We start from the raw sequence: 576,716 nt of genomic DNA, 5'->3' as shown, positions 1-576,716 counted from the left end.
GGAACCATAAAGTTGTCCTGATGGCCATAGTTCCCCAGAGATAAAAGGCCTACTATGAATGAGTCTCACATTTCCAAATGCAACACATTTTTTAAAAGAGGGGTAGTTCCAAGTCTCACTTCCCCAACCTTTGCAGAGACCTGTGAGGATAGGCAGACATCACCTTGCCGTGGCTGGTCCTCACACACACTTCTGTTCCCCTCCCATGGCTGTTTCTCAGCTTTCAGGCTCAAAGGGGTCCCCAGTCCCCCTTCCTAAAGATGGACCCTCACCTCCTTTGACTCGTTCCTTACCATATCCCTGGTTTTTTCCTTCACAGCACTTCTTCACAACCACAATTTACCTATTTATTTTTTAGCTTAAAAATGGCAGCTCTTGCCGGGCATCGTGGTACAGGCCTGCAATCCCAGTATCTGGGAGGCTGAGACAGGAGGACCACAGGTTTCAGGCCAGTCTCTGAAACTTAGCAAAAGCCTCAGCAACTCAGCAAGACCCTATTTCAAAAAAATAAATGCATAAAATAAGATAAAAATAAGCCAGGCGTGGTGGCACCCGGTTGTAATCCTGGTACTTGGGAGGCTGAGACAGGAGAATCACAGGTTTGAGGGCAGCCTCAGCAAATAGTGAGACTCTCATCAACCTAATAAGACCCTGTTTCAAAAGAAAAATTAAAAAAAAAAACTAAGAGCTAATGAATATTTAATAAACACAGCTTGTAATCCCAGGTGGCTGAGACGAGAGGATCACGGTTCACAGACAGCCTCAGCTACTTAGTGAGGCCCTCTACAACTTAGTGAGACCATGTTTCAAAATAAAGAATAAAAAATAGGACAGGGGGTGTAGTTCAGAGGTCAAGTGCCCCTGTGTTCCATCCCCAGACACCCCCCACCAAAAAAACAAAACAAACAAACAAAAAAAAAACTAGGGCTGAAGGTGTAGCTTAGAGGTAGAATGCTCCTGGCTTCAATCCCCAGTACAAAATAAATAAATAAATAATAAATAAAAATTTAAAATGAAATATAAAAAAAGATTGGGGTATCCTTTTATAAAAGATTTTTATTTTAAAAAAAAAAAGCTTTGAGTAGAGTGCCCCTAGATTCAATCTCTAGCAAAAAAGAAAGAAAAGAAAGAAAGAAAGAAAGAAAGAAAGAAAGAAAGAAAGAAGAAATGCTCTCTAAAGATAGGGACTGGGGCTACCATATCCACTGTGATCACTGTCATGGCACCCAGCCCCCAGAAGGCCCTCCATCAATATGGTGGATGACAGAAAGGAATGCCTGGCCAGTAAGGGAGGCGTCCCAGTCCAGTATATATATATATATATATATATATATATATATATATATATATATATATATATATATTTACCCTAATGATATGAGAAATTCATGTTGACTGCAGTAAAATTTGAAAATAAGTATGAGCAAAAGGAAGAAAATATAAATACTCATGCTCCAACCACCCACACCATGTGGCTACCCTTCCAAATGTTTTTCTACTTATCTATATAAAGATAACATGTATTTTTATTTTTAAAAAAATGACTCCTGCATCTGAACAGTCTCTGCTGTGTCCCATTTCACAGTGTATCTTAGTCACCCTGCCTTAGTGAAGGTACTTGAGCCCCACAATTAATTATTAAGGGCTATCTAATACCCCAGCGGGCATTCATACCATCAGGCACTTGACAAATGGAGTTCAAGTTAAGCTCAAGGGGAGGTTTCTTCAAGGTCAACAAAGGTAACATATTTTACCGCAGCGCTTCTCTCTTGACAAGCTTTCCGTCTCTCCCCTCTGTTTGTATTGCCTCCGCACAGGATTTCCACAGAACTGTACCCTCCGCCGCCCATTCGCCACCTGGAGTTATTAGATCCCCGTCAACTAGAGAAGCAAAATTGTTTGCAGCCGGCAAAGCTGGAGTAAGACGGAGCGAGGACAATGCCTCCAGTTCAGACTGGGATCTACGGGAAGGACAAGCTTGCTTTCTTGCCAAGGTTTTCATTAGAAAAGGAAGAAAAGGCTTTCTGTACATGCCTTCGCTCCTCCCTCCCAAACCCTACTCCAAGGCAAGGTTCTTCCCAAGAGGGATGGGCTGGTCCCGGGGTTACTGATGTTGTAAGCAGTTTGCAGTCCAAAGCCCCAGTGCCCATGTGCTGCAGACACATCCAAGAGGGTAGGAGAAGGGGAGCCACCCTTTCCACAAGCAGGTCCTTGTGTGACCGCCCGCTCGGCATTTGTGGCTCTGACAATCAAGTTCCCTCCATCAGCAAGGGCACAGGTGTAGGGGGGAAGGAGGGATGTCACCTGAAGGAGGGGAACACATGCCACCCATTCAAGGATGGCTCCAAAGCAACAGAAAAGAGAAGGCTATCTGGACCGGCCACTTGAGCTTCACCCCACTGTGGCTCCCAAACCCAAACAGAAGCTCATCTCTGCTGTTGCGCCCACCTTACCCAGCACACCATCAGAGTCACATGAAGCATTGACTTGGAATAGAGAGAAGCCCTAATCATGTTCAGACTCATCAATGTATCAATGCCATCTTAAGATTGTGTGTGTGTGTGTGTGTGTGTGTGTGTGTGTGTGTGTGTGTGTTACAGAAACATCACGGTTACAAGAGAAAAGAAATTGGTTTGTAATATAAAGGCAGTAGGAATGACTGCCACCAACACGCCTGATCAATCATTTAGTTTCTGCTGGTATTGTACAAAATGATTCCTATCCATGCATAATTCAAACCTTCCGGTACCTTTATGAAAGAGATTTGTATTAGTCCCTGTTTCCAGATGAGAAAATTGAGGGACAAAGAGTTCAAGTACCTGGTAGCATCCACAAAGCTATGAGGAGGCAGGCAGGGGCCTAACCCCGGGGTTAGCAGTTGCTGATGTTGCACAAACCACTCAGCCTTCCTGCCTTTCCCCCTCTCTTCCTCCCTTTCTATCAGTCAGCATTAACTACATCCCTTGGTGTCTGAGCTTCAGCTAAATACTACACCGCTCGCCTCTAAGACAGGCACAAGAACCACCAAATCATAATCACGGTGCTACTGTAAGGAATGACTGAAATAATACAACTCCATCTTCGGCCGTAAAAAACAGCAATTACATAGAGTCAAGCCTACTATATAAAAGTTCAGTGAAGCTTTAAATGGTTGGTAAACCCCTAGGTAAGTGTATACTGCTGGTTATTATGGGTTTTAACATTTGCTGTTTTACTATTCAAACCTGAAAAGTTGTAGATTATAAAAGCTGAGAGTCGAACTGGGCTTGGCCAGGCCTCTGTTTGAATCCCTTGATTTTCTCATTTGTAAAAAAAAGAAATATAATGGTCCTTACATTGTCAGAATTAAATATTTCATGGAAAGAACTTAGCATATTACCTGGCAAACGAAAGTGCTCAATAACTTTTAATTTTTCTATTATTTTTATTATTAATACAGACTACTTCATTAATTAGTATTTCTATACGCTGCTCATTGTAGCATCATTTACAATGAAAACCAGAAACAAATGTCCCACAGTAGAGAAACAGCATAGTAGGGGCTCTGAAAGACCTGTCTTTGGAATTAAGGGAAAACGTTTTAAATAAAATTTAAAAGTCCATGCTTCGCTACTGGAAAGACTGTATGATCTAAAGCAGGTCATTTCTTTTCTCTGACCTGTTTCCTCATTTCAGAAACAAAGAGTTTATGCTCAGTGACTCTCAAGTTCTCTCCAGATTTAAAGTTTCCCAACGCTAAGGTTCTAAGTCAATTACCATCCACTGACACCAAGCACAGTAAACAACTAGCAAGTACAAAAAAGAGGTCAAAACATGAGAAAACATAGACATCAGTGTTTATATACATAATTAATATTTCCAGTCTTCTTTAGCCCTACTGTTTTTTCTTTTTCAGAAGTTATCACCTCCCAACATAGTCCATATGGCTTATCATCCCTCTCCATGAACTAGACCTAAGTTCAGGACAGCAGGGATTTATGTCTGGCTCATTCTCTGGCGTGCACGTGTGTGTGAGTGTGTGTGTGTGTGTGTGTGTGTGTGTGCGCATGCGCACGCACGCATGTGTGTGCGCAGCCTCTAGGGGCACAGAGCATCTCAGTTGACATCTGTTAATTGGAAAATTGTGATTACTAAAAGAGCAAAGTACAAAACTATCTATATAACAGAACACTTTTTGTATAAACTATGTACTCCCATGGGAAATGGTAGAAAGCATCACAGAAATTAAAACTCAATAATAACAGGGAGAGAATATGGACCAAATGATATTCTTTTTTTATTTTCCTTGAATGTTCTGGACAATTTTGTTCAAAAGGATGGCAACTCAAAAGGGAAGAGTTGAGACAGGAGAAAAGGCAACAGAAGTGGCCAAGAAAGATGGAGAGAACGGGCCGGAAAGCCTAAGGGAGAAAAGGAAGGGCCCGAGCAGAGAGAAGACTCATGACAAGGGATGGAGCCACCACCTGACCCAGCTGAAGCACTCCCGGCATCTGTCCCAAAGAACTAGAGCTACGTGGACACGTGCGTACCCACGTGTATGGCAGCATGATTCACAACAGCCAAATTATGGAACCACGCGCGGTGCCTGTCAATGGATGAATGGATAAAGAAAATGAGGTATGCATGCACAATGGAGTTTTACGCAACCATAAAGAATGGAATTGTGTCATTTACAGGAAAATGAATGAAACTGGAGAATACTATGGTAAGCCAAATAAACCAGACTCAGAAAGCCAAGAGTCCTATGTTTTCTCTCATATGTGGAAGATAAAGAGAAAAAAAAAGTAAAGGCAGGCCTTCACGAGAATAGAAGGGAGACCAGTGGGACATAAGATGGGGATAAGGGAAAAGAGGAGGAGAGGGAAATAGGAGGTGCCGGGCAATGAAATTGACCAAATGTTATGTGTATGTACAGGCATATCACAATGAACCCCACTATTTTGTATAATTATAATACATCAATAAAAAAGAAAATTCATGACTAGTAGTATTCAGAGCTGATTCTACTAATGAAAATAGAATCACAAAGGCAGAAGGAAACTAATGTAATATGATGCCAATAAAAAAGCCAATTTGAACCTTGAACTTTTAAATACAAGCTAATCACTAATATACTGTTCCCAGGTAGATAGAATTTCCCCCATTAATTATCTCAATCAACAGATGCTTTGCTGAAATGGAGCTCACAGGGGCACTTGGGGATGTTACATGTTACTGTTCTCACCAGTCCCTGCTGTCTTTTGATCTACTGCTATAGATGCTAAAGTAACTGATATGCTACAGATGCTTTCATTAACCAACTGGTCAACCACTCCATCCTGTGTCATATTCTGGGGAAAGATGAGGGACACTGGAAGGATAGGAAATAGCTCTCTCTTTCAAGGGATGTGTTAATCTAATACAAAGCAATACAACTGCCAGAGAGATAAGACGGATGATGCATCCTGTAAAATTAAAAGGCAAGAATTGCTCCTTTCTTGGCTGGGCATGATGGAGCACACTTGTAATCCCAGCATTCGGGAGACCGAGAAAGGAGGATCACAGCTCGTGGACAGCCTCAGCTACTTAGTGAGGCCCTTTGCAAATCAGTGAGACCCTGTTTCAAATAAAGAATAAAAAATAGGGCTGGGGTGTATCTCAGACGTAGAATGCCCCTGGGTTCCATCCCCAGTACAAATAATAATAATAATAATAATAATAATAATAATAATAATAATAGTAGTAGTAGTAGTAGTAACAATAATTGCTCCTTCTGGCTTTGGAAGCCAGGGGAGAGTAGGCAGGGGAAAGCTGTCCAGGCAAGACCTTCCCCTGTACTTCACCAAATCACAAGGACTTTTCGTGGACTGAAGCTTGGCCCCTTCCTCTGGTCCCACCTCCCACTCGGGGTCACACGCTGCTCTCAGTGCCTCCAGCCACCACCTGCCTGCCTGGGCCTATCATTATATTCACCAAGTTGCCACTTTGAGCAAACCAGGTCAGACACCGGTGTACTCGCATTGCCGGTGCTTCTTGTTTATAGGACACATCACCGCTGAAGCCACATGGTTAGTCGTGCAGTCCCTTGAACACCTAGAGCACCTCCAGGGCAAAAGCCACCGCGGGATCCCCAGTGCGAGTGCTGAGCCTGGCCCAGCGCCTGACACACGGCGCACACTCAACGGGCAGGTGCAGCCAGTCAGGGAGGTGGCATGGGTCCGTCGGCCCCGAGTTAGTGCCGTCCTATGGTGGTAGCCCTGCTCCCAATCCCAGTAAGTCTACGGTCCTGGAACCAGGGAATCAGAGGAGCCGCATAGGGAGGGAGGGGAGCGTTGAGCAGCCCTGAAAAGCGGCGGGCGTCACCGATGGACTCACCAGCTGTGTGATCTGGTATCTGAAATAGAGAGCTATGGACAGAACAACAGGGATAAGTCTAACATAAGTCAGAAGTGTGAAAGAGCTCACAGTGCCTTCTTAGCGAGAAGGAAAGACAATGCAGAAGATTAAGAAAAGAAGAAGCAATATAATCCATGTTAAGAAGGACCAATAACATGATCCATGTTAAGAAATAGTTCTACTGGTTTAGCGGGCTTCCTCTCTAAGGTCCTGGTGCTGGTTTCATGTTAGAACACAGGTTTTTGTTGTTTATTTTTGTTGATGTGGAACTGGGGATTGTACCCCAGCCCTTTTTATTTATGTACTTATTTTTCTTTTCTTTCTTTTTTTTTTTTTTTTTTTTTTTTTGGTGGTACTGGGGTTCCTGGAAGCCCTTCTACCTCTGGGCTACACTCCCAGACCTATTTATATACTTTTTTAATTTGGAAACAGGGTCTCTTAAGTCAGGGCGGCTGGCTTCGAACATGAACGATCCTCCTGTCTCCACCTCCCAAGCACAGGGATTACAAGCGTGTGCCACCACGCCCGGCTTATTTTTCTTTTGAAACAGAGTCTGGCTAAGTTACCAAGCACTGGCTGCAACACTGAGATCCTCCTGTCTCAACCTCCCAAGTATTTGGATTCCAGGTGTGCGCCACCAAGCCCAGTTCTAGAACACAGGCCTAATGAGCATCCCTTTCCCCAGAAGAAGGCAAAGAGAAGAATGTTACCTTGCCCAAGCTCTGGTCTTAACCCACAGACTTGGAGAGACTGTCCCGTCCATATCGATATTTATTTAGTATGTTTATGATAGGCCACTTGTATTTATGAGTGCCTGCATCATAATTTCTAAAAGAATAACCTAATTTTAGAAGCAGAAAGAACTTACCTTCAATCCAACATACTACCCTTAAAACAATGGAGGGCCAAGTCAGGTGTAGTGGTGTACATCCCAGTATTTGGGAGGCTAAGGCAGGAGGATCACAGGTTTGAGAGCAGCCTCCGCAACTTAGGCCCTCAGCAAATTAGTGAGACCTCAGCAACTTAGTGAGACCCACTATCAACATAAATACAAATGAAAAGGTCTAGGGGTTTACCCCAGAGATAGAATGCCCCCAGGTTCAATCCCTAGTACCAAAAATAAATTAATTAATAACCAGAGAACTCAAGTGGTTAAGGAAGTTGTCCAGGAGCCCAGACGGGGTTCCCAGGAGCACAATCAATCCCCCAGGCCTGGACTCCACGTCTTAAGTCACATCTACGCTGTCAGAGAACTGCTGAGTTTTCTCCCAAAGGTCAGTCCGGGTCACAGAAGCATCAACAGAGAGCTGGGGGAAAAAATCTCTACTAATAAGCAATGTGCAACATTTGGTATGGTGTCTAGTATGACTTTTCAGGATAATGGGAGGGGGGCAACTAAATTATTACCTTTGTTGAGCCCTTCATTATACACAAATCTCTCCCATCACTGAAAAAAAATGTTAGAAAATGTGTGTACGTCATGTTGGAAAACTAGTAGAGATGAAGACTGATGGCATCTGCAATCGCCCACAACAGTAGGGACGGGTTTCTTTGTGGTCATATTAAACTGCTTACAGGGTTCTTGTAAAAGCTGTTTCTTTTCCATTTCCAAAGTTGCTTGCTCTTGCCCCACAGCCCTACACTTCCCAGTCCAACTCCTATCCACACCCCAAGGCTCAGGTCAGAAACCTCCAGGGACACTGGGTAAACATTTCAACATAACTCCATTTGTCTTTGCTCGTTATATAATGTACAACCTTGTTGATGTCTCACAATTCTTCTAGGTGTCAAACATACTAGCAACTGCATGGACACCATATGCTCCTTTGAGAAAAGTACTACAAAAACACAAGGTAACATTTTATTAATTTATTTCACCTGATTCCTTGAGAAACACATACAGAGTGCTTTTGATAGATGAATCAACCAAACCAAGATTAATAGCCTGGTTGACTGTACTCTTTTCCCTTTCCAAGCCACAAGTCAAAATAAACTCTCCCTCGATTTATAGCTTCATAAAATGCACTTTTGAATCTGCTGTGGTTATTAAAAGGGTGATTGTTTCCATCAGGATGAGACAGGTTATGCTGTGTTGACCAAGAACCCCTAACTCTCAGCCTAAAGATAACCACTGTGGTCCCTCTGGGGTCAACAACATAAACCCAGAAACCTCATCTTTCTGGTCTTTACCTGACAATGTGTGTCAGTCAACTCTGGGCTGACATCAGTTTTGAAAGGTCTGACCCCCTTCGTCAACCACCTGCTGAGCTGTTCTTGCAGAGCATGGAATGCAGAAAGATATGAGGATGTTCATAAAACACTCAGACAACTGCCTGGCAGAGAGCAGGAGCCAGTAAAAGATAACAATGGTCACTGCCACTGTTATTACCACACTCTGCCTCCTCTTCAAACAATTAATAATAATAATAATAATAATAATAATAATGCCGTTATTAGAATTTCCATACAGCAGTAGTTCCTGGACTTGCCTGCAACTGAAATCATGCAAAGCGCTTAAAAGCTACTAATGCTTGTGCCCATCCTACCCCCAGAATTTGTGAACTAATTTGTCTAGTTGTATACTCTTGGTTGTATACCTGGTGATTAGAATCACCAGGTGATTCTAATGGGTAGACAAGTTTGGGAACTACAGTAAGGCAGCAAGATTCGTGTGTGTGTGTGTGTGTGTGTGTGTGTGTGTGTGTGTGTCTGTGTGTGTACACACACACAGACACACATACACAGAGCCTCTCTCAGGTCCATGAATCTTGTTGTCTTTATGATAATAGTGGTTACATCAGTTAGGATGAGCTAGATTCTGCTGTGTGACAAAGAACCCCAAATCTCAAACCTGATGGCAATAACAGTGGTTAGTCTCTAGAATGAAAATGAGCCCAGCAACCCTGTCTTTCTTGTCTTTACCTGACATTTAATCCTAAACCTTTTATACTTAGGTCTGTCTCACATCCTATTTAGCTTTTCCTGGGCCAGTTAAACAATTTTCCCGGCCAAGAATAAATCAAAATCCCACCCCAAAATTATACTGTTGTGGACAAATAGTGGGGTCTGGTTAGAGAAGGACCCCTAAAGGGCATTAATGATGAAGACTATGCTGAACTCTCAAGCTTCATGACCCAAAGCATAGCAGATAACTTAATAACAATTTGGATAGGTAAATCATCATCAGTAATAATTGGGGGGGGGATGGGAAACAGACACACAAAACTCAAAAAACATAAAATCTAAATTAAGAACCTTATTTGTCAACTGATCCCTGATCATGATCTGGATTCCCCCACTTTGTTTAAGTTCTCCCAGGATGAAAGCATGCTTGCTGGGGAAGAAGAGAGTGAGATGATCGTGAGACCGTGAGCAGACGAATGAGCGTCCTTTCACGGGCAGCAGCAAAAACGCTCTGACACCAGCACACGCAGGATCTGCAGCAATCATCTTTCTGCCCTGAGGGATTTTTTTCTCTGTAGCGTAAGGAGATGATGACCAAAAAAAAAAAAAAAAACCTGTTTGCCCTCATTTTGGCAGTTAAATTTAAGAATCATACTATCTTTATGTAAACTCTTTAAAAAGAAAGAGAGAGGGGAGAAAGGGAAGAGAAGAAGAAAGGAAGGAAGGGAAGGAGGGAAGGCGGGAAAGAGGGAGGAGAAAAGATGAGAAAAAAATAGAAAAGAAAAGGTAGTCTGCCTCTCCAAGGCCCAGGTTAACTCTGGCCCAGGGGAAAGAAGCTATGTATACAATTACATAATAGTTACTCTATTACTTTAAAAGCTAAGGGCAGCCTCCAGGCAGAACAGTCAAAGGGAGAGAGAAGCCATTTCTGTAGAAGTATCTGGTGCAACCCTCTCTTCGGAGACATTGTTATAGTTGAAAATGGTTCTGGTTTTTTCAGAAGCTCATTCAATTATCCCGTTGTTTCCCTAAACCTGGGAGGAAAGTTTCCCTCCCATCTATAGCTGGTTAGAGGGAAAAAAAATTAAGAGGGTGGGATTCCCCAAATAAAAGCTTAAATGAAAAGTATCAAGACCACTTTGTAAGGCATCTAGCAATGATCTATTTCTCTGCAGTCCTGGCTTCCTGGGGTGCGTCTGCCAGCAGCATCCTAACCTCTTTAAACTTGTTTCCTCGTCTGTCAGATGGAAATGCCAACCTGTCAGGGATATTACGACAACAAACTCTGGAGACATGTAAAGTGCCTAGCATTCAAGGAATGCAAATGTCCATTCACCAGAAGGTGAGTTTCTGATGAGAGGAGACAACGCCTTACTGCTCTTTGAATGCGGATCCCAACACACAGGAGCACTTAAGAGATTGTCACTTTCTCTTTGTCATCATCTGTCTCCTCTGCTTCTCCTGGTCAGGGAGGACCCCTCAGGCCTGCAGACCTCATCTCCAACTCAGGGGGTGGGTCCTGAACAGTCTAAGCCAATCAGCACTATTCTAATTCCTGTGCCACCATGATTGGCTGGGGTTATAGATGCATGTCTTAGAATGATCCAATCAGAGGGAAGCTCAGATCTGGGGAGAGGTACTAGCTCTCTTTCTATTGCTACTGATGAATGGATAAGAAAGGCAATAGGCAAAAGCAAAGAGCCCAGAGAATTAAAAAAACAAACAATCCCAAAGCCAGAGCCCTGATCAACGTGTGTCTGAAACCTACTTTACGTCTCCAATCTGTTTATGTGAATCACAGAATGAATCTCTGAACAAGGGATTAGACAGTGCTTAATGGTTTAACTCACACTTCAAGTTCCCAAGGAGCAGAAGCCCTTGTAGGCCTCGGTCAGCCAGGGCTTAGCAGAGTTTCTGTTCACAGGCTCTCAATACACTTTTTAAAAATGAATCAATGGAAAGAAACTTACTAAATCACTGGAATTCAGAAGCTGTTAAAGCCCTATTCCCCAGATGCATCGGGATCAAAGAAGCAATAACAAGCAGCTCATGAGACCTGGAGCCACCATACAGACCCGGGCTCAGATCCTGGCTCCACCAAGGCCTCACCTTCTTCCCCTGAAAAACAGAGGTAATAATAATACCTATCTCCCTGGACAATGAGCCATGTCAAAGCACCAGGGAAGGCTACAGTCAAAAGAAACACATTTCCAGCCAAGCGTCATGGTGCACGCGCTGGTAATTCCAATACAGGGGAGGCTGAGACAGGAGGATCGCAGGTTCACGGCCAGTCTCAGCAACTTAGTGAGGCCCTCCACAACTTAGTGAGAGCCTGTTTCAAAATAAAACAGGACTGGGGTGTCACTTGGAGGTAAAATGCTCCTGGGTTCAATTCCCAGTATGAGAGAAAGAGAGAGACAGAGACAGAGAGACAGAGACAGAAAAGATAAAGATGAAGATGAAGATGAAGATGAAGAAGAAGAAGAAGAAGAAGAAGAAGAAGAAGAAGAAGAAGAAGAGAGAGAGAGAGAGAGAGAGAGAGAGAGAGAGAGAGAGAGAGAGAGAGAGAGAGAGAGAGAGAGATATGCATGTCCCTCTTCTGGTTCAGCTAACCCTCCTCAGATTGTGGGTTCTGCTATGAGACTTAGAGATCAGGGTCATCATATGTACAAAGAGGTTAGATGCGCTCTGCATCACCCAGCTGAGCCAGCCCTGGGAGGGGAGACCAGGTAAGACCCACCCTGAGCCTCCCCTCCCTCAACATACTCCCTGCCCTTTAGGAGAAGGCCCTGGCAGCCTCCTGACAGGGATGTGGGCCTAGTGCACTGGCAACGTCACAGACCTGCACGTCCCTCCAGGCTGCTGATTAACCATTCAGAAGAACACTGTGTGTGTGTGTGTGTGTGTGTGTGTGTGTGTGAGAGAGAGAGAGAGAGAGAGAGAGAGAGAGAGAGAGAGAGAGAGAGACTGGAGATGGGACCCAGGGCCCAGGGGCATTCTACCTCCGAGCTACACCCCCAGCCCTATTTTTATTCTTTATTTTGAAACAGAGACCCTCACTAAGTAGCTGAGGCTGTCCGCAAACCGCGATCCTCCTGTCTCAGCCTCCCAAATGCTGGGATTACAAGCATGCACCCTCACGCCCGGCTCAGAAGAACATTTTAAATGCAACTATAAATAGGGAAGGAAGGTCAAAAGGCGAGGTATCAATATATTAATAGCAATTAGCGCCGAGTGGTAAAATTATTATGAGGACTTTCATTTGTTCTATTTCCTGTACTTTTTTATATTCTGTAATCAACACAAACTGGTTGTCTAATAAAAAAAAGTGAGGTGCTCTCAAACGAGATATGTAGCCCAACACCTCTGACATCAAGTAGGAAGACAGCACGGTTCCTTCCCAATGAAAGCCCTGCAGATATCTGCAAACCGCTACCACATGCCTCTCTGTCTCCCGTTTCTTGTTAAATATTTTAGCTACTTGATGACTTGATTTCAGGGCTCTCTTCTATCCCTCCTCTCTGCAAAGGCTCCATCTGTTAAAATCCTACTCTGTCTATTGTGTAACCAGCTTACAGAGGCTCACTCTCTTTTGCTCATTCTTCTGCTAATTCATTCATTGAGTAAACACTGATTAAAATGCTACTATTGCCAGGCATGGTGGCGCACACTTGTAATCCCAGTACTTGGGAGGCTGAGACAGGAAGACCGTGGCTCATGAACAGCCTCAGCTACTTAGTGAGGCCTTTGCAACTCAGTGAGACCCTGTTGCAACATAAAGAAAAGAAAATAGGGCTGGGCATAGCTCAGAGGTAGAATGCCACTGTGTTCCATCCCTAGTACTGCTCCCACCCCCCAAAAAAGCTATTATATTAACCAGGAATGGTGGCTCAGATTTGTAATCCGAGTACTTGGGAGACTAAGACAGGAGGATCACAGGTTTGTGGCCAGCCTCAGCTACTTAGTGAGGCCCTCTGCAACTTAGCAAGACCTTGTTTCAAAATAAAAATTAAAAAGAAAAAATAGGGCTGGAGTATAGCTCAAAGGTAGAATGCCCCTGGGTTCCATCCCCAGTATCACAAAGAGAGTGGGGAGGACCAGGAGCAGAAAAAGGAGCAAAAAGTAGGAAGCCCTAAGGATGGTGAAAACCTCTGAGCCTTGGCTATACATGTTAAGCCTTGGGTTCCCTGTGCCTTCAATTCCATCCCCAGGTTTTTCAATTGAATAAACCAACAACTCCCCTTTCTACAGAAGCCAGTTCAAGCTGGAGTTTTGTTTAAGAATCCTGATGAATGAAATCTCCAGCACTGTGCAAACGCTGCATACTGCTTACACACAGATGAAGCAAGATAATCCACACATCTTTCCAAGCCCTCTCAGGCTGAGGAAGAGACAGCCACACACAACTGCAATTACGTAAAGCCAATAAGACAATTGCTCTAATTAAATTCTGCACAGTGCAACAGGAGCCCAGAGAGGGGCGTTGGGGACCGTCTCCCAGGGCAATAGCATTTAAACCTACTCTCTCTCTCTCTACACGCAGGCAGTGAAGACAGAATTACTGTTTCGGGGAGTCAGATAACACAGTTGATTCACATTCATCTTCCAGTAAACTAAAACCACGACATCCCACGCGGTGGAGTGGGCAGGAATACTTAAAGAGCTGAACAGCGCTCTTGGAACGAGCCCACAAAATATGGTCTCAAGAGACCCGCGAAGGGCCCAGGTCACAGCCTTCCCTTTCATGAATGCGTAAGACCGTTGCAGATGATGTGACCCTCTTAACTCACGGCGGGTCAGTTTATGTGATGTTGATTCTATTAGCTTTTCCCATTTTCTTGCCCAACTTGGACGACTGTTGCTCAAACCACAACAGCATCGTAAAAGCAGCCCTTTCAAGACGAATCACCCACTTACTGAGTTTATTTCCAAATGATAACAAGCGAGAGGAAACAGAGAAAGCCTCTGGTTCTATAAAACGTTTCACGATGGGTTAGACACGTGGCCCACCACCAAGCACAACAATACGGGCTCCTCTGGGGACATCTGTTTGGCTAAGGAAGGCCAGAAAGGTCACTCTTTTTCAGCACACAGAACCTGGTGTCTGTGGGACTTTTGGCGATGCAGCCTCGGATGCAGAGCGAGTTGGGAAGTCTAAAAGGAGGACACCACGGGGCAAATTCTCCTTGCCTTTGCTGTTTTCCAAACCCATCGGGGATTCATTTGGTCCAGAGACACAGCTCCAGCTTTCCAGGGCAAGGAACCGTACAGTCAGAACACTTGATACCGACAGAATACTTCCATGTGGTCCCCAGAGAGGTGCCAGGGATCCGTGGCAGGAGCCAGCGCCGCCTGAGAGGCCTTCTGTGTGCAGTGCATTGCTAAGGAGCAGCTGCATTAACCTGGTTTCTAAAACTTCTCTAAGACTGCCCCCACACTTCCAACTACACCCTGTTACTTGTGTATCAAGACTGTGTGCAGTGACTTTCCTTCTTTCTTGAAAATGGGACTCACATTTACTGCCCATCTCCTGGGCAGCTGCAGGGTTCTGGCACAGCCAGGCAACGCGAGCCCACAGCATTATGGATGGGTGAGGACCACGCCAGGTACCGCAGGTAAGGGCCTGGAGTTCAGCACTGGCTCAGTAGATGTTGGCTTCCCATGGGGGGTTAGCAGTCCCCCAAGAAGACCTGCAACCCTCTCCAATAAGGAAGGGGTTTTCAGTTATAAGTGGTTTGTTTGTTTGTTTGTTTGTGGCACTGGGGTAGAAGCCAGGGGCATTCTACCTCTGAGCTACACCCCCAGCCCTATTTTTAAATCTTTATTTTTATTTTTAGAGTACTAGGGATGGAACCCAGGGGCATTCTACCTCCAAGCTATAGCCCCAGCCCTATTTTTATTCTTTATTTTGAAACAGGGTCTCATTGAGTTGCAAAGGGCCTCACTAAGTAGCCGAGGCTGTCTGCGAACTGTGATCCTCCTGTCTCAGCCTCCCAAATGCTGGGATGACAAGCGTGCGCCACCATGCCCAGCTCCATCCTTTATTTTGAAATGGGGTCTCACTCCTTTGCGGAGGGCCTCAGTAAATCACTGAGGCTGGCTGCAAGCCTGCGATCCTCCTGTCTCAGCCTCCCAAGTACTGGGATTACAAGCATGCACCACCACATGGTGGTATTGTTTTTGTGGTACTGATGATTGAGCCCATGGACATTCTACCTCTGAGCTACACCTCCAGCCTTATTTTATTTTTTATTTTTTATTTTTTGCAGGTCTGGAGATGGAACCCAGAGGCATTTGACCCCGGAGCTACATCCCCTGCCCTACTTTTTTATTCTTTATTTTGAAACAGGGTTTCACTAAGTTGCAAAGAGCCTCACTAAGTAGCTGAGGCTGTCCATGAACCTCCGGTCTCATGCTCCGTTTATAAGATAACATCTTTGAGACAGAGCTGCAGGATCAGAGGGTACGTGCCCTTACAATGTGGGTCTATAGTGTCAAATTGCTCATTAAAGAGGTTGCACTGATTTTCACTCTCACCTGCTATTTAAAAAGTATATGCCAGAGCCAGGCGTGGTGGCGCACGCTTGTTATCCCTGCGCTTGGGAGGCTGAGACAGGAGGATCGCACAGGTTCAAAGCCAGCCTCAGCTATTTAGTGAGGCTCTCAGCAACTTAGTGAGACCCTGTGTCCAAACAAAGTATAAAATAGGTCTGGGAGTGTAGCCCAGAGGTAGAAAAGCCCCTAGGTTCCACTCCCAGTACCACACACACAAAAAAGTATATGCCAGTTTCTCTGCCCATATTCACAAAAGATTAGTTTTTTGTTTTGTTTTGTTTTTAAATACGGGGGGAATCGAGAGCAGACCTCCTCTACTCTTGTCCCATTGCCTCTTCCTGTCTCTGAATCTATCATGACATTACTACTTCCTGAAAACTCTACCCCTGGACCCGTAACCCAGAGATCAGGGCTTAACATGTTTAACCCAGAAAGCATGTTCAAGCCAGTGGAAAACTGGATCCGGCTCACACTGCTCAGGGGACCTCAGTGCTTCCCAACTTCAAGTTCAGTGGCATTACACTGGAAGCATGACATTGCTCCCTGTAGAAGTATTTATATTCTAGGAATCGGCAAATACCACAGATCTGGCTTGGAACTTGGGATGGAACTCAGGGAACTTCTATCTCTGGGGTATACCCCCAGACCTATTTTACTTTTTATTTGAAAAGTAAGTTGCTGAGAGCCTCAGAGTTGCTGAGGCGGCTTCAAACCTGCAATCCTCCTGTCTCAGCCTCCCAAGTACTGGGATTACAAACATGTACCACCATGCCCAGCAAAAACTTTTTAAAGCAGGACTGTGCTCAGCATGACTGTAATCCCAATTACTTGGGAGACTGAGGCAGGAGGATGACAAGTTTGAAGTCAGTTTGGGTAATTTACTGAGACCCTATCTCAAAATAAAAATAAAATCCAGGGCATATCTATAATCCTAGTACCTCGGGATTACAGAAGGATCACAAGTTTGAGGCCAGCTTCAACGTGTGTGTGTGTGTGTGTGTGTGTGTGTGTGTGTGTGTGTGTGTGTGTGTTGGTGTGTAATACTGGGGATTGAGCCCAGGGACATTTTACCTCTAAGATATAACCCGAGACCTATTTTTTTTATTTACTTTGAAACAAAGTCTCACTAAGTTGCAGAGGGCCTCATTAGGTCTCTGAAGCTGGCTGTGAACCTGCAATCCTCCTGTCTCAGCCTCCCAAGTACTGGGATTACATACATACACCACCATGCCCGTCTGCCAGCTTCAGCAATTTAGTGAGACCCTCGGCAACTTAGCAAGGTCCTGTTTCAATAAAAAATAAATAATACATTAAAAATAGAAAATAGAAATGTAGCTCAGTGGTAGAGTGTCCTGAGTTCAATCTTCAATACTGTAAAAGGGGCGGGGTGGACACTGAAAGAAATCTGAAACCTGAAAGACCATCTGATCCTTGTTTTCTAACACCATCTGTCCTCCCCCTATGTAGACGTAAGTGGTACCCTCTATGCTTCGTTACTATTCTTTCCTATTTCCATTTCTTCATCACTTAGTGCTTATTCCTGTGTAACTATATGCACAGACTCGAAACTACACTAGACAGCCTTGGATTAACTCCCAGTGTTGTCATTTACCCGGGTAAGCGTGTGACCATGGGAAAGTAGCTTAAATGCCTGAGTTTCCTCATCCACAAAACACAGAGGGCAATAATAAAATCCTTTCATAATTTTGTTCTACAGATTGAGTAAAGTACACAGAACAGTGCCTAGCACTTAGCATAGACTTAGCAAGTATTAACTGTCATTACTGTCTTCCAAATCACTAATTTCATCTTCAGCTATATCTAATATTTAACTCAACCCTTTTGTTCAGTTGTAAATATCATTCTTCATTTGAATTTGTCTTTGAACTACTTTTTCCTATCTCTTTGATATCATTATTAGTTCTTGCTTTTCTTTTATCTTTTTTTCTTTTTTTTTTTTTTGGCAGTGCTAAAGATTGAACACAGGGCCTTATGCATGCTAAATTAGTGCTCCATCAATGAGGCACATCCTCAGGCCTTTTTATTTATTTATTTATTTATTTCTGAAACAGTCTCTCACTAAGTTGTGCAGATTGACCTCCAGCCTTAACCTTTGGAGTAGCTGGGATTACTTAATAGGTGTGCACAACCAAGCCTGGCTCACTGTTAGTTCTTAACCATTTTTAAAAAAATGTTTTAGCCAGGCATGGTGGTGAATGTTTGCAATCCCAGTGTTTGAGAGGCTAAGTCAGGAGGATCACAGATTCACAGCCTGCCTCAGCTACCTAAAACTTAGTGAGACCCTGTTTGAAAATAAAGAATAAAAAATAGGACTCGGGGTATAGCTCAGAGATAGAATGAACCTGGGTTTCATCCCCAGTGGCTCTCCCCAAAAATACTGCCTTATAATCTCTTTTAGAAGGTTCTGTTCCTTGCAAATTAGAGTGTTTCGTTTCCTGAGTAGTTTATAGTTATTAATTGTGAATTTGTCTTCAGAAGAGGTAGTAGTTCTTTCCTCCTGGCATGGTGGTGCGTGACTGTAATCCCAGTACTTGGTAGGGTAAGACAGGATGATCACAAGTTCAAGGCCAGCCTGGGAACTTAGTGAAACTCAATCTCAAAATAAAATAAAAAGGGCTAGAGATGTAGATCAGTAAGAGAGTACTTGCTATCATATGTGCAAGTGTGAAATCTTAGGTTCAGTTTCCAGGAGTAAAAATTCATACACACACACACACACACACACACACACACACTCCATAATTGTATACATGTATACAGTACAGTACTGGGCTTTTAATTTCCAGTGGTAACATTTTTTTACTCAAGGCAGTATCCAGAGAATGGCATTTTCTAGCCCCTTTTCAGAAAGTGGTGAGACCTTCGAGGTTCCCCGGTACTCAATTCTGGTTTTTTTTGTTTTTGTTTTTGTTTTTTGTGGTACTGGGGATGGAACCCAGGGGCATTCTACCTCCCGTGCTACATCTCTACCCCTGTTTAATTTTTATTTTTTGAAACAGGTCTTGCTAAGTTTATGATGGCCTTGATAAGTAGCTGAAGCTGTCCTCACACCTTCAAGTCTCCTGTCTCAGCCTCCCAAGTACTGGGATTACAGGCATGTGCTGCCACGCCTGGCTTATACATTCTGTAGTATGTATAATTTCATTAAAATAAGTTAAAAGCATGCCCAAGCAAAGAGTGCTGTGAGGCGAGGCAGGCTGCCAAGGGCCTCCATTTGACAGTGAAGCCTGGCCAGAGGCCGACCAGTCAAATGGAGTACAGTGCAGAGACCAGGCAGCCTAGGGAAAGAAGGAGCAGAAGACAGAAGTGAGTGTCCAGGCACCCAAGCTCAGAGTGGGCGGCTTCCCACGAAGGCCTCTAGGGTGACAAGTTCACAGAGGTTCAGAGCACCAGCTTCCAAGCCAGCCCTGGTGTGAATACTGACTCTGCTCCTTACTACTAAAATGCCCTGGGGCCAGGGACTTTCTTTTTTCTTTTCTTTCTACCTCCAAGTGACACCCCCAGCCCTATTTTTGGCTCTTTATTTTGAAACAGGGTCTCACTGAGTTGCAGAGGGCCTCGCTAAGTAGCTGAGGCTGGCTGCAAACCACGATCCTCCTGTCTCAGTCTCCCGAATGCCGGATGACAAGCGTGTACCTCCACACCCGGTAGGACTTCCTTTCCTTGATTATCAACTTTAGAGGGCTGTTGCGAGATTCGGTTCCAGTATAGCACTTAGCATGAAGTTTACACACGCAAAAAAATAATTATGAAAAAAATCCACAGTTACTAGCTATTACTATTGCTCCTGATTATGAGAAGCATGGATGTGTTATCTTCCCTCCAAAATGACAGTTATTTAAATTAATAAGGTGACCTGATAACCTCAGAGGTTCTCAACAGACATTCGCAGTGGGAATGAGAGTGCACACGTGTTCTGATTTCAACAGAGGCTAAGGTTCTTCCCCCCTCTGAACGCAGCCCATCCCCTGGCAGGGGCCACCCTCTTCAGTGTTCCCACAGAGGCATGAGGTAGGAGCGCAGGCTCCGGCGCCAGATGGCCAGTCACACCCCAGCTCTGCCACTTACCAACTTGTAACCTTGAATGAACTGCTCAAACCGCAGGCCTCAGTGTCTCCTCCTGAAAAACAGGAACAGCCAGGGTTAAACACGTTACCGTGGTCCTTGGCCCACACAAAGCTCCTGGTGAGTCCTAGCCACCATGCTTTTCCCCCAACTCCCAGCGGCATTTGTATAGACCATTACCGTTTATAGGGTTGTTTCACAAACACTTTCCTCACTTAATACTCACAACAGCATAATAAAGCAGTGATTCAGAGAAATCAAGTAACTTGTTGAAGGTTGTACAGCAAGAACAAAAACCGTACCTGAACTCCTAAAACTGAGAGAGAGAGAGAGAGAGTTTGGCTGGACTATGTTTTTCCAGAGCCAGAGAGTGGGACCAGACTGTCCTTTGAGATTCCACATTCTAAGATAAAGGATGCTGTTGGCTTAGTGACGCGTGTTTATGATACCAGTTCTTGGGAGGCTGAGACAGGAGGATCACAGATTCAAAGCCAGCCTTGGCAACTTAGCCAGACCCTCAGCAACCTAGTGGGATCTTGTTTCCAAATAAAAAATAAAACTGGGCTGGGGGTGTAGCTTGGAGGTAGAATGTCTCTGGGTTCAAATCCCAGCACCATAGATAGATAGATAGGTAGATAGATAGATAGATAGATAGATAGATAGATAGATAGATAGATATAAAGGATGCTGGAAGTCTAGGCTTCAGCAGCAAGTTCTGGTTTCAGTAAAAATGCTCAGCTTGACTCTGAACTGGTCTGGGCCATTTTGTCTCTGAATCACTTCCTGTTTTAGGTTTCTACTTTGCAGAGAAAGGAAAGCAAACACGTCCATTACACCAGCCTTGTCACCCTCGACGATCTCTCACAGCAACAAGAGCTTATGAGTCAAAGAGAGTCTTCAGAAACCCAAAGTTACTCGACATCCTACTTCATGCAGCCACCAACATTTCGTGTGAAAAATAAAGCCAAGGCCGCAGTGTCTAGACGCCCCTATTATTGGGTGGAAGTGAAACAGAATGCCTTTTTCTGGCCTCTACTTTGATTAAATCTTTTGCTGCCGAAGAGTTTTCACTTTGCTTTTCATTGTGTGCTGAAACTACCGGAAGCCGCTTAACCAGCCTCTTTCTATTCACAAAGGGCTCGGGGGCCGGGTCTCCCTGTCCCTGTCCTGGGAGACCACGATCTGCTGACCATTTCTACCCCTTCTGCTGCTCTGCCAGCTCCCCTTCCGCCAGAACAAGTTTTGTGTTTGTTGTTGTTCTGATTGTCACGGGACTGTGGCTTAACATTCCCTTTGAAACACAATTCCAGGATACCTCAAAGGCCAAGGCAAGAGAGGATTCAATTGAAAAACTCTCTAGGCATGCTCACAAGCTGTGTCCGGAATATGTACACATAACACGTGTACACACACACCGTGAACACATGTCATTATATATCTATACCACATCCATGAACACGTGCCACATGTGTACCCACATCACGCACACACGCACACACATGGCCAGACTCCTCAGGACAGTTCTCCAGATCCCTCTTGCTGCACCTTCCTGTTACAGGTAAGGATGCTCTTTCCTTCTCTCCGATTCTTTGCCCAGATTTACAAGACGGAAAATAGCAACAAGTTGTTTACTTGGGAAAGATTTTAGAGCCTTGGGCAAAAGCTCTAGAAGTTAGAAAAAGCACGCAACTTCACAACTCACCATATCCCTGCCTTGCTTGGTATTTATTTATTTATTTATTTATTTATTTATTGGTGGTACTGGGATGGAACTCAGGGGCTTTCTACCTCTGGAATACACTCCCAGACCTATTTTATATTTTATTTGGAAACAGGGTCTAAGTTGCTGAGAGCCTCACTAAGTAGTTGAGGCTGGCTTCGAACCTGCGTGATCCTCCTGTCTCAGCCTCCCAAGTACTGGAATTACAAGTGTGCACCACCACGCCCAGCTGTCTTGGTTGGTTTTGAAGAACACTAAGAAGAAGCCGAACCTCATACATCACTTGGGGATGAGCCCAGGACGCAGGGAATGGCTCTGGCAGAGAGGAAGTAGGCATTTCCATAGGGGAGCCCGGTTCTCCTTACAAGAGGTGGCAGAGAAGCCCTGGAGTGCAGACCCAGAAAGCAGCTCTTGTCTCCTCTGCAGACTCACATCAAGCCACCTGACCTCAGAGTCCCAGTAGCCTTTGCTATAAGGTGAGGACACATATCCATTCAACATACAGCTCCTGAGCACCCACTGAGTGTCAGGCATTGTGGCCAGGGAGAGATTCCATGAATGGAAGCTTCCCAGGCATCCACGAGCCATGGGAAATCTGTGGGAGCAGTCACAGGTAAGCAATTACGGCTGACCAGAGGGGCTGGTGACAGCGCTCAGGGAAGAGGGTGTTACATCAGCTAAGCACAGCTGGAAAGTGATGGGGAACTCAAGAAAGCCTTCCCCAAGGACGTGCTCTCCAAACTGAGAACTAAACGATGAATGGGAGAGGGGTGAGGGAGGTTCACAGCACGGGCAAGGGACCAGAGGCTAGACTCCCCCGTGCGGTCAAGCACAAGGGCCGTGGAGGAGAGTGGCTTTGCCAGGAAACCAGGAGACCCCCACGTTCTCCCAGCCCTCAGAGCTGAGTCCGTGGTCCTCTGAGATGCCAGGCCCTCTCTTTCTGACATTAAACTTGTGTGGTCTCAACTGCCCCCCAGGAGCCTCCTCCCTCCACCTCCTCTTCCTCTCAGGACCCAAAGGGGGGTCCTGTCCTCTGTCATTTGCTTCTTAAATACGCCCAGGGTACCAGGGCACCATCAGCCTCTCCCCCGCCTCCTCCCACCCAACCCTGGCCCCAGCTGAGGAGATGCTCCAAGGAATCACCTGTGCGGAGCTTCCCCAGGCAGGGGCTGGGTTTTAGCCACTGGTGTCCCCAGCATCCAGCTCTGACAGACACAGAGCAGATGCTCAAAAACACACACAGACCTGAAAGGTTTTCCCCCTATGCAAATGAACACTTCCCCAGAGCCCTCCTGTGGGCAGCGCTGGCTGTGGAGGCCCAGACTCGGCGCAGCCCAACACTCCTCTCTCTGTTGCTTTTTCTAACTATAATAATTCATAGAGTTAATTCTCTATTATGTGATCTAAGACTACAATAATTTTTTGGCAAGGTTATGGTTCAAATCTAGGGGGCCCCTCTTATTGAGTTACATCCTCAGCCCCTTTTATTTTTTATTTTGAGACAGGGTCTTGCCAAGTTGCCCAGGCTGACCTCCAAACTGCAGCCCTCCTGCCTTAGCCTCCCAAGTTGCTGAGATCACGTGCGGGCACCACTGTGCCCGGCTGAGACTACAATGATTTTTTTTTTCCCTTTTTCACACTGGGGATTGAACTCAGGCTCTTGTATCTCCAAACAACACCCCTAGCCCTTTTTAGTTTTTATTTTGAAACAAGTCCTTGCTAAGCTGCTGAGGCTGGGCTCAGACCTGTGATCTTCCTTGTCTCAGCCTCCCAAATATTGGGATTACACGTGTGTGCCACCACACCCAGAAAGACTATTATAATTTTTAAAGAAAGGTCGAGCTTCCCAAACTACTTAGTTTTTTTCTTTTAATAGTTACTATGATGCAACTTCCCATAATATCATTTATAATGTTTCTACCTATAATCCTACACGAAAAGAAAGAATTCCTTATAATTCTCTACACATCCTCCTAAACTCTTCTATTCACAGATCTGTACTCTGTTCATATGTCTATATTTCATTAAAAGTTTATCTTCAATATGGAAGTTCCTTAAATAGGGTCTTAATGTCGGGTATGGTGGTGTATGCTTGTCATCCTAGTACTTGGGAGTCTGAGACAGGAGGATCACAGGTTTGAGGCTAGCCTCAGCAATTTAGTGAGGCCCTCAGCAACTGAGCAAGATCCTGTTTCAAAATTTAAAAAAAATAGGACCGGGGGGGGGTGTGTGGCTCAGACATACAATGTCTCTGAAATCAATCTCCAGTACCACAAGAGAAAAAAAATTAAGTTTTTTTGTTGTTTTGTTTTTGGTGGTACTGGGTTCCTGGAAACCCTTCTACCTCCGGGCTACACTCCCAGACCTATTTTTATATTTTTTTAATTTTGGAAACAGGGTCTCATGCCAGCGTGGCTAGCTTTGAAACCTGCGCGATCCTCCTGTCTCCGCCTCCCAAGCGCGGGGATTACAAGCGTGCGCCACCACGCCCGGCAAGTTTTGTTTTCCTTTAAAAAAAAAAAAAGTGGTGGTGCATGCTTATAATCCCAGTACTTGTGAGGCTGCGACTAAAGGACCACAGATTCAAGATCAGCCTCAGCAACATAGGAAGACTAAGCAACCTAGCGAGACCCTGTTTCAACAGTAAAAAACAGAAAAGGGCTGGGGGTACTGGAGCACAGGTCAGAGGTAGAATGCGCCTAGGCTCAATCCCCAGCACCGCGCGCACACGTATACACACACACACACACACACACGTTTTATTAACCCTGCCAAGTCTCTGGCATGATGTTTCTGATAAACACCACAGACCAAAGCCCAGGCTACAAATTAAAGGCACCTGGACATTCTGGGTTTGAGACCTTTAGGGCAACATTTTCCAGCTTGCTTCATTCCATACTTATTTGGACACTTCCCACATCCCACTTAATAAGAAACAGACACGGGAAAACAGGTGCCTTACTTATCCTGCCCGCACTGCAAACTCCACTGCCCAGGTTCCCAAGAGTTGCTCACGGCTGAGAAGTTTAAGCCAATATATTTTTTCTGCCCCTGACGGTGCCAGCCCTGCACAGGTAAACAGACTCCTGAAAGCCGAAACCCCATCAGCAGATGCCACCCAGGCTCCCCAGGTGGCCGTCACGGGCAGCTGGGACCACGAAGCGCCAGCCTAGGATAACTCATTAGGCAAAGGAAGCTCAGGGGAAATCTTATCTGGAAGTGAAGAACTCTTTGTAATTAAATAAAATAGCAGATGTGAAAGTACCCAGCCGTACCTGTTACCCAGAAGACAATAAATGTTAATTAAACAAGAAAATATAATTCAAATAATTACTCCTTCCCCTCCGTGAATTCATCTTGTAATTTTATTGGCTTGTTTATCACTTGTTATTTTTTTCTTTACTGTGATTCATTCTACCCCTGTAAATAAAATTATAAACATATACCCATCATCCTGTTCAATGACAAGGACTCTAATACTTACAGCAACTGTTAACCACTGTAGTTAAAACTTCCCCTCAGAACAGTGGCTAATGCACAGGACATATGCATTAAGCATTGGGTAGTTATCATGAGTATTTGAATTTTTTTTTTTTTTTGAGGTAATGGGGATGGGACCCAGGGGCATGGTACCTTCAAGCTTTACCCTCAGCCCTATTTTTTATTCTTTATTTTGAAACAGGGTCTCACTGAGTTGCAAAGGGCCTCACTAAGTAGCTAAGGCTGTCCTTGAACTGCGATCCTCATGTCTCGGCCTCCGAAATGCTGGGATTACAAGCGTGGGCCACCATGTCCGGCTTTGAAATTATTTTAGCTCAGAATTCATGATTATGTTCCTAAACTGGGCTGCAACTCATTTCACGCTATTAGGAGGATTTAGCAGTAATGGACAAAATGACAAGGGTCATACTGTTAAGCACAGAAATAGGCTTTTAAGCAAATCCGTTCTTTATTTTATTTTATTTTTGTAATTTCATGGGGAAATGCAATCGCCGCACAGGTAACTAATCTACCCTCTCCTGGCGGCCGGTGACAACTCCTCCTTGGAGGAGTCCCCCGGGCACCCAGAAACACTGACACTGCAGATGGGCAGAAGAGGGCACTCGTCCCAACGTCTCCCTCCGCCTCTCTGAGCTTCAATCAGGACACGTTAAAGATGCTCACATCACCCTCAGTTCTAGAAGAAAACTGTCCAAAATGGAATGCAACTTCTCAATGAGAATGAGGAGGCTGTATCAGGGACGTTTCTGGATGCCTCACTCCTGATCCCGTCTTCTCAGTGTGCCCAGCAGAGGAGGAAGAGGCGTAGGACGGGGGCAAAGGGGGGTCACTCACTCTGTCAGCACACCTGCCCGCAGCGCACCTGAGCCTCGCTGCGCCCTTCCTGATGCCTCTACCCTCCTCAAAGTGGTCACTCCACAGCATAAGCCAGCGGGACCCCAAAACCAACCCACATCCAAACACGATCGTCACATGTCTGTATAAGAAGTCACGACGAGGTCGGACCCAGGGCGACGGCTCGGCTCCCTCGGTACGCACGCCACGGCCGACCACAACATCCCCGAGAGAGGAGGACTCGGCGCCCGCCTGCGGGGTGCACACACTGGGAGGCGCGGAGCTCGGGTGAGCAGCCGGGCGCAGGCCCGTGACAAGGACACAGGAAGGCTGAGACCACGGCCACGGCCCTTATATTTGGCCAGAAAGAAAACTGGAAATTGGGAGATGAACCTTTGTGCAAAATGTCAGATACTTGTAGTTTCCTATCAACCCCACGTCCCCAATCACAGCCCACGACCCAAACTCGATAGTCACAATTCATGTTTTAGTGTCACCTTTGTCTTGATAACTTCAGTGCGATCATAAGGGCAGGTATTCAAAAATTTTAAAGTAGTCATTTTAGTTTTGATACTATGAGCCTGTTACATAGGTGGCCATTCAGATGACCGGAACACTGGACCTTCGCTCTTTCATTCCTGTTTTGTTTGTTGGCTGTTACTGGGGACCGAGCCCAGGAGCATTCTACCTCTCACCCACACTCCCTGCTGTCATTTTTCTTTTGAAACAGGGCCTCACTAGGTGGCGGACAGTCTTGCTGTGTCGCTGAGGCTGTCCTAGAACATGCGATTCTCGCCTCAGCCTCCTAAGTACTGGCGTTAAAGAAGTGTGCCACCACGGCCGGAGTCGAACTCACGCTTGTACTTTTAATACACGGTTTAATAGTTGGGGAGGGGCTCTTACACAAGTGATTTTTTAGTTTGTCTTGTTGATTTAGATTCGGTGCTAGGAAAAAAAAAAAAAAAACGTACCATCTGAAACCCCACCATGCGGTATTTCCAGAGGATCCCTGGAGACTGGAGCCTCCTGTGGCTGTAGGTACCATCTCCCCGGGCATGTTCCACGATCCCAGAGAACCAAGGATGCACCCTGGAATCTACACGTTTGGAGGACCCCTCCCCTGTTCTGGAGTTTTCTAAACTGCCCCATAATCCATTGTGTACCGTTGTTTGCTAAATATGGAGTCCAGAAAAGAAACTAACGAGGGGGGAGGGGAGGCCCTTAGAAACATCTTCCGGGATCTTTAACTTCCTAATCACAACTAGGGCTGGCTGACTCTGCCTCTCTTCTTCCATATGACAACAGCGCCTGTTGCGTTTAGGAGGTTGGTTTTTATTTGCAAAACCAGGAATATGCCAAATCCCCGCGAATGTATTTAAAACAGGAGGGATTATAATATGAAGGTTCTGTGCACGTGTGTGTACTTTTTTTTTTTTTTTTTTTTTTTGCGGACCTAGGAATGGAACCCAGGGGCATTCTACCTCCGAGCTACACCCCCTGCCCTATTTTTTATATTCTTTATTTTTAAACAGGGTCTCACTAAGTTGCGGAGGGCCTCAGCAAGTAGCTGAGGCTGTCTGCGAACCATGATACTCAGGTCTCAGACTCCCAAATGCTGGGATTACAAGCATGGGTCATCACGCCTGGCTATATTTTAAAAAATATATCAATTTGCCAGGCACACACTTGTAATCCCTGCGCTTGGGAGGCTGAGTCAGGAGGATCGCATGGGTTCGAAGCCAGCCTCAGCTACTTAGTGAGGCTCTCAGCAACTTAGTGAGACCCTGTTTCCAAACGACATATAAATAGGTCTGGGAGCATAGCCTAGAGGTAGAAAAGCCCCTGGGTTCCAATCCCGGTACCACCCAAAAAAAAAAAAAAAAAAAAAATATATATATATATATATATATATATATATACACACACACACTAGAAAAATCTGATTCTAAAAAAAAAAAAAAAATGCATAAGCACCATTCTGACCAGATTTCCAAAATCCATGTCTGCTTTAAGTTCTATTTTTTCAAATTTGAAATTTTCATGGATGTTGCCCTGGGCTTGCCACGCCTTGATTTTTCTCTCTTGGCTTGGCTGTCAGCTGTCACTGAGTCCCATCAGAAGGTACCCCAGTCACCATTTGGTTAAATGAATATGCATAGGTCCAAAGTCATCAAAATGTGTATATTAAATATTGCAGTTTTTGCATACCAATGGCATAGACCTTAATAAATCCATAAAATACCCTGCTGAATAATTCAATACAGTAAATTTTAAAAAGCAGGTGCCAAGGGCAACAGGCACTGGGTGGAGTTACGGTGCCGGGCTACCCTGAGCACGGCGCCACACAGCCCCCGGGGCGGGCACCAGGCCGGGATGGGGCAGGGAGGAGCCAGGCAGGGCTCCAGGCCCCTCTGGGCAGGGAGACCGCTAGGGGGCAGCGTGGGAGCCGGGGCTCCTCTGGGCTGCACCTGGGCATAGGACACTGCCTACTTCCTCCTGAGCAGCACAGGAACACGGGCCCCTGGAGAGCAAGCCGCATACCCAGATCCTCTCCTGGGCCCTCGTGAACACATCCCTTGGCAGGAGTGGGCGGTGGGTCCCAAGAGAAGCCCACCACCAGAATCACCCAGGGAGCGAGGGTTTCCCAAGTGACTGCTCAGCAGCCAGGATGGGAGCACTATTTAGGGCTGTGGTAAGGAGTCCTGTACCTCCCTCTCTCCCTCCCGCCGGCAGCAGGGACTACAGTCAGATGTCAGTAGGGCCCTGAGCCAGACTTGGGCACAAGCTGCCCCCCCCCCGCCCCTCTATTGTTAAATCACCTCCCAGCCCCCAGGGCCTGCCCATCCTACAGAGCTGGCAGGGAGAGTCCGTCTTCCTCACCACACTCGGAGCATCCGAGGCAGGGGGCCTAATCCACGCACCTGGCACAAAGGAATCCCACAACAAATGCAATTATTGTGGCTGGGCTGCCCCACTTCACCGAGAAGGAAGCCAGTTCGGATGGTATGAGTCACCCAAGCCACATGATGCCGGGGGCAGGGCTGGGACAGGAACCCAGGCCCCTGGCTTTCTCTCCTCTCTATTATACCTCAAAGTGTTGGCCACAGGTCTTCTCCAGCCCCCAACACCTTTTTTCCCCTCTCTCTTATAAGCCAAGAGGCACGCTCTACCAGTTAGGTAAATGTCCCATTCTGTATTGTAGGGCTCTAGTTAATAGGACCTCACCTACCCTGCTCAAAACAGTCTACAGGGTCCTCTAAGCATGTTCTGTAAAGCACGGGGAATCGGGCTGGGGCTTCAGCACAGGTTCAGAGCCTCACACACTGGGGCTGCCACTTAGTGGCTGGGTAACCTAGAACAAATTTCTTAATCCCTCTGGACTCAGTTTCCTCGACTGTAAAATAGGATAATAACATATTGCCACTAAAGGTTGGGTGTGGATTACCGAGGTCATTTGAAGGGAAAGGATGAGCCAGGCGTGGTGGCGCATGGTTGTAACCCAAGCACTTGAGAGGCTGAGACAGGAGGATCGCAGGTTTGTAGCCAGGCTCAGTAACTTAGTGAGGCCCTCGACAATTTAGTGAGACCAAGTTTCAAAGTAAAAATCAAAATAGGGATGGCGGGTAGAATGCCTCTAGGGTTCAATCCCCAGTACCACCACACACACACACACACACACACACACACACACACACGCACGCACACGCACGCACACACGCACACACACAATGGGCACCAAGGCTGGTGGCAGCAAGTACCAATAGCTGGTAGGAACAATGGGCCCCCTTTACCTGTGGAGGCCTGAAACTACAGACAGCACCAACCCTATGTATATACTGTGCTTTTTCCTATACCTATGACAAACTTTATCTCTCAGTAAGAGATTAGCAATAATAGCTAACAATAAAATAGAACAATTGTAATCTACTGCGATAAATGTTATTGAAGCAAGGCATGGTGGTACATACCTAATTCCAGTCCTCGGGAGGCTGCAGACAGGAGGATCACAGGTTCAAGGACAGACTCAGGAACTTAGCAAGACTTTCAGCAACCTAACGACACCCCGTTTCAAACCCAAAAGTAGAAAGGGTTCTGGGTACAGATTGGAGATGCTGTACTCAAACTGTCCCTGGGTTCAGTCTCTAGTAGCACAGCAACAAAAGGTATGCAAAGACAGCATCTCTCTCTCCCTCTCTCCGGGTCCCTCTGCCATAGGGCGGGTAGCGCATACAGTGTGGACACACTGAACAAGGGGAAGGTTCACTTCCTGGGCAGACAGAGATGTCAAGAGATTTAATCACTGCTACTCACAATAGTGCGCAGTTTAAAATTTATGAATTGCCAGGCATGACCTATAATTCCAGTACTTGGGAGCCTAAAACAGGAGCATCACAGGTTCATCACCAGCCTCAGCAATTTCGTGAGAACCTGTTTCAAATTTAAAAAGAAATAAAATAAGACTGGGGGTGTAGCCCAGAGGTACGATGCCCCCCAGGGTTCAATCCCTAGTAACACACACACACACACACACACACACACACATCACAACAATAAAACATGAACTGCTGGGGGGGGGTGCACACCTGTAATCCCAGTGCTGTAATCCCAGTACTTGGGAGGCTGAGACAGGAGAAATGCAGGCTTGAGGTGGCAACTTAGGGAAATTTTCAGCCACCTAATAAGACCCTGTTTCCAAACAAAAAAAATTAAAAGGTTCTGGGTATAGCTTAGAGGTGGAATATCCATGGGTTCAATCCCCAGAACCCCCCCCCCCCACACACACACACACACAAATTTCAGTTGAGATCCAGGCAGGAGGATCACGGTTCTCAAACAGCCTCAGCTATTTAGTGAGGCCCTCCATAACTCAGTGAGACCCTGTTTCAAAATAAAAAATAGGGTTGGGGGGTAGCTCAGAGGTAGAATGCCCCTGGGTTCCATCTCTAGTACTGCAAAAAAGAAAGAGAGGGAGGGAGGGAGGGAGGGAGGGAGGGAGAGAGAGAGAGAGAGAGAGAGAGAGAGAGAGAGAGAGAGAGAGAACTTTTGAATTATTTACTTCTGGAATTTTCCATTAATATTTTTGGACCACGGCTGACCACAAGTGACTGAAATAAGGCCACAGTAGACCGCCCAGTCTTTGGTTTCACTAATTGAAACCATCACTCAGGTGGGAGGTGCCAGCCTTCCCACCCCCTTCTCCACTCTAGGGGCTCCGACCCAGGACAGCCTCACTCACCCCTGCTCATCCCCCACCCGGGCCAGCCGCCCCTGCCCCTCGCCTGCCCTCTCCTGTTGGGTGCCTGGTCTACCCGCAAGGCAAAAAAAGACTGGCCATATGGCCGGAGGCACCCGCATCCCCACCACCCGGAAATAATAAACAAGAAGTGACTTTTTTCTATTCCCCATTGCAGACTTCCTTAATTAAAATCAAATATTTGCACACTCTCTGAGGCCCATAAAGCTGAATTGCTCTTGGGGAGGATAGAAATGCCACGGAATAAAGACTGTGAGTGGGGCAGGGGCAGCCTCCTGCCCCTCCCAGGAGCCAGGGAAGCCCAGAGTGGACACCCCTCGATTTCCTCAATCCACCCCCGCCCCGGGATCAATGGAGCGAGCCCCACCAAAGGCCCACTGCGAGTCCTGAAGGGTGCACAGGCGTGGGGGCGGGGGTGAGGAGCCTGCTCCTCCAGCACATCCAATGCTTTTTCCCTAGTAGGAAGTGCTCAGAACTTACAGAAACACTTCGAGAAAGACTGGGAGCCTGGCGTGATGGCACACGCCTGGAATCCCAGCATTCGGGAGGCGGAGGCCAGAGGATCGCTGTTTGTGGAGAGCCTCAGATACTTCTCAACTCAGTGAGACCCTGTTTCAAAAAATACAAAAAAGACTAAAAGTAGGGCTGAGGGTGTAGCTCAGAGGTAGAATGCCCCTGGGTTCCATCCCCAGTACTGAAAAAAAAAAAGATCAGCCCATGGCGCTAACCAGCCAACAAGCACTTTATCCGGCTAGCTGAGGCCTGGGAGTGGGGTACCTTGTATCTGCCCCCAGGGTTGCTAGGACTACAGGATAGAAGCCTGCTAGGCTGCCAGGAGCCTCTGGCCACCAGGAAGGGAGGAGGGACCAGGGAAACAAGGAGAACTGAAGGGGCCAGCTCTGGGAGCAGACACACCTAACAGGGTAGTTACCTGACCCGTGTGTGTGTGTGTGTGTGTGTGTGTGTGTGTGTGTGTGTGTGTGTGTGTGAATTGAACCCAGAGGCATTCTACCTCTGAGATATAGCCCCAGACTCACTGAGTTGCAGAGGTCCTCACTAAGTAGCTGAGGCTGGCCGTGAACCGTGATCCTCCTATCTCAGCCTCCCGAATGCTGGGATTCCAAGCGTGCGCCACCACGCTCAGCTCCCAGTTTTTATTTTGAAAACAGGGTCTCCCTAAGTCGCAAAGGGCCTCTCTAAATTGCTGGTGCTGGACTGGAACCTGTGATCCTCCCAAGTACTGGGATTGAAGGGGTGTGCCACCACACCTGGCTAGTTCTTTCTTTAAACTCGGGTGAGCTGGAGTTCGGTTACCATCCCTTGCCACGCGGTGTGCTGACTAATACACTGCGCAGCGGGTCACAAAGAGGCTGCTGTTGGCACCAGGTGCCACTTCCTGCTCTCGCCACAGTTCAGGTCTGACTCGTGGCTCGTCACGGCGAGTGGGAGGCGGAGCCAGACCCCCAGCCCTGAATATCCCTCTGGCCAGACTCCACCTGGCGCCATCTCTGACACCTCTTTAAGGCACAGGCGTCCAGTGGCTCTGCGGCTACTGTTGATCATGATGCAAGTTCCTTTAACCCAGCTCACAAAGCCGCCCCTGCCTCTGCCAGCCTGTGCTTCTAGAATAAGCTAGAATGACCTATGAACACTGACCGACCACGTGGAGGTCCTCCCGTGTCTAGGCGGACGCACACGCTGCCTGGGAGTTTTCACCAAGGACGGACGCTGCCTGGTGTTCTACATCTGGTCCAGCAGGTCAAATCCCCAGCTCTTCTGGGGATGAGGTCAAGGGTGAAAGGACCTCCCAAAGAAACCAGCATCCCAAAACAGGGTCTCACTGAGTTGCAGAGGGCCTCAAATAAGTAGCCGAGGCTGTCCGCAAACCACGATCCTCCGGTCTCAGCCTCCCAAATGCTGGGATTACAAGCGTGCGCCACCACGCCCGGCTAGGAAGACCTTATTTAAAAACCCAAATAAATAAATAAATGAAAAGGGCTAGAGATGTAGAGGTGGAATTCCCCCCACCCTGGGTTCAATTTCTAGTAACACACACACACACAGCTCTGTGCTAACCTGTTTTATAAATTCAAATAAAGTGTTTTCTTTTTTTCTTTTTTTGTAGTACTGGGATGGAACTCAGGAGCATTCTACCTCCGAGCTACACCCCCAGCCCTATTTTTTGTTTTATATTTTGAAACAGGGTCTCACTGAGTTGCAAAGTGCCTCACTAAGTAGCTGAGGCTGTCTGCGAACCAGGATCCTCCTGTCTCAGCCTCCCAAATGCTGGGATTACAAGCGTGCGCCACCATGCCCAGCTTGTTTTCTGTTTTAATTGAAAATTAGCCCACTATAGGTTTCAGCCAGAATTCTATGAAAAAGTGTATGAATGGGCGGGCCATGGTGGCTCATGCATGTAATCCCAGTACTTGGGAGGCTGAGAGAGGAGGATCACGGGTTCAAGGCCAGCCTCGGCTACTTAGTGAGGCCCTCTGCAATTTAGTGAGACCCTGTTTCAAAATAAAGAATAGCCGGGCGTGGTGGCACACGCTTGTAATCCCCGCGCTTGGGAGGCAGAAACAGGAGAATCGTGCAGGTTCGAAGCCAGCGCGCTGGCTTAAGAGACCCTGTTTCCAAATAAAAATATAAAATAGGTCTGGGAGTATAGCCCTAAGGTATAAGGGCTTCCAGGAGCCCCAGTACCACCAAAAAAATAAAAATAAAAATAAAGTAAAGAATAAAAAATAGGGCTGGAAGGTGTCACTCAGAGGTAGAATGCCCCTGGGTTCGATCTACCTTCCCCCAAAAAAGTGTATAAAGTTTCTTTGACGTTGAACGTAAAGGGACAGCCCTTACCAATGCAATGTACAGAGGGCTATTTTCAGAACAGTCCTTGGAGACCTTTCCATTTTACAGAAGTAGAAACTGAGATTAGAAGAAGTGAAATTATCACCCCAAGACTGTCACGCAGCGAAGGAACAGGGCTAGGGGACAGGATGCTGATTCTCGGCCCGTCCATCAAACATTTACGAGTCACCCTCTCTGCACTTTATCTCGCACAACACCAAAAAGGTGACCCACAGAGGCCTCTGGGCACTTCCTGCTGTCTGCACTGTATTTTAGGGGTGTCTAAAAAGAGTGGGGCCTCTGTGTTTACTGGCAGAAGGATGGGAGCCTTCCAGCCCGCGGCCTCCTGAGGTTTCGCACCCTCTGTACCACCGCGAATGCTGCCGAGGTTGGCAACACAGACAGCAGCAGCTGCAGGCCGTGCAATCAATAGTCTCCACTTCCCATGCGCACCCAGGGGCGGTGGTTTTTCATTAAAAAACAAAAAACAAAAAAAACGCCCATGCTCTCCCAGGCCTTGCAAGTTGTCATGCGGATATCCGTGCATTGCTCAGTGTCGTTTGATTTGGTTACTGGTCAGTGGGCATGGTGGCGCACACTTGTAATCCCAATACTTGGGAGGCTGAGACAGGAAGGAGGATCGCGGGTTTACGGCCAGTCTCGGCAACTTGTGAGGCCCTTTGCAACTTGGTGAAATGCTGTCTCAAAATAAAGAATAAGTCAGGCGTGGTGGCGCACGCTTGTGGTCCCAGCATTTAGGAGACTGATACAGGAGGATGCAGGTTCTCAGCCAGCCTCAGGTATTTAGTGAGGCTCTCAGCAACTTAGTGAGACCCTATTTCCAAATAAAGTATAAAATAGGTCTGGGAGTATATCCTGGAGGTAGAAAGCCCCTGGGTTCCACCCCCAGTACCATAAAAAAATTTTTAAAAAAAGAAAGAAACAGGCGTTGTGGCACACGCTTGTAATCCCAGCATTTGGGAGGCTGAGATGGGAGGATCCAGGTTTGTGGCCAGCCTCAGCTACTTAGTGAGGCTCTTTGCAACTCAATGAGATCCTGTTTCAAAATAAAGAATAAAAAATAGGGCTGGGGGTGTAGCTCGAAGGTAGAACACCCTTGGATTCCATCACTAGTACTACAAAAATAAACAAAATAAAATAAATAATAAAATAGGGCTGGGGGTGTAGCTCAGAAGTACAATGTCTCTAGGTTCAATCCCCAGTACTGCCAAAAATAAAAATAGATATGAAAAAAATAAGAAATCTCATTGGTCATAGAAGAGCGAGCCTCTTGCAAAGGAGTGGTGGCTCCGGAATCAGCCTGGGGTTTGCATTTCCAGCTGCTCCTTCCCGGGATCATGGCGGGGTGAGAAGACGCCAAGGTGAGGCCGTCCCCTGTGCCAGGGAGAGGCAGGGCCCTAGAGGACAAGCGCCCAGAGGACGGGGTACCACCACTCCTGAAGATAAGGAAAGTGCGGCTCAGAGCGGGGAGGGACTCTCACAGTGGAACGTAAGTCGATGATAAGGAGGGAGAGATCACTGACGGGCTCGACGGGAAAGGCCTTCAGAAGCAATGTGCTCGGTTAAAAGCAGTATTGCTTGACGCCGGGCGCGGTGGCGCACGCTTGTAATCCCCGCGCTTGGGAGGCGGAGACAGGAGGATCGCACAGGTTCGAAGCCAGCCGCGCTGGCGTAAAGAGACCCTGTTTCAAAAATATAAAATAGGTCTGGGAGCGTAGCCCGGAGGTAGAAGGGCTTCCAGGAACCCCAGTACCACCAAAAAAAAAAAAAGCAGTATTGCTTCATTTACATGAAATGCCCAAAAGACAAATTTCTAGAGGAATATATGGAAGCAAAAGGTAGATTAGTGATTACCGAGGGCTGGGGGGATGGGTAGGAATAGGAATTAACTATAAACGAACACGAGAGATCTCATCAGAGTAATGGACATGTTTTTTTTTTTGGTTTTTTTTTTTTTTTTGGTGGTACTGGGGTTCCTGGAAGCCCTTCTACCTCCGGGCTACACTCCCAGACCTATTTTTGCATTTTTATTTGGAAACAGGGTCTCCTAACCCAGCGCGCCGGGCTAGCTTCAAACCTGCGTGATCCTCCTGTCTCTGCCTCCCAAGCGCGGGGATTACAAGCGTGCGCCACCACGCCCGGTGTAATGGACATGTTCTAAAACTGCAGTGTGGCCGCGCTCCATCACTCACGTGTCTAAAGATCACTGAACGATGTGCCTGAAACATGGAGTATTTGTGATATAAAATATATCATGCATTAGTTTTTTGGGGGAAGGATGTGGTACTGGGGATGCAGGCCGGGGGCATTCTACCTCTGAGCTACACCCCAGCCCTATTGTATTTTTGATTTGGAACCAGGGTCTCACCAAGTTGCTGAGGCTGGTGGAGAATCTGTGATCCTCCTGCCTCAGCTTCCCAAACACTGGGATTACAAGCTTGTGCCCCCACGCCCAGCTTCTTGCATTCGTTTTAATTTGCTGCAGTAATTTATCACAAAATGAGCAGCTTAAAACACTATGAGTTTGTTGCCGTGTGTGTGTGTGTGTGTGTGTGTGTGTGTGTGTGTGTGTAGAAATTGAACCCAGGGGCATTTTACCTCCACACTCTACCCCTACTCCTGCTTTTTTTTTTTTTTTATTATTTTGACTTTGAAACAGGGTCTCACTAGCTTAATGAAAGTCTCACTATTTACTGAGACTATCCTAGAAACTGCAATCCTCCTACCTCAGCCTCCCAAGTACTGGGACTACAAGCGTGCACCACCACACCCAGCTGAATTTGTTGTCTTATATTTCTGGAGATCAGAAGTCCAGAGGGGTTTCCCTGTGCTGAAATCAAGGTGTGGGTGGCAGGGCCACACTCCCTTAAGCAGCAGTGCCTGGGGGAACCTGCCCCCAGCCTCTGGTGGCTGCCAGCTCTCCTGGACCACGGCTCTTTCCTCCACACTCAAAGCCCGGTCCCGACCTTCTGCCGGCTTGGACACACCTTTTCGGTCTGTGATGCTCCTGCCTCACCCTTAAGGACCCTCATGACTGCAGTGGACACACCCAGCTGAGCCAGGGTAATCTTCATCTCCAGATCCCTGACTTAGTCACATCGACAAGGTCCTCCTTACCAAGAAAGGTACCATACCCACTGGGGATGAGGACACGGGCATTTGGGGGGCATTATCCCACCTGCCATAAACCTCAATTAAAGCTGTTATAAAAGCAAAGAAAGAGCCAGTGTAGTCAGGTGTGGTGGCGTACACCTGTAATCCCACTACTCAGGAGGCCGAGACAGGAAGTTCGCAGGCTCAAGACCAGCCTCAGCAACTTAGCAAGACTCTCGGCAACCTAGCAAGACTCTGCTTCCAAATCAAAAAATAAAATAAAAAGGACTGGAGTAAGGTAGAATGCCCCTGAGTTCTACCCCAAGTACCACAAAAAAAAAAAAAAAAAATCCAGTGTGGTACAGCCAGCATGAAGGGCTCAGGCAAGAGACAGGTCTAGAGCCACCATCTCTAGCGAAGCCCGCAGGTCCTGCCTCGGGGACCTCTCACAGCGTAAACTGCCTGAAAGGGTCTTCTTCATCTTGGCATCTAAACCATGGGAAGAATGGGACCAGGAGGACCAAACTCTAGCAGGACCCAGGTAGCAGACCCAATTGCAGGTGAGAGAGGGGAGGAGAGAAGAGTGGGGGAAATGCTTTTAGTTATCACTACCCTGGGAGAGGGACGTGGGGAGGGGGAAGAAACGATGGAGGAAACACTTGAAATAATGCTGTATCCCTCTGGGAAGGTATTACTACCAATCCCACAAACACGTACTGGGGGTGGAGGGGGAGAAGCACAGAAAGGGCAGTGTGCCTGGATGTCAGCATCACTTTGGACCTCCCTGGGAGGTGTAATTACAACGCACCCATCCCCTTCCACTAATCTACTCACTCTGTCCTCCTTTACCTGCCACATACAAAAACGCGACTCCTGACTTTCTGCGGCTGGCCCGCCTCATGTAGCGTGACATTCTCTAGCTCTGTCCATTTTCCTGTCCGTGACACAGCCATGTTCTTCTTTAGGGCCAAGTAAAATTCCCTTGTGTGCATTACCACGTTTTTCTCCCCCTAGCGTCAATTCTAAGGGCCAAGAGAAACTCTGAGTCCACACGGATCTAAGTCTCTTGGCATTCTGACATTTCCATCTCATCGATCGTTTTAAAAGAACCCAAATTAAGTGAGTCCCTGGACAATCTGATTTTGGCAAGCACTTAAATCAATATGGAAGGTGCCACTCTGCCTCGCCCCCCCCCCCTCAGCAGGACTGGGGTGCAGTGGACACCAGGCCAGATTCCTGGTCAAGGCAGCAGAAGCAGGCACCCAGAACTCTGTGCTCTGCCGGCAGGCCTAAAGGGCGCTCCCAGCATCCTCCCAAGGCAGGAGGCTGCCTTGCCTGGGCCACCTCTGGGCCTCCACCTTCAACTTCAGCACTTCCCCATCCATGGCAACGACGTCTCCTTCCCTACCCGGTCTACCAGCCGGGGCTCTCCCGGTGCCCAGCGTCCTGTGGGCTGCACAGTATGGGCTCCTCGGTGGAGCTCCACAAACACTTGCCGTCTGGACTATAAATGTATATGCTGATTATGCATGTTTTATATATAAGACATGTTTTTACTTGAAGCGCGCGATTGGTATCCGATAAATGCTTGCTTTATATATACACGGCACAGAGTAAGTGTTCAGTAAATGTTATATATTATGCACAGAGCGTTTCTATGCATATATGCACACATGCGTAATCAATGACTAGGTACAGAACACAACACAATGTAGAAGCAGAACAGGCTGAGGGGCTGAGGGAGGACTCCAGCCAGCGCCGCGTCTCTCCTGCTCTCCTCTGAGTCCTCAGGCCCGCACAGCGCCCATCAGCTGCCTCCTAAATGCTCGAGAGACACTGGTCAAATGCATGAATGCCCACCCTCGTCTCCCTCAACAAACAGCTCCCGAGCGAGTACTTACCACGCGCCAGGCATCGCGCCCAGCTCGCGGGGGCCAGGGTGAAGGGCGATCGCTGTGGTCCTGGTCTTTGGGGCGGCAGGAGGAGCTCTACCAAACAGGCACGCAAAGGGGACGCCGGACAGATAGCGCGGAGGGCTTGGAAGGGGAAGCGGCTGCTGAGAGGGAGGAAGGGCCTATCAGAAGGAGAGGCCCAGAGGGAGGGAGACGAAGCCACGCTGCCAGGAGCCAAGGGCATCATGTCAGGTGGAGGGAACAGCCTGTTTTCCAGGGAATGGAAAGAAGCCGGGGGCTCCAGATAGTGAGGACAGCAGAGGCGACGGTGACCTCCGAGGAAGAAGGGCTGGAGCCTCGGGGCCTTGGGTTTGGCTTAGTTTTTAAAAGATGTCAGGAAGAAGCCGGGCGTGTGGCGCTCGCTTGTAATCCCAGCATTCAGGAGGCTAAGACCTGTAGGATCGCGATTCACGGACAGCCTCAGCTACTTAGTGAGGCCCTCTGCAACTCAGTGAGACCCGGTTTCAAAATAAAGAATAAAAAATAGGGCAGGGGTGTAGCTCGGAGGTCAAATGCCCCTGGGTTCCATCCCCAGACCCGCAAAAAAAAAAAAGATGTCAGGAAGCGGAGAGCAGTGGAGGCTGAGACAGGAAGATTACAGGTTTGAGCCTCAGCAAGTAGTGAGCTCTCAGCAACCTAGTAAGACCCTGGTTTCCAAAAAGAAAGAAAGAAAAAGGGCTGGGGCGTAACTCAGAGGTAGAATGCCCCTGGGTTCAATCCGTAGTACCAATACACACACACACACACACACACACACACACACACACACACACAGGGCCTTAAGCAGAGAGGTAAAGTGGTCCAATTGACACTTAACAGTTCTAATGAAGTACGAAGAATGAACTGGAGTGGGGAAATGTCCCTCTGTATCTCGCCCACTCATCAAAGAGTGAGAAACCACCCTCCTGCCCCCTCTAAGAAGCACGTGGGTAACAAAGGATTTAGCCAGGGCCGGGCCCCCGAGGCTCTGCTCTAGGGCAGACCCTGGCTCTTGGCAGCAGCTGGTCCCCAGGAAACCAGAGAGGCCGCTGGTCCTAGATGCCCCTGCTCTTCATGCCACAATCAAACCGAGGCTACCAGTATCACTCCACTTCTCGGCTTACAAAACATTTTCACAAGCTGCTGTGGCAGCACACACCTGTAATTCCAGTACCTGAGAGACCGAGACAGGAGGATCGCAAGTTTGAGGACAGTCTTAGCAAAGTAGCAAGCCTCTCGACAACCTCGCAAGACCCTGTTTCAAATAAAATAGGCCTGGGAGTGTAGCTCGGAGGTAGAATGCCCCTGGGTTCAATCCTCAGTTGAAAAAGAAAAGAAAAGAAGGAAAAAAAGGAAGAAAGAAAAGAAAGGAAGGAAAGAAGGAAAAAAGGAAGGAAGAGCGAGTGCCACCATGCCCGGCTCTCATCTCCCTCTCTTCAGACCCATTTCCAAAACAACTCAACATCCTAGCCGGCTGGCGATGGCTCTCTCCCAGGGACCGCAGAGTTCCATCTGTCCACCAGTGACCCACTTATTATCGGGGACCTAATGCATTCTGTGCCCTTTTCCCGGAGCATATTTTATTATTACTTTTTTTTTTTTTTTTTTTTTGGCAGTACTGGGGATGGAACCCAGGGGCATTCTACCTTCAAGCTCCACCCCCAGCCCTATTTTTTATTCTTTTATTTTGAAACAGGGTCTAAGTTGTGGAGGGCCTCACTAAATAGCTGAGGCTGTCCGCAAACCACGATCCTCTGGTCTCATCCCCTGAATGCTGGGATTACAAGCATGCATCACCACGCCTGTCTTATTCTTTTATTTTATTTATTTTGTGTGTGTGGTACTGGGAGTGGAACCCAGGGGCTTTTCTATCTCCAGGCTTTTCTATCACTTCCAGACGTATTTTCATACTTTATTTGGAAACAGGGTCTCACTAAGTTGCTGAGAGCCTCACTAAGTAGCTGAGGCTAGCTTCAAACTTGTGTGATCCTCCTGTCTCAGCCTCCCAAGCGCTGGGATTACAAGCGTGCGCCACCACGCCTGGCTTATTCTTTTATTTTGAAACAGGGTCTCACTAAGTTGCTGAGGGCCTCACTAAGTAGCTGAAGCTGGCTGCGAACCGGGGTATTCTTGTCTTAGCCTCCCAAGTACTGGGATTACAAGCATGTGCCACCACACCTGGCTTATTATTACATTATGATTACACATAATAGTGGGATTTATTGTTACACACTTTTACATGCCCATAACATAATTTGGTCCCTCTGGGGAATTTTTTTAAAGATACCCCTGAACATTGAAGACTGTGGTTAAAAAAAAAAAAGATGAATTTCCTAACGGCAGGCTGCCAGGGACTCCCAATTCACAACACAAATACGTACTGAGCCCTCTGACACGCTCTGTGCTGGAAACAGACAGAGGAGTGAACACAGAGCTGGGTGTAGAGACGCACGCCTGCAACCTCAGTACTTGGGAGGCCAAGACAAAAGGATGGCAGGTTCGAAGCCAGCCTCAGCAACTTAGCAAGGCTCTCAGCCAGCAACTGAGAGAGACCGTTTCTCAATTTAAAAAATATGATAATAAAACAGGTCTTGGGGTGTAGCTCAGAGGCAGAATGCCTCTAGGTTCAACCCTCAGTGCCAAAAAAAAAAAAGAAGAAGAAGAAAAGAAAAGCGGGGGAAGTGGGCGCAGGCAAAGCCACTCCTCTTCCAGGGTCTGATCATAGCTGGTGGGAAGAAGGAATGAATGAATGAATGAATGAATGAATGAATGAATGAAGCGCAGGTACCTTGGAAGAGTCTTACTCCAGATGTGATCAGAGCCGGTCTCCGGGAGAGGGAGGCCGCACCCCCCCCCCGGCTTACCACCGGGGCCCTTGTCTTGCCTCCTCTGCCCCCACATCCCCAGCGCAGGGACACACAGAGGGGCCTCCTTTTTGGCCACTGCTGGCTTCCTAATTAAAGTCAGCCATTTGTGTTTTCTCAGGGTCGATACACACATACCCAAGGGGGAAAATGTGTTTAAGAGAAAGCAGATGACAAGTGGGTAAGGAGCAGCTAATAAAATCAGAGGGAATGCTGCGAGTGGCCAGTCAAGACTGTGATTAAACGTGACTTGCGAGAGGAGACTTTGAGGGTTCGTGAGCGCAGGGCCTGAATTCCCGGGGAACCCTGTAAACCATGACTTCCGCCGAATTCATTGCTCCCTGGGCGGGGAGGTGCAGGCTGAGTTCCTCTGGACTGGGCAGGACACTCAACCCAGGTGGCTTCCCCTCCAGCCGCCAGGGGCATTGAAAAATCCTAGGAGCTAACCTGGCGTAGTGGCTCATAATCCCAGCATTCGGGAGGCTGAGACAGGAGGATCGCGGTTCGCGGACAGCCTCAGCTACTTAGTGAAGCCCTTTGCCACTCAGTGAGACCCTGTTTCAAAATAAAGAATAAAAAATAGGGCTGGGGGTGTCCGATCCTGTTTCAAAATAAAGAATAAAAAACAGGGCTGGGGGTGTCACTCAGAGGTAGAATGCTCCTGGGTTCCATCCCCAGTCCCACAAAAATAAAGAAAAGAAAAAGGAAAAGAAAAATGAAAAAAGAAAGAGGAAGGAAGGAAGGAAGGAAGGAAGGAAGGAAGGAAGGAAGGAAGGAAGGAAGGAAAACCCCAGGAGCTGCAGCTGACCAGGATGGTCTTAGGAAGAAGAGCCTGCGCTGGGAGGGACAGAGGCGCCTCCTGAAGGGCCAGGGGCTGCGGCTGCGTGTCCTCTTGGTTCTGGAAGCCTCGGTGTCCTCCTCTGGCCCCGGCCTAGGTACTAAGGTCCCTTCCAATGACAGCTTCCCCAACCCAAGTTCTCCCTCACTCGAGCGGGAACTGGGGTGCAGAGGGTACCACTGTTCTGCCACATGCGTGACAGCCCGGCCGGAATTTGGAAGAGTGGCAAAGGCTCCGAGGAGTCCAGGAGGCCCGCGGACTCCCCAGAGAAGCAGGACTTCCCGGGGATCAAAGGGGCCGGGGAGGGGCGCAGGCCGGGACCGGCACTAATGAAATCCTAATGAACAAGTTTCCACAATTAAAGACAACAATGGTCGGCTAATGAGTGGGCCCAGGGACAATCCATGTCTTTGATTAGGAGATTCCCCATCAGCGCTTTCATCCGGCTCCCCCAGGAGCCTCCTTGGCTTCCCAGTGTTTTCAAAGATACCATCTAGAACATACATCACTCCCCAGCAGCCAAATGGGGAGCTCGGGCCGGGCCTCCTCCCAGCCCCGGAGGCTTCGGTTCCCACGAAGGCCTTAATACGAGACAATGGCAGCCTCAAGATCCGCAGCTGCACAGACTCACTCCTGCACAGACACATCCTTCTCACTAGTTTTTGCAATCAGCCGGTCCAACATCTTCATCCTAGTCTCGGCTTTCCGCCTGGACCCTGAAGCCAGTCCCCCGAGGCTGGGACCAATCTCTCACAGTGCTGAGGGCCCCCGGACTCCAAGGCACTCTCTGGCTGAGTTTTAACACCAGACTGGAGTCTAACTATTGCAGGTCAGCGACTAGCCAGCCTGGGTCCTGAGCACGAATGCTCAACAGGAAACCAAACACGGGAGGTCTGCTCCACGGGTACCTGCTCACACCTGTAATTCCTTGAATGCCGGCTTGCCTGCCTGCGTTAGCTCCTGCTGTTCCCTGTCCGAAAGGCTGTTCCCAGCACGAATCTTCAAAATTCAGTTCCAACCGTCACCCTCTCTCTATAGCCTTCCCCAGCCCCTCCAGGCAGAGTTTGGTTCAGTGTCTCCTGAGTGAGTGAGCCTGTACTGGGCTAGAAGTGGGGAGAGGAGAAACATCTGTATCTAGCTAGAGTGTCCAAAGAACACCCTCCTGGCAGCTCTATTTTAAAACTGTGACTATATGATATTCAAGATGTATAAAAATATGTAAAGAATAAACTGGGCGTGGTGGCAAACACTTGTAATCCCAGTACCTGGGAGGCGGAGACAGGAGGATTGCAGGTCAAAGCCAGCCTTGGCTACTTAGCGAGGCCCTCCTCAACTTAGTGAGAACCTATTGCCAAATAATAAAATAAAATCGGGCTGGTGCTATAACTTGGAGGTAGAATACCTCTGGGTTCAATACACAATACCAAAAAATAAATAAATAAAATAGGGCAGGGGGTGTAGCTTGGAGGTAGAATACCTTTGAGTTCAACCTCCAATATTAAAGGAGAGCCGGGCACGGTGGCGCACGCTTGTAATCCCCATGCTTGGGAGGCGGAGACAGGAGGATCCCACAGGTTCAAAGCCAGCCGTGCTGGCTTAAGAGACCCTGTTTCCAAATAAAATATAAAATAGGTCTGGGAGTGTAGCCCAGAGGTAGAAGGCCCCTGGGTTCCATCCTCACTACCAACAACAACAACAAAATATATATATATATATATATATATATATATATATATATATAAAAGGAAAGAATTTACATACATATACATATACACACATGTGACATATACACACATAATAATAAAATCACCTCTCATGTCCAGCACGCAGCTTAAAGAATAAAACAGAGTGGAATCCAAGCCAGGTGCCACCATCATAACGATGTCTCAACCCCAGAGGTAAACTGAATTTGGCAGTTATCATTTCTGCATTTCTTTATGCTTTTACTATATAAGACTGCACCCCTAGACGACACTGAGCCTTGCTTAGCATGTTTCTAGTGCTTCATAGATTTAACACGTTGCATACAATGGCTGCCTTCAGCCAGATTGCCAGGCGGTCAGCTGCTCTGGGGGCAGCGTCTGGCTCTGTGGTGCTGACCCTTACCCCTCACACCGATCAAGCTTCCTACGAGATTGCTGAAATGGAAAAAAAATAAGAGGACCCCCTGGGGCAGGTTTCACCCAGGAGACGCAGAGGGAAGAGGAGAGCGGGAGAGGTATGGGGCGGGGGGGGGGGCTTCTCAGCACCCCTGCCCTCTGAGAGCGCCCCGCCATCCATCCAGGGAGTCAAGGGACCTCAGTCCCAAGCACAAGGCACCCAGAGCCGGCATTTCCCGGGAGGTGCAGCTCCTGTAGTACCAGTGCCGTACCCCGCACCCCAAAAGGGCTCTGCAGGGGTTTAGCTAACCCTTTCTTTCTTTCTTTCTTTCTTTCTTTCTTTCTTTCTTTCTTTCTTTCTTTTTTCTTTCCTTCCTTCCCTCCCTTCTCTCTCTCTCTCTCTCTCTCTCTCTCTCTCTCTCTCTCTCTCTCTCTTTTGTGGTACTGGGGATGGAACCCAGGAGCATTCTACCTCCGAGCTACACCCCCTCCCCTATTTTTTTTCTTTATTTTGAAACCAGGTCTCACTGAGTTGCAGAGGGCCTCACTAAGTAGCTGAGGCTGTCCGCGAACCACGATCCTCCAGTCTCAGCCTCTTGAATACTGGGATTACAAGTGTACGCCACCACGCCCCGCTCATTTATTATTATTATTATTATTATTGTTATTATTATTATTTTGGTACTGGGGGTGGAACCCAGGGGCTTTCCTACCTCCAGGCTATACTCCCAGACCTATTTTATATTTTACTTGGAAACAGGGTCTCACTAAGTTGCTCAGGCCTCACTAAGTAGCTGAGGCTGGCTTTGAACCTGTGCGATCCTCCTGTCTCAGCCTCCCAAGCGCAGGGATTACAAGTGTATGCCATCACGTCCACTCATATTATTTATTTTTAAAACAGGGTCTCACTAAGCTGCGGAGGACCTCACTAAGTAGCTGAGGCTGTCTCCGAACCCAGATCCTCCTGTCTCAGCCTCCCAAGTACTGGGATTACAAGCATGCACCACAACGCCCAGTTTGGGGTTCCGTTTTTTTTTCTTTTACTTTTTTTTTTTTTTTTTTTGGTGGTACTGGGGTTCCTGGAAGCCCTTCTACCTCCGGGCTACACTCCCAGACCTATTTTTACATTTTTATTTAGAAACAGGGTCTCCTAAGCCAGTGCACGCGGCTGGCTTCGAACCTGTGCGATCCTCCTGTCTCTGCCTCCCAAGCGCAGGGATTATAAGCGAGCGCCACCACGCCCGGCTTGGGTTCAGTTCTCTTAAAAATATATATATATGCATTCATTTTATAAGCATTCTTGAAGCAAGGCCTGCTGTGAGCTGACCTATAGATCGAAAACAGGAAAGGGCCCAGCCTTGGGCTCTGGGCTCGGTGGTGTTTGGTAGAACAAGGACAAAGCATTAAGGGCAAAGAAAGCTCTCTGTGGACTCAGGTGTTGTTACTGCACTTTACTTCCCATCAGTAAACCTCTATCTAGCGGGCGTGGTGGCACACACTTGAAATCCCAGTTCTTGGGCGGCTGAGACAGGAGGATTGCAGGTTTGAGAACAACCTCAGGAAGTAGTGAGACTCATCAACCTAGCAAGACTCTATTTCATAATAAAAATAAAATGGGCTGGCCGGGTGTGGTGGCGCACGCTTGTAATCCCCGCACTTGGGAGGCGGAGACAGGAGAATGGCACAGGTTCGAAGCCAGCCGCGCTGGCTTAAGAGACCCTGTTTCCAAAGAAAAAATATAAAATAGGTCCGGGAGCGTAGCCCGGAGGTAGAAGGGTTCCATCCCCAGTACCACCACAAAAATTAATTAATTAATTAATTTAATTTAATTAAAAATGGGAGAGTAGCATGGAGGTAGAATGCACCTGGGCTCAATTCCTAGTACCTCTAAAAAATAAAAACATAGGCCTGTTTCTAAACTGGGCAGTGTAGTGCATGCCTGTAACCCTTTACCTGGGAGGCTGAGACAGGATGATTGCAGATTCGAAGCCAGACTCGGCAACCTAGGAAGTCCCTCAGCAACTTAGTGAGACCCTGTTTCAAAATAAAAAGGGCTGAGGCTGTAGCCTAGAGGTAGAAAGTGCCTGGGTTTAATCCCAGTACAAAATAAAGGCTGGGTCTCTCAGAGGTAAAAGGGTAGAATGCCCTTGGGTTCAATCCCCAGTAAAAAAATAAATAAATAAGCCTCTTCCTTTTCGTCTCTTCCTCCTCCTTTTTTTTTTTTTTTTTTAAGATTCAGGGCTTGGCGCTGGGTGGAGGTAAGCAGAGCAGGGAGCCAGGAAGAAGCTCATCTTTAATTCAGCGCCGACAATACTCGCTGCGCTCACACTTGGCGAAACGCGTCCCTGAAGCGCATCTATTCATAGGCGTCTGTTCCTAGAACGAACTCTCAATCATTCACCCTGACAGAGGGGGCTCTCCTGTGCTGGTGCGCGGCCTGGGGGACAGAGGAAGGCAGGGGCAGAAGCAGCGCCCCCCACCCGAGGCCCAGAGAGCGGCCACAGCCCCCGGGGCTGGTGACGGAGGGCCTGGTGTGCGGTCCACGCCCTGGCTTATCCTCCCGCGGTTCTCAGGATCCCTGTCTTGCAGAAAAAGGAAGCGATGCTCAGCATGTAGAACCCACAGACAAGCCTGTGGGAGACGGCAGGTGCGTGCGGGACACGCCCGGGGGCAGGCGAATTGAACTTCCACCCTCCCCGGGGTCTGAACCTTCTGCATAAGGCCTTCTCCCCGCCCAGCCTCCATCAGGGTGTGCTGAGGTCCAAGAGCCCCATGACAAGGCTCCGATGAAGATTAACCAAGATCGTGGGCGCCCCAAAAGCTCGGCCACGGGTATTTGCGGTGCACACCTAGAATCCCAGGACTTGGGAGGCTGAGAAGGGAGGATACAGGTTCCAGGCCAGCCTCAGCAGTGCAGTGAGACTCTCCGCAACCTAATGAGACCCTTTAAAAAAAAAATTAAAAAGGGCTGGGGTGTAGCTTGGAGGTAGAATGCCCCTGGGTTTAATCTCCAGTACCGTGCACACACGATCTGAGGGTGTGGGGATTTGGCTCAGTGGCATGGTGCTTGACCAGCATGTGTGAAGTCCTGGGTTCCATCCAAAATTAATTTATATACTCATTTATCAAACATATGTGGCAGGCAGAAACATGATGGACTGGTACTTTTTTTTAATTGGGGTGTTTTGTAGCACTAAGGACTGCAAACCTCATAGGCTCTACCTCTGATCTATATCCCTAGCAATCTTTTTAATTTTTTGAGACAAAGTCTCAAAGAGTTGCTCAGGCTGGCCTGGAATGAGCCATCCTCCTGCCTCTGCCTCCTGAGTTGCTGGGTTTGCAGGCGTGTGAGCTTGGGAACTTTGTCTCTCCCTTAAAAAAAAAAAGGGGGGGCTGAGGAATTTTGAATCTGATCCCCTCCTAGACACCGGCAAGGATGACAAGTGGGCTGCAACACAGACAGAACTGGAGAGAAAATGGCATTTTAAATACCATAGAGTCTGTCTGGAAATTTGCAATCGCATAACCGGTTATAGCTCAGCCACCCGCTGGGGCGCCTTCAACCGTCTGTGGCTCTCGGAGGCAGATGCGGCCATTCCTCTTGCCGCCTGTACCCGCCACAGCACAGGCACAGGGTGTGTAGGGTGGTCCCCGACCCGGCGAGGAGCAGGTGCAGGTGATGGTGCTACACCCTCCATCCTCCATCCCGACCACGCTTCTTCTTTTTTTTTTTTTTTAGGTACCAGGAATGGAACCCAGGGGCATTGTACCTCTGAGCTACACCCCCAGCCCTATTTTTTTAATTCTTTATTTTTGAATCAGGGTCTCACTGAGTTGCGAAGGGCCTCGCTAAGTAGCTGAGGCTGTCTGCAAATGCGATCTTCTGGTCTCCACCTCCTGAATGCTGGGATTACGAGTGTGCGCCACCACGCCCGGCTCCCACCACGCTCCTCTGTCTTAGCACTTACAGGATCAAAAAAGCAGCAAATACTCGGCCACTGTCGGTCAGTAGCGGCCATCCACCTTCCCCTTCTCTGAAGACAGTTTCGATATGATTTCAAGAGTGGCTAGATTGGATGGCTCTGGATTTCTTTCATCCCATCCGCTGCTCATGGGGAAGGAGTGGCATGATTCTAGAAAAGTCGCATGACCCCGTATTTATCAAGTAGCAACAGTGAGGTCCTGGGCTCAGGGTGGGGACAGTCTAGCCATGGTAGCAGCCATGGCATTCAAGAATTGCCGGCTATGTTTCTTGTAACCCTGTTATCAGACTGATTGGTATTTTACCTCCAGGATGCCGGGCCTAAGTTTTATTAACTAATCTGTCTTATTCTATCTCATTTATGGAGTGATCTTAACTTGGTTTTATTTATGGAGTGACTTAAACTTGGTTGTATTCTTTTCCCTAGAAACAATAAGGTGCCAGGTTTCATAGAAAAGAATTGAGGAGAGGAGCTGGGCGTGGTGGGTGCAATCCCAGAACTTGGGAGGCTGAGACAGAAGGATCACAGGTTGGAGGACAGCCTTAGCAGTAGTGAGACTCTCATCAATCTAGCGAGACCCTGTTTCCAAATAAGAAATAAAATTGGGCTGGGGGGTAGCTCAAGGATAGATTGCCTCTGGGTTCGATCCTCAGGAGAGAGAGAGAGAGAGAGAGAGAGAGAGAGAGAGAGAGAGAGAATGAACAAGAAGGAGGAAAGAAGATAAGGAGGAGGAGAGGAGAGAAGTAGAGAAAAAGGGAAGACAAAAGGTAAAACCAAATAACAGAAAAATGGAGTCAGGCATGGTGGCGCAAGCTTGTAATCCCAGCATTTGAGAGGCTGAGACAGGAGGACTGCGGTTCATGGCCAGCCTCAACAACTACTTAGTGAGGCCCTCTGCAACTCAGTGAGACCCTGTTTCAAAATAAAGAATAAAAAATATGGTTGGGGGTGTAGTGTGGGGGTAGAATGCCCCTGGGTTCCATCCCCAGTACCACCACCAAAAAAAAAAAAAAAAAAAAAAAAGGAAAACATACAAGGCCTTGAGACAGGACATGGACCCGCAGAGAGGCCTCCCCCAACCCTGTTCCATCACGGGAGGAAGGCCCGGGAGCAGGTGACCTTTGCAGGCCACACCAAGTGCGTTCTTCTCGTACTTCTGAGAAGGGGAGGGAGATGGTGAAGTCGGATGCATGCAAATGTCCTTTTTCTACACTTCCCCTGGTTTCGCCACTGAAACTTTGAGAAACTCTGCTGGGGAAAGAGACAGTTCCCCTCGGCGGCAAGGCCTCAGGACTCAAACACTGGGGTCCCCTTGGGCCCAGGAGGCCAAGGCCCAGCATAAGGCATCAATCACCAAGCATGCAGGAATGTGGCAAAGTTGTAAAGGACTAAATCGAGGCACTGCTGGGACCAAGAAGGTTCTATTTTATTACTGAAAAAAGAGTGACGTCTCCCAGGGAGAGAGAGGCCACCTCCTTCCTGTCCACGGGGTCTCCCACACTAGACAGCCAGACACCCATGGGCCATCACACTGAAGCAGAGTCACCCAGAACAACTGTATCTACCTGAAGGACACACAGCCCACAGTGTCAGAAGACTGCGGATTCTGAATACGTACTTCATCCACCGTAACGTACGCTGGATCCACCCTCGCCCATCTGAGCCCTGGCCGACTCTGCACAGAAAGAACAGTGAAAAATGAAACTTTGTTCCGGGCGTGGTGGCCCACGCTTGTAATCCCAGTACTTGGGAGGCTGAGACCGGGGGATTACAAGTCCACGGCCAGCCTCAGCTACATAGTGAGGCCCTTCTCAACTTAGTGAGACCCTGTTTCAAAATAAAGAATAAAAGCTGGGCGTGGTGGCACATGCTTGTAATCCCAGTACTTGGGAGGCTGAGACAGGAGGATCATGCAAGTTTGAGGCCAGCCTCAGCCACTTAGTGAGGCTCTCAGTAACTTAGTGAGACCTTGTTTCCAAATAAAATATAAAATAGGTCTGGGAGTATAGCCCGGAGGTAGAAGGTCCCTGGGTTCTATCCCCATTACGGAAAAGGAAGGAAGGAAGAAAGGAAGGAAAAAAGGGTATTTGGTCTTGTACATTTGATATATGTTTCTCTGTCTCTTTTGCATTGTGCACCGTACTTTATCAGATTCCTTCCACTACTGCTTACTTCTTATTCTGGTCACTGCCCTGACTCTACAGCCTATGCATGCACAACCACGTGTAGGCAAAGCTATCCTTCCTGGGTCAGGAACTGTGGGGAGTTGTCTGCACCGTGGAGTTCTGCCCTGCTGGGCTGATTTCCTAACTTCACGATGAAGATGTGACTCTGGGCCGTCAAGTTCCTCTCTTTTGGGTCCTGGAGGATGTCTGTCAGTCGGAGACTACAACAAAACCAGCCTGTCTCAGATCAGAACCGGAAACTGGGACAGTCAGGCTGCTGGGCGCCAGGCAGGGCCCGTGGCTGTGGAACCGCCTCTGAGGACAGGCAGTGTGGGCAGGAGAGCTCGCCCGCCTCGTGGGGCCACACGCTGGCCTCGTGGCTCCTGACAGGGTTTGCACTGCCCTGGCCCTGGCCAGGTCCTTCGCTTTTTTTTTTTTTTTTTTTGCAGGTCTGGGGACGGAACCCAGGGGCATTCTACCTCCAAGCGACACCCTCAGCCCTATTTTTTATTCTTTATTTTGAAACAGGGTCTCACTAAGTTGCAGAGAGCCTCACTAAGTAGATGAGGCTGTCCGCGACGGCAATGCTCCTGTCTCCGCCTCCCAAGCGTGGGGGTTACAAGGGTGCGCCACCACGCCGGCGATCCTGCACTCTTTTGAAGGTTTTCAAACTCCTGTGTGACACCGGGCTGGCCACACGGCCTCCTCAGGCCTTGTGGTTTGTCCAAGTAAATTCTCACGTTAGAGGACAAACAGAGCTCACCAAGAGAGAGTCAGAGCGAGTCAGAGCTGAGGTTACACCATGCTGAGACGCGGCCCTCTGCACCCAGCCAGTGAGGCCCCCGGTCCATCACCTACAGCAGAGAGACAATTCCTCTCTTACCACCTGACCCATGCCTGACAAATTCTGTTTCCTTTTTGGGACAAGGCCTGAGAAAGGATGGGGAAGAGGAGACCAGGTGACCCTCTGTGCTCTATCTCAACTCCCCCCATTGCCAACACACAGAGCATTGGGAACAGACGTCACACGGGCAAAAGACAATTCTAAAGAGGTGTTTCTCTAATCGAGTGACAGGGACCACTGCCTCAGAATCACTTGAGAGTGCTCCTTAAAAATATGAACTCAAGCCGGTCGTGGTGGTGCATGCTTGTAATTCTAGTACCTGGGAGGCAGAGACAGGAGGATCCCAGGTACCCAGCCAGCCTCAGCTACTTAGTGAGGCCTTTTCAACTCAGTGAGACCCTGTTTCAAAATAAAGAATAAAAAAAAAAAAATAGGGCTGGGGTGTAGTTTGGAGGTAGAATGCCCCTGGGTTTCATCTCCAGTAATGCAAAAAAAAAAAAAAAAAAAGGATTCCAACCCAGGGATGGTGGCTCACACTTGTAATCCCAGTAGCTGGGAGGCTAAGACAGGAGGATTATAGGTTCAAAGCCAGCCTCCACTACTATCCTGTTTCAAAATAAAGAATAAAAAAAAGGGCTAGAGGTGTAGCTCAGAGGTAGAATGCCCCTGGGTTCAATCCTCAGCATGGAAAAAAAAAATGTATTCTGAACTGGGAGTAGTGGTGTATGCCTATAATCCCAGTATTTGGGAGGCTGAGACGGGAAGATCACAAGTTCCAGGCCTGGCCAACTTGGTGAGACCTTATTTCAAAATAAAAAAGAAAATAGGGCTGGAAGTGTAGCCCAGAGGTAGAACAGCCCTGGGTTTAATCCCTAGTACACACACACACACACACACACACACACACACACACACACACACTTTTTCTCTCTCTCACACGTGTGTGTGTACATATGTACATATACACATACATATATGTATATATAGATTCCTGACCCTCCAGTCAAGCAAGCTAAAGATACCTATGGTATGATCAGATGTAGAAAATATTGAGAAAGGCCGGGCGTGGTGGCGCACGCTTGTAATCCCAGCGCTTGGGAGGCAGAAACAGGAGGATCGCGCTGGTTCGGAGCCAGCCTCGCTGGTTTAAGAGACCCTGTTTCCACATAAAAAAATTAAAAAATAGGTCTGGAAGTGTAGCCCGTGGGAGTGTAGCCCGGAGGTAGAAGGGCTTCCAGGAACCCCAGTACCACCAAAAAAAAAAAAAAAAGAAAGAAAGAAAATACTGAGAAAGAAGCAATATGTACATAGAAAAATCTGGAAAGTTTACACATTAAAAACAGGTAGGGGACACTGAGAGCAGGGATATAAATTCTGTATCCATCTTCTTTTTTTTTTTTTTGGCAGTACTGGAGATTGAACCCGGGGACGTTCTAGCTCTGAGCTACACCCCCGCCCTGCTTTTATTCTTTATTTTGAAGCGGGATCGCACAAAGTTGCGAAGGACCTCACTAAGTAGCTGAGGCTGGCTGTGAACCCGTGATCCTTCTGCCTCAGCCTCCCACGTACTGGGATCACAAGCGTGCGCCACCACGCCCGGCCTGTGTCCACTTTCTTATCCCAAGTTTATAGTGACTCAAGTCCAAACACTGGGAGATATTCCAATCCTCCCAAATCCCGGCTCCCAGGGCGCGAGGCCCCGGACTCTTCTACTTCTCCATCCTGCACACGGCAGGGTGATGTGGACCACGCAACATGTCACAAACCCCGCCGCACACACACCGAGAGGAGAGTTATTAGTACGCACCAGCTTCACACTGAAGTTACCAAAACCTCACCGTGTGAATCAGAGCAGGGGTCCACTTAGCACAGCCACCTACCTACCACTCTAGACGGCCCAGGCCGCCGGGCTCGCGGAGGCAGCCCTCGAGGGACCATGAGAGGCCCCAGAGGATGCGTCAACCTCCTGGCAGGTGACTCCATTTGGAGACTTTCTAGGTTACATTTGGGGGTCACCCAAATGAGGCAGCGGTAAAAACTGCAGGTGGCGTGGAACGTTCCATCGCGGCTCTGCCTTGATTAGCCTCTATGTTGCATCTATACGATGGGGATGACAGTCCCTGCCTCACAGAGCCACTGTGAAGGTCGGAAATAAAAGGCTCAAAGTCCAGGGCACACTCCATGGGGGTGCAAACTAACTCAGCTGCTATGGAGATCAGTGTGGAGGTTCCTTAGAAAACAGGGAATGGATCCACCATATGACCTGGCTCTACCACTCTTGGGTGTCTTTCCAAAGGGGTTGAAATCAGAGAACTACAGCAACATATGCATACCCATGTTCATAGCACAATTCACAATGGCAAAAATATGGAACCAACCTAGGTCCCCATCAACAGATGAATGGATTGCAAAATTATGGGAAATACACACAATGGAATTCTACTCAGCAATAAAGAACAAAGTCATGCCATTCACAAGAAGATGGAAAGGCCTGGAGAACATTATATTGAGATCAGCCAAGCACAGAAAGAGAAGAAACAGCCGGGCGTGGTGGCACACGCTTGTAATTCCCGCGCTTGGGAGGCAGAGACAGGAGGATTGCGCAGGTTCGAAGCCAGTCGCGCATGCTGGCTTAGGAGACCCTGTTTCCAAATAAAAATGTAAAAATAGGTCTGGGAGTGTAGCCCGGAGGTAGAAGGGCTTCCAGGAACCCCAGTACCACAAAAAAAAAAAAAAAAAAGAAAGAAAAAGAAAGAAAGAAAGAGAAGGGACATGTGTTTTCTCTAGCATGCCCAAACTAGGGAGTATTAGGGATACCAGAGGGACTCCAGGTAATGGAGGGAAACCTCAGCAAAGCTAGAAAGGAATGATAGGAGAGGAAGAAGGATGAGATTGATTAACGAGGAGCTACATTCAAATATGTATAAATGTGAATGCAGCACGGTCAACCTGGACACTCAGTGTTGGGGGGAGGAGAAGCGGGGAGGGGAGAGGGCACCAGCACTGCATGAATGCATGCCATTTTCGATATGATCCACATAAAATTTAAAAAAAAAAATTGCCTCCCTCCAGGCTCCTTTACACCACCTGCCTGTCCTTCGTGTGTCTGGTGCCTGTCCCCACAAGCTCACCCAGTCCCTAGTGACAAGGGGCCCACCCGGCTCAGGTTTCCCAGAAGAAATGAACCCTCCCTCCCTCCTCTATGCTGCCCTGGCCCCTTGGGGCAGGTCTGGGTGTCGCGGGGCACATGACATTTATTCCCCCATGGGTCCATGGCAGGGCCTCACTCGATCAATGCTGTTGAAGGACCTCACTCCTCCCTCCTGCACTGAAACTTGAGCACTACGAAGGCGTGCTCAGGATGGCTCTAAAATACACAGACATACACACTGGGTACCCGCCCTCGCGAGCCCGCCTGATGTGCACACGCCGCTGGGCCGTGGGGCTCCAGGGGCGCAGAGCGGTACCCAAAACCAAGTTCAGGGTCAAACAGACATTTGAGGCGGTCGTGGCCCAAGTTTCACTTCCCCACCGTCGTCTGCATTCTCCTTCAACTCTGGTTTTGAGCAAAACTCAAGGCTGAAGGAGGAGCCATCCCCCAGCCTGGCTTCTCCCCGAGTCCCGGTCCCCGGGGTCCGTGTGGATCTCACTTGGCTTGGCTGATGTCACTTCACATAATCTTCTCCAGGTCTTTCCATCATGACATAATTTTGTTCTTCTTTACTAGGCACCTGGGAGATGGTGGCCCTAAGCCAGGTACACGTAGGAACTTTCTGACCAAAGAATCACACTGAGCTGTGGAACGACGCTGAGATGCCAGGGGAGGTGATGCAATTTGCAAGAGTCTGGTGTGACCCGAGGCCCTCTGGCTCTGAAGACTCACCCTTCCCTCCTGTCTGCCAGGTCCCCTTTCACAGATGCCCACCACCCTGGCAGAGCACCCAATTTTTTGTCTTTTTTTTTTTTTTTTTTTTGCAGTACTAGGGATGGAACCCAGGGGCATTCTACCTCTAAGCTACACCCTCAGCCCTATTTTTTATTCTTTATTTTGAAACAGGGTCTCACTGAGTTGCAAAGGGCCTCACTAAGTAGTTGTGGCTGTCCTCAAACTGTGATTCTCCTGTCTCAGCCTCCCAAATGCTGGGATTACAAGAGTGCACCACCACGCCCAGCTCAGAGTACTCAATTTTACATACAGCCACCTTGGCATTCTGAAAACATCTTAAAGAAATACCCCCCCATCAAACTCATACCCCACCTCTGCCAGGATAGCCCAGGCCCAAATGACCCCTGTATGAACAAGTCAGACAGCTCTTTGCCACCTATAGATTATTTTTTGTGGGGGAGGGTATGCTAGGGATCACACTCGATTCTTTTACACATATTATCCCACTTACTCTTTAAATATCCCAGAAAGGCAGGTGGTATTCGGCCATCTTTGTCAAAGACAATTCTTTATTATTCTTTTTTTATTTTATTTTTTTTTAGTTTGGGGGAGGAACCCAGGGGCATTCTACCTCTGAGCTATATTTCCTGCCCTTTTTTTTTTTGGTGGTACTAGGGGTAGAACTCAGAGTCTTTCTACTTCCGGGTTATACTCCCAGACCTATTTTTTATTTTATTTGGAAACAGGGTCTCACTAAGTTGCTGAGAGCCTCACTAAGTAGCTGAGGCTGGCTTCGAACCTGCGCGATCCTCCTGTCTCCGCCTCCCAAGCGCAGGGATTACAAGTATGTGCCACCACACCTGGCTTATTCTTTATTTTGAAACAGGGTCTTATTGAGTTGCAAGGGGCCTCCCTAAATAGCTGATGCTGTCCTGGAACTGGGATTCTCGGGATTCTGGATCTCAGCCTCCCAAATGCTGGGGTTACAAGTGCGCACCACCACACCCAGCCAGAGGTACATTTTAAGCAGGGGAAGGACACTGGCCCTCAGCAGTCTCTTGCCACGGGAGCCCAGGCCATGGACATCCAGAGGTGCACACAGGCTGCTGCTGTGCGGTGGTGGGAAAGTTGGGCCGGGGGGCCGGAAGGTCTGGGTTCCAACCCTAACTCTGCCTCTTGAGCAAGACAGACACTTCCCCTTCTGGGCCCCAGTTCCTTCATCTGGTTGAGCACATTCAGAGCCTGAAACTCAGGCCGTGGGAGTCCTCCTGCCCGAGCCTACCAGCCGCGATCTTCCCTGCACCGCCTGCATCTCCTGTTCTCAGCAGCCAGGCGTCCTGGGCACTTGCCGTAAGATAAGGACGTCTCTTCTCCACCAGCCCCTGGGTGCACTAATGTCTGTCCTGGGCCTCGGCTGTTTTACTGCGTGTGTATTTTGCACATCTGTCTTTCTCACTAAGCTCTGAGCTGCCTCGGGAATCTGCAGGGGCATATTCTTTTTTTGGTACTGGGAATTGAACCCAGGAGCATTCTACCTCCAAACTACACCCCAGCCCAATTTTTTCATTCTTTGTTTTGAAACAGAGTCTCACTAAATCACAAAGGGCCTTACTAAGTAGCTGAGGCTGGCTGGGAACCTGTGATCCTCCTGTCTCAGCCTCCCAAGTACTGGGATGACAAGTGTGCGTCCCCACGACTGATTTACAGGGTCATATTCTGTTCTGCATCCTGAGGAGCCTCTACCCCACCCTGAGGCACTGAGGGAGAAGGGTCCAGCCAGATGGTCTCCAAGTACACCCTCCTCACAGTGCAGACCCTGACCCAGAGGTGTCACATCGAACGGGAAAGGGCTAGGAGTGACGACTCTCAGCCCCCACCCCGACCCTCCGACTCACAATCTGCAGGGCTCGCTCCAAGTGACGCCGGAGCACAGGGACGTTTAGGTAGGTGGTGCAGGCCCCAGGGGGATTCTGGGTACAGTAACTCAATGACCCTCTCCAAGTCTCAGGGAACCCCTGGCAGCCCTCTATCCCTTAAGGCCTGGCCTCTTCTTTTGGATTTAACTACCCTCGCCCTCCACACCCAAAAATGAGTGGCTGCACACTTACTAACCAACTGTGGAGGGCCGAGAGGATCTGCCCCACAGATGCCCACCATCCCACACAGATCCTGCCTCTGTGCCCCGAAAATCCTCTTCCCGTTTTCTTTATTTCTCTATTTTCCCCTCCCTCCCTCCCTCCCTCCCTCCCTTCCTTCCTTCCTTCCTTCCTCCCTTATTTCCTTCCTTCGTTCTTTTTTATCTTGCAGTTCTGAAGTGCAAACCAGGACCTGGTACAGGTGAGACAATAGCCTCAGCCCTGAGCTACACCCCGGCCCTCCGCCCTCGTTCTCTATTCTTGCCTTTTTTTTTTTTTTTTAAACTTGGAAAGAAAAGGAACCTTTTCCAAAACACCATTTTCAGTTATTTTTCTTAATAAACCCTGCGATTCCTTTAATGGGTTCAGATTGTCTTAAATATTTATAAAAAAAAATCACTCTCTGCAACACTTCTTTAAGCAAGCCTCCTCGCTGACTTCGATTATTTATATATTTATGAACATGATGTTCACAGAGCAGATGGCAGCTAGTAAGTCTTCGAAAAGGAGGGGGGGAAATCAATGGGACAGAATGTAAACCTGATGACTCCCCATTTACTCTCTCTGACGAGCAGCGCGCAATCATCTTCCATTCAGCGGAAACGCCACGCGACGGCGGTCAACAATCGGTTGAAAATAGCCCGCTTGGACTCGGGAACGTCCAGGCTCCAACTGGAATCTAGGAACAGCGCGTCAGCCGGGGGCTGAGCTCCCGGGGGACTGGGGCTGTCGGGGAGGGGCAAGAAGATGGGACGGGTAGGGACAGGAGGAGCCCGTGGTGGGGAGCAGACACTTGATGAGTGCCTACTGTGTGCCTACACTCTGCCATGAAGCCTCTCAACCAACCTCTGAGTGAATCCTCAGGACGCTTCCCAGCAACAAGGTTCACTCCTCATTTGAGAGGCGGAAGCCCAAAGAGAGGGAGGATCTTGTTCTTCAAGGTCCCAGAGCAAGGGTGTCAAGTCCCCCAAGTCGTGTGTGTGTGTGTGTGTGTGTGTGTGTGTGTGTGTGTGTGTGTGTGGTATTGGGAATGGAACCCTGGATCATTCTACCTCGGAGATATACCCCCAGCCCTATTTTTTTATTCTTTATTTGGAAACATGTCTCACTGAATTGCAAAGGGCCCCCCCAAGTAGCTGACTCTGTCCAGGAACCACATCCTCCTGTCTCAGCCTCCCTAAAGCAGGGATTACAAGCCAAGGCCACCATACTGGGCTTCCCAGTTCTTAACCTCATACATTCATAGCTACAATGGTACCTTTTCTTTTTTTTAACCTTACTGGGGATTGAACCCAGGAGCATTCTAACTTGGAGCTATACCCCCAAGCCCTATTTTTTATTCTTTATTTGAAACAAGGTATCACGAAATTGCAGAGGGCCTCACTAAGTAGCTGAGGCTGGCTGCAAACCAGCCATATTCCTGTCTCAGTCTCCCAAGTACTGGGATTTCAAGCTGGCACCACCACTTCAGGTCAGTTATCTTTCAGCCTGAGAAGCCAATCACCCTTTTAAGACTACCAGAAATTCAATTCCCCCAAATTCCCCTAAGGTGATAGGAACTTGGTCCATGTACGAACCTGGGGCAGGCGGGCGTGGTGGTGCATACTTGTAATCCCAGTACTTGGGAGGCTGAGACAGGAGGATTGCAGGTTCAAAGCCAGCCTCGGCAACTTAACAATGCCTTCCACAACTTAGTAAGACCCTGTCTCCAAATAAATAAAATCGGGTGGGGGGTTTAGTTTAGGGATAGAATGCCTCTGGCTTCAATCCCCAGTGGCACACACACACACACACACACACACACAAAAAAAAAAAAAAAAAAAAAAACCACAAAAACAAAACAAAACCTGGGCAGCCTGGTAGTGCATTCCTGTAATCCCAGTACTTGGGAGGCTGAGATAGGAGGACAGCCTCAGCAACACACCAAGACTCTCAGCAACCTAGCTGACCCTGACTCAAAACAAAAAATTAAAGAGGCTGAAGGGAGTAGCTTCCAAGTAGAACACCGCTGGGTTCAATCCCCAGTACCACACACATACACACACAAAAAATAGTTTACTATATAAGAGAGAACAGAAGCCAGGCATGGTGGCGCACACTTTCGGGAGGCTGAGACATGAGGATCGCTGTTCGAGGACAGCCTCAGCTACGCCTTTGCAACGCAGTGAGACCCGGTTTCAAAATAAAAAATAAAAACTAGAGCTGGGGGTGTAGCTCAGAGGTAGAATGCCCCTGTGTCCCATTCCCACTACTGCAAGAGAGACAGACAGACAAACAAAAAGGTCCTCTATCCTAAGGATGAAAACAAGATTGCTGATTCTGTCTTCAACAGGCCTTTATCAAGAGAAGGGGGACTTCTTGACTCAAATGACTTCTCTCAGGGAGCTCCAATTCGTGTAAAAGCAGAGGAAGTCCCCGCCGTAGCCATCAGCGATGCCTGCGGTCCTATTGAGAAACTGGCCTCCATCACTGTCTGGATGAGGCTAATCCTGGATGAGGCCTGCCACTCACTGGACACAGGCCAGGAACCAGGGCCTGCCTGCGCTCAGGCCTTGGCTTGGCCGCTGCTGTGCTACAGGATGCCGTGTTTACGGATGGGAATACTGAGGTGCCCGAGCTTAAGACAAAGCCACGTGAACAGGAGCAGCCCGGGGAAAAGTGACCTGTAAACACAGATCTCACTCTGACTCGGGAACCCTTTGAGATGGGTGGGGTGGGGATTACTGTGCCTGATTATAGATTAAAAAAAAAGAAGGTTAGCATGCAGCTCAAGGGCACTGGGGATGGAACCCAGGTGCGTTCTACTTCCGAGCTCCAACCCCGGCCCTATTTTTTGTTCTTTTATTTTAAAAACAGGGTCTCGCTGAGTTGCAAAGGCCTCACTAAGCGGCTGAGGCTGTGCGCGAACCACGATCCTCCAGTCTCAGCCTCCCGAATGCTGGGATGACAAGCGTGCGCCACCACGCCCGGGTGAGGGCACTGGTTTTAAAGCTGAGTTTTCACCTGCACCGCGCTGCCTCCATGGCTGTCTCTGAAGACAGCCAAGGCCCAGACCGCTGAAGCCACATGAATGGTGGTCTCCTCAATCAGAGAGAGGCAGTAATGCTGAGCAGGAGGCCACAACCTCCCGCGCCGAGGTCCCTCGGGAGCACTTCCTGGCATCGATCTCTGGGTCCCGATGTCAGTTGCCAGGGACTGACACCGGGGAGAAACCACCAGAGAAGAAGGTCAAGGTCACTGGTAGGCCAACACGCTGACTTTGACATGCGGAGAGCAGGTACCCTATAAAAGGCCAAGGGAAACCTTCCGTCTGGTATTCATTCTGTCAAAAGAACGTGGACTGTCTCTCCAGCATCTGCTGTCAGGTGCCAGGAAACACAAAGAAGGTTCAGGATGCAGCAAGAAAGAACATCAGCTTTGCAGGCCCGGGGCAGAGGTGAGGACCCTGAATCTGCCCCTCGCTGGCTGGGGGTCTTGGGCAAGTGCTGGACTCTCTCCAAGTCTGGGTGAGAACATCTCTACCACACAGGTGACTGCGGCCACCACCACCGGGCTCCAAATAAACCTGCACATGTTCGAACTGCAGCTCATCCCTGGAACGAGGCGCTTGCTTTTAAAAATAACAGTCCCACTCCAGTCATCTCCTGTCCTGGGCAGGCGGCGGGGGTGGGGTGGAGGGCACAGGTCTAAGAGAGGTACACAGAAGACTTTGGAAACCCATAAAGGAGAAGGAACGGCTATCAGATTGGTTTGAAAATTTCCCAAAGTGAAGTTCATTGCATCTTAGGCTTTTATCTGAAAGCTTTTCCAAGTATCCTTCTCTAGCAGCCTCCTCCCTCCCTTCCCCCCCTTCTCTCTCTCTCTCTCTCTCTCTCTCTCTCTCTCTCTCTCTCTCTCACACACACACACACACACACACACACACACACACACACACACACACACAGTGCCTCTGCCGTACTAAAAACCCAATGAGGATCATGCAAATTACAGGGTGCATCCCAGAAAGCACAGGCCAGCTGCCCACTTCTGCACGCCGCCGACCACGGAAGAGAGCCCACTTCTTCCCAGCTTCCTCCACAGTTAAGGAAGCCCCAGGCCTGGGAAATCATCCCAGCTGGCAGCCCTGGCAGCCGCCTCTGCCAGTCATCTGGTAGTGGCCCTCCAAACGATGCTTCCTCTTTATTACCACTGTACGCAATCTTCCAAGAACGGGAGTATCTCAGAGTTGAAGCTCCTTTTCCAGAGAGTCAATATTTTCCCCAAGATCATCCTCCTCCCCAGGGAGGGGAGGATGCTACTGAGCCCAGGTGGCAAAATAGGGCTCTCTGGGGATTGTGGGATGGATGTCACAGGGCAAGGCAGTCAAAATGGGGAAGTACACAGGCTCACTTCTCCAAAGTCACTGTCCACCCATTCATTTCCTAACTATCTGGGGAGAATCTCCCCCAGGGCTCCAGGTCCCCCTTCTGGGCGCTGGATGCAAAATTGAAAGGTGGCTGAACAGCAGAGGAGCTTCCCAGCACCGCCGGGCTCCAGGCCCAATTCACAGCTGCCCGTTTTGCAGACAGGAACCTGAAATTCAGGGTAAGCGACTTGCCCAAGGTCACAAAACTGGTAAGTGACCCGGGTCAGGAAATACACAGAGATGCAAGGTCCACGGAGGGACCTCCTTCACACTCAATCCTATCCCCACCCCTCCATTTCTGGCAGCAGGGTGGGGACCTCAGACACTCCTGGGGGGTTTCTGTTTCCTCCCAACCGGGACACAGGACACAGGATCAAAGGCACAGGTTCCTCCCAGACCCACAGTGTGTGCACAGCCCCAGGGAGAATCTGCGGGCTGCAAGGGCATCTACCACTTAGCACTGAACTTCCATTAGGAAAAAAAAAAATGCTGCTGATGACGATGACATTGGAAAGATAAAGGCGAAGAGGAAGTGCTCTGCAAACCCAGGCGGGCGGTCACCCCAGAAGGAAGTCTTGAAGGCAATGGAGATTCTGCTCGCCCCTCCAGTTCCTCCATCCTAAGGGACTGGCCATCCACAGCCCTCAGGAAGTTGGCTGGCGGGTGGCACTGCGCCTGGGCTCAGTCCGGGCGCTCACCTGGCTCGCAGGGCGGGCACCCCGACCCAGCGCGCCCCCCACCCCGCCGACCCCAGCAGGCGGCCCGGGGCGGGCGCGGGGACCCTGCACGTACCTGGCGGCCTGCGGGCGGGAGCGCGGGAGCCTCCGGCGCCGCCTGGGTTCCGGGTTGGCGGCGGCGTCACCGCCACAGGTTCGCGAGCGGCCCCCGCCGCGGGCAGCAGCAGCGGCGGCGGCGGCGGCAGCAGCAGCAGCAGCGGCCCCGGGCGAGAAATAACTATAAAAGGAAGAGGCGCAGCGAGGAGGAAGAGGAAGCGCTGTTTACCTTCCCCAAGCCCCGCCGCCGGCGCCTGCACAAAAGGAGGACGCTGCTCGCGATGCGCCTCCCCCCGCGCCCCGTCCCCGCCGCATCGCCTCGCTTGGCATCGCGGGGGGGCGGGGGGGGCATCGTCAGCGCAAGCCGCGCCCCGCGACCGCCCCGCGCCGCCCCCACCCCAAAACCCGCCACCCCCAAACCCTCCCATCGGGTGTCCCAGGGCTGGGGTGACCTTGGGCGAGTTGCAGCAGGCCGGCCCTCCTGCTGGAAGAGCAGACTCCAGGTCCTGGGGGCCCAGGGATGGCCCCAAGGTCACGGCCCTTTGGGCAGGGCTCCAGCTCCAGAGTCCCCAAGCCTGGCCAGCAGGGCTCCTGACCCTCCTTCACTTGTCCCTCACCTGGACTTAGGGAATGTCCGGCCCACCTTGCAGCGGGGTCAGCAAGAGGGTGTGCATTGAACGCATTGGGCCCTTCAGCAGATAGGTACTGAGGGCTAAGTGCCAGGTTTGCCCTTGACCCTGGGCTAGAGCTTGGAACCAAACCGAAATCCCTGCCAGGCAGGAGGACAGATACCTGAACTCAGAGGGAGCCAGTCGTGATCAGCACCCAGAGAAAAAATATGTAAGGCGGGCTAGGAGAAGGGTGTGCCACCCTAAAGGTCTCTCCGAGGACCTGGAACTTAGGACATAAACTCCCAGACAGAAAGCCTCTTGCTATACCAGCAGTTTGGGGTGCTGGGGAAACCCCACCATGCCCCTTGTCTGTAATGATGAGCAGGCTGTCTCCATATAACGGGGCAGAGGGGCATCTTCGGCCTCGTGAAATTCAGCCAGATTTCTCGGCAATATAGACAGTGTTCTCTGAAGTATCTTTCCCCTCGCTCCACCAGACAAGGCTGACATCAGAACCCTTCGTTCCGTCTCATTTTCCTTCTTCCTTCTCTTCATCTCCTGACATCTTGGGTCCCATGATGTTGATCACTGATTGACCTGGCTAGAGTCCTTTCTGTAAAGGATGTCTTGAGGCCGGGCGTGGTGGCGCACGCTTGTAATCCCTGCGCTTGGGAGGCCGAGACAGGAGAATCGCACAGGTTCGAAGCCAGTCACGCTGGCTTAAGAGCCCCTGTTTCCAAACAAAAACATAAAAAAATAGGTCTGGGAGTGTAGCCCGGAGGTAGAAGGGCTTCCAGGGACCCCAGTACCACCAAATAAAAAAGGAAGGAAGGAAGGAAGGAAGGAAGGAAGGAAGGAAGGAAGGAAAGAAAGAAAGAAAGAAAGAAAGAAAGAAAGAAAGAAAGAAAGGATGTCTTGAAGCTGGGTGTGGTGGACCATACTTGTAATCCCAGTACTCAGGAGGCTGAGACAGGAGGATCCATCACAGATTCACGATCAGCCTCGGTGACTTAAGAGAGACTCAGAAACCTAGGGAGATTCTGTTTCAAAACAAAAATTTTAAAAAGTTGGGAGTGTAGCTTGGAGGTAGAATGCTCCAATACCACACACACACACACACACACACACACACACACACACACACAAAAAAAAAATGTTTCGGAAGCCAGGTGTGGTATTACATATCTGTATTCCCAGTACTTGGTAGCCTAAGACAAGAGGATTGCAATTTGAGGCCAGCCTCATCAATGTAGCAAGATTAGACCCTCAGCAAATTAGACCCTATTTCAAAATAAAAAATAAGTTTGGCTGTTGGGCATGGTGGCACACACTTGCAATCCCAGCATTTGGGAGGCTGAGACAGGAGGATCCGGGGTTGTGGACAATATCAGTTACTTACTGGGGCCCTTTGCAGCTCAGTGAGACCCTGTTTCAAAATAAAGAATAATAATAATAATAATAATAATAATAATAATAATAATAATAATAATAGAAGCCAGGGGTAGTGGCTCATGCTTGTAATCCCAGCATTTGGGAGGCTGAAACCAGAGGATCACGGTTCACGGACAGCCTCAGCTACTTAGTGAAGCCCTTTGCAACTTAGTGAGACCCTGTTTCAAAAATAAAGAATAAAAAACATGGCAGGGGGTGTAGCTCAGAGGTCAAATGCCCCTGGGTTCCATCCCCAGAGCCACAAAAAAATAAATAAATAAAATAAATAGAGCTGGGGTTGTAGCTCAGAGGTAGATTGCCCCTGGGTTCCATCCCCAGTGCCATAATAATAATAATAATAATAAGGTTGGGGATGTAGTGCGGAGGTAGAATGCTCTTAGATTCAATCCCCAGGGGTTCCTGGTCCTGAGGACGCAACAGGGTGCCCAAGAGTGCAGGAAAGCAACTTTGGTGGGGGCACAGGCAGAAGGGTCGGGGAAGGGAATGCGCTCCCCTGGGCAAGGAGAGGTGCAGAGGGAGGAGGCTGGGAAGTCCTCCCTACAAGTGTCAGGGAGAGAAGAGGTCCTCCCTCACCACGCCCCCTGCGTGGCCCCTCTACACCTGCCTAGAAGAAGGGCCTGGGGTGCACCTCCCAATGTTGAGGGAGAAGGAGGTGCAGGGGCCTGAGCCTCCAACTCAAAAAGTAGGGAAAGGGTTTGAATGGGGCAGAGCCAAGTCACTGAGGAACATTTATAATCCTGCACATTTGCCAAGTGTGAGCCAGGGGCCCTATGCTGTGCTCAACCGATTTAATCCTCACTACAGCCCCGGGCCAGGACAAGCTCAGTGTAAAGGCTGCGGAGAGAGATGGAATTTGCCCCCAAGTCATACGGGTGTTAGAGAGTGAACCCAGATCATCTATCCAAAGCCCAAAGACCTGCCCACTGTGAGCCTCAGTTTGCCCATCTGTGAACTAGAAAGGACAACAGCTCCTTCATTTGATCTTCACGTACTGGAATTAGTAGGACCCAGAAGAGAGCCATCTACCCCGTTGTTACGACTCTCATAATAACTGTTAAAGATGTGGGGATAAAGAATTTTCTGGCACGCTCAGGCCTCTGCAAACACTTTGTCTACTCTTTTTTTTTTTTTTTTTTTTTGGTGGTACTGGGGTTCCTGGAAGCCCTTCTACCTCCGGGCTACACTCCCAGACCTATTTTTTTTTATATTTTTAATTTGGAAACAGGGTCTCTTAAGCCAGCGAGGCTGGCTCCGAACCAGCTCCATCCTCCTGTCTCCGCCTCCCAAGCACGGGGATTACAAGCGTGCGCCACCACGCCCGGATCTCTGCAAACACTTTGAATGTAGCATTCAGTGCAAATGTGGAAGGAAGAAACCAGGTAAAGGTGTAGGGGGACAGAGGCCACGTACTAGTATTGGGAAGAGGTTTTAAAATTTATTAATGTATCAGTATTGGGAAAGAAGTCCAATTTTAAAAATATATCTTTTATACTAAGAAAGCCAGGGCTAGCTAGCAGGGACTTGTAATTTACATTTTAAAAGAGAAAGAAGGCTGGAGCCAGAGATGGGAGGAAATCCCAGATCCTGGAGAAACAGGTTCACACATCTTGGGGGGATGAAACAAAAGGTAGAGGCCTGTGTTTGGAGACAGGACTGCTCCCCCCTCCTGCCCCAAATCTGGTTGCAGAGATAGCAGAAGCAGAGCCGGGGCTGAAGATAAGGGGTAGCATTATCTCCAGATCAAAGGACCTGCCATGGACTTGGTCGGGATAAAACACTTAGTAAACTGGAGTTCTATGGCATTTTCATTCGAATTGCCCCCCTGTGCCCCGCTCCGGCACAGGGCTGCAACTATTCCTGTATTTCTATCTTTTTAATAAACTTCTTTAAATCTTCAGCAGCTGTCCAAGCGATGAATATTTATTCTTAGCTTAGGAAGAGAATCCATGGTTTTTCTGTCTGTCTGTTTGTGTGGTGGTGGGGGGATTATTTCTCCCCACACACACCATGCACATTTCACCCACGACAGGCCAGGGAACACTTGGCCAGATTCCTGGGTTCTCAGGTGCCCGTAGTGAAGGGCCCAGCTCACCTGTCTCTTCCTCTGGGGCGGAAAGCTCTATCCACTGGTTACAGTGAGCTGAAAGGGTGGTGTTGACTCCTTCAGGCAGACCCCCATAGATGAGACAAACTCAAGTGTATGGGGGTCTGGGGCCAGTGCTTGGGAACCTCTGGCAATTCCACAGAGACTGCTCTATTTCCCTGCTCTGTTTCATCCTACCAGCAGCAGGTAGAAGTCCAGCCTCTTGTGGGAAGCACTGTGTTTGAACTCAGGAAGGCCCGCCTGCCACTTCCCCTTGTACAGTGCTGGACCAAGCTCCGACTCCGTTAAACTTCCTCATCTGCAAAATGGAAATAATGATGTGACTTCCTGGCCTTGGAATTTTTAGTGATTTAGCAGAGAGCCAAGCTTCAGTTGAACCCAGCTCTGTTTATTTATTTATTTATTTATTTATTTATTTATTTATTTATTTATTGCTTTGAAACAGGGCTAATTTACAGAACACTACTGGCCTCACACCTGGGATCATCTTGCCCCCGCCTCCCAAGTACTGGGGTTACAAGGGCGCGCCACCACGCCTAATTGCCTTGTTTGTTTGTTTGTTTGTTTGTTTGTTTGTTTTTGCGGTACTGGGAATGAAACCCAGGGGCAATTCTACCTTCGAGCTACATCCCCCCAGCCCTTTTTTTATTCTTTATTTTGAAACAGGATCTCACTGAGTTGCAAAGGGCCTCACTAAGTAGTTGAGGCTGGCGGCAAACCTGTGATTCTCCTGTCTCAGCCCCCCAAATACTGGGATTACAAGCATGTGCCAAAGCACCTGGCTTGCTTATTTATTTATGTATTTATGTATTTATGTATTTATTTATTTATTGCATACTGGAGATGGAACCCAGGGGCATTCTACCTCCAAGCTACACCCTCCGGCACTAACTTTCATTCTTTATTTTGAAACAGGGTCTCACTGAGTTGCAAAGGGCCTCACTAAGTAGCTGAGGCTGGCAGCAAACCTGCAATTCCCCTGTCTCAGCCTCCCAAATGCTGGGATTACAAGCATGCACCACCCACCATGCCAGGCTCTTTTATTTTTTTTTAATTTTAAAACAGGGTCTTGATAAATTACAGAGAATGGCCTTAAACCTCCTGTCTCAGCCTCCCAAATACGGGTATTACAGACATATGTCACCAGCATTGACTTCAGGGTAACTTTAGAAGCCACCCTATAGTTACTCAGAGCTGGAGACTCTACAGTCACTGACATACGTCAGTGGGAACATTTGCATGAGGCATCTGTCACACGTGCCGGGCGCAGAGAGCACGGTTCAGTGGCCACAATGTAGTTGAAGTGGTCGTTGCTACTTCCTCTCCCTCTCCCTCCTCACAGGTCTCTGGAGAGAGGAAGTGAGAAGAGGACTGGGGCATGCTGACAGCACCTCAGAAAGTGATACCTACCATTAAGCCGGGCGTGGTGGTGCACGCTTGTAATCCCAACATTCAGGAGCCTGAGACAGGAGGATGGCGGTTCGCAGACAGCCTCAGTTACTCAGCAACTCAGTGAGATCTTGTTTCTAAAATAAATCGACTAAAAAAAAAATAGGGCTGGGATGTAGCTAGGAGGCGCAATGGCCCTGGGTTCCATCCCCAGTACTTAAAAAAAAATTAAAAAAAGATAAGGGATAGAAGGCCCACCTCCACTCTGGTTTCCTCCTCCAACTAAAACCACCCTCCAAATTTATTTCGGTATGTAAATATGCATTTGTGGTGCTAGGATGGAACCCAAGGCCTTGTGCATGCTGGGAAAGTGCTCTACTACCGAGCTGACTCCAGTCCCCGGAGTCAGAGTTTGAAATAGGTCTACCCAATGTTAAAATCTTGTTTCTTTCAACTTTGCTGTGTTGTTTTCTTTATTCCTCCCTCCCTCCTCCCTTCTCCCTCCCTCCCTTCCTTACTGTACCAGTAGGGAGAATGGCCTCGGAAGATTTGAGCAAGCTATGATTATTAATATATTCCAAAAATTGGGTGAGGGGCAAATCTGTGAAAGGACCTGGTTTCTGCCTAGAAGCAGGCAATTATTCCAATGTAAATTAACCTTGCTAAAGGTAATTAGCAAGTCTATAGGAGAGGGGAACTAGGACTTCCTCATCCTCATTCTAAAGATTCTAATTGGATAATCTAGCTAGGATGGGAGGAGGGGTAGACCTTAGTGAAAAGAGACACCTTGCCACACCTTGCTGGGGGAGGAACTTACAGGGACGTTTACTAGTCAGAATTCCATAAACAAGATGGAGGTCATGGGTATAAAAAGTCTGGTCCACGTGTTGTATCTTTGGGTGAATTTATTCGAACACCCCCCCCCCCGCCATGCCTGAATGGCATGGGGCTGTAACTATCTTCTACATTTCTATCTTTTTAATAAACCTCTTTAAATCTTCAGCAAGAGTCTAGGCTAATGTGTATTTTACCCTTAGCTCAGGATAAGAACCCGCGCTTTTTCTCTTTTTCTGGTTTTTTTTTGTTTTTGTTTTTGTTTCTTTGGGGAGTTTTCAGGAAATTATTCCCAGGGGTCTAACAAAGATCCCTGGTGACAGTTTCCCAAACTGTAACACTTCTTTCCTTTTTCTAAGGATTGAACCCAGAGGTGTTCTAACTCTGAGCTATACCAGCAGCACGATTTTATTTTATTTTATTTTATTTTTGTTTTTAAAACAAGGTCTCAAGCCGGGCGTGGTGGCGTACACTTGTAATCCTAGTGCTTGGGAGGCTGAGACAGGAAAATTGCACAGGTTCGAAGCCAGTCTGAGCTACTTAGTGAGGCTCTCAGCAACTTAGTGAGACCCTGTTTCCAAGTAAAATATAAAATAGGTCTGGGAGTGTAGTCCAGAGGTAGAAGGGTTCTACCCCTAGTACCACCAAAATAAATAAATAAATAAAATAAATAAATAAATAAAACAAGGTCTCATTAAATTGCTGAGGGTCTAAGTTCCTGAGGCTGGCCTCCAACCTGTAATCCTCCAGCTCAGCCTCTCAAGTACTGGGGTTACAGGCATGCACCACCATTCCCAGGTATTTTGTTTCCTAAAGAGGAGGAATAAAGGCGTAAATAAAATTGCAGAAGATGGGGAATATTCCAGGTTAGGCAAAGTTAATTCAAAGCTAAGCTGCCGTTTCTTGATTCCTATTTATGCCAGAAACCCAGCACTTCACATGGATCATGTAGGATTCTGGTAAAGTACGTTTCCCAAGTGGTCAGTGATAGGTCAGGTCCTTCCTTTCCCCTATGGGGTCCCCGCAGCGGGGACAGGAGGAGGAACCCTGGAAGCTAGAAGCGGGGATATTGCGAAAACCCAGGTGCCTCAAGACTCCAAACATCGCGAGACTACAGATGTAGCGAGAATTGGTATGCTTGTAAAACATCTGTGCTTCCGCTCTGCCACGTGACTGGGCCGGCCGACGGGGACCATGCACGACTCTCCAGACTCGTGGCTCATCCATCCCTTCCCCCACAGCCTGCTGACTCCCCGAAGGTGCCAAGTTCTGATTAAAGCAGATTTTCTGATACTTCGGCGGGTGCTTGCCTCCTTCGGTATTTCTCCAAACCCTATTTTCATTCGTTCAGTGAGGAAAGCTAAGTCCTTTGCTCAGAGCCACACAGCTATTAAGGGACAGAATTGGGGCCTTCAGAATTCATCTGGCTCAATTATTTTGATTATTGACATTAATTCTTATTACAGCAGAATTTATAATAATATGTATCAATATTATCAAATAGCAAAGGAGCACAGTTCTTAGAAGAGGAATGGTTCTATTGACGTAATTTTCTTCATAAATACTACTATTGAGGTCTTGCAGCCAACAACTGCATCCCTGCCTCCCCATGTGCCCTGCGAGGGTTGGGTTGGAAGGTTCCGAGTTCCTGTCCAACTCCGACATTCTGAGCTTGTGAGGACAGCAAAATGAAGCCCTATCAAGGCCGGGCAGGGCACAGTGGAGAGGTGCCCCTAAATGCAGCATTGAGGGTCCTGTGGCGAAGGGGAGAGCAGGCGTCCATCCTTGGACGTTCACATTTGACCCTTCACAAAACCCTGTCCTCTACCTGGGCGTGGTGGCGCTTGTCATCCCAGCGTTCGGGAGGCTAAGACTGGAGGATCGCGGTTCGCAGACAGTTCCAGCTACTTAGTGAGGCCCTTTGCAATTCAGCGAGACTCTGTTTTAAAATAAAAAATAAGGCCAGGGGTGTACTCAGAGGTAGAATGCACCTCGGTTTCATCCCCAGTAATGCAAAACAAACAAGCAAACAAACAAACAAACAACATCAAGAACAACTCTCTGCTCACCAAATGACCGGTTCCTGCTTTCGGGCTCCAAGTTTGCAACCAATCAGGACAGTGCCCTCAAAGTCCGGCTCCTAGATCCGCTAGTCAGCATCACCTGGAAAGTGCTTAGCAAGGCAAAATGTATCCGGGGCAGCCTGGCAGGCAATTTGGTTGTAATCATCCCTCTGGATGATTCTAGGTCACTGAGGCTGGAGTACCCCTGACTTAGGGCAGAGGTCCTCAGCCCTGGCAGCCTATTAGATACACCTGGAGCCCGGCACTGGTGATGATACACGCCTGGAATCCCAGGACTCGGGAGGCTGTGAGACAGGAGGAGCGTGGATTCAAGGCAGCCCCAGCAACTTAGTGGACTCTCAGCAACCTACCCGGACCCTGTTTCAAAATAAAAAATAAAAAGGCCGGGCGTGGTAGCACACGCTTGTGATCCCAGTACTTGGAAGGCCGAGAAGGGGCAAGCTGCTCCCCCTTCCCCAAATCCTGCTCTGCAGCTGCAGGGAAAGCACCGTGGTCATTTGCACTTTTGTTCCTCCCTTGGACAAAACTTCAGGCGCTCCAAGGATGCTGGGCGGGGCGGAGGCGGTGGAGGAGGGAGTCCTGGGTTCGCCCAACTTCCGGCTACCTCGGCTTCCCTGAGTTCCCGCTCCTTGGGGGCTCCTTTTCCATAGGATCATGTTTCAGAGACTCAGCACTTCCTATATCCCGGCAGATAACCATTGTCTCCCGCGAAGAAGAAGGGCTGCTCTGCATTTGCACAGAAGGAAGCTGAATCACGGAAAGGTTGAGTGACTTGCCGAAGGGCACGGAATGAGGAAGAGATAAATTTATGACTAAAAGCTCAGCTCTCCACATCCACATCCACACTCTACATCTTGTGTTTTTTTTTTGTTTGTTTGTTTTTTTTGGTGGTGCTGGGGGTGGAACCCAGAGGCTTTCTACCTCCGGGCTATACTCCCAGACCTATTTTGTATTTTATTTGGAAACAGGGTCTCACTGAGTTGCCGAGAGCCTCACTAAGCAGCTGAGCCTGGCTTCGAACCTGTGCGATCCTCCTGTCTCAGCCTCCCAAGCGCGGGGATTACAAGCGTGCGCCACCACGCCCGGCTATCATCTTGTGTTCTTTAAAAAAAAATTATTATGAAAATAAGTGCATTTAACGCTTATAGTGGCACTTTAAAGTTTTATCATTATCATTCCTGGTCTGCAGATGAGAAAACTAAGTTTGCCCATGACAGGATCCCAGAGCTCCTTGCAGCCACACCTCCTCAAATTCTTTTTTTTTTTTTTTTTTTTTTTTTTGTGGATTAAACCCAGGGGCATTCTACCTCCAGGCTACACCCCCAGCCCTATTTTTATTCTTTATTTGGAAACAGGGTCTCACTAAGTTGCAGAGGGCCTCACTAAGTAGCTGAGGTTGGCTGTGAACCCGCGATCCTCCTGTCTCAGCCTCCCAGGACTACAGGTGTGCGCCACCACACCTAGTTTAGAGTTCCTCTTTAAAATGAAGGTCCCGCCGGGCGTGGTGGCAAAGGCCTGTAATCCCAGTACTTGGGAGGCTGAGACAGGAGGATTGCAGGTTCGAAGCCACCCTCAGCAATTTAGCAAGGATCTCAGCAACTTAGTGAGGCTCCCGGAAACTTAGGAAGACCCTTTTTCAAAAATAAAGAATAAAAAATAAGGCTGGGGATGTAGCTTGGAGGTAGAATGCCCCTGGGTTACATCCCTAGCACCACAAACATACAGATTCCTAGGCTGTACTCCTCCTCCCCCACCCCATTCTTGTTCATTGAGTGAGGCGGGCCCAACAGTCTGCATTTTAATGTGTGCTTGCAGAGTGGTCTTTACACACACAGGAGTTTGAGGCACTCAGCTCTGGGGCAAGCCCTCCCTCCTAGGAGCCCGCATCCACCGAGGCAGGCAGCTCCCGTGCAGGGCCCAGCTCACCTGCTGCACCTGCCATCTCCAAGATGAGCACTTCACTGTGAAGGCCTCAGGGGCAGAGCTAAGCAAGCTCCCACACCTGCACCTGAGGACCTAGGGCACCTGCCTCGCGCAGCCACGCACCTGGGCAAACCTCAGCCCGGCACCGACAGCGCTGCAGGGTCTCAGGTGAGGGACCCGGGCCACTAGGGGCGACTCAGGATCACAGGACCATGTGCTTCAGGCCCCGACTTCAAAGTAAAGAAATGAAACAAGTAAAATAAATAAATAAAGTAATAAAATAATAATTAATAATAATAAAATAAAGAATAAAAATAGGGCTGGGGGTGTAACTCAGAGGTAGAATGCCCCTGGTTCCCATCCCCAGTACTGCAAAATAAATAAAAAAATAAAGAAAGAAAATGAAAACTAGGGCTGGGGTTGTAGCTCAGAGGTAGAATGCCCTTGGGTTCAACCCCCAGTACCGCAAAAAAAAAAAAAAAATGTCAGTGTTCTAAAATATTATTTCTGGCCAGGAGTGGTGGCCCACACTTGTAATCCCAGCATTTGGGAGGCTGAGACAGGAGGATCGTGGTTAGAGGGTAGCCTCAGCTACTTAGTGAGGCCCTTTGCACCTCAGTGAGACCCTGCTTTTAAATAAAGAATAAAAATAGGTGTGGGGGTGTAGCTCGGAGATACAATACCCCTTGGTTCCATCCCCAGTACCGCAAAATAAATAAATAAAATATTATTTCTGAGCATAGTGCCTAGGACTCAGTAGGTGCTAAATAAAGGTGCTGAACAAATGAACTGAAATGAGTTTTGCAGGACCACTGATGTAAACTGTAGCATAATCCCTTGAGCTGAGTTAAACAAAAAGGAAAAGAATTCTTAAAATAAGTATATGTCTTGGGAGGCTGAGACAGGAAAATCACAGGTTTGTGGCCAGCCTCAGCTGCTTTGAGAGGCCCTCTGCAACTTAGACCTGTTTAAAAAAAAAAAAAAAAAAGAATAAAAAATAAGGCTGGGAGTATAGCTCAGAAGTAGAATGTCCCTGGGTTCCATCCCCAGTACTTCAATTAAAAAAAAAATGAAAAAAAAATAAAAGTATATGTCTCCATTTATCGCCGTTTTCTTGAAGTCGGTTGGAAACACACACAAAGTCAGTTGACCGCAGGTTCTAGTAGGAAGCATTCTGGCTGTTCAGAATTTTTTTTTTTTTTTTTTTTTTTGGTGGTACTGGGGTTCCTGGAAGCCCTTCTACCTCCGGGCTACACTCCCAGACCTATTTTTACATTTTTATTTGGAAACAGGGTCTCCTAAGCCAGCACGCGCGGCTGGCTTCGAACCTGCGCGATCCTCCTGTCTCTGCCTCCCAAGCGCGGGGATTACAAGCGTGCGCCACCACGCCCGGCCATTGGCTGTTCAGAATTTTACTCTATCTGCCTTAGTGGCTAAAAGTTTTGGAGGTGAAATCTGCCACTGCACTCCCCAACGTCCAAGCCCCAGTTTCCTCCTCAGTAAAACAACTACAATGAGACGGGAAGGAATAACGAAGGAACCTCCCAGGGCAGAGCCGTCCCGTTCCCCGCTCTTGTTACCACCATTTGCACCTGTAAGAATTATTCACCCATCACACTTATGTGGAGGGAAGAGCCCCCAAAGGTCTGTGAAAAATACAAATAGAAATGAAGCCTATAGATACAAGTGACGTCCTAGAGGTAGCAAAGGTACAGCTAATTCCCCAAAGATTCAACCCACATATGTTGGTACAACCTACATTCCTCTTCGCCGCATATTGTGATTGGTTCAAACGATCACAACTGTTTTTCATTCCATGTGTGATCACAGGTTGTGTGAGTTGCTCTCAAATGATCACTTGAACACTAGCTTTACTTGGATGGCTAAAAGTGGGGGCCTGAGCCGGGCGTGGTGGCGCACGCTTGTAATCCCAGCATTTGGGAGGTTGAGATAGGAGGATCGCAGTTCGCGGACAGCCTCAGCTACTTAGTGAGGCCCTCCGCAACTCAGTGAGACCCTGTTTCAAAATAGGGCTGAGGGTGTTGCTCAGAAATAGAATGCTCTGGGGTTCCATTCCCAGTACTGTAGTAGTACTACTAGTAGTAATAGTAGTAGTAATAATAATAATAATAATATAATAATAATAATAAAGAATGGAAAATAGGGCTGGGGGTGTTGCTCAGAAGTAGAATGCTCCTAGGTTTCATCCCTAGTACTGTAGTAGTAGTAATCATAATAACAATAAGAAGGAGGAGGAGGAGGAGGAGGAGGAGGAGGAGGAGGAGGAGAAACTGGGCTGGGGTTATAGGTTGGAGATAGAATGTCTCTGGGTTCAATCCCTAGCACCACAAAAGAAATAAAAAATACCATAGCACTGGGGGTTTATCTCAGAGGTACAAGTGAACTCGGGGGCGGGGGTGGGGTGGGGTTCGGTTCCCAGTATCGTAAACAAAAAAGCACCCTTGTGTAGTTTATGTGTGTTGCTATACTAGGTGACAGACTGGAGAACTTATAAAGAAAAGAAATACATTCCTCACCACTGTGCAGGCTGGCCAGATCAAGCTTGGGTTTGCACCTGGCCATAATCTTGGTGTCAGTCCTGGAAGGTCAGAGAGCAGAGCAGGAGGAGACCAGAGACCGGCCCAGCGGCTCTTACTGGGAGTTGCTCCTTGAACACGAACGCAGCCACCTGTGGCAGAGCCCCTCAGCACAGCGCCCACCTCTCCAGGCTGCTGCTCTGGGGACTAAGCTTCAGACACACAGGATCAGAGGACACGGCCAGCCACAGCACTTAGTGACCAAGGACTGGGTAACCCCACTGACACGACAGCAGGGACCAGCAGCCAGGGAGACTTGACAAATAAAAGTAGATGTGTGGACATTTCTAGACAAGATAGGGTAACAAGGAGCAGATTTACCCCTCGGCCATGAACTGCAGAAATAATAAATAAAAAGAAATAAATAAATAATACCTCAGTTTCCAAAGCTGGGTATGGTGGCTCACACTTGTAATCCCAGCACTAGGGAGGCTGAGACAGGAGGATAAAGGTTCGCAGACAGCCTCAGCTACTCAGTGAGGCCCTTTGTAACTCAGTGAGACCCTGTTTCAAAATAAAGAATAATAGGGCTGGGGTGTAGCTCGGAGATCAAATGCCCCTGGGTTCCGTACCCCATACAGTAAAAAAAAAGGGGGGGTCTAGGGGTGAAGCTTGAGGTAGAATATCCCTGGGTTCAGTCCCTAGAACCAAAATAAATAAATAAAAGTTGGGAGATGCTAGGTGTGGTGCACGCTCTTAATCCCAGCATTCCGGAGGCTGAGACTGGAGGATCACAGTTCGCGGACAGCCTCAGCTACTTAGTGAGGCCCTGTTTCAAAATAAAGAATAAGGCCGGGCATGGTGACGCAAGCTTGTAACCCCCGCGCTTGGGAGGCTGAGACAAGAGGATCACGCAGGTTCGAATCCAGCCTCAGCTACTTAGTGAGGCTCTCGGCAACCTAGTGAAACCGTGTTTCCAAATAAAATCTAAAAATAGATCTGAGAGTATAGCCCGGACGTAGAAAGCCCCTGGGTTCCACCCCCACTACCACCAAAACAAAACAAAACAAAAACCCAAAAATAAAGGATAAAAAATAGGTCAGGGGGTGTACCTCAGAGGTTGAATGCCCTGGGTTCCATCCCCAGACCCGTAAAAAAAACAAAATGTTGGGAGAGACTCAACTGAATAGCAGAAGGACGCTGATCTGTTCAAACAGCTTCTCCCATCTGGAAGGCGTGTCTCCCCCTGAGCTCAGCTCCCTCTCACCTTGGGGAGCCAGCACCGGCTCCATATTTTGCCTTATTCGCACGTGACCTTTTTCTTTCTGTCTTTCCTTTGTTTACTTGGTGGGTGGGGGAAGCCACAGGTCCCTTCTAAGGCCAGAGCTCTCCTTCCCTCCTCTACCATAACCAACCACCACCCCCAGTTTGGGGTTAATCCAGCACCTGTCTCTGTGACCAGGGTGTAGAACTGGCAGGTGTTTATAACCTCACAGGAAAGGCTTGGTGTGTGCGGACCCCTGTAAACTAGCCCAGCCCAGCTCAGCGCCACCTGTTGGAGTTGACCCATGTAGACCTGGTCTGTGTATTTGGCGACTCCTGGCACTCACCACCCTGAGGCGCCCTGGAGTCTATGTCACCCCCAGACCCCGCCTTCCTCGGCTGCAGGAGGGCAGGACTCAGCTCTAGGCTCTGAGATGGGAGGATGCTGAAAGACTGGTTAATTTCCTTCCATGAATTAATGAACAGTATAGTGTTGGGAGACGGCATCTTTGTTATTCTAATATTTTCCTCTTTAAAGGTTTTTTTTTTGTTGTTGTCTTTTTGGAACCAGGGATGAACCCAGAGCACCACACCTGCAAAGCAGGCGCTTGGCCACTGAGCTACATCTTGGCCCCATATTTTCTTTTTAAACAGTGCCTTTTCCTGTGTGTCCTTGTTCACTATAGGAAAGAACCTTTAGATTCTCCGGGTGGCTGGGTAATAGGTAGATAGGTGAAGCTCCAGCTTATTACATATAGGTCCCACTTTTTTTGTGTGTGTGTGGTACTGGGGGTGGAACCCAGAGGCTTTCTATCTCCGGGCTATACTCCCAGACCTATTTTATATTTTTATTTGGAAACAGGGTCTCACTAAGTTGCTGAGAGCCTCACTCAGTAGCTGAGGCTGGCTTCGAACCTGTGCGATCCTCCTGTCTCGGCCCCCCAAGCGCGGTATTACAAGTGTGCGCCACCACGCCCAGTTTACATCCCACTTTCAAAGTGGCTATTCCAGCTGGGCGTGGTGGCACATACCCACAATCCCAGTGCTTGGGAGGTTGAGACAGGAGAATCACAGGTTTGAGGCCAGCCTCAGCCATGTACCAAGATTCTTAGCCACCTAGCGAGACCCTATTTCAAAATGAAAAATAAGGCCGGGCGTGTTTCCAAATAAAAATAGGTCTGGGAGTGTAGCCCAAAGGTAGAAAGCCTCTGGGTTCCATCCCCAGCACCACAAAAAAAAAAAAAAAAAAAAAAAAAGAAAGAAAGAAAATGAAAAATAAGAAAAAGAGCTGGAGGAAGCCAGGCGTGGTAGTGCACGCTTGTAATCCCAGCATTTGGGAGGCTTGGGACAGGAGGATGGCGGTTTGCGGACAGCCTCAGCTACTTCGTGAGGCCCTTTGCAACTCAGTGAGACCCTATTTTAAAATAAAGAATAAGAAGTAGGGCTGGGGGTGTTCCTTGGAGGTAGAATGCCCCTGCGTTCCATCCCCAGTACCAAAAAAAGAAAAAAAAAGGGCTGGAGGTGTAGCTTGGAGGCAGAAGGCCGCTGGGCTCAATCCCCAGCATGCATATACACGGTGACCAAAGTGGTTATATCCAGAGTACAAAGGCTAACCTCAGAACCACGGCCCTTAAATGCTTTTGGTGTGTTTCCACGGCAAAACGGGTGGAGTGGAGACATTTCTCTCTAGCCACTCGAGAGGGTCCAGCTTTCTTTTTCCAGGAGTCGGCTTTGCCTCCGTCCACCTTGCCTCTCCAAGTCCGCCCCTGTGGGTAGGGATTAGCTGACCTCCAGAATCTCTGGTGTGGCGCCTGCTAGCAAGCCGCCCTTTGGTTTTTGTGGCTACGTATTACTTTGGTGATCTATCATAATTAAGTACTGACTTTTATTTTGGGTGGTACTAGGGATTGAACCCAGAGGCATGTTCTACCTCTGAGCTACATCCCCAGCCCTATTTTACTTTATTTTTATTTTGGAACAGGGTCTCCCTGGTTGCAAAGGGGCCTCACTAAGTGGCTGAGGCTGGCCACAAACCTGTGATCCTCCTGTCTCAGCCTCCCAAGTCCTGGGACGATAGGCGTGCACCACTGCACTTGGCTCTTACGTGTATTTTTAGAAGAATATTAGAGTAGAAAATTGTTTTTTCTTTCTTTCACTGGGTGACACTGTGGATTTAACCCAGGGGCATCTATCTTTGAGCCATACCCCCAGCCCTATTTTATTTTGGACTCAATCCTCAGTACTTCCCTACACACACACACACACACACACACACACACACACACACACACACATCTACTCTCCACCTCACCTGGGGAAAGTTATGGGCTGTGACGAGGAGCGCTGCTTCTGGATTGCCTGGTGGGCCCAGCATTATCCTTAGAAAGTGTGACGACAGGGTCACAGCAAAAGAAGAGGCAGCCATATAACGAGAGGTTGGAGTGAAACACTTCACAGGCAGAAGGACAGCCGGACGTGGTGGCGCACGCTTGTAATCCCCGCGCTTGGGAGGCTGAGACAGTAGGATCGCGCAGGTTCGAAGCCAGCCTCAGTTACTGAGTGAGGCTCTCAGCAACTTAGTGAGACCCTGTTTCCAAGTAAAATATAAAAAAAATAGGGCCCAGAGATATAAAAAATAAATATATATTTATATATTTATATTTATATTTATATATTTATATATATATTCCAAGTAAAATATAAAAAATATAGCCCAGAGGTAGAAAGCCTCAGTACTGCAAAATAATAATTATAAATTAAAATTAAAATTAAAAATAAAACAAAGGTAGAAGAAGGAGCCACAGGCCAAGGAATGCGGAAGCTTCTAGAAGCCAGGATAAGCAAGGAAATGGATACTCCCCTGAAGCCTCCTGGAAAAGCATAGCCCTGCCAATACATTGATCTTAGACTTCTAGCTTCCAGAACTGTAGGAGAATAAACCTGTCCTGCTTTAAATCACTGAGCTTGTGGCGATTTATTACAGGGCCGTAGGGAACAGCAGCCTCTCAGCTCCAGAGGCGGATCTGTGCAGAGGGGCTAGTCCTGCAGCCTGACCCAGGGGCCGCTTCGAGACTCCCAGGCTTCAGGTATCAAAAATGAACATCACACCTGCAATCCCAGTGCTCGGGGAGGCCGAGAGAGGAAGAGCACAGGTTGCAGGCCGGTGTGAGTGGTAACGTAGTGAGACCCTGTTTCAAAATAAAAGAATAATACCAAGCATAGAGGCACCTGCCTGTAATCCCAGTACTTGAGGATCGCAGGTTCATGGCCAGCCCAAGGAACTTGGCAAAGCCCTCAACTTAGTGAGACCTTGTTTCCAAATAAAAAATAACATAGGGCTAGAGGAATAGCTCAGAGATAGAATGCTCCTGGGCTCAATTCTTTTTGTGTGTGTGTGTGGTACTGAGGGTGGAAGCCAGGGGTGTATACTCCTCCGGCCTATACTCCCAGACCTATTTTATACTTTATTTGGAAACAGGGTCTCACTAGGTTGCTGAGAGCTTCACTAAGTAGCTGAGGCTGGCTTCGAACCGGTGCGCTCCTCCTATCTCAGCCTCCCAAGCTCTGGGATTACAAGTGTGTGCTGCTACGCCTGGCTCTGGGTTCAATTCTTTTTTTTTGGTGGTGGTACTGGGGTTCCTGGAACCCTTCTACCCTTCTACCTCCAGGCTACACTCCCAGGCCTATTTTTGATATTTTTGAAACAGGGTCTCTTACGCCAGCACGGCTGGCTTCGAACCTGCGCGATCCTCCTGTCTCTGCCTCCCAAGCGCGGGGATTACAAGCGTGCGCCACCACGCCCGGCTTTGGGTTCAATTCTTAATACCACACAAAAATGAATAACAATCATAAAAAAGACTAAGGTCATAGCTCTGAGGTAGAGTACCCCTGGGTTCGAACCCCAGCACCCCCTTCACACACACACACACACACACACACACACACACACACACACACTACACACATACGTATCTTAAATGTTTAGAAGAGAGCAGATACTAAACATTTAAAAGCACTCAGCTCAGGCTGCCCACTCTGGTCTCTACATTTTCTGCAGCAGACACCGGAAGCTTTGCCAGCGGGCAGAGCCGGCGAGGGGCAGCCAAGCCTGGGGTGCAGCGGCCTGCAGCCCTTCCCAGCCACCCAGGGCCCGAGGGAGGGAGCCGACAGGGCTTAGCAGGCTGCAGAAGAGCCGAGTCGCCACCTTTTTACAGGACTCAATAGCAGAGCAGCCGGGGAGATAACCAGACACAGCCCGGCTCCCAGCATTCAGGCCAAGGGACTTACTGTGCGCAAAGCACGCAGAGCGCATGCACACACGGGAGCACATGCGTGTGCACACGTACACACGTGCATATGCGTGCTCCCAACGGTGCCAGGATGTAGGAAGAGCCTTGAATCCCTGCTTTGCGGATGAAGAGACTGAGATTCAGCGAGAAAAGTCTTGTCCACAGCTGGCTCGGGTCCCAGCACTGGCCAAGGCACAGGCCCACTTGCACCTGAGTGCCTGGCCCTGGCAGGTGACCCCGCACAACGCCCGTCCTGGCCCTGTGCCTCCTCGGTCTTCCTCCCGCATGCAAATGGGTGCAGGCACGATGCCAGCTGTGCTAGAATTCAAGAGCAGGGCTCGTTGCTCTGGAAGGCCAGAAGGAGAGATGGGTGCTCTTGTGAGTCGTGGTCACCTTCCCTCAGTGTAATCCTGTGGGACGGGGTTAGGTTTTCAGTGTGTTTTAATTTAAAGATGTTGCCTGAGGTGCTGGGTCCTGCAGGAGCCCCTGTATGGGGGGACACAAGTGGTGCTTTCTTGGCGCACTGTGGTGAGGGCCTGAGCCCCAAACTCACTGTGGGGAGATAAGACCCAACAGGGCAAGGAAGGAGGAGGAGGAAGCCAAGGAGACTCGGAGACAGCCCACCAGGTCAGCGTGGCAGGGTCCCAGAACCAGGGCCCAGAGGGCTTGCATGCGTGTGTGCGTGCACGAGTGTGTGCGTGCGTGCGTGCGTGCGTGTGTGTGTGTGTGTGTGTTCTTGGGGATCTAACCCAGGAGTGTTTTACCTCTGAGCTATGTCTCCAGCCCTATTTTATGTTTTATTTTATTATTTTATTTTGCAGTACTGGGGATGGAACCCAGGGGCTTTCTACCTCCAAGCTATACCACAGCCCTAATTTTTAGTCTTTCTTTTGAAACATGGTCTCACTGAGTTGCAGAGGGCCTCACTAGGTAGCTGAGGCTGTCGGCAAACCACGATCTTCCTGTCTCGGCCTCCTGAGTGCTGGGATTACAAGCGTGCGCCACCACGCCTGGCTTTAGGTTTTATTTCGAAATAGGGTCTTGGTAAATCCTGAGACTGGCCTCAAACCTGAGATCTTCTTGTCTCAGCCTCCCAAGAACTGGGATCATAGGAGTGTGCCACTATGCCTAGCTCTAAGCCTTTTTTAATTGCTTTCCTATCCCTATGGTGTGTGTGTGGGGGGTCTAGGGATGGAACCCAGGGGCATTCTACTTTTGGGCTACACCCTAAGCCCTATTTTATTTGTTATTTGGAAACAGCGTCCTACTAAGTTGCTGAGAACCTCACTAAAACACTTCAAAGTGTGATCCTCCCACTTCAGCCTTCCAAGTACTGGGATTACAATCGTGTGCCACTATGCCAGGCTCCACATATTATTTTAATTAAAAAGCCAAAATGAGATGGGTGTGGTGACACACGCTTGTAATCTCAGCATTCGGGAGGCTGAGACAGGAGGATCCGGGTTCGCGGCCAGCCTCACCTGCTTAGTGAGGCCCTTTCTAACTTAGTGAGACCCTGTTTCAAAATAAAGTCTAAAATACAGAGCTGTGGGTGTAGTTCAGAGGTAGAATGCCCCTGGGTTCCATCCCCAGTTAAAAAAAAAATGTGCAAAAGTTTTCTTTCCTTTTTTTTTTTTTGGTGGTACTGGGGGTAGAACCCAGAGGCTTTCTACCTCCGGGCTATACTCCCAGACCTATTTTATATTTTATTTGGAAACAGGGTCTCATTAAGTTGCTGAGAGCCTCACTCAGTAGCTGAGGCTGGCTTTGAACCTGTACGATCCTCCTGTCTCAGCCTCCCAAGCGCGGGGATTACAAGCGTGCGCCACCACGCCCGGCTGCAAAAAGTTATTTTTCAAAGGAGTCAGTGACCATCTACATCAGACCCCACCTCCCCACCTCCCACACCCCGGGTGGATTTGCCAGCAGCAGCGTCCTGGCCTCTGCCCGCCAAGCCCACCGAGTCTCTGAGAACGAGCTGCAGGATTTGCATTTTCTAGTTGGGAACGCACAGATTAGGGATTGGGAAAAGCCGACTGAGATCAGACAGGGACTAGTGGATTCTTTATGCAGACGCAGACCCGTGGCACTGGTTTCGCTCCAGTCCTGGCTGTGCTGGGGCCTCCAGTAGCACTGGGCAGCGGGCACCTGACCAGCCCTGGACGGCCTGCGCCTGGACCCTTGGGCCTGACCTCCATGGGTCCCAACACCCCCAGGTTCCAGAGTGGCAGGGTTGGGGGGGAAGGGCAGACGGGCACAGCTCCTAGAGCGACGGGGTGCAGTACCCGGATTTCCTGTAACCAACAGGTCTACTCATAAGTCACGGCGCCGTGCCAGAGGCTGTGCTAAGAGTTAAAAATAAAAATGAAAGTCTTCTAGAAGTTCCTCATCTTTGCCCCTGGGGCCCTCAACGGTATGACTCCTCCCTCCCTCCCTCCCGTGAGTCAGGCTCAGATGCCAGGGCAGCACATCACCTCCGCTCAGCGTCTGCCCTGGCTCGGCCAGGGCTGGCCAGGTGCCTGCTGCCCAGGACTAGGGCAGATGCTGTGGGGAGACCGGGGAACCTAAAAAGCTGTTTTCCCAGCAAGAAGGCCCACAGAAATGACAGTCTTTTTGGTTTCAGTTGACAGCAAACTTAATTGGCCCCAAAGGTTGAGAAAACACTTCTGTTCATCTCTGATTTAATAATGATGAATACAAAAGCTGCCGTATTTTTCCCCCCTTTCTCCCTCCCCATCGCCCTAAGAAATAGCAGTTTCAAGTGTCCCCTACAAAAGCAGTTTAGGGAAATTCGGACCGCCCTGGAGGTGTGGGGCTGCGGGGGCTGTGCCAGGTCCTTCAGCACCAGTATCAGGGAGAGGAAGCAGATTATCACTGTTAAGTCCCTCGTTTATATCAGTTCCGAGCTCGTTTACAATATTTACAAAGACAAAGTGTGTATGCAGTTAAAACTGTACAGGGCCGAGCATGGAAGCGCACACCTGCTTGTAACCCCAGTTCTTGGGAAGCTGAGGCAGGAAGACCACAGAGACCAGCCTCAGCAGTTTACCCAATCCGGTTTCACAAACAAAAACAAAAAACCATCTGGGGGCGTAGCTCAGAGATAGGATGCCTCTGGGTTTAATCCCCAGTGCCAAGAACCCACAGAAACCTATACAGGAAGGCCTATTCCAAAATACTTTGAGTTAGCCAGGCATGGTGGCCCACGCCTACAACCCCAGTAGTCAGGAGGGTCACAGGTTTGAGGACAGCCTCAGCAAGTAGTGAGACTTAGCAACCTCCCAAGATTCTATTTTTTTTTTTAATGGTACTGGGATATAACCCAGGGGCCTTCTAACTCCAAGCTACACCCTTTGCCCCTATTTTTATTTTTTATTTATTTTTATTATTTATTTATTATTATTTTTGCAGTACTGGGGATGGAACCCAGGGGCATGCTACCTCCAAGCTATACCCCAGACCTATTTTTTTCTTTTATTTTTGAAACAGGGTCTCACTGAGTTGCAAAGGGCTTCACTAAGTAGCTGAGGCTGTCCGCGAGCCGCGATTCTCCTGTCTCAGCCTCCCGAATGCTGGGATTACAAGCGTGCGTCACCACGCCCAGCTTTAGTCTTTATTTTTGAAAGAGGGTCTCACTAAGTTGCAGAGGGCCTCACTAAGTTACTGAGGCTGGCCTTAAACCTGCAATCCTCCTGTCTCAGCCACCCAAATGCTGGGGTTACAAACATGTGCCACCACACCCATCCCAAGATTCTCTTTAAAAATAAGAATGAAATAGAACTGTGAATGTAGCTTGGAGGTAGAATACCCCTGGGTTCAGTCCCCAGCACTGCACATGCACGCGCACACACACAGACAAGCTTCGTGTCCTCTGGAGGTCAGTGATAGTACCACATTCCATCGCAAGCTGGTTTGGGGCTCAGGAGGTGCGTAGCTTGCGCACACCCACTCAGCTTCGAGAGCGAGAGGTCACCCTTTGCTGCCCATGTGTTGGAAACGTGATCCCCACATCCACGCTAAGGGTGTTTGGAGGTGGGCTTTTGGGAGGTGACTGGGTCCATGGCTCTGCCCTCATGAATGGGGTGATCTCTTGGATTAAGGGATCAGTGGGTCACCCAGGGAGTGGCTTCTTAACAAAAGCAAGCTCTCTGGCCGCTGGCCACGGGATCCCTCCACCAGGTGGATGCGGGACGAAGGGCCCCCCAGATGCTGAGTGAGGCTGGCGCCTGCTGCTGGACTTCTGGGCCTCCGTGGGGTCGGCCAGGCAAGCTTCGCAAGTCACTGGGTCTCGGGTGGCCAGTGACAGCAAGAGAAAGTGGACGGCGACAGAACCCAAGCCAGGCCTGAGGGATGGTGAGCTGCTTCCAGGTGTCACACGGGCGCTTCGTCTAACCTGGCAGTAGTAGCAGAGGAGCAAAGCCAAAGGCCATGCTGGGCGACTCATCTGTCATGGAAGGCTTGGGAGCTGTGGTTCTGCAAGTTCATCTTTAGGATGAAGGAATCGAGTCTTGTTAAAAAGAGCAGAAGGAGAGCCGGGCGTGGTGGCGCACGCTTGTAATCCCCGCGCTTGGGAGGCAGAGACAGGAGGATCGCGCAGGTTCGAAGCCAGCTGCGTGCACTGGCTTAGGAGACCCTGTTTCCAAGTAAAAATGTAAAAATAGGTCTGGGAGTGTAGCCCGGAGGTAGAAGGGCTTCCAGGAACCCCAGTACCACCAAAAAAAAAAAAAAAAAAAAAAAAGAGCAGAAGGAAGCCGAGTGTGGTGGTGCACGCTTATAATCCCCGGGCTTGGGAGGCGGAGACAGGAGGATCGTGGCTTTATGACCTCCACAACTTAGTGAGACCCTGTTCTACCCCTCTCAGAGGTAGAATGCCTCTGGGTTCCATCCCCTGTACTGCAAAAAAAAAAAAAAAAATTACCATGAGAGATGACTTTATCCTTATTAGGATGGTTATTTTTTTGTTGTTGTTGCTTTTTTGTTGTTGTTTTTTAGTGGTACTGGGGATGGAAGCCAGGGCATTCTACCTCCAAGTTACATCCCCAGCCCTATTTTTCATTCTTTATTTTGAAATGGTCTCACTGAGTTGCAGCGGGCCTAAGTGGCTGAGGTTGGCTGCGAACCCGCGATCCTCCTGTCTCAGCCTCCCAAGTGCTGGGATTCCAGGCGTGCACCACCACGCCGGGCCCGGCTCCAGTGTTTCTGTGGTGGCCGCTGAGCAGGAACTAAGCTTGCACATTCGGACAATGTATTTTTGTGGGTCTTTGTTCTGCAGCCTAATGCGCCATGAAAAGAGCCTCATTGTGTGAAGCAGCTGGTCGGCTGCCTGTGGGAGTCAGCAATGTGCAGTGTGGGTGGGTGGGGCCCACGGCTGAGGCTCCGGCAGGCTCGAGCCTTCCCTGGGGGTGGGCGCTCCTATGCTTTTGAGGGGGAACTGCTAACGGCACTCCCCTTTCAACGTCTGGTGCTGTGAGGTCGTGAGATGTATATGTATATGTATATGTATATGTATATGTATATGTATATGTATATGTATGTGTATGTGTGTGTATAAATATATATATATAGTTGGTGGTACCATATATATATATATATATATATATATATATAAATATATATATATATATATATATATATGGTCCTCTTGTTTCCTGCCATTCAGCTTCTGGAATCCTGGAGTCTCCAAAGCAATAAGGTCACCCTGATTGGCCGGTGGCTGGCAGCCCCTGGGAGGCTTCCGGGGCAGTCACCTGGTCACCAGAAAGACGAAGGCTGCCGGGACTTTTAGGCCCCGTCCCTTAACCTCCCAGGAGAGAGGGCTGAGGTTCAGCTGATCGCCAGCAAGCAGTAATGGAATCCATCCTGCATCCTCCGTAGGAGGCCTCCATACAAACCCAAAGGGATTTCCTGCTCCTAAGTAAGTCTCTATGTCTTACACACACACACACACACACACACACACACACACACACACACACACACGTTGTTTTGGGGGAGCTTCTCCTGCAAGCTGAACACTTGGGGTTTCTGGAGGGTGGGTGGACCTGAGAGGGCCGGGAGCACCTGCTTGGTTCCCATCACCCCAGGTCTCTGCATTTATGTCTTTTAGCCAATAAACATATTTCCCTGAGTTCTGTCAGCTGAGCTAACAAGTTATCCAACCCAAAGAGGGGGCAGTGGGAGCCTGATTTGTTGCAACCAGTGTGTTAAAAACAAAGGTAAAGCCAGGTAGGGCCAGGTGTGGTGGCGCATGCCTATTATTCCAGTACTTGGGAGGCTGAGACAAGAGGATCACAGGTTTGAGGTCAGCCTAAGCAACTTAAGACTCTCAGCAGCCTAGCAAAGACCCTGTTTCAAAACAAACAACAACAAAAAAATAAAGCCATGGTGATGTATCCCTATAATCCCAGTTTTTGGGCGGCTGAGACAGGAGGATTGCAGGTTCATGGCCAGTCTCAGCAATTTAGTGAGGCTCTCTGCAACTTAGTGAGACCCTGTTTAGAAGTTAAAAAAAAAAAAAGTAAAATAGGACTGGGGTGTAGCTCAGAGGTAGAATGTCCAGCTGGGGCCCCCTCCTCCCACAGAGGGACTGCTTGTTTGGTGTTGGGGAAAAACGGCACCTGTCAGAGGCGCAAGGTGAGTGCAGCAGAAGGCATGGGTGTGGTTTTCCCTCCCCTTCCAGTTCCTGCCAGGAGATTTCCTGGCCTTTTGAGCTCAAACATCCTGGGTGATGGCACGTTGAATGTCTGCCATCCACCAGTCTCCTTTCTCTGGTTTCTTACTTGTCGCTGGGAAGGCGAGGAAGGTTCTAGTCTTTTTTTTTTTTTGTGTGTGTGTGTGTGTGTGTGTGGTATTGGGGTTGAACCCAGTGGCATTCTACCTCTGAGCTATGCCTCCAGCCCTATTTTACTTATTCTGAAAGTGGGTCTAAGTTGAGGAGGGCTTCACTATGTTGCTGAGGCTGGCCTTGAACCCGCGATCCTCCTGCCTCAGTCTCCCAAGCCCCGGGATTACAGTCATGCACCACCATGCCTGGCTTCTTGTTTTTGAGCGGTGAGTGCTGACTAGGAGTCATGGCCCCGTGCAGGTGGAGCGCTCCACTCGCCGCGCTCATTACACAACTCATCCGCACGCAGTTCTGTGATACCAAGGTCACTCTTCTCCCATCTGAGCAGAGGAAGAAATGGACACTTGGGGGAGGTTAAGACTCAGGGTCCAGGCTCTTGATTCCAAAGCCTGATGCTTCTCCTCCTCCAATACTGTCCCTTCTGGGCCCCTTTAACGAAAGGTGATAGTTGGCTCAGCCAGGCCAAAGACCCGCCACCCTGAGGGCCGCACAGATGCTGCGGGTGACCGGAGCCCAAGGCCGAGGAGCCCATTGAGAATAAAGCATAGACACTCTAGGCCGGCATGGTGGCGCACGCTTGCAATGCCAGCATTTGAGAGGCTGAGATAGGAAGATTGTGGTTCGAGCTACTTAGGGAGGCCCTTTGCAACTCAGTGAGACCCTGTTTCAAAATAAAGAATAAAAAATAGGGCTGGGGGGGGCGTAGCTCAGAGGTAGAATGCCCCTGGGTTCCATCTCCAGTACCACAACCCCCTCCCTGCAAACACACACACACACACACACACACACACACACACACACACACCACAAAACAGGGCTGGGGATGGAGCTTGGTGGTAGAATGGCCCTGGGTTCCATCCCTAGTGTCACAAGCACAGAAATGATTGATTTCTGTCAAGTCATGATGTAACCTGAGCACCAGTCTTCTCATCTGTCAACAGGGAAGTACAGTTCCCTCTTCATACGGCCGCCCAGCGGACGTGACCCCGTGCCTGCACTCCGCTCGGCGCCCCGCCGACGGGCACCTCAGTACACGGTACTAGGAAAGGTGTGGGGGCCATGCCATGCAGCAGGGCACGGTGACTCTGGGGTGGCTGTGTCTTTAGCATGCTCTCCTCTCCCTGCTGCTCTGCTTCAGGGGCCACTGGAACACACCAACCTCAGCAGTAACTTAGGCTGGGCAGCCTTGGGGGAGGCACCCCCTCCTCGCTGTTAGCCGAGCCCCCAGCCATCATTCTGAACCCACCCTCTCTCGGATCTGCGGCCTCTCAGGACAGAGAATGAGTGGCAGGGATGGTATCCTTGACTCCAAGAAAGTGCCCGCATTCCAGAGCTGGAAGCCCAGGTGGAAGGGGCCAGGATTCAGAAGCCTCTGCCTTCCCCTGGCTGCTGGCTGTGGAGGCCAGGCCCAGGGTGTCTGCCCGCGGAAACCGAGGCTGGCTGCTGGAGAGGGAAGCCAGGTAGTTCCGAATAATCCATATACTGTGAAATTAGGGGAAAGATCTGCACTCAGGACAGATGAGACTACATGGGGACATCACCGCCCACCCCGTGGCTCAGGCGCACCCCAGAGTGGGGCACTTGAACTGCGGTCCCCACCTCGTGCCCGCGAGTGGCCCACTCAATGACACCCTTACAGAAGACGGACCACAAGTAAGGGAACCTGGGCCAGCCTCTGGTCTCACATCCCTGGGCAGAGGGGACAGCTGCTCTCCAGGGCTGAGTTATTACTCTCAAACAGGCACTGTTCCAGGCTTAAAGCGATGTGTCACCCAACGGGAAGTGACGTCTTTTGTAAGGAGATGGAAGCTGGATGCCCTACTGTCTAGACACCCAGGTCACTAGTCATTCCCAGAAATATCCTGATGGAGTTGGGCTTGGTGGCGCACACCTGTAATCCCAGTACTTGGGAGGCTGAGATAGGAGGATCGCATGTTCAAGGACAGCCTCAGTAAGTAGTGAGACTCTCAATGTTGTGAGACCCTGTTTCAAAAGTATAAGTAAATAAAATAGGGCAGGGGTGTAGCTCAGAGGTACAATATCCCTGGGTTCAATCCCCAGTACCAGAAACACAGAAAATCCTGGTGGGAAGTCGTGGCTTCCCCGCCAAAGCCTTTCCCCAGCCACAGTGTTTGTAGGACTTATTTGGTCTTGCTTTGTGAAGAGATTGAATTTACCAGCTTTCACGGAGGCACACTTGAATGACACGGAGACCAGTGTTCGGAAGTGTGGTCTCTGGCTAGAGCCTCAACAGCGCCCTCCTCCACGAGGTGGGAATCCCAAGGGCGACGCGGAGCTAGAACCACTTTGTTCTCCAGACTTGGTGACTGGTGCCATGAATCTCAGCCTCATTTCTGAGCCTGTTGAGGGGCCCGGGCCTGGGATGGGGCTCCCGAGAATTGGCGAGCTGCCAGATAGCGACAGGGCCCGAGTCTGCCCCACCATGACAGCTCCCTGGCGGAGACGCAGTGCGCTGCTGGCACTGTGCACTTTGGTTGCATTTGTGTGTGATTCTTGTGACACACAGGTACCGCTCCCTTTACGTGAACAGGGACAGAAGTGGGTGCAGCGGAGGGGGCAGGAGGGACCCCAGCGCTGAGGTCCGTCGTTGGTAAGCCAGGGACCGGGACGCACGCTTTTAAGAATTCAGAGCAGGAGCTCAGGAGTCCCTGGTAAAGCCAAGGAAGCCTTGATTCTCTCTAGTCAGAGGACGAGTAGGAGACTCACAAAATGGTCTGATTGCAGCTGTTGGGGGTCAACTGAGAATATATTTATTTAAAAGCAATTTTAGGTATTAAAAAAAAAAGTAGAAATGAACACATACAGTACTCACACTGTCACATTAAATACATGTGAAATGAAAGGTGTACTGATGTTTGATGGTAACAACCAGATGAGGATTCAGAACCAGACCAGTGGCACTAAGGGATTCCTATACAATATGTTGAAGTTCTAGGCAGTAAAAAAATAAATAGCGATTGCTGTTCAACAGTAAAATAACACACACACACACTATTTGCAGAATATTACTTTCTCCTCTGAGGGGAAAAGAACTAATTTTCTATTTTTTTTTGTAAGGTTTCCATACCTTCAAAATACTATATCATGTACAAAATTGTAGATAGTGGCTCGCTGAGTTTAAGAACGAGATAAGACTTAATTTCAACACGCTCTCCAATGATATTTCTGTCTTGTTTTCCTATGTCTTGCAGTAAGCTCGATTAGAAAGAAATTCTTGATGGACAACCAATGCCCAAAGAGGAAAAAAAAAAGAAGTTATGAAAAGAACATCTGTGTGAGTTGCTGCAACAGGGAAACAGAACGCACATCAATTCCATGGGTTTTTTGAGGTGCAGCCTTTGTGTTTCTTTAACTAATTTTCAGATCAGTTGAAAATAGTCTAGGCCACAAAAAAGAATGGCTCTTTAGTGTAACTTTAAACGTGCAAAGGAATGAATGACATGGGTGACCGGATGTCGACTTCCTGTCCTTACAGCAGCGTGGCTTTGGGACCAAGGCTGCTGGCGCTGCCGGTCACACGCCTCCAGACAAGGACTGAGCTCTGTGCTCGGGTTTGGTGTGGGCAAGCACGTGTGCCCCCACGCCGAGGAATCAAGAGCTTAAAACCGGCCTCCACCAGTAGCCGATAAAATGTTTTGCAGGTATGACGTGCATGGTTTATTTTTCAGGTGGTTATTCAACATTTTCACAGGAACCACTGGAGCAGAATTAAACTGATATTTACTGAGCAAGGTGACCACGAGAGAGGGGATTCTATGGGACTGGTGGGGAATTGTGCTTCTGTGAAATTACGGTTTCTCATTCATTGCTAAGATTATCTACTTAAAAATATCAGTCCTATTAGAAGACTAATATTTCAGTCTTGCCAAAAGGGCAATTTAGGCAAATGTGACGTCAGAACGGCACATGAGCCTCGGAATCAGGGAACGGCCCCAGTGACTGGAGCAGGACCAACGTATTCTTGTCCAGAATTCAGAATGTTGAAGACGGAAATACAACGTTCTTAATGGTCTAATAAGTATGGCTGGGGTGAAAACAAAAATAAGATATAGAGACAGATAGACACGCGCAGGCCTTGCAGGGAGAGAGCTTTTCCACTGTGCAATTCATAGCAGCGTTCCAAAACTTGGTTATGAATTGACTTGAAGGGGACATGTCCATTGGAGAGAGCTTAAGATTGGGGAAATTTATCTATAACTGGGGTTTAAGAAAGGGATTAGAAAAAGAAAGCTTGGTTTCAGCACTTGGATTCTCTGCTGAAATAACTGTGTGAAGGGTTGACTACTAAATTCTTCTTCTTGAACAATCTTTTAAAAGTTTAAATGTATCCAAGAACCAAGAAAATAATTTAAAAGCAACACTTTAGATGCTTCAACGCGACTGAGGGGTGTGATCTGTAATACAAGAGGCAAATTCATACTCTCGAGAAGGCCAAATGACTAGAAACAAATATTGGTGCAACCTTATAATTTCTGCTTTAATGGCAATCAAGTTTAAAAAAATGTACAGTTCAACTTACTCACACTAGTGATTCCTTTATAAAAGGCAGATTTCAGGTAAGCTTCTAGATGCATGCATAATGTAGAGGCTAATGTTTTCTGGCAGTCCTTGGTTCCTGAAAGTTGAACTTCATCAGACGTGTTTAAGCTTTTGTCAAAATAGCCATGAAGGATATGTTATTTTTGCATAATGAGGTAATATCTCAGGGGCGGGCGCTCGTCGTCATAGACAGTATAAATCCACCTGTCTAAACTTGCATGAGGCTGTGTGCATTGGAAAATGCCACCAACAGTTTTGGGTCAGTGAGAATTTGTTGAAGGAGTAACACTTACATTGAACTGAGCACTTTTCTGTAATAAATACCAAAGTAGGTTTTTGTAGCTGTAAACTGTGTACACAGATAACTACAGGCTGGTCTGTCACGGACCTAACTAGGAGTGTCACCTGGAGAACAGAACCCACCTCTTTGCTAATGTTGCATCTTCAGTAACACAATTGAGAATACTGCATTGTAAGGAAGAGTCAATTCTATGCCCTTCAGTGGTTGCCGGAGACCACTTCTACTGCGAAGCCAGCAGTTCCTATACTTCTGTTTCTTGTTTGTTTGCTTGTAAAACAGCATAGATAGAGAGATGTAAGTGCTAGACGCCGAGGATGGCTTTGGCAAACCAGTAAGGCGCGCCGGGTCCCGAGGCTACCCTAATACTGGCAAAGGCAGAAGACCACAGGGTATTTACAGTACATACTATATCCCCCTCCTGAGGTGGCCCTTCCATGAGTTTCTTACTCTGTAACAGCAGCTATATACACATTGTGCACAGGGTTACACGGAGGCAGCAGTCTTGCATGAAGGGTGTAGACAATCTTAAGGTTCTGCTTTTTGCTAGTCAGACAGGATGTGAACAAAGGACACCGGGAAAACCCCTTTCCTTTCGGGCTGTCCTTCGATGTGCCCAATCTGCAGGGAAAAAAGACAGTGGTCAGGCGGCGGCCCTGGGACGTGCAGGTGGTCAGAGCCAGGTGGAGTCTGCCCACAGATCTGGGGTGGGATCCCAGGCTCAGCCTTCCCTGCCCTTTGGTGCACCAGGGAGCTAAATGGCCTAAACTATGTGACAAGACAACAGAGCAGAAGACAGAGCTTACAGACAGGCTCTGCCACTCGCGTCTGCACGGATCTCACCATCCACGCAGAGCGCAGAGGTGGAGTAACCTGTAACTAGCCCTCGGCTGCCCAGGCTTCAGTCTGCAGGCCCAGGTTCTGAGCCAGGTGCTTGCAGCCTGTCCAGCTGGAGGGCCTCAGACCACCTCGCTAAGCTTCTCATTTGTTAAACGGGGCAAAAAGTAAACAAAAATAAAACCCTTCTTCCTAGGCTTGCATGCTTACTTTAAAAAGCGCGCGCGCGCACACACACACACACACACACACACACACACACTTGTGTGTACCACTCACTTGTCTTTTTTGTTTTTTTTGCAGTACCAGGGATTGAATCCAGGAGCATTCTACCTCTGAGTGACATTCCCAGCTCAATTTTTTTTTTTTATTCTTTATTGTTGAAACAGGGTCTCACTAAGTAGCTGAGGCTGGCCCCCAACCTGCAATCCTCCTGTCTCTGCCTCCCGAGTACTGGGATTCCAAGTGTGTGCCACTGCGCCCGGCTTACTTGTCTTCTAGTTGCTGTGGGGAGGATATTGTGAATGCCTGATGCTGGTGGCCTATGACAATTTTGTTGTCTGCTACATAAGCCTATGAGCTATGGTTATACAAAAAATCCTTCTGGTTACCTCAATGAGGTCAGGACCTTAATTAGGTCATTAAATTCCCTTTAATGACCTAATTAAGAGAATCATATCATGAGATATGATTCTCATCATATCAAAGAGCACCAAAGAGAATCATATCATGAGACTTCAACAGAAAGAATAAGAAGACCATGTACGTAGGCTTTGAAGGCCAAATATACAAAGGTGGTCCAAGAGCCGAACAGAATCAGCTAGGCAGGGCTGGCTCTCATTTTCCCTCCAGGAAGCACTTGCAGTGTGGAGGGCCGTGTCCAGCCCAGGGCTGGTTCCTTCATCTGTGATGACTGGGAGCGGGTGTCCTTGCTACGGCCCTCCTTACCTGAGAAGTACAGTTAAGACCTGGCCTGCTCACCAACCCATGGTCTTAGTTGGGCTCATGGAGCGAGAGGGCTGTGGGTGCCAGGCCATTGCTAGGACGTGTGGCAACATCTTTGCCTGGCTGGCCATGGCCATGTGCCGACGGTCCCGAGAATCTCCCCCGAGAGCAATGCTAGCGACACCAAAGGACACTCTCCTCTGCCCCCAGGAGTCTCTGTGGGAGTCACCAGTTTCTTAGCAAAGAACACGATCACTGCTGGATTGTGAGAGTATTAACGGATTACAAGGTGAGCTGTGACCCCCTTGTGAGGCAGGATTAACTGTGCCCAGTCTTTTTCAGAGAAAGCAGGTTTACAGAAGGGACATATTTTATTCAAGGCCACAGAGCTGGTGACTGGCTGGAGACTTCAGCGTCCCTCTCCTCGACACTGTCCTGGGTTGGCGCTCTGACAGGCTGCGAGGGCCCGGGCACAGCCCAGCTTGTCCTGCCCCGAGAGGGAAGAGCAAGCCCTTGTCGCGTCGTCCTGCAGTTTCCTAACCTCAGCGCTACCCATGTTCTTTCCTATGGGGCGTCCTGAGCACCACAGGATGTCGGGCCACCCACTGGATGCCCACCGCACCCACCTTTCCCAGGTCCCAGCAATCAAAACATGTCCAGCTACTGTCTGAAGTCCCAAAAAGCAAAGCTGCCCCCTGCTGAGAATTGCTGCTTTGGTCCAAGCAAAAACCCACCGGCCCTACATGGTCCAAAGGAAGAGACAGCAACGTGGTGCGGGCTTTGCAACAGGGAAGCAAATGGGCTTCCGTGCAGCTGCAGGTCTGCTGGCCAAGGGACGGGGTTTCTGCTCTGCCTGGGCCTGGGCCTGGCAGTCCCCACAGGAAGACGTCCAGTACTTGGCATGCTGGGACAGGAGGATTATAAACTTTTTTTTTTTTTTTTTTTTTTGTGGTACTGGGGGTGGAACCCAGGGGCTTTCTACCTCCAGGTTCTACTCCCAGACCATTTTTATACTTTATTTGAAAATAGGGTCTCACTAAGTTGCTGAGAGCCTAAGTAGCTGATGCTGGCTTCAAATCTGTGCGATCCTCTTGTCTCAGCCTCCCAAGCTCTGGGATCACAAGCATGCGCCATCACGCCTGGCTAAGAGGATTATAATTTTGAGGCCAGCCTCAGCAACTTAGTGAGACTGTTTTCCAATAAAATAAAATAAAATAAAACAAAACCCAAGAAGGACTGGGGGTGCACTTCAGTGGTAGAGAGTTCCTGGGTCCAGTCCCCAGTGCAAAGGAAAAAAAAAAAATGGAGCTCTGAGGATGTGGCAAGATAAGCAAAGAGCAGAGGCTTTGGGGTCAGGGCCAACGTGGAATTGTGTGTGTGTGTGTGTGTGTGTGTGTGTGTGTGTGTGTGTGTGTGTATTACTGGGGAATGAACTCAGGGGCATTCTACCTCCAAGCTTTACCCCTAGCCCTATTTTATTTTTAATTTTGAAACAAGAGCTTGCTAAATTGCTGAGGCTGGTCTCGAACCTACGATCGTCCGGTCTCCGCCTCCCAGGTACAGGATTACTAGGTGTGTGCCACCATGCCCGGCTCAGCTCAGAATCTTGACTTTGCCTCCTTATTGTCTATGTGGGACCTTGGCAATGGGCTCGACTTTTTGGAACTTTCGTTTTACAACTGAAAACTTAGAAAACACAAGGTTGTTGTGTGGTACCATGGGAAAAGCACATACATATGCTAATTTCCTTGACCCATTTTTGCAGCACTAAGTGTTTTTCTTACACATGCTGCAGTGACAGCAAAGAGCAGGCGCGGAATGCTGCGGGCCGGCGGCCCCTGGCGCGGAGCTGCCCTCGGGCTGCGGTGTCTGCCAGGCACGTGCGGTGTGTGAATGGAGGATCAGATGGGGTCTGTACCTACCCACCACTCCTGGTCCTCTTCCCCCGTGACAATAATCACTTCTCCCTCGATGAACGTGAGCTCGTCGTCGTTGTCCGCCTGGCAGTCGTAAATGGTCTTCACGCGCCTCACTTTATTCTTCCCCTTTGATAAAGAAACTGAGTTTTAGTGGAAAGGGTCATCTGAAGGCATAAAAGTGCTTCCTGCAAATGACTTCGCCTCACCCTGCCCCGAGTTCCTCGTGCGTGCGTGTGTGTGTGTGCGTGTGTGTGCACATGCACACGCTGCGGGTAGGTGCCGGCCACGCCCCCCAAGGATGGCAGACCCTTTCTCCGCTGGTGAGTGGCATGTTGGGGGTCAGGCGTTGCCAAGTTATTTTTCATAGTAAGCAAACAATGTGGGTAGGGATCAAAATTCATCTTCACTAAAACACATGCGCGCGCTGCCCTCCCCCACCCACATCAGCTTGCAGAAATGACAGCAGAGGCTAAAAATGTTTTTTAGGAAACATGATGTAAAGCAAAGCATGCAGCTTCTGCACAGCAAACTGCAGCATCAACACATTTCTCAGTCCCCTCGTGCAAAACAGCAGGTCAGGACACGCTGCGGAGCCTGGCAGGATCAGCTGGGGAGGGGAGGACTCTGCGCGGTTCCCCAAACAGCTGCAATTTTGACAGTTTTGACTTGGGCTTTTATTGGCTGGGCTTCCGGTTCTTTGCAAACAGAAAGGTGGAAATAGAGACATCACCTTCTAAAGAATACTGTTAGCACGCAAGTAATTGAACACTTAGCAATATAACAGCAGCCTGTTTCTTTAAAGTGTTTTGGGTCAAGAGACTCTGCCTTTCTGCCCCTGGGTTCTCCCCAACCCCGTGATCAGTTCTGAGCTCCCCGGGGCGCACCAGTGGGGTCTGGGAATCCTGGCAGGGCAGTGGCAGCTTAAGGTGGCCATTTCAAGGCTGACTGAGAGCAACCAAGAAGGCCCATCATGTGTTCATTTATCATGGGAAGCACTACGTGAGACGCCACGACTACAAAACAGGCAGCATGAACTGGAATCCTGCACGTCAAGTGAGGCCATCAGAGGCGTCTGGGAATTGGGCGAGAGTTCATGTGAGAATATCAGAAGGACCTGGATCCCACCCATGGTAGGCTCATATCCATGGCAAGCTTATTTTATTTTTCTTACCTTTCTTTTAGTATTGATGTGATATACTTATTTTGTTCTGCGGTACTGGGGATGGAACCAGGGGCATTCTACCTCTGAGCTACACCCTCAGCCCTATTTTTCACTCTTTACTTTGTGGAGGGCCTCACTAAGTAGCTGAGGAGTCCCGTGAACCGTGATCCTCCGGTCTCAGCTTTGTGATACACTTCTTTGGTTGTTATTATTTTGCAGTGCTGGGACTAAGCCCAGGTCCTTGCTCACACTAGGCAAGTGTTCTCCCACTGAGCTACATCTCCAGCCTGTTTTTAAAGTTTTTGAGACAGGGTCTTGCTAAGTTGCCAGGGCAGGCTTGGAATTTGTGATCCTGTTGCCTTGGCCTCTCGAGTTGCTGGGGTTACAGGTATCGCCACCATGCCTGGTACATACACTTTTGTTTTTGGTACTGAGGATTGAACCCAGTAGAGCCTTAGCCCTCTTTATTTTGAAACAGGCTCTCACTAAGCTGCCAAGGGTCTCGTTAATTGCTGAGGCTGCCCTCAAACTTGCCACCCTCCTTAGTCTCCAAAGTACTTGGATTACAGGAATGTTGAGATTACAGGTGTGTGCCACCATGCCAGGCTTGTCTGATACGTTTTTACTGTAACGTTGCTTTATAATAAAATGTGAGTGGGGCAGCGCTCTCATGCCCAGTGGGAGGAGCCTTTAGCTTCCTCCTTGACGGTGCTCCTCAACCTGAGGTGCTTGTGCTCTAGGAGGCCCAGCTGGGCGCAGGAGAGACCGCCTGCTACATCTCCCTGGAGATGCATGTTTCCACCAAGACTGTGGAGGGATTTAAAATATGGATGATACAGAGTAGGAGACGTACAGAGTAGGGCAGCCTCTTTGGGCGTTCCCTCCAGGAAGATGCGGGGAGCAGCTCTGACTCAGAAGACATTCAGTGTCCCCTGGAGTGGAGATCTGCAGTGCTACGGGAAAGGAGCGGGCCCACCTCAAGGCTCCTGTGTAAGAGCGCCACTGCTGAATGTGCTGCTCGCTGGTCGCCGTTTGTCTATGCGCTCGGTCACAGCCCCGTGACTATGTGAGGCACTGAAGCCAGGTCTCACAGCCCACCCTCAGCCTGAACCAGGGCACAGCCGTGCAGCGGGCCCAGGCGCAGTCTCCCGCTACGCCCTAAGGAAGCCTGCCCGCCTTCAGAGAGTGCAGAGCCTCCAGAGGCGCCACCCACCGTGTTGATTTTCCTGGGCAGCGGCACCGGCGTCTCTGGCAGGGTGGGCGTGAGGTCGTTGGAGTCTTCAGATGCTTGCTTCTGGAGGGCATCTCTGGACTGCACGTGTGGGGACAGATCTGCTGGGTGTGACTTCTGCGCCCCCTCAGGGGGTTGCTGAGCCTTGGGCGAGATGTCGCTAGGCTGGGACTTTGCGAGTAGGTCTCCCAGCTGTGGTTTGGGGGGCAGGTCCTTCATCTGTGGTTTGGGAGGCAAGTCTGAGAGCTGGGGCTTGGGCGGCAGGTCGCCCAGCTGGGGCTTGGGCGGCAACTCTCCGGGCTTAGGTGGCAAATCTCCAATTTGGGGCTTGGGGGCTAGTTCTGTGGGCTTCGGGGGTAGGTCTCCGGGTGGTGGCTTTTGGGGTAACTCTGCCAACTGTGACGATTTCTGGAAAATCTCAGGCGGGATGTTGGCTTTGTCTAGGGAGAGATGATGGCTCGTTTCTGTTTTCCTTAGTGCCACTGTGGGAAGCAATCAGAGAGAGGCAGGTCATGGGAATGGGAACGGAACGCAGGGTGGAGGGTGTCGCCGCCACCTTGAAGAGGCAAAGCCACCTTGAAGAGCACTCTCTCCAGAGAGCACTTGGAACGAAGCCACCTGGCCAGACCTGGCCGCCATGAGGGCTTAAGGAGGCAGGGCTGGAAGCCAGAGCGGCTCAGGCTTTAAGGCTTCAATTTCTTAAGAATAGGATGTCCACAGTGACCCAGAATTAAAAAATAACCATAAATGTAATAGTTTATAGAAAATTGGAACAGTTAAAAAAAACTCTACCATAAGCCTTCCACCTAAATGTCACTGTTAACATTTTGATACATTTCCTTTTTGGTTTTCTATGTATTTCCTATAGATATAACTCTTATTTATATACTGTTTTAGCAAGAGCATTTGTCTCATTATTATGATTCTCTATTAGAGCAAATGTGATTTTGAGGGACATTTGATTAAATTTTACTGTTATATTATAATTTATTTCTGTTATTTTATATGATTCATGCACTATATAAGTAAAAAGTTTCTTCTGCCACTCACCCTCCTCCCAAGCAATACACAATCACATGTGTGAAGTGACCACATCATCTGCCCGCGACCACAGCTAGCAAGTGAGAAGCTGGAAATGGCTTCCAGGTCTCCCTGACCCCTCTTCTGAAGGAGTAATTTTTTAATTAAAAATTTTTTTTTATCGGTACATTGTAGTTGTATTTTTTTTAAGGAAATGTACAGTGTCTTGCTATTAGTAAATGCTGAGTTTATAAAGACCTTTGTTTATGTAACAGTATTAACTGGATGTTGACTTTGTGTCAGGTGATGCCCTCGGGCATCAATTTGGGACAGATCAGTAAACAAAGGAGATGACACCTCTGTACAGTGACATTTTAACATGTGAATACAAGAGAGAAATCTTACCTTTCTGAGGTAGTTTAGGAAGAACTCTTGGGCCAAGGGCAGTCTTAGCAGAACTGGTGCTAATTAATAAACAACAACTGTTTAGGATCTAAAAGTGCTATAATATTAAAATGATCTATTATTCAAGGAAACCAAAGACATTTACAGAACTATCTAAAGAATCCTTTCAATGTTTGACAAAATATTCTGTATTTCAGCTTGCTTGGCTGAAGATGCAGGAAGAAAATGGAGAGAGAGAGAGAGAGAGAGAGAGAGAGAGAGACAGACAGACAGACAGACAGACAGAGACAGACAATATCCTTAAATTGAGTTTGATAAAGCCCAATACCTCCATTTCACATCTCAGCCATGTGTGTGAGAGCGCTTGGCGCACTCCAAGTTAGGAACCCAGCACGGGTCACTGAAGCCATCCTACAGAGCCCCGCAGCCCCCACTCTGAGGCGAGGAGACCCAAAGGGCGTCACCAGCCACCCGTGGTGGGGTGCACGTCCAGCCCCAGCTCCTGGCAGGCTACCTCACTTGCTCCTCTACACCACGGCAGGTGGCTGGGGAGGGGGTTCTCAGGCCTCCGCCTGCCCTGGCATGGCCTCCTGATGGAGGACATGTAAACGATGGGGGTAAAACTGCCCAAGCCCCCCAGGCTTGACACGGGGCGGCGGCTGCTGGCAGGAAGCTATTCTCTCCCTCTAACTCGAGGCTGTGGCGACCCTCAGAGCACACCAGGAACACCGTGCACCAAGCAAGGGCCGGCCCCATCTGCCAAGAACCTGTGCAGGTTCTCCGGTGTCCTTTCCTGTCACCCGATGTCCTGCAACTTGGCTGCTTGTTCTTCTTTCTCTCCTAACTGCATTTTAAAGAAAAGGAAGCTGGGCGCCGTGACCCACACCTGTAATCCCAGTACTTGGGGGGCTGAGGCGGGAGGCCCAAAGGGCAGCCCCGGCAACTTAGGGAGACTCTCAGCAACCTAGGAGTCCCTGTTTCAAGCTTCTGTCCTCACTCAGGCCCCCTTCAACAAGACTTGGGGCTTCCAAGTGGGGAGAGAGGTGCACAGCAAGCACAGAGAAAATGGCCGTTGTTTTTTTGGTACTGGGGATTGAAGCCAGGGGTGTTCTACCTCTGAGCTAGATCCCCCAGACTCTTTTTATTTTGAAACCAGGGTCTTGTTAAGTTACCACTCTTGTCTCAAACCTGTGATGTTCCCATCTCATCTTCCCCAGTACAGAGATTATGGGCATGCATCACCACACTCAGCCCATAATCTGGGTTTTGCTGTTGTTTTGTTCTGGGTGCTAGGTATTGGACTCAGATGCATTCTACATCTGAGCTATACCCCCAGACCAATTTTTCATTCTTTATTTTGAAACAGGGTCTCACTAAGTTGCGGAGGGCCTCACTAAGTAGCTGAGGCTGGCCATGAACCTGGATCCCCCGTCTCAGCCTCCCAAGTACTGGAACTACAAGCCTGCACAACCACACCCGGCTCTTGTATTTTTGGTTTTGAAATGGTCTCACTACGTTGCTGAGGCTGGCCTCGAACCTGGGCTCTACCTGTCTCTGCCTCCTAACTACTGGGATTACAGGCATGCAACACCACAGCTGGCTGAAGAGTATCGTACTTTTTATTTTTAAGTCTTCAAAAGGGGTCAAGAAGAAAATAATAAAATCACTTAATTAAAACACAAAAAATAAAAACAGCAACCCATTCTGACAGGAGTTTAGTTGCTGACTACTGTTGACTACAGCCAGCAGGGCTGTGAAGGCGGCCCCGTGCTGTCCTGTGGCTGCAGACCTGCACCTGGCCAGGGCAGTCCCTCCTGGTCCAGCAGCAGCAGGACATGTATGTACACAGACTGAGTACATTTGGCTGTGATAGGAGGAATGCAGGTTCAAGGACAGCCTCAGCGATGTACTTTGGCTTTCGGTAACCCAGTGAGACCCTGTGAGTGTAGCTTAGAGGTAGAATGGCTGTGGATTCAGGACACACACGCACATAGGAAGGGAAGGAGGGAGAGAGGGAGGGAGGAAGGGAGGGAGGAAGGGAGAAAGAGGGAGAGGGAGAGAGAGAAAGAGGACAACACTCACTTTCTCATTGTAACCCACACAGCTCATGACCACTCTGAGAAGCCCTGGGAAGCAGCTAATGCCCATTTCTATAATTCTGTCCATTGCAACCATGAGCCTGTGGAAGGGAACCCCTAAGGCTGCTCACCTGGACTGCTGAGACAGCCCCTCAAACTTGTTCGCCGACTTACTTGAAGATGACGGACCCACATCGTTACCTGCAAGGAAATCAAGGAAAGTGGCATCTTTACACAGGGCAACGCAAAGGAGAGACACATGGCTTTGGCAAACAGACTGGGTTCCGGAAAAGCGCCGAGACCTAAGCCAGCACAGGATGCAGTTTTGGCATGAAACCAAACCAAAACAAAACAAAATTCAGTACTGTTTCGGGCTTTGGCGATGTTTTTATTGCAAGTGGAGGAGTTTGTCAAAGAGATGGCAGCCTGCTCCCTGGCAGGGCCTCCGAGGCCCTAGGAACTTGGCAGTGCCCCATTGGTTTAGGGTCTTGTCCATGGCTGCGGGCACAGAAAAAGAATGCAGTGCAATGTCAGAGGCGGCCATGCTGGGAGACTGCTCCCCACTACTGCACTCAGTGGGGGGGTGTGCATGGATACTACTCGTAGGATGCCAACAACCAGACATAACCTTCCACCACTTTCTGGCTCATCACTCACTTCAATGTTATCATTACCAAGCACCTACTACGTGCAAAGCGTGAATGTGGAGCCCAGTGCCAGAAGCACATCAACTCCACTGTCTCCGCGGAGTCTGGGTCTGGTCTGGGAGCCTCTACATAGGAGCTGTGTGCTAATGTGGAACAAAAGGAACACTGAGTCAGGTGGGCTGCTGTGAAATGAAGTGGAAATGGTGTCTAGGCCGAGCGCTGGGTGGGTGCGCTGTCTGCCCTGGAGTACGTGGCACCTAAACTTCAGGTACGAGCTCTCTAGTGGAGAAGCAGCAGAGCCAGAGGCACCGAGGTGGGCGTAGGCGTGATCTGCTCAGGGGAAGGTCAAAAGACTGGTTAGAATTAGAGCAGGCTCTTCTGGATCATTCCACAGCGGGAGCAGGGGAGGCAGTGCTGCCGCCCAAGCTGCCAGGGAGCGAGCGGATGAGCAGAGAACTGAGCTCGCCTTGCTGCCTGATGTGTCCGCTGTACAGCACCAGCGGTCCCCAGCACGACTGGCTGGCGCCCTTGCGCACAACATGAGAGACTGGGTCATTATCCCCCTATTAACGAGGAGGCAATGGGGCTAAGTGAACAAATGGCTGCAGATCCTGTGGCTAGATGATGCATTTAAGAGTCCTGGCCACACATGTATATGCTCCTCACGACGCCCTACGGTAACATTAGAATAATAGCAAGTACCATCTACTGAGCATGTACCATGAGCAAGGTATTTCGCCAAGTAGCTCAAGGGAATTGTTTTCATGAGAAATATTCCCTCTCCACTTCAGATGTGGTAAAGCATACAGAGAAGGAAAGCAACTCGCCCAAGGTGAAGTAGCCGGAAGGGTCAGAGCTGGCGCACAGGGCCTGCGACCACCTCCAGGGTCTGCGCTCTGACCGCACACTCTACCCTCCTGGTCCTACTGAGCCTGCTGGACAGGGAGGGGCTGGCAGAATGCTGAGACGGGGCTCCTGGATAGAATGTCCTCTGACTCTAGGACACTGATACACCAAGAAACAAGCTGCACCGCACAACTGGTGCTCCAGACTTTAAAACTGAGTTCTGTTTAGTCAATAAGATGCTCCTTCTAATCATCAGTGCATTTTCACAAGTCCATGACATGATATGGGAGGATTTCTCTGGAATCTTACATGAGAGCTGAGCTGGGATTTTCCTTACAGTAGGCATTTTTTCTCTACCATCATGTTCAGTGCTGAGTCGACAGTACTGGTTATCAAATCTTATGCTTTTGAACATAAATGAGCCATAATAATCAAAATATTTGGGGAATAGACCGTAATATCCACGAATTCCCTTCCCAGGTGGAAAACACCTAGGGAAGTGATTATGCATGAATTATACACAGGTGAATCAGCCCAGCAGGCTGGAGCCGCTGGCTCTACTGCCACACAGGTGAGCCGTCCCAGCGGGGGCCACGGCCCATGCTCACGGGCCTGTGTCCAGAGTCCTTATTTAACCTTCCTCTCTGGTTACTCAAGACGATTTGCCATTCTCCAAAGACACTGTCGTCTTTTGCCTAACTCTGTCCCTTCTTTTCTTTCCTCTTGCAATGTTTGTCCCCTCCCCCTCTTGGTGAAAACCTACACAATATCCAAAGAACATCTCCAAAGTCACTTTCTGCCACCCAAGTACTAACCAGGCCAGAACCTGCCTGGCTTCCGAGATCAGACAAGATTGGGTGCGTTCAGGATGGTGCTGCCAAAGACTTGTATGGTCAGCTCTCTACTGACCATCCCTTCCTCCTTCTGGGGAGCGTAAAGTGCGCAGATTTTGGAGAGACAAGCCTGGTTCTAATCCCAGTTGTGCCATGGGTCTATGGGTATGAGTTCAGAGAGCAAGGCTTATTCTGCTGAGCCTCTGCCCCCTCGTCTGTACAATGGGTATGACAACCACACCCACTACCCTGGATGGGCGTGAACACTGAGAGAGAAAGCATGGACCGCAGGGCACAGTGCAGGTCCACAGGGCGCAGGACACAAATGGTAACTATTCACAGCTGTTTGATGGGATCAAACAGAAGGACACTGATTCGCTCAGTGAGCGGGCACTTCAAAAACAAGGATTCTCCCTTCATCTTCCTTATCTCACTTTTCCGCAGTGTGGGGCGGGGAGTAGCAGGAGGGCCCCTAGTGCTGCCTCCCCCACTTCTCTGACCCAGTCATTTCTCACTGTGTTGTTGGAGGCATCTGTGGTCAGCTGACAAGAATCCTGCCAATCTCAGAGCCAGGCAAAGGCTACACGCTAAGCTTTGGAAGAAAAATACGGTTTAGAAAGAATGCTGAAAATAAGGTAGAATTAAATAGAGGACAATCAGCCAGGCGTGGTGGCGCACGCTTGTAATCCCAGCATTTGAGAGGCTGAGACAGGAGGATTGAGGTTCAGTGACAGCCTCAGCTACTTAGTGAGGCTCTTTGCAACTCAGTGAGACCTTGTTCCAAAATAAGGAATAAAAAATAGGATCAGGGGTGTAGCTCGGAGATAGAATGCCTCTGGGTTCCATCCCCAGTACTAAAAAAATGAAAGAGGAAAATGAATGAGTGGTGGCACGTGCCTGTAATCCCAGTACTTGGGAGGCAGAGACAGGAGAATTGCAGGTTCAAGGCCAGCCACTTAAGGTGACCCTGTTTCAAAATAAAAACTAAAAAGGACCAGGAGTATACCTCAGAGTATAACAGCCCTGGGTTCAGTCCCCAGCACCACCAAAAATAAAATGAGGAGCAAAAACTCATTCCTTTCTCTCATGCAATCTGGAAAAGGCCTCTAGCATATCATACAGATGTGTACAGGACAGAACTGGGGCTTCCAGAACATTGATTCCGTGTATATATGGTTTCCTATGAAGTACACTGCGGACATTTCTCTAAATGTGGAAGGCTAGAGGTTTCAGGAGGAACTGACCTCAGCTATTAACTCCAAGAGTCTCAAGGGCAAGAACAGCGCTGACTGCCATAAACTGGACCATAAATTCCCAAAGGCCATGATATGGGGGGGGGGCAGCCTCAGGTACAACTGGGGGCAACGATGTGGCCGAGAGTGCAGGGGAAGTGCCTTGGGGGTGCTGAGGAATTTTTTTCCTGAAAAGGAAGCAATAAGCCAGTAAGTCGGGCATCTATGAATTAGATTTTTAAATGATGATTAGTTGCAGTTTTTCTTTGCTCTTTTCTATAGTGTCCACTTAGTATCAAATCTTTGGTCCACTTTCTACCATGGTATATGACCTTATATAGGGCTTTTAAGAGATCATACGCTGATACTTCATCCCACTTCACTACTTTTATTCTCTCCTTTATCCTCATTTCCTTACTTAAATTGTTAAAGTATAGCCAGGTGTGGTGGCACATGCCTATAACCCCAGCATTTGGGGGGCTGAGACAGGAGGATCGTGGTTCGAGGATAGCCTCAAGTACTTAGTGAGGCCCTCTACAACTTAGTGAGATCCTGTTTCAAAATAAAGAATAAAAAAAAAAATAGGGCCGGGGGTATAGCTTAGAGGTAGAATGCCCCTGGGTTCCACCCCCAGTATTGCAAAAAAGGTTAAAATATGAGTTGGTCTTTTTTAAAGTAGGTTATTTAAAAGAGGAGGTGAGCCGGGTGTGGTGGCGCACGCTTGTAATCCCCGCGCTTGGGAAGCAGTGACAGGAGGATCGCACAGGTTCGAAGCCAGCCGCGCGCGCTGGCTTAGGAGACCCTGTTTCCAAATAAAAAAATGTAAAAATAGGTCTGGGAGTGTAGCCCGGAGGTAGAAGGGCTTCCAGGAACCCCAGTACCACCAAAATAAATAAATAAATAAATAAATAAATAAATAAATAAATAAATATAAAAATAAAAGAGGAGGTGAAAGGAAACATTACTTCAAAGTCTTAGGTTCCCCCCAAACTCCAACTGGTCCATCCACCTATTTATTTTCTTATCCAAAGCCTGCCGCAGAAGTCTCCTGAGACAGATGGCCGTGTTCATCATGGAAGTGAACTTCAGAACCGTGACGACTGGGCTATTCTGGGCACTGCAGACGCTGTCGTTCTGGTAGGGAAAAGCCTGGAGAGGACTTCCCCGCCAGAGCTGCACACCAGGGCGCCTGCTGCAGGGGGACGATGAGGTGCAGACAGCAGAATGTGCTGCTTCCTGGGCTACCTGTGCCGAGTGGCGCACCTTCCTGTCTCAGCCTCCCAGGCAAGGGAGACACTGGAGGAGGGAAGGCTGGTGGATTCACGTGTCTGCCATTTCTGATCTTAGAACTGTCATGCACAGCAGAGTGGGAAGGTGAGGAGTGCAGGCTTTCAGCGCACAGAGACACACCCTGGGTCCCCTGAACCAGCTGAGTAGTGGGGCCAGTTACTTAATAGTGTCCTTAACATCAAGGTAATAGCACATTCCACTCTGTGGACTGTGGCTAAGATTTAGAGAAGTTAATGCATGCAAAGTGCTTAACACAGTGCGTGGCACTCTGTTAACAAGAATTAACTCTGTACAGTATTATAGATGCAGTTCTTTACCTAAAGGATCCAGATGACGACACCATAAACCTTCATATACAATGCATGTGTGGGGGCTCATGCCTGTAATCTCAGCTACTGGGGAGGCTAAGGCTAGAGGATCACGAGTTTGAAGCTCACCTGGGCAACTTAGCGGGACAGTCTCGAACTAAAAAAAAAAAAAAAAAAAAAGGGCCAGGGACATAGCCCAGTGTAGAGTGCCTTGGGTTAAACCTCTAGTTCTGCCATAAAATAAAAACACCGTAGAATTTATGAAGGCAGCCTCTGTCATGAGCAGTGTGGCTTCTGTGAAGCTGAGTGCTTTCTCTGTCCTGGGGCCTGTGCTTCATGTGTTTCTCATTTAACTGTGATGAGAACATTATGTATAATATGGGTATAATTACTACACTGATTTTACAGTTGGAGAAACTGAGGCACTAAATTTTCCAAAGATGTCTACACTGTGTGTCTGAACTCGTCTGAGTAATTCTAAGATGTATACTAAAGCCACAGGGCTACTAAGTGGTAGTGAAGGGATCGGAATACAGGAGGTCTGACTAGGGTCCCCCAGACACCGCTCCGCTGGGAAGACAGGCAAGGAGGCAAACCACTGGCCAGCCTCTGAGGCCCGCAGAGTGGGTGCACACGCAGGGGTTGGATAGGGCCATTCAAGCAGGTCCCAGGACAGCAGAGCTTAAAGGACGATTACATCAACACAAGCGAGAAGGGGTAGGAGTGTTCTGGACTGGAGGTGTACTATAAGTAAAGGCTCAGATTTGAGAGTAAAGAATGTTGCCTGCACACCTGGCATAGCTCAAGATGGTGGCATGTCCTGATCCAGCGTGGGTGGGTGGGTGAGGCCTGGGGAGAGATAACAGGCTGGTTCTCTACTATGTCTTCTGGCCTGTGTCTACCTAGAGCCCTGGTCCTGCTCTAATAGCTCAAAGGTCCTTGTCTCCATGGGCCAAGGAGAGATGGGAGGTTTACAGGGGAACATAGATGCCCTGGAAAGATGGGCCCACCGAGAAAGCTGCAGGCACCATGGACGGGTGTGTTACCCGGGAGGCTTCGCTCTTGGCTGCCTCACTCCTGAGCAGCTGGACCCCTGCCCTTGGCTTCTGGAACATGGCATCAGCAGGAGACAGGTGTCAGGATCCCTGAGCAGTGGTCATACAACACAAAGCACAAACACCAGGTTCAGGGCAAGTTCAACCTGCTGATGTGGAGTCTGCGTGCATCTGCAGGGCTTCCCTCCCCCAGCCACCCCCACTACTGACCTGTGTCTATTGATGTGTCTAGGCATGCGCCACCATAAAGAACAGCCTTGGTGATCGCGGAACTAACTTTTGGGGTTGTTTCATGTTGAGAAGTGTCAACTTTTTTCCTTCCTGGTTCGAATCCGGGGCATTCTGCCTCTGAGCTACATTCCCAGCCCTATTTTTTATTTGTATGTTGAAATAGGGTCTCACTACGTTGACAGAGTCTTACTACTTGCTGAGGTTGTCTTTGAAAGAAAGTTAATTTATGATAGAGTTCTATATAGGAGACCTGTGACTTTCAATGGAATGCTATGGGGGAAAGTTCTTTTTGACAGACCTGGGCACTCTGGAAGGAAGGCCTTGAAATGCAGCCTCTACAAACCTTCAGGACATCCTTAGTATTTTACGTGGCTGTGTGCCTAGATTCTTCCTGTTTCTCCAGTAACTGACTTATGAGCATCAATTTCAAATGTCTCCTCCTCTATGAGCCCTTCTCTGGCTTCCTCATGCAGTGTGACATTCTGTTTCCTACTATTTACACAGTATTTGGTTAATGTTGTCACTGACAGTACAGACCATGTACTTTAATTTTCATGATCCTCTGTAAGCACATGGCCTGAGAAGGTCCAAGCAATAAACTGCAGGTGCCTTAAGTAAGCCTGCCCAGTCGGCGATGGGCGGATCTGCCCACACATATTCACGTGCACATGCACCTGGTGGTGCCTAGGCCAGAGGGTGGATAGGTGTGTCTATCTGCAAGTGCATTGTATGGCTTTTTCCAAAACTCAAAAAATTCAGAACACTTGAGACATGCTTCTGAGGAAGCCTTTAAAATGATTAAGCCGAATCTCCTATCAAGCAAGATAAAAATAACAAGAAAAAATAAAGCCACAATGAAACTCAATGGCTGTGCTGGTTGTGGGCAAGGGGGGCTCTGCTGGGCTGGGCTGACCCCTACAATGCTAACAGGCTAGTAGGAAAGACGGAAGATATGTTTCTTTATTTCTTTCTCTTTTTTTCTTTTTGCTATGCTAGGGATAAAATCTAGGTCCGTCCATGCTAGGCAAGTGTTCTACTACTGAGCTACATATGCAGCACCCAAATTGTGTCTCGTAGATGGGTCATCTGCAGTTAGCATCACTGAACTGATAAAACTAGCTGACTCTGAGGAGGTTCTTAATTCTCAAGAGATGACTGAACACCCACTGTGTGCCAGGCATGATTCCAGGCTGTGCAAACGGCTGAAAACAAGACAGACAAGATCGCTGCGGAACGACGTACATTCTGGTGGGGCAGACAGACACACAAGTAAAATCTCAACTCTGCTGACAAGGTGCTCAGGAGGAAATCAGCTCCTTTACAGAGGACGGCAGACAGACAAACATACAAGCTGAGAAGTGAAGGGGGTAAGGGAGGCAGCCTCTTGGGGAGCAGGACAGAGTGCTGGGGAGCGGAAGGGTCCTCAGAAGGGAAGCAGCGTGGTAGAGGCAGGAAGTGGAGGGAGGCCAGTGGTCAGGCAGAGTCGCATCAGAGGGCCCTGTAGGCCTTGGTGAAGGAGTCTGCATTATCTGAAGCTAAATTGGAGTCTTTAAAGGTATTCAACAGTGACCACGATCTGATTCATAATTTATAAGGAGGCTGTTTTGAGAGTGCCTATGTTTTCTCTTCTTTAAGGGAGATTAACAACACCCACCTCACAGAGTTGTTAAGACTGAATGAGATTTCGGATATGCTCAGCGCCTTATTACATTATAGTTGGTCCTCTGAGTCTGTGGTTTCTGCATCCATGGGTTAACAAAACATGGATCAAAAAATACTTTTTGGGGGAGAAACCCTCAGTCTGTACAGAACATGTATTGATTTTTAAAAAAACCTAACATTTCATCGTATTATGAGTAATCTAGAAATTGCTTAAAGTATACACGCTTAGGTTATATACAAATACTATGCCATTTTGTACAAGTATATATAGATTTTGGTATATGTGGGGTCCTGGAAGCAATCTCCCAATGATACTGAGGCACAACTATACTTATTACTACTAGTAGTTTTTAATGGCCTTAGACGTTTTCTGAAAATTTTTTTGGCCTTAAGAGGAAGGTATACTCATACTCATACATATCCAAGTCTCATCCAGTATGTATGCAGTTTGGTCCATTTTCTGCTTGAGCTAACTGTCCGTGGCCCAGTGGAGCCCCACACACTGGCTGGCCCTGGGCGGCTGTGGCCCTGACTTTAGTTTAACTTACCCCAAGGAATTGCGCCTTTGTGGGGGGGCCCATGAGGTAGTGGGCTGGGAGGGTCGGACAGGGTTCTCTTGTGTCCGGGTGGTGGGGGAGGAGGCCTCTTCTTGGATAGGGTGGAGCTGCCACTAGAGGTCTGGGTGCTTAGAGGGAGTGTTGAAGGTGGGCCAGTTGGACCTAGAAAGGAAATTGAATGGGGGTAGGAAGGTTAATCCCAGTCTCACAGACACAGAACAGCCAGTACACAATTACTTCCACACAACAAAATGTGGCAGGACACACAGAGACAAGAGCAAAAGGCTGGATATAGCCAAGTCCATCAATCCAACCTAAATCCAACTTTAAAACAGGGCTTCAAAAACTGTTAGTTAAAAAAAAAAAAACACAAAATTACAACAAAGGGAAAGGAGAGTGTATACTTTAAAGGAACAAAATGCTAGTCAAACAGAATGGTAAGGGTTTAGTCATCATTTAGGTATGTTGGAAAAAATAAAACACACAGATTTTAAACCAACAATTCATTGGAATCATCACAAAACTATTAAGGAAGAAGGCACACAGGTCTATCAGCAAAATCAATGGGGAAAGAACGTAGCACTGTATAAGCTAAACCACCAGAGGCATATGGGTTGAAACATAAAAGTACTCTTATAATGGGATTTTTTTTTCTCTCTGCAACTTTTTAATTTAGTTATAAAACTAAAACTTTTCTTAAAAAAAAACACACACACACACAACTTCTAAATAGTAAAGGATCTAAAATGACCAAGTTAATTTTTTGTCCCAGCTCTGTATTGAGAAATCATAAACCACCTATTACATTGGAAGCTTAAACAATAGTTAATGAAGTTTATTTTGAAAAAAGTTATGACAGTAATATGTATGTTTTTGGTTTTGTTTATTCAAAGTGACACAGAATTGGCTATTGTGTATCAGTTACCATATGCTGGGCACTTGGACCAATAATTTCTTTTTATGAAGCATTACCAGGTGTATGGTTTAACCATGTCCATGGACAACTGATTCTGCAAACATTTAGGAGAAAAAAAAATAGAAAAGAAACAAAATAAAAAGCTAAGAACACTGCCACACCAAATGTTTAACACAAGATAATAGATACCTGGTGATCCTGAAAGGCTCCAAAAGAGCTTTTTATATTCTGTGTATTAAAAGAAAAGCTTAATTACTTCTGGCCTCTTTCCTGGGCAAATTTAGCTATTTCCCATGACCAATTACCAGTCAGTCAGTACTAACATTGACTTAAACCATTAATTTGCAGAGATTGTAGTCTTGGTAGTAAATACTATTAATTTCAGAAAAATGATAATCTGCATTAGGATTAAATGGGCACATAGTTACGTAATTCATTCTGTCTTACTGATATAACCTGGAAGATTTATGGTTACCCTAAATCAATGCCTGATTATGGTATCAGTTACTTCTGTTTCAGAGACAATTTTATTTTTGCAACAGTAAATGACTAGAAGTTATTTGTTAGGCATTCCTTCTTTATAGTGCCCTGTAATTCAAAAAATGCATTTGTATGTTATTAGTTTTGATTTCAGAACAACCTTGTGAAGTATGTGGGTCCAGTAGCATTCCTATTTTGCAGCCAAGAAAGTAGGGGCTTGGCACAATCTAGGAACACAGACACGAGGGAGGCGCTGAGACATACAGGGCACTGGTGAGGTGCCTGGCCCATCAGTGATGCTGCTGGTGCCTGAAAGCATTTCTGCACACGGCACAGGAGAAGAACAAGGAATGTTCAGTATCAGGAAGTGTAGCTTTCCTTTTGGAAACAAATGCATCGTAGATAATAGACAATAGTGAGAGATTCTATAGCAATTTCATCTTTATCGCCACCTAGGGACACTCAGATGCAATGCATCTGAAAAGTCAATCAGGTTCCATATCCTGTCGGAAAACAAAAATCACCAAAGACGAAATGCTAATGGAGCTCTGTCTCTTGGCAGAGTTGTATGTGTATGTGACTTTCGGAGTGATCACATCCAAGAGTCGACCTGTCACCGCAAACCAAGAAGAATTCAGTCTCAGAGAGTCTGGGAGCTTGGCCAGACTTGGCAAGTGGGAGGCCACGTTCAGGCGGATCCTTGCTCTGTTAGCGGTGAGCTCTGACGACAGCCTGCTTTTCTTTCTCTGAATGGCATCACATCCTCTCTGGCTAGAAAACTCAGAGACCTAAGTGGATTCTCTCTCGGCTTCTCATTCCCACTTTTAATCAGTCAGCTCAGATATAACTTCATCCAGAGTACTCCAATCCACCTACTTTTTCTTGGAGTGACTGCTTCTATGTCCGCACTTCCACCAGGCTCACAGGCATTATGTAGCTTCTACTCTGCACCAGAGCTACTGTTTTCTTCCTTCCTGACGGACCGCTTCCATTGGAGAAGGCCTGTCCTGTCTTCGTGTCTCCCAGCGTTGGTGCTGGCACATTCTGGGTACTCAGTGCTCGGCCAGAAATGATCTATGGTGCAAGTCAGCAGGATGCCCTTTTTATTTTTAAATATGAAGGGTCTTACTAAGTTACTGATTCTCCTGCCAAGTACTGGGACTGTAGGTGTGCGCCATGGCCAGCCAGCAAGATGCTTTTCCAAAGCACGCACATCTGCTTTTCAGTAGAGCAGAAAATCTGGAGGTTTTCCATTCCAGAAGACTAAATAAAATATATCTTTGAAATTTCAAAAAAAAAATTTAAAAGATGACTTAAAAAACTGACACGTTTTTAAAAAGCTTGTCCATAGAAGTATAAATTACATATTCTAAAATGCTACACTGATCCGGGTGTGGTGGCGCACGCTTGTAATCCCAGTACTTGGGAGGCTGAGAGGATTGAGGGTTGGCAGCCAGCCTCAGCTACTCAGTGAGGCTCTCAGCAACTTAGTGAGACCCTGCTTCAAAATAAAGAATGAAATGGGGCTGGGGCTATAGCTTGGAGGTAGAAGGGCCCTGGGTTCCATTCCTAGTACCTCCCCACTATATATAAATATACATAGTGGAATGGCTAAATAGAGCTGATTAACAAGCATTGCCCCACATATTTATCTGTGGTGAGATCACATAAAACCTACTCTCTTCGGAGGCAGAATACTCCTGTGTTCTCCTGGGTTCAATCCCTGGTACCCCTTCCCCCTCCCAGAATGTAACACATCAACTACTGTCACCACACTGTTCAACAGCTCTTGAACTTAACTCTCCTGTCTAACTGATCAACAGTGTGTGTGTGTGTGTGTGGGGGGGTACTAGGGACTGAATCCAGAGACATTCTACCTCTGAGCTCTATCCTCAGCCCTATTTTACTTTTATTTTGAAACAGGGTCTTTCTTGCGAGGTTGATGAGGGTCTCACTAGTTGCTAAGGTGAGGCTGTCCTTCAACCTTCATTCCTCCTGTTTCAGCCTCCCAAGTTACAGGGATAACAGATATGCCATCAGGCCTGGCTCAATCTAATGGGTTTTACAGTATGGAGACGAAAAGAGCAGAAAGCTTGTGTTAAAAAGTGTGTAAAGACACACTGCTTTACATTTATGTAGAGAAGGACTCTGTGGAAGGAGCTGTTGGCATCTTCATGTTCGGATGGGGAGAGGCACGGCGAGGTGCCGTTCCTGGGCACTCGAGCAAATCAGCAGTGGCACCAGCCAGGGCTCCCAGGCAGCAGGTGGAGCCCATGCACGACAGAAGGTAACATGCCCTGTCGGCTGACTTCCGTACAGGAAACAGCACTGGCCACTCATTTGTCCTCCAGTGTTCTTCTATGACACTGAAAACCCAGAAAACAGCCCTGAATCCGAAGGGCTTACGGTTGGTTCTGTAGTAATTACTCATATATCTCTGATTGCAAGTAGAATAAGGATTTCCTGTTCTCCGCTCTAAACCATGGCCTCAGGCGATGTAGCCAGAGAGCCTGAGTTAGCAGCCACTGCCTAGGGTGAAGATCTCAGTTCTCAGCCAGAGTGAGGTGATGCATGTGCAATACTTTATAAAAAAAAGGACTGAGGGAGCTGAGTGTGGTGGTGCACGCCTGCAATCCTAGTACTTGGGAGGCTGAGACAGAAGGATCACAGGTTTGAGGCCAGCCCGAGCAACTTAGCAAGGTCCTCCATAACTTAGTGAGACCGTTTAAAAAATAAATAACAAAATAGGGTGGGGGTGTAGCTCGAAGGCTGAATGCCCCTGGGTTCAATCCCAATACCCCCTTTCCCACTCCCACACACAGGAATGGGGGAAGTTTACAGATGCTAAAACAAAATTAAAACAACTTCTCTTCCCCAAACAGAACAAATCAATTATGAATCAAAGAGGACAGCCCATGGGGAAGCTTTAATTTTTTCTTTTTTTTTGGTGGTACTGGTGATGAATCCCAGGGGCATTCTACCTCTAAGCTACACCCCCAGCCTGATTTTTTCTTTATTTTGAAACAGGGTCTCAATGAGTTGCAAAGGGCCTCACTACGTAGTAGCTGAGACTGTCCTCAAACCGTGATCTTTCTGTCTCAGCCTCCCAAATGCTGGGATTACAAGTGTGCGCCACCACGCCTGGCTTGGAAGTTTTAATAGTAAGCCACTTGAATGGCGAACTTCCTATGAGATTAAAAGACCTCAGGACAGTGTAAAGTCACCGCTCCGTGAATAATGCTGCTGATGGGTAATATTTCCCAAGTGTCTGAGTGGTGTTCTTTCCTGATGGCCGACCACTGCAGGAGCCCAGAAGTCTTCTCTGTCTCCACGTGTCTCTGTCCTCTGCAGCCACAACCTGGAGAAGAGCTTCATAAAAATGCTTACACAGCTGTGTTCGGGCATAACTGCTGCAAACGTTTCACACAGTGACTCTCAGTAAGTCAGCGCGTGCACCCCCAGGACATCTGGTTTGTGTTCCGCGAGCCCCTCCTTGCCCCGGCCACCTATTTTTAGGACGCTTTCACCAGTTCTTTCTGTTGTCATCTGCATTGAACAAGCACTGGCAGGCGCGCCCTGCACTCTCATTACACATGCTACAGCAGCTCATTTGTAGCCCCTGGTGCCGAGGGGCTCTGTCCCACAGCCAGGAGAGTGTGAAATGAAGATCCCTTGAGCCTTTCTTCAGAACTACAAGCTGCAGCCCTCCTGGCCCTGCAAAGCCAGCTCTGTGGAGGGAGCGGCTTCTCCACTCTCTACCCCGCACTCCTCGCTGGAACGTCTGCTGAACTGAATGCATGACGTGGGGTCAAGTGCACTCCGATCTGTGGAATGCCTGCTGTGCCAGTCACTTTGTGGACTTTATTTCCTGCGCCCTCAGCGGTGACATAAGGTAGACACCCAAGCCTTGCTATTAGGTGAAGATGGAAACTCAGCCGGATCAGCTCCATGTGAGATGAGACTCATACGGGGGCAAGGTGGGCCTTTATGGAAAAGAAATCACGGTCTCTTGTGGGGCAAGGGATGGGAGGCTGCCTGGAAGACAAGATGGAGTTTGGAAGGCTCTCGGGAGTTCACAGCTGCCCAGGTAGCATGGTCTGGGTGACACAGGGTGCGATGCTTGAGAGCGCCTGTCCCTCTCCAACTACTGACTCTCGATTACTGAGGTAACTAGTGAGGCAAGGGCAGCATGCGGCTTGATGTCTGCAGAGCACCGACTCTTCAGCAGCAGTACCCGCCACGCAGGCACTGTGCTCAATCAGTAACAGTTTCATCAGACCAAGGCTGGAGCCCGTCGGAAGGAGGGAGTCTGCACCATAGCAAATGGACGTCAAGTGCAGGGTTAATAGCGACAGGCATTCATATACTCTCTGGAGGAACAATATAAGGCCTGATTCCAGGGGCCTGGTTTCATGAATTGATGGCAACGAACTGCAATTAGCACACCAGTTGTTCCCATTTCTACAAGCTTGAAAAGTCAGTTCTTTAAAGTAAGTTGTGCTTCCTGAGGTCAGATTTATTATTCATTTATTTAATATCCCACACAGTGACAGGTCTATTTGGAGCGCCTGCTAATTGAGCTGACTTGGTGTCTTCCCTCTGGCCCCTATTCCACAACAGTCTAGTGAGGTGGCAGTTCCATGTCTGAATTAGTTTTTGTCGCTGTTCTCTACCAGAGGCATATTTTAGTCAGCTTTTTCACTGCTGTGACCAAAATACCTGATAAACACAAGTTAGAGGAAAAAAGGTTTATTTAGGGCTCACCATTTTAGAGGGTAGTCCATGTCCATGTCAGCCAGCTTGTGGCCAAAATGGCTTGGCGGCAGGGCTTTTTCTTTTTTTTTGGCAGTACTAGAAATTGAACCTTCAAGCTACACCCCCAGCCCTATTTTTTATTCTTTGTTTTGAAACAGGGGCTCACTGAGTTGTGGAAGGCCTCAGTAAGTAGTTGAGGCTGGCTGTGAACCTGTAATCTTGTCTCAGCCTCCCAAGCACTGGGATTACAAGCGTGTGCCACCATGCATGGCTAGGTGGCAGGGCTTTAAAAGGAGATGGCAGAGGAGCAGACATAGTCCCAAGGCCACACCCCCAGGGAACGGCCTCCTCCATCCATGCCCTGCCTGCATTGTCTAATGCATGAGCTTTGGGGGACATTTTAAATCCAAACATTAATAAGGCATGAAAGTGAACAGTAGTAGAAAGTCACAGATCTGACGCTTACAATTATTTAAACACAGTTAAATAAAACAAAGCAACCTAACAGAAGCAAGCACTGTGCGTCTTCAGGTACTAGTTCTGTGGGAGAGGACGGTGGAGGTGCTGCCACATCCCTCCACACTCTGGGGACATCTAAAGACACAGCCTAACACCAGGACTGGAGGTCTTGAGAGACAGCGCCAGGCTCCGTACACAGTGCTTCCTCTATAGATCATCTCTAGGGGTTCTGATAACAACCCCATGAGGCAGGCGGGGGAAAGAGACCACATTCCTCAGCTTGGGGAAGAGAGACTACCAGATCTAGCTGAGAAGCCATAGGCCCTTTTTAGCTTTCTCCCCTATTTCACCCACCGTCTCACTTGTGAGACCCTTAACCTTTCCAGGGCTCAGTTTCCTAATCTGCAGAATGGGATGTAGATTGTGTAATTCTTTCAAGCATCCTCTCAGTTCTTAATAAACCCAGTCTCATGACACGGTTTTAATGTAAAGATGAACAGCCTCTGCACATCAAGTACGGGGCAGGGGAGAGCTGCTGAGCTGAGTGAGAAGCTCCCGTGAACTTCATTCTGTCCATTCCCTTGCTCTCCGGACCTCCCCTCTGAGTCAAGAGGAGCTGGGGAGCAAACTGCGTCTGTGTGAGGCTTAGGGGTGGGAATCTGGGACTCTGAATTGCTCAGTTCTTCTGAGTCTGACTGGAGCACTGCTCAAGCACAAGGGGGCTTTACTTGGTGGTGATTTAGGTCAAACTTCCTTGAATTTTGATGAGGCAGCTGGAGTTGCCTGAAAATATTCCTGAGCTGGATTCAGAAGAATTCTTTCTTTATTGCTCCCTTCACCATTATTAGTGGTACTGGGGATCGAACCCAGGACTGGGACAGGGTGATCGCTAATTTACCATGTGTTGGCCTCAAACCCGTGATCCTTCTGTCTCAGCCTCCCAAGTACTGGGATTACAGATGTGTGCCACAGGCCTGGCTCTATTGCTCCCCTTTGTATTCCTCTTATTTTTTCCAGGAGTGTACATTTCTGTCTCTTCAGAAGCTGCTGCTATCATCAGCACCACCACAATCATCATCATTACCACCACCACTACCTTTCAGACCTAAGTTTGCTGTTATGAAGACGACTTGCTGCAAATAGAGACCATGGCTTTCCTCGCCTCGGAAAACGAGCCACCCAAACGATGAATTCAAGACCGCCTTGTTCCCACGCAAATGGTTTTAATCAGCAGAATGAAGTGGGGAAAGAAATGTAGGGGCCACAAAGCAGAATTATCTCTGCACACAGAGCATCAGCTGGCTTTAACAATGTCTTCTAAGAGCTCCATTCCAACACTACCAGTGAACCGAGCTAGCCACAGGACAGCCACAGTTCAAGTTGTTTATACATCACAAGAAGGCTACACTCCTCATGTCTCAACAGCAGACAGGCCAAATCTCCAAATCTGCTCTGAAGAGCCAGGAGGAACCCCCTTGGTTGAACTAGGAGAATTTTTTATTTCCAACTATGGGCCTTTTTCTTCCCCCTAGAGGAGGAGGGATAAGTGGTTTATCCTTAGTTGACCACAGTTGCTATGGCCAAGTCTCTAAGCTCTTGTTTCAGCAGCTGAATCACTAAATAAATTTAGTCTTTGTCTTCTGGGTCTTTGGTAAAAAGCTCCGTTAGAATTTATTCAAGGCAGGAGAGATGCTTGGCCCTGAGCCAGAGAGTGTATTTTATGGGCTTCTGTGGCCCCTTGAGAAAAAACTAGAGAAGGGGATGGGAGGGGTGGGGAGGATGTCTGTTGGCCCCTGGGACTCTGGTACCAGTTTCTTCTGTCACCACTGGGCTCCAGATTTGTAGTGACCTGGAGGCTCTCTGACCAGGTACCTTCCTTGACCAGGGCCTTGCCTCCTAGAGAGCTCGTCACGGTGTGCAGTAACCATGACTAGGGGTCACGAAATCTTTCAGAGTCCCGCCCTCCATCATTTATTTGGTGTGCAGGTTCCTCATGGTCCTATTTAGGGTTCAGAAAGGGAATCTTTGCTCTGGCTAAAATGCTGCCCTGATGGGGAGTATCATTACTCAGAGGGAGGCACAGCACAGTACTTGTACACCACAGACCTGCAGCTTAGTAGCTTAGTGACTTTAAAGAGAGCATTCTAGTGTATGGAATGGTGAGAAACACTGGCAGGTTATGTCTTTGGCTTACATGTGCTACTCCTGTTAGGATCATTTTTGATGAGAACTGTTCATGCCAAAGCCTTATTTTAACTTTTCACCATTATTTTATGATCTATGAGGCCATTCGGGGTCTAAGAACACAGCTCCCATTTATAACACTATTTCAATGGAGAATAAGCTCTGAAAAAACAGTTCTGAATAAAGCTCACATTTCCCAGAAAATAGCCTCAGTGTGATTCAAATAGGCATGGTATTGTGTCCGAGAAGGCCCTCGGAACCTGTGCTAGCACGGGCTCAGCACACGCGGAGAAGACTGCATTCGGATTAAATGGCAGACGCCAAAATCAAACTGCAGCTTTGGGCACCTCTCCACTATGCCCTAGGCTGGGCTGGCCTTTCAGAGTTGACATTTCTGTGCTTTGACTTGTCCTGATATGGGCAGGAACTGATTTTCTGAGCTGGATATACTCTGGACACAGGGTACAGTACTAGTACCTGGCTGCTGCAGAATAGGATGCTGGACCCTGAGTCCACCGTGCTGGTCCCCTGGACGAGTGTGACAACACAGAGCTTAACAACCCTGCTCTGAGCAAGACTCCACCCCGGGAGGCCGCTCAGGGACAGGGATGAACAGTCCTCGTCAGAGAGCAGAGAAGCGCGAGTTGTGGTCATTTAGGACCTGGGTTCGAATCCCCAGTAGCTGAGAACCAGAGGTGTCCCTGAAGCACAGTCCCCTTGTCTGCATGGTGCCCGTAACTGTAGTCTCTGCCTTACTTTGAGACCACGGAATGAGAAGTGCTTGGCTTAGGGCCTCTCGTAAGGCAAATGCTTCAGAAGTATTAATATCTACTGCTACTAGCATCTTGAACACAGAAACATCTTAGTGTAGAGAAAAGTAAACTTTAGAAGAATGCAAATTTCGTGCTATATTACAAAGAACACAGGTTTTGGAGCCAAGCAGATCTTACACCGAATCGCAATTCTATAGCACGTACCGGCTTTGTGCCTTGAGCAAGTCACTCTGTACCTTTTTGAACCTTAAGCGGGCACAAAAGCACATCGCTCATAGGCCTGTTGTGAGGTTAACAAGAGATAATGCCTGAAGAGTGGCCACAACGCTGCCTGGTACCTACTCACCGCGGGCCCTTCATTCAAGCTGTCCTTGAAAATATACTCCATATCCGGCCACTGAAATGTGACTTGAATTTTAACCTCGGAGCCGGGCAGACTACCCACTCTGAGGATGGAGTCACACAGCCCTGTCAAGCCCATACCTTTCCCGGCGTTCCTAGGAGGCAGGGGGGGCGCCTCTGCGGTTGGTGACGTGGGTGAGTCTGTGCTTGTGGAGACGAAGATCTGGTTGGTGAAGGCTCCATAGGAGAGCCTCTGCTTGTCCCGTGGAGTGCTGAATCCTGGCAGTGCCAGCTTGTCCTGGGGCGAGATGCTGGAGGAGTGGCAGAAGCTCTGAGGTCTGGGGGAGCGCTCCTTCTTGATGGGGCTCGGCTGGCAGATGAGACAGGAGTGGATGGGGTGAGAACCCAGGATCACCCTGGAGCCTGCGGAGGGCCTCCGCAGGCTGGGGTAGGTGGCTGTTTGGGTCCCTGCGTCTTACGAGGTCAGCCGTCACAGGAGCCTCACAGTAACGTCACGGTGCAAGGGAAGACTTACTTTTTCCCATGCTCCCACTGGCAAGCACACTAGTGAGCATTGGTCAGGGATCAGCAGAGCATCAGAAGCACAGTGTAAGGTCACAGCTACCTTGACTTAACGAATACCTTCCTGCAACAGCATTTCCATCTATCTGCAACCTGCTCCTTTAAGCTCTGTTCCTTGCTCAGCCCCCTCTTGTTGAAGCCCTGAATCTTCATCTCTCTTCTCATTTATCTCTCTCTCTTTTTTCGGTACTGGGGATGGAACCCAGAGGCATTTTACCTCTGAGCTACACTTCCAGCCTCATGTTTTAGTCTTTTTACATTTGAAGAAACAGGGTCTCACTGAGTTGCGAAGGGCCTTGCTAAGTAGCTGAGGCTGTCTGCAAACTACGATCCTCCGATCTCAGCCTCCCGAGTGCTGGGATTACACGTGTGCGCTACCACATCCGGCTCATTTGTATCTCTTGAAAAGTCAACTCATCCATGCCATGGTTACGAGGTGCCATCTACATGCCAAGGATTCAGATATGTGAATCCTGCCCACTCTTGGATTTCAAACCAATTTTTTCCGGTGTATGTGGTACTGGGACTTCACTCAGGGTCATTCTACTTCTGAACTGCACCCCTAGTCCTTTTTTATCTTTTTATTTTGAAACAAAGTCTTGCTAAGTTGCTGAGGCTGGCTTTGAACTTGTGATTCTCCTGTCTTATCCCATGTAGTGGGATAGAGTGTGCACCCCCACACACCTCCAAAACATTATTGGTCATATGGTTTCTCTAAAAGTGTGTTGTGGTAAGCCAGGCGTGGTGGCGCACGCTTGTAATCCCCATGCTTGGGAGGCTGAGACAGGAGGATTGCATGGGTTCGAAGCCAGCCTCGGCTACTTAGTGAGGCTCTCAGCAACTTAGTGAGACCCTGTTTCCAAATAAAATATAATATAGGTCTGGGAGTATAGTATAGCACAGAGGTAGAAAGCCTCTGGGTCCCACCCCCAGTACCACAAAAAAAAAAAAAAATTGTGTTGTAGTGATGGTATCAGTACTCATTCGAACGCCCAGTTAGAAGCCTGACCTAGAGCCCCAGGACCTGCAGAGACCTCAGAAACAGCTGTGCCGCCGACTCAGTACAGCGCTTGCTGCAACTTCCTAAGAGGGCCCCACTCCTCTTCCCTATCTCTAGCCCCATCCATGGTGTAGCTGCTCCATATTCTGAATATGTCTCAGGATTTTCCACATTCTCATTATAATAGTTAACACACTGATAAAAATTAATCTCCTCTTGAAGTGGTGAATGGCTTTAGGACCTCTCTACCCTTTCCTTAACATCCCGCCCGGCATGGAGGTAACAGAGCGCACGTTTGATGAATAAACTCATGAATAAACTTTTAGAACCACCTATGAGAGTGTCTCAGGGAACTAGACTTTGTCCTGAGGCTGTCTTCACTAGCTATGAGACTTCAGACAAGCTGCTAAGTACTCTGTGCGAGCTTGCACTTCTGTAGAAGGGGACGACAGCAGTATCTCTTACGGCCTGAGGTAATATAATTAAGACACTCAGGTCCATATTTAAGTACTCCATAATTTACCACTGTTAGAATGTATTAATCAGATTTTTCTTTTTTGCAGTACTGGGGATGGAACCCAGGGGCATTCTACCTTTGAGCTACAACCCCAGTTCCATTTTTTAATCTTTATTTTGAAACAGGGTCTCACTGAGTTGCACAGGGCCTTACTAAGTAGCTGAGGTTGTCCATGAACTGCGATCCTCCTGTCTCAGCCTCCCAAATGCTGGGATTACAAGTGTGCACTACCACGCCCGGCATTAATCAGCTGTTTTGAAGGTTAATTTGATGTGTCAACTTGGCTAGGCTATGGTGTTCCAGTCTAGATGTCGCTGTCAAGCTTTATTTCCTTATTTTTTTTAGCCATGATTATCATTTAAAGCAACAGGCTTTGGATTATTCTCCATAATGTAAATGGGTCTGATCCAGTGAGTGAATGAGCTTAAGACAAGAACAAATTCCTTGAAGACCAAAGGATTCTGCTTCCTGACTGCGCCTTCTCTCGACTCAGCCACACAAAATCCTGCAGGGCTTTGCAGCCTGCTGGCCTCACAATCATGTGAACTGAGTCTTTACAATAAGCTTCTTTCTATCCTTTTGGTTCTGCTTCTCTGGCAAACCCTGGCAAATACAGCTGTCAGTGGTGCCCAACAGGGTTAAAGACCAAAATCAACCCACCTCACAAAACGAGGTTCTTATCTACGCAGTGCAGAGCAGCTGGGCGGGCGAGGTCACGGCCAGCCTGACACTCACCTTGTCATCCAGATCGTCATCGCTCTCGTCCATCTCCTCCTGTCGAAGGTTCCACTCGTATTCCACATGGACGTGTGGGTTGAACTTTCCAGATTTGGCCTGGGAAAGCTGGAAGCACGAGCAAGTGCACGCTATTTTAATTACAGCGCGAAGCACACCCTGAGCAAATCCTGCCCGCTTCCTGGTCTCAAAAGAACCACCGGTAGGTGCACTGTAGGCACATCTGCCTCTGTCCAGACAAGCTGTGCATGTGCCCACCAGGGAGACTGCAAAGGACTGCAGGCAGAGCCTTTCTCAAAAACAAAAAGCTTTCTTAATATTATTAAAGTGAGTCTCAGAACTGCAAACTCCTGGCTGGAAAACAAAATCAACAGTCTGTTAAGTTTAAGATAGGTCTTTAAAGTCCCAGCTCATCTGTGACTCTCTTTCTTTTTCTCCTCTTTATTTTTTGTAGTATTGGGGATGGAATCCAAGGCCTCATGTATACTAGGAAAATACTCTATAACTGAGCAACATCTTTAGCCTTATCTATTGGTCAGTCTGTGGTAATGGGGATTGAAACCAGGGGTTTTCTACCATTGAGACTCCAGACATTTTTATTTGGAGGAAGGATTTTACTAAGTTGCTCAGGCTGGCCTTGAATTTACCATCCTCCTGAGTATCTGGGATTACAGGTGTGAGCCACCATTAAAATGTGGGTAAGGAAGCCAGGTGTGGTGGCACACACTTGTAATCCCAGTATTTGGGAGGCTGAGACAGCCTCAGCTACTTAGTAAAGCCCTTTGCAACTCAGTCCGACCCATTTCAAAATAAAGAATAAAAATAGGACTGGGGTGTAGCTTGGAGGTAGAATGCCCTGGGTTTCATCCCTGGTAAAACACACACACACACACACACACACACACACACACACACTAGGACTGGGGTGTAGCTTAGAGGTAGAATGCCCTGGGTTCCATCCCTGGTAAACACACACACACACACACACACACACACACACACACACACACACACACACACGGTGGGTAAGGTTATCTGTCCCAAAGAATTCTGTCAAGGCTGGGCATGGTAGTGCATGCTTGTAATCCCAATACTTGGAAGGCTGAGACAAGAGGTTCAGTGGCTAGCCTCAGCTACTTAAGTGAGGCTCTCTGTAACTTAGTGAGATCCTGTTTCAAAATAAAGAATAAAATATAGGGCTATGGGATGTAGCTTGGAGGTAGAATGCCCCTAGTAACCCCCCCCCCCAAAGATTCTTTCAAGAATAAAAAAGTAGTTGAGCATGGTGGCTCATGCTTGTAATTTCAGTACTTAGGAGGCTGAGACGGAAGGATTGTGGTTTGCGGACAACCTCAGCTACTTAGTGAGGCCCTCCGTAACTTAGTGAGACTCTTTCAAAATAAGGAATAAAAAATAGGGCAGGGGGTGTAGCTTGGCAGCCGAAAGCCCCTGGGTAACATCCCCAAATTTGAAAAAAAAAAAAAAATAAAAGAATAAAAAAAGTAAAAAGTTTGACCGCTCGACCTGGAACCTGGCATTTAGTAGGCACTTGAGTGAATAGAACTTCTTTTTTCCTATTTCTTCCTTTTTCATGCACTATGGTTTGAATATGGTTTGTCCTCTCTGAAACTCATGTAAAATTTAATCACCACTGTAAGGCATTGAGAGGATGGAGCTTAATCCAGTTATGGTGCTTAGAGGTGGGGCCTCTGGAAGTGATGAGGGTTGAGAAGGCTATCAAGGTGTAGCTGCTGTGACTGACCACCACTCGTGGCTTCAGAGGGCTGTGGATCAGAACACACAGGTGTGCGCTGTCTCTCACGAGTGACACCATGTGTCAGGAGGAAGGCACCCTAAGATGTGGTCCCCGGACTCTGAACCAGAACCATGAGCCCAAACAGATCTCTTTTCTCTATAACCTTCGCAGTCTATGGTATTATCAGCCACAGAAAAACAGGCTAACACAGTACTAATATTAGGGGAATCAAGCTAGCTTGAAGGTCCGGATTATTAAGCAAGAACTATTAGTGTCAAAAAGAGTGTGGCCACAGGACAGGGAGCTGTCGGAGGCCTAGAGTGCTTAACATTCTAAAAACCATGAAAACCATCTGAGCTTTCCTTGCATGGTTTTGGGAAATGGCTTCCAAAATAAATTTTCTTCACTGTTAGCTGCAGAGCAAGCCTAATGGTGTGGCAGAGAAAAGGCAAGACCTCAATCCACGGTTCCATCTCATACCAATACCTCTCAAGTGCCTTTCAGCTTCCGCGTCATAACCATGTTCAAAAGACACGTGGATGACAAATCTATCACTCCACCGCTTTTTCCAGTGTAGCTTAGTGCTTATGTGAATGTCTTCAGCAAGTGTTAAATAAATAAATACATAAATCTGCTTCTTGTGGCTTCCATTCCAGTTCCTCAGAATGACATCTGCAGGGCAGCTCTGTCTAATGAATTTCCCATCCAATCTTTGCTTACCAGATCTTCACACTGGGTAGCTTTTAGTCTCTTTGCTATGTCCAAGGCAGTTTCTCCAGCTTGGTTCACTGATGTGGAGGGAAAAAAATAAAACTGCATTATCTAGGATACATCTTAAAAAGGCAAGGAACAACATCAGATGACAAGGTCACACGCGAGCCTCATGTTCTGAGACTGGGTATCGAGGGGCTCGGAGCCACACTCACCGATGTCCACAGTGGGCTTGCTCCTCAGAAGCAGCTTCAAGCACTCGGGCTTGCTGTACATACTGCAGTAGTGCAGAACTGTATTTCCCAAGGATGTCTGCTTGTCCAGGTTCCCACTGCAATTACAGTACTGTTAGGAAAAAGGACTTAATCTACAGCCTAACACAGTCATTCTTCCCTTTCCCATAGGGGACATGTTCCCAGACAGTCTACAGATACCCCAGACCATGAACAACACAGAACCCTATATAGTGTTTTTTTCTTATACATATATACCTATGGATGAAATTTAATTTTTAAATTAGGCAATGAAATTAACAACAGTTAATAATAAACAATTATTGAGAGTAATTATAGTAACATACTGTAACAAATGTTAATTTATTAATCAGTACTGGGGATTGAACCCAGAGGAATTCTATCTCTGAGCTACAGTCCCAGCCCTATTTTTTTTTCAAATTTTATTTTTTATTTGGAAACACAATTTTTCTAAGTTGCTGAAAGCCTTGCTAAATTGTTGATGCTGGCTTTGAATTTGCAATGATGCTGTCTCAGCCTCCCATGTACTGGGATTACAGGTGTGTGCTACCAGACCTGGCGTATGAATGGTATTCAAAAGTTATGAATGAGTTCTCCAATAACATTTTCCATTTAGTATTTTTAGATCATAGTTGACTGCGGTAAATGACAACTCAAAGCAGAACCACAGATAGAGGGAAACTATTACACTTACCCATTCCTTTTTCTGTGTGTGTGTGCACGTGCATGCATGCACACGTACCTTTGAGACAGAGCCAAACTAAGTTGCCCAGGCTGGCCATGAACCCATGATTTTCCTGCTATAACCACTTATTTCTGTGCTAATAAGCAACTCAAATTTGAGACTTGTGATGAATAGAGAAAATTATGTTTCTAACATTACATTTAAATTTATCAGTAACACAGTGACATTAATGGCCAATCTTTATTGAGTGCCTTCACAGGACAGACTATTGCTTAGCTTTTAAATCTAACAGCTAATTTAATCTTCTCACCCACATGACAAGGTCCTAATAATAGCCTCAATTTTACAGGTAAAAAAAATCAAGGCCCAGAGAGGCTAAGAGCTTGCTTTCATAATTATTAAAATAAAAACAAGGAGCTGGGCACAGTGGTGCAATAACTGTAATCTCAGTACTTTGGAGGCTGAGGATTGAAGGTTAGAGGCCAGTCTCAGTAACTTATTGAGATTCTGTTTCAAAATAAAAGATAAGAATGCCTGGAGTATAATTTTAAGGTATAATGCCCCTGAATTCAATCCCTACTACCAAAAAAAAAAGGGGGGGGGATTTAACACAGGCAACTTGGCTCTGTAGTCAATGTTTTTAAGTTCTACTTTGCTATGTTACCTCTAAGAAAGAGGCCAAGCCATGAAACAATGTGGCTTCTTCCTATGTGGGTTCAAATCTCCTCCCCTACTTGTTCTCTCTCTCTTTCTTTTTTTATGGTTTTTATGGTACTGGGAATTGAACTCGGGCATTCTACCTCTGAGATACACCACTAGCCCTATTTTTATTCTTTATTTTGAAACAGGGCCTCACTAAGTTGCTGAGGCTGGCTTGGAACCCTGAAGTGCTGAGTTTAGAGTACTAAGCTCAAGTACTAAGGGTACGAGCGTGTGCCACCGTGCCCACTTGTTCACTGTCTTTTGGATAAGCTCCAGCTCCTTCTCATAGTCTGCTGCTCACAAATTGGCCCAAAAAGAATTTAGCAAGTCTAAACATTTTGTTTTCAGCATTAAAACCTATCAGTGCGTCCCTAATTTGAATTAGCTATTGCTCTAGCCATACACACTGCTGCCTTATCCTGAGCTTATGACCAGTGCAAATCTCCAACTACAGCTGACCTGCGCTATGAAGTCTTCTCTCTTTCAGCCTCTTCTAGTGCAGCAGGCTTTTGGACAAGGACAGTCTTTGACATCTACTGGGCCAAGGGCTGGCAAACTGCAGCCTGTAGGCCCTATCTGGCCACCTCGTTTTACACACAGAGCTGTCCTGGAACGCAGCCATTGCTCACTCACTCAACATAATGCCTGTGGCTGCTTTCACGACACAATGGCAGAGGTGAAGCACCAACACTGAGGTCTCCTGGCATGCGTACCCTAGATTTCTCTGATCTGACTTGGTACAAAAACCACTTTGAGTCCTGATGCGGGCCACCAATAGGACTGGTCTGAGCCAGCTTGTAAGTCATGCTCGGTTAATCAACACAGAAAACAAAACCATACCAGTTTTGTACAAGGAAGTCAACCAAATGGAGGGATGTGTGGTCTGCAGTTCGGACGGCAAGATGAAGAGCGGTCTCCCCCAGCTCCTAGGAAGGGAAGGGAGAACATTAAGCAGAGAGATTGTACACTGTTGCCCTCCAGCGACTCCAAGTTAGACGCCCCAAGTTCTCGTGATTAAGGCATGTTGACTCCAATTAACGTATAAGAATCTTATTACGTCATGGTAGAATAATATAAGCTATCATTTCACTTTTTACCCCCGTGCTATGATTTTAGAGCGGCTGTACCTGTCCAGGTTCCAGCAGTGGTTCCATTAGTTCTACGCCCTCTGCATAGACTTGAATTAGTGCAAGTAAATCCCTGGATTTGATGGCCTCAAGCAACTCATTCAGCTTGGCTGATGAGGAGGAACAGGTCTTCCTCGAGAACTTGTGATCTACGTACTTTGCAGTGATGTACTCTTTTCGTACAGTCCTAAAAGAGAACCAGACAAAATGACCACAGAGTTTTAAGGCCCAAGAGCTAAGAAAAGCTTACACTTTTCTGATATACATTTCTCTTCAAGGAGAACTATTTTAATTAAGATACACTTCTTTTCAATTCAAACAAACCAGGTCATAAACCAAATTATGACAACAGAGATAGAACAAAGAAACTGATATATGTTTAGTATATGCAGGTAATACAATAGTTACAAAATTAATGGAATATAAATCATAGCAGATTTCTTTCCTCTCATTTCCAATTAATAAACACATGAAAAATCAGCTGCTTAATAATATTGCAAATTCTGGTACATATAAATATATAAAGAAGGTGTGCAGCACTCCTTCCCTTGAGGAACCACCCTCTCCGTGGCAGTTAAGTGGACCTGAGCCCATCTCCCAGCCACAAGGGTGAGAAGATAACCGAAAAGGCACAAAGGTTATCTCTGCCACCTTTGGAAGAAGGCTGAGATGGAAGTCAGCTCAGGAAAAGGAGAGATAGGACATGACAGAGTAGGAGAACTGTCGGGTCCAGATGATACTGTTTGACATCCTGGATCTAGCTGTACTTGAACCAACCCTTTCTAAGTAAAGTACAAGTACTTATATACGTACATAGGATTGAGCACTGTCCCCGAGTACTTTTTATTACCCTTGCTTCAGCCCACAGGGGTAGACATATTTTTTTTCAGATGAGGGAACTGAGGCACAGAGATGAAGTGACTTGCCCAAGGACACACTGTTCAGGAAGTGGCAGGGCAGAGACCTCAAGCCCAGCGGTCTGGCTCCAAGCTCTATCCTACAGCAAGACCTTCAGGGTCTGAGTAGTGCAGGTACTTATGAAACACGGGGGTGGGCAAGATCACTGTGTGTGCATGTGTAAGCATTTGTTACTAGAAAGCTGGTGAAGTAACTTTATGCCTCAAGCTATCTTCCCAAAACCCTCCTTTCTCAGAGTCATTTGTGCTTATTAGTGTGAAAAAGACATCAAAGGAGTTTTTGTGGTAGGACAGTATCTGCACATCACTGCTAAGTGAGACTGCCTCCTGATAGGTAATTCATGCCCCCAACCTCTGTGACACCACACTGAGCCCCAGTAACTGACTGTTAATTGCGTGGGTCATGCCTGTCTTCTCTGAGACTCCAGGTGAGAGTAGGATGGGGTCCACATGTGGTTTGTCTTCTGCCATTTCCCTAGTAGCACAAAGTAAGTACTTGCAAAATTCAAGAAAAGACCACTGCCAAGAGGCCTTCTGGGGACTTGATTTCAGAATGAATGTGCCCCATAATGATTTTAGTACTTTTGTGAATCTGGTGTCCATGGAGAGGTTAGCAAATAGTTAGGCTGGTGTCTTCTCCATGGCTCTCTTCCAACACAACACCTTCCTTGGTCACTGGAGTTAGAGGTAATCTCTTTTTTCCTATTCATCCACAACACTTAAAAAGTTTAATTAGCTGGGTGTGATGGTGCACACACCTGTAATCCCAATACTTGGGAGGCTGAGATAGGAGGATGAAGAAGACCCTTTTTTAAAACAAAAAATAAAAAGGGCTGGGGGTATAGTTCAGAGGTAGAATCTCTCTGGGTCCAAGGCCTAGTACCACACATACACACAAAAAAAATTTAGTTTAACAGACTGGGGTATAGCTCAGTGGTGGAATGTATGCTTAGGATGTGCAAGGCACTGGGTTTGACTCAATTAAAATTTTTGAATAGGTCAAAAGATTAATATGTCTCAAAATAAAAGCAATGTGTGTACTTTTCCCTTCTCCCTAAGCAGTTGTTGTTGTTTTATTGTCGTTTGTGTGTGTGTACTTTTTACAGTGCTCTGTACCTTGCTTTTTCAAAGTGTAAAACCAATCCTGGAGATGATCTTAAGTGAGAACACAGGGAGCTCCATTGTTTTTTACATCTGCAGTGTTTCAGTGTTTCACTGCGTGGCTGTACCATAGTATTTACTAAGATGGCTACAAGTACATAATTTCTTTGTCCCTATTCTTTATCTACTACAAAACAGAAATAAAACCCAACTCAGAAGTGAGACAGTTGAGTCCAAGGGTAAACAGGCTTATGATCTGGTAAACGGAGCTAATTTGTTTTCATGGCGCATCATTTTGCACCCCCACTGGTAACACATTAGACGGAATGTCTGCTCCCAGGCTTGGCGAGAGGGTAGTGAAGTATCTGGAGGTTTGCCAACCCGACAGCGATCTCCTATAGTGTTTGGACTCTCATGAGTTAGAGGCAGCCATGCTCATGATGACCTATGATCCACAGAACAGGTGTTCTGTAACTGTCAAGGGAAGAGGATGGCGACGAGAACCTATGAATTTCAGAAAACGACTTCAAGGGAACTTTTCTTTGCCCTGCTTTCCCCTGGTTAATAGGAAAAATATTATACCACTAAAAACAACTTTGGGGCGGACAGGCAAACAATCATAGAACGGTAAGCAATATTCAGCACAGCGGAGATACTTACATGTCACTTGAAGGCGTGGGTTTTGGTGAAGGGCTGGGTAAATTTGCTTCCATAATATCATTAAAACTATTGTTTCCTACATTCTTGGCCAGCTGTAACATAAACACACACACATACACACAGTAAGCTCTTCACTCTTAGTTAAAAGTTCAGAAGTTTCCCGTTATTTGCTTTTGAGATTTTTGAATATATATTTTCTCTCATTTGACGGAGAATGCGAACCATATATCCATCTGGTGAAAAAAAAGCTGTGTAACTTCGATTACATGCTAGGCCCTGAACTCTATGTTGAGGGCTGCAAGGGAGTAAACCGTGTTACTGTGCACAGGTGTTCAGAGTCTAGGGAGGACAGGCCAGCGACAACTAAATCCATGTCCCCAATAGAATGTCATAATGGTAGTACAGAGTAGGATTATATACATGCACAGCCATCCCAGATTAGACAGAGCCGGCTCCAAATGTGAGTCTAGACTAAACTCCTATGTCAACAGTAACAACATTTCCACTCCCAGCATGTCTCCTTTTCACACTGAACCTACTCCTTGAGTAAGTAGAAAAGTAGGATTACTTTATATTTAGGTATAGACTAATATGCTGCAGGTAAGGAACAGAAACATTTTGCCTCTGGGCTCAAGATATTTCTAGAAAATGTATCCCAAAGGGCATTTGATCATTTGCATAATTTTGAGAGCAAGGGAAAATTAAAGAAACAGTTCTTAGTGAGACCCTCAGCAAATTAGTAAGACTCTTTCAAAATGAAAAAATAAAAATAAAAAGAGCTGGGGATATGGCTTGGTGGTAGAATGTTTCGGTGTAATTTAGGCATTAACCCCCCAATTCAGGTATAGCCTCCCCTGCAAAAAAAAAAAAAAAAAAAAAAAAAAAAAGATAGATTCATGCAGCCAAGTGTTTTGGTAAAAAAATCTTGGGTGTGCTGCACAGCAAGCATTTAGCATTTAGACTTTCCCATAGACCGGGTTTCATTTATACATGTCAAGGAGGTGGAGAGACTCCGTTTCTGTACTGAAGCAGAGAGCTCCAGCTGTGGGGCCTGAGCCTTCCCTCTATAATGCTGATGTGAACAAGGAGCTGAGGAGGAGCCCAGTAACTTCCTACTTCTTAAATGAAAAAGCGCAGCCAGCAAGACACACCACCACAGCTGATGGGCGCTCGGCTGGCAAGGGCTGCTGGCTGGGTGCTGACGGCCCTGACCTTGATACTTTTCTCTACACGAGGCTGGTGGTAAGCTCGGCTTTCACCTTTTTTGAGCTCTAGTTCTCTTTGGATTTGCTCAAAGGAGACCCTTTTGTCTGAAGAGTTCTATTTTACTTAAAAATTCACCTCCAAAGACTCTCTCCCAGTGTACCAGGTTAAAACTACTCAAGACAGGACTTACAACCATAAAGTGCACGAGCGATGCCAAGTGGGCCTTCTGCAACGCAGGGCCCACTTAACTTAGACCTGGTGGGGCTCCAAATTTGGGCGAAGCATGATGAGAAGGCAGTGGCTAAGGAAAACAAGCTTAATCCATTTCCCTATATTACAGGGCTAAGCACAACTACAGAGGATTTATTCCCTCATGACCTACAGAGGTCATAGGTTAAGGAATAACTGGTTTTGGGACAGGAGGTAACAGGCTACTCCCAATTCATATGTAGTTTTACAAACATTGTGCAGTAAAAATAAAATTGAGAAAAACTTCTTAATAGTTGTTGTTGTTGTTGTTATTATTATTATTATTAGTGGTACTGGGGATGGAACCCAGGGACATTATACCTCTGAGCTACACCCTCAGCCCTATTTTCCATTCTTTATTTTGAAACAGGGTCTCACTGAGTTGCAGAGGGCTTCACTAAGTAGCTGAGGCTGGCTGCAAACCTGCAATCCTGTCTCAGCCTCCTAAATACTGGGATTACAAGCATGTGCCACCATGCCCGGCCTAGTTATTGCTGCTGCTGCTGCTGTTGTTGTTGTTATTATTATTTCCGCTACATTATTATTATTATTATTATTATTATTATTATTATTATTATTATTATTTCCGCTACTGGGGATGGAACCCAGGGGCATTCTACCTCTGAGATACACCCCCCAGCCCAATTTTTTATTCAAAATGTTGAAACAGGGTCTCATTGAGTTGCAAAGAGCCTCACTAAGTAGTAGCTGAGGCTATCTCTGAACCTTGATCCTCCTGTTTCAGCCTCCCAAATGCTGGGATTACAAGCGTGCGCCACCACGCCTGGCTATTATTTTTTAATGATATAAGGCATTAGGAAATATAAACTTGTAATTATAACTGCTATTAAAGTGAATCATAAAAAATAAAATGAATCATATAAAAACAAATCCCTCCCTTTGTTTTTTGTACTGGGAATTAAATCCAGGGTTTTTCTCTCTCTAAGCTATATCTTCAGCCCTTTTATTTTATTATTTATTAACTTAAATTTTTATTGGCGCATTGTGGTCATACATCTTAATGAAGTACAAGATGGTAGAGGTTTACGTATATATATCACTCTTTAATTTTTTATTTTGATATGTGGTCTTGCTAGGTTGCTGAGGTAATCTTGGCCTATACTCTTCCTATCTCAGCCTCCCAAGTACTGAGATTATAAGCATGCGCCAACCATACCTGGCTAGAAACTAATTCCTAAAGAAAAATGTAGCTTTGAAGAAACTCATCCCCAAAGAGAAGAGTTAGTTTCACGAGCTACTATAAAAAATTATGAGTCACCATTTCATCAAATAGAAAATAGAACTAGTAAACATTACACTCCACAAAACTCAAAATTTCAGTACCTATGCAAACTCATACAATTCAGGAATTAGAACTCTTGGCACACAGCAGAAACAAAGAAATCCAAAGATAAATGTTAAGTATATTCATGGCAATAAATGTTAAGTTTTCATTCAAAGTATAGGTCATGACTTACCAAGAGTTCAGAAGTTCCTAATTTGTCTAGTTCCAAAGACTGAATACGAGAAATATGGACCCCCATTTCCCTATGGATGCCAGAGCACTCTATGCAGGTCAAAATACCCAAATTCGTTGAAAGCCATGTGGGTTCTGTGGAAAAAATTTAATGAAAGAAACAAGACATTAATTTAGTGTGCAACGATAGATGAAGCTAAATAGTAGTGCAACTTGTTGAGAATTATGAGGGAGAAAAGACAAACAAGAAATGGTTGCTTGTGGCTTAGCCTAGGGGCTATAATAAGTTTCCCTTCAATATTGTCTTAAAAGCAAAATTAAATATTTTATTCTTATAAAAATGTGAGACTTTTACTAATGGGTCCTATGTAACACCTTAGGCTTTGTGGGAGGAGTTCCCTACCGCCAGGGATAGATTTGAAGGCCTATTAAGCACTACTTACAAAGGACTAGATCCTATGGCTATAAAATAACCTTCAAATTATAATCAACTTTGACCTACCATGCCTGGTTATGGCTTCCCCATAAGCACCTCCTGGTAGTAAGGCATCTATAAAAATTGAGCACTAAATGTTTCTTTTAGTGACTTACGGCTTTTTCCCTACAGTCTTGGAGGGCTCCAAAATTGTGGGAACAAATCCTTCTATTCCATGAAAACGTACAGGGTTCTTTCTACTATTTCTTTTTGACAGGCCAGTACCTGAGTATTTGCCATTCTCCTCACACAGTGTGAGTCACTAACACACATCCGAAAACGTGTCCAGTGTCACGTACAGACTAAGCATTCCATAATGCTTAAGAGCACTGGCTTCGCACCCCTGCTCTGACCCCCGCGACCTGTGCGACCTTAAGTGAATCACTTGAGCTGAGTTCCAGAACTCTCATCTGTGAGACGGGGATCATTTCTTATCCTGCTCACAGAGCTCCTGTGAAGATGCGATGACACAAGCAAAGCACCAGGCACGAGCCTCACTACAGTGGAAGTGCTCTGTGAATGTTAGGGATCACCAACGCCTTAATCTTCAAACAGAAGTTTGGGGGAAGATGATAGCACTCTGCTACAGAGTGCGGGTGTCACTAAGCAGGAAGGAGCGGCAGTCATGCGTCATGTGTCAGCTGATTTCATATTCACCACTTATTAAGTCTTTGTAAGAGGCGGCTTATTATTCCATTTCTAGGATGAGAAAACTGCAGATCAAAATAGTAAAGGGACTTGGCCTGAGACTGTCCAGGCTGTGAACAGTGGACGTGATTTAAAATGTGGGCACCATGCTTTGTGCTCTTCCAATAATGTCCATGGCGATTATTTAACTGAGCTTCACAGGAAAGGGAGCGTGTGACCATTCAGGAGAACAGGTGGGGCCTTGAAAGTAGAGAAGACAGCATGTCTAAGAGCAGCTCAGTGCTGGGCTATTCCTGTTGGTGGTACGTGTTGTGTGTCTGAGCGTGTCCATAAGGCTCTTAACAAGCCGGTTCAAGTGTGGGCCGATTACCTGAGGAGCCACAGTCGCAGCAGACATCGTTCCCAGGGAGCCGCTGGACGTCCTCAATGATGGCTTTTGTCAGATCTTCCAAGCTGTTCTCCCCGGTGCTCTGCTCGCCTCGGAAAGCCATGGTCAGGGCCTCTTCTTTGCTATTAGTCAGTACTGATATCCATCTGGGGTCAAAGTGAGGCCTTCATAAGGCTATGGCCACTGTTTTCTCCCTCCATTGCAAAAAACCCACTTTCACCAAGAACTTCCAAAAAGAGAATGTCCCCTCCCTAGATAGCAACAGCACGAGGGAAAGTGAAAGAAATTACACTTGAAGGGCGGAGCTAAAGGATGGAAAGCAGCACAGGAGAAAACAACAGAGATGACTGGGGCGGAGAAGAGCAGCAGAGACCAGTTTAGCTGAAGATGGATTCACAAGGTGCCGCGTCTCATGTGCTCAGCAGAGAGGGAAGGTGGGCAGGAAGAGGGCCCAGGAGGGGCCACCCACAGCAAGGGTGGGGCAAACGGGAAGCCGATCTCAGCAGGAGGCAGCTGCTCTCTGGAAGTCCATGTCTGGGGACATCTTAAAGTGAAAAGAGGGGATACTAGCAGCCATTAAAATGTATGCTTATGAAAAAGGCATACTGACATGGAAACACCAACATTTCTGAGACAGCATGGAGAGCGCAAGCCATTTAATTGTACATACAGTAAGCCCACATGGGCACCAAACGAAATCGCCATTTGCTCCCAATCTATGCATAAAGCATCCTGAAAACCCAACGGCGGGGTGTGGATTACCAAAGAATGACGTCAGAAGAAAATATTAAACAAACATTAAAATTCAAGTTTGCAAGTAAATTTGGAGCGACATTGGAGAAATTCTCTCAATAATGCTTTCTGAAATAAACAGAGAAAAAAGCCTATTACATAATAGAACCTCAAATTTATTTATTTTTTATTTTTTTTAATTTTTGGCAGTACTGGGGATGGAACCCAGGGGCCTTCTACCTCCGGGCTACACTCCCAGACCTATTTTATAATTTTTATTTGGAAACAGGGTCTCTTAAGCCATAGGAGGCTGGCTTTGAACCTGCGCGATCCTCGTGTCTCAGCCTCCCAAGCGCGGGGATTACAAGCATGCGCCACCACGCCCGGCTTAGAACCTCAAATTTAAATATGTATAAATTATGCATCTATGTTTGGGGAAAAAAGCTAAAAGGAATTTCACCACAATGTTAATACTGGTTGTCCAGATAGTTTTCTTTAGGAGAGAACGGACAGAAGGATTGCTTGACTCTGCTTTTCTGAAAATTTCCAGATCTAAAATGAGCTTCTGTTACTTTTGCAAGTGAGGGGAAATGTCAAATGAGCCGGGTGTGGTGGTGCACACTTGTAATCCCAGTTCTTGAGACGCTGAGACAGGAGGATCATGGATTTATGGCCAGCCTCAGCTACTTAGTGAGGCCCTCCACAACTCACTGAGACCCTGGTTCAAAAATAAAGACCAAGCCAGGTATGGTAGTGCATGCTTATAATCCCAGTATTTGGGAGGCTCAGACAGGAGGACTGAAGGTTTACTGCCAGCCTCAACCACTTAGTGAGGCCCTCTGCAACTTAGTGAGACCCCGTTTTTAAATAAAGAATAAAAATAGGGCTGGAGGGATGGCTCAGAGTTAGAATGCCCCTGGGTTCAATCCCTAGTACTGCCATAAATATGAATATATATATTTATGTAAATATATATTGCGCCAGGCATAGTGGTGCACGCTTGTAATCCCCGTGCTTGGGAGGTGGAGACAGGAGGATCGCACAGGTTCTAAGCCATCCGTGTTAGCTTAAGAGACCCTGTTTCCAAATAAAAATATAAAATAGGTCTGGGAGTGTAGCCCAGAGGTAGAAGGGTTTCTAGGAACCCCAGTACCACACACACACACACACACACACACACACAATATCTATATATCTATATCTATATATGTATATATATATATTTATATATAGCCAAACTATTATTTTTTCTCATCTACTGCACAGATAGCTAATGCCTGTTCTCAATGGATCACAGAGGTTAAGCACTGAGTCTGTTGAGTATGCCTTTTAAAGCATATTGTAGGATAAAACAGATCTGAAGCAACATACTACCTACAAAACATTTTGAGTAACTAAGAACAGCCTGAGAATGAAAAGCCAGTGCTTGGAGCACATGGCTGCAAGTCTCACCTCTGACTCTAGGGGGTGCTCGCCACCAGTACTTTAGGAGAAGTGCAGCTACTCAGCTGCAAGGTTTTCCTGTGATGCAGAAATAAGGCTTTGAAATCAACGGTCTAGAAACGGGCCAGGGCAGTGGATATATTTTAAATAGTGTTTTAAAATTATTAGTTTCAAATTAGAGACTAGAAATTGTTTTGTTAAAAATAATTCAAGAAACTGTGCATTAGGACCAAGAGCAGCGGAGCTGCTGTTACTGGGTTCTCCGCGCTCGGCGTGTCTCCTCGGGAACTCTGCGCGTGGGTTCTCCGCGCCCTGTGTGTCTCCTCGGGCACTCTGGCGCCTGGTTCCCTGACATGGACCAGTATTTACTCTCTGCCATGGGCTTACAGTCTGCAACAGACTCCCCCAAGAGTTGCTAGGTTATGGTATAAAATACAGCAGTTACGAGACTGGAGTGCGTATGGCTGGGAGGAGAGTCACTTTTTTGTTGTTGTTGTTTTGTTTGTTTTTGTGGTACTGGGAATGGAACCCAGGGGCCTTCTACCTTCGGGCTACACTTCCAGACCTATTTTATTTTTTATTTGGAAACAGGGTCTCTTAAACCAGGTTAGGCTGGCTTCGAACCTGCGCGATCCTCCTGTCTCCGCCTCCCAAGCGCAGGGATTACAAGCGTGCGCCACCGCGCCCGGCGGAGAGCCGCTTTTGTTGGCCCCCTTTCAGAGCTCCTCCACCATTCCACATTTGCCTCGATCCCACGGCTCACAATCAAAGAAGTTTGTCACGACAGTCAGAAAATATATATTTAAAGGAGAATTAATTTTCCAAAGGAAGTAATTCAAATATAGGAATGGAATGGCTACATTTCAAAAGGCTCAAGAATCCACGGGACTATTTCCGAAAATATTTTTTAACTTTTAAATTCTTTTAAAGGAGTGGGCATATCAAAAATACTCAGAAACAATATAATGCATTATCATATCTTAATACTTTAAAATAAAAACTGTCACATGCAAGGAGAGTCATACATTTCATCCTTGCTTTCAAAACCCTGCAAGTGAGACATATAGTTCCCATCCACTCATCTGCCTCCGCCCATTACTCTACCAAGGAGAAGACTGGGCCAACGATCTGCATGGGGTCGGACGGCCCTAGTCATCAGAGCCTAGCCTAGAAGCCAAGTTGCCAGACTTTAAATGAGCATTAGCTATTTTTTATTTGCCTTCCTTCTTCTCTCTTTTTGGTATCAAGGGCATTCTAGGTCTGAACTACACCCCAGCCCTATCTATTTTAGCTTTTATTTGGAAATAGTCTTGCTAGATTGCCTAGAGTTTCGCTAAGTTGGTGAGGCTGGCCTCAAACCTGTGATCCTCCTGTCATGGCCTCCCAAGTTCTGGGATTACAGGCATGTACCACCATGCCTGGCTCTTGCCTTCTTTCTTGATAAGAAGAAACTTCATTTAATTTTACTGGACACCTTCACACAGGAAAAGAAATTCAAAGAGTCGGTGAAGGTGTCCCTATGTAAACTGGAGGTAAAGAGTTGAGGCTTCCCTCTGGGGCACGTGTGTTCTCTGGTACTACCATTACCTTCTACATCCACAAAACGAGGCCCCCATCACCCAAAGAGTGAAAGAGCAAGATGTGAGCGATTTCAGGATGGACGCAGCAGCGCCTTTGCTGAGGACTCGAGTTCCACAGGCAGGAAACCAGCAGCGCTCTGCAATCATTGGGACTGAATTACCCACGCAAGGCCCGGCTCTGAGACAAGGGAACCAAGAGGGCACGGACGTCTGTCTTGCCTCACACATACTCCTCACCTGTTCTCTACTTAGGACTCTGACGAAGGGAACGAGGAAAGAGTGGAATTAGAGACGGGAGACAATGTTCCAAGGTGGTTTTGTAATCTTGGCTGGGTTGAAATCCTGGCTTAACAGGACCGTGATGAGGGGCACACGGCGCCTCTGTTTCCTCATCTGCAAACTAGGAAGACAAGTCCCTACTTCCTGGGGTTGTAGGGATGAATAAGGCACCAAGTATGTTGGCACAGTGCCAGCTCAAGGAATAAGCTCTCTCTCTGAATCTGGGGGCAGCTCTCCTGACTCGGCCCTTTCTCCTTTGGTTCCTGGCTACACTGCAGTGGGCAGCTCTGTACCCAGGACACTGCGCCTCCAGTCCCTCCCTTCCTGCTCTGCCCACGGCTTCGTGGCCACAGCTCCGCCAGCTACGTCTTCCCTTCCTCTAGGAAGCCATCTCTAGGCAATACCTCCATGACCCCCTGCGGGTGTGTGGCTGAGCCTGCACCCCCCCCATTGTCTCCTGTCCCTGTGCTCAACACCTGCGCCTTGGTATAATGCTTGTTTCCTTCCTTCCTGGCAGGGCTCCACTTAATTCCGTGATATGTCTTATTTGCATAGTCCTTAGCATCTAGATGACATTCGCCAAATCCTCAGATGGGTGAATGGAAAATGGACCTTGATTTTCCTCTTCTTGTGTCTCTCTAAGCTGTTTTCTTTTTCTTCTTCTTTTTTTTTCCAGATGTGGGGATGGAGCCCAGGGGCATTCTACCTCTGAGCTACACCCCCTGCCCTTTTTTTTTTCCCCTGTATTTTGAAACCGGGTCTCACTGAGTTGCAAAGGGCCTCACTAAGTAGCTGAGGCGGCTGTGAACCGCGATTCTCTGGTCTCAGCCTCCTGAATGCTGGGATTACAAGAGTGCAACACCATTTTCTTCTATTTCTCCCAATTTTATATGCCTTCGCCTATTCTCCTATTTCTCACCATTTCTTATTCTCCTTCTGATCCTTTTATCATTTTGTCTCTGAGACAGGAAGAGTATAATAGTCCAGAAAAATGAGTGAGTGAATGAGTGAGTGAGTGAGTGTGTATGTGTGTGTAAGAGAAAGAAAAGGAGAGGGGAGAGAGGGAAGAGGTGAGTGTAAGGCAAGATGGGTATAAACTGAAAGGCTCTCTCTGGAAAGAATTAAAAAAGGAAAAGAATTACCATGTGCCACCGATAGACAGGAGCTTATGGTTTATGGAACATGGGCCAAACTACCCCAAGTACTTGTTAGAAATAAGGAAAAAATTGAGCACCCATAAAGGTTTAATTGCTGCTTTAACACCACGATGCGAGCTGAGAACATCAGAGCCACACACTGCGTTTTGCAGCGCAGGCAGCCTACAGGAAGGAAGAGGGCATACAGGTGGCTCGGGACCGTGGTGCCAGTGAGTGGTATGCAATACCAAGCCCCGTTCTCACTGCACCACTGCACCAGGCTCCCTTGAGCTGTGCTGTGCTCGCCCTGGGGAATAGTGCCTCCTGTGTGGTTCCTTCAAGGCCAGCCTCTCCTCACCTCTCACAAGAACAGCCAAGCAGCCAGGTAGGCTGGCTCATGTGTTTGACAACCAAGCATGGAGTAAGCCCCGCCTAAGCACAGCTGACATGATTACAGGATGAGTAAGACACAGTCCTCGTTCTCAAAGGCTCTTGGTGTCTGGCGGGCTGCAGGCTGCACAGAGGATCAGAGTGGGGTGAGGCGGCTGTGGGCAGAGGGGAGGGAGCAACGGCTTGGCAGGTGGGGAGGCCTGAGCAGAGTCTTGCAAGAGGCATGAATGTTTACTGCGCAGACAGGACATGGCACCCAGGCAGGGAGGAGCGGAGTGTGAAGCCCCAGAGAGGGCAGGAGCACGGAGAGCTGCCAGAACCATTTCCACCCTGCCCTTTCAATTCAAGCCACGTGCCATTGTTTCAGAACTACTTACGCTACATAATCCTGCTCATCTTCTGCCTGAAAGTGATATGTCCTATTATCTGAAATACAAAACAGAAAAAAAGGTGAAACCCCAGGAAGCAGAGCACCTTCAGGCACGATGCAGATTTTAACATCCCTGTGGAAAAAACTTGCACAGTACAAGTAAGGTGCTCAGTATTATTCTATTTGTACCCCATTATGTTTTAGTGGTTCGACAATTCACATTGCCAATATTACTCTTTTCAAGTACAAGAGGAATACAATAAGACAGCATGCAAACATTAGGCAGCTCTGGAAACAAAAGGCGAGAAGGGTCCCACCCTCTCCAGCCTGGCTTCGGGCTTCGGTGATGGCCTGGAGCTACCAGCACCTCCTTTTCAGAAGCGACAATTCACCACTTCTCTGACCCAAGCTCCACCTGCAGGCAGCTCGGGCCACTGCTACACATGCTGAGCTGCTTCTGGTTCAATCAGACTTTGAGGAAGAAAGGCTCGGCCTCTGCCACCCAGAGAGTGGAAGGACAGGCCGAATGTGGACATTCTGGACAGGTGGTCCAAGAGCTATCCGGAAACTCTAGATTCACAAGAATGCCCAATACACTCAGCTGAAATGACCTTTACTGAGCAATTCCTGTGGGTCTGCCCCAGACTAGCCACTCACACCTTTCATCTCCCAGAGAGAATGTCAACGCGCATGTCAAAGAGCCCGAGAACCTCGGCCGAACCCCCACTTCATCGCTGTGTGAATTTGAGCAAGTCACTGAACCTCTTTCGGTCTCAGACATTTCTTCTGTAAAACGGGAAACTGAGGGCTTTTTCATTTAGGTGCCTAACAGCTGACAACTACAGCTTCTTAAATCTAGGGCTCGCGGCTTTTTGAAGTCAATCATAATCCTAACTTTTCATATTTGTTTAGTTTCACTAACAAATGAAACCTCTCGGCTGTGAACACCATGGGGAGTCTGAACTTCACACAGATGCTACATGACGCAGCTCAGGCTCCATCTAAACGGGCTCATGACCGAGTCGATCTCGTGGGTCACAGCTGTTTTTGGCCTTATGTTCACACAGCTGCATGAACAGGATGGCACGGGCAGGAAGGTACTTTGTGCTTCTCACACAGGTCGTGCACGCTGGATGCTAGCTTGTTTTGCTCGCTGGGTTCTGACACGCAAGAGACGGTTCTCAAGGCTGGTGTTACAGGACTTCAGTATAGTAGTGACAAACACTTCATTGGCTCTGCTCTCCTCTCCCTTTAGAAAGAGGTGTCCTGAGCTGGGCGTGTTGGTGCACGCTTGTAATCTCAGCATTTGGGAGGCTGAGACCTGAGGATCGGGGTTTGCGGACAGCCTCAGCTACTTAGTGAGGCCCTCTGCAACTCAGTGAGACCCTGTTTCAAAATAAAGAATAAAAAAAATAGGGCAAGGAGTGTAGCTCAGAGGCCAAATGCCCCTGTGTTCCATCCCCAGACTGAAAAAAAAAAAAAAAAAAAAGAAAGAGGTGTCCTCTCAGCTGCTGTGTGGACAGGAAACACAGCCACCGGAGCCAGCATGGGCTCAGGAAGCCGACCTAGCTGACCTGGCACAGACACCCTCTCCCCAGCCACTGTCCACCGTGAGAACACGGGCTGCCCGTCAGGTGGCGGCTCATTCTGATCTCTCCTAGAACAAGAGAAATGCAAACTCTGAGCAAGTACAAACTCTGAGTAAGAAAGTGAAGGGATGCAGTGGGCAAGTTTGAAGGCAATTCTTGGAAACAAGAAAATAATTTTCCTGTAATAGCCTGATTTTGCAGGGATATAACAGCAGGCAAAATAGCTGTATGGATACAGTGGCACACCTGCATCGCTAAGTCTACAATTGTGTTTCTTATCCGTGTGTGTGTGTGTGTGTGTGTGTGTGTGTGTGTGTCACTGGGGATTAAGCCCAGGTGTATTCTACCTCTGGGCTACAGCCCCAGCCCTATTTCATTTTCTAAAATTTTGAAACAAGGTTTCACTAAGGTGCAGACAGCCTTGCTAAGTTGCTGAGCCTGGCCTCAAACTTGAGATCCTTCTGTCTCAGACTCCCAAGTACTTCGATTATGGCCTGTACCACCTGCCTGGCTTTATATCTGTTTCTTTACCAGAGGTGCACATCAAAATCATCTAAGGGCTTAAAAAGTAAAAAGAAAACAAAGAAACAAAACACCGATCTCTGAGCCTCGTACCAAGGACTGCATTTTGGCAGATTTAGGAGAAAAATGGGAGTATACTTAGAAAAAACCCTCCACGGGGACACAGCTGTGCACACCAACATACAAATCTAGATTCTAGACATGCTCAGATCTGACACTGCCATGCCTTTCTACCACAGGTGGGCTGGCTCAGTGCAATGGAGCAACCCCAGAAAGCCTGGCGTGGCGGCACATGCCTACAGGTCCAGCCACTCGGGAGGCTGAGGCAGGAGAATTACTGGAGCCCAGGAGTGTGAGCCAGCCTGGGCATCTAGACCCCATCTGAGCTCCACACATAGGAATAGCAAGAAGCTGTTACGTGGTGACTCTGGATGCCTGCTTGGAAAAGCAGCTGCGTCACTATCCAGGGAACTGGAAATGCACAGGGTCCAAACCCGCAGAAACCGACTCGGAGCGTGTTTTATAAAGTACTCACGTGATATCAGGTCAAAAGACTTCTTGTCCTCGGCATTTGGTTTCACCTGGCAGGTGAGAAGGTTCAGCTTGGCTGGCTGCCTGTTAGACTGGAAAAGAGAAAACGGAGCAGTTACGAGCAGCAAGACCCCCCTGCCTGTGGGCTCAGCCGTCAGGCCTGCTCAGTGACACTATAAGAGAATGCCACATCCATAAGTTTCTGCCTTCAAATATAAGCTGGTAGGTAAAGTCTTTATTCATGCCATTAGAATTCTGGATCTCATTAGGTAAAAAAGTTCTAAGTGCTTTACTAAATGTCTTTTAAGGGTGCATAAATATCTTCGTGGTTAATCAGAATCAAACCAAGATAATGCACGATGCTCTTGGAGAAGGCTAGGCAGTCCACGGAAATGCACCTTCTGGAATCTGCATACGCTTGGCACTTTCAAGTCCTTATGTTATTGCAAAATGCGTTCACCTAGCTCCAACTAGAATGGCCATCATTCAAAACACAAACAACAACAGATGCTGGCGAGGATGTGGAGAAGTGGGAACTCTAAAGCATTGTTGGTGGGATTGCAAATTAGTGCAACCACTTTGGAAAACAGTATGGAGAATTCTCAGAAGAATGGGAACAAATCTACCATTCGATCCAGCAATACCACTCCTGGGTATCTACCCAAAAGAAAGCAAACCAAACGACCAAACTAATGCATGTGTATCTATGTTCATAGCTGCACAATTCACCATAGCCAAACTATGGAACCAGCCAAGATTTCCATCAACAGATGAGTGGATTACAAAACTGTGGGATATGTACACAATGGCATTTTACTCAGCCATTAAAAAAAACTCAATTACGTCATTTTCAGGGAATGGATGGAACTGGAGGACATTATGCTAAGTGAGACTAGTCAGTCACAAAAAATAAAAAATCAGATGCTTTCCCTAATATGTGAAAGCTAAGGAGAAATGGGTCATAGGAGGAACTCTATATGAAAAAGGAAATCCTATAGAGGAGCAAAGACAACCTAAAGGAGGAGAAAGGAGGGGGGAAGAAGGAAATCTCTAAAATACACACTGTACTTAAAAATACAGAAGTCAACCGCTAAGCCAAGCAAGGGAGGGAGGGATGGGGAGGGAATGGGGTGGGAACTGGGTAGGGGTTAAATGAGTGATGTGTATATGTATGTCCACACAAGTTTTTTACCCCAATATGATGTATGAATATAATGCACCAATAAAAAATAAAAAAAATTAAGAAAACAAAATTGCCATGATAAGATGCAAAAATAAATATATAAAATATATTTAAATAAATATATTAAAAAAACAAAATGCAAAATTAGTGGAGCTATATTTCATTCATTTTTTCAGATGACTCCAGTAATCAAGTGTTCCAATCCTGGTAGCTCAGATACCTACAGATTTTGGTCACAAAAAAAATTTACATCACTTTTCTCAAGAGTACACGAATAATTATTACCTGTAAGGTATTGCTTAATGAGCCCTGATAGCTAGAGAGGTGGGGGGAGGGGGAAAAGGGAAGGAGGGAGAGAAAGAAATGGGGATTTCCTATTTAGCAAATCTCTTAGTTAACATATGAACCGACCCTACAGCAGCAGTCATGCCAGCTCAGGAAGCCTGACATGTAAGCATCCCGCCTGCCCGCACTTGTTCAAAGTCAATGCTGGCCAACTGTGCTGCCCGCTGCTGATGACAGGGCTGACTGCAGGGGCCGACTGGGGAGCGAAGCGTCTGAGTGCCTGGGCTGGGCTTTGCTTAAACACAGAAGCCAGTGGAGTAAGCAACAGGACTCTCTGGTCAGACCTGCCTGTCTCAACTGACAGTCATGACTCTTAAAATCCCCATGATTCTATCCACGGAATTTACAGAATTTAAGTTTTTAGGGAAAGCAGAGGGTTAGGAATTAAAGGGACACACCAGTGAACCAATCAAAGCTCCGAACGGTGATGGCATACGATCAAGACAATTTCAGTGACATGGTGCGCCTCTCCTAAGTAACAGGTGCTGGACAGCACATTTCTGTTAACCTTTCTGTGCTCTCTGGGCTGTTTCTAAGACTGCCTCCCTGCTCCGTGTTTCCAGTGAGATTAGACACAGGAAACAGTGCCCCCATGCTTTATCTCTCTGTTCCAAAACACGCTGCCTTGGGAGAGGAAGTGCGTCTCCAAGGGATTTCATGACCACTGCGGGTTCCTTTGATTTAAAAATGGAACTAGAAGTACAGGAGATTGTTACCTAGCAGGAAGTCACGCTTGGGAATGAACTGCTGGCCCACAGAACTGGATGCTAAACCCCAAGGGCAGACTGTCAGAGAACAGACGCGGAGCTTGACTTGCTAACGGCCTCAGACTCCAAACCTGGGATCTGCGGCCACAAACCGAGGCGCAGTCCACTGTGAAAGGAACCTTTGACCTTGCATCTCATCTTGTTGCCAGATCTCCCATGTGCACGACAGTGACAAACACAGGCCTGAAAGGAAGCGGCCCAGCTAATGGTGAGATTCTTGTTCCACTCTGGAATCCACATTTAGAGGATGTGGAAAGGCTTAGGGAGGTTGGAGATGATTAAAGGGTGGGGGTGGAAACCCTGAACATGAAGATGGGTTAGAGGCATTACTTAGTCCAGAGGAAGAAGGCTGGGGGTGACTTAATAACCATCTTCAAGTACACAAAGGTTGTTACTGGGAAGGATGGGCAGCTGTTTTCCATTTGCACAGATGAAAAGAAATGTACTCAAATTTTAGAAGAAGATTTGGGCCAGACCTAAGGAAGAACTTCCCAAGGTTAAGCTGACTGGGTATAATAAGAGGGTTCAGGATTCTTAAGCAGATAAACCAGTCTTTGACAAATTTTAAAAAGTTTTTGGTACTATTCATATCTGAATGCGGTAGAGAGTTAACACAATGATTTCTTAACTCTTCCCAAATCCAGTGTTCTCTGGTGTTTCTTAGCACCAGATACACCATGCAGGAGATAGAATCAGCTCAGTATTAACTGCATCCAGGAGTTACACAGCGCCATTCACTTTTCATTTTTATGCACTATTTCTGAGTATTTTGCTAGAAAGCTTCTGATGATAGGCTTTTACATTATGTAAGTCATTCTATGATTGGCCTGCAACTTCAGTGGCAATGACATATGATATTTATTTCATTAGATGTTTGTCAAGTCTACTGGACTGATGCTTGCCACATTAACAGGAACCTCACTTGACACGGACACAACTTATTTATATCCCTCGAGCTTCCCCAAGCTGAGCTGCCAATGAGGCACCTGACACATGACCTAGCACCCTGAATGTGGCTTCTAGGGAGTAAAACACAGTTTTTATTTATTTATTTATTTTTTTTGTGTTATTTTATTTATTTATTTTTTTAAACAATTTTTTATTGAACATAAATAGTATACATTTATACTGTATTTGGTGCCCTCTCCCTCCTGCCCCCGTTTTCCCTTCCCCCCTCCCACCAATGGTTGTCCAGGTTAACCATGTCTTATTCATAATTTTACATATTAAAACACAGTTTTGACTGTGCAAGCAGCTGACACACCCAGTGCTGAGCCCAGGAACACCAGAAGGGGGTGTGCTGTGTTTAACTGAAGGCCAAGGACCGACGCAGCAGGTGTGGACATCACTACAGTAACAACTGTAATTCCAGATGTCTGAATAACTTTCCAAAATTTCAAAGCACTTTCTTGACATTTAGTACTAAATTATAGGTATACTGATTAAAGAAGACATAATCTTTCTTGGGGTTTCCAGCAGACTAAAATCAGAGAAAAACTAAATGACTTGCTCTGGGCTACTTTGAGGTGGGAGGGTTTTGGAACTACTTTCATGTTGTTTAAGTACAGAAGCAAAAGAAGAGGGGAAAAAAAGAAAAAGAAGAAAAACCTAGGAGATATCAATGCACTGAATCCTCTTTGCTAGTGATTCCTATCCCACTCAGAATACAACCCCCTGTCTGTACCCTGACTTCCAGGTACTGCCTACAGGCCTCTGGCCTCTGTCTTGGCCTACATCTGCCGGACCCTGGACAGGGGTGCCTTTCACTGGGAACGAGCCTGTCCCTGCTAGTGCCCTCATCTCCAGACTCACTCCCCGCAGGCCGCACCAGTTAGTACATCTTCAGAAGGGGCAATTCCTGGCCATCCCCTTCCATGAGGTCCTCCTTCTTACACCTTCCCGTAGCTCTTCCTAGCTTCGTGTCTGTCTACCCATTAAGGGAACATATTTTTCTCCCACTAAAATATTCTTGGCATCCAGCAATTATTCAAAAATTTCAAATAGACCACGTTCCAATAATCTCAGGTACACTACCTCATGTGCTCCCCGGAAGGGAGGTCGTTTAAGTTTCTTTCATTAGATGAAGGAATGAAGGCTCAGAGAGGGCAAGAAATATTCCTAAAATCTCCCAATAAGGATGTGGTTTAAATGTAGCAGAGGCTATCATCCTGAACTTCACACGGCTCCTGGAAAGGAGGAGGACCAATGCTCCTGTGTCCCTGGAATGTGCGCCTCATTCCTTCAGATATCTCCACAAACATTTATCGAGTGCCTACCATCTGTCAGTACAAAGAGCTTGGGTCAGTAGTGTAAGAATTCTGAAATTCACCTTTCCTACTTAACTGTGGTAGCCACTTTGGTTCATGTCTTGTTAGCCAACAAAAGTTTATAATCCCCAAACTTCCTGATCTACAGTACTTGTATGAAATGTAATAATTTCATGATAAAACATCTGAGCTGTTTCTTTTTTCTTTTAAGGGTTTTCATTACAGTTCGTCAACAGAGTGGGCAGGGAGTGGCAGAGAGGAGAATGTTTAACAGGCTCATGTTATCCTCACACACGAGGTCTGTTCTGCAGAAGCAGTATATCGACTTCTTGACAAGTGCATGAAATTTACCTGTGTCAAGCATGGGGCAAAGAAGTTCATACTTAGATGGTAATTCTCACAACACCCTACTGTTGGTCAGCACTATTGTTACTGCCCCCTATTTGACGGATGAAGAAACCCAGGCTTGACAAGGTTAACTAACTTGGCCTCAAGGTCAAGACTAGTGAAGGTGGCACGTTTCTAAGAAACTCTGAATTTTCCACACTGGGGTGGGCGGATGCCCAGCAGCATGGAAGTTGACTGAGTTCAGGGTGCAAGTCTTTGTTTTACACCTTCAAATTTGTAAACTCAGGACTTTAGACTTTTTACCCCTGAATACAAAATCATATATACTGTAATACAATGGACAATTTAAAAACATCTGGGCTCTAAATTAATGAGGTTTTTATTCTCTTTGCTTTTCTACTAGAATTACAGAGCCACACTGGAAGTGCAACAGACACTGTTTCAAGACTGACCCTTGGACAATCTCCAACGTAAGGTTTAGAAACCCCAGCTCTCGCGAGTGTGAGGCCTGTTGTTTTGATCTGCAACCTCTTTTTAAAATTTTTATTCTCCAGTTTCATCCTTCCTTCTTCATTTATGAAGCAAGCTCCTTGCAGGAGTTTCCTCTAATCTTGGTTCAACATGAAAGCAGGAGAGATTTCTCTGGCAGGTCCTCACATCCTAGGCAGCATTAACACTGTGACTCTCTTGTTATTCTGGAGGATTTGCCAACAGGAGAGATCAAGGAAGCACTACTGATCTCTGAAGCCCACATAAGAGACTGCAGCAAAATACCTGGTTTTAGTGGAGCCATCCTTTGGGAATGGAGGCTTTTGCTAGTTTGGGATGTCTGGATCGACATGATGTTCAGTTAATTTACAGCACAAATTTATTCATACTCTAAGGTACACAAGAGAATGGAGAATATCAGACATGAGGGTAATCGAACCTGGGTCTGAGTCTAGGCCTAGGCATCTATGAAGAGACCACAGTACGTATCTTAACCCTCTGAGCTCAAGTCTGCTCAGCAGGAAGAGAGGCCATAACACCATCTTTGCTGGAACGGCACGCTCAGAGAATGCAGGACAAGTTGCTGCCTGGGACACAACACAGGCTCTGCAATCCAAATTCCTGGGGTCAAATCTGGCCCAGTTCTCACTGGTTATGTGACTTTCAGACCTCTTTCCATCAAAATGAAAATAACAGCTGCTCCTTCGTCAGGGTGTAAATTGCCCAGCATACAGAAAATGCTTGTTTCAGTCTATCTAGTTACTATAATGGAATACCTGAAGCGAGGCACACCTAATTAAAAAGAGGAGGTTTAGCCGGGTGTGGTGGCGCACACCTGTAATCCCCGTGCTTGGGAGGCAGAGACAGGAGGATTGCGTAGGTTCGAAGCCAGCCGTGCGCGCTGGCTTAGGAGACCCTGTTTCCAAATAAAAATGTAAAAATAGGTCTGGAAGTGTAGTCTGGAGATAGAAGGGCTTCCAGGAACCCCAGTACCACCACCAAAAAAAAAAAAAAAAAAAATAAATAAATAAAAAAATAAAATAAAATAAAAATAAAATAAAAAAGAGGAGGTTTATTTGGCTGACAGTTTTGGAGGCTCCATGTTCAGACAGCTCTCGGCAGGGCATAGTGGTGGGAGTGTGTGCAAGAGGGGAAGCACAGGAAAGACAGGGAGCCAGAGAATGGTTCAGGTGTCAGGCTTGCTCTTATAACAGCGTATTCTCACGAGGTCCCAGGGTCCCATGAAAACTATTTTAAGTCTTTCTGAGGGCAGCACCCCCAATCACATAACTTACTCTTTATTTTGGGGGGGTGTTTCTGGGAATGGAAACCAGGACATTCGACCTCCAAGCTACACCCCCTGCCCTATTTTTTATTCTTTATTTTGAAACCGGGTTTCACTGAGTTGCAGAGGGCCTCACTAAGTAGCTGAGGCTGGCTGTGAATTATGATCCTCTGGTCTCAGCGCCGGGAATGCTGGGATTACAAGTGTGCGCCACCACGCCCGGCTACATAACCTACTTACAAGGCCCCACCACTTTCAACACTGCCACAATGAGCACCAAACTTCCAATACAAGAACCTTGGGGGATACATTCAGACCATATCCAAACCACAGGAAGGTCCAGCAAATGTCAACTATTATCTTTATTGTTACTAAATAACTCCTCTATTGGTGGCCACACAGCTGGTATGCAAAGTTTACCTTTGACAATTTCCTTTGGTTTAAGGTGGTATTTCTTGCTAAAACACAACCACCCCAGGGAGAGTTAACCATTCAAGATTCAAACAAAGCATCAGATACTGTTAGACCTGATGTTTGCAGAGGCGTCAACAGTGTGGATGAGTGGGGGGCTTCGGGCTGACTGAGAGAAACCAAAGAGGGGGCTAAAAGACCCAGGAACTGACTGAAATATGATCTGCCCTGGAAGAAGAGCAGGCCTGCCTGTTGCTCTGATTTTGTTAAAGGGCACTCACCTAGAATAGAAAAGGTGATGAGAACTAAGACTTCACAGTAGCCGAGGTGGAGGAGCCAAGTTCATCCTCTGTAACTACTGGGACAGCTGGCCGTTTGTTTCCACCCCACACCCTTCTCCTTTCTCATCCATCTACCACAGATTCCCAAAGTTGCCCAGCCCTGGAGGAACATGCAGAAACAATCCAGGGGGGCATTTACAGCCTTGTATGTAATTGGGGATCACTGAATAAGGAGGTGGTGGAAGTGCCTAGGGGGTGCTGGCATGTATGTGCATGTATGTTATATATATATGTGTGTGTGTATATATATATAATATACATGTGTATATTATATACATATTTTAATTTTTTTCTGAGAAGGGGATGGTAAGCTTGGGTTTAGAAAGCTATGCATATTATTGGCAAAGTGGTTTCCACTCTGGCTGAACATTAGAATGACCTGGGAAGGAGCCAGGTGTGGTGGCGCACACTTGTAATCCCAGTACTTGGGAGGCTGAGACAGGAGGATCGCAGGTTCATGGTCAGCCTCAGCTACTTAATGAGGCCCTCTACAACTTAGTGAGACCTTGTTTCAGAATAAAGAATAAAAAATAGGGCTGGGGCTATAGCTCACAGGTAGAATGCCCCTGGGTTCCATCCCCAGTAAAAAACAAAATAACACACACACACGCGCGTACACACACACACACACACACACACACACTCACACACGAAAGATCTGGGAAGCAATATTTTGGCTTTACCTCCATATCAAGCCAATGTGTCAACAGGGCTAAAAATCACTTAGATTCATCTGTCCAGCTGCGGCCTTTTCCAGTCACTTTTAAGGGTCTATTCAGATACAAGCGATAAAGGATGACTGAAATATATGATATGATACTGCATATAATCTTGGGGTTCAAATAGTGAAAAGGGGAAATGCTCTTCATTAGGATTCAAAATAGTAAAACTCTCTGTTAAACATATTATTTAGAAGAACAGATCGCCTGTGAGGCTTAAGTAGGTAAATTCCTATACATGTTTAACAGCATCTGAACTTGGGAAGTCCTCTAAACAACACGAATACTTCCATTTGCAATGTGGTAGAAGCCTACAGAGATGTTCCCCAGTGACCTGAGTTTGAAAACAGTGCTGCTTATTTCCTATGTCCAAATGACACTGTCCGTCCTGGCATAACTGCATTTCTTCTGTGGTGAACACGACTGTGGAGAGGGGCCAACACTAGTTCCTTTGGACCTGCAGATCATACAGTGGCTGGAACTGAAGTCAGAGCCCAGCACAACTAAACTACACCCTGCATTTTGAACTTGACTCATCACAGTCAATTCTGGTCTTTTATTGGGAACAAACAAACACCAAAAAGAAGGGAGGCATAAAGGCTCCTAGGGTGAAAGACATTTAAATAAAACTTAATCTCCAAATCCTGCCTATGCTGTTTCTCCTGGGAGTTTCCTGAACATGCTGTTCAGCCTCGGGATTTTACACCATTCTCTTCCCTCCCCTGGGATGGCTCCTTACCTCGCTTAGTACTAAATGCTCAGAAAAGCCTTCTCTGACCACACTCAAGTAGCTGCTGCTGGTTTTCTACCAGGCCATCCTGCTTGCTTCTTTCATGGCCCTACCCTTTGCTTATTTGAAGCTTCAGGAGGGAAGGAGCCAGTGATTCATCACTGCTTTGTAGAACTCTGCCCAATGCCCGGCTTAGAAAGCGATCAGTACAAACATTCCAATGAACAAATCCTGCCCGTTTCACACGGAGATACTAAAGCTCCTAGAGCTTAAGCAACTTTCACAGCACGGTGCAGCTTGTTGGGGATTGAGCTCAAGTCTTAATGGTTTCAAAGTTTGCCCTTTTAGAATTCACAGTGCTGCTTCTAATTTGTGAGAGGAATGAAAAATATTCTCTCCTCCCAGTGACCATGGGCACAAAGAGGTGGAGTGAGAGAGGAGTCCAGAAGAGCCTCTGGGCCTGAAAGAGCAAACACGTACACTTTACTGCACACGCTGCAGGGAGGAGAGCAACGCTTTTGCAGGTCTGTGATTCCTGAAGGTACGTGGTAGAGTGCATCTTTTAAATCCCTGGCAGCTGAACACAGTTATTCTAAGAGCCCTGGATAGGAATGATAAACAGTGGTCCTTGGGAACACATCCACCGATTCAAGGACAAGGAGAAAGATGTCAAAATCTTGCTCTAGGGAAATGCCCAAGAGGTACCAGAGCTGTTGGTAGCCCCTAATAGGCAGAAATTAAATTTATATGAGAAAATACATATTCAAACTGGCTTTGTAAAGTATGTTGAAGAGTAGAGAGAACAGTAATACAAAGGAATTCCAAAAAGTCACCGTTTCAAATGGAGTGACACATTAGGGAAGAAGATAAGTAGTAATAGTGGTAATAGCTGACATTTACTGAGCACTAATTCTGACCCACATCTCATTCTAATTACTTATAATCAATGAACTCATTTAATCTTTACAACTACCTATAAACTAGGCACTATTCATGGCTCTATGTTATTTGGATGGGGAGAGCCTCACTAGAGATTCAGGCTCAGAAATGGAATTCAAACTCAGACAGTCTGGCTCTACAGTTCTGTAAGCTGTGATCCCAGCTGAGCCCGCCGAGATGACAGTAACTGTGAAGATGAGGGAATCCTCACATCCTTACAGTGGTCCAGGCTCTACAAGACTTTTTTTTTTTTTTTTTTTTTTTGGTGGTACTGGGGGTGGAACCCAGGGGCTTTCTATCTCCGGGCTATACTCTCAGACCTATTTTATATTTTATTTGGAAACAGGGTCTCACTAAGTTTCTGAGAGCCTCACTAAGTGGCTGAGGCTGGCTTCGAACCCATGTGATCCTTCTGTCTCAGCCTCCCAAGTGCTGGGATTACAAGCGTGCATCACCACACCCGGCTTCTACAAGACTTTTAAATGTGTCTTCTTACTTAATTCTCACTGCACTGAAGACAGGTATGATTCTTTTCCTATTTTACAGATGATTAGTCTGAGTACAATACTAAAGGCACATGCAATAGCAGAATGTACATTAACTGAAGATGGACTTACAACGCTGTGGCCTTCTTCCTTTCCCTGTTGAAGGGATGAGCCTTCAAGGAACTGGAAATGCACCCCATCTAAAAACACTGCACCTGTCTAGTCCAGGTAGTTCCCAAACTTTTTGAGTAAAACACCAAACATTTTTGGTGAACATTTTGTGTGACATTAAAATACTTCTGGATCCAGTTGTGGTGGCACATGCTTGTCATCCCTGCGCTTGGGAGGCTGAGACAGGAGGATCGCACAGGTTCAAAGGCAGCCTCAGCTACTAATTGAGGCTCTTAGCAACTTAGTGAGACCCTGTTTCCAAATAAAGTATAAAATAGGTCTGGGAGGATAGCCCAGAGGTAGAAAGCCCCTGGGTTCAACCCCAGTACCACACACACACACAAAAAGTACTTTTATTGTTGGCAGATTGAAAGACCATAAATTTAGTAGTTTTCATGGTGTGAATCATAAGGGACTCTGGCTACATTTACTAATGGACACTATTACGTAGAAATTTTTCAAATGCAAAATATAAACTCCTAGAACTCTTGAAATACCTTCAGGACCAGTACTTTCCCTTCACCTCCACTCATAAAAGTCCTTACAGCCTTCTCTAAGAATCTCCACGACTGACTCAATGACAAGGCAAGTAGTTTCATTCCCAAAAGCTTCAAAGATCTAACACAACACGGTGTCTGAGGAAAGGGCGGTGGTATAATAGTAAAGCCCAGGCGTTGGGGTTTGCAAACTGATCCAGTGGTTCACAAATTGCATGGCTCTGAGCATGGGGTTTGGTCTCTGAGCTTCATTTATAAAATGCAGTTTCACTTAAAAAGTATGCATTGAGCATTAACTCTACGTCAGGCAATGTGCTAGGTATTAGAAATGAAGGAAGAGTAAGACACAGTCCCTACCACCTAGGAACTTTTGGCCTAGTGAAAAACTGAGATAGGAACCCCCATCCTGTAGGACTATCTTAGAGATTAAGTGCAGGCGCACTCTGTAAGTGCTCAAAAAATGGCACTTCCCTTTCTGTTTTCAACCCATTATTTGAATAGTATGTGACACTGAGTAAAAAAATCAGGAGGCTTCTCAAGAGCACAGCTGCTTATACTTGCAAAGTTAATTTTGCAGGCTCACTACAAGAAAGTAATAGTGAACCTATAGTTCTTACATTTTACTTCCTTCATAATTGTTTTTGTTTTATTATAGCTCAGTTATACTGTAGTGCTTGTAGTTAAGAAGAAACAATTCAAAGGCGTAGAAATAGACTCAGAGCAAGATGGGGCTAAGAGTTGCTCCAGCAATCGTCAACACCAACTTGACCAGCAATTCACACACCAACCCACCTTCACAAGAGCCAAGGAAGCCAGGTGAGGGACCACATCTGGCTTCAGGACAGCAAAAAGAGAGTGCTCATGGCAGAAAGGAAAGGACTGCGGAGTCACCCCTCTCCCACCTCCAAGCAGCAGCTATGAGATCCTTCGCTTGGGGGAGGGCCAGGGGAGGGAGTCTCGGCCTTATACTCACCCAGCTCCAGGCCCATCACGGTGAAATCACAGTGAAACCCACAGGTAGAGGAATCGGCTTCAGTGTAGGGAGTTGGCAGGAGCTTTGCTATGCCTAAGTGTTGTCATAGTTTTTTAGACTAGGAATTCTGAAATGAAAGCATCTTCTGTTGTGTTTGAAATGTACTGGATGGGGCTAGGTGTAGAGCTCAGTGGCAGAGGCGCTTGTGAGGCTCTGGGTTGCAGCAGGAAAAATACAGGTTAATAGCAGCCAGGTTCAGTAGGACACTGGTGCAGGCCTGTGACCCCAGGTACTTGACAGGGGGAGGCTGGAGGATTGCAAGACTGAAGCCAGCTTTGGCAACTTAGTGACATCCTGTCTCTAAAATAAATAGACAGACAGATGGACAGACAGACCGACTAGGGAATGTAGCTCAGCGATAAAGCACTACTGGGTACAAAAATAAAAAGTTCTGTGCTGGATAGTTTAATTCCCTGTTCCTCCCCCAAGTGAGAATGTTAAGTTGGGGAGATGAGTAAGTCTTGGAGCAGATCTTACTGGAGTGGTGAAGCTAAAAGACACTGCAGGATTAATCTCAATGCATACCTGTGACAAAAGACGTTATCAAAAATGACACTGATCGGCACCCTTCAAGCTTCAAGCTGGAGGAAGTTCTAAACGCTGAAGGGTCCTCAATAAAAGCTCCAAGTTTTCTGGTAGCAAAGACCCCCCCCCCCCACCTAGTAGAAGAGGGACTATTGGGACTGGGAAAGGGCCTGGGGAGGGAGGAGAGAAGGGCGGTAGGCAGGAGGCAGAGGGTGGGTGGACATGATCAATGCACGATACGCACATGTGTGGAAATGTCAGTGAACCCCATTCATTTGCACAACTGTTAATAATTACAAAAAACAAAAGACTCTTCCCCCCACTTTTACAAGATCACTGAGTATGTTTTCTCAGGACTACTGTCCTGAATTTTCAATCTTAAGTCATCAATGGTCTTTCCAAAACTGGGAAAATTCAGCTAACATTGGCTAGAGAGCTTCCTAAAGGGGTAGGAACGTGATTTCAAGTGATCTGACAGCAAAATAATCTGGCCCAAAGCCAGTGAAAAATGCGGAACAACACAAGTCAGTGGGTGGGAATGAATCAGGAAGAGTCTGCGCCCCCTGCTCGGCCTGAGAGCAGGAGTTCCCACGTTTGGAGCAGGAGGGGCTGCTTGTCAACAGACTTCAGTGTTGCCGGTGACATCGATGAGCAACAGTAATAGCAATAACAACTAAGAACTGTGTGCCACAAGTGGCAAGTTATTTAATCATGCAATCTTTGAATTAAATACTTATCTCAAGGTTGCATAGTAAATCACAAACCTGGGATTCAGACTCAAATCTGGCAGAGTACAATAGACGCCATCCACAGTCCATTCTCTCGACCACTGAACAAGGTGGTCAATGTGATATTTGTTGTTCATTAGACAATGCATATAAATAGATGGCTTACTTAACCACAATAATGTCTTCTGGCAGAAAAGACAAAGGGAAGGGGAAAGATGATTATTTTCAGCAAATTGCTCAAGGTCATGTGACTATCAAGCAGTGGTCCTAATGCATTATTATTATTATTATTATTATTATTATTATTATTATTATTAATTATTTGTGGCACTAGGGATGGAATCAGAGGCACTGTACCTCTGAGCTCCACTCCCAGCCCTATTTTTTAAGTTTTTTAATATTTTGCAACAGGGTCTCACTAAGTTGCGAAGGGCCTCACTAAGTAGCTGAGGCTGTCTACAAACCATAATCCTCCCTCCGGTCTCCACCTCCCGAATGCTGGGATTACAAGTGCGCGCCGCCATGCCTGGCCTCCTGATGCACTATTAACTACATGATTCCCCATTACGCTGCACTGCTTTCCACAGCAAACTCCTAAGAAAAGCAAATAAGTAGAGCATAAAAGGCCAGTACATAACTTGTCAAAATGCCTGCAGAGATGGTTACAGCCAGACAAACCTTGGAGAGAGCTCTCCGGCAGAAGGTAAAAGAGCGAGGGGACACAGTACAACTCTGACTATCTAAAGTCACGATCTAAAGTCAAATAGAAATTTTGACTATAGAACAAAGATGACTGTATGAAATTAAATATGAATAGGTCAAATTATCTAATTTCTATCCATCTATCTTTGGTACCTACATCAACACATGGAAGAAGCTCAGTAATGCTGAATAAGAGAATAATTATTAGTTAACCTCAATGGTAACTGTTAAGTGGTCCAAGTCTGTGGGCAAGATTTCTAATATCAGATAGGTAGCTGGTCAGAACTGGCATAATAGTTAAAAACCCAAGCTGGACCCTTTGAGGGAACATGAAGACCTTTGACGCTCACTACAAAGTTTTGCAAGGACTGAGGGGCAGAGAGGATGCAGCTGCTCAAGCTCCATAAAGAACAGGGACATTTATTTATTTATTCATTTATTTATTATTTTTTATTTATTTATTTTTGGTGGTACTGGGGTTCCTGGAAGTCCTTCTATCTCCGGGCTACACTCAGACCTATTTTTTTTTTTTTGAAGATTTAAAGAAGTTTATTAGAAAGATAGAAATACAGAAAATAGAAATACAGCCCCATGCCAAAATGGCATGATGGGGTGCCTCGAAATGAATACACCAAAGGGATTACACATGGACTCGGCCTTTTATACCCATGACCTCCATCTTGTTTACGTAATTCTCCCAGACCTATTTTTATACTTTTTTATTTGGAAACAGGGTCTCTTAAGCCAGCGCAGCTGGCTTCGAACCTGCGCCATCCTCCTGTCTCTGCCTCCCAAGCACGGGGATTACAAGCATGTACCACCACGCCCGGCTAGGAATCTTTATTTTTTTTATTTATAAATTTTTTTGGTGTGTGTGGTACTAGGGATGGAACCCAGGGGCATTTGACCTCTGAGCTACACCCCAGCCTACTTTTTATTCTTTATTTTGGAACAGGGTCTCACTGAGTTGCAAAGGCCCTCACTAAGTAGCTGAGGCTGTCCTCGAACTGCATTCCTGCTGTCTCAGCCTCCCAAATGCTGGGATTACAAGTATGCACCACCATGCCCGGCTAAGAATAGGAATCTTTAGATGCATGCTGCTAACTGGGTGCAGTGGTGCACACTTGTAACCCCAATATTTGGGAGGCTAATATAGGAGGATTGTAGGTTCAAGGCCGGCCTCAGCAATTTAGTGAGACCCTGAAAACAACAAAAGGGGTGGGGCCATAACTTGGAGGCACAATGCCCTTGGGTTCAATCACCAGTACAAAAAAGAAAAAAGATAAAAAGATGCATAATGCATGCAATCATCTGTCAGAAAGGACTCAGCTGTAAGTGTGTCTGAGCGCCTTCTGTGTGTAAAGGTCTGTGTCCTGATCTGAAGACAGGAAGACCAAGGGGACCAGATGAGCACCTGTGGAGAGCTCAGAGTCCAGAAAGAGGATGGGTTCCACAGGAAGAGAGAGAGACTAGAAAGGCTGTGTGGATGGCCAGACAGACTCAAGTTTGAACTCTTAGAGTTATTATAGCTCTTCTTATACCTCAGTTTATTTATCTGTAAAATCAAAGTTATGCTTAATACCATATGGGCTGTTGGGATGATAAAATAAAATTTTATTTTTAATATGCTTTTATTGGTGCATTCCAGACTCACATCATAATGTGAGTCATGAGGACAGTGACATACATGCACACAGCACTCGGTGCCCCCTCCCACCCCTTCCTCATAGAGTACTGAGATTGACGCTGGTGTTTTCACATGTGTACTCAAAGCTGTGGCAGTAATCCCTTCCCTGGTCCTCACTTTCCCTCTTCCCTTCCCCTACACCTCCTCCCTGGCTCCACTGAAGTTTCTCCTCCATTATCTGGAATCCCTCTGGTATCCCAATTACTCCCTGCTTACACATATTAGAGAAAATGTATGACCTTTCACTTTCTGTGACTGGTTAATCTCATTAACATTCTGTTCTTCAGGTCCTTCCATTTTCCTACAAGTGGCATTATGTTGTTGTTCTTTATTGCTGAGTAGAATTCCATTGTGTTTATTTACCATAATTTTGTGATCCATTCATCGGTTGATAGTCACTGAAGTTGGTTCCATAATTTGGCTATTACGAATTGTGCTGCTATGAACTTGGGTGTGCATATATCACTGTAATTCCCTGATTTCAGCTCCTTTGAAAAGATACTCAGGAATGGTATAACTGGATTGATGGTAGATCCATTCCCAGTTTTCTGAGGAATCTCCACATTGATATCCTTAGCGGCTCAATTTGCAATCCTACTAATAGTGTAGGAGAATTCCTGCTCCCCATATCTTTGCTAGCATTTATTGTTTTTTGATTTCTTGATGATTATCGTTCTCATTTGGATTGGATGAAATATCACTGTAGTTGATTTGCATCTCCCTGATTGTTAGTGATGCTGAACATTTTTTTACATATTTATTGGCCATTTGTTATCTCTTCTTTTGTGAAGTGTCTACTAGTTGAATTGTCAATTTCTTGATTGAGTTTTTTTTAGTGTAAAGTCTTTTAAGTTTTTAAAATATTCTAGATATTAGTCCTTTATTGGGGGATAAATGGCAAAGATTTTCTCCCATTGTGTAGGGCTTTTTCTTTAGACTTGTGATGGTTTCTTTTGATGAACAGCAACTTTTTATTTTAATGCCATCCCATTTATTAATTCTTGTTTTAATTTTCTGAGCTAGGAAGTCTTATTGGGAGGAAGTTTCTACCTGTGCCTATATGTTGGAGTGTTGGACCTATGCCCTCCTGTAGTAGCTTTCAAAATCTCATATCTAATTTTCAGGTCTTTGATCCATCTTGAGTTGACTCCTGTTCAGGTAGTTTAAAAGACCTCTACAGTGAAAATTGTAAAACACTAAAGAAAAAAACCCTGTAGATCTTAGAAGATGAAAATACCTCTCTTACTCTTATATAGGCAGAATAAGTATTATCAAAATGGCCATTTTTACCAAAAAATAACCAACAGTCAGTGCAGTCCCTATCAAAATACCAATGTCGTTCTTCATAGACTTAGAAAAAAAATCAGTTATAAATTTCAGATACAGAAACAGAAGACCCTGAATAGCCAAAGCAATTCTCAGCAATAAGAACCATGCAGGAGGCATCACAATTCCTGACTTCAAATTATACTGCATAGCTATAGTAATAAAAACCAGTATGGTATTGGCACAGAAACAGACATATAGACCAACGGAACAAAATAGATACAGAAAGAAATCCACACATTTATAGACAATTGATTTTTGACAAAAGTGTCAAACATATAAGTTTGAAAAAAGTCTTTTCAACAAATGGTATTGGGAAAACAGGTTATCCACTTGTAAAAAAAAGGAACTAAATCTCTACAATGCAATTTTATGATGGCAAGTGGTATCTCTTTCCTTGATAAATCTAAACTCAGCTGTGAGTGATGAAAAAAGGCTCACCCTCATTTTTACCGTCCTGTTAGCAATTCACTGGTGATAACTCAAGGATATAACTTGGTACAGCTCGCTGCAATTCAACAATGAGCCTTTTCTCCAGGCTGAGAGAGACTTTTATATCTGTACACATATTTTTAAAGAACTTTGATATACACTTTAAAATTTCCATTCCTACATGATACACTTTCCATTATGACCTTTGCATTTCTTAGAAACGAAAGAATTTTCTTGCTTGTTTATAAAGGGAAAAATAGAAATCACTTGTTTTACACTATACTCTTGACTACCAGTATGACTGAGCATTTTTGTCAGTATTGTTTTGTTTTCTGCACTGCTTTTTAATGCAGAGAATATCTTCTATCATCTTTACAATGCAGAAAACTAAGCTTTTAAGATCAGTAACATTTCCTCAAAGATAAGAATAAAAAAATCAAACTACTTGATTTAGTTTGAGGAAGGTAAACAAAGTTCAGGTGGAATTGCAAAAGGACATAGTCCACTGGAGGACAAGATAAAACCTGAGCTTTCTAGAGGAATATCTTGAACAATGTGGGCCCAACCCAAACATTAAAGATATTTGGGCAAAACCTCGGTGCTGGTTGCCTTGCCCCATTGGCTTTCTGGTTCTGAACGCCAGGAAGCAGAACAAAGGGGCCAGGACAGTCAGACACACTTACGGTTGCGTGAGAGATGGTGAGAATCCCATTCTTGACAGTGCACTTCCTTCTCTGCCACACTTTCCGGATCCTAGGGAACAAGATAGACTTGGATGTAGCATCTGGTTCTCTCTGGACACGCAATATATGATGTGATACAAAAGAATACTCCCCCAAACCACTCCAAAATGAAAACCCAACCCCTTCCCCTAAACCATACAAAACAAAATTCTGGTTGCCTTTTATTATTCCAGGTGCAAGGTAATTCAGGCATGTAGGCATGTGTAAAGATGCTCATTATAGCATTGTTTTTGGCGGTGAAAATGGGAAGTAGAAAAAACAGAAATCTCACAGCAGGAGAGTGAATGAATGAATTATAGTTACCACACAGGTAAAAGTATTTCTCTCTGGGAAGGGAACCCACACCCATACAAGGTGTTTTGCTAATAAAGGTTTGTTTTGTTTTGGTACTGGGGATGGAACCTAGGAATACTTTACCTCTAAGTTATACCCCTTCCCCTCCCAGTTTCTATTTTCAGATAGGGTCTCACTAAGTTGCTCAGGCTGACTTTGAACTTGTGATCCTCTTGCCTTAGCTTCCTGAGTAGCTGGGAGTATACCATCTTGCTTAATGAAGGGGTTTTTTTTAAACTCATCTGTGAATCTTTTACAAGCAGGATCTATAATTAAATACTACTGAAGCAAATGGAGAAGTCTGCCATGCAGCAAAGGACTGGGGTGAGGCTGTCTCAGGAGGTAGAAATAAATAAGAGCTCCGGGTCCCAGGTACAAGACTGTATCATGGTTATGTTTGGCTATTCACACACTTTCCCTTAGGGATCTTCTAGAGCCAAAATGATGGTTCAGAGCCACTGTAAAGAAAGCCATTCTTTATTCATTTAAGTAAACTGTGGCCAAACCAGGCACAGGGAGTTGTAATATACACTTTGGAAAATTTGATGATGCTGAAGGACACAAACAGAACTAAACATAGCAAAGTCAATCACTAAGCCAACATGAGAAGGAGGGAGGGGCAAGGGAATTAATGGGAATTGGGGAAGGACTAATTGAGTGATGTGTGCATGTGTGCCTCTACGCCATTAAGATGTATGACTATAACACATCAACAAAAAAATTAAAAAAAAAAAGTTTTCTGTGAGGTTTCAGGGTCCGGGGCAGATCCTTGCACATGCAGCAGGTGAAGCTGTGTTATGTGGGGCCACGTCTACCAGGTAGACAGAAATAGACAAGGAACAGGATTCACTGGGCTGGGAGAAGAAATTGCAGGCCTTCTGTTGTTGTGGAAACAAATGACATCAGAGGGACCACTGTAGCTTTCTCAGGCCTTTAAAACAGCATCATTGTTTTTTCTTTTCTTCTAATTAGTTCTCTAAGAAAATTGCCACAACACAAACTTAAAACCAACATAGATAGCATCGTCTTCCTATAGAAGTAACTACTAGAAGCATAGTTTGTTCCAGAGCATGCTTCACAGATGAAGATGAGAATTTGACACCATCTGACCAGATGTAAACAGAACACAGTGTTTGAAGTGCTAGTCACTCCGGGAGGCAATCTAGAGCCACTCATCGAGAACTGTCCTCAGATTACAGCTAAATCACATACTCTCTTCTGCAAGTACTGATCAGAGAAAAGTTTGATTAGAGCTAATATTTGTCAAAAAATCATACCTGTACTTGGGGTAATGTAATCAACCCTCTGTAAATGGTTTTACGTCTCATTTTACCCTCACAAATGCCTATTAAGATGGGTGAGGTATTCCCTGTACACACTGAACCAAACCCAATACCATCCTCCACAGCGATACGTGAAAATATCAAACAACTGACTTAGCAAACTACCCAATGCTGAGCAACTGTCCCTACTCAGGTTGTTCATTCTATTTACCTAAACTTTTATTCATTAGTTTTTCTTTTTTTAAATTTTTTTATTGGTGCACTGTATTCATACATCATAGTGGGATACAAACTTTTGTAGACATACATGCACACATCGCCCAGTCAGCCCCCACCCGATCCCCACCCCATTCTCTCCCCATCCCTCCCTCCCATGCTTGGCTTAGTGGTTGACATCTAGTATTATAGCAATTTATCCAAAATTAAAAATGATAATCTCACATAACAGTTTCATTTGTCTGATACCAAGCTTTTGATGACTTAAAGATAACATTTCAATATTTCTTTTTGCTTTCTTTCTTACCAGAGAATATTTTTTTCTTTCTTTTTTTTTTTAGGTGAAACTATCATACATTTATATATTTATTTTTCAGAAAAAAACTCTATCCTAATATGGAATATGGACTCTAGATACCCAAAACGATCTTGAAAAAGAACAAAGCTAGAAGATATATATTTTCTGATTTCAAACCATATAAAGCTACAATAATTGAAACAGTGTAGTACTATTCTAAAGGCAGATATATAAACCACTGGAGTTAAATAAAAGCCTAGAGCTAAATTCTTCCCTATATTGTCAAGCTATTTTTGACAAGGTTTCCACGAACATTTGGTGGTAGAAATAATAATATTTTAACTAAATATTGTTGAAACATAATAATTACATGGAAAAGAATAAAGTTGGACCCTTACCTAATCCCATATACAAATATTAACTCAAAATAGATAAAAGACTTAAATATAAATCTTAAGACTATAAAATTTTAGGAGAAAATCTGGGTCATAAAACCTCACAACACTAAAATTGGCAGTGATTTCTTGGATATGATTTCAATGGCACAGGCAACAGAAGAGTATACAAACTCCCTAAAAAAAAAATATTGTATATCCAAAGACAACGTAAACAGAGTTAAAAGTTACTAATAGAATGGGATAAAATATTTCCAAATGCTATATCTGAAGGTATATTAATATTTCAACTAAAAATCCTAAAAATTAACAACAATAAAGGCAAACAATACCATTTAGAGATAGGTAAAAGACTAACATAAATAATGAATCTCCACAGATAACCAATCTTAGTTGTCTGTTGGATGGAAAATCTTGTTTCTCTGGTTCTGGTGTGTGTTACCTATTTCTTCTTTGTAGTTAATCTCTTTGAGTATTTTCTCTAGTGCTGGCTTTGAAGACATAAATTCCTTCCGTTTCTGTTTGTCATGGAAGCTTCTTATTTCTCCATCTAATCTGATAGAAAGTTTTGCTGGGTAGGAAATTTTTGGCTGGAAGTTGTTTTCTTTCAGAGTTTGGAATATGTTACTCCAAGCCCTTCTGGCTCTCATGACTTGGTTTGGGAAGTCTGGAGTGATTCTAATTGGTTTGCCTCTGAATGTCACTTGGCCCTTTGTTTTTGTTGCCTTTAAGATTCTCTGCTTGGCTTCCACATTGGTCATTTTGACAATTATGTGGCGTGGGGATCCTCTTCTCCGATCCTGTCTAAAGGGAGTTCTATAAGTTTCCTGGACCTGTGTATCAACCTCTTGCTCTATGTTTGGAAAATTTTCTGCTATTACTTCCTTGAAGAGATTGTTGATCCCTTTGGTTTCACTTTCTTTTCCCTCCTCTATTCCAATTATTCTTAGGTTAGCTCTCTTAAAATGGGCCCATATTTCTTCAATGTCAGATTCCTGCTGTTGGATATTTTTTTCTAGATTAGAAACTATGCGTTCATTTTTGGAATGATCATCTTCTAAGAGCGAGATTCTGTTCTCCATGTGGTCTAATCGGTTGTTTGTGCTTTGAATTGAGGCCTGTACTTCATTAATTGCATCCTTTATCTCTTTTTGGCTCTCTCTGAGTTCTTTTCGAAGCACCTCTATTATTTCTACAGTTATTTTCCTGATTTGATCTTCTAGAAATCTCTGATTTTCTGTTTTATCCGGTTCTGATGTTGTGGGGTTGTGGGCATTCATTGCTCCAGTATTATTCCTCTTTCCCATGATTTCGGAAGTTTTTGCCTTCTCTGGGTTCTTCCCTTGGGTCACTATGACTTCACTTAAGGTGTTCTGGATCTCGAGTCAGTAGTATCTCAGACCCCACTACTCCTTTACTGGGTTGTATCACAGAGTCTCCGACCCAGAGAGTCGAAAGAGGCTGCTTTAGACTGTGGGGGGTGCCAGGTTGCACGTTCTCCTATGGTGTGATATCTCTGCCACCGCCACTCCCCCACTGGGTCAAGTCCCAGGGAGTACAGTACTGGGATTTCTCCCCTGTGGCCCGCAATTTGACTCACTGTTCTTGAGTTCGCAGATGTAGCTGTACTGGACTCGGTGAATTCGCTGCTGCGGCCGCCGGTGGCAATATGGCGCCACTGTTACGCCCTCGGCCGTGAGGCTGGCGTATTTCTTCTTGGTTTTGAGTTCCACTCTGAATCCCTGCAGCGTGTGCTGAGCTCAGCCACTGGGAGCTTTAGATGCTCCCTGCGCCGAGGAATCCCGCTTGGCTGTTCCACAGTGGCTCACCTCGGCTTGTTGTAGCCGTCTGGTGAAGTCGCCGCTGCCGCCGGCAGTATGGCGCTGCTGCTGCGTCCTCGGGCGTGAGGCCGGTGTATCTCCTCTGTGGCTCTGAGCTCTGTTCTCAGTTCGCTTTCTCTCTGGAGCCTGGTGATTTTTTTTTTTTCTCTGTTGATGGTGTTTTCTGGCTATGAAAGGCGCTGATTTTGTGGTAATGGAGATTGGTTGTTAGCGGGGCTCTTAAGCCCCGCTTTTCTCGGTCGCCATCTTCCCAGAAGACTCATTAGTTTTTCTTAATCACATGTGTTAAGAAAGCATAAAACAAAACAAATGCCCATATTCTCTTGCACAGCTACTAAAGCTCAGGAAAGTAACACAAAATGATGAATGATATATATATATATATATTTTATTTTTTTTGGGGGGGGTGGTACTGGGGTTTCTGGAAGCCCTTCTACCTCCGGGCTACACTCCCAGACCTATTTATATATTTTTTATTTGGAAACAGGGTCTCGTAAGCCAGCTCGGCTGGCTTCAAACCTTCACCATCCTCCTGTCTCCGCCTCCCAAGCGCGGGGATTACAAGCGTGCGCCACCACGCCCGGCGATGAATGATATTTCTGATAGAGACTGCAAATGAGGCACTTCCAGAGGGCCAGAGGAAGAGGAAGCACATCCGGAAACCCCGCTGCACCACCGAGATCAGCGGCACCTGGCTGTCCTGAACACACTGACAGCCAGGTCCACTCTGAAGCAGCCTGGTACAGCTACACGAGTGTTAGATCGGATGCTTTGGTCCCTACGTCCTCGCCTACATAATAATCCTAACAAAGCTCTGTGACTTGACCTCCTGAAGACTCGTTTTCCTTATCTGTATCCTGAAGACAATAAAGAACATCTGGGTTTATTTTGAGAAAATATATGTAAGAAATTGTTTTTTTGCCTCTCGATACATACCTTTGGGTTATACAATTTTTTAATTACTAAAAGTGTTCAAATAGTTTTTCAAGTTGTGTAACAATAGTTAGGTAATAAGGAGTTATTTCAAAATTTGGATTGAAGCTAGGCATGGTGGCGCACGCTTGTAATACCAGCATGGTAGGCTAAGACAGGAGGATCGCAGGTTCGCGGCCAGTCCAGCTACTTAGTGAGGCTCTCTGCAACCTAGTGAGGCTCTGTTTCAAAATAAAGAATAAAATATAGGGCTAGGGGTGTAGCTCTGAGAAAGAATGCCTCTAGGTTCCACCCCCAGTACCACCAAAAAAAAAATTTTTTTTTAATTGAAATTGCTCATGCAAATGATCCTCAGGAGATGACCACAGGACACATCAGCAGCTACTGTTAGCAAACGAGCCTGTCTTCACGTAGAGGCACTTCGACACCTTCTTCCACCGAAGCAGTCCTAAGTATTCTGGGTTATCGTTACTCACCTTTCTGTTTGTGCAATTATTAGAAGACCAGACCATGTGACTTCCAACCTCCTTTCCAGCTCTGAGATGCAACCGCTTTCTCTCCCTCCCTCTCTCTCTTTCTCACTCTCTTTATCTCCTTTCCCTCCTTCTCCTTCTTCTTCAGTACTAGGGATTGAACCCAGAAGCATTCTACCTCTGCACTATACTCCCAGATCTACTTAATTTTTTTTTTTTGGTTGTTTTTTGGTGGTACTGGGGTTCCTGGAAGCCCTTCTACCTCCGGGCTACACTCCCAGACCTATTTTTACATTTTTATTTGGAAACAGGGTCTCCTAAGCCAGCGTGTGCGGCTGGCCTCGAACCTGCGCGATCCTCCTGTCTCTGCTTCCCAAGCATGGGATTACAAGCGTGCGCCACCACGCCCGGCCCCAGATCTAAAATTAATTTTAATTTTTATACTTTTATTGGTGCATTATAGTCTCACATCATAATGGAGTTCTCAGTAATGAAGAAATAAATGCAGGCGGCACTTGGCAGGCTTCCCCTGGCTGCCTCCCCACTTCCTCCTTCCCCATACAGGGTACTGGAATCAGCACTGGTATTCGCAGAGGTACACAATGTCAATGGAAGCGATTCCTTCACTGATCCTCCCTCTCCCTCTGCCTCCTTCCCCTAGACCACCTCCACCCCCTTGTCTCCACTGGAGTTTCTTCTCTACTATCTACACTCCCCACTTGTATCACTATTGCTCCCTTGCTTCCTCATATGAGAGAAAACATATGATCCTTTACTTTCTTCTTTTTTTGGTAGTACTGGGGTTCCTGGAAACCCTTCTACCTCCGGGCTACACTCCCAGACCTATTTTTATACTTTTTAAATTGAAAACAGGGTCTCTTAAGCCAGCGTGGCTGGCTTCGAACCTGCGTGATCCTCCTGTCTCCGCCTCCCTTCACTTTCTGTGACTGGCTAATCTCACTTACCATAATATTCTCACTAAATAGCTGCAAACCTGGGTCCTCCTGTCTCAGCCTCCCAAGTACTGGGATTACAGGGATGTAGCGCCACGCCCGGCTCCTTTATTTCTTGGCGACTGTGGGCAGGTGAGAGTAAAAGCCACATCTCGCTTACGTTTTACCTCTCAGTACCCAGCAGATTGTCTCAGATACTGGAGTGCTTGGCACATGTGCAGGAAAGCAGCATGTGAAGGAAGAAGAGACCAGGAAAAGAGAGGGACGGGGGCAAGTACGCACGGGCTCAGGCCAAGTCAGTGCCGAGGTCGGCCAACAGCAACGAGTGCGCGTGCTAAGTCCACACTGGGCTCGGCTGGACGCAGACCTACCCGTCGCTCTTCTTGAGCAGGTACCCCTTCTTCTCGCTGCCGTACTCCTTGTTGCCCTGGAGCTGATGCATGCTGTACCCTCCTTGCCGGCTTTGAGAATCCTGGAAAACAGAGCACAGATTAAGCACAAGCTGGAGACAAGTCCCAAACCCCGACTATTCTGCCACAGAGCCTTTGCCCGTTGGTCTAAGAGAATTATGGAGCTCCGAGAGCCGTCAGGCCCTTCACTTTAAAGGAAGAAACAGGACAGGTACACATTTGCCAGAGTCACAGAGCAAGTCTGAGGCAGAGCTGGGGCTTGGGGTTTGCTATTTTTAGCTTGGAGTGCAGCTGTGTTTTGAAGTGAGTTCAAACACACACAAGGCACTGGTAGACTACTATATGACTCAAACAAGTTTACACTAGCAGCAGAGGCAAGCACAGGAAGCCACGGGAAGAGTGAAGTGGACCACAAAACAGAGTCCAGGAAACCCAAAGGCATCCCCTGAGGCGCACCTTCCCCCACTCCCACAGTTTGTTACTATGCTGCGATAAAAGGGGAGCCTACTAGGTGAGGTATCTGCAATTATGGAATTTTCACATTAGGGATGCTCCATTGGTAAAGTGTTTGAAAATATTCCCAAACCTGAAAAACTCTGAAATCTGAAATACTTTTGGTCCCTAGTATTTCAGATAAGGAATCCTCAACGTGCAGTGTTCTGTAAAATGCAACTATGACCATACTTCCCATTAAAAGACAAGCCTGTGGCAGCGAGAAGTGTGATGGGTGAAGAGGATGACGGGCGCAAGCGAGCCCAACCTCACAGTGGCACCGCGCAGGTGCTCACCGCAGCCTCCGAGGGCCGTGCGGCCAGTCACAGCCACAGCACCCCGGGAACGCGAGGCGAACAAGCGAACGCTGTTGAACACGGCATGAGAAATGGGCCCTTGACATGTAGGAAGGACAACACGGTCGCACAAGAAGGATTGACTTACTCTCCTAGACTTCGATCAGGAAAGGCAAAAGCAACAGAGAGAAAAGGCAGAACATGGGAAAATAGTTAATTTTGTTGAAAACGTTGTCACTCACAATTTAAGTACTTCATGTAATTCACAGAAAACATTATTATAAAGATATTACCCCAAACAGATATGCACCTTTATTTTTTATGTATTTATTGTAGTACCAGGGTTTGAATACAGGGGCATTCTACTCCTGATTTCTACCCCCAGCCATATTTTTTATTCTTTATTATGAAACAGAGTCTCAGTAATTTACGGAGGGCCAAAGTAGCTGAGGCTGGCCGCAAACCTGCTATCCTCCTGTCTCAGCCTCCCAAATACTGAGATTACAAGTGCCATCATGCCCAGCTTTATATGTACCTTTAGAATTATGATAGACTTTGGGTGAGGGGACAAAAGAAAGTTTTATACCGATCAGCTTTTATTTCAGGTCATGCTGAGTGATAACAGAAACAGCTGAGTGTAAGACAGGAGGCACACAGTTCACCCATATAAAATGGCTGTGAAACCTAAAGTGTGTGTACAGGAATCAATACCTCGTGAAACCCACATCAATTACTTGGGAAATCTAATAAGAGTTGCAGACTGCAGAAGTTCTCCTTGTTTGTTTTTCCAAGTAAAGATAACAAATATTCAGTTCATAAAAAAAAAACAAAAACAACACCTGAAATGAAGGCGTTGGGGGAGGAAGCTAAGCTAGCTACTGGTTATTTATTGATGGTCGCACAGAGTGCACCCTAGGGCCAGGATGGCTTCATTCAGGCACTCAGGATCCTTTTGGGGCAAACAGTATATGCTTAGTGATGCAAATCAATATTAGTCATAATTGAAGGAAATATGTCTAGGACACTGTGTCTCTTAACACGCTCCATGTTTTGAATTCTGTGTTCAAAAACACAACCCAAGATCTAGTAAAAGCTAAGGCTGAGGGGGCTGAGGACCCCGAATCGACGCAAGCCTGACTTTGAGAGGAATGTGCACACCCTGAGTGCCCTGTCTTGCTCTCCCATGCAGATAACTGAGAGCTCACTATGCACTCTACTGGGTAGGCTGACTCAAAAGAAAGAGTTTGCAAACTCCAGTCACTTTCTTAATCGGAGCATTTCATTTCTCTAAAACAGTCTAGACTCTATGTGGTTGGATTTTTTTTTTTGTGTGTGTGTGTGTGTGGGTCTGGGGATGAAACCCAGGGGCATTTGACCTCTGAGCTATACCCCCTGCCCTATTTTGTATTTTTATTTTGAAACAGTGTCTCACTAAGTTGCGGAGGGCCTCACTAAGTAGCTGAGGCTGTCCGCGAACCGCGATCCTCCTGTCTCAGCCTCCCACATGTTGGGATTACAAGCGTGCGCCACCACGCCTGGCTGGAAATTTTTAATTGTGTGGGAACTGCATGGGAATGGGTAGGCAGGGCCTGAGATTTAGGAGTCTCTTGCAAAAGTTCCCTAAATGTTTCCTCTTCAACAGGGTCCTCAGCTTTAATCCACGCAGTAATTTGGCGAATTAACTTGTCGGGGCCCACTCGGCTGGACCGAGATGGCACCCAGGCTTATTGCCAGCGTGGACTCAAGATGGCGCCTAGGCTTGCAGCCAAGTCATGAGACTCACAAGATGGACGTCTCCTTGAGCATGCGCAGTGTGCCATGTTACGTGCCTGCAGAATGATCAGTGACGCAGCACCTCGTGCTACCACCAGCCTGCCTATGAGAGAGTCAGAAATGTGCATGCCCTAGCTGTGGGAAGCTTGGGGTTGGTAGGGAATAGAGGGAGGGATTATGATGCTGATATATATTGTGCTTGCTGTACACATTGTCGGACATATTGAGATATATTGAGACATATTAAAAGAAGGATTAAGGATCCATTAAAGAAGAATTCATATTTCAGCTGAAGAGGTGTCTGTGTCATTCTCTAAGTCCCTGCGGGTCGGAGTCTTAGGGGACGATATTAAATCTTCCCTGATAATTCATTTTATGCTTTCTGGATGGAGATAGGACTGAGGGGTTGGAGTAAATATGAGATGGCTTTCCTGGTGCCTTCAGTTACAGTTTCCAGAAACAACAGCTGCAAGAGAGTTTTATTTTTGTGAGAGGCACCAGTGTGTCCATAACTCTAATAAAGAAAAATGAAACTTCATTTCAATAGCCAGCGTAGTGGCATATGCTTGTAATCCCAGCATTTGAGAGGCTGAAACAGGAGGACTGCGCGGGTTCGAAGCCAGCCTCAGCTGCTTAGTGCCCTTTGCTACTCTGTGAGACCCTGTTTCAAAATAAAGAGTAAAAAATAGGCCTGAGGGTGTCGCTCAGAGTTACAATGCCCCGGGTTCCAACCCCAGTACCGTAAAAAAAATAAAAAAAATAAAAAATAAAAAATTAGATTGAGTGGTAGGAAACTGGGGCATGGAACAAAACAAGGGGCAGGGAAGAGTAAAACCCATGGAGCTTTCTGTGAAATCGCATGAAAATTAATGGGGTTCCCTATGTATTTATATTCAGTGTAAAAGCAAACCTCTACAACTTCAATTTTCTAATGTAACACATAGATGAGTGGGCCAAGGTTCCTTCTGTTTTATCTCACTAAACATTTACTGAGTAGTTTGTGGGTACCTGACAATGTGCCAGATATTGCAAAGGGGACAGAGAAGAGCAATGCAAAATCCACCCGGCTTGCAGATCACATTGTGATAGGAAACTCCAAGTCCATCAGTGACTCAAACAACAAAGAAGCTGAACCTTCTGGAATTATTCGGTCTAACCTGAATCTGACTCACAGGCATCACTACTGACAACAGAGTATTTACTGTCCTAAAGAGACTTATGGAGAAGCTGGGAGCAGTGGTGCATGCCTGTAATCCCAGTACTTATGAGGCTTGAGACAGGAGTATCACAAGTTACAGGGCAATTTCAGTAACATAGCAAGATCCAGTTTAAAAAAAAAAAGGGCTTAAGATATAGCTCAGAGACAGAACAACCCTGGGATTCAGTCCTCAGTAGCAAGGGGGAAAAAAGTAACATCTGCTGAAAGACAATAAAAACTTAATTTGATTTTGACAAGAAAACAAATGAGGCTTCCAAAAATCCAGGATCCTATTCACAACTTTAAAAACTTCCAAAGCTTAAAATTTGTGGAGCTTCCTTTAATGGCCATGTTAGTTAGAACCTGGTGGCAGTACATAGGTTAAAGGATTTCTCAGGTAATATTCTCGATTATACTCTTCTCAAAATGTAGCATTGTGACTAAAATTCTTTGTGAATATTCTACTCTTACAACTAATCTAAGTCATTAAAATCGTTAGCGTCTAACGCCGGGCGTGGTGGCGCATGCTTGTAATCCCTGCGCTTGGGAGGCGGAGACAGGAGGATCGCGCAGGATCGAAGCCAGCCGCGCTGGCGTAAGAGACCCTGTTTCAAAAATATAAAATAGGTCTGGGAGTGTAGCCCGGAGGTAAAAGGGCTTCTAGGAACCCCAGTACCACCAAAAAGAAAAAAAAAAAAATCGTTAGTGTCTAAATATATTTTGCAGTGAGATATAATAAAGAGCACCATAAAGGGACAAGTATATTGTGGAAGATCAATTTTGCTTATAAAATACTCTGAATATGGTGCTAATGAAAACTTATCTATTAATTTAGGATGAAATAAAAATAAATCAAATCATGTGCAGTGTATCATGTTCATACTCCTTCTGTTTATAAAAGACTTTGCTCCAGCCGGGTGTGGCGGCATACTCCTGTAATCCTAGTAGTCGGGAGGCCGAGACAGAAGGATCACTGGTTTGAGACCAGCCTCAGCAACTCAGTGTGACTCTCAGCAACCTTAGTGAGACCCTGTTTGGAAAGTAAAACAGAGCTGGCTGTATAGCTAAGAAGTAGAGTGCAACTGGGTTCAATCTCCAGTCCGTGCCCCTCCCTGCCCTGACTGTGTTCTTTAGCTAGCCTGAGCAGAATATATTAGTTCCTATGCAAAACTAAAAGAGACTACTTTCAAAGAAAGCATCTGCACATGGAAAGGAGGCGATCTTGTGTGACAAAACAAAGATAGGAAGTACTTAAGTGCATACTAGTAAATAAAAACTCTCAATCTTCTCCCTAGACAGAAATCTGCCTAACCCATATCCATCTGGGTTTTCCCATTGATTTATACACTGATTTCCCCCCCTGATTTTTACAGAAATCCCTTCAAGGAGAGCACTAGTCAGGATCTGTAAGTTGGCAAAGGAATCTTTAAAAAATACAGCATATCTGTGTTTTGGTCTAAAATATACTTGGGTCCTGATATTTAGAAGCTCTTCTAAAACAGTATGACGTCTGAAACCATAGACACAAAGTCAGAGACCAAGACTGCACACACATCTTCCTGGCCACTTGGCCCATTCGACAGTGAGTAGGTACCCAAGGCTAAAGGGTCACAGATTCTCTCACCTTAGCAAGACCCAGTGCATATTAAAAAAAAAAACAAAAAAAACAAAAAAACAAACCCCAAACAAAAAACTGCATTTGGAGAAGCAGAAGAATGGAGAGTTATATCACTCATTACAAAAAATGTTCTCGGATGCTGTCAAGGACCAGTGTGGCTGGTGCAGGCTTTATCTTTGGTCTGGACTCAAATGCCTTTAAGAAATCTTAGGAATTAAAGTAAGAATGGCAGTGCTGTAAGATACCATAAAAAACTGAAAATATAAAAACAGACCAAATGTGATCATTAAATATTACATTTAAATACTGCACTTGAATTTATTCCACAATACTTTTGTAATACAAACAGGCACATGTGACTGTCTCCCAGGTAACAAATGATGCTCACCCTGGTTTATCCTTATTATGAGACCCATGCCCCTCGGCATTAAGGGTCTTTAATCAGGTCTGAGTTTTTACCTCAGAACCACATTTCTTACTTCTCTGCCCACCTCACCCAAATCTGTCTGTACCCATCAATGTACCAGGCAGTTTTCCGAGTCTTTTACGTTTCCTCTCTGGCTGTAGGCCACCTCTCAATGCATCTTGAACAGCAGTAATACCAGTTTAGCATGACGAATTGGTTCCAACTGCTGATCTGTGCTAGAAATGAGTTCAGTGCTTGGCACATAATAGGTATTGACATTTGAACAAATGGCATTTATAACTGAGGAGCGGGACGTTCATCCGTCTACTGCGCATCGCACACTGCGGAGAGAAGCTGTATAGGATTCCGCATCACAGTATTTCCTTATTTCCCTGGCAAAAACGAGACACGCTCTTTTGGCTGTTAAGAAAGAGATGGTCCAAAGAGGAGAGGCATGGATGTAGTGCCTTTCCTTCTAGGACTGAATCAAAACTCTAGAATTACAGAATTGGAGATCAGGGATACCATTTTAAAAAAGGAAAAGGAAATTAAAACATAGTTTCTACCCTGGGCATCAGTCAGGTACACCCTGCTAGGAAGCTATCAATGTGCCTGTTTTGCAGACCAGGAAACACAAAGGGTATTGTTATTACAAGCAGCCTCACTTACACTGTTAGCCCTGCTGGCAACATATAAACCACCTACTTCTTTCTGATCAAGCTGAAGAGAGGATTTTATTAAATCTCGGAGTGCAGTTAACTGTTTTTTTTCTTCATCCTGGGTCTGTTTTATCTGTGAAGAAAAAAAAATTACTTCTGTTACTTATCATTTATGCTTTTATGAGTTGAATTTAATTTATCTAAATACACCATTCATCAAAAATTCAAAACAGTTTATTTCTTATTAAAGTTTTTTACACGGTCTTATTTTTGATATAAGAAGCATGGTCTTCTGATCCTAAGACAGTTCCGGTGAGTTTTAGAGTTAGTCAACAGTGCACCACACTTTCTCATTAAATAATACATCTAGGCTAGACAAAACTCTGGGAGACATTAAGCATGGTTAGGAAATGATATTGAGATCATTTACTTTTGGCTTTTCATGGTAGTCGAAATACCATGATGTTATCAAATGGGCCAGAAGAGAATCATATGAATGGCCCAAGAATCCAAGAGACACATAAAAGTTTACACCGCGTTGCGCGAGGACAAGAAATTACTGCTGCTTCTTTTTAGCCACCTGGAATTTAACTGCAATCGGACCCAACTAAGGTTATTAATGAGCGGGGCATGATGGCACACACTTGTAATTGCAGTACTTGGGAGACAGTGAGACAGGAGCATTGCAGGTTTGCAGCCAGCCTCAGCTGTTTAGTGGGGCCCTCAGAAACCTAGTGGGATCTCGTTTCAAAATAAAGAATAAAAAATAGGGCTGGGGATGTAAATCCGAGGTAAAATGCCCCTGGGTTCAATCCCCAGTACAGCCCCCCCCCCAAAAAAAAAGTATAGCTATGTATTTTTAAAGTTATGTAAAAACACAAGGTAAGAATTCCTTATCTGAAATGCATGGGGCCAGAAGTGCTTTGAATTTTGGCATATCTGCATATATATAATGAGGCGTCTTGAGGATGGGTTCAAGCCTAAACAGGAAAAGCATTCATTCTTCATCTACACACAGGATGAAGCCTGCAATCTTGCACATGAGGTCAGGCTGGCTTTTTCTACTTCTCGTGTCATGGTGGTCAGTGTTCCAAAAGTTCAGAATTGGGAACATTTAGGATTTCAGATTACTGCATCAGAGATGCTCAATCTGTACAAGGTAATATTTGTAAGTCCAAAACCTTATTTGAAGATATATAATCATATTCACAGAACATATTATGGTCAAATATTCTTCCTGCAATTGCTGACCAAAGGGCACTGAAGCATGAAGCTACTGAATTCGGAACAGAGACCCACCTAGAACCAATGGCTATATACTCCCCTCCTATTCCTTCTATGCCTCCCAAAGACACTATTGGACCACTGGTGACATACTTCCCTGAGCTAAACTGAATGCTTGTTTGCACACACCAATAATTTGTTGTTACTTTAAATTTACTAATGTTTATCACAAATTGAAATGCAAATATTGCAGAGAACTTACATTATATAAATCAGCAGCCAGTTTTTCAATGTACTGTTTCAATTTATCAGCTGTTTTTAAGCCATCTTGAAAGAAACTGTAATAGAAAACATTGGCAATATATAAGCAATATAAAAAAGGAACAATTACCTGTAAAATTTGAAAACACACACACTCACTTTCTCTCCATTTATCTTCACAAAATAAGCATAAAATTAATTTTGGTATTTTTATAAAGATGTGCCAACAAATTATGACTACTATTTGACACCCGAGAGTAGCTACCATAACCACTGCAATCACAGCTGCACTCCCCACAGGGTGATTTCAGAGTTCCCATACCCATCCACACATGACGGTTGGGCCATATCTGCATTCAAGAGATCTCCTCTGAGTCAAACCAGCCACCATTAGGAGAGATGTGACTGAACCACAGGGTGTGTGTGTGTGTGTGTGTGTGTGTGTGTGTGTGTTTGGAAGAGGGGTCAGAGTTCCCTGGAGATTTCTGTGTTCCAACACGTACTTGAAACATGATTTCAAAGCAAGGGTACCAATGAATTTGAAGAGCTGTATCCTACCGCCTACATAAAAAGGCCACACTATTTCACTGGAATAATAACAAGAGCTAACAGTGTGGAGCATTTACTACATGCCCAGCCCTCCACTTTAGCCAACGTATTTTCCTCGACTCTCATAATTCAGCACTTTGAGCTCATCTGTTTCTCAGAAGGGTACACGGAGCAGAGTGAGTAGGAAAGGTGCTTAAGTTGTTCCCATGGAGATGGGATTTGGATCCAGGTCAGCCTGATTCTGCACCCATGTGCTTAGCTGTCAATTGAAGGGACTTTTTTTTTTGGGGGGGGTGGTACTGGGGTTCCTGGAAGCCCTTCTATCTCTGGGCTACACTCCCAGACCTATTTTATATTTTTTTATTTGGAAACAGGGTCTCTTAAGGCAGTGAGGCTGGCTCCGAACCAGCGCGATCCTCCTGTCTCCGCCTCCCAAGCACGGGGATTACAAGCGTGCGCCACCATACCTGGCAGTTGAAGGGACTTCTTATCACAGGTAGCACACTCCAATCAGGAGCCCCATTTGTGGTGTACTTAGAGAAACATAAAATACACACACACACAGGAGACTGGTATTTGCAAGTTCCTTTGCCTTACAGAAACCCTCACAGGAGACTATTTCTCCACAGACTATATGTTTTCCTGTCTCCCTACAAATGAAGACAACCATCTCCATATCACTGTGGGCCCAATGCAATGTAGATGCTCAGTAAGTGGCTACGAATGAAGCAATATCAAGAAATTTGGGGGTATATTCTTGGGATTTGTATTTTCTTTTAAGCTTCATATGCACATTAAATGTCAGGAAAGTAGCTGCGCGTGGCGGCACACGCTTGTAATCCCTGCGCTTGGGAGGCGGAGCCAGGAAGATTGCGCAGGTTCGAAGCCCGCTTCTTTAATTCTGCACAAAGAAATTTAACTTGCATTTCTATGGGTAATGATAAAAGCCTGAATATTAGCAGAAGAGAATTTTAAATGTGTTTGCCAGTTAGACAGCTGACCAAAAAGTTCTCTCTTCCATGTTACTGTAAGACTTCCTAAAATAGTGTTTCTCTTATTTTAATAAAGGTTTTCCACCAATGATGTTAATTTTTTTTTTTTTTTTGTAGTACTAGGGATTGACTCAAGGGCATCCTTCCTCCAAGCTATATTCTTTATTGTGAAACTGGACTCACTAAGTAGCTGGTGCTGGACATGAACCTGTGATTCTCCTGTCTCAGCCTCCCAAGTACTGGAATTACAAGCATGCGCCACCAAAGATGTCAGCTTTAAAGAATGTTGGCAGCTGGGCATGGTGGCACACAACTTTTGTAATCCCAGTTTTTGGGGGATTGAGACAGGAGGATCATCTCTTATCAGCAATTAGTGAAACCCTGTTTCAAAATAAAACCTAAGGACTGGGAGTCTAACTTGGAGATAGAATGCCCCCGAGTTCAGTCCCTAACAACAACAACAACAACAAAAAAAAAAAAAATAGAAAAAGTGTTTTGACACCATAGGATGTCCATGATCATTCTAAAGGCCAGTTCTCATAGACTTTCCTGACCTTTTTTTTTTTGGTGGTACTGGGGTTCCTGGAAGCCCTTCTACCTCTGGGCTACACTCCCAGACCTATTTTATATTTTGAAACAGTATATTACAAAAGGTCTCATTGTGGGACTGACGTAATCATCTGTGGCCAATGATATCATCAATCATGACATACAATGGCGTTCCCATAAAAATCTCCTAAATAATGGGGTTTTGAGAGTTCTGGTCAGTGCAAGGAGAGTGGCAAGTGGCATGCTCTAATACTCCACAGGGACGTGCTTCTTCATTTATTTGGCTGGTCATTTGTGTCCTTTATAATAAGCCAGAAAAAAAGTTAAAGAAGATAAAAAAAAAGATGGCTCACTGTAACTCAACTCGGAAAAGTATAACAGGTAATTATCACTAGTCCTTATATAGAAAGTGGAGAAAATCCCATGCGCCTGGCAGTTTTTGTGAGCACTGGAGATAATGTACTTAACACGCCAGGCACAGAGAAGCGCTTCAATACATGAGGGCCCCAGGCCAACAAAATGGGCTTCATTATTTTTCTGACCTGAGAGATGGCAAGACTGGCTTTACATCTTAAATAAGCAGCTTAGAAGATATATTACCACATTTTATTGACACAGGACACAGGAGAAATGTAAGCTGCCAACTGATGGGCAGAGGGACTTCACCTTTACAGCAAGAGGCAATAATGCACTCGCAGATGCAAGTTCTGGAGTGTGTCTAACACGGCCCCCATCAATGGCAGGAGGTGTCCTCCTGAGAAAGCACCAGAGCCTTAGCATCTAGCGAGAGATGCTGTGACTTAGTTACTTTCTCTTAGGTGATTGTGCCCAAGCAGTGATAGGGAAGGAAAACCAAGGAAGACAAGAACGTCGCCCTGACTGCACAGATTCCGTGTGAGTTGTCCTAGATAGAGGTGATGATTGGCCAAAGGCTAAAAGGCTCAGAGAGTGTAAAGTCATTTCCAATTTAATATATTTTCCAAACTACAAAACAAATTTAAAAGTGAAATGACTATCAATCCCTTCTGAAAGGGGAACTGCCAAACTGTTGTTCTTTTTTTTTTTTTTTGGTGGTACTAGGGGTGGAACCCAGAGGCTTTCTACCTCTGGGCTATACTCCCAGATCTTTTTTATATTTTATTTGGAAACAGGGTCTCACTAAGTTGCTGAGAGCCTCACTAAGTAGCTGAGGCTGGCTTCAAACCGGTGTGATCCTCCTGTCTCTGCCTCCCAAGCGCGGGGATTACAAGCGTGCGCCACCACGTCCGGCAAAAACTGTTGTTCCAAGTAGCGGTATCGGTTTACATTCCAACCAGTAATGCATGGGTTCCACCTTCTTCACATCTTCTCCAAGACTTTGCTTTCTATTTCCGTGTGTTACTTTATAGTCGCTGTGCGTGTGAACTGGTATCTCACTGTGATTTTGGTCTGCGTTCCCCTCGTGACTAATGATGCTGAGCTTCATCTCATGTTGCTTTTGGCTGTTCATATATCTCTCTGAGAAAAATGGCTATTCAAAAGTCTTTACACATCTTAAAAAGTGAGGTTTTTTTTTGTCTTGTTGAGTTCTTAGTAACATTCTGTAAACTGGATCCTTATCAGATAAGTGATTTGCAAATATTTTCCCATATTCTGTGGGTTGTCTTCTCAATTACTTGACAGCATCCTTTCTTTCTTTTCTTTTCTTTTTTTTTTTTTTTTTTGGTGGTACTGGGGTTCCTGGAAGCCCTTCTACCTCCGGGCTACACTCCCAGACCTATTTTTATATGTTTTTATTTGGAAACAGGGTCTCTTAAGCCAGCGCGGCTGGCTTCGAACCTGCGCGATCCTCCTGTCTCTGCCTCCCAAGCGCGGGGATTACAAGTGTGTGCCACCATGTCCTGCAACACAGCATCCTTTCAAAACAAGTTTTGAATTGTGAAGTCCAACTTATCCTTTTCCTTTTATTTCCTGTGCTTAATATGTTTATTTTGACACATTTATTGAAGATTAGGTGAATGAGTTAGACTTTTAGTAAGTTCTTGATTCTTTCTGAGCTACGTTTTCTTGATTGCTATGAATATAAAATGAGAAAACACATGCAAAGAATTTTGGCAGGGTCTGTATGCCTGGCTTATAGAAGCTCTTGGTAAATGCTGACTTTTATTACTGTCTATAAGATGAAGGATAATGAGGTAATACTTGTAAATGCTCTTGATTCTGCAGATCATAATGATAATCTAGTGGGTGAGCGGGAGGATATGTTTGTTTTGAAAGCAGCACATTACTGACAATGTTCATGTTTGAACACACACATAATTTCAGCAATCTAGTAACACACACACACACACACACACACACACACACACACACACACAGTTGGTACACTTTCATACAAAGAATCTACCAGAAAATTCATGAAAGTTATCCCAATAGCAAAAACGTAAAAAGGTAAATAAGCAGCTGTGGTACAAGAGAACCATGAACAGAATGAAAAGGCCCCCCTGCGCTGTAAACAAACAAAAATGGTGTCAGTGTAGAGCAATGGGTGTTTCTCAAAGTATAAAATGATTTTATAGAAATCCGTGTATAAATACAAAGCATTCTTAATGCTAAAAGTAATCGATTTAATTTAATTAGATAATGGGTTAAAATAACCCCAAACAACTCCATGTGTATATGGTTCGATAATAGGCAAAACGGCAAAGAAAGAAGAAAGGAGGGGTCACCGGGAAGAGCTCCTTGCGCAGGGCTCAGGCATCCACAACCATCCTGCAAAGGCTGGCATGCTTAGCTCGTCAGGTGAGCACACCGATCGACTTTGAGCTACTGATTTATGTATCACAGGGATGATGGAAGACAATATACTGCGTATCCACTTGGCTGTGTAAAGTCATTACATCATTAGACACAGCCACCAAAGAAAGAAAACATAGAGAATTAAGCCAACCAATGAGGTGAAGGTGGCTTCCTTGGGCTAATAATAACGCCCGCAACACGTTACTTACTTGCACTGTGCGTGATAATACTTTATAAGATTCTGCAGCAGATCCACACCCTTTTTGGTCTTGATTTCATTAACTTTGATGAGATACTGTGGAAGTAAAACAGAATTTATGTTGATCACTGCAGACCGGGTTCTTGAGCCATGGATTCAGGTGGCAGCGCAGCATCTATGGACCTGCGTCTGTCACTGAGCTTCGGGGGCTTTGAGCTGGGAATGCCGACCTGGCATGGTCACGGAGGTACAAAGCAGATTAGAGTGTTGGCATTTTATAAATTCTTAGAATCAGTTTACTAGATACACAGAAATGTAATACACCAAAACATTCTGGAACAACTGATATTTCTCATTGCTGCAGTGGATCTCAAGCTTGAAGTCCATGCAGTCCTGAGAAATGGATTGTTCTGTTTAAAAAACAAATATAATAGTGTTCTCCTCAAGAAATGGGTCGTAAGCCAGGCACAGTGGCACACACTTGCAATCCCAGCTACTTGGGGGAGCTGGGGCAGGAGATGGCCATACTTCAAGGCCCGCCCGGGCCATTCAACAAGACTCCGTCTCAAAATAAAAATTAGTAATTTAAAAAAAAAAGGGCTGGAGTGCCTCCTAGAATGTGCATGGTTCAATCTCTAGGACTGGCAAATAAATAAATAAATAAATAAATAAATAAATAAATAAATAATAAAATAGAAAGACATGTCCATAAGATATTAAAAACTTTTTAAATCAATGAGGTGAATTAAACAGAATTTCTAATACTTAAAAATGAAAGAATAAGCTGGGCGTTGGTGGTGTACCATATTCCCAGTGCTTGGAGGATAAGATAGGAGGATCACAGGTTTAATACCAACCTCAGCAATTCTGGGTGACCCTCAGCAACCAAGCAAGATCCTGTTTAAAAAAGAAAAGTATAAAAGGCAGGTGTGTGTGTGTGTGTGTGTGTGTGTGTGATGCCCCTGGGTTCAGTCATCAGTACCAAAAATAAAATAAAATAAAAATAACTTATAATTAATTTATGCAGTTAATGAAACACTGGTTTTTAGTTTTCATTAAAGGCCAAGATTTTCTATTAACATTACTTGCTCACTTATTATGTAAAAAATTTCAAGAGCACACAGTTCAGGAAGTCAAAGGTTCATAAGGGAGAAGAAAAAATAAAAAAAAAAAAAAGAAAGAAGGAAAAAAGCCAGACATGGTGGCGCATGCCTATAATCCCAATATTTAGAAGGCTAAGGCAGGAGAGTCACAGGTTTGATGCCAGCCTCAGCAACTCAGTGAAACTTGATTTCAAAATAAAAAAATAAGGGCTGGGCATGGGGACAAACACTTGTAACCCCAGCATTTGGGAGGCTGAGACAGGAGGATCACAGTTTGTGGACAGCCTAAGCTACTTAGCAAGGCCCTTTGCAACTCAGTGAGCCCGTTTCAAAAACAAAACAAAACAAAAGACTAAAAAAAAATTTAGGAGAGAAAAAGTTAAGAAAAAGACAAAATTCTCCATTTTCTGAAAACTGTAAAAGTCCCACAGTTGCTCAGCAGCAGCGGAACAGGTTAGAACAACTCTCTAGGGTCAAGAAGTGCTGGTGTCTGGTAGGTTTGAGAACCACCATTCAAGGCAGCATGCTTGTGAACTCAAGACTTTAACAACTACTTTGTTTAAATTTCATTCCAACTGGACCAACAGTGGGAAAATAAATCATGCTCTAAACTTTGACTATTCACCAGTGTTAACCTCTCATCAAAATTTATCCCCCACAATCAATCACAAGCAATAGTGAGGTTCTCACCAAAGGATCCTGTTTGGGTTTAAAGAGCCCCAGAGGACCACGGTTCAAAATATGAGGCAACAGTGCAATGGAGGGTCTCAAAAGGCTTGGAGAAAAATAGAGATTAAAATTCTTAGGAAACAGTTCTCTCTTCTAGTAATCAAACGCAGCCCCGCCTTTTAGCAGAAAGCCTGCTGACTAGAGCACACTACCCTTAGGAAAGCTCCGGGCCCGTGGTGGACAAGACCCTCCTACCTCACACATCTGCAGCTGGAAGAGCCGCCTCTCCTTTTCCATTTCCTCTGCGATCTCAGCTCCTGTGATTTCGGTGCGGATCATTCCGTGTTGTTTTGCATGCTCTCTCTTCTCTTTCTCGATCTTTGTACTGTAATGAAAGCAGATGTTATTGAAGTGAGCACCAAGGTTAAGTATGGACCCCAGGTGACAAAGATGTGTCAATGTAGGCTTAGCAATGTATTGCTCTGATAGGGGTCATGACAATATATGTGTGAGGCAGAGAATCCACGGGAACTCTCTGTACTTTCTGCTGGAAAAAATCTTTGGTTTGGGGTGTATATCAGCGGTAGTTCTGATAGAACCAAGGGGCTCACGAATGCTCTACCATGAGTGCTCTATTACTGAGCGGCACTCTGTACCAAAAGAAAATCTTTAAACAAACCACACTGATGTCTTTTCTTCAATAAAAAGTATTTCTTAACTACTAAAGTTTAACAGGCAAGAATTCTTAATTTGACAGTGGTTCATCAGTAAAAACCTAAATTCAAAGAGAATACATTGTATGGAGTTTCATCCAGGCAATTTCTTACATTTTAACTTTGATCTTCCAGATGATGGATCCTTAAAAATTCTCTTATATTTGGTTGGCATGGGAAAATGTTGATGGTTTACCTTTCCTAAAGTAAAGTACTTTATGATAAAAAAGCAGAAAGTTGGAGATCTGTGGCTTTTCTTGATTATTGGTAGATTATGAGACTTAGAATTACTTCCACACAGTGAAAGTGTACAATGGATCTTTGTGGGTATTCATAAAAATTAGTCAAAAGTATTTCTGATGGGCTCTAAACTCATGCTATTTTTTGTTTGTTTGTTTGTTTGTTTTTTTGCGGTACTGGGGATGGAACCCAGGGACATTCTACCTCTGAGCTATACCCCTAGCACTGTTTTTTATTCTTTATTTTGAAACCAGGTCTCACTGAGTTGTAAAGGGCCTTCCTAAGTAGCTGAGACTGTCCTCGAACCGTGATCCTCCAGTTTGAATGCTGGGATTACAAGTGTGCACAACCATGCCCAGCACTATTTTCACTTTCTAATCATGCATTTTAATCATTTAACCACTTGGCATTAGATTGTACAAAATAAGAACTGGGAGAAATCTCAATGTATCATTTGGAATCCTATGGAAATACTTTCTTTGTGAGGAGGGAAGGGCAAGGGGGTGTACCAGAGATAAGGAACAAAGGCTGCATTACTCCTAGAGTGCTTGAGTCTAGTGCCCGGCTGAGACAGATATTTTGGTCATCTTACAATGATCACAGGGCTCTTTCCAAAAATCCATTTAACTTGAATTAAGCTTGAAATTTCACAAACTGTCTTTACTTTCCAATTGTGAATGCAAGACTAATTTAACCTTCAAGTTTTTAAGTTGTAGTGGTAGTAGTATGGGGAACAAAATACCATAAAAAGCCAACATCCTTGTCTATATGTAAATTTAGAAAAGTCAGTCTGTCAACCAACAAAAAATCTGCTGCAAATGTGGTTTGGATTCATTATAATTTACTAATGTTATATTTAATGCTGGTGTGTGTGTGTTTTACTGGGGCATTTATTTAACTCAGGGACATTTATCTCCAAGCTATGCTTGCAGCTCTTTTTTTTTTTAAATTGGTTTATTGTGGCACTAGGGATTGAACTCAGAGGCATTTTGCCTCCAAGTTACATCCACAGCCCTATTCTATTTTTCATTTGAAACAGTCTCACTAGGTTGCTGAGAGTCTAGCTAAAGTTCTAAGGCTGGTTTGACCCTTCTGTCTCAACCTTGGAGTACTGGGATTATAGATGTGAGCTGAGCCACCATGTCCAGCCTGAGCAATTCTTTGGTCATGCTTCCTTGACAACCAGACAGGTGCGATGGTGGACAGTTTAGCAGAATAAGAGCAAATCTCAGCTCTCTGGGTACGGATCTAGGTTGAAAGCAAAGCCTTCAAGCTTCAGAGGATTGAGAAGAAATATGGGGGTGGGCATAGCTTAATAATAACGCTAGCATGCAGGCTCTCCATGGTGGCTTGACTACCACATGTGTTTATTTTTCCTCTATGGATCCCATTAACATGAAAATAAGGCATAAAAGAGGTCTAATCTCTCTCAAACAAGAATTGATGATAAAAAGGGACAAGAGAATTCAACAAATGTTTAAAAGAGCAGGGTTAAGGAGTAGAAAGAAAAATGTCTGCGCTGTTGGGTACCCCGGGGTGTTCTGCCTCCCTCTCCCGTGCAGTCTCCAGAATGCATCACCCACAAGCACTAGCAGGGGCTGAGGGAACGAACTGCAAGATGCCTGAAGACAGAGACACTGACATCTGGACTACTCCTAACTAGAGTGTCCTGGCATTCTAAAACCTAAAACCCCAAAAGAAGGCTCACTGCTTTCCTGACAATGACCCGCAGGTGCATAGGAGCGTCCCTCTGTGGCCTGCTCGTGGATATGAATGAGCAGCTGGAGGGTAAGAAGACGGAGGACTGCCTCTAAACAGAAAGCCGGGATGTGCAAGTGAGTAAGAGGGGAAGGGCGAGAGCAACCACGGCCATAGGAAGTAGAGGGATTTCACAAGATGTTAAATCCTCAGCCAGCAAAACAAAACAGGTAACTCGACTGAGCAAAAGAGCTTTTAGAAATTTAAAATATGAGGGCCAGAATAAAAGTCGATTGAAACAGAAGAAACATTGAAGTAGCTTAAAAATACAACACAAATAAAGCAAAACAGAAAAGTATGTGAACAATCCAGAAAATTCATAAAGGATTCTAAGCAACTGAAATGAGGTAATAATATTTTTTAAAAAATCAAAATATTGGACAATAAGGATGAAAAGTCAATCAAAATACACCATCCAGCTACTCATAATAATATAAATGCTGACAAATGGTTTAACCAAAAACTATATTAACCACACTGGATAAACGGGGTGGGAACGTGAGCGCACTCACTGACTACTGAGCCCTGCCCCCTATTGTTGGTGATCTCTGTACCATTAGGTGGAGCATAAACGCACTGAGCTTAGATTTTGGAGGTCAGTTCCGACAATGAGAGGTGCTATGTGGGCATCTGGTTCACCCTAGGATCCTTTCTACTCAATGATAAACTTCTACAATGTTGAAAACACTGTTATCTGGGGCTTTTACAAAATGCTGTCAGAATAAATCCTAACCAATACAAGTACTATCTGATGTTTTATTATTTCGGCCAAATAAATGTAGCTTATTAAAAAACTAATAGAAATCTGGGTGTGGTGGCACATGCCTGTAATTCCAGGTACCAGTGAGGATGAAGGAGAATCATAAGTTTCAGAACTGCCTCGGCCACTTGGCAAAACCCTGGCATAAAAAACAAAAAGAAAGAAAGAAAAAAAAAAAAAAAGCTGGGGTATAGCTCAGTGGGAAAGCACCCTGGGTTCAGTCCTTAGAGCGACAATGAAGACAACAAAAACATGAGATAAATTATTTACTGAGTGTCTACACTATTGACAACTGTGCCCATACGTTATGCCCTCATAAAAACCTTGGGAAGGTTTTAAAGTAAGGATCATTGAAGGATACTTTAATATTCTAGTTAAGGTAAAAAAGAACTGGTATTGATTTGCGATCTTAACCATTACACAGTATTGCCTCCTGAGTTCTAAATGGAGGACTGCACAAAAGGTCCCGCTATCCCGACTATATTGGCAGTAATAAATTAATTTTTGTAATTAATTTTGTTTTCTGTGATTTACAAACAAACGAGCTCTATTACATTAAAGAGACAATTTTTTTTCCCTGTACTATCATTACTTCAATAAATTTCGAGAGATCTATATTAGGAGACTAACCTGTTGACAGGAATTAAACAAACAGAAAAAATAAAAACAAAATTTCCCTCCATATGGTTCTATAGCCAGGATCCGCTCAACTCACTAATTCTGAATATTTCCTGAGTGTTCACGACCCACTTTATATACAGAAATGACGGCCCACAGGACTCATTTACATTGGGTGGCCATTTTAAGAAGCTTTGGGTTCTCAGATGTATTTATAGCTGTCCATGCACGAAAGCATTCCGACGGTAGCAGTTCCCAAGAATGTGCTTATTACATAAAGCAAGTACAAAAGCAGCCTGGGGGACACGCTCAACCCGCCCTCAGTCTTCCTGTCTCTTTTCATTCTGCTCTCTGGCTGCCTACAGGTATGTCTTCATTGTTATGTTTATAGGTATCTAATTTTACTGCTGAGATTTGTATCTCTTTCCACCATACCCTATTACCTGGTATAACAAATCCTTCAGAATAACCAGGGAGCGTGGCACGGCGGTATGTGCAGTGTGAAGACAAGTGAGGCTACAGGCAGAGCGCTTCCGGCTCTGGTCTCTCACGTCTCTGCCCACACACGCAGGTAGCCTCACCCAGTGCCCACGTTGTGGCGCTCAGCCTCTGGTCATCCAGGCCATTCAGACCTGGAGTGAATGCCAGCACGGCGGCTACCAGCTTTATGGCCTTCCAGAGCCCCTTGGCCTCCCTGGGCTTCAGCTTCCCGATGTGTAATCAGGAAAGCTGCACACTGCCAGGTGGCTGCCAGAGGGTCATGCATGTAGAATACACTTAGTACAGGTCTTGGCAGGCAAGGGATGTCATAAACATTAGCTATTACTTTTATATCTCAGCTGTTAAAACAATACAGAAATGTAAATGGCCCATAGTTTAATGCTAACTATAATGAAAGAAAAGTTGTAATAGGCTTAGGCCTACAACTTAATAGTTAATGCTGGCGGCCATAAATGCCAAAATAATTGGTAGTAAAACGTGTCTGTTATGCTAGATGACTAGCACGGATGTAACCACTTTTAACTAGGTCAGTGCACCTGACCTCATAGCCCTTACAAGGACAGATTAAATTTTTGTTGTTGTTGTTGTTAAGAATATATTATGGGCAGGGTGTGGTGTCACACACCTGTAATCCCAGTACTTGGGAGGCTGAGACAGGAGGATCACAGGTTTGAGGCCAACTTCAGCAACTTAGTGAGACTCCCCACAACTTAGCGAAGCCCTGTTTCAAAATAAAAAATAAAACTGAAGTGGGGGAATAGCTCAGAGGTAGATGCCCCTTGGGCTCAATTTCCATTATCCTCCTCCTCCCTTCCCCTTTCCCTGAGACTCTGTCCTTTTCCCAGTTACTTCTTATAAAAATCAGGACAATAAGAAAAAAAAAATTCAAACCAAATTAAAAAAACACTTACAACTTTGTCTCGTAATCTTTCCAGGCTTTGTCAAATGGCTTCTTGAGATCCTTGGAAAAGAGAAAATGAAATCACTTTTGCTTAAAATAAATTATTTTGAAATCACATATTAGTAAAAAAACTTAATAGGATATCTTAAACTTTACCCAAGACACTCGAGTGCCTGCCTGTTATACCATTTATTAAACACAGGAGGCTAAGGAGGGCTAGGAGGAATGGTGGGCGTTTCTGCCCATGCCAACCCAGAGTTCCAGGAGGCTGGTCCACGGTGATCACACCGGACGAGCCGACACTCTGGCCAGCCTCTCTCCCACCCACCGAAGCTCTCACAAATGTTCCTAAAAGACCAGTCTTGTTCCCGGTTGACTGACATACCTTTAATAGAAGTTACACTTCTTTTCCAATAATAATTTTCTAAGAGCATTTTTTTTAATGCTAAGAATGCTCAGAGGACCTTTGAAATTCAAGTGCGACCACGATCTTCAAGAAGAAGTGAATCGATCCTTTCAGGTTAAAGTGAAAACAATCAAAATTCCTAGACACTTACTCCTTTGACGCCCTTTAGGTCTCCTTTTAGCAAGGAATCCAAGGTGAAGATCACATTGTGGCTCAGACCCTGGAGCTGAAAAGCAGAATGGAATAATCACTTAGCATAATATTCTCGAGTTTTTCCCAAAGAGCAAGTAGATGTACGTTCTCTCTTAAATGCAGACGCTACAGTGAGGTCTGGCAGTAAGGGCAACGAGGTAGATGAGCAGAATCTCCAGGGGAGTGACCAAGGGCGGTCAGGGAAGAAAGGGGGTAAAATAATGAAGAATGCCATAGCAGAAATAAAACTACGAATATATACAAGCTTGCCAAATCCAATCTCAAAGACCTGTGGGGTAAGGGAGAGGGGACCCAGCGGGGAGGGCAACAAGGGTGTGTGCATGTACCTTCCTAACACTGCGTATCTCACTATGATGTAAAATTACAATGGGAGACAGTTGAAAACCAAAGTATACACAAAATAATAAAACCAGCTCTCATGGACTGAGCATTTCCCAGGAGTAGTAGGAGGGCTGCGCAGGCATCATGGCGCTGACCCTACAGCCATCTCTGCTTGGGAAGCACAACCATCACCACTGCACTGAAGCAAGGAGGCGAGTCACTTGTGCAGAAGCGCGCCGTGAGCAGGGTGGTGACGTGCATTTGGGCTATGTGGCTCCAGAGCTATGTCAGCGCTACAGCATGTGTGCACAGGGACCCGTGGTCCCTCCACTCAGCTCAGTGCCTCCCTACCACTTCTTCCCCAAACCAGAGATCTTCATGTGACTTTTATTTTTGTGGTGCTGGGGAATAAATACATCTATGAGCTTTCTACCACCAATCTAGACCCCAGCCTTTTAAATTTTCTTTTCAACTGTGAGTTGGGGGTCTCACTAAGTTGTCCAGGCAGGCCTTGAACCCGTAATCTTCCTGTTGCACAAGCATGCACCACCATGCCCACCTCGAAATGTTTCTTCAGTCACCTCTGTCAGGGTAAGGAGGGAACTGTACAACTGGCTTTTACCACTTCCTTCTGTGCTCTTTTATGGCATGTATTAGCATCTGGAATTACCCTATCTGTCCTGTCTCCTCCATGGGAACATAAGCTCACTGAGGGCAAAGCCCGCGATGGCCCTGTTCCCAGATCCAGCCTCAGTGCCAGACTCCACTACAAAGACAAGATCTTTAGAAAAAAGTGCCATCGAGGGCTGGGGGTAGGGTTTTTCCAGTGCTCTGAGGCAGCGGCCTGGGGATCCTTCCTTTTAAGATGGTATGAAAAGGAATGTGCAAAGAAGGAGGAAAAGTAACTGCTGCCCAGCTGGAGAGAAGACGAGCAGAGGAAGCAAAGCAGGGGCAGTTAAAGGTGGAGAGAATAAACAGCACAAGGACTGAGAGAGTTTATGGATGACGGCCTGTCTTGAAGGAGACCCCTACCATCTTGGTGAAGTCGGCTGCAGTGGCATCTAACCAAGACCGCGGCGGTCTGCAGATCTAGACTGCGGGTGGGGAGGCTCAGGGAGCGCCTCACTCAGAAACAGTCACTCACACGTAAGCTTGTTCATTTGCGAGTCGTCCATCATTCCCTGATGCCTGCTCCGGGCCGCACACCGGGCTTGGAGCTGGGCAGGCAGCTCTCTAGTGCTGGGTGGCGGCCACATGGTCAGTGCTGCCACACGCTGCGGGCGAGTGGGGTGGAGGGAGGCCAACTGCGGCCCTGACGGCTCTGTGCTGACCTTAGTCATGACATCCACAGGCCGGGGTCGTGTTTCCTACCGTGAGCGGTTGTTGTGCATGTGGGAAGTGCTAGTTTGCTCCCTGACATCTGAAGTGCTGAATACATGTTCATTTTTTAAAATGGTATGGGATGCTAAACCTGAAGAAGGCAGTGTGGGGGCGAAAGGGACAGGGAGCGGCAGAGCTTCCCTTTGGCTCTTTAACAAACACTTTCTGTTGTTCTCATCCTAGGCTCCCTGCAATTCATAAGTCATTCTTTTACTCTCCCTGAACCCCAATCACACCACCAGAGGGCTTGGAGCAGAAACCACCACTCATTTCTTTCCTAGTTCAAAGGCAAAGAGATTTCTTTTCTTTCTTTTCTTTTCTTTTTTTTTTAAACAGTGGGGATGGAACCCAGGGGCATTCTACCACTGAGCGATACCCCCAGCCCTAAGTTATTTATTTATTGGTGGTACTGGGGTTCCTGGAAACCCTTCTACCTCCGGGCTACACTCCCAGACCCATTTATACTTTTTTAAAATTTGGAAACAGGGTCTCTTAGCCAGCGACCCTGGCTTCGAACCTGAGCGATCTTCCTGTCTCCGCTTCCCAAGTGTGGGGATTACAAGCGTGCGCCACCACGCCCAGCTATTCTTTATTTTTGAAATAGGGTCTCACTGAGTTGTGAAGGGCCTCACTAAGTAGCTGAGGCTGTCCGCAAACTGTGATCGTCCGGTCTCCACCTCTCGAAAGCTGGGATTACAAGTGTGTGCTACCGCACACGGTGTAAAGGCAAAGAAATTTTTACCAAGATAATTCTGTCTGTGCGATTTTTGCCACTGCCCAGACAGCTGGCAGGCCAGAGGACTGCAGGCTGAGTCCACGTGCTCTGTAGAAAACACTGGGTTTTCAGAAGCGAAGCAGAAGCCACTTAGATTTTACAAGTGTGGCCCTCCAAATGACCATGCTATCTACACAGATACAGACAGTATCCATTAGGATTTCATGGGGGAAGCAATGAGAGAGGAAATTGCTCAAAAAGCCTCTTAAGGGGAGAGGAGGAAAGTCCCAGGTAATGATGTTAAAAAAAAGTTGAAAAAGACTGGCCCTGCGTGTGAGAGGGAAGAAACACAGATTTAGTGGACTCACACAGACTTCCCTGGATGGCCAGCTGCAGTAATCTGCTCAGAGTGCTCAATGCCAGTCCTGGGGACAAGCCCAGCATGGCCTATCCTGAAGAGCTGGGGTGCTGTTGTGGCTGGGGGGTGAGCAAAGCTGGGGCCTGCTCTGCTCCTCCCCCCTCTGGCCAGCACCTACCTTTCCTATTCATGAAAACCCTCACAGTAGCATTCTTCAAAGCACGGACCACCCCAACCATGCGTGGACACACTCGCTCCCTCATCTGCTGCACCTCCTCATTTTGCAGGCAAACTCCTGAGAGGGTGGCTGGGTGTCCGCTGTCCTACGCCCAGAGCCAGAACCAACTGCCTGGCACAGCGGCGGTGCCAAGGACGTGCAGAAGGCATGAAACACAGTACCATGCGTGTGCGTGGTTCTCCTCTATAGAGCTGTTCACACTGACAGAGAGTGGAGTACCTCCCCGTAGGGACTGGCAAATCAACTATGGAAATTCTAAAACAAGAGCCATGCCAGGTGTAGTGGCGCATGCTTGTAATCCCCACGCTTGGAAGGCTGAGACAGGAGGATCGCACAGGTTCAAAGCCAGCCTCAGCTACTGAGTGAGGTTCTCAGCAACTTAGTGAGACCCTGTTTCCAAGTAAAATATAAAATAGGTCTGGGAGTATAGCCCGGAAGTAGAAAGCCCCAGGGTTCCACCTCCAGTACCACCCCCTCCAAAAAAAAAAAAAAAAAAAAAAACCAACAGCCATAAATGTGGTGCTGTGGCACACATCTGTGGTCCCAGTGCATGGGAGGCTGAGACAGGAGGACTGCAGGTTTTCAGCAGTTCAGTGAAACCCTGCTTCAAAATAAAAATTAAAAAGGCTGGGAGTGTGGCTTGGCAGTGGAATGCCCCTGTGGTAAAAAGCGAGGTGTAAAACAGTATGCAAGGATTTGCATTACAACAGGGGAAACTGTCTTTGCTCACACTCTTCTTGAAAGAACACGTGTCCTCTGCTCACACCAGTTATTTCTGAGGATGGAAACTGGGCAAAGGGACAGTGTGAGAGGAGCCTTTGTGCATTTCAGAAACTGTTAGCATGTCATGAATTGTTTACTCAAAAAGTCAGAATCTGAAGTACAAAAAGACAGCAACTACAAAGGCTTTTTAACTCAGTCCTAAATTATGGTTTTCATTAAGCTTCAAATCCTTTGTGAAATGGAGAAAAAAATCATTGTTATTACTACCTTGAACTGAAAACTGCATTACAAAACAACAAAGGAATTATGAAATCTGTGGTTACTGTTGAGTGTGAGGGTTGTTCCAAGGAAAAAGTCCCTCTAAAGTCATGTACTGACCATACACGGTAACCTTTAAATGTCACAGTGTGGTTAGACGTGTGTGTGTGTGTGTGTGTGTGTGTGTGTGTGTGTGTGTGTGTGTGTGTGAGAGAGAGAGAGAGAGAGAGAGAGAGAGAGAGAGAGAGAGAGAAAGACAGTAGCTGCCCTGATGAAAAATCCCAAGAATTAAGAATTTATTAGTGGTTACCTACACATTCTTGTAGGCTCATCAAAAAACCAAGAGAGCAAACCATTACATATTAAAAATTCAGAATTTTCTGACTTACTTCCTGGGTTGGGGGAGGGGACGACTCAAGAGGAGACTGCTTTAAATGGCAAATGACTACAACTACCTCAGTGCCATTATAAAGATACAGAGAGAAGTCAGCCCGGAAGCTGCCAAGTTCAAGAACAGGAAACTTTGAACAAATATTCAGTGAGGGACAAAATAAAATTTCCTTTGCTAGAAATCTCAACGAAGAGAAAATCCTTCTTCTAAATATCTCAGAGTACTGCTCTGTGACAGAAATGGGTTCCATGGCTTCACAGTCATAGAACTGTATAATTTTCTTGTGTTTTTATTTTCTAATTCTTTCAGAAATCTTTTTTTTTTTTTTGGTGGTACTGGGGGTGGAACCCAGAGGCTTTCTACCTCCAGGCTATACTCCCAGACCTATTTTATATTTTATTTGGAAACAGGGTCTCACTAAGTTGCTGAGAGCCTCACTCAGTAGCTGAGGCTGGCTTCGAACCTGTGCGATCCTCCTGTCTCAGCCTCCCAAGCACAGGGATTACAAGCGTGCGCCACCACGCCCGGCTTTCAGAAATCTTTTCCACAGCATGAGCAAGTTTTGCTAACTGATGTGAAACAGGGGTCTCTGTAGACAATTATAAAGGCAGTCGATATACCTGATAATATATGGATGACAAATTTCCTGTTATCACCTTTTTCAGCTTCAACAGCTTTTTAAAAAAGACTTTCAAATCTGCTATGAAATTATTTCCCATTTATTTTACTAAATTTCTACTGATTATTCGGTTCCTATTTAGTCAACTTAGAATGACTTCCTTTCCTATAATGATAAAATTGAATTAATGTAAGTCCTTTATATGATTTAAGTCTACAGGGAGTTGAAGAGTATGTTTTAAATGTTCTTCTTTTTCCATCTGATTAAAAGCAAAAAGCACATTAAAAAACCACTTCAGAAATGATATTAGGAATGGTAAATGTTTGCTTTCTAAATAAACTTCTCTTTCAATTGCTTTCTTCACAAAAGTGGTATTTCTTTTGCAAGTACGTACCTCAACCTTAAGCACAAAATTTGGAACAAATCAGAGAGAAGCTGAGGTCTACCCTTTCATTATGCAAAAGGAACTTGTTTAAGCAAATGATTGTAATTAATATTGGCTTTAAGATGGGTGTTGATGGCACACATTTGTAACCCCAGTACTTGGGAGGCTGAGACAGGAGAATCACAGGTTTGTGGTCAGCCTCAGCAACTTAGCGAGGGCTTCAGAGATTTAATGAGTCCCTGTTTCAAGAGAAAAAATAAAATAGGAGTGGGGGTACAGCTAGAAGGCAGAACATACCTGTGTTCAAATCCCTAGCACCCAAAAAAAAAAAAAAAAAAGCTATGATAAAAATGTTTCTTCCTGCTGCTTTGACGCTGACAGATGTACACAGAGCCACTATAATCTCACCACTAGAGATGCCTTTCGGAGATTTTTCTGTCTCTATCAACATATATTCAGCTTTGATTTTTTTTCTTTCTCTCTTTAAACATGTTTACCGTAAAGAAGAAAGGCTCTTGTTTATCTGTTTGCTGACATTGCTGACATAGGGCTTCTCTCCTTACCAGAAGGCAAGCTTCTGAAAGGGAGAAGGACCCTGGTCCGTCCTGTTCGCTGACTGACCCAATCCCATCCCGGGAGCTGTGTGCGGCGGCAGGCCAGGCAGCACTGTCACTGCAGGCTGCCCGAGCACCGCTAGCCTCCACATTGAGCAGCTCACTGGGCAGGAAGGCAAGACACAGGGCTCACCTGGGTGGCCACGCTGCTCTGCTGAGTGCGGAGTCAGCAAGGCTTCTTCCCTGCCTCCGAGCAGGAGAGAGCAGCGCAGATCTACCAATGGGCTGCCCAGGACACCCACTTGCACGGAAGACTGTATTGATTAACGAGGACGTAATTCGCCTGCTTTGTCATCTTGCCCTAATTCTGATAGTCTTTCTCCTTCCACTGAAGTCAGAAACAGTTTCTCTGAAAGCCACGCAATGCAAACCTGCTGACTTGCTCAACACATTGGAAAATCCAATTAAAATAATGAGCCATCACCCAGCAGTCAAGCTGGCAAGTCCCTGGTATAAATTAGCCATTCTGTCTAGTGTGTTAACTCTTTTGTGCCCAAGACAGCTACTGACTACCCGGAAGCCATTTTAAACTGGTGCCTTATCAGGAGGCTGGGGTATTATGAGAGAGGCAAAAAAGGCCACAGGCGTGTGGCCACTCATTACTTCTGACATGGGTGACTTTGGGGAAACTGTGTTAAGCTTCCTTATCTGGCTGATGCCACTACCCACAGAACAAGGCAGAACTGAAACCAATGAAGCACTACTTCATTCCCATTCATTGTACTAGAGCTGATTATTTTATTTCTGCCTCCATGCCTGTAATAGTCTAGCTGAGGTAGCCTACGTTCCTTCCATGAGGCCCTAGAGCTGGATGCTGTAACAAGCACTGTATTAGCAGCTGCTCCGGACAGTCCTACGACGTATTACGTGACTTGCTTACACAGACCAGCTAGTTAAGTGGAAGGATCAAACCACAAGCCAGGTGTAGCTCCAGAGTAATAAACTACTAGAACACTACTTTCTTACCAATGTCAGAATGTTTTGAAAACTAAAATTTACCACATATATGCAACAGGCAATTATTATCAACAATTACTGATCTATGAAACTAAGACTGGTTTATTTGGTTGCACAGGTATTAAGGGGAAACAAGGAATATTTGCTTCCAGGTTGTGAGCACTTCCACATCCAAGAGAAGTGTGGATGCTACTACCTGTCCACTGCTCAGGGATTTGCGAGCGTTGACCCTTCTCAGCTGCCAGGGTGACGGTGCTCACGTGGCCACGTAGAGCCAGGTATTGTAGGAGAAACCACTCGGTCTTGAGATAATTTGTTCCCTCACCTGTGAAGTGGGAATGCTAAAAGCAACTGCATACACTAAGGAGATTATGTGTGAGGTGGTCAGGGAATGCAAATGAGTGCAGAATGCCAGGCACAAGATGGGATCGACAGAGTGCAACCAGGTGCATCTTCATAGGTTTCTTTACACGTAAAGGGCAAACACTAAATGGCAGAAAAACTGTTAACGACAGCATCTTGACACTCAAGACTCCCCAAAGCACCCTTTATACGTGTGACACCACGTTCTCTCCACTGGTGAGCCTCACAGTTCATTTCCCTACTTCATTCTTCCAGGCAGTCTCTATACTAAGACAATGCACCCCATTATACCATGTCATCTAGGCAGAACAACCTGAATTAGCCTGTTTATTAAAATCACAGAGGAAGCTGGGCATGGCGGTACATACTTGTAATCCCAGCATTCGGGGGACTGAGACCAGAGGATCATGGTTCGTGGACAGTCGCAGCTACTTAGCGAGGCCCTGGGCAACACAGTGAGACCCTGTTTCAAAAAAGTGAAAAGGCCGGGCGTGATGGCGCATGCTTGTAATCCCCGCGCTTGGGAGGCGGAGACAGGAGGATCGCATAGGTTCAAAGCCAGCCGTGCTGGCTTAAGAGACCCTGTTTCCAAATAAAAATATAAAATAGGTCTGGGAGTGTAGCCTGGAAGTAGAAGGGCTTCCAGGAACCCCAGAACCACAAAAAAAAAAAAAAAAGTGAAAAGGAGCCGGGTGTGGTGGCGCACACTCCCAGCATTCAGGAGGCTGAAACCGGAGGATCATGGTTTGCGGGCAGCCTCAGCTACTTAGTGAGGCTCTCTGCAACTTAGTGAGACCCTGTTTCAAAATAAAGAACAACAACAAAAAATAGGGCTGGGAGTATAGTTTGGAGGTAGAATGCCCCTGGGTTCCATCCCCAGTACTATTAAAAAAAAAAAAATCACAGAGTACTGGGTTCAACACATGTTCTCTCAAGTTAGTGCTCCAAGTCTATAGTAAGCCTTAGTCTCACTAGATTAATGAGAAAAAAGCACAGAGATGAAATGGTGAGTGAGCAGGTGGTTAGGTTATTAATGAAGGTGTTTATTCCAAAGGTCATTCTCCAGTCTTCTTTTCCTGCTGTTATTTTTTTTTTTTAATCTTTTTTTTGGGTTGGTCCTGGGGTTTGAACCCAGGGGTTCTCTATCTGAGTCTTCAGCTTTTTAAATTTTTATTTGAAACAGGTTCTTGCTAAGTTGCTGAGGCTGGCTTTGAACCTGCCATTCTCTTGTCTCAACCCCCCCAACTACTGGGATTACAGGTGTGCACCACGGAGTCTAGCTCCTGCTGTTATCTTTTAAAGTGACTATCAGATCTTACCACTCTCCCGCTTCTCCTGAGCTGGATTCAAGCTGACACTCCCAGTTAAGGTCTGGCCCTGCCAACCCGTCCCCAGTGCCTCTACTCGCTCTCACCACAACACAGCTCTTTTTCAGTTTCTTGATGCGCTATATCTCATCCTCTTTTGTACCTCCATTACCATCAGGCTGGTACACCCTTTTGCTGGCTGGCTATGGGCAAAGAACCCTCCCGTCTCCATGATACTTCCTCAGAGGGCCTTGGCCATCTTCTAAACAACTCTCTCCTTATCCTCTTACTAGTCTCACCCACTGGCAGAGCAGGCTAGCATTGAGGGCTCTATGCTTCACGAATACTTGTTTCTTCCTTGCCTGTCTAGAGCAATCCTACAAGGAAGGAGCTAGGCCTGCTTTATCTATGTTACATCAAACTCCTCGCACAGGGCAGCCATGGAGACATGTTGTTTACTAAATAAAAGGCTTGTTGATTGAGTAAATGCATGGATGAATGAATGACTTCTCCAAGCCAGAAAAGCTGTTCCAACCACAGTGTTACAGACTCAGCACCAGAATGTGAAGAAACGCAGGATATAGGAGAGGGACCGAAGGCTTTGACCTGCTCCTGGGATATGGCTGGGGCGATGGGTCAAGGGGCCCTCCACACAGGGGCTCTCAGGCTTTGTCTGACACCTGGGGGAAAAGGGGAGATGCTGGGAGATCTGTACTAGGCCAGAAGCTGCCTGCACCTGGGTTTGGGAGGCAAAGAAGGCCACTTTTCCTCTCTGCCACTGACAAAGCGAGATATTTCTGTATCTTATAGCCAAAAATGAGCTACGGAGATGCAACTGAGCACAGTAAGAAAATCTAGCCCCAAAGAGTGAAACAGCAATAGGCAGATGCCCAGTGTGCCAGCGCGGGCCACCTTCATCCACACTCAACATGAAACACAAAACAACAACTCAACAGTTTGGTAGTAAAGCTGGAATCAGAAAAGACAACGTGTAACTCCCATCAAACCCCCACACTTTCTGGTACAGCCCACAGTTCCTGCTACAAAACCACTACAAAACCAGGGGCACGGTATAAAAACACCCTCCTAGAAGTATCTGATAGTTCAGATACTTCTGAATGTGAGTTACTGCATTTGACCAGAGCAAGTGTCCAACCAAGGCTGATGGGGCTTCAGGCTACAACAGTTTCCCCCACATCTTCTAATTGACTCTCAGATGGTAGTGAGGGAGGGAAATGAAAATATTCGACTGAATTCAAACCGTCATATAGACTGATAAAAATAAACATTACTGATGGATACTGATTTTGAATGAAGTTTTCAGTATTTTATTTTAGGCAGGGGAAAAAATAGGAATATTCAAAATAGGAGATTGAGTGAATTATGGTATAAACATAAATTAAGTATTGTACCACTGTTCAAAAAAAAAAAAACAACAAACACCTGTGGTTGGCACCTGTGGATGCTGCGAGCCCCTTTGGACAGTGGACAGAAGCCTGGCTCCTTAACTGGATTCAGTACGGACAACTCTGCTTTAGGAAGTTGTATTCTTCCATCTAGTAAAGGTTCCCTGGATAGTATTTTACAAAACAGTTGAACATTTTCAAAATATATTAGTAGGTGGGAAACCTTGGCACTGTAGTATGAGCCCAATGTTTAAAAATTGCACGACTTAAATAAAAAGTTACAAGAATATATCTAACTCAACATTTCAACAGTGGACAGTGGGTTGGAAAGTTATAGGTGGTTATTTTATCTTTTTTTCCTTGTATTTTCTAGCATTTCAACAATGAACTGGCATTATTTTTACATTCAGAAAGTTATTCAAAGAAATATAACACAGAAACACAAGAGGGCGATATAATCAACCAACAACCGATTTCTCCTTTAACTTGTTCATTATTTAATGAGAGATACAAATTCGATTTTATGTATTAAAGCAAAAAATAGCAGGGCCATGGATTTGCTGCAGCTACTCTAAAACACTAGGACTCTGAACCTCTGTCCAGAATGGCAATCTTTCCTGCTGGGTCCTAGGACCAGCAGTGTCAGGACCAGCTGGAAACCTGCTGACAAGAATCAGAAACTCTGAGGGTGGACCACAAAACTGAAGTGGGCTTTGTGTGTGTGTGTGTGTGTGTGTGTGTGTGTGTGTGTGTGTGTGTGTGTGTTACTAGGGATTGAACCCTGTGGTGCTCTACTACAGAGCTACATCCACAGCCCTCTTTTTTATTTTTATTTTAAGACAAGGTTCTACTGATTGCCCAGGGTAACCTCAAATTTGTGATCCTCCTGCATCAGCCTCCAGAGTCACTGGTATTATTGGCATGTGCCGGCACTGTGCCTGGCAGACCTAAGTTTTAATAAGATCTCAAAGTAAAAGGTATCCAGGTCAAGTCTGAGAACCACTGCCAAAGTAGAAGAAATCCCAAATTTGGAGGGAGGCTCTACAGCGAGCGAGAGCGAGAGCGAGAGCGAGAGCGAGAGCGAGAGAGAGAGAGAGCGAGAGAGAGAGAGAGAGAGAGAGGGGAAATCACTTGTCTAAGACAAGATTGCCATGCAGAAAGCACAGAGCTGAGTGATTGCTCTGGAGGATCGAGGAAAGCCCCGAGGGAGAGCAGGAATCAAATTATACCAGATGCTGGAGGCATCAGCGACTGACAAGACTCACTTTAAGCAGAAAGTACCGTTTTCCTGGAAGTGTTACAGAGAAATATGGGTAGGTGTGGGCGTGTAAGGGAATATGAGAATTCCTTAACTTAAAATAATGCAATTATATTTTGTCTAATTTAATTTAAGTAAATGGTGGGTTAGATTTAACATCATCTCCTACATTGAGTGAAAATAAAAGCACCATTTTCCTCTGCCTTATATACAGCATCTGATTTCATCTGAGGATAATCACACAGAAAAGGGAGTAGCTAAGATTTTTAAGACCAAGATAAATCCGAAAGCAAGAGGCAGGAGAGCCTTTATAGCTAGGCCGAGGTTTGGAAACGTCCTCTCGGCCCTAAGGATCTCTGTGGTGCTCTTGAAATGATAATCACCTTGTTCTTGATCAGCTTTCAGATCTTTAACTTCATTTCCATGCATGTCATCTGTAATTTGCTGTGTTTAAACTAAAACAAAGCCATCCTGTAAGTGATATCAAATCCCATTTTCCTTGCCTTCACTGAACATCTCTATTGCATACTGTATGTTTTACAACAACTTTTACTTAGGAAGTACCCTTTTTACACAATTAAAAAGTCTTTAATAGCCGGGCGTGGTGGCGCACGCTTGTAATCCCCGCGCTTGGGAGGCAGAGACAGGAGGATTGCGCAGGTTCGAAGCCAGCCGCGCGCGCTGACTTAGGAGACCCTGTTCCCAAATGAAAATGTAAAAATAGGTCTGGGAGTGTATCCTTGAGTTAGAAGGGCTTCCAGGAACCCCAACACCACCACCAAAAAAAAAAAAAAAGTCTTTAATAAAATAAACACGAAAGCGCACAAGGGCTTACCACCTACTGGGAGGCCACAGTAATGCCCTACTGGCATCATTCAACTGAGAAGAGAACAGAGCCCCCTGTGGCTGCCTTCACCTGGACTGCCCGCCCTGGGCACTTGGTCTGTCTTTAAGTTTTAAGACTCCTTCCACTTGATCCTCACTGAAACCTTGAGAGTTCAAAGAATCCATCCGAACAGTGATTGTGAGACTCATTATCGATTGGCTGATATATCTCAAGGCTACCTTGCAGAAAAGGAATCCTTTTAGAATTTATGCCTGTGATACCAAGTCTTACCAGAAAAGCAAATAAAAGCTTCCCCTATTTCTGGGAACCCCAAAACAAAAATTTGATCCCATACCCATGTCTATTGTTCCTTGTAAAATTAAATAGTGCTTTAGAGCAAATTATTAAAATATTCTGAGCATGCACTCTTAACACAGAAAGGGAGAGTCATCCTCAGCTAAAAGCCTAGAACACAGTGGCATGGGCAAGGCCCCACTGAGCCAAGGACATGCTTTAGAAAGCTTCTTTCTAAATACTGACTTGAACTGACTCTCACCTCACTGTCTAAGAAGTGTGCCAACCACTGTTTAATGCTATTTAATATTTCTACTTAAGAAAAACAATCTCCTTTAGCTTAAGAAAACAGAGTTTTATACATAGCTGTTATGTATCTATGGTTGGGCTCAAGGGTTTCTCTTCTGCGAGGATTTCCTTACCACCCCCACTCTCAGGATGAGCAAATCGTCCCGATGACCAGGGGCAGTGCAGCAGAGATCTGAACACAGTTATACCTGGCTTCAAAGCCAAGCTACGTTTGCCCACTTGCCAAACTTCCAGGTTTTTCAAGTTGCTTCACACACACTGAAGCAAGAAGTCAACAAAAAGGTTCGTTCACTTTTTTTTTTTTTTTTTTTATTTTGCGGGCCTGGGATGGAACCCAGGGACATTTGACCTCTGAGCTACACCCTCTGCCCTATTTTTTATTCTATTTTGAAACCGGGTCTCACTGAGTTGCAGAGGGCCTCATTTTTAGTAGAAGATGTAGTAAGATACTATCAAGATTGAATTAGTAGGCCTAAAGGTACCAGAGAGTATAATGTAATGTAAAAAGAAAAGGCAGCCAGGCGTGATGGTGCACACCTGTAATCCCAGGACTTGGGAGACAGAGAAGGAGGATCACTGGTTTAAGGACAGAACATGGTAATTTAGCAAGACCCTGTTTCAAAATAAAAAATAAAGAGATGGAGGTATAGTTTAGAGTTGTAAAAGACCCCTGGGTTAAAAAAAAAAAGCGGCAAGCAATAATCAACTCTTTGAAAAACAATCAGAAGCTATATACTGAGATAGAAATAAATTCAAGAAGGGCAGAAGTAAAACAGAATAAAGTTTAAAAAAATAAATGACAGCCGGGTGTGGTGATGCACGCTTGTAATCCCCGCGCTTGGGAGGCGGAGACAGGAGGATCATGCAGGTTCGAAGCCAGCCGCGCTGGCTTAAGAGACCCTGTTTCCAAATATAAAAAAGTATAATATAAGTCTGGGAGTACAGCCTGGAGGTAGAAGGGCTTCCAGGAACCCAGTACCACCAAAAACAAAACAAAACAAAACACCAAACAAACAAAACCGACAAATGCAAGGAATCACATGATCCAGCAAAATATCGAAATTAGAATTTATCAAAGTGGTCCAGATAGAAAGTTAATGTTTCTTAAGCAACAGAAAATTTTTGCTCAAACGTTAGGAAGCATTGAATTAGACTTCTTTTTTTTTTTTTTTTTGGTACTGGGGATGGAACCCAGGAGCATTCTACCTCTGCGCTACACCCCCAGCCTAATTTTTTATTCTATATTTTGAAACAGGGTCTCACTGAGTTGCAAGGGGCCTCAGTAAGTAGTTGATGCTGCCTGCAAACTGCGATCCTCCTGTCTCAGCCTCCCAAATGCTAGGATTACAAGTGGGTAACACCATGCCCAGCTTAGACAGCTTTCTTTATTGTAGGACACCCTAACATACAAATATATGCTGAAATCTCCATAAGGAACAGGTGGACCTCTACGGTGCAGAACTCCTATCAATGAACAAGGCAGAGGACTGGTGTTTCAGTCTCCTACTTTGATGCTTTTGTCCCAAGGTAAGAAGGGAGCCAGATACACTGGGCCTGGCTACTGGGTATGGCCGTGCATAGCGTACACAGCTCAATGCACCACCCAGCATGCACAAGCAGAGCCTGAAACTCAGCCATGCTGCCCCTGCTAATCTCTGTGTTTCCAGTGCTGACTGACATCCATCCAGAAGAAGGTGCCATGACTGGGCTGCAGCCACTCGAAAGTGGGGTCTGGAATGAGTGGCCTCGTCTGAGGGCACTGGAATAGACAGGTGAGTAGAGCTGGAAGAAATGCCCACAGTGGAACTCAAGCCAGATCACAACCGAGTCCGGAAGGAGAGCGACAGAGCCTGGAAAAGAAGACGTGTCTGAGACGGAAACCGAGGAAAAGTCAAGGGGCAACGAGCGAATGTGGGCACAGTCTGGCAGAATTCTCTGAGCCAATGAAAATGTGTGTATTTGCTTTCACAATGTACCTCCACATTTGGGCCTGGACAAGTTGCTGTGGAGGCTTCTGAGATGAAGAACATGTAGAGAGAAAGTTAATTATCTAAAAACAGCACTTGCCGTATCTTTGCAACATCTTTGTACCACTGCTCTAACTGCTGTTCTTTAAATCAATATAACCCTGCCGGGTGTGGTGGCGCACGCTTGTAATCCCCGCACTTGGGAGGCGGAGACAGGAGGATCGCGCTGGTTTGAAGCCAGCCTTGCTGGCTTAAGAGACCCTGTTTCCAAATAAAAATATAAAAAATAGGTCTGGGAGTGTAGCCCGGAGGTAGAAGAGTTTCCAGGAACCCTAGTAGTACCACACACACACACACACACACACACACACACACACACAAAAAAAAAAAAAAAAAATCAAAATCAATATAACCTTTAACCCATGTCCACAGGAGGATGCCATATATTCTGAGAGGAAGCTCAGCGTAATCTGCAGTGGACACCTGGGTCTGAATGCTGGCTCTTACATGTACTTGACACTGTGCCTCAATTTCCTCAGCTGGCAGAGTTGGTGTGAGGTGTAGGCTATACAGAGATGAGGGAGAGAGAGCAGACAGCAGTGATTGCCAAAGACTCCATCTTCTCCCTGCCATTTCCTGGTTCCCTGTGGCCAGGTGGAGACAAGAACTAAACCAGCTGGGAGAGCTGCGAGATGCCTTCACATGGCTGTCTAGCCTCTCTCTTCCCCTCCCACCGCAAACATAACCGAGGAGGAGCCAGACCACCTCAGTCAACGTGTGCCGTGAGGAAATGAGCCTTTACTCTTTTAAGCCATGGAGAAGTGGGAGTTCACTTACTAATGCAGCCTATCCTAACCAACGTGTGAAGGGCCGAAACATCATTAGCACACTATAAATACAAGCTAGTGCCATCATTATTTGTGAAGCAAAAGTTTTCCACAAAATTGATGATAACTTTACTTGCTTGGGGGCTCTGTATATAAATGTATGAAATTGTTTCAGAGAAATACTATATTCTCAAATATTAACAGAATTTAGAATTATAATTTTTACTTTCTTATTTTTCATGCTTCTGAAAAATTTATAGTAAACATGCATGACTTTAATAACAGGGGAAGAACAACAACCTTTCCTTCTTACTCACCCTCCTACATGGACCATCTCACTTCACAAAATGTCCTACAGTAGTAATTGGTAGTGAAGCCTGTCAGGACATGAGCTGGTAGATCAAACACTGAAACCTTCCAATTATGAAAAATTGTTTTGCAAAAACATACGATTTTTAAAAAACACAGTTTATGGGGCCAGTGGTACCAATTTACTATTCAGTATACCCATCCTTCCTATGGTTTTTAGTATTTCAAAGAACTTGAGAAATAATCTGTTTGATGGCTATTCTCATTTGAGGGGGAAGAAAAGAAGAACTTAAAATCCTTAACCCAAACCACAATGCTCTGCACTCAGAAACTGCAAACAGGAAATGCTATGCAGCTGGAGAAGTCTACTTTGCTACACAGCTCTGAAGCAATAACTGCCCTCCAACTGCTAAATGGCACTCGGGCTCCTTGGCCAAAGGCTTGGGCAGAGAAGGAGCCAGATATACAAAGAGTCTTGGCTGGATGGGAATCCTCTGGCCATCTTCTACTTAAAAAAAAAAAAAGTTTTACATTTATTTTCTAAAACCACTGCTACATTGGAACTCTCAAAAGGGTAAGGTATTTAAATAATTTTTTTTCCTGCCTGTTGAGAATCTGTTGAAATCTACCAGTTATTCCTTTTCTGTCCAATTTTGTGGCTTGGGAAAATTAAGTGAATGCAACTCCTGAACTATTTTGCCAAGATCTCAGGCAGTGATGGCCCAATGACGGAAGTAGAGTAGGTCCAGTCAGTGCTGTTTAGCAAGCAATGATTTAGTGCTGTTCTTCCAACAGTTTTTTGAAACAACAACAACAACATAATTTTGGTGCTGTATATTTAATCAAAAGAACAACAAAAACACTTGGCAATAGCTAAATTCAAGGGCATTCTACCTTTTTTTTTTTCCACAAGGAAGCTGCATTGTAAAGGAAGGCTTTATTATGAATGCATTAACTGCTAAAGGGACAGCCGGGGTAGAAGGACTGAACGCAGGAGCCCATGAATGCATGGAAAAGCGCATGTTTCGGAAATGCCAGGCAGTTGCTGTTTCTGGAGCTGGCTTTCATGAGGATGCCTCTTTAATCAAAGGATAAACAAGTTAAAGGAGGCTGGCAGGTCAACTAAAGAAATAGTCCTAGCTGGGCGTGGTGGTGTACACATGTAATTCCAATACTTGGGAGGCTGAGCAGGAGGATCACAGGTTCGCGGCCAACCTCGGCTACTTAGTGAGGCCTCTTGCAACTTAGAGAGACCCTGTTTCAAAATAAAGAATAAAAAATAGGGCTGGGGGTATAGATAGCTCAGTGGTAGAATACCTCTGGGTTCTATCCCCAGTACTGGAAAAAAAAAGTACTAATAGCCTTGTATTTTAAAAATTTGCATTTATGTGGCACTAGGGAAAGAACCTAGGGGTATCATTCTACTGCCAAGTAATACCCACACCTGTCTAAAAAAAAAACAAACAAACATTTTTTTTGGAAACAGAGTCTTGCTAAATTGCTGAGGCTGACCTTGTATGTGACCCTATCTCAGTCACCTAAGTACTGGGATTACAGTGTGTGCCATGGTATCTGGCTCTGATAATTTTTTAAAAAATGCTCACTATTGACTATTCAGATCCTCTAAATCCAATGCTATAGCAAATACTTTACATTTATTATTTCTAAAAATGCCACAAGAATGCAGACACACCACGAGGGAGAGGCCCTGTTTGTTGCGTTCCTTCCACCGCTGGCCCTCCTGCCTAGCCAGTGCGTGTGCAGAGCCTCAGGAAATACTGAATAAATCGTGAGTGAATGTTACAGGGAGCTATTATTAATTCCTTTTACAAAAGCAAAATAAAATAATAATAAAAACCAATACTCAGAGACTACCAGTAAACTATAATGACTACACAGGTAAAAAGCTGTTGAGTAGAGCTGGGTGTGGTGGCACACGCTTGTAATTCCTGCGCTTGGGAGGCTGAGACAGGAGGATTGCGCAGGTTTGAAGCCAGCCTCAGCTGGCTTGAGAAACCCTGTTTCCAAATAAAATATAAAATAGGTCTGGGAGTGCAGCCTGGAGGTAGAAAGCCCTTGGGTTCCATCCCCAGTACCACCAAAAAAAAAAAAAAAAAAAAAAGAAGAAGAAAAAATAAGCTGTTGAGTAATTGATTTTACCCCAGTCTCCTTAAATCCAGAGCCCACCCACTTAAAAACATATTAAAAACAATAACAAAATAGATCATGTACACACTTCTCTGGCTTTTCACCACTAAGAGGCAGCATTGCTTAGACAAAAATCAAACATGACAAGCAGATTCACGTTGGGGAGCTAACAGCTGATTGCTCGATTTTTTTCAGAATAGTGACCACATAAAGGACTTTGGCTAGAGGAAAAAATTTACCAGGAGAAAGACTGGTTAAAAAACTCAAAAAATGTGCAAAGGGACGTGAACTGAGGATCACTGATCAGTCGTCTTAAGGAATTTCAGAGAAGTGAGTCTGATTGTTGCTTTCTTTCTATGCTGGTTTTATACTGAAACTTTTTCATAACAATGTACTATCTGAAGTATTTTCCCTCTGGAGCTAGAATTTAATGAATGTACTATATGAAGTATTTTCCCTCTGGGGCTAGAATTTAATGGCTTTTGGTGTGATTTAAACTTTAAATTTTGAAAAAATTATAGAACTTCAAAATGTTGAAAAAGAGTACTGAGGTCCCAGGTAACCACCAATCGGCTCCCCCCAGCAGCTAAAGCTTACACAGTACAGCTTTAAAACCAGGAAACGGATCTTGGTTTAAGGCATTCACTCACCGGCAGATCACCACGCAGCTTACTTGAATTCTACTACTTTTTGCATATGCTCCTCTTAAAATATGTCTGGGTACATAGTTCTAACCAGGGCGTGTCCTGCGTGCCCATAAAAAGGCAAGTGCTTTGCATTAGCACCAGAGAAAGGAGGCCCCGGGGTATCTAAGGAAGCTGCAAAGCCACACCGTGCCCATCACAGCTGCAAAGGTGTAGGAAAGAGCCCAGGGCCCGACCACTTAGGGAAACACGTCAGCGTTCAGCCAACAGGGCACCTCAGGCTGCGACCCTGTTCAAGTGGGCCCCGTACAACCTGGGCCGGCAGCACGTTCACGCAGTGCTGGTGATGCAGGCATGCCGGAGGCAAGAGTTAGGGGGTCCCGGTGGCTTCTCCTGAAATTTCAGAAAAAAAACCAGGAAAGCAGGCATGGTCAGAATCCACGCAGAAACCTCGTCGGCACGCGTGACGAAGCTGTGGGAGTGAAGCAAACCCACGGGGCAGTCCAAGGGAGTGACATGTGACAAGTCTCTCTGGTCAGGCATCGCGGAAGGCCAGTTCAAGAGAGCACCCAGTGGGCTTCCACCGCAGCACTGTAGGGGCGGGGCGCCGCCAGGCAGGGAGCGGCCTTGCTGCGCTTCCATCCTGCTTGGGCTGAACACTCCTACTTTCCTATTCCTTCCTTCTGGAATAGAAATGTTTACCCTTTGCCTATCCTATGACTGTATTTTATTTCTGGTGGTCCAGGAGATTGAACCCAGAGATGTTCTGCCACTAGCTACACTCCTGGCCCCTTTCATTTTTTGTTTTGAAACAAGGTCTAAGTTACCGTGCACTGGCCTGAAACTTGGGGTCCTGTCTCAGTCTCCCAAGTACTGGAATTAAAGGTGTGTGCCACCACACCTCGCCCACCACTGTACGTGAAGAGAGTACAGCTTTCACCATGATTTTTACAGGAGCCTATAGCTGAGTTTGCTTTGAGTCTCAGAGGAGACTCTGAACAATGCTGGAAGAGTTGAGATTTTGAGGCTCTTGGGGATGGACTGAATGGCTTTTTGCAGTGAGAAGGACAAGGATATTTGGCCCATGGGCTGGAACGCTATATAGTTTGGGTCTTTCAGTGGGCCATGCTTAGTTACCATCCCACCTGAGGAGGTCCCAGAGAGGAGACTTGAACAAAACATGATGAGGTACTTAATACACATGATGAAAAAGACCGCGGCACGCGCCTGAGATGAGGCACAGAGATTTACTCAGGAAGGCAAGGAGTGCACCTTTACAAAGGGACAGGGATGATAGCTAGGGGACGGAGTCGGGTGGGGCCACATAAGTCAGTGCCAGTTACCCATGTACTTGTGAACTGCCCTCACATCGAGCAGCGATGCCAGGATTTAAGGATGGGGCTGAAAGGCTCCAAGCAACTTGTTTTGTATTCTGATGGTTCATGGACGCTTCCGCTATTTTTTCCTCTGTATCCCCAAATCTGTATCTGACCCATGGGGTTGGTAGAACTTTTGAGGAGGGGCCTAGTGGGAGGTGCTGAGGCACTGGGGGCCTGCGAGCCAGGGCCCCAGGCCATGGGGAAGAGTTTGGCTCTGCCACTCCATCGTACAGTACTGTCTTGCTCTTTGTATCTGTCACCAAGAGCTTGACAAAATCCAAAGAGTTACTGCTCATTCATACAGCTTTGAATTGCATGGTGAACGTTTAAGAAAGTAGCACTTGTCAACTTTTGGTGTGATGCTGGAAATGGCTCTTAGGATACTCCTCTCCTGTCGTACAACGTAGACCGAGGCGTGCCCTATTCTTCCTCTACTGTCACCAAATCCACACACTGCAACATGATGTACACGGAGGCACATGTGAGCATCCAGCCATCTCCTATTTAGTTAAAAAAATTGCAAAATGTAAAAAAAAAAAAAAATGCCACCTTTCCAATTTTGGAAAGGGGGTTGGTAAAAGTTTTTCATAAAAAATAGGTTATTTAGAAGACAAAGAATGCGCTATTTTAAAATAAATTAATACATTTTCAAAAATCCATGTTTTAAACTTCTAAGATAGTAAAGATAGATAGAAATCGTTCACATAATCAAACTCTTCAGTGTTCTCAATCATTTCCAAGATTGGGGCCTTTCTAATTTTCTAACACTCTCAACTCTTTTCAATATACTATAACTTTTCAATATATCTTTTCAATATACTGTAACTCACTGATGATAGAAATCTGAAGACAAAAGTAGTTCCTCCCCCTGTCAAAAAGAAAATAGTGTGCAAGCTAAATACAAACTAGTATAGCCCTTGGTCACCTGTCAGCTGGGTCTTTATCACCCAGTTAGGCAACGTCATTACTTTCAAGACAGCCTGTGATCTGTAGTCAGAGAACCTGAGCTCAAGCCCTTAATTTCATTACTCCTTTTTTTTTTTTTTTCCATACCAGGAATTAAACCCAGGGGCATTCTACTTCTGAGCTACATTCCCAGCCTTAACTTTTATTCTTTATTTTATTTTTGAAACTGGGGTCTCACTGAGTTGCAGAGGGCCTCACTAAGTAGCTGAGGCTGTCTGCGAACCGCGATCCTCCTGTCTCAGCCTCCCGAATGCTGGGATTCCAAGCGTGCACCACCATGCCCGGCTTCCATCACCTCCTATGCATGTTATTACTGTGGATACCTGCTTCTACACTACAGTTACCAAAACGATTAAACAAGAGGATGTAAATAATGAAAGCTTCTATTTGTTAAAGCAAATTCCATGAGTCAGGAAAGTCAATGATTTCCTGAACTCAATGTAGTCCTGCCATTGCCAAAAAACACTATGACTAGTTCTTTTTACAGGCAAGGAAACAGGTGTTAGAGAAGCTAAGCGATTTGCCTAAGGCTATGAAGCTCGTTAGTAGGAAGCTGGGATTCCAGGTCTGATTTAGTCTAAAACCCCTAGAACTTCCTCCCTGAGCTAGTCCTTTACCTGTAACTGTCAAGATGAATCCTCAGAAACTCGTTTCACTTCCTTTCCTCCCACCACACCACCTTTTGAGCAAAACCACCAGCAAAAAGGTAATATATAGCCAGGGAGAAGAGGAACTGACAGGGCCGCCTTCTGAATAAGAGATTCTAATATTAAGGAATTTTTACACCCTGAAGTAAAAACGTTAGATCGTATGTTCAAAATTATCCTTCCTAATTTTTTTCTTTTTATGGTACTGGGGGTGAAACCCAGGGGTATTCTACCTTTGAGGTATTGAGGGTAGCTATTGAGCTACCCCCAATCCTATTTTTTTTCATTCTTTACTTTGAAACAAGGTCTCACTAAATTGCAGAGGGCCTCACTAAGTAGCTGAAGCTGTCTGTGAACTGTGGTCCTCCTGTCTCAGCCTTCCAAGTACTGGGATTATAAGCATGCACCACCATGCCTGAAGAAATACTCCTTCCTTCCTTTCTATTTTATTGTTTTGTGGTGCTGAGAATTGAATCTAGGAGCCCAGTACCACTGAGTGACATCCTAGCCCTCTCGATTTTCCACTTTGAGATGTGGTCTAAGTTGCCAAGACTGGTCTTGAGCTTTCAATCCTCCTGCCTCAGCCTCCTGAGCAGCAGGGATTACAGGCCTGCACCAGGCTAAGAAGAAGTAGTTCTATATTCGACACTTATTTTCTTTCAGATTAGCTGATTTATTTGTGTGAGAGTAATTCAACAACATAAACCACCAATTAGAATTAATTAAACTGCCACATACATATTTACCTAGTACAAGGAAATATGAATATTCTGACTGGCCATATATTCAGGTTAATAGGCTAGAAAGGCAGTTGTCATCTGTAAACTGTATCGAGTGAATTTATGGCAAGATTCTCACCAAAGGCCACAGAAGTATGACATGTGAGTAGCTGAGGCAGCACAAGGGAATCTTGAGTTTAGGATTTGGATCCTTAAAGGAGGTGAGAGTGCACTGGTGAGGTCGGGGAGGGGAGGAAGACGGAGGCTAACTGAGGAAAGGTGTGACTTAAATCATTTTCTCCTGGCACTTTTTGACCTCCTTCTACTCTTACTCTTAAGACTTAGAACTTGATTATATTAATCCACGAGGGATGGGTGAGGCTATTAGAATATTTTCACCAAAACAAACAACCCAGGCGTGGTGGCGCATGCTTGTAATCCCAGCATTCGGGAGGCTGAGACAGGAGGATCATGGCTCACAGCCAGCCTCAGCAACTTAGTGAGGCCCTCCGCAACTTAGGGAGAGCCTGTTAAAGAATAAAAAATAGGGCTGGGGGTACAGCTCAGAGGTAGAATGTCCCTGGGTTCAATTTCCAGTAACACAAAACAAAACAAAAAACAATTAATCCACAAGGTCAGCCCAGGTGGTGTTACACAGAATCAGCCCTTCTAGTTTGAGTGTGTTGTGCAGGCCAGGAAGGGTGTGCGGCACCATGTGGTGATGCCAGACACCAGTGCCTGGGGTCAGATCCTCCAAGAATCTGCCTCCTGGAGTCAATGTTTCTAGTGTCCCTGATTTAGCTGTTCTTCCTATTATCAGCCGGTGAAACCACAGGTTCCTTGGACCTCCAAGTCTTTTTCTTTGAGGAAAAGGAAGTTTTACCAAGATATATATATCTGAGGGAGGGGTTTGTGATTTGTGAACCAGGAACCAAAATGTATCACCCTCTTCACACAGGTGAGATGCACTTACAGCGACCATTTCTACTGCACAACTGGCATGGAAACCATGATCACTCTTTTATTAACCCATTAAAGAGCAAAAGTTGCTCAAGGTTATCTTAAAAAGTCAGTGGAGCATGGAAAGGAGGCTCAGGTTAAGTTGTTTAATCTCATCTTCAATAAATCTACCTTGCTATCAGCTGGGCTAGAGGTTCAAATTCAAGGAATTTCACAATAAAATTTAAAAGCAAAACGAAAACAAAACATGACCTCCATACCTGGACTTCACAACTAATTTATTTTTCACCCCTAAGGACCAAGGGTTGGGGGAGAAGGGAGAGTGAATTGCGCTCTTTATCTGGTTTATGCTTTGGCCAGGCTGTAATTCTTTTTAATCATGTATGAAATGTCTTACCAGATTTTTCAGCAGTGTGGACAGTTCCTTTGTAAGAGTGGAAAACTTGACAAAAGCGGTGCCCAGATCTGGATTGTCTCGACTTAAAAAGTTACTCCCAAACTTATCAAGAACTTGGGCATAGTTTTCTTCATTTTGGACATGGTCTAAAAAAGAAGAAAAGAGTCTGAATTATCATTTGTTGCAATGGGGAGTTATTTTCAACACTGATCATACTAGAAACTCTAAAAAGATGCATCGATTATTTATTAAGTGCAAAAGGTGGTCAGCAGTGCACTGAACGTTGTCACGCACTCTCTGCAAGGGCCCCCTGTTTTTTTGTCATGGCACCGAGTTCCCTTGCAGCCCAATAAATCTACCAGTCCTCAGAGGTTGAAGGGGCAAAATTTCTTTTTGCTTTTGGTGATACTGAGGATTGAACACAGGGTCATTCCATCTCGGAGCTACATCCCCAGCCCCATTTTACTTTTTGCTTTAAAACAGGGTCTCACCACATTGCTGATGCTGTCCTTGAACCTGTGATGCTACCGTCTCGGTCTCCCAGGTACTGGGATCACAGGTGTGTGTCACCACATCAGTCTGCTCATCACATTTTCAAGCAATTAGGAAACTGAAAACTCAAGTGCTGTGTGCATGTATGTCCCTATACTTCTGAACAGTATTATGATGTGAGACTACAGCGCACCAATAAAAGTATGTATGTATTTGATATATAAAATATGTATATATATAAACGTATATATATTTATTTGAAGTAAATTTTCCTTAGAGAATCAGTCTGTTCTAGAATGTTTCTTTCCTTGCAACTCATCCTAATTTCTTTTAATTTTGCCTAGGCCCCTGGACTGAGGAACAGCAATCATTTCTATAATACTTTCTACATACTGTCTCTTGGCACACGATGTGCAAGGTCTGGACCAGATAGCTCCATGCTTAAAGTCTGCTTTCACCACCTATGAGCTTGCTATTTTTTTTAAACTTCCATGTTTCTCCCCTACCTGACACATAAGAAGCATTAATCTTGTATTTATGGATAATTTTCTCCTCTCTGAGTGCTTGCTTTCCAATGTATAAAAGAGGTTGATATGTATCTCACAGGAGTGTGGTGTTGAGGAGGTCACAAACCACATGAGTTTCTCAACAAAAGTGAATGTTCCATACACAACAATCTCCTACCCTCTACTAGGCTTCCGTGATACCACACTCCTGTGATTGCTACTGTATGGCTCCTCCTCTCCACTGTCTGTGTTGGTTCCTCATCTGTCTGCTCTCACCAAGTTGGAAAGCCCTGGGCCTGTGCTGGGACAGTATTCTTTCTGTACGCTAACTTAGCCTTATGGCTTTAAATACATTCTATTAGCTGACAACATATCCGCTGATATCCCCAGCTCTGAAATTCAGAGGTATCTACTACATATTCAACTGTCTATTCACCATCTCACTTGGATACCCAATGCCTCTCTTTAATCATTTGTTTATTTGTTTATTTATTTATTTGCAGTACTGGGGATGGAAGCCAGGGGCATTCTACCTCCAAGTCACACACCTCCAGCCCTATTTTGTATTATTTTGAAACAGGGTCTCACTGAGTTGCAAAGGGCCTCACTAAGTAAATAATAGCCGAGGCTGTCCGCGAACCATGATCCTCCAGTCTCAGCCTACCAAATGCTGAAATTACAAGCCTGCGTCACCATACCCAGCTTCTCTCCTCTTTTAACTTGTTTCAAACAAATCCTTGATCTTCTTCCTCAATCTCTTTGTTCCCCTTGCTCTTTATCTCAGTCAGATAAGGGCAAACAAGTGACTTCATCTAAAAGGTAGAGTGTCACTCATTGAGTCATATCTGACTTTTCTCTTTCTCATACCCAAGAAGTAAAACATTGGCATCTCAATTCTGACAACTTCTTTTTCTTTAATTTTTTTTTATTGGTGCACTGTATACACATCATAATGAGGTAAAAAACTTGTGTAGACATACATGCACACATCACCCAGTTAGCCCCTACCCACTCCCCACCCTATTCCCTCCCCAGCCCTCCTTCCCATGCTTGGCTTAGTGGTCGACTTTGATGTGTTTAAGTACACCGGTGTGCTTTAGAGGATTCTGACCACTTCTAACCATCCTCATATTAACGCCCAACATGATCTCTTGCTTCTGGTTTCTTTGTTGCTGCTCTTGCTCTGTTATCAACACAGCACCCAGTGAGACCCTGTTAACTCCTGTGACAGACATGACCACTCATCACCCAGGCTTCCTATCTTTGAGGGTACTGCACTTCTCCAGCCCTGGAGGTGAGGCCTTTAGATGACTTGTACCACCCAGGAGTGGAGGTCAAGGCTACTTGTCCCACATGCAAGCATTTCAGATGCCCACATTCAACCAATCCTCCTGTCTCAGACTCTCAAGCACTGGGATTACAAGCATGAACTACTGCGCCTGGCTCCATCTCCCTTAAAAAATAATTAAAAATATGAAAGATTTCTTCTTCTTCTTCTTTTTTTTTTTTTTTTGGTGGTACTGGGGTTCCTGGAAACCCTTCTACCTCCGGCTACACTCCCAGTACCTATTTTTATACTTTTTTTATTTGGAAACAGGGTCTCTTAAGCCAGCGTGGCTGGCTTCGAACCTGCTCGATCCTCCTATCTCCATCTCCCAAGCGTGGGGATTACAAGCGTGCGGCCACCACCCCTGGCTGAATATGAAAGATTTCTAACAATACAATACAGAATACATTTCAAGAAAAGTAAAAAAATCCTATGATTTTATGTTAAAACCATCTGCAAAGAAAATAGCATATTACATGAATAAAACAAAATCACTAAAATAAATTAAAAACAATTCTGTTTTTAAGGAAGATATATGGTTTTTCACTTTAAGAATCAGTATAGACATTTTGTTTAAACAAGCATATCTCAGGTAATTGGTTCCCGCCTGTCATCTTCTCCCATTCTCTCCCTCTCCTCTAAATCTTTCCACTACTATTTTCCTTATTACCACCAGCAGGAGAAATGTTGGTGAAGATTTTCATTAAATTCTTTCAGGGGAGCTATAATACCAGTACTATAATCCCAGTATTTACGAAGCTGAAACAGAAGGATTACAGGTTCAAGGCCAGTCTCAGCAATTTAGTGAGGCCCCCAGCAACTTAATGAGAACTAATAAAAACAATAACAAAACAGAATCTTCATATGACCTTTGGAACATATGATTATTAAAATATAAGAAAGATTTCTCTTTTGGAAATTATGCTAAATAATAGAATTTGGGTTGACACAAACTTTAGGAGCCTCAAAATAACACAGATTTTGTTTATTCATTAGACTTGTAATCAGCTCAAAAAAATAACCATATAAGACTGCTCTTTCCCCTTTCCTCTGTTGTGCACAGAGAATCATGCATTTACACGGAGGCCCATGCATTGATTGAATAAATAAAGGAACAAATAAGTATCTACCAAAGTCAGATTTTTAAAGGCTTAACCCAAACACCATTTCTTTCTTTATAATACCTTCTTTTTATTAGAAATAATCTTCCCTTGCTCACAATTCTCTGTAGTTCTCCTGCAGTACTTCCCATAGCACACGTATTTGTATACACACATATTTGTATACATCTTTTTTGCCACCAGACCATGACAGGCAGAGATTTCCTGCTGTTCACTTCTGTATCCCCAATCCAACAGATACTGCTGTAGACCTTCCCTGAGAGCTAGACTTAACAAAACCAGCACTCGGTAAATAGTTGTTGACTTGGATTAATTGAACTGTCTTTCAGGAGGTTAAGAAGCATTCCCTTCTGTTTAACAACAGGGATGTTTTTTAAAATCTCACTTTTAAAAACACCCCCGATAACTGCACACACGCAATGGGTTCTCAAGAAACACAACATGAGTCTGCGTGGGGGAGTAACCTGGGAAGGAAGTGCCACAGTGGTCCAGGGAAATGAAACGAAGCCCTAGCAGCCTTCTAATCATCACTGCATCAAAAATTCATGATGCCTGCAGTGCTTGTCAGCATTTCTAGCTGAGATATTAAAAAATAAAATAAAATACAGCTCTGCTTATTGCTTAAGTTCATGCAGAGAAGTAGCTGAGAAAAACACAAAAGCAAGCCCACAGCAGCTCAACAGACACGAAGCCGGCGTTTGATCTCCCTGTCTGCGGCAGCTATCCCCGACACGTTCTGTCTGGGCCCAAAAGGCTCCACTCACCACTGAGGATCGCGCCCGACACTCTCTGTGCTGCTTAAAGAGGCCTGCGAAAAAAGGCGTTCATTTTAACTGTCTCCAAAGGCAGCGCCTCAGTGGTGAACGTTACTATACAGGCTTTCTGTTTACCCGCACACAAGCCATCTATCTTCAAAGTATTACAGGATGATTCTCTAACCCCCAGCCCCATGCTAATCTCTTCACTTCCTTTCCAGACACAAGCATTATCCTGAAGTGGATTTGCATGCAGAGATTTAGAAACAATTACAAGAAGCTCCGTCTAGCAGTGATGGTGGACTTATTAGAAAATAAGATGGAACTGGGTGTAGTGGTGTACACCTGTACTCCCAATACTCAGGAGACTGAGACAGGAGGATTCCAGGTTCAAGGCCAGCCTCAGCAACTTAGTGAGACCCTATTTCTTTCTTTCTTTCTTTTTTTTTTTTTTGGTGGTACTGGGGTTCCTGGAAGCCCTTCTACCTCCGGGCTAAACTCCCAGACCTATTTTATATTTTTTATTTGGAAACAGGGTCTCATAAGCCAGCATGACTGGCTTCGAACCTGCTCGATCCTCCTGTCTCCTCCTCCCAAGTGCTGGGATTACAAGTGTGCAACACCACGCCCGGCAACCCTATTTCAAAATAAAAAATGAAATGGGTTGGGGTGTAGTGCAGAGACAGACTGTCCGTGGGTTCAATCCCCAGTGTGGAAGGAAAGAAGGGAGGGCAGGAATGAAGGAAAGAGGATGGACTTTTCTTTTTTATCTTTCTTTCTTTTTTTTTAAATTGGTACTGTGGTTTCTAGAAGCCCTTCTACCTCCGAGCTACACTCCCAGACCTATTTTATATTTTTTTTTATTTGGAAACAGTTCGAAGCGCGGCTGGCTTCGAACCTGCCAGATCCTCCTGTCTCTGCCTCCTAAGAGTGGGGATTACAAGTGTGCGCCACCAACTGAGGATGGACTTTTCTAAGGCATGGGGACACTGGCATGCACTGTGAATTCCCTCTGACCCAAATGCTTTCGCAACATCTTATTTCACCCTTATGAGAACTCTGCAAGAGAAGAGTTCTGCTTATGATGCAGATGAAACCTAAAATGTGATGTGAAAGAGGTAGAAGACAGGCAAGTGTAGACTAGGTCATGGTTTCCATTTGTTTCATTAATTCTCTATCTGTGTAACCATGTAGTCCTCTCTATATGCACACACACACACACATATGCATGTATGCAAGTGTATTTATATACAGTAACATACATGTCATATATAATTTTCTAACACAGACATTTTATGATATGACAGTTCATAAGATATATTTTGGTGTGATAATAATCCTAGGAGGGTAGAAATAATGGAAATTAAATCTAAAGTGCTTAAAATAGTGTCTGACACATGGCACGGACCCCCCAATGCCAGCCATCATTACTGGTGACTGGTTTTAAAAGAGTCTTATATGAAACAGCATGTTTTAAGTATTTTAACATATTGCCTTATGAATCTAACAGTGACAATTTACTAAAAAGATCTCTCTCTCTCTCTCTCTCTCTCTCTCTCTCTCTCTCTCTCTCTCTCTCTCCTTTGTACAAAATTAAGGATTTACCAACCAGATATCCAATGGGTATGTCTCCCACTCTAGGTAGGTAAAAAAGCCCTTTTCACCTGGAAGATGGAAAGTCAGCACCAAGGTGAGTCTGCATAAACAAGCCTCACTAAAAGAATCCCTCTTTTCATTTGTTTCCCTATGTACTGACCTACCCACAACTCCCTAAAAACCCACGTTGGTTTTCTCTTGTCTTACAATTGCTCCACAATTTATGGTCTTTATTAAAATGGTACATACGCCCTTAGGCTTAACCACTTTGGGGAAAGGGTCATTTCTTTGCTGTGAGGCCACCATGGGCATACCAGGTAAATGCTCTCTCCTATTATTCTCTTGATAGTTGAATTTTCAGGCCCTACTCACTGAGTCTGAGAGGTTAGAGAAAAGCATCTTTTCGCCCTCCTTTCATCTTTTTGCCTTTCCTTTCAAGTACAAAGCTGGACCCACCTAGGTTTGCTCCTGTGTCATCCTGGTCAAGTAACTTTATCTTTCTATGCTTCACCTTCCCACCTGCAGAATGCAGAAGTATTGTGAAGATTAAGTAAGGCACTGTGTGCTCAATAAATATTTATGACAGTGATCTAATGATGATACCTTTAGCTGCCCATCCTTGGCCACTGCAGAGGTGACAGACAATACTAAGACATCACTAACACTCAGAGTTCACATCCCTAGTGGTTGGAAAGTACCGTAGGAACCCATTAAAATTCAAAAAATACATTAAAATTCATTATACAAGCCAGGCATGGTGGTGCACTCTTGTTATCCTAGCCCTTGGGAGGCTGAGACAGGAGGATCGCACAGGTTCAAAGCCAGCCTCCACTACTTAGGCTCTGGGCAACTTCGTGAGACCCTGTTTCCAAATAAAGTATAAAATAGGTCTGGGAGTGTAGCCCAGAGGTAGAAAGCCCCTGGGTTCCACCCCCAGTACCACACATACAGACAAAATTCATTATACATTAAAATTCGATATACCTGGTATACTCATCCAGTGAGGATTTTCTCAAAAATCCCAAGCCATGGCAATGGTTAAATGGGCCTTTCTCTGAGGCTGTTAGCCTAAGTGCCACCAAACTGGGCAATCGCCTTATAACCTCCCACTCTCTGATTCCAGGACCTAGAATTACAGCTTCCATTTATTAAACACTGATTATATAGCAGCGGTGCTGTTTCTTCATGGCAGTTATTTTATAGATAAGTGGAATGTGGTGGTAGAGAAAGGATTAGAACCCAACCTCATTTGATTCCAAATCAAATTCCAAACAAATTCAATGAAGACGCTCGTGGATATCAGGGTACACCACAATATCTACTCGGAATCCACTCTGTGAAAGGCTTAATTAACTAAGTTCCAGGAACAAACACGTGAAGAGGACAGACTTCTTGTCATGGAATACTACTGACAATGTAGTTGTCAAGAGAATAATCACGTGCAATTAGAATTTCAATTATTTAATAGGCCAGGAACTGTGCAAGTAGTTTTATCATCCAATGCTCACGATAATATGTTATTTTTTAACCTTGTTTTATAAGTGTGAAATGATTTGTGTGTGTGTGTGTGTGTGTGTGTGTGTGTGTGGCACTGGGAGTGGAACCCAGAGACTTTTCTATCTCTGGGCTACACTCCCAGACCTATTTTTATACTTTATTTGGAAACAGGTTCTCACTAAGTTGCTCAGGCCTCACTTAGTAGCTGAGGCTGGCTTTGAACCTGTGCGATCCTCCGGTCTCAGCCTCCCAAGTGCTGGGATTACAAGTGTGGGCCACCACGCCCAGCTCTCTAAGTGTGAAATGATTTACAGAGGCTAAACAGGTTGCTCAAGGTCACACAGCTAATAAGTAGTGATGACAGGCACCGCGTCCTGAGCTTGTATTCTTAACCCATGCGCTTGGCTAAGCTTTGAAGCCAGCAGACTTCCAATTTGGGCCAGATGCCGAGTGATTGAGGAGCCCGAAAATCTAGGTCTCAGCTCTAGCCTCCACTCTGCGACCCTGAATAAGTGACTAACCCTCTTAGAGACCTTACTTTCCTCATCTGTAAACAGGTCTAAAGCCTTCCTGCCAAGAGGCGAAGCTGTCACGATGAGTAGGGAGGCTCTTTTTGGAAAAACAACGAAAGCCACTATAAAACCTGCTCAGCTAATTTCTCTCCAGTGAATATAAGGAAGCCTCGAGAGCGATCAGGACTCCACCTCCAAGAACCAGTGAGTATTTACGGAGGCGTCATTCAGTGGAGGAACAGAGACAGGCCTGAGGGGCACAGAGGCCTGCCGTCAAGACCCCGCAGCCCAGCTCCTCTTCAGAGTCAGATGGAAGGGCAGCCCTTGCTCTCCCCTTAGCCTCCTGTCACACTGGGGTTTAATGTTTTAACTAATTTGTGATAAGTCCTGTTCCCAGCCTTGGGCCTGGCACATAGTTAGTGTTCAGTAAAATGCTCACTGGAGGGACTGAATTTTTCTGGAACAAGATATTCTTCTTCCCTCAAAAACATCTACAGCAAGGCATATAAAACCCAGGGAGCTACAGCTATAGTAATACAGCTATAGTAATAAGGCCAAGCAGTATGTGTCAAATTATAGTGGTGGCATAAAAGGGAAAATGATAAATTCTCTTATACATTCCTGGAAGCACTAATCACACTTTTTTTTTTAAACTTAGTACTAATTATTATTTAAATAATAAAAAATTCACACACTATTAGAGAAATAATAAAAATTCTAATTTCCTTTTTTTTCTTCCCAATTCTACCTGTTTAAAACAAATCAAGTTAGTAATCTGGAGGCATCTCAGCAAAACTTTTCTATGATTAAAACACATGCACACACCCATGCGTGTACACACACACGATTTTCACTCTATTCCTCTCACTTTTTAAGAAACGAAATGAAGTATTATATATAAAATTCCATGGTTTGTTTTTCTACTAAGATCACAAAATTCAATACAAACAGATCAAATTATTTTAACTTATTTTAACTGTAATTATTTTCCATAATAAGCTCGACCACAATTTATTCAACAATCTTCTTGTAAGGGATTTTTTAGGTTGTTTGCAGCCCCCCCCTCCAACAAATAAAGCAATAAATATTCTAATATACACTCTTCCATGCTATTGCTTTATCTCTGAAAAAATATTTACAAAAGCAGGATTGCTGGGGATAGAATGTGTACTTCAGATTTTAATTAATATTATTCTTTTCCAAAGAGATTGGTGCAGTTCACATCTGCAATGACAATGCACTTTTTAGAAAAAAGGGCCTATTTCTCTATATTCTTACCAAGACACAAATCTTACTGTACTTTTTAATGAAAAAATTAACCACAGAAAGCCTGACTTTTGTGGTTTATTGTCCCTTATCATTTCCTTTTCTTCCTGTTTATGTACTTAATCTAGAGTGCCACTGCTTGTCTTTTTCTTATCAATTTGTAGGAAGATTGTGTTGTATAAGGGAGAACAATCTTTTGTAATATGTATTAGTAACAGTTTTGTTATATGTATTCTGTTTTTTCCCCCAGGGTGCTTCATCACAGCGCTCTCCCCAGTGCAGACCGCAAAATTAGAATTTCTCTTCCCTGAGGCAGGCTGAAGCAGCTCTTATATTCCCTTGTCTTTCTGGCAGAGCTGGCTAAGAAAATTCTCTGACCTACCCTTGTTAGGAGGTCCTAAGATCCTCCTCCTTCCAGAGGAGCCAGGAAGAATCTGGACAGACAAGGCTCGCAGGGTTTCCCCAGCTAGTCTACTGATATCAGATCAAATCCTTTTTGTCCGATTACATTTTGACATGGTTGTCCATGGGTCCATCAGGCCTATGTGATGAAGTCTCCATAACACCCCCAAAAGGAGAGTTTGGAGAACTTCTGGGTTGCTGAACACATGGAGAATCCTGGAGGGAAGCTCGGTATCCCTGGTCCCTTACTTTGCCTTCTATGCATTTGTTCATCTACATGCACTTTGTAACAAATTGGTAAACATGTTTCTGAGTTCTGTGAGTTGCTCAAGCAAATTAATTGAACCCAAGGAAGGGCCTGTGGGACCCCCAATTTACAGCTGGTCAATCGGAAGCACAGGGAAAACACAACCTGGGGCTTGTCGTTGGCATCAGAGACAGGGGTGGCGGTCTTGGGGATCGAGCCCTTAACCTGTGGGGTCTGACAGGATCTCCAGGTAGATGCTGTCAGAACTAAACTGCATTAAGAGATGACCCAGCTGGGGTCTGCTGCAGAAGGAATTGATTGCTTGCTGGTGACGAGAAATCCCCACAATTCTGAAGCCTAAGAAATGAATGTGTACTGTGAGTATACAGTAGGAGAAACTGAATTTGAGTTGGTTTTCCCTTCTGTAACATCACATATTTTCTTTTAAGTTGTTTAGGGTGTGATTTGCCATAGGGAAAACACTGAACTTCATCTAGGTAAATATATCAATCATCGTCTCAAAGATTTTTGGATTTCCTGCTTTGCTCATGTTTCTAAACTTTCTAATTTTAGTATTTTTAAGAAAACACTTAAACCTTTTAGGCAAAAGTAATTAATTGTTTGCAAGCGAAGGATTCTAATGCTTTATTATTTATTTCTTAATTTATTTTTCTGGTGCTGGGGATCAAACTCAGGGTCTCATGCATGCTACTCAAGCACTCTACCACTGAGCTATAGCCCCTGGCCTGTAAAATTAAATAAGTCCTTCAACTTTTCAAAAGTTTAGCTTTATTCTCTCTTCAATACTTAAATACTTAATCCATCTGCCGTGAATTTATTTATATGGCATGAGAAACAGTTCTAACTTTATTATCTTTTCTCTGTATGAATATATATATGAATATATATTGCTATTTAATAGAGCCTATAGAAGCCATCCATTTAGTATTTGATTAAAAAACACTGAACACATGACAAAACTTGGAAGGAGGACAGGTTTCACAAGTAACAGTGACCAGCTGGGTGCAGTGATGCGCACCTGTAATCTCAGTGCTTGGGAGGATGAGACAGAAACACCACAGGTTTGGGGCCAGCCACAGAAAATCATTAAGGCCCTCAACACTACAGGGAGACCCTATTTCCAAATAAAAAAGGTTAGGGTGTGGCTTGGAGGTAGAATGTCCTTGGGTTCAATACAGGAGATAAAGAGAGAGACAGACAAATGGATGGACAGATGAACAGACACACAGACAGATGGACAATGGACAGACAGACCAGACATAGATTGAGCAGAAACCTCAACAATAAATAGTTGTTTAATAAGCAGACTTGGGGTAAGAACATTCAAGGGAAGAAGTAACAGCACATCATATATGAATCACAAATTACCCAGGAGTAAAGAAAACAGAAACTAGTGTCTAAGTGGGAAGAGATCAAACTAACACAGGGTCTCTGGTCTCTGGAGCTGTCTCTGATCTAGAACTAAGAGGTATCAAAAGTGCTGCCCCCATTCTTTTTGTCATCAAATTGGGGTGTGGGTCCCTTTTACCTTACTGATCCATAAAACCGGCACCCCGCATCCTGTGAGAATGATTTGTTTCAATTTTACAGTCACTCTCCAGTAACTAGGACCTGTCACAGTTACTTGATCATGGCTAAATTATTTCACTTCCCTGAGCCTCAGTTTCCTTATCCGTTCTCACGATTGCTCACTTCACAGGTCTACTGTAAAGAGGCAGCAAGCCAAGCCAGGTGTACTCTTTCTTATTATTTTACTGGTGCATATACATATCTTGACGATGTTCAAGGTGGCAGAGGCATCCATGCACAGTCCTCCTTGAGCCCTGCCCCGGTTCCACCCCACTCCGCTTCCCCCTCCCTTCTCAGCTTCCCATGCTCGGCACATTGAATGGTAAGTTTTATCCTCCCCTCTTCATGTCATCCTGGATGACTTACTCCTTTAATTTCTCAAGGCCATTTTAAAGTTGAGTTTGTTCTTTTAAAAAGTTCTACACAAGTATGAACAAAATCTGCCCCATATCATGGTGTGTGATCTAGAAACTCCACTTGCACATTCCCATTTCTGCAGCCCTGTTAAATCTATTAACGGAGCTCCAAGAAAGGATACCTGCAGAGCTCCATGGTTTATTACTCAGTTTTACACAGCATTTCAATATCACTCCCTAGAGTAGAAGCAGAAATATCCTGAATGATGAAGCCTCTCTTCCCAATGCCGGCAGGTACCCACATCACGCTTCGGTTTGCTGACGGCCTTGTGGTGATGGCAGTGCTTTGAGATCTGGTCCCCAAGAAAAGGCAGCAGCAGTTCTTTTTCTACTTCAGCCTCTGAATTATGACTACCTAGTGGATGCAAGCCTTCTTATAAATCGGTGTTGTATAAAAAAGAGTGGTCCCATACTTTACTATTAATCCAGGAGCGTCCACCAAGCACCTACGCTGGGATGCAAAGGTAAACTTAGGCTATTAGGTTTGTAGCCCTAAGTACATCCCTAAATTTTTCTTTGAGCATTAGCCTCCTCATTTATAAATTATGTAAAACAGACTTAGAGATAGAATAAGTACTCACTAGGTTCTTGTCCTGGTAAATGAAGTCACCTAGGATAGTACCTGGCCAGAGTACAAACCTTTTAGACTGGTGTCCACCAAAATCCTTTGATAATCCATACCTCTAAGCAAAACATTTTTATTTTTTTGTGGTGTTGGGGATGGAACCCAGAGTGTTCTATATCTGAGCTTCATCCCCAGCCCTATTTTATTCTCTAATTTTGAACCAGGTTCTCACTAAGTTATGGAGGGCCTTACAAAGTTGTTGAGGCTGGCCATGAACCTTTGATCCTCCTGTCTCAGCCTCCCAAGTACTGGGATTACAAGTGTGCAGCACCATGCCCGGCTATCAATAAAACATCTTAAAGCATGAATTTCCAATCATTGCTTATTTTAAAAATCATTTATGTATTAACATTTTGCATATTATGTGTGCATACTGTAATATATTATCTACAAAGGTACTGTTTATGTAAATCGGGAGTGGGACCTCAATTCTAAGGGTTTCAAAAATCTCTGAAGTTGACTGAAAATTCTGCTTTGCAAAATTTAAAAATAAAATTGAGAGAAGATCGGTTATTCCAAAATTATCAAGGGATACATGAGCACAAAATATTCAGAATCACAGAGGAACAAGCTTCTTGCTCTCTCTGGTGTATAGCCTAGTCAATCTCAAGAAAATCACTGTATTTTACTGAAAAGGACTGGTGACAGCAGGCATGCTTGTCTTGTTCCTGATTTTAAGGGGAATCCTTGTAGTTTTTCTCCATTCAATATGATGTTGGCTATGGGTTTACTGTATACTGTCTTTATGATGTTGGGGTAAGTTCCTTCTATTCTGATTCTCTGCAGTGATTTTTGCATGAATGGGTGTTGGATATTGTCGAACAATTTTCAGCATCTATAGAAATGATCATGTGATTTCTGTCCTTAGTTCTGTTTATGTGGTGAATTACATGGATTGTTTAACATATGTTGAATCAGCCTTGTATCCCTGGGATGAATCCTACTTGGTTGTAGTGTATAATTTTCTTGATGTGGTTTTGAATGAGTGTTGCTAATATTTTGTTTAAAAATTTTGTGTCTAAGTTCATCAGCAATATTGGTCTGTAATTTTCATGGGCTTTCTTTATTTGGTTTTGGTATTAATGTGATACTGGCATCATAGAATGTGTTTGGGACAATCCTGTCTCCTTCTATTTCACAGAACAGTTTGAGAAGTATTAGGCATAGATCTTCTATAAAGGTTTTATAAAATTCAGCTGGGAATCCATCTGGACCTGGGTTTTTCTTTGATGGTACAATCTTTATTGCCATTTCAATTTTTTTCCCTTAATATAGGTCAGTTTAAATTTTCTATTTCCTCTGGATTCAATTTAGGAAGGTTGTATGTGTCAGTCTCTTCTAGGTTTTCAATTTTGTTGGAGTATAGCTTTTTAAAATAGTTTCTGATGATCCTCTATATTTCCAGACTGCCTGTAGTAATATTATCTTTTTCACCTCTTATTTTTGTAATTTGGGTTCTTTCTTTTGGTTGGGTTACTAAGAGTTTATCTATCTTGTTTATTTTTTCAAGAAGCCAGCTTTTTGCTTTGCTGATCTTTTGCACTGTTCTTCTGTTCTCCACTTCATTGATTTCTGCTCTTATTTTAGTGACTTCCTGTCTTCCACTGGCTTTGGGTTGGAGCGTTCCTATTTTTCAAGGGCTTTGAGGTGTGTCATTAGGCTATTTGGTGATTTTCTGTTCTTATGTGAGCACACAGGGCTATGAATTTTCCTCTTAATACTAATTTCAACATGTCCCAGAGATTTGGGTAGATTTAGCTTTGATTCTAAAAATTTTAAAAGTTTATCTTATTTCTTCTATGATCCAGTCCTCGCTCAGAAGTGTGGTATTCAATCTCCAGGTATTTATGTAATTTCCCTGGGTTTTCTTATTGTTGATTTTTACTATCATTCTCTTATGGTCTGAAAAGATGGCAAGGAATTATGTCACATTTAAAAAATTTGCTACTGCTTGATTTGTGGCCAAGGATATTGTCTATTTTGAAGATGCTTCCAGAAGCAGCTAAAAAGAACATATATCCAGCTATACTTGGATGAAATAGTCTGTATATGTTTAGTAAGTCCATTTAGTTTATGGTGTTCTTAGGTCTGAGGCATCTTTGCTGGACTAGAAGACTGATCTAGTGCCATGAGAGGAGTACTGAAAATCTCCTAATATTATTGAAATCTAGAGGTCTATGTGAGACTTATGTCACAGAGATTGTTTCATAAAAGTCATTGTACCTAGAGTCAGAGCATAAATGTTGCCTATCATATCCTCTTGTTGGACTGTTCCTTTTTACCAGTAAAAAACAGAAACAAACAAAAAAATAAAGACTGCTTTTTTTTTAACCAATAAGGTACAATCTGCTTATCTCTTCTGATAAGTTTAGGCTTGAGGTCCATTTTGTATGATGTGAGAGTAGCTACCCCATCATCAATAGCAATCAGAGAGATGAAAATCAAAACTACTGAGGCTAACCTAACCCCAATTAGAATGGCAGTTACTAAAAACACAAATTATAATAAAAGCCAGTGAGGACTGTTGTTGGTAGAAGTGCAAATTAGTGCAATCACTTTGAAAATCGGTGTGGAAGGTCCTCAGAAGAATAGGAATATGACAGAATACTTGGGGGCTGATAAAGGATGACTCTGCCTAGCCAGTTTGCCACCACATGCACAGACAACAGTAATGCTCAGATTTTCCATGTCTTAGACAATTGATCGGACCTTATATCCTCACGATACTACTCCTGGGTATTTACCCAATAGAACTGAAATGAGACAACCACAGAATATATGAATATCTATGTTTATAGCAGTATAGTTCATAATTGCCAAACTATGGAACCAGCCTAAGTGTTCATCAACACATGAATGGATTAAAATGTACACATAATGAAATTATATTCAGTCATAAGAAAAAATCATGTCATTTAGAGGGAAGTGAATGGACCTGGAGAATATTATGGTAAGTGAGATTAGTCAGTCACAAAATGTGTAAGGTCAGATGTTTTCCTCATATGTGGAAGCTAGGGAGAAATTGGGACAAAGGAGGAGGAACCTTAGTAGAGTAAGGAAGGGGATCTAACAGAGAAAGGCAGGAGGGGGAGGGAGACTTGATGAGAGAAACACTCAATGGACATACATACACAAACTTACACACTGATGCCAATCACAATGCCGTGCATGGGAAGGGGAGGGAGTGGGTGGGAGCTGCGAGTGGGCTCACTGAGCACTGCACGAACGCCTTGATCATTCTGAACCTCATCATGATAGATATTACAATGCACCAATAAAATAACAGAGAAATGAAGATCAAAAAGGGGCAGGTCTCTCTGGTTTCAGTTGCCGAGGAAACAGTATTTTAGAGGTCACAAAAGGATCTTCATCTCATTTTATAACTACTAAGTATTGCATAAATGGACAGGCTAGTGATCATATTCTCAATTTTATTAGTAGGAAAATTGAGGTCCTGAGAAACAAAGGGACTTGCTAAGAAATTGTTCTTGCCACAGTAGAGATGGTATTCCAGATCTCTATTTGGGGGCCTCCTTTGATTTCTCACTGTAGGCAGCACAGAACACCCCCAAACACGACCTCAGCATAAGTCTTTCTAGTTTAGAAATTCTAGAAGAGGCACCACCTTGAATGCCCACAAGTAAGAAAACAAAGGCTGCAGAGGGCAAACGTGCCAGGTGCTGCAAAAGCATGTGTGTTGTGATGCAGAATACAACAAAACCAGTTTAAAATGAAACGTGGCTGATTAGTATTTCCCTCATTCAGCTCATTTCAATTTTATATAGCAAACATCTTAATAATACATTAGGGAAAGAGCTCCCAGAAAATTCGAGTGAGAAAAATCAGCCCCAGGTGTTCCAGAACTCTCCTAGCCTTGCCTGTACAAGACTCTTAAGTGCATGACTGAAGCCAGGTGTGGTGGCGCACGCTTGTAATCTCAGTACTCAGGAGGATGAGACAGGAGGATCATGATTCGTGGCCAGCCTCAGTTACATGGTGAGACCTTCCGCAATGTAGTGAGACCCTATTTCAAAATAAAGAATTAAAAACAGGCTGGAGGCGTAGCTCAGAGGTAAAAGCCCCTGGTTTCAATCCCTAGTACCACACAAAAAAAGTACATGTCTGATCAATTGTCTAAGACATGGAAAATTTGAGCTTATTCTGTTGTCTGTGCATGTAGTGGCAAACGAGCTAGTCAAAGTCATCCTTTGTCAACCCCTAAGTATTCTATCTGTGGTACTGATTAACAGTGATAAACACTTTAAAATCAGTAACAACTTTCTTATTTCCGTACCCAAACAGGGCATCAAAATCAATAGGTAGTTGTTTTTCTAGCTAAAGACTCAAATGGAGAAATCTCTCTAGTTCCACAAATAGGCACTTTAAGATTTATGTCTATGTATAAAAACAAATGGAATTCAACACACACTTGATTGCCTTCAAGAGGCTAGCTCAGGGCAGGCTGCCTTCAGGGGTATCGTATGGGAAGAACTGTGATGGACCTGTTTCACATGTGATACTTCAGCTGGTTAGTAGAGTGTGTGAAAGAGGCAGGATTTCAGCAAAACCTGGGGAAAATACCATGTACAGAAATAAAACAAAACACGCATCATTCCTCCACCGACTCTGCTACAGTTGAAGTCCAACATCTTAATACAGGAAAACAAATCTTATTTCAATGAGACATAACCATCTAAGAGTGTGGTCAAGCAGAGTAGATGAGAGGTAGGTCAGTGGTAAATCAGAGAATCTTGACTGTAATTGTTAAGGAGAGTGTGGCTAAGACTGAAAGTTGGTCATTAAAGATAACTACAAATAGCCATTAATCTGAATCTTCATGCAAACAATAAAAATGAGTAGTTGAAAAGAACTGAAAACAATAAATTTCACCTGAAAAATAACAAATGGTAGCTATTATTTACTATTTCTACAAAAATGGGAGTTTTAAGGCTCGAAAGCACTTCTTATATTCATCTTTAACTGAATTTTCTTGTTCATCTTGAGGCTCCAAAAATACTAAGCTACTGGTCATGGAATGAATGCTCACAATTTTATTCAAAGTATGTTAATTTCTGATGTATGCTCCATAAAACAAAGCACAGATCATAAAAACTCACCTCATCCACTTTTAGCTGGGTACAGTGGTGCCTGCCTGGAATCCTAGTTCTTAGGAGGCTGAGATAAGGAAAATTGCAGATTAAAGGCCAGACTCAGAAACTCCGTGAGACGTTCAGCAAGGTAGCAAGACTGTTTCAAAAATAAATAAATATTAGCACACTTCAATCAAAATGAGAACATGTGTTCCGTGACCAGCAGAATGAAGGAAACGTAAACACATGGGGAAAAGCTACATATTTCAGTAACAGAACATTTGAGCCAAAGGCTAGAACACAAAAATTCTTCTTTAAAAAGCGTGGAGTATTAAGGTTATTTTAAAAAGAGGCTCTGATTTTCTAAAGTCATTCTGAAAGTCCCTCCTAACTCTCCACATAATTCAAGAAGTAATGCTCTCTCTACCTTTGGGGAAAGCCCCTCCCTGAATCCTTTAAGGAACTAATTTTAGTTTGTAAATGAAGAACTCTTAAGAGTGCACAGAACCTTGAAGGCTCAAGAATTGCCTGCACTCTTCAAATCACCACTGCAGGAATTCTATCAAAACCTCTGCTTCTAAGAGCCCATGATATATATATATATATATATATATATATATATATATATATATATATATATATATTACTTACAAGCCTATTTCAAAAAGATTGTTAGAAAACTCAGTTCTTATCCACAAACAAAAAGGGTTAAATTTCCTAAAACAGACCAATTCATTGACTCTGTATATCTTTCAACATTTAATTCTGTCACATATTTCTATCTATTTCATCTCTTATCTATGCCTGTTAAGAAAATCTGTCCCCACTGAAAACCACAGTATTAAAATTAGCATCACATGACAACATGGTAAGACACCAAACTTAATTACCAACTCTAGTTACAACTGACTTGACACTGCACTGTCAAATTTGAAAAAATGTCTAACCCAAATTAGGCTGAAATGAATTTGCTTGCTTTCTATTCAGTGATAAATTTAGTGCTTTATCTTTAAAACTCTTAGGTTTCACTACGTATAAAGTATTTCTTAAAATAGATAACAAAATGAAAATCTGGAAAGAATACCACACATTAAATTTGCTTAAAAAAAGTATAAATGCTTTCCTATAAAACTACTTATTACATAATTCTAACGGAAAAAGAATGGGAGGGGAAAAACAGAAGGCAATGAGAAAACCAAGCGCTTTCTTTCCTATGATTAAAAAAAAAAAGCCTATGAAACTGCTCATAACAGTCTAGAGCCATATTTTTTTCTGTGTGTGTTTATTTTGTTTTTGGTGCCACTGGAGATTGAACCCAGGGGCATTCTACCTCTGAGCTCCACCCTCAGTCTGTTTTTTTATTTTGTATTTTGAAACTAGGTCTCACTAGGTTGCGGAGGGCCTCACAAGTTACTGAGGTTGGTCCCGAACCTGCAATCCTCCAGTCTCAGCATCCCAAGTACTGGAATTATAAGTGTGCACCACCACGCCCAGGCAGACCTATATTTTGGAAGTAAGACTTCAATATCATATGTGTGTAATCAAATTATACACCACTGCCCTTTCCCCCCACAAAAAGTAAAGGATTCAAGAGTTTTAACTTTCAAAATAATGTTATAGATTTCTTTTTTTTTTTTTTTGATACTGGAGATTGAACCGAGGAACATTCTACTCTCAATATACTCCTGTCCTTTTTAAATTTTGAAACAGAGTCTTTCTAAGCTGCTGAGGCTGGTCCCAAACCTGTGATCCTCCTGTCTTCCAAGTACTGGGATTACAAGCATGTGCCACCACACCCAACTTAAGTTATAGATTTCTAAGGGGCACTGCGTATTACTAGTAAGCTAACGTTTGTTCTAAATATATCTTAGCATAAATTTTAAATAAGCTATCAAATAATAATAAAATTTACATTTTGGTTTTGGTTGTGAATCTGGTTATTTGTGGAATTGCGCGCGCGCACACACACACACACACACACACACACACACACACACACACACACAGAAAGACCTAGAACTAGGACTATCTTGGGTCTTTACTGCCAGAGAAAGGTATACACATGTGTGTGTTAAGGTTATAACATTTCTGTTCAAAAACATTAATGTTTTCAACTTAGCTTACTTTGTAGAATACAAATCCAGTCCACTTATGCTTACTGTGAATTCTATACTTATTATGTCTCTTCCATTTTTATAAAAGTACAATATGTATTCCTGCTTTTAATAGCACTAAAAAGCATGCAGAAAGCCCTCATATCTTATGAACCATACCTGACTTATGATGGGCATTCATAAGCCTGCGATTGCAAGGACAGAGATCTTATGAAGGCTAGCCTCATTCTTGTTGTACTGACTTGGTCTCTCTTGCAAAGACTGTGCTCAAGATACCAGCCAAAGCTACAATCATCTGAAGGTTTCACTGGGGTTAGCAAATCTTTTTTTTTTATTTTTATTTTTTTTTGGTGGTACTGGGGTTCCTGGAAGCCCGTCTATCTCCGGACTACACTCCCAGACCTATTTTATTTTTGGAAACAGGGTCTCCTAAGCCAGCACGGCTGGCTTCGAACCTGCGCGATCCACCTGTCTCTGCCTCCCAAGCGCGGGGATTACAAGCGTGCGCCACCACGCCCGGCAGCAAATCTTTATATTTATTATGTTTTTATTTGTAGTACTGGGAATTGAACCCAGGGGCATTCTACCTCCGAGCTACATCCCCAGCCCTATTTTTTAATTCTTTTTTTTTTGTGTGTGTGTGGTACTGGGGTTCCTGGAAACCCTTTTTACTTCCAGGCTATACTCCCAGACCTATTTTATATTTTATTTGGAAACAGGGTCTCTTAAGCCAACGCAGCTGGCTTTGAACCTGTGTGTTCCTCCTGTCTCCGCCTCCCAAGCGCGGGGATTCTTTATTTTGAAACAAGGTCTCACTGACTTGCAGAGGGCCTCACTAAGTAGCTGAGGCTGGCCAGTAACCCGCGATCCTCCTGTCTCAGCCTCCCAAGTACTGGGATTAGAAGTGTGTGCCATCATGCCTGGCTTTGGGGTCAGCAAATCTGCTTGAAGGTGACTCACTCATCACATGGCTTTGTTTTTTTTTTTCTTTTTTTGTATGTGTGTGTGTTATACTGGGAATGGAAACCAGGGGCCTTCTACATCCATGCTATACCTCCAGACCTATTTTTATATTTTATTTGGAAATAGGGTCTCACTAAGTTGCTATGAGCCTCACTAAGCTGCTAAGGCTGGCTTTGAACAAGCGATCCTCCTGTCTCAGCCTCCAAGTACTAGAATTACAAGTGTGTGCCACCATGCCTGGCTCAGCGATGACTTTTAATGAGCCTTCTCCAAAGGATGCGTGAGAAGCCATGGTGGCTGACTTCATCCAAAGCAAATGATTAGAAAGAGGGCTGGAGGTTGGGAGGACTAAGTGGACGCTATCTCTTTATGAACTGGCCCCGCAGACCACAAGGAATCATTTCTATTATGTTTTATTCATTAGAAGAGAGTTACTAAGTCTAGTGCACAATCAAGGGGAAGAGGAACTAGGCTCCATCTTTGGAAAGAAAAAAGGACAGAAAAAATTGTAACCTAACGTAAAAATTCCATAGTGCTCAACAAACTGCTAGCTATTTTAAACACATTAGATAAAGAGAGAGGAGGTGAGACAAAAGGAAGCTGAGGTGCTATAAGGTAAAATTTTCTACATGACAATATGTTTTATAGGTCAAGACTTCAAAACTTACAAATAACACAGGAAAACTCAATGTCTTAGAGAATTTTTCCCTTGGTCGAAGAGGTTAACAAAGATTTGATATTTCATTTAATTTTTTATGTACTCATATACAGCAGGGACAAGTAAGCGACAAATTCCCAAAGCAATTTTCAAACTGAAGGGCTTGCATGAACATGATAATATGTTTTTCAAAAATAATTTCTCTTATATATACTGTTTATTAATTAACACTGATAAAAGCTTATGTGCAAAAATACCAAATTTTAAGAATAAGGCCACTTTTTTCAACCATCTTTCAAATCACTTTGTCAAAGTGGGTCACTGGTAACCTCAACCAGAAATATAAAAATATTTCTTAGCCAGGTGTGGTGGTGCATGTTTGTAATCCCAACACTTGGGAGGCTGAGACAGGAGGATCGCGCAGGTTCGAAGCCAGCCTCAGCTATTGAGTGAGGCTCTCAGCAACTGAGTGAGACCCTGTTTCAAATAAAATATGAAATAGGTCTGGGAGGATAGCCTGGAGGTAGAAAACCCCCTGGGTTCCACTCCCAGTACCATACATACACATACAAAAAAATCTTAAATCATTAAAGAGTACCACATGGGCTTTCTGTCACTTAAGCACTGTGAGAAAACAAGAAAATTCTAAAAACACATCAGGAAATAGATAGCAGAGTTAAGCCTCTTGTGGCTTCTTTGGATGAGGCCAAAAGCCCTTGGAGAGGAACAACGTGGATTCCACTGAGCATGTATCATGGAAAAATATACACCACCGTTTTACTCATCTAGCTATTTTTTAAGAATTGAATGTCATGGTGCTGCCCAAGCAAGCCAAACAAAACCCCGAATATACTGTACTGGTTTGTGACTGCATACATCTTATCAGGCTTCGGCAGTCTGCCAGGAGCCTGTAAGGATCTGAGCTTTTCACCACCATTTCCAAGCCATGGGCATGATTACTGCTGTGGCACTCTTGGGGAACCACCAAGTTACAGATTACACTACTGGGAGTTTACATTTGAGCAACTCATTCATGAATATTCATGACTAACGAATATTCAATAGCCCTTCTCAGCTTCCCAAGGAGGGGCCTACGCAGCCGACATGCAAAAATTTGTTTTACAGTTGTGGAGCCCCTGCCATGTGTTAGGTAGAAGACAAGTGGAAAGTGACCGTAAAGAGCAAAGCTGGGGTCAGCCAGCTTCTCCTTCTATTACACGCAAAGTAGGGAACTGCGGGCAAGTCCACCTGGCTCCCTAAGCGTCAGTTCATCCTGTGCTAAATGAGCAAAATGGTCCTTACATCACAGGCGTGACTGGGCTAGCCGGGGACAGCCAATGAGTGCCACTTATCCAAGAGCTGTTCCTTTAGCACTTTCTACACACAACATCATTTCTCACTCGATACCCTGTGAGCTTTCCTTCACAGCACTTTCTAGTTTCCACTAATACTTTCCAGTCTGATGATCTAATTCTAGCTGCAAGTTAGATGCATTCTGATATATGTATGCATGTATGTGTGTGTATGTATGTGTGTATGTGTGTGTGTATACATGCATTTTGATACACATTCATTCTCTCTCTCTCTAGACCTATTCTGAAACAATTCAAGGGGTGCAGGACTGAGGGCTGTCTGTTTCTGCTTTTGTTTACTAAGAGTTCTTCAGGTGATCCTGTGAATATCCATGGGTGAGAACCACTGGTCTAATGCAAGAGAGATGGTACACAATCACAAGTCAGTGGGACACACGCTCTCCTACAGAAGCACCGTCTGAAGGACTCCCTGAAATAAGAGTGGCAGTATGTATCTGCACAGTCCAATATGTTGGTCATTAGTCCCATGCTACTGATTCTGAGACTACAGTACTTGAAATCTTATTTTATTATTAACTTAATTTAAAGAGCTATGCCATGGACAGTACAGACCCAGTGAGAAAGCATAAGAGAACCCCTAATCCTGGCTGGGATCCAAACACACTTGGCTGTGGCCCCATCCACAATACTAGAGTTCTAATAGAAGAGATGGCACCAAGACACTGCATATATGCCCTGAGAACCCATGCAAGGGTGTCATTTCAGGGCAGCTGTGACAACAAAACAAAACAAAACAAAACCTTTAAAGAACAAAATGAAGCATATCCCCAAGTAAAAGAGCCACTGCATGAGCTGCTACGTAGTTACTGTGGCTAAGAAAGGACATGCATCTCTTTTTTTGGTAGTGGGGTGGATCTTGAGTAAAGATACTTGGAAAAGAGCCACATGGAACCCCGCATGGCAAAAGATGGCGACATCTTTTAAGTATGGAGCAAGAGTCTCCCTTCCTGTGGCTCATAAGCTGAGAGCCAGCCTCAAGCATGAGCCATAACGATGTGGAGAACTGACAGTTGTTCCCGAGGCAGATGATGGTTCATTAAGCTCTTAGAAAATCAGACAGCTCCAACGTTATCTGTAGAATCGTGAATGAAAATAGAGAAGGCACTCACGCCATGCGTTGGGGCCTGGATCTTCAACGCCCCCCAAAGGCTGTGTGTTGAAGGCTCGGTTCCCAGTGGACTACTGGAAGGTGGCAGGACCTTTAGAAGGTGGGAACTAGGCGGAGACAGCACTAGAGGTGTGCCCTGGACAGGTATATTGGAATCCTGGCGCTATTCTCTTTGAAAACAAACAGCTCTGCCCCACCACACGCTCCCTTGCCATGATGTTCTGCCTTACCACAGGCCCAAAGCAATGACACCAAGCTACCATGGACTGAAATGTATACCATAAAGCAAAATACATCTTTTCTCTTCTTAGTTGATTTTCTTAGGTGTTTTGTTATAATGGTTAGAAGCTAATTGTGTTCCCCCATCTGCCATTTGTTAAGCTCTTACTATGTGGCAGGTAGCGCATCAGGGGCCTCGCATCTTATACATACAATATGCTGCAAGTTAGATATATTTTCTTATTTTGTGGTAAGGAAAGTGAAGGTTTGTGAAGATGTTAAATAATTTGACTTTAGCTTGTTGTTGCTGTGTACACCTGTTATTTAGCAACCCCTCCAATGAAAGAAGCGATGACAGTTGGCAGGTCCATCAAGGTCTGAACCTTGATAGAACCTTGTACCTAACTTTCAACATTAGCTCATGCTCCATGGTGATTTGTTCAAATGTGCACAGGCACAGTCAAGAATAAAGAGATGCACGTGAGTTTAAGTAAAGCCACTTAACTGTAGACTGAGCAACCACTTAAAGAGACTTAAAATATCTCCTATGTCACTTGTGACAAAAATTGTAACTAACACTCTTTCCTTCTTTTTACTGTAGAAACACTGAGAGGTTTGGGCTAATAGTAGAGACTGAGAAAAAGAGAAAAGTTGAATTTCATTGACCTATTTACTTTTCCATTTTCATTGTCTTCCTTCAATAAACACAAATAGCAGGAAAAATGTTGTGGAAATTACTTATAATTCATGTTACCTGATTTGGTATGTACTTACCTTGACCAGAATTATATATTGCTTTTACAGATTTCTTCACTTTCTGTAGGGCTGTTCTATCTTGGTCTAGAGCCTAAAAGAGAAAAATGGGGAAAAAGATGTTAGAATATTTGGTACATTAAAAAAAATAATGTGTACATGTTAATGTATTACTTTGAATCTCACTATGATGCATAATTATAACACACCAATAAAAGTATAAATATAAAATACATTTTAAAATACTCATTCATAATTGAATTTGTTTTGTTCGGTACCAGAGCAACAATGAACTGAAATACTTAATAATGAACCATCTCAGAGACTAGAAGTGCCCAGGCTTTGAGCAACTACATTTTCAGGATAAATGCAGAGTCATTCCTCAAAGTACAAAAAAACTTGCAATACATTTAGAAAATCCTAAGACTTTCCCTTCTTTCCTTAGTCTATAGCCTGGTAAGGGAGAAAAGCAAGCATAAGACACAACGGTACCAGGGCATAAAACGCATCTTAGCATCTCATGGTAACTTCTCCAGAAAAAAAGAACAAAAAACACAGAGGGGACTGAAGTGAGTAGAATGACCTTCTCAGAGTACTTTTACCTTTGAGGATTTCTTAGTATTAAAAAATTAGCTTTCACATATGCCAGTTATTTTTTTAATAAATCTGTCTACAAAATATGGCGAAGATGCTGGTGATGCTGGCATGCATCTACAACAGTCTAATGAGGCTGTAAGTGGAACTGCTGACTCGTTATTCTAGGTGCAGGAAATGCAATTATGTGTACTTTGCTAAAACTCAGAAAATGGTACACTTAAGATATATACTTCTTTTTTCTTTTTCTTTTTTTTGTGGTACTGGAGGGTAAATCTAGGGGTATTCTATCTCTGAGCTACACCTGAAGCCCTGTTTTATTTTGAAATATGGTCTAGTACACTGGCCTTAACCCTGCAATCCTCCTACCTCAAGTACTGGGATTACAGATGTGTACCACCATCCCCAGCGTGTACTCTTTTCTGCATTTATATTAACTTCAAAAACTAAGTTAAAACTGCATGTGTATATTCAACATATATATGGCACATGAAACAAACATCTTAAAATAACTTCAAGCTCTTTTTGCTTCCCCAGCATCTGTGGTCCATAGGCTGGGAACACATAGATGGGTGTCAAGATTTGGACGGCAGGAGCAAGTAACAGTAGTGCTAATAAACTTACAGACATAAGATTTAAAAACATTAAATGTGTGCTCACATCCATTCTGGCATCGATGCTTGACAACTTCAGATGAAAAAACTGAATCCTACAGAGGGGATCACGTATTTCCCAGAGGGTCACAAAGAGTTGAAAAGAATAAATGCAACGGTAGCAGGTGCCTAGCATTCCCTTTTTCTGAAAATTGGTCTTTCCTGCCTTTCTAATTGTTTGCCATTCTCCTTCAGCTCCTGTTCCTAAGGCACCAATGGCCTGTTGGGCAGCTGGCCCAGGCTGGGCTCCAAGTCTTTGCTAGGATTTGGAGGCATGAGAACAGCGATGCCCAGGCCCTTTCTGGTGAGGTCAGCCTGGGACCACGAGTAGTTCTGGTTCTAGATGAGTGGAAGAAACTGGCCAGGCCTGACATTAACAGAGACAAAGCAACAGAGGCAAGAGGTGAAGGGGTCCTGGTGGCACCCTGCTTCCAGCTATTGTCCACGCATGTGTTGCTGCTAACCTGACTGCACTTTGAGTACATGAAACATTAAGTTCCTTCTGACCCAAGCCAGTTGAAGTTGGGGGTGCAACCATAACTTGCAACCACAAGTCCTAAATAAAGGAAGAACTAAAGTTTACTGAACACTTGCTACATGTCAGACATAATGCTTGTTATTTAAAACACACCAGTTATGTAAGATACATATGTTTTCAATTATCTCCTTAAAATGAATCTTTAAAAAGAAAACAATCTGTATGAAACCTGCATCATCTCCATTTTTTTTCTTTGTGTGGTACTGGGGATTGAACGCAGGGGCATTCTATCTCCGAGCTACACCCCAACCCTATTTTTTAGTCTTTATTTTGAAACAAGGTCTCACTAAGTTGCAGAGGGCCTCACTAAGTAGCTGAGGCTGTCCTCCAACTTGCGATCCTGTCTCAGCCTCCCAAAAGGTGCGATTACCAGCGTGCACCACCAAACCTGACATCTCCATTTTTTTTTTTAGATAAGGAATTATGGTAAGGCTTTGATAAGTATTTGTAGAAATAGAGGGAGGAAAAGTTGTCTGAAGTCACAGTCATCAAAGTACAGAAGTCACTTTTCACACAAACATCTACCAAATCCTAAAGTCCATGCTGTTTCTATTGGGACACGGCTTCGAAGACCAGTCTTTGCAGACTTAGGGTCCAACACTATTTTCATCATGCCTATCATGTGACCTTCCATCCTTGAAATTTCTGCTACAACTATGATGCAATTTCCTTTAATCTACTCAGATGTTTATTAAAAAAAGAAGCAAATAACTACACTATAAAGAATGAAAATTCAGGATTATTTGCCGTTATTAGAAGATACCCTGAAAATTGATATGTGCCTCTTACTAAGCAAAATGTTCCTCTGCTTCGTCCTCAAATCATCCCATACACCAGGTACAGAGAATACCACAGGTAAGGAACCATTTCCTGAGACAGTTTTAGATAAATGTTACATTTTGAGTTACTGCAAAAATTTTAGATTTGTTGTTTTAACAAAAGAGCACAACTAGTATTTAGTAAATGCTTAGTATGAAGCAGAAACCATGCTGAGAGGTACACATGGATTATCTCATTTAATTATCAGAAAACCCAATGAAGGAAGAGAAAACAGAGGCTTAGAAAGATTACTCTGTCCTGGGGGGCAGAGTTAGAATTTGAACCCAAGTTCTGATAACAGTAACTAACCCTACCATGTCCTACATTCCAATGCTCTATGATGAGCTGAAATTAAATTGAGTCTTATCATGTGTGAGGAGAGTAACTACCAGTTTTCAGAGATAAAGTCTGAGTTAGAAATTGTACGACATTTAGGTTGCTAAGGGAGTAAAAAGGAAAAAGAAGAATGCAAATAAGCCGTCCTTTAAAAGACTGAATCCAAGGAGTTTAATTCTTTTATGAACTGTTTTTTGCGGGGAGGACATTTAAATAATAATGCTAATAACAGTCATCATTTATTTTTTATTATAGTCATTTTTCTTTTCTGAAGAAAATTTCTGGGCTTTAGAAAAACAAAATAGCTTGTTAAGTGCCCAAGAACAAGTATGAGAAGAACAAGCCTTTGCTTTTTCAGCCATGCCAACTCTGTTGTAGAAGCCATCTTCATTTCCCCTGCATCTTACCATTTCTTACTTATTTTCAAAAAAGGAGAAAAGACTTGCACCTGGAAGAAAACCATCTATCAGTTCAGCTTTGGGGAGTAATAATGACATAAGGATGGGTCTAATCAAAGAGAAATTAACGTGTGGGTTTAATATCTGTGCACAGTTGTAATTCACAACTTTATTTTAATTTTTTTTTTATTGGTGCATTGTAGTCATACATCTTAATGGGATAAAAGATGGTGGAGACAACTTTAAATGGGCAAAGGGATGGGGAAGATTTAAGCCATAACATTTTATGAGACCCTCTATATACTTTCCTTTTTGGGAACCCCAGATGGGGCAGGAGGAAGATGTAATCTCAGAACTTACGTTGAATGTTTTACCAATCTGTCCATGAACTGACAGGGTGTAACGTTCACATACTTTTTTTTTTTTTTACGAGCTTAAGCAATTTTATTATTACAAAGGTAGTAAAAATAGAACTATACTGCTGAGAGCTTAAGATATTTTATTATTACAAAGGTAGAAAGAAAGGACAGAACAATAAAGCACTGCGTCAGAGAGGATGCAGTGGAGTGCCTTGAAAGTAAGACATTCCACATACTTACTTTTAAAGGTTATGAATAGCATCCCCATTTGACAACTACACTCATAGTTAAGTCTGGTTGACACTTCTTTTTCTCTTTTTAAATTTTTTATTGGTGCACTGTAGTCATATATTTTAATGGGTACAAGATGGTGGAGGCATACATGCACACATCACCCAATTAGCCCTTACCTGATTCCCTCCCCATTTCCTTTTCCTCCCTCCTTCTCATGTTTGGCTTAGTGACTAATACTGATTTTTATTTTTTATTTTTTGGTGGTTCTGGGGATGGAACCCAGGGGCCTTCTACCTCTGGGCTACACTCCCAGACCTATTTTATATTTTATTTGGAAACAGGGTCTATTAAGCCAGCTGAGGCTGGCTTCGAACCTGCACAATCCTCCTGTCTCCGCCTCCCAAGCGCGGGGATTACAAGTGTGCGCCACCACGCCGGGCGATATGTTTTTTAAAGTACATCATGTGCATTAGAGAATTTCCCTTCTCCCCCTCCAATCCCCTCAGCTGGGTTGCCTTATTTGCTCATTTGTTGTATCTCCTTCTTTGTCTAGAGTTCCTCCTATGACCTGTTTTCTCCCTAGCTTCTGCATACTAGGGAGAGCATCAGATCTCTTATTTTTTGTGACTGACTGACCTCACTTAGCATAATATCCTCCAGTTCCATTCATTTCCCTGTAAATGACATAATGTTTGTCTACTGGCAAAGCAAAAACACCTAGTAAAATGCACTTCTAAGAGAGCTGAAGGATGCTGTCCTTCAATCAAAGGTTTCAATTCTAAGACTCCCCCTAGAAATAACACATCTAATGTACAAGAAAGGACTATTCTCTCACATGTCAGACAAACTATAGGACATCCTATGAAATGTCATATATATAAAATTAGATAAGGGCTAAGGAAAGAGTAGCTGAAAATATGACCTATAAAACTATACCTTTCAAACCATTAAAAGTATAATAAAAATCTATGTCTGCATTTCTAAGTGTGCATCTGAAGTTGCCCGTGTCAAGAGGGTGGGGTAGGGACAGAAAGAAGTAAGAAATAAATGTATACAGGAGAATAAGCCCATCTTTAATAACAGAATAGCACCTTATGTGTTGAAAATTTGCCAGTGCAATAACTTCATGTTCTCTGCACTTCTGAAGACCAAGGATGTTAACCTAGGAGAGTACTTCCAACCTTGGTATGGAAAGTGTTTGCTTTCATTTTACACACAGGCTTAACAAGTTTGGTTACTTGAATTCTAGGCACAGAAAAGAGAGACAGAGAAGAAAACACACCAACAGAAGAGGGGGCAGGCAGAGGTTCTCCAGACAAATCCTACAACTTGGACATAAGAATGGAAGATCCCTCTAGTCTGAGGCCACTCCAGGTGGGGCACAGACTGTTCCTACCCCTCCAGGTCAAGTGGCGTCCAAACACTGCATTTACCTCTACTTAACTAGACACATGCCCCTTCATGTAGTTCCTGCTTGCTCAGTGAAAACAAATCCAAGAAAAATGGTTGTGACAACAAATGAGATGCCTGGTACTATTGTGGATACAACCGATGAAGGAAGTTATCTATAAAATATTAATTCTTTTTTATTGGTGCATTGTAGTCATACATCTTAATGGAGTACAAGATGTTAGAGGCATGTATGTACATATCACTTTAGACCTTCGTTAGCCAAGGGCTTTCTCCATACTTCTCATATCATTTCTTTCTTTTATACTATATTTTAGATGTTTAATGTACTTGTGTCTCTTTTGCTACTTGATCAATTAAAAATTATGTGAGGGAAATGCCAAGATAATATCCATGTTTGTTTCTTAAAAATGCTTTAACGAATACTAAGCTGAATAAAAGGATCACTCCTATCTCAATGCTTTTATAATTGTTAACCTTTGTCCTAAAATCTCCCCCCCCCCCCGCATGTCTGGGGATGGAACTCAAGGGCATTTGACCTCGAGCTACAACCCCTGCCCTATTTTTTATTCTTTATTTTGAAACAGGGTCTAAGTTGCAGAGGACCTAACTAAGTAGCTGAGGCTGCCCATTCTCTGGTCTCAGCCTCCTGAATGCTGGGATTACAAACGTGCGCTACCACGCCTGGCCTAAAATCTTTTTCTCAAAACTTTCTTCCTCTAACCATAAAGGGCTCTGGCCTAATCTCTCTCCCTCTTTCTCTCTCTCTTCTCTCTCTTTCTCCCTCCCTCCCTCTTTAGCATTAAGCTTAAAAGTCTTTTCCTTAAAATATCTTTCTAAGAAGCCAGGCATAGTGGTGCACGGTGTAATCCCAGCACTTGGGAGGCTGAGACAGGAGGAATTGCAGGTTCAAAGCCAGCCACAGCAGCTTAGCGAGGCTCTCGGCATCTTAGTGAGATCCTGTTTCCAAATAAAATATTAAAATAGGTGTGGGGGTATGGCCTGGAGGTAGAAGGCCCCTGGGTTATACTCCCAGTATATATAAAAAAAAAAAAATAGATCTATCTGACTTCCAGGTACTCTCCCCTTTCAATACCCTCTTTACTCCTGTTGATCCTACCACTCTCTAAAATCATCTCAGTGCTACACTCCCACACTTGCTGGAAGGCTGAATCACAGATGTACAGAGCACCTTGTTATGACCCTCTGACCCAGACTAAAAGGCTCCCACTCGGAGCATGGCAGCGCACTTACTGGAACACTCATTTAAGGCTGAATGACCGAATAAGCAAATAAATGGATGACCCAAGAATGAATACTTCTCTTATGCTTGTGAACTGAGGGCCTGAACACAGTTTCGGGATAACTGCGGCCTGAGTACATTGCATGGATAGTGCACCTCCTCTCTCCCTCTCCTGCACTAGTGAAGAGATGGACCTAGGACGTCCTGACTACCGGAAACGAGAACGATGCCTGGCCATGTGGCTACAGTGGACCCTGCTAAAGGGAGACCAGTCCCTTCACCTGAGAAGATAATGGCAGTGGCCACAAATGAAATTAGAAACCAAGTCACCTGAGAATTCTCATTTCCACCAGCTACATCCAACTATCTTTCTATGCATACATTTAGCCAACAACCATTTACTAAACATCAACGATGGAGAGAAAACATACGAAGGTGAATGAAATATAGTTTCATCTACATTTCATCTAAGGATAACACAAAGGAGAGAGAGAGAAGGGTGCTGTGTGCTGGGTATTGCTTTAGATGATCTCATCCACACCTCCTGCAGCCATGGAGGAGATGGTGTTCATGGCTGTGTACCTTACACTGTTTTGGAACATGCACAGAAAGAAGGATGGTAGACTTCCAGGAAGATGGCAACAGAGAAAAGCGGGGCTTACAAGCCCCGCTAACAACCAATCTCTATTACCACAAAATCAGCGCCTTTCATAGCCAGAAAACACCCATCAGCAGAGAAACAATAAATGTAATTACAAGGGACACAGAAAAAGAGGGCTGGGAAAACGAGACACCAGAAAGAAATCAGACCACAGTGCTGCCATAGCCATAGCCGCAGCACGGGCACCATCTTCCCTTGCAGCACCAGGCCCCAGAGAGGAGGGGACTCAGAATAGAGCTCAGAGCCAGAGAGGAGATATGCCGGCCTCTCGCCCGAGGACGCGGCAGCAGCGCCTTACTGCCGGCGGCAATGGTGAGTTTACCGGACGGCTCCAAACCAACGCACTCAACAGCCCACCAGGCTCCAGAGAGGGGCGGCGGACAGCAAGCCAAGTGAATCAATAAAAAAATTAAAAAAAAAAAAAAGAAAGAAGGATGGTAAGGAAGCAGCAACAAAGACAAGCTGAGATAGCAGCAGAAAGAGGAAGCACCACCTCATTCTACCAATGTGAGGTGCTACACTCATCCTTGTGCCAGGAGACAACACCCGCAGTTAGGGAAGGGGTCAGCAAGAAGCCCAGCAGGCCTGCTGCAGAGAAGAAGGGCATGGTGGAGGCTGCAGCCTGTGTGGAAGGAAGCGGGAGAGATGTTATCTATCGTATGTTAGTTTCAGGATTAATATGAGTTGAACGAGGCTGCTACCCAAGGGGAAATGATCAACCTAAAATAAAATTTGATTTGCATAATGCGGCCCCAAAATGGAAAGTTATAGAGCACATACAAATAAAGGTATGAAACTGTTTATCTGTGTTGCTGCAGACTATAAAAAGTGTCCAGAAGATTCAGGTCTCCTGCACTCATAGCTATTTTAGTCAGAGGAGTTTAATGTCTTGCTTTACCTATAGTAGGGTGGCAGATGTGGCGGGGGTGGGGGGGATGCGACCCACAGACAGCAAAGCTTTGTAGGTGCTAAAGTTCTAAAAGTCTGACAACTTAGTCAATCAGACCGGTGGCAAGAGCTGAAATTATTCAGGTCCTGAATGACTGGAAGGATCTTTTCCATGTAAGCAAATACCAGCAAGCTATCAACTTTCTAAACCAAATAAAAGGTAGTACATCAAACTGTAACTCATGAAAGTCTGCTTTGTTGTGCAGACATAGAGTACCTGTCAGATGCCACTGTGAGGGTGGGAAGTATGCTAGGCCCAGAGTAAGGTTTAATATGCATTAGTTAAGTTAATCTGCCTTTGCATAATAAGGACCTAGAATTAAAGGTGCACAGAATGCATCTGGTATTCTATCATGCTAGTTATTTCTCATGTAAACCTTAGTGTTTATGCCAATCATTTGAAGGAAGTACCATCTTAAAGCAAATACAGCAACATATTATTTTTGCTTGGGTGACATGTAGAAATATTAATTTTGTAATCTCTCAAGAGCTCATCATGCCTTTCAAAAGTCACATCTCTGATGTATCAGTGATAAGATTATTTTCCTTTTCTTTGTAAGGGCCTAGGACCTGGATGAAACACATTCCTCAATTAACTATACTAAGGCTGCAAAAGAAAAACTTACAGACACAACAAAGACAAAAGCAAGCTTCCTGTGGTGAAGGGTCTGCCTGCTGCCCTCCCTTGCCTCCCCCTCTACAGACCAGAGCAGCAGGCCTAAGGACGATTCTGGAGAAGGGAGAGGGAGGCTGGGGCATCGCTCTGCCCTTTGTATCAATGGCAGAATCCGGCAGAGAACACAGAAAGCGAAACAAGAGATCCCCATCAAGACCCTTAAAGCCAATTGGGGAGGCCAGCCATCCTACACATTCTGTAAAGGGAGCTTAACTCACCTCTGAGGGCTAAGTCGGGCCCTGTTATTCTCTGGAAAGTGTGCTCTCTGCACCTAGAACCCTGGTGGACCCACCTCACCAGCAAGGCTGCCCAAAGACCTAAGTGATACTCAGTGTTCTAGCCATCAACTATGACTTGTGCATGGGTTCAGTCTTTGCCTCTTAAAAAAAGCAAAGTGTACTTGTGGAATCAGGTTTTTTTTTTTGTTTGTTTGTTTGTTTGTTTTTTGTACTCAAGATGGAACCCTGGGGCATTCTACCTCCAAGCAATACCACCAGGCCTAATTTTTTTTTCCATTATTTTGAAACAGGGTCTCACTGAGTTGCAGAGGACCTCTCTAAGTAGTTGAGGCTGTCCACAAACTGCGATCCTCCTGTCTCAGCGTGTACCACCATGCCAGGCTAGCTATCATCTTAAATGTTACCGTGGCCGGGAACCCAGGCACTGAGGCTCTGGAGACTGTGTGCCTCCTGCCTGGCCACCACTTGCAGGCTGTGCGACTGAGGGCAAGTTAGTCATCCCCTCGGATTCTAGTGGTACTGTGGCACCTTCTCCACACAGCACCAGGTCAATCCGTGAGTGCTGCTTCTCCTTTCCTGATGGTCCTCAGATTCTTATCTTAGCCCATTCTTGCTTCCCTTCTCTCTTCATGTCTGATGAAGATAAAAATGGCCAAGTATGTTTTACATATTACCTTATTTAATCCTAATGATAACTTACAAAACATCACTCATATTCTATATAGATAAAGAAAGAGAGGATCAAATGACCCTAGATCACACAATTTGGAAAAAACAAAAACAAAATTTCAAGCCACATCTTCCTGACCTTAAAGCTTGTACTGAGAATCAGTCTATTCTCTAAACTTTCAACCTGACACAGTGGGGTTGAAGGATAGAGAATATTTTTGCAAAGTCAGAAAAGGCTGGGTGTAGTGGCATACACCTGTAATCCCAGTACCAGGAGGCTGAAACAGGAGGATCACAGGTTTGTAGCCAGATTCAGAAACTTAACGGGACCCTCTGCAAGTAAAAAATAAAAAGTAAAAAATAAAATAGGACTGGAGGTGCAGCACAGAAGGAGAATGCCCTTGGGTTCAACCCCCAGTATCAAAAGAAAAAAAAAAAAAGGATTAGAAAAAGATTCAGTGATTTGTGATTTTTCTTCTTCTTTGGCCCTTTTGATGGGAAGGGGTGGAGAGGATGTTTTCTTGGAGAAACCAAGCAGCTCTCAAGGTGAGGGGCGATAGGGGCGGTGACACCCACAGCCAAGTGGGAAGGAGTCAACCTGCTGCTTGCTGGGTGTTGCTGCTGAAGCAGTCAGACCTGAGCTGCCCGTCAGCCATCTCATGAAGCTCCCCTGCCAAGTACTCTGTTCAACATAGCAGGTGTCAGCCCAAATCACAGACGGGCCAGCCACCTCGATTCACAATGGCAGCCTTCAGGGACGTAAGGCCTTCAGCCTTGACAGGGGGCATCACTTTCACTGGACAGATTCCGAGCACAGAGAAAATAGGCTTCATATTAAAAACCAACCACAACAGCAGTTGGAGATGCAGAGGCTTGTGGAAGCTTCTAGGTGGCCTTTAAAATACTGGCGACTTATTGAAGGACACCACTGAGGCTGACTGGTGGAAAATTCTTGAAAAGGATTGGCAGGCTTACCCTCAGGCTCAGCAAAGAAAACAGGAGCTTATTTATAAAAGAGGAATAGCTTCTCTTCCTAACACTTCAAATTCTATGGCCCACATGCAGGGCACTCACATGTTTGGCCTGGGCTGAGAAGGTGAAGAGACTGGCTGGGAACACCCCCAGAGCAGGCTCCTCCATCACCATGCGCCACGCCCCCGATGCCCAGGGACGTGCTGGATGTGGGACTGCCTGGTGAAGACAGAGCCGCTCTCTTCTTCAAGGTGGGAGAGACAGAAAACAGCTAAGTGTGTGGCACCAATTCTAAGACGAGACAAGCTCGATGCTGAGCCCCATGGGGATCAGGTGGATGAAGCAAGCGGCTGTGTGGAGGACAGATACAGATGCAAACCAGATGACGCAGGGAGGGAAGGCCAGGGCAGGGCATTTAGGTTTTAATCTGAAGGCAAAGATGGAGCCACTGAAATTACAGGAGAACAGGTGGTTAGCTTAGGCTCAGAGAAAAATGACTCTGGCTGCTGTGTTGGGAATGGAAGATAAAGGAGCAAGACAGGGAAAGGAAGAGACGATGAGCTGGACGCTACGGAGCAGAGTTTCCCTTAGGGATGTCTGCTGTGGATCAATCCAATTATCTGTAACCACACCCAAACTTGAGGCCTGGTCCAGATCCTCTCGCCTCCTCCATGTCCACTTAGTACCTCAGTGGACGGCATCAAGCTGCTCAGCTGAAACCAATGTCACTCCTTCTCTGTAACCCCCTGTAAGCAGCAGCCTATAAAGTGCTGCCCAGTCTAACTCACGGCACTCCTTAAACCCATCCTGACTGCTCCTGCCTCACTGTGCTGCTTGATCCGGCCCAACCAGGTCCTTGAACAGCATCCTAGCGACCCCCTGTTTTCACCCTCCGCCCTTCCCTCCTCCATACCAAAGCAGAGTGTCTCTGCATCATAAACCTGCTCATGTCACTTTCTAGCTTTAAAGCCTGGAACGCTAAAGTGGCGTAGTTGCTTTCTTGACTTCACGGTCTGCCATGTTCAACTGCCTCTCCAATTAGTAACACGCTCCATTGTTCACGTGGGTCACACAGGCAGCTTCCCAGAGCCGGCCCATCTCCCTCCCCAGCTTTGGGGAACAGAAGGGAATACGAGCTATAAGCCCATGGTGGCTTCTGCTAGGTTAAAATTAAGTTCAGACCCCTTGTTTATTCACCAAGAGATCTTGGAGCTGCTGACTGAATGAAGATCTGGTTATTGTGAAACATAATATTTTTACAGAGAGACATATCTAATTTGACAGAGAAGAACAAAAAAGTCCAGGGATCCATTTGTATGAAGATGACATCATTAAAATGAAGTGTTGATCTTCATGAAAAAACTTAGAAGGTTAAAAAAAAACACCAGATGAATTCAAACAGTAGCTTTTGTATGTCATCTGTAGAAAACTATCCTCAGAGATGCCCAAAGTGTACCAGGAAAGGAGAGTCCATAATTCGTTTGGAAAATATGCAAATCCCACCTCTACACACTTCCTCCCTTCCTCAATGTATATCGGAACATCAGAGATTGTGATGCTGCAAAGAAATGTGTTTAGCCCTGCGTGGTGCCGCACCCTTGTAATCCCAGTATCTGGGAGGCAGAGACCGGAGGATCATGGTTCATGGACAGCCTCAGCTACCTAGCAAGGCCCTTCACAACTCAGTGAGACCCTGTTTCAAAAATAAAAAGACTAAAAAATAGGGCTGGGGGTGTAGCTCAGAGGTACAATGCCCCCGCGTTCCATCCCCAGTACTGCATAAATAAAAAAATAAATAAATAAATAAATAAATAAATAAATAAAAGAAAGACTTAAAAAAAATAAAGCTAGAGGTGGAGCTCGGAGGTACGGTGCGACTGGGTTCCATCTCCGTTACTGCCAAAAAAAAAAAAAAAAAAAGTTTAACTTACCAGAAATTCCAATTAAAACAATAATTAATTAAAATTTGAATATTTTTGTTTTTGTTTTTATATATCTATAGAACAATTTTTGTTGGAACATGAAATAGGAAAACTTTAAGGTAAAAAAAATCTAACAAAGTTAGGTTTGAAAAAATACACTAAGCATATCAGTTAGAGGTCTCATGATTTTCTGTGGTCAAGAACAGATGCTATCCAAAAAAAAAGGTAAATGAATGCAAACAATTTTTATTAAGCAAACAAAACTAAGATGAAATAATAGAAAACAACAACAACGAAAATTGTGAGAAAATGGTGCTCTGTTTGTGTGTGTGTGTGGGGGGGGGGGTGCTGGAGGTTGAACCCAGGGGCATTCTCCCTCTGAGCTACACACACAGTCCTATTTTATTTTTTTATTTCGAAACACGGTCTCACTAAGTTGTTGAGACTGGCCCCGAACCTGCAATCCTCCTGCCTAAGCCTCCTGAGTACTGGGGTTATAGGCATGTCTCACCACACCTGGCAACATTTTAAATATATACTTAGTACTAGGAATTTAAATACTGCTGCTACAGATATCCAAATAGAGCAAGTTAATTGCATTTTAAGTAACAAAACTTGCTGATCATATTTGACACAGTAATACCTCTCCTGACAATTCCTACCAAAAGAATGACTTCCATGTTTTCAGTAATAGTGAAGGGGGAGGGCTTATCAAGTGCTCTACATGATTGTTCAGCATCGTTTTAGATAAAAAGTTAGAAATAATCTGAATACAACAACCGTGGAATGGTAAAACAGAATCAAATACAGAAGGGCTTACTAAAAATTATTTATAAAATTAGAAGGGATAAGACTATCATTTATCAAATATCAAATTATGTGATATATGTATCTTTTAAAATACCATCATTCAAAAATGTAAAATTACATTTATTTTAACAATTACCAAGAACTGTATATGTTCAGGTAGAGATGTTTAAAAGCTGTTGCTATGTTATTAGGAAGAATTTTTCTTTTAAAATAATTCCCATATATAATAATAGAAGGTTGACTTAGTACCTCAAACTTTCTGAGCCTTTTAACAATGTCTTGTAATTCATCCAATCCTTGATTCCCCTCAGCAATTTCAAAAGACCCAATGGAAAAGGGGGGAGAAACAGTACATACTCTCAGTAATTTCCGTGTCGCCTTGCAAATTGTACATTTAAAAAATTAGTGCAATATTGTGTTTCAAGAGCTCCTGTCTGGGGCCAAGAAGAAAACGGTAATCACAGCAATTACCTTGTGAACCTCTAATTTCTGTTTGTAGTTCTAAAGTTCGGAGTAGCACACCCACCCATGAACACCATGGCTCTTTCATCCAGAAGCAATTTCAGCTCCAATCTTGGGAAAATAATAATTATAGGTACAGGAAGGTATTTAAAGACAAAGGGAAAAAAAGTCACAAAAACACCATTTCCATGCTGTAACACACTGAGAGTTTCTTAAGAAAATTAAGATCCAGATCTAACCCAGAGCAGGACACAGTCTAGGAAGTGCTTGACCACAGAATTATAACCATAGACCAACAAGATTTTTACTCTTCTTAAACATTTCAAAAAAATCATGAAGATAAAATATCCTGGGATCTTATACATGGAGAATGATTCAATAAATATTTTCTGACTGCTACTCATGTTTACAGCATTATGGGAAAGATGATGTACAACTTGGCAAAAATAGCCTGGGAGCTGTCTGCTAATTTGTATACAGAAGAGACAACACCACTGGTCATTTTTTAAAAGGACATTGCTGAGATGCCCATGTGTTTTTCTTAAGCAGTGGCAACCAGTCTAATAACTTTAAGCTTAGAATACTGGGTGACACTGAATGGCATTAATATTGTTTATAAATAAAACAATTGTTTTTTCATCTTTATTAATTAGCTTCTGATTTTTCCAACTGACTAAATATTACCACCATCTTTCCTTTCCAAGGAAATTAAGGCTTTCTAGAGAGATGAAGTAACTTTAGGCTTGTATGAGTAATAAATGTCATCTTGAAATTCAACTTCCAAGTCAAAATTTAATTCTTAAAAAATTATTCTAAGCTGGGCGTGATGGTGCACGCTTGTAATCCCTGCGCTTGGGAGGCTGAGACAGGAGGACTGCACAGGTTCAAAGCCAGCCTCAGCTACTTAGTGAGGCTCTCTGCAACTTAGTGAGATTCTGTTTCCAAATAAAGTATAAAATAGTTTGGAAGGTAGAAAAGCACCTGGGTTTCACCCCCAGTAACCCCTCCCCCTTATTGTTCTATTTGCAGGTATACTATAGTCTTAAGGCATTACTAAAAGCAAATAACAATAATAATACTAGTAATAATAGTAATAAATAATAAAGATATATTATTACTATAAATAGTAATAATAATAATAAAGACATTCTGAGCTGGAGGTTAGCTCAATTGTAGAACACTTGCTTAGCATGCTTTAGGCACTAGGGTGAATTCCTGTCTCATTAAAAAATAAATTCCTTTGAGTCTGTTTCCTTTCACGAAGCATTTACAATACCTGCTTTACTGGCAAACAGAAAAACTCCAAATTTATTTATTTTCTGTTTTTTGTGGTACTAGGGACTGAACTCAGGGGCTAGATTCTACCTCCAAGCCATAACCCTAAACCTTATTATTTATTTTTATTTTGAATCTAAGTTGCTGAGGCAAGCTACAAACCTGGAATCCTCCTCAGCCTCCTAAGCATTAGGATCACAGGTGTGCATCACTGTGCCCAGCCAGATGAGTTTATTTATTTAATAGCATATCAATCAACCTGTAAATAGAAATTTTAAACTTTACTCCTAACTCTACCATTCCAAAATGTTCTTCTTTTGGTTGACTTATCTTCATTTGTGTACATATTCTCTACGCATATTATATGCAGACCATATTCTGCTATTCTGTTTTTCTTATTAAAATTATCCAGTATATTGTATTCCATAAGGGCATCCATTGGCAACCCTATGGCATTACATCACTGATGTATCATCTGCTTCCTATACATTCCTATTGTTGAAAATTAGCTTAAAAGCTAGTTTTTCCCACTTTCATAACCAAAGGTAGTCATTTTGAAAGCCTAATTCTCAGCATAGATGTCAAATAACAAAAAAGTTGTTTTTAAAAAAGATGCTTTCAGGTTGTGTGTATGCTTTTAAACATGATTATGAAGTATCGGCAGGCACCAGTGATATTTTTTAGTGTATTAATAATTCATGATATCCCTAAGGCATAATACTGACCAAAAAAAGTCTTAAGTAAATGTCACAAAGATCTAACTAATTCTCTTGCAAATTACATTTCAGTGCAATTTAGTATGGTGGCTAACTCAGAAGGTAGACTTCTTAAAAGGGTTCAGTGGCTAATGCAGAATTCCCCCATCCTCAGCCACTCCCCCATCCCCATACAAACTGGTCCTTACCGTGCAGCCTTTCAAATAAAGCTCCCTGAAGATGGTCAATTCAGAAGGAATGCCTCATTGAAGGGAAAATATTCATGGACTCAGGGACCTACTGATTTAGAATACTTGAGGAAAGAGGCTTTGTCCTGAAACTCTAAACACTTTTTGTTTTTGTTTTGTATCCTACTACTCAGGATTGAGCTCAGGGACTATACCACTAAGCCACATCCCTAGCCCTTTGTATTTTTTATTTTAAAATAAGTCTAAGTTGACCAGGCTGTCCTTGAACCTGTGATTATCCTCTTGGCCTCCCAAGTCATGAGATTACAGGCGTGTGCCACTGTGCCAGGTTAGTAACAAACATTATCCACCACCATCACTGAATGTTGTTTTCATAAAGAATCTCTTCCTGCTTATAAGTTCTAATTTTCTACAAATCAAACCTTTGACATTAAACCCTATCTCCTCAAGACACACATTAATAGCTCAGAGATGTTTTCACTAGATGTCAGGTGTTGTGTCTATGAGAGGTTCTGTCGTGTGTGAGCATTGTCTTAGGTCCCTGGCTTGTGCAGTCACACTTGGTATCAAACTTACTTAAAATAGGTGTGCAACCACAGAGCATTTGGAAAACATTCGTCCCCACCCTAAAAATTCATTCATCTGACAATATCCTGGGGGAAGGGGCAAAATATCCCAGAGCTGAGGAGTGCAGAAAGATCCCTGACCTTACTGTTAGGTCACCTTAATCACACTTATTAGGTAGCTAGATTCAACAAGTTTAAAACATGAATGCTCCTTTACAGTTTAACATTAGGGGATCGGAGGAAAAAAGGATTCACTCAAAAAAGAATGTGGTAAAATTTAGAAAATATTTAAGAAAAAATACAATCTAAAGGCAGGAAGGATAAAGAAAATTCAATTTTCTTGATAAATAAAGTACTTAGTAATAAAGTACTTATTAAGTTTATTTTGTGGATTGAGCTATAATGTAAAGGGAAGGGGACAAATTTCATTTGAAGAATTTGTTTGCTGATGGGAATAAAATTAAAGGGATGTTAATGGCTTGTTCCATTTCTAATGTCAGCATTTTAAAAATCATGAGCATAGTACTTCAGAGTGCTAAAGAAGAATCCCTTCTTATAATCTGTACTTTCATAGAAAGTAAGTTGACTACTTTCCAAATGCCCATCCTCATGATACAGCAGAGGAGTGTGTTTAGGAGACACTGCTGGGGAGCTGGATGGGTCCAGCAGTCTCCATAACGCACACTTCAAGTAGGCCCTTCCCCTTCTGAACTCTAACCCGCCTCCGCTGGTGCCACTTAGCACGATGCCAAGTGATATATCCAGGGGATCCTCCAAATGACTCCACTTCAAATGATGAGGTCTCCTACGAACAGAAGAGTGGTTCAAAACCAGCCCTGGTGCAACTGCTATAAATTATACATAGTTTGGTTAAGATTTCACAAAGCACTCCTCTGGAGGCTTTCGCATGAGGAGCAGTGCTTCACGATAAATATTTCATTTTATAAGCTTTTGCTTAATAGCTGTGGTAAGGTGCAGGGTTTAAGGTCTTTCTCATACTTAGAATACCCTTAATTTTGAGAACTACAATCATCCCCTGGTACCACTGGGGACTGGTGTCAGGACCCCGGTGGATAATCGAGTTCTTGTATGAAATGATGTGGCATTTGTATATAACCTGCACACAACCTCTCATATACGAAGTCATCTCTAGATGACCTATAATATATATCTAATACAATGTGAATGCTAGGTAAATACTTGTTATACTGCACCGTTTAGGGAATAATAACATGAAATAGTATACGTGTTCAGTACAGATGCAGCTTTACTTCTCAAATACTTTCAATCTATGTACGTGGAACCTAAGGGTATAGAGAGCCTGCTGCATTCACTTAGATCAATATTTCTCAAAATTCTGTGCCTAACTAGTTCAGTTAATGCTGTCAAAAAGAAAACACAGTGAGCTTGCAGACGCACAGAGCATTAATATGCTAAAAGCTATGTGACTCAAGAGTGTGAATCTCTGTTTACTGCACAGGATTTCCCAAACTTCCTTAGCCTCAAAAGCATAACTCACTCTTTTAACCCTATACTTTTTAGAAGGACCTACTAATCTCAGAACCAGTTCTCTGCATGATACACTCTGGGCAATACAAACTTGGTTCAGAATATTGAAGAAGGTTCAGAATATTGAAGAAAATCTGTTAGTTTGATCAGAGAATGCACATCAAAGTCCTTTGTTTAATTTAAACTTGCATGGATATTTTAAACAGTCTGCATAATACTTGTTTATTTTTTTAATTGGTTAACATTTAAAACCTTGGGAGATTTAAAATAGAAACTGAGAAGTCTATAAAATGCCTTGACTGAGCTGAACGCACACTTCCCCATTCATCAATAAGGCCTAAGGAGAGACCGTTTTGTGTTCTTCACTGAACTACAAGGTCCATGCCAGTCACTAATGTCTGGCCTAGAACTACAAGGCTTCCTGTGATATACCTTGGACAACTGTTGCTACAGGCAAGAGTTCTAGGATGTAAGACATTAGGCACAGTTAGGATGCTGGAGAAGGCTCATGTCAATCAGCCACCCCCACGTCAACATCCTCTCTGAAGACTGTGACTCAGGAGGCTCTGCCAAGGACACTCCTTGTTTACACTGCCACCCTGCATGTTTAATAATCCAGCCATCCTCACTCTCGTCCCAGTTTGCATAAGTTATCTGAAGCCTTCCCAGGATACTCCAATACTTCCTTATCACCTCCAGACTCCAGTCCCATGATAGATTCTTGAATATATCCTTCAATACTTTCCAACTGTTTCATGTCAGTATTGTGAAACCAGGACAGATGCCAGAGCCCAGATGACCTGGACTGAGTTCAAGTCCTACCTCTGGATGGCTCTGGGCATAGGCATGTTTCTTATGTCTTTGGGATTCAGGACCTTCACCCAACTTTTTTTTTTTTTTTTTTTTTTGGTGGTACTGGGGTTCCTGGAAGCCCTTCTACCCCCGGGCTACACTCCCAGACCTAATATATATATATATATATATATATATATATTTTTTTTTTTTTTGGAAACAGGGTCTCTTCAGCCAGTGTGGCTGGCTTCGAACCTGCGCGATCCTCCTGTCTCTGCCTCCCACGCATGGGGATTACAAGCGTGCGCCACCAAGCCCGGCTCACCCAACTATTTTTAATGGGAGAATCAGAGCTGCAAGTGCTTGGTATGCAGTAGATGCTCAATAAGTAGTATTTTTCAGTTCTCAAAACATATCCCCACACATAGCTATTTTTTATCACAGCTCTCTGATATTCCAAATGCAAGAGTTTTTTTTTAAATTATTTCATTACATGTATAACATATGTAGTTGTTGACTGACTTGCTGGTTTCCACGCCAGAACATCCAGAAATATTTTTGTCTCAATTCCCATGTTTCATACTCCCCTGCCCACAAAATTCCAAACCCAAATTCCAAAGATGCATCTGTCTCTTTGCTTAAAAGTAGTATGTGTGTGTGTGTGTGTGTGTGTGTGTGTGTGTGTGTATATATATACACACACACACATACATACATATATATACATATATATACACATACATACATATATATACATATATATACACACATACATACATATATATACATATATACACACACATACATACATATATACATATATATACACATACATACATATATATACATATATATACACACACATACATATATATACATATATACACACATACATACATATATATACACACACACATACATACATATATATATACATATATACACACACATACATACATATATATACATATATATATACACACACACACATACATACATATATATATATACATATATATGTATGTTTTGAGGGCTGAGAGATCGAGTAAAAAAGGAACTCTCTGAAGAAAGAAAAAAAATTCTCTAGAGTATGGGTCACAAAATTCATGACCTGAGTTGATCTAAGAAATAAAAATCTGCCTGTGACTCAGGCACTAAGATGGGATGGGTTTTTTTGCTTCATGCCTTGAGATTACTAAATATGAGAGACTCTCCCTTGGGATTTCCCCCCAAAGGCTTTATTTACTCCCAACAAGCTTCAAACATTCTTCCATTTCCTATTCCTTTTAAATTTGTCCTCTTTCATTTCAGTTAATAACTGAAGTAATTTCTCATGAGTTACTGCCATGGAAAGAAAACCTCAAAATGGGCACGTAAGTGCTTAAAATTCACTTTAAACCCTTGCCAGTCCTCTTTGGTAAAACTATACTGAAATGTTATTGATGGAAGGCCTCTTTTGCTGAGTTGACTTTTCTCTTACTGCTGTGGTGTATAACCAAGAAACAAACACACATAAACAAGCAGACAACATCAGAAAGAAGGGTTGTGGCCCAATAAGTGTCCTTTATGGGTTGGTGATGATTATATAAAAGGTTCAAGTACAATCAATATAAATTAGAAATGTTGTTCTTTGATATCCTACCTAATGAACCATCATTACTGTGTCCTGTTTGCTCAGTAATTAGCTAGGCAACATTGTCACATGACTCCTATAAATTTTCATTTCTTATAATGAAATAGAGTGGGCAGTATTTATATTTCTGTGGTGATCTTACCTGTAAAAGACATTATATAAGGTTGGATTAGGTCTTAGTTCAATGAACCTCACACACTTACAATGCAAACATTCCAAGATACTTCTTGTGATGATAAAGAAATATTAAGGTTTTTCAAATTAACTCTATTTATCCATCAGCCATCAGCTACTCTAGGAATCAAAACAAATACCTTACAAGTTACTTAAAAAAATCAATAATGATGATGATGATGTGGAATAACTGATAGAGTATGTCAAATTCTTTGTTTTTTAAAAAGGATAACCCAACGTTCATTTATATAGTGTCCAAGTCAGGAAAATAAAACATTAAAAGTCAATTTTTTTCTTTCCCTTCAGTAGGTAATCCCAATATTTTTTATATTTCTATGAAATATTTTTTATATTTCATAGAAATATAAAAAAGGTTATGTAATGGTGAATAATTAAATCTGAGTGAAAGCTGAGGGAGGATTTACAGCAGGGGTATAAGATGAAACAACAGTTCCAGGAAATTTCGAGACCTCTTAGGGTTTTCTATTCTTCAGAGAACTTCATGCAGAAGTGCAGTCCATACTGATCCAATTAGATGTACTTTGGGGGCAGTAATTACTAGTGGAGAAATGTGGGCATCTCTACCTACAGACCCGCCATGGGTGGCTATGCCAGTGAGATAGTGGAGGATGATTAAGGTATTTGCTGGCCCCTTAGTTGCTGGCATACCTTCTCATATTCCAAGACCTTACCACCTGTAAAGTGATTCCAGTGTTTACATACATGCATGCATGATGATTTATATACACACCTGACCTCACAGCTCCTAAATATAAGCCAATCACTTCATGAACAAATATCCTGGAAGGGAAATATACAACCCCAATATGTTGGTTTCCAACATGGAATCTTCCTAAGCAATTTTCAAGGGTGTTTATGTCCACAGACTATCTTCCACCCAAAATGATGATGTAGCCACTCCCCCAAAATCCAACTCCACCTCCAAGAGATAAGTTAGAGAAGGACTAGAAAGGGAAGTGTAGGGTGGTGGGAGCCTCAGGGGAACTGGCACCTCTAATTGTGAAGAAAAGTGCCTGGGAAGACATTATGCACGGGGTATCTAATATCCGTGTTGGTCTGACTAAATTAGAGGCTGATAACCTTCAAGTGGAAATGTCCCAAGATGATCCTCTAGTCAACCTATAGGAACAATCTCCAGCACATTATCAAACCTCAAGAATTGACATAAATAGTGTGTGGTCATATGGAAGGAAGTCCCTTGAGTAGAGGGAGGGGGGATCAGGATTATAGTCAAGGGTTCTCCCCCACCCTATCGTCATTTTTATTCTTTTTTTGGTTCTGTGAATAATGACAGCTGACCTTCCACTCTCAGCAACTATCACAAATATTATATGTACAACACACACTTGCAGGATGAATAAAATAAATATGGTTAATAGATATAAAAAGAAAAAAGCAGATGAACTTTAAAATTACTGCAAAAACTTTGTTAAAAACAGCTCTGCTAGACATGAGCAATATAAGCTATGCATATTTTTCCTTTGCTAATAACCAGCATGAGAGAAAATAACTTGTTTCATAGATATTCCTCATGTTTCTAATGCTGCTAAAAAGAACACTACATGTGGAATTCTACACAGCTTAAACAGAAGGTATATTCATCATTATTTTCAGTAAACTTTTGGATAAAAAATAATTATTTAGTAATTATGAAGAAAGTGGTCTATGAATGTCAGTTGGAATTCCTATTTCCTCAAGTCTCTAATATTTAGACTGTAAAAGCCCCTCACTTTCCACGATCCATGTTGTGATAAAGGCTATCAAGAAAAATTGAAAATATTTATTAAAAAGGCTACATTGAAAATTCCCCCCAAAGCTTTAGAAGAATAGCCCTCAAATACAAGTTTATCTTCAGATGCATTATTAAATGTTTTGAATTTTTTCCTTCTGCAGAAGTAAAAACAGAGAGCCCTGTTTCATGACCCCAAAGACAGAATCTCCTCAAATGACATGCTAATGAAAAATGCAAACCAGTGCAAGCCTTGACTCATTGTACCCGAGTTTGCTCCATTCCCACCCAAGGTCTGCTTTGCATCAAGAGGGGGTAAAAAAATCTTCTTAAACCAAAAGTAACCCTTAACCCCTTGTCATGAGAATATTTCTGTTTTTATGTAGCAAGGAAATATTGGAAAGGATCCCTTCAAATATGTAACACATTTACCAATGGGAACAACTCCCATTTACTTGGCAAATTATGTATGATTATATTTGTTTATTCATCAAAAAAAAAACCTAACTCAAAGATCAGATAAGAAACAGGTTGTAACAAGGGGCCACAGTTCTCCGCTAGCTATACAGCTAAATGGACCAAAGAAGGTGGTTTGAACCAGCAATCCATGATGTGGCTGGAGAGAAGGATGAGCTGGGTCAATCGGATCCCATCCTCTCAGGAATTTGAACTAGAAAAGAGAAAAAGAGACCGAGAAGAAGCCATAATCAGCTATGGACAAATCTTGATGAAGAAACACCAACTATGATTAAGCCATGCAGGAAAGATACACAAGGTAGAGGCAAGTCCAGGTGAGACGAGAAGGAAACAGGTGCAAAACAGGGCATCTCAGTGGGAGGGACCATCAGTGCCCTACCATCACCACTTATGAGCAAGCTCAAGTGAGCCTCGCCTCATTTACCCTAACAGTAATGGCACGCTAATTTTCATTTAAGTCTCCCAACAACCCCACTAATTCAGTATCATTAACCTCTGCAACTCACAGACCTGTTAAATAGAAATTAAACTCAGTAATGCCTTGCTCCAAAACCTGGCAAAGGGCTTATTTCCTAGCTATATGCCTTCCATAATAACAATTACCAATTTTGAGGGCCGATGGTACAAGCTATGCCTCTGGCTACACACTGCTGATGAAGACACTGATAACTGTGTTTCTAGCCCCTATTAAAACTGACGAGAAGAGAAAAAATCACCACCACAACTAGAAAAGGCAGAGAACTCCTGAACATAATGGGGACATGGCGTGGAGGATGGGGAGAGAGAGAGAGACAGACAGGCAGGCAGGCAGACAGACAGACAGACACAGACACAGACACAGACATGCACTGCTTGAGGACTACCTCCAGGTAATTGAGAAAACTGCAAATATCAGAGAGCTTGACCTAGAGGCAAATCAAGTCAGGAATTTCAAAAACTGAATGCCCTAACGTGTGAGGATAGGAAACAGAAGTGCTAACACCACCCTCACCCGCACAGTCCACCCACTAGAGAGATGCTGCCAGGGTAAATGCTTAATCCTGTGTTCACCAGGACTCTGTCGAGATGGACGTGAGTCTGAGGCCTGCCCAGTGCTCAGAAGAGGCAGCCGGGCTTACCCTGGGCTCCTCTGCCTGCCTAAAGGACTGGCCTGAGCACAACTTCCAACCTCGTGGGCCTGCGTAGTCTCTCCTTTCAAAACCAGCAAGCAACTGTTTTTTCCTCTACTTTTGCAGTACTGAGGATGGACCCCGGGAGCATTCTACCTCCAAGGTACATCCCCAACCCTATCTTTTTTATTCTTTATTTTGAAACAGGGTCTCATGGAGTTGCAAAGAACCTAAGTATTAAACCATGATCCTGCTGTCTCAGCCTCCCAAATGCTGGAATTACAATCGAGCACCACCACGCCCAACTCAGCAACGGTTATCTAAACCACTGTTTAGAAGGAACTGTATTCTGGAATTATTATCCAGATGGTCATGTGTACAATATTCCATTTTGTTTCAATTTGTGTTAGAAAGTGTTAAGCACTATGTGCTAATCAATGTACTGGTTTCCCTGACCCCCAAACATGAACACAGACAAGAGGAAGGGTACATGCTCTTCTTTCAGACATATAGTAGGTGACAGTGATGCTGCACCACATTGACACCAAAATGGCAGCATAGAATGATAACGACATACACGGAGCGCCGCAGGGGCCCTGTTTGGGAAGGTCAGGAAGAATGTTCCAGAGAATGTGGAGTACCACCTGGTTTGGGAGAGTCAATGTCCTTCCAGCATCAAAGGAAAAGAAAGGATCATGGTTCGCAGACAGCCTCAGCTGCTTAGCGAGGCCCTTCTCCACTCAGTGAGACCCTGTTTCAAAAACAAAAAGACTAAAAATTAGGGCTGGGGTGTCGCTCAACAGTACAATGCCCCTGGGTTCCACCTTCAGTACTGAAAAAAAAAATCTAATGTGTAATTAATAAATTACATATTCAAAAAACTTCTTTCCCCATACTTTGAAAGCAGTAAGTTGAGTGGAATCTCCTATGCAAACTGCACAGGATGCATTTTCTTCACAGAAGCAGTGAATCAAGCAGTGCCTAATACATTTTCTCCTTGGGAAAACATCCTAAGGGGTCTATTAAAGGGGAAATTGAGTAAGGACCTCTCTCCAGAGAGAAACTCAGGAAGCCACCCACCCAGAGTTGTCCGATGCAGCTCAAAGAGTAGTCTTTGCTAAAACCATGGCTAATGGTGCTACATAAGATGGGCAAAGCAACATGGCAGCACAGGTTCCATAAAGACTGCCCTCCATCTCTTCTGTCCAAGCATCTTCTGGGAATGCATCCCAACAAAATTGCTCAGCAGAAAAAAAATAGCTTATGACTCAAAGAAGTGGACTACAGCCCGGATGGTTATTAGCCAAAATGTAAACCATCTCTGGAAATCTAGTAGCACTGAAATGGTTTAGGAAATTAAGGAACATCTATATTAAATTACTATGAGGCTCCTAAAATACTGAGGACTGGAGAACTATAGAACACTATCTGTACTATCATCAAGTGAAAAGGTGAGATTCAATATGGCATGTATTTAAGGGTGGCAAATGTTTAAAACAATGTATGCAAGAAGCAAGGACAGAAAAGTAGTAAGTAAAAATAGTTGGGTCAGGATACTGGGATCAAATGGGATCTTCTCCAAATATTTTTAAAATTCATTATTATTGTAGGGTATATTGAACTTAAGAGAAAAAGGCATTTGTGTTTTTCTAAAACTCTCCAGCTCAAGAATCACTTGCAGTCTCTACAAAACTATACTACTGTGTGTTAAATTCTTTCCCTAAAGCACTCCCCCAACAATTTTGCCAATGTTAGCTTACATTATGCAGGACAAGAGCAATATCAAATTACTTAGTCTGATTCAAGAAACCTGAGGGAGAAGAAGGGGGTGGAGGAGAAGGAACAGTCAAAGGCACTTAAGCCACTAACAAAAACCCACTGTGGCTGGTACATAAGACCATTACTGGCCTCCGTAAGGCATTATCAGTCCAATAATACATTTCTGTTTCAGACTTCTAAAAAAGTGTACTTGAAACCAGAACAGGCCTTGAATTTCAAACACACACAACTAAAGGAATGCCACAGAGGGAGAATTAAGGCCAACTGAAATTGGCCTTTTGTCTAGGATGCATTCTTCAGATGTAGGGAAACAGGCAGAGGCCGGTTTAGCTGTGGATGAATTTGAAAGTAAAATCTCCGAGCTTTTCAAAATTACCCACACACAAGAGACAGAATGCCAATGCAGATTTCTGTGATATAGTTTCCAAATAAAATGGCCATTGTGTGACCTGACTGTACCTCTAGTTCCAAGGAAGCAGACCAAAAACAACATCAAAGAAAGCTAACAAGATGTCCTGGGACCACAGTTAGTGACAAGTCCAAATGGCGTTTACACATGTTTAGAGGGCCAACAGAGGAGGGTAAAGGAACACGAAACCATACTGAATTGTCACTCGGGCAATACACACCGCCTACCAAGGGTCTCTTTCTCTTTCACCTGGTTATGGTAATCATCTCAGCTTAGTGCAGAAAACACAGTTTTAGAAAACTGTGACTCTCTCTTTTTCTCACCCCGTGTGCACCAGGGACAGTAGTTTCCTAACCAAAGAAAGGTTTTATCCAGACAAGGGGTGGCAGCCCCAGGGTCACTGTCAGCGGCATCTCTGTTCTGAAAAGGTAGAAAGGAACATAAACCTAGGGCCTGGGTCATTAGGAATAAACATCCGTGTTCATGTCAGGATAAGGTTCTTAACTGTGGCCACTGAGCTGCACCCTCAGCCCTTTTTATTTTATTCTTGAAACAGGGTTTTGCTCAGTTACTGTGTGGTGGCCTAGAACCTGCGATCCTCCTGTCTCAGCCTCCCATTGTACTAGGACTGCAAGCGTGCATCATCACGCCCAGCCGTTAGTGCATTTTTTAAAGCTTCCCAGCGATTTCCAGTGTCAGCCAGGGCTAAGTACACTGCCCAGTATGGTCATGGTTGGCACACAGAAGAAAGCTATTTATCTTATCTGTTGTAATGAAATTCATGGTTTCCTATTCCCAAGATTTGTTCAATAACCCACCGAGTCCCAGCACCCCTCTCTGGATGAAGAGAGGGAGACACAGGGCTGGGGTCTCCGAGGGAGGGGACCCGGGTTTTAGTCTTGGCTCAGCTCCTCACTGGTGCCTTTAAATTGGTGTTTTGTTCCTGAGCTTCTGGATCTTTTCATTCTGCTCATGCTAGGGCGTACCTCTCTCCCTCCCTTGCATGGCTTCCCCTTGGGAAGGACCATGTCAAGTGACAGCCAGTACAGAAATGCCTAGATGGGGACAGACTGTGGATGTCATTCTATGAGGGTGGTAGGGGTGACACACATGCCACCAAGACATGGAACACGGAGTAGACTGGGCCTTGATGCTTTTTTCAGAGAGGCCGTCACTTACTCCTTTTATGGGGGAGTCATGTGTTGGAGGAAATGTAGAAATGGGAGGTTATGTTCTCTTTGGAGAGTCAAGATAATAACAACTTGATCAAGAACTAGGCTAAAAAATCAGGAAGCTGTGGTTTCTGCTACTGAACCACACAATCTACCATAAATCCTAAATTAAAAACAGGGAAAGATGTTTAATCCCTCCCCCAACACACACACACACATACACACATACATGCGCGCTCACATGCGAACGGGCCACAGGCCATCAACTGGACTGGACGTGGTCACGTGTGTCTCTCTTCTCACTGCCTCCTATGGTGTTCACTGTCAGGGATGTACCTTTGAGCATTCATACTTGGGGATATATTTTATTATTTCATTCAAATCTTATTGATCAGCAAGAGTCCATTTCCATAGAAACTCTTAGTCTTCTCCTCAGCAGAGCAGTAGGCATTGAGCAAATTCATGCTAAAGTAAAGGAAGAAATCCTTATTCTTGCCGCAGGGCTGTGATGCTCATAGAGCCCTCTTCAATGTTGACAGCACAGTATTTGATTGGTTCTTGGCTACACCGACTATATTTCCTATTTCCTCAAACTTGTAGGTGGAAATGGAAGATAGAACCTCTTTTCTCACTGTTGTTCACTATCCTTAACTTGGAGCACAGAGTATTTAATGAGACCTAATGAACACAGTCTCTTGAGATGATAGCTCCATATTCAAATCCTAGCTGTGCGACCTTGCAGCTGGTCAACCTTGGGCTGGTTCTTTAATTCTCTTAAACTCAGTTACTTCATCTGTGAAACAGGAAGTCATGCTCAAAACCACCTCCAGAGCATAGGTGCAAATGAAGAGAATATCAGAAGCTCTTAGCACTCAGAAGACAGTCAACAAATGGTAGCTCCTTCTCACCTTCCAAGGGCTTTGAAACCCACAGTCCGGAGAATTCTTCAGCAGTTATATGCCTGGCCCCAGCAGGAAATAACAAATGGGTGAATAATGGGAATCCTGTAGCAGGGCTTTCCCCAGGTCAACAAGAACTTAGAAGACCCCACTAAAGCGGGGCGTGGTGGCGCACGCTTGTAATCCCCGCGCTTGGGAGGCGGAGACAGGAGGATCACGCAGGTTCGTAGCCAGCCATGCTGGTTTAAGAGACCCTGTTTCAAAAATATAAAATAGGTCTGGGAGTGTAGCCCGGAGGTAGAAGGGCTTCCAGGAACCCCAGTACCACCAAAAAAAAGAGAAGACCCCACTAATCCATTCAGCAAGCACTCCTGGAAAGCCGGTGTAATGGAATTGAGTGGCAGCACTCAGACACATTCAGAACGATGACCCGGGGTCAACAGCCCTCTCTCCATTATCGTCCCCGAGGCATTGCTGCACCTGCCAGTCTGCAATAGCTCTGCTCTGCCGTGGCCAGCCTAGGATCTTTCGAAAGAGGGCCAAAGAGCCCAGGGCTCAAACTGAGAAGAAAATGGCTAGTAAAGCAGACATATTAGAGACCAGATACATCTATTGCTTTTTTCTTCTGACTCGCCATTGAAAAGGCACGTGGAAAACTGTTGACATTCCTCAAAAGGATTTGAACATCAGAACTGGAAGAGCAAGTCAAGTACTCAGAGCCATGGTAAAGATAATAGTAACTACTTTTTTTGCCTAAGATGTTGAAAACAACTGGACTTTATGTTAGAGGCAAAAAATTCTATGACAGAGTGATAAAAAAAAATAAAAGAACCAAGTTCCAAAGAAGCAAGTCTTTCTAAGGAAAGAGGAAGAAAGATTCAGCCTGGTTCCCTGGATGGATGTTTTGCATTGAATAAAAAACAGACATCACAAAAAGAACCCCTGAGGGACTGGCTAAGTCTGGCATTGTTAATGACGTACAGTGTCCCTAGGCACAGCAAATTCCCAGAGCAGGGTTTCTTATTTGTTTTAAAAAATGGAGGGCAGGCTGGACTGCTCCAGCTGCCACGATCTCATTTGTGTTAAGTTTAGAAAAGAATTCCACATACGTTGTTTATTTTACTACTATGACAAAGGCTATATTAGCTCCATTTTATAAAGGTTAAATGACTTACTCCAAATTTTACTAATAAGTGCAAACAAGGACTGGAACTCATGCCTCTTAAATAAAAACTTAGGCTGTTTTCTACTACAGTCAATTACGGAATACAGAGAGCATGCTTGTGAAGACATCTGAATGGTGTATGTTACTAACAGACATGCTGAAAAAGAAATGCTGCTACGAGTGCCCTGGACAGGTACATCCCAGGACCATCTGGGATGGAAGGCACGCACAGCTGTGAATATCTAGAATGAGCACCTGACTCAAATTCTGACCAAACAGACTGGTGATAGTGTAGTCTGACCCCAAACTGGAAACACACACACCCTCCCCAAAAAGCCCTGTGGCAGCACATGTGACCCTAAACTATGAGGACACCGTGAGTGCGCAGAAGCCAAGTAACAGAAGTAGAGGAACAGGGAGGACAGCACACGGAGGTGCCAGAGCGGAGCCACGTGACGTGACCACAACGGCCAACCAAAGGATTCTTCCTGCTGTGAGGCAGGGCAGTCCCTTGGGTGAAAAGAAATCCTCCCAATTCCTCAACTGTGTTTCCACCTGTGTGAGGCAGACCTGGCTGGAGTAGGTGGAGTCCCACCTGGTGGGGCACACACCCCCTCCTCCATGTCAGAACCACTGAATGTGTTTTTACGAGAGGCACCTGGGCCCAGCCAGACCTTCCAGATAAAAATCTCCAAGCTGATCATGATGCATGCTCTGGCGGAGGATCAGGGCAGGGTAACCTGAAGAAGACTGGGCAGAAAGCAGCTGCCAAGCAGGGTCAGGGAGCCAGAGGAACCCAGCTGGCTCTTCTACTCTGACCATTCACCTGCAAGACCATTCAGGGTCATAGCTACTCTGTAACAAGGTCAATGCCTGCAGGTAACAGCAGAAAAATACCCAAAACTGTAAGCCACACTAGTTCCCCATCCCCAGAGAACTTAAGACAACAAAAAAAGATGAAGCAGATGAAGTTGGGGGTCAAAGAACCAGAAAATTAAACACCACAAAACAAATTCAAAGCATGAATTCCACTGTGCCATGTGTAACAATATTGAGGCAATTCCACCTTTAAAAATGTAAGCAAAACCAAAAAAAAAAAAAAAAACCCTCAATGACACACATGATGTAAGAAGGTGATACTAAGTAGTCTCAAGATAAAACCTAAGAGAAGTGTCATAGTACTCAAAATCTAACACGGCACCGCAATGAGCTTGATGGGTGGGAGTGAAGGAAGAACAGATACAGAAATGGCTTTCAAGCCGGGCGTAGTAGCACGCGCTTGTAATCCCAGCATTCAGGAGGTTGAGACAGGAGGATCATGATTCGTGGCCAGCCTCGGCTACTACTTAGTGAGACTCTTCGCAACTCAGCAAGTCCCTGTTTCAAAATAAAAAATAGGGCTGGGGCTGTAGCTCAGAGGTAGAATGTCCCTGGGTTCCATCCCCAGTACCGCAAAGAAAGAAAGAAAGAAGAAAGAAAGAAAGAAAGAAAGAAAGAAAGAAAGAAAGAAAGAAAGAAAGAAAGAAAGAAAGAAAGAAAGAAAGAAGAAAGAGGGGGGGGGAGGAAGGAAGGAAGGAAAGAAAGGAAGAAAGAAAGAAAGAAAGAAAGAAAGAAAGAAAGAGCGAGCTTTTAAGTGCCTGAGGAAGCCATCGTAAACATTCATTAGCTTAAATTTGGAAGTGACTTGTAGAATTTCTTACTGCAGTTTCCCAATTTGCCCCCAGATTACATAAATGCCTTTGCATCCCTGGCTACTGATGGAGCACTGTCAGCATCTGTGGGGTCGTCACGCTGACCCCCGCAGGACAGTTTTCTGACTTAGAATGGCATTCTGACAGATGGACAGAGGGGCAGGGAACCCTAGGGAGGGCTTCATCTGGTTGGAGGTCAAGGGGGTGAATGCACTCTTAGCGGTAACAAGAGGAAACCCCAATAACCTGCTCCTCAATGAGGCTGAAGATTTATATCCCCGTGCCTTCAGGCCTAATGAATGTGTTGAAAAATCTGAATATCAAAAGTTTATGTAAATGAGCATCCAAATCCTCAAACCAAGAACTGCTTAACTCTGTGTGATATTAAACAGCATGAAGGAAACAAGCGGCATAAATACTGAGCGGGCTGTGGCATGCGCACTTCTCATCAAAAGAGCATTTCCAAAAGAACCTTGAGCCCAGGCCTTTCAGGGTGGATCTGAACAACCACAGAGAGCTGTAGTCACACCCCATAGTCTACACATATTTTACTAAGTTAGAGGGGCGTGGTGGGCAGAACCTACCATTTCTATGCTAAATGGAAAAGAGAAAGGACAAAGCATGACCCTGTTCAAAACAAGCATTTCTTACTGCATTTCTTACTGACATCAACAAGGTCAGGGTCGAAACAAATAAACCAGAGCCCTTGGCTTCTATTTCATTAGAAACACATGAGGACAGTCGGCCAATGAGAAACATTCCTCTGTCACTGCAGAAGCCTTCCATGCAACCAGCATCTCTTCCTTCTTAGAATACACCGCCCAGTTCTCTACAGAGTCCACACATTAGACTCAGACACATGATAACAGAGTTGAGTGAGACAGGACAAAAAAAGCAGAAATAATTCCTAGAATATTTAATCTATATGTATTGAATACCCTTCCTAAATATAAATATGCAGAGGTGGAACAAAGGAGGGATAGCTGATGTTTCTAGGGCACCCAACTTATCTACCCTACTGGGTAATCACACTGAAACACTAAAATTCAAACTGAGGTCTCAAAATTCCTCACAACTCACAGAGTCCTCACAATTGCCGGGCACTGGGCATGGTTACAAGCCCTTCCGCATGCATCAGTTTGTTTAAAGTAACCCTCAGAGATGAGCAAGGCAGGAAGGATCCTTTAAGCCCACTTCACAGATGAGGAATCTAAAGTATGGGCATGAGTGAAAGTCACACAACTGATGAGGAGTGAAACTGATTTGACTCTCTGTGCATCTGTTTTTCAGATCAGAGCAAACCCCCAACTTTATGCAGGCAATTCACGAAATTAAGAGGTAAAAAATTAACAGAAGTACACAGATCCTATACCTCCCTCTGAAGTGTGTGGTTGGTTCAGACCAAGGACATGGGGAGGCAAAGGAAATACTCTTTTATCTTGCCAAGCTTGGCTTTTACACTCAGGTCAGGGAGCACGAAGGCACGGGAATATTCTGCCGCAAGCTGCTAGTCGGTACGATCCATCAGCCGTCCCGTGTAGCCTTGAACACGACCACAGAGGAATGCAAGGGCTGACACAGCCCAGGGAACAGCATCAGCAGGTGTAAGAAATCCACGGCTACAGGAATGTTTAGCCAGGCTTGGAAAAGAGGGGTTGCAGAACCCCATTCCATAGGAACACAAGTTCTAAAAACAGCACAAAGTGGTGAAAATAGATTTGCTTTTGAGACAAGCACGTGAGTTCAAATCCAAGTTTGGCTGCTTACTGGTTCTGCCACCTTGAATAAGAAATTAACTTTGAGCTTTACTTCTTTCTATCTACAAAATAAATCAATTTGACTAGATGGCTTCTAGATCTCTCTCAACTTTGAAAATACTCTAAAATGTCTATAAGAAAGATCAGAAAAGAGTCAGGAATGTTGTAGACAAAGAATGAGGATAAGGAGAAGTCAAGGAGAGAGAGGAAGAACACAGGTTGGCAATTGAGAGCAAGTACACCGAGCAGTTTGGGGCGTTGATACGTAAGTGCCCCTGCTCTATTTAGAGCCCACTGCTCCTCTTAAAGCAACAATCGGCAGAAAACCTATGGCTCAAAAAGAAGAGGCGGGAACTAATGTAATGAACATCAACCACGAACTCAATTAGAAACCTGAGTCCGTGTCTCAGTTCAATGACTTTTCACTGTGGCTCTAAGAGTATCTCTGGTGGGCACTTGTATGTTCCCTATTTTATTTGGTCATCAAAAAGAGGTAAGCAAGTTGGGCGTGGTGGTGCACGCTTGGTAATCCCAGCATTCGGGAGGCTGAGATGGTAGGATCGCGGTGCACGGACAGCCTCAGCTACTTAGTGAGGCCCTTTGCAATTCAGTGAGACCCTGTTTCAAAATAAGGAATTAATGAATAGAATAGGGCTGGGGTTGTTGCTCTGAGGTAGAATGCCCCTGAGTTCCATCCTCAGTACCGCAAAAAAAAAAAAAAAAAAAAAAAAAAGTAAGCAAAGCTGATATTCTAGCTTGTTTTGCTGAGAAGATCTGGAGGCTAGTAAGTAGCACAGCTGCACTTTGCCAAAGTTCACATTAACAGAGGCTCTGTGCTCTTGCCAGACTTCTCTGCTCATCTGGAATATGGGTTTCAGGAGCACCTAGCAGGACATGATGGTAGTTCTGGCCTAGAATACAAGTCTAAGCAAGTGGTTTCTATATATTCAGTCCCGAACATATTTCCCCCTAAATCTGGGCATTTTGCCTAAAGGGTCTAATTATGATAATTTTTTTTAATCTCTTGATAACCACACCCTCACAAATCAGCAAACCCCTAGGAGGTGCCCTAGACATACAGTCCACCATGGTAGGGAACAATTTATTTATTTATTTTTTATTTATTTGGTGGTACTGGGGATGGAACCCAGGGGGCCTCTACCTCTGGGCTACACTCCCAGACCTATTTTATATTTTATTTGGAGACAGGGTCTCTTAAGCCAGCTGAGGCTGGCTTCGAACCTGCGTGATCCTCCTGTCTCCGGCTCCCAAGCACGGGGATTACAAGCGTGCGCCACCACGCCCAGCTGGGAGCAATTTATTATGGCGGCATTTTCAGAATTCAGACAAGAACTCTGTTAGAGGATGACTACTCACACAATATAATCACCACAATGGACTGCTTCGGGCTGTAGAGTTAATTTAAGACAATAAAGGCAATAGAAAAGAGGGAGAGTGATATATAAACACTCAAGGATTCCATTTCAAAATACAAATTTATAATGAAATGAGAATTATGTAGTTACTTAAAATTCAGAACAATTAGTTATTGGGGCCGGGAAGAGTGCCAAAAGTGAGCCTAATTTTCTATATTAGAATTTAATATTTTTACCTTTGTTCAAATTTAAAAATAACAAAGAAGGAAATGAAAATTTGTCAGTCCATTTAACTTAAGTAACCCATAATACATGTTATGTTAATAACCAATACTTTGTCAAAGAAGAGGTTGTATATACAGATTCTATTTTTTAAAATAACAAATAAATTTGGGCATTTGTGTATGTAGACGCAACCAGGAAATACATCATATTTAATGATGGCACTGCCAAGTAGGAAAGAATAGGGGTTTGGGATCAAATAACTGGGACTGGATGACACTGTATAGGTTATTTCATCTCAATGAACTTATTACTTCATTTTTAAAAGCAGGACTGATATATACACACAAGGGTTGTTGGGAGGAACAAAGAGGCTTACTACGAGCATTAGAGATCTGTAGAACAACAAAACCAATCTTTCCTTGCCATTTATGACTTTTCCCCATGCTTTGATTTTTTTTTTTTTTTTTTTTTTTTTTTTGTGTGTGGGTCTGGGGACGGAACCCAGGGGCATTCGACCTCCGAGCTACACCCCCTGCCCTATTTTTTATTCTTTATTTTGAGACAGGGTCTCGCTAAGTTGCGGAGGGCCTCACTAAGTAGCTAGGGTTGTCCCCGAACCATGATCCTCCAGTCTCAGCCTCCTGAATGCTGGGATGACAAGCACGCGCCACCACGCCCAGCTCCATGCTTTAAACTTTTACATTTCTTTATGGTCAATGTCATCACCATTTTTAGATTTGTTTCTATTAAGTGGCTGATGAATATTTATTATTAACTGGATGTGAAAATTTACTACTGCAAAAGAGTTTTTTGGGTTTTTTTCATTCTTTTCTGGGACACATCTAAATGGTGATATATGGATCAAGACGCACAAAAATGGAAGGTCAGCTGATTTTCCCCTAGGAAACCTTGCCTTATATAAGTTCTATATTTTACAGTATCGACTATTAGAATTCAATTTGATTTGGTCACAGTGTCAAAGTAGAGGTACCTACAACCCTGCAATTGTACAATATTTAAGGGATCCAGTAATCAAACTGGAAATTAATCATTTCTCTATAAATTTTACTAAATAGGAAAAAGAAGACACAAACAAAAGTATATTGTGACTATATATTTTTAAATGTTTTAGACAAAAACTACAAAATCCATTTTTATTTGTATATTGTACCCTCCTTTTCAAAAAACAGCTTTGTTATTATTAATCTACTTGTGAAAAGAATTTAAGTAAATAAAATATTTTTATAATTTCACCTGAAACTATGTACAGCCTTTGTTCCACCTACCCTCCAAGTGGATACCCGTTATCAATCATGCTGTGTGAACGTGACAGTGAAGACTTCATGAGATCCTCTTTTAGCAAAGTAAAAAGCGACAGGGCTTTAGTGCCTTTCCTTTTTATAAGTAGTTCCCAAAGAGAAAAATACCTTACCCCAAATATAACTACATGAGAATTTAAGTATAGACATAAAAATACCTACAAATAAGCAGGAAAAAATAACAAACACATTCATACAAACTACCTTCAAACATTTCCTAAGTACCTGCCTTGCCTTAGGCGCTAAGAATATAAACACATTCTCTGACCTACAAAGATTCAGAGAGGAAAGAAAAACATATGCATTGATCATCAGTCCAAAGGGATATGTTCTATAAGAGAGGTGGTTTATTTTTTCATTATATTAACTCATACTAACTATACAAATCAATGAATGGGCCTGTGATATTTACATATAAGCATATACTGTACCTTGATCAAATACACATTATTTTTCTCTTCCATTTCTCACCAGTTCTCGTACCCTTTCTTAATATTCTTTTCTTTTACCTCCAGGTTATTTTTATTTTTATTAAAAAAAGTTGGTAGTTTTTACACGAGAGAGAACATGTGCTACTTATCTTTCTGAGTCTGCTTTATTTTGCTAAATATGAATCAGACAAATATGGGGCCAAGCTATTTTTTAGGGAACTTACCAATTCTTGCCTCAGTTCCTACCTCTGAAAACCAGGGTATGATCTGCTACCTCACAGGACTGTTTGTTGCAAGGATTAAAGAAAATAAAGCAGGCAAAGGCATTTAATAAGAGAAAAACAGCTTATGGGAATGCAAAACAGACACATCTGTAGAACTTCTGGGAGAAGCTGATGCTGGAACAGAAGCTTAAAAACCAAAACAATGTCTCCTTTCTCTCTCTCCGGCACGCTCCCTGCTGGTGCTTGTGGCCTATCCTCCTGATGCTGTGCTTGCCTAGCCTTGAGCCCAGTGCCCTGAGCTTGTTTATAATACATCAGAGCTCTAAGGCTTTCAAATGCTACAAGGCTAGGAAGCATAGATTAATGAAGGAAAAAAAAAAGTATCCTGGCATGTGTACGCCAACCATAGCATTCAAACCACAGTGTCAAGAGCAATTACTGATTTGGGAATTACTCAACATATATGCACACTCTTAGGGAAGTCATACCTTTATTTTTAAGGGTGCCATTCCTACTCTAATGAAAATTACACAAACAATAGTTTGAAAATAGTCAGACTGGTGAAGAATATAGAATGATACAAGAAACCATGGGATCACAAACTCAAATACTTTTTGGAGACAGGGAGAAAATGTTATTAGGAGTGGCAAGCATGGCCTAATGACGACAGCCTTCACCACTGAAGGAAACAGCTACTAATTAGTTAGTTATAGCTGGCTTTTAACATTGAGGGGAAAAGGGTTCATTATTATCAGGCTGTCTTGATTTTTCAAAACAAACCGGAAATCCAATATTTATGTGACATTTCCTGAAATTTAAACAAAAGTAACTAGGTCAAATTTGTATGGCAAAGCATACAGAACTTCTGTGTTCTGGATGTGGCGACTGGGCCAGTAGTTCGTAAGCCCAGCAGAGACTACTACAGGAGAGAAAAACACGCACACGTAAGGTGGACAAGTGGGGGCCGCCTTGCCAAGATGTACCCGAGCTTAGCTTTAAACAGTGGCAGGATGTAGACAGCTAAAGAAGAGAGGCCCAGAAGGGCAAGGAGCTAGGGGAACACTGGAAGTAGAAAGAGGAAACTAATTTGAAAAGAACACAAAGTCATAGGTGAGACTGGATATGTGAAGAAGAGTCAGAAAACCAGGTACATTATAATACAATGCACCAATAAAAAAAAATTTAAATCTTTAAAAAAAAAACAAACAGGTACAGAGCTGGGCGTTGTGGCACACATTTGTAATCCCAATACTTGGGAGACTGAGCCAGGAGGATCGCAGGTTCTCGGCCAGCCTCAGCAACTTGTGAGGCCCTCTACAACTCAGTGAGACCCTGTTTTTAAATAAGGAATAAAAAAATAGGGCTGGGGATATAGCTTGGAGGCAGAATACCCCTGGGTTCCATCCCTCATCACACACACACACACACACACACACACACACACACACACACCCAGGCACAGGAATTCAATTTCACTGATGGGTGAAGAATCAATGTCTGCAGCTGCCTTACAGGAAAGTTGTGATAAACTCCCACAAAGAAGGGCCTAAAAATGGTGCTGTATGTCAAGAGGGACCGAAGGAAGGCAAAGCTGACAGGAGAAAATCAATTCCAAATAGCTGCAAGTCAAGCAACGTGACTCATCATATGTAGGAAATCATCAGGATCCACGAGGAGCTCATATCTACAGCCCCGAGAGTGGCTGTTTCACTGACTACATCTGTGATAGCCTGTTGGAGGTTAACAATATGCTCTGGAGAGCTCTTTGATAGACACAACACCGCCACATCCTCCCTAAACTCCCAGTGCCCTGGCAACAAGGGCTGAGATGCTCAAGGCCACTTCCCATCCCTGGAAAGAGATGAACGTGGCAAACCAAATGCTCAGGGTTACCTAAGTGTTGGGAGGCTCTAAAGAGCGCCTTAAAAAATGTCCCTACATAGGCTGGGCGTGGTGGCGCATGCTTGTAATCCCGGCATTTGGGAGGCTGAGACAGAAGGACTGTGGTTTGCGGCCAGCCTCAGCAGTTACTTAGTGAGGCCCTTTGCAACTCAGTGAGACCCTGTTTTAAAATGAAGAATAAAAAATAGGGCTGCGGGTGTAGATTGGAGGTAGATGCCCTTAGGTCCTATCGCCAGTACTGGAAAAAAAAAAAAAAAGAGTCCATACATAAGACTTGGAAATTTAGTAATCATAACCTAAGATCTCAAACACTGGAGCAATGGAAGCAGGGGTATGCAAACTGGGTAAAAACAATTTAGAAAATAACCAGACTCTACACTGTATACATAACTTGCTTCAAGTGACTATTGCTTAATTCAGCTCACAAAGCTCAGGCTCAACTGAAGGCCAGAAATTCAAAAACATGAGACAAACTGCGAGAACTCAACTTTCCCTAAAAGTAATGGGGCACTCACAAAAGGATTTTAAGCAGGGCAAGATGAACTGCTTTATAAAGAGCAAGCATGATAAGGGTTGGCCTGAGAATAAATTGGAAGAGCTCGGATAAGCTGGGATTTACGAAGACAAATGTCACCATTCAACAAAACCAGTGGCTTCCCTGGTTATGTCTGGAAACCAGTGACAATGAACCGTGGTGACCACACATACGCTGCGATACAAAATGTGCCATGCAGAGGGCTGTGGTGTGACAGCTCTTCAAAGAAGGAAAACATCCCTTCTGATACTCCTTCTCATCATAAAGAACATGCGATGTCCTTAGAAGGCAATAAAACAATCCATCTCTTTTAGCCTTCTATTCTTTTCCTTCTTTCTTTCTTTTCTTCCTTCCTTCTTTCTTTCCTTTTCTTTTGCTATACTGTGGTGCTGAGGATCGAACCCAAGAGTATTCTACCTTCAGCCCTATTTTTTATTTTGAAACACAGTCTCACTAAGTTGCTGAAATGGGCCTTGAACCTGTGATCCTCCTGATTCTACCTCCCAAGTAATGAGATTACAGGTGTGTACCACCACGCCTGGCTCCTTTTACTCTTCTTATACACACACTGGTGATGAGTGGGCCCATGAAGATTGGTCCTAATGTCTGTGAAGGCAGAACTGAAAAACCTCTACCACCCACATCCTACTCAAGACCTAAAAAACCAAACAGACCAATCACAAGAGCAGTGGTTCCTTAACATCTCTCTCTTCTTGACTACAAGATACGGAGTGAACTACTTCAGTGAACACCAGACCAAAGAGAAGAGGAAGGAGTGGCAACCCACACACATTTTCCTATGGGCATAAAAGGGGAAGTATTAGCAAACATACTAGGTTATATTTTAATATACAGCAATGACTTTAAATAGCTGACCTTCCTTGAAGAACTTCCAAAAACACAAATAAAAATAAAGTATTCAAGGAGTTTTGAAGCATCAAGTTGAAGTAAAAACTAATTTGGTGCCAGCCTGTGGGTACTAGAAAACACGAAATTTCATGAATGAGGAGAATCTTATGTACATCAGCCAAAACTCAATGATCTTATGACTGAAACATTTTTGATGGTCTAAATAAAGTCAAGGAAAAGTGTAATTATGAACACATTCATCTACTTAATAGCCATTTTAAAATGTTTTAATTACAGAACTAAAGAGAGTCATCAGATGAGTAGCAGCAAAAACATTCAGCCAATTGTAACCCTCACATCTTTAGAAAATCCAACACATACAACAAGCTGGTTTTGTCTTTCTGAAAGCCCTGGGAAGGGATCCATGATCAGTGTCAAACCGGATTCAAATTTGGCTGTACTAAGGTTGGTACTGGGTTTTGTCTTCTATAGGCAACAGCTCAACTTCCTTTAAAAACATGAAATATTTGTGTACTCTGATCCCAGTGGAAGGTTTGCTGCCTCTGGTTCCTGCAGTAACTATTTTATGGTTTGTTCCTGCTGGGAAGTATCAATAATGCCCGGATATTGATTAAAAGTAAACAAAAGCAGGCCGGGCATGGTGGCACATGCTTGTAATCCCCGCGCTTGGGAGGCGGAGACAGGAGGATCGCGCAGGTTCGAAGCCAGCCTTGCTGGCTTAAGAGACGCTGTTTCCAAATTAAAAAAAAATTATATATATAATAAATAATAGGTCTGGGAGGGTAGTCTGGAGGTAGAAGGGTTTCCAGGAACCCCAGTACCACCACCACCACCACCACCACCACCACCACACACACACACAAAAAAAAAAATAAACAAAAGCAAAATAAATAATGAGCCCAAGCCTTACTGGCACAGATAAAATGATCTGGTGCCTGACCTAGAAAGCTACTGCCTGCTAAGGATAAGTTTCAACTACCAGTTACTGAGAACCCACCATGCACCATGCGTGGCAGAAGGAGAGGGCAGGTGTTCCCTGGTCTTCATGAAGACATGCCAGGCAAAATCTTCACCTCTCTTTCCTGGATCAGGAAAGCAGGCTAAGAGAAGCCTGGTACTTTTCTTAAGGTCTCACAGTAGCAAATGGCACAGCAGTTTCACCAGCCAGTAGTGCACTGCTTCCTATGAAACACCAGCTGTGAGTTTTGGTGGAAATAAGACCAAAACAAACAGCGACTACCAAATGAATTCAAAGGTATTCAAAATTCACCCAAAAGCGAAGCTGGCATTTATTTGGCTGATGTTTATCTCATTGTGTACGTGGTATTTTATTTTTCATATGCAGCTTAAGTCCAATGCTTAGTTTGATATAAAATAAAAACATTCACAAAATCGAGAGGCTCAGTAGCTACAGGAACTCTTTCAGGAACCGATGCTACTGTGGTTACAGAGGGTGTGTGGAGGCCAGAATGCTTGGTTCTGAATCCTGTTTGAGCAAATTACTCAATGCTTTTGTGCCTCAGTCCCCTCCCCTGTAATATGAGTACGGGTTACCGGGCTGCAGCATGGAAAGCATGAAGAACAGCCCCTGATGCACAGGAGCGCTCTGCACGGGCTCCTCTCATCACCTCAGCGCTGTCTTCTACTTGTTTACCTGCAGCACCGGGGATTAAACCCAGGGAGCAAGCGCTCTACCACAGAGCTCTACGTTCATATTTATACCAGAACTGAGGAGGACCCAAGCATATTGACTGAGCTTAAGAAGGTGTTCAACAGGCCCACAAGTGAGCAAAGAACTGTTGTCAGCTTCCCACACCATACTGAAATGCCTGTGATAACTGACTTAGGAAAAGGGCCGTTTGGGCTCAGTCTCAGAGGTTCCAATCCATGATCAGTTGCCCCATTACTTTTGGCCCGTTGTGAGGAGGCACATCATAGTGGGAATATGTACCAATAAGACTGCTTACTTATGGCCACAAAGCAAAAAACAAAATCAAACAAACAAAAATTGGGGGGCTGGGCTCCCACAACCCCCTTTGGGGGTATCCCCACAATGACTAAAAACTTCCACCAGTCTCACCTTCTGAAAGTCCTACCCTCTCCGAAAACACCACCCCAGGGACCAAGCCTTTACCATCAGCACTTTGGCAGACCCTCCACATCCACACTGTAGCAAAGTCTACGTGCCCATCATTGTGTAAAGATAAGAGGGAGGCACACTTCACACCCACAGGGAACATTAATCTGGGCACCAATTTATTAACAAGATATAGTGACACTGTGGGAAAATCCCAGAAGGCTAAACTGAATGAAGACCTTGAAGTTTACAGCTCAGAGAAAAGCAAGGGGCACTTCAATGATGGAGCCAGCAGGAACAAAGGCAAACAGAAACTGAAGCGAAATCATTTAACTCCTAGCTGAGATGACTACATTTGCACCAAGAAGTCAGAGACTGAACTTCATACATATCTGCATATTTCTTCCCCATGGGACAGTGCCAAGAACAGGCAAATAACTGCTTAAATGGAGGAAGGTAAAGAAGGCTGAAAGGCAGTTTGCAGGACTGTGACTAAGGTTGGGGGATAATAACAGGCAAGAGAAGGTAGGTAAGGTTACCTCAGATTAGGAAAATCTTGGATAAACAGAGCAAGTAGAGACGTACTCAGTAAGTCATACTCTTGTAAATAATGCTGAGCAATTTATTTATCCATCCATCCATCCACCCACCCACCCTTGAGAGGGAAGGTAAAGTGATCTGGGGGAGAGGGCTAATTAGGCTATTTTTTCCAGCTGAAGGGAAACACAGTTCATTGTTTTGATGAGGACATCCATTCTAAGGGCTGAGGATTAAAGCCCAGTTCTTGGAGGAAAGCCCTCCATATTTGAGTTCCTTCATCTATAAAAGAGGAATGAGGTCTATTTCACAAGGCTGGTATGCAAACTATCAGAACTCAATCAAGCCAAGGGCCATGATTAAGCCACATTTTACACAACATTACCAGCCATGTGTGTCCTTCATGGAGTGAATGCCTAGTAGGCTACATCTGGGTTTTGTCAATTTTGTGCTCCTAGCACTGCACATGCAGCCTAGCACACAACGAAAGTAGGGCAGTTTGGTAAACTCACCTGTCATTTCTCTAACATTTCAAAGGTATACTTTCTTGCTCAATCTCATCTCTACCACGGCCTTCCTTCTGGCCAGGTCGTCTTCCCAGAATTCCATCTTCAAGCCCAACACACAGGCAATCAAGCATCCACACTGGCAAGAGGCCTCACTGTGCCGCTCCAGCCCTGGTCCAACTCCTGGGTCCTCACCCAAGGACCCTTTCACTCTCAGCATAGCTACAGCCACACATGGGGCTCGAAAAGCAATAGGCCTCCTGCTGATTAGTGTGAACGTATGGGGCGTGGTTCCTGGACCACACTACAGGCAAGGAGGCTTGTCATCCATGGCTTTTTTTCTGACAAAGCTGTAACTTTTAATCTACCTCTAATCTTTGTGGTCCTAGTTCCTAATTTCAAGGGTATCACTCCTCAACTCAGATACCTAGAATCTACTCCTCAGGACAATGTCATTCTTTTGAAATAGTTACTATAGAAAAGCATCCCTTGTTGAAACAACTGCTAAAATAAAAGGGGGGGGGGCAAGAGGACACAGAACGCTCACAGGCGTGACCTCCCTGGAAACGTTCTCTCTGGAGCTGAGTGTCCTGCCTTGGCTGTGTACTTACAGAACTCTACCAGCTCTTGCATGCTCTTTCTAAGGGTGAAGGGGCAAAGGCCACTCAGAAGTCTACTCTGTGTGTCCATTCAACAAACATGTGTTAATGCCCTAGAAGACAGCAAGCAGGACGGTGTGGGAAACCGAGAGATGTGTGAAGGAGACTCTGTCCTCCAAGAGCTGCTCACAACTTACAAAGCAAAGCAACACAGGCATGATGGGAAGAAAGTGGCACCTGTACTATGGAGAAATTCACGTTCAAGCACAGGTCATCCGTCCAGTATCCAGTTAATTAAAGATGTACCAAGAGTATGGAAATAACACGGAAAAAGACAAATAATGAAAAGAACAGGATACAAATTAGACACTGCCTGACTGTCGTCTAGCTGTCCCTCTTTCCAAAGGCAGTCATTCCTCTCAGGCTGCTGCCATGTTTACAAAGCCTGTCAAGATGCCAAACCACGTCCACCAAGCCCAGACTGCTGGTGTTCTTTAACTGTGGGTTATCTCCTTGCAGATGCTCTGAACCAGCACAAATCCTTACACCTTGCATTTAATAAATCCTGCATGACTGATTTAAGTTTCCTAACACATACTTTCCTGCTTGCTTTGATAGGTTTTCAAACAAGAATGGACTTGGGTTAAAGACAGCTAGAACTGTAAAGGCTCTTCATGTATTCAGTGCATCATTCCAATGAAAACCTTCACAAGAAGCTGCTCATCTTCTGAAACCAAAGAATATCTTGCAGGCTGAGTTGCCAAGCTACCATTTCGGGAATCCAGTTATCTTGACTTTTCCCCTGAGGCCTGCCTCTGCCACAGCTAAAAATGAACATCAGATTCTTGTAGAGATTCACATTCCCCTCCAGCTAGAAACGAGGAAAAGTGGTATGTAAATGGAAACATTACCAAAGACTCTTGGGATGCTAATGTCAAATTCTCCAGTTGGAAAAATTCAGATGAAACCAGGATTGACACCCAAGAAAAATGCTAGGTCCAGAAACAGACAATTGGAAAAGTATATATTCTAAGTGGATTAGTTCAAGAGAAAACAATTACTTAAGACATGGATCAGGTTCTTGTGCATCCCCCTCATCTCTGCCTCAAACACAACTCCAGGACTTACTGTCCTCATTAAAGGAAGAGGTCTGCAGAAAACCATCTACACTTCTACCTGATGTCTTCAGGAACAAATATTGGAAGGTGTGGGGCAAGGACTCCTACAGAACAATGCCACTTGTTACCCTCCAGTCTCCCGAGGACTCACTGAGAACAGAAATGAGAAGAAGAGGGAGAAAAGATGAGAAGGGGCGAAGGTAAGCTTTACAAGTCAAGAGAGTCGATGAAGGTAAGAAGCAAATGGTAGGAATCAGTGGAGTGAATAAATGAACACATTTTATTCACACCTTGAAAAAGCAGTCATAGCCCCCACTTATAAAGCAGGAGGTAAGACTTATGTGCTTCTATTCCTAGACATGAATTATTTCCTTAGAACCCAAGCTGCCATATGTTAAAATTCAACAAACTGTAGAAAATCCTGGCTCCCTAGAATGTCACTTACAAGGGGACATCGAAGGAAGACAAGGTGCAAGTACTCCAGAAAAACTGCAGCCCACAGCGTGCTAACTCACCACCAGGGACTAGACCGTGCTCAAGCCCCCAGTCACACACCCCAACAGATGCTGAGGAAGTCATCCTTTTTCCCTCTCACTTCTTTCAGATGCTATTAAAAACCCAGAAAAGGCAGACAACAGGGAACAAGAAGGGCAAAAAACAAAGAGTATGGATCAGAAATGTATCAAGCATGCATTTTGACATTGTGTATGAAGGACCTGAACCCCACTTTAGGCTACCATGGTGAACTGGCCTCCTCCTCCTGAGTCCTCAGGGACTCGCAGGCTGTGATGATGGAGTGGTCAGCTTTATAATAGAGGCAACTGATTATCTACCTGTCCCCATCCCAGTCCACTCCAGAGGGGAGGCTCTGCAGAGCTGGGAGCCTCTGAGCAAGGCTTTTACAGAAGAAGAGATGAATAAATGGTACGTTCAGGGCTAAAAGAAGTGGCTTGCTGCTCCAGGTTATAAACCTGAAACCCGCAGCAAACTTTCCAAAAGCTGATTATGACAGAATTCCATTCCTGGTCGTCTCTACCTACAGTTGTCCTGTGTTCTCTGTGCACACAAGCGCACCTATACAGATATAGATACAATGGCACCAAGAGAGGATTTCTGATATCTCCATACGAAAACTTAAGATGATGAAAAGAAATAAAAGCAATCTCTGAACTTGGAGTTTTAACATCTCAGTTCAAATCTGCTACCGGTTTCACTGTGTGACACTGGGCATGTCACAGAACCTCTGTGCCTTAGTTTTACTATCTGCAGCACCAATGAAATGATTTTGCAAGACTGCAATGGGAGAGGAGGACAGAACGTGTAAAAAATGTTTTCTAATTCTATCATCAGTTTCATCAGCAGCCATGCCACCGTTATTCAGTTAGTTCAATCTGGGGTGCTATTTCTCAAAATATTTGGCAAGTATTAAAAAGTGAGAAAAAGTGGTTGTAACTGGCAGTCTGATCTCAACAGCAGACGCTCAGTGATTCCAGAAGAATCTTCTCATCCCTATATTCAAAATCCACAGAATTGTACACAAAGTTCATATCTTATAGTACACACAGATACCTGCGGGTCTTATTAAAATCCAGATTCTGATTGAAGAAGTCCAGAGTAGAGTCTTGAAGTCAGCATTCTGCAGGAGCTCCCAGGTGCTATAGATGCTGCTGTCCCCATACCCTGTGTGACTAGCAGGAAACAGGGATCCACAAGACCTTTCAGATCAGAAAAGAGCTGCCCTACCAGGTGTGCAAATCCAGTCATCCAGCTGAGAAAGCATTTCAATTTCTGGCTCTTTCCCCAACTTCCAACATCAATCCCCTATGCCCCAGCAGATCATTTCCTGAAACCAAACCACGTCATGACAGATAAATTATCCTTCAGTCACAGAAGGGTGCCAAGACGTGTTCTGGTTCCACCAGCAAGGAGTGACGACACACAGTCCAACTCTGACAGCAAAGCTGAATTAAGAAGGACGTCCCTGAGCACAGTCAGCCGCAGCACTGGGGAGGATCCTGAAATAAGCTCAGTACGCGCGGCAGCCTCAGGGCAGACGCCACTCACTGCTCCGTCCCCCTCCTTTGATTATTTAGTAAGTGGTCATCTACATCACAAGAACACAGGTCTCTGGTACTAGAAAACCCATGCCCTCTCTTGTCCGGCACAAAGCTGGGTAATAAGTGAAAGGGTGTGTGGGAGAAACAGACCAGCAACTCCCCAGCGTTCACTGAACGTATACCTAACAACGAATGTGCTCTGCAATGGCCTGGGTGCTGAGGAGGCTACAAGGGACGAAAGAGACCTTCACTGCCATGGACGCAACTCAGGCCCCTGATACAAGCACCAGCTAACGCTTTATCTACATTGTCTTCTCAGTTCTCAGAACAGCTATATGAAGTAGGTAATAACACCTCTACTTTACGGAAGAGGAAATGAGACAAAACAAACAATTCTTCATATTAAAAAGACCCATGGCAACTGGGCGTGAAATAGGTTTGGGAGTATAGCCCGGAGGTAGAAAAGCCCCTGGGTTCCACCCCCAGTATCACCAATAAATAAATAAATAAATAAATAAACAAACAAACACACACACACACACACACACACACACATACATACATACATACCAATGGCTAGTGCATTTGTTTTTTTCCCCCCTCTTAATCAACCACTGAGGACTTTTCGATCCAATAACCAAAATGAGCTGGCTTTTGCCTACATAACAGTTCTATAGGTTGGTATTTGTTCTCTATATTCTCATAAGATTCTCAGCAATAATCCGAAGCATTAAGTGATGAGTTTTAAGAGAGACATGGAGCTCTGGTGTGCCGGTCACCTTCTTGGCATCCTCTAAGACCGTGGCTGCACAAGTGAGAAGCAAGACAGAGTACAGGGACGATTCGCTGGTGGGTCTGCGTGGGGACCACCATTGAGCTGTGTGCTGCCCCTAAACTCTGTCTGCACCGACACAATGGGGTAGCGGCTAGTGTGTTCAAGAGTCCAGTACACAGTGGACTTCCCACAAATCGAGGTTCTCTTTCCCCTTCTAGGGCTACTGCCTTGCTCAGGCAGTAGGAAAAACACCAGGGCCACAAGCCTCTCACTGAGTTGATGAGAAGAGCAAATAACTCGAGCAGCAGTAAAGTCAGTTACAGGCCAACTCTCCTGCAGTCATTTAAAGTCACAGTCCACCGAATGAGACAATTACGAGTGACTCCGGTTTAACTTGGAAGAGAATGGAAGTCATTAAACAGATGTAGAAGTGTCTTCTTTATAAGAGTACTGTGTCTGGAACTTAAAAATGGGGGAGGGAGGAATAAAGCCAATTTATAGGAATGTGGGGAGGATGAGAACAGGGAAAAGAAATAAGAAGAAATAAACTCCCTGAAGGTGGAAACTCATGTTTTGCAAGGACTAAGTCACAGCAATTATGCTGGAACCACCAGGGGAAAAGGAAGAGGTTGCAAAGCAGTGGGAGAGCCAGGTTCAAGCCTCAGTTCCAGTTCACCTACTAGATGTATGAACCTGGACACACTACACAAAATTCCAGAGCCTCACATTCCACAGGGTAAGGCAGGGATAACAAAATAGTTGCTGTGAAGTTTAATGTGAGATAATGTTTGCAAAACATCCAGCAAACGGTAAGCACACAATTAACATAGCTGTTAATTACATATACCTGGCCTCTGTAAGGCCATCGCTGGGAGCAGAAGGGCTTCCGGAACACGCTATGAAGGCTTCTGTGCACGAGACGGATTTTATGGTGGGTTTTAATTTGTGCTGCCACTGGTTTCAGAAAGGTTCCTAAAAATATCAGAAAACTGTGGGGCAGATTCCCCCCCCCCCCGTACTAGGGATGGAACCCAGGGGCATTCTACATCCAAGCAACACCTCCAGCCCTATTTTTTATTATTTATTTTTAAAATAGGGTCTCACTATGCCGGGCGTGGTGGCGCACGCTTGTAATCCCCGCGCTTGGGATTACAGAGACAGGAGGATCGCGCCGGTTCGAAGCCAGCCGCGCGCACTGGCTTAGGAGACCCTGTTTCCAAATAAAAATGTAAAAATAGGTCTGGGAGTGTAGCCCGGAGGTAGAAGGGCTTCCAGGAACCCCAGTACCACAAATAAATAAATAAATAAATAAATAAATAAATAAATAAATAAATAAAATAGGGTCTCACTGAATTGCAAAGGGCCTCACTAAGTTGCTGAGGCTGTCCACGAACCATGATCCTCCTGTCTCAGCCTCCTGAATGCTGGTATTACAAGTATGCACCACTCACCAAGCCTGGCAGATTTTTTTTTTTTTTCCTAACCAGTTCTTAACTTTATTTCATGGAGATTCTAGCAATATACTGGTATCTTGGACTGGGTCTTAGTTGCGCTACATTTCAAAGTTATATTAGAAGTTTAGGAGTTGGGCTAAGTTTAAGAGATGGGCTATATTAAATAGAACTTTAAAGGAAAAAAAAAAAGTCCTATCTCCTGTAATCCTAGTACTTGGGAGGCTAAGAAATGAGGATTGCAGGTCTGAGGCCAGCCTCAGCAACTCAGTGAGATCCTATTCCAAAAAATAAAAATAAAAAAAATAGGGGTGGTATAGTTTGGAGGTAGAATGCCCCAAAGGTTTTGTGGCCCTATGAAGAAGGCCCTGCTAGTCTTCCAAGGCCCATTACTACTCTGTTCCTTCCACCATGCCTGAGCTGTAAGGAACATCTCTTCTTCAAAAGTGGCAGGCTCCAAGGGGTTAGGCCGATGCCGGGGCCAACGGCTGGCAGATGCCAGCCGTGAGGCAAGGCCGCTACTGGGGCCAGCGAGGGATCGGAGCCTGCCGTGAGGCAAGGTCGGAGCTGGGGCCTCCAAAGCTGGGATCGGAGCCTGCCAAGGGGTTAGGCCGGTGCCGAGGCCAGTGGCTGACATCGGAGCCTTCCGTGAGGCAAAGCTGCTACTGAGGCCGCCGAGGCCGATATCGGAGCCTGGCTTGAGACTAGGACGGTGCTGGGGCCTCTGAGGCCTGGATCGGAGCCAGCTGAGGGGTTAGGCCGGTGTTGGGGCCAGCGAGACCAGAATCGGGGCCTCCCATGAGGCAAGGCCACTGCATGAGCCAGCGAGGTCTGGATCAGTCCACCGGGTAGCCAGGCCACTACTGGGGCTGTCAAGAGTGGGATCGGTACTTGCAACACGGCATGCACAGAGAAATGTCGCAGAAAATAAAAATCAGATGCTTCCCCTAATCAGCAAAAACTAGGAGGAAAGGGGCAACAGGAAGAGGTCGAGCTACAGAAAGGGCCCTATAGTGAAGCAACTAAGGTGACCAATCAGAGGGTATGGAATAGGGGAGGATGGAGCCTCTTTAAAACGCAGGAGGTACAAAAACAAATGTGTCAAAGTTAATCACCAAACAAGCATGGGATCGAGGGAGGGGGAGGGAATGGGATGGGGGCTGGATGAGGGCTAATTGGATGATGTGTGCTTGTATATCCTCTCAAGTCTTGTACTCCAATGTGATATATGATTACAATGCACCAATAAAAAAAAAAAAAGTGGCAGGCTCTCTCCATCTCTATCCTGATCCCAGCTGAGATGTCACTTTCTCTAGAAACCTTCCTTTGATGCAAGCCACGGGATCTCTAGCCCTGGACTCACAGCAGCCCTGCGCTTTATCACAGCACTAACCACACTTAACTGTAAATTCCTATCGGTCGGTCTCCCCCACCAGCCTACAGGTGTTAGGGAAGCAGATATCAATTTGTCTCATACTCAGCTACATCCTAGCACCTAGCAGTGCCTGACAAATACTATGTAATTTAGAAACACAGTTTTGTTGAAGAAATGAATGGTCCCTACAGAGAGGCCTGCAGGAGACAGGGAAAGAGGAAGAGGTACACTATGGCTGAAGAGTAGGGAGGGGCAGGCTGGGTCTCAACAGCGTGTGCCTAGGTCTCTGCAGTCTGCTCAGGGGCTGGGGCGAGAGGTTGCAGTAGCGATGACGGCGACCGAGAGCCTTCAAGGGCAGACTCTGCACTATGCTACATGCAGATGCACTCCCCCAACACTCCAGAGCCCAGGGACAGGGAAAAGCCAGGTCGTTATCTTCTTAGCATTTGGAGGTTTTGGCAACAGAATGTTGTTTCGGTGCTGCACGTATGCATAGGGGCTGGAGTAAAAGTGGGTCACAAGTGAACTCGGAGACGGAAGTAGCTGGCCACCACTAACTCATCATGTCTGCCCTTCTCGGTCTGTGCCCAGCACTGTCTGCCCTGGCAGCCCCCCTTCTCTAAAGGCCACACAGTGTTGGCTAAAAACAACATACGTGTTTAGCTGCTCTACTATTATTATAGGCTCTGCTGTCATTCCCCATAAATTGTGACAAGACAGAGAGGCAGACTAAGTGTTACGCTTCAACACTGGGGAAAATGCAAAATGATCTGGATGTAAAGAGACAGACACCAAGATAGGGAATTGCAGGAACTTGTGAATAAGTTCAAAATCCAAAGGAACAACAAAGGAAGTCCAAAGGAGGAAAAAAAAAAACAGCTATAAAAATAATTGAAATCATTACAAGATCGGAAACAATGAACTTCAGAGAAACGGTAAAAAACATTAAGATGAATAGTACAAATACATTAAGTGGCTATTTCTTCACACAAATCTTTGTCCGTGGGCTAGAAAGCCACTAAACAGCGGGGAGATTGTGAAATGAGCCTCATATGCAGGGTGTGGAAGTTACTGAGCAAGGAGTCAGGCAGTTTCTTAAAAAAATTTTAGCCAAAACAAAGACTCAAAACCAGACAAACTGTAACACATAGTTCACTGGCCAAACAAGAAAGTCTCTGTCACACATACACCAGAGTCAATACAAAAGGTTACATGTTCTCAGAATTCAGTGATCAGGCCATAGAAATAGGCAAATATCAGATGTGGCTTTTGACCTTAATTGTGATAGCTTAACAACAAATCAAATTAGGACTTCCAAAAAATGCTGTCACATGGCTCTCCGTTTAAGTCACACACAAACTTTTTATACTACTGCTATTTTCTGTGTTTTAGAAGGTCAGCTTCATTGCCTTGTGCAGCTGGAGTAACCACATCACCTAAATTCTCAGCTGGACTTGCACACTAGAATCACCTAGGAGCTAAAACACTGCTGCCTATATACCCCTGCCACCCATCTGGGATTCAGATTTAATTGTTCTGGGGTGTGGTCTGGGATTTTTAATAGTTCCCAGAATGATTCTAACACACAGCCAAAACAGAGAACCACAACCATATCCTTTCTCAGATTAATATGCAAGTTTTCAACTTCTGAAAAAGATAATGAGGTTGAAGAAACTTCAACTGGATTGTTTAGGTTATAAAGTACCTTATCTTTCTTGCTTTATTCATCCTTTTTTTTTTTTTGGTGGTACTGGGGTTCCTGGAAACCCTTCTACCTCCGGGCAACACTCCCAGACCTATTTTTATAATTTTTTTTTTTTTATTTGGAAACAGGGTCTCTTAAACCAGGGAGGCTGGCTTCAAATCTGCACAATCCTCCTGTCTCCACCTCCCAAGCGCAGGGATTACAAGCATTCGCCACCACGCCTGGCTTATTCCTCCTTTTTCTAAAATAGATTCTTAAAATGAAAGCCCAAGAGTGGAATGGCCTGGCCGAGGCAGGAGAGGAGAGATCATCTGTGCTTTGCCTCCTGTCTGGTCCATGTTGCAGCAGCAGAACTTGTGTTGTGATGACGATTAATCTCTAAGAGAGGGGCTGCCTGCATTTAGGCACTGGCAGGGGCCCTCCCTCCCTGCAATCCTTGTCTGGAAGGCAAGTCGTGCTACCGCTAAATCAAAACCCAGCCTGACAAAGCCATAATGGGGCTTCTCAGTGGAGAAATTAATTCCCTATGATGCATTTAGGGAGATGATGCCAAAAAGCCCATTAGCTCAGATGAGCATATGGGGAACCAGCATAAACACAGGGCATGACAAAAAATAGGACCTTATATTTGATCCAGACTATATTAACGATAAGTGGCTTGCATAAGTAATTAGGCTACTTTCCCCTACCTCCGATTAAGTGACATGGATCAATGTCCACCCTTGATGGAACCTCATTCACTCACTCAATACTGTGTACTGAACAAGCAGGTTCAGTCAGTCCACTCACAAACAAAACTGCATTCTGAGAAACAACGGATGTCGTGGATGACTTTGGTCCACGTATATTGCCGTTCCATGGCACTTCACACACATTTCCATCACTGAACAAAGCTGACTGTGAAGTGTGCTCTACAAATGATGGCCTAAGAAGAAGATTTTTGTATATTGTGTGCGCTGCTCTGTGCCCCGCAGCTAGCTAACACTCCATATGTAGTTGTTGCATAAATGAGAAAACCTTGGCTAAGCTGCATGGTCACTGTTATTTCCATGAGTACTTCTAGGGCAGGGGCACCTACACAGAGGTGTGTCTCTTACTGTTCATATATACGTTCATTATAAAAAAAATCATCTTTATATTCCAAGCAACCAGAGTTAACTAATGCAACTAGAAATATCTCTTCAAATTTCTCTTTCTAGGTACACACAGTGGGATGGTACTTCCTCTCTGGGTTGTTTTATAATGTACATTTCCCATGTAATATGGCATGATTGCCTTTCCATGCACATATAAACGCGCTGTTGTTTAGAGAATTCCATCTGTAGATGTCCCCGATGTTGCCCAATAAGGATGTGCCAGTGTTTTGAGAGTTTTAAACAAAGCTTGCACATACAAGAGAAAGTTCAAAGTAAAATGACTGGGTCCGAGTGCTCATGAGTAGGCTGTAAGCACCATGAAGGCGAGGGTTCCCCAAACCTAGAATATGGAGCCTGCCACTTAGTAACTACTCAAATACTAGCAATTTCTGTGTTTGGTGAGTGGACATTCCAAAAAAGAGAAAGACATGTAAAGAAATACTCTGCCTATGGCTGTGGTAGAACATGTGTATGCGTGCAGAACACTCACTCATTTACACAAAGATTTGTAAAACCAGGTACACCTTTTCTCTTTAACCATTATACGAAGGCACTGTATCAACTATATATAAGAGAATCCTCTAAAGATTAAATGCATGTAACAGAAATCAGACAAAGCTGCTAAAAGAATATCTTAGAAAGATGTGTAAGGTGTGCACTTTTGGAGATACTGAATATGTGTCACTATAACAGCTACCTCAAAGGCTAAGAGAGATGAGAGAGAATTGCTAAAAAGGAAGAGGCAACGTCTCAAACACAAATGCTGCCTTTTAAATCAACAAGGCCAGAAGCCGGGCGTGGTGGCGCACACTTGTAATCCCCGCGCTTGGGAGGCAGAGACAGGAGGATCACGCTGGTTCGGAGCCAGCTTCTCTGGCTTAAGAGACCCTGTTTCCACATAAAGTTAAAAGATAGGTCTGGGAGTGTAGCCCGTGGGAGTGTAGCCCGGAGGTAGAAGGGCTTCCAGGAACCCCAGTACCACCAAAAAATAAAAATAAATAAGTAAATAAATAAATAAATCAACAAGGCCAGCTGCTCTTCATGGCAAATGGGAAGAACAGACCGAGAGGGCAGGATGCTAATAGGGCTGAAAAGAACAACCAACTCCGTTATCCAGATCAGCGGCCGTCTGCAGGAGAACGAGGTTGATGGCCACAGGAGAAGACTCAAGGTGGCAGCCGAGCCATGGAGTCAGACACCAGCTGAAGGGTGGGGGGAGGAATAGCTCAAGTTTCATTAAGCTAGGAAGAGCTGAGTCGCCAGAGGACAGGTCTCACTGCCCCTCTATCTTTTGAGGCATCCCAACCACAGGAAAAAAACAATGAGGACAAAAGAACCAGAGAGCAATGGTTTGTGGAAGTTCCCGAGGCCAGGTACCACGGCTTCTCCATCTTTGCTGTTTCCACAACACTGTGAGACCGAGTATGCATTTAAAGAACTACTGAATCAAAGCGGAAACGACTCCAAGAAAATTTTTCATTTTTATGATGCTATCAACTCCTAAGCCTTGTGCATGGTAGGCAGGCGCTCTAGCACTGAGCTATATATACCCCAGCCCTAAATTACAAAAAAATTTAAATTACCATGGAAAAAGCAAAACAGAATTTGGCTAAAAATGACTCTATACATTATAAAAAGAGAAGACTATACTTAATACCCTGAGGTGTCTGTGTCTGGTGAGCTTAGAGACAGAAACTCCAGATCTGGATCCTGCCTTTGGCCATTTACTAGCAAAATGACCAGAGGCATGTTACTAACATCCTCGATTGTTTCTTCATCTTCAAAATGAAATTTATATGACACCTCGTTGCTAGGGTTGCTGTGAGGCTAATTTTCTCAAACTATGCTTCAGTAGGGCAAAACTAAAGTGTATGCTTAAAATATTTTCTCTATATTGCTTAAGATATATTTAGAACAGATCTCTTCAATCTCAGCATTAGTGCCACTTTGAGTGGGTTGATTCTTTGTTGTGGGAGTCTCCTGTGTATTATAGGACGTTTAGCAGTATTTCTGGGCTTTACTTACCAGTTGCCAGTATTATCCCTTTCCCTTAGTTAGCGACAATCAAATGCATCTCTGGAGACACAATCAAGATGTCCTTCATTACACAAATGGATAACTATGGTGCATCTTGACAATGGAATCTGTCCAGCCATAAAAAAGAAATGGGTCTCAAGCCAGGAAAAGACCTGGAGGAATGAAAGAAGTTTAAATCTAAAAGGGCTACCACATTTTATGACTCCAACTATATAAAAAGATCAGTAGTTCCCTGGGTTATGGGGAAGAAGAAAGAAAGAAATGAAATTTTTAGGCCAGTGAAACTAATACAGTAAAATAGAGAATACATGTTATTATATATTTGTCAAAATCCGCAGAGGGTATAACAGTAAATTCTAAAGTAAACTAGGGGCTTTGGTTAATAATAATCTATTAATATTGGCTTATTAACAGTGACAAAACACATTTATGTAAGATGTTAATAACTGGAAACCATGGTGGTGGTGTGGGGGGTAGGGAACCGGGTATACGAGACTTCTGTACTTTCAGCTAAATTTTTCCATGAATCTAAAACTGGTATTTTGGGGGGAAAAAATCTATTAATTAGAAAGTAGTTTTGGACAAAGAGAAAAAAACATTTCTAGACACAGTGCCCCCATCAAAGGGAGAGAGCAACAAAAATCACCTGGCTCCACTGAGAAACACTGATTAAAGAGACAGTTGGCCCTCTTCCTTTAGCTGTAAAAATGGCTCCTAGACTTTATAACAGAATGGAATATATATAAATCTTTACAGTGTTCAGAAAGGACAACCTTGTATATTACTTCTCTGGTGTAGTTCTATATAGAAACAAGTATCTGAAAAGCAGGGCATGGTGGTGCACACCTGTAATTCTAGTACTTGGAAGGCTGACAGGAGGATCACAGTTTCATGGCCAGCCTCAGCTACTTAATGAGGCCCTCTACAACTTTGTGAGACCCATATCTTCAATATGAAGAATAAAATAGGGCTGAGGGTGTAGCTTGAAGGTAAAATGCCCCTGGGTTCAACCACAAAAGAGAAGAAAAAAAAAAAAAAAACCCAAGTATCTAATCCCAGAATCATATTTGAAAATCCGACATATTCACTCTAAAAGAGGAATATTATTTCTCCTCTCAATTCTTCCCTAAGTCTGCTATTGCAATACTAATATACTTGAAGAATAAAGATTAAAAAAAAAAACAATTTTAACCCATGAATTTGGTCAAATCTAGTCGAATCTCACATAATAACAGAGCAGAGCCCAAGCAAACTTTGCAAATCAACCCTCCCTGAGAGATGCTGTGTAATGTGCAGTTATATAACCAAAGGTCACTGTCCACCCCAGGGTCTGTTCATGACAGCCTCGTTTTTAATCTCATTCTTGTTCAATTGTGTTAACATACATATGGGCAATGCAGAAAAAAACTGGATAATAACCTCATGAGCCTCAACTGTATCAACATCCTCCCAACTGCACTCCCACTTCCTGCTCCATTCCCTCAGTCATTTTCCAGGGAAGCCAGAGGGATCCTTGTTCAATGTCAGCCCATTTGGGCGATCTACATTTCTCCAAATTACAACAGTGGGACTCCCAAAGCCCTCTATTTACGCCAAGTAAAAACCCAGCTTCCTGCAGTGGTCACTAGACCCTTCCTGAACTGGCCAACACCTTTTCATCTTCTTCTTGGCCACAGGACCTCATGATTCCTTGAACATGGGGCACACTCCTACCTCACTCCCTTCACACTGCTGGCTGCCATGTCGACATAGCTGACTCCATCGAGCTTTCAAAATTGCTCAGGAAACCTGCCCTCCTGCTCCACCTCCACCGTTCTCTTATCCTACCTCTTTACCTTACAGTATCTAAAACACTGCGTATTTGCATATTTCTTGACTGTCTGCTCCCACTAGAAAGTTAACTTCAATATATGTATTCCTTAGTCTAGTTTTCTTTATCCACAGCACTAAGAATCCCTGCCACATACTCAATACTAAGGGATTTACTCATTCACTCTTACAATCAGTCCTACTCAACCACCTCCATTTCATAAATGAGGAAGCTGAAGACCTGATCAGTCACTCTGGCCTCAAGTGCAGATGAACACATCCGGTTCTCCTTACAGAGGTCCGGCTGCTAATTGCTAGTTGTTTCTTCTTCCCAGCAACATTCAGACAATGCCCCTGACAGCATCCTACTATCATCAGGTCAAGCTATGAGTTGTTACCATGTTTCTGGGATCAGAAAGACCAGGCCCACATTTCACTTGGCCACCAAGAATTATGAGAACTTCAGCAGTGAAGTCAACCTAGTTAAGCCTGAAGTTACCCACCTGAAGAGAGGTGATAATGATCCCAACCTCACAGAGGTCCTGGGAAGATTTGAGAAGAATTAAACAGAGAAAGGCCTTTGTAACACAGGCAATCTAGCAAGAAAAACCACTTACTACGTATTACCCTTAGTTTTAAGTATTATTATTCAGTAAGTCATTCACTCATTAAAGGATTTGTTGACCTCTATGTATGCAAATCATTATAAATGTGCATCTTAAGTGACTCCCTTCCACCAGTCACTTGAATAATGGCTCCTTTAAAAAAAAAAAAATTCTCCTCTCCTCAGATGGACAATCCCTTTAGCTTTTGATTAATGTTTTTTTTTTTTTTTTCTTTTTTAAAGCTGCAAAATCTATTTAGAAGCAAAAAGAAAACCTTATCCATTGTCATTAGCACAAAGCCCCAAAGGTTGCTGCCTGGTCAAAGGTCTGAGTAGAACTAATCTTTCTTCGCCCTATTTTTTTTTTTTTTTTTTTTTTTTTTTTTGCTTCAGACACCACATGAGAGAGAGATCAATAACCTTAAACAAACCCACCTTTTGCAAAAGATTAGATTAGGAGATGTAAGGATGAATGGAGATTAACTATTTCATTCATATATTTAGAGTGTACTTTAAGTAAATTCCAGTGAACCACTTAACTCTCTCAGCACTCACAACAACCTATTATGTAACTTAGCATTTATCTGCATTTGCTATTTCCATTCTATCTCTATGGTGCTTTTTTTCTCCAATTAAATATATAAGTTTTTCAGACCAGAAACCACAGAGCCAATGAAATGAGGAGCATGGGGTCAACTGTACCCAGATCAGTGCCTCTGCTCTAAAAGCTTCCTCAGCCTGGAGCACTGGGCCTGCCAACTCCATATACTGCTGCCCCTTCTCACATTCTGAAATGCAGCTCAAATGCCATTTCCCCCAAGATACACTCTGGCAATCCATAAGGAGCCTCCCAAACCCCACACTATCAAGTTACCCTATTTGTTTCTCTCATAGAGGTCATCACTACCTTAACTTACCTTTACATTTGTTTGCCTTGTCTCTCCCTAGAACACACGTTCCACAAAGATGGAAATTCTGATTTTTTTTCCACTGCTGTAATCCCTAGTACCTAGAGCAACTACTGTCAAACAGCAAGTACTCAGTATCTCTTCAGTAAATGAATATAGTGAGTGCTCATGAAGTAACATTTAACTAACCGAAGGCCATGGATTTTTATCTGATCCTGTGGCAAAACATAAAGAGGCCCTAAAATGGATGCTGTTGACTTACGTCACTCAGATGTTCTAGCAATAGCCCAAAGACTAAGGCTAAGCCACACCAAGTAGACCAGACATGTCTGTTCCTATCTAGAATGGCTGAATAGAGTCTGAAAGTCCTGGACAAAACAGTAAAACCTTAACTGTCACCTGCCTTCATTTCTTCTCTTATTTTCTCTGCCAACACCCAATAGATAACCTTCTCTCCATGGGAGAGAGTTATGCTCTATATTTAAATGTTTCCCACCGAGCTCTCATCTCTTCTTTCCACAGCCTTGTGAGGGAGGAGGAACAGGACTAAGCACCGTCTTTCTCAATTCCCATGTCCTAATATATAGAGAGGAACCCAAAGGGCTCAGCAAAGTCAAAACACCAGCCCAAAGTCACAAAGGAGTTAAAAGGTGGTGCTTGAACTTGAGACCAGGTATTTCTGGCTCTGAAATCCTTACCCATTCTACTCCAGTAAGCTGCCTTTCCTAATATGTGAATGAATTTTTTTAAGATGTTAGTATTAGCCGGGCGAGGTGGCGCACACTTGTAATCCCCGCGCTTGGGAGGCGGAGACAGGGATCACGCAGGTTCGAAGCCAGCCGCACTGGCTTAAGAGACCCTGTTTCCAAAAATAAAAAAGTATAAAATAGGTCTGGAAGTGTAGCCCCAGTACCACCAAAAAAAAAAAAAAAAAAAAAAAGATGTTAGTATTAAAATATGCTTGGGATAGATCATTTTTGCATGGCTTTGGGGAGCAGCTTCTTCCCTTACAAACTGTCTCCATTTCCTCAAACAGAAATTTGGGAAATGTTCACATTTTAAAACCAATAGCTCAAATTTGCTATCAATTCATTCTTGAATTTATAATGCTATCACAAGCTCCTTCACTTATAGACTATACATAAGCTCGGTGCAGTGGCACAAGCCTGTAAACCCAGTACTTGGGAGCTGAGACAGAGAATCTGAGGTTCAAGGCCAGCCTCAATGGCTTAGTGAGACCCTGCTTCATAGTGTTAAAAAAAGGCTGGGGTGTAGCCGGGAGGTAGAATGCCTGTGGGTTCAATCTCCAGTACCAGAAAGAAAAGAACTTAAAATATGCATAACTATCCATCTTTATGTGTGTATTTAATACTGGGGACCTAAGGACTCCCACATGCTAGGCAAACATTCTATCACTGAACTGCATCACTGTCCCTAATTCTCCACTTCAATAAGTAGTACATATCATGGCTTTAAAATGATACTCTACACTTGAGAAGCTAAGAGAATCACAGCTGTCCAGTGTTCTCCTGTTGAAATATAAAAATAACATTTCTCTTCCCAGCTACCCCTCTGACAGAGGTCTAATATCTAGAATATACAAAGAACTTAAAAGATTTTACACTAGAAAAACAACTCAATCAAGAAATGGGCAACAGGCCGGGCGTGGTGGCGCACGCTTGTAATCCCCGCGCTTGGGAGGCAGAGACAGGAGGATCGCGCAGGTTCGAAGCCAGCGCGCGTGCTGGCTTAGGAGACCCTGTTTCCAAATAAAAATGTAAAAATAGGTCTGGGAGTATAGCCCGGAGGTAGAAGGGCTTCCAGGAACCCCAGTACCACCTAAATAAATAAATAAATACCTAAGAGTAATTTGGAGAATAAAAAAAAAAAAAAAGAAATGGGCAACAGAATTGAACAGACACACCACAAGAGAAGACATACAAATGGCCAATAGATACATATAAATATGTTCAACATCACTGTCACCATTTAGCAAACAGGGAGATGCAGATCAAAACTACACTGAGATTTTTATCTAACCTCAATCAGAATGTTAATCATGAAAAAATAAAAAAACAGTAAATGTTGGTAAAGATGTGGGGAAACAGGAACTCTTCTACATTATTGGTGGGATTACAAACTACTTCATCCACTAAGAGATCAGTGTGGAGATTCCTTAGAAAAGTAGGAATGGATCCACCATATGATCCAGCTATACCATTCCTGGGCATCTTTCCAAAGAGGCTGAAACCAAAGAACTAGAGTAATATATGCATATCCATGTTCAAAGCAGCACAATTTACAATATCCAAACTATGGCACCAACCCAGTTATCCATCAAGAGATAAATGAATTACAAAATTATGGGAAATAAAAACACTATGAAATTCTACTCAGCAATAAAGAAGAACAAAATTATGTCATTTGCAAGAAAATGGAAGGACCTGGAGAACATTATGTTGAGTGAGATTGGCTATAGCCAGTCACAGAAAGTGAAGGGTCATATGTTTTCTCTAATATGTGGAAGCTAGGGAATAATTGGGATATAGACGTACTCCAGATCATGGAGATGAACCCTCAGTGGTGCTAGGGAGGTGGTTTAAGGGAAGGGGTAGGGGAAGACTGAGGTTTCTTAATAGAAATACTATCATCAACTATATATGTATATGTGAATAAACCAAAGTCAATCTCAGTACTTTGTATTGGGAAAGGGGGAAATGTGGAAGTAGGGGCGGGCACCAGGTACTGTGTGCATGTATGTCATTGTCAACATGATTTACATTATGATGTGAGACTGTAATGCACCAATAAAAGCATATAAAAAATAAGATTCTTAATGCCAAACTCAAAATCTAAAAAATAACCAAACTCCTTATTATGCAAAATGAAAAATGTGAATATAGGCAGTAATAAGAGATGAAAGTGCATTACCCAATAAATAAAATGTAAATCAAACAGACTAAAATCAAGTTGTACATTTATGGTTCTACGTATGTGTCTGTACACAAAAATAATTTAGCGCTTTGTAATAAGATATGTGTTCTTTATAAATTATTTGTGAAATCTTAAGTAAAAAATTAGTAAGCATAAGATCTTTTGATGAAATAATAGCACATAGTCAAGTTTTATTAGCATTAGCATCAGGAAAGAAAAGAATCTCATGTGTAGCTAGTCCAGGAGTCATTTAATAGTCTTTCAGCAACAGTTTTAGTTTTTTCAACGTGTGTGTGTTTGCTGGGGATTGAATCCAGGAATTCTACCTCTGCCTTACACCCCCAGGTTCCCCTTTTTTTGCGGTACTGGGGATGGAACCCAGGGGCATTCTACCTCCGAGCTACATCCCCTGCCCTATTTTTTATTCTTTTATTTTGAAACAGGGTCTCAATGAGTATAGCTGAGGCTGTCCGTGAACCACGATCATCCTGTTTTAGCCTCCCGAGTGCTGGGATTACAAGCACGCATCACCATGCCCAGCTTGTATTTTTGTTTTGAAACAGGCTCTTACCAGGTGCTGAGAGTCTCACTACATTGCTGACACTATCCATGAACCTGTTATCCTTCTGTTTCAGCCTCCCAAGTACTTCAGGATTGCCCCATGACTTCCAGCCTAAACGGGTATATTTTTTGACAGGCAAAGAACAATTTCAATCCTCTCAGTATATGTCAACTAATAAGGAGTGAGTGTGAAGAAAGAGAGCGAAGCATCGCCAAGCACCGTAAGTAATGGAGGGGAGCCAGCTGGGATTCTAAATTTGTCATAGATAACCCAAACCATAGGTGACTTACATTCAGGTAGCTAAGCCGTAAGAAGTGGCCAGGGTAGCTGTAGGGTTTTTATACTTCATTTCTTCACCAAACATGTCTCGAAGCATGTACTGTGCATCAAGGAGTTAGTGTGTTAGACAGTGGGATTATCCATGGGATGACCTCTGGAGTGCTTACACTCTACTTAAAAAACAGTGCTGGCTTTGGGCCATGATCTCTACTTCTAAGAAATTCAGTGTTGGGGGTGGAATGGTGGAAATGAGATAAATGAGGAGGTCATTTAAACATTAAGACAAGCCAGGCGTGGTGGCGCACGCTTGTGATCTCAGCATTCAGGGGGACTGAGACAGGAGGATTGTGGTTCTCGGACAGCCTCAGCTACCTAATGAGGCCCTCCACAACTCAGTGAGACCCTGTTTCAAAATAAAGAATAAAAAATAGGGCTTGGGGTGTAGCTCGGAGGTAGAATGGCATGGCCCTGGGTGCTGTTCTCAGTACTGCAAAATAAATAAACAAATTAAATAAATAAATAAATAAATATTAAGACAGAGGTGTATTAAGTTCCCATAAAATAACAGAGAAGTACTCACCCAACCCAGACTGACAGAGAAGTGATGGGTAGAGAGGTCTAAGAGAAGACTGGGTGCTAAGAGTCTTAGCCCAAGTCCTCAACAGTGACTAGTAGAAATCAGGTGAACAGGCAGGTACCTGGGCTGACGTTATAGACATATCACACAGGAAGAACAGAGCACCACTGCTGCTGGAGATGAGGAAATTCAGCAGTGAGGCGTGGGGAGAGACAGGACTTTGCCGGCCAGGCCTAGGGAGCTGTGCCCAGCACGTGGGTCTAACCACACAGCACTGAGGAGCCACCAAAGGATGCTACGTAGAGAGTTCTGACACTGAGATGCATTTGGAATTTCCTGAACCTGACTGGATTCATGGCTGTGGGAAGAATGTGAGAATTCTATGTAAACAAAGGTTGGCTCTAAAGCTCACATTCCTAAAGGTAGCAATTCTTCCCCTCAGGGAGGGGACTGCTGGAGGGTGCAACTCAGGCGTAACTGGGGGTGTTGAATAAAAGTAAGGGGTAGATGGAAGCACCCAAGGGGAATCCGAGTTACTTTTTTTTTTTTCCTGAAAAGGGGTCAGCAATAAACCAGTAAGTTGGGGAGCCTATGCAAAGTAAGGAAGTATGAACACATTTTGGCTCCTCTATAACTAGACATATTTAACACTAGCGAACTACAAGATATACCGTAACATGAACTGGTGGCCATAGTCACAAAAATGGCGACGAGACCAGGACAACTTACTAGGTTTAGTTGAAAATCTCTCAAAATCGGTATTCCGTGTGAGCCTTCAGATGTTTTTAAGATGTTAACAGTAGGGCAATCTCGATAATAGCAGACAATAGCAAACAGAAGTTATTTTCTAAATTGTAATGTCCCAACTGTCCATTTCTATAGCAGAAAGTTTCAGTTCTGCCATATATCAGGCATTCCAACTTGGCACCCTTGCCTACTATTTCTTTGCCTCAGCTTCCCCATCTGGAAAATAGTGGGGTTTTTTTTTTGGGGGGGAGGGTTGATGCTGTGGAAAATTAAATGATAAAATATGAAAGAACTTTATAAATTTTAATTCTCTATAATTGACAGAAATGAGTTGTTATAGGCTCAGATGATAGTATTGTGGAATAGAAAATTTTCAAGAGGTAGTGCACTAACTAAAATTAAAAGGACCATTTTAATTAAACAAAACAGATTGGCTATACCACTTATTTTTAATAGCATAAAACCACCTACTAACCTCTCCTTGACCCCAGGAATCATCAAGCAAGTACCAGGACAGACAGGCTGAAGAGCATCAACTTCATGCTGATGGATGTGTCATGAAGTGAATTAACCACAAAGGCAATTAAGTCATAAAAGCAGCAGTAGTGATATTAACTAGACAGAAGGCTGAGAGCATCATATCTGAAAAGATTTCATTAGCCAAACCACAAAGTCCTGCTGAAAATCACACCAGCAATCAAGTTCAAAATGGGTCACACTACTTTTAGTATCTATCATGAAATCACACATTCTTCAAGGGTGGAGCTAAACACCAACCTGGGCCAGAGTCAGGAAGGGGGTACTACTTCCTCAATGAGGTTTGTTTAGGCTTGCTGGTTAGGCTCCTTTTATGAGAAAGACAGTTATTCTGTGAAAATACTGCCCAGAGCAGACTGTCAGTATGTATGCTGGGGAATGAACCATGAAGCATATTCCCTGTTCTAACTACAAACAAAATGTACAATGCAATGAAATGCCCGCTGGAGTGACCTGAGAGGTGGAGTCAATGGTCATGTTTAAATCCTCTTCCCTGTATTTTGCTCTATTTCCAATTTTTTCCAAATGGCAGTATTTTGTAAAAGTAGGAAAAGATAGTCATATAGATAAAAGTTTTAGAAAGTAAAGAAAGATGAAACCTAAAATAATAATGGTCAAGCCAGGCACCATGGCTCATGCCTATAATCTAGTACTTGGGAGCCTGAGGCAGGAGGACTGCAGGTTTGAGACCAGCCTCAGGGACTCAGCAATATCCTGTTTCAAAGTTAAAAATAAAATAAGGCCAGGGGTGTAGCTCAGAGATAGACTGTGCCTGGGTTCGATTACCCAGTATTACAAAAAATAAAATAAAATAATGGCCAATTCTATCACCCAAAGGCAATCTCTACCAACACTGTAGACTCTTTCTAGTTTTTGTTTGTTTATTGGTGCTGGGGATTGATCCCGGCTGGCTGCGAACCTGGATCCTCCTGTCTCAGCCTGCCAAGTACTGGGATTACAAGCGTGCGAGCCACCACACAAGGCTTCTAGTGTTTTTTTTTTTTTTAAATGTATACAAGTTTTTCCATTTTTAAACCACTATTTGTTGAAGACAAAATAAGTAATATAACCAGGCGTGGTGGTGCATGCTTGTAATCCTAGTACTTGGGAGGCTGAGACAGGGGGATCACAGTTCGCAGCCAGCCTTAGCTCCTTAGTGAACCCCTTTGCAACTCAGTGAGACCTCATTTCAAAATAAAGAATTAAAAATAGGGCTGGGGGTGTAGCTCAAAGGTAGAATGCCCCTGGGTTCCATCTCCAGTACCACACACACATACAAAAAGCAATATATACTACAGGCTACTTACAACTGCAGAAAGCAAAGCTGCTAGATCAATCATATGCCAAGTTAGAACATTAAAATCTATTTTCAGTAAATAAAAACAACTCTAGATAATAAGAGCAAACTTTTAAATCGCTGGAATTTAAATGACCCATAAGGATTTGCATTATATTAGATCTCTAAATCAAGAGCTCCAAATTCAGCCTGGGACACGCATGTGCAAGTATATTTACTTCATGTTTTTCTTTGCTTATTTACTTCATTAGATTCTAAACAAAGGCCCCACGTAAAGACACAAGTGAAGTGCCCAATGGGATTGGCAGCACACTGCAGGACCCAGCAGCTGCCCCACTGGCCTTGGACACTGATGGCCCCTTTGAAAGGGAGCTTGAACACTCCTCAAATCAGAAATAAACTTCATCCGATTCACACAGGCAGAATATCATCACTAAATGCAGTTAAAAAAATTTTTTTTTTGAAATTTTGGTTCAAAAAGAAACACTACAACCTACATCTACTCCCAGGAGCGTCTTCTCTCCCTTTGATAGTGAATGTTCTCTGTATTAGGGACGTTTCGAGTCCTAAGACACACAGGTTGCCTTAATTAACGAATTTGAATGGTGTTTGGGTCCAGGAGGTCCCCTACGCACATGGTTAGAAGGCTTAAGAGTAGATGCACAGTACCTTGTGGAAGACAGGATACAGATCACCCTGTCTCTTCCAGACACAATTACTGTACTAATGTGTTAATGAGGTCAGTGCATGTAAGACGCCTGGCAGAGGTCCTGCACCTAGCAAGACCATCGATAAACAGCAGTATTAATGCGAACACTGTATCTCCTACTTTTACCCCCAAAGCACATGAAGCTCATGCTATCGATCAACTCAAATCATCTCGCTGACTCACTTTCTTAAGGTGATGAGGAGTTTTCCTTGGCCAGGGTGCTACTCCAACTATCTTCCTGGAGCTAGCTTATCAGGTTTAAGGAGCAGGACAACACAAACATGTAAACCAGAGGCAGAGTGAAATAAACTGGTGTGGTTTTTCCAAATTCACAGTAGCTGTGTGACCCCTGGGTACTTGCTTCATCAAGCCTCAGTTTCTTATTCACAAAATGGGGGTAACAATGGCACCCACTTAATACTTTTGGAGTGAGAATTAAGTGATAGAGTGCAAGAGCAAGATGCTTTTTAGCACAGTAGCTAGTGCAAAGGAAGTGCATCCATATGGGGAAAGCTGTAATGAACAGCCTCACTCACACATGGCTCCCTAGGTCCTTCAAGGAAGTAAGAAAATACAGATCTGCTAGCACAACAGAAAGCATGTCATCTGCACAGGCTATGAGGGAAGACCACCTGCAGAGACCCTACCACATCTTTTTACACAAAAGATGCCAGGAGGAGGAAGGCTTCTTTCTAACCCTGGCCAGGCATCTCCTTCACGTGGCAATGCTCCACTGGCGTGACACCCATGTCTTTCTCCTGCCCGCTCAGTCCTACGGGAAGCAGAGCCCAGCCCTGTCCTCACATCCTGGAGTGGGCTGCTCACCTTCTCTTCTGCTTCTCTATTGCTGCTGAGCAGGTGAATGTTTCAATGCTGGAGCTCAGTATTAGGCAGTCTATTTGCCCATAGCTAGAACCGAGCCATGCAGAGCAAGCTTTTACAGTCATAAGGATGGCCCATTTAGCCTCCATTTGCCTCATTCTTTTGTTTTATTTCACAATTTAGTTCAAAACTGAAGCAGAGAAAATAGTGGTGCTACTTACTGGGCTTCCTCCAACCCTAACAAATGCGTCATCCCTTCCTCATGGTTAGCAATATAATTTCTCACATTCTTACTTTTAAAAATCACAATGAAAACAAATGCTCTAGCACACAGCCATTTCTGCAGTTTTAATTTTTTACCTCTAAACTGATTATCAGCTACAAGGAAGACTGGGACCAAAGGAGGAGAAGTAACAAAGGGACCTAGCTTACCAAACATCTTCACCTTATTTCTTGCTGTGTTTATACAGTCCCAGCTATCAGCACATCAGTCAGTCCAGGCCTCCCTAACTTCATACAGGAGATTATTTTTAAGAGGTTAAATAATGTGGGAGAGACCATGGACTTTGCACGAGGTTAAGATTAAATATAAAAACACAACTGGTCCAATCTAGTAGTTTTATCTATGAAGAAGCCAAGATTCAATGAAGCAAAGTAAAAAAGCTGAGACAAAGGTCTGGACTGCTGACTGGTCTCAGAGCTCTTCCCCCTGTACCACCTTGCTCCTGTGGCTCTTCCACATGTTGGCTGAGAAGAGGACCTGGCAACCTGGCAACCTGGTCACCTGATCTCGCCAGCTACCTTGAGCCTAAGGACAAAGCCACCAACTTCTCTTTTCGTGCCTTCAGGGACAGTAAATGATGACCTCATCTTTAAATGTTCTGAGAAGCCAACGCCACTACAATTCACTTGCCAAAATGGCTGATCCTTCAAATTCAGATGACTGAAGTTCAAGTTCAGATGACTGAAGGAAGCCAATCTATACATTGATAGGTCAGGCCCCCCTCTCCACACATGACCCCGCAGCGAGGACAGGAGGCAGAACCCCAGAAGCCAGAGGTGGAGATATGGCGAGAATTGCGAGAATCCAGGTGTCTCAAGATTCCAAAGATCTAGAGGTCATGAGACTACAGATGTCGTGAGAGAATCGGCATGCCTATAAAATATCGTTACTTCAGCTCCGCCACATGACTCAGCCGGCTGATTGGAACTACACGCGACTCTCTAGACCCTGGCTTGTCAGTCCTTTACCCCATGGCTGGCTAAGTCCCCAAAGGGATCAGGTTCTTGATTAAAGCTGTTAATAACCTGGTTGGTGCTTGCCTCCTTCGTGAACTCCCTATTTTCAGCGTTACATACATGTCTGGGATTTGGAGTAAAGGCAGGGTTTTTCAGTCCCCGAACATAAAAGAGATGGCCTTTTCCTTGGTAAAAACAAACAGGCATGAATTACTGGAGACACATTCTGGGTCCCTACACTGTTGCCACTGAAGGGCACACACTGAGGAATTTGCCTTCACTTTCTGGACCGAAGGGACTGGACTACATGACCATTACAGCTCCTTACTGAAATAACGTTTTATTATATCGTGAAAGCAAGGGCAGTAGCTCTTGTACAACATCACAACTGTACATCAGTAACTCAAATTCTACATGGATATAAGCCTTGGTCTTTAGCCCAGGGTCTAAAATGAACAGGTATACCTTTATTTCAGAAAATGTTGTACTTTTACTTCAGACAATCTTATATTCTAAAACACTGGTGTTCTTAAACAGCCACAAAATTGAGTACTGGCTAATTTATGTGTAAAAAGATTAGCCAGTAAGCCCTTCACCCGCAGGTTCCTGACTACCTTGCAGCCTCCGCTAAGGCAGTGTTTTGGAAATGACATGCGGCGTCATGGCAATAAATGGTTTATATTATATCCTTGACATAAACTGCAACTCAAAAAAAGTAGCTATCACAAGAGAGGATTATCCATATGAATAAAAAAAAAGCCTTCCTTAGGACTAAACAAATTAGCACAGAAACTAGTATGTGAGTGTGAGAACAGTCCAGCAGAGCAGCAGACATTTGACTGTTAAATTATTAGATGACGCATGATGCATCTCACATACTTTCCTGCATGTGGACCCTCCTGATAACTGCTCATTTATTTTACCTACTGTATCTTTTGACAAACAACACACATGCACACGCACATAGAGGCACACACGCATGTGAAATCCTGGCTGGTGACGCCTGAATAGATCGATCCATGTGAACATCAGAGGGGGAGAATACGGATGAACGCACTGGCCCAATTACATGCCTCCTGATACCAGGAGACAGCACTTAGGCAGTATTCATGCTCACCTCTGCCCTCCTCTCAGAAAAGGGAGTAAAAGATACATCATTCATTAACCTGATTAGTCTTTATATTTGTTTTCAGGAAGCAGAGGAACAGGTTAAACATCAGAGTGATACAATCAGCAAAACCCCAGCAAACTCTATAACACAAGCAAATAGTTGGTTCAACAAATAAACTCTGGGGGTAGAGGGAGCCTAACAGAGCTATCACCCCTAAACACCGTGTCATTTCTGGTATTGATTTTAAGAAATCAACATTTGGGACCACTGGAGAAACCTAAACACTGAGCACTTAATGGCATTAAGGGATTACTGATCATTTTTAAAGTGTGATAATGGCATCCTGGTTATTTTTCAGAGCCTTTATCTTTTAGAGATGCATAATGAACTACTACCAATGATATATGGTGCCCAGGACTTGCTTCAGGGTGACCCATGGGAACAATAAGGAAATGGGTGAGGGTCCGTGAAATGAGGGTGACAATGAGATAATCATTGTTAAAGCTGGGTACTGAGCACAGAGGGTTTATTATGGCCTCCCTGCCACCTTTATGTTGTTATAATTCCCATAGTAATTTTTTTTAGTTTGGTCTCCAGCACGACCAACCCAACCCACACTATACACACTTAAAAAAAAAAAAATCTTATAGCCGGGAGTGGTGGCACACGCTTGTAATTCCAACATTCGGGAGGCTGAGACCAAAGGATCGTGGTTCGCAGACAGCCTCAGCTACTACTTAGTGAGGCCCTCTGAAACTTAGTGAGAAGACCCTGTTTCAAAATAAAGAATAAAAAATAGGGCAGAGAGTGTAGCTCGGAGGTCGAATGCCCCTGGGTTCCATCCCCAAACCCGTCCCCCCCAAAAAAATTCTTAGTTATAGGTACAGGTGGTATAAGCTCTGCCAAAATCAGAAAAGGAATGAAAGGAAAACCTCACAGGACATCAATAATAGCCACATGACATCTAAAGACAAGAGGACTGGGGAGTGTAGCTCAGTAGCAGAGCGCCTGCCTAGCATGCTCGAGGCCCTGGGTTCAATCCCTAGTACCACCCCAATAAATAAATGAGAAGAATATAGTTTCACCTACAAAAACATTCTCTCTCCCTCCCCCACTCCTCCTCTCTCTCCCCTTCTCCCTCTCACATTCAGCTGTCTGCAGCTTATAGACTGTAAGAGTCATCCCTCCTACATGCTCTCCTAAGCCATGGATGGCAAGTGTCTCACAGCCAGGAATGAGCTCTCCTGAACTTGCTATTTCAGTGATCCTCTGAATGGGGTCCCTGAACCAGCAGCAGCACTGTCACGTGGGTACTTGTTAGAAATACAAATTCTCAGCCCCACCCAAGACCCACTAACCCAAACAGGCTGAGGGTGGGGCCCATCAGTGTGCTAATGAGCACTTCAGGTGATTTTTACACACACACCAAAGTTTGAGAACCACCGGCTTTCCCCATCTGTTTGAAAAAGTCTTTCCAGGTTTTAGTTAAAATTAGATGGACCCAGGTAGAGGAAAACTAACTTCACATAATAGAACTGAAGAAAGGAAGAAGGGCTAAGTGCCATTTAAGTGCCAAAGTCTGAGCTGGACACTCACATCATCTCACAGAACCAAGAGCACAGGTGGGGACTATTATGATTTTCATGTGGAGATAAGGAAAACAAGATAAGGCTAAGAAAAATAACAGCCACGCAACTCTCTTGTACCAATATGAAGATATGAATCTACATCCATCTAATTCCAACATCTATGCTGAAGCACTCTGAAAACAAGGCCTAGCACTGATAACTTTCCCCTAAAAAGAGTCGCTTAGTTTATTTGACTCTTTAGTAAGAACCTAGAGTTCTGGGCTTAGTCTTGTCTACGTAATTCTCTACCAAATAAGATCAGGGAATAAGTGCCAGAGAAAGCCACTAGGAGTTCACGCACCTGCAACAGGTCTATCACAGCAGAGCCGCAGCTCACTGAACTGAAAACAGTAATGAAATGCCGGCAAGGAAAGGCAAGGAGAGCGAGCAGCAAGCACATACTGCTCCAAGAACACTTCTTTCATGAGCAGCTAGGAGCTCGTGAGTTTTTAATCCTTCTTCCTTAAGAGTTTTTCTTAAAGGTTTCCACAAGTACGTCTTCACATACCAAATGCTTTATGCTCTCCTAATTTAGTGTTTTGGAACAACTGGAAGAGGTGGTGGGTGGGCTGAAGGACTAAAGGTGAAGGAACAGTAGACGGATGAGCAAGGCCTGCAAATAATTTTACTTAAATTATTTTAAGTAAATTTATCTCATTGAACCAACATTATAGGTGGGGACTATTATGATTTGCATTTGCAGATAAGGAAAACAAGGCTACAGAAAATGCCGTCATAGTCACACACCTCTCCTGTACCAATACAGGGATCTGAATCCAGATCTGATACTGAGGCCTAGGCTCAGCCACTCTGAAAACAAGGCTTAACACAGGTATTTTACCCCTAAAAATAATTGTTTATTTTGATAAGTCCCCCAAATAAAATATATCCTCTGCTTTTACCACACAGTGGAACCTGTCAAAGGACCTTTTCCTCCCCTCATCTTCAATGCCATCAGTTTCAATGAGATCACATAAACTTAGCCCTCCTTCCCAATCTCTTGTCTTATAAAGGAACTCGTTTTCCTTCACAATGATGGATCAGAAAATAAAACTGTTTTAAAAATAACACATTCATGCAAATTTACTGTAGGGTTACCTGCACAGTAACAGATCTACCTTGTGATATTTTCAAATTACAGTTATACTACCAAACTAGGAAGCTACAATTTGAAAATGGAAACTCCTTTTGGTGGCAGGGTATGCGATCAACATCCTCACGAAAACCAAGTTTCAACTAAAGAAAGAAAAAGACAAGTAACTTCACTACCTGAAGCTATCAGCCTCTGAATATCCAAAGCTTATGGATTTTTATCTTATACAGTTGATCTTCTGAATAAACTAAAAACACAATTTTCTACTATCAGGTCAGACCATTTTAAGTCTTTGCAGAGAGAAAGAGTAGCAAATCCTCCAATGTGCAGAAGAGATAGCCTGTCTACCAAGAATGCCTTCTCCAGCCTGTCTCTCCTCTTCAGGTTGGCCCTGAAATCAGGGGCTTCACACACTTCTTTGCAGCCCAGCAACCACTAACTGACCAGTGATGCCCGCCCTCACTCCCACCTCCTGGCTTTGCTGGGCTTTATTTCTCTTCTATTCCAAGCCTTGGAATAAACTGCCAATTGCATGTCCCAGCATTCCTGCTCCACTTCTCCATAACATCAGAAGCAGGACACTGTGTCCCTGGAAATAAAAGGCTGCACTTCCCAGCTTTTCCTGCAGTCCCGCGGGACCAGAGGTTCTAGCATTATGGGTATTCTCAACAAGAAGCCTCTTGGTGGGGAGGGCGCCTGCTGCCTTTCCTTTCGAAAATCTGCATTTCAGAGGGCAGCTGGCGCCCTCGAGGCAATCTCTAGCCTGGTGCGCCCTTGGGTGCTGAGGAGGGTGGGACAGAGACAGAGCCCCTGAGTCCCAGTGACAACACAGGCCTTCTTTCAGCTCCCTTTTAAGCGCGAGAGAGAAATAAGCCATCTAAGTGTTCACTTATTTGGGGTTCTTGCCCCCTGTGATACACAGCTCAGCGTAATCCCAGTTAATATAGTCCGAGGGTCAAACAGAGGTGAACAGTGAAACGAGGTGCAGGGTTGCCACTGCAATTCATTAAGAAGGGCACTGATTCCACCCTGGAGTTCCTTAAAGCAAGGAGTGAGGGCTAGACTCATCTGTGAATTGGGATGAGCCCACGGCCCCCATGAAGGCTTTTTATAGCCTGCTCCCCCAAACAGAGGATCCCAGCACACCACTGTGCCTCCACCAGAACCTGCCCAGGCGCTGACGTGGCATCTCCCACAGTCAAGGCCCTGGAAAGCGGATCCCTTCACTGTGGGCACTTTGGCCTGGGACTCCGCTGCCACCCTGTTTGTCAGTGGTACTGAGTGTCTGGAATACAGCACCTGTCCAACAAATGGTTGCTGAATAAATGAGAGTGGAAGTGTGAGTACATCAGAGAGCCAGCCTGGGAGTTCTGCGTCCGCTCCCAGGACCTGGGCCACCATTCCTACCACCTCGCAGCTGTTAACCCAGGTGGCAGGAGCTGGGCAAGGGGCAGAGCCACTTTCCTCAAAGGCACTGGTGGGAAGGCACCGAGGGGACAGCTGAGGAAGGACTGGTGAAGAAATGGTTGCTGCACCATGAGTCGCTTCTCAGAAACAGCTAAAATAAGGAACAGGAAACGCTACAAACGGGTGCACAGAAACCACCCACTGATGGAGTTTCTATGATAAAACAAAAAGGGAACGCTCTTAATAGTTTGATGGAATGCGTGGACTGATGGGTGGTGTCTTCCTGTGAGGAGCACTGGCCGTGCCATGGGGCTGGCGCGCTGGGAGCACAGGAGGCGTGGAGAGAGGAGCGAGGAGGACGGCCGCTGGCCGGCGGGTTCATGCACCTGACACTGTACCCCACACTTCTTTGTGCCCCCACAGCAACACAGCGTGCCAGCGGGCGAAAAACCGAGCTGAGGGCAACACAGAAAATAAAAGCCTGCATCACTCGCTCAGAGCCTTCCGACAGGCAGTGGAGCTGTGTGCTCATCTTCTCCACAGGTAGTGGGTGAGGTGAGGCTCCCTTCCCAGGGCCTGTGGCTGAAAGGGGACTGTCCTGCTTTCACAGAAATTCAAATGAAGGCCTATGTTCAGCCAGGCATGGTGGTGCACGCTTGTAATCCCAGTACTCAGAGCCTGAATTAGGAGGACCGCAGGTTCATGGCCAGCCTCAGCAACATGTGAGGCCTTCTGCAACGTAGTGAGGCCCTGTTTCAAAATAAAGAATAAAAAAGCTGGGTGTGGTGGTGCACACTTGTCATCCCAATACTTGGAAGGCTGAGACAGAATTATCACGCAGGTTCGAAGCTAGCCTCAACTACTTAGTGAGGCTCTCGGCAACTTAGTGAGACCTTGTTTCCAAATAAAATATAAAATAGGAGTGTAGCCCAGAAGTAGAAGGCTCCTGGGTTCCATCCCCAGTAAAACACTCACACACAAAAATAAATAAGAAAGAAAGAAAGAAAGAAAGAAAGAAAGAAAGAAAGAAAGAAAGAAAGAATAAAAAATCAGATTGGGGTGGAGCTTAGAGGCAGAATGTCCCTGGATTCAATCCTCAGTACAAATGCATGAATGAATGAATGACCTAACTTCATCCAAATCTTTAAGTAAAATGGATATGCCAAGATGACACACCATCTGTGTCCTGTAACATCAACTATCATATTCCATCATTACACAAACCCCAGAGCATTCATTCCCTAGAGATGCAAAGCTCTTAACATTTCTCCATGGCAAAATTTCTGAGCTAAAATGAAATAATGCATGTGCAAGTGTCCAGCACTGTGCCTGGCTCCTAACAGATGGTCAAAAGGACAGAAGCCATATCTGAATCTAACTGACCTGTTTTCTTTATCCAATTAAATGTGTTTTGAAAATAAGCATCAGAGAGCACTGAGCTGTGAGAGCAAACCATAAATATTGTATGGAGGATGCTGCTGCCGACGCAGTTCTTCATCTCTAGAGTATCTTGCTGAGAAAAGCGAGGTGGGGAGAAGACACGAAGAGCAGCAAGTATGACACATAAAAGCAAAAAAAAAAAAAAAAAAGTCAATAAAGCAACTAAGAAAACCAACTAGGCAGGTATGCAGAATGGCAAAGTATGTAAGGACCTGAGAGATAAAAATACTCAGGTTAGTACAGGAAGCTTCTCTCTGCAGATAAATTTCATGCCATTTATGGTAAAACCAAAAAAAAAAAAAAAAAAAAAGGAAAAGAAGAGAAAGGTGTCGCTAACCATGATTCCTTGTCGTAGATGCAAATAAACAATGATGGCACTACAGTCTGCTGCATTTAAGCCTCTCGAGTCCCTGCTGCTTCCTACAGAGATGGTAGCTGATCACGTGCCAGGTGGCACTTTACCTTTATTCTTCTAGAGGTATATCCTTCAGGAGGCAGATGAAGACGTGGCTTTAAAACTACCTAAATATGGAACTGGTGACAAAGAATCAGATGGGGAAAGTAAATCATATGGACCTTTCTAAAAACAATTCCTTTTGTACTTAATGAGGACTCAGCTAAAAATAAACAATGCTACCTGGATTTAATTCAATGAATTATTTCTTGAGGTCTTATTATGGCAAATTTTTATGTGAAGAATGTATGGAACAGAAAGTCCTTACCTAAGTGAGTTTACATCTGGGAGGAAAAACGATGTGCTCAGAAGTAAAAAAAAGGACAGAATGTGACGATGGCAGAGAGAGACCTGAAGCCCTGAGCTGTGGAGAAGTGGGAAAGATCCTTCCAGGCCAGGGAGTCGCCAGCGCTCACAGATAAGGCAGACAATGTGCTGGGTGGGGCTCTCCCATGAAACACCACTAGGACCAGCTTTTCCCACGCTTCCCGATACAGTGGGCACTTGTAAAACCACAGTGGATGAGGAAGAGGCCTGAATAGGCAAAATAAAATACCCACACTCCTATCATTCGTGACAACACCACAAAGATACAGAGAACTGGGGCCCCCTTAAGAACCAAAAGCAGGGTACCCTAATGTACCCTTGACGTTAGGGTAGCGCCACTAGCGCATGCGTCATCTTCTGGCTTAGAGGACAAGCGTCCCAACACGGACACAAAAGACGGCTCGTCTCTCAACTTGGGCATGAATGGACATTGCATTCTGGACGCTCCTTCCAGGATATGGGTTGAAAGTGAGGGGCAAAGACTCTTGATGTTTTAAGTATCGGCAGAGAGAAGCAAGAGGGAACATACTTTCTTTTTCCACTTTCCTAAAAGCAACAGATAAACCTGTAAAAGCTAGAATCATCACCATGGGGAAAGGCCGTGTTGATCTGACCCACTCTCTCAGCTACTCAGGTCATCTCGGGGCAGTTTCTTGTTAGTACACTCTACTGCTGGACTTGAAAGGAAGCGCAATTCTGGTGTCGTCTGAGCACAGGTGAGAGCCCTGCCTCGTTAACAAAAGCCACGTTGACTCCCACTTTCCTCTCTGGTCCCTGTCACCTTATTCCCCATTGCCAGTCATAATGCTGCCCTCTCTCTTCTGGGCTCCCACAACCCTTTGCAGACATCACTTGTAAAAATGCCCACCACACTGGATTAACATCAGGCATCCATATGTATGTAAAGCGCCTAACAACATGCTGGGCTCTCGGCCGATGCTTGATCTACAGTGGGCAGCTCCCCTCCTCCGAGGCTGTTAGGGGCTTTATAAGCCAGGGCCTAACAGAGTACAAGACACAGAAATACTTCTCTGGACAAATACCAGCAGCACAGAGGAGCAGATGCAGGAGAACTTCTCCCTCACTGCTCTGGCTCCCAGAGCTGCCCGAGCTCTGCTTAGAACAACCATTCCCCAGCTACCAGCCTTTTCCTGTAGGTGCTCAAAACATGTCAGGCCACCTCCCTCCTGCCCTGCAGCTCTGTCAGATGCCAACTAGCCAAGGGCCTGAGAGTTTCTAGTCAGGAAGATGTGGCCAGCTCTGTAGGGCCCTCCCTGGTCCTGCAAGGAGGATCATTACTTAGCCCCACATCACCTCAGGCTGTCTGGCTATTAACCTTTCCTGAGCTTCCAGAAAGGTTAGGCTCACTTTCATTTTTTTCTTTCTGAAATGGAATGTGAAGGTAAGTAAGCATCAGGGTTTAGGAAACAGCAGGTGTGGAAGAGTGCCAAATGTGCCTCGGGCTGTCTTGGAAGCAGGCAAAAATTTAAATGTTCAACCTCATACCCACCTGAAGAGCTGGCTCTGCATGCAGAAAATTAAAAAAAAAAAAGTTATAGCTAAAAGATTATCTAAGTCTAACTAACCCCTCTTGTTCTTCAGAAAAGGAAACTGAGGCACAGTAAGGTGAACTGACTTGGAGAAGTGAATGGAGCAAGAATATTAAATAACCAGGAGCTGAGTATGCATGTCCAGCATCACTCAAATGTGTTCAAGGAGAACTAGTCATAGTCTGACTTGACTCTATACCAACTTAGCATAATTCATAAGATCACTTAAATAGGTCACTGATTCTATGGACATTGGAACAAGGCTATAAAATGTCAATGGAAATTACAACCTCATCTGCTTTATTTAGATGCTTAAGAGTCTTGTAACCAGCTGGGTATGGTAGCACACACTTGTAATCCCAGCATGTAGGAGGCTAAGAAGGAGGATCTGGGTTCGCAGCTAGCCTCAGCTACTGAATGAGGCCCTTTGCAACTCAGTGAGACCCTTTTTCAAAAAATAGGGCTGGGGGTATAGCTTGGAGGTAGAATGCCCCTGGGTTTCATCCTCATACCACGAAAAAAAAGAGAGAGTCTTGTAACGAACATTCACACGGCCCACATCTTAAGACACTTATATTTTTATAGCATTTATTTTGAAAAACAAAAACATCATACCCTTGCTTCCCCAGCTAGCAGCAACAGAATGTGGGCACCTAGTGCAAGAAGTAGGAAAGGGCTCTAGACAGGCTCTGCAACCCTGAGCTCTGTGAAAGCCAAGCAAGGCGAAGGGCCACTGTAAATACAGGAATGCCTCTGCCATCTTGAGTAAGATGGGGGAGGGGTGAAGGAAGGAAAATAGCAGCAACAGCAACTAAGGAGGGAGCTTTCAACCCTCCCTTTTCTGAAAACTCCATAGCATTCACATCCAACTCTTTCTTGAGACCGAATCTGGTTTCTCTTTAACTGGGAAGAGAATTGGACAAATCAAAGATGTATTTCCTTTCAAAGCATCCAAAGGAAAACAGAATGACTAAACATTAGCTTGGGCACTGCAGATTGTTAGCAATGAGGCCAACTTCAAAGAGCACACAGCGAGGACAGAGGAACACTGCACTACCCTTACCTTGTGTGAACTGAGGAACCACACCACAAGCATCCTTGTTAAAGAAAGACAGCTCTCCCATTTGTCCTATTTTGCTCACTCTCTGTATAAGCAAAGAGATACTCATTTTTTTTTTTTCTTTTTCGTTGTACTGGGGTTCCTGGAAGCCCTTCTACCTCCGGGCTACTCTCCCAGACCTATTTTTTTTTTTTTTTGAAACAGGGTCTCCTAAGCCAGCGAGGCTGGCTTCAAACCTGCGCGATCCTCCTGTCTCTGCCTCCCAAGCGCGGGGATTACAAGCATGCGCCACCACGCCCAGCAGAGATACTCATTAAACCTTTACTCATAAGTTCAAATATACCTGTCCAAGTGGCCATTTGTGGATTAGCTATTGTGTTGAGCAAGGCATTGGGAGTATACAAAGAAGAAAGCACAGCCTCTGCTCACGGGCCCATGAGAACTGCTGCATTAGCAGCCAGCCACAGTGCACGGGCGGCTAAAGTGCTAACTGCCACATGCTGATCACAGCCAAGTGCTCCATGTGAGCTAGAGATGGCTAAGGCTTTCCGGTACTCTCCTGCTCCTTATGAAAGTGCTGTTGAGATAGATGCTTTTATCCTTATTTCTAGATGACAAAACCAAGGCTCAAAGAGGTTAAGTGACTCCAAATTATATAAGTAGAATCAGCAACCAGAGCCACTATGGAGCACAAACAACACCAGAAACTCTGCTGTGTAACACACCGAACATGAAATTTCCTCATTCCATCTTCACGGCAACCCCTGCTTAAGTAAAGTACTATCATTACCCCCAATTCACAAATGAGAAAAAACAATTTCAACTATCATGGCAGAGCTGAGCTACAATCTGAGGACTTTTGGACTCCACAGCCTGTATCCTTAAACACCATCCATATTCCTAAGCAGTGTTGGTAGGAATCAGCAAAGGCTGAGGAGGACCTGCGATGCAAGGCCTCACTGCTAACCTCCCAGAGCTCATCCTTCACTACTGGGGACCGAGAAACAACAAAAGCAGCAGCGGTACACTAAAGGGATCTGCTCTTACAGGCCCGCTATTAGATCCAAGCACTTCTCTGCCTACTTGCAAAGCTTGAGAATTCAGCTTCCTGCAAGGTCCACCACCCTTTCTATTGCCTTCCTTTTTTTTTTTTTTTTTTTTAAATGAAACAGCCGATGCTGAGTTAGAATCCCCACTTTAAGTACAAGAAGCTGATATTCCTTAAGCAAGTTTCCACCCCAAATGAAAGGCGTATTTCAGTACATACCATAAAAAAGACTGATTTTCTGAATTGTACTCGGTACATTACCGAGCACCATTACTGAGCAGTTGCAACAAGTTTCATTTCCATCTCCCCTGAGACTGGACTCAAGTCAAAACTGAATTAAGAGCGTGTCCATCTGGAGGCCAGGAGAGGATGAACACCAAGAATAATAAATGAACGCAAATGTCCTACAGTTGAAAGAATTAAGATAGCCAAACAGCCACTGAGCAGAAACAGATTCTCTTAGGATAAATCTCAACATTTAAAAACAAAACATGAACTTCCCGCATGTTTCCCAGCCGTAGCAATTGAAAACGTTCTGCAGGAGAGATGCAGAGATGACGAGACGTCTCTTTCTTCTAGATCCCTCTTCCCTCAAGTCATCTTAACTTCAGCCTTCAGGCTCTGGCACGTTAGACTTGCTGTGACCATTGCTTCCCGCTTAGATGCTGACTGATCTTGCCCAGATTTGAGGAGCTCGCATGGTTTTTATGGTAAAAACCAAACGAATGCCTCCAAGAGGCAGCGTCCATTAGCTAAAGGAGGGAGCTTTCAGAGTTGGCAGGCAGGTCAGGTGCCAAGAGCAGAGAGATTTGTTTACAAACCTGGTGCTGCTGGTGGTGCTCTACCTTCCCATGCAGACGGTGAGCAGTTCTCCCAGGCCTAGGATTTCTCCTCGGGCCTGAGACTAGCACGACTGAAGAGGTGATGATACCTATGGCCCAAGCTAGATCTGTCCTCCAACCAAGGGCATTGCTCACGTAAGTCGCTTCCTCTGCCTCCCGCCCCGACCACTGTGTGCAGGTTGTCCTGGAGCGGCTTCTCCTTCCACCGCTACAGCAGGACCACAGCGTTGAGTGCGTGTGCTCAGGTCTTCCTCGGTGGTTCCAGAGACCTGAGACTTCCTGGGAAAGTTGCACGGCACATATGTATATGTATTAAGACTTCATGTTATTTCTTCACTAATGGCATGCCTCCTAGGTGATTTGCTGGTAAAAGAGTTAAAAAGGCCCAATATGAACATTACCTATAATGGTGAAAATAACTTAAAGGTCCAACTGCAATGGGATGGTTGCTAAGTTAATGTACATCCATGTAAGAGAATAATGTGTAGCCATTAGAAAATACACTCTGGAAATTTCCAGAATACATAAATCCAGAGATAGAACGTAAACTAGGGTGGAGCAGGGGATGATGACTAGGAAATTTGGAAGAAAATGAGGAATGACTGCTGATGGGCATGAGGTTTCTTTCTGGAGATAAAAATGTTCTAAAGTTGATGGTACAACTCTGTACATATACTTAAAAACACTGCATACTTTAATTTTTTTTTTTTTTACAATATGGGTAGGGGTGTTCTACCACTGAACTACACCCCCAACCCTTTTTTTTTTTTTTCTTTTTCCTTTTGGTTTGAGCTAGGAACTCACTAGGCAGCTCAGGATAGCCTCTTGAGTAGTTAGGATTTCAGGCGTGAGCCACCACAACCAGCCCATTGTATACTCTAAATGGATGAAGTATGGTTTGTGTATTAAACATCAATAAAGCTGCCATAAAAAAGTATGGGAGACTAAGGGGAAATAGCAGGCTTTAAAATATTATTTAATAAAATCCCACCTCTGCAAAAAATAAAAATTACAGAGGTTTATTATCTTCAATTAATTCTACTTCTACCATCACTCCTGCAGCAAGTAGCATTTACTGAGCATTACACTCTGATAGCCAGGGCTGCATTTCACATCTATCATCGCAACAACTCTGAGACTGGTACCATTATAGATGAGGAAACGACCATGGCTTGTGGAAACTAAAAGGACCTTCACCAAGTTCATACAATTAAAACATGGCACAGGAGAGATTCCAAAGCAGGACCATCAGACCAAAGAATATGCTCTTAAACTAAGCAATATGGCGGTCAACAGACCAAAGCACATGCTCTTAAATACTAAGCAATATGGAGGTCAGCAGTCTTAAAATCACAGGTGACAATCTTTGTGCTATTTTTGTTAGGATACACCTGAATTAATTCCCACAGTACAGAAGAAAAATGACTATAAATTTGCCAAACGGACAAAAGAAGTTTGAGTGTCTTGCCCTCTGATGAGCCCTGGGCACACTCACATCACACAATGTATGAAAGCGCTCTGACCACACAACAACATTCAATGTTAAGGCAAAAAGCTCTGAAGATCCAATTAAATAATTATAGTTCAGTACATGTCAGACTCTTAACAGTTGGAAGAGTATCCCAAAGAACATCTGGTAATACCTCCTTTGATCGGATTTCTGCAGCCAGGAGCCATGGCAGGCATTTATAATCACAGTACTTGGGAGGCAGAGACAGGAGGATTACAGGTTGGAGGCCAGCCTGAGCAACACAGCAAGACTCTCGGCAATCTAGCAAGACCCTCTTTCAAAACAAAAACACGAAAAAAGGACTGGAGGTATAGCTCAGAGGTTCAACCCTCAGTAGCAGTGCGTGCACACACACAAGTATGAATCTGCAGGAGTCATTTTACTGAGCCCTTGCATCTCAATTCATCTCTGATCAATTGATCTCAGATGGTTCTTCCTCAAAATGGACTCAATATTTGGGGTACGTAAGCACCCCAACATCCCAAGTCCAGCCTGGGCTCTCATCCACTACTGCTGCCTCTTTTTGGGCAAAACAATTTTAGTTTCCTGAGCCACCTAAAAAATGACTTCCTGGCTGGGCACAGTGGGACAGATCTGTAATCCCAGTACTTGGGAGGCTGAAATAGGAGGATTCCAGGTTTATGGAGAGCGTGCAGTAACTTAGCAAGAGCCTGTTTCAAAATAAAAAGGGCACTGAAGATGTAGCTCAGAGGTATAATGTTCCTGGAATCAATCCCTAGATGCGCGCGCGCGCACACACACACACACACACACACACACACACACACACACACACAATTTCCAGCTCTGTTACTGTCCTGGTGTCTGTTGTTCCCCCAAAATACAGCACCCAGGTGTGGTGCAGATATGGGATGAAAGTCTCCCTGTTTAGGTCACTAGTGTCATAGGCTGGACTTGGCTCCTTTCCCTTCAAACTGTGAATGTGCACAGCTGCTATATCCTACACCTTGCCAAAGTGTACAGCCAGGATCTAGGACCTCAGATTTATCTGTACCATTTCTGAAGGGTTAAAATATGAGAGGCCCTTGGAGATGAGCTGTTTCAAATCCATCATCTGACACATGTTAAAAGTAGCCCGGATGCCAGGCGTGGTGGCGCATGCCTGTAATTCCAAGACTTGGGAGACAGAGACGGGAAGATCACAGGGTTGAAGACAGCCTTAGCAATGTAGCGAGACTCCCAGCAACCTAGCAAGAGCCTGTTTCTAAACAAAAAGATAAAAAAAAGGCTTGGGCTGTAGCTCAGAAATAGAATGCCCCTGGGTTCAATCTCTAGTACCAAATAAAAAGGTGTCCTAGCTGGCTGACTGGTTATACAACTCACTCAAAGTGACACTCGCCCCTGACTCCAGAACTCCCCTACAAACATGTCGATAGGGCATAGTAAACATGCAGGCAACAAAGAACTCCAGGTGGTCTCGAACTTAAAAACTTGAAAGTTCCTTACATTTTAAGAAAAAAAAAAAGGAGTTCTGAAATAGGAGCTAAATAGAAAAAAAAAATCACAAAATGCACATTAATTCGATTAAAAAAAACACTTTTGCCCACCTGTGCTGTGATATACTCCTCACTGGGCCAGCCTCTGCGCCATCCTATATTTTCCTTGGAGGGGAATTCACGTGGCTCAGTGAGAAGCCATATTTATTAATCAACGAGAGCAACAGTCTTATTTATTCAGATAATTTTCTAGTCAACACACACAGCAGCCCTAAATCGCCACTTCCCTCCCATCCTGCCCCTCAAAGAGAAGGATATATGACGTTGCATCTCGTGCTCTAGCTTTCAGGGAACGATGGGTGTAATCTAATTTCTCAATTTGTCAAACAGGACATTTTCATTACAGCTGGACCCAGCTGGAAGTGAATCTCCCACACACATCCCCAACAAAACATAAAACATAAAAGGCATTTAACAGAGAAAAATGCACACACAGAGAGATTGATTACTTCATCAAGTCAAACTGAACAGGCGTGAAATAAGCCAATGCTACTGCCATGGGGATGCTGACCCACACTCCTACCTAATGGAGGTCCCATTCCACCCGGTACCTTCCCACCTCATCCATCCTTCATGGTCTAGGCCAGAAAGAACCTTCCACGATCCGCCAGCTGGAAACAGTGATATCCTCGCCGGTGCTGCCAGGGCAATCTGAACTATCATCACAGCATGGACCAGTCTACACGGTTACAGCTAACTTTGCACCTACCTCCCCCATTCACATATGAACACCCCTGGAGCAGAAACAATGTCTAATTCATTGTCGCCCATCCCTCAGCATCTACTACACCAAGAATACAGTAGTCCTCAATATCAGAATCAAAGTGAATTTAGTCTGATGCAAGGCATTTCTAAACGATTAAGGCTTGTACTACCAAAGGGACTCTGTCCTGTGGGTAGGCTTTATGAGGATCACTTTTTCCATTTCCAGGTTAAATGTGTATAGATGTCTGAAAGTGCCTTGGAGGGAGGATATGGTTCTATCAAATAAATCCATAGCATATTTTCTGTTGTCTTCTGGGTACTCTACTTATCTTTACATACAATCCTTCCAGAGCTTATAAATTATACATGAAACCATCGAGAATATGCTCGAATATATCAGAATTCAATTGTATGGCCTTCTGGGAGTGTTCCTGAAGATGTAAACAAACCTACTTCTAACTGCTTTTTTCCCCTCCTGTTATGGTTAGATATACAATGTCCCCTGAGAGCTTGTGTATTAATGTTGAGAGATAATGTAATTAAGTCATGAGGGCTATGGTCTCATCAGTGGTTAAATACATTGTAATGAATTTACTGGGTGGTAACCTAGGCCGGTGGGGTGTAGCTGGAGGAGGTGGGTTCTTGAGGGTGTGGTCTTAGGACTGTGCTCTTGTCTCTGAATCCCCTTGCTTGTCTGCTCTCTGGCTTCTTCCCGTCTTCATGATGTGAGAGCAGAGCCTGGCTTTCTCCCTCTTTCGGCTCCCTGCCACAATGCCCTGAGCTCCACAGACCTGGCCTAACATGGACTAAACTCTGAAATCTAAAAAACAAACCAAAACAAAACAAAACAACTGTGAGCAAATAAATCTTTCTTCTTCTAAGTTGTGGGGTCAGTTGTTTTGGATTACAGTGAGAATGTTGACTGCTCAACAGATGATAGGAGTATGCCAAAAATGGACTCTGGCAGAAGAAAGACCTAGGTTCAAAACTTGCCTCTTGTCTAAACAGCTCTTTGTAATGCTCAGTTCTCCTACATGTAAAATGAAAGTGTGACTAAGTCTATGCATATGGACAAAAAAAAAATCAATAAAAATCCTAGAACCTACAAGGCAGTAATTGAAAATCAAAATGCTATGGGCTCTAGAGTCATGAAGATCTAGATGAGTAGTTTTTTGTTTGTTTTTTTGTTTTGTTTTGTTTTTAGGAAAGAGCAAGGAGGGCCCGTATCTTCACTTGGACCATACCCCAGAAGTTTAGTTGATGCTACAGTGTCATTCTGCTCTTGACTTATTCCTCTGGTCCATGGTGAAAATGCCAAACCAGAACAAGAATTTCAGGAAGGCAGTCTGTGGAGGCAGAAGAACACTGGCTCTATGCAATCTTACTGTGCCAAGTTGTTCAATTCACTTCACCTCCCTGAGCACCCACTAAAGAAATTAGATCCAGACATCAAGTAACAACGTCACAAAGTTGGTTACCATTCAAAATCTATACTCTGATGACTCACAACCCTAGATTTACCAGTAAATCCTCTTTACAACCAAATATTGGGATTTTAGAAAATTAGAATTTTTTAAATGGTAGTTACATTCAGAGACTGCAGAACTTAGCAGACATGGGATGCAACCCTACTTCTTGCCTTTATCAGTGGGGAAGTAATTTAATTTCTGATCCTCAGTTTCCTCATTCGTAAAAGCATAATAGGATCCAGGCGTGTTGGCGCACACTTGTAATCCCAGCATTTGGGAGGCTGAGACAGGAGGATCTCAGTTCGCCAACAGCCTCAGCTACTTAGTGAGGCCCTTTGCAACTCAATGAAACTCTGTTTCAACATAAAGAATAAAAAATAGGGCTGGGGGTGTAGCTCAGAGGTAGAATGCCCCTGAGTTCCATCCCCAGTACCACAAAAAAGAAGAACAAAACAAAACAAAAACAAAACGTAATAGGATACATACTTACCTCAGGCTACTATAAGGAAAATAAGAGACATGTAAAGAGTGTCGCACAGTGACTGGCACCCAGAGATGCCAAGTCCTCAAAACTGCAGAGCTATCATTATTGGTAGTATTGGGAATAAGTACAAGCAAAAAATTTTAAAGAAGACACACACCAAGTACAGACATTTGTGGAAACAAATACAACACACATCAAAGAGGTAAATGATCAGAATCTGTGAATGCTGGATAACTGAAGCCCCAAACCAGAGAGCCACAAGAGGGCTCTTCCTGTGTGAGGTTCTGGCCTAGCCTAGGTTTGCTTTCTCAGAACCACTAAAATCCAGAGAGTAAGAAATAACACGGAATAACAGAGCTGACATGGAAAATGAAGGATATTATTAGGGCCACTACTGCAAACCCAAAAGCACAAGCTTTTCTTTAAGGCTTCTCTGATTATTTGATCTGGTCGGAGTAAAAAAAAAAAAATTATTTAAAAAAATCAGGCCTAATACCTGTATTGTGATTCAACTCTGAAAATAGACGAGAAGGGCCTGACAGAGCTTCCTGTAGCTCTCACTGCTGGGCCCACATTCAAGCGGTGTTCTCACCAAGGACTCTGAACTCAGGCCTCAGCAGGTCTACAGTCCTCACCACGGCCACTGGGTGCACTGGAAGCTCCTTCCTTCTCTGCTGCGAAGGGAAACCTAATTTTGCCCATAAACCCATCCACATCCCCTGCACTTGTGCATATTCAATCTCATTCCAAATCAACCACTTGTATGCCAGTTTCTGTGGCTATGTGATTGTAGTTTTGATGTTTTCACATCTGTACACAGCCACATTAAAAAATAATACAAATAATTTTACTTCGACACTGGCAGAAATATCAGAATTCCAAACCCCGAGTGGAATTCAACATCAACAGGAATACTCTGGTAAATATTCCAGGATGCAAAAAAATTTTTTCATTATTAAAATTTTTCTTTTTTTTCCATTTTTATTTATTTAGCTAGAGGCACTGGGGATTGAATTAAGAAGCACTTCACCCGTGAGCTCCAGCTCCAGCCCTATTCATTTTCTGAAAGGCTAGCCTGGAACTTGCGATTCTCCTATCTCAGCCCACCAACTACTGGGCCTATCGCATGTGCCACCAGGCCCTGCTTTTATCTCCTTTTAAATAGCTGTAGATAGAATAAAAAGCCTGCTTCCCTAGGTAATCTTAGCCTAATTTACTTTATACTTTCCTTATCACTTCTATCAAGAGAAATCCTTCCTCAACCCCCCCCCCACCAGAGGGTGAACTCTATTAACCTATCAAGGCCCATTTAAACCTTGAAGGCACAGGTGGCATGGCAGGCACATTTTCTAGTTCATATTTATAAAATGCTTTAGTAAAATTTTTATAAAAATTTAAAAAAATCTGTAGCAGCTAAAAAGGTCTCCACTCCCAGTACTAGTGATTGAACCCATGGACATTCTACCACTAAATTATAGCCCCAGTCCTTTTTTGTTTTGTTTTGTTTTGTTTGTTGAGACAGGGTCTGGTAAGTTGCCCAGGCTGGCCTCAACTTTGTGATCCTCCTGCCTCAGACTCCTGAGTCACTGGGATTATAAGTGTGTGCCAAGCCTGACTAGAAAAATGTTTTCTTTTTTTCTTCTTTCTTTCTTTCTTTTCTTTCTTTCTTTCTCTCTTTCTTTCCCCTGTGGTACTGGGGATTGAACCCAAGGACATTCCACCTCCAAACTATACCTCCAGCCCTTTTTTTTTTTTTTTTAATTTTGCAACAGGGTCTTACTGAGTTGCAAAAGGCCTCACTAAGTACCTGGGACTGTTCGTGAACCACCATCCTCCTGTCTCAGCCTCCCAAATGCTGGGATTACAAGCATGTGCCACCACACCTGGCTGAAAAATGGTTTCTAATAAAAGAAATAGTGATGACCTGTCTTAGGAAAAAGCACTCACATTATAGAAATAATTAGCAGTAATAATATCCATCAAGATTCAAGCACAAACTGGTTCAATTTTCCACTTGACCATTTGGAGGCCAAACCATATCATGCTCTTTAGCCTAAGTGGCTCTCAGACCTCAAGGGGAAATTATTACTATATATCTATTCTAGACATTATCTACTTATCTCCTAAGCATCCCTATAACCAAAACCATTGGATTAAAAAAGTTACTTCTCAAAGACTTATGCAACAAAATGTTAAACTTTCATCACCTTTGGATCCTGGGATGATTTGTTCTAATCCTCTTCCTTATTTCTTCAATAAGCAGGCATGGTTATAATAATGATTTTTTTTCTTGGTACTGGGGATTGAACCCAGGGACATTCTACCTCTGAGCCACAGCTCTAGCCCCTTTTGTTCCTTCTTTAATTTGAAACAGAGCCTCACTAAGTTACTGTGGCTGGCAACTTGGTGCAACTGAAACTGCAATCCTCCTGTCTCAGCCTCTCAAGTACTGGGATTACAGTGTGTGCCAATATGTTCGTCTTATAACAGTATTTTTCAGAAGTCATGGTGGCATTTTCCATCATGAAATAGAAATTTTTACATATGATGTTCAAAATATCAAAAGATGAGTGTTTTCACTGGTCCCAATGATGAAATACAACTTGGTCATGGGCTGCGATAGATATTGTTCGTTAAGGAACACTTCTAAAGAGCCCACCAAGTGACCGCCACTGTGCTGACGAGGACAGCAGGCCTGCCCCGCAGATCCGGAACTTACAGACGAGATCTGCGGCCACACACGTGCAGCATCAGAGGCGTGGGGCCAGGGTGTGCACAAGGACTTGCAGTTGGAGCAACAGGACTTTTGAGCTCAGTCAGTCCAGAAAGATGAGGCCATGTTTCCCTAGTACAGGGCCGGCAAGGACACGTACCTCTGTGCTCCTACGGACTTCAGGAGAGGAAGGCTATGGAGCAGAGGGCACTAGGTACGCGCTGTTAAGGAGGATGAGTAGTAGCCCATAAACTGTGAAAAGTGACGGAGGACCACACATAGTTATGCTTAACAACAAAAATCCAAAAACTGAGTGTATTAAATATGTTTGAGTAATGGGGGAAAAAACAAAAAACATGAGGGAATGCTATTATAAAAGATCTGCTCTTCATTCATTCACTACTAAAACCTTCTATAAGCTTCCCAGCCTTAGAAGACTACCTACAATTACGCTTGAATTCAGTTACAGTTCAGAGGACAATGCAGATGGTCTATTTTTTACTTCTGAATCACAGGACGCCAGTAAACAAATCTGAACAGGCCTTCATGCCATGAAGCACATACAGTTATCTTGAATTCATTCCAGTTCCTCACAAGCACTCAGATGGCTTAAAAATTACTTCCAGTTGCAGCATGTGACCAAAATAAACTTTTAACAATTCAGAGGAAACGAAAAACAAAATGAGTGAAAAGACCTATTATATTTCAAATGTGTAGTGCTTTCCTGCTTCTTTCACACTTTTGGCAGCCATGTACCATATCACAGAGTACTTTTTATACTACAACATCAACAAAAATTTCTTTTCAGCCTCTGGAAAAATCAGGCATCTAGCTCACATGTCAACAGCTCTCCATTTAGTAATATAAAACAGCATATAATTAAGAACCATCACCGCACGAACAAAGTACCTTTGTCATAAACCCTCCCGGTAGATTGTCCAAAGACACACCGGATCTTCAAAGTTGCCTCCCACAGCATCAAGCATCCTTCCTCCTCCTCAGGACCTTCCCTGCTCCTGCTCCCTGCGCTGTCATGAGGACGGCTCATTATCACTCCCGAAGAGCAAAGTGGGGTACAAAGAGCTGAAGCACACTTCTGGCCCATTACTTCCGCCAGAAGTGTTGCACTATTTCCTCCCAGTCTATTATCCCAGGCTATGAGCCCTTCCTTTCCATTGGATGACAATTATAATGTTCATCACCAGAGTGATGACTAATTGGACATTTATCATGCAGTCTCTTTAATGGAGCATTTCAATCTACCAGCTAATCACGGCAGTTATATTCACAGGTAGAGAAACCAAGGCTTGGAGAAACTGAGGGGTGAAGTGAACTGACAAACAGTGAGGAACAAGGTCAGCATTCAGACCCAGGTCCATCAGTCCCAGACCCTGATTGGCCACACTTCCTTCTACTGACAGCTAATAAACTGGGGAGAAATCACTGTATTCATGCACACCAGAATATGGAAAGATTGTGATTCAAAGCCAGAAATCAGTAGCCCCTAAAGAATGTACAACAACCACAGTAGAAAAAGATTTGATGGACGTTTCGGGCCCATCTCTCACATTAATAAATGACATTTATCAGATGGGTACAGCAGCCCCTGCTGCTGAGGCGGTGTCCTCTACACCACTCCAGAGATGACCCCCAGGTCTCCTCAGTCTCAAGAGGCAGTCTGAAGCAGGGAAATGCAGCTCAAAAGAAAATGCTGTGAACATTTCAGGAGTAACTAATCTACAGGCTTGTAACTACTCCGCCTGAACAAGAGATTAGTAAATCTGTTGTGGAAACAATTCTTTCATGGTACTGGTGATCAATCAGATGACTGCAATAAGTTTCAGAGTATTTTTTCAAAACCTCCAGGCACCTTAATGACTATAAAGTATGATTACTGAGAAATTAATGATTCCAAGTCAGATACAGGATGGGGCCAACTTGTACAAAATGGAGACTACCCACTCCAAATGCTATCTGATCACTGCCTACCACAGAGAAGGGCATGTGAGAATAAAATAAGACAAAAAAGCTAGGCATGGTGGCGCACACTTGTAATCGCAGTACTTGGGAGGCTGAGACAGGGGGATTGCGTGTTCACAGACAGCCTCAGTTACTTAGTGAAGCCCTTTGCAATTTAGTGAGACCTTGTTTCAGAATAAAAAATAGGGCTGGGAGTTAGCCTGGAGGTAGAATGTCCCTGGGTTCAATCCTCAGTACTGCAAAATAAAATGAAATAACACAAAAAATGGCTCGGAAACAGCCCTCCAAAAATAATCACATAAAGCAACATAAATACTTAATGAATGATCAATTGCAGGCAATTGTTCTAGCCTTACACTTAATAACCACAGAAGGAGAGAAGGTGGCAAAGTTAAATAAACGTGTGTGTGTCTTTAAGGCTGCAGGTCTCTGACCTTGACCTTGCTCTTCATGGTATGGCCTGAACCCCATCAAGGCAGCATCACTTGGAGCTTTCTAGAAATGCAGAATATTGGAGCTCACCCAAAACCTACTAGATCAGAATCAACATTTAACACACTCTCCCAGTGCTGTAGATGTACACAAACATTTAAGAAAGCTGGTCTTCGTCTCCAACACACATTCAAAACAAGCTGAATAAGAAAGCCAAGAAGAAGAAAGAACTAATATGTGATAAATGTCTACTGGTACCAGGTACAGTGTTAGGTGCTTTATGTGAATTAAAAAAGTAATGATGGGGCCGGGCGTGGTGGCGCACGCTCGTAATCCCCACGCTTTGGAGGCAGAGACAGGAGGATCGCACAGATTCAAAGCCAGCCGTGCGTGCTGGCTTAGGAGACCCTGTTTCCAAATAAAAATGTAAAAATAGGTCTGGGAGTAGCCCAGAGGTAGAAGGGCTTCCAGGAACCCCAGTACCACCAAAAAAAAAAAAAAAAAAAAGTAATGATGAAGCAAGATGAATGGTGTCAACATCTGTCATCAACAAGATCAGAAAACGTGCGATACTCTTATGATTTGCGAAGCGTGGTAAAGCCAACCCAGGAAAAAGCACTTTTGGACAGTTCTCATTTCAATATTAGTCACTAAATGACAACAAAATCTATCTATCTGCACTGTCACTTAATGATTCTACCTAACACCCAGGAGAAAAGCTGGAATGAGTTAAACTCCAAATCAAACCATCAGAGGACATTTAAGAGGATTTATTTCTTCCCAACAGTTCAAGCCTCAAGGCAGCTGGAGGACTTCAACAAAACTGAGGTGCGAGTGACTCTCGCCATCGTTGCTGAGCTCACAGTAACAGCGCACTGATGGTTTTGGACAAAAGGCTCTCTCCCAGTTGATCTGCTTACTTGCTGGCCAAACCAGCCTCAATAAAATATCAATAATTAAATAACATTAACTAAAAACTAAAAACAGAATAAATGGACTATTGCGAGGCGCTGCCCTCTTACCATGAGGAGACTGAAAATGCCCTGAGGCGGCTTGAAAAACACTATCAAAGATGATGGATTTATTATAGGCAATACAAACACAAAATTCACAGCTTGTATATTAAAGACCACAATTTGGCACCAGAACAGGAAAAGCCCACAGTGTTTCTATTATGAAATCACTGGCTCCTAACAAACAAACAAAAACAATTCTTCCCCAAAATCACCCTTGTAGAAGTTATCAGCAACTAAACATATGGCTGCCAGCCTAACTCCAAAGCTCCAGGGAGACGACAAGATGATTAAGTGGCCAGTGCTATCCCCACTCCCCCGACAGGCTCTCCCTGTTCAGGATCAAAGGGAGGAGGTAGGGGATGGGGGATGAAGAGGCCATGGCAGGTCTGCTTTCCCTGTTGGCTTCCAGTCCAGGGGCAATAGAAAGAGAACCAAGGCTGAGGTTCAGGAAAGGATGGTTTGTTTCCCAGCTTTACTTATACTCCCATTACTTGGCTCTACACAATTCCTACAAGTTCCTGTTTATTCAACAGTTAATAATGACAAGAACACTGTATCCACTGAGGCCAGAATAATAAAAGAACAGAGACAAGAGAAAAATCCCAACCCATCCCCATGCATGGGAAAGAACCAGAGATCCAGGATTGCCTTCCTTTCCCTCTCAAGATACAACAGCCCACGCCCCTCATACAAGGGCTCTAGAGTGTGCTGCTTCCCCACTGGAATCATCTAGAAATGAGAGCTACTGCAGGCCTCTAGCCTATCCCTTATCACTTTTCTTCAGGGTCAAGGGCTCCCCAAGGTGCCACACAGCTAATCAGATCAACTTTTCAGCAGTGACAGACTAAGAAGACAAGCTTAGGTGCCAGCCAGCGCTCTGGAGCAACACATAGGCACCTCTGACCTTTCTAGTTCTGTTTTGTGAGCTGATTGTTTATATACGGAAGCTGGCCTGACAGCAGACAAAGGACCCTGCCCTAAGGAACTCAGGGCACAGAAATGAAGACACACACTGGAATGTGTGTGGGCATCATACCTTCTGTAACTGCTTGAAGCTGACCCAAAACAGGGGGTTAGCCAACCAGGCCAGTGCTCAGGGCACAAATGTCAACGGAGCACCATAATCTACACTTGTGAAATAATGAGACGGAAAAAGTACATCACAATGTTCTGACAGAAGTTCTGAGTGCAGCTGGCAGAAATGTAGTGACAACTTCCCGGTGTGTGCTGGAGAGCGCAATGTGGGGCATGTCAAAGTCACAACATGCGGCACTAAATTGCCTTCAAGGAACATGAGTTTGGTCACCTGCGAGGCCACTCACTGGTTTATTGAACGGCTATGCAAGTTTGGGGCCAGGACAGAATTGCAGGGACATGGTAAGGGAGGAAGATTCCTGAAACCAGCAGGTCTCTTTCTCTAAGGCCCACCAACTGAATACATCTGGTTCTGACAGAGTTCCCTGCTCTTAGGCTGACCCTCATTTGGACAGGGAGGCAACCAGTGACTAACATATTCATTCAGCAAGTATTTAACGAGCCATGCATGCTCAGTAAATAGGAACCGAATAACCAGCAAAGGCAAGAACCTGCACAGAGAAGTTAAGAAACTTGCCCCCAATGACATGGTTAGCCAAGAGGCAGCAGCACGTGTTGAACGGCACCTACCTTAAATGGTGGCTACGATAAAAGCCAGGCGTGGTGGCGCACGCTTGTAATTCCAGTACTTGGGAGGCTGAGACAGGAGGATCGCGCAGGTTCGAAGCCAGCCTCAGCTACTTAGTGAGGCTCTCGGCAACTCAGTGAGACCCTGTTTCCAAATAAAATATAAAAGAGGTCTGGAAGTGTAGCCCAGAGGTAGAAGGCCCCTGGATTTCATCCCCAGCACCACCACACACACAAAAAAAAGGTGGCTGCAAGATTTAAATGAATAAATGCAGTTAACTACCTAGCATTCAATAAAAAGTAGCTGACAATTAAAATACCCTGCATAGAGGAAGTGTTCAACCTAGAGTAGCCAGCAATGGCAACAAGGATCGTGTCAGGAAAATAAAGAGGGGACCCCTTCCAAGAACATTAGCCCAGCCACTCCAATGTAGTTTAAATGCCCATTCGCTCCAACAAACACCACAGTCTCACTCTAATACTGCTAGCTGGTCAGCACAGTGAAATTTTTTCATTTCTACTATTAAAAGCACGCAATGAGGTGTGATGGAAGATGTTCACACTGGGCTAGCTATGGAGTTCCCTCTCCTAACCGCACTACATCCCTGGGCCTGCATTTCCACAGCTAAGCACTGAGGGCGGCTGCGCCTTCTCTGCCTTACCAGTGGTCCCTGGAGAGAGCCAGCGGAGAACCTGACTGCCTGCTGCTACTCTGGCTAGTTTACTGCTCCAAGAGATCATAAAGCCCCGGAGGATTATTTCCTTGGCAATTTCTCTCGGGTCAGCTGTTGCTGGGCTCTTTCTGCAGTGTGGTTGATCCAGAATTGGGCTGCTGGGCTGACAATCAAAATCATAGAATAACACCTGGGCACTCAAGGGGGTTTCGTTCCCCCAGGTAAGCAGAGTAGTAATCAAGAATATAGCATCTGATGAGACAGTGGGCCGTGAACTCTCAAGCTGAGGGAATCCTGAGCTCAGGGGAGAGCGGGCGGGCCTGTGCCAAGGCCAAAGCCGGGACCATGACAGTCAGCTCCCCTGCACTTACCCAGCACTCCCCAGGGCCCAGGAGACTGAGTTGACTTCTCTGAGCTACTTTTTCTTCATCAATACCTCAAAATAAGATCACACACACACAAATTCCTAGCAAAATGAAGGTGTCATACCATGTAAGGTGCTGGAAACTTTTTTTGCCATAAAAGCGCCTAGCTATGGAAAAGATGTGAGCAAACTAGTTAGCACTTTGTGAAGAGCAAGTTGTAGGAGTCAGCAAGTGTACAAGTATCCTTGAATACCGAGAGGGGACCAGCAAAGGAAACACAGAGTGGGAAGACAGGATGGGAAGGAGCAACAGTGAGCGTGGCCATCACAAGGTTCAGTGTGGAGGAACTCTCTTCTGCTTTGATGCAGTGCTCCATCGGATTGGTTTCTAGAACCTTTTAAAATAGTCTCTGTGACAAAAAACATTCAGGGCTCAAAAACAAAACAAAGCCAATTACTTAAAACATAAAACACTGCTGATGCTCACCAAGTGTTCACGTCAATGCAAGTACTAATTTAAATGAGATCCATCTAGTTCTTTGCCCCAAAGGTCAGTGAACAATGGCCGTAAGTAAGCTCAGGGCCGAGGGAAATCTCAATGATCTGTGAAATGAGATGGCTGACCTCCAAGGCTTCGAAAGACTTTTACTGGCTATAAAACTCCAAGATTGGGACTTCCGGGAAGATGGCGACCGAGAAAAGCGGGGCTTAAGAGCCCCACTAACAACCAATCTCCATTACCACAAAATTAGCACCTTTCATAGCCAGAAAACACCATCACCAGAGAAACAAAAAAAATCACCAGGCTCCAGAGAGAAAGCGTACTGAGAACAGAGCTCAGAGCCACAGAGGAGATAACCGGCCTCACGCCCGAGGACGCAGCAGCAGCGCCATACTGCCGGCGGCAGCGGCAAATTCACCAGACGGCTACAGCAAGCCGAGGTGAGCCGCTGCGGAACAGCCAGGCGGGATTTCTCGCCGCAGGTAAAATTTAAAGCTCCCAGTGGCTGAGCTCAGCACACGCCGCAGGAATTCAGAGTGGAAATCAAAACCAAGAAGAAATACGCCAGCCTCATGGGTGAGGGTGTAGCAGCGGTGCCATATTGCCACCGGCGGCAGCAGCAGAGAATTCACCCAAATCCAGTACAGCTACATCTGCGTACTCAAGAACAGTGAGTCAAATTTTGGGCCACAGAGGAGAAATCCCAGTACTGTACTCCCTGGGACCTGACCCAGTGGGGGAGGGCCGGTGGCAGAGATATCACACCATAAGAGAACGTGCAACCTGGCACCCCCCACAGTCTAAAGCAGCCTCTATCGACTCTCTGGGTCGGAGACTCTGTGATACAACCCAGTAAAGGAGTAGTGGGGTCTGAGATACTACTGACTCGAGATCCAGAACACCTTAAGTGAAGTCATAGTGACCCAAGGGAAGAACCCAGAGAAGGCACAAACTTCCGAAATCATGGGAAAGAGGAATAATACTGGAGCAATTAATGCCCACAACCCCACAACATCAGAACCCGATAAAACAGAAAATCAGAGATTTCTAGAAGATCAAATCAGGAAAATAACTGTAGAAATAATAGAGGTGCTTCAAAAAGAACTCAGAGAGAGCCAAAAAGAGATAAAGGATGCAATTAATGAAGTACAGGCCTCAATTCAAAGCACAAACAACCGATTAGAACACATGGAGAACAGAATCTCGCTCTTAGAAGATGATCATTCCAAAAATGAACGCATAGTTTCTAATCTAGGAAAAAATATCCGACAGCAGGAATCTGATATTGAAGAAATATGGGCCCATTTTAAGAGAGCTAACCTAAGAATAAATGGAATAGAGGAGGGAAAAGAAAGTGAAACCAAAGGGATCAACAATCTCTTCAAGGAAGTAATAGCAGAAAATTTTCCAAACATAGAGCAAGAGGTTGATACACAGGTCCAGGAAACTTATAGAACTCCCTTTAGACAGGATCGGAGAAGAGGATCCCCACGCCACATCATTGTCAAAATGACCAATGTGGAAGCCAAGCAGAGAATCTTAAAGGCAACAAAAGCAAAGGGCCAAGTGACATTCAGAGGCAAACCAATTAGAATCACTCCAGACTTCCCAAACCAAGTCATGAGAGCCAGAAGGGCTTGGAGTAACATATTCCAAACTCTGAAAGAAAACAACTTCCAGCCAAAAATTTCCTACCCAGCAAAACTTTCTATCAAATTAGATGGAGAAATAAGAAGCTTCCATGACAAACAGAAACGGAAGGAATTTATGTCTTCAAAGCCAGCACTAGAGAAAATACTCAAAGAGATTAACTACAAAGAAGAAATAGGTAACACACACCAGAACCAGAGAAACAAGAGTTTCCATCCAACAGTCAACTAAGATTGGTTATCTGTGGAGATTCATTACTTATGTTAGTCTTTTACCTATCTCTAAATGGTATTGTTTGCCTTTATTGTTGTTAATTTTTAGGATTTCTAGTTGGAATATTAATATACCTTCAGATATAGCATTTGGAAATATTTTATCCCATTCTATTAGTAACTGTTAACTCTGTTTACATTGTCTTTGGATATACAATTTTTTTTTTTTAGGGAGTTTGTATACTCTTCTGTTGCCTGTGCCATTGAAATCATATCCAAGAAATCACTGCCAATTTCAGTGTTGTGAGGTTTTATGACCCAGATTTTCTCCTAAAAGTTTATAGTCTTAAGATTTATATTTAGGTCTTTTATCTATTTTGAGATAATATTGTATATTGGATTAGGTAAGGGTCCAACTTTATTCTTTTCCATGTAATTATTATGTTTCAACAATATTTAGTTAAAATATTATTATTTCTACCACCAAATGTTCGTGGAAACCTTGTCAAAAATAACTTGACAATATAGGGAAGAGTTTAGCTCTAGGCTTTTATTTAACTCCAATGGTTTATATATCTGCCTTTAGAATAGTACTACACTGTTTCAATTATTGTAGCTTTATATGGTTTGAAATCAGAAAATATATATCTTCTAGCTTTGTTCTTTTTCAAGATCGTTTTGGGTATCTAGAGTCCATATTCCATATTAGGATAGAGTTTTTTTCTGAAAAATAAATACATAAATATATGATAGTTTCACCTAAAAAAAATAGAAAAAAAATATTCTCTGGTAAGAAAGAAAGTAAAAAGAAATATTGAAATGTTATCTTTAAGTCATCAAAAGCTTGGTATCAGACAAATGAAACTGTTATGTGAGATTATCATTTTTAATTTTGGATAAATTGCTATAATACTAGATGTCAACCACTAAGCCAAGCATGGGAGGGAGGGACGGGGAGAGGATGGGGTGGGGGCTGACTGGGCGATGTGTGCATGTATGTCTACAAAAGTTTGTATCCCAATATGATGTATGAATACAGTGCACCAATAAAATAAAATAAAATAAAATAAATTTAAAACTCACAATTAAAAAAAAAAACTCCAAGATTGTATTATTTCCTTTGAAATCTTGTTAAGTACGAAGTTCCTCCTCCTACTTCTCCAGATCAGTCCCACAGACAATCCTTCGCATCGATTCCCCTTATCCTCCATCAACCATACACCAAGGCAGGTTCTTCTTGCCCAATTCTTCAAGGCTCCTCAATGTGAGTGCGTGTTCATTGGTTCATTCAAGTGGGCCCAGGCTTTGGAGATAAATATCCATGTAAGTCAGAGTCCTGTTCAGAAAACAGTCATTCAACAGGCTTGGAGCCAACACCTCAGCTAAGTGGGTGCTACATGAAGAAAGAGCTGAAAGAACTGCTTGGAGAAGGGAGTGACTCCCAACAATTCACTGTTTCCTAAGGACTCCACACAGCTGTAAAGCAAAGGGTAGCTTCCCAGGGAAAGAAAAACTACCCATGGCTTCCGGAGAGGTAAAAGACAGACTAACATAGCAATTTAGTGTACAAGAGAGTCAAAGTTAGGCCCTTAGGATGCAACTACTGCTACTTCAGAAATAAACACAAAGTAACTCACCCTGGGTAACAATTTATGCTGTGTGTGGAACAAATCCCTCTCTTCTTTCAGACTACAGCCTTTCTGGGAGAAAGGCCATCAACAGAAATTAAATATCTGATTAGTATTTGTGGTATTCATACTCTGGTACCTGATACAAATACACACACACACACACACACACACACACACACACACACACTCTTTAAACCATGACTTTTAAAATGCCCACTCCACATCTACTTTATTAACAGGCTGATGCATAAGGCAGCAGTGTGACATCAGAGTCAAAAGACCTGATTTGCAAATTAGCTGTACTACACAGGAGTTGTGTGATGTGGACATTTCTTCTCTAAGCATCTATTCTCTCCTCAGAGGACCTCTGAAAAGCTGCTTTAAGGAATACAAATACTACATAAAGAGCTTAGCACCGTACTAGGCTCCAAAGGGGAAGCCTAATAAACTGTGGCTATCACAACATACATAACTGCTGAAGGCTTAAGACTGATAGTTATAATGGATTTCCAAACATTTCCAAAAGGCTTCATAGTAATAGTAGATGTTCCTATTTGGGGGGTGAAGAGGTGTTGCTTTTTGGAGTCTGAGCAATATTTAATGGGATTTAGTAATACTATCTGGCTGTGAGATCTAATAGATCACTTTAAGTTACCAAGCGAAGTGACCTGACGCATTATAGCAGGAAGAGATGTTAACAACAAACTCCCAACTGCCCACTCTAGAGTGAAGCACACCTACCAGCCACAGCATGCCTGGTGGGCACGGGGTACCAGGAAGGCCACCTGTTCCTCAGATGGATGCAAGGCTCAAGGGCCAGTGTTAAAATCCTGTCCCATACCCGTGCTTACTTCTGGTAAGCCCTGCTGAAGCACCCAAAGTACGCAAGTGCAGGGTCGTGGGTGGGAGCTGCAAGCAGACTTGAAGATTTGAAAGCCAGACCTCTGTCCTGCCCAAAGCTTGGTTATTTCCCTTCAGGAATATGGCTTGCGACAGCAAACTGCCCACTGCCAAGCCACACGTCACCGACCTGAGAATTCAAGTATTACATTACCGACTCGCTATGAGGATCACGTGGTGAAATGTAGATGCTTCCCCAACGTACAATACTTTAACTTTGGACTTTTCACTGTATGATGGTGCAAAGCCAATAGGCCTTCAGTAGAAACCAGACTTTGAATTTTAAATCTGGATCCTTTCTTGAGATACTCTTGAGATGGTGGGCAAGAGCAGCTTCGGCTCTCAGAGCAGCTGTAAGGGTGAACAGCTGACACTCTCTGGCATACATGCTGCTAAGCTGTGTGTGGGGAAGCAGGTGTGTTAAATGCATTTTTGACTGACAATGGGTTCATCGGGACGGAGCCCAATCACAAGGGAGAAGAATCAGTATCACAGCAAGAGCCTGGCATCTCTCCAGGTCTGTTCCACAGTCTGCAAAATGGGTACCAGAAAAGCCTCCTAATGTCATTCATAAATACTGCAGTATGTGTCTCTAAAAGATAAGTTCTAAAGAGGTGAGGAGAATGAATAATGGTACCTAATAGGCAAAGGAGACACTAGCCAAGAAAAGCCCAGAGGCCTCAGAGACACAAACCCCAGCTTCTCTACTGACCACGCACCTTGGTCAAGTCTCTGCAGGAGGAAGGGGGAGAAGGGCAAAGATGAAAACAAAATAGGCCCAAAGCAGGCGACTGAGTGGTGACAGTTACACGGGGCCTCAGACCAGTCTCTCTGCCTTTGCATCAAACAAAAATGGCCAAAGGAAAAACACCCTCAGGAGACTGAGCTACGAAAGAAAGGGTCTACAAAAGGCATGGGGAGTAGAAAGCAATGGGGTCTAATAATGTGAAGTGTCAGGAAACTATTCAAAATGAAACCCATAGTTTTTAATTCTGAAGGTATTCCTTTAAGTTAGCAATGTGACCCAAAACAAACAAATAAAAAACTTCCTACAGAGGCCAGTGTCTTTCAGTGAACTACGGGGAGGGATCATGACACTGACAGGCAGAACTGACTTCAGGTCTTACCATGCTTTGCAGTCACAAATCACTACAACTTTCTGAGCCTCAGTTTCCCTGTCTGTCAAAATAGGAAACGGTGGCTTACTGCCCAACAAAGTACTATGAGGATAAAAACAAGATGACATGTTAAAACAGGATACAAAAATATTGAGAGAGTAAACCCAGGGCACACGTGCTCATAAAACCATGATTCACTACTTATCATCCATAAAGAAAAATCAGAAAGGGCAATGCTTTCTTGAAAATATCAATTCTCTCATTAATCCCTTTCATACTACACCATGAACTGGCTGCCCCAGATGACTAATGTAAATTACCTAGATTTAAATGCCTCCCACTCAAAGGAAACAAATCAGGAGGGAGAAATATTTTCCTTCTCCACCAATAGATTGTGTGTGTGTATGTGTGCGTGTGTATGTGTGTGTGTTTTCACTAAGACAGTACAGGATCTCTTCTGTTTACTTGCACTTTGCTAAGTCACTACCAACAAGCAAGGCATGGTAGAAGGGAAAGGAAGGTACAGGCCTCTGAACCCAGGCTGGATCCCTGTCTCCATCATGTCCTAGGTGGCATGAGGGGTGAATAACATACGCAAACTCAGTGCAACGCTAGGACTCAGAAAGTGACAGCTATCACTGTTACTGCTATTACTAACTCAGTGAAAGGCTATAAGTCATGGATACCAAAAGGACTGAGTTTAACTCAGTGTTCAAGTCTGTTATAACACAACCTTCAGGAAACTTAATAATTGTAGGTTGTTTGCATCAAGCAGTAGGCATAGAGCTAATGTCCAGAGAGGTAAACTTAGCAATTTTTTTTTTTTTTTTTTTTTTTTTTTTTTTGGTGGTACTGGGGTTTCTGGAAGCCCTTCTACCTGCGGGCTATACTCCCAGACCTCTTTTTTATTTTTGGAAACAGGGTCTCTTAAGCCAGCACGGCTGGCTTCGAACCTGCGCGATCCTCCTGTCTCTGCCTCCCAAGCGCGGGGATTTTACAAGCGTGTGCCACCACACCCAGCTGACTTAGCAATATTTTAAAAACCTTTACTAGATCTGCCTTCAAGAATTATAAGTCAAAGGCAGTTTTCCTATCATTTTCATAATTTTAATCAAATATCTGAATGCCAACTAGACTTAAAAGTGGAAGGGCTATCCTTGTCCCCAAAGTCTTCCCAATCTACTAAAGGTTAAGACATGTGTAAAGATCAGTAAGAATATGACTTAGTTCACTAGCCTACCACTGACAAAGTTATCCTAAAGTGAGAGGAGGAAAAATTCTACTTTCAGGGCCATCCAACTGGTATTTATTACCATGTGAGAAAGTTCTTTTGCAGATCTAACCCAAAGAGCTCATGTTTCAACAAAAGTCTATTTCTTGTTTGCTCTATTTCATTTACCTTCCTGTCTGTCTGTCTGTCTGTCTGTCTGTCTGTCTCTCTCTCTCTCTCTCTCTCTCTCTCTCTCTCTCACACACACACACACACACACACACACACACACACAGCATTTTTCTTGAGGATGAGCCTAAGGTAGAAAGAGCATGGATTGGGTTGAATCTTTTCTAAGCCTAGTTCAGAATCAATAAAATGGGGGAACAGCACTCATGCTACAAGGCTTCTGGAAGGACTGAGTGAGTTGATGTGTGTAGCGCATCCAACACAGTGCCCAGCACAGAGTAGATGCTCCATCATAGTGTTCACAGATTCTGTACACAAGATGCAGAAACCTCGAGCTGCTGACAACATAATCTGACTTGGCACCATTCTATTTACGGGGAAGCAGTTCACTCACTTGCTTTGCTATAAAAACTATTACTATTATTAAAGCAGCAGCTGCTGCTGGGCCAGCAGTGAGTGCTTATTTTGATTTGCACTTTGTGGAAATAAGGAGCATCTAATTTTATGTAAACGCTATTAATGTGAATAAACATTACAAGGAAAAGGAAACGTGTTTCATAAAAAATGATTAATGAAACATAAAGGAAGGCTCCCCACATTTTAAAACAAAGACACTCAAATTTTATTTCACGTGTAACTGGGAGGTGCTGTTCAATGGAAGAACAGCTGCTGGCCCTCAGACCTTATGAAGGCTATCATCTCACACTGGGAGAAAGCCAATCAAACCAGAAATTTTCCCAAACAGTCTCGCTGCCCCGCCCTGTCTTCCACCCACCCTGCACATCTATGGAAGAGCACGTGTCATCACTTGGGATGTAATGCAAGCGGGTGCTTATCCTCTGCCCACATCCCGTGTAAAATGTTGGTCTTTCTTGATCATAAGCAAAGCTAAAAGTAGGCAGCACAGGGCTCTGACCACGCCCTTCAAAGTATCCCCAGTGAACACAGAGCAGAAGGGGGTCACAGAAAGGTAAGATGTGCAGAGGGAAGCGCAGAGAAACTAACCTCTTTCCAAGTACACCGAGGTGCCAGGCACAGACAGGCCACACACTACCTACTTGTTCTCCCAAGGTGAGGCCTATTGGCACCACTTTAACTTCAATGAAAAATGCAGATGAGGCCAGAAAAGCTGGACCCCAGCCCAAGCTTTGTCGTGCCACCTGAGTACTCAGAAGGTGTGCGTCCCTATCCTCCTGAGGACCACCACGAAGGATGCTGAAGGGGAGGACATAAGCCTACCCATGATGGAACCCCATTGTCCCACCTGAGCTCACTGAGCCAGGGGTGATCCCTGACCCAAGCTGGGCCAATCAGATCTTCCCTCCCAGATGTGCCTGTCCCAGAATCAGGCACAGGGTACCAATCTGTATGAGGCACTGAAGCTGTGGGGCATATAAGACCAGCCTGTCATCGCTCATTAACCTGAAAAAAAAAAAAAACCTTTTATTTCCTGTCATTCTTCCCCCAGTGTTCCACAAAACACTCCATGAGTCTTTCCAATAAATCCCCATTTTGCTTAACTTCTTGAGTTATATTTTGTTGGGAAGGGAAATAGAGTAGGATAGGGATGTATAACTTACAGCAAAGATCCCAACATACTAGGAGTTCCTGGGCCTCAGCCTCCTCATCCATAACAGGACCAGATTGATCTCTAAGGACTTTTCCAGCTTCACAAAGCTTACACCACAAATGTAATTACCATGACACTTATTACAACCCACTCTGTGCTGGGTATTACATACAGCGGGGCCATCCTAGCCCTGGGGCATGATGCTACAGAAACACAGGGTATCCAGGCTGTATTAATAATAGAACTAGGAAGAGCTTATATTTTCCTTCACCCAAAGCACATCTGGCAGAGAAAGGGATGGCCTCGATTGCCTCAGCCAACTCTTGGCTTTCTGAAATAGTTAGCACCAAAATGAAATTGTTTTTTGGCCTTTACCTCCTTGGCACATGAGGTTCTTATTTTCTTTTCCTAGCTTCTGGGTGGCTAAATTGGGTACTGTCTTATCAAAGGGACACATATTCCAGTTCTTTGGGGAAAATTATACCATAGCCTCGGTATTAAAATTCAGTTCTTACGTAACTGACCACAAACAACACCACAGCACAGGGCTGCTCAGATGGTGCTCTGGCCTGGAAGGAGCCCACCGAGAACTCCCGCATTCCGTTAATGACCAAGTAAAGTACCTCCTAGTCTGACCTGCCCTTGCCCCAGATATAATTAAAACTCCCTTTACTGACTTTGACTAGAACATGAAGCAAGTAGAAATGTCAATTCATGGAGAGACCCATTTTGCATTAAGGCTCCTGCCTCCAAAACCAAAATAGAATTTCTTGTGGTCTCAGTGCTTCAAGTTATAATCAGCAAAGCACAGAGCCTAGCTGCCATACTGTGTTCTAGTCAGGACCAGGCATTACTGCTTCCCCTCGCACCTCCCAACCAATGACCAAAATCAAATACATGCTTTCATCAAGTAACAGAGAAAATAGGTCATTATCCTAAAACCCCAGCAGAAATCAAAGGGGCAGCATTGCACCCCTCTGATGCACCAGAGGAAGGAACACAGTAGGAGGTGTGCAAGTAAACAGGGGGATTTAGCAGTGACTGGGGAAAGCAGGGCCAGCAAGACTGCGCTGGTGGAGCTGTCAGGCACCGGTCACTGGTTCCCTGACTTCACAGTGACACCCACCAAGGGCTGATCATGCAGTTAGGCTGTGGGCAGCCTGCTGCAGGTCAACTTGGCTGGGACCACGACCCACAGTGGTCAAAGTGTTTAGCACTGTTCTGGTCTCCCCATCTATGCCACCACCAGACAGGCCCTTGAAGTATACACAGTTGGCTCTGCCATCTGACCTCCTCAGCACCTACCCTTCCAAAATGAGTCTACCATGTCGTGCCTTCTCAGTTACCCATTCAATAGTCTAATGTAATAATAATAATAATAATAAAATATAATAATCAGCAATCAACAGTAATGAGAATAAGAGCTACTGTTTTTATTACCAAGCCAGGCACTATTGTAAGCACTTTACATATCCTGACTAAGAGACAGGTACTCTTCCCATGAGGAAATTAAGACTCAGTAAGGTTCAGTAACTTGCCTAACATACGTTAAAAACAACAGGGCTGCAATTAACCTAAGCTAGGAAACCTCACCCTCCTCAACCCAAATGTCACCACTGGTCCACAGTCAGACAGGGCTCCTGTCCATCAAGGAATGCTCCTGGCCTCTTCCCTCCTTCCTCCCTGCCCCTGACTAACCAGACCTTGACATGCACACCCTTTACCATCATATGAAGTCATTTAACATGCATCACACATTATCGCCCTTAATATGCAAAACATGGCCATTTATCAAGGAAGGAAACACAGGCTTAGACACAGAGTGATCTCCAGACCCACAACTTGTTCATGTTTGGAAAATCATGCAGAGATGACCAAGACAAGTCCCTGAATGACTTACATAAATGGAAACCATTTCTCTGAGGTTCCATGGACACATATACAAGGAACAACTGGCTTCTGCTGAAAGCCTCTAGGTCGATTAACACAGAGGGCTCTGTGGCCCTGCACAGTATGTGTTGTGAGGCCAGGACTTAAGCCAACACAATGGGTTAGTAGGATGAGGCTCCTGATCTCAGCTCTACTCCTTGTCTTCCTCCCTGGGAAGAACGTCCAGGGAGTGGCCCTAGAGAAGATTCCCCTGTCCAGCTTGTATAACCAACCTCCATGGCCCTGCTGGAGATCGGAGTACAAACAGCCCCAGGTTGAGTCAGCAGCCTGGAATTCAAATCCCTGCCTAATTTCCTTCTCATCTTTAAGGTTCAGTCTCCAAATATGAAAGCAGAGGAACTAAAGTAGGCCTGGATGGGCCCGTCACTCGTGAGCTTTTCCCATGGAGATGGAAGGCTTGAAGGCTCGTCTGGTTAGGCAAAAAGGAAGAGAATACTTTTGCTTCCTCACCTTTAGACATCAATAACTGGCAAACCAGGCCGGGCGTGGTGGCGCACGCTTGTAATCCCCGCGCTTGGGAGGCGGAGACAGGAGGATCGCACAGGTTCGAAGCCAGCCGCGCTGGCGTAAGAGACCCTGTTTCAAAAATATAAAAATAGGTCTGGGAGTGTAGCCCAGAGGTGGAAGGGCTTCCAGAAAACCCAGTACCACCAAAATAAATAAATAAATAAATAATTGGCAAAAAACACATGACCAGAAGAAAAGTAGTGCTATACCATCGAGCTGATCAGTTACAGACAAAATCAAACACGTGTAGCATGCAGGTTATGACAAACCACACTATCACAAGAGTCTAATTTTTCTGCAATACTGCAAGTGGTTATTAGATCTTGCCCCCCCCCAATCACAGCTTTCATGGGCCTATAAGAGATCAGAACAGCAAGCCCTGGCCTGGATTTTCTCCATGGTCTCTCCAACTCCCTGAGTGACCAGCACCCCAGCAAAAACACAAGGATGTGGGCATCCAGGAAGCTGGAAGGCAGACAGCAGTGAGCTCTTCTGTAACTTGGAGAGCAGCAGTTCTGCAGCCATGTCTGTGGGCAGTTCACAAGCAAAAGACAGGTTCGTCAACAGCTCCAGACTCCATATGCTAGGGCGGTTTGCAGGGCTATTTTCAGTTTTGCCCAGCCCAGGGAGGGCTGCTGGCAGCACTGTCTTTGACCACAAAAAGCAGAGATTTAAAGATAGGTCTCACAGGAATGGAGAAAAGCAATTATCTTATTTTTTTTCTTCCAGAAATTATCCTGTTTTTTTCTTCTTTCTCCCTAACTTTTTCTCTGTGGTACTAGACATCAAGTACAGATAAGAAAAATAATAAATGTCTTTTCTCATGAACTTTGCAAGACAAAAAAAAATAGCAGCCAGAAAACACAAGACAATGAAGTAGAGAAAACAAAAGGCTTCCAAGGCAGAGGATGTAGCTCAGTGGTAGGAAGCTTGCCTGCTTGTGTGAGGCCCTGGTTTCAACCCCTGGTATTGCAAGAAAAAAGAAATTTTTTTTCAATCCAGAAATCCTGCATTCAGAGCCCCAAAGTCTACCAGTTACTACTGTATGACCCTGCACAAGCCATTTAACCCCCGGGCCTTATTTATATTAAGAATACTACCAAAATGGCCTTTTCTTAGATGACAGATGTAAACAGCCACTATATTAAAGTAGAGTTTCCTATTAAGTTTATCAGCTTTCAATTAGGACAGGTAATACACTTCCATTCTGGAACACTGAGAGCTATTGACCAGGATGTCTTAACTTTTGACCCCAGAATTCCTACATGTGGGATTCCATAGAACAGCACTTGAGGAACCACCTCATTTATCAAAGCTAATGACCTCTAGTCATCAACGTGAAAGATGACGCCGAAAAGTACAGGGATAAAAATTAAAACCGACATAGGGAGTAAAAGAATACGTACAGATGAAGTCTGACTGGTATGCACAAAGATGCTACATGAATGGGATGTGTTCCAAGTCTACTACTTGCTGGCTTTGTGACCGTGGGCAAAAACTGAATTGCTGTAATACATGGTTTCATTATTTGCAGGATGGGGCCAGTTATAATGCAGACCGTGGTTTCATTATTTGTAGGATGGGGCCAGTTATAATACAGGGGGATAAGCACTAAATAACAGCAGGTACACTAATAACTGATAAACTATTGTTACTGTTATTAGGAGAAGAGCCTTAATAATAAATCTACAATCCATACCTTCACTCTTTTCATTCAGTCAAATATTTCTGGACCTTCAAAAAGGACTCTGAACACCTCATCTATATTAAATAAGCCTTCACAGCCAGAGACACACCTGATTGCCAGCTCCCTAAAGAAAACTTTCTGACTATACCTTGAGGACGGGGTTGTTTATCTTTGTGTCCCCGAGCCTATCAGCAGGAGAAACTCAACAATATGTACACCAACTGTTTGACAATTTGTTGTCATTTTGTGTGGTACTAGTGATTGAATCCAAAGACCTTCAAATTCTGAGCAATACCCCCACCCCTATTTTTTTAAATAGGATCTCACTAGGTTAATGAGACTCTCACTATTTGCTGAGGCTGCAAAATACCTCCAACCTGCAACCCTCCTGTCTCAGTCTTCCAAGTACTGGGATTATAGGCATGCACCACCACACCCAGATGACTGGATAGTCATTTGAATGATTCAGCTTGTACTACCAGGACAGTTTTTTTTATTATTATTTCTCTCATCTATGAACTTACCCTTTCTACCTTGTTAAGTTATAGCCTTCTTTCTCACATATCATAAATGTCTATTATAGCATAATACCATCCAAACAGTAACCCTAATACTACAGCAGGGCTTGGCAATGACTTTACATATCAGATGCCTCTCAATAATGTATTAGGTGAATGCATTCACTATACCTATGTAAGCCCATATTCAAATCTTTTAAAGTATGGGGGGAGGATAATAGTATACTTAAGTATCACCACTAAAGCCAGATGTGGTAGCACAAACCTGTAATCCCAGTTCTTGGGAGGTAAGACAGGAGGATCATGGGTTCAAGGCCAGCCTTAGGAACTTAGTAAGATTCTGTCTCAAAACAAAAAATAAAACAGGGCTAGAAATGTAGCTTAGAGTTTTAAACACCCCTGGATTCAATCCTCAGTATCACACACACACACACACACACACACACACACACACACACAAAAAAAAAAAAAAACACCTCCCTGGAATGTGAACATGAGAAAAACAAGTTTCAAAGGCACTCAGCCACCTGTTTCATGAGACCTAAATTAAAAGATAGAATAAAAGTAAAGCCTCCTCTACACAGCCACCTATACACACACACACACACACACACACACACACACACACACACACATATATGCATGTATGTATATGTGTTTGTGCGTGTGTGTATGTCTTCGCGGACATTTATAACATCTATTTTGTCTTATCTATCTAAAGAATTTCCTAACTCCATTTATTTACTAGCCAAACCTTGAATACAAATCACTCTTTTGGGCCTCGATTTTCTTTTCTGTAAAACAGAGATAACTGCCCTTCCTCCTTTCTAGGGCTTATAGGAGTCTTAAATGTAATCAAGCCCACCTTGAGCCTTCTGCAGATCTGGTGCAGAGCGGCTGTTCAATACATGGGCGGAATGTGATTCCTCGATCATCACCAAAATAAAATGCTGGCCCCATATAGAATAAACACACAGACCTCCACTATCTCCTGCTTACTTAAGTATGTGCATACTTAAGTATTGGCCACTCTAAGCCTTTAAATGGGGTCTCATTCTTGTCTCCCTCGCAGTGGTCCTAAAATGCATGCCTGTATCCTTTTCAAGAAAACCCTGTCTTCTCCTGGTCACTTACTCATAATTTCCAAACAGCCACAAGTAAAAAGGTCCACATCACTGTACTTCACTGGTTGCTGAATAAGCAAAGCACTAGCTTTTGGGCTTGGAAAACACTCACACACCAGGATGAAATCTTGGCAGAATACCAGTTGATCCATTCCTGCTTCCCAAAGGCAGCCACTCCCGTGTGCCAGCCAGACCGTGACTCCTACAGCCATGTGTGACTCTTCATCACCAAAGGTGAAGCCCAGAAGCAAATTCTGCCTCTTCTTATCACACACTTCTAATTCATGTCCTAGGGTGCTCATCACAAAAGGAGCTAAATAACACCAATATCTGCACAACACAGAGTATTCTTCGCCAAGAAGACACAGCAATAGAGCGTTAATTTTGTTCAAGCCTGAAGACTTAACAGTTTTTTATTTGAGCCCTACAGATGTTATTTAGTAATCCAAAGAGCAGAGAAGCTCATAAGTAAACAGGAAGGCATTACTAGGATGAGAAAAAGATTGTCTTAAAGAAAATTCCAATATCTCCAAATTAATCCCTATTCTGGAATTTCCTCATCACCAAAAAAGTACCCAGAAGTCCTATTTCTAAGAATAACCCCATAATAACACAAGCCACATTCTTAAAATTTCCAGAACTGGGCGTGGTGGTGCACTCCTGTAATCCCAATACTTGGGAGGCTGAGACAAAGGATCACAGGTTTGAGGACAGCCTCTGCAAGTTGTGAACACTCTCAGCAACCTAGCAAGACCCTGTTTCAAAATAAAAACAAAATAGGGCTGGGAGTATAGCTCAGAGGTAGAATGTTCCTGGGTTCAATCCTTAGTATCATACACACACACACACACACACACACACACACAAATCCAAATATCTCACTTGTGAAGTGCATGTCAAGAAGATTCTGTGATCTATCCCCAAATGTTTCCTTGTATTCTGGAGGTTGTAACCTTAAGCCTCATATTTTTAAAGAACTGAATTTGATTCACTAAGATATTTAAAATAATGTACCTCCTCCATATATGTAAACTTGAAAAGGCAAAGAAAAACTTCAGCTGTGGTGATTACCTATTAGTTAGAAACTAAAGCACACATTTCACAATTATGCAAAAGGTAAACACTCAAAGAATTCAACCTCACAGACTATAATTCAAGAGATAAGTGGCTGAGGCTAGCCTCTTGATTCAAGAGTTAAAAGACATAGATAGGAGACAATGCTTTCTTAACCAACTCTGGACTCAAGTTCAGAAAAAGAATTACCAAACTGTGCTAATCTGCATGAAATATTTACTATTTGAGTATCATCAATGTACTTTCTATCTCAATACTTCTAAGCTTCTACTCTGGTTCCACTTCCTTCTCAAATTCACAGTTGGACCCCACTTGCAATGCCTTCCTTTTCTTCCTTCCCTCCTTCCCTTAGTGAGAAAGACAGTTAGTTAGATGGTCAGTATTGTATTGTCTTGTCCCTCCCTTCCTCCCTCCCCTTCCTCCCTTTCATAGTGAGATTAAACCCAGGAATGTTCTACCACTTAGGTATAGCACCAACCCTTTCTACTTTTAATATTAAAACAGGGTAAGTTAATGCAGACTGGCCTTGAACCTGTGATCCTGTTTCAGCCTCCAAATACTGGAATTATAGGCAATGCACCACTGTCAGAGGCTTGGAGCTATGGGGAGTGGGGGCATCCTGGGGATTGAACACAGGGGCATTCTACCTCCAAGCTACACCCCTAGTCCCTACACCCCTAGTCCCTCCTCCTTTTTTTTTTTTTTTAATTTGACACAGGCTCTCACTTACTTCCTAAGGCTGGCCTCAACTCTATGCTCCTCCTGTCTTCGCTTCCCAAGTTTGCATCTATTTTTCTAACCTATCAACCTATTCTTCATCCAAAAAAACTATCTTCACATTTGCATTAAATGTCATGTTACTTAAGATCAGAAGCAGCTGCATATAATTTGACATTAACCCTATCCTAAGATATTGCTGTAATATGCACAAATACCCCTACAAACAGTATCATCAAATACTTAGCCTTATCACCTGCTACACAAACAATACAGTAACATTATCTGTATGCCCAGAAAGTTAAAGTAACTGACATCTCTATTAACAGGCACTGAAAAACTTATCTAAAAGGAAAATAACCTAGTGGTCTAAAGAATGTCACATCCTTTAGAGGCACATACGATTAATATAGAGAAAGGATGCAAAATGCTCCTATATCAGCATGTTTCAGTTTATTACAATTAAGTGAAGGACAGATTCATCATGAGGCTGAATGCCTGGTAACTAACTGTGTTTCATCCCACTTATTGTCAGGCTAGTACAACAGACTGACAGTTCACAAAACAAAAAAACAGAAAACAAAAACAAACAAAAAAAACCCACACACATTTACCTCTTGCTTTCAAGCAAACCTAGCTTGGTGGTATTTCTCCATCCACTTCAAAATCCATTATAAACACCCAACAATGACTCCAAAGAAAACTCTAGAAGCATTTCCAACTGCAATGAAACATTCAGACTAATTCACAGCACCTAGCAGGCGGGCAAGATGTGACCCAGCACTAACAGAAGTCTCTTGCCTCCTTAAAATGTAGAAGCCCTGTGTTTCAGAATACCACTTCTACAAATACTAATTAAAGCATGAATGATTTCAAAGCAGGTACCGAGAGCGGTTTGCCTACAGAAATTCTAGCTTCCCAGTATTCGAGTGCTGGCCATGGTGGCCTTAAATCAGAAAATAAAGAGCTTACCAAACCTTAAATAAACAAACTACATTATCCACCCTGAGAAAACCACCTCCCTTCCTAACTTCCGCCTAATGCTGCCTTTCTCTGTTGGAGTAGGTTTGGCTTGTTCGGGAAATGATGCTTTATAGGACTTAGAGATGGTGCTGAGTTCCAGGGCAAATGTCCTATTTTCTTTGAGGCTCCAGAGGCTTCTACAGCTCTTGGGCTTACAGGGTTTTCCTACCCATCCCCCCCCCCTTATCACTAATTCACTTAAAGTTGTAAAGGAAACCACTTTGCCCTAGACCCTGCCCCTGGACAACCCCAGCGCTTTCCTGGAGAATCCAGATACCAAGAGCTGTTCTTTCTGCACCCTCGAGGTCTCTTTTCTCTAGTCAGCACTGCAAGCTGCATCAGCTTCAGACCAGCTCATGACTGCCCTGTGGACCTAGTGCAGCGGCCCTGGGCCCTACCAACTCTGCTGAGGCTGAGGGGACCCGGCTGAGAACCTGTGTGCACGCATCTCCTTCCACCTGGGCTTCAGGAAGGAATGTAGACACTAGTGGGTTGGAGTCCTGAGGTGGAGACAGGACCAGTCCGAGTTCTCTCATTCTTTGGGGATTTTAGCACCGGCCCTTATCTCTGCAGCTGAGCCTGCCTGGCGGCACTGCCCATCTCCTGTCCCTGGCTGGTGACCTTGGCCAAGCTCCTTCACCTCTCTGCCCTCAGTGGCCTGACGCCACCTACTTGGAGGGTGAGGAGAGGGTCACAATGATGTGGAAACGCTGAGCAGACGAGCAGCAGGGTGCAAGAGAGGGTGCAAGAACTTCCCTCTTCTGTTTCTTAGGGTATCCAGAGCTCGGTCACTCCTTCCCCACCTCCAGTCCCCGGGCCTTTAAACTTGCAAGACCCCGGGAAAGGCGAGCTAACGGGGAAGGGGATGCTGCACATCTCAAGTCCCCTCTTCACCCAGGAGCGCGAGGAGGGGGTCTCCTGGAGGGGGTGTGGCTCCCCCAGCCCCAACATCCCTTCCTCCCCAGCTCAGGACGCCAGCCAATCCCGCTGCGAGGCAGCGATCCCGGCCGCGACCTACCTCCTCCAGCAGCGTGACGGTGTTCCTGCAGTTGTGCAGCCGCGTGGTGAAGCTGGACGTGGTGGGCGAGTTGTAGTCCTCGGTGGTCTCGGCGATGAACTCGGAGACGGAGATCTGGTCCGGCATCCTGCCGGGGGAGCGAGACACAAGCGCGGGCGGGGTGAGTCACGGCGGGCGCAGGCTCCCGGGGCTCATGAACGCCCCGCGCGCAGCCCGCCACCCGCCGCCGGCCTGGCGCGGCTCCCGACCCGGCGGCGGCGCGGGGAGGGCGGGCGGCGCTCGGCGGGCGCGGGGCCCTTCAAACTCGGAGCGGCGCGCGGGGCGGGGGGCTCCTGGGGGCCCGCCTCCCTCTGCTCATGCCGGCGGCGGCGCTAGGTAGGGTCAGGCGGGCCGCGGCGGCTCTCCAGACGCGCTGACAGGCGGCGGCGAGGGCCCGGCTGACTGAGCACTCACTCCCGCGGGCTGGCGGGCGGCGCTCCCGCTCCGGTCACGGGGACAAACAAGGAAGTGCTCTGCGCACGCGCCGGCTTCCCCCGGCCCCCGCCCCGCCTCCGCCAGGCCCCGCCCCGCGCTCTCCACGCCCCGACCAGACCACGCCCCGGGCCGCCACGCCCTATCAGGCCACGCCTTTCGCATCCGCCCCGCCCCTCCAGGCCCTGCCCCCTCCGCGGCGCGGGCTCGGGGAGTGCAGGCCGGCAGGCGGGAGAAAGAGCCGGGAGCCGGGGCCGCGCGGTTTGTGGGGCGCCGGAAGCCCGCGTCCCCCTGCCGCCCCCGGGCGGTTACTTCAGCAGCGATGGTTACGCGACCGTTTTGCAAGAGAAGGGACCCAAAAAAAGTTGTGCGTGTTCTTTTTTAGTCCCGTGTGGGTGCGGAAGCGAGGCCGGGAGAGCCGCCTCCCACCGCCCAGGAAGGCTAGTTTTTGTGCATTCGCTTAGGTCGCTAAAATGCCGAGTAAAGACGAATGGAAGGTTTGTGTGTCTTTATGGTTTCCTCATCCTAACGTTTGCACTTTTTTCTTTTAACCCAAAGGAAAGAAGAGGGTCACGGAGTGTAAAGGTATTTCCCAGGTTCAAGGGGTGTGCGATGCCTTTTCTGCTGAAAAAGTCCCAACAGCTCACTCCTCAGCCCAAGCAAATGGCTAGTTTTTAAACTACCTGAATCTACTGTTAGTGCAAAGAATCTGCTTTCCCATCTTTATAGGTGAAATTGGTTTTTACAAAGAGACAAAAAGCTAGTTTCCTAGGAGCGCCTGTAATTTGAGCCCGTGATAGTGGCCTGGTAGCTGGCCTCCCCGGGACCTGGCTTCTGCCATGTTGTATGGTTAGGGGTCTGTCCTCTGGTCCTTACTCCTGCCTGTGTACAGCCAGAGCCTCAAGACCTGGATTCGTCTTATGATGGGCTTGGCATCAATAAGTAGAGGCTTCTTGGCAAATGAAAACACCTCACCTGGGTAACTGTCAAATATTTACCAAAAGCCTACTGAGAAAGCCAGTGCCATTGCCCCTGCTATCAAGAAACCTACCTTCTGATAGAACAGACAACTAACATGCATAATAAAGAGGAATAAAAAGCTGGGTGTGGTGGTGCACCCTTGTAATCCCAGTTCTTGGGAGGCTGAGACAGGAGGATCTTAGGTTCTCTGCCAGCCTCAGCAACTTGTGAGGCCCTCCCCAATTTACCAAGACTGGTTCAAAATTAAGAATAAAATAGGGCTGGGGGTGTAGCCCGGAGGTAAAATGCCCCAGAGTTCAATCCCCAGTACCACACACACACACACACAAAGACAAAGTGGAATAAATATAAAATACAGAAAGCGACGGGATTATTACAGTAGAAGGAAGAAGGTTCAGAGAAGGCTTCTCTGACAAGTGAGCCAAGCCCAGTGGGTGGCGCACCCCTGTTATCCCTACTTGGGAAGCTGAGACCAGAGGATCAGAGGTTTAAGATCAGCCTTTAGCAACTCAGTGAGACTCTTAGCAACTTAGTGAGGCCCTATTTCCAAATAAAAAAATAAAATAGGGCTGGGAGCATAGCTCAGAGGTAGAATGGCCCTGTGTTCAATCCCTAGCACAAGGAGATGAAGGAAGGAAGGAGAACAGTGAATTACATGGATAAACTCCTGACTGCAGGATCTTGGGTCCTCAGTTGCATCACATGGAGGCCAAAGATAAGGGCACCAACCCCCAGAGGCTGTTATGAGTTAAATGTTAATGGACAAAAGCTGATTTGGGCACAGGCAAGCCATGTATAAAAGTGTGAGATGTTTATCTTCCTATACTAGCAGGTGCCGAACCTGTACTGTGCTCCCCCCTCCACCTCCCACTGCCCCCAGGAGCTCAGCAGTGTCCTCCAAGAGACAGTGCTTCAGATAGGAAAGTGGGTCTACCAACTGAAGGAAGGGAAAAGTGTGAGATGTGTATCTCCATATACTAGCAGGTGCCGAACCTGTACTGTGCTTCCCCCACCCCCCGACCTCCCACTGCCCCCAGGAGCTCAGCAGTGTCCTCCGAGAGACAGTGCTTCAGATAGGAAAGTGGGTCTACCAACTGAAGGAAGGGTTTGTAAGGATATATACAAATAAATATTCTTCCCTGGCAAGGAACTGTCAGGAAATCCACTTCAAAAAGCATTCCTTTCAAAATCAGAAATAAACAGGTACCCCCTGCACCCCCCCCCCAAAAAAAAAACAGGATTGCTTTCTCCTCCTTGCTACTTTAAAATCTGGGTTGGGGACACATGGAGTTTGAGGTGCCAGGGAAATAGCTAGGTAGGAATAGCAAGCCACTGAGGACCTATAACTGGAGGTCACTTGCTGGTGTGCAGTGGTCGCAGAACCTGGGCTTCTGAAGTATGAGTCATGCAGGAGGAAATCCTACTTCTTCTTCCCCTGCATCTGTAAAGTTCTGTAGCTAGGAGCAAATATAGTCCCTACTAGCTTGGGCTAATTAAGCTCTCTGAGCCTCAGTAAACCTCCGCTCCCCACAGAGCTCTGAGAACATAACGCAGAACACTTAGACCTCCCTCTGCTCTGCAAGACCTTCTTTCCTCTAGGGTGGAAACAAATTTGGACTTTGAATTTTGCATTTATTCTAATCTTCCCACTCTCCAAGTTGTCATCTAGCGCCTGTCACCTCACTGAGCTGGTAGCTCTTTCTATCCTCGATAGCTGGCATAGAGTAAATAAATATGAGTTGTTATTAAAAGCCTAGAGTTGGTGAATAAGTTGTGTCAGTTCTAGGAGGCCTTGGGTTCCAGAGTGTTCTCTCCTGAGAGCTAACTCTTGTCAGCTTGGGCCATCACTTGTAAAATAAAGGCATGGGTTTGTTAAAATGACCATACAAGCCGGGCGTGGTGGCGCATACTTGTAACCCCAGCATTTGGGAGGCAGACACAGGAGGATCGTGGTTCGCGGACAGCCTCAGCTACTTACGGAGGCCCCTTGCAACTCAGTGAGACCCTGTTTCAAAAATAAAGAACAAAAAATTAGGGCTGGGGGTGTAGCTCAGAGGTAGAATGCCCCTAGGTTCCACCCCCAGTGCCGCAAAACAAAAAAATAACCGTACAGAACGCCCTCCCGACTGGAGCTGATTTGTGTGTACACACAGCTCTGCAGATTCAAGGAATAAAGATATTACAATAAGCTAAGCTAACTGCCACGGTAAACAGCCAGGGATTTCTTTCTTGACTGAATCCACCAGAGAGCTGCCATCAATTGCTGTTTCAGTTTCATTTGAAGATTATGTTATGTATCTGCTCCTCCCCTGCCTCCTTTGGCCAAGAAAGGAATATGTGAACAATGAGATATTGTGCTTTGGTAAGTATATACCTCCTCACACTGGCCTGCAATTAGAATTTCAAAAGTTCACACCTCAACCCACCATTTCTGGGGTTCCTGGGCCATAATCCTCTTTCAATTTGAAACCATGCCCCAGTGCAAACCATACACACCTCTCGTTTTCTCAAATACCCTGAAAACCATTCCTGGATATCTGAAAGCAAATAGAGTCTGACGTAGGCAAAATTTAAATGCTGGATTACTTTGGGTAGAGCTGCCCAGAAATATATGCTATCCTTTCCAAAACTAGGAAAGGCATGCATACATTCTTATGCTTGTGTTCAACCCAGCTTTAAATAAAGCAACCATCGTCTCTGTTGTCATCGTTAAAAGCCCCCTCAAAAACTGTTCAGCACACTCTTCAGCACACCTCTCCTCCTGCTGAGCACTGCTCAAGTGACCACGGTAGTGGTCCTAGGAGGATGCTTTTTTTCTTCTTGAAAAGAGGTAGCAAGACTAGGGCTGGCTTACTCTGGACAGCGGTGGTACTACGGGCCCCTCTGCCATGGGGGAACCAGCTCAGAGCTACATTTGCAGTTGCAAGCTTCCGGCTCCCATCTGCTTATAACCAAAGGGGGCCCATTTGTGAGATGATTGACGGTGAACTGAGGGAGAGGAATCAAGGGTGTTGTCCTGAGCCTCAGAGGGGCCACTGGTGCTCTGAGCCATAGTACTAGCGCTCATCAGAGTTTCCCAAGGCCCTCATGAGAAAGAGGCAATGGGGAAGAGGAGGAAAGAAAACGCTTTGTATTACATGAACCTGGGTTTGAATCTCTTTCACTTATTACCTTTGTTTTCTTATCTGCAGAAGTAGGGTGATGGGTAATACGAAAGCTCTATTTCAGTTTATTTGAAATGAGAAGATAGGGCTAAAGAGGTTGGCATATGGAGAATAATCCACCACGGTGACTTTCTTATGAACTCTCTTTTCATGTGAAGTATAACTATAAATACATCTTTCATTCCACGAGTTACATATCTCCAAATTAGTCACCTGGAAAAAGAAGTAAGGCCTCCTTTGAAAGGGCAGATCCACTGATGATGGTTTTGGATTTGGGAAGTACAGAAACAATATCTTGAGTCAAGTAGGATGAATGCCAATCAAAACCAGAAGTGAACTGAGGTCATAAAATAAAAACCTAAGTTTCACAAAACACAGCTCCAGGTGCAGTGGGCACATGCCTGTAATCCCAGTACTTGGGAGTCTGAGACAGGAAGCTCAGAGGTTTGAAGCCAGCCTCCACAACTTCGTGAGACGGTGTTCGAAAATAAAAAATAAAATAGGGCTGTGGGTGTCGCTTAGAGGTAGAATGCCATTGGGGTTGATCCTTAGTTCAAGGAAAAAAAATTCTGACGGAGGCAACTTCTAGGATATAAAACATGGCATTTATTTCGCAAAAGCACGAGTTAGGAAAAGTTGGGCTTACATCTCTGCCATATAGCAGCTATTAGACCTTGTTAAAGTAAATTTCTTCCCTGAATCTCAGTTTTCACATCTATAAAAGGGGAGCAGTGATAATACCTACTACTACTTAGTGTTCTGAAGATTCAGTAAGCTAATTCACTAATTCACTAATTATAGAATTTTGAACATATATTTCCTTCTTTGAACTTTAAGACAACTTTAAAAACTAAGTATAATCATCGTCAATTTGCCAGAGAAAGGCCACAGGAGCACAGGATGCTACTTTCTGAGCTCCAACCCTGGGCCAGGCACTGTACTGGTTGTCATACTCATACTCTCTCTCTCTCTCTTTATCTATCTCTCTATCTATCTCAATATCTGAAGTCATTCACCTAACAATCCTGAGATACAAGTATAATAGTAATGGAACTGCAAACAATGAAACCTCGTTGCAACTGAATGTCCTTAAGCCTGGCAGACTCTCAAACCCATGCTCTTTCCACTGACTGCAAAACTGGTCCCTTTGCTGTACCTAGTGTAGTACAACTTTGTTACATACAATGTTTCCCATCCCAGAGAAACCAAAGAAAATGTCCTTGTTTTACCCCATGATGTATGAATTTGTTTTCTGACAATTTAAAGCAGCAGTAGAGGAGAGGCGAGGAGAGGAAAGCCCTCTTTGGGGGCAGGAGCAGGGAGGGGTGTGTTGTGTCTACTATTAGGCTAATGTTGCCATATTCTGCATGAGCTACAGACTGTTTTCATCATGTTCTCTGTATGAGTGCTTCCCAAGTGCAGGGTCTCCCAGTTCTCTCAGCAGAAAATATAAAAAAGCCTATTTGATTCCCAAATGTACTTAATTTAATTTGAATACTTCACATAAAACCACTAGAGTGTTCTTAGGAAGTAAGAGAAGAATATGTCTTATTGAAAGAAAAAAAAAAAAAAAACTCTCTCTGTTTTGCCTTCCTGGTCCCTGACTGTTGTTCCCTTGGATGGAGATGGGAGGAAAAATGTAAACAGAGGGTGGAGAACCCAGAAGACACGCTGTATGAATAGCAAGTGAATGGACTCGGGAATATGTTTCTGCTCTGTCCTGTAAAACACTAATAGCATCAGCTAGCAATGACTGTGGCTCTCATGTGCTTGCACCACCTGAGTCACTGAAGGCAGGACCTTATTTAATGACCACAGACACCATACTCATCAGGTATTATATTATCCCCATTTTATATGCCGGGCAAACCTGGAGCTTAGAGGTCACCTTGGCTAGGCGTGGAGGAGGATGGGGCAGTCTGAGGTCAGAGCCCAGGTGATTAGTCAGTGTTCTGTGGGCTCTACAAAGACAATGAATTGGAGTCATGGCCCTAGGATGAGTTTTCTATCAGAGTCTGTGTGTTATCTTTTTTTTCCCTCCTGGGGACCTCTTTATAAGCCCAATTCAAGACAAGCTTGACTGGTCTGGGGAGTATTGTCCTTGCCCCTTTCCTTGGGGACTAATCTCACGGATGCTCCCAGCATAGCCTTTCTCCCTCTGCACTGAGCTACTGGAGGATACTGGCACAGTGCCAGGAACCTTCCGATTCAGGTACTCACGGCAAACTGAGAAGTGAGAAGTCCCTCGGTGACAAATAGCTCTGGAATTAATCAGGGCTTGGCTGAGACCTCGGATCTTCCTACAGAGTTTCCGGCACTACCACGTTTCCTGATTGTCAATCCCCGGGGCACTCGAACACTCAGTCCTATCCATCACTGCCTTACCTATGTTCCTCGGGAAGGAAAGGAAGGACAGGAGGCTCCTGGCGCCCCGGGCTTCACCTTGATTCTTCCTAGGAGCCTGCTGAGAGGACATGTTTTCTGCTGAGAGAACTCGGAGACGTGCACGATCTGCTCAAGGCCGCCAGTTTCCTAAGTGGAGAAATGTCTTTCCCAGCAGGTCTGAATCCGAGCCCTGCAGGCCCCTTCTCTGCAGAGGCACTGACTGCCTCATGGGGCCCCCCCATAAATGCTTTTTGAATTGAGCTGGCTCCCTTTTATGACCCACATCATTTCTAATATAAGTAAAACAACCTGCAAGTGAAGAAAAATTGTGGCATTTTATAGGATTCCTAAAAACTTGGCAATCCAGGAGAGTGAAGGATTGTAAGTCTTACTTTATGTCTGAAAAAGAAACATTCACCTGAGAAATGGCAAAAGCTTACAGAACGTCCAGGTTTCTTTTCTTTCTTGCTTATTTTTTGTTTTGATGAATTTAAGTCTAGTTGGTCACACTTAATCATGCGTGTTTCTGTACTATCTTATGACTGAGACTGTGCCTCTTTTATGGCTGTGTGTGTGTGTGTGTGTGTGTGTGTGAGAGAGAGAGAGAGAGAGAGAGAGAGAGAGAGGAGAGAGAGAGAGAGAGAGAGAGAGAGAGAGAGAATGAGCACTGGGGATTGAATACCCCTAGGCCTATTTTATTTTTATTTGGGTCTCACTAAGTTTCTGAGCCTTGCCAAGTTGCTGAGGCTGGCCTCAAACCTGTGATCCTCACGTCTCAGCCTCCTAAGTACTGAAATTACAGGCATACACTACCACACCTGGCTTCTAGAACCCTTTTCCATAGCACTAATTTCCAAATATTTGCCTTCATCCAATTACTCTATGAACCCCTTGAGATGGAAGGGGTGTTCTACTTGCTGTTACAGCCCCAGTGCTCTGGGTACTTTAGAGGTACTTGATAGAGGAAAGGAAGAATGAAGGAATGAGGAATGGATGAATAAGCAAACATGTACGGGGGGGAGGGGTGGTGAGAGAAATTGAGACAGGAGAGCTGGAGAGAGGAATTCTGCCTGGTTCTTAGAGTTGCTTTCACTGTCTTGTAGCATCCAAAACAACAGGAGCCAGAGAGAAATTCAAGGAGAACGTGATGTCCAATCCTTCCATTTTTCAGATGAAGCAATCGATTCGCAAGCAGTCGGGGGCCTCACCCAGCATCCCCGGCAGGTCTGTGAGAAGCTGGGCAACTTACCAAACCCTCAACATCTTAGTGAGACCCTGTTTCAAAATAAAAAATAAATAAGCTGGGTGTGGTGTTGCCTGCCTATAATCCCAGTACGTGAGAGGCGGAGACAGGAAGATTGCAGGTTTAAGGCCAGCCTCAGCAGCTTAGGAAAGCCCTCAGCAACTTCATGAGACCCATTTTAAACAGGGTCTCATGCTTCCCTCTCTTGCTCTCTGAAGCCAGTAACTTCTAAGTCTTCTCCTGCCATCCTCTGCCTGCCTTAAGAGCTACTGTATTTTTAAAAAAAGCAGACATTGGGTAACCTTAGCAATGAGAGTCAGTTGTGATATGTTTACAAGCAAATCACCTCTTACCCCCAACACAGGGCAGCCCTCAGTGCCGCTGACTGCCGCTCAAATGTCTCCTTTTGCCAACCTCACTGTACTTTTGTGATTGACATTGCTCTCCACGCCCCCCTCCGTGGTTGTCAGATGAATTAAGTTTCTATTCCAGAACCCTTCCCATGAGTTAAGTGTACAGTTTCCAGAGAGGCCCTGGTCTGACCAGATAAGCCACTATCCCCTCTCCAGCCAGACCCGGTCAGTTACCAGGAAGACTTGCCCTCTCCTGGTCCACCTTGGCCAATCAGTAAAAAGGACAGTCCCCAGTGACCCCGGCCCAATCACATGGCCACAGGACCTCAGCCAATTAGTTCAAAAGGCATTTCTCTTAGCCTATTAATCCCCAACACATAACCCCAAGCAGGTTTATAACCCTGATCCTGGCCCACTCTCTCTCTTTTTTCTTCTCTCTCTCCCCCTCTGCTTCTCTCTCCTTCCTCTCTCTTTCTTTCTCTCTCTTTCTTTGTTTCTTCCTTTCATGCCAGCCCCTCCAATAAATCTCTTGGCTACAAGGCAGTCTCTGGTGTGGTCAAACTTTGTCCTTTCAGTGGTCATTTTCAGAGATGAGGTCATAGCCCCAGGAGTCTCTGAGGACAGTCTAATGGGTACAGAGGTATAAGGGTGGAACCCAATGATCCAGTTCGGTCCCACAGTTACTAAGCAACTCTAGCACATTCCTAGTGGACAAAAGTACAGCCTGGATTCTGATAACCTGGGTTCAAGCCCAACTCTGCCACTTAACAGAGCTTGTTACCTTAGGCAAAATACTTAATTTCCCTTTCTTTATCTTCAAAAGGAAGCTAAGACCCTCTTGTAAGGTTGTTGTAAGATTTAAATGAGATAATCCAGCCGGGCGTGGTGGCGCACGCTTGTAATCCCCGCGCTTGGGAGGCGGAGCCAGCCTCGCAGGCTTAAGAGACCCTTAAGAGACCCTGTTTCCAAATAAAAAACATATAAAATAGGTCTGGGCGTGTAGCCCCGAGGTAGAAGGGCTTGCAGGAACCCCAGTACCACCAAAAGTAAATAAATAAATACATAAATAAATAAATAAATAAATAAATAAGATAATCCCTGCAAGATGCTCCACAAAGCAACTGGTGTCTGGTGATTGATGTTAGCTATGAATACCATTACTCGAAATCTAAACAAATACCAAGCTAGACTTTTCAGAAGCAAAGCAAAAAAAAAAAAAAAAAAAAGATATGGTCTCTTGTCTACAAGAAGCACATATGTGGGCAGAGATGCCAGTTTTCAGTACAATTGCTGAAATGTTCAAAGTATTCAAACAGAAAAAAAAAAAAAGATCTATGACTCTAAAGTTGAAGAAAAAGTAACTTGATGGATTGCTTTCTCTCTGATTTTGCCCAAAGCCCAGTTAGACCTATTTTTATGAGTACTTTTCAAAGCTGATGATATGAAATACCACTCAAAATGAGAGAGAGAGAGAAAGAGATAAATGGTAGCTATTTGAGACTTCAGTACTGAGACGGACACCACACAGAATACCAGGGAGGTTACCTTCTCCACCAAAACTGCGCCACCTCCTTGGGCCTCGTTTTCCTTGTGGTTAAAACCAGCAGCCTGGGACAAACACTTTCTGAGGTCTCCAGGGCAGTGACATCCCATAACTCGATGAATTTTTTACAGCAGTGTGACGACCAACCTCCAACAGCCAAGTGGCTCCCAGCTCTGGCTCACAGGGTACTGAGAAACCAAGAAGTGCCTGAAGGTCCTCAATTCTGGGGAAGGGGCCTCTCTTAGGGATAGCCGATATTTTACGAGTCTGTCACAGTATCCCATGGTCATTTTTCAAAACGATGATTTCACCTGCCATGTTTCTGAACCCACATAACAATGAGCTGTATCATCACACAATTTCCAAATAATCTTGTCAAATGTAGGGCACTGCTCCATTTGAAAAGGGAAATTGCCCACCCACCGCAGAGTTTTCTTCTTAGCATATGCTATTGGTTAACATCTTTTTCAAATGTGAACATTCTAAATCACACTAGGGGTTCTAATTTTTAAAAAAAAGGTTCTACAATTGCTAGCAAGCCTTCTGACAGATGCATCTAGCTTCTGTTCCCTGTTTTTATTTTCTGTTTTTATTTGTTTTTTTTAAAAAAAATTAGTCTTTTTTCCTCTGGCTTTAGAGGTTTAAAAGTATTATAAACACTAATTTATAATACTGCTATATTTTAATGGCTAGCAAAGAACTTACTGTTGATTGGCTTTGGGGGTAATATTCAATATCTTTGGGGTTTTTTTAAATAAATAAACTGACTTTTCTCCTAATTAGAATTGAGAGCTAACCTTCATTTACCCTTAGCTTGTTTTAGTATCTTGAAATTATCAGCAGCCCAAAGTTTTAAGACAGTGACTATGTTTTCTGTCTGCCCTGCATCCCCTTCTCTTAGGAACTAACCTTCTTTGTTCTTTGTGATTCTCCAGAAACTGTCAATCATTTATTTCCCCTTCACGGCCATGGGACCTGACCCAGGTTGGACATCAGAGTGTTCCAGACTCCTGAATATGGCCAGGTGAGAATGTGGAGAAATCAGAGCATCATACATTGCTGATGGAGATGTAAGATGGTGTCTCAGCTTTGGAAAGTAAACTGGGATTACCAAAAGGCTAAATAGGATGTTACTGAATACCTATGTCTATAGCAGCACAATTCACAATAGCCAAATTATGGAACCAACCTAGATCAACAGATGAGTGGATTATAAAATTACGGGATATACACACAATGGATAGACCTACAATATGTTATGTCAAATGAAATTAGCCAGTCACAGAAAAAACAAAGGGTCATATGTTTTCTCTTCTAAGCAGAAGCTAGGGAGGAATCGGGATACTAGAGAGGCTTTGGTCTAGGGGAAGGTGGGGCAGAGGGAAAAGTAACCAAGGAAACACTTCCATGGACACTGTTACATATGTGAGATTGCCAGTGTCAATGTCAATGTCACGTATGGGGAGGGGGTATTGAGGAAGGAGAGCCCACCAAGTGCTGTGTGCATGTCTGTTGCCATCACTGTGAACTACATTATGATGTGAGACTATCAGACTGTAATGCACTAATAAAAGTATATACACTCATTACGTTACCATATGACCCAGCAATTCCAGTCCACATGGACTGAATGTCTGCACCCCCCAAAACTCACATTTGAAACCCTAACTCCCAATATGATAATATTAGAAGGTGTTGTCTTTGGTAGATAGTAAAGTCATGAGGATTAAGCCCTCGTAAATGGAAATAGTGCCTTGGAAAATACAGCTCTCAGCCAGGCATGGTGGTGAACTCCTGTGATCCCAGTACTTGGGAAGCTGAGACAGGAGGATCATAGGTTCAAAGCCAGCCTCAGCAATTCAAGTTAGCAAGGCTCTCAGCAACTTAGTGAGACCCTGTTCTGAAATAAAAAAAATAAAAAAAAAAACTAGGCTGGGGATGTATCTTGGAGAAAGAATGCCCCTGGGTTCAATACCTAGTAACACACACACACACACACACACACACACACACACACTGTCTGTCTGTCTGTCTGTCTGTCTGTCTGTCTGTCTGAAAAATCATGAAGAGGGACTCACCAGAACCCAAACCATGTTAGCACCCAATCTTGGACATCCAGCCTTTCTTGAGAACTGTAAGAAATAAACCTCTGCTGTTTATAACCCACCCAATCTGTGGTCATTTGTTATAGCAGTCTGAACAAAGACATATTCTTGGGTAGATACAGAAGAGAAATGAAAATATTACGTCCACACAAAAGCCTATTACCTGAATACTCATAGCACCATTATTCTCAATAGTTAAAAGGTAGAAATGACCTAAATGTCCATGATGGGTAAACGGTAAAGTGTGGTATATCCATAAATGTAAACATTATGCAGCCATAAGAAAAAACAAAGTGCTTATAGATGCTACAGCATGGATGAAACTTAAAAGCATTATGCAAAGGGAAATAACAAAGGTGCCATGTTATATGATATCGCTTATAAATGATGAAATGTCCAGGTTGGGCAAATCTACAGGGATAGCAGATTAGGAGATGAGAGGAGACGAAAACAGCCAATAACTACCAATTGTTACAAGGATCGGAGGGGTAATGAAAAGGTTCTGGAATAAGATCATGGTGGAATTTATATACTACAAAAAAAAAAAACTACTGAATCATATACCTTTTAAAAAGGCAAAGTTTATGTTGTCTGAATTACATCTCAATTTTAAAATAACCACTGTGGTACTGCAGGTAGAAGATATAATTAACCCATTAATAATAACTATAAAGGCTATGGGTTAGCATCTACTGCATACAAGGTAATTTATAGATGTGATCTGGTTTAACCCTACAACAATTCTACAAAGCAGCTATTACTTTTGTCATGTTTAGTGGATAAGAAATTGAGGTTCAGAAGTGCTGGACTCCGGGTACTACAATTAGTTCGTAGTGGGCTAAGATTCAAATACAAATCTAAGCCGGGTGTTGGTGGCGCACGCCTGTAATCCCAGCATTCGGGAGGCTGAGACCGGAGGATCATGACAGCCTCAGCTAGTTAGTGAGGCCCTCCGCAACTCAATGAGACCCTGTTTCAAAATAGAGAATAAAAAATAGGACAGGAGGTGTAGCTCAGAGGTCAAATGCACCTGGGTTCCATCCCCAGACCCGCAAACAAAACAAAACAAAATAACAAATACAAATCTATTTTACTTCAAAGTTCACTTCCCTTCCACTATACAACGATCTTTGTCCCCACGGTACTCTGAGGACCACTGGTTCCATACCCACCAGCTGGTCACCCTTCAGTAATGAAGCCCTAGTTTGATTCAGGGCAGTGATAGGCTCAGCTAAAACACTCAGATTCTTGCCTCCTTTATAGCTGATATGGCTGTGGGGCTAAATCAGCCAGTGGCGTGGACACAGAGTGCTATGTAGAACTTGGAGACAAGTGCCTTTATAAAGGGCTAACCTGGCTAGAGGGCACCTGTCGTCCTCCTCCTTTCTTCTGCTGCCTGTAATGTGGATATGATGGCTGAAGCCATTTTGAGCCACAGGCAATATGCTAAGGATGGTAGAAACAGAGACAGAAAAGGCTTGGGTTCTTGATAACCTTGGAGGTACCATCTGGCTCTGGATTCTCTCCAGACCTCTCTGGTCTCAGAAGAAGGAGAAGAACCACCTAACTGCTGATATTATTTGGGGTTTTGGTTATATGCAGTTGAAATCTAACCCAAACTCATAAACGGGGCTTATGAAATGTTGAACCAACAAAGAATGGATGAAACAGCTCATCTCGGATGTGGTCACATTAAATTCATGCCACCCAAGTTATTTTCCCAACTGTCCTCTACACTTTTGATTCTATACTTAGAGGCATAGGGAATCTATTGAATTTATTCTAAAGACACTCACCAGGGCTGATTTTGTGGAGCTATAGAATCATTAAAAAGACTGGTCTCAATTCACCAAATACATACATTTTATTTTATATGCACTTAAATTTCATTTCAGAAACAGCGCCAGAAAATCAGCCACAGAAGAGCCCACAGGCTCCCACAAAGTGGATTTCTAAAGAAACAACTTTGTTTACACAACCTTTGCACAATTTAGCTAAGGGAGAGGAGACAGGGCAGATTCCAGACACTAAATAAGATGATTAAGCTCAAAGACTTCTTTGCTTTAAAATCAATGTTCTGCCCAATCTTTCCAGTGCAATCACTTAAAATTCCAGAATTACTTTCCCTTGCCAGAAAGACAAACGGCAGAGGCCTTTCCATGACTGAAATAGAATCTCAGCTTTGTTATTTATCTGTTTATATAAGATTGATGTCATGTTTATCAGCTGGTACATTATTTATAATCCAACAGCAGGTTAATACAGTATTGCTGGGTCAAGGGTAGTTTTTCTTTGGTTATTCTTCTTTCTCTTGGGCTCATTAGAATTCAAACCACAAAGATGTGAGGATGAAACATTTGGGGGAAGGAAAGATTTTTCCACACTCTTTTTTTTTTAATTCTGTTTCTTGATATAGCTAAGTTTGTATGTATTACGGATGGCTGGAGCTGATAATCCAAACATTGTTTATAAGGGCAAAAAACTCTGGTTTTACTTGATATTACGGGCAATTGAGAGAGAGAATTCCAGCGAAAACTTATCACAGACCTTTTTGCAGACCTTGTGTGAAAGTTTTACCCTAGTCTTTTCTAAGAGTGTGTAAACACACACACACACACACACACACACACACTCATATACCTTTTCTAGAACCAGGAAATAAGCACCCAAACTTAAGCATTTAATCACAGATAGGCACCTCTCACTTGGCCTTACATTTTCTCTTACTTTACACACAATATTATAATTTTGAGGAGCTGTTTTTAGGCCTTCAGTAAAATGAACAGAGCTGTTGTGCTAGGAATAGAGAAAGGGCTACAAGGAAGGTGCAGAAGGAGTACCAACTACAAACTAGAAACAGGCTAAAAACATTATTACACAAAAAAAGAAATTCCAAATACACAGGCGTGCTAATGAGGGCAGACCATTCAACTCACTGGATCCATCTCAAATAATAAGCATTATTCAAAAGTCATAAATCTTTGTAACCAATAGAAGGTTTGAAGGATGATACTGTATTCTAGGCCCCAAGCCACATGCAAATTTTTTTGTTTGATTTTAAACTCAGGGGCATTCTAGCTGTGCGTGGTGGTGCACACTTGTCATCCCAGCATTCGGGAGGTTGAGACCGGAGGATCGCGGTTTGCAGACAGCCTCAGATACTTAGTGAGATCCTCTGCAACCCAGTGAGAACTGGTTTCAAAATAAAGAATAAAAAAAAAAAAAAACAGGGCAGGAGGTGTAGCTCGGAGGTCGAATGCCCCTGGGTTCCACCCACAGACCCTAAAAAAATAAAAAAATAAAAAATAAACTCAGGGGCATTCTACCTCTGAGATACACCTCCAGCCCTCTTCACTTTTTGTATTTATTTGTTTGTTTGTTTGTTTGTTTATCTATTTATTTATTTATTTTGCAATACTGGGGATGGAACCCAGGGGCATTTTACCTCCGAGCTACACTCCAAGCCCTATTTTTAATTCTTTATTTTTGAAATAGGGTCTCACTGAGTTGCAAAGGGCCTCACTAAGTAGCTGAGGCTGACCTCGAACTGCGATCCTCTTGTGTCAGCCTCCCGAATGCTAGGATTACAAGCGTGCACCACCACTCTCGGCTCCTTTACTTTTTGTTTTGAAACAGGGTCTTGCTAGGTTGCTGCGAGTTTCACTAAGTTTCTGAGGCTGATCCTGAACCTGCAATCCTCCTGTCTCAGCCTCTCAAGTACTGGGATTACAGGCATGCACCACCACGTCCAGCTACATGGCCAGTTTTTTTAGATGGGTTTCCAATTAAGACAGAAATGACATAGAAAAAAAAAAATAATCCCATGCTTGAAGGCCAAATAGAACATTCAACTCCCTCAGAAAAGCAGGAATGCCTAAGTGTTGCAGAAAATCTCTAAGTCAAAGGACTGGCACTTTACAAGCTGGACACAACTTGATTCAGACATACACAGCTCATCTCTAGAGAGGGATTAATGACAGTAACTTTGGGGATTGTTATGCTCAGCCAGCTGCTATACGTGAGAGAACAGCATCTGTGTCCCATAATGTTTATTCAGTCCAAAGAACTGAGATCTTACTATGTGTTGTAAATCTTCATTCTTTCAATGAAACTGCTATTATAATTACCATTTGCTCTAATGATGTCAACTAAAAATTAAGAGGCAAGCCAGGCATGGTGGCGCACACTTGTAATCCCAGCATTTGGGAGGCTGAGACAGGATGATTGTAGGTCACAACCAGCCTCAGCTACTTGGTGAAGCCCTCTGCAACTTAGTGAGAGACTCTGTTTCAAAATAAATAATTAAAAAAATAGGGCTGGAGGTGTAGCTCAGAGGTAGAATGCCCTGGGTTCCATCCTCAATACTGCAAAAATAAATAAATAAATAAATAAAATTAAAATAGGGCAAAAGATATGTATCACTCTTCTGTACACACCCAATAGAATATGTGAATATGTACATATTATTCACTAAAAGATATGTATTGTAATGTTCGTTGAAGTATTGTATATATAGTGTTTATAAAGGCTCAGAAAAAAACCTGTAGCTTCAAAGTAAATATTCTCTAAGATCTTGTGTAGAACACAGCTATACTTCCACCCTTGATCTTTATATTCCAAATTATATGCAGTCCTGAATTTTATACATTTTATGCAGACAGCTTTCCACTGTGTGTTTAATACTGCAGTCTTGCCCAGATCTTTGAAGAACAGAACAGAATATAAATACCAGCACTCATACACAGGTAGGCTGGCCCCAGCCCTCTTCATATGCTTTGATTCTCAAATGGGTCTGACAACTCCAGCCAGAAAATTGTCCGAAACCCTGAGACCCCGTGATACCCCTGGAGCATCTAGACCTCTGTCAAAGCTGACAGAGGCCAGCTTGCCGGGTGTGATGGCGCACACTTGGAATCCCAGCATTCGGGAGGTTGAGAGAGGAGAATCACGGTTCCTGGACAGCCTCAGCTACTCAGTGAGGCCCTTTGCAACTCAGTGAGACCCTGTTTCAAAATAAAGAATAAAAAATAGGGCTGGGGGTGTAGCTCAGAGGTAGAATGGCCCTGGCTTCCATCCTGGTACCAAAAAAAAAAAAAAAAAAAATGCCAGCAGGTATCAACTGATCTTAAGTCGGAAAACAGGAAGAAAATGAATATGTTTATATTGTATAAAATAGTAAGCAGGGGAAAAACACATAGAGACTTCTGGGAAGATGGCGACCGAGAAAAGCGGGGCTTAAGAGTCCCGCTAACAACCAATCTCCATTACCACAAAAAGAGCGCCTTTCATAGCCAGAAAACACCATCACCAGAAAAACAAAAAAAACCACCAGGCTCCAGAGAGAAAGCGGACTGAGAACAGAGCTCAGGGCCACAGAGGAGACACACGAGCCCGAGGACGCGGCAGCAGCGCCATACTGCCGGCGGCAGCGGCGAACTCAACGGACGGCTACAGCAAGCCAGGTGAGCCGCTGCGGAACAGCCAGGCGGGATCTTTCAGCGCAGACAGCATTTAAAGCTCCCAGTGGCTGAGCTCAGCACACGCTGCAGGGATTCAGAGAGGAAATCAAAACCAGAGAAGAAAAAATACGCCAGCCTCACGGCCGAGGGCGTGGCAGAGGCACCATATTGCCACCGGCGGCGGCAGCAGCAGTGAATTCACCGAGTCCAGTACAGCTACATCTGCGTACTCAAGAACAGTGAGTCAAATTGCGGGCCACAGAGGAGAAATCGCAGTATTGGTCCTCCTGGGACTTGACCCAGTGAGGGAGTGGTGGTGGCAGAGATATCACACCATAGGAGAACGTGCAACCTGGCACCCCCCATAGTTTAAAGCAGCCTCTATCGACTCCCTGGGTCGGAGACTCTGTGATACAACCCAGTAAAGGAGTAGTGGGGTCTGAGATAATACAGACTCGAGATCCAGAGCACCTTAAGTGAAGCCATAGTGACCCAAGGGAAGAACCCAGAGAAGGCACAAACCTCCGAAATCATGGGAAAGAGGAATAACACTGGAGTAATGAATGTGCACAACCCCACAACATCAGAACCTGATAAAACAGAAAATCAGAGATTTCTAGAAGATCAAATCAGGAAAATAACTGTAGAAATAATAGAGGTGCTTCGAAAAGAACTCAGAGAGAGCCAAAAAGAGATAAAGGATGCAATTAATGAAGTAAAGGCCTCAATTCAAAGCACAAACAACCGATTAGACCACATGGAGAACAGAATCTCGCTCTTAGAAGATGAGCAATCCAAAAATGAACACATAGTTTCTAATCTAGAAAAAAATATCCAACAGCAGGAATCTGACATTGAAGAAATATGGGCCCATCTTAAGAGAGCTAACCTAAGAATAATTGGAATAGAGGAGGGAAAAGAAAGTGATACCAAAGGGATCAACAATCTCTTCAAGGAAGTAATAGCAGAAAATTTTCCAAATATAGAGCAAGAGGTTGATACACAGATCCAGGAAACTTATAGAACCCCCTTTAGACAGGATCCGAGAAGAGGATCCCCACGCCATATAATTGTCAAAATGACCAATGTGGAAGCCAAGCAGAGAATCTTAAAGGCAACAAAAGCAAAGGGCCAAGTGACATTCAGAGGCAAACCAATTAGAATCACTCCAGACTTCCCAAACCAAGTCATGAGAGCCAGAAGGGCTTGGAGTAACATATTCCAAACTCTGAAAGAAAACAACTTCCAGCCAAAAATTTCCTATCCAGCAAAACTTTCTATCAAATTAGATGGAGAAATAAGAAGCTTCCATGACAAACAGAAACTGAAGGAATTTATGTCTTCAAAACCAGCGCTAGAGAAAATACTCAAAGAGATTAACTACAAAGAAGAAATAGGTAACACTCACCAGAACCAGAGAAACAAGAGTTTCCATCCAACAGACAACTAAGATTGGTTATCTGTGGAGATTCATTATTTATGTTAGTCTTTTACCTATCTCTAAGTTGTATTGTTTGCCTTTATTGTTGTTAATTTTTAGGATTTCTAGTTGGAATATTAATATACCTTCAGATATAGCATTTGGAAATATTTTATCCAATTCTATTAGTAACTGTTAACTCTGTTTACATTGTCTTTGGATATACAATATTTTCTTTTATTTTTTAGGGAGTTTGTATATTCTTCTGTTGCCTGTGCCATTGAAATCATATCCAAGAAATCACTGCCAATTTCAATGTTGTGAGGTTTTATGACCCAGATTTTCTCCTAAAAGTTTATAGTCTTAAGATCTATATTTAGGTCTTTTATCTATTTTGAGTTAATACTTGTATATGGGATTAGGTAAAGGTCCAATTTTATTCTTTTCCATGTAATTATTATTTTTCAACAATATTTAGTTAAAAGATTATTATTTCCACCACCAAATGTTCGTGGAAACCTTGTCAAAAATAACTTGACAATATAGGGAAGAATTTAGCTCTAGGCTTGTATTTAACTCCAATGGTCTATATATCTGCCTTTAGAACAGTACTACACTGTTTCAATTATTGTAGCTTTATATGGTTTGAAATCAGAAAATATATATCTGCTAGCTTTGTTCTTTTTCAAGATCGTTTTGGGTATCTAGAATTCATATTCCATATTAGGATAGATTTTTTTCTGAAAAATAAATATATAAATATATGATAGTTTCACCTAAAAAAAACAGAAAAAAATATGCTCTAGTAAGAAAGAAAGCAAAAAGAAATATTGAAATGCTATCTTTAAATCATCAAACACTTGGTATCAGACAAATGAAACTGTTATGTGAGATTATCATTTTTAATTTTGGATAAATTGCTATAATACTAGATGTCAACCACTAATCCAAGCATGGGAAGGAGGGATGGGGAGAGAATGGGGTGGGGATCGGGTGGGGGCTGACTGGGCGATGTGTGCATGTATGTCTACAAAAGTTTGTATCCCACTATGATGTATGAATACAGTGCACCAATAAAATAAAATTAAAAAAAAATAAAAAAATAAAATAAAATAAAATAGTAAGCAGGGAAATTTGTATTTTCAGATGTTTATCTCATTTCACCCTAAACACAGCTCTGTAGAGAGAGCAGTTTTATGGGGGTTAAGAATCCTGCCCATCACCACAGATCTACCAAGCGTTTGTACCTGCACCTGAACCCAGTTCTGATGCCAAGTGCTATTCTCCTTAAACCGCACACACCACAGTCGGAGGCCACCAGACATAGGAGACGTTGATTCACCAGAGAGCTGGAAAGTATTTGATCTGGGAACGAGTTTCGTGTTCCAGAGTTAAAAACCCAGATCCTCCTATTCCCAGCTAAGTTTGGAGATCAAGTTCCCAAGTAACACTGTGTCCTCCTCAGAATGCAAAAAAGTCATTTAGCTAGGGTGCCACGTACTGGTCTAGAGAAGCTGTATTATTTTGCATAACTGTCTTTCAATAACTTGCATACCTGTTGAATTTAATAAATTGCAGTGTTTGCCACATTCAGTGAATTGGCCTCATTTCTGGGTTCTTGGTGAGGGAGCAGAACTGATGTGAAAGTCGGGCTGAACGGAGTCTGAATCCTTACCCTAACCGTGGTGCCAAGCTCCTGGCCCTGGAACATGACAAGAGCTGAGCACCTCTTGGCTTCTCTCCATCCAAAGAGGATAACGGAGCTCTAATGGTTTATCCCTTAAGGACGGTGGTGTAACAGTTCGGAGGCTGCACCCACAAGGCCCGGCACACAGGATCTCCTTGAAGGTGAAGTGTCAAGAGGCTGCCTCTCTCAAGGGTCACACGAGCCCCTTTGGCCATCTGCGCTTTGGCAGAGCCGAGTATGGGATCAGAGCCTCACTGAGCTGATTGCCAGCCCTCTGCCTCCTGCCCGCATGCTTACTGCTCCTGCTTCTTAACTGCTCCGGGTGCTGGCCAGGGCCCCAGGCTGCTTGGACTGCTGCCTTCCCCTGTGGGCGATCAGGGATGAACAGGCAGGAAGACCCATGTCAAGGATGGTTTATGATTACTGACTCATGTTTACTCTGAAGGCTCTAAACCCTGCGTCCTGAAGCCCTGGGGCCATAATGCTCCCTCCCTGGTTGATAGGCCACTGGGCACTGCAGGAATGGGCCCTGGAAAGGGAGGGTAAGAAAAAACAGCTGGGGAAAAGGAAGGGGGTCTGGCTATTGCTGGAAGAAAGCGAACAGAGGAGAAATGAAAAAGAAAAAAAAAGAAAGTAATGAAGGAAGGGAAGCGAGGTCCCCTCCCTCTGGTTCAATGGAAAGGATTCTTTTTATTTTATTTATTTTTGTGGTACTGGGGGTAGAACCCAGAGGCTTTCTACCTCCGGGCTGTACTCCCAGACCTTTTTTTTTTTTTTAATTTTATTTGGAAACAGGATCTCACTAAGATGCTGAAAGCCTCACTAAGTAGCTGAGGCTGGCTTCGAACCTCTGCGATCCTCCTGTCTCAGCCTCCCAAGCGCAGGGATTACAAGCGTGCACCACCACGCCAGGCTCGAAAGGATTCTTTTTAATACTGGAGACTGAACCCAGGGACATTCTACCTCCAAACTACACCTCCAGCCTTTTATTATTTATTTATTTATTGTAGGTACTAATGATTGAACCTAGGGTGTTCTACATCCAAGGCTTTTTTTTTTTTTTTTTTTTTAGTTTGAAATGGGTCTCATTAAGTTGCTGAGGGCCTCCTTAAGTTGCTGAATCTGGCCTTAAACCTGCGATCCTCCTGTCTCAGCCTCTCATGTACTGGGATTATAGGCAGGCACCACTACACCCAGTTTATTTATTTTTTTATTTTGAAACAGGGTCTCACTAAGGTGTTGAGGGTTTGGTAAGTTGCCCAGGTGGGCCTTGATCCTGTCCTCTCTGCTTCCCAAGTAGTGAGGATTGCAAAGGATTCTGAAAGATGCATTAGTGTAAGTGGAATCCTACTGGCAAAAAAATGAAGGGCTCATAAAGGGCTTTCCGTGATTGCCCACCCACCATTACTCAGAGTTTTACCTCTGTTATAGCTCCTTTCATCCTTATAGGCTCCTCTGAGTGATGTAAGATGCTCCCCATTTTAATGATGAGAAAATTGAGGTACAGAAAGGTTAAATTAAGGGACCCAGGTCCTGACAAGTAGGTCTGCATGTTTCAGAGCCACAGTGGTTTTCTACATCAATTGTCTGCGGTGCGACTTTTGCTAACTAACATACCTGAGATCCAGGGAAGTGGGAAAATACATTTCTACCTGATCTGACAGAGAGATTCCCCCGCCCCACCCTGCCTCATCAGAGACACCAACACACACGCACATCCCTCACGCACATTTTTTAAAAAGGGAATTAACATCAAACTGGAATTATAGTTTTCCTTTCTCAGCCTTCAATCCAGAAAATATGAGCTCCCAGATGAACACACTATAGTAATTTAGGTTGTTTTTCTCTCTCTCTCTCGCTGGCTGGAAGCTCTTCAGATGATTTCAATTTGGAAGCTCAGCGAGGCCTTATACCCATGCAGCGTGGAGACACGGCCACACGGCTGGGCTGGGCTGGGCGGGGTGCATGGGTGCCAGCGTGTCCACCCAGCCCACACGGCCAGGTCCAAGTGGACTCCGCACTGGGCCTGCCTATCTTGCCCTTATCTGAGGAACTCAGGCAAAGGCTGAGGTTATTAAGGCCCAGTGATCTCAGTAGCAGCCACTGTGAGATTGGCCCAGTATTTTCTTGCTTCTTGAATTAAAAAAAAAATAAACTCAGAATTTCTGTTTTGTTTTTTTGTTTTGTTTGAGGGTACTGGGAATTAAACCCAGGGATCTTCTATCTCCAAACTATACTCACAGCCCCCTTTTTTTATTTAACTAAGTTTTTGAGGCTGGCTGGGAACTCGCAAGCCTCTTGTCTCAGCCTCCCAAATAGTGGGATTATGGGCATGGGCCACCACACCTTGGTTAAAAAAAAAATTTAAAAATTAAAGTTATGTTTTCCATGTTCATGTGCAAGTTGTTAATAAGGCAAGAGATGAGAAATTTTTTCTGAGGTCTACTGAAAAGGATCAGACCAGGTCAGAGTTACGGGGCCTTTGCTATCACTTTATTCTGGACCCAATGCATGGGTGACCAGCAGACGTGGCGAAAGGAGTCTTTTCACTAAAGCTGAGTCCCTCCTGGTTTATTTGACACACCCTGCCTGGGCACCTCTGCGCAAAGTGCCGCAGGTGTGGACAGCAGGAGCGAGGCCCCGGCGCCTGGGAGGCCTATGGTGATTAGACAGCACGCAGACGGCCCGCCAGGCCTGCTCTGTGCTCTGTCCGCTATGGGCGCGTCTCAGGGCCCCGTGGCCTCTGGCTTCTGGTTGGGTTTAGGCAACTGGGAGTACAGAAGTGAGACTGGAGGAAGAAAATTTGGGGCATGGCCCCAACTCCCCAGGCTCCAGCCCTCTTGGCACTGAGGGCCCTCCCCGCGCAGCCTCTTTGGGGCCCACATCCCCAAAGCATCCTCTCCCTCACCCCTTCACAGGGGGCTGGGGTACCCCACTATTCCTTATGGATTCCCTGCCCCAGGCCCCTCAGTTTATCCTATCTGCTTCCTGTTGGGACCCAGAATGATCCAGGGAGGCAGCCACATAAACAGACAATTTCATTATAATGCAGAAGGATAAGAGACAATACTGTTTTTACAGAAAGCTACAAGAGTGCTGGAGTCTGATGTCTTGGGCTGTGCATCTTGGCTCCACTTACACTCTCTGTCAACCTCTTTAATGCTCCATTTGCACGTCTGAAAAAAGAGCTTCGTGTTAGTGCCTCCCTAAGAGGGCGGCGTCGAGGATGAAATGAGATACAAGGAAGGTACGTGGCATCAGGTCAGATACTCGGTCAATGGTAATGAACACTAACAGAAATTCTCAGAGTGGAACTGGGCATGATGGTGCGTGCTGGTAATCCCAGTACTTGGGAGGCTGAGACAGGAGGATCGCAGGTTCACAGCCAGCCTCGGCAACACGAGGCCCTCCACAACTTAGCAAGATCTTGTGGTTTTTTGTTTTGTTTGTGCAGTACTGAGGATGGAAACCAGGGGCATTGTACCTTTGAGCTACACCCCCAGCCCTATTTTTTATTCTTTATTTTGAAACAATCTCACTGAGTTGCAAAGGGCCTCACTGAGTAGTTGAGACTGTCCGTGAACCCGGATCCTCCTGTCTCAGCCTCCCAAAGGCTGAGATTACAAGTGTGCGCCACCATGCCCAGCTGAGACCTTGTTTTAAAATAAACAAACTGAGACCGGAGGATTGCGGTTTGTGGACAGCCTCAGCTACTTAGTGAAGTTCTCCGCTACTTAGTGAGACCCTGTTTCAAAATAAAGAATAAAAATGGGGCTGGGGGTGTAGCTTGGAGGTCAAATGCCCCGGGGTTCCATCCCGAGACCCACAAAAATAAATAAATAAATTAATTAATTAATTAAACAATAAAAAAGGCCTGGGAGTGTAGCTCAGAGGTAGTCCACCCTTGGGTTCAATTTCCAGCGCCAAAAAAAAAAGAAAAAAATTCTCAGAGTTACTTGTACAGTTCCTTCCACAAAGTAAGTAACCAATATCTACCTGTCAGATGACTTAAGTACCAGGAAAATTAGGTACAGGGGACACAGGAAAGGCAAGGTAACGGGAAAGGGAGTGGGGATGGTCTAGCCAAAGGAGGTGATGCTGAGCTGCCTGTGCAAGGAGAAATTAGCAAGCAGGATCCTGGCCAAGGTGCTCCATGCAGAGAGCGCAGCCAGCAGCAGAGCAGAGAACCCTCACACAGCAGAAGCGGCAGTGTAGACGCTCAGTGCAGTGAGAGCAGAGGCCTCACACCAGGAGCGGTTAGCACTGTGGCCAGGAGATAAGACCGGCCTCTGTGGGTCCTGGACGTCACGCCAAAGAGCCAGGTCTTTGCTGTGAACGCCGGGGTGAGCTTCTGAGCTGGCAGTGGACACGAGCAGGTTTGACGCCAGGAAGCTCCAGTCCAGCTCTGACGGGGGCACAACCCAAGCACACGGGAGGTGCTCGGCACATCTGTTCCATGAATGGACGCACACCAGCAGTCCTGCACAGCTACATCTGTAGCCTCCCTGCCCCGCTCCCAACATGCCATGATCTATCAAGCCACGATCTATCGAGCCACGATCCAGGCATCTCACTACTCAGTTCTCTCCATGCCTTTTCTTATCTGACCTCATTAATCGTAATTAGTATTATTGTGGTATAATAAAAGACAAACTTGGTCTTTGATCCTGGTTCCTGGCACAGAGCTTCTAAAAACCCTTGCAATCTCTGGAGTGATATGTGTCTTCCCCTCCCCCACCCCCCAATGCTGGGAATTGAACCCAGGGCCTTCCTTATGCAAGGTTTTACCATTGAGCCACACCCCCATAAAAGGGTGCTGTGTATGCCGCCAAGACGCCTCCAGAGGGGGCTAACTAGTTTCAGGATGGTCTCCTGAAATACCTTTGTAGAAGGAAGCAGGACTAAAGAGAGAATTCCATCACCACTGAATTAATCACTCGCTGAACTCCAGAACAGGGGATGGGGAGTTTCCAGGCCGGTGGGGACAGTGATGTGCTGGGAAGGCAGCATGTCCGGGAGGGTGTGGAGAATGTGCCTCCTCCCCTTTCCCTGCACCCCACCTCATGCACCTCTGCCTTCGCCAGGTCCCTGAGGATGTCATCCTCTTATAAGGAGGATGGAGGTGGAGGCGCATGCTTGTAACCCCAGCATGGAGGAGGCTGAGACAGGAGGATCGCAGTTCACAGACAGCCTCAGCTATTTAGTGAGAACCTCTGCAACTCAGTGAGACCCTGTTTCAAAATAAAGAATAAGCTGGGCGTGGTGGCGCACGCTCGTAATCCCCGCCCTTGGGAGGCAGAGATAGGAGGATCGCGCAGGTTCGAAGCCAGCCGTGCTTGCTGGCTTAGGAGACCCTGTTTCCAAATAAAAATGTAAAAATAGGTCTGGGAGTGTAGCCCGGAGGTAGAAGGGCTTCCAGGAACCCCAGTACCACCAAAAAAAAAAAAAAAAAAAAAAAAAGAATAAAAAATAGGGCTGGGGGTGTAGCTCAGAGGTAGAAGGCCTCTGGCCTCCATTCCCAATACAAGAAAGAGAAAGAAAGACAGACAGACAGAAACAAAGCAAGGGTACAGTGTTTTCCCGAGTTCTGTGAGTTTTCCAGCAAATCACTGAGAAGAGGGTTGGGGGAACCTTTGGATTTATAGCTGAGCTGGCAGTGGACACGAGCAGGTTTGATGCCAGGAAGCTTCAGTCTGGCTCTTCCTTCTACAAAGGTATTTTGATCAGAAGTTCAGGTGGCTCCTGGACCTTGGGACTGGCATCTCTCTCTACCCTAAGCCAGAGTTAGTGTCAGAATTTGATTGAGAAGACATGGCACCTGTGTGCACTTTACTTCACAGTAGGGGGAGGATGCTGGCTGCCCCCCGCCCCCAGGCCCTGCTGGGCTCCAGCAGCAGACCCAACAGGGCAGTACCCTCCTGGGTGGCTCTGACTCACCGACTCAGCTGCTGACTCACAAGTCCCCTGGGTGTGGCAGCGGGAGGCCCCACCCTGAGCCTGACACACCCAGGGCCCCCACTCCAGGTTCTCCAGCTCAGAGGTGCTGAAACTAGAGAAAACTAGCCAGGAAGCCTGTCTGGAGCCTCACTCTCCCCACCGCTAAGCTCTGGTGTAGCCAGCCAGCCTGCACTCAGTAGTGTGCTGGAGAGCTGGCTTCTCTTCTCCTCCACTGACTACCTACTGGTCTCATGCTGGGAGAAAAGGGCCTGAGGGCAAGTAGGATATTTGGGAAGAGATCAAAGTAGATAGATGAGTGAGAAACTAAGACAGGGATGGGAAGGAAGCCAGTACCAGGTACATCACAGAGCAGGTTACACTGAAAGCAGCCCGGGCCCAGCCCCACAGGGGACCTTGGGAAGATGCTATAGAACACACATCAGAATTATGTACCTGAGGGACATGGAAGCTGGAGTATGTATCCTCCAACTCTGGTCACTGACTGAGGGCTGCTCCCGGGGAGTTGACTCAGCACCCTTGGGATACCCACCTACAGCCTGAGCATCCCAGAGAAAGCCCTTGGGAGTCACAGTCCAGAGCACCCAGGGTACAGGAAACCAACGTGTGCACAGAGGATCCAGGTGGCGCACACTGTTGTGTGTGAGGACCCCGCCAACTAGACACAGCCCAGTCCTCAAGGATGTGGACAGGTCAAGATGACTGCAGAGAGGGGAAGAGGGAAACTCCCTATTGTACATGACGTGCAGTCACATACATATCAACGTCAATCACTGAGCTAAACATGAGAAGGAGGGAGGGGGAGGGAATGGGATGGGAATTGGGGAAGGGCTAACTGGGTGATGTGTGCATGTATGCCTCTACCGTCTTGTACTCCATTAAAATGTATAACCACAATGCAAAAAAACAAAAACAAAACATAAAAAAATGACTGCAACCCAGGCAGGTAGGCAGTGGCTCAACGTGCTCCTGGGGAAGGGCTGCCCAACAGCAACAGAATCCAGGTGAATGCATTCCAAGTTCCCCTTAGGGAAGCCACCTCTTCCTTTGGTACCCATGGGTCATGCATGTAGTTTCAAATGGTCAACAGTCTCAGGAGAAAAGCAAAAAACAAATAGAAAAAATTCATCTTAATAATAGCTCATTTAATCCGACAGATCCAAATATTATCATTTCCACATGTCATCAATAGAAGTTTTTTTGTTTTTTGGCAGTACTGGGGATTGAACCCAAGATCATTCTACCTCTGAGCTACACCCTCAGCCCTATATATTCTTCTTTATTTTTGAAACAAGGTCTCACTGAGTCGCAAAGGGCCTCACAAAGTAGCTGAGGCTGTCAGAGAACCACGATCCTCCTGTTTCAGCCTCCTAAATGCTGGGATTACAAGTGTGTGCCACCATACCCGGCTTTCAGTGAAGAATTATTAAACAATTTTCATCCTTTTTTGTACAAAGCCTTTGAAAACTGGTATATTTTATACTTACAGGACAGGTAAGTTTGAACAAACTACGTTTGAAGTTCTTAGTAGCCACTTACAGCTGGTGGCTACCGTATTAAATGATGCAGGGTTCAGGAGCCTCTGAGGAGTGTCTACTCCCCGCCAGACAAGGGATGGCAGCGGTGGTCCCCAAAATACTGAGAGCAACATCTGAGCTCTGCATGTAGCTAAGGCCTTACATGACCCGGTAACCGCCCACCTCCCTGGGACCTCACTTTGCAAACCGTCTCCTTCTTCCCACATCACAGGCCTACTTATTGCCATTGCTGGAACATGCCTGAGCTGGTCCCCTCGCCTAGAATTCCCTGCACCCCGACTTCTACATGCCTGTACCCTGTCGCCCTCCAGGTCTGACTCTACAGGGTCCCCCTTTCCTGCCCACAATCTCGCGCTCCACTTCTGGCTCCCTGCTCTCTCTTTACTCTGGTTTATTAAATTTTGCACCATCAGACATTATCTTGTACTTTAATGTTACCTATCGATGTCATTGTCTTTCCCACAATCCACTTAATTCCCAGCTTCTAGGGAAGGGGAGGAAATGGGGTGGGAATTGGTAGGGGTTAAATCAGTGATGTGTACATGTATGTACACACAAGTTTTTTACCCCAATATGATGTATGAAGACAATGCACCAATAAAAAAAATTTTTTTTAAATTCCCAGCTTCTAGAGCGATGCTTGGCAAAATGGCAGGTGCCTAATAAACATGTGTTCAATAAAATAACTGCACCGGGGGAGGACAGACAGAGCTGAGAGGACGGGGCAAGCCATGTCTGATACAGGTGCTGTGATTCATTCTCATCTGTATTCCCAACACAGTCACCCAACCGTTGCTTGTTCAAAAGTGAAAAAAGCAACGAATAGGAAAATGGTGCCGGAGAGGAGAGGTAATGACTCCTCTGGCCAGAGGACTGCACCGAGGACCCAGGACTTAGCGATGAATGCTCACAGCTGACACACTAGTGCCCCCTCACAAAACAAGGGCTCCCAAGGATCTTGAGTCAGTTTTCTACCTAGAAATAACATCTTGCCTTCAGTCTGGTCTCCACTCCGTGCTGACCCAGTTTGGCAGGCAGACTCTGTTTAGATCTCTCCCCAAAGCAGGGGGGACCCAAGCTTCAGTCCCTGGGGGAGCATGTGCCTGCCACTAGTGAGCCCAAGGCTCCTGTCCACATCCCAGACTTTGAGAAAGAGGAACTCTTTACCAGGCACTGGAAGCCAGGAAGTTGTAAGCCCCAGATCAATAGCAGCCAACAAAGGAGCTAAGGAGCCAGCAGAGAGGAGAGCAGAGCCCAGCGGACCTACTATGTGCCAGACACAGGGATAAGCACTTTCACAAAGTCACCGACTGGTTTTGATCTCATGGCAGCCATGTGTGGTGCTTATTATTATCCCCAGATGAGGAAGGCAGAGCTCACAAGGGTAAATAGCTCATGCAAAGTCATAGCATGGAGGTATCAGATAAAGGGAATGCTGGATACATACACAGTATCACAACAGAAGAAAAGGCCCAGGCCTGATGACCCCAGAGGCATCCCTGTAGGACAGCCTGTAGCCAGTGCTTCTCCTGACAGATGCTCAGCTGATATAGAATAGTGCCACTGATTTCTCCCAGAGAGGTGAAAGGTCTGCCTGGATCTCCCCAGCAGTCCAGGCACCACAAGAAGGACCCAGATTTCCTGGCTCCTTCCCAGAGCTGGCCATCCGCCCTTCTTAAGTGCACCGTGGAGACTCCCCTTTGCCATACTTACCTGGATTCTAATGTGAGCCCCCAGTCAGGAAAAGCCAGAGTCCTCTAAGATTAAATGGGCTTAATGATGTATAAGTCAACACCCCAAAGTGTGCTTATTACCAAGTGGAAAATACAGCAGTCCAAGGGTGATCATGGCCTCAAAGCAGACGGGACACTGAAAGGACATGGAAGGACCTCTAGTCGCCAGCCAGCAGGGACAGCTTCTCTGATCACACACACACACACACACACACACACACAGCACCTTCTCCCTCTATAAGGCAGACCTGCTCAAAGGAAGGCACAATTAAAACTGTCCAGTTACAACATCAAAGCATCCACAATGCTCTGTAATTTGTGGCCGGGCCTGCAGACCAGCATTCACTCTGTGTTATAATTGTCACCTTCTTCCTCCTCCACCCCGAGAGCCCGACTGCTAGGCAAGAGGGGAGGAAGTGGGAAACGGGGAGTCAGAAGATGCGGGGCTTCAGAGACAGGGGTGACTGTTACTCTCTGGGGCAACTTGGTAAGTCACCCTCTCACACTTGGCATCCCTCAGTAGCTCCCCACTGCCTGGTCATTTGTTCATCAGCAGACGTTTGCTAAATGCCTACCGTGTGCTAGCCACTGCCCTAGAAGCTGTGGACATTCGTGCAAAAGACCGAGATGATTCCCACCCTCTGGAAGGTTATAATATAGAGAGAATGGCAGAGGCGAACAAGAAGAAAGTGAGATGGCACCACACAGACACTCACATGAGGGGCTGCATGAGGCTGGACAGAGATGCACAGAGAAAGGATGCTAGCCACTGACCCTCAGAGCCACCGCTCATCCAATGGAACGCCTCCCTCCCAAGCAGAGGCTGTGCTCATGGAGAGGGACTAGAGATCCAGATCTACATTTCAGAAGAGGCGATAGGATGAGTCAAAGGAACTACTCGGACAGGGTAGGAAACACTGGTGGCTTTTTGCCACACACAAGCGTGACCTGGAGCTTCTCCAGAAGTGAGCGGGGATGTTGCTGGCTGACAGAGGTGTGCTTGGGCTTCATTAAAAAGAGCCAGAGCAAAGAGCCGGGCGTGGTGGCTCACACTTGTAATCCCAGCATTTGGGAGGCTGAGACCGGAGGATCGTGATTTGTGGCCAGCCTCAGCTACTTAGTGAGGCCCTCTGCAACTCAGTGAGACCTTGTTTCCAAATAAAGAATAAAAAATAAGGCTGAAGGTGTCACTCAGAGGTAGAATGCTCCTGGGTTCCATTCCCAGTACTGGAGAGAGAGAGAGAGAGAGAGAGAGAGAGAGAGAGAGAGAGAGAGAGTATAGCAAGCTCCAGGCAAGGTGGTGCTTGCCTGTGATCCCAGTCACAGGAGGTTGAAACTTGGGAGGCTGAGACTTGGGAGGCCAGCCTCAGAAACTTTAGTGAGATGTTCACCAACTTAGTGAGATGTTCAAACTTGGGAGACCCTATTAAAAAAAAAAAAAGTGGGAGTGTAGTTTGGAGGTAGAATGTCCTTGGGTTCCATCCCCAGTACCAAAAAGAAAAGAAAAGAAAAGAAAAATTTAAAAAAAGAGAGTCAAAGCAGAACAGAGACTCTTGAATGCCTCTCAAAGGAGAAGATCTGAACTTGGGCACTCGTGTTTGCTTTCCCAGGTGTTTGCTTTCCTTCTTCTGATGAGTGTATTCCAGTTTCCCTTGGGGGAAGCCACCCCTTCCTTTGGTTTCTATAGAGCTGACCTTCAACTTGTCCCACAGGTCTAGGAATGCCATGGACCTGTCTTATCATAATATTCCATGCATGGTCCACAGCTGGGCCAATAGGAATCAATCCAGCGATTTCTCCAGGTTGCCTAGGAAGCAAAGTTCTCTATCTCTTGGGATTGTGAAGCTGGTAGCTGTAGATCAACAAACAACAAACAGCAAAAGGTGCTTGTGAATGTTACAACACGAGAATAAAGCCAGCTCAGGGAAGGCATAGCTTTAAGACGGGGCAGGGCGAGAGGCTTAGTGATAGAGAAAAAGAGAAAGGCCAGGCCTTTTAATCCAATCATTCCTAGGGCTGAGTTTTAGCCCAGCTATGTGAACAAAGAAATTCCTTTATTATTTAAACCCACCTGAATGGGCTTAAACTCTGAAGCCAGGCATGGTAGCCCATGCTTGTAATCCCAGTACTTGGGAGGCTGAGACAGGAGGATCCAGGTTCACGAACAGCCTCAGCTACTTAGTGAGGCCCTCTGTAACTTAGTGAGACTCTGTTTCAAGATAAAGAATAAAAAAATAGGACTGGCGGTATAGCTTGGAGGTAAAATGCCCCCAGTTCAATCCCTAGTACTGCAAAAAATAAAAATAAAAAAAATAAACTCTGCTGACACATAGAGGTAACATGTTCCCTCCTAACCCAGTGCATGGCTGAGCCTCTGCCCACCCAACCCTGGCACCCCATCCTGAGGAGGATGGGGGGGGGAGCACTCAGGAATCCAGATAGCAGCCTTAGCCAACACACCCAAGGACAGCAAGCTGCGGGCTGAGCCAGGAAAGGCAGGCACACGATCTCGCCTGCGAAAACTCCATTCCGCTGACTGGGAGCTTCTGGGAAGGGCGCCTCACCCTGCAGAAGCAGCCAGAAGCAGAATCACCTTGGCCACGGTCTGCACTTCCAGAGTCTAACAGTCAATTATCCGGCAGCTGATGAAGAGGCAGAAGCACCGAAGGGCTGTGGCTGAGCTCCTGCAGCCAGTCGTGCTAACGACCAGTCTGCAGGAACTTTGTAAACCTCCATTTTTAGTTTTGCAGCTCAGCCAGAAACAGTCACTCTGGGCTTCAGCCAGGCAAGCACGTTTGTGCCACGATACTGACGTCATTGTTGTGGGGGTCGTCCATTCTCAGAGAAACCTGTATGGTTGTTTCTGAGACCAAACCCCTTTCAGGAGCAGGCAAAGTAGTCCACAATTGATTCTTAAAAAAAACAACAAACAACGTAGATAAAATTGTTCTCTTGCTTGAATCTGGGCATTAACTCATTGCTTCCTTTTTAAACCAAAATCAAATCAACTTTAATATGGACTGGGCATCCAAGGCTGCTGTGTTCCCTAAGCATATCTGGCTAAATCCTAACATTTTCAGTGTGCAAACCACTTGAATACATAGGACTGCTTCACCGTGAAGGGACTCCACAAGGAACAGGCCGAGAACTGGCATTCTGTGTTCACGACTGACTTCGCGGGGCCATTGATTTTATTTCAATAAATTTCTTTTTTTTTTTTTTTTTTGGAACTGGGGATGGAACCCAGGGGTATTCTACCTCTGCGCTACACTCCCAGCCCTATTTTTTATTCTTTATTTTGAAACAGGGTCTCGCTGAGCTGCAAAGGGCCTCACTAAGTAGCTGAGGCCGTCTGTGAACTGTGATCCTCCTGTCTCAGCCTCCCAAATGCTGAGATTACAAGCATATGCCACCACACCTGGCTCGACACGCATTTTTTGAACCTCTACTGTGTGCTAGGCTCGGGACCTGGCGCTGGAGTATCAACACAAGCTGATGAGCAGCCACCACTGTTACTGCCTCTTGGGAGCTTATGGTTGCCTGGGGAGCAGACGTATATAAGGGAACTAGTCCAGGCTAGGAAGAAAACGTGCTGGGGGGCAACTGAAGAGAAGAGAAGCTAGGCGTGGGGATGAACAGTCTGGGAGCTGGCACTGAAGACGAGACTCTAGGACGTGAGGGACGGGGCTGGGTGACGGTAGGTGTAGGGACATGAGCCTCGTGGGCAGAAGGACAACAGAAAGCAGAGCCATGAGATGGGCCAGCATTTGATGTATGAAGAATGGAGGGGAGGCCGGGTGTGGAGGCCTACAGGGGGAGGAAGATGGTAGGGGAGAGCAACCGAGGGCAGAGGCCGGCAGGGCGGGATCATGCTGGAGGTCATGGCAAGGACAATGAGCAGGAGATGCTGGGGCCACTGGCAGATTTTCGCAGGGGCCCAGCAGTATGTCGTGGGGGTAGGATGGGAAGAATAAGCCATGCTGGGACACGCAGGCTGAGTATGCCTTATCTGAAATGCTCACCACCAGCTGTGTATTTCCTCAGATTTCAAATAGTTGCATATACATAGTGAGGTATCTCTGGGATGGGACTCAAGCCGAAATAGAAAATTCATTTACGTTCCGTGGATACTTTATACCCAGAGCCAAAAGGTAAGTTTATATACTTTTAATAAGTTTGTACATATAATGTACATTAACAAACATATCAAAGTCAGTCACTAGACCAAACATGGGAGTGGGGAGGGAACGGGTGGGATTTGGGTAAGAGCTAATTGGGCGATGCGTGCATGTATGCCCCTACTGTCTTGTACTTCTTTAAGATGTACAACTACAATGCATCAATAAAAAAAAAATTTTTTAATTGTGTACACAAAACGAAATTTTATGGGGTGGAATTTTCCACTCGTGGTGTCATTCATGTTGGTGCTCAGAAAAGTTTCTGACTTCGGAGTATTTCAGATTTTTGATTTGTGAATTAAGGATGCTGAGCCCACATTAGGTTTGAGGGGCCTGCTAGACTTTCGAGTCAAAATATTTATCTGGCATTTGAGATAATCAAGTACAGAACTTGGAGGGCAGATTGTGCTAGAGATGTAATTTGGAAGTCACCAGCACACACATATCTTCAAACACACTTTGAGGTTGGCAAGGTGTGCCCTACGGAGAGACTGGCAAGTGTTGCAGAGGGAGGGAGTGAGCAGCTGGGTCAAATGATTCCCGAAAGCTGAGCTGATTTGTAGATTAATTTCAAAACCTTGAAATGTGGAGACGGGGCTATAGCAGCGGGGTGCTGGTCCTCAAAGGCTTTCCTTAGAGTCTGAGATAATAACAACCCAGAGAGAACAGTACAAAACTATAGGCTTCATGACCAGACTGCCTGCAACAGAGTTGGCTACTGCCATTTCCCAGCAATGTAGCCTTAAATGATGTTCCAGACCACCATCAGCCTCGGCTTAACTTTACCAGAGAAATAACAAGCCTCTCACCTCTTACGGTTGCGATCAGGACTAGGAGAGTTAATAAACAGCAAGTGCTTGGAAGGGAGAGTGCCTGGCCCATGTTACATACTCAGTGTTAGCTATTATTTTTTTTTTTTTTAAGTACTGGGGATGGAACCCAGGGGTATTCTACCTCTGAGTTACACCCCCAGCCCTATTTTTTATTCTTTATATTTGTTTTTGTTTTTTGCAGTAGTGGGGATGGAACCTAGGGGCATTCTACCTCCAAGCTATACCCCCAGCTCTACTTTTTTTCTTTATTTTGAAACAGGGTCTCACTGAGTTGCAGACGGCCTCACTAAGTAGCCGAGGCTGTCTGTGAACTGGGGTCCTCCTGTCTCAGCCTCTCTAATGCCAGGATCACACCACACACCCAGCAGTGTTAGCTATTATTGTTGCTTTTGTTGATTTTTTGATGTTATATATATATATATATTTATTTTGGGGGGGGAGGTGGTACTGGCGTTCCTGGAAACCCTTCTACCTTTGGGCTACACTCCCTATTCCTATATTTTTATTTGGAAACAGGGTCTCTTAAGCCAGCGTGGCTGGCTTCGAACCTGCGCGATCCTTGTCTCCACCTCCCAAGCGTGGGGATTACAAGCGTGCGCCACCACGCCCGGCTGTTGGTGTTATAATAATTAGTGCTAAGTACCCAAGAGCTGGGTTTCGCATGTATTGCCTTAGGTAGAAGATTATATGCACATTTCATACCCTTTTTGAGGATGGGGAAACTTGCCCCGGACCATGCAATGAGTCCTCGGGAGGAGCCAGCCTCGACATCCAGGTCAGACAACCTGTGCTCTTAATTATCATTCTGCAGCTCCACCACATGATGCCAAGATGGCTGGTTAACGTCCGATGCAAGGCAAAAATATAGCTGACTCATGCACTAATTGTGCTTCTGCTTCAACTTGCATTCGCACAGGTAATTGTTGCTTTTCAATTGGTTCTGGCAAGCTTCGCAGTCAGGCTTCGCCTAACGATGAGCAAAGTTCTGAGAAGTGCATCATTACGTGATTTCACTGTTGTGCAAACATCTTAGAGTGTACTTACACAGACCTAGAGGGTGTAGGTCACTAATCACTGGACGTGGCCTCTTGATGGAATCAAGGGGCAGTCAGCCAGAGATAGGAGGCTGCAGCAGGTGTAACAGTCTTACTGCTTTGAAGTAAAATGTTCTGCTTACAAGTAGGAGGACACTCTACCATGACAATAAAACCATGATAAAGATATAGTGTACCACAGTTACTTATTATCACCATCAAGTGTTATGTACTGTACATCTTCCTATATGTCATTCTTTTATACTGACAGCACAATGTGTTTGTTGACACCAGCATCACCACCAGCACGTGTGTAACGCACAGCGCCATGACACAAGAGGAATGGTTCAGCTCTTCGAAGTGAAAAATTACACCACGGAAGCCGGAGGATTGTGGTTCACGGACAGTCTCGGCTACTTAGCGAGGCCCTTTGTAACTCTGTGAGGCCCTGTTTAAAAAAATATAAAGACTAAAAACTAGGACCGGGGTTGTAGCTCAGAGGTAGAATTCCCTGGGTTCCATCCCCAGTACTGAAAAAAATGAAAAAAAAAAGAAAAGAAAAAGAAAATCACACCATTGTATATGTGTCCATCGTTGACCAAAACATCATTATGAGGCACATGACTGTATTACTAGAAAATCAAATCTAGTAACTATAGTTACTAGAAAATCAAATCGTGCACACCTGTTACCCCAGTACTTGGGAAGCTGAGCCAGGAGGATCGCAGGTTGGAGGACAGCCTCGGCCATGTAGTGAGACTCTCAGCAACCTACAGAGACCCTGTTTCAAAACAAAAAAAAAATTTAGAAAGGGGTGGGGGTGTAGCTCAGAGGTAGAGTGACCTTGGTTTCAGTAAGACACACACACGCACGCGCACACGCACACGCAAACCAAACCTTATTTTGCATTTCACAGGTTTTAAGACTGTAATAAGGTTGTGCTAGATCAGGGTTGGATGAACTGTGTTACTAAAAAACCACAGGCCTTCTCCTGGGAAGGACACGGTGTGGTTTCCCAATATGTATGGAGCTCTGGCTCCCAGTCTGCACCCCAAAACCAGAACATCTCTCCCCTCAGCTGGCCTATATACCTGGCTTTCCTGTAAGCTTTCATTTGGAAAAAAAAAAAAATTCTGGGGATACAAAAGTTTGAGAACTGTAAGATTTGGCATTTCTCCAGCTCTGCATCAGAATGCAATTGGCCCCAGTACAAACCTAAGGAGCCACAAACACGGGAGGTGGGGCCTGGGAATCTGCTTTGTAGCCAGCTCCCCAGAGGGCTCAGGTGTGGCTTCAAGTTCGAGGACAGGTTAAGAAGGATATTAGTAAACATTCCAACACAGCAGCCACTACTTACTGCTGGTTCCAATTTAAATGTAAATTTGTTAAATTAAATAAACTTAAAAATTCAGCTTTTCTACTGCGCTAGGCACATTTTAAGAGCTCGACAGCCACATGTGGCGAGTGGCCACTTGAGACAAAGAATGTTTCCATCATCAGAGAAAGTTCTAGTGAAAAGCGCTGGAGAGTCCCTTCCAGCCCAAATATCACAGGACTCTACGTCTGCATAAGTGATGTATCTTGTGTGTTTCACACCAGAGACAAAACTTGGCCAATATTCCCTATCTCTTTTATCTGTATGTAAGACATAAGTCACTGCTAAGAACATGTATGAGACCTCTTATCATAGGCTGAAATTACCTGCTTACGTATCTATTTCCCCGATAAACTCTGAGGGCCTAGAAGGCAGGAACCAAGCGACAATTATTTAGTTGTTACTCTCTATGCCTAGGGCTTAAATAAGTGCTTAGGAATTAATTGGCCTGGAGAACCTAGGTGAGGTGTGAGGCCAAAATCATTCCTACCTATAGAATGGCTGCTACCCAAAGGGAAATAGCACAGAGAGACATCAGAAAATAACAAGTATTGGTGAAGACATGGAAAAATAGGAACCCTTGCCTATAGCGGGGGAGATGTACAGTGTTGTAGCTGCTACGAAAAACAGTACAAAGGTTCCTCAAAATATTAAATATAGCCGGGCGTGGTGGTGCACGCTTGTAATCCGGGCGCTTGGGAGGCGGAGACAAGAGGATCGCGCAGGTTCGAAGCCAGACCCACTGGCATAAGAGACCCTGTTTCCAAATAAAAATTATAAAATAGGTCTGGGAGTGTAGCCCGGAGGTAGAAAGGCTTCCAGGAACCCCAGTACCACTAAAAAAAAAAAAATTAAATATAGAATCACCATATGATCCAGCAAGTCCACTTTCGGGCACAGAACTCAAAATAACTGAAAGCAGGTCTTAGGTATTTGTCCACACCATGTTTGTAGCAGTATTATTTATTATGGGAACAAACGACCCAAGCAAATGGATGGCTAAACAGAACCCAGTACGTATACATTCAGTGGAATAGTGTTCAGCCTTTAAGAGGAAGGAAAATTCTGACAACGCTGCTACATGGATGGACCCCGAGAACCCCATTCTAGGTGAAATGAGTCGGTCACAGAAGAACAGATACTGCACGAGTCCACTTGCACGAGGTAGCTAGAACGGACATATTCATGGAGACCAAAAGTAGAATGGCGGATGATAGGAGGTAGAAGGGGGAGGGACATTTAGTATTTAAGGGATACAGAGTTTCAGGGGCTCTTTTGTTTGGCTTGGGGTTTTCTGGAATGTGTGTGCTGTGTGCGTGTGGTTTGTTCGTTTGGTTTTTGCAGTGCTGGAGATCAAACCCAGGGCCTCCCACATTCTAAGCAAGCCCTCTATCTCTAAGCTATGAATCGAGCCCCAGAGTTTCCATTTTTAGAAGATGAAATCAAGTTCTGAAGATGACTGGTGGTGATGGTTTCACAGTCATGTGAAGGTGCTACAGAACTGTACACTTAAAAATAATTAAGATGAGTGAGCCGGGCGTGGTAGCGCACACCTGTGATCCCTGCGCCTTTGAGGCAGAGACAGGAGGATTGCACAGGTTCAAAGCCAGCCTCTCAGGCTTAAGAAACCCTGTTTCCAAATAAAAAAAATATAAAATATGTCTGGGAGTGTAGCCCAGAGTTAGAAGGGTTCCATTCCCAGTACCACCAATAATAATAATAATAATAATAATAATAATAATAATAATAATAATTAAGATGAGCCAGGCATGGTGGCACACGTTTGTAATCCCAGAACTTGGGAGGCTGGACAGGAGGATTGCAAGTGAGACCCTATTTCAAACTAAAGAATGAAAAATAGGGATTGAGGTGTATGTAGCTCAGAAGTAGAAAGTCCCTGGGTTCAAGCACCAGTACTGCAAATAAAAAGAGATAATAATAACAACAATAATAATTAAGATGAACTGAGTATAGTGACAAATGTTTGTAATCCCAGTACTGAGGAAGCTGAGGTGGGAGGGTCACAGGTTCAAGGCCAGTTTCAATAACTTAGTCAGACCTTGTTTCAAAATAAAAAAATACAAGAGGGTGAGGGTGTAGGTCAGAGGTAGAATGCCCCGGGCTTAATGGTTTAATACCCAGTAAAGCAAACATGAACACACACACACACACACACACACACACACACACACACACACACAGAGTTAAGATAATGTTGTTACATGTGTTTTACAATTAAAATATTTAAAATAAAGTTTAGAAAGATACACATTCACAAGTACCCTCCACGGGAAACATAGCCGTCCTCATGGCTTTGAGAAAATAGCTTTGAAAAACCTTGGTTCTCAATCTGTCTGCCACCCCTAGAAAGGTGCTGGTGCCAGGAGGAGGGCAGGGCCCACGAGTCATGAAGCCCTCATCACGGCCTGACCTGTCGCCTCACCTCTTTTTTTTTTTGGTGGTACTGGGGTTCCTGGAAGCCCTTCTACCTCTGGGCTACACTCCCAGACCTACTTTTATATATTTTATTTGGAAACAGGGTCTCTTAAGCCAGCACGGCTGGCTTCGAACCTGCGTGATCCTCCAGTCTCCGCCTCCCAAGCGCGGGGATTACAAGCGTGCACCATCACACCCGGCTTCCTCACCTCTTTGTGGCAGGCTTTGGTGAAAACCCCAGCACAGAGGACCCTGGTGTTTATCCAGAATTCTGAATCGCTGTGCCTCTTGCCATCCTCAACCGTGGGCCCCCATCTAGCTGGTCACCAGGACCCCCTGGAAAGGCCTGACCTTGGGGGTTCTGCTGCCATGTCTGGGGATATAACCCAGGGAATATTTTATTGGATTTTAGTACTGGAGATTGGGCCCAGGAGCATTCGATCCCTGAGCTACACCCCACAGCCGCACAAGTTTTGGGATTACAGGGGCGCACCGCCGCGTCCGGCTGTGGGTCTCTATGTTCATGGAGTTGTCCAGGAGGAGCCTGAGCTGGCAACTCCAAGTCTAGAGCATGTCTTTTCTGCCTTGTGTGGCTGCTTGTCCTATCTTGTCTGCTTTTGAGAGGCTGTGCAACGTTTGCTGAGTGACAAGCAGAAGGCAGGTCCTTTGAATAAGACATCTAATAGAGAAAAGGTACACGTGTTCATCTCTGTTACTTATTCCGGTCTTTCTCTGTGTATGTTCTGCCCATGATTTAGGAGAGATGATAAAGAGTAACAATTAGCGTTTAGTGAGTACATGTGCTTAATTAATGTGTGCTTTCCCATGGAACGCTCCAAGACAAGTAAGGTTCTGTCATTGTCTCCATTGTACAGATGGGGAAACAGAGGCGTAGAAAAAAAATCAAGTCACTTCCTCAAATAATAAAAACACTACATTTTTTTACATGATAGTTATACCAGGAGCATTCTCAAAACTTTAAAAAGTGAGCATCATCTTCGAGGGTGTGTGTGTGTGTGTGTGTGTGTGTGTGTGTGTGTTATTAGCAGGGGTGTTTGACCTCTGAGATGGATTCCCCAGCCCTTTTTATTTTTTATTTTGAAAGTGCCTTACTGCCAAGGCTGGCCTCAAACCTGCTATCCTCCTGTCTCAGTCTTCCCAGGTCCTAGGATTACAGATGTATACTTGGCTTCATCTTCTTTCTCATGGCTGCTTTTTCTATTGCTTTATCCCAATTTTCAGATAAAATTAAGAAAGTCTCATGGGCACAGGCCTGTACTACCAGTGAAGCAAGAAGCTGAGGCAGAAGAATCACAGGTTTGAGGTCAGACTAGACAACCTGGTGAGACCCTGGCTCAACATAACAAATGAAAAAGGCTGGAGATGTAGCTCACTGGTGGAGTACCGCTGGGCTCGATTTATAGTTGAAAGAAAAGAAAAGAAAATGAGGTCATATGAGTATAGAGCAATCCCTTAATCTGACTGATGGTCTTGGTTTTTAGTTAGCTTTTCCATTTCTGTGATTAAAATCCCTGACAAGCACAACCCAGAAGAGAAAACATTTATTTGGCTCATAGTTTTAGAGGTTCAGTCCATAGTTGGCCAGCTCCAAGACAGAAACCACAGAGGCAGAACACGGCAGAGGAATCAGTCAACTCATGGTGACTGGAAGCAGAGAAAGAGAGCTACAGTCCCCAAGGCCACATCACAGTGACCTGCCTCCCCACCCACACTCGACCTGCCTACAGTATTACCACTAAACCCATCCACATTGTTTTTAAACTTTTATTGGTGCATCATAATTATATATCATTAGTGAGATTCAAAGTGATATATAAATCACTTGGTCTAGTTCTCTCTAAATCCCACCCCTTCCCCCATCCTCCCTCCCCATACAAGTTAACGAGATTACTAATGATACCTTCACGGATGGTATAACCTTATTTGAACTGTTCCCCTCCTTAAGCCTGGTTTTTCCCCTCCCCACTTTCCTCCCCCTAAATCCATTCAAATGATTAATCCATCACTGGATTAATTCACTGATGAGGTTAAAACCCTCATGAATCAATCACTTCACCTCTGAACATTTTTGCATTGCCAATCCATGGGCTTTTCTGGGGAACATTCCATTTCCAAACCATAACAGCCCTGTAGAGCAGAAGAAGAGAGAACACGACGTGCCAACACGTTGAGAGTATGATGCTGTGCTTGTCAGCCCAAAACACTAAGGAGGGCTGGTGAGTGTTAGCAGCTGGGACGAGGCAAGAAAGGAGTCTTCCCTGGAGGTGCCAGGGAGAACGGTCCCTGTTGGCCCCTGGGTTTCAAACTTCTGGCCTTTGGGAGCGTGAGATAGTCAATTTCTATTGTTTTAAACCACCAAATTGGTGATGCTTTGTAACTCTAGGGAGCTCACACAGTACTGTCCAGGGTTTCGGCACCAACACAGGAAGCTAGGTTTTGTTCGCCTTGGTATCCCAGCAGCTGGTGGAGTCCCCGGCACACAGAAGGTGCATGCAGTAGGTCTCAGAGAGCGTCTGTTGAGTGAGCAAGTGGAAAAATGAAGTACAAGGCTGGGCATGGTGGTGCACACTTGTCATCCCAGCATTCAGGAGGCTGACAGGAGGATCGTGGTTCATGGACAGCCTCAGCTGCTTAGCAAGGCCCTTCGCAACTCAGTGAGACCTGTTTCAAAATAAAGAATAAAAAAGTAAAGTAGGGCTGGGGGTGTAGCTCGGAGGTACAATGCCTTTGAGTTCCATCCCCGGTACTACAAAAAGAGAGAGAGAGAGAGAGAGAGAGGGAGGGAGGGAGGGGGAGAGAGAGAGAGAGAGAAAGAGAGAGAGAGAGAGAGAGAGAGAGAGAGAGAGAGAGAAAGGGAGGAAGAAGAAGAAGGAGGAGGAGGAGGAGGAGGAGGAGGAGGAGGAGGAGGAGGAGGAGGAGAAGAAACAACCCTCAGAGGCTGGGGATATAGCTCAGTGGTAGAGTGCCTGCCTGGCATGTTTGAGTCCCTGAATTCAATCCCCAGCAACACACACCATCACAAACAACTATTCAGTATGCAGAGGAAATATCTCTTCCATCTCTAAGGCATTTGAGCAGATTAGGCACTCAATAGGTATTCATAGAAAAATACAGTTTTTTTGTTTTTTGTTTTGTGGTACTGGGGATGGGATGCAGAGGTATTTTACCTCCAAGCTATACTCCCTGCACTATTTTATAATTTATTCTGAAACAGGGTCTCACTAGGTTGCAGAGAAACTCACAAGTTGCTGAGGCTGCCCGTGAACCTGCGATCCTTCTGTCTCAGCCTCCCAAGTACTAGGATTCCAGGTGTGCCTGGCTATGAATATATATGTATATATATATTGTGGGGTGGGGTACTGGGGTGGAACCCAGAGGCTTTCTACCTCCAGGCTATGCTCCCAGACGTATTTTCTATTTTATTTGGAAACAGGATCTCACTAAGTTGCTGAAAGCCTCACTAAGTAGCTGAGGCTGGCTCTGAACCTGTGTCTCAGCCTCCCAGGTGTGGGGATTACAAGGGTGCACCACCACACCCGCTTGAATAGTTTTTAAACATGGGTGTTCAGTCATTTTAAGCTCAGAAAGGCTTTGCCACAAGTCTTTTGCATTTAGTGGCCCAGGATTTCACACCAGGCAGGCCTGCCACCAGTAGCTGCTTAATGCTTTCTGAAGGAGAGGGGGGAAAAAATGGAGACAAGACCAGAATCATAGTTTCCCAGCTCTTGGTGTCGGCAGAACATTCCTGCCTGTCTGTGTTGAATTCAGGAATGGCCAAAACAGTCAACTAGCCAGCTGAATTCTAAACAGTTTCAATCACACTGAAAGAACTTTCACCACGGCACTTGAACACTGTTTTTCCCAAACACATTTTTCTGCTACATCCAGAAATCCTTAGGCTTCCTAACCCCTCCAACTATGTCAGAAATGCCGAGTTGAGAGGTCCTGCGCTCAGCTCCAGGGACACATTTCCCATCCACGTGCAGCCTGCATTCGCTGACCCCTGCCCTGCGGCCAAAAAAGGGACATCAGCTGGGCTCAGAGAAATTCAATTTGGGCTGACAGCCGGCAGCGTGATAATGACAGGGCATCTGCCTGGACGTTTGAAAAGGCAAGGGGATGTGGGGGAGGCAGGAGTTTCCCATGGGCTTGGCTTACTCTGGTCTACAGCTTAGTCAGGTCATTTGTACATATGGAGAAAAAACCCTGAAAATAAGGCCATTCCTACTGCTGGCTCAATTTGCCTCCCTGGTGCTTATTTGAGTTGAAAAGAAGGAAACAGCTCTTGTTCCTCAGTCCCCCGAACTTGTGTTATCCCAGGGATGACAAGTGCGTTGCTATACGTGGTGAGTGTATTCACTCATTCACTCACTCACTCATGTGGTGTTCGACAAGAGGTCCACACACGTGTCTTGATCACTGTAGAGTCTCCACTCTGTGTTTCCCTTTCTCTTCTACCGAGCTCATAAGCTCCAGCACTGGCCAGCTCTGTGGAATGCCAGGTGGTTTCACAACCGTGTTAGCAACAAACAAGAACAGAAAAGCTGACCCTTTCTTAATGTTGGTATAGAGGGGTTGAAGAAAACTGCTTTGTATTTCTTGAAGAAGCCCTCAGTCGGTCAGACTACGCACTGGTATGGGTACCTTTCCCTAATCAAAGGAGGCGGTGGAGAGGAACATCTGGGTTATTTTAGCAGACCTGGGACTGCAGGGCTGGGTTAGCTTACCTGCCCCGCCTGTGGCCCCAGGGTGTCCCACACAGCCTAACCTGGTGACTGTCAATTTGCATGGTATTTGCCTTGGTAATTCCCATAAGTACAGGGCATGCATCCTTGAATCTCAAGCATCAGGGCCCAGTTTGTGTCACATAAGGAATAAGTAATTGATTAATGTATGTTAGACAGACAAATGACTCGGTCTATCAGTAGAAACAATGGTGCAGGGCCTTACAACCAAGAAAGCTTCACCAATGCTCCCCCATTCACCAGCTGTGTGACACGTTTTTATGAAGCATAAGATGCACACATAAAATTATCTATATCTCAAGTGTAACATTCAAGGCATTGTTACACCCAAGAAACCTGCACCAGATGAGGAAACCGAACATCAGCTGCACCTCAGACGCCCACCTCAAGTTCCATTCCAGTCACAATGGATGTCTCTACCTACCCCAGGGTCCTCTGAAGTTCATCATCAGATACATAGGGAGAAATAATACCATGCCGTGAGTGGAAGTTTCAAAAACAATAGTAGTATAGTAGCAAGAGTAGCATATTAGAAGAAGTAGCAGTAACATTACCCAGTGCACAGCAGCAGAAGTAACAGTAACAGTAGAAGTCATGGTAACAGTAATGGATGTCTTAGCAGTAATAGAAGTAGTAGCAACAGGAAGAGAAGTACTAGCCGAGTAATGAGAGGCAGTTACAGTGATCATAGCTAACACCTATGTAGCCAGGGCAATGAGCCAGCCACTGTTCCTAAGTGCTTTGCCTTAATACATCTAATGCTCAAAAAGAACACTTACAGAGTTGTATAAAATAGGATTTTACAGACAAAAAAAAGAGCTGAAACCCAGAGAGGCTAAATAGCTTTTGCAAAGCCACGTAACGGTGGAGCCAAGAACCCAGGACTCAAACCTCCAGCAGTCTGGCCACAGAGTTTATCCTCTCCATAGCGATCCTTGGTAAAGAAAGGGCCTGTCCTCTAATTCGGTTTTCTTCTTCTATGAGAACAACACTCAATTTGGTAGGCACATAGTCTTATAGAATAAGGACTGTATTTCCCAGGCCCTCTTTACACCTGAGTGTAGCCAGAGGACTTAATGCTGGCCAAGAGAACACAAGCAGAAGCAGAAGGCACAACCTCCAGGAAGCATCTTTAAAGGGAGGAGGCTTGTCTTTCTTCTTGTTCCTGCCTTCTGCTGCTAAATATGATGTCTAGGATGGGAACGAGGGGTAGCTTGGGAATGGAGAGCCACATGTCAAAGAAATGAGAGAGGAAAGGCCTGGGTTTCTCACTGATTTTGGTTGTGGCTCTATACCATTTGTGTCTAAACTTTCAGACAAGAGACAATACATACTTTCTCTGTTTTTTTTCTTAACTGGGGATTGAACTCAGGGTCATTTACCCCTGAGCTATACCTCTAGCCCTAGTTCTTATTCTTTCTTTCTTTCCTTCTTATTATTTATTTTGTGGTACTGGGGATGGAATCCAGGGGACTTGTACATCTGAGCTACACCCCCAGCCGTAGTTCTTAGTCTTTTTACTTTTGAAACAGGGTCTCGCTGAGTTGTGAAGGGCCTAAGTAGCTGAGGCTGTCCACAAATGGCGATCCTCCAGTCTCAGCCTCCCGAATGCTAGGATTACAAGTGCACGCCACCACGCCCAGCTTTATTCTTTATTTCGAAACAGGGTCTCACTATGTTGCTGAGGGCCTCACTCAGTAGCTGAGGCTGGCTGCGAATCCGGAACCTCCTGTCTCAGCCTCCAAGTACTATGCTTATAAGTGTGCAACACTATGCCCAGCTACACTCTCTTTTTTTAAAACCACTGTTCGTTTATATCTTATGTCATTCATAGCAAACCCCAATTCTAAACATGCCCTGAGTTCTTACAATTATAGCATAAGTAAGATCAACTAAAGACACCTGCAAAATGAGTGCCACTTAGTGCCTAACTTTTAATTTAGCAAACAGAACATGACTGAGTAAGGCTATAATAGAAAAACTAATACGCAAGGAAAGCCTGGTGGTGGGAAGAGTTCCTTATCACATCATCAGCCCCAGTTTTGACTCCCTGACTCTCGCCTCTCCCACCCACTGAGGGCACTTTTTCATGTCTAATCATCTGTAACAATGATTTCATCCATGTTAAATATTTCATCAATTTGTTTGGAAATTTTTTTTTTTTTTGTGGTACTGGGGTTCCCGGAAGCCCTTCTACCTTCGGGCTACACTCCCAGACCTATTTTTACATTTTTTTATTTGGAAACAGGTCTCCTAAGCCAGCGTGCGCGGCTGGCTTCGAACCTGCGCGATCCTCCTGTCTCTGCCTCCCAAGCGCGGGGATTACAAGCGTGCGCCACCACGCCCGGCAATTTGTTTGGAAATTTTAAAAAATCAGTGTTCTACATGTCTACTTTATGCAAGACACTTTGCTACCTACCTTTTTTCTCAAACCTGTACAAAAAAATCTAAACCTGGCTGGGCGTGGTGGCGCATGCTTGTAATCCCAGCACTCAGGAGGCTGAGCCTGGAGGATGGCGGTTCATGGACAGCCTCAGCTACTTAGTGAGGCCCTCTGCCAACTTTGTGAGACCCTGTTTCAAAATTAAGAATAAAAAATAGGGCGGGGGGGTGTACCTCGGAGGTTGAATACCCTGGGGTTCCGTCCCCAAAGTATGTATGACCACTTTACGTAGACAAGGAAACAGGATCAGCCAGCAGCTTGCCTGAGATCTCATGGTGTCAGGGCTGGGATCCAGCTGTTCCCTCGGGACCTTTCTCTATTTCCTCACAGCAAGATGACTTCTTGGAAACTCCGGCCACCACGGTCACTATGTGTCAAGTCACCCTGAGCACGTTAACATTTTCAGACACTCCAAGTTTTCTCCACCTAGTTTCTCATGGCCTTTCTTGTCCACTCTAATTTCCTTTCTTTCCTCCTTCTATCCTTCCTTCCTTCCTTCCTTCCTTCCTTCCTTCCTTCCTTCCTTCCACTTTTACGTTTTTGTGGTATTGGAAGTTGAACCCAGGGACATTCCACTGAGCTACAGCCCCAGTTCTATTTATTTTTTATTTTAATAGTGTCTCACGTTACCGGGTCCTGGCCTCAAACCTGCAGTCCTCCTGTCTCTGCCTCCCAAGTACCGTGGTCCACTCTGAATTCTTATTAACCCATGACATAAACCTCCACCCACTGAGATCAGACTCCCTATTCCCGGTTCCTCTACCAAGCCCCAGCACTCCAGCTGCAAAGTGGGGGTGAATCACATCTCCACAGAGAAGCAACAGGGCAGAGAGGGGAAAGGTCCAGTTCCTGGGCCAGAGAAAGCCAACTTCAGATCCAGCCAGTCAAGTCCCTAGTCTGTAAAATGAATGTCGTAATTCTAACCCAGTAGGATCATTGAGTGAACTGAATAAAATAATGTTTCCAAGGAACCTAATACACAGTGGACTTGGCTAAAATAGCACCTCATATTGGTGGTGTCATCCGCGTTGCTATTCTTGGCTTCTTTCTGGTGCCACCCCACTTCCCAGCTTTCCTTCCAAATAAAGGCGACAGAAAATTTCTGTGCTAGAAAACACAGGGCGAGGTGCATGGCTCCGCGAATCTCACCACCACTGACATTTACGCTGACGGTGTTCCTGTCAGATTCCGGCACGTGTGTTTTGTCAAATTTTGCATTCCAACCCCCAGAAAGTGTCCCTCCACGTGTCCCAGGCTGGGTTTTCTGGACACGATGGGCCAGAGAACACTCACCGATTCCATAGTGAATCTCTCGAGGAAAAACTGGAGAGCCTGGAGGCTGAAGATCTCATGTCTCAGCCGTCACATCAGAAATTACCTGGATAGGACCGGAAGAAAAGGTGACAAGGGTCATTCAGTGGGACTGGGCAGAAGACGCTGTCTCAGCCCCACAGGTGATGCCACTTAGAAGCGACACCCTTCTTAGGAATGTTCTTGTGCAGGTAGAGGAGGGGGGACCAGCAGGCAACCCCACCTCGCGGGCTCCCCCTCTTTGGAGTGAACACTGCCATCCCTGTGTCTCTGAGAAGGCAATGCTCAGGAAGCCGTCTTGCCTTCTATTTCTAGCTCTACGTTGGAGAGCAATTTACAAGTCATTAACTTCTCTAGACCTAGGATCCGAAACATGAAATTAAAGTGTGCCGGCGGGTACGACAGACAGACACCTGCAGCTGTGTGCCCACGGGAAGGTAGAGGTACTCCCCCGGTACAAGGAACCGACGTCCGGAAGGAGGAAGAGACAGAGAACTTACACAGTTCAGGGCAGCCCCCTCTGAATCTGGGAGAGGGCTGTAATTAATGCATGCATACCAAAGCTTAATTAATTGCTGAGTGCACAGAGCACAGGAAGTCTGGGATAAAGGGTGTTATGTAAGGGAAGGGCTTCGATAATTGCAGAATTGGAGGGGAAAGAGAGGTGATGGTGTGAAAATATCATGAGCCAAGGGACCTGGCTGGTCCTCCTCTGGGATCCCTAGCTCAGATGGGTACCTTGATTTAGAGATCTCACCACCTCCCCATCCCTACATCTAATGCACCCCAAGCCATGTCTACCTTAGCTCCTAAAGATCTCTAGTCCCACCTCTCTCTCCATCTCCATCGATACAGCCCTGGACCAAGTCGCCATCATTCTTACCTGGACCACAGAAAGCACCCCTACCTCATCTCCCTTTACCACCAATTCTGCCTCTAAATCTGGTCTCCCATCCCAAACCCCAAATTACCTTTTTCTCTCTTCTCTCTATATACCTTCATTACAGAAAACTTCAAACAGACATGAAAACTGAGATGAGCATCATGAAATCCATGGACCCATCACCCAACCCCAATCGCTGTCAACCCCTAATGAATAGGCTGCTATCCAACAACCCACAGTCAATCCTGTCCATCCACACCCTCGTCTTTCCCCCCCTGGAACTTTCTAATTTTGAAGGAAACGCCAGACATCATTCAGATACAGGTATTACAGCATGCATCTCTACCATACGATCTTTCATAGAAAGACAATGGCAATACCATCACTACACCTAAAAACAAAGATAGTAAATCCTCGATGCTATCAATCTCCCAACATTCACATTCCTAATAGGCTCATAATTGTCAACAATGATGTTTGTTTTTTAAAATCTCATAGGCAGGGGCGGGCGTGGTGGCGCACACTTGTAATCCCCGCGGTTGGGAAGCGGAGACAGGAGGATCACAGGTTCAAAGCCAGCCGCGCTGGCTTAAGAGACCCTGTTTCCGAATAAAAATATAAAATAGGTCTGGAAGTGTAGCCTAGAGGTAGGAGGGCTTCCAGGAACCCCAGTACCACCAAAAATAATAAATAATAAATAAATAAATAAATAAATAAATAAAATCCCATAGGCAAACAAGACAATTTTGCCAATGGCTGATATGCAGAATGGAATTTTTAAACATAACTCTGACTGTGTCTCTTCCTACTTCTCCACCCCCAGCTGACCATCCTTCAATGGCTTCTCAGTGTTTTAGGGGAAAAAAAAAAGAAAAGAAAAAAAATCATTTAACGTGGTCTGACTCTTGCCTGCCCCTCTGGCCTCGTCTCATCCCCCCAGGCTCCCTGCTGCAGCCACATGACAGATTTTTAGATCCTGGAACATGTTTCATTTCTTCTTCTGCCATAGGTCCTTTGTTCAGGCTGGTCCCTGCCTGGAAGGCTGCTTCTCCCACTCTCTTTGTCTAGTTAACTCCTATACTTCCTTAAGTGTTATGTCCTCAGAAAAATTGTTTCAGTTCCTCCAGATTATATTATGAAATTTATTTTCATTTTTAAAATTGTAATATAGATCCTCCTTGACTTAAATAAACCCATTTTAGGTTAAACCCGTAAAAACGGCATCATACACTTAATACTAAACATCATAGGTTAGCTGGCCCATTTTAAACATGCTCAGAACACCCGCATAAGACTACAACTGGACAAAATCACCTAACACAAACTGCTATTGTATAATAAAGTATTAAATATCTCATATAATTAATTTGCTACTACACTGAAAGTAAAAACAGAATAAGCTGTATGGGTACATTTTCAAGGATTGTAGAGTCAAAAAATGTAAGTCAAATCATGATGAGTCAGGGACTGTAAGTCCATCAATGTGAAGATGGGATATTATGTGTTGGTTTGACTTGATGATACCCTATGCGAGTACAAAGACTGTGTTTGGATTTGCTCATTGGTGTATTCCCAGCACCAACCATACAATGCCCGACACAACAATATTAATAAACATCTGTTGGGTAAGTGATTGAAACACTTCCTTCAAACTTAGACGTCAGTAGCGACAGACTAAAGTCTTCTTGAGTCTTGAGTCACACATTTAATTAGAGGAGGAATTGACAAGCTCATTCAAAAATTCAAACAGAAACACGCCGGACTCGGAATTCCTAAGACGATGTTGAAGAGGAGGAAGGGTTGGAGTCATGTTTCCTGATTTCAAACCCTGCCACAGAGCTCCAGCAATCTAGACAGTGGTCCTGGCATAAGGATAAACACATGATCTCCCTCAGAATCACAGATCACAATCTTCCCACACCACTGACCTCCAGATCCCAACTTCTCTAACCACACGTCTCTAAAAAGTCAGAGCCTGTTACAGGCGTGGTCGGCCTGTCTCCCGGGCCACTCCTCAGCCTGCTTTTCCTTAGCATCCCTCGCTTCACCCCCAGGGAACCAGCTGGGACTGTGTGGCCAAATGGGTCACTCGCCCGGTTCACAAATTAGAGTGGCTCATCTCTTCATGTTGTCATGTAACTGGTAGTGCTCCCGCCATGTTGAGTCATGGTGGTTTCCCCACCGTACTAGCTTCTGAACTGGATTATGACGTTGCCTTGGCCAACGAACCATGGATGGAGGTGTCAGTACTCTGGCCCCAAATCTGTCCCTCTTGCCTTCCTGTGATGTGCCGGAGACGAGCATGGCTCCCTAGCCTCTATAATTGCTGCCTTTTAGTTTGGAACCCAGATTGAAGACATGTGGATCAGCTCTGAACCAGCCCTGAGCCCAGCACTAGCCAACCAAGGCCAACCTAGATCTGCCAAAGCACGTCGGACCCACAGATCCTCTGTGACCCTGAAAATTAATACCTGCTGTCAAGCCAAACATTTCATTTCTGAGGTTTGAATTTCTCAGTAAAAATGGACTGACACACATGAGAATATTAACCTATGAACACCGGTGAGTATGAACACATATCAGGACACACAAAAGCCACGCACACAGCCCAGGTGTGGAAACACTGCACAGAGCAGCTCTCGCAGAATATCCACCTGCTTGATGCCAACTGGATCTCATAAAAATCCTGCAATACAGGTAAAGCTTTACAAATAAAATTTTAAAAAAATCAAGACTTAGAGGTATAAAATAATATGTCCAAGACAGTTGTGTGGCAGGCCTGGGATATAAGCCAAGCTATTTCACTCATAAACTCCAAGCCAAGCTTGCCCTGCATAAAAAAAAAAAAGGTCTTGAAGATGCTGGTACAGGAGCCCCTGGTCTACCGAGCCACCTCCACCCCATTCCTTTATAATGGGTTTCATGAAAGGCTGCCAGGTAGAAGAGAAAGGCCACTGGGCTGAAAGCCCAAAGGCTCTAGTTCCAATCCCAGCTCCACCCATAAGCAGAGCCTCAGCTTCACAGGTGAGCTGCTCTGGTTCTCAGGTCGCCAGTCTGTGAAATGAAGCCACTGGCCTGGTCTAGGTCGCAATACCATCGTGAACCTCCAGAGAGAAGAGTGTGAAAAGAGCCCTGTGCGGCGCAATATCAAAGACAGCTGCACCCGCTGCCTCCAATCTGACCCCTCTGGAATGCAGCTAGCATCCTCGTGGGCCAGGACCTCTCCCCCTGTGCTCTACAGCGAGCACTGGGGTCAAGGCTGATGGCGTCACAGACAGAGGTTATTTCCTCCCAGATGTACCAGTAATCCGGAGACATCAGGAAAACTGTCATGGCATAAAACAAAAATAATTTATGTTTTTAATCTGTGACTTAATACTGTTTGGATTTGAAGTCTTTCCTTTCTGGGACCAGTTTTTGTACGGGTGAAACCAATGATGCATTCCAACTTATATAATTCCTTTAGGACCAGGGAATTACCCGTGAGTGAAAAATAACAGTCCTTTTTTTTTTTTTTTTTTTTTTTTGCAGTACTGGGGATGGAACCGAGGGGCATTCGACCTCCGAACTACATCCCCAGCCCTACAGCCCTATTTTTTATTCTTCAGTTTGAAACAGGGTCTCACTAAGTTGCAGAGGGCCTCACTAAGTAGCTGAGGCGATGGCGATGCTCCCTGGCTCTCCTGCAGTCTCACTGTATAACTCATTATTAAAAGTCAGCCATCTTGGCTGGGCATGGTGTAATCCCCGCGCTTGGGAGGTGGAGACAGGAGGATCGCGCAGGTTCGAAGTCAGCTACTCTGGCTTAAGAGACCCTGTTTCCAAATAAAAATATAAAATAGGTCTGGAAGTGTAGCCCAGAGATAGAAGGGCTTCCAGGAACCCCAGTACCACAAAAAATAAATTAATTAATTAATTAATTAATTAAATTAAAAAGTCGGCCATCTTGTATTCTCTAGAATAAATGCGCCTATTTTAGAACCCAGAGTGTGACTCTTTGGTGCGACAGTTTCCTTAGGTACTTCATTTCTCTCATTTTAAGAACTGGGCTCATTAAGTCCCTACCTCACACGTCACCATAGAATTAACAAGATAAGGTTGTTGAAGTACAGAGCAAAATGCGTGGTGCCCAGTAACTGATGCATATACGGTAACTAGAAGTGTAGGCAGTGACATTATGGCCTTAAGTGATCCTCACAAGAAGGTGAATCTTAGGCAGGTATGGCGATGCGTGCCTGAAATCCCAGTACTTGGGAGGCTGAGACAGGAGAATTGCAGGTTTGTGGTCAGTCTCAGCAATTTACTGAGGCCCTCAGCTACTTAGTGAGACCTTGTTTCAAAATAAAATAAGGCTGGTGGGGGGGTCACTCAGAGGTAGAATGTCCCTAAGTTCAATTCCTCAGTTCTAAAAAATTAAAAAAAACACACACACACAAACAGTATATCTCAGATGTGAATGCAGTGTACCACTGGGCTCCAGGACTCCATCAAACCCAGCACCTTCTGAAAGACAGTGGCGAGCACACCTTGAATAGACCCCACCAAGGAAAAAGGAAGGGGATCTTCATTCAACAAATTCCAACCTTCACAGCTACCACAGCCAGAGGATGGCCCTAGAAATGCAAAAAAAAAAAAAAAAAAAAAAAAAAAAAAAAAAACCTCTGTGTGAGCCCTGAGGGGTAGGTATGGGTGGGGAAAGATGGCACCTGTCCATAGGTGCCCAGTAATCATCTGTCCAGGGAATGCATGAGCAATGGGCCCCTCTCCACAATCCCTCGTTTGCACCACCCTGGGCATGGATTTAAAGCAGCTACCTGCTAAACTGAACTAGAATTCATTGCCACCGAGCGCCACCTTCCTCACCACCACACTTTGCTTCTCCACTGAAATCCTATTCTGTGACCTACAGCACTGCTGCCAGGCAGGTCAGCCATTCCTGATGCCAGGCAGGAATTAGGGGCATAAACCTTTTGGTGTTGAGTTTTATTCAAAAGGACTCTCATAGGGGTTGGGATCTGTATCCTCTTATACAGGATGTTATGAACTCTTGAGTCATCCGCAGCTGCTGACAGCTTGGACAATTCTTTCCTCCTATTAAATAATGGCAAGTGTTTTCCCCATCTACCAGAGAGATTTTGACCTGTTCTGTGGAAGCTGTACTTAGGAAGTCAGGAGACTCAAGAAGAGAGACCAAAAAAAATAAAATAAAATAAAATAAAATAAAATAAAATAAAGTATGGTGGCACATGCCTGGAATCCTAGCACTGAGACAAGGAGGATCTCAGGTTCAAGACTAGCCTCAGCAATTTAGAAAGGCTGTTAGCAACCTACCAAGACTCTCTGTTTCAAAACAAAAAGTTAAATTAAGAAATAGGTGGGGGGGGGGGCTATAGCTCGGAGATAGAATGCCTCTACATTCAATCCCCAGTACCACTAGCTAAAAAAAAAAAAAAAAAAAAAAAAAAATGCCACTATTCCTTGTAATCTATTTTGCCCAACTATCTCGTTCCAGTTGAAATCCCACCCCTTCCAGAAGGCTTTCTCCAATGTTACCAGCCTAATAACTTGTCTCTGGACTCTTAAAGCACTGATAATAACAAAAGTGACCCGATATGAGCATTGCAAAGGTTAATTTTATGTGTCAACTTGACTGGGCTAATGGACGCCCAGGTAGTCAGTATTACAGTTTCTGGATGTGTCTAAGAGGGTGTTTCTAGAAGAGTGAATAAAGAAGATTGTCCTCGCCAATGTGAGTGGGCATCATTCCATCTGCCTGAGGCTGGACAGAGTGAAAGAGCAGAGTGGGATCCACCTTCCCTGCCCTGGAATACTGGTCCCCTAGTTCTTGGGCCTTGAGAAACAGGCTGGGACTGATGCCATTGCTGTTCTGGCTCTCAGGCCTTCAGCCTCAAAATGAACTAAATCACTGGCTGTCCTGGTTCTCCAACTTGCATATGGCAGATCACAGGACTCTACGCCTCCATAATCAACTCTAATTGTTATTGGAATGAGCCGATTCCTATAATATATGTTTATATATTTTATTATATTTATATGTATATATAAAATCAGTTGTTTTCTCTGTAGAACCCATACCTATATGCCACACATACTCCACCCGAGGCATATTAATGACTTCTTTCAGTCCTCATAACCCTGCAAGGTTCATGATCATCTGAATTTTATGGATAAGGAAAGAAAGGCTCAGAGAATTATATAAGATTTCCCAAGTTATTCGGCTGGTCAGCAGTGGCAGATGGAGGTGCAAACTTGGAAAAGCTTCATTTCAAAGCTCAGACTTTTACCTGCTGTGCTCAGCAGGGCAGTATGGGTTACAAATTATATACCCCATTCTGTATTTTTTAATTTGGTTTTGGTATTTAGGATTGAACCCAGAGGCATTCTACATTCTACACCCCCACAACATCCCTTTTTATTTCTTATTCTGAACAATGTCTCACTCAGTTGCTGAAGCTGGCCTTGAACCTGTGCTATTTCTGTTTCAGCCTCCCAAGTACTGGAATTCCAGGCAGGTACCCCCAGGGCTGGCTCTCGTTCTGAATTACTTTTTGTTGTTTCACGTAGGTGAGTCAAATCCCCTGACCCACAGCCACTATCAAATGGTAAATGCTGAGACTGTCTATGTTGACCACAGAGATTTTGTACCAATTAGTAGGCCTCTAAGTTTCCATATCTACTAGCAAGCAACAAATCCTCCTGTTAGACATCTGTGACTTCTGGCCAGGTAACTGTGGACATTTGTTATTTCTCCTAATCCCTCTGCCCTACCCCCAGGCAAGTGTTTGGGACCGGCCACTCCTATTCAGTCTCCCTAACTGGATTACCCAGTCCATTAGTGTAGAGAGGGACACAGACAAGACCCTGCAGCAGTCACACCAGGAAAGACAAAACAGCTGAAGCACTGTTCCTAACAAGGCCGAAGAGGCTGTCCTTAGCCTGGCCCTGCCCATTGCCTGGGGGCCCATTAAAATGATCACAGTCAAAGACGATGTGGGTCTCTCTTCTCTAAAGAGAAGACCATTGCAAAGGACCCACGATCTGAAAGGCCAGGACCACTGTCTGTCTGGATTACAAATCCATGAGGACTATGTCTCCGTATTTTCATTCTTTCTCCCTGAGGGATCAGGCCAAATATGGAAAAGGCCAAGCTGAGCAAGCCGAGGTCCCTGCCATCAAGAGCTGAGCTCCCTCTCTAGTGAGGACAGAGGCAGGTAGAGAGACACCGGCAGGACCAACTGCTGTCAGTGAGATCCTCTGGGTGTAACAAAGTCATGGGATCTGCCTTACAAACACTTATTAAGCACCTACTGCCTGCAATTTTCCATTGGCTAGAGCTTCCCATACTAGAGTCATCTAGTGAAGAAATATATCCATTCGTCCATCAGTTTGTTGGGAAAAAAAAACTTATTAAGCTAATGTCGCAGCCATAATGGTTAGCACAGGAGACACAAGTGAGCGCTGAAGGAATCAAGACTTTAATCAAATAACCTCAACGTCGACGGGAAAGAGTCAAAGGGCTGAAGCTACAGGATCCTGCCTACTACGGGGGATTAGAAAATCCTCAGCATCTTCAAAACTTACATCTTGAGAATTTTGAGAATCTTAAAATAAGTGAGTGCCAGAGAAGGAACCGTGGAAATTTGGAGAGAAGAACTGAAGAAGCCTGCAAGCCACAGGCTGGGTGACAGGCAAGGTTCACCCCCACCCCCAGCCAGGGATGCCCTCCTCGCACCACCAGGAGCCAGGTCCGTGTCACCGTGAAGTTCCACGTTTCCTTCAGGGTCCCTGGGGAGAACTGCAAGTTGTGCACGGTGAAGTCCACAGGTGCCCAAGGTTTGCTATGCTGTCTACTGTACGAATAGCATGATCCAGGGCCACCCTAAGCATCCTGTGTCCAATGTTGAGGCAAGCTAGGCAGAGCGGTCCACGCAGCTGCCTCCCTGCGCTCATCAAGGAGGAGGAAGAGGGTGCTGGGGAATCTGCCTGACTGCTGCACGAACTGCAGTGATGGGCACCTCTGAAGCCTGTGTCCTCCTTTAGAAGATGAGGGTGGCCGCCAATCAGGGGGTGCCCATGCAGAGTGCCTCAGTGCTGGAGCTCACAGGTTATTAAGGGCTGCCACATCCTGCTCCAAGCAACACCTGCCACTCTCTGTTGGGGGACCAAGGAACCGAGGCTCCCAGGTGCAGCCTCAGAGGAGGATGGAGGAAAGGAGAGAACGAAGCCTCACCCCTTGCCCTTAGGCGGGGACGACACTGAGCGGCCCCTGGAGGACAGAAGCCCGCTAGGCAGCCACAGATGCCTTTCACTGGCTGCCTGCTCATCCCCGGCTCACTCCCGCATGCCTCCACCTGTGTTTCTTTGGCTCACCTCCAAATATCTACTGATACTCACACACTCCCTCAGGGTGGGCTTTGGGGGAGCCCGCCCTAAGGTGGGAATGTGGTTCAGTGTTGTGGGGGGGGGACAGATTGACAAGTGTCACTTAAGGCAGGTGTGTGATGAACCCCAAATCAGCAAGGACACCTGCAACCCAGGGTTGGCAGGGCCAGCAGCCAGGCCACGCCGCTGATCGCCACTGCCCCAGCGACAGACAGCAAACAACCAAGGCCTGGAAGTCACCTTCCAGGACCAGCTCCTCGGCCCCGGCTCTGCTCGTCCAAGAACAAGAGGACTGGGATAGAGATCTTGACACGGGAGAATGTATCCCCGCAGGAGCCTTACTGCTGAATGCTCCAGCACCGCACAGCCAGGTGTTGGCCACGCTGCCACCTGAACCAGAGTCAGCTCCCACCCCAGCACAGTGGGAAGCACCTCTATTAATATAGTTTATAGAGGAGACAACAGCCCTAATACACTAAATAACAAGTGTGTGTGTGTGCGTGCCTGCGCGCACGCGTGTGTTACTGAGCTACACTCCCAGCCCTTTTTCCTTTATTTGTTTATTCATTTTGTTTTGTTTTGTTTTGTTGCAATACTAGGGATTGAATTCAGGGGCATTTTACCCCTGAGCTACATCTGCAACCCTATTTCCTTATTCTTTTTTTCTTTTTTCTTTTTTTTTTTATTTTTTTGCGGGTCTGGGGATGGAACCCAGGGGCATTCGACCTCCGAGCTACACCCCCTGCCCTATTTTTTATTTTGAAACCAGGTCTCACTGCGTTACAGAGGGCCTACGTACCTGAGGCTGTCCGTGAACCCCGATCCTCCGATCTCAGCCTCCCAAATGCTGGGATTACAAGCATGCGCCACCACGCCCGGCTTTATTCTTTATTTTGAAACAGGTTCTCACTAAGTTGCTGAGATCCTTACTAAGTAGTTGAGGCTGGCTTCAAACCTGCAATCCTCCTGTCCTAGCCTCCCAAGTACTGGGATTTATAAGCGTGTGCCGCCACACCCGGCTTCCATTTATTTATTTTTGAGACAGGGTCTCACTACGTTGTCCAACTCATACCTGCAATTCTGGCTCTCTGTTCTACTTTTTAAATATTTGATTTTGAACCACATTTTGACAAATTCAGAATAATGTATTTGTTTTCTATATTTTATCTATGATACTTACCAACATAAGGATAACTTATGAACTTGCAGTCTTCCACCTTACCCTCCCCAAATAGCTGGGATTACAGGCGTGTGCCTACATGTCAATTTTTTAAAAATAACATAGCTTGCATGGTGACTATGTGTGTCAGACACACTGCATAAGCAATAACTTCTTTAGTACATCAACCTAGGAGACGGAAATTATTACTATTCTGTTTCACAGAGGAGGAAACAGGCTAAGATAAGGATGAAGCATCTTGCTAGAGTTTTTACAGCTAATAAACAGGACCTAGATCTGTCTAACCACAAGTCCCCTCTTTCCTTTAAGTCCCACCAGGCTTTCAGAGCAGGGGCAGCCTCAGCAGAGAGGTCGCTGCCATGTGTATTACACCCAGAAATACCAGTTCCTGGAGAAGGATTCTTCAACGAACTAGCTCCCACAGCCTCTCTCAAGCTCATTCCTAGCTCCCAGGAGGAGGAAGAACTAGCACCACCACCCAACAAGGCAACGAGACTGTATTCCTGTGACCACCTTGTTTCCTCTGTGCCATGATAGCCATATTTTCATATTTTAGTATGTCTGAAGCAGAATGTATCTTCCTCTCAACGGGATTCAGCTTCTATTTTCATCAATAATGCATCCTGTACTCTAAGGCATCAAAATAAATCAAGTATGTCTAAGCCACATTGAAATATTGAGTGAAAGCTCAGCACAAGTCCTTAAGAAGACTCTGAATCTGAGAAATGAGGAGCCCGAGTCTTCTTCAGATCCCCCAAAGAACCCTTCGGAGCACACCTGGCCCTGTGTGAGCTTACACCCACACAGCCTCCCATCTATCTGTGGCTCAGAAACCCCAGGCGCCGGAATCTCTGTATGCTTGTACTTATTAATAAGAAAGCAAGTGAATCTCTCACTTGTTATACGCAGATAACATCATCTGATGAATGACCATCATACTGTAGACATAGGAAATTGATATTTGACGGTATCTTCTATGTGGCCGGGATCATTCATACCTCCCTTCCTACAACAAGGTCAACAGATTTGTCTCAGCTGCTGAGCCAAGGTGGGTACTTTCCTCAGCTGCAAGGCACACAGGTCGGTCAACAGTTGCTGGAACCTGGCTGTGAAGACGAGCGGGGGGATACGAGTTCCTGGAGAGAGGATTCTAAGTGGACAGAAGGTAAGTCCAAGGTCACAGCCGAAGAAAGACCTCTCACTGCACAGATATTTTGCTGCTCCATCTGCCCTGTACAAGACATTGCAGTGATACCTGCGGAACTATAAGATGAATGTGTGAAGTTATTTCAAGCCACTAAGTTTGTGTTTCCATCTAGAAGCATGTCACTATCCATGTAAATATGCAGCTTTGTATTTAATAGCTCCTTAAGCCGGGTGTGGTGGCGCACGCTTGTAATCCCCATGCTTGGGAAGTGGAGACAGGAGGATCGTGCAGGTTCAAAGCCAGCCGTGCTGGCTTAAGAGATCCTGATTCCAAATAAAAATAAACATAAAATAGGTCTGGGAGTGTAGCCCAGAGGTAGAAGGGCTTCCAGGAACCCTAGTACCACGAAAACAAAACAAAAAGCTCCTTGAAAGATAGAGTGAGGCAGAAGGGAGAGGTCAGGGCTTTGGAACCAGGTGATTAGGGTTTCAGAGTCCTGGCTTTTCTCCACCTTACCTCCATGAAGCTCTGTTTTCTTACCTCAAAAACTAAAAAAAAAAAAAAAAAAAAAAAAAAAAAGGGGCATGGTGGAGCACAACTATAATCCCAGTACTTGGGAGGCTGAGGCAAGGAAGAGCACAGGTTCAAGCACAGACTCAGCACACTTAAGGAGACTTTCAGCAACCTAGTAAGACCCTGTTTCCAAATAAAAAAGGCTGGGGTAAGCGCCGGGCGTGGTGGTGCACACTTATAATCCCAGCATTTGGGAGGCTGAGACAGGAGGATCACAGTTTGTGGCCAGCCTCAACTACTTAGTGAGGCCCCTTGCAACTCAATGAGACCCTGTTTCAAAATAAAGAATAAAAAAATAGGGCTGGGGGTGTAGCTTGAAGGTAGAATGCCTCTGGGTTCATCCCCAGTACCACACACACACACACACACACACACACACACACACACACACACACGGTTGAGGTATAGCTCTAGGGTATAATGAGACTCGGTTCAATCTCTAGTACTAGCAACAACAGCAAAACCTGACTCTGGTTATAACCTCAGGAGCTTGCTGTGAATCACACCTTGTGATTTCTATCTATAAATACACAACTCGCATTTCTCTGGCCAATTCTTTATCCCTCTTAAGTCTCAAAATGTGGCAAACTTGGCTCCTTTAGAAGAAGCCAAAGTACCTGATCTACTTAACAATGAAACTTCTTTCTTCTATGGTGACACATCAGAATGTGACATTTCTACAGGTAGGAATACTGTTTTGTTCACTTCCCATAGCTTTTAGAATGCCTGGTGCGTAGCAGGTGTTCAATAAGCACCTGCTGCCAGAATACATTATCTGAACCAAATAAAAACCAACCAAGGTAGCAGCAAGAAGCCTTCTACCCGAGCCCGCAAAATGGAAGACTGCAGGGGAGTATCTGTGAAACCTACAACGGGCCCTCCCGCTCCACCTTCTCCAGTGGGACAGGAAGGCCCGCCACCCATTCCCACCCAGCCCCACCCGAGGAAGCCCTACAACCAGGGAGCGCCACGGCCAGGCAAGTCCAACCCTCAAACTTCTTTCTTAAATTCTGCCTCTGGTTCATAGAAATTGTGCTGCCTGTCAAGATGGAAGGAACGGCCAATCTCTACAAGACTTCTTTTCCAAAAGAAGTTTCCCTAGAGTCTAGACTCTGTCCTTTTAATGAGGTTTTAAAGGTTTTTCATTTCCATAAGCTATTTGTCTCCAAGGGCAGCAGGCGGCCTGGGCAGGATGCTAATGAAGCCGGTGAGTCTGACTCATTGGCTTGTGGGCCAAAAACCCCTCCACTCAGTGTCACCGCCACTGGAGGACAGGTTAATGTCAAGGTTCCCTTCATTATGAAAGGCTCTTGGAAAAGCAATGAGGTAGACACAATACAATGGTAAGCAGAGTGAGGCGTGCTGGCGTAATCCCAGTACTCAGGAGGCGGAGACAGAAGGATCACAGGTTTAGGACCAGCCTCAGCAGTGTAATGAGATTCTCAGCAACCTAGCAAGACCCTGTTTCCAAAACAAAAAATAAAAAAGGCTCAGGATGTAGCTTGTTAGTAGAACACCCCTGGTTCAATCCCCAGTATCACAAGGAGGAGGAGGAGAAGGATCGTATGCAGAGTTAGCCCACATTCTACCCACATTCCTCTGGCCCAGTAAATGTTTGGTGAATGAATAAATTTTCATTTCCCATCAGAGGTCCAATTCCCAGTTGCCAGCAGGTTGACACCATCTTACCATTGCTATAAGTTCCTAGCAGGCCTTGAGCTTGGCCACTCTCTGGTGTGGGTTGCCCTGATGGCTGTCATCTTTTAGAGCCTGCTGTGAACCAAGTTCTCTTAGCAATCAACCAAGTCACCACTTTCCCCCAACCTCCTCCCTCTCAGTGACAAAGAGCTGCCAGGAGCTAGTCCAAGGTGGATGGATTAGTGTCCCGAGGGTCAAGAGCGTTGGCCTTGGGCTACGGCCCAGTGGGGTGTCCACTGGCTCCTTGGTGTCCCAGGTGCAACAGAGGCCAGAAGAGGATCAGAAAACCCACATCCTACAACAGCCACAATGCTTCCTATGAGCACAGGGAGCACCGGACACTTCCCATCCCCGTATCAGGGCATCCTGAGCTGACGGGGGCGCCTCTGTTATGAGCACAGAACCTTAAATGACTATGACCTGCACTGGTCAATCTGTAGGCAAAATGGAAGAAACCAAGGGAAAGGGACCCCGGCCAAAACCAAAGGCCACAGCAACACACACACACACACACACACACACACACACACGCGTGCGCACGCACACACACACACACACACACACACACACACGCACATGGAAGCACAGAAGGCAGCATGCATTGATGGCGGGCTGTTCCCTGTGTGCCCACAGAAAGGCGGCTGGGTGGTTTCCAGATGCCCCTCCAGGGGCCCTGACAAAGGATGTCATGTGCTGGTGGAGACATTCCAGTGTCAGCCTGCTTCCTCTGCGGCAGCGGCTTTCTTGGCTTGTCTGGACGTGAGGAATGCACTGGGGTTGCTGTGGAAAGCCCTCAACCAAGTGGGACAAGCCCGAAAGGCCTGAGGTTGCAGAGGGTGCTCCATGCTCCTCGCAGGCACAGAAAGCCCAGCAGGCACTGGCTTAAGGAGCAGAGGGGGAGCTTATGGGCTGACAAAACTGACAAGCGGGGAAGGATGGGTTTGGGCAGGCTAGATTTAGGGGCTCAGAGAACAGGGGCAGGAGGGGCTGCTCCCCATCTGCGGGCTCTGCACTTCTGGGGGAGCTGGGGGATGTTTTCAAGCCAACTTCCCCGGGGGAGCCACTGCCCTTCAGGGTAGCATCCTGACACAGCACAGCCCACCCCCACCCCCATGGAGGGAGGGAGAGCCTCTCTCAGCGGGCAATCCCAGTAAATGCCTCAGGACTGACTGACTGACTGTATCCATCCTTGAACCATCTCTGGAGCACTCAGACAAGAGCACTTGCCCAAAAGAAACTGGGGGTAGGGGAAGAAGAAAGGAAGGAAGGAAGGAAGGAAGGAAGGAAGGAAGGAAGAGAGAGAGAGAGAGAGAGAGAGAGAGAGAGAGAGAGAGAGAGAGAAGGAAGGGAGGGAAAGAAAGAGAGAAATAGGAGAGGAGGGAGGGAAAAAGAAAGAAAGAAAGAAAGAAAGAAAGAAAGAAAGAAAGAAAGAAAGAAAGAAAGAAAGAAGGGAGGGAGGGAGGGAGGGAGGGAGGGATAAACTATGGATAAAAGACCCATCAACTTCAACATGAAATAAAACCAAGATGACAAGAGCAGATTGCGTTGACTTTTGTCTTTCTTGTGTAGAGGTCCAGCATGGTTGCTGACCAGCTCCAGTCTCAAACAATCCTCCTGCCTTAGCCTCCAGAATAAGTAGCTGAGGCTGTCTATGAACTGTGATCCTCTGGTCTCAGTCTCCCTAATGCTGGAATTACAACTGTGCACCACCACGCCCCACTCAATTTTAGAATACTTCCATCCCCTCAAAAAGAAACCCCACGCCTGTGAGAAGCCACTCTCCATTTCAACCTCTACCCACCTCTGGCAAACAACAGTATAACTTTCCCTCTCTACAGAGGTTCCCATTTTGGACATTTTCTGTATGTAAATGAAATCACATAATGGGTGGTAAGGGTTTTTTCAATCATTTTTTCTTTTGTAGCAAAAGCTACTGAAGGATCCCATTTCTCAAGCTCCTGGGTAAACTTAGCCCTGAGTTTCTGATGCAGCCTTATCTCCCTCCCAAGAATCATTATGGAAAGGGCTCCAGTTCGTCCCTTTCCCAAGGTGGGCCAGACAGGGACTGTAAGGCTGGGATCCCCTCTTGAGGGGGACGGGTCTGCCCAGCAGGCCTGGGCCACCATTGGGCCCCTCCGTGAGACTCTGATGGGGTACAGAGACCTGTGTCCTGGGTGTACAATCTCACCTTGGGTGGGGGATGGTGGGGGCAGAAAAAGCCCAGCCTGTGGTCAAACAGTGCAGCAAGTGATACTGTGAGTTTTCTGTCCAGCATCCCTCCTCATTCCTAATTTCACTTGGGATCCCTCATTTCCCTTGATGCGAAGATCTCCGGGGTGAGCCCGGCTGGCTCCAATTCATCCCAGACATCTCCAGTAATTAGTCTAGAAGGGGAATAGAATCCAACTTAGCAATGAGACACAAGGCTGCGGGTTTCTGGAGAAGAGCTTTTTCTAGATGGGGTAAGAGTGTGTACATGTGTGTGGTATATGGTACCATATAACTCAGGGGCAGTCTACTACCAAGCCATACCCCAGCCCTTTTTATTTATTTTTATTTTTATTTTTTTTAAGCAGGGTCTTGCTAGATGGCTGAGAGTCGCACTACCTTGAGGCCGTCCTCAAATCAATCCTTCTGTCTCAGCCTCTCAAGTGCAGGGATTATAGGCATGTACCATGCGCATGGTGGTGCACAAGATATTTTTGAAATAATATTTTCTCTCTTCCTCTGAATGTAATGATAAAAATGTAGAGTCTCAGATGGCTATAGCCAGCCTCACTTCCAGCCTGGGGGAAGCCAACACAGAAGGATGGACCCAGAGCCAGCGCTTCTGGAGTAGAAACCAAGTCTGAATCCCACTGTGCCAATCCCACTCCACTTGTCCCCCATTCTCCACCCTACTCTGTGCCCCAAGTGACCTTGGGAACTACTGTGAGGCTCTGGACCCCTCTGGCTGCAGGATAGCATTAACCAGCAGGGAGGGAAGAGAAGACGGAGATCCAATCTCTTCCCCCAGGGACAGACTGTCTGTGTGTCCATCCATCTCTCTCCTCTCTCCCCTGTCCCCTCTCTTCTCCTCTCCTCTCCTCTCCTCTTCTCCTCCTCCTCCTCCGTTTTCTTCTTCTCTCTTCTCTTTCTCACTCTCTCTCTCCCCCCCCCCTCTCTTTCTCTGGCTATTTGCTCACCTGGAGCCTCTACTCCAGCCAAGGTCCATTCATGAAGCCATCACTGTTTGCAGGTTCCAAGAATCACCCTCTTCCAATCCCTCAAAACTAGACATGACCCAGGGCCCCAGGGCTACAGGATCCCTGTGGCTCCCCTCCACCTGCCCACATCTTCATAAAGATCCTTTACGTGGCCAACAAGCCCAGGAGAAGCAGCTCCCGGGCATGCCTCATTAGGAAGCACAAATCCGACCACTGTGATGCATGACTTCATACCCCACAGGGTCAGCCCCGATCTGGAAAGGAGCAAATCACAGGTGTTGGCGAGAATGCGGGGAAACTGGGACCTTGGCCTGCTGCTGGTGGGAATGTACAATGGCTCAGCCACGTGGGGAGAGTTTGGCAAGTCCTCAGAAAGTGAAATGTAGAGTTAACCAGATGACCCAGTAATCCTGCCCCGAGGGACATACCCCAAAGACCTGAGAACATGTCCTCAAATAATACTTGTAAATGAATGTTTACAGCAGCACTCCTTATGAGAGCCAGAAGTGGGAAACAGCCCAAATGTCCATCAGTTGATGAATGGAAAAACAGAGGACAGAATTATGCAGCTCTAAAAAGGGAAGGAGTACTGACGCGTGCTCCAGCACAGGTGAACCCCAAACATTAGGCTAAGTGAAAGCCAGACATAAAATCATATGTACGTGAAATTCCACTGGGATGAAACATCCGGAACAGGTAAATCCAGAGGGTCAGAAGGCAGACCAGGGTCCCCAGGAGGGGGCCCAGGGGAGCAACTCCTTACTGGTCTTTGAACCTGATGCAAGTTGATGGTTGCACAACATTGTAAAAGTATTTCATGCCACTGAATTCCATGCTTTCAAATGGCTGACTTTATGGTCATTTTACCTTAATTTTTTTAACAATTCCTTTATGAAATTCTCCTGAATTCTCCCAGGTCATGGGCCCTGTGTGCTTTCTACTGAAAAGACAGCTGGCCCCCACCCCGACCTGCACACTGCACTCATGTGACTCAATGCCCTTCCTCACTGTTTCCTTGAAGCCTGCCTTGTTCCTCCCAGCTTTCTAATTGTCATCGCCATGCAACCAGTTCTCTGCTGGGTGACCTCAGACAGGTATCTCAGTTTCTCTGAGTCTTAAGTTTCCTTGTGCGTAAAAACAGGTCTACTAATACCGACTTCATTGTGTTGGCTTAGGATTACTTTGACAATGACTTAGAGGAATGTATAAAATGCACTTAGGCCATCAGGTGGAGCTCTAAGGGTGACGTCATTCAGTCCTTTAACACCAACTGATGACTGTCCCTCAGTGGCAGTAACAGGACTGGCTCCGGTGAGAAACAGGCGGTCACAGCAGGTGAGCACGGAGACTCTGTCACCAGCTCTCCAGGCCTCCATCCCTTTGCTATGTGGCCTCAGGAGACATCACTTCTCTGAGATTTAGTCTACTCACTTGTGAAACAGGAATAATTGTCAGTGGGAATTAAACATAAAGCCCTGGGCACAGTCCTTGGTGTGCAGTGAGGTTCTGACATGTTAGCTACCATCATCATCATCACAAAGCAGAAAAACAAGGTCCAGTAACTGGCTCAGCACAGAGTTCAAATTTGCTTTGTCCTCTGCCTCCCTCCTCCCCTCCCACCAGCGACAGCACTTAGAGTGTTCTGCATACACGGAGCTCATAATCAAAGCATCAGTGTTGGCCAGGCATGGCGGTGCACACCTCAATCCCAGGACTAGGGAGGTTAAGACAGAAGGGTGGCAGATTTGAGCAATGTAGTGAGACCTTGTTTCAAAATATAAAATGAAGCTGGGCGTGGTGGCGCATGCTTGTAATCCCCACGCTTGGGAGGCAGAGACAGGAGGATCGTGCAAGTTTGAAGCCAGCCTCTTGCTCTAGCTTAAGAGACCCTGTTTCCAGATTTTAAAAAGTATAAAAAAAATAGGTCTGGGAATGTAGCCCGGAGGTAGAAGGGTTTACAGGAACCCCAGAACCACCAAATACATATATATATATATATATTGAAAAGGGCTGGAGGTATATAGCTCAGAGATAAAATGCCCCTGGGTTCAATCCCCAGTACAAAGAAGGAGGAGGAGGAGAATGAGGAGAAAGAGGAGGAAGAAAAGAAGAATCAGTCCTGGGTTAAAATCACAGTTGTTGCCTGAGGAAAAGGAAAAAGAAACAAAGAATAAGAATAAGATATATATATATATATATATATATATATATATATATATACACTCTTTATATAATATATATTATAATATATAATATATAAAAGGAATATATTACATACATCCCCTTTTTTTCAATGTCTCAAGTTGGTAGGGACTTTAGAGCTCTTTAGAACAGGGGTGGCAGACTGGCCCTGGCCACAAATGTCAATTACCAGGAGTTTTGCTTCTCCAAACTAGACATCCCCATTCCTTCATCACATGAGAAAGGGTTCTGAGGCCTACTCACTACCTGTGGCAGAGATTGCTAGCTCTTTGCCAAAATTGTTTTGTTACTTTCCCCAGCAGGGCTAGGAAACATTTCCCAGACTCCCTTGCAGCTAGGTGTGACCATGCATCAGAGTTCTAGCCAGGAACAAAGGCAGAAGTGCTGTAAACCATTAAAGGGCCCGAGCTTTTGAGAAGTGGGTGTACCCCCTCCAGCTCCTTCCCCTCTCCCCCTGCCCCACCCATGCAGAAGATGACAAAGCTCCAGGGTGGAGCGGGGCCACAGAAAGTAGACAAGGCCCAGGTCTGAGTGTGACCTCTGGCAGAAAAGAACCCAATGAATCAGAAATGAAATGCCCACTTCAGGCTTTACATGAGTGATTAAAAAACAAAACAAAACAAAAAAAACCTCTTTCATTTGAGCCATTCAACACTGTGGGAACCATTTGTTACTACAGCTATGATCTCTCTATTACTAAGACATCATGCCAGTTTCTATGGTATATCTACAGAACTGAATTATACAAGGTTTCAGGAATTCATCCTCCAAAATACTACAACTGAATGCCTACTATGTCCCAGATCCTGTATTAAATCCTGTGGATTCCAAATAGAATTATATCTGCATCTGCTCTTAGGAAGCCACAAAGCAGTCAGGAAGATGAACATAAACAAAACCAGACCTCAGGTGTGTTTGCTGCCTTGATAAGAGCTTGCACAGGATGCCAGAGCCAGCCGGCAAAAATACGGGTTCCGAAGAGAAGAGTGAGGATGAAAAGAATTCAATTCTAAGAATTTTATTCAAAGAATGCTTAATTCTATCATGGAAGGATCGCCAGTACACTCCCGGGTCGATATCTCTACTGACCGATCCCCGGTTTATCACTCTTGTCCTATTTATACAGCTCCAGGTCAATCAAGCCTCGTGACGTCACCACCTGTGTGCGTAACAGTAAAGCCAATCAATCCCACCTGAGCTTCTCTCAGACCCTGAACTTCCCATGACCCCAAACCTTATTGGCTCTGGGAAAAGGACAATCAGAAGTATTCTTAAAGGGGAAAACCTTAATGGTTCCCCCAAACAGGGCACAGACGAGGGGGTCTAGGGGCCAGATGGCCTGCATGGCCCCTGGAAGGGGCGCCCCAGCTCAGGAGATGGGGTTCTCTAGGTAGACCAAAGCTGCAGGCCTTTAGGGAAGGGGGAGCAGCCTAGGCCTAGGTGTGGGGACTTGAAACAGGCAGAGCAGGGTGAGATGCACGCCCGCACCACCAGCTACAGGGTGGAGGAAGGGAAGAAAGAAGAGGGGAGGGACAAAGGAAGACGTGGAGGGACAGGGAGCCAGGCTGTGGGAGGGACCTGTGGCCGCATGGAGGTGCGTGACTGTGTGATCCCGCAGGAAAACCGACATGCCCTACACTAGCACCTTTCAAGTGAGGCCTGACTTGCTCATCCCCTGGTCCAAAGGTACACGCCCAGGGTCCCAGGGTCGGTCGCCAGGACTTCCTGGCTCCTGCTCTCTGCCTGAGCTGCCCTCCTTCACAGCTCTTTTCCTGTCCCCTCTTGTCTCTGGGCTTCTCTGCTATACCTCTGAAATGTTCTCTACCCAGCCTCACTCCATCGTACTTATACACGCAAATGTTTCCCCTGGCGTCTCTGTCCTTCCTCTTCCTCCTGTGTCCAAAAAACTCTCTCCCATGTCAATCTCTTGCAGGGGATTCACACCACCCTTGTGGAGTGAATCGGCCTGGTGGCTCACCATCATCATGGCAAATCCCGAAAAGGGGCTGGGAGCCAAGGGAAGAGCCAGAAGTGGAGGCACAGGAATCCCAGCTATTACCTGTTAACTGTGGGGCCTGGAGCAAGTCAGTAGCAGGCTGAAGCCTCCGTTTCTTCATGGTTACCTCGCTGTTTCTAAGAAGGAATAATAATTTTTCCTAAGAAGGAATAATAAAGACAGAACTGGACACAACCTCAAAGTCCCTCTGACAAGCCTCCTTCCCTTGCCAGGTAAGGAAACCGAGGCCCTCAGAGGTAGAATAAGCAACTTGCGGTCACAGCTGAATGCAGAGTCAGGCGCAGGAGCCAGGTCTACGTAAAGTGCAGTAACAGGTAATGGAATTAACTTGCCCCAGTAGGCGCAGGTAAGATGGAAGCAATTATTATGCTCCATTTATAACATATTCGAAGAAAATATGTAATAAATTTAAAAATGAAAATTAAAAATGTTTATCTTTAGCCTATTAGCTAGGCAAAGATTAATACAATTGCCCAGGGCTCATATGGATTTGAAAAAAAGTGTACTCTCAAAAAAAAAATTAACTCCTAGAAAGAAACTGGTAAACTTTTCTGGAGGCAGTCTGATGGTATATATTACACTTTTTTTTTTTTTTTTTTTGGTACTAGGGACTGGATCCAGGAGCATTCTACCCCCAAGTTTCTCTTCCCCTACCCCCATACCACCCTTTTTTAAAATTTTTACTTTGAAATGGAGTCTTGCTAAGTTGCTGAGAGTTTTGCTAATTTTCTGAGACTGGCCTCTAACCTCTAACCTCCTGTTTCAGCCTCCCAAGTTCTAGAATAATAGGCATGTACCATGGCTGCTGTACCCACCCTTTGGACCAGCAATTCTACCCCTAATATTTGTCCAAAATAAAAATATATATGGGGGGTTGAGTACTTTAGGGCATTCTACCTCCAAGGTACACCTCCAGCACTTTTTATTTTTAATTTTTTGTTTTGAAACGGTTTGACTAAGCTAAGAGTCTTACTAAGTTGCTAAGGCTGGCCTTAAACCTGTGATCCTCCTGTCTCATCCTCCCAAGTCCTAGGATTACAGGCATCACCACTACACCCAGCAAAAGTCAATATTTGAACAAGCACATAAATGCAAAAACTAGAAACAACCTAAGAAAATGAGAAACATCTATTAAAAAGGATAATTAAATAAATTATGGTATTTCCATGTCCATCAAAAATGATCATATAAATCTATGTTTGGTCACATGGAAATAGAATCCCAATATGTTCAGTGAAAATGGTAAGATTATTAAAAAGAATGTACAAGATGATGTCACTGCAGAAACTATGTATCTGCCCAGACAAGAACTACTCCCCCTCAATGGCTGGATAAATGTGGGGTACCACTGTGTCCCTCTTTATCTTTCCTGTTCTTTCTGAGATGTGTTATGAACATAGGGAGAAAAAGAGACTGTGCAGGAAGTAGATTAATGGTTGTCGAGGCTGGGGGAGGACCAAGGGAAATGGGTAGTGACAGCTTAGCGGTCTGGATGGGGTTTCTTTTGGGGGTAATGAAAATATTTTACAGCTCATTGCAGTGACACAGTCACTTATGCTGAGGAGATGCTAACATCCGTGGAGCCGGGCATGGCGACGAGCACCTGTATTTCCAGTGCTGGTGAGGCTAAGGCAGGTGACTCACGAGTCGGAAGCCAGCCTGGGCTACTCAGGAGGATCCTGTCTCAAAAAAATAAAAAGGGCTGGGAGTGTAACTCAGTGGTAGAGAGCTCCTGGGTTCAATCTCCACTATCACCACCAAAAAGAAATAAATAAAGCAAGCCAACCATGGAATCTATAATTTATTTATTTACTTATTTTCGTACTAGAGGTTGAACCCAGGGACATTGTACCTGAGCTATACTCCCACTCCTATTTATTTATGTATTTATTTTAATTTTGAAACAGGGTCTCACTCACTAGGTTGCTGAGGGGCCTCACTAAGTTGCTGAGGCTGGCCTCGAACCTGCATGACTTCAGTATCAGCCTCCTGAGTACTAGGATTACAGGTGTGGACCACCACATCCAGCTAAAATTCTACAATCTCAATGGGTGAAGTGTATGGTATGTGCATTATACCTAGGTAAAGCTGTTAGCAACAACATAATTTATATTTTATTTGGAAACAGGGTCTCACTAAGCTGCTGAGAGCCTCACTAAGTAGCTGAAGCTGGCTTCGAACTTGTTTGATCCACCTTTCTCAGCCTCCCAAGCGCAGGGATTACAAGCGTGCGCCACCATGCCCAGCAGCAACACCATAATTTAAAGAACAGAAAAGAAATTGTAAAAAGCCTTAAGGTTAAAATAATAATAATAATCAGTGTGAGATGCACTGAGACCAGATGCACTATGATCATCCATTCTACGGTTGCGGTGGCCAAACCCGGCCGAGCAGAATTTCTGGGGACACTGTCCAGGTGAGCCAGGACCTCCAGCCCAGGAGAACTGGCCTGTTCCCAGCCTGTCAGTCCGGCAGCCAATCACCGGCCGCTGTTACCCACATGCCTCTCCCGCATAGACAAGCCTTGGAGAGCACTCCACTCTGTGAGGGTCCTGCACACGGCTGCCTCAGACCCTGGGGCTCTCAGTACCTGCTCTCCACCCCTGCCAGGTTCAGGGACCACCCAGTAGCACAGGGTTTTTAACAATTTAATCTTCCCCGTGACATGCTGGGATCAGAGCTGACACTGGCTGGGACCAATGCCCTTCTCAGCGGGCAATGAAAGGGACCAGGTGCGCTCATTGATTTAGTCACAAGTCACTTTCCCAGCACCTGGCAGGGGGCGGGCAGCGAGACAGCACTGTGCTTGCAAGAGCAGGCGAAACAGTGTTAGTCTCCTGGAGCTCAGGAACCAGCAGAGGGGAGAGATGGGCGATGACATACGACTGTCTTGATGAGGTTCAAATTCTATCTTAGGGATCAGGAAGTGACAAGCTAATTGGCCACATAACAAGAAGGGCTACTACCAATGACAGGCACCCGGCTAAGTACTAAAGGCACTGTTACAGTGAGATCTAAGATGTCCCCTAATGAACGCATGTATTAATGTTCAGAGTGGATATAATGAGGGCTGTATTCTCATCAGTAGATAAATCTAATGGATTTATCTGGGAGGTAATCTAGGCTGGTGGGCTGTGGCTGGAGAAGGTGGGTCCCTGGGGATGTGGCCGAAGGGATGGTGCTTGTGTCTGTGAATCCTCTTGCACTCCCGCTCTCTCCATTTATCTGTCTGTCTGTTTGTCTTCCCCATCCCCCGGCTTTCAGCTTCCATGTGAGAGTAGATCTTTGAGTGCTCTCTCTCTCTACCCCTTTGTGCAGATCTTTGTGTTCTCTCTCTCTCTCTTTCTCTCTTTCTCTCTGTCTCTCTCTCTGTCTCTCTCTCTCTGTCTCTCTCTCTGTCTCTCTCTGTCTCTCTCTCTGTCTCTCTCTCTCCCTCTCCCCACATTCTGCCACCATGCCCTGCATCTCAGACCCTGGCCTTACATGCACTGAACCCAGAATCTCAAAAACAAAAAGAACTGTGAGCAAATAAATCTTCCTTCCTATAACATGTGTGGTCAGTCATTTTGGATTACAGCAGTGACAATGTTGACCAAGATATATCCTTTAGAAAGAAGACACAGTCCAGCCTCCGAGAGTTCACAGTCTAGCCGACTTGTATCTTCAAAGATGGCCCAGTCACCCCAGGGTAGCCCTGGCCCACTGACATAGTTCAGTGAGGGTTTGGATGAATGGAGAGAGGGGAGGGAGGGAGGGGAAATCCACAAACTCAGAATTCAACCGTCTCATCCCCACCACTTCCATGCTTCCATTCTGGTCCGAGACACCTTGAGCTCTTGTCTGAATGGCTGCAGCAATCTGCCAACCACGTCTCTGCTTCTACTCCAGCTCCCTTCAACCAGGTCTGTACACAGCAGAGAGCAGGAACCTGGTCAGCCACGAGAGCAACACTCCTCTGCTCAAACCCCTCTTTCCGAGTTTCTCATTCAGAGTAAAATCTAAGATCCTCAAAATGCCCAACAAAGTCACTCCTTCCTCACCACACCATCATCCTCTGATTGCAGCTGGAGGTTCCGTGAACGCAGTGTTCCAGGTAGTGGCTATCCCAGGGGCCCTTCACTGGTGAGGCCCCTGCCCAGGACATGTTTTACCCTTGATTGCCACATTCTCACTCTCTCAGATCCTTGGGTCTCGGCCTAAAGGTCACCTTCTCCGTTTCCTTCAACACCCCCTTTAGCAGTGTGTACCCACTTGGCACCCAGGGTTCTTGGTAAATTCTTCTACATGAGGGTTTTTCACCACCCATTTTATGTGTTTCTTCTCCTGGAATGCGAGTTCCATGAGAGCAGGAATGCTCCTCTGTTATCCCAACAGTTGCTCACCTCTTAGAATAATATTGGTATGTAACAGACACCCAAAGAAACGGACCTGGAGTAAATAGCACAGTTTAGCTATTTAAGGTGTGGGGAGCTGTTCTTGGGCAGAGCAGGGCTGGGGTGGGGAAGGGGCCCTTCAGTTAGCGGGGTATGGGGAAGGGCTTGACTGATCCATCCAGTGGCTATTTTTTAGGACTTCCAGAGCAGAGATCTGCTTCTTACCTGCTTTTCTGTGATATTTTCAGTAACTGCAGAGCAATGGGAACTCAAGAGTTATCCCTCCAATAAGAGTTATAAAGGCCTTCTGGAAGCCCTAGCATCTCACCCTTCCTCCAGGATCCCAGGCCCTCTTTCGTGTATATGTGGAGGTTGGAGGAGGGTACTGGCGATTGAACTCAGGGGCATTCTACCTCTGAGCCACATCCCCAAGGCCTATTCTATTATTTTGAAACAGGATCTCGCTAAATAAATGCAAACTGGTCATGAACCTGTAATCCTCTCATCTCAGCCTCCCAAATACTGGGATTACAAACATGTGCCACCTCACCCGGCTTAAGTTCCTCTTTTTTTTTTTTTTTTTTTTTTTTTTGTGGTACTGGGGTTCTTGGAAGCCTTTCTACCTCCAGGCTACACTCCCAGACCTATTTTTTATATATATATATTCTTATTTGGAAACAGGGTCTCTTAAGCCAGCGTGGCTGGCTTCAAACCTGTGTAACCCTCCTGTCTCTGCCTCAACAGGATCTCACTAAATAAATGCAAACTGGTCTTGAACCTGTAATCCTCTCATCTCAGCCTCCCAAGTACTGGGATTACAAACATGTGCCACCACGCCCGGCTTAAATTCCTCTTTTGTAAGGACACCAGTTGAACTGGATTACAGCTTACCCTGCTGACCTCATTTTAACTTGATTTTTGCCAGAGAAAGCTTGTTTCTAAATAAAGTAACAATATGAAGTTCTGGGTATTAGAACTTTAAGACATATTTCGAGGGGCATGACTCATCATCCCCTAAGAGTCAGCAGCACCAGCTCCATCATGGCAGCTGACGTTTCCACCTCCCCTGGCTCCCAGGTGCCAGGCACAGTTCCCGCTGCTCTCTATGTATCATCTTATAGAGGTAGTAGAGTCCTAAAAGCAAAATTCTCATTCTTGCCATTTGACAAATTACAAAACTGAGGCCCAAAAAAGTTTGTAATTTACCCACAGTCAGCTAGTTAGCCAATAAAAGGCCAAGTAAGGACTCACATATAAGTCCAGGATGCAAACTCCTACCCAACCGTCTACACCAGCGAAGATGACATGATCACTCTGCAGACTCTGATTCCGGGCCCACAGGATTACCATCTGCAAACGCTTAACACTGTCTCTCTTCTTCAAGCTGGGAGTTTAAAATATCACCACTGAACTCAACTTACCCCAACCAAATCTCAACTTGTTCCAGGATGAGAACACCCCACACATTCACATGTTTATGTCCATTAAGATTCTTCCAGAAAAATGCATTTGGTAGAGTAACGCACATCTACTCCACTGACTAGATCATACAGCAGCTCTGCTTATGCAAACTCCTACATTCATTGTTCTCTATAAAACTTGCCTGCAAGGCCCACACCCTGCTTCAGCATATATCCCAGGACCCAGGCAACCTGCCCCAGTAGATGGCTCCCGATTGCCCAGGAAACGACATCAGGGCCAATGAGAAGAGCACTGGGCTTAGAGTCAGGAAGCCTAAAAGTTGTGAGTTTTGCCTTCTGTTTCCTCCTGCTTAGAAACTCCCCTGAGTGCTGGGCCAACTCCTACTAGTTCTCTTAGGCAACACCAAAAAGTTGGTCAAAAAGCAAACTGTCAAATCCTTAGCTAATGAGGAAAGAAGGAATTCATCAAAGACGAATGAAGCATCTGGTCTACCACAAGGTCAGCACCATGCCAAGTAGGTATTAAGGGTTTATCAAGACCAATAAGACTGCAGGGGGGGAAAGAAAGCCAACATGTGCATGTGTGAGTGTGTGCATGTGTACAGGCACTTTGATATATTTCCTCTCCCATTTCTCAGGAAGGTAATTGATCCCCATTTCTCAGCTGGGGAAATGGAGTCTCAGTAGTTAGGTGACTTGTCCACAGGCCGTAGGTGAGTAAGCACAGGGCCAGGGCTCACCTTGGGGTGGGGGGTTCCAGCTGCTTCCCTCCTTGCCTGACCACCTGGACATGGACGCGAAGACAGAAGCTTGTTGAGCAGCACAGCAGTAACCCAATCTGAGGCGTTAGGAGCTTCCCCTGGCAGCAGCTTGGAAGATGGACTCAGGGGAGGGCAGTAAGCTAGGAAAGGGCCAGATGATTCAGCAGGAACCACAGAGAAGCCTGGCATGAGGCAGGGATGGCAGGGTGGACAGATAGGGCTGGGCTGGGGATGCCATGCTCGAGTTATTCAGCATTGCTTTATTTTGGGAAGATAAGAACAACAACAACCAAAAGAGGCCACAAGTGACAGGCACTATGAAAGTCTTCTCTCTTCTCCAAGGCTCAGACCTGGGAAGCAAGGGCAACGGGGAAACCATGCCACAGCTCCACTTCCTATTCCACTCATACAGGAACCAAAGTGCTGCTGGTGCAGGAGGAGAGGATGAGAAAGAAGAGAGGACACAGACTTGTTGCTTCCTCTTTCTCACATCCACCAAGGCCAGGACGGCACACCAGGGGAGGTGGAGGCTGGCAGGAACAAGAAGCTGAGGAAGCTGCAATCCTGTGACACACAGACCTGACTCAGCCTTACCAACAAGCCAGGAAGCTCAATGCCAGGGCTCTTCCTCCTCCGTAAACCCCTCACCCGACCAAGCCCCTGCCAGCCAGTCCTGCTGCTCTTGCATCCTCCCTCCCAGACTCCACCAGGCACCTGACTGGTCTTCCCACTTCCAGTCTTTCACCTACCTAATCCACGCAGTCTCACAGAGCCAGGGATGCTTTTCCAAATGGCAGGCATCCATCCATCCCTCCCACCTTAAGCCTTCCATGGGTCCTGATGGCTTCAAGACCAAGCCAAGCTCCAGGACGTGGGCCTTGTCGAACATGACACTCCAAACATACTGAGAGGCTCAGCCTATCTACCCTCTACATTGCTGCTTCAGTCATTCCCTATGCCCAGAATTTCCTTTCTTTCTTTCTGCTTTTTTCCTGGCTAAGTCCCATGTATTATTTAAGACTCAGCTCTAGGATCGTACCCTGTAGCATGTCTTCTCTAACCCGTCCTGAAAACCGGAGTCTAGTGCCTCTTCCAGAGCATGCCATAGTATGGCCACACAAAGCACTGCTGTCTGTTTCCCACTCACACTGGAGCCCCTGTAGTGCAGAGAAGGTGCCAGCGTGCAACACACCTGGTGTGCTACCACCCTCAGCGTGTGCTTAATAAGCAGAGAATGAGAGAAAGAAAGGACAACAAATGTTATAGTTTACTTAAGGAAGAAAATAATTACAACTAAAAGGATCAAGAAATGTTTCCTATAGAAAGTGCATGGGAGCCATCTTTTAAAGAATAAGCTGGATTGGGGGTAGGGAAAGAACAATTCAAGCAGAAGGAAGAACAAGGCAGTAAAGATATAAAGGTATATCTTTATACCCTTATACGGTGGGGAATTTCAAACAGGATGGTGGACAAGGACATAGGTTAATGGGGGAAGATTACAGCAGACCCAGACTCATCTGTCATGTGAAGTGGCCATCCCAACGAATACTGGGAGTTTTTTTGTTTTCTTTTGTTTCTTTGGGTATTGCTGTTGCTGTTGTTGTTGTTGTTGTTACAAGCAACAGAAAACTCAAGTTGGAAATATCTAAAGGACAAGATGTTCAGCCTCTCACTCCTCCATCTTTCTGTTCTGACTCTCAACATATTCTCAAGTTCAATCTCACTGTCCCAAGACAGCTGCTGTAGTTCCAGGTTTTGCACACTAACTCTGCTATATGTCCTACAGCAAAAGCAAGGCTGCTCTTCCTAAATGTTTTGTCTAAAGATGGAGAAAAAGCCGGGCATGGTGGTGCACGCTTGTAATCCCAGCATTTGGGAGGCTGAGACAGGAGGATTGCACGGGTTCGAAGCCAGGTTCGAAGCCAGCCTCAGCTACTTAGTGAGGCTCTCAGCAACTTAGTGAGACCCTGTTTCCAAATAAAGAATAAAATAAGTCTAGGAGTAGAGCCCGGAGGTAGAAAAGCCTCTGGGTTCTACCCCCAGTATCACACAAAAAAAAATAAAGATGGAGAAAAGTCTTTCCCCACCCCCACACCCTGCCAACTTCTCTTCATATTTCACTGGTCAGAGCTGTGTCATGTGCCCATACCAAAACCAATCATTGCCAAGGGAACAGAACCACAGACCCTGGGGCTTGACCAGCTTCCCACACAGTCCCCGGAAGGCGGCCTTCTGAAAATCAGTATTTTATCAGCAAGAAAGGAGTACGGGTGTTGAGTAAGCCTGCTGAACCATGTCACTCTTTGGCCTCCAAAGTGTCCCCTCCACATGGTATGGTCAGCTTTCTGTCACTATAACAAAATACCTGGCATACGCTACTTATAAAGAAAAAGAGGTTTATGTAGTTCATGGTTTTGCAGCTTCCCGGGCATGGTGCCTGCATCTGTTCAGTTCTAGTAAGATCCCCATGGTAGATGGCAGACGGCAGGACAAGATTCCAAAGCAAGCAGTCACATCTTGAGACAGGAAACAGAAATAACTGGGTGGGACCTGCTTCCTCCCTTTATAACAACCCTCCGGGGAGAACTTTAGGGGTTCTATATTTGCCTTCTGAGAGTACACCCCTAGTGACTAAAGGACTTCCCACTAAGCCACACCTCTGAGCAGCTCCATTCCCCCCACTTCTATCATCCTGGGGGCCGAACCTTTAAGACATGAAACTATCGGGGGACATAAGTAAAGTACATTGAAACCACAGCAGAGTGCAATCCGCGAACACCCCACACCTCCACCCTTCTGCCGTTCTATTTTAGGTCTAAGGAAGTAACTGTCCTAGGAGAGGAAACTTGCTAAAGGCTATTATGGGAAGGTCTATTAACGACCTGCTGTTTGCTTTTCTAGACCAGGAGTTCTGTGATAGTCAGGGACAGGAAACAGCAAGGACAAGTGCATTCCAGACAGAAACCCCAAGTGCCATTTGATTTCAACTGAGAGTTTTACCTTTCTCCTTAGGTACAAAGGTTATCCTGAGACCTCCCCAACAAAGGTTGTCCTTAAGCCTCCCCCAACAAAGATTTTCCTTAGACCTCCCCAACAAAGGTTGTCCTTAGACCTCCCCCAAAATAACCAGCACATTCCTACCATAAGGACTTGGAGCCAGCTCATCTAAGTCTTGAACACCCTTCCCTGCTGGCTGCTTGTGGATCCTGCCCTAAGCCCAGCCAGCCGGTGCCTCGCTGGCAAAGCTTTCCCTGACCACAGAGCGGTGGCTCTTCCCCTCCCTGAACACCCAGGCTGCTCTCTGGCAACTCCCCTGTGGAGTGAACTGCCATCGATCCAAAACGATTAACAGCTACACACCCTTCTCTTCTGCTCCACTGCCAGGTGTACAAGTGCACGGAGTTTGAATTTTCCCCTCTGCGTCCCGAGTGCCTGGCACACAGCAGGACATGCAGGGAAAGTTTGTGCAACGAAAACTCTTTCAACTGAGTTAGCTTTTCCACACGCCCTCCCCCTATTGATCATGCAAATGAGAAGCCGTCTCATTTTGGAATGCACTCACTTTCGTTTCTGTATCAAGTATGTGGCAGGAACTCAGCCACTTTCCTTATATATTGCTTTATTTGACACCTTAAAAATAAAACTGTGAGATTTTCTTTTTCACTATTTACAGAAGAGGAAACTTAAGCTCCCGGAGGCTGAAAGAAAGGCTAATGATAGAGCTTCCCAAGGCCACACGAGGAGTTAGGACGTGCAATTCCAATTCAAGCCTTCAGAGGCAATTCTGCAGCATGGTTAAGAGTTCAGGCACCGCGCCAGGCGTGATGGTGTGCACCTATAATCCCAGTACCTGGGAGGCTGAGGCAGGAGGATGACGGGTTCAAGGCTAACACGTGGCAACTTAGTGTGACCCTGATTCAAAATAAAAATAAAATAGAGTGTAAATCTAGTAGAACATCTTGTGTTCAAGCCCCTGTTTCACCCAAAGGGGTTACAAATAAAAAGAATGCAGGTATTGTATTCAGAGCATTTCGCTTAAAATTGTGCCGTTCATTAGCCGCACCACCTGGGGAGAAGTTGGTTAAGATTGTGTGTATCTCCATTTCCTCATGTTTAAAATTGGGATAAATACCATACTTCTTTCCTGGGGTTATTATGGGGACTGAGCGAGCTCACAGGGGGGACAAGGCTTGACATATATTAATGCACCATAAACATTAGCTATGGCTTAGATTCCAAGTCCCAAGCTTTCCCATGGTATGAACAAACACTCCTCCCCGACACCCACCAAATCCTCCTAGGCAAGAAAGGGTGACCTGGCCAAAGGACAGCCCACCAGAGAGATCTGGAGAACCGCCTGCCCCAGAGAAACAGCCTCAGAGAACAGCGGGTCAGAGATCACAAAGGCTATGAAATGTGCAAATTCCACCCCACAGTGGCTCTCAGCCGTGGCTTTATGGGGTTCTGGGGGAACCTGCAGGGGAAAAACATCCCAGGGTTCAAATGAACATGGCCCTTTACCTTGGACGAGCTTTGAGGGTCCCCAAAGCTTGCAGCTGTTCCCCTGGAAACCTGGGTCCCTTGGTAAATACCAGTGGGGGGAGGGGAAGGTCCCAAAGCAAAGTGCTGGCTTTGGCCTTGGCCTTTGCTCCCAGGGGCCTAGAAGACAGGGATGGTCCCACTCTCTCGGGCACTCTTCACCTGGCTGGGAGGATGTATCGGGACCACAGCTACCATGTCCTCTGGGCAGGCAAGGACACGAGGTTCAAAGAGGATAATCAGCAGCTACTTATGGCCACGGAACTACTCAGTATCAATCCCTGGGCTAGAATTCAGGAGTTCTTCTAATCTCAATTCAGTGCCATTTTTCTTTTCTTTTCTTTTCTTTCTTTTCTTTTCTTTTTTTTTTTTTTTTTTTTTTTTTTTTAGGTATTGGGGATTGAATCCAGGGACATTCTACCAAGCTACACTCCCAGCCCTATTTCCTATTTTTTTATTTTGTGTGTGTGTGTGTGTGTGTGTGTGTGTGTGTGGTGCCGGAGATGGAACCCAGAGGCTTTCTACCTTCGGGCTACACTCCCAGACCTATTTTCTATTTTATTTGGAAACAGGATCTCACTAAGTTGCTGAGAGCTTCACTAAGCAGCTGAGGCTGGCTTCAAATCTGAGCAATCCTCCTGTCTCAGCCTCCCAAGCGCTGGGATTACAAGCGTGCGCCGCCACACTCGGCTTTATTCTTTATTTTTAAACAAGGTCTCACTAAGTTGCAGAAGGCCTCAAGAAGTACCCAAGGCTGTCTACGAATCACAATCCTCCTGTCTCAGCCTCCCAAATGCTGGGATTACAAGCGTGCACCACCACGCCCGGCAATTCCGTGCCATTCTTCATTTTATTATGCCTTTATTAGTATCAGTAATCGTCTTTTTCAACTACGTACTTATGTTTCCTTCCCTTCTGAAATATTTATTGACCTCTCTGTTGGGCAGGATGCGAGGCAGTAGGGGTTGCGAGGATGAACAGGGCTGCCCTGGGCCCTCGTACCTGCAGCAAGCGGGCGCCGAGGGCATGCTCCGAAAGTGCTTCCGTGTGAAAGCAGTCTGACTGCCAACGCGCTCATGCACATCCTGGTTCTTTTCCCAAAATGGCAACTTTTACATTTTTATGAATGTCCTTTCTTTTCCTGATGTCTAAAAGAAGCCTGAATGGATTAAGCTGGCTGGATCCAACTTACTTAATCTACCAGAAGGAAAGGAGAGCTTCTCTATCAAGCCAGGACCCCATGGGAGTCAAAGTCTCCGCTGGAAAGAGGGTCTGAACTATTACTCTCATCTGTCCACAGAAATGGCAAGACAGCTGGTGTCTGCCTCAGGATTTGAGTATGGGGAGGATAAAAAGACTCTCAAGCAACATGAAAACCTGGAGGTATGGGCATGGAGTCCCTGGTACAGCAAGGGGCTGGTATTCAAATGCTAGGGCCAGGAGCTCCAACAGAAACTTGTCCAGGACCAAAAAAACCCTTAGGGACACTGCTGAACCTTAAACCCACTCTATACACACATCACTGCATCCCAGGGTACGTCAGACTCCCCTGGACAAAGACTACCACACTCCCAAGCCAGAAGGTAGCACAGTGGGAGAACTGGCTCCTCTATAATGAACAGGAGACAACCTGACAGTGAACATCAGTATGTTTAAAACAAAGATACAAAATAGGGAAGAGACACTCTAAGGGAAAAAAAATAGGACCCAAAGATAAAAAGATCACACTGATTTGAAAGAGAACTAAAAGGAATTTCTAACGTAAAATGGACAGCCATAAAAACTCAGCAGGAAAATTCAACAGGATGGTAGACCCACTCACTGAGCATCTCAGGCCGGCACACCTGACGGCCTCCCCATTCAGAGCCTGACTTACACCCTGCACTAGGCTGGCCATAAGGGAAACAAAGAATCCAGTGTCTCATGGCCACCACCACCCTCTTCAAGATGTTCCATCTCAGCCGGGCATGGTGGCGCACACTTGTAATCTCAGCATTCGGGAGGCTGAGACCTGAGGATCATAGTTCGAGGGCAGCCTCAGCTACTTAGTGAGGCCCTCTGCAACTCAGTGAGACCTGGTTTCAAAATAAAGAATAAAAAATAGGGCAGGGGTTGTAGCTCAGAGGTCAAATGCCCCTGGGTTTCATACCCAGACCCAAAATAAATAAATAAATAAATAAATATGTTCCGTCTCACAGGTGAGGTGACCAAATGCAAATACATTTCCCTCAAGATGGCTGTGTATCAGCTACCAGGGAGGGAATGCTCGCACTGGGAGCTTTTCCTACCTTCTCTCAAAGAAGGAAATCAGAATGTTGGTGCAGAAGATAAGAAAAGGCAGGGTCAGTAGTGGAGTCCAGAAGCTTCCGGCTGCCCCATAGCCATCATCTAGAACTCGGGGAGGAACACGGTAAAGGACTGGCTGGGCACCCTGTTTACATTTCTACTCCAAAAGAGAATTAAAACCATAATGAAATAGGCACATGGTATTGACACACTCTGACGGAGCAGTATGAAGGCAGAAGCTTTGACCAAAAAAGTCCCGACGGCTTTGAAGAGGGAGGCAGGAGCTGCCCCAGAACCGCAGGTGGGCGGCTCTGGACGCCCTCTCCCTGCCTGCCCACGATGATCCACACCCGGCCCGCTTCTGCGGAACTCCAGCCACATCTGGGGGAAGTACTGCCCAGCCCTCTCCCCCATCCCGCCTCGGACTCCAGCGGGGCATCTGGGGAAGTACTGCCCAGCCCTCTCCCCCATCCCGCCTCAGACTCCAGCGGGGCATCTGGGGAAGTACTGCCCAGCCCTCTCCCCCATCCCGGAGCCTCGGACTCCAGCGGGGCATCTGGGGGAAGTACTGCCCAGCCTTCTCCCCCATCCCGCCCCGGACTCCAGTGGGGCATCTGGGGGAAGTACTGCCCAGCCTTCTCCCCCATCCCCTCCCACCAGACTCCAGTGGGGCCCCTCAGCCCCAAGACCACGCTCACTGACGCCCGTTTCTATCTCCCTGCATCTTCACATTTCCTGAGCTAGGGCCACGGAGGAAGAGAAAACGCAGGAAATACTACAAGAGTAACTTGGTTTGTGGCCTCTCCAAGGGTCGGGAGCTGAAGGGGCTGGCGGCAAAGGGCTTTGGCTTCACAATCTAGCCCACTGGTGGCCCTGAGGGCCGGTGCACCTCCAGAGCACTTAGGGTCTGCGGAAACTGTCTGCTTTCCCAGGAGTATTTGGGACAGGAGCCCATTTTCTCTAAATAACCCGAGAGACTTTAGAAATGTGGTTTTAATTACCCCCTCGCAGCAACATAGCAACCAGCACATCATGGCTGACTCCCTTCCTCCCGGAAGATGGGGCCAACCCTAAAATATGCCACCAATAGGGCAGGCCCCTCATGATTTTTTTCCCCTAAGGATTTAGATGGGTTTGTCCTGATTGAACCACAAGCTGTCTCCAGGCTTCTCTGTGGCCAATGGCCTGCCTCGGGCATAGGGCTGCCTCAGGTTAGGGATGCTAGCTGGGGTTTTGGAACCAAGATGTTAGCTGTCTGAAAGGCATTATCTGTTGGGCATGATACTGTGCCAGGAAACGAACCAGGAGCCGACATAAAATGAGGATCGAACACCCCTGTGTCCATCCCTTCCTGGGAAAGGATGTGAGGGTGGGCGAGCTGGTGGAGGGTCTTCACTGATAAATTTACTCATGAGAAGAGTTAAGAAAGCGGGGTGAAAGTGGCCAAGTGGGTCTGCTGCCTGAAGAATGCCCAGGGATAGCCGGGCATGGTGGCACACACTTGTAATCCCCGCGCTTGGGAGGCTGAAACAGGAGGACTGTGCAGGTTCAAAGCCAGCCTCAGCTACTTAGTGAGGCTCTCAGCAACTTAGCAAGACCCTGTTTCCAAATAAAATATAAAATAGGTGCGGGAATATAGCCTGGAGGATAGAAGGCCCCTGGGTTCCATCCCTAATACCACACACACAAAAAAAAAAAATCCCAGGGAAGCAAACCCTCAACTAAAAGAAGATTGGTTCAGAGAGCTCTGATGAAGGAATTAACATCTGGAAGAATCAAATATTTACGTGGGCGGAGGCTGCTCCCACTCATGCATCCCTAGTTCCACTGGAAGATGTCCCTGTCCTGCCCTCCCCTGCATTAGGAGCCTCTACCCCAAATTCCTACAGCAACTTCCTTTTCCTGCCCCCAAAGATGTCCATGTCTTAATCCCCAAGATGTGTGAATGTGTTCACAGGCAAAAGGCTTACGGGGGTGGGGGGGGATTAAAATTCCAGGGGGTGTTAAGGTTGCTAATCAGTTGACCTTAAAACAAAGTGAGTAGAGCAAAGGCGTGGTGGCACATGCCTATAATCCTAGTACTTGGGACGCTGAGACAGGAGGATCACAGGTTCAAGACCAGCCTCGGCAACTTAGGAAGACTCTTAGCAACCTAGTGAGACACTTTTTTTTGTTTTTTTGTTTCAAGACAAAAAAAGAGGGGGAATGTATCTTGGAGGTAGAATGCCTCTGTGCTCAGTCCCCAGCGCACCCCCTATGCGCACACACACACAGTGAGGAGACAAGATTATATTATACAGGTGGCCAAATGAAAACACTTCAAGGGTCTTAAAGATAGAAGAGGGAGCCAGAAGGAAAAAACAAGAGATGGTAGCGGAAGAAAGACTAAGACCTATAGTGTTATCTTTGAAAACCACAAGCCCAGATATGCAGGCAGCCTCTAGAAACTGGAAATGACGAGAAAACAGATTCTCCCACAGCCCAGAAGGAACACGGCCCTGTCAGCACCTTGATTCTGGACTTATTTCAGACCTCCAGAACTCTTGAATCAATCTGTGTTTAAGCCCCAAGATGGCAACGTGTTGCTATAGCAATAGGAAAATGAATACACTATCATTATGCTTATCCTAAATGAACGCCACTTTTACTTCTATGCCTATCACTCCAGTCAGTAATAATAATGGCTAACGTCTGTTAAACTTCTACCTCGAACGTTCAATCGGTCGTAGGGCCTTCCTCAGACGTTTCTTCAGCTGAACACTCTGATGAAGGTACACGCTGGGATCTGGGAGCAGGGTACGGAGTCAAGGCATCTTCCAGGAAATAAAGACATGGATGTATATATATTATATAAATATATGCTTGTGTGTGTGTATATACACACAAATGACTATATATCTGTGTGTGTGTGTGTGTGTGTGTGTGTGTGTGTGTGTGTGTGTGTTACTGGGGATTGAACCCAGTGGCCTTCTACAACTCCAAGCTACATCCCGAGCCCTATTTATTATTCTTATTTTGAAACAAGATCTCACTAAGTTGTAGAGGGCCTCACTACATAGTTGAGGCTGACCTTGAACCTGCAATCCTCCTGTCTCAGCCTCCCAAGTACTGAGATTACAAGCGTGCGCCACCACGCCTGGCCAACAGGTGCACGTTTAAAAGATGAGTGGGAGTCAACTGGAGAGAGAGGAGAGGCATTCCAGGCAGGGAGACCCATGGCAGGTACTCAAAGAAATGACGTGGCAGGATGTACGCCAGCAAGCGCTTTGGTGGCTCAGCTCCAGGCTAAGAACAACATCTCCTGCCCATTCATCTTCTCAGAAGTTCACAGTCTCCTGCCTTCCTGCCTGAATCCACGTGGATGCTGCCCAGACATCTCAACACAGCCCGGCCAACACAAAGCTGGATTTTCTCCACCAACATATTCCTCTCCTTGGCTTCCCTGTCTCCCAAGGAGACACCACCATGCCAAGGTGCTTAAGCCAGAGCCCAGGACTTGCGGTGCACCACCCACGTGCAATCCGTCACCAAATGCATGGGCTCCAGCTCCGAGCCCTAACCAAGTCCCACGTGCCTCTTTCTATATCCCCCCTTCCTGCCCTGGTCTAATCTTGCCTGGGTCAGTGCAGTGGCCTCGTAAGTGGTCTCCCCCTGTCCACTTCCCTCTCTGTGGCCTACTGCTCACAAAGCAGCCAAAACAGCCTCTTAAAAGTGGCGATCTGATTCCGTTCCTGAGAAGAAACTCACCAGTGCCGCCTTTGTACTTGGTGGTGGTGCTGAGTACCGGAAAGGGGGGCTCCCAGCTGCGACCCGCTCACCTTGTGGCATTCTTCTGGCTCCTTTACCCTCTGGCCCCATGACTTCCCCTCACTGTCCGCAACACCTGGAGCACTGCTGCCTACAGGACTCTGCGGGTTCTGAACTCTGTGCCAGGAATGCCCTCCCTCCCCCGCAACCTCGACCTGGCTAAGTATTTCTCTACTTTTCCAGTCTCAGGCCAGGCTTTCCCTGAGAAACCTAGAACCAACATGGGCCTCCACTGGGGTCTCTGGTTTGTCGTCCTGACGGCAAGCATCGCCACAACCTTGAGTTTCTTAGAAGTCACCTGCTTCTTCCCTTCTTGCCTGTGTCCTCCAGTGAAAGGCAGGCTGGACAAGGGTGGGTCAGAGCCATCACCCACACCAGACGTACCCAAGGTGCTCAGATATATGGCTGTTGGGTGTTTAAGTGAAAAAGTGGGAGGCTGACATTGAAAGATGAGGCAGGAGGTCTTGAAGACAGGGTCCCATTCATCTTTGCAGGACTGGCATTTCCCACAGAAGAGCCACTTAGCAAATGTTTACTGGCTGCATGAATGACTCAATTTCAGATGAATCTGAGATGCGTTGTCCTCTCTGGGCAAGACTCCCAAAGGGTTTTCCTTGGGACATTTTAGGAGGCAAAAAGTATAGGGCATACAGCAAGTGCTCAACACATGCTAATACTGTTGCCACTGCTGATGTAGAGATTATTCATGGACCTCTTGAGCCCATGCCAGATACAGGAGTGGCGAGAGAGAGAAGAGGGAGAGAAAAAATGAGAAGGTGACAGTAGGATCCAGTCACCCACAACTGAGGCCTCCGCAGGGAACGTGCAGAAGCAACGCTGTCCCAGGTAACACAGGTCCCCTTCTTTTCTCTAGACTGCAGCCACCTGGGTGCAGCATGGAGAAGCCAGCTGGGAGGTGGGTCTGCAAGGGGGGGGGGGCTTGATTTGAATGCACACATTCATCTTTGGGCCTGTAAGGCTCGCACTAATTTTGAAAATCTGGCCCGCTGTGGCTGGTGAGGACCGGGGAGTGGAGAGAATTTCAATTTCCTTCACCAAATGGCAAGCATGTGAAAAAGTCCTTTCTCCCCAACATTATCACATACTAAAAATGAAAAAGAAAGAAAAAAAAAAAAAAAACCCAGCCATTCAAAGCTCTCAAGAGGAGAAAAATAGGTGGGCTGCCTCGCTCCCAAGAAACAGGAGGCTGAAAGTCAAGTCTGCTGAACACCGCACGGTACATAATGTGCCGGGATACTGCCCTTTTTGGGACTTGGGAGTTTCTATTTTTCACAAAAAAATGGGATGGAGAAAAGTAATTCCCCAAGTAATAAGTCACTCACTTTATATTTCAAGTCTATTTGGCAGCCGAAGAGTAGGGGTTTGGTAATTTTTTAACTCCGTATCTCAAAGTCTGTAGTTTGAAATAATTGTGTATCTCAAAAATAGCAGCAATAACAGATAAGACACGCCACTGGAGTGATGCAGAGTATATAAAATAAGAAGACGTAGCCGGGCGTGGTGGCGCACGCTTGTAATCCCTGCGCTTGGGAGGCTGAGACAGGAGGATCGCGCAGGTTCGAAGCTAGCCTCAGCTGCTTAGTGAGGCTCTCAGCAACTCAGTGAGACCCTGTTTCCAAATAAAATATAAAAGAGGTCTGGGAGTATAGCGCGGAGGTAGAAAGCCTCTGGGTTCCACCCCCAGTATCACCAAAAAAAAAATTTTTCCCGTCGTTTTCATGGCTGGCAGGCCATAATCTGCCATGTCAAGGGGTCGATGGCCTGACAATTTGAAGACTTGGAAAGTATTCCTGGCCACCTGATCTTGGGCATGTCAGGTCACCTCTCTGGAACTCATCCACTAAGAATGGGCTAAAACAACTGTTCTTGAAGATCTTGAAAATAAAAAAAAAGACTCTTGATTGGGTGTTTCCAAAAGACCTGCATCTCTCTAGCAGCCTTCCAATGGCCACCCAGCAAGATTTAGGAGTAAAACTTGCACCTGAACAAGATAAGACTGGCCTAAAAAACTGAATATGTGGTTAACGATTCCAAAACATTACTCAGCAATCCAAGTCCCACTGTCATCCGGGAATCGGCTATGCCAAGATAATCCGATCGAGGTGGAGAAAAAGTGGTAGAAAGTTCTTGTTTCTGAACAGTACCTGTAAAAGCTGAGGTCGAGCTAAGGATGCGCTGGTGGAAAATAAATTATTAAATTATTAAAGGAAACCGCTTATGGAGTATCCCCAGCTGCGCTCTCAGTATGTCTTAAACCGCAGAAAACGGGGCATCAGGGAGTTTTTTTTTTTCTTCTTTTTTTTTTTTTCCTCTTTCTCTCTCTCTCTCTTAAACTTCTTGTCGCACTCGGAAAACGCAGCAGGTCCCCAAATGGCAGAAGCTTGGAAAACACAAGCCACTTCCCAGGTCTTCCCGAGAGCGAAACGCCCGGCTCCGCGCGGCCAGCCCCCCACCCCAGCCCCTTGGCGTTGCTCTAGCACTAAGCAAGTGGCCTGGGGCCTGCAGGGCAGCGCCATGTCCAGCCAGGGCCGGGGGCCGGCGGGGAACTTTCCTCGGCCGCGCCACGGAGACAATGCCGCGCCTCCGGGCTGCGAGGGCGCCCCGCCGGCGCGGCCCGGGGAGGGGGCCGGGCGCCCCCAGCTCGGCGCGGGCGCGGAGCGGGGCCCGGGCTGCCGATCCCCCTGGGGCGAGCCCTGCGCGCACCCCCGCGGGGCTCCCCGCCCCGCCGCAGCCCGGCCAGCTCCCTGCGCGCCGGGCACCGGGCAGGGGGCGCCGCCGCCGCGACCCCCCCGCCGCGCCGCGCCTGCAACTCACCGGGACCGGGCATTATTCCATGGCGGGCTCGGCCCCGCGCCGGCGGCGGCTCTGGGATCGCGATCCCGGCTGCGGGAGGAGGCGCCGCCGGTGCCCGAGCAGGAGAGGCGCAGGAAGGGGCGGGCGACCATGTGCCGGGGGAGGGGGCCGGCGGCCAGCGCACGATCCCGCGGCGGAGGGCGCGGGTTTCAGGAAATCCCAACACTTCGACAGGAAATCGGAATCCTGACTAAGCATTCCCGGCCGGCCGCCCTCCGCGCCGGGGGCTCCCGCCGGCTTAACCCTTGGGCCGCCGGCGCACTGCGGGCGGACGCGGGCGGGGTCCCCGCACCCACCCGCCGCGGTCGGGCATCCTCGCCGTGGGCCCACACCCTCGCCCAGAGGTGGGAGGGTGGCATTATTCACAGAAATCCTCGGCCTTCGGGGGGCCTTTCTATGGACTGAGGCCTCTCTCCTGTCTTGCAGGGATAGGCTTACACTTTCTTGCCCCCCCACCCCCGCCTGCTTTTTTTTTTTTTTTTTTTTTTTTTTTTTTTTTTTTTTTTTTTTTAACCAAAAGTAATGGCTTCATCTTGCTGTCTGGTCTCACCTCTGGGCTCATTTCCTCGGTTTTCTTCCCCACTGCCCAGAGGCAGGACCTCTCTGATGAGGAGAGAACAGTGCTGATATGGATCATGCCTCTGACCCTGCTGGAGTATGGCTTTTACCCTTTCTCCACCAGAGAGACCTTGAATAGATCGCTTAGCTTCCCTGAGCCTCCGTTTCCTCAAATAGGAACCAAACCAGGGCCCGCCAGGTTGGAAACAATCAACACCTTGCCAGGTGTGCACTGTGAGTGTCTGCGCCTACTTAAGAAGCCCGGGATGGTGGTCTAGCCCTAGAACGCCATTTCCCTCCTAATCGCTGGGTGATTATTTTTCAGAAAGTGTTCTCTGCAGACAAAAAGGTTAGTGGCTGCAGCAGATTCCCCTTCTGGTGAAATCTGAAATTCAACCAACCTCCCAAAATGTGGGGTTTTTTGTTTTTTGTTTTTTAACCTGAGGGTAGGCAGGGGGTCTGGAGGGTGCTAATACTTCTTAAGGCGGTTTGCAAAGTTCCGGGAAACCAAAGGCGATCCTTGACTGCCCAGAGCCTGGGCGGCCAGTGGGAGCCATTCATTGTGGTTTCCCACGGAAACACCACATTTAGGGGTTTTCTACCTGGAGGATGCAGCTTGGCGGTTTTGCTGTAAGTGTTTCAGATTCCTTTGAAACCCACACTTCGAAGAGGGAACAACATACCAGTGAGTGAAAACTGAAATGAACACACCAGGAACTGAAAGCTGGGTACCAGCCCTTGAGAAGAGAGCAGACATTAGCTTTAGACCCAGATTTGCCTCTCAGATACAACTCTTTCTCAGTGGTCGATAGAACAAGCTCCAGGCTGAACATCAGGAATCTTGGGCCCTGGCCCAGGCCCTTTACAACTGCTGTCCCCTTTTTCTGGAAGAATATCTACCTGGCTGTTCTTTGCTGGCAGCTCACAGCCCAAGAATCAGCTCCTCTGAGGAGCTTTGCGCCACCATTTGCTCTTATCTCTGGCACCTACACCCCATCCATCTCCACCTCTCTCGCACCACCTCACGGTCCCTGTTTTATCGCTACGTAGCCTTCGTCACTATTTTATTTATTTGGCTGCTGTTTATTATTATTATTCCACTTCAGGTAAGCTGCATTGAAGCAGGATCATCACCTGTCCTCTTCTCTCCAATATTCCAGGACTAAGAACAGTGCTTTAGGAGACCTTCAAATAAAAACATAATGAATGAATGAATGAATGAATGAATGAGGCAAACAAAACTCGTCTTGCAAGGCTATCTACTCCACCCTTCAGCTCTATCCTTCACTGGATGCACAGGGCTGTAAGCGCCAGACAGCTCTATTAATGGTCCCAGAAAGTTAAAACTAAATAATTAAGACTGCCAGGCAAGGTAACTGTAGTCTCGTTGGTACAGTACCAGTTAATTACTCCCTTCCTTGTCTTTCTCCAACATTCTGTTCGTTAAAGAGCGTATTTATCACATTGTGTGCACCCGAGGTGAGTGCGTTCCTAAGTCGGATGTCAAAGTCTTTGAACTGGAAGGAAGGAGAGGGACCACACCCATTGACCTTTATTTTGAGTGGGACCCCAAGGGCAAGGTGAATTTGAATCCGTTTTACATCGGTAAGTACCTACATGGCGCTGAAAATCTTCTGGGAACTATGTCCACAAAGATGAAAAAGAACTATTTTTCTGCAAGAAAGACAGACTAGAAATCAGAGACAAGTACTCTTGTAGAGGACTGTCAGGTACACCATAGGGCTGGAAAGCACATGGGGTGGGGGTTAGAGGGAGGCTGAGAAACACTTCCAAGAAGCGGTGGATGCTCTTGGACAAAGTTTCAAGGACAAGGTGGAACCTGTCTAGACACATGAGGGGCAGAGGCCTGCTAGGCAGAGCACCAAGCACTTGTGTGGGTGATGGCTGGCTCTGTGTCCCTGGGGCCCACCTCTGGGCTCCCCTGTAGTTGCTCTGTGATGGCCTCTCTGCAGAAGAAGTGTCCACCGGAAGCGTGCACATTTGTCCTTTCTGCCTGGAGCTTCCTCCAGGGCCATGAGATCTCGCCCAGCCTGGATGTGCCCAACACCGGGGCAGACTCCCAACCAATCAGTGTCTAAGTGCCTCAGCATCTTCTTCCCTGATGGGCAATGATTCTAAAATGCTTTCAAAAAAAGTTCCTCGGAGGGTGCCCAGGCGGTCCAGTCGCCCTGGCAGAGCCCTCATTACTCCTCCTTGTACTCCTCTTTTCCCTGTCCCACCGTATCACCCCCTTGTTTGTTCTTCCTGAAGTCACCTCCCAAATAAAGTGGTTGCCCTCAGCTCCTTGTCTCAGGGTTTGCCCCCTGGGAAACCCAGCTCAGGGTATCATCATGTGTCCCTTTTCCACAGGTCTTGGCTGAGCACCCTGTGTGTCTGAGCAGAAACCAAGCCTGCTAGATTCAGCACGACCCAAAGAAATGGCCGATGTTCAGAGCAGAAAGCAATGAGACCAAACACGTTTGCACCATTTTGCAGCTGGGTGTTAAATAACTTGCCCAAGGTCAGACAACTAGTGCGCAGAGGGGCCTTGGAATCGGGCTCTTCTCCACCCTGTACTGCCTTTCCTGGTGGTTGAAGCTCTGGTGCAGGTTACAGTTGAATTCCCCCTCGGAGAATGGGAAGAGTGAGCCGAGAAGTAGGAGAACCAGGAATCAAGGAAGTTACTTCCAGCAGGAGGGGATGGCCGACACGGGAACATCCAGGAAACTCAATCCGGCAAGGACTAGAAAGCAAACGTCCACTGCATCCGGCAGTTCTGAGGCTGCTCGTTTTTACCAGAGCTTTGTGGAAGGAGTGAAGGGCCCGGAAGCCAGATTGCAGTGGGCTGAGGAGTGAGTGGGAGACTGCAAGTGTAGACAACCCTTTTCAGAAGTCTAGCAAGTGGGAGGCAGGGGGAGGACTCGCTAAAGACAGGCAGGCGCACCAGCATCTGTGGATGAAGGGAAGGTCCCAGCAGAGGGGAGTGGCTGGGCTGGGGTGGAGGGTCCTAAGGAGGAGAGGGGGGTGAGATCCAGGAGGCCACTTTGTCCATTAGAGGGGAGGGCCAACGTGAAAGCTACAGACAGACTCTGAAGTTCCACCAGGAAATTCTCCTGGATCCATCAGCTGGGAGTTGGGTGAGCTCTTCCGGATTTCTTAGTGTAATTCTTCGTTAAACCCATGATCTGGACAATCCAACGTGGATGGCTATAGAGTGATTTCAGCCTAATGACTGGAAGGGAGGCAGTGTGAGAAGGTGTTTCAGCCCCAGGTAAGGTTAGCGAAGCAGGTAAAGCAGGGAGGCCGAGCAGTGTTGGGAGCCAAGCAGGCTTGGTGTGTTGGCTGGTGAGGAGTGCGTGAGGAGGGACGTGGGCACTCACCTAAGAGGAGGAAGAGGGTGGTATTTTTTTTAATTCTTTATTTTGAAACAGGGTCTCACTGGGTTGCAGAGGGCCTCACTAAGTAGCTGGGGCTGTCCTCGAACCTCCATCCTCCTGTCTCAGCCTCCCAAATGCGGGGATTACAAGCAGAGGGTGGTATTTTTAACCATGATGAAGAGCACAGAGGGGAAGGTTCCGAGGAGGAAGATAATGCATTCCAGTTTGTGCTTTGTGCAGAGAAGGCAGTGTGGGTGGTGGGAAAGAGTATAAGGCTTGCGGGGCTGGCGTGGGGGCTGGGCCCAAGGGTGGAGGGAGCTGGAGGCAGGAGGACCAGCACAGTTGGCAAGAGGGAGAGTTGGCACCTCCAAGGCACTCCTCTTCACCATCTTCTCACTGTCTTACTTCGTACTGAGTTCTCCAAAGCAGGGCTTCTCGTTCTAGGTACTGTTAAACCGGTTCATTGCTTGGTGTGGAGAGCTTCCTGTACGTTTTCAGATGTTTGGCACCATCCCTGAGCTCTACTGACTGGACACCAGCAGCAGCCACCACGTGGGATGACCAAAAATGTCTCTAGACATTGAACAGCATCACCTGGCAGCAAAGTAACCACGGGTCTGTCATTACCCTCAGATGACTTCTGAATTATTGATTAAATAAAAGAAACTGAGTCTTTGGATTACTCCTGGCTCAGCCAGTTCCTGGCCTTGCATGACTCTCTTCCTTTCTATTTTGTTTTTTTTTTGTTGTTATTTTTGTTGTTTAATCTGTAAGTTGGGCTTTTGAGAGAAAGAAACGAAGAAATCCATGTAAAATGCTGGACTTAGAGCACCTAGCTAGCATTTGATCATCACTTGCTCCTCTTAGTTATTTTCCTAGAGATGTTTAGGAACTACTGAGACATCAAAGAAACATCTGGAAACTTGGGCCTGGAGATATGAACCTCACACACATATCCTAGATAAGAGGGTGCCCTTGGGACTTTGGACATCTACACGTGGCCTAAAGAAAGATCGGATAGAAAGAGGAAGGGGAATGTAAGCAAGAACACTTAACATTTACCAAGCAGATGGGGAAGAGAAGTCTGCAATTGAAATTTGGGCAATCAGAAATGTAAATGAGAAACTAAGCCTGAGCTTTCTTCTCTGACTTTTGCATGGTGGGTGGGAAGCATGTTAACTGATTTTCATCTTATGGAGCAATGATGGTATTGATGCCAGAGCTAGCTGTCATTGAGTCAGACCCTCTACTGATACTAATGCTTACTAAATGTTCACAAGAAGATGAGGATTTAGGGACTACCTATTATCCCCATTTTATACATGAAGAAATAGACACACAGAGAAGTACAATGGTGCACAGGAGGGTGAATGCATCAGCAAGCTAAATGTGAGGAGGACAGAGGTCCCAAACAACCTTGGGACAAAAATGTGGGGGAGGTAGGCGTGTTGGGAGGCAAGACACAGAGGGCTACCATGCTGGGGATGTGCTCAGCAGAGCCATTCCAGCCACACCGGAGTCTCAGGCATAAGGAAAAATCAGTCTTACTGACCCTGTCTTTATTTAAACTTTCAGTATTTTGCTCATCTTAGAATTTTCATGTGAATTATTCTTTTTTAAAAATTGCATTGGTTCTTTTTCCAAAATCTTTGTTGCTGAGTATGTTGGCACCCACTGGGATGGATCAAACAGAATGCTGAATTCTTTCAGCCTCCTTGACCTCGCCACTAATGACTCAGATTTAAGCCCAGGCCACTCCTTTGTCTCTTAGCCAGGAGAAGGCAAAGATCCTGGTTTCAGCCCCACAAGTCAAGAGCCAATGGGGAACAGTGATCCCACAGGAAACTGAGGGCTTTCAGGAAGAGGAAACAGATGCCAGACATTCAAAACCTAACAAATGTGTCCTGCAAGAGGTTCCACTTTGGGCCATCTGGAGATCCTTGGGGTAAGAATGAGAAGCTTCCAGGGGAGCTGAGAAGAGGAGGAAGAGAAAGAATAGCGATCATGTCAGCACACAGGGGCTGTGAAGCCAGGCAGCAAGAACTTGCACTGCACTGGGGAAGTGGGGTTTGCGTCCTTGCACCAACCTACTGGCAGTGATTTACCTAATAACTTACAGTGTTGAGCCTCAGCTTCCTGGCTATAAAATGGGGATAAAAAAGTATTCTTCTCATAAGGCTGTTATGAGGATTTAAATGACTTAAGCCATGTAAGAATGCTTAAGTCTAGTAAGTATTCAATATTCTTTTCTTTGAAAATGGTGGTCGCTATGGTTTGAAATTGTCCTCCAGCTGGGCAAGGCAGTGGATACCTATAATCCTAATACATGGGAGGTGAGACAGGAAGATTGCAGGTTCCAGGACAGCCTCAGCAACTTAGTGAGACCTGTTTCAAAATAAAAAAATAAAATAGGGCTGGGGATGTAGCTCAGAGGTAGAAGGCCTCTGGGCTCCATACCCAGCACCACACACAAAAACATGTTCCCTGAAGTTCATGTGTGGAAAACTTACTTAATTCCCATTGCAGCCGTGTTGAGGTGAGGTGGGGGCCCTTTAAGAGTCATGATGGCTCTGTCTTCTTGAATAGATTAAGTTCATTATTGAAGGAGTGAGTTCCTGATAAAAGGAAGGGTTCTTTCATACTCTCTCTCTCTCTCTCTCTCTCTCTCTCTCTCTCTCTCTCTCTCTCTCTCTCTGCACCATGTTATGACACAGAAGATCCTCACCACATGCAGGCTCCTTGACTTTGAAATTCATATTCTCTAGATACCCTTTCCTCCCTCCCTCCCTTTTTTCTTTTTCTTTTCTTTTCTTTTCTTTTCTTTTCTTTTCTTTTCTTTTTTTTTTTTTTTTGTGGTGCTGGAGTTTGGACCCAGGGACATTCTCTACCTCCAAGCCACACCACCAGCGCTATTCTAGTTTTTATTTGGAAACAGGCGCTCGCTGAGTTACTTAGAGCCTTACTATGCTGCTGAGGCTGACTTTGAACCTGCGATCCTCCCGTCTCAGCCTCCTGAGTACTGGGATTATAGAAGCGTGCCTTCGTACCCAGATTTCAGGCTCAAGTATTTTGTTATAACGACACAAAACAAACTAAAACAGAAGTATCAGCATTCAAAACTTATTGTCAAGATACCGAATACTGAAGTGAGAAGGATAAAATAGTCACAAGGCTTACAGAGGGGTTGGAGGGGATGTTTCTTTTTTTTTTTTTTTTTTCAGTTGGACGAGTAGAAGGGTCTAATGGGGATGAGTAGAGAGAAGCCTTCAGTGACCAGTAAGGCCCTGCCAGAGTTGGGAACACCTGTCATATGTCCTCGAGTCGAGCTGGTTAAATCATGGAAAAGCCAGTTCCTGGAAGAGCATGGCCAGAACATGAGATGGGACAAGGTCTTTCCATCTCGCCGCTGCCGCAATCTTGTCTGTAAAAGCTGCCCCTGAAACGGCCCTGCGAGATGAACACACGACATTATTTCCTCCAGAGCTGCTGAGCATCAGGGAAAATGCTTTCTGCCCTTAGCTTATTAATTTTAAAAGCTTCATTTTCAGCTATAATGGACCTTTGTGATAAAAGGGTCAGACAAATGGGTCATCACAACAATCACTTAAGGAAGTAGAGCTCTCTTCCGCTTTGTGTGAAATTAATAAGGGCTTCCCCCTGTTCTCCACCTGGGAGCCCAGATAGCCCAGATCAAGTGCCTCTGACCTTGAGGGTGGGGTCGGCCCCTCATCTGTGTTCTCTCAGATTCTGGGCATCGGTGCTGGTCAGCCTTACCATAATGCATCGCATCCCTCCCCTGCGGCCGTTGATGACACACCTTCATTCGCCTGCTTTCCCAGCACCTGTCTGCATATCAGGTGTGCGGTGTATACTCAACCCCGCCTCAGGGGTGAGAGCTTACATGCCTTACAAAGTATCACCCTCCTCAGTTCTTTGAGGAAACCTGCTCCTTCCTGCAGTCACCAGAGAATGAGCACAGAGCATTTAAGAGTAGGTTTCGTAGCCAGGCAGGGTGGTGCATGCATGTTATCCAAGTTCTTGGGAGGCTGAGAGAGGAGGACTGAAGCTTCAAGGCCAGTGCAGAGTAACTTAGTGACCCCCTGTTTCAAAATAAATAGGACAGGGGTGTAGCTCAGTAGTAGAACAACCCTGGGTTCAACTCCTACTATCAGAAAGAAAGAAAGAAAGAAAGAAAGAAAGAAAGAAAGAAAGAAAGAAAGAAAGAAGAAAGAGAGAGAGAGAGAAAGAAAGAAAGAAAGAAAGAAAGAAAGAAAGAAAGAAAAGAAGGCAGAAAAGGAAGGGAGGGAGGGCTTCTTTAGGATCACTTTATCAATGACTATGTGTTGATGACGGAATGGTACTAATGATGATGAGGAATTGTAGCTAAAATTTGTCAAGTGCTTACTCTATCCCTGACACTGTTTTAGTGATTCTCATGGCCCTTTATAATGATCATTTCATTTATTCTCAAAAGAAATTGAGGAGGTAAGACTAATAATACTGACATTTAACAGCTGAGGAAACTGAAGCTCAGAAAATTTGCACACAGAGTATCTGTCCCGGGTACTACCCTTCGGGTCTCTTGCTGCAAAAGGAGCTCCAGAGGCCCAAATATGGCGTGGAGTGTGCCGACTCCAAGTCCAAGGTTATATATATATATATATATATATATATATATATATATATATATATATTCAAGCCATAGATTTATTATGTTAAGTAACATGGTTCCTCTTGTCTGGGTCTACTGTTTCAGAAAAAGCAGAAAATAGTCCCCTGGTGCTTTTCTAAATAGTCCTTAATTGAAATCAGTGTTGGTATCATTACCACCAAGTTCTGCAATTAGCCAGCCTAGAGATTGCTTGCTAGGTTTCAGCTATGGAGATATTTACATATCTATGTTTTAACTCTAGGCAAGACTTTCAGCCTGTAAATTGCTTATCTAACTGTAATCATAGCTGCTAGAACACTGCCTGGGGCCATTTCAGGGGAATGAGGAATAGAAAGAATTCCCCCAAGGCCACTGCTGCCACCCCAGAATAACAGCACTAACAATTAAGAACTAACATGTGTACAGTTCTTTAAAAATTGTGAAACATTCTCATACCATGGTGTGCTTAGTTCATAATTCCCATGATAGTGTGTGTATAGGGGTGAGACTGGTATGAGGGTTATTATTTTAAAGAAGAACCCCCAATGACTATTTCCCTCGGGGTTATAATTCAGCCAATATTCATTGAGCACCTACTATGTGCTAGGAAGTGTCCTAGGTGCTGGAATATAATGGCAAACAAAACACAACCTGTTCCTTGACTCATAAAACTTATAGTCCAGTGGGGGAGGAAGACCATAATCAAATAATGTACACAAATAAATGTAAAATTATATATTTATGTAATATAGAATATATAAAAATATACATTTATGTAATGTAAAATTACAACCACTGCAGTGCAAGCAGAAGGGTAAAAGTTGCTAAAGTGGAGGGATTTAATACAATCAAGATCAAGGAAAACTTCCTGAGCTCTGATGAAGAGGAATTAACTAGGTAAAGGAAGAGAGAAGAGTGTTTCATGCAAAGAAAGCAGCAAGTGTAAAGACTCTGGAGTGATGGGAGTGTATCAGTTACTTTTTGCTGCATAAAAAACTATCTTAAAACTTAATGGCTTAAGGCACTGTTTAGCCTTTGTTTCTGCAAATTGGTGATGTGGGTGGGATATGTGGAGTGGTTTTCTTCTGACCTCAGCTGCATTCATTCACTCATTAGTGGCCATCTCCTTGGCCAGCCCAAGTAGCACATCTGTTTTACGTGATTGCTCACCCCCTCGCCCCCTGTGGGTTAGTCCAGATTTGTCGCTCCGCTCAGAACTCACACAGCTTCACTTCTGCTACCTTCTATTGGTTGATGCCTTTTTAAAAAGGCCTAGTAAAGCCGGGTGTGGTGGCGCACGCTTGTAATCCCCACGCTTGGGAAGTGGAGACAGGAGGATCACGCAGGTTTGAAGCCAGCCTTGCTGGCTTAAGAGACCCTGTTTCCAAATAAAATATAAAATAGGTCTGGGAGTGTAGCCCGCAGGTAGAAGGGTTCCACCATCCCCAGTACCACAAAAAAAGAAAAAAGAAAGAAAAAAAAAAAAGGACTAATAGGATTCAGAATCTTAGAAATGGAAGGAATTTTCCAGTGCTCTAATCCAGGTAACAAAGAGTAGGGACGTCCCTAATGTTTGGATGAATGGAAAGATAAACACATCAAACATACTTGTCCTTAGCATCTCTAGTCTATGGAATATTACACTAAAGGAATGGAACTGGTTTTTCTGCCTTGGGTTACTTTTAACTCCACACCCTTTCTCCCTCCACAGGGAAGTTTATCTAAAATGTAGACCTGACCATATAACCCTCATCATTTCCCCGATGCCTGCAGAGCCTCTTTGAACAACCAAATCACCAGCAGAGGCTATTTGAAATATCAGCTCCTAGCCTCACTGAATCTGAATTTCTGAGCTGGGGAACTAGGATTGATGTATTTTTAAGAGGCTTATTTAGGGAAGTGGAGGTACAGTTTAAGAGAAGTTCATGATAAAGGGGCTGTGCCCTAGAGAAAGGGTCTGGAACGGTCCATTTCTGGAAGTAGAAAATTACCTAAAATCAGTATTTTTAGAAACTGTACCAAGGAGTTAGATGCAAATGATCCAGCTGATCCACTGGCTGCAAGAGAGTCCTGACTTGAGCTTTGTAAAAAAAACAAAACAAAAGCTAGCATTATTGATCTCCACAGTTCAGACATTGACTTCTGTAAGACATTCTCTCATCCCTCCACTGTACCACCCCCAGAACTGATGTTTCCCTTAAGCAAGAACCCACTGTATCCTGTACTGACTTTTTGTCATGTTATTATTCAAAATGTATTATTAAAATTGTTTTACATATCTACTGCCTTCTCTCTCTTGCTCCTCAGCCCTTTCCCTGAGTAAACTGTGAGGTTCTGACGGAGTACGCAGTGAGTGAAGGAACTCTGAGTAAACTGTGAGGTTTCTGAGGGCCACAGTCATCGCATTAGCTTTAGTCCCCACTGGAGGGCCTGGTATAGAACGGAGCCCACGAATCCAAGGGTCTGTAGTTAGATGAACAGATAGGAAAAGTGGTATGTACACGGGATGAAATGTTATTCAAACTTTAAAAGAAAGAAAGATAGGCTGTGTGACATAGCGAGATGAGCCTTAAGGCATTATGCTAAGTGAAATAAGCCAGGCACTCAAAAACAAACACTGCACGATTGCACTTACATGAGGTATTTACAGTAGTCAAATTCACAGAGCTAGAAAGTAGAATGGTGACTGCCAGGGTTCAGGGAAGAGAGGAAATAAAATAGTGTTTAATGGGTCGAGAGTATCAACTGTGCAAGATGAAAACTATTCTGGAGATGGATGGTGGTGATCATTGCATAGCAATGTGAATGTGCTTAATGCCATGGCTCTTAAGTGCATTTTAAATAATTAAGTTGATAAACTTTATGTTACATGTATTTGACAACAATTAAAAACTTGGTGGATGGTCACCAGCATTTGTTCAATACTTCCAGGCTTGTACGTTTCCTGATACAGTGGCTTTGCCAGAGACCAGCTCATGGTCTCTATTACAACTTGCATTCTCTACAGTAATGGTTCTGTGCATACTCCATAGAGATCGGTGGGTGACAGCCAGCTGAGGTTGGGCCAAGGCTGCTAGCTCTGTTTCTCTCTGCTGGGCTTGGCTGCAGAGCTCAGCCCCTCTCCCCTCAATACCACTTTCCTTCCTGTGGTCTTGACTTGGCCTGCCTCTGCCCCAGTGACGCTGACCCCAGACTCCCACAACTGATAGTCCATATTCCAGGCAAACCCAGAGGACTCAGCCTCTAGCTCAGGCAAAGAAACCACATAGAAAATTTTTTTTTTTTTCTGTACTGGAGATTGAACCGCAGGGCCTTGTGCATTCTTTAAGGGCTATGAGCTTCATCCCTAGCCTTTTATTTTATTTTGAAACAAATTCTCACTAAGTTGGCTGGCCTTATACTTGCAGTCCTCCAGCCTCAGCCTTCCAAGTAGCTGGGGATGATAGGTGTGTGCCACTAAGCTAGACTAGAACTTTCTTTTTAGTGTTGGGGATTAAACCTAGGGTCTCAGGCATGCTAGGCAAGTGCTCTACCACTGAGCTACAGCTCCAACCCTAAGAAAGGGCTTTCTGGAATAGAGCCAAGGCCTTTCTTCTTAGAACTTCCTATGGTTTTAATTTTATCTTTTAGAATAATTCAAGGCAAGTTCAAACTCTTTTTCCACACAGATCTTCAAATACTCAAAGAGAGCTCTGATGCTCCTCAGGAAGCATCTCCCAGAATGCCAGTTTCTTAGATAGAGACTTCTAGACCTTTCCACTACCCAGTTGCCTTGGCCTGGCCCCATGTCTATTGATTCATGTCCTCTTAAAACAGGGCTCTCAGAAGTAAATAAATTCTCCAGGTTGCATCTGACCAGAATGCAGAAAAGACCAGGATATTTATTTCTGTGTTGTGGACTCAAACTTGCTGACTCCTGAAGTGAATCCAAATATTCATTATGTTTAAAAACTTAAACCCAAAGTCTGCTGGTTTAACCACAAGCTTTGTAATCAGCTCTAAGGGAAGTCAACCCAATGTCCTCAAAACTTCATATTGAGCCGGGCGTGGTGATGCATGCTTGTAATCCCAGTACTTGGGAGGCTGAGACAGGAGGATTCGAAGCCAGCCTCAGCTACTTAGTGAGACTCTCAGTAACTTAATGAGACCCTGTTTCCAAATAAAATATAAAATAGGTCTGGGAGTATAGCCTGGAGGTAGAAAGTACCTGAGTTTCATCTCCACTACCACAAACACACACACACACAAAACCTTCAGATTCTCTGGATCCCTGGATAGGCTACACATTGAGCAGCTGATAAGATTTGTTCTGGAATATCCCACAAAGCTCATGTGTTAGAGACATGGTCCCCAGTGAAGCAAAGTTAGAGGAAGAGCATGGCTGGGGTAAGAAGGTCAATGGGGGTATCAAAGGGGACAGAGACATATATAGTCTCTGGCCTCTTCTCTCTCTTCTGTTTCCTGACCACCATGACTGAGAGCAGCTTTTCTCTGTTACATTCTCTGCCACTGCAGTTTGGGCCTGGGACCCATCCAACCATGGACTGAGCCTCTGAGACCAAGCCAAATCAATCTTTCCTTCTCTAAGTTGTGCTTGTCAGGTATTTTGGTCCCAGTGATGAAAAGCTGATGGCACCCACTGAGCCATTTCCATCGTTTTGCTCTCTCTCTCCATCATTGTACTTGAGAAGTTGGTTAGTTTGCTTATGAAGCCCCAACTCCCCTGGTCCTCACTCCATTTACAGTCATGACTCAACTTGCACAGGCTGGTTGTCCTCACTTGCACAGGCAGGATCTCAACTCCCTCCCATTGGAATCTGACCCTCTTATTTTAGGATCCCCTCGAGGGTCTCCTGTGGACTCTAAAAGGCTTCTTGGGTTTATCTGCTCAGGCCCTTTGTGGCTTTCTGCTGTTCTTGAAACCCTTCCATGGGGCACAAGATGGAGAATTGCTGAGTTTGCCTAGACTGGGCTCTCCCAAAGCCCCTAAAGCCACAAAAACCACTTCTTTTACTCTGGGTGTCTCCTTAGGTATTCTGTTTATGCTTAACTTCACAAAGTGTCCACTGCTCACAGCCCCCTTATGCAAGATCCCTTTCAAGGGGCTCCTGTTTCCTCAGTCTTTGTCAATCATCCCAAATCAAAACATGGTATGTAAATTAAGCTTAGACTCATCTTGAGAATTCTTATTCATTTAAAAAAATTACCTCTAATGTACATGCACACAGCTCTAAAACCCTGGAGATCACCTGACCCATTTCCTGGGTCCTTTCTCTCACCCCATTTTGTCCATATGGCAAAGCTCAGACCCAACAAGGAAAGCTATTTAAATAAAGGGATGATGTCAAAATATTAAGACTAGGAAAAAAATTCCTGGTCTCTTGAGTTTCCCAGGAAATCATACCAAAATAAATAAATAAATAAGCCCTCCTAATGAAGCTAAGCATCTTCATGATATTTTCTGAAAATTGCAAGATTTAAAAGAATCATCAGGAAATGATATTTTTGTGTTAAACCCTTGCCAGTTCATCCAATTCATAGCTCTTCCTTCACCCCCATATACTGTTCTTTTCCATTAGAAAATAATCATGTTTCAGTTGCAGGTTGACAAAATCCAGCATGGATATCGCTAGAAAACATGATTTTTTAAAAACTGTAACTTGAACATGTTTCTTACTTGAGGGCAAATGCTATAAAAAGATAAGCAGGTGAATCTCATATTTTTCCAAGATTGAGAGCTTGCTATTCCTTTCCTATTAGATTTGTTCTTTTCTCTGTGTATGATCTCTGACTCAGGCTTTTGTTTTCTCCTAGAACTGTGGAAAAATGATTGCTCCTACCTCTGTCTCCCTTTACTCATTTGTAGAATGGGATTCCTCGGTCCCTTTAATAAAATCTCATTGGAAGATAGTGCCCAGAAGAGCAAGCTGGTGAATCACTGAATCCATTCCTCTACTCACTAAGGATGGAGCAAGCATCTCCTATATTCATTCATCTAGCAAATGTTTATTGAGTTCCAGTTATAAGACAAACACTGTTCTTGGTGCTTGTATACTTAGCCCACTGGGGTTTTTGTTCATATGCTTTTTTTTTGTTTTTGTTTTGTGGTACTGGGGATTGGACCCAGGGACATTCTACCTCTGAGCTATACCCCCAGCCCTATTTTATTTTTTATTTGGAAACAGTCTCACTAAGTTGCGGAAGGCCTTACTAAGCTGCTGAGGCTGGCTGCAAACCTGGGATCCTCCTGTCTCTGCCCCTCTAGTAATGGGATTGCAGATGACATTACCATGCCCAGCTGCACTGTTCTTGGTACTTAGAAACTCTATACTACTGCCTTGAGGATTTAGAATCCGTCAGGTGTGAGATCTTGTGCAAATGACTTCACTTATGCCCTTCAGTGACCTCACCTGGAAACAATAAAATGTACTTATTGTGAGAATTAAAATGAGATCATACAAAATGCCCAGCCCAATGCCTGGCCTATCTTAGATAAGTGGAGAAATGTTACTTCTTTTCAGTTCCTCCTGTAGTAGTGGACAGTAGAGCTGGATTCTAGGACATAAAAGGTTTGTCGAATGACACATCTAGGGAGTAGCAAAATGGAGGCGGGAAGTGGGCAGGGCAGAGGGAGGGGCACCGGTGGCGGTGGTCAGTTTTAATTTATGATCAAGGACAGCTGCAAAGGTCATAGGGGTCAATAAATAAACCCCCTCTCTTCCCTGAGTACAGGACCAGTTGAAAGATGTGGTGCATGTGGAAATCACAATGTCATTGTTATGACTAAGAACGCTGAGGACGGACATCTGGCCCAAAGGATCCGCTAACACTCTCTATCCCCGTGTGTGTGTGTGTGTGTGTGTGTGTGTGTGTGTGTGTGTGTGTGTGTGTGTAGCCTATATTTCTAGATGCTTATACATTTAGAATTACTGTATCTTCCTGATGGATTTAACTTTTTTTTTCATTATGATGAATTGTCTTTTTTTTTTGGTGGTGGTGGTATTGGGGTTCCTGGAAACCCTTCTACCTCCCGGCTACACTCCCACACCTATTTTATACTTTTTATTTGGAAACAGGGTCTCGTAAGCCAGCCGCGCTACGAGATGTAACAAAAGTGTAGAAAAATATTAATATAAAACCCTTTTCAGAAATCATCTACATTTTTACAGCTACCAGTGATGCCAATACATTGAAAAAAGGATGAGCAGCAGGAGTTTCTGCAGCCCACGGGCAGTGAGTTTTCGCCTCTAAGTGCATATGCAGAGCCAGCCTTGACTAGGATGGAGCATGACCAGAAAAGCTCAACGGAAAATAAAACACACTTTATCTAATGCTTCTCTGGTTCTGTTTCTGATATCTATACTCACTCACTACTGGTGAGAGACTTCTTTTTTTCCAGCACTGGGGACTGGTTGAACCCAGGGGCATTCTACCTCCAAGCTGTACCCTCAGCCTGTTTTATTTTGAAACAGAATCTCACCAAGTTACTTGATGCTACTGGCCTTGAACTTATGACCCTCCTGTCTCAGCATCCCAAGTACTGAGATTGCAGGCATACACCGCCATACCTAGCTAAAACTACTCTATTTTAAAGCAAAAAAACACTCTATGGTATTCATTTATTTATTTATTAGTTCTGGGAATTAAACCAGGGTAATTCTACCTCTAGGCTATACCTCCATCCCTATTTTTACTTTTTATTTGTAAACAACTAATATTCAGCTAAATTGCTCAAGCTGGCTTTGAAACTGTGATTCTCCTGTCTCAGCCTCCCAAATACTGGAATTAAAGGTATGTGCTACTACACTCCACTTCTTTTTTCTTTTCTTTTCTTTTTTTTTTTTTTTTTGTGGTACTGGGGATGGAGCCCTTCTACCAGACCTATTTTATATTTTTAAATTTGGAAACAGGGTCTCTTAAGCCACTGAAGCTGGCTTTGAACCTGTGTGATTCTGCTGTCTCTGCCTCTCAAGCACAGGGATTACAAGTGTGCGCCACCATGCCTGCACAACCACACTCCACTTCTAAGCCCCCCTTTTTGTGGTACTGGGGTTCCTGGAAACCCTTCCACCTCCAAGCTACACTCTTTTTTATATTTTTATTTGAAAACAGAGTCTCTTAAACCAGCAAGGCTGGTTTCGAACCTGCGCAATCCTCCTGTCTCTGCCTCCCAAGCGCAGGGATTACAAGAGTGCACCACCAAGCCCGGCCATAAGTCCCCTTTTAAATAGAGGCTTTAGCTGGATGCACACTTGTAATCCCAGTGCTTGGAAGGCTGAGACAGAAAGATCACGCAGGTTAGAGGACAGCCTCATCTACTTAGTGAGGTTCTCGGCAACTTAGTAAGACCCTGTTTCCAAATAAAGTATAAAAAAAAGTTCTGGGAGTATAGCCTAGAGGTAGAAGGCCTGTGGGTTACATCCCCAGTACCACACACACACACACACACACACACACACACACACACACACAATGGAGACTTTAGTCACATTGCTGACTACTGGTCCCTTGATGCCTGTCATCGAATGAATGAATGAATGAATGAATGAATGAATGAGCAATGTGAGATATACACCATGAAGGCCTCCTGTTCCAGTCATTGTGTTGCTATCTGACTTTGTGCAACTCTACTTGTCATTTGGGGCCTTAGTGCGTCTTGGACTACTCATCTCGCACAGAGGAGACATGCTCACATTCTCCTCATACAAAAATAAGGTGTTAAAAAGTAATGGTTTGGTGAGAAAGTTGTCCTCTTTCTAATTCTCTCAATAGCTTTATTTCAAAGAGAAAGTCAGTTTTCTAATTAATAGATTCTTAAGACTTTTTAAACACTTAGTTGTAGTTTGGACTTGAAATGTCCCCCAGAGGCTTTTGTGTTGAAGACGACTTGGCAGTGTTCAAAGGCAGGGCTTTGGGGATGTGGCTGGATCATGAGGGCTTGGGCTTCATCAGTGGATAATAATTTGATGGTGTTATTGGGAGTGGGTAGAAACTCTAAGCAATAGGGCCTAGTTGGAGGAAATTGATTACTGGCAGTGTGTCCTAGAAGGGCATATCTTTTCCTTGGACCCATGCACTCTCCCTTTCCTCCTCCTCCTCCTCCTCCTCCTCCTCCTCCTCCTCCTCCTCCTCCTCCTCCTCTTCCTTCTCCCTCTTCTCTCTGTCTCTCTCTGTCTCTCTCTCTCTCTCTCTCTCTCTCTCTCTCTCCTCTCTTTCTCTCTCCGTCCACCATGATATTTCTGCCTTGGAGCCAGCCAACCATAGACTAAAACCTCTGAAGCTATGAACCAAAATAAAGCTTTCTTCCCCCTCTGAGTTGATTTTCTTAGGTATTTGTTCTAGCAACAGAAAGCTGATTAGCATGCACTCGCCAATATCTTCCTGTTTATTATTATTATTATTATTATTATTATTATTATTATTTTTGGTGGTACTGGGGGTGGAACCCAGAGGCTTTCTACCTCTAGGCTATACTCCCAGACCCATTTTTTTAAAAATTTGGAAACAGGGTCTCACTAAGTTGCTGAGAGCCTCACTGAGTAGCTGAGGCTGGCTTCGAACCCGTGTGATCCTCCTGTCCCAGCTTCCCAAGCGCGGGGATTACAAGCGTGAGCCATCACGCCCGGCTTGTTTTAAATGTCTATTTTTGACAGAGATGGAACAGGTCTGAGGTTTAGAGCCCTGTGCAAAATGATTGGAATTTAATTGCACCGCTTCAGTTTCATTTCTGTTCATCTTGAACAGTCACCTTTTTATTTATGGCAAGTGATAGTATGATGATGACAAAAACTTCCTAAAAAATAAATATATTTAATTTTTTCTTTTGGTGGTACTGGGGGTGGAACCCAGAGGCTTTCTACCTCCGGGCTATACTCCCAGACCTTTTTTAAAAATTTTATTTGGAAACAGGGTCTCACTAGGTTGCTGAGAGCCTCACTAAGTAGCTGAGGCTGGCTTCAAACCCGTGCGACCCTCCTGTCTCAGCCTCCCAAGCGCGGGGATTACAAGTGTGCGCCACCACACCTGGCTAATATATTTAATTTTTAAAAAGTAGGGAAGGGGGCACCAAGAACGTGTGCATGTATGAAACTGTCATTGTCAACATGATTTACGCTATGATGTGAGACTGTAATGCACAAATAAAAGTACAAAAGTAGGGCGAAGGAAAATAAGTTGATGGTGTGTGATACTTGCATAGAAGGAAAATCTTAAGGATAGTGTGAAGTAGTTGGCATTTGTCAAATATTTGGCTAGTATAGATCTGAACCTCACCTTGTTTAGGGAAAAATATCAAAAAAATGTGAGCACACTTGGCAGGAGGGTCTCCTCATCCCATGAAAACTGAAAAGCCAGCCTTATTCTGCCTCTTGGCTACTCGGTGGGGACAAGAGATGTGTGCTGGATCTATTGAATTTTACATGTGCCAAGGTGCAGGAATGGAGATAATACAGTGGTTGCAGGAAATTCGAAGTCCATCAACAAATGTCTTCTACAAAGAAATATGTCTATTTTATTGACCCAGCAATTCCACTGGAACTATTATACTTAAGAAAATTTAGAGCACATTCCCCCAAGGACAGATGTGATCATTTTTGTAGTAACAATACTCATCATAGCCCCAAACAAATGTCCACAAAAAGTAGAATGGATAAGACATCTTGATATAAACACAACAACAGAGTACTTTGCCACAATTAAGGGAGAGAGAGAGAGAGAGAGAGAGAGAGAGAGAGAGAGAGAGAGCAAGAGAGCGATAGCAAGAGCGAGCGAGCGAGAAAGAGCGAGAGACAGAGAGAGAGAGAGAGAGAGAGAGAGAGAGAGAGAGAGAGAGAGAGAAGAGGAGAGGAGAGGAGAGGAGAGGGAGAGAAAGTACTAAGAACTACTACTATAAGCAAACACACAGATAAATCTCACAAGACATGAAGAGAAAAGTTACAAAGGGGTTCAGTGTAGATGTTATGTGGCTCCATCTATATGAAGTTCACACACAGGCAAAACGGGTCTATAGAAATAAAAGTCAGAAAAGTGATTACTTTTGGGGGATAGTGTATCAATGGGGAGGAAGTATAAGAAAGCCTTCTGAGGTGTTAGGAATAGTCTGTATTTTGAACATGATGATGGTTACACAGATGCAGATGTATTTGAGATGTACATGTAATATTTGTACATTTAACTCAATATAAGTTTCATGTCTATTCAAAAGAAAACAAAGGCCAGTAGCCAGAGTCATGCCGGGTTGGCAGCCCTCCCGTCTCTACTCTAATTAGCTGGTGCTGTGACATGCTCTGGGCTGTGCGTGGAGCCGCCCAGCCTCCCTCGTCCTCTGCCTGCAGTAGGAGCCAGGTTCCCTAGCTCCTACTCATCCATCCCTAGCCTGCTCATCCTTAGCAGCCGGCTTGCATTCCTGCCAAGAAATTCTTTTTAGGCTCCTGTTTGCAGTTGAATCCCCTTGCTGGCACATTAAGGGAGAAGAAAGGACCAGACGAACGCTGGATATCCCTAGCTCTGCCCAAGTTTGTGTGGTCCATGTGGGAGGGTTCCTCCCCCAAAGCTGGCTGGCTTAAGGATGCTTTTAAATAGGAAAATGTCACTGTCTTCATGGCCGTCATCTCAGCCATGTCATAATCATGAGAAGGTCCTACAGTTCTGGTATTTATCACTTTCATGCGCATGCTTGTAATCCCTGCACTTGGGAGGCTGAGACAGGAGGATCGCACAGGTTCGAAGCCAGCCTCAGTTACTTAGTGAGGCTCTCAGCAATTTAGTGAGACCCTGTTTCCAAACAAAATATAAAATGGGTCTGGGAGTATAGCCTGGAGGTAGAAAAGCCCCTGGGTTCTACCCCCAGTACCACAAAAAAAGCCACTAAATTTAAATTGAAAATTGTTTGTGATACTGAGGCTTGAACCCAAAGGCATTTTACCTCTGAGCTACACCCCCAGCTCTATTTTTTGTTATTTATTTTGAAACAGTTTCACTAAGTAGCTGAGGCTGGCATGAACATGTGATCCTCCTGTCTCAGCCTCCCAAGTACTAGAATTACAAACATGTGCCACCATGCCCTGATGAAATTTTTTTTGAGGGTGTGTGTGTGTGTGTGTGTGTGTGTGTGTGTGCGTGATACTGGGGATTGAAACCAGGGGTGTTCTGAGCTACACCCCCAGCTCTGTGTTATCTGTTATTTTGAAGCAGGGTTTCACTAAGTTGCTAAGGGCCTCAAGAGGTTGCTGAGGCTGTCCTCAAACCTGCAATCCTCCTATTTCAGCCTCCCAAGTACTGAGATTTAAGTCAAATATTGAATTATTAGAATAAAATTACTAATTTAAACTGAGTGTGGTATCATACTCTTGTAATCCTAGTACTTGGGAGGCTGAGACAGGAGGATCGCAGGTTCATAGCCAGCCTCAGCAACTTAGTAAGACCCTTTCCAAATAAAATAATAAAATAGGACTAGGGTGGGGATGTAGCTTGGAGTAGAATGTTCTTGAGTTCAATCCCCAGCACCACAAAAAAAGACTAGAGTTATATTATTTATTTATTTTTTGTGGGTCTAGAGATGGAACCCAGGGGCATTAGACCTCTGAGCTACACCCCTGCCTGGTTTTATATTCTTTATAAAATAAAACAGGGTCTCACGAAGTTGCGGAGGGCCTCACTCAGTAGCTGAGACTGTCCGCGAACCGCCATCCACCAGTCTCAGCCTCCCAAATGCGGGGATTACAAGCGTGCGCCACCACGTCCAGCTTTAGAATTATATTATTAAACCCTCTCCGCTAAAACCCCGTTTCTGCCCCCCCTCAGTCCTGCATTTCTCTTCAGTACCTCTGCTTCGTTGGTGACCTCAGTTCTTTTCTATTATGTGACCCCTGGGAAAGATGATCAAACAAAACAACAATTGCGATTGCATTTTGTAAATTGCAAAAACCCAACATACATAAAAGGCATTATTATTAGCTTAAAACAGGCAAAAGGAATCGGTGCGTGAAATGCTCAGCTGGCTCGCAACAGTACAATCACTTAAAACTCGGCTTTACAAGACTGCCTAATTGCAAAAGCGATCAACTGCCTTGGGGAAACAACCGCTGCTAAAAAGCATGCCATGTCTAGATGCCACACTAGTCAGGACCCGCTATCTCATGATGGTCACTGTGGCGGGTTTATTATTTTGGTGTAATGGACACTATAAAAATACATTGAGATCCTCAGAATGTCACAGAATAAAAGCATCTAATGAAAGGGAGATAGCAGGAATAGTGAAAGATGAAGATATGTTACATAAGGAGCTTATTCTGGTGAACTTTATTTGAATCAGGATGATTCATAATTGTATAATTAGATACTTCAATTTAAACATGAAATGCAGTAAATTATGCAAGTAGCAAATGGAGCATCTCTCCCTGGTATTTTTCAATGAAATACACTAATGAGACGGTGACATTGGTTTTTTTTTTTTCTCTCCCCAAGACAACCAGTTCTGATTAGTTGATTGCCTGATGTCTCCAAACATGTCCTTTTAGGTTGAAACAGGAGCATTTAGGGTACCAGTGCTCCTTCCTATATTCACCCAGAATTCCCTTCAGTCTGAGTCTCCTGGGGAGTGCATGAACCATTGAAACCTTGGGGTTCTGGGGTTGCTGTGTGGCTACGTTGGCAGTGCATGATGGGAGTCTGCAAGGATATCTCAGAAGGGCCTTGGCCTGCACGCGAGACTTCCCTACCTTTTGACCCGCTGGCTTTGGTATCACATTGTCGGGCTGATGTGTTGATTGTGGAATTCGATGGGTTTCCCCATTCTTTCCTCTACTATTCTTGATCACAAGAGGTGGCTTATTCATGCATTTTAAGTACACATTCGGGTATGCCTATACAAACTACTTGGCTCTTCTACCTTATGGGGTCTCATTGGGAATTCTCAAACACCCCAGGGTTAGATACTGTCTTCAATTTTTTTTTTTGGCCCTTTTATTTTGTAAGATGAGAAAACCACAAAGGGATGATAATTTGGCCAAGACCTAGTGGCTAGGGGCAAAACAGAATCAAACAGATTCAGGAATGGTTAGCTAATTTGGTGCCAGTGCAAAATGAAAACCCAGAGCCCCTTCCTCAACAATTGTTAAAAAAGATGGTTATGGTAGAGCCTGAACTCAAGGGTGGGGCTCACAAGTATCTGCAGAGGTTGCAAGTCCAGCAGGCTGGCTCTTTTGGGGTTGGTGGTGTTCCAAATTTTACCATCTCTTTCAGGAACAACATTGGTGTTTGGGGGCCTACTTCTTTTCTTGCCTGCTATCTCTACCAATCCAGAGAACCAAAATTGTCAGGGAGATGGTGGTAAAAATTCCAGCTTGATTTTGGAAAAATACAGACTAGAGATTGTGGTACAGGCGTGTCATAGAATCCTGAACCTATTCTGACTCATTCTAGAGTCTCTCAGTCTAGAGCCGGTGGCTCTAGAAATGGGAAAATTACTCCCAGGAGAAACAGTGCCTCTCTTGATAAACTTCCACATGGCAAAGTGGGGCTGGTTCTCTACAGACAGGGGCATCCACAGAGGAAGAGAAACAGAAGGGAGAACCTATACATCTCAGCTTCTGGTCCAAGGTTCAGTGGTTGGAAATGTCACTTCTCTTGGGGAAGAGTGACCAAGAAGACAGTAAGAGGCCAGGCATCCTGTTACTTCTGTGTGTTAAAGACTTAAAATGGCGCTCAATGATCCCACCTGCTGGTACCCATGTCCTTGTGTGGTCCTCTCGCCTGAGTATAGGCTGGACCTCGTGATTTGCATGTAACACACAGAAGTGATGTCACGCACAATTTGGTTACGGAAACTCTGCCTTTCTCTGTTAAAGCCCAGTGGCTAATGTTATGAGCTATTTTATGGAGCGGCCCATGCAGCATGGAGCTGAGGGTGGGGAGTTGAATCCTGTTACAACCACTTGAAGGAGCTGAGAGGCAGATGTGTCCCAGGTGCCTTGAATGACTGCAGCTCTGAGGACATGCTAACTTCCTCCTGGGAGAAAGTTCTTCTTTCTCCTCCTTTCCTTCTCATTTACACTCTTATCCTGGTTTATTGACTTTCAATGTGATTTTCATACATAGGGGTCTGGCAATTTTTGTTTTAAACTAAAGTATGCCTGTGGGCTCAGTTACTCTTTGAAACTCAGGTCTCCCCTTCCTCTCTACATCCTAGGGCCTCCGGTGAGCCCTGGGGCGCCTGCATGGAACATTTCAACTCTGTAGAACACAACTGGAAAACCAGCAACTAGGAATAGGCCACTAATTTCATTATTGTCCTTTTTTTGTTTGCATTACTGAGTATTGAACTCAGGGCCATTCTACCTCCAAGTTACACCCATGGCCCAATTTTTTATTCCTTATTTTATTTTTTTATTTTGATGGAACTGGGGCTCCTGGAAACCCTTCTACCTCCAGGTTACACTCCCAGACCTATTTTTATACTTTTTTATTTGGAAACAGGATCTCTTAAGCCAGTGCAGCTGGCTTCAAACCTGCGCAATCCTCCTGTCTCTGCCTCCCAAGTGCGGGGATTACAAGTGTGCACTACCACGCCCGGCTTTATTCCTTATTTTGAAACAGAGTCTCACTAAGTTGCGGAGATCCTCACTAAGTAGCTGAGGCTGGCTGTGAACCTGCTATCCTCCTGTCTCAGCCTCCCAAGTACTGGGATTACAAGTGTGTACCACTATGCCCAGCTCATTAGTGATCTTTCTGACCAATTATTAACCCCAAATTCCATCTTTCTTCTTGCTGCCTGTTTTGCTCCTAAAAAAATCAACTCAACCTTTTTTTTTTTAATCACCAAGATAAGCCAGGCTTAGTGATTTATGCTTATAATCCAAGTACTTGGGGAGGCTGAAACAGGAGAATTGCAGGTTTGAGGACAGCCTCATCAATGTAGTGAGACTCACATCAACCTAGTGAGACCCTGTTTCAAAATAAAAAATAAAATAGAAATAGGGGTAGAACTTGGAGTTAGGATACCTCTGGTATCTATCTCTGTATCCTGGTATTGGCTAGTTTGTCTGTCTGTCTGTCTCTTTCTCTCTCCCCTTCCCTCTCTTACACACACACACACACACACACACACACACACACACACCATGACCTCATTGCTTAGGTGAAAGCCCAAACCCTCAGTTTCCACACTGAAGGTGCCTCACAATCGAGTTCACGCGGATGCAGCTGCTCTAACCCACATGCAGGGAGGAGAACAGTGGTTAGTGAGGAGACTGAGAACGCCGAACTTACCCGGTGTTCAGCGAAGCCCTGCACTCGTTGGCAGTGGTCCTGCGGATTCTGGCTGGTCTGTTCACTCATTCTTTCATTCCACACACATTTATCAGCCAGACATTCTTTCTAGATGCCGAGGAACACAACAGTGAACAAACAAATAATTCTCGCTCTATGAACTTCCATTCTCCTGGGCAGAAGCACACCATAACCAACCAAATAAACAAACAAAAACCCTAACTAAAATGTTTATTATCCTGGGTGTTGAACAAATGCTATAAGAAAAACAGACCAGGGAAGTCTTGAGAGCTATTGCAATTTGAGATAGGATGGCCGGGGAACACGTCAGTGCAGGGACATTTGGGAAAGGCCAGCTCACCTGGGGCTGAAGAGAAGCCCTATCAACCCCCAAATGAGGATGCGGTGCTTCTGTGTCAAGCAAGCTTTGACAAGCCATTTGCCTCTAAGCCTCAGTTCCCTCATCTGAGTTATGATGCTGCCCACCTCCGAGTTATCGCATGCTTTAAAAGAGACCAGACATGTAGGTAGAACATTCATTTACTTATTCTCCCCACAAAAATCTATTGAATGTGTGCTATGTGCCACTGACTATATCTGGCACATACAAACACACATGTACACACGTTAGTCAATATAATTGTTGAAAGGAGGCAAGTTGACGGGTGGTTTTTGTCATACATTTTTTTTCTTTCCAAAGCAGTGACTGCTGCAACCTGGGCCTGACTCACCAGGCATCACAGGAATGATGCAGTTTGGTGCATAACTGTAGGTGTCTCTTCCCTCCATTACCTCATAACCTTACTTTTCACCCAGGAGGCCAGAAAGCTCACTCTGTGTTAGGTCATTTGGCTGGAATGAAGTCCCCAAAGGTCTTACAGAAAATGTGATGCTAAATAACCAATGATACAATTGCCAACGAGGGCTCCAGGAAACAGGATCTTGTTCCTTCCAGTTTCCAGCATGAGTTTCCAACTGGGTTTCTTTACCCTGAGGTTGATGCGGGGGCTGAATGGGGAGCTGCTGCAAGGCAGTGGAGCAGGATCCTTCTGGTAGCACAATGAGAGGGTTTGAAGTTTCCCTGAACAGGACAACAAACCCGGTATCTCTCCATGTCATTTCATCCCAACACAAACACACTGAGCCCCTTTGGGAGATGCGCAGCTACCTGCACTGGTTAGCTAAAATCAAAACAACAGCAACAGCAAGATTCCAATACAACCTGTTGAATCCCAGGATTGGTGCATCTCCTCTAGCAGAGTCGCCTGAACTCAGTTTCTTTCCAGTTCAACCAAATTCAATGAAAAGCCCGCTAGGTCCTAGCAGTGCTGGTCGGTGGAGTATAAAACGGAATTAGACAGAGCTGTTGCCCCTGAGGAACTCGCTGTCTAGTGCGGGAGACACACGGCAATGATGCTCCTTGACAAGGGTGATAGCAGAGACAGACACGAAGTGTGGTGACAACCGCTAAGAAGCCACAATTCTGTGTGTATTAACGGGGGCTACAAATATTTCCAAAACACCAATGGCAGTAAGCTGTTCTCTGATTTAGTATCAGCTTTGGGTAAACAGTGCAATTAGCCACATTAAATGGTGACGAGGATGAGGATATGTGTGCCATCCCTATTACAGAAATGTTAACACGGTGAAAACACACTGTTAAAACTCTCTTTCTGCTAAACTTGGGATTCTTCCACCTGGGTTGGGACTCTGAGAAAGTGTTCTCATCATCCGAGTGTGTAGGAATGGTTTAGGGACCCAGATTGGTCTTTAGAGGGATCTAAACATAGATGGGGTCCCCTGGGCAGGCACCGACACACAACCAGCCAACACTGAAGGTACAAGAGGATGGAGGACATAATTCTCCCAGAACTTCTTTCAAGGAGAACACAGCACCTGATTGTAGGAAATAGTTCGATAAGGGCATTAGCATGGCAATCACCTTGGGCTGCTTGTGCTGCCAACTGCCTGCCAACGAGGCTGCAGCAGGGCCAGTGGTGGGGGTTCCGGTCTTGCAAAATGGGAGGTGCAGGCAAGCTCAGAGTCAAGTTACTGAGCTAGCGTAGGCAGGCTGGAGGCTCACCAGCAGGCCTCCTTGCCCAGCCTGCCCCTCTCTTGGAATACTGGAATGTGGAATGCGGATGTGGTTTGAACAGCCTCTGCTCATGGACAGCTCCTTTTTACCCCAGGGAAGGAGGGCCTAAGGCCCCTGAGCAGCCCCGGCTGGGCCTGCCTCCCACTGCACTCTGAACCTGCCCCCTCTGCGCTGGTGCCCAGGGACTGCGCCCACAACCTCTTTCTACCTTCCAGCCCAACCTCTGAGCTAGCGCTTCATCCATGCTGTCTATTTCCACTTTCATCCAAACCTCGATAGAGGTGGGGTCGGGGGGTCCCAGGTGGGCAAATAGTCTTATTCCCCTTCAAATGGATATTCACAAGTCGAACATGGTGGCGCACACTTGTAATCCCCGTGCTTGGGAGGCGGAGACAGGAGGATCGCACAGGTTCAAAGCCAGCCTCAGCTGCTTAGTGAGGTTCTCAGCAACTTAGTGAGACCCTGTTTCCAAATAAAATATAAAATAGGTCTGGGAGTATAGCCCGGGGGTAGAAAGCCCCTGGGTTCCACCCCCAGTACCACCAAAAAAAAAAAAAAATGGATATTCACTATCAAAATAACTTGTGGCTTCTTAATGATCACTTGGTGAATTATCTCTTCTTTAACTGCCATCTGCTTCTCTAAGTCACTGCCTTTTGTGTGTGTGTGTGTGTGTGTGTGTGTGTGTGTGTGTGTGTGTAGAAAGGATTTGGGGGCAAGGGATGGAGAAGGGAGCAAAATATGGGCCAGGATGATTACCCCGTGTAATGACTTTGTGGAGACTCCGCTGAGAGGAACCAGGGTCTTGGAGAAGGGAGAGGAGGTGACACTGTGGCAGAAAGCACAGCAGTTGGACTCCCACAGGCTTCTGTTGGAACCTTGACTCTGGTGCTGGCCCATGTGACCTTGGGCAGATTATTCTGTCTGTCTACAGTTTCTGTCTCCTGGTCTGCAGCATCCATCTTGCAGAATTGAAGAATGAACTGAGATCATGTGTCATACATAGACAGTGCTTCATTACATCTAGATACTTAGTGAATAGTATAATAATATTATATTCATATTAGGATTAACTTTGGGTTCCTTGGCTCAAACCAAATCCTAGAAAACTGCTATGAGCAGACAGTGGGCCAAAAGACCATCCAAGCAAGGTGACCTCCTCATTGAAACCTAAGTCATGTGCCAAGGCCGGGCCAAGTTCTTCTATTTTCTTGCTGAAATGTCTTTAGTAATTTACTTGACTTCTCTGAGTGGACTTTCCTACCTAACAAATGGAGAGGGAGGCTTCTCTTAGCACTGGAATCCTTGCCTACAATAGAAGAACTCACATTTTAGAGGAGTAGGGATACACACTGGAACCCTCTTCCCAGGTAAAGTGAGTGTATATTATCAGCAAATATTTTCACCTGGCTCCTTCTGTCAACAGACTTGCTCATCCGTCCGTCCATCCATCCATCCATCCATCCATCCATCCATCCATCTACCTATCCAGTAAACACAAATGACCTGGACAAGCTTCCTTGGCAAGGGGCTGCTCCCAGCCTCTGGCACCCTGGATGGCTCCAGCCACCTGTTCATGTCTAGCCCTTCACAATCCTCCTTCCTGGCGGGGAGTTGGTCTTAGCTAACCTGGTTTATCTAGACTTGGGGACAATGAATAGAGAGAGGTAGAATACCACAGCTACGGGAACAAGAGGGGAAAGTCCTCTTGTTTAAAATAGAAAGGAAACAAAAGACAGGCAGGAAAGCTAAGCTGATCTCTCTAACAAAGAATGGGGAGAGAAGTGGGGTAGGGAGAAGAGGGCATGCTAAGGGGAAGAGCAAGGCACTCTGGGGTGTTGTGTGTGCACCCTGCTGGGGGAAAACAGTGTAGGCTGGGGTAAGGGAGTCCCTGAGGAAGGGAGTTTTGGAAGAGTGTCATTGGAAGCTGTATATCACATGTTCTTTCCAGTTCTTGGAGGTACCTGGGTCAAGAATGGGATTCCTTTTCATTACATTAGCTGTGGGACCATGGTTCTTTCAATTCAACCACACCCAGATGTAAGCCTCATGGGCCTCAGGATGTATAAGCTTCGTACAACTAACAAGGATTCACCACAGGCAGGCACTGGGTGAGCAGTCAGCAACACAGTAGATGATAAAGCAGCCATGCCTTCGAGAAGCTCACAACCTAGAGGGAGCATCAGATTTCAGATGTGTGCACACTCAATCACACTTAGGCATTCTCACCCAGGAGCAAAACTTCACGTATAGTGGAAAATACACAAAACACTATTGGGGGAATCTAAGATGGCTTCACACAGGAGGAATTCACCACCTAAAAAGAAATATAGATATGTATACATGTGCATACATGTTAAGAGTCACATATGACATGGGACACATCTAATGGGCATATACATAAAGCACAGTGGGAACACAGAGGAAGGAGGCTTGAATCTGCTTCTAGGAGTCAGGAGCAGTTCTCTGGGTCTTGAAGAATGTATAGGAGTTCACAGAGGGAGACTGAGAGGAAGGAAGGACAGAGGGAACTTTGTATGTGAGGACAGGAGTCCTGTCCCTTGGTCCTATGGGTGAGCTGCAAAAACTTCTGACATTTGATCGTGGCCTGGCCATGCCTAAGTGGTTGGTTGTCTGTGTCTCCAAGGTGGGAAAGAATAGCCCAGAGTGTGTTTCAATAAACAGTGATCTTAGTGATGGGAACACCCAATTCCTTTCTGGTGATGAGCAACGTCACGTCATGAAGTTAGCTTTTCAGGAGAGTAACACTACCTGGGTTTGGCTCGGAATATCCGTCTGGATAAAGGACCTATTGTCTTTTACAGAAGGAAGCCTCTGAAGCTTGGAGGTGCAGCAGCTCTGAAACCCTAAGGCCTCTTGCAGCTGGTGGGAGGGGTTGGGGACTGAGCAAAGGAGCTCAGCTGCGGCCTAGACCCTGGGCCTGTGCTTTGCAAGCATTGCCACCATATTCTTAGGCCTTATGCAGTCCTGGGTTTAGGTGCCCATCTCTCAGGGGTTCACATAATTGGCATTATAAGAATATAGAGACATGTGTGGTGGCCCACACCTGTAATCCCAGTACTTGGGAGGCTGAAACAGGAAGATCGCAGGTTCAAAGCCAGCATCAGCAATTTAGCGAGGCTCTCAGCAACTTAGATCCTGTTTCAAAATAAAAAATAAAATAGCTTGGAGGCAGAACGCCCTGGGTTCAATGCCTCCCCCCCAGTGCCATTCACACACACACACACACACACACACACACACACACACACACACAGCCAAGAAAGTCCTCTTAGGTGAGCCGTGATTTCGGCTGGGCTGAGAGTCTCACTACTTGCTGAGGCTGTCCTTGACTCTGCGATTCTCCTATCCCAGCTTCACAAGTACTGGAATTACAGGTGTGCGCCACGACGCCCAGCTACCAGCCCCATTTTATGGATGAGCAGGCCAAGCCCTGGCACAAGGAGGTGCTCAGTAAAGAACAGCAGTAGTTGTCATCTTCAACATCATCCCAAGGATGTGGTGTGATATAAAAAGGACAGATGCAGGCAGTTTCTGACTGATTCTCTGCTGTTTCCCCATTACCTACCTAGCACAGGGCCTACACACGCAAGGCACGCAGTGAAGATTTGCTCAGAGTGAATCCCCAGTTCCTCCACTCTTTCCTCCTGAGACTTTGGGGGAAGCCACTTGATCTATCTGTGCCTCAGTTTCCTCACCTGTATAATGGTCACAACAGGGACCATCATCACATGGAATTATTGAGAGTAATAGCATGGTGCCCAACTGAATGTTTCCTACCTTTAATTATGCCTTGGCTGTGGCTGGTAGTGCCCCATTGGGAATCACACCTGCTGTTCCTTGTTCATGGGTATATTCATAGACTTGGGGAATGCGTTTCCACTCGTGTGTTTTTAGAGCCCTCATCCCTTGGAAGACCGTGGCTCAAGAGGAATCAGGAAGGCTTTTGGTTTGAAAGAATGGGGGCGCAGTGTGCAGTGGTTAGGGGGACTGGGTATGGATGCTTGAATGCTGGCTGTGCTGATTGCTGGGTGACCTTCTGCATGCTAACTGGCTTCTCTGAGTCTCAATCTTGCAATCCACAATCCCTCAATCCCTGCACATGGCATCCACCTATGGCTTCCTCATTAAATAGCTGTGATTGCAGACAGCACAGGCTCTGTGCTGAGAGGTTCCTATTGAACAAGAGGCTCTATCATCAGCCAGGTCCTTGGTGCCTGCAGTTCCTGACAAAGGTGACTTAATTATATTGTTGGCAGAGGAACATGCCTGTAACCTGCAGTTATTATTTTACTAAATTTTTGGACAGGTAGGTAAGCGGTTATTGGGCAGATACTTGACTTCTTCCTTAACCTCGCTCTCAGTTGCTTTGCAATTGAATTTGTTTCTTGCCAAGTTTAAAAAAAAAAAGCAAAACAAAAATTTTACCTTCACAGAGAAGAGACTGACATGGACTCCCAACAAGAAACAAATTACTGTGCTTGCGAACCACACATGAATATGTTCGGGCCTTGGATTTATGACAAGGATCCTGTGGGTTTTGGCACAGAGGCCCCTGGCTGGACACAGGGATTACTAAGCATCCGACTTCAGCAGTCCAGGTCTTCAGCATTTATTTGGCCGCCCCTCAACATGCTCAGCACTGAGTTTTTACAGACTGACCAAGACGTGGTTCCTGCCCTCAAGGGGCCCAGAGTTTGGTGGTGGTGGTGGGATGGAGACACAACTCACAACCCTACACAGCAGTGTACACAGAGACCATTGGGAGGGGATCTCTGGAGTGAGCACTAGGGTCAAGGAGGCAGAGGTGCTCATTTGATAAGGCATTGCCTCTCTGATCAGAAGGAATATTCTACCACTTACCATAGTCTTCCAGGGCTCCAGAGAGCATGTTAATTCATGTCATTGATCAGTGTGCTTCTTTTTTCTCAAACTTTCATACTTAATTCTTATTCCAAGTTATCTTTAAGAAATGCCAGCTCTACCTTTGAGTGGCCACTTATTGCTTAGGTCTTTCAAGAGGTACATCCACTTATCCAGATAGATTTTCACAGGTTCTTGATTTGGCAGGCATATGGTGAATGGATGAAGAATGGGAGAGGCCTTTGGGGGAGCTAGAGGTGCCAGAGGAGGATAATGGACTGATTCAAGGGAATTGCTACAGTCTGAACCAAGATGGCTCTGGTGATGGAGAGGAGGGAGGGAAGCATGGGCAGAGTGTATAGAAACTGATGACAGATTTGCATCGAGTGAGGCTAATAAGGAGTCCAGAATGTGCTCAGATTGGGTTAGCCATCAGCAGTGTCCAGTGCCACTGAGTCCATGATCATGGATTCTTAACAGGTGGGCCTGTGTTTCCAATGACTTCCTGGCACCACCAGCAAACTCTGCTGTCAGGACACACATTCTTGATTAAAACCATGTGCTAATGTGGAATTAACCTCCAAATAAAAAATGAAAAAGATAGTAACTCTTATTTTTTCCTTTATTCCTTCTTGAAACAACATGGGGGAAATTTCGATTTGGGGTTAGTAAGGATACTTTTCTGACTCTTCCCAATCTTTCCTTTGAACAAAGCTAAGAGCCTTAAGAAGGCAACAGTGTTTGGGATTTAATAACAGTGCTTTGATTTCACTGTAGTCTTTTTAATGATAACAAACACTTTCATTTTCTATATCAAGTTCTTATTGTAAATAGATTTTTTTTTTTTAGTTTAAAAGAGAGTTAGTATAGCTGGATGCAAGGACACACTCAGTAACCGATTGAGACTCTGTCTCAAAAAAAAAAAAAAAAAGCTGGAGGTGTAACTCAGAGGTAGAATGTTCCTGGGTTCAATTCCCAGCACCAATAAGAAATTATATTTTTTCACTTCAATAGGCTGATATATGTCTTCTTATTTATTTGGAGGGAATAAAATATTCACATGAATTTCCAAATAAAGACATGCAGAAAGGGGGAGAGGAAGAGGCAGTTCACAATTTAGTGTGACAAGAATTTACTTTATTTGTGCAGTAGCTTCCCTTCTCACAACCTCATATATCTTACCACATAACCCGAGCCTCTCAGCAGCCGTGGGTTTGTTAGGGAGGAGATAAATAGAATGGCTGAGAAGGAGTTGCTATGGTTTGGATATAGAAAGTATATCCAAACCATGTATTGATGTTCAGGGGTGGCGTAATTGAATCATAGGGATATAATCTCATCAGTGGAGGAGTCCATCGTAATGGATTTATTGGGTGGTAACCTAGGCAGGTAGAATGTGATGGGAGGGCGTGGGTCACTGAAGGTGTGGCCTTGGGGACTACCATGAATCCTTTTTATGAGCTCTCTCTGCCTCCAGCTCCCATCATGTGAGAGCAGAGCCCTTGTGCCCTTCTCTCTGCCCCACACACCATGCTATGAACTCCACACTCTTCACCTGGCCTAACATGGACTGAACCCCTGAAATCTCCAGAATTGTAACAAAAAGTCTTCCTTCCTCTAAGTTGTGGTGGTCAGATATATTGCGTCATGGCAGTGAGAATGCTGACTTGAAACAGGGCTAAATGACTTACCCACAATCACACCATTAGCAGTGGGAACATCAACTTGCACCAGGCATTAGGTGCTGAGTGCCGCGCATATGCTATACTCATGTGGAATCTCCACTATATCCCTATGAGATGGGAACTGCTATAACTGTTCTGACAATTGCTATAATGATGGCAAGAACAATATCCAGTGAAGGTACCTGGAAAGAGCTATTGAACTTAGGAAGGCCTCACTTGGGGCTGGAGCTGGCTTGAACAGAGAGGGATGCAGTCCCTGGTGTGGATGTAGGAAGTGGTGGTGTGGGGATAGAAGAGATGGAATAAGCCACTGGTACAAATAGCAAGCTGTCATGCTTGGGAAACTGTGATAGGGTCTGGCAGGAGCATATCCAAAGGGATCAAAAAGGAATGGGAACTGAGACTGTAGGGGAAGGCAGAGGCCAGAGGGAGCTGTGTTTGTAATGTAAACACAAAATCAAAATCCATCCACCCCTAGGTAATAACCGGCAAGGTCTCCATGCACTAAGAAAGCGTATTGGATCACTAGGTGAATGCTGACCTACTAATGCAGTCTAAAGCTGCTGCTGGAGATGTACAAGACAGGAGGCAAAGTCAAGCCCTTGAAGCCCTTAAAATTTGAGTCCAATTAGCACTGAAAAAAGTCTCTCTCTGCCTTATTTCCTTAAAGAAGCCCTGTGACATTTGTCATTTTCCCATTCTCCTAATAAGATTGTTGCATGTAATTTTCACCTTCTCCACTTTAATCGCCCTCCTTTGAAGAGGGTCGGTACAAAATAACCCAGACACAGCCAGCCAATTATATGGGATATGGGGAGAAAATTATCATCAGAACAACCTGCCAGCCAAGCCCTGTGTTTACTCAATTCTCTCGTCCCTGTGACAATCATCTTTGGGAATCATATTTGCATAAATTTATAGTCATTTTGAGCAGAGTGACGAGCATGGTGCTTGGTATGCACAGACATGGAATTCCAAATTATTCTGGGGTGTCTGTGACGGTCGACACCTCTCATTCAGCCCTGAGAAAGCACCGGCAGGATGCAGGCACTCCACAAAGGGCTGGTGGGAGGAGGGAGGTACAGAGATGAATTAGCGGTGGAACTAGATTAAGGAGCCTATGATCTGGTAGGGGAGAGAGATGCTATAAATATCTGCGACAAGTGCCAAAGACCTGAAGAGATACTAAGAGTTTGTCTCTGACACTCAGAAGAGGGAGACTATATCCAGCTCAGGGCATTGTAAAAGGCTTTGGGATGGTTCCACCTAAACTGAGCATTTAATCATTTACTCAGCAAATGAATGCCTCCTATGGGGACAAGAATTCTGCCAAGGGATATATGGGTAATGTTAACAAAGACAAAAAAAAAAAGTATTTGCTTTCAGGAAGCTTAGTAAGGAGAAGAGGTCAGCTAAAAATAACAAGTGGACCAATAATGATTAGGATGATTCAGGATAATGATTAGCAGACTGATCAGTAGATTGTGCCTGGAAGCAACCGGGCTTCTTCATATGGAGAGGTCAGGATAGAACTAAAGGAGATAAGAGGGGGTCACCCTTGCGAGGATTTGGGGGAGCACGGTTTGCAATCATAGCAGCTGTCAATGCAAGAGCCTGAGGTAGGCTGGGGGTCTGAGTGTTTGTGGCTGGAGAGCAGAGAGGGCAGAGTAGAAGGAGACAAAGCTGGCGAGGTTGGCGAGGCCAGAGTGTGTGGGGACCCCCTTAGACTATGGGAAGGAATTGGCTTTGATTGCAAATGCAAGAGGGTTGAGGTCAGCATTGGGGACAGGAGAGGGGCTCATGTTGGGGACAGTCATGATCACATGTAGCTGGTAGAGGCCATTTTAGAAAACATACAGGGAGCCATTCTCAGGCCAGAATGTGAGACCAGACAGTGGCTGGTCTGACCTCTGTCAAGAGAAGAGAAAAATTTATTATAGGCCTTTTCTGTGAACTTTAGTCCTCTGGCGCTTCCAGGTTCAGCTCACAGAATAGCGAAGGTGGAAAATTCCATCTGTATCAAAAAAATACCTACTTGTTCTTTGTGGGGGAGAAAGATCTGAAGGCGACCAGAAGGAGCTTCCCAGGTAAAAGCCAAGCCAGTTTTAGGTTGGACTGGCTTCCCTGGGCACAAGATCTAAAGGGCCACCCAGCTCTGCTCCCCCAGAGGCAGCTTGGGTGGGAAACCCCCAAGGTTTGAATGGATCCAGGAAGCTGCGTCACTGGAGTACCAGCTCCCTGGGGAAGGGAGGAGCCTTTCCTGAAGGACTTTCAGTCCCCTCTGCTCTGTCCCTTGTCTATAGAAGTGACCTAGAGGCTCAAACCAGAAGTCAGCTTCCTTGGGGGAAGGGAGGGACCTTAGGCAGAGAGCTTCCCATTAGTGGAGTCTCAGCTATGAGCTAAGGCGCAGTCACCAGGGTCTATCTGAGCAAGGGCAGTGGCTAAGAGGATTAGTTGGGACTCTGTGGTGCCCAGAGCAGCCCAGGGCAAGACTCAGATTGTCTGAACCAGATGACGTATCAGAGCTCATCTGGGACCCAGGAGAGATGTGACTTGCCTAAGGCCACCCAGTAAGTCTATGGATTAGGATTGATGTCCTACATAGCAGTACCTCTTCCACCACTCCAGAATGACCATTCCTTACTAAAATTGCCACTGCTAACTGAATCTTGCATTTTATTGAGTGCTTACCATGTGCTGGAGACAGCTCTAATCCTTTTCCTTGGCTGCTTCTCACCTCAGTCTTGAAGGGTGCATACTGTTGTGTAATTATGCATTCCAAAATGCAGTGGATCTTGGAGAGCCTAAGCATGTGGGTCAAATTCTGGAGCGTGTGAGTTAGCTGAGCTGGGACATGGAGCGAGGGCACCTGTCTGCAGACCCTGGGCCCATAGCTGCCATCCTTCCCCTTCATTGTCCTGGGTCTTTTGCTTCCGTGAGCATCCCTGTGCGCTGACCCTGCCCTCTGAGCCCAGGGGGGCTGCTAATCTATGTGCCAAGTAGCTGTCAGCTTCTGACATGTAAGTGCATGGTATCAGGGGCTATTGTGTGGTAGAACAAGACAGCCAGGGAGAAGCCCTAGGCCTTTTTCAAATAGATGTCTAGATTAATAAAATAATTCTTCTTCATTTGCCAAGGTGATATCAATGTTGCTTGCAGAACACTGAGAAACTGCCGGGCATGGTGGTGCATGCTTGTAATCCCCGGGCTTGGGAGGCGGAGACAGGAGGATAGCGCTGGTTCAGAGCCAGCCTTGCTGGCTTAAGAGACCCTGTTTCCAAATAAAAAAAATATAAAATAGGTCTGGGAGTGTAGCCCGGACGTAGAAGGGCTTCCAGGAACCCCCAGTACCACCAACAAAACAAAACAAAACAAAACAAACAAAACAAACACTGAGAAACTATAGATAAGTCACAAGGAGCGGGGGTGGGGGGTGGGGGGGTGGGGAAGCCTTGTATGTTTCTTGCTGTTTATTTTGGAAACTGTTCCATCCTTATCCATTTATCCACTGATGGATGATCTTGGTGATTTTCTTATCAGTCTGCTTAAAAAGTGTCCTTTACACTCAGAATTGTGGTAGATATCTCTCCCCTTCCCCTGCCCTGCTTCCAATTTGTTGTTGCCTATTGCATTAAAAACATGGTTTTGAGCCAGGCGTGGTGGCGCAGGCTTGTAATCCCAGCATATGGGAGGCTGAGACAGGAGGATTGCGGTTCGAGGACAGCCTCAGCTACTTAATGAGGCCCTTAGCAACTCAGTGAGACCTTGTTTTAAAAATAAAGAATATCCAATTTTATTCTTTTTCATGTCATTATTATTTTTCAAAAATATTTAGCAAAAAGATTATTATTTCTTTCACCAAATGTTCTTGGAAACTTTGTCAAAAATAACTTGACCATATATGGAAGAATTTATTTCTAGGCTTTTTATTTTACTCCACTGGTTTATATATCTGCCTTTACAGCAGTAGTATACTGTTTCAATTATTGTAGCTCTATAAGGTTTAAAATCAGAAAATGTACATCTTCTAGCTTTGTTCTTTTTGAGATTGTTTGGGGTATTAAGAGTTCATAATTCATGTTAGGATAGATTTTTTTCTGAAAAAAAATGTATGATAGTTTTACCTTAAAAAAAAAAAGAAAAAAATATCCTCTGGTAAGAAAGAAAGCAAAAAGAAACACTGAAATGTTATCTCTAAGTGATCAAAAGTTTGATATCAAACAAATGAATCTGTTATGTGAGATTATCATTGTTAATCTTGGATAAATTGCTATAATATTAGATGTCAACCACTAAGCCAAGCATGGGAAGGAGGGATGGGGAGGGAATGGGGTGGGGATTGGGTAGGGGCTGACTGGGCGATGTGTGCATGTATGTCTACACAAGTTTTTATCCCATTATGATGTATGAATACAGTGCACCAATAAAAAAAATTTAAAAAAGAATAAAAAATAGGGCTAGGGTGTAGCTCGGAGGTAGAATGCCCCTGAGTTCCATCCTCAGAATGGCAAACAACAAACAAACAAACAAACAAAAAACATGAATTTGGATTTTGGCAGTAGCTGCATAGGCTTTGAATGGCCTGGTCCCTTACAAACATGGAGTCGTGATGTTAGTCACGGTGTTGGGCTGCCCAAGTTATTCTTGCCTAGCTTAACCTGAAAAAAAAAAAAAAAAAAAAAAGCAGTCCTGAGAAGCACCTGTTACTATTTGTTTTCCTTTCCTGGGCAGTGCAGGGCTGGGATTCAGGGGCTGAGAGCCAGGCTTACTGGACCGCAGTTTCACCCAGGTTCCCAGAGCCCATCATGTCACCCTGGGATGCAGTTTAAAGGAAAATGATCCTACAGCATCTCTCTCCGTGTGAATGACTCTATTCAGTTTCCACTTGGTTAGTGAGCTGTAGCCTTCATTTCAAGGACAATTTGTGTGGTTGGAGGCCATCAGCTCTTTAAACTCCCTGGGTAATGGCCACTCCCACCCCTGCATGGGCTGTTGACACAATATGGCTTAACACCCAACCCTGGCGGGAGGCAGAGGCAGACTATTAGATATAGATCTGACCTTATCCTCAGAATACCCAGGGCATTCAACGAAGACACATATCCAACAGCAGCATTCAGTAAGGTGTCTGAGTAACAAAATCAGCATCTTCCAATATAATAAATATTATACAAAAATGAAAAGTTTATTTATAATAGTTACAGAGTACATACCATATTAAGTTATGTTAAGATGTACATGAAGATAAACTGAGGATAGAGACGTGGCTGAAGAATATATAAAAACACATAAATAAGTAGAAAAGGAGGGGCATACGACACAAATGTCAACTGATCCTAAGTTAATATTTGCATTTAACACAATCTCAATTTGAAAAAAAATAGATTTTCTCTGGAATTAGATACGCTAAAGTTTATTTAAAAAAAACCCAGAGAAGAATAATCATATGAATTCTGAAAAACATAAGGTAGTCTAGGCCAGAAAAATATAAAATTACATTATAAGATTAAAATAAACTAAGAAGTTTGGTAATGGCACATGGACAGCGCAGTCAAACAGCATGTTGAATACAGAAATAGACCCAGATAAACAGAAATGCAGTTGGTGATTATGAGGATACTTCACATGAAAGAAAAGGAGATTATTTAATAAATGATGCTATGTTTAGACAACTGGAAGCTATCTAAATAGAATTTGGATTTGCTCTTAGATCCTTATACCAAAATCAGTACCACAGGGAACCCGAAATTTAAATTAAAAAATGAAAGTATTAAAAGAAAACATGAGAGATTTTATTTAAATAATATTCAAGTAGAGAAAAAGTTTACCTTTTCAACTATGATACAGACTTCAGGATCCATAAAAGATTTCTGATAGATATGATATCATAAAACTAAAATTCTCTGCATTAGGAAAAATGCTATAAAATCAAAAGATTAGTGCCCAGCCGGGCGTGGTGGCGCACGCTTGTAATCCCTGCGCTTGGGAGGCGGAGGCAGGAGGATCGCGAAGGTTCGAAGCCAGCCGCGTGCTGGCTTAGGAGACCCTGTTTCCAAATAAAAAAAATGTAAAAATAGGTCTGGGAGTGTAGCCCGGAGGTAGAAGGGCTTCCAGTACCACCAAAAAAAAAAAAAAAATATATATATATATATATATATATATATATATATATATATATATTAGTGCCAAATTTGGTTGGAAAAGATGTTTCTAACATGTGAGACACAAAGTGCCAATTTCCTCAATACTTCCATAAACTCCTATGAAAGTAAAAGAGGAAGAGTAACAACTCAATAGAAGAGCAAAGGACATGAGCAGAAAGTTCCAAGTTCACAGAAAAATAGATATGGCTGTCCTTTAAAAAATGAAAGGTGGGAACTGGTTGCGGTGGCATATACTTGTAATCTCAGTACTTGGGAGGCTGAGACAGATCACTCTTGGTAAGTGATTTGCCCAGAGCTGGCATGGAGCAGAGAAACCCATTGCCCATTGCTTTGGTTTGAATATGGTTTTCCCTCTCCAAAACTTTTGTTGACATTTAAGCCTCATTATGAAATATTAAGAGGTGGGGCTAGGTGAGATTTTAAAGAGAGGTGATTAGGGCTCTGTCTTTATGAATAGATTAACTCATTTATTGATTGATTTATCTATTTACTTATTTATTTATTTTGGTACTGGAGATTGAACCCAGGGGAATTCGACCTTTCTATTTATTTGGTACTGGGGATTGGATCCAGGCACATTCTACCTCCAAGCTACATCCTTAGACCTTTTTAAAAATTTTTGTTTTGAAACAGGGTCATGCTGGGTGGCTGAGATTCTTGCTAAATTTCTGGGCCTGACCTTGAACTTGTGATCTTCCTGTCTCAGCCTCACGAGTACTGGGTGTGCATCACCATACCTGTCTTAATTCATTTATCTGATTAATGAATTAATGGGCTAATGGACTAATGGTTAGTGGGTTATCTTGAGAGTGGAGAGTGCATCTGCTATAAAAGCCAGTTTGGCTAGGTCCCTTGCTGCTCCTTGTGTTTTTCTATGAGATGCCCTGCTCTGTGTTGGGAATCTGTCACTTTGCCAGCAAGCGGGCCATCACTAGATGTGGTACCTCTACCTTGGACAAGAACCATAAGGTAAAACTTCTTTTCTTCCTAATTTTCCCAATCTGTTGTGTAGTGTTATTAGGAACAGAAAATGAATGAGACATCTTCCCTGAAAACCTCCTGCCACATGAGAAATAAAGAAGACACCAGTTGGGATCTCAACAAATACTCAGACATACGCCCAGGGATCACTGAAAAGATGGGTGACAGTCTATGAAAGATGTCCCTCATTAAGTTGTACTGGAGGAGCCAGATGTGGTGACACATGCCTGAATTCTAGTTCTTGGGAGGAGGGTCACGTCCTTTTTGATGGAGTTAGAAATAATTTGAGAGGTAAGTACATCAGTCTGAGTTGGGAATGACTGTCTTTGGGATACTGAATCTTTGCAGGTAAAAGTAAAAGAGCATCTCATTAAGTTTTAGTTGCTTTCACTAGACTGAAGAGAACTGGACAGTTTGGAGAGCCAAGCTTCCTCCCAAGAGCTCTCGCGCTGCCCTCAGGGGCGGGACCAGGAGATCCCAAGAGTTTATTTATTGAGGCACTTGGTCGGGCAAGGTTATGATTGTGCCTAAAATATTTTTTATTTGTGAGCCACTTGATTTTTCTTAATTTGATTTTTAACTTATAATCATGGGGAAGTTGTAACACACAAAAGGAGATAGCATGGACTCCTGAACCTGCGTGAACCCACCCAGACCCCTAGCTGGGAACTCATGGCCAGTCCAGCTTCATCCTCATTCTGTCCATATCCACCTCCCTTGGTACTATAAAGCAAATACCGGGTATCACATAACACCATTTATAAATAGTTTATTACCCTATTTAATCATTAGTATGCATTTTTTTGTGTGTGTGTGGTACTGCATGGAACCCAGGGGCCTTCTACCTCTGAGCTATACCCTCAGACCTATTTTATATTTTATTTGGAAACAGGGTCTCTCACTAAGTTGCTGAGAGCCTCACCAAGCTGCTGAGGCTGACTTTGAACATGTGATCCCCCTGTTTCAGCCTCCCAAGTACTGGGATTACAAGCATGCACCACCACACCTGGATTATTATGCATTTATTTATTTATTTGTTTATTTTGCAGGAACAGGGATGGAACCCAGGGCCATTCTACCTCCAAACTATACCCCAGCCCTATATTTCATTCTTTATTTTGAAACAGGGTCTCACTGAGTTGCAAAGGGCCTCACTAAGTAGTAGCTGAGGCTGTTTACAACCCGGATCCTCCCATCTCAGCCTCCCAAGTGCTGGGATTATAAGTGTGCACCACCACACCTGGCTTAGTATGCATCTCTTAAAAATAAGAACTTTCAATTCACATGGTCACAATGTCATTATCACCCTAAAACTTTTTTTTTTTTTGGTGGTACTAGGGATGGAACCCTTCTACCTCTGGGCCACACTCCCACACCTATTTTATATTTTATTTGGAAACAGGGTCTCTTAAGCCAGCGAGGCTGGCTTCAAACCTGCGCGATCCTCCTGTCTCGACGCCTCCCAAGCGCGGGGATTACAAGCGTGCGCCACCACGCCCGGCACCCTAAAACGTTTTTAAATTAAAAAAAAATTATTGTTGTCATCCTATAGCTGATGATATTAAGCAAATATTAAGACACTTAAAAGACCGAGCACGAATAGATAAATGGAATGGCAGCAAATCAAAGAGCTGCCCAGCCAAGGGAACCAAAGAGAGAACCTACAGAACAGGAGATCTTTGCCGGCCACTCCTCTGACAGAGTGCTGATAGCTAGGATATAGAAAGAACCCAGACACGGAACACCAAAGACAAAACAAGAAAAGCCAAACTCACAAATAACCCAACCAATGAACAGGCAGTGGAACTACATGGGTACGTCTTAAAAGAAGAAATACAAACGGCCAACAAAGAGAGGGGGAAATTATCAACATCACTTAGCAATCAGGGGACTGCGAATCACACCACAGGGTTAACTCTTTAACTGCGAGGCCATGGGGAGGCTGATCATGGGAGCCCTTGAGGGGGCTGAGGCAGTGTCCCAATGAATCAAATGGAGAGAAAGCTGTTCTGTAGTTCAGCCACTGGTTCAGCTCGACCAGCTCATTTGGTGAATTTTTGCTTGTGAACCCCTAGCCTTTTTTTGGCCAAACCTGCCAAAAAAAAGGCTAGAGGTTTTCCTCTAGATGCTAGAACTTTCCTCTAGATGCTAGAACTTTCCACACTCCCTTCAGTCAAAGGTACTATATCCCCAACTCCTCTTCATCCTTCAGGTCTCAGTACCAGACATTATATAATGCCACCCATAGTTTATTATCCTACATATTCATTAGTCTGCATTTCTTAAAAATGAGAACTTTCGATATACAATACCGCTTCCCTAGCAGGCCCTCCCTGGCCTCCTCTGGCCTCCTCCTGGGTCTCCGTGTGTGCCGTGTGTGTGTGTGTGTGTGTGTGTGTGTGTGTGTGTGTGTGTTACTGGGGATTGAACCCAGGAATGCTCTACCACTGAGATATACTCCCAGCCCTTTTAATTTTTTTATTTAACTTTTGATAGTAGGGATTGAACCCAGGAATATTCTACCTTTGAACCATACTCCAGAAGTTTTATTTCTTATTTTGAAACAGGGTTTTGCTACATTACTGCACACTGGTCTCAAACCTGTGATTCTCCTCCTCAGCCTCCCAAGTACCAAGATTATAGGCCTGCAGTCTGCTGTTTCATCCTGTCATGGAACCATGTTGTTCTGTGCTTGGTTCCCTTGACTGTGTTTCTGGTTCAACCCTGTATTGCCTGCACTTAGAGGTGGTACGCAGCAGGTACACAACACGCACATTCACTGTTGAAGGAATAAAATGAGAATTGAGTTAATAGGCTGAACTTTTAATAATATCTCATAGTATGTACTCTGCTGGGTATTTCTTCTTTTGCTTTGTAACTTTGTGATGTTATTATTTTCCAAAGAACGGTTTACCACGTGGACCGCTGTCTAATTTGTTACCTGGGGGATGTGGTTCCTACCCTTCCTAGAGGCGGTCTACTCATCCTTAGCTTCTCTACGCCTGATGCTCAACAGCTCTTGGTGCCAAGTTGACTGAGGGCTATATAAGCATTCCCAGCAGGCCTATGGTGTGCATAAGAATCAGGCCAATGCAATGGACACGGGGCTGCAGAGAAAGGCGCACAGTGCCCTGGTTAGCAAATTAAATGAAGGAGTGAGTCAAGAGTTTCATTTACTTAGCCCTTGTCTGGTTCCTGGGGTGGGAGTGAGTGGGAAGAGACTTAGTTGAACCAGGTAGATAATGGAACAAACCACAATACAAACCCTACTGGGTTTTGAGAAGAAAAGAAAATAATTTGATAGAGACAAACCAGGAGTGGTGGGCAGCTGCAGTAGAGAACCATCTGGGAAGACTTCCTGGAGGAGGGGACATTGCCACTGAGCCCAGAAGATGAAGGGATAGGAGTACTAGCTGGAAGGAGCTTGGGGGAGTTGCAGGGAGAGCAAAGTCGAGTGGAAAGGGAAGGACAGCCTCAGCTTGGGCTTTGGCACCCGTAACATGGTGGCTGCAGCTGCCAAGGTTGTATCCCTTGCTACTGAGGTTGGGATTGTGAAGATTATTGTTCAGTTCAAGAGTAGTTTCAATTAAATAGATGTTTCCAGCAAGTCCCAGAAACAAGAGTCCCAGTCACATGCTGTGATTCTCAACGGAGACTATGGTTAGGTCCTGGAACAGGAAGTGACGTCAGGCCTTTTTACATGTGCACACACATACACATGCATAGGAACGCATACACACATGCATGCACACACACACATGCACACTCACATCTGCACAGTGCACCCACACTGGGTTTGGCTGTGGCTCTAGGTTCTTACACCCAGACTCTGCCTTTGAGAGAGAGAGAGAGAGAGAGAGAGAGAGAGAAAGAGAGAGAGAGAGAGAGAGAGAGAGAGAAAGAGAGAGAGAAAGAGAGAGAGAGAGAGAGAGAGAGAGAGAGAGAGAGCGAGCGAGCAGATTTTGGCATTTAATACCCTGGTCTTCAGCTCCCTTTCCTGCAGGAGGAGTTGGCTGAGGCACCAAAGGAGGGAGCGAGGCGGTGGGTGGGGACCAAGCTCCCAATTAGCAAACTGGCTTAGAGCTCTGAGAAGCCTCCCGCAAAGTTCCTCCGCACCATTTCCCAGGGAGGGGAGAGATCTGTTTTCAGCCTGAACTGGGTACTGAAAGGTGGCACCGATGCCAAACTGGGGTGAGAGGAAGGGATGTAAGAGTATCTGTTCTCCACAGTGAAAGCTGGTCTGACTTCTCCCTGTTCACCACGATTGGGTGGTCTGTGGTGATCCTGGAAATTCTACTAGTTGGGTCTAGAGTTAAGCATAGGTCTCCCCTGACATTTTCCTCTGATCAGAGCCTGAATCTGTATGAGCCTCTGCTATGTCCAACAGCAGACTCCACTCCTTCCTTCTCTGGGTTTAAGGGCAAAGTCTCAGACCTAGGGAGTTTATTAGGGGCTGTGCAAGTCCCTGGAGGCCCCGTGCTGGGTATTCTTCTTTGGGGGCTGCAGCTTTACTTATGGTGTTGTTGAATGCAGCTCTAAATCTCTGGAGGGCGTAGTAAGCTCGACTGCCACTGCTGTAAGTTGTAGACTCTACCCCTACCTTCATTGGGTTGAACCACAGAGCATCAGATCCAGGGCATTTGTCTCAGTAGCACAAATCCCTGGAGGTGCCCCACTAGGCATTCTCTTGTAGGAATAGCAGCTTCACTTATGGTTTTGTTGAGTGCTGGTCCGAATCCCTGGAGGGGGTGGTGAGCTTTCCACCACTGCTGCAAGTTGTAGCTGGCATTGCTCAGGAGGAACTGATGACTTAAAATTACGATGATCTGCAGCTGTTTACTTCAGGTGCTCGGTTGTTTTACTGTTTGTCTCTGGAGTCGGGCGCAGTGAGGCAAGACGGCATCGCTGTGGCACCCGTGGCCAAAAGGCGGGCAGGTTTCTTTTCTGGTGTTGTGGATTGCTGCTCTGGTTCCCTGGAGGGTGTGCTGAGTATGGCTGCCACTGCTGGAAGTTGTAGCCGGTGTTTGCACAGGAACAACAGATGGCTTACAACTCCAATGATCTGTAGCTGCTTACTTCAGGTGCTTGGTTGTTTTCCTGTTTGGCTCTGGAGTCAAGTGCAGTGAGGTAAGAGGGCCTTGCTGCGACCTCGCCCCCCACCGCAAGGCGGGTGGGTTTCTTTTCTGCTCTCTGATCGGTCTTCTAACCTTTATTTTTCCTGCTGCCTTGTACCTATCATGTTATTCCTCTACTGTTAGTTTTTTCTTTTACTTGGTGGTGCTGGGGGTGGAGCCCAGGGGCGTTTCTATCTCCAGGCTGTACTCCCAAACCTATTTTACACTTTATTTGGACACAGGTTCTCACTAAGTTGCTGAGAGCCTCACTAAGTAGCTAAGGCTGGCTTTGAACCTGTGGGATCCTCCTGTCTCAGCCTCCCAGTCACGGAGATTACAAGCATGGTAGTGTTTTCTGGCTTTGTAGAAGGCTGTTTTTAGGGCAATGGAGATTGAGCGTCAGCAGGACTGGCATGTGCTGCTTCCCTTGGTTGCCATCTTCTGCCAACTCCATTGTTGTGATTTAACAATTTATTATGATAAGAGAAGAACTGACGGACCTGGGTATATTTGAGCTGTGTTTATTAAAATTTTAGAACCTTACTAGAATTTAATACTCCTATTTAATCTCAAAAGTCTACTGGAAGAACTCCTTTGAGTGTTTGCCCGGCAGTGAATACAATGGTACACATCTGTAACTCAGTATGGCATTTGCCAAAGGTCACCGAAAAATCTAGCCTCAAGGGAAACACCCTTGGTCACCAAAATTTCTTCTAATCTTCTAAATTGGCTTAGGCCAAGCTGGGCGTGGTGGTGCACGCTTGTAATCCCAGTACTTGGGAGGCTGAAACAGGAGGATCGCAGGTTTGTGGCTAGCCTCAGCTACTTAGTGAGGCCCTCTGCAACTTAGTGAGACCTTGTTTTAAAATAAATAATAAAAATAGGGCTGGAGGTATAGCCTGGAGGTAGAATGACCCTGAGTTCAATCCCAAGTACTGCAAAAAAAAAAAAAAATTGGCTTAGGCCACCAATGGGAAAGGTCAATTTGGTAAAATCTGTGTGAGGTGCAAAATCCAGTAGCTATCTACCTCTCCCTCCCCTCAGCAGACACAGAAAACCCATCAGATTTCAGAGGGCAAGAATTGCATGTTTTTTTAAACAATTGAGATACGAAGGGGAAAAAAAAGAAATTAAATCAGCAATCAAGTTCTAATTGCACAATTACTTCACTTAGTGGCTGGGTGCCAGGGTTGGGAGACTGGCTTCCACACATGGTATTTTTGTGCAAGCTAGGGGAGGGGGAGGGGAGAGAGGGTGGGCTAAAGAGGTCATATCTGGGGCCCAAGAGACAAAGGCATTTTAAAATTAAGACATCTTGGAAAGATTTGATGCCAACATTTTGCCTGGCAGGGCTATGGGGTGGGTTTGGGAACTCCAGGAACTAAGGTGAAGACTTAGCATCTGGAACTTTGGTGAGTACTCTGGGCTCAGTGCTCTCTTTAAGCAGTTCCAACTGGTCTGTCTTCCATTGACACCTGTGCTTTGCTGGCCTGAGGTGGGTACCCTTTGGGTTAGACTTGGGGTGTGGACCTTCTCTATAGGCCGGGAGTCTTGCAGCCTGTGGTTGGTACTAGGGCATGGAGCTGCTGCAGTGTCTAGGTCAGGCTGCCCAAAGGCTTCCAGAGAGTTCAGGAGAGCTTGCCAAATGGATGCCTATTTGTGTGCTGCGATTTGGTAGATAAGAAGCTGCTGCTTGGATTGGTGAATTCCATGGGCAAGGTGGACAGCTGCTTCTCCACCTCGTGTTCATTTTCTCACCCATTATTTCTCTCACTGCACATTGCCATCACTTGCTATTGCTTTAGCTAATATCTTTTTTTTTGGGGGGGGCACCTAATTTTCCCAAGACCCTCTGCTTGGCATTATGGGGAAAGAGAAAGAAGATTTTCAAGAATCTTGCCCTCCAGGAGTGTAAGACATCTAAGTATAAGATAATCTGGCATTCACTGAGCCAGTATGTGCCAAGTCCTACCCATGGTGCTTACATGGATTATGGTTAAGCCCATCACACTGGTCTGAGGAACGTAGTATGGTCAGGTCTGTTGGGCTGATGAGGATGCTGGTACTTAGGAAGAGTTAAAATGGTTCCCTCCCCAAGGTCCTACAGTGAGGCAGTCTGGAAGAACTGGGAGTGGCATCCACTGAGTTTTGATTCCGAAGCTGGTGACATTTTTGTGACCTCCAGGTAGAACACCATGGGTGTTCCCAGGGAGATACAGCCCTACCACCAGTAATAAGAACACACAAGGCCACCACCGCTCTTCCCCCTCCCCAGCGGAAGAGACCAAAAGCAAAACGGGGGAAACGGAGAGGACACATTGCTGATGTGGCCAAGGACAGTGGCCAGGAAGTGTGCCCAGGGACAGTGGTGGGCTTCGTTCCTCTGGCAGAGCCTCGGCACCGCTCTCAGCTGAACAGCTGACCTGTCAGCCACGGGTTGTCTTGGGCTTGCACCAGCCCTGCCCCTGCCACGTCACACAGCTGTGCCAAGATCACGCTCCAGTGAGCTGCCAAAGATAAAGATTTGCTCGGGAGGGAAACTCCATATTATACTTTGCAGCCAACACAAAAGCACTGGAACTGCCTCTAAAGAAATCAAATGCAGCTGTAAGAACCACCTCACTGTTCACAGGAGCCTTCCAGACCGGAGCCACAGCAGGGCAGCTGGGGGAGATGAGAGCCCCAGTGATCCTGTGGCTTCTCCCTGTGCATCTGGTGTTTGGCCACATGGGCTGCATCCTCCGTACCTTCACCTTTCCTCTCCACCCACTGTTTGTCTGCCTAGCAAGCCCATTCCTTGAGTTCCTACTCAGAAATCATCGCCTCCATGCACCCTTCCCAAGATGAAACATTGCCTCCTTTCTTATGACCACCCCAGGGCACAGGGGTTGAGGTCATGGGCTAAGTCAGACCTGAGCTGACTCCCAGCTCTGCCATTTTCTGTGTGACCTAGGACCAGTGGTCCTACTCTTCTGAGCCTCAGTCTCTACCTTTGCATACTTGAGACAGTACCAAGACCTGCCTTCCCTGGCTTGTCTTTACATACTTCCTGAGTGCCTGCTGTATGCCAAATGCTGAGTATACTCTAGCAAACAAGATGGGACGGATATTTCTAAGACCCTGATGCAGTGATTTATGTACAGGGCTTATTATATCTCCTGGTACTTGCAAGAGCCCAGTAAATTGATTCTGAATATCATTGTTCTGCCTGGTTTTACATGGCCCTCTGGAGTTCTTTGTTGGCATGTTTTGTTTTTGTTTTTGTTTTTTGCACAGGCTCTGAGCACCACAAATGTAGGGATGGTGTATGTGGTTGTACATCCCCAGAGTATACCCCATCCCTGACCCATAGGAGGTCACCTTTATGTTCTGTTCCTGGAAGGTCTGAGTGAAGATGGTAACCCAGTATCCATTAGCTCTTTGGATACAGAGGTAGCTTGAAAAATTAGGGCCAAAAGTGACACAGAAGAGAACACCATCATGACACAATTGTTACATTGGCCCATGGAGTTTGGTTTCTAAAGGGAAGTCCGATCTCTGTGATTCCTTTTCCTTTTCTTTCTCCTGCTCCAGCCTCCTGAGATGTTGCAAGTCTAGATCAAACCAAAAAGAATGGGGTGGAGAGAAGAGAGATAAGGGAACATTGGGATGGGAGGGAAGGAGAAAATGAAGGGGTGACAGAGAAGGGAAGAAAGGACAACAGTCCTTCCAGATGAAAATAAAGCATGTGTAGCCTTCACAAAGTGCACCAGGCTCTCCAGACCTGGAAGGAGAGCAACATTCCTCCTCTCCACTCCTGCTGCTACTGTTTTTGTTCAACAGTTCCTCATCTCTCCTGGGGCTGTGGAGACATATCACTGGGCCCCAAACTCCCAGACTTGCTCCCCTCCAGCTCATCTCCAAGCTGTAGTCCCTGGACTCTTGTTAGGATGAACATCCTGATAGCTGTGTTTCTTTACTCTGAAGGATCCTCAATGCTCCTCATGCTCCTTGGGATAAAGCCTGAACTCCTTAGAATTGCATGGAAGATGCTTGAGCTCAGGCTCTCTCTTCTCCCCACGGTCACTGTCCCATCTGCCCTACCTTAAATTTCTGCCAAATAGTAAACACTCTTATCACATGGATTTTCCTGTTGCTCCTCAAATATATCTCCGGATTCTCCTTTCCTTTCTTGGCAGACATCTACTCATTTTCCAAGACTCTGTCCAGGCATCACAGTCTCCTTGAGCTGTCCCTGCCTCCCACATTTCTACTCTCTTATGTAATTATCTATTGGAACCAGTACAAAGTCCCTGCATGGTGCCAACAACACTTGAATGCACTTTGTAATAGCAGCTCACCCTTGCTCGGTGCCCAATGGGTGCCAGCATTGAATCAAGAGCCTTTCATCATGGTTTATTTGAAGCCTCAGAGCCATCCAAGAGGTAGGGGCTGTTATTATCAAATCTATTTTAGATGGAGGAACTAGGAGTCGGTCAATGAAGATGATAAACTTTCCCAGGATCACACAGGTAGTGAATTCAGAGTCCACATCAGGACCCAAGGTCTGCCTCACTCCTAAGTCCATGCCTTTGATCACTGGTCTCTATTCACATCCCCTCTCCAATGGTCATCACTTCATGTTGGGATGACTTTGCTCTATCCTTGGGTCCCCAGCACTTATCACAGTATCCAGCATTCAAGAATAACTGCAGTAGTTGAGTGGATTGATGATATAATGCTCGTTTTATAGATAAGGAAACTGATTTGCTCACAGACATCCCAGTGGCAAGTGGTTTTTCAGGAATGAAGGCCCAGGTCTGCCTGAACAAAGATGGAACTAATTTTTCCACCTATCCTGCCCACCATTTACTTCCCCTTCATATAGGAAAGCAATTGTTTGGAGTTTTAAAACAACAATGTCAACAACAACACCTCCAGAAATGTTGAAAAACAACCCTTTTTATGGCTAAGCCCAATTCGTGAAAGCATTGTGGAAACGGATGGCAAAGTCCAAGAGGATGCAGCTCCGGCATCATTAGAGGTGGCGGCGGCGGCGGCGGCGGCGGCGGCGGCAGCAGCAGCAGCAGCAGCAGCAATTTCCTACACTGGCGGCTTGCTACATGACAAGCACTGTGTGGAGTCCTGTATTGGTGTGACCTCCTTGAGTCTTCAGAACCAGAGAAAACATCTGAGTCATTATTAGAAGAAGAACTATTTGAGGCTTAGACAGTGGATAACTTGTCTGGACCTGATCAAAATCCACATGTATCTTTTTGGTCCAGTGCCTATATTCTTTACCCCACGTACATGGCCTTCCCTCGGCTTGACTTTTGCTCCTCTGGGAATTTACCACTAACAGGAGGGATCCAAAGTGTCAGAACTTTGCCCTTGGCATAAAACAAGGCACCATCTTGAAAGTCGGTATGTGGCGTTGCCAGTTGGGGACTAGTCTCCTGAGGCATTGAGGGGAGTGGTAATTTGTGGTTACAATGCTGGTTTAAATCCACCTAAGTAAAATACCTGGTGGTGACAAATTTGGCCAGTTCTGGGTAAAAGGAGACGATTTGTGAGTGTTTTTGTGGCAAGGGAAATACTTGTACTTTAAGGAGATGCAAGATTAGGAAGCAAACAATAAGCAATCTCTAATTACCTATCATTTCCCAAACCCATAAACAACAACAATAAATAATAGCTGAGTAGAGAAACAAAAGGTGACACTTGTCCATCCAGGCAGAGTTGCTTTTCCAGGGATGCCCTTTGGGGTTGTGGAAGTGTCTCAGGGCTAAGGAATCCCAGGTCTATCCTCCCTCTCAATGAAATCAAAGCAAAGCAAACAAATACATCCTTCCCACCTACTCACTGATTCTTGAAATTTCCTTCCCCTGGGAGCACGGTCTCTCTTTTCACTTTTAGAGATATTTTTAAACTAGTATTGTTGTCAATATTAAAAAAAGTCACATACTTTGTAAAAGAAATCCAACAATACAGAGAGATAAAAGAGTAAAAATTGTGTTTTTTTTCCCCACTGCACAAATAAGTATTGCTAAGAGTTCTTTGGGTATACTTTCCAGTTTTCTTTAGAGGTAGAAGCACATGTATATACTCTACATACTAGTGCAAGGTGAAAGGAACCAGGCCTCTGTGGAGGAATGGCTTATCCAGACCTGGGTAGGAAACAAACAAGAGAAGCTTGGGACAACTTATCATGCAAGAAAAGAAAAACGCTACCCAAGGGCAGAAGGTGGTCATACTGAGAGGACACAGGAGCTCACAGGATTGCTCCCATGGGCCAAAGAAGGGGCAGTTTAAGCATCAGCATGAATAATAAGTGCAATGTTCTGAACACATATTTAATATGGAAAACCACGTGACTCGTAACAGATACACTTAAAAGAAAATGAAAACATCGATAAAGCAAACAACGGCCCTCAAATAAACTTTGTCATTTCTACCAGACATAGCTAGACTCTACCTGATTACTCTAAAAATTGGCGAGTCCAAGGACAGAATCGAGCAGATATTCTGCCTTTCCTGAATAAACTGCATTTTCAAGTAACCAAATAGCCTTTCTTGTTAAAAGAGAAGGTCTTTGTAGAAGAATTCCAGCTGCGACATGTGGAAGAAATGTGTTGTGGTCTAAATGTTTATCACATTCAAAGTTCTGGTGTTGGGAATCTAAGCCCAAGTTGATGGCAGTATTAGGAGGTAGGGACTTTGAGAGGAGATAGGGCATGAGGGTGGCTTGAGCGTCCTGACAAAAAAGACCCCAGGGACCATCACTACCATTTCCATTGCATGAGGAAATATCTGGAAGACTCCATGCATGAGCCAGAAACCAAATCAGACACCCAAACTACTAGTGCTTTGACCTTGGTCTTCCAGGCTCCAGAACCCTGGTTCTGTTCTTTACACATGACCTAGTTTCAGGGCCTTTCCTTTCCCTTGTCAACAGCAGCACAAGGGGACTAAGAGAAGGTGCGAGCTGTATCATTTCAGCCAATGAGGCCTGTGGACTCCAGGAGCGAACTGCCATTCCCATGCCTATGAGCAAGTGTGGTAACATCAGCATTTCAGGGAACTTGACATGTTAGGCTCTTTCTAGGGGCTGCTCCCCTGAGCATCTGGGCTTTGGTAAGCAGGGGTTTTCAGCAGTCTTGGATCTTTTCCATGGAAATGTAGAAGTGCTAGTTAAGCATTTATTAATACCTGCGGTGTGAAAGTATTAATAAATACGCTATAGAGGAGAGGGAAACACATTTAATGTGACCTTTCATGGGCTGTGAATAAACACCCCAAACAGTCCAGCTCGCATCCAGCTGGAGGAACAGACTAAATTTCTTGCTGGGATGACTTCAACTCCAGGTTTTCTAACCCTGTTTGCTATTCTCGGGTTTTTGGAGGAAGGCACAGAAAAGATTTGTTGCCATGACTCCTGGGAGAAAGTTCAGGTGCTTCATGTTTACTGTTTATGAAGAAGAGAGAAGAGCAATTTCTGGTAGAAAAAACTAGTAAAATTTGAGGCTAGCAATTCTGAGATGCTACCCAAATAGAGAATGGTGGAAATAGCTGTTTTTGAACATTTATATACTGAGCACATAGCAGCTTACTTGATCTGTGTTTTTTGAATACAGATATTGTCATTCATTCATCCAAAAATGTATTGGACATCTGCTATGTTCCTGGCCCTGTTCTAGGTGTTGAGGACTTAACACCGGGCAGGACAATATCTGCTGGCGCATACATCCTGTGCCCTTGGCCGGCCTCTGACTTCCACTCTAGGTGAGGTAGACAGGCTCCTGTGAGCTCAGACTCGTCTCTGATGCCAGTGCCCGACCCCCACTCAAGCGATCTGGTTTTCTATTCTTTCCCCCAGTGCAGCGGAGACTTCTTTCCCCCCCAGGTGCAACTACAGCACAGAAGTGTGGAGGAATGCTGACTGTGGTGACACACACCTGTAATCCCAGTACTTGGGTGGTTGAGAGAGGAGAATCACAGATTGGAGGCCAGTTTCAGCAACTTACTATCAGCAACCTAGTGAGACCCTGTTTCAAGATATAAAAGTAGAAAGGGCTGAGGGTATAGCATGTCCCTTGGTTCAACCTCCAGGACCCCAACCCCAACCCCACACAGACAAAAGAAGTTGGAAGAGTTCATGTTGCTGGGAACTAGTAGATAAAGTTTCAGCTCCCTGCCTCTCAGCACACAATTCTGGGAGCATTATGTGGCCTTTCAAGAAGACCCTGGGGAGTGCAGTTCCTGTCACCTGCAGAATGTATATGGATATTTTCTTCTTTCTTACTCATCTGGTTTCTCACTCTTTCTCCCTGGTAGCACATTCCAGAATAAACTACAGGCTCAGCTCTGCTTTCAGGAGAGCTCTGAAGGAGCCCAGGCTCCATCACAGCACCGTCCAAAGGAAAGACAATGCAGGTATTGATAAATTTCCAGTAGCCACACTAATTAAAGAGAAATAGGTGAAATTAATTCTAACAATACACTTCATCCAATATACTCCTAATATTTCATATTGATTTAATATGCAATCAATATGAAATATTGCTAATGAGGTATGCTATATATTTTTTCATACTAAGTCTTCAAAATTTATTGCATAATTTACACTTAAGGCTCACCTCAACTTGAATACTAAATTTTTTATTGAAAATAATTATCTGTATTTAGATTTCATATAATTTAGGTTGAAAAGGATATTTCCTTACCCAAGTTGTTAACACTTAAAAGTTTCCCAACAACTGAACTGAATATTCATTCTTTAAATTAATTTCTTTTTTATGGTATTGGAAAGGGAACAGGAGCATTCTATCTCTGAGCTAAATCCACAGCCCTATTTTTATTCTTTATTTTGAAACGGTCTCACTGAGTTGCAAAGGGTTGGGTTTACAAGTGTGAACCACCACACTTGGCTCTTTAAATTAATTTCAATAAAACAAAATTTTAGTTAAATGATAGTACTAGTCACATTTCAAGTATTCAATAGATACATGTAGAAGGCACAGCCCGAGTGGGTATGAACACATAATAAATAAAATAGATAAATAAAATATAAAAGATGCTAAGGAGAAAAATATAGATGGTGGAGGGCGTATTTAGGAGTATTGGTATGATGGTTATAATTATAGAGTGTTGCCAAGGTGAGAAAATAAAACTACAAGACACCTGATTAAATCTGCGTTTCAGATAAACAACAGATACGTTTTAAGTATAAGGATATCTTATGCAAAAATGTCTCAAATATTTTACGGGACATATACTAACAATTTCTTGTTTAGCCAGGCGTGGTGGCAAATGCTTGTAATCCTAGTGCTTGGGAGGCTGAGATAGGAGGATCACAAGTTCGCAGACAGCCTCAGCTACTTCTGAGGCCATCAGCAACTTAGTGAGACCCTGTTTCAAAATAAAGAATAAATATAAAACTGGGGATGTAGCTCAAAGGTATAATGCCTCTGGGTTCAGTCCCCAGTACTGCAAAACATTTTTTTGTTTATCTGAAATGGAAATTTAACTGGATGTCCTGTAGTTTATCTGGCAAGACCAAACAGAGTGACCAGCGGAGACTCGGCGAGAGTCTCCTTTGAGTACAGATATGGGGATGATGTTGTATATTATGTGGATACCTGGGAGAAAAGCATGCCAGGTGGGAATGAAGGAGAGCATGTGTAGTGTGTTCAAGGAAAAATAAGGAGGTGGGGCAGAGAAATAAAGCAGAGGAGCAGGTGGGGATCCAGAGAGCCAGTGAGAAGCCACCTTACTTAAAGGTTGGTGAAAAGAATTTGACTTTGTTCTAGAGAAATGTGAAGCTGATGGATAGGGGTTATGGGCTGGATATAGAATGTCCCCTGGAAAAGCTCATGTATTGGCAATGTGGGCGGGAATTGGGTAAGGGATAACTGGGTGATGTGTCCATATATGCCTCTACTATCTTGTACTCCAATAAGATGTATGACACCAATGCACCAATAAAAAATCTAAAAAAATAAATAAAGGAAAATGCTCAGATGTGAGATAATTGAATTCAGGCTCTGATTACATCAATAGAAAATCCACAGATGAATTAGTAATTTGAATGGATTTATTGGGTGATAACTGTAGGTAGATGGTGTGTGGAGGACACTGATAAGGTGGTCTTAGAAGCTTTCTTTTGCCATGATGTTTCTGCCTTGGAGCCACTGGCCATGGACCACTAAGTCTTTTGTGTTAGATAGTTTGGTCACAGGGATGTAAATGCTAAGACAAAAGTGGAGCTGAGCGTTGATGTACTCTCATATTTTAAGAGGATCTCTCTAGCTGCTGTGCTGAGACAAGATTGGAGGGGGCAAGTGGCAGATGCTGGGAGCGTCAGGAGGCTGTGCCACAGTGGTCATGGTGTCTGGGACCACTGGTTAGGTTCTGCATGTATTTTAGAAGGCAGAGTGCGCAGCATGTACTGGGGGTTGGGTGATGGAGGAAGAGGTAAGTCAAAGACTCCTAGAAATTGAGCCTCATCTGCAAAAGTGGAGCATTCACACATGGCTATTGGAAAGTCTATGAGCCTAGTAAGGTGCAATGTGAGGGGAAAGCAGAGGTCAGCAGCCCCTTCTGGCCAGGTGAAGTAGGAGGTGTCTAGTAGAAACTCACATGAGATGCCGAGCATGCCCACTGGAGTTCAGGGGAACTTCTGGCTGGAGATTAAAAGCTAAGATATATTTAAAGATATAATTAAAGCCAACCCCCCAAAAAAAAACACAAATAAGAGCTCCAATGGAGTCAATCTGTGTTAGAAAGAAAAAGACTAATGGATTACAATCTCTTCACCAAGCCAAGGAGAACTTCCATTTTGTAAGAGGAAGGATTTGAGACCTGGAGAAGGGAGGGGTGTGCCAAAGTTTGCACAGCCTCAGAGGCAGGTCTGAGATGATCTTATGTTTTCTTATTCTTCTTCTGAACCCAGTAGCTAGAAGGATCTTTTAATATTTTTAGAATCTATATTCTTAATTTCAAATATTCTGGTAAATACAGAGAACATAAAATTCACAATTATAACCATTTAAAACTATGCAATTAAATCTACTTAGGATATTTACAATGTTGTACACTCATCACTATCTAATACCAGAACATTCTCATTGCCTCAAAAGAAAATCTCATAACCATTTACCAGTTATTCCTCATTACTCCTTCCTTCCAAGCTTGGGGCACCATGAATATACTTTTTGTCTCTATGGATATTTTTGTTTTGAATATTTCACATGAATACCAATGAATAAATTGGTTTTTTGTGTTCACTTTTTTTTTTACTGTACATGAAGTTTTTTGAGGTTTACTCATGTGGTAGCACTTATCAATACTTCATTTCTTCAGCCCTTCTCCCCATGTGTTATTGTGGTAAAATATACATAACATTTACCATTAGATTTACCATCTTTAGTGTACAGTTCAGCAATATTAAGTGCATTCCTACCACTGTGTGACCATCACCACTACTCATCTTCAGAACACTTTTCATTTTGCAAAACAGAAACACTTGCACCCATGAAACCATTCCCCATTACCCTCCCCCAAATCCTGGAAACCATTATTCTGTGTTCTGTCTTTAAGAGTTAGACTAACTACCTCAGATATGTGCAATCATACAGTATTTGTTTTCTTGTGATTGGCTTATTTCACTTAGCATAATATCTTCTAGTTTCAATCATGCTGTAGCACATATCAGAACTTCTTTTTAAGGCTGAATAATTTTCCACTGTGTGTATAAATACCACATCTTGCTCATCAGTTTGTCAGTTGGGTGCTTGGGTTGGGCTTACCTTTTGGCTCTTGTGAATAAGGTTGCTCTCAACCTGGGCATGTGAATGCCTCTTTGGGACCCTGTTCTACTTTTCAATGCTTTTGGAGAGATGCCCAGAAGTGAAACTGCTGAATTATGGAGCACTCTTAGTTTTGAAAAAAAGTTTTTGAAGAGCTACAGTGCTATTTTCTGTAGTGGCAATACCATTTTACACTCCCTCCAACAATATACAGATTCCAACAGTGTACAGGTGTTCCAATTTCTCCATATCCTTGACAATATTTTTTTACAGTCTTTTTTGTTTCTGATTGTAGCCATTTCAGTGAGCATAATACAGTATCACACTGTTGCTTTGATTTGCATTTCCTTATTGATTAGTTAAATTGAGCATCTTTTTGTGTATTGATCATTTGTATATCTTCATTTTAAAAATTCTTTATTGGTGCATAGTAGTTATACATCTTACTGGGGTACAAGATGGTGGAGACATACATGCACACATCACCCAATTAGCCCTTACACAATTCCCACTCCATTCCCTTCCCCTCCCTCCTTCTCATGTTTAACTTAGTGATTGACATTGGCATGTCTGTTAATGTACATCATGTGCATTCAAGAATTTCTCTCTTCCCCCCTCCCATTCCCTCAGTTAGGTTGCCTTATTTGCTCATTTATAGTATCTCCTTATTTGTTTAGAATTCCTCCTACAACCCATTTTCTCCCTAGCTTCCATATATTAGGGAGAACATCCAATTTCTTATTTTTTGTGACTGACTAATCTTACTTAGCATAGTGTTCTCCAGTTCCATCCATTTACCTGTAAATGACATAATTGTGTTTTTCTTTATGCCTGAGTAAAATTCCATTGTGTACATATCCCATAGTTTTATAATCTATTCATCTGTTGATGGACATTTTGTCTAGAAGATTGGTCTAATAGTGTGAGAGGGGGTTTGAAGTCTCCCAGAATTATTGTATTGGGACTTATGTGTGACTTAATGTCACAAAGAGTTTGTTATATGAAAATAGCTGCTGTGTTTGGGGTATAGATGTTGACTATCATTATTTCTTCTTGCTGGATCATTACTTTTACCAGTAAAAATGACCTGCTTTGTTTCTTCAAACATGCTTGAACTTGAAGTCTAACTTGTCTGATATCATGGTTGCTACTCCTGCTTGTCTTCAAGTTCCATTGGCATGGACTACCTTGCTCCAGCCCTTTACCTTTAGTTTGTTCTTTACTTGAAAGGTGTGTTTCTTCCAGGCAGCAGATAGATGGATTCTGGTTTTTAATCCATTTTGCCACCTTATATCTTTTTATTGGAGAGGTGAGGCCATTTTTGTTCAGTGTGATTATTGAGAGATGATTCTTAATTCCTAACATATTGAGTTTTTTTTTTTGTGTGTGTGTGTGATACTGGGGATGGAACCCAGAGGCTTTCTACCTCCAGGCTATACTCTCAGCCCTATTTTGTATTTTATTTGAAAACAGGGTCTCACTAAGTTGCTGAGAGCTTCACTAAGTAGCTGAGGCTGGTTTTGAACCTGCACGATCCTCCTGTCTCAGCCTTCCAAGCATGGGGATTACAAGTGTAAACCACCACACCTGACCATATTGAGATTTAACTTCTGTTTGAGGTAGTATTTGTTCTTTGCTAAGTTGTTTGCTGAATGGAAATTCTTGTTTCTGTGGTTCTGGAATATATTACTTATTTCTTCTTTGCAGTTAATCTCTTTGAGTATTTTCTCTAGTGCTAGTTTGGAAGATATAAATTCCTTCAGCTTCTGTTTGTCACAGAAGACTTTTATTTCCTTGTCTAATTTGAGAGATAGTCTTGCTGGGTAGAACATTTTTGTCTGCCAGTTGTTTTCTTTCACAGTTTGGAATATATTACTTCAGGCCTTTCTTGCTTTCATAAATTGGTTAGGGAAGTCTGGAATGATTCTAATTGGTTTGCCTCTAAATGTCACTTGGTCTTTTGTTTTTGTTGCCTTTAAGAGTCTGTCCTTGGCTTCTACATTGGTCAGTTTGATTATTATGTGACATGGTGAACCTTTTCTCTGATCTTGTCTAAAGCGGGTTTCCTGTACCAGTGTATCAACCTCTTGTTCTATATTTGGAAAATTTTCTGATACTACTTCTTTGAAAAGATTGTTGATCCCTTTGGTTTCACCTTCTTTTCCCTCTTTTATGTCAATTATTGTTAGGTTAGCTCTTTTAAGATGGGCCCATATTTCTTTAATGTCCAATTCATGCTGTTGAATTGTTTTTTTCTAAGTAATATTATACATACATACATACATATATATATATATTCACTCATGTATATATAAATATACTATATATATGCATACATTCATGTATATAAATATATATTCATTTTTGTAGTGATCATCTTCTAGGAGTGAGATTCTATTCTCCATGTGGTCATCAATTGTTTATTGTTTGAACTGATGCCTTCACTTCAATGATTGCATCCTTTCTTTCTTTCAGACTCTCTCTAAATTCTTTTTGGAAGTCCTGTATTATTTCTATAGTTACATTACTGACTTGATCTTCTGGAAATCTCTGCAATTCTGTCTTGTCAGATTCTGTTATTGTGGTGTTGTGGGAGCTCATTGCTTTCTTGTTATTCCTCCTCATGATTTCAGAAGTTTGTGTCTGTTACTTTTGATATATTTTGCTCAGTCTCTAGGTGTCAGCTGCTATATCCAAGGACCAGTTGTGTTGTATTCAATAATGAAGGTTGAGTGAGCAGGGAAGTAAAGTCACAAATGCAAGAATATGGTAAAGCCCCAGGTAGGATTGAATAGAATGAGAGTATGAGTTTGGTAAAGTAGTAAATAGTGGAGATTAGAGATATTGAATATGCAGTAGTATTCTATTTAACAATATAGAGTATCTAGTATAGTGATATGAAGTGTATTTAATACAAAGCAAAGAAGAGAAAAAAGAGAAAAAAGAAAAGGAATGGAGAGAAGAGAGTAAGTATGTACAAGGGAAGAAGCTTGGGAAGAATGAAAACAAACAAGCACATGCACTCAGACACACAAAAGAAACAAGACAACAACAACAACAAATCAATGCAACCCTATAAATCTATGACTGTTCAGCAGACTTGGCCTCTGCAGTTTCTGTCTGTATAGACACCGAGTGCCACTGGCACCTTTTCTGCTGCAAGCTACTTCCCTGAGTCTTTCTCAGACTATGTAGATGATTAGTATCAATGGGGCTAGAGCTAGTGTTAAGCATAGGTCACCCTCCACACTTTCCATGGGTGTGAATTCTTGGTTTCTCCCTGCCTCTGTAGGTGGCAGATGCCTCCAAGACCAAACTCAATGAAGAGTCTCTGCTCTCCACAACTAGAGTTGGGTTGGTCTGATTTCTCCCCGTTCACCACAATTGGGTGGTTTGTGATGATCCTGGAGATCCTACTAGTTGGACCTAGTGTTAAGTGTAGGTTTTCCTCCATGCTTTCCACTGATGCAGAGCCTGAGTCTGTCTGAGCCTCTACTATGTCTGAAAGCAGACTCCATTCCCACCTTTGCCAGGTTGAACCACAAAGTCTCAGACCCAGAGAGTTAATCGTGGCTGCATGAGTCCCTGGGGATGCTGCACTGGGTGTTCTCCCACAGGGACTGTGTGGTCACTTACAATGTTGTTGAGCATTGCTCTGGATCTCTTGAGGGCGTGGTGAGCTCAGCTGCCACTGCTGCAAGTCGTAGCTGGTATTTTCCCAGGAGGACCTGATGTCTTACAATTCTAATGATCTGCAGCTGCTCACTTCAAGCCCTTCATTGTTTTCCTGTATGTCTCTGGAGTTAGATGCAGTAAGGTTGGATGTGCTGCTGTGCTGTCCATGGCCACAAGGCAGGATAGTTTCTTTTCTGCTCTCTGATCAGTATTTTGGCTTTTTTCCCCTTCTGCCTTTACTTATCATATTCTTTATAAAATTATGGTATTTTCTAGCCTTTGTAAGAACACTGTTTTTTTAAAAAATTAAATTAAATTTATTTTATTTTAAAAATTTTTTTTAATTTTAATTTTTTTTATTGGTGCACTGTATTCATACATCACAGTGGGATACAAACTTTTATAGACATACATGCACACATCGCCCAGTCAGCCCCCACCCGATCCCCACCCCATCCTCTTCCCATCCCTCCCTCCCATGCTTGGCTTAGTGGTTGACATATAGTATTATAGCAATTTATCCAAAATTAAAAATGATAATCTCACATAACAGTTTCATTTGTCTGATACCAAGCTTTTGATGACTTAAAGATAACATTTCAATATTTCTTTTTACTTTCTTTCTTACCAGAGAATATTTTTTTTCTATTTTTTAGGTGAAACTATCATATATTTATATATTTATTTTTCAGAAAAAAAATCTATCCTAATATGGAATATGGACTCTAGATACCCAAAATGATCTTGAAAAAGAACAAAGCTAGAAGATATATATTTTCTGATTTCAAACCATATAAAGCTACAATAATTGAAACAGTGTAGTACTATTCTAAAGGCAGATATATAAACCATTGGAGTTAAATAAAAGCCTAGAGCTAAATTCTTCCCTATATTGTCAAGTTATTTTTGACAAGGTTTCCACGAACATTTGGTGGTGGAAATAATAATCTTTTAACTAAATATTGTTGAAACATAATAATTACATGGAAAAGAATAAAGTTGGACCCTTACCTAATCCCATATACAAATATTAACTTAAAATAGATAAAAGACCTAAATATAAATCTTAAGACTTTTAGGAGAAAATCTGGGTCATAAATCCTCCCAACATTGAAATTGGCAGTGATTTCTTGGATATGATTTCAATGGCAATTAGACCACATGGAGAACAGAATCTCACTCTTAGAAGATGATCATTCCAAAAATGAACGCATAGTTTCTAATCTAGGAAAAAATATTCGACATCAGGAATCTGATATTGAAGAAATATGGGCCCATTTTAAGAGAGCTAACCTAAGAATAATTGGAAAAGAGGAGGGAAAAGAAGGTGAAACCAAAGGGATCAACAATCTCTTCAAGGAAGTAATAGCAGAAAATTTTCCAAACATAGAGCAAGAGGTCAATACACAGGTCCAGGAAACTTATAGAACTCCCTTTAGACAGGATCGGAGAAGAGGATCCCCATGCCACATAAATGTCAAAATGACCAATGTGGAAGCCAAGCAGAGAATCTTAAAGGCAACAAAAACAAAGGGCCAAGTGACATTCAGAGGCAAACCAATTAGAATCACTCCAGACTTCCCAAACCAAGTCATGAGAGCCAGAAGGGCTTGGAGTAACATATTCCAAACTCTGAAAGAAAACAACTTCCAGCCAAAAATTTCCTACCCAGCAAAACTTTCTATCAAATTAGATGGAGAAATAAGAAGCTTCCATGACAAACAGAAACTGAAGGAATTTATGTCTTCAAAACCAGCACTAGAGAAAATACTCAAAGAGATTAACTACAAAGAAGAAATAGGTAACACACACCAGAACCAGAGAAACAAGAGTTTCCATCCAACAGTCAACTAAGATTGGTTATCTGTGGAGATTCATTACTTATGTTAGTCTTTTACCTATCTCTAAATGGTATTGTTTGCCTTTATTGTTGTTAATTTTTAGGATTTCTAGTTGGAATATTAATATACCTTCAGATATAGCATTTGGAAATATTTTATCCCAATCTATTAGTAACTGTTAACTCTGTTTACATTGTCTTTGGATAGACAATATTTTTTTTATTTTTTAGGGAGTAAGAACAGTGTTTTTAAGGCAATGGGAATCAGGTGTCACCCTGACTGGTACGTACATCTTTTCTTGGTCACCATCTTCCTGGATGTCTGTACATCTTTGGAGAAATGTCTTTTCAAATCCATTGCCCATTTCTAAATTAGATTGATTTTATTTTTGAGTTTTAGGAGTTTTTGATATATACTGGAATTAATCCCTTACCAGATATGATTTACAAATATTTTCTTTCATTCCAAGGGTGACCTTTTCACTTTTGATATTATATTATTTGATGCACAAAAGTTACACTTTTCATGAAATTTAATTTGTCTATTTTTTTCATTTGTTGCTTGTGCCTTTTTTGTCATATTCAAAAAATTGTCAAATCCATTATTGTAAAGAGTTTGCCTTGTTTTCTCCTTAGAGTTGTACAATCTTAGCTCTTATATTTCAGGTTTTTGATCCATTTTGAATTATTTTTTGTACATTGATATTAGATAAGAGTCCACTTTTTTCTGCTGAATGTGGCTATATAGTTTTCCCTGCATCTTTTGGTAAAAAGACTGTCTTTTCCCCACTGAATGCTCTTGGCACCCTTGACTGCGTATGCAAGGGCTTATTTCTGAGATCTCTATTCTATTCCATTGGTCTGTATGCCTGTCACCATTTACATGTGTGTGTGGTACTGGGGCATAGACTGAGGGCCTTGCACAGTCTGAGTGTTTTACCACTGAGCTACATCCCAGCCTATTTTTATGGCATGGCTATTCTTCTTTTTTAATGATGGTAGCTTTATTTTATTCTTTTTATGACAGAATATTGTATCCTTGTATGGATTTACTGTTTGTTTATCTATCATTTTATGAACAGTTGAATTGTTTCTATCAATCTTTTTTTTTCTTCAGGTCTGGAATGGAACCCAGAGGCATTTGACCTCCGATCTACACCCCCAGCCCTATTTTTTATTCTTTATTTTGAAACTGGGTCTCACTGAGTTGCAGAGGGCCTCACTAAGTAGCTGAGGCTGTCTATGAACTGCGATCCTCTGGTCTCAGCCTCCCAAATGCTGGGATTACAAGCGTGCACCACCAAGCCTGGCTCTATCAATCTTTTAAAGGAGAAGTCAGATGGTGCCTTGTACTCTCCTACAGCCCTTCCATCATACCTGTGCCCCTCATGCTCTTGCATCATCTGGTCCCTGTATGCCTTGCTGATCCTCACTCCCTGTCCAGCCTCCCCAGTTAGCTCTGGCCTCTGGTTGTTCCTTGTGTACACTGGAAGGTCCTAGAGTATTTCTATGATCGTCCAGTCTTCACATTGTTCCCTATATATTTTCCTGGTCATCTCATTCAGATCTCTGCTAATATGTGCACCTCCTCCTCTCTCTAGGGCAGTCTTCTTAGTCACTCTCCAGCTCTTAATTCTGCTTTATTTTTATCTTAATCACATTTGCAACTACCTGTTATTATTATATATTTATTTATCTGTAGATAAATATCTTCTTCATAAGCATGCAAGTTTTACAAGGGTGGATATTATGTCTGCTTTACCTCAGTGTCTAGAATGGTTATTTTTGATCTTCATTATGTGAGACTTGAGGTGTTTCTGTTTGTTTACTTGTTCACTCTGCATTTCAGGTGAGGTTTCAGCATGGAGAACTTGCCTAAAGCCTGACACATAGATTCCGGTGGGGGCCTGGCCCATAAAGGAGGGATAAGAGAGTTACTTTGGTCCTGCCTTTAAGGAACTTGTAAAATATTTACCCACAATTTACAAATAGCGAAAAATATAAAGATGCTGTATGACTGATTTGGGTGGGGCAGGGATGGTGCCATTGAGGGTCCCCTCCAGGCTACAGAGCTCCAATTCAGGTGCCTGAAGATCTAGATTGAGGTCCCCAGTTTGAACACATATCTTCTATTTGGCCTTAGGCAAGTCAGTGATTGAGCTGCTGGCTTGCTGTGAGTCCAAAGGAGACAATGGGTGTGAAAATAATTTATTTATATTAATATCCAATTCTGTGCTAATTATTATCACTGATTTTCTTTGTTTCCTCTTGATGATAAATAGAACATTTGGATTCCTTGGGTGCAAGCAACAAAAATAGAACTCTAGCTTTCTTAAATAAAATGACTTTATTGGAAAAATAGTGGAGAACTCAGACATGTAGAATAATTGCAGAACTAGGTATCTAAGTGGAAAGAAATAATTTTAACTCCAGTTGAGCCAGTGAAAGGCTTGTTGGGGGGGAATTCAGTCTATGCCATTAAGCTTTTAGTTGCTGTGTCTAAAGTACCTGCTAATACCAATTTACAGGAGAAAATATTGATTTTGACTTATGGTTTCACTCTATGGTCATCTCCTGACTCCATTGTGTAGAGTCTGTGGGCGGGGTAGAAGGGCATGGCAGAGCAAAGATGCTCAGCCCATGGCATCCAGGATGTGGAGAGAGAGAGAGAGAGAGAGAGAGAGAGAGAGAGAGAGAGAGAGAGACATTCAGTAATCTACTTCTTTCAACCCTGCCCCACCCCCTAGTTTTCACCACCTCCCAGCACTCCATTCAGCTATTGATGGATTAATTAACTGACGAGATCAGAGCTCTCAAGATTTAATCACTTCCTCAAGCCCTCCCCCCTGAACCTTGCTCTTTTGGAGGCCAAGCCTTCAACACAGGAGCCTTTGAGGGATGCTTCATATCCAAATCTTAACCTGTCTGTCCCTAGGAAGTGAGCATCCAGTTGGCTTACTTGACTTCAAAGCTCATTGCCTATTCAGGGAAGGAAGGTCACTTTGAGTCACAGTCCCACTAAGAGTGAAGGAAGGAAACTGGGACATCATTACCAGGAAAAAGAGCAATACATACAGGACAAGGAACACAAGAGGTATTGATTAAAATAATCAAAGCACCAAAATGTCTGTGTTCCTGGCTCTGGATGGGAGTCTGTGGGAAGTTAAAGCCAAAGACATTGTGACACTGAGGTTTTTTTTTATTTTTATTGCAGATGGAACCATGCAGGAGCTGGGCTGGGGATGTGAGCAGTGCTTCTAAGCCTGGCTATTCTCTTATTCTGCAATGTGTTGGGGCAACCTGTTTGCTTAGAGCTCCCTCTTGGCAATTAATATGACTAATTAGGCGAGTTCAGCCATGTGTGCTTCAGCTCCCCAGACCTCACAGGCTGGCACCCCATTCCTCTGGAGAGTCAGGATTCACTGCAGAGCAGGGCTTGCAGCTGCTGCTCTCCTGTGCCTTCCTGTCTCAGGCCTGCCTGGTGTCAGAAGCTACTTCTGAGTCATTCTTCTGTGATTTTACCTTGGGACAATGGTGAATAGTTGGTACATTTTTATTTCTCAGGGCATGTCCTGGGATAAAAGCAACGGGAAAAGACATGGGTACATTTTTGTTTCCTTTAGGCTCACAGATCTTTGCCTAGATAGTACTGTAAAAATAACTCTATGGCTGCTTTTATGGTTAGGAAAGGAACAAAGTCTTATTGTGGAGCACTGAAAAAAAAAAGAAAATGGAATAACATGGCGAAGAAATCAAGCCCAGCCCTTCATCCCATCATTGTTCTGAGCGCAGTGTGATTATTTGGGATCTATCTTTTATCTTTTATTTCAATGCACATCTATACCAGGACAAATGCAGGGCCATTTTTCTAAATTCTGCTATTTACAGTCATTTGCCATTGGTGAAATCTCAAAAAATACTACATTTTGCACAACAGAGGAAGAAATTTATAGTCAACATTCATTGGCAGAATGGGGAGTTGAAATGGAGTCCCAGTGGCAACATAGCTAAGCACTTGACCTCTGTAGTAATGGTAGTGAACATTTATAAAGGGTTTTCTTGGGGCTAAGTACTGCTCAAAGAACTTTTTGTGTACTATCTCACTTATTCTTCACTGCAAGCAATGAAATAGAAATGATGGTTTTATGCTTAGATGTAGAATGTCTCCTGAAAAGCTCAGGTATGATGCTCAGAGTTGACATGATTAAATCACAAGGGCTGTAATCTCATCAGTGTATAAGTCCACTGTCATGGATTTATTGAGTAGTAACTGAGGCGGGCAGGTTGTGGCTGGAGGAGGTGGGTCCCTGGAAGTGTAGTCTTGGGGACTCTGCTTGTATATTCAAATCCTCTTGCTTGCTCTCTGCTTTTGGTCTCCATGATATAAGAGCAGAGCCTTGCTCTCTTCCTCTTTCTGCCTTCCACTTCCATGTCCTAATCTCTCTGGCCTGATATGGACTAAACCCTTGAAATCTCCAAAGCTGTCACCACCTCCTCTAAGTTGTGGTGGTCAGTTGTTTTGGATAATAGCAGTGAGAATGCTGACTTAGATAGTTATTATTACCATCTTAGACAGGAGAACATGGAGCATGAAGAAATCAGACAACCTGCCCAAGATCACATGTCTATGGGGCAGCAGAGCTGGGGTGTCAGCTTGGCCACCGGCTACAGCTCATGCCCTAAGTTGTGTGGTCCACTGGCTCTTCAGGGTTAGAATACAGGATACATGAAGGGTCGGGGACAGTGTGTTGTTCATTGTTTCATCTCATGTCTAATGTAGATGTTCCATGAATATTACCAAATAGGTGAGTTGGGTTTGAATCATGGTCTGTCTTTTCTAAGTATGTGAGCTTGGAGACTTCTTAGCTATTCTAAGAAACTGGCTCAATTCAAGGGCAAGTTCTGTCATATCTCCAAAATATGTTTCCAACTCACTTTTCACCACACGTGCTGCTGCCATCTTGGGCTAAGCTGCTCTCTGTCCTCACCAGTATTTTTGCTATGACTTCCTGTGATGAGTCTCCCATCTCATGCCTGGTTCCGGCTTGCTCTTTATCCAGCAAGCAGGGGAACAATGTCTGAGAACAGGACACAGGATGCATCTCTCTTCAAAGCTTCCCATACATTCTGGTCACTCTTGGAATAAAATACAGACTCAGAAGGTCTAGGGGGCTTTTATCTCCATAACCCGACTCAGGCTCCTGTGCTCACAATCTTCACTGGCATCACGCTTTTTCTTGAACATAAGCCCAACTTTCTCAGAGCCTTTGTGTACTACATATGTCAACATATGTTAGTGTAAGTGTGGACAATATACCAAAGCACACACTAAGCTCTTAACACAAGTTACCTGGGTTTGAGTGTAGGGGTAAAGGGAAGATCATTAATGTTTTCTTTTTAGGTCAATGTACTATATAACTAGTTTTGTTAAGCATGACTTAATTTTGCAGTGTGTGTATGTGTGTGTGTGTGTGTGCATGTGTATATGTGTGTGATATTGGGGATGGAGCCTGGGGGTGCTCTACCTCTGAGCTATAGTCCCAGATCTATTCATTCTCTCTCTCTCTCTCTCTCTCTCTCTCTCTCTCTCTCTCTCTCTCTCTCTCTCTCTCTCATCTCTCTATCTATCTATCTATCTATCTATCTATCTATCTATCTATCTATCTATCTATCTATCCTACTGGGTACTGAACCCAGAAACCCTTTACCTCAGAGCTACATCCCAGACCCTATTTTATTTTTTATTTGGAAACAGGGCTTTTCTAAGTTGCTGAGAGTCTCACTAAACTGCCTAAACTGGCTTCTAACCTGCAATTCTCCTATCTCAGCTTCCCAAGTATACTTGGCATATACCACTGTACCTGGTTCATTACACTTTTTTTTAATTGGTGCATTATAGTCTTACATCATAACATAGACCATGTTGACAATGGTATACATTCACGCAGTACTTGGTGAATTCAAGGACAAGTTCTGTCATATCTCCAAAATATGTTTCCAACTCACTTTTCACCACACGTGCTGCTGCCATCTTGGGCTAAGCTGCTCTCTGTCCTCACCAGTATTTTTGCTATGACTTCCTGTGATGAGTCTCCCATCTCATGCCTGGTTCTGGCTTGCTCTTTATCCAGCAAGCAGGGGAACAATGTCCTCTCCTCCTCCCCATTTTCCTCCCTTCCAATACCAAGTGTCTAGGTTAACAATGTTATATTCACATGTATACACATGGTCACAGGTAACATTTTGCAGTTTTTTTAAAGAAGAATTTTGCAAAGAAAGAAAGAAAGAAAGAGAGTTTTCTCTATGGATTCCACCTCTCTCAGCTGTGGCTACATGTCTCCTCCTCCTCCTCCTCCTCCTCCTCCTCCTCCTCCTCCTCCTCCTCCTCCTCCTCCTTCTTCTTCTTCTTCTTCTTCTTCTTCTTCTTCTTCTTCTTCTTCTTTGGTGGTACTAGGGTGCCTGGAAACCCTTCTACCTCTGGGCTACACTCCCAGACCTATATTTTTATTTGGAAACAGGTTCTCTTAAGCCAGCAAAGCTGGCTTTGAACCTGCACGATCCTCATGTCTCTGCCTCCCAAACACGGGGATTACAAGTGTGTGCCACCATGCCCGGCCTCTTGCTTCTTAATAGGCAAACTCGTTGGTGTTTTGTCTCACCTCTCACTTACTCTAAAACCACTGCATTCTTGTTTCTGAGCTCCCTTGCTCCCTCGCAGCTCTATCAGTAGCCTCTATCAATAAGATCAATAGCCCTTTTCCAGTTCTTATCTCTCTGGACCTCTCAGAAGAATTTAACAACTGTTGACCACTCCATCCTCCTTTTAAAAAATTAAAAAATCTAAATTATTACAAAATTAACATAACATTAAATATACCCTCTTAGTTATCATTATTTTTTGGCAGTATTGGGGATGAAACCTAGGAGCATCTACCTCCGAGCTGCACCCCCAGCCCTATTTTTTATTGTTTATTTTGAAACAGGATCTCACTGAGTTGCAAAGGGCCTCACTAAGTAGTTGAGGCCGTCCATGAACCATGATCCTCCGATCTCAGCCTCCCAAATGCTGGGATTACAAGCGTGTGCCACCACGCCCAGCTCCCTTCTTAGCTATTTTTTATTGATGCATTGTAATGTCATGACGTCATGTAACATCATGACGAAGTTCAGAGCAATAGAGACACACATGTACCTAGCACTTGGTGAGCTTCTCCCCACATCCCACCCCACTCCCGCCTCTTCCCCCTGTATGATATTGAGATTGTCATTAATAATTTTGCATATGTGCATTTTATGCATTAAAGAATTTCCTTCATCAGAGCTTCCTCTCCCCTCTGGCTTCTTTCCTCTAGTCCCCCTCCATTTCTCCACTGAGTTTTCTTCTCCTCTGTCTGGAGTCCCATTTGTGCCCCAATTTCTCCCTAGCTTCCACATATGAAGGGGGACATTTGACCCTTTCTTTTTGTGACTGACTGACCTCACTTGGCATACTATTTTCTAGTTCTGTCCATTTTCAGGAAAGTGGCATACTTTTGTTCTTCCTTATGGCTGAGTAGCATTCCATTGTGTTTATATGCCATAATTTTTATAAACCATTCATTTGTTGATGGACGCTTAGATTATTTCCATAATTTGGCTATTGTGAATTGTGCTGTTATAAACGCAGCATGCTATGCTATAAACATTGGTATGCATGCGTTACTATAACATTCTGGTTTCAGCCCCTTTGGGAAGACACCCAGGGGTGCTATAGCTGGGCCGTTTAGTAGTTCCATTCCCAGTCTTCTGATCACAGTGATCCCCAAAGTGTGTGCACTGACTCACAATCCCACCAACAATGAATCAGAGTTCCTATATGCCCATGTCCTCCTCATCATTTATTATTGTTTGGATTTCTGATGCTTGCCATTCTAATTGGGGTGGGGTGAGATTTCCACGTGGGTTTGCATTTTAGCTACTTTTTAAGGATACAAGTTGGTCGTGTTCCTTTACTTCACATTTTTCATCTTGCAAAGCTGAAACTGTGCACCCATGAAATGACGATTCCCCACTCCCCTCTCTCCCCAGCCCGTTAAATGACAACTCCTCACTCTCTGGCCCCTAGCCACCACCATTCTTCTCTTGGTCACTCTCAATCTGACTCCTCTAGGTACCTCATATAAGCAGAATCATACAAGAGTTGTATTTTTGTGGCCATTTTATTTCACTTCGTATAATGTCTTTAAGGTTCGTCCGTGTTGTGCCACGGATAGACCATGGTTCCATTACCTGCTTATTTACTGAAGGCAATCCATCGTTCATCTTGTGAATGATGCTTCTCTGCATATGTACATACACGTATCTTTCCAGGCACCTCCTTCTTTTGGAGTGAGGCTGCCTCCATTTCTTTTCAGGCTCCTCTGTTAGTCAGCTCTTCCTCCTCCTCCTTCACTGGACCCTTAATCTGAGTGTTCCTGCAGCTTTGCGTCTTGTCCGCTTCTATCTCAGTCTCATTTCATCTACCTCCTCCTGTGGCTGTCAGTCACTGTCTTTGATGCTTATATTGCCCAATAATAATCAGTACAGCTAACTAGGGTTATCTATTATTGCTTATAGACTAGGAATTGCTTTACATACTTGCTGGACACTTGTCTCACTGAATATTCACAACAACATGATGTGTTCAGTACTATTATTTTTCTCACTTTACACAGGAGGAAAATGGGGCATGGCAGGGTGGGGTAATTTGCCTCAAGCCACCCAGCTAGACAGAGAGTGGGAGCCAGGAACAGCAGGAAGAACCCGCACAAGGGAGGAAAACACACCCTCATTTTATTTTTAACTGGCTGAGGCCCAAACTATAAGAACTTGGCTTAACCTCATGAAACCCACATTTGCCCCTAAGGTAATTAGGGCTAACCAGCTTCAGATCCCAATGTAAGACAATGCACTCATCCCTACTATGCAAGGTAAACCCGAGAGGGACGGATTCCTGGAGAGGACGTGCTTACCTCTGTGCCCAAGGGTTAGCCAGGGTGGACGGGGGCCCAGCTGGCTGCAGTGTGGCCGGAGAGATAGCGGAGAGAAAAAAGAACCAGAGGTCAGGGCTTCTTCTGAAAGGGGGCTGTTGGTGAACGGGGAGAGGGGTTTCCAGAGCAAGCTTCTGGTGTGCCCCTTGTGACTCCTAAACACTTCTACAACATGGGAGAAAGATGACCACAGAAGAGAGCCACACTTAGGGGAAAACATTTAAAAATAGTCTATTTTAATGTTAGGTGCATATGTGACTGTATCACTATGACTCTCTCATGCTCAGTGAGAGGGGAGGGAAAGGGGAGGTCTGGAGAAGGAAACAGACCAAGCAATGGCATGTGCATATATGAATATATCACTAGGAATCATGTACAATTGCAATTAAACTTATTAAAAATAGTCTATTTTTAGCTGGGCATGGTGGCACATGCTTGTAATACCATCATTCGGGAAGCTGAGACCAGAGGATTGCGTTTGCAGAGAGCCTCAGCTACTTAGCGAGGCCCTTTATAACTGAGTGAGACACTGTTTCAAAACAAAAAAGACTAAAAAATAGGGTTGGGGGTGCGGCTTGGAGGTAGAGTGCCCTTGGGTTCCATCCCGAGTACGACAAAAAAAAAGTCTATATTTTGGAGAAATTTTAGCTTTACAGAAAAATTGGACAGGCGAGTATAAGAGTTCCCCCTGGACCCTTCCGTACGCCCTTCAAATTTCTCCTATGATTAACTTTACATTACTGTAGCACATTGGTTACAACTTATGAGCCAATATTAGCCCATGATTATTCACTCTAGTCAGTAGTTTATATTAGTGTTCACTTTATGGGTTTTGACAAACATGTAATGCCAGACATCCATCTCTGCCCTGCAAATCCTGGTGCTGCCCCTATTCATCCATCCCTACCACCTTCAACCCCTGGCAACCACCCATCTCTGTGCATGAACTTTCAATGCACAGTGTCCCAGGCAACACAGTGTCCCAAACTCAGGTACTAAGAACTGTGAGCCCAACCACTGCCTTCCAAGCCCCCAGTGGGAGTGAGCACTGGGGCCAGGAGGGCTGACCCTCTCCTCCAAACACCTGCTACTTTGCCTGCCCCCAGAGGATTATAGCAGGGACAGCCGTCTACCCCACAGGGGCTGGATGAGGACTAACTATGCGAAATATAAACTCCAGCACTCCAGATGTTAACTATCAATGACATCTCTAATTTGGGTTTTGGATAACTCCATCAGAGCTAAGTCGGTATTTATTTTGATATTGCAAAAGTGTTTGCTAAGCAGATCTGGGGATAGCAGGGCAATGTTTGACTTGGAGAATGAGCTTTTCAAAAACAATTAGCAGCTGCCATTTGTGGATTAAGGAGCCACCCAATTGGGCTATTCCCTCCCTCAGCTACACTAGCACTCCTTTATCTTCATAGCTTCTCTCGTTCCTTACTGGCTGAATTCCAGATTTGTCTGCCTTACCGTCTTGTCACCTGAGTCCTGGTCAGCCTCTCCCACTCCCTCTTGGATAGTTAATTCCACATGGATATCCTGCCTTCAGATCAAAATCAGAAGGATCAAACCCAGCACCTCTGGCACGGGGAGAAAGTGGTTCCCATCTGCTCTCTCTCTTTTTTTTAATGTACTTTTATTGGTTCATTGTGGTCTCCTATCATAATGTAGCTCAGAGCGATAAGGGCACACATGCACACAGTACTTGGCGAACTTCCCTCCAGACCTCCCCATTCCCTCCTCTTTCACCTTACATGATATTGAGATCGGCACGAATAGTTCCACATATGTACATAGCATCAGTGGTAGTGTTCCCTTCATTTATTTTCCCTCCCACACTCCCACCTCCCTTCCCGAAGCCCCCTCCATTGACCTACTAGGGTTTCTTCCCCATTATCCAAAGTCCCTCTGGTATCCCAATTGCTCCCTAGCCTCAACACAGGAGAGGAAACATGACCCTTCACTTCCTATGTCTGGCTACTCTCCCTTAGCATAAGTACTCGGCATTATTTTCAATACTTCACTAGAGCCAGCGTTTTTATTTTTCCGGGGGTCATACAGTCTACCTCCTTCATCTGAAAGTGCAGGGGAGAACTGGTCAACGCTTTGGCTTTCGACCTTAGTGCAGGACGCTGGTGATACCCAGGGCCCTGTGAGTTGGAGAGGGAGCTGTGTTGCCATTAGCATTTTGCTGAAAAGCATGTTTCCTGATGGCCTTGTTTAAAGAGGTCGAATAGGAGAGGATTGCAGTCTGAATTTATTAGCTATTTATTAAGCTCCACACCCTGCATCATCTCAATTAGTTTTCACAACAGCCTCTCCAAAGTAGATATCATTATGTTTCTTTGAGAAAACAGGTGTTTGGAGGCCTTAAGTGAACCAAGGTCTACTGTGTCCTCGCTGCCACACTAAAAACAAAAACAGAAAACAAACAAAAAACCCTGGACAACTGTTCATGTGACTTACCTGTGACCTTTTAAAATGAAAATGATTGCTTATAACTAAGGAAAAAATAGGAATCAGCATAAATTAACCTACATTTACCTGTTAGATAGTTAGGATTTAAACCCATATGGACTCCAAATGTTTTCCTTTTTGTGTATACTTTTAAACAAACAAACAAACAAAAAAAACATTTCCAGGCAGTCAGTAACATCGTTATTGACATCCTTTTAGGGTTTATGTAAACCTAAGAAATAGGAATACATAATATTTTCTTTCTTTTTACTAAAAGCAGATACATTTCACATGCTATTGTGCATTTTCCTTTTTTCCAGGATTCTTTTTCAACTTACTAACGTAAATGATTTCCAGAGCAATTCACAGAAAGTGTCCTTATGCCCCCATCCACACAGCTGCATAGTATCTCATTATTTGTATGGACGCTGGTGTTTACCCAGTCCCCTACTGGTGGACATTTAGCTGCTTCCTATCTCTTGTTATGCCAAGCTCTGCTGTAGTGATTAAATGATTCTATATGTCATTTCGCCCACATGCAACTATATCTGTAGCTCCAGGCTGAGATTGATCTACCCGTAGAAATTCAGGGACAGAAGTCTGTTTTCAGGGAATATCTAAACTTGAATCTCTTTCTTCCTGCTGGAAACTCCCCAAAAGAATCGACCCCCTCATTTCCTGGACTGTGACGTTGAACATGCCGTTGGACCTCTCCGGGCCTTAATGTCTTTACCTGTGAGAGGGCCAGTTTGGACTCATGTTGATTAGTATCCCAAGTAGAACAAGCTCAAACTACCCAGGGGGTTATTGGCTGGCGGTAGAGAGCAGGCTGGACCCTGTTCTGAGTAACTTCATGATGGTTAGGACAGTTTTCAGGCTGTGCCTAGCTCTGAGTTACTCAATTTTGAGTACAAGTGCTGATGTAGAATGACTCTCTACCTTGTTTATACAAGTTAACAACTACCAGCTTCACAGCTGAACCATAAGGCAAAAACTGATAAGAAAATTAATCATGCTAATGAACAGTGATGACCTGTGTGAACTTATCAAGTTAAATCAGTAGCACATGGCTGCATGGCCGTATCAAACCAGTATCAGAAACACTAGGCCTACAAGCTTATCAGACACAGCAGGCCACTGAATGGAGTTACCCTTTCATCTGAGATTCATTAAAGGAGGAACCCCAAGACTGGTCATGGCAGCACATCACCTGGTCACTCCTCACGAGCCTTGCCTAGGAAAATCGCCACAGCAAAGAATCTCTGAATCACTGTCCCCAGGCATTAGCTCAGTGCAGTTTCTCCTGCCCGTGACAACAACCTATGGCCCATTTCAAGCTGACTCTGAAAGCTTTGATAACTCTGCAGAACTGGTTTGTTAAAACTCTTATCTGACCACCGACAATGACTCTGCATTTGTGTCTACTCTAGGTAAAGCCCCTGGAATCCCTGCAGCTGCTTGGCCCTTCTTAGCCTTTCTCTAACACACACACACACACACACACACACACACACACACACACACACACATCATTGTGTGGAGTGTGATATGTGACTTGAATGTTATAGATATTAGAAATTATCAAAGTCAATCACTAATTCAAACATGAGAAGGAGAGAGGGGAGAGGAAAGAGGGTGGGAATTGGGGAAGGGCTATGCCTCTACCATTGTGTACACCATTAAGATATATGAAAAAGAAAAAGAAATTAAGATTGCAATAAAAGAACTTGTGATTGCCCGATCTACGATGTCCAGGTGACCCACAAGCACTCAGTGAGTCCTAAGGGATGAAAGTGGTAGAGCAATAAATTCTGACATTGTGGAAAGACACAGCCGTGTTTGACCTATGTCAGCAGCATCACTTGCTCGTGATCCTGGTGTAACTAGAAAGTCCAGGCTAAGGGTGGGCCTTTAGGTTTTTCTTGGCTCCGTGCTGTGCTCGGGGCTCAGTCTCCCTGCTTCGCCATTTGTTTGAATTGGTGCTTCTTTGTCATACATCTCAGCGGAGTACAAGATGGTGGAGGCATGCGTGCACACGTCACTCATTTAGCCCTTCCCCAGATCCCTCCCTCTTATTTTGTAGTTTCAACTGTGAGGCAGGGGCTCCTCATTGCTTCCAAACCCAAAGTGAGGACCCTCAGAAGAGCAAGGGTCTTAGAAACCTCAGCACATCCTGCCTGTGCCTCATTGGACGGTGCTGGCCAATAGGCAGCGTGCTCATCTCGGGATCAGTAGTGGAGCCAATGGGATGCCTCCGAACCTCAATTTCCTCAGCTGTAGAAGGGGGCGGTGACTCTTCTGTACTCTGTAAATTCGTTATAATATTGCCAGGACCTGCAGCACAGCATTGCTTCTGGCACATAGGAGGCATCCAGTAAATGAACACTGCAGAAATGAATATCTGCTTTACACAGTTATGAGGATTAAATGGAATAATGCAATATATTATACATTTTTATATAATATGTTATATAGCATATTATTATAAATTATATATTACTATGCCAACATGAATATATTAAAAATCAATAGATTACATATTACATGAACATCAATATATTAATATAAACATTGTACTATTATATAATATTAACAGGACACATTAATATTATATATTATTAATATAACTTTTTTTGCAGTACTAAAGATTGAGCCCAGGAGCATTCTACCTCTGAGCTACACCCCTCAGCCCTACTTTTTATTCTTTATTTTGAAACAGGGCCTCACTAAGTAGCTGAGGATGGCCGCGAACCCGTGATCCTCCTGTCTCAGCCTCCCAAGTACTGAGATTACAAGCGTGCACCACTATGCCCAGCTTACTATAACATTTTAATATGATATAATACACAATATAAATTTATATATATGTGTGTGTGTTCAACATAGTGCCTGACAGGTAGAACGTGCCCAACACATGGCCCTATTGTTAATAACACGATGAGGCTGCAAGAGGGAAGGGCTGGGAAGCAAGGCTTTGGAGTGCCAGGGGATGGAGCAGATAGAGCTGGCCTTGGCCCTTGGAACTACTTTTGCCTTTCTAGAAAATCTGGCTTCTCTCTCTTCGTCCAGCTGCCAGGGACTATTCAGTGATTTCCTATCCCTATGCAAGTGACTCTCTGAGCTTTGTGGGTGATCCCGCAAGTGGGGTTTTCACTCACTAATTATCTTACCCACTGGAGGACATAAAATGATCAGAAACCACTGTAGACCTCTCAACTGCCTCTTTTCCAACCATATCTCTGAATGTCAGAGAACACACATGTCTTCTCTGGGATTGGCTCACTTTAAATTCACCTAAAATTGATTGGGGTTGTTCAGTCAACAGAGTTGCTGTCTCAATCTTATTTTTTAAATTATTTAAAATTTTTTTTTTAATTTTGGGGGTACTGGGGTGGAACCCAGAGGCCTTTTCTACCTCCGGGCTATACTCCCAGGCCTATTTTATTCTTTATTTGGAAACAAGGTCTCACTAAGTTGCTGAAAGCCTTACTAAGTAGTTGAGGCTGGCTTTAAACCTGTGCAATCCTCCTCTCTCAGCCTCCCAAACGCTGGGATTACAAGCGCGCACCACCACGCCTGGCCTCTGTCTCAATCTTAAACTGAGGACCCAGCCCCTCCAGCCAGGACCTGCTAGACCTACTAGAAAGAGACTCTTGGCCTCCTCCAGGAAAACAGCGGCCACGGCAGGGGCCCTCTGCCTTCCCTGGCTGTCTTCTATCCCCCATTTGCCTCCTGAAGATTAGGAATGAAGGGTTTATAATTTTCTGCAAGCCATGCTAATTACCTTCCACATTTTCTTTTCTTTCGGCTTCTTAAATCAAATCTAACTTGTCACCCAGGTGCCAGGCTCAGGCAGAGCCAGTTTCTAAAGGAGAAAAGAAAAAGCCTCAGCATTGCCTAAAGCTGATTGCTTTCAGACCCGCTGGCTTGCCTATTTGCACTCTGCACGGCCCTTTCCTGGACTCTGTTTGGAAGCTGGCTGCTGTAATAACTGGCTTCTTGAAGAGATAGGTTGGAAGTGTTGGAGAAAAAAAGGGCAGGGCAGAGAAGGGGGGGGTGGAGGAGGAAAGGGAAAAGAAAGGGTGAAAAATGAATTCAGGTGCCCAAGGGTGATGTCATTGAGTCTTCACCACACCACGTTCCCTGGCCCCTCTCCCATTTTTTTGCGGAGGAGAGAGGCTAGCTAAACTCTCCAAATAGCAAGGGTGGTGGCACATTCACCTCGGTCCTTCCAGTGATAAGAACTCTCTTCCTGTGCCATGCCCCATGGGGAAAGTTTCCAAGGTCAAGTAATTTGCCTGAAGATTCAGAGTTTGCATTAGGATCAAAGATTCCAAGGGATGCTGCCAGAAAGAAATCTATTTGACTTGACTTAAAATAGCAATGCTCAAACAACACATTTTTCTCCCATCTTGCTTTTTTTTTTTTTTTTTTGCATATACACATCTATTTCTCTCTTTTCCTCCCTCCCTTCCTCTGGAGAAGCTCACACATCTTTAATTCCAGCTCAGAACCAGAGCATTCATTCCAGCCTTACCTTTGGGGTATTTGGAATTCTCTTCTCTGACAAGGCACAGAAGGAGTGTTGCTTCTTCAATCCTAGAATATGATGATATTATTTTGGCATTGTTAACCTATATAATCCAAACTCACTCCTCGAAGTTTCAATATGTGTTGACAGTTCTTTTTGTCATTAGTCGAAAGATATTTTGTCAGAAATATGGTCTTCAAGATTTATGTAGATTTTTATTGTCTTTCTTAGGGGTTGTTATATTTTGAAATATAGTTAGGTCATGTATTCCTACTTGCATCCTGTTTTTCTTCTTATCTCCTAACCATGCTGCATTTTTTTCCCCTTTGAGCATATATAAAACATAAAATGGTATTAAAGGTCAAACCTATAGAAAAGATATATTCAGAGCTATGTCGCGCCCTCATCTCTTACCCTCCATTAATATCTGAACATCCTTCCCATCCCCCCACCATCCCTGTCTGTGACTGATTTTATTAGTTTCTGATTTATCCTTCTGGTGATCCTATTCGTATGAGTTTTAAGTCCTTTGAAGTCCTGTAATGGGTTGCCTGGAAGCTGGGGAACTGAGGGAGCTGGAAGTGGCCCAGACAAGAATGAAGGCCCAGGAACCCTCGGTGTGATTCTCCATCTGAGGCTAAGGGTCTGAGAAACCGGGGAGGAGGGGTACTGATTCTCCAGTTTTGGGGTTCATGTGTTCCAAGGTAGGAGAAAATGTACCCACCTCTAGGAGGGAGGAAGGCAGGGAGAGAGAGAACGAGAATGAGAATTTGCCTTTCCTTTAGTCTTTTGTTTTATCCAGGTCCTCAGCCAGTTGGATGGTACCCCCTCCCCCAATGTCCTTCCAGTCTTTTCTGTAAACACACAATAGTTATACCTGGAAATAAACACTCTTCCAGCAATCTGAATATCCTTTAATCCAGTCAAATTAACACCTAAAAAAGTCTGCCTGCCTGCCTGCCTGCCTTCCTTCTTTCTCTTTCATCTTTCTCTTGCATTACTGGGGATTGAACCCAGGAGCATTCTACCACTGAGCTACACCTTCAGCCCTATTTTGTTTTGTTTTGTTTCAAAACAGGTGTTTAGTAAGTTGCTGAGGCTGGCCTTGAACCTGCAATCCTCCTGTCTCAGCTTCCCAAGTACTGGGATTGCAGATATGCGCCTCTGTGATTGGCTACAACATTTTCTTTCTTATACAAAACCAGCATACTATAATTCTTTGAACTTTGCTTTTCTCATTTAATTATTTTATCTCTAGAAATCACTCTATTTTTTATTGTTTTTCATAGCTGCATAGGACTCCATTCTATGCACAGACTATGGTTTCAATTAATCTTCTATATAGGCAGTTATGATTGTTTTCAATATATAGCAGTTACATAAAATCCTACAATAAATAACCTTGTACACATGTATTTTCATAACGTCTGAGGTATATCTTTAGGGTAAATGCCCATGAGATCGTGGGTCAAAAGGTAAATGTATATTGGTCATCTCCTCTTCAGTGGTGCATGCTGGTGTGCAGTCCCATCAGTAGTGTATTAGAGGGTATGTTTGCCATGGTTTTGCCAAAAGTGTGTGTTGTCATTCTTTTTAATTTCGCCAGTCCAATAGATGGACATGTGTTATCTCATTGTAGTTTTAATTTGCATTTTTCCAATCCTGAGTGAGGCTGAATTATCTTTTCACAAGATTAAGGACCAATTTAAATTGTTTATGTTTGTCCATTTTTCTATCAGGCTTTTAGTCTTTCTCTTCCCCTATATACGAGACAAATTAGCTCTTTATTTGTGATAAAGATTACAAATATTTTCTTCCATTTTTTTCAGTTGTATTTTGACTTTTTTCCTGTGGCCAAATTGATCAATCTTTTATTGCATTTGGATTCGGAGTCATAATTAGAGAGGCTTTGCCTATTCCCAGGTTACAACAGAATGTACCCATCTTTTTTCCGGAATGTATGTGACTTCATTTTTTTTTTTTTTACATTTATCACTTTTGTACATTTAGATTTCTAATCCAATTGGAGTTTGCTTTTGTGTATGGCGTGAGGTATGGGTATAATTTTATCTTTTTTCTAAATGGCTACCTGGTTGTCTCAGCACTATTTATTAAAAAGTCAACCTTTAGCCGGGTGTGGTGGCTCACGCTTGTAATCCCAGTGCTTGGGAAGCTGAGACAGGAAGATCACACAGTTTAGAAGCTAGCCTCAGCTACTTAGTGAGGCTCTCAGCAATTTATTGAGACCCTGTTTCCAAATAAAGTATAAAATAGGCCTGGGAGTATAGCCCGGAGGTAGAAAGCCCCTGGGTTCCACCCCCAGTACCACACACACACACACACACACACACACACACACACACACACACAAAGTCAACTTTTGCTCCTGACAACATTTTATTTATTTATTATTAGGTGTGTGTGTGTGTGTGTGTGTGTGTGTGTGTGTGTGTGTGTTTTACCGGGGATTGAACTCAGGGTCATTCCACCTCTGAGCAACACCTCAGCCCTATTTTATTTTTTACTTGGAAACAGGGTCTCGCTAAATTGCAGAGGCTAAATTGTGGAGGCTGGCCATGAATCTGTGATCTCCTATCTCAGCCTTCCAAGTACTGAGATTACTGGTGTGTGCCACTGCACCCAGCCTGACAGCATGTTAAAAATACACGTACAGGATCATAGATTTGGCGAGATGAAATGGTTGGCCAACATCTCTGGCTGGACGCAACTGCCCAGATTTATTTATCCGGATTGAAATGGCTCTGACCCCTGGCTGGCCAGCTGAGCACCAGGCAGTCCTGCCAAGCTGGCTCTGGAATGACATGTCTGCGGCAGGGCACGGCCACGTGTCCGGTTCCAGCATCTGTACTCTGCACCCTGCCCTTGTGGACTGGATCCCATGGTAGCTTTCCAATTCCTTGCCTGTGGTCATTTCCACATGTTGAAACTTCACCAGCTGCTCTTCGCTCTAAACTGCTGTGGTATATTTTCCTCTGGCCTCTGAAAAATGCAAGCCATCCTTTTAAATACCAGTTTCAAAGTTTGTTTTGCATTTTTTCTTGTTTAAATCAGGATGATGCGGTGATGTGGAGAAGAGACGCAGCGACCAAGAAAGAGAAGGAATAGATGATAACAATTCTTAGAGTTATAAAATATGGTGGGAATTATAGGGAGAGAGAAATCTGTGTCTGGAGAGTTTGCAAGATGAGAAAAGTCAGAGCAAAGCTTTCTCGATAGCTTGTACAATCCTGGTAAAGATAGGTGCTGTCCTGTGTTTAGAAAGCTCATTGATGACTAATAGCTTATTTCACTTTCCGAGTACTGCCATCTGCTAGGTTTTAATGCCACACCCATTTTGCAGATAAAGAAAATGAGGTCCGGGCCCATTCGTGTGTTTACTTTTACTGGGATTTGTGGGGAGAATCTAGAGCTACCCGGCCCGAATTCTTTGGGAAATGCAATTTACTTTCCCTGCCCATTTCTGAGCAGGAATAAACCCATTAGCAATTTGCATCCCATTCCTCTCCTTGCGCCTCCCTTGTTTCGGCTCCTCTCTCCCTCCTTGGTTTTCTTTTTCAAAACTGGGAACAATAATAGTAATAAAATCTAGTTCCAGGGGCTGATGGAGAACAAGGGAGAAAACGTCTGTGACACTGGTTGGAAATTATAAAATACTACCCCAACAAGGATGATTATTGTAATTTTCTCCGCTGACATACTCACAAAGAGCAGACAACAATAGCCAATAATAGCTACTGCACTATGCTAGGTTGCTGTGTGCTTGTGGCGGTGCCTGGCATTTTACACACAATATCTAATTTAGTCCTTGCAACAACTCCACCAGGGAGAAACCCTCCTCTCTGTTTGATGCATAAAGAAGCTCAGAAAGGTGCAGTCACACAAGAGTTTGAATCCAGCATGAAACCAAAATCTGCTCTCCGGAAATCTGGTTTGCATGAGACAGGAAAAAAATAAACCCCTCATGCCCTTGGCCCCCACTGTAAGCCTTGTTTCCTGACCACCAGGCTTTCCCTGACTCTTTCTGTCTGTTCTACATCCAGCCTCTGCTTTGCCCCTTTGCTGCCAGCAGGAATAAAGAATGGATCTGAGGTTCGGGTGAGAGAATTTGTTCCCTTCTAGGTCTGAGGAGAAGCTCGATGCCTGTACTGCTTCTATTCCCTAGAAGGGCAGCATGCAATCTAGTCTACCGAACTGTGGGGTGAGGGTAAGACCTGGGACTAAGAGAGAAGAGGGCCAGGGACGCATCGGCAGCAGCCCCAGGAAGCTTTGGGGCTGAGCTGTCCAGCCTCGCTGAGCCCAGGGTTTCTGTTTCCTCCCTGTTCTACACTCTGACCATCCTCAGCTTTGTCTACAGACTGGCGGGGCCTGAAGGGGTATTCAGAGCATTTGGTTGCCTTTTCTTGGAGATTGTGGGCTGCCTGGTTCTCAGGGACCTGCGGGCTTCAAGTGGTTGGCCAGGGCTCATCATCAACATGGAGAGGGGCGCGGAGGGAGAGCCCTTGCTGTATCCATCGGAATGGTTTGCGCACATCCTAGAGGAGTCAAACTGGACCAGCTTAGCATACAGGGGACCCTGTTGCCAGGTGTGCGGCTGTGGGAGCGTGAGAGCATGCATTGGGTGAGACCATCTCTCATGGCTTTCCCCAGGCAGAAATGGGCCCCTGCTCTCCATCCTCTGTTCCCCCTCCATAAGCCTTTTGGAGGTCCTCTTAAATAGTACTTATATCTGTCTACCTGTGATCAAGCTGCTAGGGTGGTGTGATAAGAAGACTGGCAAGAGGAGCTTTTATTCTATCCTGCAACGTGGTAAATCTGGGGTACAGGACCCAGCCTGAGCTGAGAGTGCCTGCTGGCTTTGTGGGCATGGGGTAGGGGCCAGAGGAGGGGACCCTAGGGTAGAGGCTTCAGGCCCATCGCCTGGGCATGGGAGGAACTGGAATGCATGGGAGATTGTGGGCTGCCTGGTTCTCAGGGACCTGCGGGCTTCAAGTGGTTGGCCAGGGCTCATCATCAACATGGAGGGGGGCGTGGAGGGAGAGCCCTTGGGTATCCTGAGAGGATGTGAGGAGCAAGGGCAAGAAGTAAGGGGCCTGCCTGCCCCTCTAAGAGGCAGGAAAAGACACCTCTTCATACTTCAGGAAGAAATACCCCGTAAGTCCAGCTGCAGACACCAGCCTTCTCCCCAGTGCCTCTCCTCTGTGACCAGACCTGACAGGCAATGGTAAATCCAAAACACATATTGGTGAGAGGAAGATTCACTTTCATTGCATATGCTTTCAAGCTTTGCCTAAAGATGCATTTTAGTTTTCTTTGCTCAGAAAAAAATTTTCTTCCCAAATTTCATCTTATTCTGTTATCTCTGTCTGCTAGCTCAATGTATCACTGCTGTGTAACAAATGACCCCAAAGCCTAGCACTTTTCCTGGAACACAGCACGGTTCAGGGCGCAGCTCCTATTGGTAGGTAGGAATCTGGGGCCACCGGGTGCTTCTGGGTTAAGCTGTTCCACCTGGCTGTTCCCTCGTGGCACACACATATCTTTGCTTTGTCTCTAGACCATGTTTTCTTGGCAGTGCCCTGCACTGGGTCTTTGCTTCTATGCAGTTTCTATCTTTTAACGTTGCCATCTGGGGAGGAGAGGATGAGCAATTTGAGAGCCATTCCTCCACCTCTCCAGTCCATCTCTCTCCATTCACAGTTTACTACAGGCAGCAAGAAGAAACCTGGTAGCATCTTCAAAGCTTTGCTTGTAAATAGTCTTAGCTAGATCATGCAACCCATCAGGTATACTTTCTACTTTTCATATTACAAAAGGAGAGAGTGTTGCAAGCTCTATTTTTTTTTTCTGTGACAAACGCCCTCTATATTTAAGTTCTGACAGGATTTTCTCTGATTTCCTGCAAGCCCTCACCTTTGTGTTTTCATAATCCAAAGGTCCCAGACCAACTGTGTTGAAGGTGCTTTAAGCTGTCGTTAGCACTCTGCTTGATGTCTGTTGTCTGGCTCTAAGGCCATTTCTACAGTCTATGTTTTTGTTGCACCAGCCCCTCCTCTTAGTACCAAAATTGGTCTTAGCAATCTATTTTTGCATAACTTAAATTTTTGGTGGTACTGGACATTAACACCAAGGGAATTCTACCTCTGAGTTACAGCCCCAGCCCTTATTTATTTATTTTTTTGAAATAGGATATTGTTAAGTTGCTACAGAAGACACTAAGTGGCTGAGGCTGGCCTCAAACCTGAGAATCTCCTGTCTCAGCCTCCCAAGTACTGGAATTACAGGCACGTGCCACTGTATCTGGCTATTTTTGCATAACTTGAACATTTTTCATAGTTTCTGTGAGCAGGGCTGCAGAGTGGCTGAGGGGAAGTTTTCCATCTCAGAGTCTCATCAGAATGCAGTCACTCTGCCTACCAGGCTGCAGGCTCATCTCAAGACTCAGCCGAGAGCTAAAGAGCAACTTACGAGTTGTCCTGCGTGACGTAGGCAGGCTGCATTCCCTCAAAGGCTGCAGGACTTGGCCCTTTACTCCTCATACACTGCTGGAAGGAGGGTCTCAGGTCTTCTCTAAACCCACAGGCCCCTTCATGGGGCTGTTGGTAACGAGGAAGCTTGCTTAACCTGGAACAAGCCACCCAAAGGAGAATGGAAGAGGTGGCAGCCACCGTCCTTCTAATGATACCTTGGAAGCCACATCTCCTCGTATCTGTTGCATTTGTTCAGTTAGAAATGAATCACTCGAGCCGGGCGTGGTGGCACACACTTGTAATCCCCGCGCTTAGGAGGCGAGACAGGAGCATTGTGCAGGTTCGAAGCCAGCCGCGCTGGCTTAAGAGACCCTGTTTCCAAATTTTATAAAAAGCCTAAAATAGGTCTGGGAGTGTAGCCCGGAGGTAGAAAGGCTTTCAAGAACCCCAGTACCACCACCAAAAAAAAAAAAAAAAAAAAAAAGAAGAAGAAAAGAAACAAATCACTCCATCCATCCCTCACTCAAGTAGAGCACACGGAGGCCTTAATGGCAGTATGACTGAGTCTCGGTACCTGTCCCAATTTGCCATATCAAATAATTGGGACAAGCCTTTGGGAAGAAGAAAAAAGAAATTTCTTGATTTGCTAGCCAATCAGAGAAAGCAGCGAACTTAAGCTTTGAGGAACAAGCCCTGGGTTCTTTCCAAACAAGGGAATCACGTTCCTTGTAAGAGCCGTTCAGGGGCATGCTGGTGTCTTACCAGAAGGGACACCATGTTTAAGTCTTCCTCAGGTCAGTTCTTATTCAGATCCACAGGCCAGGGCCGTGCTGGTGTTTTTATCATTGGGGACACAGTTTGTGTCTAAATCTTCTTGAATCAATTCAGATCCATAGATGCCAGGTCCCTTTCTGTTATAAGACAGAAGATAAGAACATGTTCTTTGATAACAAGGGGTGGGGTGAAGGAAAGAGAGGAATACAAAGGAGGGAAAACACCAGCTTTGAAACAGGCCCTCTTTTAGGTTCCAGGGCTAGAAGCAGGTCCCTGTTATAGCAGGAGGCTGGATCACTGAGGGCTATCTAACAGGCTGTCTATGCAGTACAGTTAAAACAGGCTCAGGTGCATTTACTGAGCAACTACTTTATGCCAGACATTCTTCTTGCTGTGTGGCTTGCATAAGTGAGCAAAACTGATAAAGATGACTGTTTTTTTTTATTGGTGCATTATCATTTCTTTTTTTTAATTTTTTTTAAATTTTATTTTATTGGTGCACTGTATTCATACATCATAGTGGGATACAAACTTTTGTAGACATACATGCACACATCGCCCAGTCAGCCCCCACCCGATCCCCACCCCATTCTCTCCCCATCCCTCCCTCCCATGCTTGGCTTAGTGGTTGACATCTAGTATTATAGCAATTTATCCAAAATTAAAAATGATAATCTCACATAACAGTTTCATTTGTCTGATACCAAGCTTTTGATGACTTAAAGATAACATTTCAATATTTCTTTTTGCTTTCTTTCTTACCAGAGAATATTTTTTTCTTTTTTTTAGGTGAAACTATCATATATTTATTTTTCAGAAAAAAATCTATCCTGATATGGAATATGGACTCTAGATACCCAAAACAATCTCGAAGCAAAAACAAAGCTAGAAGATGTATATTTTCTGATTTCAAACCATATAAAGCTACAATAATTGAAACAGTGTAGTACTGTTCTAAAGGCAGATATATAGACCATTGGAGTTAAATACAAGCCTAGAGCTAACTTCTTCCCTATATTGTCAAGTTATTTTTGACAAGGTTTCCACGAAGATTTGGTGGTGGAAATAATAATCTTTTAACTAAATATTGTTGAAAAATAATAATTACATGGAAAAGAATAAAATTGGACCCTTACCTAATCCCACATACAAGTATTAACTCAAACTAGATAAAAGACCTAAATATAAATCTTAAGACTATAAACTTTTAGGAGAAAATCTGGGTCATAAAACCTCACAACATTGAAATTGGCAGTGATTTCTTGGATATGATTTCAATGGCACAGGCAACAGAAGAATATACAAACTCCCTAAAAAATAAAAGAAAATATTGTATATCCAAAGACAATGTAAACAGAGTTAAAAGTTACTAATAGAATTGGATAAAATATTTCCAAATGCTATATCTGAAGGTATATTAATATTCCAACTAGAAATCCTAAAAATTAACAACAATAAAGGCAAACAATACAATTTAGGGATAGGTAAAAGACTAACATAAATAATGAATCTCCACAGATAACCAATCTTAGTTGTCTGTTGGATGGAAACTCTTGTTTCTCTGGTTCTGGTGAGTGTTACCTATTTCTTCTTTGTAGTTAATCTCTTTGAGTATTTTCTCTAGCGCTGGTTTTGAAGACATAAATTCCTTCAGTTTCTGTTTGTCATGGAAGCTTCTTATTTCTCCATCTAATTTGATAGAAAGTTTTGCTGGGTAGGAAATTTTTGGCTGGAAGTTGTTTTCTTTCAGAGTTTGGAATATGTTACTCCAAGCCCTTCTGGCTCTCATGACTTGGTTTGGGAAGTCTGGAGTGATTCTAATTGGTTTGCCTCTGAATGTCACTTGGCCCTTTGTTTTTGTTGCCTTTAAGATTCTCTGCTTGGCTTCCACATTGGTCATTTTGACAATTATATGGCGTGGGGATCCTCTTCTCGGATCCTGTCTAAAGGGGGTTCTATAAGTTTCCTGGATCTGTGTATCAACCTCTTGCTCTATATTTGGAAAATTTTCTGCTATTACTTCCTTGAAGAGATTGTTGATCCCTTTGGTATCACTTTCTTTTCCCTCCTCTATTCCAATTATTCTTAGGTTAGCTCTCTTAAGATGGGCCCATATTTCTTCAATGTCAGATTCCTGCTGTTGGATATCTTTTTCTAGATTAGAAACTATGCATTCATTTTTGGATTGCTCATCTTCTAAGAGCGAGATTCTGTTCTCCATGTGGTCTAATCGGTTGTTTGTGCTTTGAATTGAGGCCTTTACTTCATTAATTGCATCCCTTATCTCTTTCTGGCTCTCTCTGAGTTCTTTTCGAAGCACCTCTATTATTTCTACAGTTATTTTCCTGATTTGATCTTCTAGAAATCTCTGATTTTCTGTTTTATCAGGTTCTGATGTTGTGGGGTTGTGCACATTCATTACTTCAGTGTTATTCCTCTTTCCCATGATTTCGGAGGTTTGTGCCTTCTCTGGGTTCTTCCCTTGGGTCACTATGGCTTCACTTAAGGTGCTCTGGATCTCGAGTCTGTATTATCTCAGACCCTACTACTCCTTTACTGGGTTGTATCACAGAGTCTCCGACCCAGGGATTCGATAGAGGCTGCTTTAAACTATGGGGGGTGCCAGGTTGCACGCTCTCCTATGGTGTGATATCTCTGCCACCACCACTCCCTCACTGGGTCAAGTCCCAGGAGGCACAATACTGGGATTTCTCCTCTGTGGCCCGCAATTTGACTCACTGTTCTTGAGTACGTAGATGCAGCTGTACTGGACTCGGTGAATTCACTGCTGCTGCCGCAGCCGGTGGCAATATGGCGCCTCTGCCACGCCCTCGGCCATGAGGCTGGCGTATTTTTTCTTCTCTGGTTTTGATTTCCACTCTGAATCCCTGCAGCTTGTGCTGAGCTCAGCCACTGGGAGCTTTAAATGCTGTCTGCGCCAAAAGATCCCGCCTGGCTGTTCCGCATCGGCTCACCTCGGCTTGCTGTAGCCGTCCGCTGAGTTCGCCGCTGCCGCCGGCAGTATGGCGCTGCTGCCGCGTCCTCGGGCGCGTGTGTCTCCTCTGTGGCCCTGAGCTCTGTTCTCAGTCCGCTTTCTCTCTGGAGCCTGGTGGTTTTTTTGTTTTTCTGGTGATGGTGTTTTCTGGCTATGAAAGGCGCTCTTTTTGTGGTAATGGAGATTGGTTGTTAGCGGGACTCTTAAGCCCCGCTTTTCTCGGTCGCCATCTTCCCGGAAGTCTCCCTTATTGGTGCATTATATTCATACATCATATTGGGGTAAAAAACTTGTGTGTACAGACATGTACACATCACTGATTTGACCCCTACCCAATTCCCACCCCATTCCCTCCCCGTCCCTCCCTCCCTTGCTCGGCTTACTGGTTGACTTCGATATGTTTAAGTACATTGTGTGTTTTAGAGATTTTCCTCTTCCCCCCTCCTTTCTCCTCCTTTAGGTTGTCTTCTTTGCTCCTCTATAGGATTTCCTTTTTCATCTAGAGTTCCTCCTATGACCCATTTCTCCCTAACTCTCACATATTAGGGAAAGCATCTGATTTCTTATTTTTTGTGACTGACTAATCTCACTTAGTATAATGTCCTCCAGTTCCATCCATTTCCCTGAGAATGATGTAACTGTGTTTTTTATGGCTGAGTAAAATTCCATTGTGTACATATCCCACAGTTTTGTAATCCATTCATCTGTTGATGGACATCTTGGCTGGTTCCATAGTTTGGCTATGGCGAATTGTGCAGCTATGAACATAGATACACATGCATTAGTTTGGTAGTTTGGTTTCTTTTCTTTTGGGTAGATACCCAGAAGTGGTATTGCTGGATCAAATGGTAGATTTGTTCCCATTCTTCTGAGGATTCTCCATACTGTTTTCCAAAGTGGTTGCACTAATTTGTAATCCCACCAACAATGTCTCAGAGTTCCCACTTCTCCACATCCTCGCCAGCATCTGTTGTTGTTTGTGTTTTGAATGATTGCCATTCTAGTTGGAGTTAGGTGGAATCTCAGGGTAGTTTTGATTTGTATCTCTCTGATTGCCAGTGATGTTGAGCATTTTTTCATGCATTTATTGGCCATTTGAATTTCTTCTTTTGTGAAATGTCTATTTAGTTCACTTGCCCATTTCATTTTGTTATGGGATGCTTTGTTTTCTTAGTGTTGAGTTTCTTGAGTTCTCTGTATATTCCAGATATTAGTCCTCTATTGGAGGTGTTGGTGGCAAAAATCTTCTCCCATTCTGTTGGCTCTTGATTGAGGTTCTTGATAGTTTCCTTTGCTGAACAGAAGCTCTTCAGTTTCATGCAATCCCATGTATTGAGTCGCCTTTTAATATGTTGTGCCTTTGGGGTCTTGTTGAGAAAGTGTGTGGTAGGGCAGGATAGATCCCAGAGATTTACTAGGAGGTGGGGGTAGTAATTCAGGCAAGAAATGATGTGGCCCATCAACCAGTGAATGGGTAAAATGTGGAGAATCCATACAAGAAAATTTTATTCAGCAATAAAAACGAATGGTATGAGAGCTGGGCGTGGTGGCGCACGCTTGTAATCCCTGCCCTTGGGAGGCTGAGACAGGAGGATCACACAGATTTGAAGCCAGCCTCAGCTACTGAGTGAGGCTCTCAGCAACTTAGTGAGACCCTGTTTCCAAATAAAATATAAAATATTTTTATACCCAGGAGTATACCCCGGAGGTGGAAAAGCCCCTGGGTTCCTCCCCCAGTACCACACACACACACACACACACACACACACACACACACACAGGAATAGTATGCTGGTATATACTACACGTGGAAGAACCTTGAGTGTATCCATGCTAAAAGAAAGAAGGGAGTCATAAAAACTCACATATGAGCTGGGCGTGGTGGCGCACACTTGTAATCCTCACGCTTGGGAGGTGGAAACAGGAGGATCGTGCAGATTCGAAGCCAGCTTTGCTGGTTTAAGAGACCCTGTTTCCAAATAAAAATATAAAAATATAGGTCTGGGAGTGTAGCCCGAACATAGAAGGGTTTCCAGGAACCCCAGTACCCCCCCCCAAAAAAAAATGCCACATATGATTTCCTTTATGAAACGCCCAGCCTGAGCAAGCCATCTGTAGAGATGGAAAGGACATTCGTGGTTTCCTAGGGCTGGGGGTGTGAGGTTGTGGATATCAGGGGGGTGGCAGCTTAAGGGTTTGATGTTTTATTTTGAGGAGATAAAAAAGCTCTTAAATTGATTGCATGACTGTGAATATAGTAAAAAAAAACTGGATTGTACACACTAAAAAGGTGGATTGTATGAAATGTGAGTTATAGTTTAATAAAACTGTACACACACACGCATCCCAAAAGAAATTCCATTTTTTTATTACTCTCCCTCCTGCTGCTCAGATTCAACTTCCGAAAGCTTATTAAGTCTTGTCTGCTAACACCATCCCTCCCTTCCTTCCTTTTCTCATGAATATCTCTTTAGCACCAGCTGCATCTCCCTCTGCTCTGTTCTCTCCTAGGTCCCATCCCCCGGGGCCTCCAGATTCCAGTTCTTGGAGTCACCTCTGTCCAGTCATGACCGTGTCTGCATAGGAGCTCTAGGTCTGTCTCTCATTCTGTCCTTACTTTATTCACAGGTCTTGGGCTCTGAGTCTGACCTTAGCATAGAATCTCCTTTTCAATTCTCCATTTTTTTTTTTTAATATTTTGGCTGTGTCCTTGAGCAGCCCTAGTCCTACTACAAGGTCTGGAGTCGGTACACAGTGGCTGAAGGAGACTTAGGGCTGATTCCGTGAAATTATCCAGCTGTAAACCAGCAGGGAAGATGGCACAGTTTAGAGCATTTCTCCCCATGGGAATAACTATAAAGTTTAACATGTCATAAATTGAGGGGGGAGCGTGCACTTATAATGAAATGCTTCCCTGCTTATGGACATCCTACTATGTGCAAGTGGATTTATGTACATATTTTTTTTGAGTTTCATAACAATTCTTTGGGGCTGGTTATTACTTAGCCCATTTATGACATAAGGATGGCCCTAAGAGGTGAAATGGCCTAGCACAGCCACGTGGCTACTGAGTGGCGAAGCTGGAGGCTGCAGCAGGTGGCGGCAGGCTCTTGCGGTTAGAATGTCTCTGTCCCCCGCAGAACTCATGTTGACACTTCAGCCCAGAAATGGAGCCTGATGGGCGTGCGAGGGTCGAGGGCTCCACCTTCCTGAATGGGCTGATGCTGACCAGGCTGTGCGCTCCGCTCTTGCTCTTCCTCTCTCCATGCCCTTCTGTCTTCTGCCATGGGATGGCACAGCCAGAAGGCTACAGGAGGTGCTCACTGAATATTAGAATTGATGAATGCAAGTTGGGTCTAGTGTAACGTCATGCTGATTGTAAATGGTATAATTTACCTAGGAAAGCAATATTACTAGAAAATGAAATTTGTTCATTGTGGTTTGGTCCTCCTCATGACCTGAGTTTATAGAAAAATCCTGGTGATAAGGTTACTTTCTTTTTTTTTTCAAAAATTTTATTGATGCCTTATAGTCACGCATCTTAATGAAGTACAAGATGGTAGAGGCATACATGCACAGATCACCTAATTAGCGCTTACCCAGTTCCTGCCCCATTTTCTCCCCCTCCCTCCTTCTCATGTTTGGCTTAGTGATTGACCTGAGTGTGTCTGTGAATGTACGTTATGTACATTAGGGACGTTCCCTTCCCCCTCCTATCACCCTCAGGCCGTCTTATTTGCTCATCTATTGTTTCTTCTTCGTCTAGAGTTTCTCCTATGACCTATTTTCTCCCTAGCTTCTGCATATTAGGAAGAACATTCAATTTCTTATTTTTTGTGACTGACTAATCTCACTTACTTTCTAATATTAAAAATGCTAACATATTATTGTCATTTGCTATATTTATGCCCTGAGTATGATGTTGCCATCAGATTAAACATCCTATTGTGTGTGTGTGTGTGTGTGTGTGTGTGTGTGTGTGTGTGTGTGCTACTGGGGATGGAACCCAGGAGCATTCTACCTCCAAGCTATGCCCCCAGCCCTATTTCTATATTTATTCTTTATTTCAAAACAGGGTCTCACTGAGTTGCAGAGGACCTCACTAAGTAGCTGAGGCTGTCTGAGAACCACAAACCTCCTGTCTCAGCCTCCCAAATACTGGGATTACAAGTGTGTGCCACCATGCCCAGCTGCATTGATTAAAACCTTTTTCAGCCTCAATCCTTCAATAGGAAAATGGGACTATCACCTGTCTCCTAGGTTTGATGTAGAAATAAATGGAATAATACATGAAGGTACTTAGTCCAGGGGCTGGCACAATATAAGCACTTGAAGCATGCTAGCCACTATTAGCATTACCATAAGGATCATAAAAGCTACCTTGCCTGCCAATTAGATGCTTGACAGATGGTAGCTGTATGATTATTATTATTTTAAAGGAATGCTGTGGTTTTATTGTAATGACTTTGAGCTGGGTTGGCAGGAAGCTGCTCTTTGGGGATTTGGGGCATTGGGGGCCATTGCTGGGAAGGCTCTCCCTCTGGTTTCCTGGAGGGAGACCAGGGATGGCGGGTTCTGTCTGAACGGGGGCCAGGGAGACTGAGGGAAGGGAGTTATTCTCAGGGCTGCAGCTTTCCTGGCTTCTTAGGGTCGAGTGCAGCACTGTTTATGGAGAGGCCCTGGAGTAGGGCTTTGGGTCCTTACTCCTGCTGGCCAAGGGATGAAAACCCAGCCGAGGTCACATTTGGATTTGTATGGGGTGGGGGTGGACTGAGGATGTCTAAAAGAGAACTTTGTACTTGGAAAAGACTGTGTTTGTGAAGCTCTGGGGAGAGCAGTGGGGCACATCTTGGTAGCTCGCACTAGGCTAGTCAGGGGGCTGGACTGCCCATGGAGGGCATTTGGGCTCTGGCCTAAGACTGAACAGGCACTGGTTCTCCCTGGGCTGGTCTCTCTGGGCCCCTTTCCAATAGCCGGCTTTTGTGGGTATGGACATTTGTGTTCCGATTCCTGACTAAGGGCCAGGAGGTGTGCTGGTACAGAGCCCCAGGTTTGGATATCCAGAGCAGACAAGCCTATTGGCCCTCTGGCCTCTGACTTTTGGTTTCTGACCAAGGCCACTAATACCCCCTCCGTAAGCAGGCCTGGGGTGCCTGACTACTTGTGACCGGAAATTTACAAGCCTAAAGTGTCAAAAGGGGGTGGGTCTGGGAGCCAGGGCGTCCCAGCATTGGCACTTGGTCCTGTCTCTTGCCTCCGTGCACCCAAGGTCCAGTTACTACGCTTCTCTGACCTGGTGTGTACTTATCAGCACAGTGGAGCGCCTGTCTTTACTTCCTGGGAATACTGATATCACTCTGGGGTGATAACCTCTCCTAGAAATGAACGCTTGTGAACTGTGATCTCTCTTCTTTGCTTACTGAAAGTTTTAAAACATGAATAGGAGAGCATAAGAGGTGTATTTAGGGAAGTGGGGGTACAGATTAAGAGAAGTCATGATACAGAGGTTACCAGAGAAATGGTCTCAGACAGACTACTTTCTAGCATGAAACATGGCGGCAGCTGCATTCCATCTGGAAACCTTTTCCTTCATGTGTATGTATTTGGGGTTTCCTCTTGTACCACAGCTCACTGCGGCTGTTTTCCTTGTGTCAGAAACTTTCCCAAAGTGAATGGGGTGTGTGGGGGTATCTAAGGTGGCAGTGTAAGCCAGGCACGGTGGTGAATGCCTGAAATCTCAGTATTTGAGAGGCTGAGACAGGAGAGGAGGATCGCAGGTTCAAAATCAGCCTGAGGAATTTAGTGAGACTCTCAGAAACCTAGCAAAACCCTACCTCAAAAACAAAAAACAAAAAACAAAAACAAACAAAAGAAAGGGCTAGGGGTGTTGTTTAGAGGTAGCATGCCTCTGAGTTCAGTCTTCAGTAACACACACACACACACACACACACACACACACACACACACACACACACAGTGTAAATGGTACCGTTTCTTCCAGAGGCTACCTCTGGGCCAGGTAAAGGTAGGTGTGTATGCAGGAAGTTTACAGGTAAAGGTAGGTGTGTATGCAGGAAGTTTACAGGTAAAGGTAGGCGTGTATGCAGGAAGTTTAGCGCCCTAGTACTGCGGCATTGTCCAACTGCAACTGGGTGGGAGTGCCTGCCTCGTCTTTCAGGAGGCCTTTGCTTCAGTTTCCCTCAGGTCTCTCCCAGTCTTGCCTTGGCCTGCTCCTTTCTATCCAGCGCTTAACAATATGTTTGGATTTGGTTCTGTTATTTTATCATTTGTTTTCTGTTTCCTTTGTTTTCATTTTTCTTTTTTTGCAGTCCTTTTCTTGCCTTCTTTTGCATTATTTAAATGCTTTTCACTGTTCCATTTAGATTTCTCCATGTTTGGGTTCTAGGCTGAATTGCGTTCCCTAAATGCATATGTTGGAGCCCTAACACTCAATGGGATGGTATCTGGAGGTGCCCTCTGGGAAGAAATCAGGTTTAGACGAGGTCATGAAGGCGGGTCCTTATGATGCAATTGGTGTCCTTATAAAAAGACACACCAAGAGAGCTTTCTGTCTGTCCATCTTTGTTCTCACCTACCAAGAGAAGGCCCTGTGAAAACACAGGAAGATGTGGTCCTTTGCAACCCAGTGAGAGAGCCTTTACTGTACCGGTATTGGGAAGAGGTTTCAAAACGTATTAATGTGCTGGTATTGGGAAAGATTTCCAATTTTAAAAATATATTGCTGGTAGTAAAGAAAGCCAGGAGCTGTTGGGAGAGGGCTGCCAGATTTCTCCATGGATAATTAACAAAAGAGTAGAAGAATCCTAGGGCTTTTTTAGTTTTCTAAAGAGAGATGGGAGGAAATCCCAGACTCAGGAGAAACAACTTAACACATCTTGGGAGTGTAACGAAAGGTGTGTGGGGGTCTGTGCCAAGACAGAGCTGTCCCCCTACCCCTGCCTCAGAGGGAGCGGGTCTGGCTGGGATGGAGACAGCAGATACCTGGGCTAGAGATAGGGCAGCATATCTACATATCAAAGGACCTGCCACAGACTTGGTCAGGATAAGAACACTCAGCATGCAGGGATTGTTGGTGAATTTGCTCGAATTGTCCCCCTGTGCCATTTCTGAATGGCATGGAGCTTTAACTGTCTTCTGTATTTCAAATCTTTTTAATAAACTTCTTTAAATCTTCAGCAAGAGTCTGAGCTAACGTGTTTTTACCCTTAGCTCAGGACAAGAACCTGCGCTTTTTATCTTTGTGTAGTTTGTTGGGGGAATTATCTCTCCCCTCACACACACCACAACATATTTCACCATAACACTTACCAACCCTGCTGTCCCCTGATCTTGAATTTCCAGTCTCTCCAGAACTGTGAGGAATACATTTCTGTTGTTTAAATCCCCCTTTTCCTACTTTATCTTTTCTTATAGCAACATGATCAGACTAAAAATATCTCTTCATGAATTTTCCCTAGTAGTTACTACAGACATTACATTATTTGTACTTAAAACTTTTCAAACTCTATTTAGAATCAGTATTTCATCACTTCTACCAGATTATAGAAATCCATCTACCAGGCAGGTTCTAATCCTCTGCTCCTCTTCTGTTGTTTGATTCATGGACATACATTGAAAATCTCACTGGTCCACGTTAATTATTTTTGTTTGTAACTATCTTACATATTATTAAAAACTAAAGAGGGGAAAAAGAATCGTGTAAGTTATGTGTCAATTTTTCTCTGGTTGTTTTCAAGTGTTTTTTAGAAGTTTCTATACATTGTGACTACAATTTAGCCTTATAAAATAACGAAAACTCAATTGGATATCATATTAAATATCCCCTAAACATTGTATGGTCCTAAAATTTGAAATAGCGCACACACCCATGAGATCTCAGTGCTTTTAAAATCACATTTCTTATGATATCATTAATTAAAAAAAGTATAAGCCTAGAGGCAGAAAGGCATTTGCACATTGGGGAGCCTATCAACTAGGGTAGGAGCTTTAGACTTTCGTTAGTAGAAGAGTTAGGTAATGACACCCCTCCCCAAGCATAGGGCTAACTGATTGTTCTCCTCTTGAAGTTCTGAAAGAAATGATAATAACATTCATAAATAGGATCACAAACAAGAATCTAGGCAGCCTGCTCTGTCTCACATCTCTGTTCATAGAAGAAGCCAACTGCAACAAAAAAACAGGCCTCAAGAGCCCAAGGCCATTCCAATTGTCATGATGAATCTGAGGGCTGCCGTTCAAAGGATGGAGGCTTGGACCAGATGATACCCTCAGGGGAGGAGCTGTGATGGCTCCAGCCCCCGCAGGACACATTAGTGTCTTTGTCCAAGACACATTTCTATTCCAATTCCTTCTCATCTTAAGTGTGATCTGCTAGCATGACACAGGACTCCATGCCAAGCCAGCCATTCCAGACTGGAGCCAGAGTTCACACAAAGGAATTCTGGATAAAAACCTCCCCATAGGCTGGCAGATCGTGCCCTGTGCGGCTGTATTTAACAGTCTTGCAAGTTGTCTCTCTGCCACAAAGTCAGAGACCAGGGGACAGAGTTACACCCAAACCATCACCCAAACACAGGAAGTCTCGGCTGATATTTCAACTCAATAACCCCAAAGCCTAAATTTTTACCACTCTGTGGTAGCTCTTAAAACTGCAAGGTCAAATTGGCATCTATAGATAACAGTGAAGGTCATAACAAAGTCTGGTGCCTCAGATACAGGGTCAATGGCTTCTCAGGACGGGTGGTTGGAAACCCACTGAGCTGAGACCAGCTATGGAACCGATGCTCTTCCCTGCTGTGGGTTTATCCGTCCACAGTTGGGAGCAGCAGAGTCCCATGATTGACAGGACTTTGTGGCATATGTACTAAAAGTGAAAAGTCCCCAAACCAAACGACAACCTTAATATTACGCTCTCTCAATATCATACTCTCTTTGGCTTTTCTGAAGAAATATCATGACTCTTTCAAACGTCTGTCTAAATCTCCTTCTCGGTGTATATTTTGCCATATGCCCCTTATATGCAACATTTGCAGATAAATCACTCTTTGTGGGGATTTCTTCATGCTGGTATGATGGCCTCTTACTCTAAAGCCATTCCCAGGAACCTGATGATAATGCTGGTGCTTGGGTCCTTATTCATGTATAAATGAGAACCCATAAAATGGATGTGTTAAGAACTGTGTGGAATAGTTCCTTATCTCATTCTTATTAATCTCTTTGCTGAGCAAATGACAAAAGCCACATTTCCAAAGTTTCTGAGTCTGTCTTCTTAAACTAGATGGAACTACATATCTTGCAGATAACAGCAGGTAGGTGGCTCAAAGCTGGGAGGGTAGTTTGATGTCAGGGAGACCATATTCTTCTTTCTCGTGAGCTCTACCCTCCTCACTAGGCAGACTCCTTCAGGTGACCTGGAATAGCTGCTCTGGCCTCTCAGTCACATCCACAAACCTGTCAGGGGGAGGCAGGGAAAAGAAGGGAAGGCTGGTCCTTCCTTTCCCAGTGGGAACATAGCAAACATGGTTCTCTCATTCCAGAAAACTCTGGCCAAGGAAAAGATGAAGTTGCAAATAACTTTGTAGTTGGTTTCAGAAAGTTCTGCCAAATCCATTTGCCAGACCTCTTGTCTATTCATGAAGGACTCATTCAAGTAAATGCTCCTCCTCAGGAGAGTGAGGTGCTCAAGGAGCTTCACCAAAGAACTCAAAGGGCACTTGGTTTCCATGGGGGTTTCTTTCTCTCCTGGGGAATACCAATCCTAATTATTGTGTCACAAAATTTGCCCAGTCTGAATCAATTCTCCTTCCCCTGACAAAAAACCTACCTGAAACTGGGCTTTTAATCTCAGAAATCTGTCATGGTAACCTTCTCCACTTTGTGACACTGCAAAGGTTTTGTTAGGGTAGCGGTTGGCCTCTCCTACCCTGGTCAGCAACAAACTCATTTAAAATCTTGGACTTTTTTGCTGCGGGTCTCTGGAGGCCGCAGTGCCGGCAATCCCAGCATGGTTAGGCAAGATGGTGCCGCCTCAGCCCCCAGGGCCACAGCTATTGGAGGCAGGAGGGGTACTTTTCTGTTCTCTGTTCTGCCTTATACCTTTGTTTCCACCCCCTTTTAATTCTCAGTGCTCTGTTCAAGTTTATGCTGGTTTCCTTTTCTTGTCAAGATGCTGTTTTCACAGTGCTAGAGACTGAGTGTCAGCAGGACTGAGATGTGCTGCCTCCCTTGGTCGCCTTCTTCCCAGAAGCCCAACAAACTCGATTCTGCTTTATCAAAAGATTATTTTTACAGTGGTTGTAGGGAGTCAGCAGTTGTCATGATGTGGAGTTTGCACAAACAACTTTCTTTTGGTCAGAACTTGGTAATGTGGCCATATTTATTTATTTATGCATTTAATATATATATATATATGAATATGTTTATATATAAATTTACTTATTTATTTAAATTGGTGCATTGTAATTATAGATCATAGTGAGGTTCAAAATGACACACACATACATGCACCCAACAGTGTGGTCACATTTAAATCAAAGGGGGTTGGCAAATACAATCCTTAGATGAGTATAGTTTTTACATTCACCTAAAACTTCTATAAGAGTGGTATCTACAAATGCCCACACAAATACCAAAATTCTTCTGATAGCCACTTTCACTGAAGCCTCTCTATGTCTCCTGCACTTGAAAAGTACTTTCCCACAGATGATCTTACTCAGTGTCCAGAATGCCATGCAGCTAGAGCTACTATTACCCCCATTTTACTGAAGAAATTGAGGAGCAAAGAGGCTAAGTGGCTTAGTCTAGTTCACTAAGCTCATGAGTAATGGAGCTATGTTAAATTCAGGAGATTGCCTGTAGATCCCAGGGAGCAAGAAGATGTAGGACATAGATAGTTTTGACTAAGCTGCCTTGGGAAAAATGCTAAGTTAATAGCTCTCTATTGTTTTATTACAAATCACCACAAACTAGATAATTAAAAATACATATTTATTAGTTTTGTGGGTCAGGGACCTGGGCATGTCGCATGCATACATGGGAGCCTGGAGACTGTCTGGTTAGGGTTTTGCAAGACACATGTGGGGGTCATTCGGGTTACATTTTCATCTGGAGGCTCAAATAGGGAAAAAAACTGCTTTTAAGCTCATTTGGGTAGTTGATAGGATTCAGCTGAAGAACCGGCACTGTGTTGACTGTTGGTTATGGAGACCGCCCTCAGGGTCTGGAAGCTGTGCATAGTTGCCTACCATGAAGCCCTGAGATAAGCTGTTCATGACAGGACAGGTTATTTCTTCAAGTCCAACAAGTGTGCCTCTTGCCAGATAGAGAATCTTCTATAACAAACTGTAGCCCCAAGAGTGACATCAAACATCTGTGCCATCATCAAGGTAGTGATACCCTATCACCTTTGCCAAAGTCTAAGCAAACCATGAACTTGAACTCAAGGGGAAGGGGCTTTACAAGGGCATGTCTGTTTGGAGGTCACTGTTTTTACACCGGGTTATGAGACAGATGATGTTTTTTCCCTGACCTCACCACTTACTGCACATGTGTCTTTCAGTGAGCCATTTGACTTCTCTTGGTATATACTTTCCTTTATAAATTGGAGCCATTAATTTTCTCTCTGCTCACATTACAGCTTGGGGGGAGAGGAAATGACAGCATGTATGTACAGAAAGCACAAAACTATGGGATTATAATGAACTAATCGACATAAACTAACTACCCAGCTGCAGCTTTTATTAGAAATAGTCATTGTCCTTGGGATTGAATGAATGTTGGGTTGCAGAAACTTCTGGTCTGTCTTCAGGGGTTTAAATGTACTGAGATAACCAAAGACTATGTTTAATTTGATAGGTACATTTATAGCTTAATCAACTATGCTAACAGCTTGACGACTAAGTGAGACTCTTGAGGACATTTTTCCAGAATGATTTAAACATCATAAATTTAGATTATACAACTTTTGCATAATAGCCCGCTAGCCAGAAACTTCTGTCAAATAAATGCAGAGTTGGAGCCATGTGATGAATTAAGAATCGAAAGAGTAAACTTATGGATCCAGCATCAGAGGCTGTGAGACTGAGAAGATAAACTTGCTGTACCATGAGCCTCAATTTCCCCACTGTTAAAAATGAGGAGTGAGCTCAAAGATTCCAAGAACCAAAAAGACACAGCCATGAACCACATTTGGGATTTTTTTTACAGCCTACAGGTCTAACTACCAGGTGCCTCTTTGATGAGTGTCTACTTGAAAGTAACTTGAACGGGAGGTTCGGTGTGTACGGCAGGTGCTCTGGGGAACTGCCATCTTACTTCATTTTTCCTCCATTTGCTGCCAATATTGTCTGGTTATAGGTGACAGCTCAGTTCTTCCCAAGGAATTACCCTCAGCTGAAGAGAGCTTCTTGGCACAAGGCATGGCTTCTCTCTGGGAGGTACTTATACACAGGGACTAGTCAATGCAAGGGTCAGAATTTACGAGTCATAATTTAGGATTGCAGCTGTTCCCCTCCCTTCTGTTGGGGATAGTTCTGATGGTCTATTCCCACCCCTGCTGGGTGGGCTGAGAGCTCTTTGGAAACCACATTGCTTTCAATTCCTTCTGCACATTGGCACCTCTCTCTCACAGGTGTTGCTCCTGAGGGCACTCCTCAATCAACCACCAGCTCAGTGTCTCCTTCCCATGGAACTTGGGCGAAGAGTCATCAGTGAGCACCAGCCTCAACGGAAAGCCAGGAAAAAGTAGGTCAGACAATGGAGCAGGGAAGTTAGTTAATTCAGTGGCCCAGGAACAGCACAAGTGATCCAGGTGCTGTTCAACTTTTCATTCTGCACCAGCAGGAAGGGAAAATATTAAGAGTTAGGCAAAATTTCAATGTATATACATAAATAGAGCAATGATATCTTGAAAATTATGCTTTTTTCTTTATGAGGTTTTTTAAAAATAAAAATGCTCAGTTTTGCTGGGCATGGTTGTATACCCCTATTATCCTAGAACTTGAAAGGCTGAGACAGGAGGATTATCAGTTTGAGGACAGCCTCAGCAAGTAGTGAGACTCTCATCAACTTAGAGAGACCCTGTTCAAACAAACAAACAAACAAACAAACCCCAATAAACCAGGACTGAGATGTAGCTCAGAGTTAAAATGCCCCTGAGTTCAATACCAGTACCACAGGAACAAAGCCCACTTAATTTTCTAGCATTACTAATTGTTTACTAACCATTACAAACATAATAATGTATTAAATGTCTATTGGATATTGAACACATTTTTACTTCTTCATATTTAGGCCTTCCAGTCATCCTGTGATATGTGTCTTACTTGTCTTGGTTTGCAGATGAAGAAATTGTCTTAAAATATGAATAATATATCCAAGGTTACATACTATTAAGTAACCAAACTTCAGTCTCCTGACCCTAAACAAGTCTTGAATTCTTTCCCATATAGTAGAATAGTTTCAGAAAGGCACTTAGAAAAAGAGTTCTTAGATTACAAGAAACAGAAACTGACTTTGGCAAGCATAAGCAAAAATAGAAAATTTGTTGAAACTGTTTCAATCAGACTTTGGGACAGAAATAAAACTTTGATAATTATTTTAATTAGAAAGGGACTACTAAACCTAGGGAAGTAGGTGCTAGCAAAATTGTTAGAAGGGCCTGGAGAAAAGATTTGAGGCTGAACTTCTGGGATAAATGTAGAAAAACTTAGACTAACACAACAAGAGTTAGTCCCTTTGAGGATACCATTAGTGCTAAGTTGGAGTCAAGGGCCCACTCTTACTGCCATCTTTCAAGCATTGCTTCCACCTTCCTGAAGATGTAGAATGCTGGAGAGTAGACACTACGATGGTGTTTCAGGGAAACCTTTCATCTCCATGCTCTTGCTTGCCAGAGGTAAGAGCCAAAGTTCTGGATGACCTGCTCCCCAAATCTCACTGGGATGCATCTCCTTGGAGGAACTAGTTTGTCAACACAGCCTTAATTGCAAGGAAGCCTGGGATATGTTGTTTTAGTTTTCTCATCCTTCCAACCAGGAGGGTGAAACGCAGGCTCAGGGTAACTCTTAGCTCACAAAGATACAGGTGGCTAGCACTGGTTTAAAAAAAAATCTAAGAAAATGGGCCTGGAAGAGATTAGGAACTAGAAAAGTTCCAGAGATTTGGCAGTAGGAACTAAGGGAGAATTTTATTGGGGTAGATTTCTGAGTTTCTTCTGTTTGATTGGCCAAGTCCCTTAAAATAAAGAGGTATTTTGGAGCCTTTGCAACATACACAGCAATGTGGTAGGCAGTAGATTGAAATATCACATTAATGTGAAAAATGCTACCTTGGGTATCAGAAACCTAGCAGTATTGTTGAATTCTATTATTCAAAACTTGTCCCAGAAGTAAAGATCATAGAATACTTCTGGTACATAATAAATGTTTTTTCGTGAGTAATTGCAAGAATTTCCACATTGAGTTGGCGATTATTGACAGGCGATTGTTTTCTCTTTGACACTTTTATCCCAAAGTTCTTCCAGTCATTAAAATGCATTACAGAAAGGCATAGTGGCACATGCCCGTAATCCCAGTATTTGAAAGGCTGAGACAGGAGGAGTGTAGGTTTGAAACTAGCTTCTGCAATGTAGCAAGGCTCTCAGAAATCTAGTAAGACCCTGTTTCCAAATAAAAAATGAAAAGGACTGGTGGTGTAGCTTGGAAGTAGAAGCCCCTCGATTTCATTCCCAGTACAAAAATAAAGTAAAAATAAAAATAAAACATTACAGTGCTGTTCCCTCATCCACAGGGAATAAGTCCCATGTACCCAGTGGAGGCCTAAAATCGCAGAGAGTACAGAATCCAAAGTGTGTTTTTTCCTACCCACACACTCACACATTTAGTGTCTTAACTAAGCACCTATTGTGGTCCATGGCTATAACTTTTGTGGTTTGAGGTAGGTACAGTATTAAAATTCGTATGACATTTTCATTACAAATTCGTGGATGGAAGATTTACTATATATTTTAACAACCTTGGCGTGTTTTTTTTTATTAAGTAGAGAACTTATTCTATTTCTCTTAAGAAAGTACTTTACGGCTCCTTTTGGGCATAGATGAGTTGATGGCATTGCTTCTTTTGTATTTGGGGCCGTTACTAACTAAGGGTTTTGTGAACACAAGTAGTGAGATACCATGATGGCAGATCAGACGACCAGGACAGCTACTAAGTGACTAAGAGGTCAATAACATATGCTCTGTGGAGATGCCAGACAAAGGGCTGATTCACATCCCAGGCAAGACAGAATGAGACAGTGAGACTTCATCACACTACCAGAATAGTGTGCAATGACTTATAGAATTATAATGAATATTTTATATTTTGTTCTTCCTTTCTTCAGTAATTCAGATAAACATGACTGTGGCCATCTTGAGTTGCAACTACCTTGAATGGCCCTGATCAATTTTCCTTGCACAGTTTCCCAGCATAATATAAATAAACAAAACCATTAGAGTGGTATGGTGAGCTGTATGATCTGGATGCCGGCATCATCAGTGCCAGGAAGGAGCCTGGTGATCTCGATATTAGCTTGAGATAAAGCAGGTACCTTCCAGTTCGGATGAAGCCACTTTCAGCCTGACCATTGTATAAGCCCCTTCTTCTGACCCACATCACAGGGGTTCACACTAGTCTGCTGTTGTCCAGGACTGTGTTGTATCATAAAGTCCCCAACAAATTGTACCCTGCACACTCCTGGACCTGTTCCTCAGTCCCATAGCACCTTAAAAAGCCAGTTCTCAGACACTGGGACCTGATTGTTCTGAAACACTTTAAAATTATTCCTTGGATAAGGAGTATTCCTTGAATAATAATTATACTGCATATTTTAAAAATAATTTAGTGCCAACTGAGTACATGTTATCTTCATTTCAAATTGCTTAATTGAATTTTTGAAGAAAGATTATTAAAAGCATGTTTTTCTATTTGTCTCCAAACTCAAGGTTAAATATGATACTCTCCTCATTTCTATAGTTTCTATCTACTCCAGTATACACTAGAGGTAAAATATAGAAATAAGTATGAAATGTGGAGGCAGAGGCCAGAGGCTGAAGTTCCAGCATTAAGTAACCACTGATCATATATTCACTGAGCTTCAGATTGTATTAATATATATGAGAATGATATTAAATCTATATATCCTTTATGAGATATTGTGAGGATTAAATGTCGTAATATGTGTGATGATGCCCCTCCCTTCCTTCCTTCCTCCTTCCCTTCCTTCCTTCCTCCTTCCCTTCCTTCCTTCCATCCTTCTTTTCTTCCTTTCTTCTTCCTTCCCTCTCTTTCTTTCTTTCTTTCTTTCTTTCTTTCTTTCTTTCTTTCTCTCTCTCTTTCTTTCTTTCCTTCTTTCTTCTTTCATACTGGCAATTGAACATAAGTCCTTGTGCATGCTAGGGAAGAGCTCTACCACTGACCAACATCCCTAGCCCTTTCTTTTTATTTATTTATTTATTTATTTATTTAGATTAATTAATTTATTTTTTGCACTACTGGGAATTGAATCCAGGAGTGCTCTATTCCTGAGTTACATCTCTATTTCGTTTTTATTTTTTGGTCTGAGACAGAGTCTCATTGAGAATTCTAGGCTGACCTTGAACTTGCAATCCTCCTGCCTCATCCTCCTGAGTAGGTGAGATTCTAGGAGTCACCACTGTGCCTGGCTGTGGGAAGTTGCTTTGTAAGTTGTCCCACAAATACCAGTTGCTTTTACTCACTAATCTCAAGTTCCCCCAATGTGGAGTATCTGTGTCTCAAGTGAGGTTCAGGAAAACCCACTGGGAACCCAAGAAGCACTGAGAACTGTAATATACAATTTTATATCTGCAGAGTGGAAGTTGCAAAAGCAGGGTGCTCATTTGTTTGGATTCAGCATCCTGGGACGTGTTAGTATTAACATCTGTCCAAGTAAATGACTGTATGGTTTATATTAAGTTAAAAGTAAGCTATTTCTAATGTTTTGTACTGGGAACCTATTAAAGCAGAGCTTCATTGGTCATTCCATGGCAAAGCATGAGCAGTCAAATGTAAACATGATTTTTTTTGCATTTTTCCTTTACACAAAGTATACCATGTTTACTGAAGTTCCATGATGTGTCTGACAATATTCTACTACGCACCCAAATGTAAAGTAAGAAAAAAAAATAAAAAAACCACAACACATCCAAACTCTCCCTTCAGTACAAAGGTGAAAATTTAACAATATCTAGAAAGTAACATGCATTTTCAAAGTAACTTGGTTTTTCTGGGAATGTTTTGAAAATGAGTTTTTAGAGATACTTCCATCAGTACACTATATTTTTTGTCACTGGATATAACAAGTGACAACTATCAAATATTTTATATGTACACATAACCTTGAAAATTATTTTCTAATCTATTTTAATGATATTCAAAGTAGAATTTCAATGGAGTTTAAAATATTTCCTAAGCTGGTTGCAGTGGTGCACACCAGGCTGAGACAGGAGGATCACAGGTTCATGGCTAGCTCCAGCAACCTTGTGAAACCTAGCGACACTCTCAAACCTAGTGAGAAACCCTCTGAAACCTAGCGAGACTCTGTTTCAAATAAAAAATGAAATAGAGCTGAGGATGTAACTCAGAGGTAGAATGCCTGTGGGTTCAATCCCCAGTACCAAAAAAAAAGTTCCTTTACCCTTCACTCCATATACTAAAAAAACACACTTTGTCATTAGTTTGTAAAAACCAATGATGTAGATATTGAAAGATTAATTTTTACTAAACTAATTATAAAAAAAATCATCTCAAAATTAGAGACAGAATTAGAAATGAGTATAAACATACTCCTTTGAATGAATTTATTAATCTTTGGAAGATATCTTGGCTAATTCTGAGGGTCATTAAAATCAAATAGTAAGAAAAACTGAATTTAAAACTAGACTTTGCATGTGCCATGTTATAAAGTGAAGCCAATATTCAAATAATAAGGAAACATCTTCAATCATATTGTACTAACTAAAATTATTTTCAACTTCATGGTGAGGTTTAGGGTTTGTTTCATTAATAAGAAGTAGGGCCGGGCATGGTGGTGCACACTTTTAATCCCCAGGCTTGGGAAGCTGAGACAGGAGGATCGCACAGGTTCGAAGCCAGCCTCAGCTACTTAGTGAAGTTCTTAGCAGCTTAGTGAGATCCTGTTCCAAATAAAATATAAAATAGGTCTGGGAGTGTAGCCCAGAGGTAGAAAGCCCCTGGGTTCCACCCCAGTACCACCAAAAAAAAAAAAAAGTATGAATGACTTATTTAATAAATAACTTATGTATTTGTATATAATATAGGTAAAATGCATATGTTGAAAGTACTTGCTCAAATGTTTATGGAACCTGCTATATTGAGCTAAGAGCTCCCTAAAGGTGAGGTCATGTCTTATTTAACATTCTATCTTTAGTGCTTGGCAATTATTAATGTTATTAAAATAATTAACAAAAGAGATGGATGGATGGCTACTAGGTAGATGGGCATTAGATGAATAGATTGATAGGCCTTCCGTGCTAAGTATCAAGAAGGAGAAAGGAAGCAATAAAAGTCTTGGTGCCTCTGCCAGGAGCTTACTATTAGGTTTGGGTGATAAGCTCATATGCGGGAAACAGTTCAACAAAAGCATGAGGCTCTTGGTGGTGAGCTGTTCAGGTAAGTGGGACTGGCAGAAATGCAGCTGAACTGTTACATTCACTGAACTTAGAGTGAGCAGATCAGGGTTGGAGGCTCAGCTCTTCACTCTCCAACTCTGCAGGAAGAAGCTGTACAAATCCACTGAGTGCTGGAGGCATCAGCAACCCCCAGCTTCAGAAAGTAACTTTCTTGCTTAAGGAATGTTTTCTGTTTGCTGCTCTAATCAGTTCAGTGATTTTGGTAAGAGATTTTCCCCTTCTAACACTATAATTATGGCTTTTATAAACTCAAGTCTGGGAATGCCTGCAGGTAATATCTAGCTAGGCTTTCTTACTGAAAAATTGTTCAAAAAGGAAGGAAAAGGAGAAAACCCAAACAAAAATTCTCTAATTTAATTATTTAACACCTATTATTTAGCCTCACAAATTTATCTTTCCAGGAAACCCAAAAGAATCATGACGTTTCTTTACAGATTCCCCAGTTCACCAAATGCCACCTTTTATGTGGCAAGGACAGGCTTAATGCTGGAGAGGTTGCGATTATTAAACAAGAAGTTATGACATAAAATGTCTCTTTTAAAATCAAGGACAGGACTTTTCCTTTTGGGGTCAGGCATCATCCAGACAGTGTTAGTCATGCCACACAGGTTCATGAGCACCTACTGTGTACTAGTCATAGTCCCAAGTGTTGAGGACACAAAGAAATTATAGAACAAAAAATTAAAGAAGGTATGTAAAAAAAAAAAAAGTGTTCATGTCCCCTCCCGCTGAAAACTCCTTTGAATGTTTGAAAAAATGCTTTTTAGAAACAAATGAAGTTGACTTGATGACTGATTAAGCTCCAACGACTAAGTATTCTGCTGAAAACAGCTATAAAATCCAGAAAAACTATGTAAAAAATCTTCTTAAGGTGCTATAGGGCTAACAAGGCAGCAAAAATTGTACCACACCAGTACCTAGGGAGGGTACTGAGGCTCAGAAAAACGAGGTCGGTTTCTGGGCCTGTCTTTTCCTCTGGGGAGGTATGTCGGTTCTAGAGAGAGAACTAAAAAAATCATCAGAGGCTGTAGCACTTGGATTCTGCAGAATAATGGAGAGGCACACTCTATGAATGTCCCACACTTTGAGTTGGACCCCAACTGAATACTCCCCATGAATATGATGAGTCAGAAACAGATTCTTTTGGGGACTGGAGCTCAGCTCTGAAACATTTTAGTCCCTGAAATTGGATTAAGTTTGCCACCAAAGTGCTTCCAGGTCCCTGAGAGCAGCAAACATAAATCCTCCTGGAGAAGGAGAGAATCATCCCAGGTCTCAAATTTATTTTATTTTTTGTGGTGCTCTTGGTTGAACTCAGGGACATTCCAACTCTGAGATACACTGCAGCCCTATTTTATTTTTTATTTTGAAACAGAGTGTTGCTAAGTTACAGTGGGCTGGCCTCTTATGATTTTTCTGTCTCAGCCTCCTAAGTGTTAGGATTATAGGCATGAACCACCATACCTGGCTCAAATTTATTTTTTGAACATTTTTATAAGAACTATGTCTATAAAATAATTTTAAAATAATGAGATATCAGAGACCACATAAATGTATAGTAGAAAAAAAACAGTAGAAGAGACCCACAGTTGACTTTTAAATGGCCACACTTAATGCTCAAGTGGACAAAAGGTATAATCAATAATATCAGCAGAAAACTGGAAATTATGTAAAAACCCAATAAAATATTTAATACTCAAAATTTCAACAGATAAAATAAAAAATTTCAGTGAATAGAGTTTAGTAGCACATTAGAGAAATAGTAAACTGGAAGATAGATCAGAAGTAAATATCCAGAATGCAAAAGGGAAAGCATAAAAATATCAGAAGTGAAGAACCATAAATGAAATTGTGTAGGCCCAACTTATAATACATTGAAACTCATGTTGAAATAGAGAATGGGGTGTGATATTTGAGGAAAAAAAACCTGTTAAATTTCAAAACTTTTGAAAGGTATTAAGCAATGAGTCAAGAGGCCTTACAGGAAAAATATGCCTAGATACCTTATAGAAAAACTGCTAAAAATCAAAAGATAAAATATTAAGAGCAATTAGATAAAAAGCTATTATTTATAAGAGCAGAAATAAGAGTGACAGCTTACTATCCCATAGTAACACAGAAAGAGTGGAAGATAAAGATAAAGGAATGATAGTTTTGAAGTGTTAAAAAGAAACTTATCTAGGAGACTTCTGAGAAGATGGCAACTGAGGGAAGCAGCACATTTCAGACATGCTGACACTTGATTTCTATTGCTGTGAAAACAGCATCTTGACAAGAGAAAAAAGCCAGAAAAAAATTGAACAAAGCAATGAAAAATTAAAAAGTGATGGAAACAAAATCAGAAGACTGAACATAGGACAGCAAAGTACCCCACTCATTTCCCCTGGAAAACAACTGCGGCCTCCAGAGATTCCCAGCAAAAAAGCCAACGACTTGATGCAAAATAAGTGACTCATCAGAATTGTTAGCGGTTGGCACCTCACTCCATAATCCATAGAGATCCTGTTGCCCAGACACCCAGATAGAACATGTGGCAGCGGTGGCCGAGCATTGTCTCTAGAGATCCAGAGTGGTACTCAACAGCACTATATGTGGACTAGCCTTCCCTGGGGGAGGACCACCCAGTATGGCTGCAGGGACTCACATGACAAACAATAGAATTGTAGGGTCTGAGACTTTGAGGTTCATCCCGGTGAAGGTAGGGATGGAGTCTGCTATCAGACACAGCAAAGACACAGATTAACAGACAGCCCTTAGGGTCAATCAGGCAAAGAGGCCTATAGTCCTCAGGGCATAGCACCCTAGTAGGGCCTCCAAAGATTTCACAGACCACTCAACTGTGGTGACTGGGGAGAAGTCAGACCAACCCAGTTCTATCTGTGGAGAGTGGGACCTCTATGTGTACACTGGATCTGGTTCTAGCAGCACCTGCCACCTATGTATGTAGGGAGAGACGCAGGCTCAGGGTCTGTGGAAAATATGGAGACCTGCATTTACACTGGATCTGACCCCATTGACACCTTCCACCTGCATAGACAGAGAAAGACTCAAGGACAGGCCCTGTGGAGAGCTCAGAGTCCCAGGCTTGCAGTGGGAGAGGTACAGTAGCACTTGGTGTCTGCACAGACAGAGAAAGAAACACCAGGCCAGGGTCCCAATCATAGAAGGAGGCCAAAAATGGAGCTAAAAACTGACATCATTGCTATAGGTTGCAGAGAAAATGAGAGCACTTGAAACATGCTCTATTTCTTAATATATAAAGTGAACCTTAAATGGCTGAAAGAACCATGCAGACCCAGGAGGACTACAGAGGCCAAGTCTGCTCTGTATTCATATATTTGTAGGGTTGTTTTAATGCTTTTGTTGTTTTATTTATGTGTGTGCTTGGTTGTTTGCTCTCCTCCCCTCCTCTTTTACAAGCTTTTCCCTTCTTTCATATCTACTCTCTTCTCTCTATGCTTTTTTTCTTTTCTTTGTCTTACATTCCATTTCATATCACTATGCCTAAATACTCTTCATTACTTACTAGAATTCTCCTATATACCTCTAATCTCTACTATATATTATATTACTACACTTGAACTCTCATTATACTCAATTCTACTTGCTACTTTACACTATTCTTGCATCAACTACTCCAGCTCCTTCCTCCACACTCAACCTTCACCATTGGATACAACACAACTTGCCCTTGTGTGTGCCAGCTGACACCTATAGAGTGAGAGGAAGCTATAAAAAGCAACAAAGATATAAACTTAAGAGACCTGAAATCATGAGAAGAAAGAAAAACAAGGAAGCAATGAGCTCCTACTGTCTCACAATAGCAGAACCACCAACACAGAACTGAGCGATCATCAGAAGGATAAATCAGAACTTTAATAGAAGAAATAATACAGGATTTCCAAGAAATTTAGAAATAACCCGAAAGAATAAAAAACAAATAAACAAGAATCTGACACCCTGAACAGAAATCATAAAGAAGCTCTAAAGGAAGTGAAAGCATCAATACAAACTATAAATAGCAGAGTAGACCACATGGAAAATAGAATCTCACTTTTAGAAAATGACCATTCCTAAAATGAATGCATAGTACATAATTTAGAAAAAAGCACTTTGACAGCATGAATGGAACATAGAAGAGATATGGGACAAGTTTAAAAGAGCTAAGGTAAGAATAATAGGCAAAGAAGAAGGAACAGAAGCTGAAACCAAAGGAATCAATCTTTTTAGAGAAGTAATATTAGAAAATTTTACCAACATAGAAAAAGAGGTCAACACAGCCGGGTGTGGTGGTGCATGCTTGTAATCCCCGTGCTTAGGAGGTGGAGAAAGGAGGATTGTGCAGGTTCGAAGCCAGCCGCCTGGCTTAAGAGACCCTGTCCCCCCAAAAAAAAAATATATAAAATAAGTCTGGGAGTGTAGCCCGGAGGTAGAAGGGCTTCCAGGAACCCCAGTACCACCAAAAAAAGAAAAAAAAAAAAAAAGAATGGCAATCATCAAGAAGTCAAATAACAATAGTGGGGAAATTGGAACTCTTTTACACTGTTGATGGATTGCAAACTAGTTTAGCTGCTATGGACATCAGTGTGGGAATTCCTCAAAAAAACTGAAAATGGATCCATCATATGATTTGGCTATACTACTGCTAGGTATCTTTCCAAAGAGGTTGAAAACAGAGAACTACAGTAATATATGCATGCCATGTTCTTAACAGCAAACTGACAATAGACAAATTATGGAACCAACCCAGGTGTCCATCAACAGATGAATGGGTTACAAAGTTATGGAAAATACAAACAATAAAATTATACTCAGAAATAAGAACAAAATTATGTCATTTGTAAGAAGATGGAAGAATTTGTAGAATATTATGTTAAATGAGATTATCTAGTCACAGAAAGTAAAGGGCCATTGTTTTCTCTAATACTTTCAGGATAGGAAGTAGCTGGGATATAGAGGGACTCCAGATAATGGAGGAGAAACCTCAGTGGAGCCAGGGAGGAGATCTAAGGGAAGGGGAGGAGGTAGAATGAGGTTCATTAATGGAAATACTACCATCAACTATGTGTATACATGTGAATATACCATTGTTAATCTGAGTGCTCTGTATTGGGAGGAAAGGAAATAGATAGGCCAGTGGAGGGGGTACACCAAATGCTGTGTGCATGTATATCACTGTCATTGTGATTTACATTATGATGTGAGACTATAATGCACCAATAAAAGCACATTGATCTGTCTTTTAAAAAGTGCTAAAAAGACAAAAATCAATCTGCCACCCAAGAATATTATATCCACTGAAAATGATTTGAATAATGACAGAAAAACAAAGACATTTTCAAAAAACAAAAATAAAAGGTTTTAGAAATTCAATAGAGTATTCTTCAGACAAAGGAAAAATGACCTCTTCTGTTTATATTGAAATTATACACACACATGTTATACTCAACATGAGATGTTTCAGTCATTGCTGTGACACAAAATGCTTGGTGACCACATCTTAGAGGAAGGAAGATTTTTTTTTTGCCTGTAGTTTTGGAGGTTTCATTCTAGTTTAGAGATTAGCCTGAGTCATATATATGGAGTATGGAGTTCAGGACATGGTGGTGGGAAGCAAATGAAGAGAGAGAAAGAGAGAAAGAGAGAGAGAGAGAGAGAGAGAGAGAGAGAGAGAGAGAGAGAGAGAGAGAGAGAGAGAGAGAAAGGAGAGAGAGGAGAGAGAAGAGAGAGAATGAGGACATACATATAGTCCCTGAGACCACATTCCTAATGACTTTTCTCCTACAGCCACATTTATGTTCCTGTGTTACCACCCAATAAATCCATCACAATGAATTTATCCACTGATGGAGATTAGAATATCACATGATTCAATTGTATCACCGGTGAACATCAATACATAAACTCTTCCAAGGGACATGCTATTTCTAAATCATAAGTGGGAGGAAGAGAAATGGAAAGTTACTAGTTAATGGGCATATGATTTCAGAAAAACAACAGGTAAAAGATTTCAGAAGAGCATGCATGATGAATGAATTCTAGAAATCTGCTTTACAGCAGATACAGCAGATTCTTTACCTATAGTAAAGAATAATGCATTATACACTTCAAATTTTGCTAAGAATGTAAATGTCATTTTGTATTCTTACTCCAATAAAATAAAATGTACAATAATTGTATATAAGTTGAAATTATGCTAAATGTTCTAAGACTTTGTATTGTCCCAGAAGTGGGTAATATTAGACTGAGATAAATCAGAGATGCAAATTGTAATTTTTAGAAAAACAACTATAGTATCTCTTAAAGTGAATATAAATCCCATGTCAACAACTAGGTATATAGAGTAAAAATTTTAAAAAAATTTAATAATCTTGATGAAGGTAAGAAACAAAACAAAGGTAGAATAAATAGAAAGTACTTAATAAGATTATTAGTTAAAGCCTTAGTATATCAATAATCACATTAACCAAATGCCAAGAGAATAAATGTTCTTTATAAAAAACAAAGACTATCAGAATGGACCTAAAAATAAAACAAATCCCAGATATATGATTTATGAATCTAAGAATCTTTCTATGAATTTTTCTACGAATTTCCATGATATGACAAATAGTTATCTTTGTATTAATTTTATTGGTGCATTATGACTATACACATAGTGGGATTCATTGTGATATATACCTACATGCACGTAGCATAATGTGGCCTATTTCATTCCTTAGTCACATACAGAGCATGAGACTGTAGAGCAATTCTAACAAAATAATGAAAGGAAAGGGGGATCTCACCAGCCCAGAAAGACTTGAAGGCAAAGAATTGCAGGATGTAAGAAAGGACATTTTGTAATAAAATAGACTCAATTTTCCAGGAAGATACAACAATTCTAAGTTTATATATACTTAATAACATATTCGCAAATATATCTAAAGTTAAATTTGACAGAACAATGAGGCAAAACACACAAACTTACTACCACGGTGAGAAACATCAACACATTCCTTCATAACTAATAGAATAAGCACACAACAATTTTACAATCTATTCTACAGAGATAATATAAAGATAATTTGGTCTTTTCTTTCACATGGCTGATTGAAATTTGCTTTTTTTATTGATGGTATTTCAGGAAAGTTTCAGTTTCACCATCTGTAATTGGTAATGTCAAAGTTGGGAAGATCTCTATCAAATTTCTTTCAAATGTGAGCTAAAAATGAGAAAGGATTTTTCCACTGACTTTCTTTGGCACTTTGTTTTGTCTTCTTATTTTTATGCCAGGCACCATAGAAAATAATCATATCTTGATAAAGTGTATCTGGCTTTTAACAGTGTTTATATTATGACTCTAGGTAGGTTGGCATAGTGGGCAGTAAGAATATTTTTGAAAGTTATTCCTTTTCAGGCAGAGCTAATCATAATGCAAATATGCATAGGAGTGACTACAACCTCAGAAATATGCCATAGAAATCCAAATTAAACGAATCCACGTATCTACTTAAGCCTTATCTCCAAAATGCTGCAAGCACTTTCACATCAATCAACATGAGGGATACTATGAAAGAGAAAAGGCCAGAGTGGAGAGAGATGATGGTGTTAGCCAATGGTGAATAAAATATTGTAGTTGGAATATTTTATAGACACATGACTATAGGAATCCTTGGAAGGAGCCTTGCAAATGAGAAGCCCTGAAGGTTACATTCGATTAGATTCATAGCAAATCTGTCTTTGCCAGGTGCATAGACAGATACAGAGTTCAGTAAATATTTGTTGAATGAATGAATGAGACCTGTATGCCTCAGACTCTGACCACTCAAAAGAGATGCTAGCCATAAACAATTGGTGTAGCTCTCCAAGTGAGTGCCAGGTGGCCATTGGCAGTACTATAAATGGAATCGTTTGCTTTGGCCAAAGACACTACTTTTTAGGGAAGATTTATCCTTCGTATATAATTAAACAGTCTGAATCCAATTTAGTACCACATCATAGAGCATGACTCTTGAATTTGCGAACAAGCCATGTGGATCCAAATTTAGCCCCTCTAAAATTGCCATCTTGGCCCCAAATGTAGAATAAAATCTGGAACAGTCAATTTAGCATTGCTTAGCATTAATAACTTAAAGCCACATCTCACCTGTGCTCAAAAGTTAAGTGACACAGAAAACTCAAATACCTTACAGTTAAAACCCTTTTTTATTATGTACCATTAAAATCAGGGCCTATATTGTACTTTGAATGGATTTTTTTTTACGTTATGCATGACTTTGAACAACATTTATTGGTCATTTGGAAAATATCAGCTTACTGTGTTATACAGATCTTCTAACTGTTGACAGTTTTCATTATACAATATAAAAAAATTGCACTCATTACCACAATCACCACCAATCTGATCATGAGTCATTAAGCACTGGGAATCTGTCTGAAACTCAATCTTCACTTGGAAAATTGAATTTTATTGTTGACAACACATGCCTTCAGTTCTTGAAATGACTGGCTCACTTCATTCATCATCAAAAAGACCTGCCAAATCCCCACGACTAAATATTCTTCATTTGTCCTTGGTGTTTCTTCAAGTCCAACTGGTGCTTCATGACAAATGAAGCTATTCCAGCTGGCAACTCACATGGTCCCCCAAGTGCTCTTCCTTGAGACAGCCATTGCATTGCACTAGGTGGCAAAAAATGCTTTGTGCATACTTTCCAATATTGTCTCATGAAATGTCCAAGATGTGTACTTGATGGTCCAAATGAAATAAAATTAATTTTTATGACTTTATCAAAGATGTTATAAAATGGAATTGGCTTTTTAAATATTAAAAAAGTTTCCTCCAGTGGGGTGGGGTCGTGGGGGAAGCTTATCAAGTGATCTCTGTATGTGTGGTATGTCCCTTTTACTCTGAACTTGACTATGATGTGTGACTACAGTGCATCAATAAAAGCATATTAAAATAGCCTTTATTATTACAACGGTTTTACTGAGTTTATAGCAGTGAAGAACACAATGGCTAGGAGTTTAGTTTGGTGTCTCTCTGGGATTTCTGCTAAAGTTTCACCCACCCATTATCAATTTTGTGTTTTCAGGGCAAATGTGAACACAGTTAAAAAGAGAAATAACATTGTTTGGTATCCTGAAAAGGTGTTTGGGATCCCTGGAGGTCTTCAGAGTACTTTGGGAACCATTGTTCTAGGTATATATGGGCTTTCCTTCTTTTCTCAAATACAACAGGACACTCAAAGCCACTGATGTAATCTTCTTCTCAGAAAGATAAATACAAGCAACCAGGGAAGGAATTATGCTGATTGTAATCTCAGAAAGATAACTACCAGGGCAGGAATGATGATCAGTTCTCGTGCCTTCCAGAATACCTGTCCTTACCTACAGAGTGAATAAACAGATTTAAAGTTTACTAAATGTCAGTCAAAAGAATGTGAATAGGTTGAGAAGTTTAATGACATGTGTAGCCTTTTGGATCAAATGGATTTAGTGCTGTGGAATTCATCTGAAAGCACCTGTCGGCAGGCATCCCAACAACCATGACGCTCAGATGGCCCATCGTAAACTGATTTTATGCAGGATGAAAAGCAGTGATTTACATATACCACACCAAGAGTTTTATGGGGCATACAACATAGCCAAGAGGGAAGAGAGAGGTACAGCAGCAGAAACTCACCTTCTGTGTCCTGAAATATTTAATAGCACCAATTGATTACAAAATGCACATGCAAATTCATTACACAGTGACATTTCTATCAACCTGTAGTCAAACTTGAATCTAAGAAGGTACTGGTTTCTGTGGTCCTGGTTTCCAGGTCTCTGGCTCAGGGGGCTTCTATGTGGCGTGGGTGTCAAGTGGGTGACCTTGGGAACCTGTGCCCTCTTATCTCTACCTTGACTTTTTACTCTTCTCAGTTTATGTACTTCCTGGAGAATGTCATCCACCCTCAAGGTGTTAACTACCATCTCTGCTCTTCTGCTCCATCTTTGCCTTAGTTTGTACAGCTCTTCTCCTGGAAGTACAAACAAGGCATGCTGACTCCTTCGTCCCAACTTTTCACCTGATTGGTTCCCACCAGGTTAGTTCAAAGGACCCTTGTCCAGCAAAGCCTTCCATGACATTCCAGAGTAGATGAGATATCTTTGCCACTCCTTGAGGCTGTGTGCAAGCTGAGTCATTATTTGCATACAGCAGTCTCCCCTGACTTGTGGCTTAGCTTTCTGCAGCTTCAGTTACCCATGGTCAGCTACAGTCCAAAAATATTAAACAGAGAATTTCAGAAATAAATAATTTATAAACTTTAAGCTGTGCACCGTTTTGAGTAGCATGATGCGATCTCATGCTGTCTTTCTATATCTCAGCTGGGACATAAATCATCCCATTGCACATTCCCTATCTGACCCTTGGTTGCTTAGTAGCTACCTTAGTTATCAGATGACTGTAGTGGTATCATAGTGCTTGTATTCAAATAATGCTTGTCTTACTTAATGACCCCAAAGCACAAGATTAACGATGCTGCCAGTCTCATTACAATACATTCTAATTGTCTTATTTTATTATCATTGTTGTTAAACTCTTATTGCTCTAATTTAGAGATTAAACCTCATCATCAGGATGTATATAATATGTATGAATAGGAAAAAACATAGTATGTATATGGATTTCCAGATATCTCCTCATGCATTTGTTTCTTTTCCATTGTACTTAATGTTTCTGGAAAGGCCTGACCCCCAAATCTACAAATCAATCAATCAATCAATCAATCAATCAATCTTCCTTCTTCTAAGTTTTGTGGTCATGTTTTATATTATAGGGGTGAGAATGCTAAGTCAGTGACCATTAGGGACATTTGGGAAATACTGCATCTAGGTAATCACTGAGTTCATGGCAGATTGTTTACAGCTTGTGTCTCTCTTTTGGTCAGCTTTTCCTTAGTGTGACCAAAATATCTGACAAGCACAGCTTAGAGGAGGAAAAGTTTATTTGGCTCACAGTTTTAGAGGTTCAGTTCATGGTCAGCCAGCTCCAAGGCAGAAAATTCAGCAGTAGGGTTAGGCTTCTCATGGTGAAGAGAAGTCACTCTCAGTCATGGTGGCTATAAGGTGTGTGTGTGTGTGTGTGTGTGTGTGTGTGTGTGTGTGTGAGAGAGAGAGAGAGAGAGAGAGAGAGAGAGAGAGAGAGAGAGAGAGAGAGAGAGCGCTAGGGACATAATAGTCCCCAATGCCACACCTCAGAGATTCACCTTCTCTAGTCATGCCCCATGCCTGAATCTTCTTGTATTGGAGACCAGGATCTCAATACATGAGCTTTTCAGGAGACACTCTAAGAACCAACCCATAATAGCCCCACACTATCTTAGAGACTTGGAAATAAAAAAATAAATAGGATTCAGTCCTTGTCCTCCAGAAGCTCAGATCCCAGTAGGAGATAGACATGGAACCCAATACTTTCGTTGATACTGCTGTGAGCACAGTGATCGTGTAAGAACAGCTTGGAAGCGCTCTGGCTTCAGATCCCAGCTCTCTAGTGGTGCAGCCTTGGGCGAGGCATGAAGTTCCTGAGACTTGGTTTCCTCATTTGCAAGATGAGGTAGGACTACCTGGTGTTCAGGCTGGTATTGAAGATTAGTGAGAATGAGTGTAAATACGTAGCCATGCCACAGTGAGGCTGATGCTGCAGCTGCTGCCCAGGGTGCCGAGGGAGCGGGCTTTAGAGCAGTGGGACTCTCTCCGATCGAATGAGCCAACTCATGCATTTCTAATTGCTACAGGCAGCCAGAGAGGAGGAAAGTCGATCCAAGCCAGAAGTAGAGAGAAGCACCTTGGCAGCAGTGGGACCTGAAGTTGGAATTAAAAGGCACTATTAAAGAATTGGAACCGAGAGGTCTCGGGAGTAGAGGAAGTTGAAGAGAAAATCATTTCTTGCAAACCAACCTATGCTCATGTGCTTTTCAATAAAGAAAAGAGCTGATCTGTCACTGTGGGTTTAGATTGCCAAGGCAGAAATGCCAGCTTTTGTGAGCTTTGGTTTTAGGGTGGTTCATGGCCTTATTGGGTAAGCATCTGGAACTTGTAGAGTGGCACTTTTTTTTTTTTTTTTGCAGTACTGGAGATAGAACCCAGGGGCATTGTACCTCCAAGATACTCCCCAAGCCCTATTTTTAACTCTTTATATTGAAACAGGGTCTCATTGAGTGGCAAAGGGCTGAGTCTGACCACAAACCATGATGCTTCTGTTTCAGTCTCCCAAATGCTGGGATTATGTGTGTGCCAGCACACCCACCTGAGTGGCACCTTTTAACGATGGGTTGAGTGGCTTCTTTGCAAAGAGAGGTCAGTGAAGAGTGAGTAGGAGCAATCCAGGGTCACTTTCACAGACCTGGGTCCAGCAGCTTCCCTCAAGGGCACAGAGGGACAGGTGCTTGCTGTGCATGGACTGCCTGGTCAGTGCAAACGTGCTTGTCCATTGATTTCCAGATATCTTTTAATGTACTTGTTCCTCTTTTGTTACTCTTAAATTTACTGGAAAGCCCTCAGGACCAGCTCATTACCATCAGGGATAGTGCAACCAGCCATTGATCAGAAACAAATATAGAGTCCCAAAGTGAGGCAGTCAGTACTGCTTCCTGTGTGAGTAATTTTGTAGTCTACGCACAGTCTGGCTTAGAAAGTGGACCAGGAATCAGGATCCACGCTCCCTCCTTTAGTGCTGTGGTCTTGGCCTCCTCCTCTCTTACCTCCTCCTCTCCTGCCTTCTGTCTTCCTCCCCTCCTTGCCTGAGGAGGTTTTTGATCTTTTAGTTTTTAAACGGGAGCATCTGCAAAAGAAGCAAACTATTTTCTTTATAGATATATCTTCATATATGCTATCTTTATATATGTATACATCTATATGTACTTATACACATATTCTCTTATAGACACCCCCTTTCATAGCATTCCTTTGAGATATTATCATACTAACAAGATGTTCTGTCTCCTCCCTGAGTTTATGAGGTTATGAGGAAGGGAAGGGAAATATTTGGAAGAGGAATAAGAGAAAACTTTATCTTGCTCCATACGCAGTTTAAAGGTGTATGTCTGTTTTTCTTCATGTGTTTAACAAAACTGAAATAATATTGTGATTCTGTGGCTTCTTTTTAAAAAATAATGTCAGAAAAATGTTTCTGTGTCAGTATCTACAATATGTCTTTTCTTCTATATTTTATTGAAGTGTGATTTTTGTATTATAAAGCGCACAAGTTTTTAGCATGTAGCACAGTAACTTATTGCTTTTATATTCATGTGGCACAACTTAGGTAAAGAAATAAAACATTGGTATTACATTATCACGGATCCGCCTGCCCCTTTCTGTTTAACCTATTCCCTGCCTTAACTTAGCTATTGTTTTCTCTTCTCTTACTAGAGATGAATTTTGCTTATTCTTCTATATCACTTAAATGGAAATGTCTAGTGTATACTCTTGTGACTCTTTTCCTTAATGTGATGTTTTAGAGTGACATCATTTCATTTTTTAAATTTTTTATGTTTTATTGGCATTATAGCCTACATCATAATGTAGATCATGCTGACAATGAAATATATTCACACAGTACTGGTGCCCTCTCCCCCTCACCTTCCCATTTCCCTCCCTCCCAGTACCGAGAGTCCAGGTTAGCAGTGTTATATCCACATGCGTGCACATAGTCACAGGTAGCATTTCCATTAATGAACTTTGGCTTTCTTCCTCCCTTCCCTTCCTCCTAGATTCATTGTTTTTACTTGTGGCACTGGCAATGGAAACCAGGGAAATCCTACCTCTAAGCTACAGTCTCAGTCCTATTTTTTATTTTTCATTTTGAAACAGGGTCTCACTAAGTCACAAAGGGCCTCACTAAGTAGCTGAGGCTGTCCATGAACAGTGATCCTCCTGTCTCAGCCTCTCAAGAGATTCATCTTATTACTGAATGTATCTAGAGTTCATTTTTTAAAAAACAACTGAAGCATTGAATGAATATTCCACAGATTGATTATTTTTCTGTTAGTAGATATTTGAGTTGCCCTCAATTTTGTGCAATTTGAATAGAGGGGCTATCAATGTTCTTGTACAAATATTTTTGTAGGCATATGTCCTTATATACTTTTGTGCATTTACCTTGAAGTAGAATGACCAGGTCATAGCTTGCTGAGTAGATGCATGTTAAACCTTATTAGATACGGCCAAACATTTTCCCCATGTGATTTTGCCAATTTATATGCCCACAGGTTTGAGGGTTTCCATATTTCTTTCACATTTTCAACAATGAAGTATTGTCAGTCTTTTCCATTTTACTCTTTGGTAGGCATTCTTTAGTTATAGTGTTAATAAACTTTCCATTTCTCTAACAATTAGTGAAACTAAACTTTTTCATATGCTTGATAGAAACTCAATATATTATTTTATGAGGTTCCTGTTCAAGTCTTTTATCCAATTAAAAACTGAGACTGCCAGGCGTGGTGGCACATACTTATAATCCCAGCACTTGGGAGGTTGAGACAGGAGGATCACACAGGTTCGAAGCCAGCCTCAGCTACTTACTGAGACCCTGTTTCCAAGTAAAATAGAAAATATGTCTGAAAGTATAGCCTGGAGGTAGAAAGCCTCTGGGTTTCACCCCCAGTACCACCAAAAAAAAAAAAAAAGGAAAAATTGAGACTTTTGTCTTTTATTCTCATTTTTATAGCAGTTCTTTATATATTCTAGGTATAAATCCTTTTCAGATTCATGTACTATAAAAGTTTTCTCCTAAGTTGTGACTTGCCTATTTACTTTCTTAACAATGTCATTGGATAAATAAAGTTTTAATTTTAATGGTTTCATTTATCAAGTTTTAATTTCTGGTTATTTCATCTTATAGCCTAAGTTATCTTTGCCTAAGTTAAAAAAAGGTCTTTCCCCATGCTTTCTGCAAGAAGCTTTTCGGTTAAGCTTTCACACAGAGGTCTTTAATTTACCTTGAATTGATGTTTATGTTGTGAGGCAGAGATCAATGTTAGTAGTGTTTTTGTCTGCACATATTCAATTGTTCAAGAATCATCCTTTCTTTCTCTTCCCCTTGATTTTTACTGATACTCTTGTCACACAACAAGTGGTCTGATATGTATATGTTGATCTCTTCCTAGACTTTATTTTTTTGTCCACTTATAATTAATGTATTGCTGCAGTTTTATGAGTCTTGAGATGTAATAATGCAAATCCTTCAGTAATGTCTAACAAATCAATCTAGTAAGATTGTCTAGTCTATACTAGATTCTTCCTGTTTTCAAATATATTTTAGAACCAAGCTATTAATGTTTACAAAATAAGGCTTTTGAGATTTTAATTGGATGTTTACTTATTCTATAGATCTATTTGTGGAGAATTTATACAAAAAACATTAGGCCTTTCACTGGTGTGGTGGTACATTCTTATAATTCCAGTATCTGGGAGGCTAAGACAGGAGGATCAAAGGACTGCAGGCAGTCTCAGCAACTTAATAAAGCCCTCCTCAACTTAGTGAGACCTTGTTTCAAAATAAAAAATAAAATAGGGCTGGGGATATAGTTCAGAGGTAGAATGCCACTGGGTTCAATCCCCAGTACCCCCCACACACACAGAGAAAGAGAGAGAGAGAGAGAGAAAGAGAGAGAGAGAGAGAGAGAGAGAGAGAGAGAGAGCCAGCCTTTGAGTATGTTAACAGAACATCAGGGTATGTTTCTATTTTTAAAGAGAGTTTTTTTAACTTTCCCTTAGCAATGTTTTCAGATTGTAGTGAACAGATATTCCTATATTTTATTAATGTATTCCCATTTATTTGTGTTAATTTTAAAATTTATTAGTTTTTTTTGTGGTACTGGGGTTTCTGGAAACCCTTCTACCTCCGGGCTATACTCCCAGACATCTATTTTTTTATATTTTTATTTGGAAACAGGGTCTCTTAAGCCAGCGAGGCTGGCTTCAAACCTGTGAGATTCTCCTGTCTCTGCCTCTCAAGCGTGGGGATTACAAGCATGCACCACCATGCCCGGCGTCAGTTTTTTTTATTATAACAGCTAGTACAATGATATTTCATTGCCTTCTATATACTAAACACTACAGTTCATTTAAAAATTTGCTTAAAGAATCCTTTACTATTGCAGATTAAGCTATTTAAAGATTCAGGTCATTCATTCACTGTCTTAGCCAACAATTTCACTGATATAATCCAAAGTAACTGACCACAAAATTTGGAAGAAGAAAGATTTATTTGCTCACCATTTTTTGGAACTTCCGGGTTTAGTCCATGTGAGGCTGGTGTTTGTGGATTTCAGAGCATGAAAGCAAGAAGGAGAGAGAGAGAGAGAGAGAGAGAGAGAGAGAGAGAGAGAGAGAGAGAGAGAGAGAAAGAAAGAGAGAAAGAGAGAGAGAGCACCTGCACTCTGTTTCTCATATCATGGAGACCAAAAGCAGAGAGAAGAGAGAATAGGCGGAGGAGAGGACATTATATAACACAAGGCTACACCCTCAAGAACCCCTTCTTAGTGAGCCCAGCTTCCAACATTGCTGCCTTGTTTTTGTGAGGGTTTGGGAACTATCCCAAATCCAAACCATTATACTCAACAATGAGAAAGTGGAGCTGAACATTTATATAAAATACATGGAGCCAGATATAGTTCTTAGCAATTGGTGTTTGTTTATTTAATCCTCAGAAGAGCCATTTTTAAAAAAAATCTCTGATTCTTTCCTTAGGATACATCTGTAGATGTAGAATTGCTAAGATAAAGGGTGTATATTTGCAACTCTCCTGTGGAGCAAAGGGACCTTCATGCAGGTAATTTCAGTGCAGCCAGACTAACAATGCTGTGCAGTTTGCATTGTGGCATTCAGTATGCAAGGTTAAGATCAGGCCCAGAGGAAGCACTGTAATAAATCCTTACAGGGGGAAAGGATGAAAGGATGTTTAGATGAACCATGAAGGGGAAAGGCCAGCTCAACTGCTGCTAGCTTTTCCAAGTGAGAGCCAGCTCTGCATTCCACCTGTGTTCACACAGTGAAAAACACAAATATCAAAAGCTGGGGGTAAATAGGAGTGCCATCAGGCAGGAGTGGGCAGGAGCGTGAGGTCTTCCCCACTGTCATGTGGAGAACTGTTGACTGATCTGAGAGGAGACAGGGGAATATGATCCTAAGAAAACATATCTTGAGAAAGGGTGAGATTATTTTTGTGTGTTTTCAGAAGAAGATAGAGAAAGGAAAAATTAGGCCAACTTCTCTCATTAGCCCCTCCTGCTCTTCCCTCATGGTCTTCAAAGAACACAGTATGATCAGCCACCATCAAGGGGGCAACCAGGTTGGAGTTTGTATCTACATAGATGTGAGTACAAATCCAGTTTCCAACACATTGAAACTGCGTTTGTTGACTAACAGCTTGAGTTCTCTGATGTTCTGTTTCCTTGTGTGTAAAGAGAAATATTGTTTGTGAAGTTTTTTTTTTTAAGAAATAAACTGGTTTATAAATGGTCTCCTAACCTGTGAGATGCACAAAACATCCTTGCTTGATGCGGGTGAAGGTAAGAAGGTAGGGCCAGGTCAACATTAATGTCCTGTCCACTATTCCAGGGGAACAGGCTGAGTGCTGAGTGAGACTCGGGCAGTTTAAATTGCCAGTCCACACCTCAGCCACCACACAGAGATCTTCTACATGTTTATCTCTCTATCATTCCACGAAGAGCTTGGTTGGCTAAAGGAGAGGAACATAAACGATTATGACTGTGAAGGATGTTAGGGTGACAGTTACTGATCTAAACAGGCTTCATGGATCAGCTCAGGCATCCAGTTGGCAGAGGCTGTCTCCTCCCCCGTCAGTTCCTGGTGCCAGTTGGCTGCTGTGCTAGTGACAGAGAAGACTCCACTTGGCTCCATTTTAGCCAAGTCAAATGAGCATCATTAGAGAAATATAAAAGGGACGAGAGATGACTTGGATGAGCTCACAGAAAAATGGCTGGTCACATTTGCATCTGAGTGGAAAGCTAGAACACCAGGGTGAGGTCATCAAGATCCGAAAGGCGAGGCAGGTTGTGACCAGGTTTGAAATAAAGTGGGTCAAGTGTAACAGGGGAAAATAATGCAAGGCCCTGCATCTAGATTATAAAGGGCATCAAGGTTTGTAAACATAATGACCAGGGTCAAATCCAAAAGGAAAAGATGGATTAATATGACTGCATGACACTATAAAACATATATGTCAAAAACACCATAAAAAAGATGGAAAGAAAAACTGTAGACCTGGAAAAATAATGGCAACATATGTGATAGCGAGAGTGGGATGGCATGTTTGAGAGGGCTTTCAAATCAATAAGGGAAATAAAAAGGCCCCATTAGAAAAATGAAGAATGAATGTATTAACAAGCAGGTCAGAGGACAAGAAATCACAGCAGCCAACTGCATGTGGAAAATGTTTTCTATACACTTTCACGTCTATAGTAAAAGTAGATATACAAGTGAAATGCTTTTTGTTTTTCTATCAGATTAACAATGACTTAAAGGAGAAATGGTAATCAGTGTCAGGTGGAGTCAGGAGAAGTAGACAGGCTCAGCCTCCATAGGAGACTTAACTGTCCTGACCATAATAGAGGCCAATTTGGCAATGTATGTCAAAGATCATAAAAGTATCCAAACACCTTGACTTAGAATTTTATTTTTAGGAATTTATTATAAGAAACAAATCCAGAGAAAGATACAGAGATATAAAACACTAGTGCATTCATGGAATTATTATTATTATTACCACCATTATTGTTATCATTGTTGTTTTTGTTATTGTTATTAATTTTGTGTTACTGGGGATTGAACCCAGGGACATTCTATTTCTGAGATACGCCCCTGCCATTTTACTTTTTTTATTTTGAGACAGGGTCTCACTAGGTTACTGAGAGTCTCACTACATTGTTGAAACTCTTCTTAAACCTGCAATCCTCCTGTCTCAACCTCCCAAGTACTGGAATTACAGGCGTGCACCTCCATTCCTGGCTCATGGTGGCATTATTTGGTATAGCAGATTGTTGGTAACAACCTAAGGCTCAAGAATAGGGAACTTCTTCTTTAGGATAATCAGAAGAATGAATACCATGCAAGCATTAGAAATCACTGATGTGTGTTGCTTGGTGGACCAGGCGATGTGCTGCCCAGGTCCTTGTTCAAGGCTTGCTGTCCAGAGACTGTTCCTTTGGGGCTGGCCTTCACTACAGGGAGCAGCCTCAGCCACAAGCACATGTTTTCTGTGTGTGGCATGAGGTCTCTCAGTGCACAGATACCATTTCTGCCTCACATCTCCCTATGGAGTTGGCCTGGGTTGTGTCAAGCCTGCTGGTGGGAGACAATTCCCCATGAATATTTTTATATATCCTGCAGGCTCTGAGATTCTTGAGCCCTAGCAAGCGTGGCTAAAAGATGACTGAGTTATTAACATGCTCTGAAAGTGAGAGAGAGAGAGAGAGTGTGTGTATTGCCACAAGGAGGGTTAGAGACTTATCTACCCTGGGGACGTTTGCTCACATTCCAGGGTAATAAATCTGGAGATGCCTTCCTCTCTCCTGCAGAAACATGAATTTATATTCCAGACTAAAAGTCTCTCTTGCTAAAAGAGGACAGGGAGGAAGGATGTGCTGCCACTTTATATAGGCTCCAAGTTTTATGATTTTGAGGTTATAACCTAGTGAGCAACCCTATTGAATGCACAGGGTAACTTAGGCCCCTTTATACATGTGTCCAGTGTAGGGAACCCTAGCTAATAAACTCTGTGAGTGAAAATGGTGTGTTTTCTGAACCAGAGATTTCATGTGTCCTTTCATAATCATCCTCTCTTTCTTCTCCCCACCTATATAATAGGTATATGCATACATGAATGTACACCTGTGTTATATATTTTATCCATATATTTAACACCTGCATCAGAGTTTGACTTCTTCCTCCACACAGTCCTGTTTCTTTCACCTCTCACCTCCCTTCCTCGGGTGGATTCACTTTTTGGGTGTGATACTGGGTTTTTTTTTTTTTGGTGGTGGTACTGGGGTTCCTGGAAGCCCTTCTTCCTCCGGGCTACACTCCCAGACCTAATTTTTATTTTTGGAAACAGGGTCTCTTACACCAGCACGGCTGGCTTCGAACCTGCGCGATCCTCCTGTCTCCGCCTCCCAAGCGCGAGGATTACAAGCGTGAGCCACCACACCCGGCGTTGATACTGGGTTTTTTACCCAGGGGTATTGTACCTTTAAGCTACTCCCCCAGCCCATTTTTTTTTTTTAAATTGTGAAACAGAGCCTTTAAAGGTGCTGCGGCTGTTTTTCAACTGACAATCTTCCTATCTCAGCCTGGTGTTGATCCTTGTATACATCTTTCATCCCTTCAAACATTTCTCAGTGCTTGCTTCTAGAAAACACGCTAGGGAATAGTTGCTTGTTGCAATGAAAAGCAGTCTATAGAACCATGTGCACATACCTTTATGAGGTATACTGAAAAAGAGTAATGACAAAACTACAACATGCTAGAGATGGTTTTCTTTTGCTGGTGTGAATCTGAATAATTGCCTTTCTTTTGTGCTTTTCTGTGCTTTCTACATTTTGCATTCCACATTTATTACTTTTTTTTTTTTTTTTTGCAGAACTGAGATGGAACCCAGGGGCATTCTACCTCCGAGTTACGTCCCCAGCACTATTTTTTCATTCTTTATTTTGAAACAGGGTTCCACTGAGTTGCAAAGGGCCTTACTAAGCAGCAGAGGCTGTTCATGAACCGTGATCCTCCTGTCTCAGCCTCCCAAATTCTGGGAATACAAGCGTGCGCCACCACGCCTGGCTCATTTATTACTTTTAATTACAAGGCCTGCCCAAATGCTATTGCCACAAATTATATGTAGCAAAAAAAAAAAAAAAAAAAAGAAGGTGGGGCTGGATGTAATAGCTAGAACTCTTAGACTGCTGACTATGTGGCTGGCACCATTCTAAGCACTTTGTATGTGATTTCTCCTTATATACTCAGTGTAATCTTACAGGAAAGCATTATTATCTTTTCTTCATAAATGAAAGAAGTTGAGACCTGGAAAGGATAAATAGCTTGTGTAGGGGAGGGAAACCAGGGTCTGAACTCAGGCATCCTGTCCTCAGAGCCTGTTGTTCTAATCTTCAAAACATTTGCATCTTCGTCCAACCCTCAGGTGCACAAATTAGGTCCTGGCAGACCTCCCCTGATAAATCTTGAGTGGCATCTTCTGTCCAACTCTATACCCCTGCTAAACTAGCAAGGCTTTTGATGTGTTTGTATCTACAACCTCCTCATCCCAGCTCTCTGAGTACCACTTGGCCTTGAGCATCATTTGTCCATCCTTGGAGCTCTGGGCCTAGGGTGCTCCTTCTGAGTTTCATGTTTACTACCTGCTTCTGTCCTTGTTCCAGCTTAAGTCTCCCTGTTAGTTCTGCCTTCCTGACCCATCAGTGTCACCTCCTCATCATTCATTTTGTTCCACTGTGGCTCTTGGCATTTGGTAGACTTCTTTTCTTGTCCACTCATCTAGATATGGCCCACAGCATATGTGGATGCTGGGCCCAGCTGCATGGGTTCAGATTTTAGTTCTTTTTTTTCCCTAACAACACCTCATGGGGCAAGTTAGTTATTTATTTGGGCCTTAGTTTCCACATCTGTAAATGTTTATTTTTAACACTGCTTGGCATATAATGTGTACAAAGCCCGGAGCCATCAGGAAGTATACCTCACCCCCAGGCACAGAGCTCCTGACATGGTGCCTGGAACACACAGTGGTTTAATAAATCATTTTTGAATGAGAGCAAAGTTGACCAAGATTGATACCTCATACTGTCATCTGTCTGGCTCCAAGTGTGCTGATAAGTGAACACTTTCTTCTTTTCTCTAATTTTTGTATCTTTCCAGAGAAAAGGGCTGATATAAAGAACCAACACAAGGCTTTGCCCATGAACTGCAGAGATTTTAAGCATGCTGTTTACTGAGCCTAAGTCTTACCTATGTACTCTAGGTCTGGCTCACAGTCCAAGCCCATATATTAATCTGCTCTGCCATTAGACTTCAACCCTTGAAATGAGATGGATTTGGAAAACTTTGCACAGGGTTTAGGGCCTCATCACTCAAGTAGGACCTTGTACTCTCCCACTTTGGCCAAAGTCAATACCTAATGCTAAAAGATATGGGAAATGCGGGTTTTATTTCCTGTTTGTATTTTTTTCATGAATGACACAGACATTTAGATAAAGATCTCTCTTGCAGTGACTGTACCCATCTCCTCATTTTAACCATAATCTACTCCGATTCAGAAACTACTCCTTATCCACAGTGCCTCAAAGTGCATATTCAGTGAGGCAGTATGCTTGATGAAAGAATGGCTGAATGAATCAATCAACAAACTAAGTTCACTAAAGGCAAGACCATATTTTATCCATTTTTGTATCTTTAGCAACCCTAGCACAGTATGGGCACCTAGTAGATATTCAATGAACTCATGCAGTCAGCCCCTTATGGAGACTGCAGGAAGAGTCTCAGAGCTAAGGCATTAGTGATGAATCCTAAGGAAACAGTACTGAACCTGTCAGCATTTACTCGACCCTGACAGGGAAACTTGAGCGGTTGATTGAATGGATGAATGGGTTGCTTTGTTAATTTTTATCATCGTTTGAAAAGCAGAAAATGTCATCATCAAATCTGAGTTCTCCCCGGAGCACTGCTTCCCTCAGAAGAAAGCTAGAGTACCTCAGGGAATGTAGCCTGTGAACTTTGCTAATGATGAAACAGAAGTGACCACAAGAAAGAGAAAGAGATAAAAAAAGGTCTGGGAAGGTGCATGGGAAGTTCTTGCTTGGTTGCAGGCTCTGAATAATGTGGTGCTGCTGGAGCTCATGACTTCATCTTGTAAGAGCAAGGTGAATGAAAGTCAGGACAAACTCGTCTCCTCACGAGCTATGACCCAGTTCCTATGATGTCATTTGCACACTTTTCTAACACGAGGTGGCTGATTTCCAGTAGGGAAAATATACCACAAAAGATGGTTATGCACCTTTCTTTATGGTACTTGGTGACTGCCAAGGCTCTTTCAGCCTCACAGAGGGGAGAGGCACGTTTAGTCCTTGCCTGCTCGCTCACTTCCATAGTGATGTAGTGTATCTGTCAGCATTCTTTCTTTCTTTTTTTTTTACGGGTCTGGGGATGGAACCCAGGGGCATTCGACCACCAAGCTATACCCCCTGCCTTATTTTTTATTCTTTTTATTTTGAAACAGGGTCTCACTAATTTGCAGAGGGCCTCACTAAGTAGCCGAGGCTGTCCGCAAACTACGATCCTCCAATCTCAGCCTCCCGAATGCTGGGATTACATGCGTGCACCACCACATCCAGCTTCTGTCAGCATTTTTGCAGTTATAATCTAAAAAAACTGATCACATAATTTAGAAGAAAGATTTATTTTCTTAAGGTTTTAGATTCAGACTATGTGAGGCTGAGGACCATGGATCTCGGGTGTGGTGACAGGAAATAGAGAAAAGGGAGAGTGCATGGGCTGTTCTCACATCATAGAGGCCAAAAGCCAGAGAGTGAGCTGGGGAGGAGGAACGAGGGACCACCCCTGCCAGTCACACCCTACCTGCCTACTGAGTACCACCATGGTAAACCCATTACAATGAATTTATCCACTTGTGGGATTAAAATCCTCATCACTCAATTATATCAACCCTAAATATTAATAAATGAGCTCTTTCAGGGACCTTTTATATCTAACTATAACATGTAGTAATAAGCATCATTTGCTGGGATCTGATTCATCCCAGGGTTGTACTACAGTTGTCTGTAAACATCTTTCCTGAGATGTAGCAATAGCTACAGAGATAGTGTTTCCTGTCCAGGAACTAGGGGATGAACACAGAAAAAGCTCAACAACTCACCTGCTCAAAGCCATTTAGTTTATTAGAGGGGGAGCTAAGATGTGTGGGCCAGGTTCTGTCTGCCTTAAAGCACTTCTCACTCTCCCCAGAACCATGTTTGACCATAGCATGATTATTCATAACCCAGGAGATGTTAGGGAGAAGGGACATCAAAGATGGTCGGATGGTCTTTGTTACTAGCTAGAAAGTGGTACCTTTCCTCTAAGGAAGAGGAAACTCACCAGATCTCTGACCAAGCTAGGGTATAAAATGGAGGTGTTAGAAAACCTCCCACAGTTTCTGTTAACCCTTGGTTGTCCTTGGCATTTCCCTACTAAGTATGGCATTAGAAATATTGTTGATACGGAGTCTAAAATGGGGTTTGATTCTCAGCCCTGCTGTTATTGGCTGGGCAAAACAGAGCATCACTTTGGCTCCTCTTCGCCATAGGATTAAATGAGATAATCGGAAGAGCTAGGAGCTTAGTGAATGTTCAACCATTTGTAGAAGTCAAGTCAAAAAATCTGAGCTTGGGACTTTGGCATCAGCTGTCACATGGACAGAGTCATTCTTTGGGCTTTTCTCTCTATGTGATACCTTTAATTTCTTCCCTAAAAGAAATTCATGAACAACTATAAGAAGCACAGAAGCAAAGCAGACTTCAACTCTCCCTACAGGAATGTTTCTGAGGGTTATTAGCTCAGCCAGTTTCCATTAACAAAAATAAATTGCTCAGAAACATCTGGGCCACATTCATCAGGAATCCATTCTCCGCCGGCATTTCAAACCCAGAGTCGTGTTGGGCCTTCCGTGACGCCCTTGAGCAAACAGAAGGACTCCAGAGCCTGCCAGGGCTCCCTCTGCCCCATCTCTTTTTTCACTCCTGAAAAGCTCAGAGGCAAATGCCGCCAAACAATATTTGGGTGGGCTGGTTAAAAATAAAAAAAGCGACTCCTGGCGATAGATGACTCCTTCTCTGCCAGCTCTCAGGCTTGTGCACAGAGCCCTAGCACCAAGGGCAGGGATTTGGGCTATAGGTGGCAGCTAGAGCCCTAGGGTGCCCTGTAAACAGGCAACACAGCCACATCCCCAGCTCAGAAGGCCTGGGGTCTGGGAGGCTGGAGCCCTTGCTACCTGATGCTCGCTGCTGTTTCCAGGCAGTCTTCCTACAATATTCTTCAGTGAGGCAGTGACTCAGCTAGTCAAGCTGGGACTAGCCCTGGTCCCCAGGGCTGGATGGACTTTGGAGATGCCCATGTGTCTGCCGTCTCTGGCTGACACCATGGGAATTGGGGAAATGGGAAGGAAGCTGCAATTGTCTGTTTGCTTTTATTAGCCACCTGTCTCAGCCCCCACAGAGGTTGCAGGGAAAGGCTTTAAGGTTTAGAGGCTGGACTTGCAGAAATAGGAGGAGCTTCTGAGATCATTTCAGTTTGTAGTTCAAGATACTGAGGCCCAGAGAGGGGGAGGTGATGACCCAAGGCTACATTGTCGGAGACTCAAAAAACCAGTTCTCCAGTCTCAGGTTCACTGTCAGGGAGGTTGTGTGGAAGGATGGGGGATGAGGCAACGGGGGCATGGCTACTGCGGTCATAGGCTCACTCAGGAAGTTCTAGTCTACTTCTTCATTATTGTGACCAAAGTACCAGATGTGAACAATATCCAGGAGGAAAGGTTTATTTGGGCTCCTGGGTTCAGAGATACAGTCCGTAGTCAGCCAGCTCCAGGGCAGACAGCATCATGGCAGTATGGCATGTAGCACAGGGCAGCAGCTTATCTCATGGAAGCTGGAAGAGATAAAATCCCCAAGGTCACACCCCAGCAACCTGCTTACTCCATCTATACCCCATCTGCCTAAGTTACCATCTAGTAAATCCACTCAAATGATCAA

At 44.6% G+C, this 576,716-nt stretch overlaps 1 protein-coding gene across 4 annotated transcripts; it reads right to left on the bottom strand.

Moving 5' to 3' along the window:
• Positions 1 to 93,850: 93,850 nt before the first annotated feature.
• Positions 93,851 to 401,535, bottom strand: ASAP1 (ArfGAP with SH3 domain, ankyrin repeat and PH domain 1; the record flags this gene model as incomplete). Of its 4 annotated transcripts, none has more annotated exons than XM_080694994.1 (29): positions 93,851 to 93,925; positions 97,009 to 97,131; positions 99,381 to 99,880; positions 100,824 to 100,882; positions 103,033 to 103,102; positions 111,554 to 111,724; positions 121,613 to 121,841; positions 124,306 to 124,413; positions 126,782 to 126,849; positions 126,988 to 127,103; positions 129,254 to 129,339; positions 129,541 to 129,727; positions 132,219 to 132,310; positions 135,152 to 135,285; positions 136,644 to 136,807; positions 142,599 to 142,647; positions 145,238 to 145,325; positions 163,327 to 163,396; positions 170,483 to 170,583; positions 176,974 to 177,096; positions 178,450 to 178,525; positions 183,526 to 183,611; positions 185,543 to 185,672; positions 190,789 to 190,838; positions 191,336 to 191,410; positions 215,083 to 215,228; positions 239,734 to 239,806; positions 353,082 to 353,208; positions 401,477 to 401,535. In XM_080694994.1, the coding sequence occupies 29 exons, from the start codon at positions 401,533 to 401,535 to the stop codon at positions 93,851 to 93,853; spliced, it is 3,435 nt and encodes a 1,144-aa protein (XP_080551120.1). The 4 variants fall into 4 exon arrangements, with proteins under 4 accessions (XP_080551120.1, XP_080551121.1, XP_080551122.1 ...); XM_080694995.1 differs by having other exon boundaries at positions 177,010 to 177,096; XM_080694996.1 differs by lacking the exon at positions 111,554 to 111,724.
• Positions 401,536 to 576,716: the final 175,181 nt, after the last annotated feature.

This window comes from Muscardinus avellanarius, assembly GCF_963383645.1.
Source record: "Muscardinus avellanarius genome assembly, chromosome: 4".
Lineage (NCBI taxonomy): Eukaryota > Metazoa > Chordata > Mammalia > Rodentia > Gliridae > Muscardinus > Muscardinus avellanarius.
The sequence above is the reverse complement of the archived record's forward strand: the minus strand, read 5'-3'. Positions and strand labels throughout refer to the sequence as shown.